The sequence below is a fragment of the Melospiza georgiana genome, chromosome 3 (genome assembly GCF_028018845.1).
Source record: "Melospiza georgiana isolate bMelGeo1 chromosome 3, bMelGeo1.pri, whole genome shotgun sequence".
Lineage (NCBI taxonomy): Eukaryota > Metazoa > Chordata > Aves > Passeriformes > Passerellidae > Melospiza > Melospiza georgiana.
This window is the reverse complement of record NC_080432.1, coordinates 2165686-2742401: the sequence shown is the minus strand read 5'-3', so window position 1 is coordinate 2742401 and position 576716 is coordinate 2165686. Positions and strand designations below refer to the sequence as shown.

General features: G+C 43.7%; 3 protein-coding genes across 5 annotated transcripts; 1 reads left to right on the top strand and 2 right to left on the bottom strand.

Moving 5' to 3' along the window:
• Positions 1-103203: 103203 nt before the first annotated feature.
• Positions 103204-121272, bottom strand: LOC131082083 (serine protease 55-like; the record flags this gene model as incomplete). Its single annotated transcript, XM_058021649.1, is given in 5 exon segments — positions 103204-103491; positions 115682-115830; positions 118722-118969; positions 120015-120204; positions 121068-121272. Coding segments are annotated over 5 exon segments (1080 nt in total), but the record flags the coding sequence as incomplete, so codon positions are not given.
• A 2056-nt stretch (positions 121273-123328) lies between these two features.
• MSRA (methionine sulfoxide reductase A) lies at positions 123329-365615 on the bottom strand. Of its 2 annotated transcripts, none has more exons than XM_058020270.1 (6): positions 365451-365615; positions 277345-277413; positions 253085-253204; positions 221854-221958; positions 205801-205907; positions 123329-124163 (listed from the first exon to the last, which is right to left on the bottom strand). In XM_058020270.1, the coding sequence occupies exons 1-6, from the start codon at positions 365590-365592 to the stop codon at positions 123999-124001; spliced, it is 708 nt and encodes a 235-aa protein (XP_057876253.1). In that variant the 5' UTR covers positions 365593-365615; the 3' UTR covers positions 123329-123998. The 2 variants fall into 2 exon arrangements, with proteins under 2 accessions (XP_057876253.1, XP_057876255.1); XM_058020272.1 differs by lacking the exon at positions 365451-365615 and adding an exon at positions 347749-349351.
• Positions 365616-449493: 83878 nt separating this feature from the next.
• Positions 449494-574396, top strand: KIF13B (kinesin family member 13B). Of its 2 annotated transcripts, XM_058020197.1 has the most exons (41): positions 449494-449579; positions 461197-461290; positions 498842-498857; positions 500324-500384; positions 502034-502126; positions 502726-502906; positions 503295-503382; positions 504667-504801; positions 506621-506733; positions 507177-507288; positions 511710-511922; positions 516712-516822; positions 519849-519983; positions 522012-522142; positions 523304-523390; positions 524015-524205; positions 524814-525024; positions 526662-526824; positions 527838-527984; positions 528408-528557; positions 529163-529291; positions 530709-530879; positions 531858-532015; positions 533012-533144; positions 535087-535221; positions 537870-537899; positions 538422-538521; positions 538836-538962; positions 540254-540309; positions 541274-541398; positions 542501-542677; positions 544156-544248; positions 545476-545628; positions 546951-547028; positions 547519-547572; positions 548418-548438; positions 554790-554907; positions 555635-555768; positions 565353-565415; positions 566852-567812; positions 570161-574396. In XM_058020197.1, exons 1-41 carry the CDS (start codon positions 449525-449527, stop codon positions 570442-570444), a joined length of 5787 nt encoding a protein of 1928 aa, XP_057876180.1. In that variant the 5' UTR covers positions 449494-449524; the 3' UTR covers positions 570445-574396. The 2 variants fall into 2 exon arrangements, with proteins under 2 accessions (XP_057876180.1, XP_057876181.1); XM_058020198.1 differs by lacking the exon at positions 548418-548438.
• Positions 574397-576716: the final 2320 nt, after the last annotated feature.

Below are 576716 nucleotides of genomic sequence, written 5' to 3'. Positions count from 1 at the left end.
TATAGGTTCAGTAAAAGTGTGCAAAAGAGTAAAAGTGGAGTCTGCATCATTTGTGAGTTTATACAGGAAAAACTTGCAGGAATGAAGTCCCCAAATCCTGCAGCTTTGAGCACATCTCCCAGCAGACAAGGAGCAATATTATTTCTGGGGAACTGAAGGACAGAGAGCCACCCCCTGCTTCTGATTTGTGCACAGCATTGCTGAATTCCCCTGCAGTGAAAATGGCAGGATAACCCTCAGTATATGTCTATTGATCACAATTTTGGAGGTCTTTTCCAACCTTAAGGATGCTATGGATTCTGTGAGCACAGAATAAAAGGCAGGGTGCTGTTGTTCCCACCTAAACTATGGGAACTCAGAACTTTATCTCCATTAGTCGTCTAAATATTCTAGGGAAAAGCATCCCTACCTATGGTCTTTATAGTTTCTTTCAACCCAAACTCTTTTACGATTCTATGAGTTTAATATGATTATTTCCTGCCCAAAAAAATTTCATAATATTAAAGATTTTAGGATGGTACACATATTTTGCCTGTTGGGAATCAACCTAGGAAATGCAAACTCCCAAAATCTGCACAGGAATACACTGGATTTGTGCTGGTTTTCCAAGAAAAAAACATTTCAGTGCCTTTGCTCTGTATCAGACAGGACAGGAGTGCTCCAGCACTGTGGCCTTGGGACTTCCTGGTTTGCTGGAAGATGAATAAACAAAACATCCAGGTCTCAGCTAATTTAATTTGCCTCTAGTCCAAGAGGAGGACTGACAACCTCCAGACAAGGGAAGAGTATTTTATACAGCTATTTTAAAATAAAACAACTTGTCCTTTTGAAAAGCAAAAACTAAGAATGTTGTCCTTACTCCATTTTTCAATTTTATTCTCCGGAAGGTATAAAGGGAAACAAGAGCTTGGATTTCTCCAGCTCCAGGCTGTTTCCTGCAGTTCAGTCAATCCCAACAACACACAAAGAGCCTGGCAGCCTGTGCCAGGGCTTGACAACCCTCTCAGGGGGCACATTTTCCTAATATCCAATCTAAACCTCCTTTCTTCCCAATATCCCATCCATCCCTGCTCTCTGGCAGTGGGAAGCCATTTCCTGTGTCCTGTCCCTCCATCCCTTGTCCCCAGTCCCTCTCCAGCTCTCCTGGAGCCCCTTTAGGCTCTGGAAGGGGCTCTGAGCTCTCCCTGCTTGCTTTTCCTCTCCAGGTGAGCACCCCCAGCTCTCCCAGCCTGGCTCCAGCCCTTGGAGCATCTCTGTGGATCCTCTGGACTCTCTCCAGCTGCTCCACATCTCTCCTATGCTGAGAACCCCAGAACTGGACACAGTTTAATGAGCCTCAACCCAGAGACTGACCATCCTGCCTTTTCCTTGCAGGAAGACATGACAGATCAGGGAATGAACCAGAAATGTTGTTTTTCTACTTCTCACTAATTTCCTTTTTCGTCCAAGTTCATCTGAACATTGGCTGCTGGAAGCTTTGAGCTTCTTGTGCTCCAGCTGACTTTGCTCTTCCAGCCTCTCGCTGGAGATTTCCCTCACTGGAGCAAAGCAGGAAGAGCCTTTGTGCTCTCTAAATATGAAATAATTTAGGGTGGCTTAAAATTCCCATCTAATCAAAGCCATACACTGTGGTTACAGCCATTAACCTCAGGATTTCTGTTAAAAAACCCTTCTAGAAAGGGATAATTTCAAGGCTTGCAGAGGGAATACCCAAGCAAGTCCTGCCAGAGCTCTCCAACCCCCAATTTTCATTGCTCCTCACCCACCAGAGCTTCTCTCAGTCCCCCATTGCCCCCTCCACTGGTCCCTGTGTTTGTGGGGATGTGTGAGAACAAGAGCTGCCTCAGGATTTATTTTTGAGTATTAATTCTTCTGTTACAGGAGAAGTGCAGGACCAGTGTGAGAGCCCAGAAGGCAGTTTCTGAAATTATCCCCCAAAAAATGCACCTCCAGAAATTCATCAGGAACTTACAAACCCCTCAAGGCTGTGCTTTCCATCCTCATTTCTTAAACTGAAATTATTTTTTTTTTTAATTGCCACCTCTCCACCTCCCCTCAAAAAGAAAGGAGTTGTGGAAGTACATCCTGGCTCCTCTGCAGGACTTTGGATTGTCATTAGCATCTCATGCATTATTCAGTGAGCTGATTATGAATGAATCAGCATAGATCCCTCCCCTTGGAAGGCTGAGAAAAGCTGCAGCTCTGTCAGAATGCCCCATGGCCCTTCCTGACCCAGCTGGCTGCAGAGGGAGATGTAATTTCTTAGTGACGTTTAATTAAAATTTAATTAATTTGTGAAGAAGCAGTGGATGTCCTGAATAGATTTCTATTTCAAAGGGAATGCTTGAGAATTGGTGCCCTGATCCTGTGTAGTGCTGGGAAAGTACTGAATGGACACTTTTTTATTAGGACTGGGAGATCAGTGGGGCAAAAAGCAACCTAAAGGAGGGTTGGATGTTTGATCCATGGCTGAATTTGTGTTATTTGCAAAATAAATAACGGATGAATGATTATTTAGCATCTTCTGATTAGGAACATCACCAAGAAGCAAAGATCCCCTCCAAGTTATAAAGCCTGGGATAAAGTTCCCCTAAACCCAGCAAATACCACAGTGAAATCCAGCTGCTTTTCCATTTTCCTCTTTCCTCCCTCTCAAAATTCAGCCTGTGACGATTTCCTCAGCCGGAGAGCTGATCCCCGTATCGAATGTGCTGAATGGATAAAATCTGCAGCAGCAACAAGTTGTCTGTGGGATTAATTTGTCTCTGGAATCAACATTATGCAAACGGGACCCACCCTAATTTGTGTGAACAGGCTGTGTATGTTATCTTATGATTAAACCGCTTTGTAAGCATCAAAATATCTCACCTGGCTTCCCTGAGCAGGGTCTGATCCAGGACAGGATCTTCCCTTCAGCTCTGCTCTGCACCTCCAGCCTGATCCTTTGGGCTTAGAAGGTCCCAGCACTTTTTTTAGGGAGAGGAACCAATTCTGGGTAAAGTTATAAAGGAGTGGCATCTTAATTTTATTTTGGAGGACCCCTAAAAGCCTGGCTGGCAAAGGTTTAACCAGCATCAGCACAACCCCCTGTTATCCCTCTTTAGCCATGACCACCTCCCAAACGTGGGTGAGGTGGGAAGAAAACCAGAATACTGTGCAAAATTCCATGGTAGTGTAGCACAAGTCCCTTTTTTCTCTGCATTGAGTGCTGGAGATGTTTTCTCACCCAGCTGTTTTGTGGAAATCTTTTGAGTTGATTGATGGAGCCTCACTGGTTCCTCTCATCATTTGCTCTCTTCTCATTCTCCATGGAGGCACAAAGGGAAAATGGATCATCCCCACCCTTCTCTTAGCTTGGATCTGATTCCTGCCTTACATGCTTCAATTCAAATGAGAAAATAAATCAAAAATACCAAAAATATGGATATGGAAGAGTCCAAGAGGAGGAGAATCTTTATTACTCCTTCTGGAGTGCAGTGGGGTGTAACAGAACAACACCAGTGTTTCAGAGAGGACTTTTCTCCTTTTCATAGGAGGCTTTGGTACAGGTGGGACACGTCCAGAAATACTGTGCCTGGTTGGAGACTTCCCAGTTTTGAGCTTTTCCACAAGGAGGGGATTGACAAACTGAAGAGAGTCAGACAGAAGGTCAGGGCATTTACATATATTTGTATTCATATTATTTAGAATTGTATTTATAGTTATATGTATATTTGTGCTATACATTATATTTATAATTTATATATTTATATTTATATGAATAATATTTATATTTCTTATTTATAATTATAAATTATATTTATATTTGTAATTTTGTTTTTGTTTTTTATATATACTGCCATGTTTAGGGAAACAAAGAGCAGGATTTAGAAGCAGAGGCTGAGGGATCTGAGTTAGTTCAGCCATTGGAGGGTATAGAGAATATAGAGTCAGATTTTCCTTGGATATCCAGAGTAAAAGGAGAAGAGACAATTGGCTTTAATAGCAAGAGCAGAAATCCCAGTTAGACATTAGGGGATTGAAGAGAATAAAAAACGGGAGGGGTGATCCAGAGATGCTACAGGGGGTCTCCAACCTTGGACATAAAATATTGCTGAGTATGACCCTGAGCAGTCTAATTTTGAACTTGCATCTAACTTGGAACTGGGTTTTGGATCAGACACCTCCTGTCTGTGAGGAGCCTGGACATGGCTCCAGCTGCAGCTGTCCTGCCCAGTCCTGGAGGTGAGGGAAGCTCCAAGGAAGCTCCCACCAGGCTCCACGGTCACAGGTGATGTCCCCAGGTGAGGGAAGCTCCAAGGAAGCTCCCACCAGGCTCCACGGTCACAGGTGATGTCCCCAGGTGAGGGAAGCTCCAAGGAAGCTCCCACCAGGCTCCATGGTCACAGGTGATGATGTCCCCATGACCACAGAGAGCCAAGTTGGGGCACACCCTGTGCTGTGAAGCTGCTCTGTTATCTCACAGGCAAACAAGGGAAGTGTTAACTTGGGATTATTTCTTGGCAGAGTGTGCAGGAGAGAAAGAATCAAACTGATGATGGTTTCAAATGGCCCAATAATGCAGATACTTCAAGGCACTAAAGGACTGAGTGGGTTCAGCCTGAAGCCATTAACACAAGAAAACTGAGGCTCTTGCAGGGGGAAGCCCTCAGGATACTCTTCTCTGTCTGTATCTAAGATATTCTTATTCAACAACCCACAAACCAACAGAGGCAGCATAAAAAACCTTCATTGCAATATCTATAGATCAAACAGGGCCTCTTCCATTCTCTGGGACTTCATCCACCTGACATGGTTTGGACATGTCCATCCTGTCAAGTTCAGCCTTCAAAACAGGGTGGACCTGTGCTGACTCCTGATCCACACCTGGGATTTGTTCCTGAGAGTGGTGCAAGGTCATGCTGAAACCCTGCCAGGGATTTGACACTGGGTTTGGAGGTAAGCAAAGTTCCCATGACTCAAGTCAGCACTCAAGCTGTCCATGCACAGGCAGGACACACTGCAGGGCTAATTCATTCCTTAAAATTACCAGTGCATTCCTGATGATCCTCAGGGATCACCACTGGAAGGGAGTAGAAAATGCTCCATTAAGAGTCATCCCACCTCTCATTAAAGAGTTGGGACCACTTTAGTGGAGAGTCAGAGCTGGGAAAGGTGGTGACATTTGTACAGCACCAGGGGAGGAGGCCCAGCAGATCAAGACATGGGGTTTGGAAGAGAAAAAGTGCAAAGGCAAGCCTTGTTCTCTGAGTAAAAAATGCAAATGCAAGCCTTGTTCTCTGGGAAGAATCCATCTGCACTGAAATTTGGAGCAATGGAATAGCCGGGCATCTGCAAACTCCACCCAGCAGAGCCAATTTCTCTCCTCTGGACAGACTGTAATGCCCAACGTGAATATAATGATCAGCATCAAGTGAGGGGTTGAATTCTGGATTTATTTTAGTGATGAAAACCCACAGTAGCTCCTTCATCTTCACTCTGATCAGATCAATGCTGCTGTGATGGAGAATCTGTATCCAGACTTGATGCCCAAGCATATCTATAAGTCCAAAGCAAGATACAAGATACAAGTAAAATCAGTAGCAATATTTTTTACTGCCATACAGGGGGCTAAAGTCTCAGGGTTTTTAATTAATTTTTCATTTCTGACGTGGTCCTAATCCCAAAGGGATTAGCACAGAAGGGCTCTCATCTCCTGTGCTTGTGTCGTGCAGCGCACCCTTGCATTTGCTGCACCTTGTGAATGTGCTCTGAAAAGGCTGGGACAAGGAAAAGAGCTGGATAAAACCCAAGACCTGAGTGCAAAACTGGAGTTAAAGAGCCAGTTTAGCCAGGAATCCCCACAGAGCTCTGTCTGGGAGGTGTGTGTGTGTTGAGTAGAGCCCCACAGGTACCCAGAGGTGTGCAGGGGCTGTGGGCAGGACCCCTCCAGCCCAGCACCACGGGGATGTTTTCCCTGCCACTCTCAGATCCCTGCTTGGCAGGGCACAGATGGATGTTGTCATCCCTGTTACAACACAGGGAAGCTCTTCACAGCTCACTGGGAGGTAGGGTGAGGGCAGGCAGGATTTCATGCCAGTGTGAGCACAGCAGCAACCCCACCAGACTCGTTCTGCCGGGCTGCGCTCCCAGACGCTTCACCCAGAGCATGACTGCTCCTGGTGTCCCCAGCAACCACAGATCCAACAAACCCTTCCCTCCTGGGCTTATCCCAGCCTGGGGCCACTCTCAGCCTGCCATGGAGCTTTTCTGCCTGTGTTTACACTTCCTCTCTGAAGCAACACTGGATGGTTTGGGGTTAGGACAAGAGGACACAGATTTAGAAGTGCATCAGGGAAGGTTTAGGTTGGACATCAGGAATTTCTTCATGGAAATTGTGACTGGGCATTGGAATGGGCTGCACTGGGAGGTGGTGGAGTCACAGACCCTGGAGGTGTTTAAGAAAAGACTGGATGTGGCACTCAGTGCCATGATCTGGTTGACAAGGTGGTGTTTGGTCGCAGGAGGAACTCAATGATCTCAAAGGTGTTTTCCAGCCTGGTTAATTCTGGATTTGAAGGAGCCTTCAAGACCATCTCATTCCACACCCCCTCCACCTGCTATGGCCTGGATTTTGGGCTGAACACCCCACATTTTTTATGTAAAACCTCTCTGGAGGCATCTTTCCTGTCTGCTCTCCCCACTTCCCCTCACCTCAGGAGACACAATGAGCAAACAGCTCATGCTGGACCACACAATTCAGTCCTCTATAGGCTTGAGGAACTTTACATCTTCCTCACTGCTGTAGCAAAGGACAGCACTGAATTCTGTTTGCAGTGGCACCTTTTGTGCTTGGGAGGGGTCTTCAGGCTCTGCAAGAGGCTTTGGAGAAGGCGCAGCAAAGATCTGGAACCCCATTAGAAAATTATAGTAGATGATCCCAATGTATTTTATTTATCCAAATGTATTTCATAAATTACAGTAGATGATCCAGAGTAGCCACTCTTGAGTACTTCCAAGGAAAAAGAAAATAAATTCAATCCTGAAGGTGAAAGAAAAGTGAAAGGGAGGGGAAAAAAGAGAAAAGAATGCCTGGTAAGAGCAGAGTGAATTAGCTGGGAGAGTGGATTTTGAATCCCAAAAGAACACATGGCCCATCCTGTAACATTGTCATGTTAGGAAGTTTTAAGACATTTCCCTTTTCAGCAAAGCCAGGAGAAATACAAGCCACTTTCCCTGGAGCTGTCACGTCCCACAGTTGTGATTAAATCTCTAAATCTCATCCCCTGAAAGTTTTTCCAAGAGGACCAGAGTTGGGTGGTGGGTAGGGAAGGAACCTCCACTTTGCACACAGTGTCATTTCCTTGGGGAAGCGTTTCTGCCCTGATTCACATCCCCTCCAGCACTTGAGGGCCTGAGCAGAGCCAGATTTCCTTTTCCTCAAGGTTCTCCACCCTCTCCATCATGCTCCTTGCTTTCCTTTAATCTCCAGCTTTTTCTGCTCTCTGAATCCAGCAAAGTGATGATGCTGAGAAGAACAGTCAGGGACAAGCAGTGGGTTAACAGGTCTGTAAAAGCTGTTTGACCACAATCCCAGGTCTGGCCCAAACTGGTACCAAATCCCATCCCTGATCCCAGACAGGAAGCATTCACTTCATTTTGGAGGAAGTTCAACACTGTGGGCATTGCCAGCCTTGACAATTGTTGACAGGACCAGAAAATTTCTCCAAGCACTGGTTGGTTTCCTGGTAGAGATGTCACCTTCCTGTCCTGTATCAGCATCTCAATCCTAAAAACTGAAGTATGAAAATTCTAGAGTGAGCAAATTGTGGTTGTCATCACTCATCCTCTCTAAACCAAACAAATCTGTTGTGGTTTTATCTGAAATCTGAGATTATTACCCACCTTTCCCTTCCCAGCCTCCTGTGGTCATTTGTGGAACAATCCCACAGAACACAGGACATGCTCCAGCATTCCCCAAAGGTATCTTCAACTCCTATGTCCTCTGGTTAACCATGGCAGCTGATCAGGTGAGATGAAATAAGAGTCTGTGTCCCAGGTTTAGAGGATTTGCTAAAGCATTCCCAGCCTGTGGCACAGCCAGGAGAGCACCAGAGCTTTAAACTTCCTCCTCATAATTTCCATCAGTGTATTTTGATCATTAAAGTGTTCAAACAAACAGCTCCTGGATGAGTGGGAGAGGTTTTCCCATGTGCTGACACAACAGGCCAGATCTTCAGTTTAAGATTTAAGGAAGTTGCATCATTCCTCAGAATACAGAGATTTCCACATTTCTCCCACCTCCACCTCCCCTGCATGGCCTGAGATTTTTCCCAGCAAATATCTCGCCTAAGAAAGATCTCCATCTACTCTTTAAGTACCTACAGCTTGGTTGGGTGAATTCAGGCTGATGCAGCTGAAATTGTGGGAAAAAAAGAGCCATGAAAAGCTCTGCTTTGCAGAAATTCCCTTTGGATTGAAGGCAAGGTCTCAGAGTGGAAGTGGTGGGTTATGGCTACAGCAACCAAACAAAGCAGCTGATTCCTGCTGGAAAATTGTATCACCTGAGGAGAATGGGAAATACCAGGCTGGCCCATGGCTGTATTTGAGTGCAGCTGCAGATTGGGGGTGATCCAGTTGAGGCCTTCCAGAACATGAAGGCAGCCAACAGGAAAGATGGAGAGGGAATTTTTACAAATGCATGGAGTAACAGGGCGAGGAAGAATGGCTTCAAACTGCCAGAAGGCAGGATTAGACGGGATATTGGGAAGAAATTCTTCCTGTGAGGGTGGTGAGGCCCTGGCACAGGGTGCCCAGAGAAGCTGTGGCTGCCCCTGGATCCCTGGAAGTGTCCAAGGCCAGGCTGGATGGGGCTTGGATCAACCTGGGATAGTGAATTGTGCCCCTGCCCATGGCAGGGGTTTGGAAAGAGATGAACTTGAAGATCCCTTCCAACCCAAATCATTCCACGATTCTGAAGCTCTACAAGATGGGAAATGAGTGCTGGAAGGCACAAGGAGCAGGCAAGGATGGAGCCCTTTAAAGGCCGGGGGCGTGGATGTTGCATCATCAATCAAGTCCCTAATGCTCTTAGTGTTAATCCATTAATGCCTCAGCATATAAAGCAGTTACTCCTCTCTTAGACCAATTTTGGGCCCAAGGGGATTAGGATAGAAGGTCTCTCATCTCCTATGTTTGTGTTGTGCAGCACACCCTTGCATCTTGCTGCACTTTGGAAGGTGAAAAAATGCAGTTCTGAAACTGCATTGCCCATTGCAGGTGCAACTGCGGCAAGGCCAGATATTTATCCTCAGATGGCTCCCAAAGCAAGGTGAGACCCTGATCTCAGAGTCCCCCACATTAAGAGCATGGTCAGGGTGCATCTGCTGCTCCTGTCCCAGCACCCAGAGATGGAGGCCTGAGGAGATGGCAGATGATGATCTCCAGGTGAGATGAGTGCAGCCAAGGTTAGCAAAGCTCCAGATCTCCTTCAGGCTCACCCAGAAGAGCTGTTGCTGATGGAGGGTTCTGCTCAGACCACTGTGAGGAGCCTGGGGGTGCTTTTAAAGAGGGGCCCAGGCAGGAGGTGAGGTCTGGAAGATGCTTGAGCATTTCACAGTTGTCTCTTACATCTGTGATTGGCCAAAATAAGATAATAGCACTGTCCTGCCAGTCAAACCTCCACACAATCCGTGTTTTGAGACCAGTGCTTTTGGCCTCTTACTCCTGATCCATCCCAACAATCCCACCCTGTGCCCCAGAGCATTGTCCAAACCCTCCTGGAGCTCTGGCAGCCTTGGGGCCCTGGACATTCACTGGGGAGCCTGGTCAGTGCCCAACCACCCTTCTTTCATAGCTTAATGCATTCATACAGCTGCATTTCAGGACAAAACACAATTTTCAGGCTTGTTTGCCTTTCAGGTGTTTCTATTTTTATAAAATTCCAGAGCAAATGAAGAGCTCTCTCAAGTGACCCTGCAAGGCTGAAGCAGGATCTGTGTTTGGTGAGGAAAGAGGAGAGATTTGGCAAAGAAATTTCAGTCTGCTGAAGCAGGATGTGTGTTTGGTGAGGAAAGAGCAGAGACTTGGCAAAGAAATAACTTCAGTCTCAATGGCAAAGAGGAGTCTGCCTGCAGCTGCATTTCTCAAGTTTCTTGACTCTCCTCATGCAGTCCTATACAATAGAACCATGGGATGGTTTGGGTTGGAAAGGACTTTTAAAGTTCATCAAGTCCAACCCCCTGTAACAAACAGGCACATTTTCAACTAGATCAGGACAGTCTTGGTAACACTCATGCTTTTAGATCCCCTAGAAGTTGGTCCCACACCATTGAGACCATCTGAGCAAAGCAGTCCTTAAGTGCAGTCTGCCTAATTTGGTACAATTCTCATGTGTCACCATGCACACTGTGAGAATTTAATTTTTTCTGGAAATTATTTTTCAGAGAGCAGAAACTGATAACTGGCACAGGGAGGTCTAGGCTTGTTCTCTTTTCCTGGGCAGCACAGTCACCTCTTGATGAACACCTCTGGGAGGTTGAGGTCCTTTCACTACATGGAAAATAACTCCATGGGGAGAAAGTGAGGCCCTTTCAGAACAGAAAAATACAGGAGGAGGTTAAATACTGCCCGGAAATGAGGTGCTGGCTCATATTCCTATGGGAACTAAGGGGCTAAGTGATTTCCCCAAAATAATCCCAGTTGTAGCACACTCAGTTTTTCTGAGTGAGACCCAACAGCCTTGGTAATTTCACTGTTGAGTGTAAAACCTTTCAATAATGGATTAGAAACAGGTGCTAATCATATCCAAGCATAAGGAGGGGTTTATGGGAGTCAAAGGGATTAGGTTCTCCCTGTGTGTCAGTCAGCAATTTTCTCCTGTCTTCTGCTAAATTGCTCCTCGAGGGGCAGGAGGTGTTTAGTAGGGGAGGAGGGGATTAGAAAAGGGGACCCCTGGGTTTGTTGCTGCTGTTGTCATGTTCACTGGGTGATTGAGCTCAAAATCTTACAGAATTCTTTATCTGGGGAGGAAATAGGGTCAGAACAGCCACTGTGGTGAGGAGCTGGGACCTGCAGCTTTAATTTATTAAAAAGGCTGGAATCTAGGTTAGCAGTTATGCACTCTGGTGCTTTCTCTCCCATGTAGATTTTACTGGGGTTCAGCCTTGAATTTGAGCAGTGGTCCCTGCAGGAGTTTTTTTCAAGCCTAACACATTTTCCAAAATGCCTTTTCCCCCCTGCATTCTCCCTTAACACTTAATAAAAGCTCCTCAGCCACCTTCGTGGGTGAGTCTATTTTCATTAATGCCTTGAAGTTACACAGAGATTTGCAGGTAAAATAGTCCAGGGAGGTTGCCAAAATGTAATTAATTATAATAAACAATTAATTATTGAGATGGTCTCGGAGGAGAAAAGTGCTGGAAATCCCACTCTGAGCAACTCTGTGTAATCTCCTTTTGGTAAAAACCCCAGTGAACCACAGCAGTGTGAGGTCAAGCTGATCATGTGCAGCTTTAGGTGATGAAGACATTGCACGGGGTAAAGCTGGAGAGATTCCCCCTGTTCTGATGATAAACAGCCACCAATCCCTGGGGAGATTTAACATGACACCTGCCTGCAGTTACAGCCTGCAATGTGTAGAATCCTCACACATGGCTGAAATCAGCTCCATTTTTTGGGTCTCAGAAGGGATGGGGTGAGGAAGGAGGTGGGAGTGCAACGCACCAAGGGAGAATCTTTTTACACCACAGTTCCTGTAGCCTTGTCTTTTGGGGTGTAATTTTGGGCCAATCATGCAGAATTTCAGATTTTTCTCTGATGGAATTTAGATTTTTACAACCATTGAATAATTGCAATTAGCCTCTGGCCTGTCATTAGTGGGGCAAGAATTACTGTAATTCAGAGCTGGCTGAGCTTTCCCTGTTTCCCCCTAGAAGAAACAGAAGCATCTGAATGTAGGTAAGGACTTCTGAGACTTTTTATTTACAGCCACGCCTCATTTAGGATTATAGGATTCATTGAATAAACTCAAACATTGAACTGTTTGTGCTTCCACTGCATGTGTTTTGCATATGATGATATTCCTCCTGGATGAGAGATGGTCAACAGGGCCTGGAAAATGGTTCAGCTCTTTCTAAAGTAGGGATTCCAGGGCTGTCTGTCCTGCCCTGGAAAGAATATTACCACTTGTTACCTGGCTTGGAGTAACCTGGGATGGTGGAAGGTGTCCCTGACCATAGCAGGGGGTGGAACAAGATGAATTTTAAGGTCTTTCCCAATCAAAACTCTTCTTGGATTCTGTGATAGCTGTTCTGTGCTACAGTCAGTTTTCCCTCTAGGATGAAGAAAGATTTTGCAAAGTGCTTATCCTCCTAAATGACTGGGCATGATGAGAGGATGCGCCCATCTCATGTAATTCCAGCTGTCCATTCCAGAGGTCAGTATCTGAGCAAAAATCTCAAATTTCACTTATTCCCTGAACTGATGAAGTTATTCTTGAGGGTGAATCATGGAATCACAGAATATCCTGAGTTAGACAGGACCCACCAGGATCACTCGGACCAACCTGACCCTGCACAGACACCCCAAAAATCCCACCCTGTGCATTCCTGAGAGCATTGTCCAAACACTCCTGGAGCTCTGGCAGCCCTGGGAATGTCACCATTCCTTGGGGAGCCTGATCAGCGCCCAGGTGGGAATGAAGCCTAAGAAAACACAAGAATTTTGGCATGGAGGCATAATCTGGGATGAGGATGTTGAGCTTGGCATTAGGACATTGGGGTCCGCACTTGGCCTGACTGTGGGGAAAAATACCAGAATGTGAAGATGCCTCTTCTCCATTGAAAGGATGAAACCAATGAAGGAAGAAAAACACTCACCCTCACCTCTCTGGCCTTGTTTTTGTCATTCCTCATAGCTTATAATACAATTTTAGAGTCCCTGATGAAATATTTGAAACTTTGTCCTGGGCACTGAATTTTCCTTTTTGTCATCCATGAGAGTTTTTCAGGTCGGGAAAGGCTTTTGCATTCACTTAATCTGATTTAATTATTGCATATCAGAGGCTGGAGACTTAAAACACGAGCTTGGTGATCAGAGAAGGCAAGAAAGCCTTTGCCAGCAGGAGCCAGCTTTTCCCTGTGCTCCAGCTCCTGGCTGGAATACACATGGACAGAGGAGGAGGCACTGGGTCAGGCTGCTGCTCACAGTGATGCAAAATTCTCCATCACCAAACCTGCATGGGGAACAGGGGGAAAAAAAACCCCCACAACTTTAAAACCTCATTAGCTAATCATCGTCACCACAGATGGTGCCCAGCTGTAAGCTCCTTTCTGCTCATCCTAATCCCATTCCAAGCAGCTCCCCTTGGCAGAGGAGCCTGCTGGCTTTGTTATCTGCAGAAGTGGCTGAGCATGGGAGCACCTGGCACTGGGGAGAGCTGCAGGAAGGGGAGAGATGTAAAGATTTAGGAAGGGAGGTGGGGGCCCATCTCCCTGTGCAGGCAGGGACTGAGCAGAAGCATCCCACCCTTCACTTGCAGAGGAGCAGCAGTCAGAGGAATTCTCTGCTTGGCTTTTGATCTCCACAGTCAGTGCTTGAGGAAGGCCTGGCCTGGGATGGATTACTGACCTGAGCAAAGCTATGTACCTGGATTACATTTGTTGTGGTGAGTGGAACCTGCTTCAATCTGTGCCTCTACGAGCTTTTAAACCAGCACTGGGGAAAGGAGTGACGAGGGAGGTGCTGGAGGAGTGATGTTAGTACTACTTGTCTTTTTTCAGCAGCTCTGTCATCCTTTTTAATCTGTTTCTTACTAGGAAATTGGGGTGTTGTTGGTTACGTGGGAGACATAGGTGCCTGTGATCAACAGGAATTCTGCATGCAGGGAAAGGTTCTGATGGGAACAAGCCATAGCTGGTGGCTGTGCTTTGCTCTGTTGAGCAATGCAGATGTTATTCCTGGAAAGCCTCCAAGGGCTGTGTTTGTGTTTTCCTGGGAGGCTTTGCAGGACTCTGGGTCCATCCTTTTTGAGGCATTTCCCAGGCAAACAGGTCTCCTTTCTGACCAGAGCTGGATTCTGGTTTTCCTGATGGAACTTGCCGCGGCCACTTAAAGCCTCTGCTGCTATTTAGGGACAGCAGGAGATTGAGTGGATCAATCCCATAAGAAGATCCATGCTCCTGTGCACAAAGAGGGGACTCCTGACCATTTTAAGCAGTGCTGCCCAGGCAGGGAGCCAGGTTTGCTCCAGGCCCTGATGGGAGAGATGTCACTGTCACCACAGCCCCAGCTGGAGTCTAAACCAGAATTTTGCTCTGATTTTCTCTGTAAGAACTGAATAACCACAAGGCCTTTTTTCCCCCTCTTCTCTTTTTCTTTTCTTGGCAGCCCCTCAGTCTCTCTAAGCACAAACTAAAAGGGGGGCCTTGTGTTTTTCTGGCTAATGTGAGTCTCAGGTCATTAACCCTTGACAGTTCTATAATGAATTACTATTAAAAAATGAATTGATTTCTTGGGCTGAAGAGAGATTCATACTGTTGGTCATATAAGGGTAATTTAGATCATCAAACATGACTATTTGTATAGAAAATGGCATTGAATTTCATCCTGTAGCTCTTTTGCTTTCTAATCTCTTCACATTGTGTGGAGAAACACATGGCAGGACTACATTAACTGAATTAATACAGAAGGGGAAGGGAGAACTGATATAAATTCACCAAGGGGCCACAGGTCAGCATCCCACTGAGCTTTGAAGAGAAGAACCTGGCAATCCATGGATGTTTCTGCTGAAAACCCAGCTGGTTCCACCTGCCTGTTATGGGAGGATGTTTTCTGGTGGCCATGCCCCTCATCTGGGAATTTCTGCACCTCTGTGACTCTTCTAGGGTTTGGATCAAGATTTGCTTTTGAAAATGTGAAACTTGAGTAGGTTCTTGGCCTGGCTGCAATCACTATGAACTATTTGTTGTGCTGGTGATTGTTTTCTCTTCATCTTCCACACCTTCTACTCCCCCCAAATTGCTCCTTACAGCAACTGAGGGCACAAGATAGCATTTCCATCTCTTACTGCTTTTTTGATTTTGGGTTTTTCCCCCCTGCTTCATTGGATCTCCCTTGGCTCTCCTTTGGAACTTCAATAGGTCTTTTTCTCCTCTCTTTTAATTTATTTCCCTGTAATGCTGGCTGTCTTCTTATTTTGCTTTGAAGAAACACAAACCTTTGGCCAAGAGGTGAGTTTTATTGCTAGCAGTTGTTATTGTAACTGTAATTTGTGCCAATTAATTTAGAAGAGGGACAGACTGCACATTTAAGTATAAAATGACATTTATAAGTCTTTGTGGTTTAAATATATTTTAAATAATTTTTGAGAGATAAACAAGGCATCTTTTAATCTCTTCCCTTCACAGTGTGATTCTTTCCCCCCTGCCAGAAAACAAAACAATCTCTTTTTTCCCCATTTAGTCTAGTTTTAAATAACCTGTAGGAAGGGGCTTCCGCTCCCTCATTTGAAGATTATTCCAATCTCAATGACCTCACTTGCCCTTTTCTCAGTTTTATCCCATCACATCTATTTTTACCCTCTTGCTCTACATTAAGCTGTTCCTCTGCACGCCTGGGAAGAGGAAGAATTAGAGCCTTAACATTTTTGACTACTTAGAGAATAAAAAAAATACAGGAGAAAAATCAAGACCCAGGTGCCTGACTGCTGCCAGTAATATTCCAGAAAAGTCTTGATTTCATCTCTCTGTGCAGTGCCTCCATTCCTCAGCTTCCCCTCAGCCTATCTTATCTCCTGGCTCCCAGTCACTCCTCATTGTTCACTTCCAAGGGCTGTGAGCTCTCAGCAATGGAGATCCTACTTCTTCCTTGGCTCTTGGCTCCCTCCTGCCTGCCGGCTCTTGAATTTTCCCTTGGGCATTAGCTGGCCAAGCAGTGTATATTTAGTTCTTTCAACATTTTGTTTTCTCCCTCCTTCATCTCACCAACCCCTCAATCACTCTGCTGGTTTTCCCCAAAACCTCCCAAAATTGGCGGCGTCCTGCAGGCTTGTGGTTGTCCAGCACTGCCCTCAGTCTTCCTCCTCCTGCAGGGCATAGAAATTGAGTTTGTTGCCTGGCTTTTTTCAGTGTTTCCACTGATGCTGGTGCCCTGGATGGTGTGCTCAGAGGGAAAAGTGGGCTATGGAGAAGGGAGAGCAAATCATCCCATGGCTGTTTCCAAGCAGCTCACCTGGAGACAGTGGAATTGTGTCAGATACTGGGTTTGTGTCACTCTTTGCTTTTATGCAGAAATGTAAATCAAAATATTGCAGCCAAGGGGACAAAGGTCATGCTCATATTGCTGTCCCAATGACCAAGCAACTGGTACTGACCACATTAGTTGATCCACCAGAACCTCAATTTTCCCTTCAACCTGTCTGTGTCTTCTGTGTCATGCTCTGAGAAAATGTGGATACCCAATCCTGGAAGTGTCCAAGGCCTGGTTTAACAGGGCTTGAATCAGCCTGGGATAGTGGAAGGTGTCCCTGCCCATGGCAGGGAGTGGAATGGGATAAGCTTTAAGGTCCCTTCCTACCCAACCCATTCCAGGATTTTATGCCTATCTCTTAAGTTTCTGTCTCCACAGCTCTGAGATGGGGAGGCCCAGAGCCCTTCAGACTCCCCAAGTTTTTTGCAGTATGTGCTGGATCTCAGCTGGGTCTCAGCATCCACCATGTCCTTGGAAGGATCCATGCAGGAACTTGGAGAAAAGAAAGCTCCAAGGAGGTGTTAGAGCCCCTTCAAGAACCTAAAGGGGCTCCAGGAGAGCTGGAGAGAGACTTGGGACAAGGGCCTGGAGGGATAGCTGAAGGAAAATAGATTTAGAGTAGATGTTAGGAAGAAACTTTTGGATGTGATGATCAAGAACTGGCACCGGTACCCAGAGAAGCTGTGGCTGCCCCTGGATCCTTGGAAGTGTCCAAGGCAAGGTTGGATGGGGCTTGGAGCAGCCTGGGATGGTGGGAGGTATCCCTGCCCATGGCAGGGGGTGGAACAGGATGATCTTTAAGGTCCCTTCCTACACAAACCATTCTGATTCCACAGTCTGAACAGGAGGTTCAGAGGGCACCTTATCACTCCCTCCAACTCCCTGACAGGAGGTTGCACTGAGGTCGGGTCAGGTTCTCCTACCATGACTGCACTGAGAGGACCAGAACAAATGGCCTAAAGCTGAGACAGGGGAGATTCAGATTGGATATCAGAGAAAACAATATTTTCACTGTTTGGCTGGTCAGATGTTGAAAGGGGCTGTCCAGAGTCACCATCACTGGGGGTGTTTAAGAGGCATCTGAACTGGTGGCACTGATGTGGTTTAGTGGTTTAGGTGTTACAGTGGCAGTGCTGGGCCGATAGTTGGACTGGATGACCTCAAAGGTCATGTCCAACCTAGTCTTGGACACTTCCAGGGATCCAGGGGCAGCCCCGGCTTGTCTGAGAAACCTGAGCCAGCTCTTGATCAGCACAGCCAAAACTTTCTTCCTAACATCTAGTCTAAACCTACTTTCTGCCAGCTGTCCTTCCAGGCCCTTGTCTCAAGTCCTTCCCCAGCTCTCCTGGAGCCCCTTTAGGTACTGGAAGGGGCTCTAAGATCTCCCTGGAGCTTTCTCTTCTCCAAGTTCTCCATTCTCCCTGTATCCATGGATCCTTCCAAGCAAGACCTGGATGTTAGCCAGCAGAGGGAGGTTTGCTCACGCTGTGGCACCTGGGGAGCAGAGGTGACTCTGTGTGTGCTCAGGCCTGATCACAGCAAGTCTGCTCCTGCCAGCAGGCCTGGGCCTGTGCTGCCTGGCTGTGTCCATGTCCCAGTGTGTGCATTCCCCATCCAGCCTTGGAGCACTGCTGGAACCCAACCGACCAATAAATCTGTGGAAATTGTGCCTGCTTGCTCAACAGATACGGTGCTCATCCCAGAGCCACGTTGTGCCAGCTCTTCTCTTTAAACAAACATGGATTTTTTTATTTTTATTTTTTTATTTTTTTTACCCAGGTGCAGCTAGTAAAGCTGTCAGAATTAGAAAAGGACTCTTTGCTGCCTGATGGAATCGTGTGTACAGATGCCAGTTAACCTCCAGTTTCTGTGCTGGGTTGAACTGGGTTGTTGAATTTGCAGGTCACTCCGACATGAGAAGAGATGAGAATGTTGACTTTATGTTTCAGAAGGCTGATTTATTATTTTATGATATATATTATATTAAAAGAAAATTATATACTAAAAGTATATATTTAAAGGAAATTATATACTAAAACTATATTAAAGAATAGAAGAAGGATTTAATTAGAAAGCTAGAAAGGAGTAGACTGGAATGATAATAAAATCTTGTGACTGACTAGAGAGTCTGAAACAGCTGGACTGTGATTGGTTATTAATTAAAAACAACTACATGAGACTAATCACAGATGCACTTGTTGCATTCCACAGCAGCAGATAATTATTCTTTAAATTTTGTTCCTGATGTCTCTCAGCTTCTCAGGAGAAAAAATCCTAAGGAAAGGATTTTTCATAAAATATGTCCGTGACGCTGGGTGATTCTGGGAGTGACAGCAGAGGAGACCCTGCCTCAGAGCCCAGAGAGCAGTGCAGCTCTGGCAGGTAACAAAAAATAACCTGCAAAGCTGTAAACTGGGTAAGGGGCTGCAGCCCCAGGAGTGGCTGAGGGAGCTGGGAAAGGCTAAATCTGGAGTAAAGGAGGCTCAGGGGGCACCTTCTGGCTCTGCACAACCCCCTGAAAACAGATTGTAGCCAAGTGGGGGTCAGGTTCTGTTCCTGAATGAGAGGGAGCAGCCTCAAGCTGTGCCAGGAGAGGTTTAGGTCAGAGAATAGGAACAATTTCTTCTCCCCACAGGGTTGTCAAGCCCTGGCACAGCTGCCCATGGCAGTGCTGGAGTCCCCATCCCTGCAGGGACTTAAAAGCTGTGTGGATGTGGCACCTGGGGACATGGGTCAGTGGTGGCCTTGGCAGTGCTGAAGGAATGGTTGGACTGGATGATATTTGAGGGCTTTTTCCAACCTAAACGATTCTGTGACCTAAATGTAGAATATTTGATCAAGAGGTACTAGGAAGAAACACATTTGCAGCAACTTTTGGTGCTAAAACTGCACCTAAGAATAATGAGGCCACCACAGCTGCTTCAATAAGTTACAGTACTCTGGTAGAACTTTTTGTCCTACTTCTGGGAACATTCCCAGCTGCACCAAAGTTTGTTTAAAGTTGTCCCATACCAACTGCTCCCAGGTTTCTCTTGCATTTCGCATTCTTTCTGCATTAGAGGACCAGACTTATTCACCAGGTGTCATCCTGGATTCTTGACTGCACAAGCAAATCTCGTGTCACTGAGATGTGGCCACGAGGCCTGGCAGGGAGGGAGTTCTGACTTGCCCTCCACGAACACCTCAGCAAGCCCATGAGCACATTTGGCAGGTGCCCTTGCCATTTAAAGTTCAGGCAAAGTGAACACTGAAGTCAGGAAAACGTGGCCCTTGGCCAACCCATGGAAAAAAAAAGAAATCAGCACAGATAATCCCAGGTATTTTTTTGCTGTACTTTTCCAGATCTGTTCCCATACTGCTGGCAATCCACTCACCAATTTCAACACACTATCACTTTCAGGCTTCCTCAAAGGCATGCAAAGCCTCTTAATAAAGAATCTTGCTATTCCTTATCACATTTGCTTTTGAGTGAGAGGCAGGACCAACGGAACAGCATTCCCATCTGAATCCAGGTCAGGATCAGATATCAGCTGGGAAATGGTGGAGTTGAGGAGCTGAGTGATCACTGCAGTGTTATATAAGCTTTGCTTTAACTCCAACATGTTTTAGAAGATCCGTGATTTTGGGATGAGTTTGGGGCCAGGGAAAGGAGGTGAATGACAGCAAGGACTGTATCTCTCCCTAGACCTTCACTTGCTGCCCATTCCCATGGTATGAAAACAATTCCTGCTCCATGGATTGAGAGGTGTGAGTGGGACGGGCCAACACTTGCAGTCCTCAGGACAGGCAGGAGAAGAAAAAAATCTTCAGATCAGCTGAGCATGGTAAGGGCAAAGGTGAAAACATGGAAAAAAGCAGGAGGTTAAGCCCTGGAAGGGGCTGCCCAGGGAGGTGGTGAACTCCCCAACCCTGATAATGTTCAATGAACCACTGGATGTGACACTCAGTGCTGTGGTCTCCGTGATGAGATGGTGTTTGGTGACAGGTCTTAATGATCTTGGAGAGGTCTTTTCCAACCTAACTGATTCTGGGATTCTGTGACTGCAGAAGTGAAGAATTTCATAGGCAGGATTTTGAATGGATCTTGCATAATATTGTGAAAACTGATATAAGTTTATGTAAGCTTAAGTTACTCAGAAACAGGTGTTTTACAAGAAGAGATGGCAGGGAGTTTGGGAGCAATTTCAGCCAGGAATCTGTAAGATTTGGCAACATTCCAGATGGGAGTGTTTGGTGTGAAGCAGATGAAGGTGTTGAATATGACACGGAGGTCGTGAGCTTGGGTGTTGTGTGAGTGAGGGTTATTCCAGCAGGGAGAGAGGGGCTGTGCTGGGAGATAAGGAGCTGTTCCTTTAGCTGTGATAAAAGGATGCCCAGGGATTTCATCCAAACCCACCTGGATGAGTTCCTGTGTCACCTGCTCCAGGTGACCTTGCCCTGGTGGTGTGGTTGGACTGGAGCATCTCCAGAGGTCCCTTCCAACCCTAATTATTCTGTGATTCTGTGAAAAGCGTTGACAGAGCCACCTCTGGGGAAGCTCAGGAAGGAAAGGAGAGACCCAGCAGTGGAGGGTTGCTCCTGACACCGTGAATATCAAGGCTGTGGTCACCAGATGACATCACAGGGATCACAATGTCAGCTGAGAGGGAATGAGGATGAGGAAGAAGCACCAGGACATTCAGATCCTACCCTGGGGTGAAGGCAGCAAAGCAGAACTGTGGTGGTGTTCATACGGGTCCCAGGATGAGGGAAGAAATGAGAATCTTGGCTCCATGTTTCAGAAGGCTGATTTATTATTTTATGATTTATATTATATTATATTATATTATATTATATTATATTATATTATCTATACTAAAAGAATAGGAGAAAGGATTTCATAAGAAGGCAAGCGAGGAAAGGAATGGAATGGAATGGAATGGAATGGAATGGAATGGAATGGAATGGAATGGAATGGAATGGAACGGAATGGAATGACAAGAAAATCTTGTGACTGACCAGACAGTCCAAGACAGCTGACTGTGATTGGCCATTAATTAGAAACAACCACATGAGACCAATCAAAGATGCATCTCCTGCATTCCACAGCAGCAGATAATCATTGTTTACATTTTGTTCCTGAGGCCTCTCAGCTTCTCAGGAGAAAAAACCTGGCAAAGGGATTTTTCAGAAAATATCATGGCTACACAGAACAAGTGTCAAAAACACGGTGTCCATTGCTATGTAGGAGAAATGGATTTCAACTACAGCTAACATGGAGGAGCAGGAGCAGGAGGTGCCTTTTTTAGCTGTTTTGGTTTTAAATCACAAGTTCAAATGTGGAATCTTTTAAAGACCCCAAACCATGTCTCAATATTACATTTCTGTTCTTTTTCAAGCATTCTTTCAAATGCTTTGAAAGAGTAATTAAGGGGAAGCAAAACTTTTAATTTAATGTATTTTTTTTTACTTTCTCATCTCTCAAGAATATCAAAGGAATATGAAGGGTCAGCTCAGGAGGAAATACAGTGTTTTTGGGGGGTTTTTTCCCCCTTCCTTCTCAGTACTTCAGGTGTTCATGCTCAGTAGTCCTTTTCAATTCAATTAAAAAATATTTTAAACATGTTCTTTGAAGGGTTAACAAGGAGCCATTCAAGCACTCATTTCTCATAATTTAGATCCAGGACATGGGGAAAGAGACGCAACAGATGAAACAACCTTATTGTAACCCTCTGTGTTCATCACCTTGAACTTCTTCTCCAGACAGTGGAGAGAAACAACAGTTCTAAGATAGAGTTAATTTGAAACTTCCAGGGAAGGATTAAGGATGTGGAGCTGCTGGAATGAGTCCAGAGGAGGCCACAGAGTTGCTCCAGGGAGTGGAGCCAGGCTGGGAGAGCTGGGGGTGCTCACCTGGAGAAGAGAAGGATCCAGGGAGAGCTCAGAGCCCCTTCCAGGGCCTAAAGGGGCTCCAGGAGAGCTGGAGAGGGACTGGGGACAAGGCATGGAGGGACAGGACACAGGGAATGGCTGCACACTGCCAGAGGGCAGGGATGGATGGGATATTGGGAAGGAATTCCTGGCTGTGAGGGTGGTGAGGCCCTGGCACAGGGTGCCCAGAGAAGCTGTGGTGGCCCCTGGATCCCTGGAAGTGTCCAAGGCCAGGCTGGACAGGGCTTGGAACAACCTGGGATAGTGGGAGCTGTCCCTGCCCATGGCAGGGGGTGGGACTGGATGAGCTTCAAGATCCCTTCCAACCCAAACCATTCCATGGGTTGAACACATCCTATCTTTCTGGTGAGCTCAAGGAGAGCTGCAGTGACATTCCCGGTCACATCCACATCCAGCTTCGAGTACCCTGCCCAGCAGGATTTATTTGCCTCACATTATCCATGCACAGGCTGATCCTTGTCCCAGTTCCCTGGCTGCACAGGATCCCCCTGACCCTGTTTAGGGTTTGAGCAGTTGTGGGAGAGTGACAGTGTTCACAGGGGTTTCAGGTTGACGAAAGAGATGAGAATGTTGACTCCATGTTTCAGAAGGTTTGATTTATTATTTTATGATATATATTATATTAAAACTATACAAAAAGAATAGAAGAAAGGATTTCATCAGAAGGCCAGCTAAGAATAGAAAAAGAGAGAATGATAACAAAGGCTTGTGGCTCAGACAGAAAGTCCAAGCCAGCTCACTGTGATTGGCCATTAATTAGGAACAACTACATGAGACCCATAACAGATGCACCAGTTGCATTCCACAGCAGCAGATAATCATTGTTTACATTTTGTTCCTGAGGCCTCTCAGCTTCTCAGGAGGAAAAATCCTAAAGAAAGGATTTTTCATAAAAGATGTCTGTGACATGGGACCATCTGACTGTACAACCCCACCAGGACATTTTGTTCTCCCAGAAAATGACAACCCCACCAGGACACTTTGTTCTCTCCAAAACATCTGGAAAGGAGTGTTTGTGTCAGAAATACCCCCCATTGTCCCACAGCTGGCAGCGGAGTGGAAGCATTGTCCCTTCTGCTCCTGCACAGTGCCCGAGCAGAGCAGATGTTCAACCCCAAGGGATCCCCTGAGCTCTTGCTGTCTCATCTGATCAGAGAGTCTGGCACTGGGATTCAATAGATGGGGGAAATTAAGAACAGTTTAATTGTGCTGAAAGTGTAGGCAAGCAAAAATTGCAGAAAACACCAAATTTAGGTTTTGGCCAGGGTACCAGTATTAGCAATGCTACTCTGCATGAGAGGTCAGAGTTTTGCTGACATGAACCAAAATCGAGGATAAGTAAGAACTGGAAGGATATAAATCTTGGGGGTAAAGGAAAAGTAGCAGAAAAAGCAGGACTAATAATAAATTAATAAGGAGGACAATAATTCAAAAGGGCTGAGTCATTGAACACCTTAAAAAAATCCCCTGAAGAAGAAAACTATGAGAGTGATTTGGACAGGATTTGAAGTAAGGAAGGAAATCACTATAAAAAATGCAATTGGTAAAGAACAAATGGAGGAATCCTTGGAAAAAAAAATGGAAAGAAGACAGATCAGATTTGCTGATCTTGACAAGTTGGATGTTAGAGAATGAACTGAGAAACCAACTCTCTCACTTCCCAAAGGCAGCTGATGTGAACTGGGATGAATAAAGGAGAAAAAACTGGGATAATATCCCTGATAATTTTTTTCTTCCTATTACCCAAAACCAAAAGGAGTCACTCCAGGTGAGAAATTGTGTCCTCTAATACAATGGAGCTAATGTTGAGGCCCAAATAAGAGTACAGCTGCATGGCAGAAGAATTCCAGACAAAAGGCCAGATAAACAAATTATTCTAGAGAAATTTGACTCTTTCTACTGTTTATCAGATTTTACGCAGTGCTGGATTTGGCTTGGAAAATTATTTAAAAGCATTTTTAGAAAGAGATATTGTTGGATGAATAAATGCTGTCCATGGATTCAATAATACACATTGAAAAAGTGAGAGAGAAAGGATATATGTGTTGGATTGTGAAGGGAGCTGATTTAATTTAATATACTGTAAAATAACTTTTTTTAAGAATGTAAAAGACACATTAATAAAAATCAGAATTGATAATCATTTGGAAGGAGCTGAGGGTATAAGAAAGGAAAGAGAAATCATATAAAGGGGTATGGAAATGTTAACAATTGTCAGAAAAATGAGATCTGTACTGAGGAAAAAAAAGCCAATGTTTCATTCAAAAGTTTAATAATCTCAGGTAAAGGTCTTACTGGGAGTGGACAATAGGGAAATGATGGTGGTGTAGAGGAAATTGACTCATGCCTTGTGGAGATGGAAACTCTGGGATGCAAATGGTTGTTGGACATATGGAGAACCACATATGCTGAACTCCAGAGGTCTGGGCAGTAAAATGTCTGTGTATTTCAAAAGTTGCCAGTTGTCCTCAGGAAGGACTGGAGTGTTTTTTTGTGGAAACTGGGGGAAAAAGCCTTCCAACCCCTGCAGTTTCTGTAACCCATTGTGAGTTCCTTCTCCTGATGTACAGCCTTGAGCTGCCAGGCCAGCTGCAGGTGCAGATTGGAACCTCTTCAAAGCTCATGGGGGCTCTCTCAGAAATCAGCTTCTGGATGGCAATTTCTACGCCGGGCTTGCCTCAGGTCCTGGGTTTTGTGCATATTCCTGGTTCTTCAGCTTCTCACTCCAATCACCTGGTTTGCAACCCTGGATGCTGAACTTTCTCAGCCTCTTCCACGATTGCCTGTTACAGAAAAGAATTCCCTCTTAGAGGAATTCCCTGTTACAGAGGAGCTCACCAGCTCAGGAGAGCTCAGCTCCTTCTCTATAAACTCCTTGTGTGCTTGAGCTTCCTCCTCTGAGCTGGAAACAGCCCTGGGATGAGAGGTGGGAGGTACAGGAGCCACCTTGTGTGGCTGTAATTAAAGGACATCCCTACCAGACAGTCTCCATGGAAAGGAAGAAGATCTGCTAACATCTGCTCAGACCATTCCTGATCTTTGTAATCCATGTGTGGTTTTGGAATCATGTTCCTTTCATGTAATTAATTGCACAATTTCAGGTTTGAGTTGGGCAAGATGCTCCAGTTTTGCCATGCTCTCTCCTCTGTCTGATGTGATGAATGGAATCAGGAATCAGAGAATCTCCTGAGATGGAAGGGACCCACAAAAGGCATTGATCCAATTCCTGGCCCTGCCCTGGACTCCTCCACAATGCCATCCTGTGCCTGAGAGCGTTGTCTAAATGCTCCTGGAGCTCTGGCAGCCTTGGGGCTGTTCCAGTGCCCAACACTCTCTTGGAGAGGAACCTTTTCCTGATATCCAACCTAAACCTCCTCCTGACACAGCTCCAACCATTCCCTCAGGTCCTATCCCTCATTATTAGAGAAGAGAAATAGCACCTCTGTTTATCAATTTTCTAATAAAAACATGCAGAGCAAGTTGGACATCAAACATCACCTCAGAAGGAAATACCCAAGTTATTTTCCCCAATATTGCCAGAAATGTGAGTAAAGGGCAGTGCTGATTGCCTATAACAATATTACTGGGAAGTGCCTGGACCAGCACTAGAAACACCCTGTGAAACCAAAGCTTTGTCCCTGATCCTAGAGGTATTTCTGCCCTGTTGCTGGAGCTGAACTTTGCAGACTCTGAAACACCCAGATGTGGCCATTGCTGTTGGATCCTGTCACTGGGGCTGTGTCCCAGCTAAATGGGCTGCCCAGGGAGGCGTTGGAGTCCCAGTTCCTGGAAGTGTTCAAGGAATGACTGGATGTGGCATTCAGTGCTCTGGGCTGGTGACAAGGTGGGGATCAGTCACAAGTTGGACGTTTTGGTCTTGGAGGTCTTTTCCAATTCAACCATTCTATGACTGAGGGTTGTTCTTTCAATAGACCACAGGTGGGTGTTGAAGAGCAAGTGGCAGAACTGGCCCGTCTGCCTCTAGTTCATAAAACCCTCATTTTCATTTTAGAAAAGAAAAATCCTACATTTATTTAGGAAAAGAAAACAGTTCTCTTTGAGTTAGGTCTTGTTTGGTGGGTGAGTGCTTTAATCTCACAGTGGACTGTGTTTATCAGCATCCTGGGAGAGATGTCACAGTGTGATTAAATAGAGGGACTCTGAGATGGGGACAGCAGGATGTGTAGGGAAGAGGTAACAAACAGGAATCACGGTGTCCCTGTTCCTGCTCACCAAAAATCAAAGAGTTTTTGAGGTTGGAAAAGCTCTATAAAGACCACCAAGTCCAAGCTTTAACCCAGCACTGTCACTAACCCATGGGCCCACACATCTTCGTGTCTCCTGAACATTTTCAGGGATGTTTACTCCATTATTTCCACAGGCAAGAAGCAAAACTCACCACTGAGGAGTTTGAACCAAGTCTTGGTTTAGAGCCAGTCCTGGTAAGGTCTGTCCTGTCTGAGGTCCTGATCCTGGAACAAAACCTTTAGGGCTCAGTCCCTGCTCTCTGAACTGATACCAGGAGTTTGGTCCTCAGCTTCATGAATGCACCTTTTATTTGCATAGTGAAGCCTCCTCTTGACAAAGGAATAACCACAGAATGGTTGGGGTTGGAAGGGAAACACCAGCTAGTTCCAAATCCCAACCTCCAAAATTTCTCATCTCTTGTATTTTATTGCATGTTGAAGGCACTCAGTTTCATTATTTAAACCCATGGAAATTTAGGTATCAACTGTAGAGACCTTGTAACAGAATAAATGCTTTAAAAATAAGAAACGTTGGGAAAAAATACCCTGATTTTTCAGCAATTTCAGTAGATTTTCTTTCTTTGCACCTGTTGCTGATGGCTGTAAAACGAACTAGGTAATACATCTAGAACAGCAGGGAGATTTTCTGTAGATGAATCTGATCCCTGAGACTAATTCTTATCCTCCAGAAGGCTGGGCTTCTTTATTACCTGGGTTAAGTGCACTGTAATCCTTTGCTTTGGAGGTTGCACTTGGAAATGCAACTTGGGTTGCTGTGCTTTGAGATTTGACTTGTTTCAAAATTATATGGACCCAAGTAAAGAAAAATAAGTACATTCTTAAAAAAAAAAAAAACGAAACTAATAAAAAATCCTATCTACCGTGTTAAAAAATTACACCAATTCCTCACCCCACCAAAACCCAGAACAACAAAAACACCACATGTGTAAATGAATATTTGAATTTTTAGAAGGAAATCCAGTGATCACAAAAGGGAAGAGCAAATAAGAGCTAAAGAAATTTGAGGTGGAACATTCCATCAGATCACAGAAATCATCTCTGATGACAGAACAATTCAGGTGGCAGTAAAGGATGGATCACATTAAATTGGCATTTAGGTGGATCCCAGTTGCCACAGGAGCCTGACCCAACGAAGGCAATCTTTGTAGAAGCTGCCTTGCCTTTGCTAAATCACAGAATAAATTAGGCTGGAAGAGATTTCGGAGGTTCTACACTCCCAGTCTCCGTAGATCAGATGAGCTTTGAGTATCCTTAGACTTGGCTCTACCTCTGATGTCCCAGCCTCTGATCATCATCACAAATTATTTCTTTCTGCTATCAAAATAACATTTTTCCTGCTGCCACTTGTGTCTGCCATGTCTTAATGTTTTCCTCTTCTGGGAAGAGTCTCTATCCCATACCCACACCATGCCCAAGGCAGTTATAGACAAGGATGGGGATGTTTCCAAGTCCTTCTCCATGTTCAACAATTCCAGCGCTCTTATCATCTCTACCCACATCATGAACTCCTAGAATCATATATGGGAGACCTTAAATACCACTTAATTCCACCCCTCTGACATGGGCAGGGAACCTTCCACCAGACCAGGCTGCTCAGAGCTCCATCCAACCTGCCCATGAATGTTTCCAGAGATGGAGCCTTTACCCATCCATCTACCCTGCGAATTCCAAACAAAATCCCAGAAGAGAAGGAAAAGAAATTAATTATATATTCCAAACCCTCCTAGGGAATAGTTGATGAAAATGTTCTAAGCTGTAGATACTGTCAAATCGAGAAGGCTTTTGGCACAAAAGGCAGAGTTTGCATCTCCAGCTTCCTTTCTGATCCAGCAGTGAGGTTCAAGGAATGGTGTCAATCCCTGAAATGTCCAACACTGTTCCTACCTGGAGGTGATTTTCCATGGGTTTAAGTCCAGCTCTGACAAGGACCTGGGTGAGGAAAAGTGAGGAATGGTTTAAGCTCATCCACCCATGGAATAGAGTGACATCTCCTTCCCAAATAATGAAAAACTTAAAGCCCTTTTGATAACCCTTTCCAAGTAACTTAAGTAACAAATTATTTGAGGAGAAAACATACATTCTATCCATTTTAGTCTCCTTTTTCAGATAATTATTAAATATTCATAGGGAAATGGGTAATCTGCTTTCCAATTCAATGCTTTTATCTTTTTATGAATCAAATTTCTCAAAGTTTGTCATTTTCCTTACATTACTTTGTCTTGGTCAGACCATAAATACTCCTTGTTAATTAAGATCACTTTGATATATAAAAAATATTTTTCTTCATCAAAAGGAGCATGGAGGAAATTGAAATGAGCTTTTTTTAGAAAAAAACATGGTTAAATCTTCAAACTGATTCATCTTCCTAGCTAGAAACTCTCACCTGCTCTGGGAAAAATTCCACATGAAATCATTTTGTTTATGATTTCTCTGGAAGACAAACCTGGAGTTTTCAACAGCTGCATTCCCAGTGTTTTGGTGATCTGTAAATTTTTCTTCTGTCTGAAAGAAATGACTTTGCAGAAGTAGAAGCTGCAATAGCTTGTATGGATAGAGAAATTTCCAGCAAAACTCTGCACCCTGATAAATCAAAAGAAGTCATAAAAAATTAACACTGGGACTGGTCAGGTGAGAGGAAAGACACAGATTTTAGTATTAAGTGAGATTAATGAGCTGTCACTGCTGGATGGAGTGGATTCTTGATAATTTAAAGTATTTAAGTCAAGTCTGGAATCTCCTCATAAAGGTCTCGAACAGTGGTGCTCAATTCATGGAGTCACATTCCCTGACAGCTCTCCTGCCTTGGCTCAGGCACCTTCTGGGTGACTCCTGGATTCTTCTACTTCTTCTACATCCCCAGCAGAGAGAAGGAGGGAAAAAACTTTCCAAGATAAGAGCAGTGCAAGGGACAGAAGGAAAAGGGTGGTGTGAGCAGATGTTAATGCTGCAAGTGAAGGGGCCCTCCAGGAGAGCTGGAGAGGGACTTTGGACAAGGAACAGGAGGGACAGGACACTGGGAATGGCTTCCCACTGCCAGAGGGCAGGGATAGATGGGATATTGGACAGGATTTTTTGACTGTGAAGGTGGTGAGGCCGTGGCACAGGGTGCCCAGAGAAGCTGTGGCTGCCCCTGGATCCCTGGAAGTGTCCAAGGCCAGGCTGGAGCAACCTGGGATAGTGGAAGGTGTCTCTGTCCATGGCAGGGGTGGAATGAGAGAATCTTTAATGCCCCTTCCAACCCAACCCATTCCATTAGGTTTTGGCTAAGAGGTCACACAGCTCTGTGTGAATTCCAACAACAGAGGTTTGAAGTGTTGAGAAGTCCAGGACTTCCCTGCCTGTTATACTTTAGTCTTCTCAAGATTTCATTTCAAACTGTGATGGGAAATTGAAAAACAGGGACCAGCTCCATGGCACAGCTCTGAATGTGTAGAAAGGCCTCCATGAGGGGTTCAGTCCTTCCCATGGATGGACTCCTACAAATTTTCCTGTAGAACTGTGATCTCTTATACCCAATGCAAGAACACAAAAAGATGACCTTGGTCCTCCGGGTGAAGGATCCCACAGGAATGGCTTCTGGACCCTCAAAGATGTGTCCACAGCTGGAAAATGCAGTACAAAGAGGACTGTAACAGCTCCTACACTGACATTACATTTAGAAGATTCCTGTTAAGGATCTGAGATGTAAACCTTGCTGGATTTATTCCTGCAGGATCCCCAAATCTCTGCCCTTGTAATAGAAGTCCTTTATGACCCGGATGTCCCTGCATGTGATTTGTTTCTACAAAAGAATGTGCTCAGTGCTGGGAGTGAGAGAGGTGCACGGGCTGTGTAAGCAGTGGAATCACAGAATCACAGTCACTAAGGGTGGAAAAGACCTCCAAGATCATCAGGTCCAATCTTCAAGAATTCCAGTCCATGCAGAAGTGAGATTTCTCACTGATTTTGCACCTAAATCCATCTGATTTTTTGTTGTTGTTTCCATATGTGTCCTTTTTTTGCAAGTAGGAACTGAGAGACAAAACAGGAAGGTTCTTACAGGTGAATTATGACAAAACAAGTAATTTCCAATTATTTGTCATTCATGTTCTTATCTGTCTATATTTCATGCTCAAATCTCAGTGATCCAGCTGCTGAGCATCATTCTGAGACTGTGACTTTGCCATCTGCCATAAACTTGAAATTTTGGGGTTAGGGAATCTCTACATTTTCCTGTTAATATTTTCCTGAAAAAGTTTTTATGGATCTCATCCATCCCTGTCCTGAGTAAGGGATTATCATCCAGGTGAGAAGTGACAGATCCATACAAACCCTTCAGAGCCATCATCCTTACTCCAGTCCCACTTATTTCCCTGGAGTCCAAAAGAGAAATAAGATTCCAAAGCATTTTAATGAGTGGGTTGTATCAGGAAAGTCTTCCAGGTCCCTGCAGGCCTTTATTTAAGAGATGAATTGCATTTCCAGTTGTACTGGTGTGATTTCACAACAGAGTCAGATTTATGCTGAAGTTACATGGCCACAGGGAAAAGAGGGATTGGACAAATTGTGGCTAAAGCCCCAGTGGATTTGAGAGCCTTCTCCAGCAGCTTAGGTAGCTTTTCTTTCTATCCTTAGCAACACAGCCCTGCTTAACCCTCCAAGCTGTGGTCAGTCATTTTGAGGCCAGTTTGATTGACAGCAGCTAACCTGTTAACATTTTTCCCTGCCTTTTCCAGTGTGTTTGATCCTGCAGGTGGCTGGTTGGATGTGTTGCTTTTCTAAATTATTATTATTATTTGGTTGGTTTTATTTTTAATCCCTTGGATATTCCGTAAGGAAAAGTCATCTTGAGCCAGAGGGATGAAGTATTTCAATGTAAGTACAAAAATATGGATTGAGACTTCTCTCTTTTCTCTAAAAAGGTGTATTTGGGCAAGATTAGCATTTTTCTTTGCAGAAGAACAGTAGCATTCCCTTCCAATTCTGACCCTTCAAATGGATAATATTAAACTTCTCTGTATAGGAACTGTTTATATTTTTTTTTTTTTTTTTTTTTTTTTTTTTTTTTTTTTTGTGGATATATGGCTTTGTAAGAGCAGATCTGACAGACTCTCTAGGCTGGGGTGGGTAATCAGCTCTATCACCCAAAACTCAAGGAATAATATTCCTTTAAATTAGTCATCCCATAACAATCCTATGAAATTATTCCCCAAGAAAAATAGTATTGGGAAAGTGTGTTATCATTTCTCCTGTATTTAATTTTTTTTCTGTACTTCTGACAATATTTTTATAGTATATTCTGACAATATGATTTAAAAACTTGAAAAATGTACAATAAATCCTTGGGAAGCAGTTTAGATTTCTGGGAATGCAGTCAGCATATTGTGGATCACCATTTGTCCAGTGACTACAATTTGGATAATGGCTTTGTTTGGAAATGATGCTGCGACTGTTTGAAAGCTCCAATGTGGGGCTTGTGGAGAAAATTTGAACACACCTTTCTGGAAGCTGATGGAAAATAGAGAAATGAGATATTTTTTTCCCTGGAAATGATGAGTTGTAGTAATGGATTGACCTTTAACTGGGAAATAAATAAGTGAATAATTGCTTGGTGAAATATGTACATGGAAAGAATAAATCATACTGAAATCTTTGGGGTGTGCCTGCATGTAAAAAAAAGCAGGGATTTGTCACAATAATGGTTTTTCAAATGATGCCTAATGTCTCTTCTCACCTTGCTGAGCTCAAACTTCCATTTATTGCAGTGTTTGCCATAGTACAACGTGCAGAAATATTTTACTTGAGGGCACTGTGGTAGGCATATAATGGTTTTGTTCCAAAATGCAGAGAAATTTAGCATTTACAGCTTTTTGAGTGCTTCAACTGTGACAAAATTCCCATTAATGGCAGTGGGCACCAGATTGATTCTCCAAAGGATAAATTGTGATTATCACAATTATTCAAGCTAGAACTTCATTCAGCTGCTGCAAGAGAGGTACCCAGGAGCAAACTGAATGAACCATTCAATTATAAATACATTTACTGTTTTCTAATTCATGTGTGAGCACTAAAAGAATTTCCTTTCTTGTAAGATATTTTTTGAAACTTACCATAGAAAACTGATACCAACTAAGAACAGAATTTGGAAAATAAATTTAATGTAGGTGTTTGTGGCCAGAACCCCCTTCTGCAAGTTGCAATTCTACTGATTCCTTACTAACAATTCAAATTATTTCCTATCTGTGAGCAGATAAATGACCTGAGGATGACATATCTAAGTGCCATTTTTAGAGTCTCCATTGAAGTCTGAGTAATTAACTCAGAGTAAACTGGAGAATCACTGCTTGTTTCATCAAATAAATATATTGTGCTCTTTGCAGCCAATATTTTACTAGTTGTAAAAATAGTGTTATTTCTTTTATTTTTTTTCATGTCAAAATCAGGTTGTCTTCTTTTTTTGGGCATAATAATTTCAATCCACATGAGGTATGAATTTTTTAGCAACTAGCTTCCATGGCAATGGATTTAATAAGGGCAAGTAATAAGGAGTCTTGTCTTCCTCAGGACAGTGACATTAAAACCACTAGTGTTCAAAATGTGGCATGCAACCACCAGACTGAAATACCAAAATCAGTTTATCTTTTAAAAATTGGGCAGATTATCCCAACCAATCTCCAATTACCCACCCTTTAGCAGAACCAAGTTTTGTAGTTCTATTTGATGCCTTGTGCTATTTGTTATTTGTTTGTATAACTGCCAGAAATTTTTCATCCAGAACTCAGCACATTATGGCATGACCTGTTCTAAAACCAGACTGCTCTGCCCCTCAGTGAGCTCAGGACTGATTGTGTGCTACAAAATATAATCACAACATGAAGAAATTCAGCTTTGTTTTGGTTTTTGTTGTGCTCCAGTCCACAGGGTTAAAGGGTTACATGAGAATCTCAGTGCTGTGCTTGTAAAAATAAATTCTAAGTAATCACTGGCTCTGATAATTTCAGAGAAAACCTCAAAAATATAAGCAAGGAAGACACAAAACTCCAAAGGACAACAATGCACTTTTTGTGGGTTTTGCTTGGGGTCTGACTCATGCTTTTTGTGCCTCTGGGGTGACCGACAGTGGCTGGATTCCCACTGCAGGACCAGGAGGGTTGGACTGTGAGGAGCAGGGTTATGGATGCTCTCCCTGCTGTGCTTCCCTGTACCTGCCTGATCCATGAATTCCTAAGAGCCCTTGGTACAATTTGCTCATGATGGAGCTGTTGTGAGGAGCACACACCAGCAATCAGGCTCTGATCCTTCCTAACTCAAACAAACCCCACTCTGTTTTTTCCCTCTCTTTGTAGTTACCTTTAAGCAAGCGGGATGACTCAGGTGCCTGCTGACTACCTGTCAACCACCAGCTCCTACAACTATGAGCCACCCCTGCCCTCCGTGGCTCGGGCCAGCACCCTCACCAAGGTCCCTCCAGCCAAAAAAATAACCTTCTTCAAGAGTGGAGACCCTCAGTTTGCAGGAGTCAAGATGGCCATCAACCAGCGGAGCTTCAAGAGCTTCAACGCGCTCATGGACGACCTCTCCCATCGGGTCCCGCTGCCCTTCGGGGTCAGGACCATCACCACCCCACGAGGAATACACTGCATCAGTGAGCTGGACCAGCTGGAGGATGGAGGGTGCTACCTGTGCTCCGACAAGAAGTACGTGAAGCCCATCAGCATCACCTCGGGGGGACACAGGCCGGCCCCGCCGCGGAACAGTCGCCCCTCCAGCACCATGAGGAGAGCGGCTCAGGAGGGCAAGATGGAAGATTATTCCACACCTTTCACCCACCACGGGCCCAGAATACCCAAGAAAATCACTCTGGTTAAGAATGGGGAAAGTGGATTTCGGCGTTCCATCATCCTGAACCGTAGAAATGCCCGGAGTTTCAAAACGCTCCTGGATGAGATCACAGAGATCCTGCAGTTCCCGGTGAAGAAGCTCTACACTATTGATGGGAAGAAGGTAAATATCTCTGGAGCTGGTCGATTGCTCAAACAGGAGTCATCACGTTCCTCGTGATGTAAATCCTTTAGCTCATGGGTCCAAAAGTTTATCCACCTTACCTTAATCCTTCAGGCTTTGTCACATTAATCACTTGTCCATTAATTACACAATAGTTTGATGTAGAAGAATCTTGTTGAGCCACTCAAGAACTTCATGACAAATATTGGTTGGGGTCAACAGGAGGTTTAATGTTTTGCAGTCAGGCATAAACCCCCTTCTAGTTATAGAGTTTCTCACCTTTTTTTGGGAAGCATGTCTGAGCACAGGTTCAACTTTTCCATACCTGATCACTGGGAATTCAACAGAATAAGGTGGCCCTTAGGTAGCACCTTGTGGTTGCACAGCTCCCCACAGAACAGGTTCTTGTTCATGATGTGGGATCCTCAACAGAGACAAGATAAGATAACCAATGATGATAAGATAAAATAAGATAAGATGTGGTGGTTTCAGTTCAAAACTGGGCAGAACATAACGATGACAGATGATAAGATAACCAACTAATGCATAAAAAATTAAGATTTGAGTGGGATCAAGACATACTTTTCTATTGATGAATTAGTGAATCTGCTGTGGGGGAAATTCTTATGATAAATTCAAGGCATGGCAATCCCTTCATTCCTCTGTTCCCAAAGGAATTTCTGGACAAATCTGAGATTCTCTTGACTTCTTCTCCATCTCTTTTTAGCTAATTAACCTTTACCTCCATTTTTTTGAGAGGGATCCCGTGAGTTATCCTGACTTGTGCCAGTCCCTGCAGTGAATGGAGATTCCCAGCTCCTTTGCCACTTTTCCCACCTTTACAGGGCTGAGTGCCAGCTCCTCAGTGATAAAAACACAACCATTTGTGGTGTCACTTTCTGAGCCAGGTGACCTAAATGACCTGGGTTAAAATGGCCCACTATCCAAGAGGGGAAAAATGCAGGAATATTTTGCAATAAACTAATTTTTCACCTGGCACAGGGAGAGGAATGTGCAGTAGGAAGGAGAGAGGGAGGGGATAATTTAAGCCATCCTTCCTGGTGGAAGCCCTGTGTCCTACCACAGAACTTTCTGCTATTCTCACCAGTCTGGAAAGAGCTTCCAACCAAACCAAATGCACCTGCCAAGATATTTTATAATCTATGGAAAACTAACGTATTTCGCCACTGATTTCTCCAGTTTTCAAGACTTGGACTCCTGCTCAGTCCAAGAAGAACATAATAATCTTGTCAATGGATAGCAACTTCCTCTTCTTGACTTTTTGAAAATTTTCACTGATTTCTCTAAAGAAATGTTATGCTTTCTACTTCTTAGTACAGTCTTAATGTTCCCCTTGTAATTCCTAAATGAATTCCCCACAATTTTCCTTCTAGTTACTATAAACAACAATATTTTAGGTGAGATATGTGTTAAATATGCAGTGTCTTGACACAATATCCTCAGCTCGATGTTCTTGGAGGTCTTTTCCATCCTTCCTCTGTTTTGCATCAGCAGAAATATGGGTGTGGGTCAAACACCATCACTTAATCTCTCCAAGGACCCTTCAGATTCTATTTTTTTTAGTATGAAAATTTTCATTACTGTTTTGTAAATAAGGAATTGATTTTTCTACCTTAATAATTCTATTTTCACACCTTTAATTCCTGTGCAGAATATCACAGTGATAGGTGACAAGGGGTCCAACCTCAGCAACATCATCATCTTCCACATAATTAGGAGATGTGTGATTATCAATACCTTTCCTGGGAATCTTTTACAGTGAGTTTTTTGGCCATTATTAATTTTAGTAATTTACCACCAGCTTTCAAACTGTTCACTACTGTTCATTTAACAACCATTTCTATTAGGGCTTCTTGTTACTCTAGGCTTGGGTGCAAAGCATTTAAACCACAAAAAATTCACTCTGTCTTGGCTTTTCCAATCTTTTTACTTTCACATGTATTCTCTGTTCTTCTTCCAAGTTTTTTTGTCACATCTCAGCTTCAAGACCTCTGTTTCTGATACAGAGTTGGTTGTGTCTGAGTTTTCACCAGATACAACTGTTTCATTGAAGAGTCAAAACTGGGAGTTCAGCTGACAGTTTTGAGTTTTCCTGAAATAACCTCCTTCCACTGGTGCTGGAATTAAATTTTTTTTAATACTTAAATTTGCATTTTCTGTTAAAGACAATTGAAAGAATCTTCCATTCTTCCATGATCATTCAAAGGTATCTGGATGTTTCATATTTCTTGGATGTTTCCTTTTTTCTTGCATTATTCTCTTTGAAGAATAAATCAAATTCTCTTTAAATAATTTTGTAAACTTCTTTTATCCCAATTATCTATGTAATTTTTTCCCCCATGACTTAGCATAGAGATCTTTCTGAGAAAGAGGGCTGGGATTGAGTGGAACAGTGACATTTGATATTTATTCCCATATTTTGACAGATTAGCAGAATAATTCCTAAGCAATGTGTCTGGACAATTGATGGATTGACTTCATATTTGACTGGCTCAGAATAACAAAATTCACACCATTTAATAGCAGGTTCAGAATGTCTCTTTTCCAGCCAGTTTTTCCTTGAATTCTTGAAAACCAAACACAAAAAAAAAAAAAAAGGAAAAATTTCCTGTCCTATATGTTAATCAATCTTTCATTAGTGAAAGAGATGTTCATAGACCTCAAAGTGTATGCTCTTCAATCTCCTTTTGTTTCTTCTACTCTGTAATTCCAGATCTGAGCTTAAATCCAAAAATGAGTTAAATCACCTCTATCCCAGTGGCTCTCTTTTCATCTGCTCCATTTTAATAGTTTCACCATTTTATAGAGTAAATTCAGGACGCTTCAAGATTACAAATCTTTATGTGGGTACAGCCTTGGACACACACGGAACAGGCTTGTTTTGTGTTCCTTTCACAGAGTATTGATTTGAGAAAGTAGAGAAAAGGGATTTTTTCCTTTTGTAGTCCACAAATTTTTCCAGTACATCTCTAAGTTTAATTCAATCATAACTCAAAGTTAAATCATAGAATCTGAAAATTTTAAAGCCCTGATTCCCACAGAAGTACATCCCGTTTGGTTCTATTGGTATTTGCATATTTGTGTTTTCATTCTAACTCCTGAAGGCTTGAGTGAGGGTAAACCAGTATTTTGAATTCCTAAATTTCAAAAAGTTGGGACTAGGAAATCCCAGTCCCACTGAAGAAAGTACATGTGAAGTGTTTGCACACTCATTTATAATGGGCAAATAGCCCATTTTCCCAGATTAACCAAGATTTTTCTTGCCTAGAAATTTGATGACTATGGGACTGGAGAAAAATTTAGTTCAGTTTTAGGTAAGCAAAATCAGTTAAATTTTCAGCAAGTAAAGAAGTGTAAATCATAAAGTTTTTTTCAGGTCAAGACACTCTTTGGTGTTTTCCAGGTGATTAACTGGAAATAATTGGATTAACTGCCCAAATAGAGAATTTGTTATTTAGGTTAACATTGACACGCAATCAACTGTCCAGTGAAACTCTGTGCACATTTTCCCACTAAAATACAGACAATCCTGGATGTAATTCATTAATTAATCTAAATCTGATTGTCTTACAAGGCATTTGGGATGGAGGGGACATTTTGCCTTTTGAACCCTCTTTATTGATTATAGAACAAAGGAAGAATGACTGAGACTAGTAATTTAAGCTAGGCCCAAGTTTTCATACACTAGTTGCAAGTATTACAGATATTTAGATATTGGCAAACACAAGTATGGGACTTTACACACATTAGCTGATGAGATGGTTGGAAATCACGTATTTCCTAGTTTATACTGAGAACATCAGTTCTACACTAAAAAAAGAACCAGGTGTGCAGATATCTCACGAAAAAGAATAATTATAGGTTATCTTCTCCATCAAATGACCTTTTGACTCCATTCTGGGAAGTTTTTGTACCACATAGTGGCTTCTCTTCCTCATGGTCTAAACCTCAGGAATGCACCTCTTTTCAGATCCCAACCACCCGCCTCTGGAGAGGGAAGGATGTCTCTGGGGGCAAAGAGACAGAGATCACAGAAAGGGCAGAAATCCTCCCAGGCTGTAAGAAATGACGTGTAGGATAATGAGGCAGCGACAGAGGATTTCCCTTACAAATGGCAATTATCCAGGGCCCACCAGCTGAACAGTCATTAAGATGTTGTTAAGTCACAGGAACCCAGCACCATGACTGTGTCCAGGCACAGATGTCCTGATTCCTGAATCACCAGGCCTTCCTTTTACTGGCTGCCCTGAATTAAAACAAAAAACCAAACCAAACTCTTCCTTAAAATCCAACGTTCCTCCTCACATGGCGTTCGAAACCACACTGTGAGATGGCAAATACTCTACATAGTTTATGGCTGCTGGTGGCAATTACCAAGAGCAGCTCAAATGGGATTTATCAGCCCTCAGAAGAGTTTTCCAGGGGATGTGGCCAGTTTTATGTTTGTTGGAGTGAGGCCAAGGCTGAGATGTTTTTTTGTTTGGGCGCACTCAAGGCTGACCGTAAGTTGTTACATTGAATGAGTGAATCTGATCCGGTTTTGTTGTGTGGAAAGGTCGAGTGGGAGACCAGAAAGACTCGATTTTGCCTCAGATTCTGCAAGTGAGAATGTTGCAGAAGGAACACTGTGTGCCACTGAGTTTCCTTGAGGGATCAGAGAATTGCTGTACGGGTTAATCAGGGGAGCAATCACTGGGGAGGAGTTAAGGAATGTTTCCTCAGGCACCACAAAATGGGGACTGTAAAAAATTAGTTAATAGAAACTCCTTGGGGTAAGAACCCCCAGTTTCCTATTGTGTTTTTGTTAAATTTGGCATGGGCTACGCTTCAGCAAGACTAACCATTCTGGGACCATCTTTGTCAAATCAAGCCATCTTTGACCACATCCCAGTCTTGGAGAAAGACAAAATGGTCCAAATGAAGTGACTCCTTCCCTGGTGTATCTTCCCAGTCTCCAGCAACCTGTAGGATAAGATCTTCAGCCCAAAGCAGCACAATGAGCCTTCGCAGTTATTCCAGTATCCAGGAGAGTACCAGAGCACAGACTCTGGCACCAAATGGCACCATCTGTGGATAATCACACTTTGTAGCAGACCAAATAGGGTCTAATTCCCACAGGGGTGGCCATGTTCAAGCCACTTCTTAGAAAAACTCCCTGGTGTGTGTTAACTCCCAGATCTGCCCAGGAAATGTTTGGGAGAGTGCCAGCTGATCCAGGCTTTAAATGCTCTAAAAACCACTCTAAAAAGAGTGGTAGAGGCAACTCTGTTCCAGTGCCCTGGATCTAGAACTGATTTCATTTAGCAGTAAAGACAAAACTTTTATTTTTAGATTTTACTAGCCAAGCTGGTGGCCTAACTATTATTGCTGAGTGGTTCTTGATAATGACTGTATTTACAGCAACCTAGGGGTGCAAGGCCAGGAAACAGGCTTGTCTGACATACTTCCTGACTCAGATTTACACATCCATAGAGCCATTCCTGGGACATCTGTAGGCTGCCCGCAGGCATCCTCTCGGCCACTCATGTGGCTTTCTACCGAGATCATCTGTCTTAATGACAGGTGTCATCAAGAAGCTGATGGAAGTGCAGAAGGAAAACGGGATACGTGGAAGCAGATAAGCTGGTTTAAAATGTGGTGTGTGTATATAAACAGTGGGAGAAGCGAGGTGATAATTTGCCCCCGTGGGATCGTTAATTTTCTGGTTGCCCGTTGACATATTCACTGTGACATTCAGTTTCTGTGCTCAGGTATGAAGGATTGCAATGAATTCCAGCCCCTGATCTGGAGCAAACTGTTGTTATTGAGTGAGCTGTGCCACTTTTCCACCCACCACGTGTGTGACTCACGGTCTAAAAACAAACCACAGGTTTCAGGTTCGATATTCTCTGATTCCATGCCAAAACCACAATGACTCCAACGAGATTTACACAAGCGATCTGTAAACCTCAGCAAAACTTTCCATGAACCTCATCCACAAGAAGATTCGTATCCAGGTGTGTTCTGTGAACCTTTGAGATGCCCTGAGATCATCTGGCCAGGTGCCTGACAAGGCAGAGTTAAAGGGACCCCGTGTTTAGCGACTTTCTTATCTAACATCCAGCAAATCTGATACTTTCTTATCTACCATACACCAAATGCAGATGATTCCTTTAGCCTGAGGAGGTTTTGTTCTTTCAGTAATAATGGAGTAAAGTGTAATTGCTTTCTAATCCTTTTGAATTTAATCCAGGGCAAATACATTTCAAATAAAGTTATTGACTCATGGAATCATGGAATATCCTGAGCTGGAAGTGACTCCCAAGGATCATGCAGTCCAACTCCTGACCCTGCACAGGATCCCAAAAATCCCACAGTGTTCCTGAGAGTGTTGTCCAAACCCTCCTGGAGCTCTGGCAGCCTTGGTGGTATGGCCACTAATATTTCCTAATTTTTCCTAATAGCAATTTAGGAAATTCTACCACTCATTTATTTTGTCCTTATGGACTTCAATTATCCAGCCAAAAGTTTCTGCCATGCTATGGGTACCTCCTACAACTATTTTTGGCAATTCTGGGTTTTCCCCAGAACAAATGATTTTGTTTTCAAATGCAAGTGATTTTTTTAAAAAAAAGGAATTGAATTTTTATAGGTACAATTTTGTCACATTTAGGGGTTTTTTTTCCCATCTTAAACAAATTTTAGAAAGTACTTAGAGGAAAATTATTTCTATACTTACCAACATATAGAAGATTAGAACTCTGGAAAGATTACAGACAGTTAATGATGAAGAAACAAAACACCCCAGACTTATAAAAGGCAGATTGGCCAATGCAACAAAGGGCACAAAAGTGCATAAAAGTAATTTTAAATTGATATAAAAATCCTGTATGTGGGTTTTATTTATGAAAAAAAATGTATTGAGCCAATAAAAACAGCTCTGCGTCAGTAACAGGTAAATTGCTGGGAAAAATCGGGGTTCATCAGAAAAAGTTGTGTTACAAAATATGTTAGGAGGAATGTGAAGCTTTTCCTGTTGATGGTTCTCTTTACAGTCCAGAAAAGGAGCACTAAATAAAAGTGGACTTCAGGAGAGTTAAGATTTGTCAGCATGATCTCTCTATTTATTCGTTTGCTGAGAGTACAAAAAATAGCAGAATTCCACCCTCTCCTGGAAAAACTGTGAATTTTCTGTAAGTACTTTCAGTAGAAATCGCTGTTTCTTCAAAGAATTTTCATGGGGAAGACTGTGGGGTTTTTAGTTAGGGAAATTAGGTTTTACAAATGCAGATTGGGAGTCTTTAGCCAGTAAAAGGAGAGGAAAAGATAGGATTTTTACATTTGCAGCAATTTTCTTCTTCCTTTTGGGCCTTGAACATGAAATTCAAAGGATTCTGCTGCAACTCTTAGCAAGGTCTGGAAGTAAAAGTAAAAACCTTCCCACTTTTCCCATTTGTATCATGGACTTTGCAAAATGAGAGTGAAACCTGGACTTAATAACAAAAAAAAATACTCAATTAAACCAAAATTTTCAGCTGAATGTGTCTCTCTTTGTGCCCAGAGCTTCTGGAGATTTTACCCACAGTGTTTGTGCTAAGAGACATCCAATATGGCAAGACTATGGATCAATTCCCTATGGATCTGTGAGCTTGATCCAGGAGGGCTTTTATCCTCAATTGCATCTCCTAGAGATAATTGGAGCACAACTGTGTTGTCCTTCCCTCCTTTCCCCCACAATTTCCTACTGGAATAGCTGCTCATCCACGATGCAAATATTCTCCATATGCAAGGAGTGAGTTTTGACAACTTCTGGTCATGGGGAAAAGCTTGAACTCCCAAACTGGAACCTTCCCACTGACTCAGCCACCACAGGGCTGAGCACAAGAACCAAATGTTTCACATTTTTTAAGGCACGTCAATTTTTAAGCTAATCCTGCCCCAGGAGAGGATCAGGGCAGGCTCTTGGGGTGGAGTGGATGTTACTCTGAATCATCATTTTCAAAGGCTGGTGTTGGATGGACCAGATTTAATGAACCCAATGCCAAAGGGGCAGGTGGGGACTCTGATTTCAGTCAGAAGGTGAAAAACATCAGCAGCAAAACTTTTCTAGAAAGGCTGTCCTCTCTTCTCAGTTGGAATTTGCACCTTTAACAGCAGTTTGCTCTTTCTCTGTCTGCTTCACAGCTTGAACACTGTCAGACCTAATTTTGAGCTGACAGGGTGGGTGGGGACAGAAAAGGCCATCAAAACTTGCCTATAAGGCCAGGGCAATGTGGACAGAGGCAGAACTGGTGGCATCCTCACACAAACAAAACTTCCAAACTGAACCATGCTAGAAATCACTTTTCTTCCCATTTATATCCTCTTCACATGTTCCTTAAAAACAAGCTTTGTTCATGCCTTTAATTTCCCCATCAATCCTTTTCCCTTCCCCTTTTCCCTTTTCCCATGAGGTGTTTCTCTTCTGCTGCTACCCAAGTGATTTCCAGCAGCCACTGATTTTCTGATAGCAGTATTTCTCTTGGAATGATGAAAGAGTTGCTCATCCAAAGTATTTTCAGGGCAAAACCCAGAATGTTTATTTTAAATGTGTGCAAAGTGTCACACAGAGGGAAAAAGCATCCATGAGTACTCCAGGAAAAGCTGCCAGCAGAGCAATAGCTACACATGATCTTTGCTTGTACTTGACTGAGAAAGCAGAGCAGGGAATTATTGCATTTTTCCTCTCTCTTTCATGTATTTTACTTGCCTCATTGAGTGCTCCATGGCCTTCCAAAACTCTCATTTTTTCATGGATCTTTACACTGTGGGCAAACCTGAAATCTGAACAGGTCATGTCTGTAAAAATCTAGAAGATGCTGATGTTTGGAGAAATGTTGGAATGGCAAATTATCTTACATTGATGCATTTCTGCACATGGAGCACTGGACTTACACATATTCTCATTAAATAAGCATCAAATAAAGGTGGCAGCTTGTAATTAAAAGAGCCTTGGACACTGGAATCTGTCCTGATATATGCATCTTTCTTTGGTAAAAGAAGGTTTTGGGATGAGTCTTCCAGTACCTGAAGGGAGCCTGCAAGAAAGATGGAGAGAGACTTTGGACAAGGACATGGAGTGACCTGACAAGGGGAACAGTTTCAGAATGACAGACGGCAGGGTTAGATGGGATATTGGAAGAAATTGCTCCCTGAGAGGCCCTGGCACCGGGTGCCCAGAGAAGCTGTCCTGCCCCTGGATCCTTGGAAGTGTCCAAGGCTGGGTGGGATGGGGCTTGGAGCAAACATGGATGATGGAAGGTGTCCCTGCCCATGGCAGGGGTAGAACTGGATGATCTGTGAAGACCCTTCCCACCCAAATCATTCCATGATTCTGTGTGGCTCTGGGGATCTGATATTCAATTAAGTTTAAGAAACCATGTGAGTTTTGATCTGGGAGATGCAAGGGATGCTGTGTGCTCTTTTCTGGACTATAATTTGGATGCTACTATTTCCAGAGGATTAGATCCATTTCCATGCAGCATTTCCTCTCTCCAAGTTCAGTATTGCCTCTTGTTCTGTGCTCCTCGTGATGACAGGGACGAGTCTTCTGACCCCTGCTAAAGTTAGAGAAAGAGAGAACAAGTCATGCACTTCCTGATCTCTTCCTCCTCCTTTTCTTCCACTACTTTACTAATTTGTATGTGGGCATGGAGTGGCAACACCCCATGATTCACCTTCTGACCACAGATTAGCCAGCCACTCCCCAGAAGAACCACTCTCTAATTCCTCTGGTGCAAAGTTTGGGGAAGGGAAGGGCACATGGGTTCTTTGCATGAATAAAATGCAAAATTTATTATCATTAAACCACAATGCATGGGTTCAGAGCCTGGATTGGATGTGGCACATCCACAAAACAACTGGACTGTTCACACTACAAGGAGGTTTAAATGGGAATGGGAGACAAAATGGAGCAGATGGAAGAGCTCTAGGAAAGGAGGCAGTGAGACAGCACAGGACATGGACTCAGCCCATTAGCCTGTTCCTCTGTTTCCAGCTTTTCCTGTTTCTCCCATGCATCTTTGCACTCCTTATAGATTTGTCCTCTGAACCATGTCCTGCATTATTTCCACATTCTAAGTCTCAGATGTCTTTGGCTGGCTGGCAGCCAGCAGAGGCAGAACAGGGGTGTGTCCTTCACTCTGCCTTCATCAGAAGCTGACATCTGTGCTCAGCTTCTGAGGTGAGCAAAGCTGAATGGTTCTTCTTTCTCTGGGAAGAGCCAGAGGGTGGCAGGTTCTCCACAACAACCAGCTGCTTCTGTATTTTAGAGGTGTTATGTTTGCCTTGCTTCTGTATAGGTATTGATAACATTTTATTATTAATTGTGTTGCAGTAGCAGCTAGAGGTCCTTGCTGAGATCACAGCAGTTGGTGGGTCCTGTACAGTAAAATTCATGGAGACAATCCATCCTCAATGGATAGCAGCCAGACTGCAAAAAAAAAGGAGTATTTCAGAAGAGAGGATGTGTTTTCATTTATACCTCACTTGTTATGACCTACCCAGTGTAGCTAAATGTCTGTAAATCATTTTTATCAAAAGAACATTGAGATTTTTGAACCAATCTATAAATGCCATGTCCCACTGGGACAGGGAATTCCTCTGGTAGGGGATAATGGATCATAAACCATAGGATGGTTTGAGTCGGAAGGGACCTTAAAGATCATATTGCTCCAACCCCCTGCCATGGGCAGGGACACCTTCCACTAGACCAGGCTGCTCTAAGACTCATCCAAGCTGGGCTCTTGTCCAGACCTTCACTCACAGCATCCATAATCCTCTTGGATCCTGATCCAGAGTCTGTGAAGATAACCCAAGTTCTCTCCCTCTATTACAGTGGGACTTGGATCAGGTTTCACAGTCAGATTGAGAAATTTTATTTAATTTTCAGGTATTACACAATAAAACTTTTATGGGAGTCTATTCCAGCCCAGCAAGTGCCAACTTATAGAGACTGATCCCATGAATTTTTGTGGATTTTTGTCTCTGATAATCCACAGCCTCAACTGTGACTGAGTTACATCAAGGGAACTCCAGAAAGGCCCTGAATGGATCCTAAGTGATCCAAAGCAACTCTTTGCTAACCCATCAAATACCTTTATCATAAGCCATTACTTCTCTTCCATTTTATTCCTAATTGTTCACTTCTAATTGAAATATTCTTGAGGTTCCCATGTTTCGGGACTCAGCTTGCAAATGAAGATACCTCATTTTCTAACTTTATGAATGTGGTTGATGATTCCTGTTGAGCTTTCTGGTCTCATATTTATCTTTTATCCTGTCAGCCATCCTCAGGCACATATTGAATACTCTAGAACATCTCAAATTGTTCTGTGAATCTACATTTAGACAACTGAGACGATTGACTATGTCATCAGTGAGAATCAGGCATGTCCAAGGGGAAATGTTGACCTGCATCAAGTGAAATTACCCGTCTCCTAAAAATATTGGCTGCTCTTCACCAAGTAGCCTTGATTGTAGATGATGAGTTACAATCCTGCGGGATGAATTAATGCCAGAAATATTAGAGCAGGGCATTCTCTTCTCCATCACATCTCCTTCAGGTGACCACCAGATTTTAGAGATATACAATCCATTGCCTTTGGGTGTATTTTCGCTAAATTGTGGTGGGATTTAATACTGTTTTCTCTGAATATCCTAGCATGGCTGCTCAGGAATCTTGCTGTGGCAGCCTGAGGGAAGTGGGGAATCTGTTTGCCAGAAAAATCTGAGGTTTTACTATTGCTTTAAAATCATAGAATTACATGGGCCTCAGCCAGGACACACCGAGTGAGCTGCAAGTTGTTAAACACGCAAGAGGGGATGTGCTCTTCAGTGACAATTCAGCTCTAGTAAAAGATTTCATATTGATGGCTCTGAAAACAGATGTTCTCTGGAAATCCCAGGCAGTGTGTTGAGAGGATGGAACTCCTGCAGCAGCGTGGGAAGGCTCTGTATGGAGCAGATGGAATGAACTGTTATCCCAACCCTGCACTGCCCTGAAACAGTGGATGCTGCATTAAATCAATGTGAGAAATGGCATTTATTTAACCCTCAAAAAACATTCAGTTGTATTTCAAACTACCAAAATGCTTTTTGGTAGTTTGGAAGCATGACAAATATGAATCTCTGGAATCATTAATTCAAAAAGATTAATCTTGCAAGACATTAGGAAGAAAAATTACATTATAGACACAAACACAGCTAAAGGGCTGCTGATGTCAGAAACACCCCATACTACAAATACAGACTATTTGAAGTGACATAACACAAGAGTATTCCATATAAAAGAATGTATAAATTCCCCTAACTCAGCTGATTGAGCTCCATGGATCCCTGACTCTCTGTCATTGACACCATCTATTTTCTGCACACACAGCACAGCAAGCAGTGATGAGTGTGATTGAAATATCTACACCCAGACATGGAACCACGTGAGAAAATGTGGGCAAAAATAGCTTTCACTGAAAAAAATGTCCTTTACTAATAGAACAGTTCCTAAACTTAGTGGGGCTTGAAAGACAGATTCTTTTACTTTAGGGACAGAACATGTTTCCTGTCTATTTTTCTTTTTTTTTTTCTCTTCCTATTTTTCCTTTTCTCTTTCTTCTTTTTTATCCTCACTTATTTTTTCTACTTGTATAAGATCAGGGGAAAATAGAACAGAAAAGTAAAGAAGGAAATTAACAGAATTTCCTTTAAATTAATAAAGAAATTAACAGAATTTCCATTAACAGATGGCAAAACCCTACTCAAAATATTGGATTTTTTTAAATTCTAGGCTTTCTGTAAAGTTTTAAAGTGAGCTAGAAAGCTGTTTTCATTAGGACTATATAAAGATTTTTTTTTTAGTAATAGATGGACCAGAAGTGGAGTGAACAGAAGCAAACTGAGATTTGTGGGATATTTTTCTGTGTCATGGTACCCATCACATGAATTTGGCAGTTTCGTTGCTTTGCAGAATATAATGAAAATTTCATTGAGAAAGGCTCTCTTATTTTAGGTTTTATAGCAAACTAGATGGGCCTAAAACACAAACATTGTTATAACACAAGCACAAAATATAAATTAATGGGAAGACAAAGGGGTTTTTTACTGTATTCCCATTAAAAAGTTGGTGCCATATGTTTTATTGCAAGAAATGCTTTCAGAAGTGATTAACTGGATCTAGAATGTTCTTCCATTTATCTCTGTCTTGCTCTTCCACCATCCATATATTTATTTGCACCAGAACCAAGACCAATCCCTTAGTGCCTCCCACAGTCCTGGTGGGACATCTTGGAAAACCTCAGGAGCATCTCACAAACGGAGGGCTTGGGCTCCAAAGGGGCCCTGGTGGTTCATTCTTTGGCTGTAATAATATTTAGAGGCCGAGGTCTTTCCTTTACACACAGTTATTTCAGGCACATGTGACAACTACAGAGCTGTCACCGCTGCCCCTCTGAGATTCCTTATCTTGGTTCTCATTAAGAGGATGATGATTTAGTGACAGGGTGAGGTCGGGGTGCATCTTGATAAGCCCAGCACCAGTGCTGGCTTGATAACCCATGGCGTGGTCACCTCTTGAAGGCTTCCCTATGCTTTAGAGATGTTATCCTGAAGTAGCAGGCTGAGGAGGAAGGGACATCCCACATTGTGGAGATGCACAAAGCTGCCAGAAATTGTCCACTCTAAAGTCCTCTCACGTGGTGGTCTTCACAGGGATCCCAGGTCGAGAGAAGAGACAAGGATCTGACCCCATGTTTCAGAAGGCTTGATTTATTATTTTATGATATATACTATATTAAAACTGTACTAAAAGAATTGAAGAAAGGGTTTCATCAGAAGGCTTGCAAAAGAAAGGAAAAAGAATAGAATGATAACAAAAGCTCGTGACTCTCAGACAGTCCAAGACAGCTGGACTGTGATTGGCCATTACTTAGAAACAATCAACATGGACCAATCAAAGATCCACCTGTTGCATTCCACAGCAGCAGATAATCAATGTTTACATTTTGTTTCTGAGACCTCTCAGCTTCTCAGGAGAAAAAAATCCTAAGGAAAGGATTTTTCATAAAATGTGTCTGTGACACTCTCAGAGAGAAAGAGAGTCTTCTCTTTCTTTTGAAAGACATCAGGTATTTCACCTGAGAACTCAACTTCTGTCTTTCAAATGTGAGGGTGCAGAAACCAGATGGAAGATAGGTTCAGGGTCTGTCTGCCCAGTGCTTCCCACAGGACTGATTCCTGCTCTTTGAGAGAGACAAATGTATTTGGGTAAAAGCTGGATGGGGATCTGAGAAAATTCAGCTGAAGATGTCTCTGCTCATTGCAGGGTGTTGGACTGGATGGCATTTAAAAAGTCCCTTCCAAATCAAACTTTTCTAGGATTATACAGTTCCATGAGAAGTGACTTGTAAAGGACTTGGTGTGTGATCCAGGAACAGGCCATGTGGTGAGGACCAAGGGTACAAACCTGAGTTCTTGTGGAGGAACTAAGATTCCTTCACAGGCACTTCCCAGGCTGGGGACAATGTCCCTACTTGTCCAGCTCTGAGGCAATACTTGGGGGTATAACTGAAGCAGTATTTGAGGGAATATTAAGGGAAGTCACAATTCTTGTCCTTTTTCCTGAAAAGGATCAACTAAGGGACAAGAATTGTGACTTCCCTTAATATTCCCTCAAATACCAAGGGAATTTTTCAGGTAATAAAAGCTGCCCCATACAGAAATTAGAAGAATTTAAAGACATTTTTATAATTCTCTGTAAAACAAACTGAAACACCTCCAGTTCCACCCTCTTCCTCACTACCACATGAAATATGCCCAAAGTTTTTCCAGAATATGTAAAATCTTGTATAATACATAATAAATGAGATATATTCTCCCTTAGGCAATTTCCCCCAGACTTTCCCTATCTTAGGAAATCTGATCAAAAACATAGCAGAGCTTCTCTTTCAGTGGAGGAACTCATCAACAGGCTTGGTAGACCCCAAAGTTCTCCAGAACCACGTTTATTTTCATTGAATCACAGAATATCCTAAGCTGGAAAGGACCTACAAGGGCCATCAAGTCCAGCTCCTGGCCCTGCACAGGAAAGCCCCAAAAACAACATTGCATGCTTGAGACCATCATCCAAATACACTTTTATTTAGGTGGCAACACATTGTCAGTTGATTGCAGGCCTGGAAGAACCAAATTCTTGTGTCGGGGCTTATGGTGCTCCCCTTGCTGTTCCCTTTGCAGATCGACAGCATGCAGGCCCTGCTCCACTGCCCCAACGTGCTGGTGTGCGTAGGCCGGGAGCCCTTCAAACCTGTATCCATGGAGAATCTGAGGAAACACTCGGTGGAGAAGCTGCCCAACCTGCCTCCCCGCTCCAACAATGGCAACAATGTCAACGAGAACAATGACAGTAAGAAAAACCTCGGGGCCGTGTGGCGCGGTCCTACCCACAGCCTGGGGACTGCAGGTCCCCATTGTGCTGCCCCAATGTATGGATTTCATGTGGAAAATGCACTTCCCTCTTGCTGCCTCCCAGGCCTTTCCATCCTCCCCTTCTTTTTCTCTGGTTTCCTTCTAGGATTTCCTCCCTACACCCCCCTAGTCTTTCTTTTACATGCTCCCCATGTCTGGCTGACTTCCCTTCCTCTTTCATATCTCTGGGTCTCCTTTTCCTTCCAGAACTCCCTCCTTTCCTGTGTCTGTCCACCCAGACTCTGGAGATTTCCCACGAATCCTCTGTCCCATCGTTGTCTGTCCTATCATGCCTTCCCTAATACATTTTCCTGCACCAGGACCAGAGGATGCCCAGGTTCTGCCAGCAGGAGATTCAGTTTCTCCTGCAGGTTACAGCTGGCCTTTTGCAAACAAACTGTGTTTTTATGGGAAAGATTATATTCAGGAAGATGTATGTTATGGATTATTCAGGATTATATTTTTTTGGCACCCCATCATGAGTTATCTAAGGTCACAGGTAATTAAACCAGCCACCCTCAGCCTGGGAAAAGAAACTTCCCAATTCCAAAGGGCAATTAATCTCACCTGTATTAAGGATTTATGTGGGATGAAATTAAGTGTGCCCTGGAGGTATGTTTGTTTCTCTCCATTGTCAGTACCAGGAGCTTGGAAAGCTTCATTTGTGTGTTGCCAACAAGTTGTAGAAACTCAAGGACAGAGGCATCTTATGTTCAGTATCCAAGACATAAAAAATTGGAGGGAAACATGGGAATAATCTGGAGTTTTGCCTGTCAAGAGACTGAGCAAATCCATCAGTTCAATCATTAGGATGGTCAGGGAAGAGCTATTTAATGTAATTTGGATGTGCTCCTCTTCAGCACTTCCTTCCTAAAATGCCCTCCATTCAACTGCATATCCATATGCCCATGGAGGATTGTCTGGATAAATGTACAAGGAAATTTTGGACAAACATATACTCAAAATAAGACAGACTAATGTCTTGCAAGACAGTCTGATAGCAACATATTCTGCTTGAAATGAAGGGACCTACACAAACCTATGCAGATCACTACACGGGCCATAAAGATGTTCTTCCAATTGCAATTCCTAAATTCCCTTATTCTAATTCATTTATTCTACAACTCCCACCATTTCTCTTTGTAATTATCACCAGCTTACAATTCCTTTTTTAATTGTTTATGTTTCAATAAGAATTATAATTACTCCTAGTGGCACATCCCTGCAGGGACTGAGTGTTGCTTTGGTCTACATGGCCACACATTTCCTGGAATATGAGTGGAGAAATGAATGTTACACAATAAATGTGTGACCAGCTAAGGAAGAGGGTCACTTCTCCACATATTTTTCCCTAGTAAAATAAGAAAGATGAAAACTTTCACAGTTAAATGAAGGAGTATTTGTAACATGAAAAAAATGCCCGAACTCAGAGACTAAATTGCTCGATATGTATATATATTTTTGATTTTTCTTAATTTTACCTCCTGACATGCACTAAATAAAACAAAGTGTTTGTGTTCCAATTTATTTTTTTAAATAAAGTTATGGTGTAGAAGATTTTATTACAGATTATTAATTCAAAACTTAAAATGTAACAAGGAAGTTGGACTAGATTATCTGCAGGGGTCCCTTCCAACCTTAACTATTCTATGATTAGTGGGCATCACTCAGTCAAAGACAAATTTTCAAACTATGTAAATTGGCATAGGCTTGGCTTTTGAATGGATGAATGGAATAATGGATGAATGGAATAACATCAGGATTCACTAGTTTGAGGGTTTGGCTTACATATCTTCTGTCATCTTTATGTGAGTTAACATCTTTCTCCATCTTTCTTTTCTTCACTCCTTTAGTGAACTTTGGACTGAAAGCTAAAAAAAGCGTTATCCATCCACGGTCAGCATCCAGCAACAGGTCGATGAGATTTTCCTTGTCATCAGAGAAGTCATACCCCAATGGCCTCGCGGCCTCTCCAGACAACGGGGGCCCCTTCTCCAATGGCTGCTCTCACCCAAAAGCTGGGGACCTGGTCCAGTCCCTGGTCAATGATGACATCGAGAAGCGGGTCCATGTGAACAAGGATGGGAGCTTGTCTGTGGAGATGAAAGTTCGCTTCCGTTTGCTCAACGATGAGACTTTGCAGTGGTCCACCCAGATCAAAAAGTCCAACCTGATGAACCAGCTGCCTTGTGAAGAGTCAGGAGTGGAGGAGGACAGCGGAGCAGATCCCCTGCAGAAAATGAACCCAGAAGCCAGCTCAGAGGCAGATGATTCCTTATATCCCTGTGATATCGATTCCTACATGTCCAAACTTGAGGAATCAGAATATGATGAGGCCCACTGTCACAGCTGTGGAAAAAAACACCAGGACTATGACATTTGGAAGAACCCCATGCACATGTCCCAGAGGGAAGAGCCTGGCGTGCGAAGCACCTGGCACACACGCTCTTCGTGTTCCAGCACATCTTCCCGCAGGAGAGTAGTCCACAAAAAAATGACATCTGTGGATAGCATCCACACCACATCCAGTGAGGAATTCTCTGAGCACATTGTGCGAGAGTCCTCATCCTACTCAGAGACTATAAAGAACAGAGTGGCGTATCGATCTGTTAAAAAGTGTGTGTGCCGAAGTGATTTATCCACCGGTGCTTCCAATGGAGAAGAACAGCAGGAACACACCAGGACAAGCACAGGAAACAGCCAGAGGCCTTCATCCTTGGGCTTGATGTCACATTCAAGCTGTGAAAACAACCTGGATACTCAAGACAGCCCTGAAGATCAGGAGATCACCAAAATCATTTCACAGAATGAGGATGCAAATTGTTTTGAAGCTTCCTCTGTGAAGTGCTTGAAGGATGACCCAGAAGAGGTTGAAAGCAGCAGAGTTGGGAGTGTCATGTCCAGGTCATCCCTGCAGTCTAGGCAGAGCAAGAAGAATGTCTGTGATGAAGTGAGCAGCGTGGGCAGGAGCATGTCCTCCTCAAGCCTTCAGAAGGCAAACCAGGGAGAGAATAGCCAGTGCTCCACCCCTGCCAACAGCGTGCACAGCAAGTCCAGTAACTGCACCACACCAAAAGAAAAGGCTGAGCAGGGTGACACCTCTGATGACAACCCAGTGGTGTCCTCTTTCTCCAGCGAGTCCTGCCCCAAGAAGGAGGCTGAAGAGGTGGAAGCAGAGCAGGAAGAAAGTGAAGTCAACGAAGTCAGCTCAGTGTCAGCAAAAACAAAGCCAAGCCAATCAATCAGGGGTGAGAGCAGTGAAGGGGAACGATGCTCTACGCAAGGAACCCACCGTTCCAAGGCTAGCAACAGGAGCAGCAAGAAAAGTGGCAGTGAAGAGAACGTTCCATGCAGTGTCTCTTGCTCTTCCAGAGGGTCCAAAAAGAGCAAACGCAGCCACGTTCATTTGGATGCACAGTCTGAAATATCTGTGTCTTCACTTGAATCCACTCTGAATAAAAAGAATTCCCTACATGCAGATGATGTGAGATCGGGCAGCAGAGCATCAGTTTACTCCAAAAGCTCATGTGAAATCAAGAAAAAATCTGCTGGAGACACCATGTCTCATAAGTCAGGATCTCTTCACTCAAACATTTCATCTACCAGTGAACCAGAGGCAGCTGCGGGTCCTGCTGAGGAGGAGACCTCAAAAAGTACTGCCAATGGCTACAGTGAAAGTTCAAAAAGCTCAAAGAAAAGAAGCCATAAAGAAGAAAACAGCAAGCCATCATCCCTCTGCTCAAGTCTTTCAAGTCCTAATGGAAAATCTGGACAGGGTCATGCCAAGATTAGTTCTGAACCCTCTTCTTCAAAACAGGGAAGCATGAGTGGGAGTGTATGTTCAAAAGTTGACCACCCAAGTGAGGATGGGGTTAGGAATGGAAAACCCACAAGTAGCTCCTCAAGAGTCTCTTCAAAGTCAGAAATAAAAGATAAATGCGTGTTGACCCAGATATCCCAGGAAACTGATGATAGGTGTTCACAATCAAACATGTCTCTGTCTTCAAAATCAAGACCGACAAACAGGAAAAATCTTCGTGTGAAGGTGTCAAACTCCAGCCGGGCATCGGTGTCAGAGACTATGTCAGTGTGCAGTCTGCAATGCCCTGCCCCACCAAAAGGGAAGCCAAAGAGAAAAAATATCCGTGCGACCATTTTGAAGAATTCCTCCGTCAGCAGCATCGGCACCGAGTCCGTGCTGACCGCAGGGAGAGAGCAGAAAGAAATTGTGGATTCCTCCAAAGCAACTTCCTATGGCTCTAAATCCGCTGCAACCGAAGGAAATGGTCAGAATAATAAAGAGATTGATGATTCTTGCAACAAAAAAACAGAGGAAGAGGTAGAAGATGCAGGTGTTCAGGAGGAAGGAGGTGATTTAATGCCATCAGCTCTACCAAATGCATCTCCAGAAGAAGTTGTGCAAGAGTGGCTCAGGAAAATCCCTTCGGAAACATTGCTTATGAAATATGAAATGGAGGATGATGGAGAAGAGGAACATGCAGAGTCAACCACTGAGATTTCACACTGTACAAATGCCGAGGAAGCTCCAGAGGAGGAAAAAGCTGAGGAAAAGAATGAGGAGGAGGAGGAGGAGGAGGAGGCTGAAAAAGATGAAGCAAAGGATGAAGAAAAGGATGAAGCAAAGGATGAAGCAAAGGTTGAAGCAAAGGATGAAGTGGAAGAAGAGAAAGCAGAAGACACAGCTGTTGTTGAAGAGGCTGAAGAATGTGTGAACCAGGAAGAAATCTCTGAGGTTCCACCTGAAGCTGCTGAGGCTGAGCAGGCAGAATGCAACAAGTCAGTTACATCCAGCCAAAACAACAACAAGAGAGACCTTCCAACCTCTGTCCAAACGTCTGTCCAGATCATGAAGGCCTTGCTCAGTTCAAAGCATGAGACCAAATTTGACCGATCAAACAGTCTGCCTGAAGTATCCCCCACAATGGGGAGGAAACTGAGTAACTCTGCCAACATTTTGATTACTTGTCTTGCCAGCCTCCAGCTCCTTGATGAAGAGTCGGAGGATCCATCAGAAAACTCAAAACATTTGAATAAGTCAAGGTATACAGAGCTGCTAAATATTTTTCAAGCCCTGTGGTTTGGGTGCACTGCTGAAAGGAGTGGCCCAAGCTCAGATCAAGAGGCAAGCAAGGTGGCAATGCCAGTGTCTGGGTCTAAAGCCCCAAAATCCATGGATCACGCCTTCACTCCCATGTCCTCCTCTGGGGTTGATGTTTGCAGTTGCTCTGGTGGCTCAGGAGAAGAGTGCACAGCTGGTGCCACGTTGGTGGCACAGAAAACCATGGAATGCAAATCAGCCGAGCAAATGGAAAATGCAGAGACTGGCACAGAAGTGACTGAGGTCGAGGAGCAAAGTAAAGAGGGAGAGCAGCCATCCCGCCCTTCCACAGCCTGCTCAGAGGCAAAAGGTGAGGAAAAAGCAGAGTCTGCTAGAGAGGAGTCTGTAATCCAGGAGGAAGAAGAGAATAAGGAGGATCAGGGCAGTAACTGTGAGCATGAAGGAGGAGAAAATGAAAATGAAGAAGAAAGCAAATTAGCTGAAACTGGAGAACAGGAGGAAGCTGAAGCTGTGAATGATGAAGTCCCACAAGAAAACCCTGAAGAAGAGGCTGACCAGCCAGAGGCCACTGGTGATGAAGAAAACCCTGAAGAAGCTGACCAGCCAGAGGCCATTGGTGATGCCAATGTTGGTGATGCTGATGTCGGGATGGAGCTGAAAGAGGAGGTGCAGGAGCAGCCCCAAGAAGAGTCACCAAATGACCCCGAGCCCAAAGTTGATACATCCACCAGTGTGGGCACATCCCTTGTCCAGCAAAACTCCGTGGATCCAGACCCAACCTGGGTCCTGAGACTGCTCAAGAAAATTGAGAGGGAGTTCATGGCTCACTATGTCAATGCCATGAATGAATTTAAAGTCAGGTGGAACCTGCAGGACAATCAGCAGATGGATGCAATGATACTGGAGCTGAAGGAGGAAGTGAGTAAAAGGATACAAAAGAGCATAGAGAAGGAGTTGAGGAAGATCAGAAGCAGAGCAGGAAGGAGGATGCCGAGACCTCCAGAGGGGCCACCCACACGTGAGTCCAAACTCCAAACCGAACAGAGGAGATGGAGACTGCAAACTATGCATAAAAAGTCCCTCTTTGGGGACAAAAATGGTGCCCAGATGAGGCTGGAGGAGACATCAGACTTATCATTTGATGTAGATAATGACTTTAACCTTAGTGCAGCTTTGGAGGACAGCATGAGCAAACAATCCAGTGAGGAGGAATATTGTCCATGTGACTCTTGTGTGAGGAAAAAACTGGCTTCCAGGCCTGCCAGAGCCCCTGTGGTGGCCACCAATGCCCCAGTGATGAAAGCCTTTGATTTGCAGAAAATCCTGAGGCTGAAGAAGGATGGCAATGAGGAAGCCATTGTTGCAGAAGCAGCCCAGGACACCAAAACGCTTCCCAATGGTTCTGTGGAAGAAGGGGCAGAAAATGAGAAGGATGAGGAGCAACCTCAGGCAGGTGAAACAGAAGCAGAGGAAGAAGAAGGAAAAGAACCAGAATTAAATGAAGATGATGGCACAACATTGAATGGAGATGGAGAAGAAACTGAAGTAGCAGAGAGTCAAAACACTGAGATGGAAGATGAGGCCAAAACTGAAGAAAATAAAGAAGAAGAAGCAGAAGAAGGAGGGGAAGAAACAAAAGAAGGAGAAGAAGAGGAAGCAAAAGAGGAGGAGGAAGAGAAAGAGGAAGAAGAAATGGCTAAGGCTGAAGACGAGGGAGAGGAAATAAAAGAGGAGGAGGGTGAAACTAAAGAAGAAGATGAGGAAGTAAAAGAGGAAGAAGTAGAGGAAAGTAAGGAGGAAGAGGAACTAAATGAGGAGGAAGAGAAGGAAGTGGAAGAGGGAGTGAAGGAGGAGGAAGAAACAAAGGAGGAGGAAGGGAAGGAGGAAGATGAAGAAGGAAAGGAAGAAGAAGGGAAAGAGGAAGAGGAAGGGAAGGAAGGAGAGGAAGAAGCAAAAGAGGAGGAGGAGGAAGCCAAGGAGGAAAAGGAAGAAACCAAAGAGGAGGAAGAAGAAACCAAAGAGGAGGAGGAAGAAGCCAAAGAGGAGGAAGAAGAAACCAAAGAGGAGGAGGAAGAAGAAGCAAAAGAGGAAGATGAAGAAGCCAAACAGGAGGGGGAAGAGGCCAAAGAGGAGGAGGAGGAGGAAGCAAAAGAAGAGGAGGAAGCCAAAGAGGAGGAGGAGGAAGAAGGGAAGGAGGAAGAGGAGGAAGCAAAAGAGGAGGAGGAGGAGGAAGCAAAAGAAGAGGAGGAAGCCAAAGAGGAGGAGGAGGAAGAAGGGAAGGAGGAAGAGGAGGAAGCAAAAGAGGAGGAAGAAGAAGCAAAAGAGGAGGAGGAGGAAGGAAAGGAGGAAGAGGAAGAAGCAGAAGAGGAGGAGGAGGAAAGGAAGGAAGAAGAGGAAGAAACAAAAGAGGCGGAGGAAGCAAAAGAGGAAGAAGAAGAAGCAAAAGTGGAGGAGGAGGAAGGGAAGGAAGAAGATGAAGAAGCCAAAGAGGAGGAGGAGGAAGCAAAAGAAGAAGAGGAGGAAGCCAAAGAGGAGGTGGAGGAAGAAGGGAAGGAGGAAGAGGAGGAAGCAAAAGAAGAGGCAGAGGAAGGGAAGGAGGAAGAAGAAGAAGAGGAAGAGGAAGGGAAGGAGGAAGAAGAAGAAGAAGCAAAAGAAAAGGCAGAAGGGGAGGAGGAAGAAGTAGAGGAGGGAGATGAAGAAGCAGAAGAAGAGGAAGAAGCCAAAGAGGGAGAGGAAGAAGCTAAAGAGGAGGAGGAGGAGGAAGGGAAGGAGGAAGAGGAAGAAGCCAAAGACGAGGAGGAAGAAGCAAAGGAGGAAGAGGAAGAAGCCAAAGAAGAGGAGGAAGAAGAGGAAGAAGAAGAAGCAAAAGAGGACGAGGAAGAAGCCAAAGAGGGGGGGGAAGAAGAAGAGGAGGAGGAGGAAGAAGCAAAAGAAGAGGAGGAGGAAGGAAAGGAGGAAGAGGAAGAAGCCAAGGATGAGGAGGAAGAGGAAGAAGCAAAAGAAGAGGAGGAAGAAGGAAAGGAGGAAGAAGTCAAAGAGGAGGAGGAAGGGAAGGAGGAAGAGGAAGAAGCCAAAGAGGAGGAAGAAGAAGAAGGGAAGGAGGAGGAGGAAGAAGCAAAAGAAGAGGAGGAGGAGGAGGAGGAAGGAAAGGAGGAGGAGGAAGAAGCCAAAGAGGAGGAGGAAGAAGTAAAGGAGGGAGAGGAAGAAGCAAAAGAAGAGGAGGAGGAAGGAAAGGAGGAAGAAGTGAAAGAGGAGGAAGATGTGAAAGAGGAGGAAGCAGAAGAGGAAGAAGAGCAAAAAGAGGAAGAAGAAACAAAAGAGGAGGGAGGGAAGGAGGAAGAGGAAGAAGGAACAAAGGAAGATGAGGAAGAAAAGGAAGATGAGGGTCAAACAAAAGAGGAGCAGGAAGTGGAAGAGGAAGAAGCAAAAGAGGAAGAAGAGGGAGAAAAAGAGGAGGAAGAAACAAAGGAGGACGAGGAAGAAAAAGAGGAAGAACAAGAAGAAGCAGCAGCTCAAAATGAAGAGCAAGAAGCTGAAGAAAAGTCTGAAGGTGAACAAGAAGGTGAAAATGAAGCTGAAGAAACAGAGGAGCCAGGGGATGAGGAAGTCGTGGCTGATGATGAGGCAGAGACATCAGAATGCAGAGGAGATGCTGAGGGCTCTGGAACTGAAAACAATCCTCAGGAAGGAGATCAAGAAGCTGAGCAAGATGAAGCTGAGGCAAAAGAAGATGCAAAACCAGAGTCAGGAGATGAGGCTGAGGAGAAAAGCAGTGAAAGATGTGAGAATCCTGATGAGAATGATGAGGAACCCACTGGGGATGACCCTGAGAATGCACAAGAAAAACGTGAAGACCAAGGCAACAACAAAGTTTCTGAGAAAGCCTCAAAGACCAAAAGCAAGAGAACCAACAAAAGGTTAGAGACTCTGAAAAAATCCACAGCCTTTTCTTGTTATTCTTCTGTCGGAAACTTCTCACAGCAATCCCAGAAGGGGTCTGATGATGAAGAGGAAAGAGTAGATGAAGAGGAAGGAGGAGTCAAAGAGGAAGGAATAGCTGAAGAGGAAGCAGTTGAAGAGGAATGCAAAGGTGATGATAACCCCACCAACGACCACCCAAATGGAGAGGTTCGAAGTGATGAGAGCTCCAAACCCTCTCAGATGTATCCTGACAGTGACGAAGAAGAGGAGGACAAAGAATCTTCAGGTTCTGATCCCGTGGGAGATGAGGAGCAGCCAGATGCTGAAGGTGCAGATCCAAAGGAGGCTGAAAACACTGAGGAAGTTCAGGCTGCTAAAAAGAAAGAAAACTCTGATGAGATTGACCAGGATGACCTGGACTTCTAGAACTGTTGACTAAAAACTGACTTTTTTCTTTCTTTCTTCCTTTCTTTCTTTTTTAAAAGTATATTTTCATTACATATCTCCGGTGAGTTGAGCCCTTGTAATCGGCTTTTCTTCTGAGCTAAATGTGGTAAACTCAGTCTTGAATCCTGTGAGTAATGTTGCAATTACCTGCCCTCATTTCTAGAGGGCCAGTAGCTCGTTAATATCCTGTGGTCTCAATAGATAGGTGGTTTGGGGAAAGGGAAGGCTGTTTTGTTTGGGATACCTTCTAGCTCCCACCCTTTAAGCCATGCTGTTTGCTGCTGGAGTGATCTGTGGCTCTGCTGGGCATCATCTCTGGGTGACTTTGGGATGCCTTTCACCTGCTGCACGCCATTTTCCTGGAGAGATTGCCAATCCACAGAAACACGACAAAATCAGGATTCATTGCCAAAGTCTGGTCAGAGCCCACAGAGATGTACATTGATGTACATTCATGTTCCTCCCTATCCCCCCTTCCCTATACCCTGTATATTTATCTTGTCCTCACCTACCCCACCTCTGTACCTAGAAAAAAAGAGTCTGAGATAGCAAAGATTTACCCTATTTTCCCCTTCCCCCCCCCCTTTAGTTGACGTTGAGCTCATTGCTCATTTTACTGGAAGCCTCAACATGGAGAAAGGTCTTTCCAGTAGATCCTCTTCCAGACCCCATCTCTTTGTACTGTGCTCATCACTGTAGTGGTAGATAAAAAAGATGAATTTATTCCCTGTCAGGTGTCTGAGAAGTGGTTGAAGTCAGTATTGACCAAATTAGGGATAGATCCAATCCCTTGTGATGTCCTTTTCTATGCCAATGATGGTATTGAAGCACTTTACAACCAGCTGGGATCCCTCACACAATTTTGCACGAGGCCCTGTTCTGGAGCTGATGGGATTTGCAATGGCTTGATGCCCCATCCTTGCACACAAAATTTAAACTAATTTCCCCTTTAACATGGAAAAGCTTTGGGCATTTGTGCTGCAGCAAACAGCTGGAAGAGGCTGAAGCATTTATTGAAGAGCTTGGACTTTACAAACCACAATAGAACAGCAAACGTCATTTAGCAAATGTTTTTTACCAGATTGTAACTTTTTTTTTTCTTTTTCCCTTCCTCTGGAAAAATATAAACATTTCTGGATGAATGCCCAACTAATGCCAGGAGAAGTTTGACCATACCTCAGCTGCATACTTGTGTAAAGCTCTTAGGGACACAGTTCATTTTATCAAAAATTTGCAGGGAGAAGAAAAGAGAGGGGTTGAAAACAAAATGCCTTAAATTGTATGGAGAAAAAGTATGTGTGTAGTGTTGTGTTGGGTTTGTGAAGATGTATGCTAACATGCTTAAAAATAATCAGTATTCCAAATTAAATAATTCCTGTGGTTTTCATTTCTAGAATCCATTTCTTAAACTTGCAGCCAGAGATAAGATTCATTTCACTCAAATGAAGAACTAGGTTCAGCTCCAGAGGCAAACACCTAATTTTGGGTCTCTGAGGAGTAAGGGTGTTTGGGAGAAGCCAGTGGAGAGCTGGATCTCAGCTGAGCTGTTCCTACAAAGGCTGACCGTGCCTGCAGGAAGATCATCCAGGGACAACAGCACCATCCTATAGATGGAGAAGTTAAAATAACTTTCCTCAAAAGAAGGACAGCCCTGTCTGTGAGCCTCATGGAGTCACAGAATGGTTTGGGTTGGAAGGACTTCGAACATCATCCATTTCCAACCCCCTGCCATGGACAGGGACGCCTTCCACTATCCCAGATTGCTCCAAGCCCTGTCCAGCCCGGGACACTTCCAGGGATCCAGGGGCAGCCACAGCTTCTCTGGGCACCCTGTCCCAGGGCGTCAGCACCCTCACAGGGAAGGATTGCTTCCCAATGTCTAACTTAAATCTCGTCTCTTTCAATTTTTATGCATAAAGTAATCTAGTCCAGAGCATCAGGTCCAGCTGTTAACCCAGCACTGCCAAACCCACCACTAAACCATGTCCCCAGATTCTACATCATGTATAGAACACTTTTGGTTTCATAATCAGCTTTGTGACACATCAGTCCATACAGGATTCCAAAAAGAACTGCTCCTGGTAGTCACATCTCTGATCCTGACATGAGGAAGTGGTACATGTTGAGTGAACTCTAAACATTCCTGGCGAAATGTGTCCCCCTGAGACATCCAGACTCCCACCATAACCAGCAGAGAGAGAGGGGCAAACCCTGTGATTCATCTGCAGCTCCCTTAGGAGGAGGGGGACTGCACTGCCAGCAGGCACATTTCCACCTGCAGAGTGCACAGGGAGCCTAGACAGCTTCTTCAGGTGAAAATCACACAACCACAGAATTATTAAGTTCTAAAAGGCCTCCAAGACAATCAAGTCCAATCTGTGACTGACTCCACCTTGTCACCCAGACCAGAGCACTGAGTGCCTCATCCAGTCATTCCTTAGAGACCTATAGGAGTGGGGACCCCACCACTCTCCTGGGCACCCCTTCCAAAATGTCCCAATGGGAAGAGCTGATCTCACTGCAGCTACTCTAAAGCATCTTCATTACTTTTAGGCTGTCAGACAACAGCTCAAACCAGTCATCCCATGGAAGTTTTAAAAGTTGGGGTTTTTTTGGCTCCAAGATAACAAGGGGAATGGCTTCAAACTGAAAGAGTTTATGTTGGATATTGGGAAAAAATTCTTCCTGTGAGGGTGGTGAGGCCCTGGCACAGGGTGCCCAGAGAAGCTGTGGCTGTCCCTGGATCCCTGGAAGTGTCCAAGGCCAGCTGGACAGGGCTTGGAGCAACCTGGGATGATGGAAGGCATCCCTGCCCATGGCAGGGGGTGGAACTGGGTGATCTTTAACATCCCTTCCAACCCAAAACATTATGGGATTCTATGACTGCCTTTCTGTGCTATTGCTAAAAGCCACTGTTGGAACTTTACAGGTTAGGGAAAGGGCAAACATTTCCCAGGATTTCTCCTGAAGCTGCTGACTTTGATCACTTTAAAGCTGCTTACACAGTCAACGCCACGCCCTGCTCATGTTGAATCAGTCAGTTCCTCACCTTGCAGCACGGGCAAGGAGAAAGAAACTAAAAGGAACACAAAAATGCAGCTGTCAAACCATGAAAACTGAAATCACCCAAGGTCCTGCCCAACAGACCTGTCCCACTCACATCTGTGTTTGTCACCATGTCTGGGCAGTGACTCACACATATGCCAGTCACAGTCAGGGCAGAGTGAGCTCTGCTCACCAAAATCCCCACTCAGAGGGGCTGGGGAGCAGCCAGTGGGGATCCAAGACAGATGTTGCTGAAGGAGGTGTCTCCTTCCTCCCCTAGTCTCACCCAGGATGGCCCAGAGAAGGAAGCAAGCAGCTGGAAAGGATCCCTCACAGCCACATCCCTGGTGCTCCCAGCGTTTGCATTTCCCCTTGGCTGCGGTGACTCAGGCGCCTGTTGGGTCTTGCAGCTTCCCCTCTCCCTCTGACAGCACAGGAACACGTGTTCCCAGCCAGCTCCAGGGCTGTCACGTTCAGAGGGGCTGGGGAGATCACTCCTGTCACCACCTGGGAGGGATTACAGCTGCTGTCTTTCAGCAGCAATGAGGAGGAGGAGGAGGAGGGAGCAGAGGCGACGTGAGGCTTGCACGGCCGCATTTCGTGTTTTCCTGTGATCCTCTGCCTGGCTTTGGGGTGGTTGTTTTTGTTCCTTTACCAGCCAGACAAATTGCTTCTTGATGTGCCTCGGCTTTGTTTGCCTGCTTGGTTTTTGAAATGGGAAATATCCAGTGAAAGATGAGGAGGAGCGTGGTGAAAATTCAAGTGGAAATCATGGAAATGAAGGAAATGTGCTTCCCAAAGCTGAGGTCTTTGCAGATGTGTGTGAGCAGACTCCTCTCACTAATGGAGAGCAATAATCCCCCTTTCCTGGTGGCTCCTTGTTGACACAGTGCCATATTTAGCTCCAGCCACTTGAAATCCCAGCTGCCTGACAGGAAAGGGTGGTTTGTGGTTATTTCTGGACCTCAGGCTCTTCCAGTAGGTTTTGCTCTGGAGGGCAGGGAGAGTTTCTAAGCTGATTGTGGATGTGCCCTGCAAGCTCGCTCTTAATTGGAAGGTGGAGAGCTTTGCACTGCAGGGCTTGATGGCTCCTTGGCAAAGTGCAGGAATCAGTGCTCCTCCTGGATTGGATGGGATGGGAGCACTCAAATCCGTGCACACATCAAGCTCCAGGCGTCTGGGAGGTGCAGTGTTTTGCTCCACAAGTGTGACACTCCTTTCCTAGGGGTAAATCCATCAGTCCCACTGCTCCTCCAGAGAGGCACTTCCTCAAGGCTGCAGGAAGAGTGATGAGGACACGGGATAAAAAATACACAAAACTGGTTTAAACTCTGACCATGCATTAAATCCTTGGTCACACTCAGTCCCTGCAGCTTGCTCTGCTCCAGCTGGGATTCCTTGAACCAAACACTTGGAAAAAGGTGTTTAAAGAAGGCTTGAAGCAAACACAGGCTGCCTGGGGCTGTGGGATCTCTCACCATCTCTGCTGATGAAGCTGCCCTGCTTTTGGTGAAAAATCTTCCCAGAGCTGCAGGATAAACTCAGCACAGAGAGGGGCTCATTCTGCACCTCTGAATGGTGAATGACCCAGTCTTTTACGTCCCAGAAAAAATGCCAAGACATCTCCTTAGCTGTGTCCATCCAACACAGCTTTCTAGGAGGTGACTCAACTGGGAATTCCCTAATTATTCCAGTCCTTTCCTTTTTGGTGTGGTCAGCTAGGTGTGTGCACATCCTCTACATGCCAGGGAAAGGGAGGGATTATTTAGGGATGAATTCCTGGTATTCCACACCTCCTGCTAAAGGCAGAAGAAGAGGTATTTTATGTGATCCTCTAGAAAATATGAAGCCTGGAGAGGGAAAGAGAGGGATTATTTAGGGATTAATTCCTGATATTCCAAACCTCTTGCTAAAGGCAGAAGTAGAGGTATTTTCTGTGATCCTCTACAAAATATGAAGCCTGAAGATGTTTATTTTCTCATGCCCCTCAGCCACAGCCCCCATGACCTCGTCAGGCTCAAGGAGCAACCTCCGTAACCCCGTGGCCACTTCTAATTTTAACTCCCTGCCCTCTGATCCGAGCACCAGGGTTTGTGCAGCTCCAACAGGAAACATCCCTTGCTGACCTTTCTAATTCCAGGAGCCTGATGCTTGCTTATCCCTGCAACCCACAGGAAAACCCCTACCTAAGAGCCACCTGTGCCGTTCGCAAGGAATCCCATTTTGCTGCAGCTGAGAGGATCCAGCCCCCCTGCTTGGAAAAGGATGTGTTTATTCTCAGCCCTGTGGTGTGAAAGTGGGGCTGGAGTGTGAGGGTGGAAAGGTCAGGCCGCGACAGCCTGGTGGGTTTTTTATTTTCCCCTCAGTAAAAAGGGCTCTGCCTATTGCAGAGTGCTGGCCCACAGACGTGACATGCATTAACCTTTCAGCTCTTGCATAAAGGATGGTGCTGAGGCTCATTTTCCAGTTCTAAAAGAGCTGAGCCAGGCTCTTTGAGGCCCGTGACAGAGAGGGAGTGGGCGTAGCAGCAAGGTCAGGGCAGTGCCTCCTAAGCGGATGGAAACGCTTCCCTGTGGTGCCTAATTAGTTTATTCCAGCACAGAAATCCTCCCCCTGCACCGAGCCTGACCTGGGGGTTCTCCCTCATCCCAAGGGCAGTCCAGACTTGGGGCAGTGCTTACTTTGGCTCCTGTTCTGGTTCTCCTGATCTCCTTGCAGAGAAGGCTGTAGGACTCAGGCTCATCCAACAAACACCATCCTTCCCACTGCTATCCCAAAGCATCCTCTCCATCACAGCAACCTCAGCCACTCAAGGCTAATCCCATGTTAAGTCTCATGAGTGGCACGGGTAAGTCTCTGCAAAAAAACCTCTTTGTTGTGCACTAAAACATTTGAAGAATGATTTGTGAGTTGCTAAATATTCAAATTCCTGTGTTTCTTTTTCAAGTGTCAGTTTCTTCCCACATTATCCAGAGCAGGAACTCTGCTGAAGAACAAGGAAACAACTCCTGCTCTTGAGTAGCAGGACTAACCCTCCTCAAGGAGTCAGGAGGAGGCAAGGAATGCAGCCAGGTTTGGCTCTCCCTCAGTCTGTCCTGGGCTGCAGTCCCTCCCTGGCTGTCCCTCCTTGCATCAGACACCTGATTCATCAAACCCCAGGGAGGGCAGGCACAGCCCAGTGCTGCAATCCCTGCAGGAATTCACCGAGTCACAGAATGCTTTGTGTCGGGAGGAACCTTAAAGCTCATCCAGTGCCACCCCCTGCCATGGGCAGGGACTCTTTCCTCTATCCCAGGTTGCTCCAAATCCCATCCAACCTGACCTTGGACACTTCCAGGGATGGGGCAGGATAATGCTCTGCTCTGGGCAGGATAATGCATCAAGTTGTCCTTGAGGAAGGACAAAACCCTTCTGCTCTCTCACCTTGTGGGCTGCACAACCCTTGCTGATGCTATGCACTACCTAAGGTGTATTTGGGGAGTTGGGGAGTTTTAATCTTGCCTTGATCTTTATGGTGACATCAGACGTGTTGGTTGGTTTGGGCTGATAAACCAAGTCACGTGATGGAGCAGAAAGGGAGAAGGGGTTTCACATTAAAACCTGCAATGATTTGAAGAATGGAAGGCTTGCTGTTAATAAAAATATCCCTATTTTTCTGAGAATCCAATTTATATTTTATGGCAGAAGTCTTGATCTCTTCCCAGTCTCCCACCTTGTCCCAAACCTGACCTTGAAGGCAAACATCCATGCTTTATTTCACTTAGCTTCTCAAGAAACCTGAAGAAGAAAAATAGATCCATAGGATCAGAATGGTTGGAAGGGACGTTAAAGGTCATCCAGTTCTGACCCTCTGCCATGGGCAGGGAATAGAAGGACACTAAGGAGTAACCTGGGGACAGAGCTTGTCCCAGAGGTAAGAAATGTTTCATTACACCTGGCACCAATTGAAAATTCCATCCCAAGAATACAAATTCACATCGAGAGTAAAATTTTAGAAGTTGCTAGAGTAGTAATTCAGCTTTCTGAGCAGTAATGTAGTAACTTTTGCTTTCAGCCCTGGGGATGCACTTCATAAATAAGAAAACTTAAGGAATGAGACCAAGCTAGTGAGGGCTCTGGCAATATCAGCCCACCACAGCAACATGTGCTGGGAGGGAAGGAGAACTGAGGAGCCAATTGCATGTCTCACATGTGAGAGATGTTTCTTATCTCACCCCTGCCCACGCTGCAAGGATTTGGTTACATCAGAAGTCTTTTGGAGCTGTCAGCCTGTCCCAGCAAGGGACCACATCTAATCTCATCAGGTTTCACCTTCCTGTGACACCCCTGAGCAAGGAAAGAGGATTGTGCATCTCTGGCCACACCCTGGGTTCACATCACATGTGAGAGGGCTCTGCTGGAGAGGGAGGACAGAAAATGGGGAGAAAAATGAGCCCCCTGTCCCTGTCCCTTCTGTCACTTTCCTGTCACTCCTCCCTGTCTCTTCCTGTCTGGGGATCCTGGCAGACACTGACCTTTTCCCAGCAATGTGACAGGAATCCAATGTCCCTCTTGGAGCTGTTCCCTGCCAGGGAGACAGGGAAGGCACCAAGGGGAGTTGGAATAACCCAGAACCCACAGCCATAGAAGAAAAGGAGAGGAACAGAGCATCCATCCTCAAATAGGGAAACATGAGCAAGCACAGGAGTCTGATTTTCTTTTCCAAATCAGGAGTAGTTTGAGCAATCCTGCTTTTGCTTTTTGCCACCATTTTTGGAGCAGACTACCTCATGGAGAATGAAAGGGTGGATTTGTATTAGTTTCATTAACAATCATTCATTAGAATTCATATCTATACTAATTACTTCTGCATTTGGTGCCAAGATGGGAAGTCTTTTACAGTTTCCTGACCCTCAGGATCACAAGAGAGAACTCCATGAGCTGGGTGTCCTAAAAGAGTTTTATTGATTTGTGGGGAAGATACACAGAGAGAGGAAGATCCATTTTGCTCTGGCATGGATATTCAAACCTGGAGAGGAATTTGAAACAACACCAATGCCTACATGTTATCAGGAACACCTACAGGCTGGTATTTCTCCAGTTAAGATATCCATAGGCCTTGAGGATCACAGAATCATGGAATGGTTTGGGTGTGAAGGAACCTTAAAGCTCATCTTGTTCCATTAGAAGGAACACCTTCCACCATCCCAGGTTTCTCACATGTCCAGCCTGGCCTTGGACACTTCCAGGGATGGAGCAGTCACAGCTTCTCTGGGCACCCCAGGCTTCTCACCACCCTCAGAGGGAAGAATTTTTTCCCCAATATCCCCTCTAAAGATCTGGTCAGTGTTTTCAGAGCAGGCTATGCCATGCATAGCCAGCAGAAACAGACACAGAAATGTTTTCTCAAGTCCCACCAGTGTTTTTCAGTCAGGGGTATAAGCAGGGAACTGAACTCTTGAGTGGTCTCAAGATGTCCCATCTGGAAGGCATTTTTCTTGGCATAACTTATCCATGGGAAGAACATGATCTTCCATGGCAATGCCCTAACTTCTGGAATATCCAGTCCTTGCCATGCACCATTGGATAATTTATTGGCAGAGATTCAGTGCAGAGCACCTATGGATTAGTGCCCTTTGCTATAACACAGAAAATACAGGTTCAAGCTCCATATGGAGCTATTTTAACAAGGGCACCCTGGCAGTGAGGAGAGAGGGTCCAACTGCTCAAAAGGCAAGAGGTTCCTTCCTCCTGCTGCACAAATTTGTGCAAGGAACAAGCTGGCACCCTCTGTATGCACCCTCTGGATCAATCCCCAAAGCCAAGCAGGCAGGGGCATGCTCAGCTGGTGAATCCCAGCAGGGTTTAGGGGTGAGTAAGCTCCTCACTGATCATCACTGCTGAGAATCAGGCAGCTCCAAACACGTCCTGAAATGGAGAAATTTGTATGTGGTGAGGACTGGACTGATGGGAATAAAGAGCCACCAATGCATCTCGGGGTAGGTGGTGGCAAAAAGTGATTCCTTTTGGGAATTAACTACTCTGAGGGTTTGCAGCACTGAAATCCCAGGGGAGATGAATAGCACAGGGCCTTTGTTAAGCTCAGGGAATCCAGAACACCAATTTTTTGAGGAGTCAGACTCACTAATTTTCTTAATCCCTGATGAAGCAGAAGCAATTGACTCAGCAGAACTGGACATTATCCTCTGCTGTTTGGTGACCTGGGACAGGACACTGAGAATGGCTGGTGCTGTGCCAGGGAGGGTCAGGCTGGATGTCCGGGAAAGATTCTTCCTTTCCCTGATAGGGAAAGGTTCTTAAGAGGGTGATGGGCACTGAACAGGCTCCCCAGGGAATGGTGACATTCCCAAAGCTGCCAGAGCTCCAGGAGCATTTGGACAATGCTCTCAGGGGTGCACAGGGTGGGATTGTTGGGGTTGGGAGGCCAGGAGCTGGACTGGATGACCCTCGTGGGTCCCTTCCAGCTCAGGATATTCTTTGATTGCACAATTTCCTGTGGCAATGAAGAGGAGGGGGGAAAGACCACTACAAAGACAATGGAAGTTTCATCTAAAGACTAAGGAATTGCCTCCCAGTTTGGGGAAGGCCGGGTGAATGTTGATGGGTGATGAACTGAAGCTTCACCATGCCTTCCTGGAGACCCTGTCACCCTGCTGGAGTCACCCAATCACAGATGGACACAGCAGGGAAGGAGCAAAGCAATCCTCATCCTCACAGATGTAAGGGCGTGTGTAACCTCAGGTCTGTACCAATCCCTGCAGCCCTTGGACATCTGTGCCCACATTCCATCACTTCCTTGCATCCATAAACATGTGCAGCCCTCTCACCTCCCTTCCATTTTGATTCTCCTCAGCAGCAAAAGCTGAAATTCAATTTACCAGGGATGAATGAATTTGGGTTAAATTGGTGCCGCGTGTACAAGTGGCAGCTGTTTTGTCATGGATGTGATGCACAGCAAACTCTGCTGAATATTTGCCCAAACTCCACTGACAGGAGGGGTTTGCCCTCTGCATGTGGGAACCAGAGAGCAGCTCAAGTGGCACTTGCCACCTGTGTAAGGACCGGTGAGTCACCCCAGCTCCCCGTAACTGGAATTCAGCAGGAAGTTCACCTGGGGACACCTGCAGGTGCCCTGGCTGCCCATGGCCATGAACTGGAGCTCTCTGTAAAGTGAGGTGAAGCCTGCCCTGAGCATCAAGGAGAGAAAGGATAAAGTAATAAAATCCTTTAATGGTTTGGGTGGAAAGGCACCTTAAAGATTATCCAGTTCCACCCACTGCCATGGGCAGGGACACCTTCCACTACCCCAGGTTGCTCCAAGTTTCACCCAACCTGGTCTTGGACTCTTCCAGGGATGGGGCAGCTACAGCTTCTCTGGGCAGGTACTCACAAAGTGAGTCAGAGACTCAGTGAGGGAGAAATTTCACCTTTACTGAGCAGTGCATCCCAGAAGCTCATCCTAAATGAAAGAGAGCTGCATTTTTTCAGGAATGGTATTACAGCTGCAGTAACTCTCAGACCTGGGGGGAAAAAATATAATCCAAGCATAAAATATGAATTTTGGCCACTGGAGTGAGTTCCTTGCTGCTTTTACTTTTTCTAGGAAAAAGGTGTTGCATTTGGATCTGCATCTTCCAGGTGGGAGAACCTAGCAAAGACCACCCTGTCTCCATGTTTGCAGTCCTTTCCTCCTCTGTGAGATCTCTGTGGAGTCTTCCCTCAATGCCTAAAGAGAGAAAAGATAAAACCCTGAATCATAGGACAGAGGAGAAATCAGGCAACTGTACTGAGACACCACTGGAACAATCCCTGTGATTATATTTAGTGGTCATATGAAGATATATTAATGATGAAAATCCCAAGAAGCCCAGCAATTTAAGAAAGTTGGAGTGGGGCTTTTTACAAGATCATGCAGTGACAGGACAAGGGAGAATGATTTTAAGCTGACAGAGGGCAGGGTTAGATGGGATATTGGGAACAAATTCTTCCCTGTGAGGTTGGTGAGGCCCTGGCACAGGTTGCCCAGAGAAGCTGTGGCTGCCCCTGGATCCCTGGAAGTGTCCAAGGCCAGGTTGGACAGGGCTTGGAGCAACCTGGGATAGTGGAAGGTGTCCCTGTCCATGGCAGGGGGTAGGAACTGGATGGTCTTGAAGGTACTTTCAAACCAAACCAATCCATGGTTCTGTGATTTTGGAAGAAGTGAGTGTGAACAAGAAATGACAGATTGTATCCCAACCCTTCAGAAATGGAATCACAGAGAGTGTTGAAGCGAAGGGAGACGACCCATCTTTGTTGATCAGCATCGAACTCCAATTTATTGATCTCACTTACACACTTTTATAGTGGTGTTAATTAAGCTCATGCATATTGCAAAATCTGAGCTCATCATAGGTCACAGATTACACATTAACCCCTCCTTTTGTTTTCAATACCTGTGGTTTGTTATTGAATCCAAGATTTATTTTCTCACCCTGTTATGAAAGTTCTCAAGGCCTCCATGTTTGTCAACTTTTGCTTTCCCAAAACTTATCCAAGGACAAGATATTTACTTGTTATTAAAAACAACCTGAGAACTTCTGCTGTTTACATAAACGTGCCTGAGAACTTGTGTTGTTTACAGAAACAGGCTGTGAGAATTTGCTCCTCACAGCTGCCTTTTACTTTTCCCTCAGCTGTATATGATTATGGCATGTCTGAACAAACTCTATAAGCCATTTCTGAGCAAAATTCTCCAACAAGAGAGACAGAATGAGACAGGGAAATGGGTTAAGTCAAAGAAAAATAGAAAAATGGGTTATAGAAAAATGTAAAAAGATCAAAAAAAGAGAGGGTGACAAGACAGAAAAATTGACATGGAGGGAAGTACTCCACCACTACAGACAGCAGTGTAAATAGATCAGGTGTGCCAGAGGTAAGTGAAACTACCACATCATCATCCAGTTCCTCTCTCTACCCTGAAAAAGAGTTTCTGCCTGTCTCTTCTTGTCCAGGCAAGTTTTAAAACCTCCTGAGGTTGGGTTTAAGGAGTGTGAGGTGTGTTTTCCTGCCTTATCCATACCTGCAGCTCTCCAGTGAACTGCAGAAATAAACGCAGGTGGACAAAGCACGGGAATATTGCAGCAATTGCAGCAGGAAAGATGGGAAGAAGGAGCAGGGCAAAGGGAGGGAGCAGCAATGCAAAAAGGCAGCTGGGAATAGCTGGGGATCAGCTGTAAGAGGAAAGCTTCAGTTTGATATATGGTGCCAGAGACATTATTAATGATTTGCTGGGTTTTACCTTTAAAAACTTGGGGGGGATTATTTATTATGTCACCACAGAGCTCGTATGATCTATGAAAGGGGCCATAATATGTACCTGTTCCTGGCCTCTCAGATTCACTGTGTTTTTACAGTCTTTAATTAGGATTTAATTCTGCATTCCTGGCACAGAGAAAGAGTCTGTGGTGTATTTAAAGAAAAGAAAAACACTTTCCCCCCTTGCTTAAAATATCCCATTTGACCATGAATGAACAGCTCTGCTGAGAGACATCACAGCATTTTCACAGGCCAAAGGATTGATTTTCCTCTGAAAATAATGAATAAACCGGAGACACACAACTGGACTAGAAATATTGCTAAAGCCCTTCCTTCAGTGAAGTTAACCAGGAAAGCAGTGAGCATTATCTGCATTCTGAGTGGGAATCTCTGCAGCAGGTATTCTGCATTTGGGAGAAAATGCCTGTGTTTTGGGTCCAGAATCATCAATTGAGGCTGGGGAGAGGCAGGAGCTGCATATCCAACTCATCCAACATCCTCACTTGCCATGCACAGACAGAACTGCAGATAACCCACAGTTATCTGTGTCCTCAGCACCATCTTGGAAATCTCTTCTCTTCTCTTCTCTTCTCTTCTCTTCTCTTCTCTTCTCTTCTCTTCTCTTCTCTTCTCTTCTCTTCTCTTCTCTTCTCTTCTCTTCTCTTCTCTTCTCTTCTCTTCTCTTCTCTTCTCTTCTCTGGTGGTCTCAGATAGGTGACAATGGCTTTTCAGAAGCCAAAATCCCTCTTGGCCTCTGTCTCCTGTCCTCAAAGCTCACACTGCAGACTCTGGGCATCCTCTCTGAGGCTCCAAAGGGATTGTTCTGGGCATGGCACAAGCTGGCAGTGAGTCAGCCCAAAATTGCAAGGGCAGAGAGGAAAGTGATGGGTGGCAAGGAATGGGGTGAGTGAACTGTCAGGGAAGAGCAGCTCAGTGCAGGCACACCCAAGGGTGAGGGTCAGTGCAGAGGAGGTGGATGTGAAGGGCTCCTCCCAAAGCTCCAGGATGGAGAGTGCCTGGATCACTCCAGCTCTGCCTGGCATTGAGATCTGAGGTGAATTCTGGGGTGAATTTTGAAGCTGTGTTATTGAGGAAAACAGATTTTTCTGGCTCCCTTGGTTCTCTGCACACACTGAGAAATCCCATAAGCACTGCACCAGGCTGAACTTGCTTTTGGGCAGGAGAAGGCTCCAGATTTGTGGGTGGGATGTAGCCATGGCATTGAGGAGAAGGAGACATCAAAAGCTGGTTTATTACATTCCTGTTCTCCTCCATGAGCAGAGCACCTATTCCTGGTGGTTTGGAGCAGAAAAATAATAAAACAATCAGAATAACTATTCTGAATTGTGGGAAAGTGTACTTTTATCCTGCTCCTGGCCTGATTCTTCCCTTCCTCAATGCCTCACTGAGTGCCTTTGTTGGTTGATAGTTTCAACATGGGTGTTCATTCAATAAATACCAAGAGCACTTGCAATCGGCATTTTCCTGCCATGGGGGACCCATGCTCCTTAATTCCACCTTCCTGGGATTTGGGGGGTGGGAATTGGGTATTGGGGAGGTCAAGAGGGAATTTATCTGTGGTTGTCTCATGGTGGTGATGGCAAGTTTCTAACAGAGGTAGAATTTAAAAATCCTGGAATGGTTTGGGTTGGAAAGGACCTTAAAGCCCATCTCATTCCATCCCCATGGGCAGGGACACGTCCCACTATCCCAGGTTGCTCCAAGCTGGCCTTGGACACTTCCAAGCATGGAAGATCAGTTTTTCTTGTGTGATTTTATAGATTTAGTGCTCATCACTCCTGCACCAGTGGGATATAACCTGCAAATCCTCACCCTGGACTGTCCCAGGATGAGGCTATGAGAAAGAGGAACAGGGATGGCCCAGGTGTCCCAGACTCACCCTCAGTGATCTTTTAGCAGGAAAGTGAGGTACAGACAGCAAAGTGTGAGGAATAAAGCTCAGGACAGAGCTGATATGGGATGAGAAGAGCCACCAATAATTCAAAATGATCATTATTATTTTTATTAAACTTCAAGGAGGCATTGAGGGATCATGGATGTGATGTAACATTCCCAAAACCACCCCAGGCACAAACCAATTCTTGTCCTCCAAGCTGCATTCCCACCATTTCCCATCCTATCTGCAAGCAGAGCCTCATATCAGCCCCAAAAACCAGCTGCTGCCAGTCAGGAAAAAAAAAAGAAATTAAGAAAGGGCAATCTGAAAAATCCAGTGGTCCTTGAACAAAGCAAGGGGTCTCCATATATCCTGGTGGTTAGACTTTAACCTAAATTCACACTTAAACAGAAATAAGACATGGAGCCTCCTTAATTTAAAGCAAACATTTGCCATTAAAACATGCTTCAGTTATTAAAATTAATTACATAAACAAAATTTATTGAATTAAAATAATATTTTAAAATAAATTTAAAATTATATAAATTACTACATAAATGAGTAGCAGCCTGAATTAACTTTCAGTTGAACCATTTACCCAAGCTGGGAGACTCTGAGCCTCATTTTTCAGTTTCAGTCTTGCTGGGGATGATCTAAAGCTCCCCATAACCTCTGTGGCCTGGAAGAAGCCCCGCTCAGTCAATACCCCCTCAGAATGACAGGTCCCAAATCCCACTGCAAGCCGTGATGGATTGTCCTGGGGTGAGATTTCATACATCTCCTGCTTTCAGAGGGGAGCTGACACGAGTAATTGGTGTCACTTTTGCTGGGGCCGTGCCAAATGCTGACAAAACAGTTCCTAATCAGAAGTTCTGGGATTTCTGGGATTTGTGACAACAGGGGAGGTGTCATTGTGGCAGTGAGCCCGAGGGGTCTCAGCTGGCTGGGACAGAGTGGCCTCTTGGCTGCTGTAGAAGCTTGGTGTTGTGACAAAGGTTGGTGGCACCAGCTCGGCAAGAGCTCTGCAAACATGGAAACAGAGCTAAAGTCTCACCCTGAGTCCTGGAGAGCTCAGGAGTTCAGGAAAAAGGGCATCAGCCACTTTTTCTGCAAGTCAGCCATTAATCCTCTCTTGGGAGACCCACAGGATGCTGCCATGCAGGACGGGGAAACATTCTCTGCTGCCATAAGGTGCTGCATCGCTGTATATGGTTTCAACCCTAAAAATCTGATTATTTCTACAGTCATTCATGAGTGACAAGAATTAGTGGCTTTTTCAACATCCAAAGGGAGTCTGGATCCAGGGCCTGACTCTGTTTTCCCACAAAACTCCTGCACCACAGTCCCCACCACTTTGTTGCAGCCACTGTCTCCCACCTGCTTTTCACTGACTCAGCCCCCAGCACCAGCAAAACACATCAGGGATGGGGAGCTGTTCCCTGGGAAATTGATCCATCCTCAGGCTCCTGGGATAAATCAAAGTTATCCCCACTAATTCAGGGGGGTGACTGATACCACAGCACAAGGCTCACTGAGTTGTTCCAGTCTGTAAGAGAGATTCACCCACTGAAACAACCCCCATTTCCATCTTTAAGAACCTGGATTTGGAGGCACATGAATAGGGGGAGGGCTTTTTTTTCATCTCCCCAGGGCTTTCAAACCCTGCTGAATTGTCCCGCTCCTCTCCCACTTTTCCTTTGCCGCATTGTTAGCGTTATCAACAATTCCCATGCTCCAGCACCACGCAGGAAAATAATTCCACACCTGGCACTGGGCTCGCATCCTGTCTGCGGGGGCCACGGGGCGAACAATCGGCTCTGCAGCTCCCGCATGGCACCGAGCACGGAGCGGGGAAGGAAACCCGGGCCAGCGGCACAATTGGCGGGGAAGCATCGGCCGCGCTCCGAGAAATGTTGGCCGCCGTCGGATTTTGCTGTTGGAGCAAATCGGGATTTAGGGACACGCGTGCGTTGGACGCCCTCTGCTGCTGATAAATGTGAGGTTGTGGCGTTTCTCTTCTCAGGGATGGAGTTCCAGGCCAGACCCAAGGTCGTGGAATCGCAGAGTCGTAGAAATGTGAGATCATAGAATCACAGAAATGTGGGACCGTGGAGTCATAGAGCAGCAGGATCATAGAGAGAAACATGGAATCATGGAATCATAGAGCCAGGACATCACAGAATCATGGAAACATGATACCATGGATTCATGGAATAATAAAAATAATAAAATCATAAAATCACAGAGCCATGACATCACAGAATCATAGAACCATAATATAATATAATCATGGAATCATAGAGCCAGGACATCAGAGAATCATAGAACCATGATATCATGGAATAATGGAATCATGGAATAATACAGCCATGACATCATAAAATCACAGAGCTATGACATCACAGAATTATAGAACCATGATGTCATGGAATCATGGAATCATAGAGCCAGGCCATCAGAGAATCATAGAACCATGATGTCATGGAATCATGGAATCATGGAATAATACAGCCATGACATCACAGAATCACAGTCATGACATCACGGAGTCATAGAGCCATGATGTCATGGAATCATGGAATCATAAAATCATAAAATCACAGAGCCATGACATCGCAGAATCATAGAACCATGATGTCATGGAATCATGGAATCATAAAACCATGGAACCATACAGCTGTGACATCACAGGATCACAGAGCCATGACATCATGGAATCCTAGAATCATAATGACATGGAATCATGGAATTATAAAATCATGGGATCATAAAAATAATAAAATCATAAAATCACAGAGCCATGACATCACAGAATCACAGAACCATAATATAATGGAATCATGGAATTACAGAGCCAGGACATCACAGAATCATAGAATCATGGAATCATAAAACCATACAGCCGTGACATCATACAATCACAGAGCCATGACATCACAGGATCATAGATCCATGATGTCATGGACTCATGGAATCATAAAAGAACAACAGAGTCATAAAAAAAATAAAATTATAAAATCACAGAACCATTACATCACGGAATCATATAACCATATCATGGAATCATGGAATCACAGAATCATGGAATCATAGAATCATGGAATCATAGAATCAGAGCCATGACATCATAGAATCATGGAGGCATGACACCACAGAATCATGGAGTCATGGAATCCTAGAGCCATGACATCACAGAATCATAGAGTGATGGCATCATAGAATCATGGAATCCAGAACCAGGGAATCATAGAGCAATGACACCACAGAATCATGGAGCCATTACATCATTGAATCATGGAATCATAGAATCAGAGCCATGACGTCATAGAATCATAGAACCATGATATCATGGAATCCTAGAATCACAAAACCATGATATCACAGAACCATGATACCATGGAATCATAGAATCATGTAATTGTGAAGTCACAGAATCATAGAATCATAGAACCATAGAATCACAGAATCACAGAGTCATGGAATCATGGAATAACAGAATGACAGAATGGTTTGGGTTCAAAGTGACCTTAAAAATCATCTCATTCCAAGCCCCTGCCATGGATGGCTCAGTTTTCACATGAGCATAAAATAATAACAAGAATATGGAATGGAAGGGCCCTATAGGCCATGCCCTGCCCTACCCCCCCAAAAAAATCATTTTTGCTTGAATTCTGATTGTTGCAGCTTTTCCCATCTTCTTCTTAAACCTACTCAGGACATCTTCTCACTCAAATTTCAATACCTTGTGCCCACCCTGCCCAGCTGTGTCCCCCCTGCCAAGGGTGTCCTCTGTTTTACACCCCCAGCCAGCTCACACAGGTGACTTACAGCTCCCGGACCCCACCCTTGGGGTTTTGATTTTCAGGAAAGCCAGGGTACTTTGGTGTCACAGACATGTTTTATAAAAAATCCTTTCTTTAGGATTTTTCCTCCTGAGAAACTGAGAAGCCTCAGGAATAAAATGTAAACATTGAATATCTGCTGCTGTAGAATGCAATAAGTAGGTTTGTGATTGGACTCATAGAGTTGTTTCTAATTAATGGCCAATCACAGCCCAGCTGGCTCAGACTCTTTGTCCCAGCTGCAAGCTTTTGTTATTATCCTTTCTTTTTCTATTCTTAGCCAACCTTCTGATGAAATCCTTTCTTCTATTCTTTTAGTAGAGTTTTAATGTAATATATATCATAAAATAATCAATCAAGCCTTCTGAAACATGGAGTCAGATCCTCGTCTCTTCCCTCATCCTGAGACCCCTGTGAACGCCGTCACACTTTGGATCACTGTTTTTTTTTTTTTTTTCCCAGTGAGAGGAAGCACAGTAAGTTTTCCAGTAAGGAATCTGAATGAGCCCCTCTACTCCCAGGGGCAGCTGGATGCCTCCTTCATCTCCCAGGGATGGAGGCACTTCCAAGCTGTGTCCCACGATGTTCCATGATGGTGCCAAACCCACTCCCGTCACTCTCTCCCACCTGCACCCAGATGTGGCAGCACTCCAGGCTCCCAAGCCCTGATGAAAGTGTGGAGATTTACTTCTGGCTTTGGGAAATATTTCATCTTGACAAAACAACAGCCATGTTTCCTGTATCTGTACACAAAAGAAATAACAGGCAAATGTGTATCGAGTGGATTTATCTACACAGGATTTTGCCTTACAAGGAACAATGGAAACTCAAATCCGTGTGGTTGCCCAACCACAGCAGAGTGTTTGGATTTTTTTTTCTTTTTTTTTTTTTCTTTTTTGGAAAATATTGTGCATAGGGGAGTTCCTTAACACAGCAAGACAGCAGGCAGCTTCCTGTTATGAAAACAGTCAACAACCTGACATTCAGCAATCTGACATTCCCCGCACCCAACGTGATAAACAGGGCTGATAAAGATCTGCCACAATAGGTACAATAGCACCCCCCATAAAGGAATAGGACGTGGACAGAGCCTCAATACACAAATATCCCAAGCCATCTCTTCCAGCTTCTTTTATACAGTAGATAATCTCATCCTGCTTTCCATATTTTCCCAACATTGATTCATTTCCCCTCAGGCAGGGGTCAGAGTGGGAGCTGGGTGTTTGACACCACTTTCTCGCGGGTCTTTGTAGTTCAGAGGCAATGGGCTGAGATCTGAAAACTGTTTACTGGGTTTCCCTTCCTCTCCTGCAATTCATGATCCCTGCATTTCAATGCCGCAGCTGCTGGAGTCCTCTGGCTTGTCCCCAGAGTCACCTCCTCGATCTGAATTAAATCCCAGAAGCAAAACAAAAGATAGTGGGAACCTCTTCCCCCTTCAGTGACCCTGGAAATGGATGCTGGAGCTGCCTTTTTTTCCCTCCCTGATTCCCTATGTCCTCCACCACAGTGATGCTCTGAGTTTCTCTGCTAAGGCTGCAGAAGAAATATCAGATAATATTAATTTCCCACCAAGTAAGTGTTGGTTGAACTTTTCCTCCATCTGAAAGTGCAAAATAAAAGAAGAGGATCTGCTTTACAGCTACTCAGCTCCTAGGCTGTCCAGAGAAGCTGTGGCTGCCCCTGGGTCCCTTGAAGTGTTCAAGACCAGGATGGACAGGGCTTGGAGCAACTTGGGATAGTGGGAGGTGTCCCTGACCTTGGCAGGGGTGTGAACTGAACGAGCTTTCAGATCCTTTCCAACCCAAAACATTCTGAAATTCTACGATTCCCATATTTATTTTAAAAGGTCTTTGGCCATTTTCCAGCCCCTCCACAAAGGGGTTTAGTGGAGCATCTCCCAACTCTCCCCCATGGAGTGCAATTCCTTTTCTACATCCTATAGGAAAATAACAAAGTCTCAGCTGCTGTGTACTAAGAGCCTTTGGGTCCCTCCCAGGCTGCAGAAACAGGAGGGACACAGCCCAATCCTCACATTTTGCTCTCACAGAAAGGACAATCTCTCCCTGGCTGGCAGGAGCCTTTGTGGAGGGGAGGATATGATCTGTAATATGGAAAATTTTGAAGCACTCCTTGGAGGCACAAATCAGTCCCATTGGCCCCTGATTCCGCTGCTCTCTCACAAAGAACCTTCCTTTGAAGCTTCCTTTGAAGGCAGCATTCCCACCCAGCAGGAGATGGGAATGAGGCTGGGCATCATCCCATGCAAACTGGGCACAGGAAGATTGTGTCCCATGTGCAATAGCTGGTGAAAGGTGTGGTGGTGTTCACAGGGGTCCCAGGATGAGGGAAGAGATGAGAATGTTGACTCCATGTTTCAGAAAGCTGTTATTTTATGATATATATTATATTAAAACTATACTAAAAGAATAGAAGAAACGATTTCATCAGAAGGCTGGCTAAGAATAGAAAAAGAAAGAATGATAACAAAGGCTTGTGACTGACTGAGACAGTCTGGACAGCTGGACTGTGATTGGCCATTAATTAGAAACAATCACATGAGACCAATCACAGATGCACCTGTTGCATTCCACAGCAGCAGATAATCAATGTTTACATTTTGTTCCTGAGGCCTCTCAGCTTCTCAGGAGAAAAAATCCTAAGGAAAGGATTTTTCATAAAACATGTCTGTGACACAGAGGCAGCATTTATGCTTTAGTACAGAATTTATTGCTTTTAATTTGAGTTCTTTCTGCCATTAAAAGAAGCTGTCTCAGGCTGGTCTTGCTGGTGACTTGGGGACAAGGCCAAGAGCTTGTCCTGCTGCTCCCAGACACCTGAGGAATCCCTCTGAGATGGGTGTGCACAAACTTCACCTCCCTTGAGCTCTGGAGCCTGTGCCTGCCTCCCAAGGGATGCAAGGACCCTTTGAAAAGTGGCACCTTTTGAGAGCACAGCTGGAGGAGGCACTTGCTCAGCAGGTTGTTGTTTCCATGAGGATGCTGAAGCACCTTTGTCACTTCACCACAAGGTCAGTGCCTGGAGAGGTGGGCCCTGACATCAGGGAATGATCCTTTGTAGCCAGGAGTGTCCTGGGTCATCCTTCTGCCTGACACATCTGGGAACAGGCTCCAGCTTTTCCCTCTATCACATGGCCCTGATTCCTTTGTGCACCACCCCATCCATGAAAAAAGGACAGGTGGTGGTCAAACCACCAGTCCTGGGGAGGTTTTTGATGGGTTTTAGGAGAAGATTCTTCCCCCAGAAGGTGGTGAGGCACAGAACAGGATCCTCAAGGAATGGTCACATTCCTGAGGCTGCCAGAGCTCCAGGAGTGTTAGGACAATGCTCTCAAGCACAGGGTGGGATTACTGGGGTGTCCTTTGCAGGGCCAGGAGTTGGATTTGATGATCCTGGTGGGTTTCTTGCAACTCAGGACGTTGTAGTCTAGTCCAGTCTAGAAAATATCTGTGAATCCAACTCATATGACAAAGCATTAGGTGACATCTGGAAGTATTTGTGTCACCTTTCAAGATCAGTCAAGAACACTCAGAAAAACCATCCTGAAAGCCAAGGAGAGAAAGAGAAAGATCAAACCCATCTGCTCAGAGAAGCCCCTGCTGTGCAGCAAAGTCTCCTTTGTGTGGCTGAGCCTGCGAGGAAAGGAGCTGTGCTACCTCAGGTCGTGGTGACACCGTGTCTGGCACCACTTGGAAATCACAAGGACCAACATCTTGACCCTGGGGCAGCACTTGAGAGCAGCCTTGGCTCAAACCTTGCAGGGGAAGAAATGTGAAGATCATCGAGGGCAGTGAGAGCTGCACTGGGGATCTGGGAACCAGAGCACGTTTTCCTCCTGGGGAAATGTCACTGCCATGCAAACACTCTCATTAAAATGGGCTCATGCTCATTAAAAATGGGCTGTATCTCTACCAACCACTGCCAGGACTTGTTCCTAGCCATGGACCTGTGGAATTTGCCCTCTAATCCATGGGACAGGGGTCCCACACGAAATTCCCAGCTGGTCACTGCTCAGTGCTGATGCCTGAGCTGTTCCTGGACTGGGCCAAACCCATGTCAAGGAATGCTCAAACAATCCAGTGATGGGGATGAAGGAATCCCTGTCTGGGATAATTTATTGTTGTGATGCAGCCCTTGAGCCCTCCATGATCTCGTTTGGTCACAGTATCTGATTTATGCCACTGTTAATTGCCATAATTCACTGCAGTAACGGCAAGGAGCCTCAGGCTGGGGAAGAAATGCTTGTGCTGGGTGCTGCTCAAGAGCAGAGCAGGCCGTGTCTGCTCTTAAAAGGGTCTGCAAATCAAAATATAACCTGTGAGAAGGAGAACCAGCACCCACAGGGGCAGGGGAAGGTGGCTGAGGTGGCAACTCACATCCCTGTGATCTCCTGAGGGGGTGGGAAAGGGCTTTTAAAGCCAGAAATGAGACTTTTAAGGACTGGTCAGAAGGAGAATCCTGTTCTTGCTCTCCCAGGGCACAGTGAATTTGTTAGAGAGCACCCAGTGCTGCCTCCCAGGCACCCACCCTGGAGGAGGAGGGTGCAAAACCTTCCCAGGCCACTCAGGGATTGGGTCATATCCTCATTTCACAGGTGCAAAATGACCCCAAAGCAAACACTCTGGTGCACGAGTGGCTCATGTGCTGCACTTGTGTTGTTTGCAAACCCTTCAGCTTTTATGTGCTCTGTGCCTGGGGGGTGTTGAGCTGAGCAGCTGTGTTTGACCAGCAAACTCCCCAGTGCCTCCTGGTCCCTCATCACTGCCTCAAATGGTCTCAGCATCAACCCCAAAAGTTGCTCTTCCACCAACCAAAGGGACTTTCCCTCTCCCTTTCCATTAGAAATGGGAAAAAAACTTCCCTCAGCTTCTGTGTGCACCAAAGTGGAAACTGCATCATTTATAGGTGGGTAATACAGATTTAAGAGGAATTACAGCAATTTTTACATCTTTTTTCTTCATAGTTGAGCTTTATGGAGAGCCTCACTCACCTCCTTTGCTCCTCGTTCCTTGAGAGGCATTTTTTGTTAGCACAGAGCAGGCAGGATTTGCCCTTGTGCCCCGTCCAAGAAAAGGAGAGAAAAATAACCCCAAACAATTGCAAAGCTTTCATTTGAAAAATTAATCCTCAAGGGAGCAGGGTTAAAAATAAAGTTCTTTGGCCAGGGCCTTTATAAGCTGTAGTCATATTCTCTGGAATATAATTCATAAGCACAATATGTTTTTTTGTTGTGAATGAGTGTGAAGTACCAGAAAAGGAAAGAGGAAACCCCTAATGTAGTCCTGAATAGACCTGTGAAAAAGGATAATAAAACTTGTCCTGGATTTCCTTTAGCAGCAGGTGCTTCCTTTGGAGCTTCTATTCATTCAGACTTTGGGCAGACACAGCCTGCCAATTTTTTTTTTTTTTAACTTTTTGTAAACACAGCACTCAGTTGATCTGAATGAAGGTGAATTTGTCTTCTTGGCCACTGTCAAGCTCATGGGCTCACAAGGTCAGTGGCAAAGCTTCTACAAGATTTTGGGGTGGGTTCTCCTCCAGATTTGCCAGGTAGAAAGATGCTGCCTCAGGTCAGGAGGTTTCCTCAAGAATCCAAGGCTGGAAGGCCCCAAATTTCCATTTTAAAAGGAGCATCCCGTCATTTCTGGTGAGACATCCATGCTTGCCCATCCACAGCAAGACACCAGCAGGGTGAATGCAGCTCCTCAGCCTCCCAAGGCTCATTTCTGGGGAAAAAACAGAGATATTGAGCACTAATTGATGTCCATAAAACCTTTAATCAGAAGATTAAATTGCACAGCATGTGAAGGCCTACATTGTCCAGACCCTTCAGCTTTCAGCATCTCCATAGTCAATACCAGGAAAACCCAACTCGTCCCTGTCAAATGCAGCCTGGCTTCCCTCCCAAGCAGAGACAGCACCACAAGCTCCATTCATGGAATCCTAGAGTGGTTTGAGTTGGGAAGGGACCGAAATTTCCATTTTAAATAGACCATCCCATCATTCCTGGTGAGACATCCACACTTGCCCATCCACAGCAAGACACCAGCAGGGAAATGCAGCTCCTCAGCCTCCCAAGGCTCATTTCTGGAGAAAAAAAAGAGATGTTGAGCACTGATTGGTGTCTATAAAACCTTTAACCAGAGGATTAAATTGCACAGCATGCGATGGCCTACATTGTCCAGACCCTTTATCTTTCAACATCTCCAGCACCAGGAAAACCCAACATGTCCCTGTCAAACACAGCCTGGCTTCCCTCCCAAGCAGACACAGCACCACAAACTCCTAGCATCCTAGAGTGGTTTGGGCTGGGAAGGGACCTTACAGCTTATGTTGCCATGTACACAGACAGAAAAAGGCAGTTTGCTCCAAGGAACTGAAAATCTAAATTCACCTTTCCAGAAACTGCTGAAACAGCTGACACTTCCATGAGGAAAATACTGAATATATTACAATATATCACAATATATTAGAAACCTTCTTGTCTGCCTGAAGGAAGGAAGGATTGGAACAAGAGGATCTTTAGGGTTGCTTCCTACCCAAACCATTCTGCACAAACTGTCAGAACTGCTGGGTTTTAGGTATATAAAACAAATATGTATTATTTTAAATATTTATTTATTTATTTATTTATTTATTTATTTAAATATTATATTTAAAATATTATATTTAAAATATTATATATTATATAATATATATTATATATTCTCTTATTATGTACTATTTATATTTAATTTAAATATATTATATATATTATGTTTATATTTATTATATTTAAATAATATATTTAAATATATATATTAAATATATACATATTAAATATATATTTTAACAAATATATATTATTTTCTGTAGTTGCTTTGTCTTGCCGAACATCCTCACTGCCTGCTCCAGCTCACTCCTACTGAGGAAAACACAAACAGCTCATCCTATTCCCTATATTTAACACACCAAACCTGGCACAGATTTGTACCAGCCCTGGTAACAATGGCATGCAACACCTGTCAGTGACTGCATTTGCCCAGGGATTCACTCTGTTCCATGCTCTGTGTGTTTAATAATTCCTGTGAACAATGGGACAAATAAACTTTGTTTTGTTTTGGTTTGGTTTTTTTTGCTCAGCTCTCACTCAAGCCAACACCAACTGTCCAAATTGTACATGAGGGGCCTGCAGAGGCTGGTGGTTGTTTCCTAGACTTGAGGCCTCTTTCCCTCAAAAAAGGTGTTGTCAGCAGCTCTGAGCTCAGAGAGGGCATTTTCCACTTGTATGGAAGGAAGGAAGAGGAAGAATGAGCAGGAAAGGGGCAGTGTCCTGCAGGGCTCTGAAGGCAAAGGATGATGAATTTGAACTTCAGGCAGGGGATGACAGACAGATCTTCTGAGGAAGATATGAGCACAAGGGTGAGGGATGTGTGGAAGGCATGGCCAAGACTGGAATAACAAAGGTTTGCAGGAGCTGGGAGATGCTGACCAGAGGGGCTGAAACAATCTGCAGCTCTGCCCTGGAACAGTGTGTAGGGAAGGGGATGGGGAGAATGTGGAGCTGGTGGAGAGAGCCCAGAGGAGGCCACAGAGATGTTCCAAGGGCTGGGGCCCCTCTGCTCTGGAGCCAGGCTGGGAGAGCTGGGGGTGCTCACCCTGGGGAAGAGAAGGATCCAGGGAGAGCTCAGAGCCCGTTCCAGGGCCTAAAGGGGCTCTAGGAGAGCTGGAGAGGGACTGGGGACAAGGGATGGAGGGACAGGACACAGACAATGGCTTCCCACTGCCAGAGGGCTGGGATGGATGGGATATTGGGAAGGAATTCCTGGCTGTGAGGGTGGGAAGGCCCTGGCACAGGGTGCCCAGAGAAGCTGTGGCTGCCCCTGGATCCCTGGAAGTGTCCAAGGCCAGGTTGTATGGGGCTTGGATCAGCCTGGGATAGTGGAAGATGTCCCTGCCCACGGCAGGAGGTGGAACTGGATGATGATTTTATTTTTCTATGGCTCAATTCAGCTTCTTCATCCCAGCATAAAATTCACCCCTCCAGATCTTATGTCTCCTTCCAAACATCATTTCCCATCTCTGCACCAGCCCCTATCCCCAGAGCAGGACCCCAAACTCACAACTCTCCCATGTCCCCTTGTCCCCATGTCCCCATCATTGCCCCAGGGGTGCCAGTCTGAGCACAACTGCCCTGAGTCTCAGCAAACACCACCAGAACACACCCCAGGCAGAACTTATCACACAAGAGTTGTCATTTGAGGTGTCTCAGCCCTCTTTAAACAGCAAAAAATCCATCCCAGAGCTGTTACTTGAGCACCTAGTGCAGCTCAGCTGGGGACAGGTGATGCTGGGGGACATCCCAGCCTTGACGGATCTCCAAAAACAGGAGCCTTCCCTTAAAATGGGCTGCTAAAGGCTGTTCTTGCATGAAAAACAAAGTCTTTTTAGGTCATTTAACCTATTCCCAGGGTTCAGCAAAGCTTCTTGCAACCTTGTTACAGATATGATTCACACAATGATATTTCAATCACTTCCTCTGGGAGACTCTTTCCAACAATGCAGGTTTCTTGGCAGGAGAAGAATTCCCAGGGACTGAGCTGAAGCTTTTCTTCACCCTTCCAATGCATCCTCTCAAACAGCTTCAAAATGAGAATTTCCCTCCCTTTTCATTGCCCTCCTGAGGAGCCACATCATTCCCCAAGGGCATGTGCCAAGCCCAGGGAAAAACTGGGATGAAAATCCAAAAATTCAGAACTAGAGTGATCCTAATCCAGTTCAGAGAAACCCACTGGAGGAAAAATATGGCAGGTTCTCCACAACTCCCTGACAGGAGGGTGGAGCCAGGTGAGGTGTCCCAAGGAACAAGGGAAAGGACCAGAAAAAACAGCCTCAAATTGCACCAGAGAAGGCTTGGACTGGATATCAGGAGTAATCCAGGGAAGTGTTGGAATCACCATACATGGAGCGAATTAAATCCTGTGGATGTGGCACTTGGGGACTTGGATTAGTTGTGCCCTTGACTCTGCTGGAGAATGGTTGGACTCAATGCTCTTAAAGGACTTTAATGATCTAGAGGATTCAATTTTAAGTCCTTTTCATCATTTTCCAGCTCAAAGGTATTTTTATTTTGGACCAGGAAAATCCCAGTGACACACCCCAGGTCTATCCCATGGCTTTTCTGCAGGTGAACCCAAGGTGTCTGTACAGAGTCTGCTAATCCATGAGTCTCAAGAGTCTGACAGGACAAAACTTTGCCATGTTGGACTTCAAAAATTGCTGATTTCTGAAGATTAAATATGCTTGAATGTTGTGCAGCACAACCTCAGAATCCTGGAATCACTAAAGCTGGAAAATCCCATCAAGATCTTCAAGCCCAACCATTCCTCCAGCATTGCCAAGGTCACCTCTGACCCAGGTCCCCAAGTGCCACATCCATAATTTAACCTCTGCAGGGATGAGGATCCCCCACTTCCCTGCCATAAAAGCCACCCCCATTTTACCAGAAATGAGCCCCCAGGCCTGGATCTGCTCCTGGAAAGAGGGGACAGAGCAATGCAGGATGCAGATGAAATGAGAAATTATTAAATTGTCTTTGAGCAGGGGTGTGGGAGAGGGAGGAATCTTGCCTTGAAGACACCTCTGTGTTCTGCAGGTGAAAACTGAAGTAGAAAAGTTCATTACCATGGGTTAGGTTTTCTTGCTGTATCAAATGATGGTTCGGCCATGATTTTCCTCCCTCTTGCAGCTCAGTCTCTCACTGTTTTTTATTTTGAAGAACTATCTCCCAAAAAGTACAGGAAAATAAACTTCTTATCCCTGCAAGTAATTGTGGAAGGGATCCAGTAGGCAAAGCAAAAAGTACAAATACAGCCAGATTTGTGGTTTTGCAAAATATTAAATTGCAAAGAAACGGGCTTTGTATTAGACTTGTTTGCTATTATCCATCTCTTGAGCATCTCTGAAAACAAACCTTCTCCCCCGAGAAGGGATAACTCATCCCTTTTTATTATTTTTATTATTATTACGGTGCTCAAGACACCGTTGTGGAAGCGCCATGGTATCAGATCAGTTATCAAAGATGAGCAGTTTTCTCTTGTATTAAGTGATGTGGAAACATCATGAGACAGCCCCTGATGCTGCAAATTTGCAATTTAAATAACAGAGCACTGGGGAAAAACAAGAAGGAAACTGAGGCACGGGAAGGTGTTTTGCCTGCCCCCAGTGTAATTTCATCGCTTCTGAGCAGGAAACTAAAGAGATTCTGAGGATTTGGGCTGTTTGAGGTCACATAGAGAAAGTTTATGGTGAACTCAAGAGGTGAAAGATTTCCCAGTGTTTAAACCCAGAAGTGAATCCATGTTTGCTGGAAAAATGGGAGCAAAACTGTTAGGAGAATTATTGCTCATGTCCATCTGTCCTGACCAAAGCATGAAAACATGGAAACAGGGAATGGCTTGGCTTGGAAGGGGCCTTAAACTTCACCCCAACCCTTGCCATGGGCAGGGACACTTTCCACTGCCCCAGGTAGCTCCAAGCCCCATCCAGCCTGGATAGGCTCCCCTGTGTGATGTGGGCATGCTGAGATCTTCCTTCCTGCATCCCACCAGACCCCAGAGCCATTGCAAGGCCCTGGAAGGAATCCCAAAGTTTAGGGAAGGTTCTGGTGAACCCTGTGACACAAAATATCCCGATTTGGACAACAGCCCTCAGGCAGGACCCACAAGTGTCATACCAGCCTGTGCAGGTGGCAGGGTGGACATTCCAGGTGGGTTAAATCCCCAGGTATAAGGTCATTGGCACCCACTGGATGATCCAGAGGAATTATTTTAAGCAATGTGTGAGGTAGAGAAAGTCTCAGAACTTCCCAAGCCTGGAGTGCTGGTGATTGTCCCACCTCTGGAAGCATTCAAGGCCAGCTTGGACAGGGCTTTGAGCAACCAGATCTGGTGGGTGACATCCCTGTCCATGACAAGGGGTGGGACTGGGTGACCTTTAAATGTCCCTTCCCACCCAGACCATTCCATGATTCTCCCATCACATTCCCTGCATGTCACCCCCCTGAGACCCCATCTCAGGCTTTATCCCACCTCAGGATATCCCACCTTGCACAACCTATCCTCTTCCCATTGCTTGTGCACACACACACACAAACCAATTTTTCCATGGGCCACAGGCATCCCAGCAAAGCCTCTGAAAAAAGGAATCTGCCCACCAACTTTTGGGATCTGCTCCCTACCGACCTGGGAAGGGGATGCGAATCCCTTTAGCGCTGGGTCGCATTTGGTTTGTTATGAGTATTTTTTTCCCTCTTTTCTCTGTGTCTCCCTGGATCAGGATCCCGGGATGAGGCCAGCATGAGAAAGTAGGGGCTGTCCGTGCAGATGTTGCCCGGGGAAGCCGAGGTTCCCACAGCGGGTAGGAAGCGGGGCCTCACGGAGCCGGGATGGGGCTGCGGAAGTGGCAGCAGGGCTGGTCCAGGGATGATGGGAGAGAGGAGAAGCCAAGCAAGGGGGGGCCCCGGCCTGGAGGGGGGGGGGGGGGGACATCTATTCTTGGAGAAAAAGGGGGGCCCTGGTTGGGGGGGTTTTATTGTAAGGCTTTGTTTACACCCCGAGCTGAATGAATCAAATGACCTTGTTTATTGTCCGTCGCCTGAATGGACGGCACAGGGAGAGGGGGGAGGGATGGGGACAGGGAGGGGGGGGGGGTTGTATTATTGTTAATTCTGCCATTTACAACTTCTTCTTCTTCTTTTTTTTTTTTTTTTTTTTTTTTTTCCTTACCACGCATTGTTGCCGTGATAAAAGAATAAAAGGTGAAACTCTATTCCTTCCTTTCCCCATCTCCGCAGTATTCTCCAAATCCCCAGGAAGGAGCCTGTTGGGATGAAAGTGCCAAACCACGGAGCCATGGATGAGATGCAGGGCCTGATGCAGGGCCTGATGCAGGGCCTGATGCAGGGCTCATTCCTTCCCAAAATCCTTTCCCATGGGGTGAGACCTGTGAGACCTCACAGGGCTCACTGTGTCCCTTCCCACAGCAAACCTTTTGCCACCACCATTGGATGGATCCCATTTTGCCCCTGGATAGATGCAGCAGCATGCCCACTGCTGCCACATGCAGGGACATAATTCCCAGGGAATAGCAATATCCAGGCATGGTTCTTGACACCCCTGCAGTTTTTGGGAGCTGAATTAAAGCCCACCTTGAAGGACCCAACTTTGCAGCAAACCACCTGCTCTTGGTGCCAGCTGCACAGAGATATTTTGGTGCAAGTCCTGATTATGGTTTATTTTACCTTTTAATTTAAGCCCCTGGCGATCCTCACTGCCTCACTGCTGCTTGATAACTCCCCAGCCAAGAACTCAGCAGTTTTTTTGGGGTATTTGACTTTGCAGAGCTGTGGAGATCCAGGTTTGAGGATTAACAGGATTGCTGAGGGCATGAAATGGTCCTTATTGGTTTGAGCATCACAAAAACCCTCAGGGAAAAGGGCAGACGATTATATTGGGCTTGAAATGAGAGTTTTCCCTCCTTGTCACAATTTATAAGGATTTTTACATCTCTGGGATGAAGAGAAAGAGTGAAATGTTTCCCAAATTCTGGCCCCTCCAGGGGCATCCCTTGGGGTACACTTGGCTCCACATGGAATTCAGCTCCTGCAGTGGGATTTGCCATATTCATGGGTGTTTCCTCTATCCCTTCATCTCTTTCAGCTTAAGACATTTTGATTCCTTCTGGATCATATTTTAATTTCTGAATGACCTCTGGATTTTATTAGCACAATGTCAGAGATTCTCACTGGGGACAAATTGAAACCTCATCCCAAAAACCTCATCATGTCTTCTTCCCCTCTCTACCAGCAACTTGCAGGTGGTGATGGAGCTTTCCTGGCTGAGAAACATCAGTGCAACAAGGAAAGCATCCTGAGTAGCCTGTACAACCAATCTGCTGGGAATTCAGCCCTGGAAAGCTGATTTTTCAGGGGGTACAGGTGTCTCAGGTGCTTCAGGGCAGCTCAAATGTCACCGAGCACCCACATCCTGTGTGGGCAGCTGAATCACACACCCGTGGCACAGACATCCACGTCCCAGGAGGGTGTTTATCCCACAGAAACCCAACCAGACAGTCCATGAAGTGACTCAGCAGACCACAGGGAGGTCTCTGATTTGCAGGGAGGTGAATCACTGCCTGGGAATATTTGCCAGAGATCCATAGGCAGTGTAAAGCTCTAAAAAACTGAGCTGATAAAAAGACATAAACACTTAGAGGCAGGTGAGATGAGTTGTGGCATTTAGGGCATCCACCTTGGGAAATGCACTTTCCCAGGACAGAACTCAGAGAATTCCTGGGATGGAGCTGGGGTTGTGCTGAAATGAGCCTGATCCTGTTTCCCCAGGCTGGCTTACAGAGAAGGACAGAGATGGACATGAAATCCCAGACCTGGACCCACAGAGGAACTCAGACACACAATTTTAGGTCCTTTCTGACCACCAAAGCTATGGATTTGTTTTTATGTCAAGGAATAACAAATAATCCAGCCTTTGCAAAGGCACCCTGGCCACACTCACCATTGGAAGAGACTGGATGGACTCATCACTAAAGTAATTCAGTCATGACTTTTTATTGCTTTATATTCTGCTTTATGAGCTTTTTCCATTATTTATTTACCTCTCCAATCCTTGCTTGATCACAGACTTCTCATTTATTAATATCAAGGATTAACCTAGGTTCTTTGGTCAGTGATGAGCCATAATCAAGGTTTTTGGTCCCTGGCTTCCTTCATTCATGTGCTCCATTTTACTGGCAGACTCCTTTTTTTTGTTTTTGCCTAATATCCTTCAGATTTCCCCATGGCTGGAGGCAGGTGGATGGATTTAATGAATTTAATGCAACCTGTGAGTGTAAGACACACTGTCAGAGGGTACAGGATGGCCCTAAATCTTGAAAATTTACATCAGCATTAGAAGAGCGCATTTTGGGCCAAGGTCAAGAAACCCTTGGCTGAGAACAGAGGTGGGAAAAGAGAATTAAAAACATGAAGAGGTAGAAATGAGCAAAGAAAAGCCCTGTCTGTTACCCAGAGCCAGAAAAGGGGATGGACAAGGTGTATTTTGGCTGTGACACCATGGGAAGGTGGATAAATAAAAGCCCCTTTTCCCTCTCAGTGGCCCAGCCCATCTTTCAGTACCATGTGAACACCCTGTTTGCCATCCATGCCATCACTTCCCAGCCTATGCAGCCCCAGATGGAGCTGGGAATCCATAAATTTCAGCAAAGGAAGGCATGAGGCTTCAAGAGTGCAGGAGCCGTGGTCCTTGAACAAAGTGGGTGTCCCAAGCAGGGGGAATTAATCACTTGTCTCACACCATGGACAGCAAAAAACAACCATGAGACCGCCTCAACCTGGATTCTGAACTTTAGGGAAGAAATTTTTCCCCCCTAACCGGATAATTGTATCAACAGGACTGTGCCAGCAATTCTGTAATGCCCCCATTGCCTCTCCATCTCTGCACCAATGCATCCAAATAATCCAATATTTCTATTCTGAGCTCATTCATTCTATTCAGCTCATTTACACTGAAGGACTGGACACCAAAAAGCTCTGAGATCTGTCTGATAAGAAGACAGGGAGATGCATTTTGGCATAGGATTTGCAGTTTGATCAGCAAAAGCTATTTTGGTGGGGTTTAAAATCCACTGATGTCACATCATGGAATGAGATCTTGGATGAGGCTGAGTATCATAAATACTGACACTTGAGATTATCCTATGCAGGGATTAAAAGAAACCAAAACACCCCAAAAGAGGGACTTTCTGCCATCTAGGGGTTGTGTTCTTCAATTACAATCAGGACTGAAAAAGGAAAACTGTGATTTCACCTTTCTTGAATCTATGCACATAAATATATCATTACATAAAAAATGAATAGACATTCTTTCCAAAAACAAGTTTTAAAAGAGAAGAAGTTGAGAAACTCCCTTTTTTTCTGTGAATATTCAGAAAGAAACCCCATTTAATTTCTCTTCTACTGCAACATCTCAGCATTGTTTGTGTTAGGAATGTGCTGGATAAGGCACATGAGAAAACACAGTTTATTTTCCACTTCTCAACTGGGAGGAAAGTTTTTAGAAAAATCCACAAAAGAGGAGGGAAAAAATCAAGAGATCTTTTCTTTTTTTCTGCTTTAAAACCTCAATTTTTCTAAGATATCCAGTAGCACAATTAGCATCACATATTTTTACATTTAACACCCACAGCTAAGCTCAGCCTATAAAAGAATTCAACTTATGCTTTAAAAAGTAAAAAAGTGATTTGATATTTAAAGTGTGCCCCACTCTTCACTGATCAGGCATTTTGCTGATGGATTTAAAATCTTTTAAAGCTAATAAGAGAATAATATTTTAATATTTAAAATTTCATTTCTGTGCTACGCAGATGGCAAAATTATGAGTTTAGTTTTTGGGTGATGGCCTGGAGTGCCAGGACAAAGGGTAATGTCTTCCCACTGCCAGAGGAATACAGGGGTTATTGGGAAGGAATTCTTGGCTGTGAGGATGATGAGGCCCTGGCACAGGTTGCCCAGAGAAGCTGTGGCTGCCCCTGGATCCCTGGAATTGTCCAAGGCCAGGCTGGATGGAGCTTGGATCAGCCTGGGATAGTGGAAGGTGTCATGTCCCATGGAATTTCACAATTCCATGAATTTCCCATTCCTGTCCCATGGAATTTCACAATTCCATGAAAATCCAACATGCCCACTTTATGGTCACAGTTTCCCCGTTCCCATCTCACATTGACCAAACTTTGTCATCTTACCTGGCTGATAAAGATCCAAAATTTAGAAAACACATGAAAAAATTTGTCTTGTTTTCGTAACATTTCATTTCTCCCTGCAAAGTGGCAACTGAAGGAAGGAGTGCCTGGAGTCAGATCCAAACTGCAGTTGTTTGGCCCAGTTTTGTGTCTCCAGACTTTGTAAGTGGACAATGCCCAGGGGAAAATTTTAAGAGATTATAAGGTTAAAATAATATTTTCCTTGTAGCTGAGCCATTGGAGCATCCCCAGCCAGACTCAGCTGACGAAATCTTTGAGTTTAGCCCTGTAGGACACCACACTACCCACCAATCCAGGATTTTCCAAGAGGCAGCTGGATTGAGGGCACCCGTAGGGGAAGGAAAAGTTTTTAAAGGCCTGGAGATGGCCAGACTGGGACACTTGGCTTTGTGAGGTTGCCATCATTGTTGGCACCGTTGTTTATTGACATTAATGCACCTACAGTGGCACATCTGGGATTCCTACAGCCCTGCCTGGGCTCTGCATCAGGCTGGACCAGGAGGTGCCTTTGCTTCCCCTACCCTCCTGCATTTAACTTGGGACTTTTCAGAATTCTTCAAAAAGTATTTTACAGTTTTACAGGCCCTCACTGCCAGAAGGACATTGAGGGGCTGGAGAGTGTCCAGGGAAGGGAATGGAGCTGGGGAAGGCTGGAACACCAGGAATGGCTGAGAGAGTTGGGAAAGGGGCTCAGCCTGGAGAAAAGGAGGCTCAGGGGGGACCTTGTGGTTCTGCACAACTCCCTGACAGGAGGGGACAGCCAGGGGGGTCTGCTCTGCTCCCAGGGAACAGGGACAGGATGAGAGGAAACAGCCTCAAGCCACACCAGGGGAGGTTTAGGTTGGACATCAGGAGGAATTTCTTCATGGAAAGGGTGATCAGGCATTGGAGGGGCTGTCCAGGGAGGTTTGGAGTCCCCATCCCTGGAGGTGTCAAAGGAATGATTGGATGTGGCACTCAGTGCTCCGGGCTGATGACAAAGTGGGAATGGTCTTGGAGGTCTTTCCCAATCCAAATTATTCTGCAATTCTTTGTCTCTTACCCTTTTATCCTTGCAAATACTCATTTACAAGATGCAGAGCAGCTCCCACAGTGACTCCCACCAACAGCCCATGGAGTTGTGCCCTGGATCACACCTGGGGTGGAAGGGGATGCTCCTCCCACCAGGCTGCAGCAGGTGACAGGAAGGGGTAATCAGGTTGAGATTCTGCTTCACAGCATCGTGCCTGGACACTTCAGGATGTTTTTCTCAAAATGCAAAAGCTTCAGTTGAACTACAAAGCACAACAGGAGAAATCCTCATCCTTTCCAACGTGCTCCTGAGATGGGATGCTCCTTTTCCACCAGTGTCTAATTGGGATTTCTCCTGCTGAAATCATCTGAGGCTCATTATGCAGCAAAGCAGAAACCGATTTACCTTTATTACAGAACAGTTCTGCCTTTCTCCATGAGATCACAGTGGGATGGCACCATTCCCTTCCCTTTTTTGTATTGTTAGCCTGTAATTGTGTCATGGATTGCTTTGAAACCCTGGCAGCCGAGCAGGGGCGTGGGTGGCATTGAGAAGTTTGGGATGCAGCCCCTTCCCAAATCCGCTGGCAGCAGAATGGCCCAAACCCTTTTCAGCAGTGACTCAGGGTGCCCCCAAACACAGTGGGGGGAGCAGAACACCAAAATGCATCTTTTAAAGCCATTGGAGGATCTCAATAATGGCTTTGTGACTCCAGTGAGCCTGACAGGCTGTAGGAGGATGTTTGGGATGGCTGCAGAGCAGGAATCATTGGCAGAAGAGCTGGGAAAGAAGCAGGGTTTGGAGGAGGGAGCTAATCCTGGGTACAGGATTTTTCTACCAGCACAGAGCAGACATGGCTGAAACCAAACCAAACACCAGCCCAAACACAGGCCAGGGGCCTTTGCCAGGAGGCAGTTTGGATCAGCCACCCTAAAACAGAGGATGTCACCAAATGGGTCAGGCAAGACAGGGCCGGTCGGTTCTTGGGGTGGAAAAGAGGTTTTGGTACCATTTAGGTTATGGGAGGTGTGAAATACCAACATCTGTGTGCTGGCAGCAAGGAAAATAAAATAGAGTCACCTCAAGCTTTTGTAATGACCAACCTGCAGAGGTGGTTTTTAAATGAGTCTTTGGAGGTGTGTGAGTTTGGGATTTAAAATACCACGAAAATGGTAGTGCAGGGTCCAGTGTAAAGGCAAAAATCCTACAGGGTAAGCTAAAGGCATTTTAATAAGTGAATCAAAGGTGTGTGCAAGCAAAGAGGCACAAGAATCATGGAATTACAGAATGAATTGGGTTGGAAGGGACCTTAAAATTTAGCCCTTCTCAACCCCTGCCATGGACAAGGATACCTTCCTCTATCCCAGGTTCCTCCAAGGTCCATCCAACCTGATCTTGGGCACTTCCAGGGGTCCAGGGACAGCCACAGCTTCTCTGGCCAACCTGTGCCAGGGCCTCCCCACCCTCACAACCAATAATTCCTTCCCAGTATTCCATCTAAATATCTCCACTTTTAGTATAAAACCTTATGGAAAGGCTGAAACACACCCCCTTTCTACTGGTTTCTCCAATATTTTACTGCTGAGCATGACACTATGGGGTTTAGAATATCCCTGTGGTCATTTGGGGTCACATGTGTCCCTACTTAGTTCTTTTTGCCCTCCCAGCCTCCTCACTGGTGGGGTGGTGTTCTAGATTGCAATGCAAGATGTTTTCAATTACCATCTGTATGGCAGTTGTCTTTTGTGAAGTGGGCAGTTTGCCTTATCTCTCTCTTTGAGTGACCACATTCACACCTCCCTCGGGAGGGGACATCTGCTGATAACAGGCTATTGAATGTCACTGCATGACTGATAAGAACTACAGCATCCCATTGGAAGATGCTCCGCCCTGAGGGAGGAGCCAAGCATTGCTACCCGGATATAATCCAGAGGTTTTTGAGACACCAGCACGGCTTTCTCCACGGGATTCCCCAGAGGAACAGCAGCTGCCTCTTCTTTCCCTGGATCTTCAGAGGATAAATACATCCTTATCCCCTTCTCTACAGGATCCCTGCTCCAGCAGAACCACCCCTGACACTCCAGGAGGGCTGCAGCCACATTTCCAATTGGACTGCTACCAACACTCTGATCCGCAGGGTGTCAGGTTGGGTTCTGACTCTGTCAGTGTTGTTCTAGTGTACTGCATTGTTTATTGTATCCTTTTATTTTTCTTCCCTAATTAAGAACTGTTATTTCCTGCTCCCATATTTTTGCCTGAGACCCCTATAATTTAAAATTTATACCAATTCAGAGGGATGGGGTGGGTTTACATTCTCCATTTCAGGGGAGGCTACTGCCTTCCTTAGCAGACTCCTGTCTTTGCAAACCAAGACAGGTGGGGTGGGAAACAGGGAAAGTTTTGATGCTGTGTGAGCCCTGCCCAGCAACAGCAAAATCACTGACACAGATCTGGGGACAAGTCTAAGACAGAGCACCACCTGCTCTGAAAGAAAGAATGTGAATTGCATCCCAGCAGAGCCAGTGCATGGGGCAGGAAAGTTCTGGCCAAGATCTGACTCCTCCTGACAAAGGAGGAACAGCCAAAAAAAGGACAGGACAAGGTCACACCCAGAGCATGGAGCATTTTGGAGAGAATTAAATTTTCCTGAGGGATGGGGAGTGCCAGGATTCCCTGGGATACAGGTTCAAATGTGGGGCACTGGATCTGCAAGTGGCACCACACCCTGAGCCCACAGCCCTGGCCCCTTGAATGTGATGACCAGGATGGGAGGTCCTTCTGCACCAGAGCCTTCATCCCAATATTCCAGCCGTGCAAACTCAGCCACAGCAGCTCAGCCATCCACAAAACAACTCCCTTGTCACCAGGCATCAACTGGACCCACCAGAATTAACACTTTGGGCATCTTTGGGCTCCCCTACACATCCAGCTCCAGGTTCCCACTCCTGCTCCTCCTCCCTGAGCAGAGCTGAGCAGGGACAATGGCACTCAGACAACTGGAGTTTCCCAAAATGTCCCTTAAGCTCCTGCACCACTCCTAGAACCAGAATATCCTATATTGGAAGGGATCCACAAGGACCATCAAGTCCAAATCCTGACCCTGCAAAAGATAATCCCCAGAATCCCACATTGTGCATCCCTGAGAGCATTGTCCAAACACTCCTGGAGCTCTGGCAGCCTTGGGAATGTCACTATTCCCATTCTTGGGTCCCCTTCCTTCTTAACAAAGCCCTCTGCTCTGCAGAGCATCATTTTCACCTTCAGTCTCTGGCCAAAAGTTTGCACAACAGGAAAAATTATTAGTGTAGCTTGGAATGGAGGAATACATGGAGCTCTGGCCCAGCAATTCTGGACTTCAGGGGTTGTTTGTAAACTCATGCTCACAGTTAACAGATCACTTCCTATTTTTCCCTTGGCCTTTCCCATGATTCTGTTCAGACCAAGGTGATCCCAGATTTTTTTCTGGGATCTCAAAGTGTTGCTGCAGAGCTCCACTCCTGTGTCTGCCCTCAGTGCCTAAATCCTCCTTTTCCCCACTTTATTTTCCAAGGCAAATCATCCTTTCCACCACTTTATTTTCCAAGGCACAGGGGCAGCTCTGGAGTTGTTCACATTGCTGTCAATGCCTGCAGAAGTGGTATGAAAACACATAAGTTCAAAAGCCTTAAGGAAGAGGAAACTTTACAAATCTTTTTTGTGTTGAAGCCCAAACTTTGCAGCAGAGGAGCCAAATGCACTTTGGCAAATCATTTTGGTGGTTTGGTCTGTGGGAACAAAGGGAATTCCATATGGAAAAGTCCTTGGAGCAATGAGTCACCATGGGACAGTTGTGAATACAAGAATTGTTAGAGAGCACAGGACACCCCCCAGAAAAGGACATGGGAGTCAGAGAGTTGGAAATACCCAAAAAGAGGATGTTTCCTGGTGCTGCAGATTGTTGTAAGCTCAGCTGCTGCAATTTTACAAACCCTATTACCCACCAGGAGCAGTGACCAGTGACAGAACAGTGAAGGAAGAGGGGTCTGCCCAGAGGTGGCCAAGCTGCTCCTCTTGTTGCCCAGAGAAGCTGTGGCTGCCCCTGGATCCCTGGAAATGTTCCAGGCCAGTTTGGACGGGGCTTGGAGCCACCTGGGATGGTGGAAAGTGTCCCTGAGTGTCACTATGATATTTTATGAAAAATCCCTTTTACCAGGATTTCTTCTTCTGGCAAGATGAGAACCCTCAGTTTCTCCATGGTTTGCTCCTCTGGAATGTGATTTGGAGAATTGTTTACCCAGCATGTGAATTGTTTTAACTTAATGACCAATCCCAGTCCAGCTGTGTCAGGACTCTGGTCAGTCATGGGTTTTTATTATCATTTCTTGTCTAGCTTTCTGATATCTCCTCTCTCTTTCTTTAGTACAGTTTTAGTATATCATTTTCATATCATATCATATCATATCAGCCTTTTGAGAACTTGGAGTAAATTCTCATCTCTCACCTCATCCTGGGGATCCTCACAACAACACCACAACACCTGAATGTCTTCAGCCTGCCACCAGAAATGTTCACCAGTTTGGAGTTTTTTCAACAAATCAAGGAGTTCCGTATTGTCAGTGGTGTTTTCTGCCCCAAAGCCACCTTCAATTAACATCCGTGATTAATCACTCTCACCGTTGGTGCATCCCAAGGGACATTCCTGCTCTTTAATCATTCCCATGCTTACAGAAGGATGAACAGAGCCCTCACTCTGAAAAATGCCATGAAAGCCATAAGGGAAAGTGCTGGGAATTGTGGGAATAGGTTCTGATCCTGTGCAGCCTCCAGTCTCCACCTCAAATCCTACTTTATTATCAATAAAAATCACATTTCACTCCATGTAGTGCATAAGGAGTGACAAAAGGGTGGCAGTGGTCACAGGCAGAGCCACATGTGCCCTCTGCCTCCTCCTCAGAGGGACAAAGAGGTGCTCAGGGTGTGTGACCATCATATTTTCTGAAAAATCCCTTCACCGGGATTTCTTCTCCTGGGAAGCTGAGAAGCCTCAGAGAAAAAAGAAAACAATAATTATCTGATCTGCTTCTCCTGTGTTTTGCTGCTTTGGAATGTGGTTTGGACATTGTTTACCAACAGGTCATTGTTTGATTGGTTTCATGTGAATTGTTTTGACTTAATGACCAATCACATGTGTTGACTCTGAGGAGAGTGATGAGTTTTTAATTATTATCTCTTAGCCTTCTGTCTGTATCCTTTCTCTATTCTTTAGTATAGTTTTAGTAAAGGATAATATAATATATAATGTATAATATAATATAATATAATATAATATAATATAATATAATATAATATAATATAATATAATATAATTCTATTCTATTCTATTCTATTCTATTCTATTCTATTCTATTCTATTCTATTCTATTCTATTCTATTCTATTCTATTCTAACCTTCTAAGAACATGGAGTCAGATTCATTCCTTCCTGCCACAGGGGACCACAGAAAATACCTCAGGGGTGCTGAGGGAAGCAGGAGAAGACAAATCTGGGCTTTTCATTGTATTTTACCCCTGTGAAGAAATCCAGGCTGGGAAAGGAGGAAATGGGAAATCTCAGTCCCCTACAAAGACAGCCGCTTTGTCTTCAGATCCCCCACGTGTCATGGACTGAGAAAGAGCTGGGTGACAGGTGTGGGATCATCCCCTTGAATCACAGAATCATGGAATATTTGGGGTTGGAAGGGACCCTAAGGCTCATCCCATGGGCAGGCACACCTTCCACCAGGAGGATGAGTGAAGGCTGGATTTCTCCAGCAGCACTTACCTGTGACCAGGGATTGAATCACAGATTCATGGAATATTTGGGGTTGGTAAGGACACTTACACTCATCCCATGGCAGGATGGGATGGGTGGATCAATTCCAACAGGAGGATGAGTAAAAGTTGGATTTCTCCAGCAGCATTTACCTGTGACCAGGGATTGCTGCTTTTCCCACCTTCCTTCTCTGGAGTGGAGCCACACAAACGTGCTTGGAGCCCTCCCCACCCTTCACCTCCACCAGCTCTCGCTGCCAAATTTGCACAAACATCATCATCATCTCCCCGAGCGCCCTGCTCCAGCTGGGATTGGGCAGACAGGGAAACACAAAGTGGGTACACAAAGCCCTTAATCTCTGCAGAACTAAGCCAAAATTACTTTGATGTATTGGCTTTTAAATTGCTGCCTTCAGTGCTCAGGGGGGCTTTTCTTCTTATCTCCTCAGCAAAACGTGCAAGCAGCTCCTGACCATCTCTTTTCTCTGCTTGAGTACTCATATCCTCCTATTTTTTTTTTCCCTGAATCCTCTTACAGATGTTTTCCCAGGTCTCTAAGCATTTCCATATCCTGTTTATTTGCTGCTAAAGGTGTAGTGATGCAAACAAAATCCGTCTCTGGAAAGAAGGGAGGGGCAATAAGAAATGAGCTGTAAGTTAGGACAAGAAGTGAGCTTTGCCAGCTACAGACTGAAACATAGATGTTGAGGTCCTTCAGCATGGAAATGTTTCATTTTGATGTTCTAAACCCAAAAAAAAAAAAAAAAAAAGCTGTGGCTGCCCCTGGATCCCTGGAAGTATTCCAGGCCAGGTTGGGCAGGGTTTGAAGCAACCTGGGGTGGTGAAAGTTCTCCCTGTCCATGGCAGGAGGTGGAATAAGGTGATCTTTAAGGTCCCTTCCAACACAAACCATTTTAGGATTCTACAAATACAGAATACTATAACATAATGAACATTTACACCAATGCTGGAAAGCTAAAACAAATAATGTGTCCCATTGAACAGCTGCATTTTGATTTTTAATGACTCCAAAATATTCCTGCCAAGTCCACAATCAGAACACTCCCTGAAAACCCAAATACCCTCAGAAAAAAACAGTATCAAGATGTTTTCATCAGACCTAATTGCAGCCTGGAAAGTTAAACAGACGTGTCCTTTCTCACCCTAATTATTGAACAGTGGAAGAAGTAACAGAGATGAATTCACTTTACTGAGTTTTATGACGTTTTAAATAAGGAGGGAAAGGTTTTTCCTGTTTATTTCTTTGCTGGTCTGAACTTGCAGAAGTGATGCTCCACATAGGAAAGCAAGCCCCTTTCATGGTCTCAATTTACAAGCAGGGAAATTGAGGCACCAAGCACAAAGTTATCCCCAAATCCATTGAATAAATAAAGAGCAGGATGAATCAAAGCCCAGAGCAGCAGTGCCCTGCCTTCATTTAGCACAGGCCATGATCAATTTGCAAATGCTTCTGATGGAAAAGACCTACTGGGTCATTTTGCAGGCCCCTGTAAGCCCAGGCTTTTTCCCTGCCATGTGCTGGAGATAAAAGTGCTTTATACAACCCCTACATTAAAATAATTTAAGCAGGAGGACTTCTCTCATTTCCTCTGGGGGAAACAATTCCGCAGCTGAAGAGATTGCAACATTAGGAAATATTTCCTGACGTCCATGGCTTCCAGAATCTGTTGATATATTATTAATAGAAAGGAAAATAAATATAGGTATTAATGCCAGCAGACACTGTCTGCTACTAATAGCTGTTAAAGTAATATATTCCCCTTGTTTTTAGCTCTTATTAGTCTTTTTGCAAAGGGTTACAAGACCCTTATGCATCCATTAGCCAGTCAGCCATGTGAAATTAATGTGGAGCAATTTTCATAAGCATTACTCAGAACTAATAATAATTAAGCATTATTTTCTGCTCAGATAACACAGAAAATAAAGCCTGACTTTTATGCCAAGATGGGTTTGCATTAGCTTAAGGTAAATGAATTAATTCTCATTTACAAGGCTTTTCTGCCAGCTAGCCAGAAAATATCAAGGTAATTAAAACCAATTTGTGAGGTTCTGTCCCATTGCACATTCACTGGGTTTTATCATTGCTGCAAATTGCAGGTGCTTTTATGCAAAGGTGGGACATGAAGGGGACTTTGCTGCCTCTCTCCTTCCCCATCACTTCCAAGAAAAGCTGAAACCTCCTTGTGAGCAGCAGAACATGTTGGGAATGCTGGAGATCAATAAAGGAAGGATGGAAGGATGTGAAGGACCAGCTCAGGCTGGGATGTGGAGCTGGGATGTGAAGCTCTCAGCAATTCAGAAAAAAACCCACTTCTAATAGAGTGGGGGAAAAAAAATCTCTTTCCTTTTGCTTTGCCATTGACTTGCAAGGGATTAATTCTGATTATTTATAAGACTGAAGGGTTTTTGTAGGCAGCATTTTCTGGACAGCTCCCAAATATTTCTCTCATCACAAAATCCTAAAATTATTTGGGTTGGAATGAACATTAAATCCCATCCCAACCAGAGCCATGGGATGGGATTTAAGGTTCCACTATCCCAGGTTGCTCCAAGCCCCATCCAAACTGGCTTTGGCCATTTCCAAGGATCTAGGGACAGCCACAGCTTCTCTGGGCAACCTCTTCCAGTGCCTCAGTGGTTCTGTCCCAGAAGTTTGACAGCACCTGAGCAGGGGCTGAGCTCTCTGTGGGTGCTCTTAGTAAAAATAAAATCCGTTAAAATCAGACTAAAATAAATTAGTCCAGCTAATCTGTAAGATTGAAAAGCCCAGAGCTATCCTACAGCAACTAATCATAATGAGTGAGTGGATCTCTTCCTTTGGGTTTCCATTTTCCAAGGGGATCAGCATCTTCAGATGCCACATCTTCACTTAGCGAACAACCGAGTCCAGTGTGACCCAGCAGTGTGGAATATCTGTGTTTTCCAGAGGATTATGGCCATTCTAGCCCAAATCCTGCCTCCTTCATTTCATTTCTCCTCCCTCTGCCTCCCTCCCTGTCTCATTGTGACACCTCCTGTTGGTCCCTGTGTGCATGTCAGTGACATGGAGCAGGTTGGCCTGAGGAAAAAAAGAATGAAGTGGGAGTTCTGACTTTTATTTTCAAAAACCTTCTCTCAGGGTAATTTAATTGCTATTAAAAAGATGAATAAAAGGAGAAAATACCCCAGAAATACCACCTGTGTTCCAGCCCTGGAACGAACAACCCTGACATGTGTTCCACTGTCCACACCCTCAGTGAAGAATGGTTTTCCCCTTATGGCTGTTTCCTTCTCAATCCACTCCTGGTAGCTGAAAACAGGTGTCAAAATCCTGTGGTTTGGGTTTCCTCCACTGATGATGCCAACCTGGAACCACTTCATGGTATCCCAGTAGCTGCAGACCACAGGTCCCCCGCTGTCCACCTGTGGCAGAAGCAGGAATGTTACAGCAGGATCCAAATTCAGGTCCCTCAGAGCAGCCTGACTGGGAAAATCAATCTGTGTCCCAGGTTTGTGAGGATTTGGGGAAGGGAAAAAAGGGAATTTGGATTCGAAATTTCACAGATCCTGCAGAATAAATAGATACAGGAGGCAAGAGGAGGAGATCAGTCCCAAGCTCTGGCTCAGTGTACTGAGTCCCTGTCATTCCCAGCCTTTTCCACATGCTCCTGTGGCCCCAGGAGGACACCTGAGAGCTGTCAGCAAGAGACACCATCCCAGAGAGAAAAGGAACATTTGCTGTGACTGCAAACTCAGTCCTTGTCTCCTCTGCAAAGCTGCTGCTGGAGGTGCTGCGTACCTGCCACTGTGAATTCTGGGGGCTGGCAGCCAGAAACTGGGCAGCAGATGAACAATAATCCTGACAAATCCTTCTTGAAGCCACAGTAACTTGCCTGAAAACTTTCCTGCTGCTGCAAGGACCACTCACTCAGTGTGGGCAAGGCTTCAAATTCAGGTGGCAGCCACCTCAAAAAGAGGAATATTCTCCTGGTGGCTTGTCTTGGTTTGGAAAGAGAGGAGTCTGCTAAGGAAGGCAGGAGCCTCCCTTGAAATGGAGAATGTAAACCCTCCCCACCCCTCCAAATTGCTATAAATTTTAAATTAAGGGGCTCTCAGGCAAAAAATATGGGAGCAGGAAGTACCAGGTTTTTAATAGGGAAAAAAATAAAGCATAAAATAAACAGTGCAGTACACTAGAACAACACTGACAGAGTCAGAACCCAACCTGACACCCTGTGGGGTGTTGGTGGAAGTCCAATTGGAAATGTAATGTGGCTTCAGCCCTCCTGAAGTGTCAGGGGTGGTTCTGTTAGAGCAAGGGGATCTCTAGAGAAGGAGAGAAGGATGTATTCTTCCTCTGAAAATTGAGTGAAAGAAGAGGCAGCTGCTGTTCCTCTGGGGAATCCCGTGGAGAAAGCCGTGCTGGTGTCTCAAAAACCTCTGGATTATATCTGGGTAGCAATGCTTGGCTCCTCCCTCTGGGCAGAGCATCTCCCAATGGGATGCTGTAGTTCTTATCAGTCATGCAGTGACATTCAATAGCTGTTATCAGCACATGTCCCCTCCTGAGGGAGGTGTGAATGTGGTCACTCAAAGAGAGAGATAAGGCAAACTGCCCACTTGACAAAGGTAATCTGCCATACAGATGGTAATTAAAAACAACTTGCATTGCAATCTTCAATATGACTGCTGTAGCTGGAGCACCCAGAGCACATCCAGCTCTGGAATCTCTGGACACAAACCCAGGGATAAGAGAAAGCAGCACAAAATCCACCCAAGGCAGGTGTATCACTTTTCTGAGGAAAAGCTGTGTGAGACCTGGGGGTGCTCACCTGGAGAAGAGAGGGATTCAGGGAGAGCTCAGAGCCCCTAAAGGGGCTCCAGGAGAGCTGGAGAGGGACTTGGGACAAGGGACAGAGGGACAGGATGTGAAATTCTTCCCTGTGAGGGTGGGGAGGCCCTGGCACAGGTTGCCCAGAGAAGATCTGGCTGCCCCTGGATCCCTGGAAGTTCCAAGCTGGACAGGGCTTGGAGCTTGGATAGTGGAAGGTACTAGAGGATTTTTAATATCCTTCCAAGCCAAACCAGTCTGGGATTCCAGGACATCTTCAGTCCCTGCAATAAAGAAATTTACTTCCACAGTGGCCTTGAATCTTTTTTCCACCTTTCCTAACCAGCACTTGTGGTAAACAAATTCAATACAAATCCATTTCCCAAGACAGCAAACTTTACTGGGAAATGTTGTCCTTCCCTGTTTGCACACTACTTTGGGAAACATCTTTGTCATTAATGGATGGAACTCCTTCTGCCAGCAGCTACCCTGAGCTAACACACATTAATTAACAAGCAAGGAAGGGGCTGAAGTTCCCTGTGCAGCTCATCAGCACTCGCTCAAGTTTATGGCTGAATTCCCACTCCAGTAGCTGGAGGGCTCTGGTCATTAATATTCTTATCTTTTCTTTTTTTCCTTTTTTTTTTTTCTAGTTCAGTATTCATTCAGGAGTTAAAAATTAAGATAAATGCAGAGGAAGTGTTTGTAGAATCACAGAATATCCTGAGCTGGAAGAGACTAACAAAGACCAGAGATTTAGGCTGGAAAAGACCTTTCAGATTATTGAGTCCAAACATAAAACCAACATTGTTAGTTGTTATTATGGCCACATCCTTGCACCTCAAGCAGTGCTGCTGGACCCTCTTCAGACTCAGCATCTAAAAGAGGTTTCCTGACCCCATTTCAGCCAAGAATTCCCGTGAAAACCACAGAGGTGACCTTGGAGCTGCAGTGGCATCCTGTTGGGATGAATGAGCATCCACACACAATTCGATTCCCGGGGATTTCACTGCAGATCCCCTCAGGGCAGGAATGGACTAAGGCATTATCCTGATTATCTTGGAGCCGAGAGGAAGGTACTGGGAGCCTCCAACACTGGAATAACCACCAGAGTCTGGAGAGCGTGAGCTCAGGATGCTCCGCTGCAGCTTTTGCCAGCAGCAAAGTAAAATAAAATAAAATGAAATGAAAAAAAGAAAAAAGAAAAAAAGGAAAAAAAAAAGAAAAAAATAAAAAAGGAAAAAGAAAAAAAGAAAAAAGAAAAGAGAAAAAAGAAAAAAAAAAAGAAAAAAAAGAAAAAAAAAAACCAAAAAAAAGGAGATTTTCAGCACCAGCCGAGCCCCTGCACAGATCAGTTTTAGCTCCAATTTGGAGGCTGTTCACACTTGTAAAGGATCTTCTATCTCAGAGCAGCAGAGAATTCCTGATGTCCTGTCTCTGTCCCCATGGGAATTGTCACATCGCAGTCAGGGCAGGGATGCGGACCGGAGGCAGAGCCAGAGATCCCCATTTAAACCCTGCTTCCCTCTCAAACCAGATCTGCTCTTCCCTTCTTTTCCTCTTTAGCCACGTCCGTTCGGTTCCCTGTCCAGTTGGTGGAGAAATGGGGATGTTTGGGGGATCGGTGATTGAAATCTTGGGCAGGAAGGGAGTTCAAGAATGCTCTGAGCAGCCCAGGCAGCAGCTGCAAATCCATTTCCCTAATCCACAAGCCCTGGCACCCAAATCCAGATCTCTTTCCACACGGGCTGAGCTGCTCTGCTTCCTCGGTGCTACTTCTCACATGCCATTTCTCTTAACTTCAGCTATTTAACATGAGGATTTTATCACAAAATGGGCCAAACCATCCTCTCCATGTGATAATCTCACATCATTACAGCAGCAGCATGCATGAATCAGGAGCTTGATGTTTATAGGACTAAAGATGGAGAGGATAAACTCAGTCCTTGGACATTTCTGAATATCCCTGTATCCACCTTAAGCCTTCAGGAATGCCGGCCCAAGGTTTTCCATCCTTGTGTAGGAGAGGGTGTGGGAGGAGCGAGTTTTTGAATGCTGGGACAATTATCTCAGCTCTGTGATGCTTCCAGTAACGCTAATTTAATGAACGCTCAGGTTAATGACTCTGAGGATCGAAGAATTATTAAAGGCTGCTTTTTCAGGCTCCTGCATCCTGGTGCTGAAGCAATCCTGGTCAGCAACACACACCAGATACCTGCTCCTGCTTTTCCTTCTAAGTGCCAAGTTTCTGGATTGGAATAACCAAACTAAAAATAGCAGCTTTGCTTCTGTTTCATGTTTCCTGTGATCTCGAAGATGAGTGAAAAGCAAATGCAGCAAATCAGATCTGGTGCTGATTTTCTGCCTTAAACATGTTAATCCTCCCATTAGGAGAGGTGAAAGCAATGATACATTCACTGATAAATAGCTGTGGGTTGCATAAAATCTGTCACTGCCTAACAAGGTGCTTTGTTCACTGAAGCTGACCAAAAATTTCATCTTTTTCACTGCGACCAAAACCTCTTTTTTTTTGTAAGCATCAGGAGCCTTTCTGCTGCCTTTAGTGGGCTTTGGATCAAAAGTGTAATCTCTCTTTTACATTTGTATTCGTGTCTGCAGCACAGTCATTGATCAGAACAAACATGTTCAGCCACATAAATCTTCCGAGGTGGGAGAAGCTCTGGGGGTGGGAGAACAACTCATCTGATCCTCATTAGGTGGATGCACAATCCCTGCAAGTCATTGCTCCTTTCATTTTCATGTTGGTGAGCTCTGTGCAAATTGGAGACAATCAGCAAGGGAATAACAACACTGGGAATAACAGCAGTGCCCATCAGAGCTGCTAGAGGCAGAATATCATTTGCCCAGTTGTTTCCAGCTGTTTTTAGAGTTGGAGGAAGGAGGTTGTGGCCACGTTAATGTTCAGGTACCAGAAAGGCACCAGGTAATACAGAGCAACTGCTCTCACACAAACCTTTTGAGAGCCTTCAGCTCCTCTGTCCCTCCATCCCCTGGCTGGAAAACGGGAGAAGATGACCCAAATTCACCAGTGTGATGTCAGCAGGGCCATTAGTGACTGCAGTGGCACAGACAGAGCAGATGCCTCTGGCCAAACCCCTGTGGCCCAGACTCCTGTCTCTGGCTGTCAAGTGCTCAGGCAAGGAGGAGGAGGAGGAACAGGACCAGTATTTACAGAGTTGTATTTACATCCCAGTGGTTAATGGCCTCAGAGAGATCTTCATCCAGGAAATTGCCTAATTGCTTTTTGAATCCATTTATCCCTTAAGGATAAATACCCACAACATCCTGGTCAGCGACTCCCGTAGTTTAATTATCTGATGGAAGAAAAAACACTTCCTTCTCTTTGTTTTTAGGTCTGCTGCCTGATGAGGCCATCTGACACCCTTCCTTCGTGTGCTTGGAGCAGCAGTGACACGAGGACAGCTCTTGACTCCTCTCCATGGTGCCCATGAGGCTGGGAATGTGTCCAGTCCCCATCAGACATCTCTGCTGAGAGCCTCAGAGTCTTGCTCTGCCAGGAGCTCTTCCATGTCCCTGTTCATCCCTCCTGTTCCCCTTTCCTCCTTTTCTGAAATTACCACTCCTTTCTCAGATGGAGCAGACAGGAATGACACACAGGCAGGCTTCCAGGAGAAGGGCCCGGGCACAACACATTTGCTTTGCCACTTATTCCTGCCCTAATAATTCCTAATGCTCTCATTGCCCTTTTGACCTCCCCAGAGCCTCAAGCTGATGTTTTTGAAGGACTAGCCATAGTTCTTCTGACATGGTAATAGCTAAATTAGAGTCTATTATGGCCAGTGTACAGCTGGAATTGCTTCTCCATATATCCATTATTTTTTTCCCTTTATCAATGATGAGCTGCAGCTGCTGTTTTAACTCCCAGTCACTCAGAATAATGGGACCTGATGCACCTCTGCACAGCCACCTTTCACTTTGACCCCTTTGAAAAACGCTGTGGCATTGGCCAACTTGGTCATCTTGGCATTTGCCCTCCTGGAACATCAAAATTCCTTGCATGGATGCCAACAAAAATATCCCTGTAAGTTCTTTCTCTGTCCAAGTCCCTTCCACTTCATGACAGCCCAGTTTCTCCATGAACCCCTGGTGAGGAATCTCCTTTCAAGGGTTTTGGGAATCTCAGAATGTGTTAGATGGTTGAACCACTCTCTTCCACAGGGTTGGCAACTCCTTTAAAGAATTTGGATGTGCCTGTGAGTCACAGCTTCCCCTCAGAGCTGTCAGTGAATGAGAAATGGCTCCTCTGAGTCATCACAGCCATTCCCCACTCCCAGGGCAAGCTGGGATTTTGTGTTCAGCTGGATCCAGAGGAGTTCTGCTCCCCATCAGGCACACAAAGCCAAGCTGAACTCCCAAACAGCTTCGGTCTAAGGGAATAAAATCTATGACCCAGAGAAAGAAAGCACAAGAGACACTCAACATCATCCTCATCATCATCCCAGGGTCTTGCATTGGGAATTAATTTCTCACAGATTAAAGAATGAAGCAATCAGAGCCTGCATGTGCTCACTTGTCTGCCCACACCATAAAATGATTAAGTGATGAAAGCCCTAAAAAAATGAAGGAAAACTGTTCTGATTCTTGTGAGCTGCACATCAAAGGACCCTTCAGAAGAAAACTGAAGGGACTGCAAATGCAGAAACACCTCTCCACTGCTTTGTTCTGGGCTTCCCAGGACACCTTCCTGCTTGAAGCAATCTGTCCCTCAGGGAAAAGAAACACCTCATGGTGGTAGCAATAGATCAGTGATGGGAAATCCATGACAAGGGTGAGGAGTGGATCACTCTCTTCCAGAGAAAAAAAAGAAACAGCCTCAAATTGCACCACAGGAGGTTTACATTGAATATTAGGAAAAATGTCTTCACTGAAAGGGTTGTCCAGCCCTGGCACATCTGCCCAGGGCAGTGGTGGAGTCACCAACTCTGGAAATGTTCAGAAAACAGGTGGATGTGGCACCTGGGGACATGGTTTTGTGGTGGCCTTTGCAGTGCTGGGGGAATGGTTGGACTCAATGATCTCAGAGGGCTTTTCCAACCTCAGTGATTCTGTGATTCTATTTTTAAGGTAAGATACAATAATAAAGTACTTTTGTGCAGTTTGTAATGACTTTGGACTGAAATGTGGATAGTTTTGACTCCTGGCCCCAGGGAACATTTGGCTGATAGGCAGATGTTCCAGGTTGCAAGGTAAGATGGATTCTATCACCATCTGTATGGCAGTTGTCTTTTGTCAAGTGGGCAGTTTGCCTTATCTCTTCCACAATCACTCCTCCCTCTGGGGAGACATCTGCTGATAACAGGCTATTGGATGTCACTGCATGACTGATAAGAACTACAGCATCCCATTGGGAGATGTGAGCCCAGAGGGAGGAGCCAAGCATTCCTACCCAGTTATAATCTGGAGATCCTGGAACACCAATATGGATTCTCCACTGGATTTCCCAGAAGAACAGCAGCTGCCTCTTTCTTCCCCTGTATCTTTGGAGGAAGAATACACCCTTTTTTACAGGATCTCTGCTCCAACAGAGCCCCACCTGACACTCCAGAAGAGCTGCAGCCACATTTCCAATGGGACTGCTACCAACACCCTGACCAACAGAGTGTCAGGTTGTGTTCTGACTCTGTCAGTGTTGGTTTAATTTACTGCATTGTTTATTTTATCTTTTTATTTTCTTCCCTATTAAAGAACTGTTATTTCCTGCTCCCATAGTTTTTGTCTGACAGCCCCTTAATTTAAAATTTATAGCAATTGGGAGAGAGGGGGTTTACATTTTCCATTTCAGGGGAGGCTCCTGCCTTCCTTAGCAGACTCCTGTCTTTCCAACTGAGACAGCAGAAGGACCTGAGAGCTCCTGTGGATGCTTCCCATCCCTACAGACTGCAGCCAGACCATAATTTAACCACCTCTGTTCAGGTTTTTTGAGCAGCTTCAGGGACTGACCACACTATCCTGGCTTGTGCTCTTCTCCTTGAATCCATGACAACTGCCTATAAAAACACAGTTTTCATTTGCAGGATTCTTTCCTTCAGAAAATTCTATTTCAGTAATCTTTCTTGGCAGTTTTGAGGCCATGTTTGGAGCAGAAAAAGGAGGCAAGACCTTGTGAGAGGATGCCAGACCTTTTCCAGTGCCCGTGTCAGGCTCCCATTGCAGTCACTGGAGCAAAGGTTGAGGTGGGAGCAGTGGGATACCAGGGGATATCCTGGGGTGTCTAATAGAGAATTAAATGTAACAACTGTCATGCCTTAGAGCCAAGTGCCCCTCTGTCAGCTAAATCCCTTCAGCTGGATTTCAGTTCATGGGGAGCAATAAACACACACAAAGTGCTTGGTGTCATTTTAACGCACACAGATGCTTAAAACAACCTCAGCGACTCCCATCACCAGGGGATGGGTTTTTCTCCCTGTTGATGGAAAGATGGTTTTGTAGATGCTGATGGTTATAAAATAGACATTTGTGAAATGGCTGGAAAACCCCATCCAGGTTTGCACAAAAACTGCTGCTTTTGCCCCAGCTCTGTGAGGTGAGAGCCTTGAGCACCCCAGAGGCTGTAAAGGGCATTTTCAGACATGGGACTAGGGGGAATGGCTTTAACCTGAAAGAAAGCAGGGATAGATGGGATATTGGGAAGGAAGTGTTCCCTGGGAGGATGTGGAGGCCCTGGCACAAGGTGTCCAAAGCAGCTGTGGCTGCCCCTGGATTCCTGGAAATGTCCAAGACCAGGCTTGACAGGGCTTGGATCCACCTGGGATAGTGGGAGGTTGGAACCAGATGATTTTTAAGGCCCCTTTAAACCCCAACTACTGTGTGATTTACGGCCAAACCCCTGCCTACTGCAGGCTGTAGGAGGCGGTGGATACCTGCAGCCCAGGACTCACCTGAGCTGGAACCACCCCACTGCTCCTGGGGGTCACACAGCAATCCCTTCCCCTGGAATCAGAGCAGGGCCTGGCCCCCCTTCATGTGCTGCTGAACTGTGGGTGACCTGTGACTCCAGCTGAACACACTTTGTCCTAATCACCACATCAGAGCTCCCCCCACAGCCCCTCTGAACTATAATTGGGCCATTTACTGAATTTTGCCTGGGCAGGGAAGGCACTGAAGGAGGCATTTTCTTTGTGAGCCCCTTATACTCTAATTATTGTTCAAGTTACCATTGCATCAGAGCCTAACAAAAGATGCTTAAGAAAGCAAGGAATGAGACATCAATTGTGGTTCATGGGGTCATGGAAGAAATGTAGCACACAGAAAAATAATACATAGGCCATCTCCAGTGTCTGTTCTTTAGCACTTGTACCCCCTGAACATCCATTAATGTTAATGTTTATGACTAAATAGAACTGTAAGTCAATTACAGCTCCTGGTAGTGTTAATTCCCAGCCAATCCATATATTTGTCTGCAGAACTGCCAGGGAATTGGGATAGAATAGATTTTTTCTTTTTAAGGGAATGGATTTTTTTTTTTTAGGTACAAATACTTGGGAGCTCTGCTATTCAATCTCCTTGAGTTATTGGAGGAACATGGTCAGTTTTCCACAAATTAGGCTGGTCTGGTATGAGGGCAGCTGGTGAAATGTCTGAGCCTTTTCATTCTTGGCTTTTCTATTCATGGGGTGGCCTCAAGATGCACCACGGGAGGTTCAGGTTGGACATCAGGAGGAATTTCTTCCACTATCCCAAGTTGCTCCAAGCCCTGTCCAGCCTGGTCTTGGACAATTCCAGGGATGGATCAGCCACAGCTTTGCCAATGCCAGGGTCTCACCACCCTCATAGCGAAGAACTCCTTCCTAATATCCCATCTAAATATCTCTTCTCCTGGTTTAAAACCATTCTTCTTTGTCCTGTCACTGTGTCCCCGTGTGAAAAGTTGTTCCCTCCATAACAGTCACACATCTGGATCCTGATGTGGATCATGTGGATTTACAACCTCGAGTCCAGCAACTTTCCTGCCTTAGCCTGGCTCTGGACATGAAAGCATGGATCCTGATCCTCAGAAAATCCCAGGAAAGGTTAATACCAGGCTTTTATCTCCTCTGTGTCCAGACTTCCTTGGGCTGCAGCTACTGGAGCAAACTCAGCCTCCCCAGGGTTTGTTCCCTGACCAGGAATCTCTGACTTGCCCAAGCTTCTGATCCTTCCTGGCCTCTCCCCAGGGACTCGGGGGGAGCTCCTGGAGCCTGGAAGTTCCCCAGGAGACAGCTGGATGGAGCAGAGCAACCCTATTCTGCTCTGTCTCCACCACAGAGATGAGGATATGAAGGATTTGGGCATTTTGAAATCTGGCCTCACTCTCATCTGACACAAACCCTGCAATCCTTACAGGCGATCCTTACACTGTCCACAGTGCAGATGCATTGTCCAGTTCTGTCCCTCACTCCAATAGGGACATTGAGGGGCTGGAGTGTGTCCAGGGAATGGAATGGAGCTGGGGAAGGGGCTGGAGCACCAGGAGGGGCTGAGGGAGCTGGGAAGGGGCTCAGCCTGGAGAAAAGGAGGCTCAGGGGAGACCTTGTGGCTCTGCACAACTCCCTGACAGGAGGGGACAGCCAGGGGGGTCAGCTCTGCTCTAAGATAAGGGAAACCAGCCTCAAACTGTGACAGGGGAGATTTAGATTGGACATCAGGAGGAATTTCTTCGTGGAAAGGGCTGTCAAGCATTGGAGGGGTTGTCCCAGGGAGGTTTGGAGTCCCCATCCCTGGAGGTATCTGAGGAAGGTTTGGATGTGCCACTCAGTGCTCTGAGCTGGGGACAAGGTGGGGACTGGTCACAGGATGGACTCAGTGATCCTGGAGGGCTTTTGCAACCTAAATGTCATGGATATGTCTTATGAAAAATCCTTTCCTTAGGATTTTTCTCCTGAGAAGCCAAGAGGCCTCAGGAACAAACTGTGAACAATGATTATCTGCTGCTGTGGAATGCAACAGGTGCATCTGTGATTGGCCCATGCTGGTTGTTTCTAATTAATGGCCAATCACAGCCCAGTTATCTGGCCTGTCTCAGTCAGTCACAAGCCTCTGTTATTCATTCTTTTTCTACTCTTAGCCAGCCTTCTGATGAAACCCTTGCTTCTATTCTTTTAGTATAGTTTTAATATAATATATATCACAAAATAATAAATCATGAAACATGGAGTCAACATTCTCATCTTTTGAAACATGGAGTCAACATTCTCATCTCTTCCCTCCTCCTGGGACCCCTGTGAACACCACCACACCTAAATAATTCTGGGATTCTGCCCAGTGGTCCCTGCTGCAGAAGAAGCATCAAGTTCAGCCCTGTCCTGTCCCAGGCCATGACCAGGACAAGGTTGCAGACTCAGACTGGTGAGGTCAAAATGTGTCTCCCATGGCTTTAATGAGCATTTCTCAGAAATCCAGAAAACCATCCAGCAACAAAATACTTCCCCTCCAGCAAAATCTGGTGGCAAGTCCTGTCACCTGCTTCATCCCTGAAAAGTACAGCTTCTATCCTCAGCTCTGGCTTTGTCCTGTTCCCTTTATTCCAGTTTACAAAGCATTCCTGCCAGGTCAGGATCCCACTAAAATCAGAGACACTGAATTCTGAGTTCTATCACCCATGCAAAGGAGAAAATGGAAATCTCACATTCCTACTCCATTCCTCAGACAACTCTGACATTATTGTGGATCTACATATCTGCTTCTTCAGCTTTCTGAGTCCAGGAGATTCATTTTGCTGGGAACAAGTGCTCCTGCTATTTCACCAGCATCATTCACCCACAGAACTTCAGGCTGGGCTGGGCTGGGCTGGGCAGTGCATCCTTTAATCATGTTAATGTTGTCCTGTGGCAGGTTTCTTTTAAGATTTTTTTGATTTAATTTATTAGAGGTGAAAGCCACTCCTTGGATGGTTTCAGAGGTAGGTGCTCTCTGGCTAATCACAAAATCTTTTTGCAAAGCAAGCTTTCCCTTGGTGTCCCATAGTGTTGGTGCCCCCAGCCTGTGCCTAAAGGTCAGAGGATCCCTCTCTGTCCTCCTGAGTGCTGATTTAGCTCCTCCAATGAGTAATTCCTACAGGATGGAGCTGTCCATCCATGTGTCTCTCCATCCAGACCCCTCCAAACCCATGGGCATGTATAAAACACACCTTGGATGGGGCTTGGAGCAACCTGGGATAGTGGAAGATGTCCCTGCCCATTGGAACCGGGTGAGATTTAAAGCTCTGTCCTACCCAAACCCCTCTGTGATTCCTAAAAAACCATTTCCCAGTGGAAGAGGGGAATCTCAATCTGGAACCAGAGGCTGCAAGAGAGCCCAGTCCCTGTCAGTCTCTCAGGAGAGGGCTTGGAATTTGGATGCCATGAAAGACAAGGTGAATTTTTGGCTTCCATGCCTCATTTGACACCAGGCCAGTGATCCTGGGGATGGAATGTGCTGTGAGGGCACAAGTTGGGAGTTTGGTTTGCTTCATTTGGGTGTTTGTGTCAGCTCCCTGATATCAAATGCTGCTCAGAGTGTAATTTAGGCTTGAAAAGTCCCTCATTCTCTGTCACCAACACACTGCCACAAGATGTGACTCATTCTGGCACACACAGACCAACCAAACCCATTTGGGTCAGAGCCAAGACCTCACCTGAGAAATGTTTCTTATCTAAATTAAACATCCCCAAATTAAACTTCCCTCCCAATTATTTTGCCTTGGAGCTCTTGGACAATTCCTGTCTCCTTTCAGGCTGTAACCTGGCTGTGAAGCAGATCAGGATTTGCTGATGGTCCCTTTACCTGGCAGCCTCTTCCTCCTCCTCCTCCTTTTTCTCCTTCTCCTTGCTCTGTCTCAGCACACATCACGCCCCCCACGAGCTGTGGGATGTGCTTCAGGCATTCCTCCCTGCTGATCAGCTTCACCTTTGTTTTCTGCAGCACAGGGGACGCTGCAGCAAATTAAAAGAGAAGGATCAACAGAGCTGCTGGAGATTTCCCTTGGGAAGAACCTCAGATGGATTTCTAAAGCATCTCAGGGCAATGGGGGTCTCTGGGCAGAACTGTAGGGTTTTGGGGACACAGGGGATCCCCAAGTGTTGGCAATGATGAGTTTATCACAGAATCTCAGAATGGTTTGGGTGGAAAGGGACCTTAAACATCATCCAGTCCCACCCCCTGCCATGGGCAGGGACACTTTCCACTATCCCAGGTTGCTCCAAGCCCTGTCCAGCCTGGCTTTGGACACTGCCAGGGATGCCAGAATACTGGGAAACCCCCAAAGGGATGGATTTTCCTGCTGGTGGTCTCAGTGATCACCTGAGATGAGCTGCCCTGCACACCTGGGGCTTGTCACTCGTGTTTTTTTGGGAACTCAGTCTGAGGGACTTTTCATGGGATCCTGTGCAAGCCCCTGCAGATCAAAGTCCACTGAACCTTCCCCAGAACTCTAATCTTAGAATTAGTGAGTCATGGAATAGTTTACATTGGAAACAACCTTTGAGATAATTCAGTCCAACCATTCCCCCAGCACTGCCAAGGCCACCTCTGCCCCATGTCCTCAAATGCCACATCCACAAGGCTTTTATATTCCTCCAGGTTTGGGAACTCCCCCACTGCCCTGGGGAGCTGTTCCAATGCCCAACAACTCTTCCAGGGATGATTTTATTTTCCTAATATCCAATCTAAGCATTGTTCTTCCCAGGGAGGGCTGCAAGGCCACACCTCGCCCAGCTGTGTCTTCCCAAAGTGACACAAAGGAAATATCTGCTTTATTCTTCCCTTGAGTTGGGAATGCAGAAATCACAGCTGGCACCTGCAAGTGACAAAAAGACTGAAAAATGTGCTGGGCTACTTGGAAACCCCAATTATTTCACCCACGTTTCTCTCTAAAGTGAACCTGGGACTGAAGGATAAAACTGAGACCTTCAGATTGTTTGGAACTCACTCCTTGTTTCATTTTTCACTGCGCCAAATCCTCCCAGAACCTCCAAGAAACTGACACTCAATGACAAGATCTAAAAGACGGAAAGTTGTCGCATCCCTTTTCCAGCTAAGATGGAATTGCCCAAAGATGAAAATTCTTTGGTGAAGCCCTCTTGTTATGGAGAGAAGCTGGGGATGTTCATCTAGAGAAAAGAAAGCTCTAGGAAGACTTTAGATCCATTTCCAGAGCCTAAAGGGGCTCCAGGAGAGCTGGAAACGGTTTTGGGATATGGGATGGAGGGACAGGGCAAGGGGGAATGACTTCAAACTGGAAAAAGGAGATTTTGATGGGATATCGGGAAGGAATTCTTGGCTGTGAGGGTGGTGAGGCCCTGGCACAGGGTGCCCAGAGAAGCTGTGGCTGCCCCTGGATCCCTGGGAGTGTCCAAGGCCAGGCTGGATGGGGCTTGGAACAACCTGGGACAGTGGAAGAATTTCCCTGCCCATGGCAGGGGGTGGCACTGGATGGATTTAAAAGTCCATTTCAAATCTAAACCATTCCATGAGTCCATGATCCTGTGGATCAAGTTCAATGCTATGTAACTACTCAACAGAAAATAGGAATATGTTACCTTGGTGAAGGGGGAGAGCTTCACAACTGTGAGAGTGTCGTGTGTTACTGCTTAGGGAGGAAAATGAAGCTTAAGAAGGCAAATGCAGAGTTTCATGAAGAAAAAAACCCAGAATTGAAGTAGAATAGCAAGGATTCAATGGAATATTCACTTACTGCATCCTGGGAAGGAGCACACAAGCTCCAAGGCACCCCCCTGCCCTCCCAGTCCTGATTAATTCTTTCCAATAATGAATCAGCTCATTGGCTAATTAGTGACATTTGTTCAGGACAGACATTTTGGGTCACAATCAGCGCTGGAACTGCTTTCATTAGGGCTTAAATGAGATCAATTAGCAACAGCAATCTGCAGTCCTAAATGAGTGAAGGAAGGAGTGGCCAGAACCAATAAGTCAATCCAGCTCACAGAGGCATTAAGCCGAAACAGCCCCAAATCCTCATTTCCTTTGATCCAGACCATTTTAGACCCAGCCTAATTGGGTAATTCATAAAATATCCCAAGCTGAAGATAGTCACAAGGATCCTACAAGGTGAAAAGTGTTCAAGACCCAGTTGGACAGGGCTTGGAGCAACCTGGGATAGTGGAAGATGTCCCTGCCCCTGGCAGGGAGTTGGAATGAGATGAACTTTAAGGTCCCTTCCAGCCCTAATATTATTCTGTGCTAATTTACCCATCAGGGTGGAGCTTGTCTTAATCTGGCTGCCAAAATGAGGTCTAAAATTCGGATGTAGTGCCAAAATGAGGTCCAAAGTTTGGATGTGGTGCCAAAATAGGTCCCAGATTTTGCTCTGTGGGTTGTTGGTGACTTTTTCTTGCCCTGAACAGGGAATTGGTGGATGTGCAGAGGCTGGGGGGCTTTGGATGCATAAACCATGGTGACATTTTCAGTGTCATGCTCTCTATAAGCTACAAGAACATAAAATTTGGTGGGTGATTGGTCGATGATTTATCATCATGGTTTGTATTTTTGTTTGGTTTTTTTGGAGGGGGGAAGTTCTGGGGTTAATTCTATGTCTGTTTAGGGGTGGTTGTTGAGTGATGATGATGGTTGATTGTTGTTTTTGATATTAGGAAATATAGAGGAAGGTTAATTGAAGCTGTATTGATGACCAGTGATTTGGATAATGTAGGGATATATAGTTTAATTATTTGACCAAAAAAAAAAAAAAAAAAAGTCAAGATAGAAAAAAGTGGGGAGTGAAACTTTGTCTGGGAAAGCGCTCAAGGGAGAGGACGGCCACAAACCCCATCTTCCATCAGCAAATGCATCTCCCCCAGCGCCTCACCTGCACTGGTGTTCTCCCAGCCAGAAGCCCAGCAGTGCTGCCACTTGTCCCTGTCATACACAAAGGGCAGGCAGACAGGAATCTTCTCCGTGCTGAACTCGATGGGGTTGCTGAGCAGGATCAGGGCAATGTCGTTCTGCAGGCTGGTCCTGTTGAACTCCTCGTGCAGGATGAGGCTGTTTGGGTTGCACTCTTCCAGAGGGAGGCTGAGGTTCACTCCCCCCACTGCCACCATCAGGTCTGGTGGCCTTAAAAACAAAACAGGGCATGGGGAACATGAGGGATTTGGGTTGTGAAGGTTGGTGGCTCCTCCCCAGAGCAGGGCGTGATGGTGGCTTAGGCAGCTCAGCTGTAAATATCCAAGGAATTTACCCTCACTCCTAGGAAAGGATGGTTTCCAGGGCAGAGGGGTGCAGAGGTAGAACGTGAATGAAGGTTATAAATAACCCAGTCTCTACCAAGCAAATGGAATGGTCTGGATCTTTTGGATCTCTGTGCCCTGGGCTGGCTGCTCAGACCCTGCTGTCCCCAGCCAGCTGCTCCAGGCTGTGCTGCCATGGGTCATTTGTCACCAAGCAATTCTCAGCTGCCACATTTTGGAGGGGACTCACAGAAGGTTGGACATTGCATGGAGTTGATTTACCCAGAACTCGCTGTTTTAAACTAAAAATCTCCATGAGGTGAAGGTATTTGGTGTGTGAAAGCAAAGGTAATTTGGGGGATACAATGAGCTAGAATGGAATACATCACCTTTTACAAGGTGCTGGTACAGGTGTGGATGCACAAGAAATGCTTGGGGCCATCAGAAAAGCATCAGGGGCATTTATCCAAGGCTGCTCAGGCCACTCCTCAAAGTATTGAGGGATGAACCCAACCACACCCCTCAAAGTATTCCCCTTCTGCTTGAAGCCAAATCAAAGCTCTGGGAACACCAGGAAATTTATTAACCCAAGAAAATCAAAAAGTCCAAAGGCATTGGGAATGGTTATGCAGATTCCTGCACATTTCTGTGTTCAAATATGGGCCTGTCTCCCCCAGAGAAGACAACCCCTGTTTTTAGGGTTCAGTCACACCAATGGTGGCACAGGAGGAGATGCACATCCTGCACCCACCAGAAGGAATTTCATCCCCACAAATGGTGGCATGGGAGGAGATGCACATCCTGCACCCACCAGGAGGAATTTCATCCCCACAAATGGTGGCACGGGAGGAGATGCACATCCTGCACCCACCAGGAGGAATTTCATCCCCCTCCCCATGCCTGGGCTGCCCTCCCAGCCCCGGAGCACTCACGGCTCATCTGCAAAGCAGTGTGCTGCAGTTACAATCCACAGGGCACTGATGATGGTGCCTCCACAGATGTGCTTCCCGTGGCTCTGGATGCTGATGTGCCACGGGAATTCCCCGGGGATGACGTCTGTCCCTGTCCCAATCCTCTTGCCAGTGCTCTGGAAGGACTCGTAGGATGGTCGGAGGCCACAGCCTGGGTACAAAAAGGGACATTTTGGACACATTCAGCAGTGTCACAGCCTGTTCTGGACAGGGGCAGGACACCCCCGAGCACTGAAATAGAAATATCCGTGGAATTAGAGAAACAGGGAATCACAGAATGGTTGGGGGTGGAAGGGATTTAAAATAATATTCCCAACTCCATTCCAACTTCCACCAGATCAGGTTGCTCCAAGCCTCATCCAGCCTGGCCTTGGACACTTCCAGGGATCCACGGGCAGCCACAGCTTCTCTGGGCACCCTGTGCCAGGGCCTCAGCACCCTCACAGCCCAATATCCCTTCCCAATATCCCATCCATCCCTGCCTTCTGGCAGTGGGAGGCCATTCCCTGCATCCTGTCCCTTCATCCCTTGTTCCAAGCCCCTCTCCAGCTCTCCTGGAGCCCCTTTAGGCCCTGGAAGGGGCTCTGAGCTCTCCCTGGATCCTTCTCTTCTCCAGCTGAGCACCCCCAGCTCTCCCAGCCTGGCTCCAGAGCAGAGGGGCTCCAGCCCTTGGAGCATCTCTGTGGCCTCCTCTGGACTCTCTCCAGCAGCTCCATGTCCTCCTGCTGTTGGCCCCAGGTCTGGAGGCAGCTCTGCAGGTGGGGTCTCAGCAGAGTACAGGGTGAGAACGCCTTCCCTGGATCTGTTATTTGATCCCTCCCAAAGTGACATCTCTGTCACCTCCCCAAACCTAAACTCTGCCAAACATTGCCCAGGAATTTGGGGTGGGAGGGATCATTGACCATGTCCCATAGGCAGGTGGGGTAAAATCCTTGTTTAGGGGTGGAAGGTGCAGCACAGGCCACACCTTTATTCCCTCAGCAGAAGGAATGAGCCCAGACCCGTTTCACTTACCCACATTTAAATATTCTGCAGCTCTTCTGCGCTGAGAATGCTGAGAAACAAAACCTGCCTGGACACTGCTGGTCAGGGAAGCTAAACAGGAGAGGGTGAGGAGCAGCATCTCAGTCCAGCCTGGTCCAACACTGTCCCAGAGCTCTCAGAGCAGTGACGCCCCTGCAGGTGCCTCAGGACACGGCCTGCATTCCATGTCAACACAACCCAGGTGACATCACAGCATCACAGCACCCGCTCCTTCCTGGGGGTGCCACACTTGGAATCTCCTGCCTTGAGGCAAAAGGGTCACTGAGGGCAAGCTCAGGGATTTACAAAAGCTTCCTCTGGCTCTCACAGGGACATGGAAAAGTGGAATTCCTGTCTGTATCCCAGGCTAACCTCACAGGATATGGCAATGGAGGGTTTCAGGAGCTGGATCTTGAAGCATCTTTGAAGACCTCAGGAGCTGGTCCTCTATCAACTTTCAACTTCATCTCCAAAGCCTATCATCACATTAATTTTCTCATTTCCTCGTAATTTTCTCTCCATTTAGACCATGCCTGGGGTATTGACTTGAATGTACTGAAACAGGAGAGTTTCTCCATCAAACTTCAACAGGAGAGTTGCTCCATCCCTGGAAATGTTCCAGGCCAGGCTGGACAGAGCTTGGAGCAAACTGGGATAGTGGAAAGTGTCCCTGCCCATGGCAGGAGGTGGGAATGGATGATCTTTAAGGTCCCTTTTCACTCAAACCACCCTGGGATTCTGTGTTTGTAGAAAAAAGCGGCAGCTCTGTCAAAGGACAATTTTCAAAGAGCGCCCAATCAAAACTCTTAAATCAAAATCAAATCAAAGGTTTCAGTAAATAATTCTGTGGCACCAAAATATTTTGGTGTGGGCCAATTGTAGTATCAATGGAGCCATTATGCTGATTTTTAGACCAAGACATCCTTTCCATCAGTACAGGAATTTAAAAAATCCTCAGCCAGGCTCAGACTTGAAGATATCTATAATAAGAGTTTTTCCCAAAGACTTTCCAGCTTGTTTCAAAACAATAATTACAGTATGGAGTGGGAGGCGAGGGGAGAGAGAGGAAGGGAAGGGAACCAGGAGACATTTTGTGAGCCCTCAGATGATTCAGCACCTGAAATGCTTTGCCTTGGAGCACATCAGGAATTATCCCACTGGAGTCTGGATTTCACAGGAGCTGACAATGCATAGGATGAGGGTAAAACTTTATTTCACTCTCTTTGCTTTTCTGTCACTTCATGCCAAGGAAATAAAACACAAGTGCTGGTTTATTTGGCTGTGAGCACTGAGAAAACTCCATGGCAGGACAGGTTAGGGACAGGATCACTTACCACAGAAACCAAAATTCTGAGTGTGCTGTGGGCACATTTTGGGGCATCTCCAGGAAGAGCCTAAAGGGGCAATCCCGCCTGAGGCAGCTCCTGTAAGCCTGGCCCAGGTGCAATCTGCCAAGAGGACAGATTTCCTCTGGGTTTTGAGGCTGAGATGAGCTCAGCATCAGCTGAGGAGCACGAGGGAAGATGGGGAGCTGATTTTTCTGGCACGGATTTACTCCCCATGTTTGGAAACAGTGGGCAGGGCTGCAGCACTGGATGTACAACCCCAAACACTGACTTTGTGGGGAGCATTTTCAGCCTCTCCAAGCTTGGAGCACGATCTGCTCTGCTGTGTAGGTACAGAAGATGTTCAGGAAGCTGGTTTGGGCCTTTTTGAGCTTTAATGTTGAGCTGGTGAGCAAGAAACATCAAACCAAGCTATGGAGAGCAGTGCCATGGAGAAGGAGGTGCTGTGGATTTATCTCTATGAGTCCTACCATCTGTCCCCCAAAACTGACTCACTCCTTGAGCTCTGGACCCACAGGATCCCATTTCCATATGGGATAAACTGTGCATCCCTGCATCCTTTGTCTGCACTTTTGAGTCTGCACTCTGAGATCCCCATGAATAAATCCAAAAATTGATTTTTTTCCCCCTTTCTGGCTGGCCTGCTCTTTTGACTGCACACTCACAGGAGACTGCCCCAAGTTACCTTTTCCATGAGTCTGCTCTTGGTGGGGGCTCCCCAAGTTATTAAAGTACAAATAATTAATCATAGGGGTAATTCCACTCCTCTGTACTGTCATGACTGATGATACAGATTTAAATGCCCTGGTGTTTTATTAGAAAGCTGAAGCATTTTATAATATTTGATAATTTTGTTTTAGATCCACCCAGATATCCTCTTGGAACACACCACAGACAACATTGTTCTTTTCTTGTTCTGTCATTTATTGCAGAGCAGGAAACAAAACTGAATTCTTTTTGTGTTTATTCACTTGGAACTGTCAAAAAGAAGCGTCATATTACAATTTTATTTTTTATGGCTAAAATAATTTCAGAAAATAGGCACTACAGATGGTACTAAATGCTGTGAGAGTGGAGTTGTGGTGGGAGAATCACTGATCTGATCAATTCCTCATTCCCAAAGACATCACATTCCAGGGTTGTGACATTCCCAAAGACATCACATTCCAGGTAAGGAACCCAACCACATCTCCAGAAATCAAAGCTCTGGGAACACCAGGAAATTAATTAACCCCAAAAAAAATCAAAAATTCCAAAGGCATTGGAAATGCAAAGCAGCTACGGGTGCAACCACCTCCTAATTCCCCCTTTTAACAGCATTTCAAGCCAAACTTCAGAAGTTTGGATCTCTTTCCACCTTTCCAGATGACAAGGAAACCCCGGGAGCTGCACAGAGCAAGAATGGGAGCAATTCCTGCCTCTACTTTGGCTTTTGAAAACTTATAATTATGGAAAGCCTCCCCAGCAGATTCCCAAATCTTTATCCACAGATGCTGCAGGAACATCCATCAGGGTTCCTGGTCTTTTTCTTCCCAAGCTCCCTACCATGAAGAGGAGGTGGTGGAGCAAGCCCAGGCTATTTCCTGACGCCCATGGGGCAGGAGACCCCCGTCCCTCCCAGGCCACAGTACCCTCCAGGGTTCTTGCTGAGGTACTGCTGGTGATATTCCTCAGCGTAATAAAACTCAGGCGCCTCCCGGATCTCCGTGGTGATGGGGCCAAAGCCTTCCTCCTTCAGCACCTGTCAGGAAAGACATTAGTGAATGACCTTAGGATTCCTCCCTGAAGGAGCCACAGGCTGTCTCTCAGTGCTCACACTCCCAGCCCATCCCTGAAAGCTTTTTCATCCCTGCTCTCGTGGTGTTTTGCTTTGCTCGGAGGCGTTGTGGGCACAGAGAGGGAGGGAGCCATCATCCCCTTTTAATGGCTCATTTGTTTAATCTGCCACGGCCACGCTTTTATTCTCTTTATTAACCCAGCCAGCGATGTGGAGCCATCAATAAAAGTGGAAAACAAAGGGAGAACACGCTGGGATCCACCCCGGGAAGCTGCAGTGTCCAGGAACCTTCCCTGGAAAGTGCCTCAGCCTCGAAATCCACCCCCAATGTCCTTGTCCAAGAAGAATTTCTGGGTGAAATTTCAACCCCAAGGATGTCCCTGGGAAATCAGAGCACTTGGGCTTTTTGTTTTTTCCACAGAGTCACTGCAATCTCATTCTTCAAAGAGAAAAGTTCCATCTTGACCAGAAAGTTTTAAGTTTTAAGGCAAATTATGGCTCATTTTGGAAAGATTTGCCAATACTGTGGACCAGGAGCAATAACCACTTGGCAGGAAGAGAAGACAGAATGTGGGTGGGGATTTTAAATTAGACTTTAATTGCTTTCTGATATCCCCTAGCTGAATTTGAAACTCCTGAGAGGTTTCTGACAGAGGGAATATCTTTTTAAGATGAATTGCTGTGACATTTCCCCCATTACATTGTCCTTTCCTAAGGAAACTGGTAAACACCAACATTTTGGAGCCAATTCTCTTCTCAGTGTGGACATGACTTGTGCTCTGAAGTCTGTGCTAAAACCTAGTAAGCACTTTTAATTAATGACAGAATCCTGTTGCAAATTGTAGTAATAAATACAGGATGTGGATAGAATTGATTGAAGGGTCAGCATTTAGGATTCCCAGAAAAATATTTGTTATCTATCATATTATTAAATATATAAATAAAAATAAAGGGAAATCATTGCATGGAATCACAAAATTATGAATCTGCCATCAGTTATCAAGTTCATCCTCAAGTTCAGCCTTGATCCCAAAAAACATTGGTTATGGAAGATCTCTGGCGATGGAGATCTTCATTCCAATATTTTCCATTCTGTGAGAGAATCCCTCCTAATCCTAGCCCAGTTAAATCCAGTACTTTAATTTAAACCCAGCATTGCTGGGTTTACTTAAGTAAAAAGGAAATCCTTCCGTTCCTCTTTCATCTCTGACATGGCTGGGGAGAGGCAAGGATGACACGCAATGGAAATACTTCATTTAAACAACAGTATTTGGGACAAAAAGTTTCCAAATTCCCCCCCAAATCTGGGTTTTCCAGATCCTGCCCCAGTACAGCCAAGCCCTGCCCTCAGCCTGACAGCAGCTACTGGGCTTTGGAGAGCACTGCTCTGATTTATTCCCACAATTTCACCATCTAAAGGAGACATTCTGCTGTGTTCAGTCTTCAGTCAGAAATGAAGTGATAAGATGGACACAAAATCCATGATGGACCAGTCTGGAGAGCCCTGAGTTCCCAACTCTACACCAGATTTATCAGCACAGCTTAGGAAGGTGCTGACTCATTAATTCCTTGTGTTCCCACACAACAAATTGAGATCACAATCTCAATTTCACAGGAACCTAGCCTTATTTTCCCATGTAAAACTACCAACCAGCTTTTTTCCATCTCTGGGACAGGCTTTATCCCAAGGGAATCAGTTTATTCACCTGACAGACATGTGAGTAAGGAAGATAAAACATGTGAAGCTTTGCACTACAACACATCAACAGCACCAAACACAAAGAGGTGTCAACACAGCTCCTTTTACAAAGCACTGTTTCACTTTCTAACCTTCCCAGCACAGAGAAAACACTTTGGAGTGATCTTCACTGCTGAAAGATGGCACAAACTCTGCCATCCTGGGCATTACTCATTTACCTGCAGCTGTAAATGCAGTCAAAATTGGCCTCTCCCCCTTCCCTGAGTCATGAGGATGCTGCTGGAGCAGGAGAGATTTTTCCACTGTGTTTTCCACAGTGTTTGTTACAGATTTTTAACCTGGGACTTTTCCATTATTGGCTTCATTTTGTCAGTTAGGGAATCCATTCTGTTCGATGTGGCACCACAAGAGGGCATAAACATCATTTATCCCTCCCAGGCCATTAAAACCTGAATAAAGCAGAGCCCAAGATGAGTCCTTATATTGCACTTTGGTGCTGTTGTCACTGGGAACCCCTGGCCCTGACACTCTGCCAAATCCCACCTTGGATATTAGGATTTTAAAGGGAAAATTATTTTCCTCGCACTGGCAATGTTGATGTGAAGATAAAAACATCACTGGGAGACATGGGAAAGTTCAGGATGTTCAGCTGGCTCTGGCAAGTGTAAATCAGCCCACTCTGGATTGATTTCCTGCCACTGAGGCTGATATAATTTGATGGTAATCCTGTTCTAGAAGAATTTTTAGTCCTCTCTGTCTCAAAACTCCTGAGCCATCCAATGAGACTTCTCATTACCATGCTGCATTTAACCCTTGGGATTTTTAACTCATTGCAAGAAATTTTTAAGGAACCATTGGATCCTTTTTCCCTCCAATATTCCACTGCAATTCAAAGATAATTTATTCCTTCAGAGGATTTCTGTGGCTTTTGTCACAGGAGAGATCAAAACCCTGAAAAATCATTGATTGTTAACCCAGCTGTGCCAAGTCACTGCAACATCACAAGGGGCCCTTTAACTGCTTATAATGCAGCCCAAAAATCCTGCCAGATTCCACCAGGGAGGGGCCAAACCAAACCAGAACCCAAATCTCACACAGCTGCAGAGGGGACACTGGAACAGGAGGAAGGAATCACAGAATCATTGAGGTTGGAAAAGACCTCCAGGACCATGGAGGTGTCAAAGTCAGCACTGGGAACCTCAGCACTAAAAGTTTGCCAGCCAGCCTGTACTTTCAGCATGTAAAAGATGTGTTTGATAATTTTCCTAATTCTTTGCAGATTGTGAAAGTTTATTTGCTGTTGTTTGCTTTAAACCTCTGCCTGACCACTGATGACCAGATTCGTCATTTTATCCTCTGACACTAAACACTGGATCTCAGAATCCTCAGCTGGATCTCAGAATTCCAAGTGTGGGGTTGGAAGGGACTTTAAAGCTCATCCTGTTCCACCTCCTGCCATTTTCAGGGACACTTTCCACTATCCCAGGTTGATCCAAACTCTGTCCAACCTGGTCTTGGACGCTTCCAGGGATCCAGGAGCAGCCACAGCTTCTCTGGGCACCCTGTGCCAGGGCTTCATCACCCTCACAGGGAAGAATTTCTTCCTAACATCCAATCCAAACATACTTTCTTTCAATTTGAAGCCCTTCCCCATGTCCTGCCACTCCAGGTTGTTATAAATTGTCCCTCTCTACATTCCCTGTAGGCTCTTTCAGGCACCAGAAGGTCCAAAATTCACCCCAAATCCTTCTCTTCTCCAGGGTGAACAACCCCAATTCTCTCAGCCTTTCCTCACAGCATCCTCCATCCCTCTGATCATCCTGGTGTCTCCTAATGCAATTCCTTCTCCCCTCTCTCCACAGAAATCTGGATTTTACCCCTCAATCCGGCCCATTCACGTCTTCAGCCAGACCCACAGCCTTTCACTCCCAATCTATAACCCAGGATTGTGGGTTATGGACTCTCACCCTTTTCCTGCATCTCTCCAGCTCTCCTTCCCCACTGCAGTCACCGGGGTGACTGGAATTCCACTGTGCTCAAGAGCCCCAGGGATTTATTCAGCCCTGCACTTACATTTCCTCTTTCATTCCCCATCCCTTCCCCAGCAATTCTTTGCATTCCACTTGCCTTCCTGACCTCTGCTGAGCACGGAGCAGATGTTTCCAAAGCACCATCTGCAATGACGCCAGAACCTCTTTCCCGGGCTAATTTAAACCCTCTCATTGTGCCTGCACTTGACTTTTATTGACATGGAATTTCAGCAGCTATTTTCTGTATTGTTGTCGGATTCTTCTGCAACTTTTTTGTAGCCATGTCTGCTTTGGCTCACCTGGAATAACTCCAAACCCTCAGCGGGTTGTGGTGCGTCACCATCCTCTTTTTTCCAGCCCTTTTGTGAGGATATTGAACTGCACAGCTTCCCAAGACAGGTTAATCTCTTTTCACTGCAGCAACTGCACAGTTATTTGTACCTTTTATTTCCTATTTGTACCTCAGAAGAGCAACTTTCCTCTTAGTCCACATGTGGCACCTCATTGTGCACCCTCTCTCTTCAAAAAAAACCTGTATTATGTGTACAAGACATGAGTCTCCTCATGCTAAAGTCATTATAAATTTGACAAAAAGGCTTTAAAATTGGTTTTGCTAAATGAAACCATTTAATTTTACGAGCAGAGGCATTAGTAAAGCAGGGGAGTATTAATTGGCTTCAAGCATTTTGTGGCTTTTAATAAAAATGGCATCATCCTGTGTTTGATTCAATAGACACTTTATAAACCAGTTTATATGAACATCCATCCACTTTGTCTCGTGTCCCAGTGAGTTGCATGAAGCTGCTGCATTCCTAAAATCTCCTTGAAAAATCCCTGATGTTGGAAACACCCCAGAGCATCCTGCCATGTGTGACAGCTCCTGCACCATCACTCCTGATGTCAAACTCTAACAATCCCACCGAATAAAATCTGCTGGGCTCTCCCTTCATTGCAGTGTCTACTCAAAATTTCACACCAGCAGCGGCAATCCTGAATTTCAGCTCTTTTTCCAAAAGTTCTAAGAATTAAAGGAGCTGCGCTATGGAGAAGAACTGCAGGAATTAGTTCTGTGAACTCTTTATGATGGGAGACTGCGGGAATCCTAGACACTTGATCCCTGTGATATTTTTAACTGGAAAACAACTTAACTGACTTTGCCAGGTTTGTGGATTATTTCCTGGCAGGTTTGGGGGCAGAAATCCAGCCCTACAGCCTCTCTTGATCCAGAGAATAAACTTTGGTCCAGAGGAATGAGCAATCACCAATGTTTTATTTTCTCCTTCATTTATTTTCTCCTTCCCTTCCCTCTCTGTTCTGGCAGTTCAGCCCACTCTGCTGTGTCATCAATGATATATGATGTGAAATTGTTTCCTTTGTGCTGCCTTCAGTTGGCTGGAACAGCTCAGTTTGTCACACCGGGTCCAGTCTCCTCCATGTCACTTACTGATGTTGGCTTTTCCAAAGTAATTGATGCCAGCAACCTCTACAAGTGCTGGAATGGGCTGAAATCCTGATTATCTGGTAAAACCTACATTCCCAGCCTGTAGTTGACCTGCTTTTGGAAATCATGTGTTTATGACAGGAAGAAGGAGCCTGCCAAGGGAAATGTGGGAGCAGTGGCTGGTGAGCGCTGAAGTCCAGCCCCAGCTACCACATGGGCTGGGACCAGATATCCACACTCCCCTGCTTCCAGCTGCCTCTGCCCTGTGGATTCCATGGCATTGATGCATTTGATAGGTGGTGCTGGGATTGATTAGCAAATGCTTTTCCACGGGGCTGTGGAGTGCTGCATAACGAGCTAATGCTCACACAGGCTTTGGAGAGCTGTGTAATTCCTGAGTATTGTTAATATCCTTGCAGGGAAGCTGTCTGCTCTCAGAACTCTCCTTGCAGAGTGTCTCTGGCAAATCAGGCAAGATCAAGACTGGGAATGATGGAATCATGGGGGTATAAATTCTTCATTTTTCACAGAATGGGCACATGGATCTAAGGGCAGAAATGGTGAAATCCACAGACTCTGCGCTGGGAGAGGAAAGCAACTGCTGTGGGACTAAATTTGAAGAAAAATGTCATAGATTCATGGAATGCTTTGGGTTGGGAGAGACCTTAAAGACCATCCAGACCATGGCCAGGAACATTTCCCACTATCCCAGGTTGCTCCAAGCCTTGTTGAACCTGGCCTTGGACACTTCCAGGGATCCAGGGGCAGCCACAGCTTCTCTGGGCACCCTGTGCCAGGGCCTCACCACCCTCACAGCCAAGAATTCCTTCCCAAAATCCTATCTATTCCTGCCCTCTGGCAGTGTACAGCCATTCCCTGTGTCCTGTCCCTCCATCCCTTGTCCCCAGTCCCTCTCCAGCTCTCCCGGAGCCCCTTTAGGCCCTGGAAGGGGCTCTGAGCTCTCCCTGAATCCTTCTCCTCCCCAGCTCTCCCAGCCTGGCTCCAGAGCAGAGGGGCTCCAGCCCTTGGAGCATCTCTGTGACCTCTTCTGGACTCTCTCCAGGAGCTCCACATCCCTCTCATGTTTGGGATCCCCAGAGCTGGACACAGAGCTCCAGGTGGGGTACACCAGCGTGGAATCAGCTCCCTTGACCTGGTCCCACAGCTTTAGAAGCAGCCCAGGATACATCCTGCAGGGATTACCCGTTCCCTGGTCAAAGAGGAGCAGTGCTGCTGCAGGAACCTGCAGGAATTTTTCCTAGGGATGTATCCTTCCAGTGCAACACAGAGAAAATACAGGTAAGACGGAAATAGGATAGAAAAAGAAAGATGGTACAAAATCTAAGCTTAAGAATCCTGATTTTCATCCATAAAACTGCAACACTGACTTTGTCCAAGCTTCTCCCTGTTGACAAATCTCCCACACAACAGAATACATCACTGAAATGGAGAAACTGATCCTGGCTGGAGACACATCTCCAGGAGCCTTAGGGGAAGCTGGGTGTGTGTATAAAGTGTGTTTTGAAGATCTGGTCTCTCTGAAATGTTTCCCTCTTAACCACTTAGCTTGGAGCAGGTTGTTTGGTCACTCCTCCCTGCCAGAGGGGAAGGAATTGCTGGGCTTGGATATCCATCAGTCCTGCCAAGGTAAATCACAGTTGGGTGAGAGCCTGGTATTAACACAGCCCCAAGTGGTTGTGCTTAGAGGGTCTAGGGAGGACCAGGAGTGCAGTTTGTCTGATATTTTCTCCTGTTTTACCTCTGAGTGTAAAACCTGAGTGTTGCCCACAACAATGAGCTCTGCCAGCTGAAATATCCCATTTATCCAGCCAGATTTCATGCTACCTTCTCCCACAAGAGGAAAAGAGGAGCTTTGAATTTGTCCTAAATCATCTTAAAGGCAACTGACAGCGAAATAAAATCTGCAATTCTATTTTTTCCTGTTGGATGCTGATCCTGTGAACGTGCATAGGAAGGAAGTTGTATCCTGCTCTCCATCATATCCATCTAATTCTGGATTCAAAGCTTTTTAGCTCCAGATACTGCCTGGTTTAACAGGATCAGCTTGACCCAGAGTCTTTACAAGCTTGACCTTCAGCGTGGAGCTTCCTGAACACCCATCCTGTTTTCTCCTGAGGGAAGAGAGATGAAAGTGGGGAATGGCACGGGCGGGCATTTAAGAGGTAGAGGGAGATAACATTAGCAAAGATAAAAGACATCTTGCTCCAGTAGCATCTGGGAGCTAATTAGGTGTTGAAGGAGCCATTGAGAGAGATGGAAATTCTGTTTGTCTGGCCAATTTGAAGGCAGCCAAACAGCCTCTTACTGCACATCCTGCATGGATAATTGATGATGCCCAAGAAAACTCCTGCCCCGTCCTGACTTCCAGTGATCTAAAGCTCAAATCTCCTCCGTGGCTGGAGACGGCAGAGTCGCCTCCCCTAATCACTCATCCATTACTCTCATATTCCTGAAATAAACACGGCCAGGGCCAAGCTGGGATGGGGGAAATGACCCACACACAGAGCAACAAAGCTCAGAGCAGAATGCTGGAGACCACAAGAGGTTTGGCCCTGGATGACTCTGAGAAACCAACTCAGATCCAAAAATACTCTAAGATCAGGCAGCCCTAGCTGCCTGTGGACAGAATAAAATCCTCCACATGTAAATAGTGCGTTGACAAGACTTCCCCACCTCCATTAGCTCAGGTATCTCTGGATCACGTTTTGTTCCAAGTGCAGAGCAGCTTGTGGTGCTCCCTTGGGTGTGAGCCCTTGGCAATGAATGTAAGGCTCTGCAATTATTTTTTATTCAGGGGAGCAGCAATGAAGAAGTAAAAACGTTCATTTGCCATATCAAACCCAGAGGGCTCAGGTCAGCTCTGCTGTTACACTGCCATCATTTTATTTTTCTCTCTGGTTTTCCATCAAGTATTTCTTCCATGATATATAAGCATGAAAGTTTCTCAGGAACACATATGAGTTTTGCAGAGAAACAATTTATCTTTACTTAAACTCATCCTGAAAAAAACCAGAAATTACTTCTGTTGTGATTGGAGGGAAAATCTTCCAGACAAGAGACCATGCACAAATATTTACCACTAAAATAATAAAATTTGCTATACTGGAATAACTTAAATATCCTTGCACTGGAAATCATTGGGAAACTTGTCATCCCTGTTTACTATTTTGCCTCTAATAACACACTGAGATTTTTCCCTTCAGCCTCCCATGACCATTGGTTTATAACCCTAAACCATTTAATCCCTTCAAAAAGCTGGGAGGTGGTTTGCATTTTGCTGACCACTCTCTGGAGAGGTGAACAACTCACCCTGAACACCCACCATGAGCATCACCTGCTAAACTCGATCCTGTCACCTTTATTTTCAGTCTGTATTGCTGGTTTCTTATATAAGGAAATATCTCAGAAGGATCCAACATGGGTCTAATATTCCCATCAATTTACAGCAAAACTATTCATGTTACACATGGAATGTTCCAGCAAAACAGCATTAGAAAGTCACAGAATCTTTTTGGCTGGAAAAGCCCTTTTAAGACTCTGAAGTCCAACCATCCTCAGCACTGCCAAGGCCACCACTTATATATGGCCCATCAGATATTGCCTGTGCTCTAATGCAGTTTAAGGGGAAGGAATGATAAAGGATGGTCCTGGGAAAGGGAAAAATCAACACCACGTTTTTCTGGTTTTTTGGATATTGTCCCCTTTTTTTTCCCAATGGACACACCTTCTCCAAACATCTTTAATCCCCCATGGCTGCCCTCTCCAAACATCATCAAACAGAGAGGAGATGGATCCAGCATGAGACTGATCTAAACACCACAACAGTGCACATCAAATGAAACAGAAAATCGAGGTCCCTTTGCTGGATCTCAAGGATCAGTGCAGCTCTGTGAAATTTCCAACGAAAAATCCCACTCTGGTTTAAAACAGAACCCAAATTCTTCTGCCCCCTGCCCAATGTCAGGCAAATGCTGCATTTCCAGCCTAGGTCTTTCTGACCTTTCTGTCCAGCTGATTTCAGTGGAATATTTGCTGGATTTTTAATCCACATAGCAGATCAGAGAGAGGCTGAATACTTTAAAGCAATTTGGATCCTTCAGGATGACAAATTGTTTCTGTTATCGAATATATGCATAATTACTACTAAAATTATATTTGAAATGGCTACCAAGCAATACAATTTTTAGCCCATTCCAAGGACTGAAAAGTCAAGAGAAAATGAACAGAGCACGTTTTAATCAGAAGATAAGTAGTTTTCCAGCCACTATAAATAGAAAAGGCTGGAAGAACCCATCCAACAAGCAGGAGAAAGCGCGAGGAGGGTAAAATTCCACAGTGTTTTGGCTTTGGACTTCAGAAGGTAGTGAGTATGAGATAGTGTGAAATACAAAGAAGTCTTTGTTGTTTACATCTGAAGTTTAAAAGTGGCACAGTGTGAATAAACAAAGGATGTTCCATGAGACGCTGCAGCAGGGATGCGCTCGCTCCGTTGGAGCTCCACATAAACAGAGGCATCGCCTCCGTGCTTGAAAAAGAGAGGGAGGTAAACTTGAAAGCTTTGCCTTCCAGAAAATCTCATTTACCAGGATCCTCAGGCTTTTAAGTGGTAGGGAAAACACACACAAGCTTAATAAGACCAAGATCTGGATCATTTAGCATTTGCTTTCAGGTTGGTTAAGCTCCTTCCTAACGATAACGGTGCACGTGCTCTGCAAAACCTGAATTAGCTGTTCCTTATCTTCCCAGGGAAAATAAGTTTTGTCCTCAAGAATTGGGATAATATCAAGCAATTTCTTTTCTGGCAGACAATAAAGAATACTGCCTTGATAGTTTCATGAGTTAACTGATTGTTTTCCAGGAGGGTGTATAGGATAATTGGTAAGGACAAAATTTAAAGATGCCCAGATTCAGTTCAATAATCATGACAATATTTCCTGTTGTGGAGTTACATAGCATTGAACTTGATCCATAGGATCATGGAGTCATGGAATGGTTTGGAGTTGAAAGGGATCTTTAAACCCACTCAGTTCCAACCCCTGCCATGGACAGGGACACTTCCCACTATCCCAGGTAGATCCAAGCCCCATCCAGCCTGGCCTTGGACACTTCCAGGGATCCAGGGGCAGCCACAGCTTCTCTGGGCACCCTGTGCCAGGGCCTCCCCACCCTCACAGGGAACAATTCCTTCCCAATATCCCATCCATCTTTGCCCTATGGCAGTGTGCAGCTATTCCCTGTGTCCTGTCCCTCCATCACTTGTCCCAAGTCCCTCTCCATCTTTTTTCCAGCTTCCCTTCAGGTACTGGGAAACCACAATTAGGTCATCCCAAAGTTTTTCTTTTCCAGGCTGAACAACCCCAATTCTCCCAGCCTTTCCTCACAGGAGAGATGCTCCACCCCTCTGATCAACTGGGTGGGCTCAATTTAGTTATGGTACCTGTATACATCTTTCAATGCAGAAGTCTCCCCCTATTTGACAAATCTGACAAAACTTGAATTTTATTCAAAACATTTTCATCTCTTCCTATGATGTAGATAGAGGGTAACTTTTGATGAAGTTAAAAATAAAATTGTAATGATTTCCCCTGTCCCTCCATCCTTTGTCCCAAGTCCCTCTCCAGCTCTCCTGGAGCCCCTTTAGGTTCTGGAAACAGCTCTAAGATTTCTCTGGATCCTTCTCTGCTCCAGGTGAACACTCCCAGCTCTCCCAGTCTGTCCATGATTTAATACAATTCCCTTTCCTATACAATTGTGAAAATTGTTGCAGCAAGACCATTTTACCAGAGGAGGAGGAAAAGATGCACTTGGGTGGAACAGCAGCTGCAAACCCAGCACCATTTCACAGCTGCCAAAAGTGCTGAGGGTTCAGCAGCAAGGGTGAAAATAAAAATGCTTCATAAGGAAACAGGGTGAATCCTACAGCTTCAGCTCCTTCCCACACCATCCCTACTCACAACAGGGAGTAATTGTGTGTACAGGGCACCTACAATCACAGAATTACAGAATGGTTTGGGTTAGAAAGCATCTTAAAGCACATCTAGTTCCAACCCCAAAACTTTTTTTTTATCTGACCGTATCTTTTATGAGCAGCAGATTTCTTTCTCAAGCTTCTTGATCAGCTCTAGTGATTTTTTTATTAAAGGGGGGCACCTCAGGCTTCCAGAAAAGTATCAGCGAAGGAAACCTCCAGAGCTTCTTTAGCTTTTCCACCTGCCCCAAGCTCTGCCTGCTCCTAGAAGAGTTTAGGTACAAACAATTCTGATATATTTGATTAGTGACCCTCAGCACAAACACAACCCACGGGGGCTGAGATTTGAATGAGACTTACAGTCAACAAGTTAATTTGTTGGGAAGCTTAGAAAATACAAGACCCTTTTGAAGTTCAGGGTCAAATTCCACTCATTGTATAAATCACCCACCACCACTGGAATGGATTTATGCGTCTGGAAAGGAGATTTGAATTTGGCCATTAGTAAAACAAAATACCGAGCTGATTGAGGCTGGAGAGGAAGCAAAGAAAATGCAGGGAATGGACTTTACATTTCAGAGAGAACCTGGCATTTGCAGCACATCATCTTCCTGCCAGCTACAGAACAGCAGTGACTTGGCAGAGGCTCCATGGCCAGATGTCACCCTCATCTGGTTCTCTTGGCTCAGGCTGCTCCTTTGAAATGAGCAGCAAAGCAGGGCGAAGATGGCTCTGCCTGGTGCTCCCTGCACAAGGAATAGAAGGAGGAAAAGTTCCCCACCTCCCCAAACCTGGCACTGCTCTGCACCATTTTGACAAATTCACAGCCCTCACCAGGCAGAATCTGGGAGGTGGAAGCAGAGTCAAGAACCAGAGAGATTTGTTTGACAGCTGCCTCTCGCTGGGTGATGGATACAGCACAAATCCTCTCCGGGTGCTTTCCCTGCAGCTTCAAACACTTCAGCACTCAGAGCCCTGGTGCATTTCCCAGGATAAAACCCTGCACTTGGATTTCTTTGTTTAAAGGCATTGCTGTGTCTCTATTTCACTGCACCTTTCTAACTGGTTGTTTTATTTAAAGAGAGAGATCCTTGAAATGAGATGATCTTTAAGATCCCTTCCAACACATCCTACTCTGATTTCTGCATTTCTATTATATTACCACAACCAAGAGCAAGGAGAAAAACATCAGGGTATTCCCCACCTAAAACTTGCCTCTTTTGGAGTTAATTGCTATTTAGGCAATTAAGGATTTATGGTAGATATGAAGGGACACAGCCTAACACCACATGTTCCTCCTAAAACACTTTCAGATACACCAGGAGATCTGAACTAATGGCCAAATTTTGGTGGGGTTTTGACATGGCAGCAAAGTCCCCAAATGCCTTTAGACACAGGGAACAAAAGAGACAGGCACAGACCATCCTGGCTAAACCCCCCACGTAAGTGACCTTCCCTCAGAAGGAGAATTCCTTTTGAAACCCAACACCTGATAACATGTGTGTGTTTGTATACACATCAATATGTGCGATAAGAAGGCTGCTCCGTGGCAGAACCTGCCAACAAACCCATTTTTTGTCACCATCTGCTAGGAAGAGAGCGAGCACCTGTTAGGAGCAGCTGCCTGAATGCAGAATGTAGGTAAGAGAGAAAAATCAGTTTCATTTTGGACTTGGCCTGCTGCAGGTAGCACATGGCTTCCACCACCGAGGATGCCAAGTGGTCCTTTTTAAGTTTGTCCTAATTAAGAGCATTATGAAACCTCCAAATTGTTCATTTATAGGCTGTTACAGCAAGTAAAAGAAGTGATGGGGCCCCCCAAAACACCTCCCCACCTCCACTGGGGTCTCTGCCCTGTTCCTTGCCTTTTTCTTTCTTGAAGCCAACGGAGCATTTGGAGGAGCCGCGCGTGGCTCGGTGCCTCTCCTGGCACAGCAGCTGCACCAGGACGTGTTGCTCTGAGGAATCCCAGCACTAGCAACACCACTTGACTCCTTCCTTTGGAGAACAACTGCTTCCCTTTGGCTGCCTCCTTGTGTCCATCTCTGTGGGGGTCCTGGGAGGGATTTTGGAGGGATTTTGGAAGGAAGCGAGGGCGCTCGGTCCAGGCACTCGCTGTGATCAAGGCACCAGCAGCTGCCAGCCCTGCCATGCTGTCCTTTCTCAGGGGGAGCAACGGGGTTGCCACCACCCAGAGAACTTGGAATGGGCAGAAAAAAACACACGAAAGGATTTCCCACCCTCATCCAAGCGACAGATCCAAGTTCACAAGTCAGCATGGCCTCTCCCACCGCGCCTGACACCACGGATGGTCTCAAATCTGCTGCCCTTAATCCCCACTTGTGGCATCTGTGTATCCATGGAAGGAATGAGGTCATTCAGTTTGTCCTTTCCCAACCTCCCAAGCATGGGTTGTTCCTTATTCTCTTCAGCAAGCAATGCTTTGTGTACCATGGCTGACTGTGTGACACAGCCACTCAACCAGTGACAGCCCCAGCACCTGCCCATCCCTGGGAGTCAAAGGGATTTTAGTCCTAAAAATCAGCCATCCTGCAAGGAGTCTTCCTCTTCCCCTTTACCACACAGCCCTACATCTAAGAATCATTTGGGGAGGAACTATAAGACTATGAGGAACTCCCGTCTCCATTACCAGCAACAGGAGGTCAATGGATGGGCTTGACTTGGAGAGGGAATATTTGAAATGGGCACCAATATTTGGGAGCCCTTTCAGCTCCAAACATCTTCCCTTTTTTTTTTTGTTGTTTCCCTGTTTCCTCATTTTATCTTCCATTTCTTGTCTTCCCAACAAGTCGCAATCCCCTGTTATGAGGATGATAAATATTTTTTTATAAATCATCTGTCGGACCCATTTGACCCCAGAAATTTGTATTTTTTTAAATGGAAGCAGAAAACTGGTGGGACTGTCACATCCTGTGAAAACCCAGAGGCTTGTGCACACAGGCAGTGCCCTGAGGAATAAGGGAGATTCCCAAAGTGCTTTTGCGGCTCCAAGCTCTGTGATGTGCTTTACAGATCAAATGCTGATCCCCAAAAAACCCAACCCTGATTTCCAACTGTGAAAACAACTGTTTACCTGGATCAAATGCTGATCAAAAAAAAAACAACCCTAACCCTGATTTCTGCATGGAAAACACCCAAACAGCTCGAGAGCGAGTGCACGAGGCTGAGGGAGAAATCCCATTTCTCCTGCTTGTAAAGGAGTAAATCTGCTCTTGCTGCAGAGAAACCCACCTAAAATCACACAAAGCCATCCCACAGAGTCCCTTCTCCCTGCAAAGCTGCACCTGCAGCCGTGTGGTTTAGCACAGATCCGCCGGTCAAGCAGGAATTCTTTTTCCTAATGCAGATTTCTCTCCGTGAGCACATCTGTAAGCTATAGATCCCTCCCTCCTGGGACAGGCCTAATGGCCTCTGCATCCACTCTGCCTCATTTCTTTGGGAGGTGTTGGCTCTGCATGGGAGGGCTGAAGAGGGTCTTGCACTGAGGGATGTTTGTTCATTCCTGAATTTAAATGTACAAACAGAAAGCATGGGTTGTTATTGCTGAGAGAAATATCAACAGAGGGCTCAAGAGCCACAGACTGGGGTGTCAGTGACACAGAAGCATCCAAGGACAGGATGGGGTAGCTAATTAATGCCCTAGCTAATTAATGTCACCCCTGGCCTCTAAATTGGTCATATATTTCCTTAAGAGCTTCTGCTCCCCACCAGCCAAAGGGCAGCAATGCAGGAGTACAGAGAGGGCAAGTTTCAGCCAGGAATCTCCTCCTGGTTCATTTCCTGTGATTCCCTGATGGATTTGGGATGTCTGAGGAAGGCAGGGATATTGAACAGCTCAGTGCTGACTTTGCATGCAGAAGAGAAGGGGAAGAAGCTGGAGTTGAGCTCAGTTATGAATCATGAGAGCAGAAATAAGAGGTGTCCATGCCCAGGTGGGAGGGGATCCTCCACCAGGAAAGCTTCCCCTCAGAAGAAACATGGGATAAATCCATCCTTGAGAGCAGCCCAGTGAAGCTCTGCTACAAAGCAACATCCCTTGGGGCACCCTGAAATATTAAAATATTAAAATTCTCCAAAATTTTACCACCAGCACATGCTCAGATGAAGAACCTCAAATCAAGAAGAGGTCAGTCTTAAAAACAATGTGGAGAAAAATCCAAACTCTCCTGCCTTATTAAAAAAAAAAAAATCCAGCAACTGAAAGAAAAAACAAAAAAAAAAAGAAAATAAAAAGGCTTGTTCATGCTGTTACAGTTTAGGAACTGCTGGCATCCCTGTCTCTGAGAGGAAGGGATGGGGAGCTGACTGCTCAGCAGCTGAGAACGTGTGTTCTGGAAGCAGCTCCCGGAGCAGATGGTGCAATGATTACTGCCAGTAAATGTTAGAGCCCTCTTTTCCTTCCTTTTTTTTTTTTTTTCTTTTTCCTTTTTATTTTTTTTTAACTAGAATTCTGAACAACAGGGGAAAAATAATTACAAATAATACATGAAAGCAGCTTGATTTCCTTTCTTTTTCCCCTCTCTCTGAGTGTGCCTTGCTCCTTCTCTGACACCTGACGCTGCAGAAGGGGATGTTCCCTGGGATTGCTGGGATGATGGAATCCACTTCCAAGCACTTTGTTCTGGGGAGTTTGACATGGCTTTTGTGCTGCAAGCTGTGTTCCCTGGGAAATGAGGAGCTGCAGGATCATGTGCTGTGTATGGGATGCTAAAAACAGGGAAAAGGAGAAGGGATGCAGCTGTGTATAATGGAAGGTGTCCTTGCCCGTGGCAGGGTTTGGAATTGGTGGCCTTTGAGGTCCCTTCCAACCCAAATCATGCTGGGATACAATGATTTCATGATTTGAATTGTCACCCTGCTGGCTTGTGGTGTGATAAACGGTCCTTGGGCCAAGAAATGGGAATTATTTTTCCTTTTATCATCAGGGTCTGGCTCCCCCGGCCCATCTCTCTTTCCAATGTCTCTGAGCAGCCTTAAAACATTTCTCCCCCATTTCCTCTCTTGTTCCCCTCTCTTTGTCCCAACATTCTCTTTCTTTCCCCCTTAAAATTAGATTTTTAAATTTTTTTTTATTTTTTTGCTTTCTAGTAGGGCAGCTTGTCCCCCAACACTTTAATACCACTTTAAATCTCCAGGAGACTCTGGGAGGTCTTTTTAAAAAAAAAAAAAAAAAGTGATTTTTTTTTTTTTTTTAAATTTGGCACGCAAATTTTTAAAGAGCAAGCATCAGCCAGGATGGGAAGGATCATCCCTGTCATCCTGGAAAACACACTGTGGTGCTGGAGCAGACACAGCCAGAGCAGCACAACACATCCCCCTGCAGCATCTCTTGAGGGCTTCAGCTTTTAAATGCTGTGACATCTCTCCCAAATGTGTCTTGGGGTTTTTGGTTTTTTTTTTTTTGAGTTTTTTAGTGTCGATAAATTAAGAAAAGCCAGGGAAATTTCCATTGGGAGATAAAAAAAAAAAAAAAAAAAAAAGGCAGGATATGCGCAAAAACCGCCTCCTTCCTGAAATTCAGATCCCTGCTCTGCAGCAGGGAGGTACCAAAGCCTCTCATAGACAGGCTGGGAGAAATATTTTAGAATTGAAAACAACATGTTTTTCTCCAGCTTCCTGCTCCCAACAATTTTGGCTGGAACTTTAAAAATATCAGTCTGAGGAGGCAGAAAACTGGCACAGAAAATGTCAACCCCCCCACCCCAAATTAATGTTTGCTGAAGTATCAATCAACTGAGAGAAGAGGCTTCTGAGAGGAACTGTCAGACATCCCTAAAATGGGGAGCATCCAGCTCCACTGGCAACAGTGAGGTGCCAGAATTCCTCAGTGTGATTCCAGGTCAAAGCAAATCACATTTTCAATTAGAAGGCTGAGGTTTCTTTGTGACCATACAGGGAAAGGAATGGTCAACATCTGCTAAATTATCAAATTCTTCTTGCTATTAGCCATGAAATTCCTCTTTGAAGGTCAGGCATGGTTTTTTCAAGGTGAAGCCTAACAGTAGTTAAAGAATAACATTTTTTAATTTCAGTTATAATAATTTTGAGGCTTTGTTGGGATGTTTTCAATTACAATCACAGCTCTCATCCTTTGACAGCTTCCAGGGAAGAAAAGAGGGGAGTAAATGAAATGTTGCATCTTCATTCAAAGCCTGCAGCACTCACCAAACAAAACTGAAATGAAGGGTTCCAAGAAAGTCAGCACTGGACCATCCATGAATACTCCTCTCCTTGAGATGCAGCACTTGTATCAAGGACACAAACCATCAATAATGACAGCAGCAGTGTTTGTTCTGCAATTTGTGGGTATTCAGAGCCCACTCCTCAAATCCCTGCTTAAATTGTGGCAGCACAAATGGAGTTGGACAGAGCCTGGTCCTCGAGTCCTACACCATTTTCTGGGTTCAAAGGCTGAGCGTTTTAGCTGTGTAATAATGGGTGGTATTACCAGGTATTGTGATGAAAATAAATGTTCCTTGAAATGAAAATACCCTCTTTCCACGGAGCATGAACCTGGCTTTCTCTTTCTTCTCTGCTGGATCAGTGGTATTTGCAGAAAAACTCTTGTGCCACTTGTGGGATAGCACTTCATGCTGAGCTATCAAGGAACAGGTCAGGCTTGGGGGTGTTTTCTTTTAATTTGTTGTTCCAGCTAACTGAGGACACCAGATTTAAACTGGCAGTGCAAACACAGATGCTGCATCTCTGACACACCTGAGCATTTCTTGTCTGATTGATAAATTGAAATCAGTAACGGTGAGGAAATGTGCAAGGGATGTGATTTATTTTTAATATTTTTTTTGTCCTCCCCAGGCTGGATGGGACTTTGAGCAATGTGGTCTAGTGGAGCCATGGCAGGGGTTGGAAGTGATGATCCTTAATGTCCTTCCCAAACCAAAACATTCTGTGATTCTCTTTCAGAGTACATTTGCTGAAACCCCATTTTTCCTGCATGTTAAAAGCATTTGCCCCCTGCTACTGAAGAGTTTTATTATCTTCTCTGAGCCTGGCTTGGTGAAGGCAAATCTCTCCCCATCTCTTTCTTTATATGGTTCATAAAGAGATCTTGGGGTCAGCAAGAACAAGGCCAAACTGCACTCCAAGACCCCTTTACAGCCCCAGAGGTGTGATACTGTTTTCATGATTTTCCTGACTGTCTTCACATCCTGCCTGATGCTGATTTCATGGGATTACAAAGAGAGGCTTAGAGATTTCACTAAAAATATCACCCAAGAAAATTTTGTCTTTGGGGACAAATTGATTTGTGATCCTGTAAAGTCAACTCAAGATTTATGAGGCTGCAGAATGAGAGGCTGGGGCAGGTCCCTTCCCTGCCTGTCCCTCTATATGCCTGCTTGTAAAGCAGATGTTGCAATATCTGTACTTGCATATCACTGAATTGTGTGATATGAGGGCACTGCCTGACCATGTGGGAGCCATGGCATTGCCTGACCTGGTGAGGGGTCCCAGGAGATGCAGCCATGAAGACCATGGTGGGAAAACTGATAAGGAACTGGCACAGGGTTCCCAGAAAAGCCCTGGATCCCTGGAAGTGTCCAAGGCCAGGCTGGAGCCACCTGGGATAGTGCAAGTTGTCCCTGCCCATGGTGGGAGGGTGGGAACAAGTTGGTCTTTGAGGTCCCTTCCAACCCAAACCACTCCATGATTCTCATGCCAGCCCTTCACTTATCTTCCCTCTAGTTTTTAAACTTTCAGCAAAGCTCTGCTCCTCACCTTTACCCAACGAGTGCCTCTGAAGTGCTTTGGGAACCTGAGGCCAAAAAGTGCAACACAAAACTTTGACAAATCCCACGCTGGCCTGTTGTTACCAGGCCCCTTAATGAGGATAATTTATAGAATTCCACTACCATAAATGCATTCCAGCCATCCCTGCCCCCCCCCCCCACCCCAAACAAGGAATCAATTGAGGGAAAATGGCCCATGACAGGAAAGAAGGAGAGGTGGATTAAATATTTAAAGCGTTACTGTAAACGAAGCCAGGTCAGTAATGAGCTTCCCCCGAAGCCACTGGGAGCTCACATTAATGCTGCACTTGACTCCTGCAGGTCTCTCCCACATGCCAGCAAAACTCTCCCAAGTTGCCAAGCAGACACATGGAACAAAGCGCTGTGTTGACTCTGTATGTGTGTGCAGGATGGGGAGAGAGATTTAACCCCTTCCGTACATCCAGAGCCATAAAATGAGACAAGAATCAGAAATTGCTCTCATTTGGATCTGGGGTTGACTTTTAGAAATGAGATAATCAAGTTCCCATGAAGGACTGTGATTCTGCTGAAGAAGTTGAGCCAAACATAGAATAAATGGATTCTGTAGGTTGAAACTGAAGTGTTTGCAGAGGAGAGGTGCTGGAAATAGAATCATGGAGTGGTTCTGGTGGGAAGGGACTTAAGGATCATTTAGTTCCAACTCCCCCACCATGGTAATTAACACTCATTTCACCACATTTTTCCAAAAGAATTCATTCTATTACGTGTGTAAACTGGGTCCTGCACTTAGTATTGTCCAATTGCCCTCTTGGAGCTCATTTAGGCATTGCAAGAGCTCTAAGGTCTCCCTGGAGCCTTTTCTTTTCCAGGCTGGACAACTCCAGCTCTCTCAGTCATCCTACTGTCCCACAGCAGAAGCAGCTCCATTTCCAGCCTTCTCAATGGATCTTTTTTCCCAGTCTTCTCCCATGTCTTCCAGCCTTGCTGCTTTCCACTCCAAATACAATAGTTATATTCTTTTGCCTAAACCAGATCCCTGTGAGCTCCATTCAATGCAACGTTCTCTTTTGACACAGAACAGATATCAAAACTCTTGTTAAATTCTCTGACTTCAGACTTCCAGCAAATTTCCTGCTGACTTTCCAGCAGTTCCAACTTTCCAGCAGTTCCTTGTAGACCTGGTCGCCTTTTCTTGCTTACAAGAATTTTGCAAAGGCTTTGATTATTTGCGCCAGTATATTTCAAGGAATTAGTATGGTTGATGTCTACGCTGCCAGGTCCTCCTTTCCCATTAAGACAGGAGCCAAATATTCCTTATTCCAGGCCCCCACTACCTCACCCATCTCCTGCAAGTTCCAGCCACTTGGAAGTGCCAACAGCTCCAAGATCAATATGAAGAGGATTGGAAAACCATGGAAAAACCACCAAGATCTTCAAAAACAATTCTTGATCATCAAGAGTCAAGCACTCAGAAATGGATGAAAAAGGAAGATTTAAATCCACACACGAAAAGCAAAATCTTCAACTATTAAAAAAAAAAAAAGGCTAAAAAGGGCCCTGAAAGGATTGCGCAGCCCAGGACAGTGGAGGAGTCCCCATCCTTGGAGGGATCTAAAAGCCATGTGGATGTGGTACTGGGGGACATGGATCAGTGGTGGGCTTGGAAGCACCAGGGAATGGTTGGACTCAAAGGTCTTGGAGGGCTTTTCCAACCTCAGTGATGGGCACAGGTAGAAGAACTTCATCATCAGAACTGAAAGGGTTTAGAGCAGTCCATGGCATGTTTTTATCCCATTAACTCCCTTTCCCATCCTTTCCCAGCACAGTTTCAAAGATGGGGGGCCAGGGATCATTCCCAAGGGTGGTTTGCACATGGCCAACCTGTCTCCAAAAGTAAATTAAGAGTATGTGTAGTAATTAATACCATGGATGAAACCAGGCTCTGCCCTTCAAGCTTCACCCATGAAGCACCTCTTAATGAGGCAAGTAGAACCCAGGGACAGAATCATCCAAGAAATCTCTTGGATGGAGACATGGACATTAACCAGAGCAGGCTGGCAGGCTGGGACTGTCCAGAGCATTTCCTACACGGTTTATTCACATTACAGAACTTTAACACTGCACAATTTCTGAGGCTGTTTGGGGCATCTCTTAATCTGTTTCATATTAATTAGCGCTGTTGTGCTGCTTTTTTTTTTTTTTTCTTCCACCTGTACATTATCAAGCAGCTGAAAACATTATTCCACTAATTTATCTGCTGATGACATGAGCTGGGGTGAGCAGTCTTCAGTCATTTGTCATTTGGATGGCACTTTGGCTCTGGCATTTCCATCCATCTTCTCCCACTGGATGATATTTTGCAGATAAATCTTTCAGAATTAGGCGATTTCTACCTCCATGATATCTCTGAGCCTGAGGAGCTGATCTCTGCTGTGCTGCTGAGCGAGAACCTGCATGAGCCAACCTCAGAGTGGCAGGGTGCTGAATCTTTCCGAGATTTTGGAAAGATTTCCAAAGGAAGATTTCCAAGATTTTGGGATCAAACTGGCTGTCAAAATAAGCTTTTTTTGGCAAGCCAGTGGGACCTATCCAAGGATCTCCCAGGATTCTGCCACTGATCCTCTTCCCTTGCTCCTTTGGCAGCAGAGCATTATGACTGGATGATCACAGAGGTCTTTTCCAATGATTCCATGATTAAACTTCAGGACAATTCACCCCAGCCTGGTGCCTGTTCATTGCTCTATCCCCATATTTTTGCTGTGTTGGGAATCCACAGCCTCAACTCCTGCACTGATGAAAAGCTCACTCAAGCTCCAATATGAGAAAATCCCTAAATCCTCCATGGTTTCAACCTCCCAAATCATCCATTATCAGCTTTGTTGTAGTGGTTGGCACAAGGAATAGGTCCAACAGGCAATGACTGACAGTTTTCTCCTAAAAAATGGTACCATCTGGCAAAGCAGAACTGCCATTCCACATTATCCCGGTCCTCCAAAGCATTTCTGTCCCCTGTCCAAGGCCCATGAGCAACCAGCAGATGTGGACAGGGTTGGAGAGAGAATCTGAACCACAGCTGTGGCTCAATTGGCCATGAAGACACGTGGAAATTAAATAAAAAAACATTACAACCAAAATCTTCTACTCTCGGATAAATGAGGTTATTCCCCTCACAACGGGAATATCTGAGAGAAAAACCTCACTAGGTGTTAAATGGTACTTGATCCATTTTTATGGGAAGGATTCTGTGAGATGGTTGCCCAGAATAACAAGGAACCACATTAGCTGACCCAGGGAATCCTTTCCAGACCCAAGTTTCTGTTCTCTTTAAACTAAATGAAAGGAAAATGCAGTTCTCATCTCTGAAAGGAAAATCAGTTTTCCTGGAGCCCTGACATGCAAACAGGACTTTTTTTTTTTTTCCCATCTGCAGCAGTTCAGACAGATTTAATGTGATTAATGCTGCTAAACTATGTCACCTATGGCATTTTTCTGCTTTCCAGTAGATGAAAAGGCTTCTGTTCAAAAAGAAAACTGCAATATGTGCTGCATGAAATGCCAGCTGGGAGTGGAGGAAGAGAGTGTAGCGATGGCAGATACTTGATTTAGCTCTGCATCAATAAAACATCCACATTTGTAAGAGAGAATGTGATGGAAAACATCTTAATTGAGTGCTATTTGCACCAGGACATTGGGCCACTCACCTGGAATCACTTCCAGGATGCCCTGAATGCAGTCTGAATTCAGACTTAAATCTCCCCCATTCAAAGCTGTCACCGAAAGCAATGTCACAAAGAATGAACTGAATGGGTCTGAGGCAAATTTCCATCTGATTTGGGTAGGAAGGAAGACCCATGAGGACTGGCCTAGCAACCAAGTTCAACAAGCTTGGGGGTGCTCACCTGGAGAAGAGAAGGATCCAGGGAGAGCTCAGAGCCCCTTCCAGGGCCTAAAGGGGCTCCAGGAGAGCTGGAGAGGGACTGGGGACAAGGGATGGAGGGACAGGACACAGGGAATGGCTGCACACTGCCAGAGGACAGGGATGGATGGGATATTGGGAAGCAATTCTTCCCTGGCACAGGGTGCCCAGAGAAGCTGTGGCTGCCCCTGGATCCCTGGAAGTGTCCAAGGCCAGGCTGGACAGGGCTTGGATCAACCTGGGATAGTGGAAGATGTCCCTGCCCATGGCAGGGGGTGGAACTGGATGAGATTTTAAGGTCCCTTACAATCCAAAACATTTCATGACACTTTGACCTTTGAGTCCAACAAGTCACTGAGTTACATAAAAAATCAATACACCAGTATAACAAGCTGAGGTGTCCCCTGGCCAAAGGCACAAGTGCTGCCGCAAGGAACCTGCTCAGAGCTCCCCAACCTCCCCAGGTGAGTGCTGGAGCTCTTGCTGCCTTCTGGACAACTTGCCATGGGAATTGTATCAGTGGAAAACGAACCCACAATATTTTGTGCCAGTTTACATCTCTGAAGTGGCTCAGCGCAGGAATGCAACCATGTGGGAAAGAATTGTGGAAGGGGGCAGCAGGACAGAGGAGAAGCCAGGATCTCCTCTTTTCCCAGCCGTGCGACTGCACCTGGATCTGATCCTCCTCCTCCTCCTCTTCCACCTCCTCCTCCTGCAGCTCAGACTTTGATGCCAGAGGAGCTATTTTGGTGCAAACTGGGTGTGAAGGGAACACAAACCGTGGTGTCCTACATAGCAGCCTGCTGGCAGTGATGGCACAGAGAGTCCTGACTCATGTCCCCTTCACGGAAATTCCTTCTCCAAAGTTTACATCACCTGGCAGCTTTTTATTATTTTTATTATTTGGGTACCTGGCAGTCAGTGTTTGCTGCTCCTCTCTCTGTCAGGAGTCCAAATACAGCAGAAGACAACATCCAGGATGCTACCAGTGATCAGAAATTAACTGTGGCTTTATAAAAGGCAGGATTATTTTGTTCCTATTTATCCTGATGAAAGGATGTTGCTGACAGGGGGTGTTTTACTTTGTTCTCACTGTTGGGGTTTTTCACATTATCAGAGTTTAGCCTCTTAACCAACTTTTAAAGGTTTGCAGCAGCAAAATAATCTGAAAAACTGTCTTTTTTCCACAACCACATCCAAGCAGGGTTCAGGATATTCTTCCCCCAGTCTGGTTAAGCTTCCCTGCGGCATCCAAATCTCTCTTTGTTCCATGCCATAAGGTCTTGCAAATCCTGCTGAGGAGTGGCTCCAGATCCTCATATTATGGAATTTTCTGATCTTCAGCACAAGCTCTGAGCTGTGCACATGCCAAAACACACAGGAAGACCCCCAGAGGCTGTGATTTGCCAGCGGGCACTGGAGTAGATGGCTTTGGCAATCTGGCCAGAGCAAGAGCTCTCCATCCCAGCCTGGTCAACCAGGTGGGTCATCAAATCTGCTCCACTGTCTGAAAAGTGCTGGATCAAAGGTATCCACAAAGAAGGATCTCAGATTCCTTCTCAAGTCCGTTCTAAATCTCCAAGACAACACCTCTTCTCTGCATCTTTATTCTTTGAAGATAACAAGGAATGACATCACAATCTTGCAGTACCCAGAGCTTGTCCTTTTCCTCCTAATACCTTCTGAAAAGGAAGGAATTGTTCTAATCTGGAGGTCTCATCTACTCCAGTCACCTTATCTCCAAACCTGACTTGTTTTGTCTGAAATAGGAAGGCTTGAGCTATGCTTTTCCCACACCTCATTATGTTTAAAGTAAGATTAAGGCCCAGCCTAGGTGGCTGCCATGAGAGCAAAGGGCTGGGTGGACCTTTGGTCACCCCCAGCAAACCTGGTCCTGTGTTTTCATACAGTTTGCACAATTTTCAGTGTTCCAGAATAACAGATTGTGTGAAGGAAAATTTGCCTCGTGATGGCAGAAAGTTGCTTGCAATTCCCTGCCCACAGAACAGACCTGAGTCTTAATCTGATTCCTGCTAGATTTGGGTCCACATCCACAAACAAAATTATTCCAGGTTTGCATCAGTAGTGCCAGGGACTGTGAAAATGCCTGAAATTTCCATTAAATCCCATTTGTGCACATTCCAGTCTCCCCTCCACACCTCTCCAGACATTTTATTGAACTGTTAAGAATATTTATTATGGGGAGTACCTTTGGGAGACAGATGTAAATATGTTCTACCAGGGTTTGTCCAACTATCAAAATAAATGCATTAGCTATGTAACTCCTGAAGTTCCTGAAAAAATGACCTAATTTACATTTTGTCAAGGCACTAATGCCTCTAGGCCAGTCCTGCTAGGTAACACAGGGTTAGTACTTGGATAGAGCCTTCCTGGGTGTTTGGAACACAGAGAAGGTTCAGATGGGAAGGAAAAAAGCCCCGATTCTCTGAGAGCACAAGGATGAGAGCAGGAGTTCATGGAATCACAGAACGTCCTGAGCTGGAATGGACCCACAACATCATCCAGCCCAGTTCCTGGCCCTGCACAGACACCCCAACAATCCCAAACTGTCCCTGAGAGCATTGTGCAAATGCTCCTGCAGCTCTGGCAGCCCTGGGGCTGTGTCCATTCCCTGGAGAGCTGTTTCACTCCCCAAACACCCTCTGGGGGAAGAACCTTTTCCTGATTCTCAACCTAAATTTCCCCTGACACCACTCCAGCCACCCAAATCTGATGGCAAGCCCAGGGTATGAACACCAAGAGCTGCCATTCCCCCAGCATCACCTCAATATTCCACTTCCTCTCCACCTCCAAGTGCTGTGCATTAATTTAGGAATTTATTATTTAACATGATCTTCCATCTGCAGGGCTGTGCAGATTTGTGACTTTGACACCAGAGCTGGGAGGTGGCAGCACAGCCAGGCAGGCACATTAAAGAGCAGAGCAGTGACACTGCCTGCTGAGAATTCAGGTTTTTCTCCTAAGAAGTTACAAGAGGAAACATTTGTAGTGTGTCTCGGTGACATCTCTGGGAATAATCCCCACTGAGCCCCTTCCCCTCTGCTTCTTAAGAAGTCACTACCTATCCTTATGTTTGGAAATCTGTTTCTAAGCAGCTTTACCTCATTTCAGCTCAGTCTTACAATGAGGGAGCTTCCACCATCCCCTGCAGCTAAACTATGAATATATTCTAGTTCACTTCCCCAGGCCTGGCTTTCCTCCCCAGTTCAAACCAGTTGCTCCAAGGAGCAGTGTGACAGTGTTCACAGGGGTCTTAGGATGAGGGAAGAGGTGAGGATCTGACTCCATGTTTCAGAAGGCTTGATTTATTATTTTATGATATATATTACATTAAAACTATACTAAAAGAATAGAAGAAAGGATTTCATCAGAAGGCTGGCTAAGAATAGAAAAAGAAGGAATTGATAACAAAGGTTTGTGGCTTGGACTCTCTGTCTGAGCCAGCTGGGCTGTGATTGGCCATTAACCAGAAACAACCACATGAGGCCAATCACAGACCCACCTGTTGCATTCCACAGCAGCAGATAATCAATGTTTACATTTTGTTCCTGAGGCCTCTCAGCTTCTCAGGAGGAAAAATCCAAAGGAAAGGATTTTTCATAAAAGATGTCTGCGACAGAGCAGCACATGCAGAGAAGCAAAACAGCCTCAGCCTCTTCTTGTTTCCATCAGGACAAAACTCTTTCAGGAATTTCAGCTCCAACCCACCAGCTTTCATGGAATTGCCAATGTCTAAAGGCTGCCCAGAGAAGCTGTGGCTGTTCCATCCCTGAAAATGTCCAAGACCAGGCTGGAGCAGTCTGGGATAGTGAAAAGTATCCCTGCCCACGGCATGTGATGAGCTTTAAGGTCCCTTCCCACCCAAACGATTCTGGAATTCTGTGATTTCATATTCAGCCGATGTCTGTCAGAAAGCAGCACGTCCTCTGATACTGGAGAGAATCATGCACAGCCCAATTTACGAATATATTATAAATTAGAATTATAAATGTGGCTCGCAGCTGATGTCACTTCAATTCACATCATGCAGATCCCATCAAAACAATGCATCTTCCGTGAAATAATTCAGCATCCTCAAGTAGCAGGAAAGGGGCTCTTTGCCTATAACGTGCTCCTCTCCTTTATTTTAATATAACATTAAATATGCACAGTTAAGCACTCAAAAGTCAGGAAATGAGAAATGCAAGGCTCATAGAGCTTTAACTCTGCCTCCTCGAGGATATTAATTATGTTGTCATCTTTTATCAGATCATTGCATACTGTTTCTTGAATAATCTTTTTCCGCAACCTTTCCCATATCCATGCATTCCAGGGCAGCCCTCGATGGCCCTGCTGGAAACCACAGGGATTCATAATGAGCAGAGGACACACTGAAGAATTCACATCTCTGCCTTGGACTTCCTTGGCTTCCCAGAGTTAAAATGTGCAACTTAAAAGGTTAAAATCCCGCTTGGTTTTCACTGTTGTTCATCCCACTGCTGCAAAGTGTTACCATAGAGTCAGAACTGTGGGATGTCCTGAGTTGGGAGGAACCCACAACTGGATGATTCCAGTCCAGCTCCTGGCCCTGCACAGACATCCCAACAATCCCACCCTGTGTATCCCTGAGAGCATTGTCCAAACATTCCTGGAGCTCGGACAGCCTTGGGAATGTCACCATTCCCTGGGGAGCTGTTCCAGCGTCCCAGCACCTTCTGGGGAAGAACATTTTCCTGATATCCAACTCAAACCTCCTCTGGCACAGCTCCAGCCACTCCCTGGACCTGTCCCTGGTCAGTAGAAGTCCTCCCATTGTTCCACCCTCTGTACTGAACAGTAACGTGTTGAAACTGGTCCTTCCCAGTGCTGAAAAACATTTGAGGAAGTAATAATTCCATTTTATACAGTGAAATTTCCTTCATTCTTGCAATATCATATATAATGTATAGATATATAATATAGAGATATGTATCTTACATATAAGAGCATCTTGTCTTTATCTACAGACTAATTTTCCATACACAATGGGAAAAAATTGCAAATTTTGCACTTAATGATGGAATCAGAGTACCCTGAGCTGGAAGTGCAACACAGAATAATGATGGGTACAGAGAGGCCACTCTTCAGGAAAGGCACAAAACTTCCCACCCTTGAAAATTCAATATTAATATTTCCACCTCCTTTTTCGTTTCACACTGTCTTCCCAAGACATGATCCCATCCCACTGACCTCCACTGGAGCTGAACTGCTGCCTGGCGAAATTACGCCTCTTTTCTTTTTTCCCCTCACCTCTGCTTGTCTCCTTATTGAATATTTAAGGAATAGAGCACACAGATAAAACAGCATCTTCTCACCTCCATGCTGGACTTTTGAGGTGTCACTAAGAATTACAGACTGGCTCTTCCTGCAGGAGAGCCCCAAACACCAAGAAAAAGCCCAGGTTTGTATTGGGTAAATTATAAATAAGCAGGTCTTATTTATTATAAAATTTAAATTCTAAATAAAATGGTAAAATAAATAAATAGAATGTATAAATTAATAAATATATAATATAAAATAAACATATAGATTAATATTATATTTTTATTTATATAAAATTAAATATAATATTAATATAGTATATAATATACTATATATTATGTATAATGCATATAAAATATACTATATAGAACATAAAATGTTATATAAAATTAATAAATTAAATCATTTTACTTTATCAAAATTTAATTATAAAATAATATAAAATATAATATAAACTTATAAATTTTCAGGGCTGCAGGAAGAGCTGACAGCCTCTGGCAGCCAGGTGAGGTCCAAAGCAGGGGGATGCTCCCACTCCCCCCAAAAACGCAGCTGCACAACCTTATGGAGAGTTTTTGCTCTCCCAGAGGTGGGGTGGATGCTGTTACAGATAAGGTAAGTGGTCATATGGTTGATAGAAATAAGAGTGGGTCTGTGCATGAGCTTAACTGCATTACAGCAGCTTTCAAATCACCATGACAACCCTGGGTTTATAGGCAAGATGATTTTATACATATATATATTCATTTAAACATATATATATATATATATATATGGTATATATATCTCATATATCACCTTGTATCAGCAAGATGTGTATGGCCTTTGTTGGGATAATAAGGAATGATGGATTTCTGTCCCAAGGAACTTTAAAACTGAATTTGGAGCATGTCCACTCTGTGCACTTGGGAGGGTGGAAAACAGACCACAGGTATTTTCTGCAATGATTTCAAAGCTCAGCCAGATGAATCCACACTACACACATGTGATTTCTTATCTTTTAGCAGGAAAAAAAGTGGGGGGAAAAAAGAAATCTCTTCTTCTAAATAATGCTTCTCCATGACATTTTTCTCCCACATAAAGAGCTGAGTTGCAGGATTGTTTAATCCCCTGAGAGCAAGGTTTGGTTGGCGGTTCCAAAAGCACTGGGAGTGCATCGCATCCCTGGCCTGTGCTCCAGGCATGTGGCACAGATAACCAGGTTATCTCCCAGGCAGGGAAATCCCAGGCCATTTCCATAATTTATAGATAAGCTCAGCTGAATGAACCCGACACGAAATTGTCACCGTCTGTTGAACAAACTGTGTGGAACTGTTGAACAAAGGGACATTTTCGCATCTGGCATCACAGAACAGAGGCCCCACACGAGCAGCTGTGCAAAGCTGGGGCTGGTAATTGTGTTGGAGCAGGAGCATTTCTGCTCAAAGATGTCTATTCCCAGCCTAACGCCAACCAAAAACTATTCTTGCTAATATGTGTGTAAAGGTAAACTAATAATATCTTTTCTTGCAGAGGATGTTTACAAGAAACCTTCTTTTTGTCGGGGAAAATCACTCATTGATTCCTGCTTCTCACAAAATGCACCTGAGGCCTTGCCGTGGCCCAGAGGCTTAAATGTTACAGCCCAGCTCACAGCCATCCATTAACCTCTCTCAGACCCTCAAGGTGGGTTCCCATGTGCTGATTCCACACTGGGCATGTTCCTAGGCCAGGAATTGCCTGGGATAATGCCAGAGCCAGCCTCACTGTGCCAAGGACGTCCCCAAAAGGGGTTGGTGTGGATGGGCCAAGGGGCATCTCCATGGCATAATTTAATGCACAAGGACAAGTCAGGCTGTGCTTTATGCTTAATTTCCACTGCCAGAGGGCGAGGTTAGGTGGGATATTGGGAAGGAATCCTTCCCTGTGGAATTGGGGAGGCCCTGGCACAGAGAAGCTGTGGCTGCGCCATCCCTGGAAGTATCCAAGGCCAGCTTGGAGTAACCTGGGATTGTGGAAGTTTTTCCTGTCCATGGCAGGGGGTTGGAACTGGATGAGCTTTAAAGCTCCCTTCCAGCCCAAATCATTCTGTCATTCCATGATTTACATTGGGCTTATTTCCCACTCCTGATGCACGGAGCATTTCTAGATAAGTGATGGTATCTCAGTTCCTCCGGATGATGCCTTTCCTGGGTGCTATTTTTTCCACTAATGTGTTAAACTATTGAAGCATTGCTACACTGGGGAAGAGAGGCAACGGGGAGTAGAACTATTTTAAAACTTTGCTCTTCCTTCTCTCTGTAATCATGGATCTCTTCTGCTTTTCATTGCTATGTACAGCTCAGTATCCAGGCAGTTTCCCTCTCCATCTGCCACGAGGAGCTGCAGTTCAGGGAATTACTTCAGTTTAAGATGGCTGCTGTCAGAGAAAAGAAACACGTCCTGTGTCCTGCCCTTGGATTTGGACTTCCTGTGTCCTTTTGCCTTCATCTGAAACCAAATTCCTTCACTTTCCAGGGATGCTGCTGCTCTTTATTTGTGAGCAGGTGCAGCAGCTATGAAAGGAGGCTGTTCCTGCTCTGTCAGAACTCACTTTTTGGATGAAGGGACCACAGAGGGAAATTCCAAAACTTCTGTTATTCACAGATTAACCAGTCTGAATATCTTGTGAAAACTTGTGCCACCAAGCTTCTTTAGGAGAAAAGGAAAAATCTTTTTCACCTCAAATATCCCTGACAATAAACACAGAGACAACGCCTGTGAAACCATCAGGGTTTACCTCAACTTCCTGCTGCAAAACCTCAGACTCTTTGCAAAACCTCAGACTTTTTGCAAAGGGCTCCAGAAAGTTCTCAGCCAGCTCCACCCAACCCTTGGACCTGCTAACCTGCCCCATACAAAGCTAAATACATTTTTACTGCACTGCAGGTGCAGGTTGGAAAGGCAGAGCTGCTGAAAACGCATGAAAAATTCCACCTTGCAAACATGGAAACAGCTCCTGAGAGACAGAGAAACTTCAAAATAGCTCCTTGATTCATTAGGAACAACAGCAAGGTTGACACATCCCCCACGTTTCATCCCACCCGTGGATTCATTACAGGCACCAGAGAGATGCAGGCGCTGAGGAACTGAATTCCTTCCCCCACCTTTCTTCCCCACAAAGCCTCTCCCTGGATTTTATCTGTAACTTCAGCAACAGCTTGAAATGCTGGGGAACTTGACAGGGTGATTTATCATAGCTTGTTGCATTTTTCTCAAAACATCCCAAGCAGATGATATTATGATATGAAGGAGGGGGGGGGAAGAACAAGATGTAGTCATTGTACATGACAAAAGCTCATTATTAGGGCATCACAAAACAAAATAGAAAAAGATTGGGGCAGATAATGACAACCAGTGCTGAAGACAGACAAAAAAGGGAGAAAACCAGGCAACTGAATAAACAAAAAAAGTGTAAAAATAGGATGGGAAGGACCTCTAACCCAGCCTTCCCCTGGAGGGAGGGTGGGCTCTACCTATGTCAGTCCCAACAGATGTTTGTGACAGAGTCCACAGCAGCACCAAAGTCCTGTGCTAAGTAACCACCTGCAAAACATCAGTGGGATTCTGAAAAGCCCCACACTGAGCCACAACTGCTGATGAAACAGAATTGAAGAGGGAAGAAATAGCTTGCCATATTGCAAAGGAATAAGGAACCTCTTGGTGATACAGAAAGAGCTGACTCTACAGATTCCAGGGGCTTGGGGAGGGGGGCCTAGGAAAGAAAATATTTCCTTTCTCCTCAGAAGTGTCTCTGCTTTGGAATATTCTTCTCCTCTGAGCTTGCTTTGGGATGGCACATGCTCATGACATCATTTTACAGCAATATTAGAGACAACAATACTGAATAAATAGATCTGAAATGTAGAATTATAATGTTTTCCCTTTTTTTACACATCTGTCTGGGAAGGACTTCAAAACATCTGTGAGCAACACAAGGATTCTGGAAATGTCCTTCAAATTCCATAAATCTAGAGGGCAGGGTGGGTTTGAACTCACACCTGTGTGGGTTGGTTTATTTATTTGGGGTGTGAAAGCCAGCCCCAGCTCCAGCTGTTCAATCAGCTCAACAGTTCTCATTTCTGATGACCCTCATGGAGACCTGGAGCCCATCTTTTATGAAAGGCTGGGAAATTACAGAGCTATGAGTGAAAAAGCACTTGAAAACCTGTAAGGCTTTAAAACCTGTAACGGGCGGGTGACCTACAAAGCAGAGGCTTTTTTTGGCACTTATTGCACTAAACATCAGGGAGAGAAAAATAAATCTTTTCTTGAGCCAGTGGTGAGTCAGAATGAAACAAAACCCTCACACTCCACCTGAAAGATGCCTCAGAATCTACCTGAAAGCCACGATGCTTGAAGGTGAAGTTATCCCTGTGTCAGGGACAAGATGACACCTGAATTCAGCTTCAGCCCTTGTTGGGGTTACACGAAGTTCTGAGCGACTGCTGTGACCCACTTGAGAGTACTTCATCATTCATTTCATAATACAAATTTCACATTGGCTCTGGAGTCAATACAGATCCTCAAAAAGGAGAAACAGGCACAGAAATGTTTAATCTGTGACCAGCAGCATCTCCTGAAGGTGCAGGTTGGCCTGCCCCGATTTGCCACAGCGCAGGTGAGAAATGGCAAGAAGGATAAACTTAACAGCTCTTTAAAATCTGTGGAATAAATTCTTCTGCATATGACATGATTGGATGTCAATTGAAGCAGAAACAGCACAGAATCCCACAATCACAGAATTATCTGAGTGGGAATAGACACACAAAGCTCATTTGTTCAAACCCCTCTGCCATGGGCAGGGACACCTTCCACCATTCCAGACTGCTCCAAGCCCTGTCCAACCTGGCTTTGGACACTTCCAGGAATGGGACAACTGTCCTGGTTCTGTTTAAGGACATGCAAAACAAATACTCCAAAACAAGAGGCCACATCCAAATGTCAGTTTGGTATCTGGCATGTGCTACGTCAAGCCCCCATCTGGGAAAGGCCCAGTTAATCTGGCCAAAATTGTGTCAGAGGCTTTACTAAAAACCCTAGGCCAACATCTGAGCCCATGTCCTGGCTGCATTTAGGTTCCTAATAGAGATGTATTTATTAGGCTCCAGTTGGAGCATATTAAAGTGGTGGTGGGGGGTTGTGGGATCCAGCTCTGCTGGGCTTAGCTCACAACTGGGCTCAGCTCAGTGCAGCTGGAAGTCAGCAACCCTGCCTGGTGTCAGCTCAGCTCCTGTGGGCTTTTTATTCATCCAAGGGGCACTGCCAGCACCCACTGCATATGCTGAACATAATTAAAGCCTCTTTCTTCAATTAAACCTTTTGTCTTTGTCTAATAAGGCAGAATCTGGTCAAATCTCTGTGTAACACAGAGAAATGTGTAAAGAAATGGCTCAGAGAATTCCTGTGCACATGTGCATCTTGAAAATTTAATTTATTTCCTTTGGACCTTTACATTGTGGTCAGGCCCTGGCCACAATGTAATCCCTTTTAATCCTGAAGGGATTTAATAGCAGTGTGGATGTGGCATTTGGGGACATGGCTCAGTGGCGGCCTTGCCACCTGGTCACAGGTTGGGCTTGATGGTCTTAGAGGTGTTTTCCATCCTGAATTCTATTCTATACAGAAAATAGCACTTGACTGCAAGACACTGGGTTCTCTCTGAGGCTTCTGTCCTCAGGCCTTTCTCCACTTTAATTTCAATTTTTATTATGATTTTGGATCCCTATCACTGTTAATAGACATGGAATCAAAAACGTCTTAACTACAAAATGTGCCCAGATTAAAATACCATGAACAAAACCAGTTTAGGAAAAGCCAGAGGGAACTGTGTCCTTTAATCAGCCAGTTTATTAATAATGTAACAAGTTCTCTCGAAGTTCTCTCAGGGCTCACGACTTCCTGATGGAAGATTTTGCTGGAGGGATGTGAAAGGATCTTGTGCTCAGTGAGCCAAACCACGCTTGAGGCATGAGCTGGACTGCTGAAGAAAAACATTTCAAACTGGGCTTTGTGTCACCTTCAGGGGGGAGATGTTTAAGTCAAATATAAATAAATAATTGCAGAGCCCATGGGAAATAAAAGCATAAAATAAATACACGGCAGAGAGATTTGCCCACTTCCAGAGCAGCAAACTCCCAGGGATGCTCAGGAAGTGCTTCTGAGTTGCCCTAATTAAAGGGAGATTTAGGACATGGCCATCTGTAAATCTATTTTGTCAAGATGAGGCGTTAATGTAAAAGGAAAATAATTTGGAGAAAGCTCTTGGCTAAAAGCTTCCTATATATACCTACCTGTTCTTCTAAAGGTTTTCTATAGCAACCATCAACAAAGGGCTTTTAGAGCAACAGCATCACTGAACAGAAATGTGGAAGCCATTACATTTTCTTCTGAAAAAATGAATTTTGCCTGGAAATGAAAACTTCAGTGACAAAGCTGCATTTTTATGAAATATTCTCATTTTCCTAAGAAATCACCATTTTTGAACTCTGAATTAAGGTTGTTCTGGTCTTCTCTGTGCATCACAATTATGTTCACCTTTGTCATGCTTTTTATCTCTGTCTTTTTCCCTCCCTTACCATCAAAAATAATAACAAGTAAATAAAAGATGGCAAAGAAATAATGAAAATGTAGCAAAGAACTACATCTTTTATTATATTACAGGTCAAAATGGTGATAACAACAAAGTAAAGACAACAAAATGTAATTTCCTCAAAATTGTCTCACAATGGAAAGAAATTTCATTCCTTTCATACAATGGAAAAGTGTAACTTGAAAATGCCAACATCTCAATAACTTGCCCCCTCCTTTCCACCTCCTTCCCCAAAATAGCTCAACTGAGAACTCACAGATTGGAGGAGCTGTATTAGAGAATATCCTGGATATACAGAATGCACACACACATACGCACTGAACATCTCTGACCAGCCTCAGGTTCCTTGGCTGTGAATTTCCCCTTTCTCTCACTAAATTGATGAATTTATTCCACTCTAGGAATGCGTGACAGGCAACAGGTGTTTCAGTTTTTTAAGGAAAAACTGAAAACACCTCCAGGAAGAATGGTTCAACCACTCTTTGATGAACCACACCAAGGAACTGATTCAAACTAAAAGGAAAATCAGAAAATCAGCAAAAAAATCAAGAAAAGCCTTTTTTTTTTTTTTTTTTTTTTTTGACACCATGAGGAGTCTTTTGATCTGGCTTCTTGCATGTCCCCAACAACAACTTCTCTGTGGTGTAAGACTCAGCCATGGTGCACAACCTTCCTGGGCAGCCCATAGTATTGCTAAATTATCACAGAAACAGGAATTCAGGAATTCAGACACAGGTTCTTGAGAAAGATATCTGGTGTTGAGGTAAAAAATTTCAAACTAATGCATAATTTTGTCCCTGCCTTGAAGGTCACTGAGATATTGTTAGGGGTTTGGGACACATCAAACAAAGGAGGGGCTGAGAATTGGGTTCCTCCAACGAAGGGAATGCTGATGGAGATCCCACTTCTTTCTTAGGCTTATTTCTTAGGCTTTCTCTCTTATTAAAGAGAGGGTACAGAAGACAAACCCAGACTCCTTTAGAGGTGCAGAGTGGAGGGGTGAGAAGCACAAGCTGTAACAGGGAAAAGCATTTCACTCTTTAAAAATTCGCGTGGACACATCCATGAGCAACCTGAGGTATGTTGGACCTGCTTTAAGCACAGACCTGGACCAGAGAAGTCCAGAGGTTCTTCCAGTCTAAATTATCTGAGTTTCTACAATCCTAATATTCAATTATCTTCAATTTTACTATCCCAGGTTGCTCCAAGCCCCATCCAGCCTGGCCTTGGACACTTCCAGGGTTCCAGGGACAGCCACAGCTTCTCTGGGCACCCTGTGCCAGGGCCTCACCACCCTCACAGGGAACAATTCCTTCCTCAGAGTTAATCCAAACTCACCCTCTAATATTCTATTCTATCTCATTTCCATGACTTTCATTTCCAAATGGATCCAGAATTGAACAAAGGGTATCAATGACTGTCTCAAAATCACAAGAAATTCCAAGATTTCTCCTCAATACCCTCACTCATGCCACATCTGTTACCTTTGGATCGGACATAAGGCAGCAGCTCACTGAGTAAAAAAGTAAATAATTTTTTATTGAATTCTGGCTATTTTTCCAGGATATTGACTCCACAACTTGTCTTTTCCATGGCTGAACACCTGCACAGTCTTTGTCTCAGCAAACTCTACATGACATCAATGCTATTTTTGTGGAGAGGGTCAAGCCCTGTCAAGTACAAAGATCACAAAGAGCACAGAACTTTTGAGGTGGAATTCAGTCCACAGCCCCCATTCTCAGCACAGGAGCTGAACATTTCCTGAATTCCACCCTCCCACAGACAGCATCTTAATGCAGGATGAGTCTCTCAGAGGGAAACAAATGAATGGCTTTTCTCTGACTAAAAACATTCCTTTCTGCACACAGCAGAGATGCTGCCCAGGCTGAGAGAGGCTTCACTGAGGAATGAAAATGTACAGGGGAAAAGTTCTCTCCACCTTCTTGCCCTTCAGTGATCCTCTCTCCATCATCTTTATGAACATTTCTACCAATTGCTTTTCAGTGGCATCACTCCCATGGCTGAATCTGACCTCAGCAGCTTCCTTTGCCCAAGTTTTATCTATTTTGGTCTTATAAATGGCCTATATACAGACCTAGAATTAATTCTGATGGGCTTTTCTTTTTTTCTGTTCCACAAAATGGACAAGTCCATTTATATCAAGATGGAAATGAACTTCCTACCAATTACATCCTTTGCAGCACTTCTTTTCAAAATGACATAATTCAGATGACAACAGTCTGAGAGTCCTCCATGCATTAACTTGGGCACCACACCAAGCACAGGGTTGTTCATTGTGCCTTTTTCCTTTAAAAGTTTGTTTTTCAGTTAATCCACCTACCATTCCTGTGCTTCCTTGGTTTCTTACAAATAACAGTACAGGGGTTATGGACACTAATATTTATATCTCAAATATTTTCATTGATACATTTATTTGGGCTTTAAAAGCTTGAAGTTATTTAGAGAACTGGAAGAAAAATATGATGTTTGATCTTCTGTGGATAATTCAATCACTGATGGCAACAACACTGTGAAAATACATTGACTTTCACAAATTTTTTCCCTATAAAAAGTTCTTTAACAGAGACATCAAAGAGATTAACAGTCAAACATAGATTTATTTTCCAGAAACCTGAAGGAGTTGGATTCACATGGCCTGAGCCCACCTAAAAAGTCCACAACTTCTCCCAAAATAAGAGCAATTTTTGCCAGGTGCTATTTCTTGTATTCCCTTTTTCCTTTTCTCCCTGACAGCTGCTGAGCATTTTTGGTGCCTGACCTTCAGCTTAGGCACAAAGAAGAAACCACAAGATTTGCCCGTAAATGCATTTACTGATAAATGCAAATCACAGAACATGATCTAATCCTTCATCCTCACTTTTCTAAAAGGAGAACTGTTTTCAAGTGTTTCTGTGAAGTTTAAGAGCACTGGATAGCTGGAATTAAATTCTGATGAAGCGTCTCTGAGACCTTGGACAAGGGGAAACAGATTTTTTGCTAATCCTCAAACACAGCTGGCAGGTGAAAGGATTAGCAGGGGCTGAGCTTCTCAGTATGAATGAGGAGAGATGTGACACATCAGCAACCAGAAGAACTCAGGGTTTGTGTTGATGGCTTTAAAACACCTACTTTGCCTGTGAGTAGGTTGAATGTGCCAGCCTGAAGCTCAACATGGGTAATTTTCCCTGTTCAGAGCCATTTTGGAAGCAGTTTGGGTATCAATATCCTCCACTAGTTTTTCTGGAGCTGCAGTAAAGTCACATCTCCCAGCTTGAGCCTTGCCACCCTCAAACCCTAACTGAAGTTATTTTCTTGAGTTTTAGGAGTAGTTTTAACCTAAACCACCTTTTGTGAGACCTTTGGGAGAGGAGGCACTGAAGGAAATTCATCGAATACCTTCACTAATGGATCTCTTTGTTACCCTGCATTGCCACCATCTGTTCTTTGAAAATATTTCCTACCTCTCATCTTATACAGGAAACAGAAGTGGGTTTAGAGACAGGGCAATCTTGTGCTGTGTGGCAGCAAACACTTGGCCTAAGTGGGTTTGGGGCTTGTAGTGGCTACTGAAATATCAGAATATAAAAATGCAGGAAATTCCAAAAGCAGTCTGGGTTCTTGCCCAGTCCTGAGCAAACCAAGCAAACCTTGGGCTGCTCCAGGTCCCTGTTTGGATTTTACAACACCTAAAATGCAGGTGCCTGGCAGGAATTCAGAGCGCTTCAATTAAGCACACTTCAATCAAGAGACTCCAGCTACTACCTAGACTGGCAAAAAATGGGCCAGCTCCCATTTGCTGCCCCTGAGGCTCAAAAAACATGGCACGGCTAAAAACCTTTTTCCTTCTCAAATCTGCTGGTTGTATCCAAAGAGCCACCTGGGAATAGCTCCTTGTCTGTTTTCTAACCATGCCTGGTCACTGTCCAGGTTCAAATCTGTCTGATTGTACCAGGAACCCTGACATAATTTTAATAGTGTGGAGAATGACTTTCCAAGTGTCCAAAACTCTGCTTGGCTCTTCAACAGAACAATACTAACTTGAGCCTGGGCACTTCTGAAGAGTAATTCAGAGTTCTAGACAGGAAGATGGGTCAATCCACTTGATTTGAAGCTTAAACATCTGAATGAAGCATTGCCACCACAGACATCCAGCCCTGACTTGGAATATAAAGTGGCCTCCTGAGGCCAAATGTTCAGCTGAAAAGAGCTCAGCCTTTTGAAAATCAGTGAAAAAAAAATTTCAAATGCATCTGTTGGATCCTGGCAAGAGAAAGACCCAGTGTGTCATTTCTGGAACAAAAAATGGGAAGCAGTGTCTATTTCAGTAGGATTCATTTAAAATATAGTCACAGGATCATGGAATTCCAAAATTAATTGGTTGGAAGAGACCTTAAAACTCATCTAGTTCCAACTCCTGTCATGATCAGAGACACTTTCCATTACTTCAGGTTGCTCCAAGCCTTGTCCAGCCTGGCCTTGGACATCTCCAGGGACATAGAGATTGCACACAGGTAGTTCTAGTTAATTTTTTAAGTTCAGCAGAAAGGTGGGGGGAAATTGCCATTGATTTAGACTGACTCCAGACCAATCCTGGGACATGTTGGATTGTTCCCAGGAGGAGCTGCTGTCTTTCCATGGATATTGGAATGTTTAGGTTAAGGCCATTACGCTTAAACAGCCAAAGCCAAGTAAGATCAGTCCCCCTTAAGTAATCAAATTGATGTGCTGCTGTTCTTTGGCCCAAAACACAAGTTCCATCCAGGTTTACAGATCCCAGAGGAGAAGCTGCTGGAAAGGAGTGTTCCTGAGTGTTTAGCATGTCTTAGGCACCACAGAAAACCCATCTGACTCTCACAGGGTGCCCCAGGCCGAGATAGAGACATGTTCGTTCTGTGATGATTCCATATGAAAGGATTAATTAGCTATTAACAAATGGATATTGCTCCAAATGCACCTTTCCCACAGTTCTGGGAGATGGCAATAGCCTGCTATTATCCCCTGTGCTGGAATAGGCACTTATTTCCCCCTTTACAAGAAATAAATATATTTTGAATGCATCTTGTGGGCTGACATTTCCACACATTCCTATGTCTATGTTCCTGCACATTCCATTACTGAAAGCAACTGATTTAATTGGACTTATCACTACCCATGATTCCTTCACCAATGAGGATATTTACAGCACATTGCCTGAAAAAACCACCACATTAAAGCAACTTTTTAGGGCTCAAGAAATTTCAGAACCCTGTGGAAGGTTTGGAAGAGGAGAGAGAGACAAGTCAAAGACTCTTGGTGATATCTTAACCCTTTTTTCACTGCCTTTCATAACAGGCCACAAGTTGGATGTGCTGATGGACTATTCCAAGCAGAAACATTGGCTGAAATTATGGTTTAGATCCCAGGAACCATGACTGATCAAAGGAACCATGGCCAGTCATCAGATCTTTTATTTAAGAAGTTTTACAAGCAAACAGCACCCGCAGAAACTTTCACTGCAGGTACAGAGTGTGGGTGTTGTTTGAGTTCAAAAGACTTCTCAGGGCCTTGTGACTAAGATAGAAAATGGTACCATTGCCTTGGAAGGAACCTTCAAGATTACCTGGTCCCAACCTGACCCCTGTGGGCAGGGATATGTGCTAAAACCTCATAATTTATTAAAAAACAGGAGAATGTGCTTTTCATTTTTAGTAAATTTATTATTTTTCCTCATAATTCCTCATTCTTAATCCTGAGATTTAGAATTTGGGCAATTTAGATCTCCACAAAGTTAATACTCTGCTACAATGGCAGGCATTCATCTCTTCTGGTGACCAGAGACAGGATCCAGGGAATGGCTAGAAATGTGCCAAGGAGGTTTAGGTTGGATATTAGGAAAAGGTGCTTTCCCCAGAGGGTGTGGGGCACTGGAACAGCATCCCAGGGAATGGTGACATTCCCAAGGCTGCCAGAGCACCATGAGCATTTGGCCAATGCTCTCAGGAATGCACAGGGTGGGATTGTTGGGGTGTCCTGGGCAGGGTTAGGAGCAGGACTCAATGATCCTTGTGGGTCCCTTCCAACTCCAATTCTGTGATTCCATGAACAGTCTCATTAATTCACAGTTACTCATGTAGTCATGAAAATTGTACACACATTGTACACTGAAGGCCGGGAACTTGTGAATATTTAATTTGAAGTATTTGAAGACAGAGAAACTGAGGCACAAGGAGTGTTTGACTCAAAAAAATGTCAGAGGGTACCAGGCTATGCACAGAAACCAGTCCTGGATCCTGCTGCTCCAATCCACCAGCTCCTATGAAATTGCCTCTGTCTGAAAAAAGGAACAGGTTGCCCAGAGAAGCTGTGGCTGCCCATCTCTGGAAGTGTTCCAGGCCAGGTTGGACAGGGCTTGGAGCACCCTGGGATAGTAGAAGGTGTCCCTGCCCACAGCAGAGACAGGTGACTTTTGCTTGTAAAACCCAAACCATTCCCAGATTCCATGATTATCAAGGAGTTTCCTTTTTCAAGATTAAAATTCTCAGCCTTGTCATCTCACTCCCAATCAGGTAACCAGCAAATTCAAAACTTTACCTCTCCAACTTTCCCCCCCTGACTCCCCTCCCCACTCCTTTCCAAGGCACATTTGGTATTTGTTTTGAATCCTGGCCGATTTTCAGTGTGCAAAACCTGATGCCGAGAGTTACTTGATATTCCGAAGGCGTTATTTTAAGATGAAACAATGTAAATTCTGCCTCGGATGGCAGATGGCTGGCAGTTCACTGTTTGGCAAACCAACTGGTGGGGTATGTTGGAAAGTCGGAGCAGCAGGTAGTACAGCTCAATTTGAAACGACCACAGATGCTCAGAGAGGCGCGGGGGAAGGGCACAAGCTGGTCAGGAAATTAAGAACAGTAGTCAGAGCTCACAGGGGAAAAAAAAAATTAAAAGAAAAAAAAATGACAGTAATTAGCTGAAAGTTTTCTTCTCCCAATCAGCACTTTTTGGATGGGAGTTAGCAGAGATGAGAGCGAGCGCTGTCGCAATTCACGCAAACGCGGTGCTCCCTCACTGAGGGCTCCTTTCTGTGCTGTGCCCTGGTGGCTTTACAGCTCTGCACCACTCACATCCCACATGAGGGCTGTGGGTTGTACAAGCCTTGAACAAAGCTGCTCATCCCTTCCAGAGGGATGGATGTCATCCCTGCTGTCCAAGCCGGCCAGGCGCTTGCTCCTCGGTGCAGGCCTCTGGCGCTTCCATCTGGATGGACCAAGCATGAGGCTGGACTCGATGATCCTGGAGGTCTTTTCCAACCTTAATCACTGAATTGTACAATTACAGAATAGGTTGGGCTGGAAGGGACCTTAAAGTTCACCCAATTCCACCTCCTGCCATGGGCAAGGACACCTTCCAGTATCCCAGGTTGTTCCAAGTTCCATCCAGCCTGGCCTTGGACACTTCCAGGGATCCAGGGGCCTGTGCCAGGGCCTTGAAAAATTCCTTCCTAATATCCAGACTAAATCTACTTTCAGTTTAAAACCATCACCCCTCGTCCTGTCATGACAGACCCTTGTAAATAAACTTGCTCCATCTTTCTTGTGCACTCCATTCAGGTACAGGGAGGTCATCCCAAAGCTTTCTCTTCTCCAGGATGAACAATCCCAACTCTCTCAGCCTTTCCTCACAGCAGAGCTGCTCTAATCATCCTGGTGCTTCCTTAGGACTCTCTCCAGCATCTCCGCATCTTTCCTGAGCTGGGTTCCCAGAGCTGGAGACAACTCCGCAAGTGAGGTGGTGAAGAGGGGCAGAATCCCCTCCCTAGGATTCCGTGATCTCTGCTCCCATCACTTCCCACAGAAGGAATCTGGCCTCCCCTCACCATCAGCACCCGCTCTGCCACGAGATGGGAAGGCTCTGCACCCCCTGCCTGTCTTTCCCAAATTGGTAACTAAGTGGGATGAGCCACCCTTTGGAGAGCCCAACTTTCTGCACTCCCGCAGCTTTGGGAGCTCAGAGCAGCCATCTCACTTCGTGGTAGCTAAAAGTAGCTCTGCTGGATCCCGATGCAAAGGGTGGGAGCTCTAAACCAGAACTTCACTCCAAGTGAGGAGTGAGATTTTACACCTCCACAGCTCAGCTGACCCAGTGCCAAGGGCCAGCTGGCACGGGCTGGCCGTGCCCATGATCTTCTGTGCTCCAGAGCTGGGTAGCAGCATCCAAACTGCCTTTTGGGAATGGTCTCTGGAAGGTGCCATCTCCCAAAAAGTGCCTGGGAAGGGTCTGGAAAGTTCACCAGGGCCAAAACTGTGCCAGGATCAGGCAGAAAAAGCATCCCTGGAAGTGTTTAAGGCTGGATTGGCCAGAGCTTGGAGCAACCTGGCAGAGGGGAAGGTGTCCCTGGACAGAGCAGGGAGTGGAATGGGATGATTTTTAACGTCCCTTCTAACCCAGACCATTCTATGATTCAATAATTAAGGTTGGAAAGGACTTCCAATATGATTGAGTGATTCCACCACTGCCCTGGGCAGCCTATTCCAGTGCCTGACAATGTTTTCAGTGAAGAATTTGTTCTTAATATCCAATTTAAACCTCCCACGATGCAACTGGAGGCTGTTTCATCCCATTTCTTCCCAGAGGGCAGATAATCCAGCTGTAACACAGGCTGAAGCTCTCCTGTGAAAACAACTGCAGGATCAGCCTGCTGTCAGCCTTTAGTCTTGACCTCACCTCAACCTTCCCACAACCCAGTAACACAAAGTGGTTTTGGACACACTCCTCGACTCTTAGCACCTTGCAATAAAGAAGAAGCATTAGGGAAGATAAGCTCATTACAAGGGAGCATGTTAATTAACTGATCACATGCTCAGAACTCTGGATCCTCCTTCAAGCTTTCCTGTGTGATCATTTCCAGCCTGGATGCTTCCTCCAGGTATTTTTGAACCATGCCCATGTTGCCTGCTGTGTATCGCTGGGTGCTAACAAGCTCTGAGTGGTGTTCAGTTAAAGAAATTCCACTCTGAGCCAAGTGTATGAGGAGTTTTTTTGCAATTAAGCAATCAACAAAATCAGGAAATGCCACCTGCACACTCCCCCTCTGGCCCTCAGACAGCACACATGGTTCCTTTCACCTTGGAAAGGACTTGGAGCAACCTGATCTGGTGGAAGGAGTCCCTGCCCATGGCAAGGAACTGGAACTTGATGGTCTTTACAGCCCCTTTCATCCCAAACCATTCTGGAATTCTATAATCTTCCCTAGATTTGTTCTGATCCAACTCCCCTGAAATAAATGAAGTTATTTGTAGGAGGAAATTTTGTTTTTTAAGGTGATTCTGCTGTTTTCTGCTGTCTATAATTTCATGGACCTGCCTCCAGTGCTGGTGTATTTGTAAGGGTAGGCAGCATTCCTTCATGGATACTTACTCAGTTTAACATCACCTTAATCAACTTTAAATGATCTTTCCTCCCTCTATGGTGTGGATTTCAATATTTCAGCAAGCAGCAATCATGCAACACAAAGCTCTACAACCCCTTTCTGCCAACAATTCATGGAAATTAAGCAGTTAAGCACAAAAGCAATATACCTGTGAACACACACAAATTGCAGACTGGCAGATGAAGTAATTAGATACAGAATTAATTTATATGAAAAAACTCAGCAGAGCTGGATATTTCCTCAGCTGTACATTGGTATTCTACAACATTCACATGTAGAAGATTATATAGGAGAACAGTAATACTTTGCTCATATCATGCTGGAATTTTTTTATAAATTGTAGAAAATGTTTGTAGAGAGCACTGGATTACTTGGAAACCTGTCTGCAATCAGGAAATTAAAGATCCCTGTAAACCAAAAAGAGTCAGGGGAAGCATTAAGGCTGCTTGGGAAACATGAGTCTGAAATGACTCCTGAATGTTCAGAGGTTGATATGGTTCTTGAGGGAATTTATTGAGGGAATTTCATAGGGGCTTGACACCACAAATTAGAGAGCCAGAAGAAGGGAAGATCATTGTTTCAATGCTGGGGAGAAGGAATAATTCACAGGGCCGAGGTTCAGGCAGGAGAGAACACTGACATCCCTCAATAGGCTGCAGAGAGAGGAGGCAATTCCAGGTGTCCAAGTCCCAGATCTACTCTCTCCATTAACCCCAGCAGGAACAGAGACTACCCAGCTGGCTGAGCTACCTGCCCATGTTTGCCTCATTTTTACCCTTTTTTAAAAAGGGATTTATTGGACAATATTGACCAGCAATAAACATCACAAGCATCACTACTCCCCATTCATCTGCACCACTGAGAACCTGAGAATTATTCCTACACACCCCCTGCTTCCCACTGGCTATAAAATAAACCACTCCAGCCATTTCCCAAGTGTTGCATCACCTTTTAAAGGCCTTCTCTTAGGTCTAACACTATTAAATTTTCTTTATGGGAGCTGGAAATAAACACAAAACCACTGCTGATAACATTTGTGAATGACACAAAGTTTGACATCATAATAAGTACTAAGGAGTGTGAGGTGGCCATAAAATCAGCTCGGATTCCTTAGTACATTAGGCTCAATCAGCAAACCCATATTTTAATATATGAGCGTGTGTTCAGCTAGGAGAGCAGGAAAGCAGGAATGGAGAGAACAAAGGATTACATAATGGAAAATAGCATCTGAAAGTAATTTAGGGGTCACAGTAGCCAAAAAGCTTAGCACTAGGATCCATTAGGATGCTGTGATGAAAAGCACTAATGCAATTCACGGACATGTGCACAGCAGAGGAGGAGTGGGAGGAAAGAGTGACTTGATTTTCATTTACGGCAGCATCGAGACTAATGCTGGAATATTAAATCCACTCCTGCCAACCATGTTTTTAAAGGATCTTGAAAAACTGGGGATGCTGTCAGAAAGGCCTACAGTAGGAATGGCAGGACTGGAGAGCCTGTCTTTGGTTACCAGGTGATTTCAAATTCTGCATGTCCAGAAAATACAAATTATTATCAAATCACAGAATGATTTAGGTTGGAGGGGACCTTAAAGTTCATCTCATTCCCTCTCTGCCACGGGCAGGGAAACCTCCCACTATCCCAGGTCACTCCAAGCCCTGTTCAGCCTGGTTCTGGACACATCTGCTGTGATAAATTTTCCTCTGGCAAAACGAAAAGTGACTGAACTGTGCACACAGGGGAATTGATGAAAATTTCTAAGATGAAAAAAATCCCATACCCTGTTCAATTTGGTGAATGATCAGTCCCAGAGCTTGGTACTTCATCAATATTTGACCATCAAAATTTGAGAGCAGCAGCTAATGAGGCAAATGAAAAACTTAATGTTACGTGTACAAAGATGATTAGGATCCAACTGCGGTCATCAAAAGAAACTGCCTTGGAAATGAATTCCTTAAATGTCCTGAGGAAACCAGGGAATGCTGCCCTCCACTACACTGACATATGCCTGGGACTCATGGACTGAATTCCCTTGAATGACAGATCACAGAATATATTCCTAAATAACCTGAGTGACAGCCAGGATCAGGATCAGAGCCCTGAGCTCAGGTATCCACATGGACTGGGATCAGTTACCACACATCCACACCCAGCGTCAGCCAGATGCCATCCAGAGGGACCTGGACAAGCTGGAGCAGTGGGAATCTCATGGATTTAACAAGACCAAGTGCTGCTGCTGCACCTGAGTCAGGGCAACCCCCACGGTCAATCCAGGCTGGGCATGAGTAGATGGAGAAGCCCTCGGAGAAGGATTTGGGGGTACTGGACATGACCCAGCCCAGAAACCCCCATGGGCAGCAGGAGAGGGGAGGATTCTGGATAGCTTCCCATTGCCAGAGGGCAGGGTTAGATGGGATATTGGAAAGGAATTCTTCCTTGTGAGGGTGGGGAGGCGCTGGCAGAGCTTGCCTGGAGAAGCTGTGTCTGCTCCACCCCTGGAAGTGAACTTGCAAAACACATTTTATAGTAACTGTATTTTTAATTAGCCCATTGCTACAATAATTCATAATGAACTCAGAAATATGGGGAACCTGAATACTATACTAAGAAAACACTGGGGTTTTTCATCAACATCTGCCTATTTTGGGTTGCATCAGTGAGAAAGAAAATGGTTTACAAGAAAAAGAGCATCTGCTTATCTTTCTGGGACCTGCACAAATCTGTCTTTTAAAAAATCTAAATTAAAATTGTTTGTCAGAAATCAGGTTCCCCCTTTTCATGCTGTCACCTTTAGCACAGAAAACACATCCATTAGGTTCCCTTTTTACTTTTTTATTAAGATGTTTGCATTCAAAAGTGAAGCGGAGAAAACACAGAGAATTGGATTTCCCCCACCCAATTGTGAGACCCAACAAAGCACAGCCTTTGAAGAGTGCAACTGCAATGACAGGATGACACCCTGTGACATTGGGAGTTGTTTCCCAAGGGGCAAAGAAGTAAGAGAGAGGATGAAAAAATAAGGCTGGAGTGGGACTTAGCTAAAGAGGATTAAGAGAATTTTTTTTTTCATTGGGAAAGGGATAATAGAATCCCAAAATGGCCTGAGTTGGAAGCAAGCTCATCCCCCATGGGCAGGGACACCTTCCACTAGCCCAGGTTGCTCCAAATCCCATGAATTTTCTGGTGGCAGAGGATGAACACTTTGTTTTCCTCTAACATTTCTATTCCCTATTGCTTTGAGATATACACAAAAGAAAGGGCTGATCATCAGCAAAATCTCATTATTTCTTTCGACATTACTCAGGGTTCAGGGGTCTGTCCAGCTTCACTTCTATTTTAGGAGCAGGCTAAGAGGCTTCACTCCTATTTTACTGCAATCAATCTCTCCCTTTAGCACCTTCCCCTAAAAAGTATCACCCCCAAACTCATTATCCTTTTGCACTAAGGGAAGTAAAAAGAAATTGTCCTTGAGAAGGTTTTCAGAAGATAAAACGATTTTTCTCCTGATCCAAGGACAACACAAAACTCTCCTTTGGAGAGACCCAGCACAATGCCCTGTGTGACCAAAGTCCCCTGTGAGTGCCCAAAATGCAGATTTCCCTCTGCTGCAGCCCCCAGTGAAGGCTCAAACCCCACTGGTGCCACAGGTGAGAACTGGTTCAGAACCACATGGGCAAGTGACACAGAAGTGATGTCCCCAGGACACAGGGCTAAGCTTCAATTTCAATTTCCAGACTCCCTGCAAACCCCAGGGAATGGATAAATTGCCTCTCCTGCTGCTACCCATGCCATGCACTTGCAAGAGATTTTTTTCCTTGATTTAGTCTATTAGAGATATACAGAGTTTAAAAGTCCAGAGTCAGCACCTGGCTCTTGCAATTGGGCATTTATAACACACAGGCAATGGTCAGAAGCTACGAATTACTGATAAAAGTGGAGCTGGTAGGAAAATTCTTTCCGTTCCCCTGAAGAACTCAAATAAAATAAAATAGAAAAATCACATTTTAATCTATTCTTACCCCACTGATTTTTATAACTGTCATGAAAAAAAAAAAAACAAAAATTCAGATAATGGCTGTTTATACAGCACATACACACACCCATATGTCAACACACATATACACAATCAACAGTCTAAAATGGATTTTTGAGAGGCTTCAGTATCCAAAGATTTTTTAAAAATCATCCTAATGAGACAATTTCCCTTAGTTAAAAACCCACATTTTTGGTCAAAAAAAAATTTCTGTGCAAAATTTTCAGGGAAGTCTAATTTAAGGCTCCAATTTGCTGATGGCTGAAATCCTTTCTAGTCTCTTTTTTCCCTCGAAATCCAAGCTTCAGATGTAAAATGGATAATAAGGCTTTTCTTTTAAGGAATATGCCTGGAGCTGAGGGTTTTAAATTTAAATCTCAGGAGCTGTAACACTGCTCCATCCAAGAGGGGCTCATGGTGGATGTGGCAACCCTCACCTGGTGTTTATTCGAGTAGGATTCAGAGCAGACACCAACCCAGCATTTCTGCTGCGGCAGAGGTAGGGAGAGAAGGGGATGAAGAGAGAAAATGCTGCAATTCCAGCATGAATCCCCCCCAGCACTCTCTGGTTAAGAGGAAAGGAGAAGTGAAGGATCCAGGGAGAGCTCAGAGCCCCTTCCAGGGCCTAAAGGGGCTCCAGGAGAGCTGGAGAGGGACTGGGGACAAGGGATGGAGGGACAGGACACAGGGAATGGCTTCCCACTGCCAGAGGGCAGGGATGGATGGGATTTGGGAAGGAATTCTTCCCTATTAGAGTGATGAGACTCTGGCACAGGTCTCCCAGAGAAGCTGTGGCTGCCCCTGGATCCCTGGAAGTGTCCAAGGCCAGGCTGGATGGGGATTGGAGCACCCTGGGACAGTGGGAGTTGTCCCTGCCCATGACAGGGGGTGAAATGAGGTTATTTTCAGGTCCCTTCCCACCCAAACCATTCCATGATTCTCTGATTGTGCCACATTATCCCAACACAATAAAACAGCTGCAAAGAGCTGCCCAGATGTGAAGTCCAGCTCCTCCAAAAGCTGCGGGACACCAGCCTGGCTGCAGCATAAACAGAAAGGAATCTCTGTCGCTGTTCTAGAAAATGCCTGAATTATGTTTGCATAAGACTCTGACAAACAGAATTAATACACAAAAGGTGAATGAAGTCACTTATCTGCCTCTGAGTTGCAAAAGCAATCTGTTAAGAACACAAAAAGAGAGGTTTTTTTCTTTTTCTTTTTTTTTTCCCATTTGCAGCTTTTATTTTTAACCCTAGGAATGAAAACAGTTTAAATCTACTCCTGTAAGCACTGCCCAGGCACAGGAGTACTCACTCCTTCTCAAACAAGGAGTCAGTCTGCATTCTTTTTGTACTTTGTCTGTAGAAACTTCTGGGTTATTGATAACGTGAGGACAGTGTAGGCAAATAAAAGGTATTAATGCATCTCTTTGTATCTGGAAAGACACACTATGTTCCCTCTCTCCACAAAGAACCCCCCTGGAAAGTTCTGGGGTTTTATCTTTCTCTATGTATGCACTCTTGAGAAATGAAGTAGAACAAATGCATTTTCAGAGACTTTTGGACTCAGTGTCATGAAATCAAAGTGAAAATTATTTCAATAACATCACCCAAAGCCTTCTCATTGTGGTGGCAGGGAACCATCCCTTGCTAAAGGACTTACAGGGAGCTGAGCACCTATTTAGACACCATTGTAAATGAAGACAATGCATTTATTTCATTGCTATGGTTACTGAATCAAGTCTGAAGTATAGAAATATGGTGCACAAGGAAGAAAAAAAAAAAGGAGATGAGGGAAAATAAATGATACACTGCTTTAGAAATGCAGAGGGAAGATCAAGCAAAACAGGCTGCACAGTTTAAGAAACAATTAATTATTAGAACTTTCACAACACATTTGATACGATCTCATTGTAAGCTGATTGCAGCCATTCTTACCCTGGTGTTATCTCATCTCCTCACTTGTACCCATCTCATCTTTTGTCCTGCTGCTGGTGTGGGAAAAACTGCTGGTTTTTATCTGTGAGATGGAGAAAATGAGAGATCACTGCAAACCTAAAGCTCTGTGGGGAGGTTTCTCCTGGGATGGGCTGGGATAGACCCAGACCCAGACCAGCTCCTCCTCTCTGGCATCTCCACAGAACCTGTTTGGCACAAATGGGCTCCTGGTGGGGCTGAAGGGCAGCACAGGCTCCCTTGAAATTCTGGGGGATTTGAACACACTCATAGTGTTTCCTGAGGGACGGCTCAAATCACAGAATCATGGAATGGTTTGGGTGGAAAGGGACATTAAAGGGATCAAGTTCCATCCCTGGCCACGGCAGGGACACCTTCCACTATCCCAGGTTACTCCAAGCCCTGTCCAACCTGGCCTTTTCCATGAAATGGAAAGCAAATTGCAGCAACCAGCGGTCCTGGTGAATGAGGCACAACGTGCTCAGGAGCTGGGAGTTCTGCTGGGTCAGATTTTGGTGGCTTGGGAGGTTTTATATGTCTTTGTGACACTTGGGGACATGGTTTAGTGGTGAACACTTTAGTGGTGCTGGGTTAATGCTTCGACTTGGGCATCTTGGAGGTCTTTTCCAGCATTACTTCCAGGGATGGAGGAGCCACAGCTTTTCTGGAAATTCTATTCCAGGGCCTCACCATCCTCACAGCCAGGAATTCCTTCCCAATATCCCATCTATCCCTGCCCTTGGCAGTGAGAAGCCATTCCCTGTGTCCTGTCCCTCCATTTCTTGTCCCAAGTTCCTCTCCAGCTCTCCTGGAGGTACTGAAAATGCAGAAATTCTGAAGGCCAGTGGGTCAGAGCTTTCTCTCAGTGTCATTCACAGCACCCAGAGTTCTCCATCCAGCCTGGACACATCTGACAAGGGATTCCTGCCCAGCAGGTCTGCTTTGGACATTTCCCCACCAAGAGAGCAGATCCAGGCCAGAGATGGGATCCAAAACTACCAAGATCAGACAAGTAACCAACAGAAATGGTCAACATCACATTTTAATGCTTGGGAATGCTGCAAAGCTGCATTTTTTGTATTGTCCAATCAAGGTGTTTAAAAGGTTTTCTGAACAAAAATTTTAAAAACTACTGGCCTAAAGACTCTAAATCCCTCTCTCCTTTCTTTAATAACACACAGTCAACAATTTAATTCCCCTCACTCACCCACTGGAACACCCCTGGCTCTGGAGCTGGCAGTCAAATTCTATTTATTTCACAGGATCCTCATCAGAACAATTCCAAATTCAAGGCTAAAAAGGCTGCAGTCAAACTCCTGGGCACAGTGGGTGTGAGGCACAGGGATGACACTCTGAGACAGGATGTACAAAAACCAGGATTAATCCACCTGACACTCTGCTGCCGACTCCTCAAAGCAAATCCAAACAAATTCAGAACAGCAGTTGCAGCAACAGCCTCTCTCTTATTTAAGCAAAGCCAACCACTCAGGCCACTGTGTGCACTTGGCACGCTGAGAAATCACTTTGCCACAGCCAATTAGGAAGAGATCTGATTAATTAGGACTTCTTCATCCTTCTTTTCTGACCAACACATAGCAATGGATTATTTAGTGCATTAAATGGGGTTGTTCAGCCACGCTGCCTCAAACAAGAGCTCTTGTGGGGCCACTGAATGGAGCCAAGAAGATCCAGATGGAATTAAGGCATTCAAATGAATGCTGTTCCCACACAGCCCCGTGCAGGAGCACAGCTGTACCCTAGCCATGGCTATAAAGGAGGACAGTCACTTAATATCGTGCCACAGCTCCATGACAGGGCACTGGCATCACTCCATGGTGCTGGCACAGCATGTGACAGTCATTGTCCCCGTTAGATTCCAGAGGAACTTGTCTGAAATTCCCCCAAGTGACTGAGGAGCCTGAAATTCGCTCAGTTTATTGGGGCTGAGCCTATTCAGCCACTTCGTACTCCAAAAGGTGAGAAAAGAGATGGAATCAGACTAATAACAAGGACAAGAAACTCAATAAAATTCCTTCTTTTTAATCTCTGACACAGGATGCAGTTACCAAACAGAGACCAGAAACAAGGCAAGTGCAGAGCTCTGAAAATAACCTTGTTGTATCCCTTACAGCCCCTGGGATCTCTGCTCCCAGAGATCAGCAGTTCCAAAGTCTCCCTAGGAAAGCACAAGTGAGCATCTCAGTGAAAAACAAATTGAAAACCACTTTGCTGAGGTATTTCAGTCTGATTGAGCGTTGCACCAAACCATGCAATTTCCATGAAATGGAAAATAACTGCCTGGTGAGTCGCAGTGAGGAAAAGTGTGGAGAGCAAATTGCAGGAACCAGCAGTCCTGGTGGATGAGGCACAATGTGCTCAGGAGCTGGGAGATCTGCTGGGTCAGATTACAGTGGGCTTGGGAAGTTTTATATGTCTTTGTGACATTTGGGGACATGGTTTAGTGGTGAACACAGTGGTGCTGGGTTAATGCTTGGACTTGGAGATCTTGGAGGTCTTTTCCAGCTTTAAAGACTCTGTTTATATCTGCTCAAGGAAAGGCAAGGTCAAGATCTGTGATAAACACTCAGTTCTTGTTGGATAAAATCTGTGAACTTCATTTTCATCTTTGCTAAACCTTGTTGTGAACTTGCTGCAGTTTCTCAGAGCAGAAGCCATGAAGTGAGGATAAAAAGCTCATGGAATTACAGAATCACAGAACATCCTAAAGGGACTTGCAAGGATCATCAAGTCCAACTCCTGGCCCTGCACAGACACCTCAGAAATCTCACTCTCTCCCTAAGAGCATTGTCCAAATGTTTCTGGAGCTCTGGCAGCCCTGGGGTTATGACCATTCCTTGGGGAGCCTGGTCAGTGCCCCAGCACCCTCTGGGGAAAGAAACTCTTCCTAAAATCCAGCCTAACCCTTCCCTGACTCAGCTTCATGCCATTCCCTTGGTTGCAAAGAGCTTAAGTGAAGACAGGCAATAAGAAAATAATCAGAATCCAGAATTTTATTAGCATCCAAAATCCAAACTGAAACATTGAACTTGAACTGAAACATCCATGAGACTGAAGGAGGAGAAGCAACCCTACAGAGAAATTGGTGCAACTTGGAAACAACTTTCAGTAGAAGCTGACAAAGAATCACCTCAACCTATGGGAAAAGTTATGTGAAAAATGAGCCATTAGAGCCTGAAAGTCACCCATTATTTTGCTTAAATGTGCATGAACTTGTGTTTCTCTTCCTGGAGGTGGCCCAAAGGAGCAGCCAACAAGTGCATGGAGAGAACTCCAAAGACTCTGGCACAAAGTACTGAAAAGAGAGGTTTCTTTGGAAGGTAAACTCGCTCTCCCAAAGGGGATGAGTAAGCAGACATTTACCTTGCAGGCAAATGAAAGCTTTCAAAGATGTCATTCACAAAACCGCCCTTAATGGGAGAGCGGAGTGACTGAATCCAGGCAGGAAATTAAGAAACGGAGCAGGGACGGTCATTATGATGAGAAGACTCAAAGAGAACAGAAAAAAGAAACAAGGGGCTCTGTGCAGTGCTGTTATCTCCTTTGACTGGGTCCCATTAATACAAATCATTTAAGAGACTGATGAAAAGAATGGGAATCTTTAAATAAAGCACAACTCTTTCAAAGGTATAACTCTGAGTTTCTGAATTTCTCTTCCCAAATACACCCAAATACATCCCAGCAGGACAGACAAGCTTGTGCTGTATGGATTATCCAGTGACAGGGGTATTGTCATGGAAACATGAGCTTTGTTCAAAAGTGATCACTAACTCCTGCTCGCCCTTCATATCTTAATAATAGACTTTTAAAAATTTTTTTATATTATTAAATCAGTGACAGACTATGGGCCCAAATCTTCTCCTATCTCCTGTATGGATTTTTTCCTGGATTTCAGCTGGTTTTTTTCTCATTTACAGCCTGACTGCAGCAGTGGCCCATGGGCACAGCCCACAGGAAAAACTGGTCTGATTCAGGAACACCCCATCATTTTCATGGATGGACACAACTTCTTTAGTCTAAGAGCCAGTGAACACATGACAGATGTGAAGAATACAACTGTCACCTCAGGACATCTAATAAAATAAATGAAATGGGATTCTTCTCCAGAAACTTTGCACCTGGGATTTACAGGAAGAAATGCAGATATGGGCCTTGGGGACATGGCTCAGTGGTGGCCTTGGAGGTGCTGGTAGAGTGAATGGTTTTGATGATCCTGAAGGGCTTTTCCAATCTGAGTTAATCTGTTGTGAACTCACAAAATTATACAGGTTTGTGAGTGCAGTCTGGTGACTTTGGACCATCTCTTAATATGTGTGGGTTTAGAACAGGCTTTTCTCCACATTTTGGGCCCAGCCAGCCATCACTGCAACCCCGGCCAGGCATGAGGTTGGGAGAGATGAAGACAGAGGCCACAAAAAAAAAAAAAAAGAAAAAAAAAAGAAACAAAACAACAACAACAACAGCAACAACAACAAAAAACTCACAAAAAAAAAAGGCAGGAAGAAGAAAGTCTGGAGACATTTAGGTGAGAGATGTATAATGTCTGCCAGGTTGGTATCTGAAGCAAAATTCATAAAATCATGGAATGGTTTGGGTAGGAAAGGATCTTGAAGATCATCTCATTCCACTCCCTGCCATGGGGAGGGACTCCTTCCACTATTCCAGGTTAATCCAAGCCCTGTCCAACCTGACCTTGGACATTTCCAGGGATCCAGAGACAGCCACACCTTCTCTGGTCAATCTGTGCCAGGGCCTTCCCACCCTCATAGGGAAGAAGAATTATTCAGCTGGAAAACATCTTTAAGATAGAATCAAAGCCTTTGACTACAACTTACTTTTCCAAAGTTTTCTATGAAACTCTCAAAAATCCGATCCTGTTACTGAGCGGAAACATCAGTGACTTCCACCAGTGCAGGCCCAGAAAAACCGAGCTCAGATTTATTTCTCAGTTGCATCTGTGTAGCTGCACCCTCCAGATGCATTATTTTAAAATGCAGGGAAACGGTTCTGTTTAATTATTTTGCACACAAAATAGTTGGGATGGTGGGTGTTGTTACTTTAATGGCACACGAGCACCCTGAAGGCTGCTGGAATGGTCACTGACGAGCTTGGAACAGAGTTTTACAACAGTGCAACATTAAGAGCAGAGTTAATTTTTAAAAAGAGTGTGAAATCTATGTCCACCACCCTCTTCCTCCTCCCTCCACCCCAAGCCCCCCAAACCCTGGGTCTGGCTGGTTTTTCTGATCCCTGGAGCTTGATGCATGTTTGATTCACAGACTGCAGCATGTCTGCACCAGATGGCCCCGAGTTAATGAACACAAACTCATCACTTTTACTCACGAGGGAAATGTGCAGCTCAATCTGACTTGTACTCGACAACTAAAAATATTTGAGTATTTTTAGTGAGCGTTTTACTGTCACAAAATGGCATTTGAGGAAAGCAGTAAAAGAACACAGCCTCCCCAACAAATGGACTTGCACAGATGAAGAGCAGAGATGCTGCCTTTCGCCCTTCCCATCCCAGCTAACATATTCCCAAACCTTCCAACTGGGAGCAACACAGAAGGAAAGCTGTAAGACCTGGGCCTCCTTCAGGCACCATTTGCAGAATTTCTCCTGAGCTTGCTGAAAGCAGGATTGGGATCTGAGTTTGCTACCACAGCAGGTTGGAAAAGATATGGGCCATAATCTCAGCATAAAAGAAAGGGAATGCCTGGAAAATCCCAGAACTGTGATTTTTTTTTTTTTATGCTGGTTAGTGAACTGTCTGCTCAAGGTCACTGTGACCACGAAATCCTGGAATGGTGTGGGTTGGAAAGGACCTTAAAGCTCATCCCATTCCAGCTCCCTGCCATGGGCAGGGCACTTCTCACTATCCCAAATTTCCACAGTTGTGCACAAGACACAACACTTTGAGAACATAAAACACATGCAAACCCCAGCATTACACTGCCATGATATTCAAAAGATTTTTCTCCAAGGAACCAAGAGCTGTTTGTTAAAGCATGGAACCCAAATTCCTCAGTCTACAATCCAAAAATGGATTAATTGTTTTCCTTCGACTCAGCAGGCACAAAATCAGGATGGCAAACATGTGAGTGACATTCCCAGAATTTAAAGGAATATTGGTTTCACTTTTACTCAAAAAGCTGTTTGGTATGCCAACAGTTTAATTGAATTGTAGCTGGAATGTGACTTCCTGACTACTCTCAAGCATTTGATTTTACACAGAATTGTTTGGTTTGGAAAAGCCCTCAGAGATGACTGAGTCCAACCAGTCCCCAGCACTGCCAAGGCCACCACTGACCCATGTCCCCAAGTGCCTCTCCCAGGTGTTGGAACAAGATGATCTTTAGGGTCCCTTCCAACCCAAACCACTCCATGATTTCATGATTTACCAAGTTTATATTAATTTGTGGATCCGAGCTCCCACTGGCTTTGTCTCCCATGAAAAAACTGCTCTAAAATAGATTTATCTTTGCAATGGTGTGGCATAATGACATTATGGGATCACAGAATCATTAAGGCTGGAAAAGTCCTTGAAGATCACTGAGTCCAATCATTCCCAGCACTGCCAAGGCCACCACTGACCCATGTCCCCAAGTGCCACATCCACATGGCTTTTAAATCCCACCAAGGATGAGGACTCCAACACTGTCCCAGGCAGCAGTGCCAGGGCTGGACAACTTTTGGTGAATAAATTGTTCCCAATATCCAATCTCAGCCTCTCCCAGCACAACCTGAGGCCATTTCCTCTCATCCTGTCCCTTGTTCCCTGGGAGAAGAAAGTGAGGAAGTCCCACTGAGCCTCCTTTTCTCCAGGCTGAGCCCTCCCAGCTCCCTCAGCTGCTCCTCCCTAGACTTGTGTTCCCACACCATCACAAAATGCAATTCCTAAAAAAAAAAACATATGGAAAACTCTGGAAACTTGTCAGAGGCTCTGCACGTTGATGTAAATATTTCAGCAGCAGTACACAAACCCTTCAGGTGTGCAATTCCAGCTCCACAGGAGTATTCTCACAGAGTGTGTGGATTGTCTTGATGGCATTTTACTCTCTAACTACAAATATTCCCAACTAATCCCATCTCCATTGCACACTGGAGACAAATTATGAGTTATTAAAGAGCAAAGTACCAATCTAACACCAGTGTCAAGCAGGGTATTCCCAATGGTTGAGCTGATAAAAGAGAGAGGAAAACCAGAGGATGCTGAGAGGCCATTGTTGTCTCCTAAGGCATGGAAGTACTACCCAAGGGAAACACCCATCAAGGTCACATTCATCACTAGGTGCTGGAGGAAATCCCAAAGCTTTGCTTCCTGCTCTTTGTGCTGCCTCAGTCAACCTTCTTCTCTTCCCCAGTTCTCCAGTAACATCCAAGGAATATTTGCTGCTTGCCATGCAGGGATCAGCTGCCATCAGGGCATTGCACCATGCCAGGACAGGAGATCCCATCTCATCAGGATCATCCAGGAATCAGTGCTGGGGTGCAATCTCACAGCCATCACAAACTGGGCAGGATGCACAAACCCTGCTTCTCTCAGGATCTCTGTTCTCTCTCTCTCACACACACAAATCAAATAATTCTAAAACTTGCTTTAATGTGAAGCAAAAGCAAGCACAGAAACCGTGACAGCCTTAATTTTTTCTAAGAAACAGAATTTGTTTTCTGACATGTCCCACACAAAGTCTACAAAGCATAATAGAAATATTGGAAATAAATCTGCTTTAATCAACCGAGGGAGTCAAAATTCATTTAGAATGGAATATTGTGACTTCACCACTCCAATACTTCCTGTTGATACGCACTGTGATGCAGTGAAGCTACAAACCGGACACATTCTCTAGTTGGAATTCTTTCATTCAGACTCCTCTAAAGACTCAAATGGCTCTAGGAGGTACTTCTTTATCTCATTTATCTCTCCTCCAATGCAAACTTTCTGATGCACAAGTTGATCTCTCTCCCCATCCTCTACAATGGGGTGGAGTGGAATGGATACGGAACCTGAGAGGTCTTTAAGGGAGCAAGGACCATCTATCACCTGTGACAGGACAGAGTAATAGGACAAGGGGGAATGGTTTCAAACTAAAAGAGGAGAGATTTAGATGAGATATTGGGAAGGAATCTTTCCCTGTGAGGGTGGGGAGGCCCTGGCACAGAGTGCCCAGAGAAGTTGTGGCTGCTCCTGGATCCCTGGAAGTGTCCAAGGCCAGGCTGGAGCAACCTGGGATAGTGGAAGGTGTTCCTGCCCATGGCATGGGTGGGAATGATGGTCTTTAAGGTCCTTTTCAACCCAAATAACTCCATGATTGTATAAAGTTACCAGTATTTCCTACACACTGATTTCAGCTCCTTGCAGAGCAGGATTGCTCTGCAGTGCTGGGCTGGTGTCTGCCATCAGGAAAACTCAACACATGTTCCTAAGGCAGATTTCCCCCTTCACCTTCTCATTCTTTCCTTACTCACCCCACAAGCTGAGGCAAAAAAATTGATATTTTAGCCTATGCCCATGCACCATTAAAAATAGGCATGCAGCACTTCCCATGCATAATTCATTCTTCCTGTATTTCCAGTCAAGACGTCTTCACTTTGCAAGTGCAAAGTGACAATTCTTGCAGATTTGGGAAATAATCCTTTACATCTGTTACAAGCTAGCAGACACCATTTGGCAAGTGTTAAAAAATACCATATAGGACCAGGACTGCGTTGTCTGTTTGGTTATGAGCACTCATGGTCTAAAGTCTGTAGGGAAAAAAAAGAGATGGCTTGAATGTTCTTTCCTTCTAGCAGACATATTCCAGTTTTCCAGCCATCTATCTCTCTTTGTGTGTTATACCCTCCTTATTCCTCACTCTCTTTCTTATGTGTCAGAGAATCTCCTGAGTTGGAAGGGGATGAACCACAAGGATCATCGAGTCCAAATCCTGGCTCTGCACAGGACACCCCCAAGGATCCCACCATGTGCCTGACAGCATCATTTCCCTGGGTTTCCTTGTTTTGCAGATTTGGGGTTGGATTTTTATTTAATTTTTCAGTCTTTAATGCCGACCCTTCAGCCACCTTTATTATGCCAGACACAATAAGTTTCAGGTTCTGGTGCCCTGTTCACGCAGTCCAACTCCCGTGGGCCTCTCCCCATCTCCATTCCTCTCCCCATCAGCATCATTTCCCTGGGTTTCCTTGTTTTGCATAATTTTTGGGTTGGATTTTTATTCCGTTTTTCAGTCTTTAATGCTGACCCTTCAGCCACCTTTATTATGCCAGACACAGGGTAAGCTTCAGGCTCTGGTGCCCTGTCCACGCAGCCCAACTCCCGTGGGCCTCTCCCCATCTCCATTCCCCCTCTCTCTGCCTTTCCCACCAGCCCACGCTTTTCCATCAGCCCAGCCAGTCTCTACCCCTGCCTTCACTTCCCCATCTCCCTAATTTAGCTCTGCTTTTAAGTCTCATTAGCCCTGCCTCAAAGCGTGAGCAGCAGCGCTGTCACAACAAAAGGAGGGAGCGCTCGCAGCCCCGCTCCGGCAGGGCGAGGAGCATCTCCCTGCATACTAATGCTGCTTTAATAACGCTGCCCGAGCACCCCGAGCCTGTGCTCGCACTCTGCAGGCTCGGGAGGAGCTGGGAATGCCGGATCTGCCTGCACAGGGGGAGTTGAGATGATGGGTGAATGCACATTTCAGCCGAGTTTGCCATCACAGCAACATCCCCCAGCCCCGACTCATCTCCCCGCGTCTCATTTGGATGTTTTCTCCTACTCTAACACCACCCTTTTTCTCCCTGCGCTTAAATTGTCTCCATTTGCATTCCAGTCCTCTGCTGGAAGCGGTAATAGCAGCGGTGCCATCCGCACAGCTAAGTAAAGCAATATATTATTTAATTAAAATGATGCTGACGCTGCAGCCGCGCTCACGCTCCGCCTCCGCTGCCGGCAAAGTCGGGTCAGCAAAAAACGTCCCCGATGCTCCGGGGACACGATCCCGCCACCTCATCTGAAACTGCAAAAGCTCCTTGAGCATCCTCTGAGGTTCCCCCTCGGAAGGAGCTCGGGACTTGCAAGCGCTGCCTCGGGCATGGCTGGAGGGAGCCCGGAGCACGCAGGGAGCGACAGAGCCTCGGCTGCGCTGCCCAAGGAGGAATTGGCTTTTATCGGTGTCGTGCCGGCAGAACAGCTGGGAAAAACACACACCCAGAGTCGCAGCCAGGCAGGTTCTAAGGAGTCACATCAAATCACGGAATCACAGGATGGTTTGGGGTTGAAAGGGATGGTAAAGATCGTCTGGTTCTAACCCTCTGCCACGGGCAGGGACACCTCCCACTAGAGAAGGTGTGAAGGGGGAGGAATAGAGTTCTAAGCTTATTTCAAGTTTCAGAGGTGAAACTCTAAAATATCTGGGTTTTTTTTTTTTTAAACAAGGGAGGGGGAAAAACCACTCTTAACCTGTCCTTTTTCAGGTTGAATTTGAGGAACTTTAGACCTGCTGGATGAAACATATTGATTTTTCCATTTGTGGTTTTGATGGGAATTTAATTGCAAAGCGCTGTAAACAGGGGCTTGAAAATTGTCTGCAGTGTGTTCCACAGGAAAAATGTGGAAAAGGGGGTTAAAAAAACCCCAAACATCCAAGGATTTTTTTTCTTATCTCCCATCTCCCAGAATTTGAAATCCCAAGCACTTCACTCACTGCCTATAGAGAGACACCACATTTTGTCAACATAGCTCATCATGAAACTTGCTGACAATTAATTTTTCATCTTTTATTTTCCTCATTTTTATGTAATTGGAAATGATCAGAAGGATTTACATAAGCAACACTTCAATAAACTGAAAAAGGAGGTAACACCCCAGCCCTCTCCTTTAGGCTTGATTTGCTTAACGTGAAACATCGGGGCAAACAAAATCCAACACTTCTGAAGTTGCTCCACAAACCCATAATGGGTTCAAATATCCTTTATTGTTTCTAGATCAAAAAAATGCCAAGGAGAAGCCTGGAGAAGGAAGGAGTGACAGGGTGGCAATGCCACATGGAGAGATCTTTTTAACAGCAAACAGGAAAGAGTGACACATCCCACAGATTTCCTCTACTTGTTTTTTAGAGAAAAATACCTGCACAAGGCTTTGGTGGTGTCACTGTAGGAACTTGCCAGTGTGTGAAATGAGCTTTTAATTTAGTTCTGGCCTGGAATGCGAGTTTTTTCCCCAAACTTCTCCCACTAGTTGCAGTCCCTGCCACAGCAAGGCTCACAATGGGAATGTGCTCTCCCAGAACTGGAGCCCAAGCTCAATTCAGGCCTGAGCTAAGGGATGACACAGCTGTCTGTTCACTTAGTGACAATTCCACATGTTTTGCTTTCTCACCTGGAAGCGTTTCCAGTTTGGGATGGTAGTTAAATATTCCCTTTATCTGCAAAGCCTCAGACAAATCTGGATGTGTTTCTGTGTTACCCTGGCAATAGAATCATGGAATCATGGAATGGTTTGGGAGGGAAAGCACCCTGAGGATCACCTCCCTCCACCCCCTGCCATGGTGAGGGACACCTTCCACTACCCCAGGGTGCTCCAAGCCCTGTCCAACCTGGCCTTGGACACCTCCAGGGATCCAGGAGCAGCCACAGCTTCTCTGGGAAAACATTCCAGTGCTTCCCCACCTTTGTCTGCACCAGGAGATTTCATCTTTCAGCTTCCCAATGCCCAGGAGAAAAGGGTTGCTTTTTGTTAGATTTGAGGAGGATCTCAAGAAAATGAGGATATTTTCATCTGACAGTGATACCTTCTTTTCTCAACTTTCCAGAAAGCTCCCGGCAAACTTCTCCACGGATACAATATTAATTAAACAGATCTAGCAGTGGGATGCAGCATTTTTTCCTCTCTCTAAGCTGTGCATAAAATAATATCATGTCCCTCACAGCCTAATAGTGGCACATAGAAATGGAACAGCATTATCAGTGCAGTGTGAGGATGAGAAAGCCATCACATGGCAGGCAGTCCCAGGATGATAGTATCTGTCCCACATTGTATTATTTTGGGAATAATAAATATTATATGTAGGAAAACATGATGCCAAAAGAAGCTTGGTCATCCCACAGAGCTTGTGACAGATGGCAATTCCAGCTCTATAATCAAGGCAATAATTAACCTCCTAGGTTAAAAAAATCAAAGTGCATTTGTAATCTACTTCTCCACATCAGGGATACGCTGGAATATTCTGCAGTGTTTTAAAATACTCTGATAACCTGAATTAAATATGGTTCCTGACAGAAAAGCTCTACTCCTGCAGCAGACACCATGCACCACCAACATCTAGGATTTACTTGATATCTTTTGGAAAAATGGAGCCTGAAATTTGAAAACAGGATCTGTTCAAAAGACTAAATCCACTTTTGCATCCATACACAGACTATCTATCATTTTACTACATGAATCACAGCTCTTTTTATTTTATTTATCAATGCCTGAAAAAGCTAATTTCTGTCCTTTAGCTGCTTGTGATCTGTATTCCCTCTGAATTCAGTGGTGGTAATAAATTCTGTGTCTATCATTTGCGGGTAAACTGGTTGGACTTTCTGTTTATGTTAATATTTATAATTTCCAATAACATTTTTAAGCTGAAAATGGTAAAATTAATTTTCAAAATAAATAGGATGTGTGTGAGTTTGTATCAAATACAACCTGCTAGAGTGAATCCTTGGAGATGCTCCAAGGGCTGGAGCCCCTCTGAGCTGGAGCCAGACTGGGATATCTGGGAATATCCAGCCTGGAGAAGGGAAGGCTCCAGGGAGTCCTTGGAGTTCTCCCTGGCCACAGAATTTGCTGATTTTCTGTAGATCAAAATGTTTCAGTCCATCTGACTTTGCAACTTGTGGTGTTGTACAAACAGCTGGGAATAGTGGGACACACAAAACATAGGGCCCAGGAAATTGAATATTGATCTACTGGCTCCCCCAATTAATCTATAAATTCATAATGGCCGGGCACAGAATGCAGTACAATGGTTTAATGTAGTCACAGCTTTTTTTTTTTTTTTATGTGGGGAAAATTGAGGAGAAATAAGTTACTAAAATAGCACTCTGTAGTTATGGGGCCACAAGTCTGGAAAATCTCTTCCCATGTTATCCAGCTGAGTTTCCTGCCACTGGAAGCTCACATCCATCCTTTCATGAACTTTGCATACCCTGTGGCATAAATTGTCAGATTTCTCACCTCTTCTATTCTGTTTGGGCAGCTGTTCCTGAGCCCAGCTGCTCTAATGATTATAAAGCAACTGATTTCCAATCCTAAACATAAAGATGGGCAATTTATACCCACCTGCATTTGTGCGACCATCGTACTTCACCCTGAACAGCTTTTTCCCCTCTTCCTGAAATTTATTTTTACTATTTCTAAGGGAAAAAAAAAACCAAAACAAAACAAAAAACAACTCTTTGCTTGCTCAGCTTGTTTGCTAGGTAACAAATCACAGTCTCACAGTCTTTTTGTGCTCAATACTTTCATGTTCCCTGATCACCCCATTCCTCAGTTCTACAGAAAATATTTTGGCCAGCAGATCCCAGATTTATCAGTGCCACCCAGTGCCTCATAGTGTCACCCACAAGTGTCCCCAGGTCACAGAATCACAGAATAGTTTGAGTTGGAACGGACCCTAAAAGTGCATCTGGTCCATCTCCCCTGCCATGAGCAGGGCACCTTCCACTGGACCATCCAATGGTCCTTGTCTGCTTGGATAATTGAGAATCTTCAACCACCAGAGAAATTTTCAAATTTGATCATTGAGAATCTCCAACCACCAGAGAAATTGCCAAATATTCCATCAGTTTTCTCAGCAGGCACGATGACACCCATCTGCATGAGGTGGGCATTGCAGGAGTATTCCTTGATTTCATCGCAGTTCAAGGAACCAGTGTAAATCCTTCTCATTCCCAGAAGTAATTCTGTGGAATGACTTCATTCATCCTGGGAAATGGAGCATGCTGAGTCATCCATCAGTCCCTGTGGTCCAGAAGAGCAACTGGGCTCACATCCAAGCTGCCAGACCCTGCTGCTCCCAAGGGTCTGGTCCTGCTGGAACTGTCTCTTGGGAAATATATCCCCTGACACTCTCAGACCTCTCCTGGGCTTTGGAGCTCCTAAGGCCAAAACCATGTTTGGGACCACTCCAGCAGCTGAGGATTGTGCTCAGGGCAGGCAGCACCTGGGCCAAGCACACCATGGTCAGCCTGGCTTCCACCTGGACCCATAACAGAGAATGAAACAGCCCAAACTGGGGTCCAGTAACTGTAGCTCACCCCATGACCCAGCTCTGGATGACTCTTCTTTCACAGACATCTTTTATAGAAAATACTTCCCTTAGGATTTTTCCTCTTGAGAATCTGAGAGGCCTCAGGAACAAAATGTAAACAATAATTATCTGCTGCTGTGGAATGCAACAGATGGATCTGTGATTGGTCCATGTTGGATGTTTGTAATTAATGGCCAATCACAGTCACCTGGTTTGGACTCTCTATCCGTGATGGAAGCTTTTGTTATCATTCTTTTCTATTCTATTCTTAGCCAGCCTTCTGATGAAATATTTTCTTCTATTCTTTTAGTATAGTTTTAATATAATATATATCATAAAATAATAAATCAAGCCTTCTGAAACATGGGGTCAGACCCTCGTCGCTTCCCTCATCCTAAGACCCCTGTAAACGCCGTCACACTCTTCAGCAGAGAGATCTGCTGGAAAACTTCAGATTGGATTCAGTTGCTCAAATTCAGATTTACTTTGATGTCCATCCACTGTCCCAGAAGGTCAAATGACTTCTCCAAATCCTTTCACCCTACACAGCCCCACACAAATGGCACAGATACCCTGAAGAGTCACACATTGCACCACGTGCAATTTTTCCTCTACCAATTTTTCCTCTACTATCCCCTACAGAATTCCCAACCCATCAGATATTTGTGTTGAAGTTTTAGAAGCTGGAGTAGCTCATCCAGGGTGGATCAGCCAGGTCAGGGCACATACTGGGCTGTTGTAGAGGAAAAAGGTTTGGGAGTTCTACATCAAGGCCCACTAACCCAAGACAAAGAGGGAAGATGGCCAGAGAAAGAAGAATGAGAACAGCCATGGAGATAGAAAAAAAGCCAGCAGGGAGGTGAGGACCATGATGGAGTTGCTGGAGAAACTCCAGAGGAGGCCATGGAGATGTTCCAAGGGCTGGAGCCCCTCTGCTCCGGAGCCAGGCTGGGAGAGCTGGGGGTGCTCACCTGGAGAAGAGAAGGATCCAGGGAGAGCTCAGAGCCCTTTCCAGGGCCTAAAGGGGTTCCAGGAGAGCTGGAGAGGGACTGGGGACAAGGGATGGAGGGACAGGACACAGGGAATGGCTTCCCAGTGCCAGAGGGCAGGGATGGATGGGATTTGGGGAAGGAATTCTTCCCTGTGAGGATGGTGAGGCCCTGGCACAGGGTGCCCAAAGAAGCTGAGGCTGCCTCTGGATCCCTGGAAGTGTCCAAGGCCAGGTTGGATGGGGCTTGGATCAACCTGGGATAGTGGAAGCTGTCCCTGCCCATGGCAGAGGGTGGAATGGGATGGGCTTTAATGTTCCTTCCAATCTAAACCATTCCTTGATTCTAAGGTAATTAGCAACAATTAAGGCTTCACTAAAAGTGAAGTCATTGGACTTTTTCCAGTCCGTGCAGGGTTACAAAACCACACTAGAAACAAAACCTGCTGACCAAGATATACTTTGTGGTTTTTTGCTCAGAGATTGAATTATTTTATTTTTGTCTTTTCTAGCATGGGCAAATTCCAAAAGGATAAGTTGAAATGGAAAAACACTCCATGGCATTTTTTTTTTTTTTTTGCAGGCTGCATTTTTCCATTGACCCAGCAGCATTAATAAACATTGCAGAGCTTTCTGAGGGGAAGATTTCCCATCCCCTCTGTGCTCTACCTCATTACCTTTTCATTTTGTTTTGTTTGCTTCTTCCTGTCAGGATAAACACGAGGCACTGTCAGGCAAACAGAAGGTCGGGGGATGACATTTTTTAATGTTCACAGAACAACCTGACCTCCTGCTCACAGCCACTAAAAGGGAAATAAGGAAACCCCCTGTTTTAAGTCCTAAATGCTAACGAGGTTCTCTATTTGATTTGTTTCTCCTTCCCAGCAACACTAATTTCAAATTACACCACTGACTCAATTAGCAAAATGTTGAATTTGGTGAGACTTTGTATAATAAAATGTCCCAGTAACTAAAAGGAAGCCAGCAGTGGTTTGGTGTCAGTAACTAAATCCATTTTAATGGGCTATTTTAATTAAACAAATTAAATTAATGATGGCCTCTGCACCATGATGAATTGCACAATTTAATAGATCATTGCTATGTGCTAATCCCTTTTTTAATATTATCTTCTAACACGGATCCACACATAGACACACAAGACATAAAATAAACTCAAGTAAGGAAAACAATCAGTGGGTGCAAAAGGGCCAAATAATGGAAAATGTGGGATGATCTTAGTTCAAAAAAAAAACCCCAAACATTTTTAGTTGAGGTTATGGCAGTTATTCACCATTATGAGATAATGGAAACCAGGTGGAATGTACAGTGGCATTCAGGTTGGACATCAGGAGGAATTTCATCATGGAAAGGGTTGTTAAACACTGGAAGGGGCTGCCCAGGGAGCCATCCTGGAGGCGTCCAGGGAAGGTCTGGATGTGACACTCAGTGCTCTGGGCTGGGTGACAAACTGGGGATCAGTCACAGCCTGGACTCAATGGCCTTGAAGGTCCTTCCCACCCTCAATGATTCTGTGAGGGGGAGGACCCTGATAATTTTATCATCTTTAATGGAGATCTAACTTTATTTTTTGGCTATGTTTAGAAGGCAATGGTAGGATTTAAAGATTGGAATTGGTGACATTGGAGGTTTTTTCTGACCTAAATGATTCTGTGATTTTGAATGGGATTTACCCAACACCTCGAGGGATTCAAGTCAGAGCTGAGCCAGTCTAGAGGCTGCGAAGCCTTTCTGCTCACAGGCAAAAAGGGGGAAAAAAGGTGTTTATAAGGACTGCTAATGACAAATAGAAATGGAAAGTCCTTAGAGATGGTTGGGATTTCCATGCAGCTGGAAGAGGGTCCATAAAACACATGGGAACACGAGCAAGACTGAGGATAAAATAGGAAGAAAAGCAGCACCTTAAAGCTGACAGACAACCATAAATACTAGAGATTGTGGCAAAGGCTCCTCTTGTGCCACAGCTTTCCATAAAAAATCCAGTTTGCCATAGTTTTCCATTAAAAAGTCCCATTTGGGCTGTTTCAGAACTGCACCAGAGCTCCACAGACACCAGGCTCCAACTGATTTTAGAGGATTTATTTATCATGTCATTGACAACTACTGAGGCTGAGGGGATCTGAGGTCTGGCTTGCTGACAAAGACTCCAAGAAAGATTACATGGGATTAAATGGGAATAAGTGACAAATGGAGTGAAGAAAAAGACGCAAGGTGCAAACACAGCTGGATAATAAAATCATACAAAGTACAACAGGAATGCTGAAGATGTAAAATATTCTTCACAGAAGATGAAACATTTGGCTTTAGAATCCTGGAATTCCAAGGATTACAGGAAATGGAATAAAAATCACTTTTCAATGAAAATAAATAAAAGAAGCATGGAGCTGAAAAGAACCTGTTCATGTGTCACAGAGAGAGCTCTTCAGAGTTCTGTAAAGTACATCCAGCACCAAATTCCCCTCACCCAGGCAGGACCTGTCTATCTGGAGATATGTCAGAGATCAGGATCATCCATGTGCCCACACATGGGCACAGGAGGCACAACCTTCATCCCTGACAACCTCTCCCCTCCCAGGTGTTGGAACAAGATGATCTTTAGGGTTCCTTCCAACCCAAACCACTCCATGATTTCATGGTTTACCAAGTTTATATTAATTTGTGGATCCCAGCTCCCACTGGCTTTGTCTCCCATGATAAAACTACTCTAAAATAGATTTATCTTTGCACACACAGGCACAGGAGGAACAACCTTCATCCCTGACTACCTCTCCCCTCCCAGGTGTTGGAACAAGATGATCTTTAGGGTCCCTTCCAACCCAAACCACTCCATGATTTCATGGTTTACCAAGTTTATATTATTTTGTGGATCCCAGCTCCCGCTGGATTCATCTCCAAAGAAAAAGCTGCTCTAAAATAGATTTATCTTTGCAATGGTGTGGCATAATGACATTATGGAATCACAGAATCATTAAGGTTGGAAAAGCCCTTGAAGATCACCGAGTCCAACCATTCCCATCACTGCCAAGGCCACCACTGACCCATGTCCCCAAGTGCCACATCCACGTGGCTTTTAAATCCCTCCAGGGATGGGGGCTCCTAACACTGCCTTGAACAGCTCTGCCTGGACTGGACAACACTTCCCATGAAGGAATTGCTGCTAAAATCATTATTCTGATTCCAGTCTACAAAGAATGTTTAAAAATTAAGAAATGGGCTCTGTATTTTAGTCAACTCCCTTTTAGCTGAAGTTGAGAATCCTGGCTCAGAATCCCGGTGTTTGTACCTGAGGGGACAGAGGAGTGAAGAAGCCCCAGACAATGCGGCAGGATGCTAATTCAGGCTTCCTAATGAATTCAGAGTCAGAACAAATCAAAGAAGAACTGCATTTAAAATAATTATTAAAAAAAAAAAAGCACAGCTACAGGTGTAGATTGTGAACTGGCATTATCCTCCCTTGTTTAAAAAAATGACATGGTAATTCTAATGACAAACTCTGTTATAAATAGACACTTAATTACAATATCTTAGGTCTGGCATCTGCATTTTCACCACCTTAAAGGCAGAAGACAAGGAGGGTTCACTGCAAACTGAAGACCTGAACAAGACAAAAGGAAATGTGAAGTTCAACCAAACCCAAAATCTGCTGCTCTTCACACCCTTCATTCACTGCTGGCCTGCAGGTTCTTTTCCCAGGAGAAGGAAGGAAATCACCCTGGAATGTCCTGGATGCTGCCACCCATGGGAGCCCTTCTCTCCAAACACCCCAGCCCTCTGATCAAGGGACAATGGACATCCTGCACCTGAATTTGGCCACATTGAGCATTTTTTTCCTCCTCTCCCTCCCAGTCCATGGGTCCAGTGGCCCCAGCAGCTGCCATAGAAACCAAAGTGCTGCTCTGCAGCACAAGGAGCAGATGTCACACACGGAGCAGCAGCAATGGGAATGTGGGGAGGGGGGTGGATGCAGGAGGAGGAGGAGGAGGGAAAGCAGCATCACACATTCAGAATGAAATGTTCCCACCAGAGGGAGTGAGTCATTCCTGAAGTAAAGTGCAAAGCTGCAGGAATTTTTTTTTTTCCCTGCTGCTCTCAATGCACATCTGCAAACACAGAGTACAAATCTCCACCCTGTGCTGGATGCAGGGGGAATGGAGCAGCAGAGGATGAGGAGCAGGTGGGGGGGACCTAATGTTTTCTTTGCTTCATTCTTTAACAATCAGACCAGTTGTTCTCCAGAGAGAAACAGGGAGCAGAATGAATCCTGTAATCCAAGGCTGTCATCAACCTGCTACAAGCCCATGGGGTGGGGTGGGATCCACCCAGAGATGCTGAGGGAGCTGCCAGAAGCACTCCCTGAACCACATTCCATCATTTCCCAACATCCTGGCAAGCCAGGGTGTCGCAGACATCTTTTGTGAAAAATCCTTTTCTTTAGGATTTTTCCTTCTGAGAAGCTGAGAGGCCTCAGAAACAAAATGTAAACATTGATTATCTGCTGCTGTGGAATGCATCAGGTGGATTTTTGATTGGCCCATCTTGAATGTTTACAATTAGTGGCCAACCACAGACCAGTTAGCTTGGACTCTCTGTGCGAGCCACAGATCTTTGTTATTCATTCCATTCTATTCTTAGCCAGCCTTCTGAGAGAAAAACCTTTCCTTCTATTCTTTAGTATAGTCTTAATGTAATATATATATCATAAAATAATAAATCAAGCCTTCTGAACATGGAGTCAACATTCTCGTCTCTCCCCTCATCCAAGAACCCCTGTGACCACTGTCACACCAGGGAGATTCCAATCCACTGGAAGGCAGCAAATGTGACTCCCATCACACCAGTGGACACAGAGCCATCGTTTGTGGACGGTGAATCTGTCACACAGGACAACAGGAAATGGCTTCAAGATGCACCAGGGGGGTTTAGATTGGATATTAGGAATAATTTATTTCTCAAAAAGGTTGCCCACCCCTGGCAGAGCTGTCCAGGGCAGTGCTGGAGTCCCCATTCCTGGAGGGATTTAAAATCCATGTGGTTGTGGCACTTGGGGACATGGGTCAGTGGTGGCCTTGGCAGTGCTGGGATGGTTGGACTTGATGATCTCTGAGGGTTTTCCAACCTAAAAAATCCCATGATTTCATGATTCTAATCAATCCTGCTTTTGCCTCTTGCACAGGTGCTTGACTCCCTCGTGCTCTGCTCTCTGATGAACACTGTGATTTCCTCATGATGGAAATTAATACCTGACCTATCCCAAGTATCTCAGACAGAATTATGCTGTCATTCCCAAAATGCCCTTTAGAGCTTTTTCCCCTCCTCTCTTTCCAGGACAGTGCAGAAATACAACTTTGTATGAAGCCAACATATATTAAACGGGGATTTTACACCAAAAAGTCACTCACTTTATAAGGGCAGCAAGCCATAATACATTACGATACACTATACATTGGTAAATTGTTTGCTAATTCAAAATAAAAAAGAATAATAACCAGTTTGAAGTCGTGTTTGATTTCCTTTGACCTTGCTGTTCACAATTCATCTCTTTGCCTCAAGGGATGGAGGGACAGGACATAGGGAAGGGATTTCCAGTGTCAGAGCGCAGGGATAGATGGGATATTGGGAAGGAATTTTTGGCTGTGAGGATGGTGAGGCCCTGGCACAGGGTGCCCAGAGAAGCTGTGGCTGCCCCTGGATCCCTGTAATATTCCAAAACCAGGCTGGACAGGGCTTGGAGCAACCTGGAACACCTGGGAGGTGTCCCTGCTCATGATCCTTAAAGTCCCTTCCAACCCAAACCATTCTAGGATTCTATGATAAATCACAAATAAATGGGATGGAACAATTGCCAAGCCCTCCTTCAGCTGGAGTGTGGGATGAATTCACAATGCAACACAGCTACAATGGCAAAAAATTATAAAAACCTGATATCTGCCTCTCCAGATTGTAAATATTTCACTGACAGCCCAACATCTACAAGTGTCCTCCCCAAAACTCACTTGGGGAATGTTCATTTGGGAAATGCCCATCTCCAGCTTCCCACAGCAAAACACACAAAGCACAGAATCCTCTTTTGGTCATCATTTATAAACCCCAGCAGGATAATTCTGCTGTATCTCATCCGTGAAATGATGCTCCAGGAATCACAAAAATATGACAAACAACTGAAATTACAGAAAACCTGACAGTTTGTGTGGCACAAAGAGAAGGAGAAAGCTCCTCATTCCCTGCCCTTGCAGAGGAGCTCGAGCCCACTAGAGGGCAATGAAAGAAATCAGGATTTCTCCAGCCCTGGAAAAGCCCCCTAATTTCGCGCTGAAGGTTTTTCCTGTGATAATAGATCACGGGATAATGGGGAAATATATTTCCTAGGATTGTTGGCACATAAAATAGCAGCCACATACATATAACGGCAAAAAGAGCTGGATGAAAAATCACCACCCAGGATATAATTAGCTGATTGAGATAAAAATAAAAAATATTACAGAAAATAAAATGATGATGAAGTTAAAAGTGCACATTTGTGTATGTATGTGTGTAGCAATGCTACAATGCCTCGCTGCAATTTTCCAGCTCCTCTTTTTTTTTTTTTTTCCCATAATTTTTCTTTGGGTGTTTTAATCTCCACAAAACTTCATTGGTTTGGGCTGAAAGTTGTCATTGCTGGAGAAAACTGATTTTTCTAAATTTCTAGGACAGCCATTTGTGGTAAATACAACAGTGCTTATTAAATAATAAATAAATATATAAATTTAATTATTGTGCTTTCCATATTAAAAATATCTAGATTATCTAGAAATATCGGGAAAATATCTTTAAGGAGTGCAAAAACATTACGTTTGGGTGTCCTTCAGCATGAAGCACTGGCCAATAAAGCCAAATTTGTCTAATTTTTTAGCTTTTTAAGGAAAATGTGGGTTTCACATAGTTAATAGATTATTAATATTGAAAATTTTAGAAGAGTGAATGAGCACCAGTTCCCTGAGCATTTCAAATGGGAAAATACAAACAACACTGGGCCAATTTTTATGTGGGTTAAAACAAAAAAAACAAAACAAAACCAAATGAAACAAACAAACAAAAAAAAATCCAGCCCCCAAAAAAAGAAATAACGTTCAAATGATAGGGAATATAATTAGTGCCAATCAATGTTTTTGCAGAAAACAGGTCAAATATAAACCCAACATCTGTCTTTGATGCTATTATAAGTTCAGCTGACACAGGAAAATTTGCAGATCCAATGCAGTGAATATTTTGTGTTTGATTAAGTATAATAAAATTATTTTAATTAAAAAAAGAAGTGCAAAAAAAGTGCAAAAATTAGGGAATGAAAACTGGATTAAGATGGACTTTCACCAGAATTGTTGTGAATTGCAGCGATCAAGGCCTAGAAATAATTTTAAAATTAGTGCTGGTACAACTGGGAGATCATGTGAAGGTCAGAGTTACTGTCCTGGACCACTGAGATCATTGGAATGGAGGTAAATCTCAAACTGCCTCCATGGCTTCCCTGAAAAAATCCAAAATTCCACCTTCACCCATTGTCTGGATACAGCTCTTCCTCCTGCCCTTCTCCACCACCTCACAAAGGGTCTTGATGTGTAAAAGAGTTTTTTTCTTCTGTGAACACCTTAAATACAACTCCTTCAAAACTTGAAAGAGACCTGGTTTAACCAAGCCAACTAAAAATAACCAAAGCACAGGAGAAAGGAGAAGCCACAATGGAACTACATTAACCCCAAAAATCCATAGGAGGCTGCTTGCTCAGGGAAAGGTCAGGATTAAAAACTGGATTTAATACTGGGGCTTGAAGCAGGGATTCACTGAAAGTGATTTCTCACTCTTTGATGACTCTTCCTGCACAAAACTCCATGGCCCTGCCCTAGAAGGTAGCTTGGGATGCTCTAGGCAGCAAGAAGAGGAAACATATTTTGTCCACTTTATGTTGGGTAGTCGGATTCATTTTCAGGTTCAGTGAGCAAATGACACCTAGTAAGTGTCAGCTGGAAAAAACACAAGTTTATCTTGTCTGCAAGGACTAAAAAAAGGGAAGGATTTTCAGAAAAACAGGCTTGAGGGAAAAAAGTGGAAAATCAGAGGACTGGGGAAAATGTGGGAGAAAAGGATGAGGGACAACAACCAATGACAGAAGACTCTGCCTTGAGGGTGGGCAGGCCCTGACACAGGGTGCCCAGAGAAGCTGTGGCTGCCCCTGGATCCCTGGAATTGTCCAAGACCAGGCTGGATGGGGCTTGGAGCAACCTGGAATGGTGGGAACTGTCCCTGCCCATGGCAGGGGTGGGAATGGGATGGGCTTTAAGGTCCATTCCAACCCAAACCATTCTGGGATTCTGTGTTTCCATGATAAAACAAAAGGAAAGACCAGTCTACAGGGGATCTGTGAAAGTTAATAAAGGAGGAAAAACATTAGATCAGACCAGACATGACAATGTTGCTGGCTCAAGCATCCTCTGATTTCTCCTTTCAGGAAGCATTGACTTATTTTCCCCAAAGCTGAAAGTTCTCTTTGATGCACACTTCATACAGAAAATAAAACACACAATCCTGTGACAGCTCTTTGGGCAACAAAAATACTGAGAGGCACAAAACTCCGGGGCCAGATTTTTATCTCAATTGCATTACTGGGAATCCAAAGTAATTCCATGGATTCCAATGGGTGTTGCTCTGGATTTGCAGCTTATGGATGATCTGCACTGGGTCCTCTGAGGGAATCTTGAGACATCAGCTGGAAAACAACTTCAGCAGACATGAATTGTCAACAGAATTGGCTATCAACCATCTGGTTATCAAATCATGGGCACCTGAGAGTTTAAGTAGACCCTCCTCTGTCCATGTTCAGAGGCCTGAGCAGGATAATTTATAAATGTTGAGTATGTGCCATTTCCACATGAGAGCTTTGTGGAACTCAGAACTTCCCTGAAGTGTCATCATGCTCAGATACATTTTTTGCTTTCAGAGTGTTTCAGAGTTGGGTAAACAGTGGGGAAAGTGTTCCATGAGCATTCATTTGAATCCTGGTTCAGGCACACTTCTGTCCCTGAGAAAATGAGGTTTGAGGAGTGTTCTTGGATGCCACAGCTCAGCACTAGGGGTAAACAAACTGTTTGGAGAGCAGAAATAATGCTCCCATGCTCATTAGAAATGTCAATTTTAAAAAGGCTTTTTCCTGAATTTTTTAATGTGTATGGAAACCTCAAACCAGGCCAATCTCTCTGCCCCTCTCAGTCCATGCAGAGATCCCCACTTCAAATCTTATCCTTCACCTGGACATGGATGATCCAAAGGGAAGAGCAGAATTAAGACACAACATTTTCATACATGATGAGACTGAACAGATCTGCAGATGATTCCTCAGGTTTATTTCCTGGAAATTTTTTCCTTAGGTCAGTTTTAAGGGCTGTGTTTAACCCAAAGAGACCAAGAACAGCACCAGCTAATGACCATCATGTTCCTTTTACTTTGACTTTTTTCCATTTTATCCTGTCCTCGTCCTAACTAATCTCTCAGTTAAACTAAACTCCTTGAGAGCTTCCTGAAGAGAAGGAAATTCCATCCTATTCCCTGTAAATCCCGTGTTCACTTAAACCACCATTACTGAGGTCATCATCACATTTATGCACCTGACATTTAATGTGCTTGTGACACCTTCAGAATGCTGTAACAGCTGCATAATCAAGACCTAGAAATTAGAAAGTCTGGACTAGAAGCTCTTCAGAAGCACCCCAGATACCACTGAATTATGTTAGAGAACACTTCCAGGCTGATGGGAACAGATTTAACCTCTGTGTTGGTATCAGTGCACATTCCAATACTTTTCCAACTGGAGGCCAGGTCACACAGGGTAGGACCCCTCAAACAACAGCTCAGCCCTTTAAAATCTTCATTTTCTGAAGCAACAAGAGGATCTGCCCTGGAGATTGAGAATTTATATGCCTAAGGACATGAAAATGGGATGTCTACACAAATCCAGTGTGTTTTTACATTAATGGCAGGCTGAACAGGGCAAGCCACACAAAGCAGGAAATGTTTTATTTACAACCCACTCTTGAAGTCAAATCCATTTGATATTTACATTAGTTTATTACAGGGCAATTTCTAGCATTAGTTTAAATGTCCAATATAAACTTCACATTCCCAGTGCAATAAAGCAAATGGCTCCTTCAGTGACCCCCATGACCTCCCAGATGAAAAAATGATTGCAAAATGCAAAGTCTGGTTTCATCCTGCTCTTCCTGGTTCTAAATCCAAATACAGCATCAGCTGCATTTGCAACAGTCAAAGGGCCAAATGAAATGCCTGGCCTTTATCAAGTGAAGACAATAAATGCAGAATTGAAAGCTATATATATATAAAAAAATCTTGCTTTTCTCAGCATTAATAAAAATAAGCACCATGTGCTGCATTCCTGGGGAACAGGAAGAGTAGCAGGATGCACTCAGCATGGGATGGTGGCAATTTTCTGCCTCAGGGAATGCCTCTGGATCCCTGGAAGTGTCCAAGGCCAGGCTGGACAGGGCTGGAGCAACCTGGGATTGTGGGAGGTGTCCCTGCCCATGGCAGGGGGTGGAATGAAATGGGTGTTAAGGAATCCACCTCCCTGGGCAGCCCCTTCCAACATCTAATCCCCTTTTTCATTAAGAAATTCTTCCTGATGTCCAAACTAAACCTCCCCTGGCATAGCTTGAGGCTGTTTCCTCTTGTCCTGTCCCTGTTCCCTGGGAGCAGAGCCTGACACCCCCTGGCTGTCCCCTCCTGTCAGGGAGTTGTGCAGAGCCACAAGGTCCCCCCCGAGCCTCCTTTTCTCCAGGCTGAGCCCCTTTCCAGCTCCCTCAGCCCCTCTTGGTGCTCCAGCCCCTTCCCCAGCTCTGTTCCCTTCTCTGGACATGCTCCAGCCCTTCAATGTCCTTCTTGTCCCAGAGCTGTCCCCAGCACTGGAGATGCCCCAGCAGTGCCAGCACAGGGGACAGCACTGCTGCCACCCCAGAGCTGCCACTTTGGCCTGTTGCCCACCTGGGCACACCTGGCTAATATCAGCAGCACCTCCAGGGCCCTCACCAGCCCCTCTACCCCATCCTGGAGCTGCAGGGGCTGTTGGCACCAAGTGCAGCATCATTCCCCAGCTCTCCCTGTGCCCAGCCATCACCAGTCCTTACTCCAGCCCATAAAGAACCTGCCCAGGCCATGGCTGCTGGATTTTCCAGGAATAAGCCATGGGAGATGCTGCCAAAGGCTTTGCTCTAGTCCAGGTAGACACATCCACAAGTTCATCCTAAGTTCATGCCATTAATGCTTTTATCATGCTGCCACTGTCTTCAAGAAATGGATTAGGATTAGTTTTGAGAGATTTCCCCAATGTGAGGTGCCTGAATTTTATCAGAGTGGCAAAGTCAAATTTTCCGCAGTTACAGTAACATGAAAAGAGTTCACAAGTGCTCACACAAAAACTCCTCATGCATAGCCAAATGCAGCTTTCTCCAAGAGGCATGAACATACAAAGGGTATCTCTGCAGCACAGAAAAGTGATTACAACCCAAAGAATGGCTCAGCTTATCAGATCAGCTTTGCTTGTCGCCACAAGAGCCACCACTATCAATCAGGAATCAAGTCCTTGCCATTCACAGCAGAGTGAAGCAGAGATAATTTGACACATAAAGCTCTGAATTAGACATAATTTGAAGAGGAGTAAGCAGGTGTTATTTTTTTATTGACTATTGTATTGCTTTAATAAAAACAATCTCATTTTAAAAGAGCTGTTTAACTTCTCCCAGCCAAAAATCACATGAAAAACGATCTCCCAGGCAAAGCCTGCTCTGATTTCACACAGCAGTCAGATAAAACACAGACGAAGGTTGTGAATTCCCAGTGCCAGCCATTCCTTCATGGAATTAACCACCCAGAACTGCAGATCCCAGAGGTCTGTAAACAGCCCTGCCTCCAGCTTTGACAAATACAATCCTGAGCACTTCACCTCCTCCAGGTTGCTGCTCTGTTGCAGACATCCTTTATGAAAAACCCTTTCTTCAGGATTTTTCCTCCTGAGAAGCTGAGAGGCCTCAAGAACAAAATGTAAACAATGATTATCTGCTGCTGTGGAATGCAACAGGTGGATCTGTGATTGGTCCATGTTGGATATTTCTAATTGATGGCCAATCACAGCCCAGCTGGCTTGGACAGAGAGTCCGAGCCACAAACCTTCGTTATCATTCCTTCTTTTTCTATTCTTCAGCCTTCTGAAGAAATCCTTTCTTCTATTCTTTTAGTATAGTTTTAATGTTATATATATATAATAAAATAATAAATCAAGCTTTCTGAAACATGGAGTCAGATCCTCATCTCTTCCCTCAACCTGAGACCCCTGTGAACATGGTCAAACTGCTCCAAAGCTCATTGCTTTTGGAATGCTTTAGGAAACTCCAGCTTTTCAATCTCTTTCCTTGATAACAAATGTAAAGGCCTTATTTTTGCACCTGAGGGTTTTGCTGGTTTGCTCCCACATCATGACTCAGAAAGCTGATGGAAGATTCCCAGTGTCTGCTGGGCTGCAGGGATTGCTGCATCTTTTGCTAATTCCTTGTGTTCCTGATTCCATGGAATGCATCCACCTAGAATGTCTGTCCAAAGGCTGGGAGAGCTGGGGGTGCTCACCTGAAGAAAGAGGAGAAGGATCCAGGGAGAGCTCAGAGCCCCTTCCAGGGCCTAAAGGGGCTCCAGGAGAGCTGGAGAGGAACTGGGGACAAGGGATGGAGGGACAGGACACAGGGAATGCTTCCCACTGCCAGAGGGCAGGGATGGATGGGATATTGGGAAGGGATTGTTCCCTCTGAGGGTGGGGAAGCCCTGGCACAGGGTGCCCAGAGAAGCTGTACCTGCTCCTGGATCCCTGAAAGTGTCCAAGGTTAGGCTGGACAGGGCTTGGAGCAAACTGGAATGGTGGGAAAATGTCCCTGATCATGGCTCATGGAAGATTTTTAAGGTCCCTTCTAACCCAAACCATTCTGTGATTCCATGAAGGGGAGGCACTCGGTGTATTGTCAGAGCCTTACAACCCAGTGCTAGTGCTTGACAAAACAACTGCAAGGTCTGACTCTGAAAGAAAGAAAAGAATACAAACTTCTTCCCACCCTGATTTCATTCTCTGGATTACAATTGCCTCGATAATTCATTTGAAAACTAAACCCAGCTGAGCAACTGTCTTGAAAATTGAGTAACCTCAGGTTCACCTGTATTAAAAAACCTCAGCTTCAGGCAAAGCTGCTCATTCACAGTGATTTCACCAAGGCCTGGCCCTCATTTGATGTTTTTCTGATTACAGTTCCATTGTGTCACCGTTAAGCAGCAGCACTATTGTATTACAGTCTGTCACCAGCAGCTGAGTGTGACTCCTGCTCTCAGCTCCCTCAGCAGCTCCAGCCCCATGGCTGGATGTGAATTCAGTGCTCTGCTGCCACTTGTCAGCTCTCAAAGCAGATGCAGGAATCAGCAACAAGTTCCACAACTCAAAATAGATGTGACCTTGCAGGATACCTGGGCTCAGGGTATACCCCGAGGGTCTCACTCACACCCAGGTAATAAATCTGATTATTGTCACTTAAAATTGAATCCCAACATCACTGAGGTTGGAAAAGCACTCTGAGATCATCAAATCCAAGCATCTCCTAACACTGCAAAGGCCACCACTGATCCATGTCCCCAAGTGCCACATCCACAGCTTTTAAATCCCTGTAGGAATGGGGAATCCACCACTGACTTGGGAAACCCATTCCAATGCTTGCTCACCCTTTCTGTGAAGATTATTTCCCTAATATCCAATCTAGACCCCACCTTGGCACAGTCTGAGGCCATTTCCCCTTGTCCTGTCCCTGTTCCCTGGGAGCAGAGCCCAAATCCCCTTGGCTGTCCCCTCCTGTCAGGGAGTTGTGCAGAGCCCCAAGGTCCCCCCTGAGCTTCCTTTTCTCCAGGCTGAGCCGCTTTCCAGCTCCCTCAGCCCCTCCTGGTGCTCCAGCCCCTTCCCCGGACACCAGGAGCCAGTTAGGAAAAAAACCCAAACCTCATCTAGCAAACCCATCATTTTCTGGTTCAAGGCCATTTTTAGGGCTCTTTCAGGCCCTCAGCTCAAACCACATCTAAGAGCACATGCACAATTATTCAGTGAACAAAAAAATAAATGACATTTTGATTTTATTTTTCTTCCTTTCCAGTGCCAAAAAATGCTGGAGTCACCCATGCACACTGCTGTTATTGTAATATTTGTTAGTCCTTCCTCCCTTGCTGCAGGCAGCACTGCTTATCACGGAAAAAAAATTGTGCCATTCCCACATTTTTATCCATGATTATCTGGCATGTGTCACTGCCAGAAAAAGCTTGATATTTATTTTAAATTGCTGCAATAATAAGGAAAGTGGCTGTATTACATTTACATTAAAATAATGGAATGCACAGCATTTAATATGAAAAGGGATTCCTGAACAAATTGTTTGCTCAGTGTGTTTCCCACACAGCCATTCCACTGCTCCTGCAATATCCCAGTAGATAATATTGGAGATATTGTTGTTAATAATACATGGGAAACACACATCCCTGAGGAATTTCAGTGCATATTTGCTGGGTTTCCTTAGCTGGCAACACCGTCCCTTCCTTCCCCACTTCAGTGCAAAAACAAACTCTACATGTGCTCACTTACAGTTGTGCCTAATTATATAAATGTACTAATTACACACACTTTTCAAAGTAGGTAAATTTTAAATGGTGCCATTAAGGAAATCTATTTGATGATGGAAATTTCTGTAATATCATATTGCAATCTCACACATGGCAATTTTGCTCTCATGTCAGTATTTATTTAATGACAAATAACAGCAGAGGATAATAGAGTTGGGAAAGCAAATTAAAGCTGTAAGATTTGTAGGGTGATGTTGGTCATCAGATGCTAAAGGAAAGGAATAAAAGGAATTTGGAAAAGCAGTGGATCTGAGGTAAATAATGAGTAAAAAGAACTTCTGAATGATAAATGTCTTCCAAAACCACCAGATAAACATCTGCAAGAGTGACTTACCCCTATCAGAAACAAATAGAAGTCATTGAGCACTTCATTTACACACACAGTTATCAGATCTGGAAATCACTTACCTGCAGTCCTGAGCACCTCTTTGCACTCAAAATAATTCCAATTTCAAGTAGGAACCAGTCCTAGGAGCTCACCCAGTCATACCCACACCGGTAAAAAACAATCTGCTGCCTTTTGGGGCCTTCTGGCTGATATAAAAAGTGCTTTTTACTTTTCACATCAAATATTCACCCAAATTCCTGGTTCTTTAACATAACACCTGTGAGGTGATTGCATAATTAAATATAATGAACACTGGTTGTCTTTTGGTACCAATAAAGTTTACTGCCCTGATGTCCCAGATGAGTGGAGGTTTTTTTCATATAAATTAGAATAATTTAATATTTTTCTGCTGCAGAATCTGGGTTTTGCAGAGCACTGGGCAGCACCACAGTGCAACAGCACTGCAGGATGCTAATCCCTCTGCCTTTACTTAAATAACGAAGTGGCAGGGAAGAGACAGAATCCATTCTCCCCAAAAAACAGGGAAAAACTCAGTGTAAGAAAGGGAATTGGTGGATGTTCCCTCACACAAATCCTTGTGTCACAACAAACACTCTCAATAAGTCACAGGCTGTCACACCTCACCCAAGACATTTATGGAAAGGCTTGATAGAAGCATCTTATAAGCATCAGGTGGGTGATCCTGAGTTATCCAGCTCAGTGATTGATCAGCAATGTTCAGGAACTCTTGGATCTGGGATTTTGGGTTCACCCTTCAGGGTTTGGGGTCCAGAGAAGTTTGAATAGCTTTAAGTTCACAGATTTCTGTTCTGGTGAACCCACATTAAATAAATCTGTAGAAGAGACTCAAAATATCTCTGCACAAGGAGCTATTTCTCTTTCTGCATGGTTATAAAATTACTCACACCATAAAAAAATTCCTAAAAGTTTGAATTTAAAGCAACTATGATGTAAGTTGGGCATTGGACTGAGGAGCTGCAACAGCAGCACGGAGAGTGCAACACACAGGGAGTGATTTTGTGTTAATTGGTGCCATCTGTGACCTTGTGCTCACAGCTGAAGCCATTCCACCCCCTGCCCAGTGTTACCTTCTGATATTCTTCCTTGGATCTCAGGGCAGCTGCCATCTGTTCCTGGGAATAGGTGTAGATGGCCGAGCGGTACTGAGTGCCGACGTCGTTCCCCTGCCGCATCCCTGGGGGGACACAAGGCAGGGGGATCAGCTTCCCTCCTTCCCTGGGGGCTGGGAGAAGTCCAGAACCTCCCCATCCCACAGAATCCCTGCATGGGTTGGGTTGGGTTGGGTTGGGCTGGATTGGGCTGGGTTGGATTGGGTTGGCTTGGGTTGAGTTGGATTGGATTGGATTGGATTGGATTGGATTGGATTGGATTGGATTGGATTGGATTGGGCTGGGTTGGGTTGGGCTGGGTTGAGTTGAGTTGGGTTGGGCTGGGTTGGGTTGGGTTGGGTTGGGCTGGGTTGGGTTGGGTTGGCTGGGTTGGGCTGGGTTGAGTTGAGTTGGGTTGGGCTGGGTTGGGTTGGGTTGGATTGGGTTGGGTTGGGTTGGCTGGGTTGGATTGGGTTGGCTTGGGTTGAGAGAGACCTTTAAATTCATCTCATTCCAACCCCCTGCCATGGGACACCTCCCAGTAAATTCAGCACAGTTTCTGCCATACACACTCAGCAGGGAGTTTTAGGGAGTCCAAGTCTTTGGTTAAAGAGTCCTAAAGGGATTCAATACTGATATGTCCTTTTACATGTCATGGAAATAAAATATGAGCATTTTATGATTTTGTTCCATCACACAATAGTCAAATACAGATGTCAAACCTTAAATAATTAATCTGTAATCATGGTGCTCTTAAAAAACTCTGATTTTGGACCATGCAAATGGTTACCCAGAAAAATGTTGATTTTATCAAGTGCTAATAATCTTTCTTGTGCTGTGGGAATACAGCTTAGTGGGAGAGAGGTACAACATACTTTTGGAGAAAAATAGTTATTTTTGGGACAGGCTCCCCAGAGAGTTTGTGGACTTCCCATCCCTGAAGGAGTTCAAGACCAGGCTGGATGGACAATTTTGGCACCAGGATTCTGTGATATTTCTGCTGATATGTGTAACCCCTTCAAAAGGCCCGATGTATGAAATCGTTCATGTACAAATTTGCAAAATATGGGATGGATTTTCCCTGAAATGCTACAAAACACTGGGTCAAAGCAGAGAGGTCACAACTGTCCCCTCAGGTGACCAGCCCAGATCTGGTTTGGCACTGCAGTCCTGGGAAGCCACTGCTCTTTCCCATTCCCATTCCCATTCCCATTCCCATTCCCATTCCCAATCTCCACAGCCAGCTTTGCTGTGGATCATTCCCTAAACTCAAACAGCCTCAGAGCAGCTTTAGCATCAAGAATTCTCTGGACATGCGCTTCTGCAGCAGCATTGGCAGCTTTGTTATCACTGCCTTTCTCCCCCTCTTCCCAATTTTGTGTTCAAGAACCCGACTTTATGCTTTGCTGGAACAAAATGTGCTAATTTTGACTTTGCTTAAGAAACTCCAACTTTTTCACTTTCCCATGTGAGGAAGGTGAAGGGAGACGACCACATCCGATTGACGAACATTGATCTCCGATTTATTGATCCAGCTTACACACTTTTATAGTAGTGTTAATTAAGCAAATCGCAAAACCCGAGCTCATCATTGGTTACAGATTACATGCCAACCCCTCCTTTGCTGTTAACACCTGTGGTTTCTTGTTGAGGCTAATACTTGTTTTTCTCATCCTGCTGTTGACTTGTTATTGAGCACCCTTCAAAGACTCCATGTTTTCCACCATGTTTTTCTCATCACTTAGCCAAGGACACGGTGTTTATTGTTTAAGGAAAAAGCCTGAGAACTTGCTGCTTACAGCTGCCTTTTACTTTTTAACCAGCTGTATATGATCACGGCCTTTTTCTATAAGCCATGTCTGAACAAAACTCTCCAACACTCATGTCCATCCACACCAGCACACAGAGTCCTCCCAAAAAGCTGCAATCCAAGAAAAATTGGAAATCATCAGGATTGGCGTTAGGATTGCCACCAGGCTGCAGAAGCCCCTCTGAGGATTCCCATCAAGTGTCAGAATTGTGGAGATGAAATGGAAAAGGAAATGGATGTCCTGATACCCCCCTGGCAAAGGACAGAGGGTAGAGAAAGAGTCTGGGGTACTGGAGGGAAAAAATGCCATCAACTCACTACTCCTCATTAAATCATGGATTTATCCCTCTTGGACTCCCCAGGGCAAGAAAAAAATGATTTAAAGGGAAGTACAATAAACAAACAAAAACTGCCTGAAATATTAATGAAAAACAAGACACAAAATTATTTTAAAATATGTATAAGGACAAAAATTCCATTCAATGACCAACAGTTACATGAAAGAATCTAATTCCAAAACATCTTCTGGAGTTTTCTGATGATTTGGATTATTTTTTAGCTGTTAAAATGTATTATTACAATATAAACAATAACAATGGTCTTCATCAATACTTAATAGTGGCAAGTGCCACCAGAGGATATATTTTGCTCATTCCCTTGGAAGTTCTTCCAGGGTGACAGGGAGCTCTGGTAAAGCCAATTTGGGATAAAATGAGGACAGGCCAGGAAAGCTTTAATTTTGCCAGAATATGTTAATGCTGATTGATGCTTGAGCTTAAGCATTAACATTCTGCAAATCTATTTATTGCTTAACAAACTGTTTAACAACCAACTAGGGAGAAGATTACAAAAATCTCTCTAAATGGAGGATCACTACAGAGGGTGCTGGTTTCCAGCATGAATTTAGGAGTGCAAGTTTGGTATGAGCTCAAGTGCACATGCTCTGAGTGAAAAAATCAGATTATTCAATATCTGCATGTGCCACCATGACATAATATCTGAGAGCCAGTCAGCTTAATTAATTTATTGAAGAGAAGGTTAAGAGGAGAACTGACTCTAAATTAAAAATACATTTCTAGAGGAGAAAAAAAACAGAGAAATGAGGCTCTTCAGTCTTGCCAAAGTTGTTTAACTTGGAAGGGCAATTGAAAGTCAAAGTATCCAAAATCCAGGTGGGAAATAAGACAACATCCAAGCAATAAAGAGCATTTATCTCTTGAACAATGCACCTAAAGCCACATTCCACTCCTAAGAGCTCCACTTACAGGAAATACATTTTCATAGAATTATGAAACAGTTTGGGTTAGGAAGGACCCTAAAGATCACCCAGTGCCATCCCCTGCCATGAGCAAAACCTGCCAGTTTAGGGATAGGTTTTAGGGTAGCTCCAGGAGATCAATCTTTTCCTCAGGGATAATAAGGAAATCTTTCAGTAGGACCTGAACCTTCCTTTCATTCAGGACTGAGATGAAAAACAGATTCCTTCTTAAAGTTGGTAAGAAAATTTATTAACCCTGAGGAATCAGAGAATCGCTGAGGGCGGAAATGGCCTCAGAGATCACCAAGTCCAACCCTCCCTCAGCACTGCCAAGGCCACCACTGATCCATGTCCCCAAGTGCCACATCTACATGGATTTTAAATTCCTCCAGGAAAGGGGACACCACCCCTACCCTTGGCAGCTGTGCCAGGGCTGGACAACCCTTTCCATGAAGGAATTGTTCTCATCCAAATCTCCTTTAGTAATATCAGTGGGGCAAGACAGAGACGGGAAAAGGCAAATCCTGTGTCCCTGACCAGGTGATCAGGAACACATCCAGCACGAAAAGGGACAAACAGACCTCTGAGGAAATAGCCTGGCAGTCACAGGTGAGGCCTGGAACAAAGAAAATCAGCTGATGTGCCAGGAACAGCCAGAAATCCTCTTGTCAAAGAGGTGCTTTGACAGAGAGGCTGATTTTAGAACAGAGAGAAAAGCAGAGAATTTGCACCTCTCTGGCAAAAGACAAAAAAATGTGGGGTTTGGATATGGTTGTGTGGTGCCAAAGTATGAAAAAGTCCAAAATCCAACAGCCCAGATCCTGTGTGAGCATTGAGTTGTTGTTGTAAATTTTTCTCTCTGGAGAATCAGAGTAGATGAGGGCATCTGCAGCTCCAAACATGTTCAGATGTTGGGCATGGATCATATTCAGGAATTTCCCTCTGGCTGACCAAAGCGTCTCAGCAGAGCTCGGCCCTGACCACTCTGGAGAACATAAAATGTCCTCACTGTGCCAGCAGAGCCCAGGGCACCAATTAACCACAAAACGCCCCCAAGAGCTGAGCTCTGATGTATATGAAATGGAAATTTGTGTGAGGATGGTGGCTGGAGAGAAGAGGGCTGTGATGAGCTCCCAGATCCTATCAAAGGAACAGTTCCCAGGTTGAGACTGCCATGGAATACAAACACACTGCCACTGGGAAAGCTGATATTTGCCCAAGTGTAGATAATAGGCAAAGAAATGGCTCTAAAAATCCCTTTCTTACCAACACTTTGGTATCTTCTGATACACCTGGGTAGGAATTATTTAGTTTTGGTCTTTTTCACATTCTTTGGCATCAGAGCAATAAATTCTGGCTCTCCTTTGGTTTGAATGACTGGAATATGGACTGGAATATGGAATCCCCATCCCTGGAAGTGCCCAAAGCTAGACTGGACAAGACTTGGAGCAACCAGGGATAGCGGAAGGTGTCTCTGCTCAAGGGCAGGGGGTAGAATGGGATGATGTTTAAGTTCCCTTCCAACCCAAACCATTCTGTGATTCTCTGATTAATAAAAAAAGATATTTCCCAGTACTATTATTTTTTTTCTTCAGAAACTGCAAACAAGCAGATTTGTTTCCAAAAAGCCAGTGTTTAATACATTACCTACAGAAAGCTAAAGCAAAAGACACTTTATTTCATTGGCTAAATCAAGGAATTCTTTCAAAGACTCAACCCTCTAATGACTTGAAAGTAACACTTATACACCACTCCTTATCTTGCCTCCATTTAAAAATAATAAAAAAAAGGTAATGGCATCATCCGTCAACTTTGCTATTCTCGGAGGATCCCAGGCATAATGGAGATAAATGGCTGAGGTCTCTTCGACTCTTCTCTGCCATCCAGTGAAATTTTAAAGGGCAGTTCATAGCTCTTATTTTTATCATAATTTTTCCCTGTGATTTATAGACTTTTCTGCAGCTGTCACTTATTTTCTTATACCTGCAGCAACCTGAGATAGGATTGGTCATTTTCTTCTCCCCAATCAATCCTTGCTGAGTTAAGACTAATAAAACTCCTTCTTCCAGCTCATCATATCATTATTTAGTAAAAATCAATGGCACCATGTCAGCCTGGCTTGATGTCATCACTCACTCTAATGATTACATCCATACAGCTTAAAAGTTGCCAGGGGAAAGTAAAACTCTTTATGGCACATGATTAAAGGAGAAAAATGTTAATAGGAAAGAATTTTGTTACAGTACTGTGCATTGAGAGCTCTGGATGATTTTCAAGGTGCCACGGTGCAGGAAGTATAAATTCAACAGAAAATAGTTTCTTCAGGAGGTTTAAAAGAATTAATGAGCTTGTACATAATAAAGAGAAGTTTTGCACTGTCAACAAGGTTTAGAAAGTTTTCAACATACACACTTTTTAGTGTCAAGGAGGAAACATTGATTTTGGTCCTCTTTTGGCACTAATAGATCTTTGAGGTCTTTTCCAAGCCAAACCATTCCATGATTCACATTGCAGGGGCAATTCTGCTCCTCTAACACTTCAAATATTTTATACATATTTTTAAAAACTAGAAATTCTCCAGGAAGACTTGGTTTAGAAGAAAAGTTCCCCGTATATTCATTATTTATTAATTCCCTCAGATATAACAATGTACCAATGCATTTTTGAATGCTCTTTGACCTTTGAAGGAAGCGCATCATCAACCTGAACCCAGAAAAAAACCACTCACAGGTTTGCTTTGGATGAGTGCAACAAAGCTCAAGTGTTAACTCAAGTACCACTGGCAGGCAAAAGTGTTAATCCATTTCTAATTGTTAATTGAAAATTCATATTTACCAGTAGTGCACAGAACAGATGAATAGAACAGTGAATTATGCACATAAATCATCCTTAATGGCACTAAACTTATTGTAGGGGACTTTTGCTTTAATCAAACTTGAACTTCACTTTAATCAAAAGGTAAATGATTTGGTTTAGGCAGGATTTTAGACATTTTTCTGCCATAAATAGGCACTAGGGTTTTCCAGAGGTACTTTCTCTTAAAAATCTGCCTGGGAACTGGATGAACCTCAACTTGTTGGAGAAACTCCAGAAGAAACCACAAAGATGCTCCAAGGGCTGGAGCCCCTGTGGATCCAGGCTGGGAGAGCTGGGGGTGTTCACATGGAGAAGAGAAGGATCCAGGGAGAGCTCAGAGCCCCTTCCAGGGCCTAAAGGGGCTCCAGGAGAGCTGGAGAGGGACTGGGGACAAGGGATGGAGGGACAGGACACAGGGAATGGCTGCACACTGCCAGAGGGCAGGGATAGAGGGATTTGGGAAGGATTTCTTGGCTGTGAGGGTGGGGAGGTTCTGGCACAGGGTGCCCAGAGAAGCTGTGGCTGCCCCTGGAAGTCTCCAAGGCCAGGTTAGACAGAGCTTGGATCAACCTGGGATAGTGGGAGGTGTCCCTGCCCATGTGATAGCTTTTAAGATCCCTTCCAACTCAAGACAATTCCACAATTCTATGAATATGGGAAGGGAATGAAATTTTGATTAATATTTATTGGTGAAGCTGGAACTGAGGTTTGGTTTATGCTACCAAAACTGACCAAACATTGATGCCTCATTTGAGTCAACTGTGTTGTCCAGCTCTTCCCACACCCGTGGCAGCTGAGCCCCTCCATGCCCATGGAAAAATCTAAATTTAAGTGGATTTAGCTCAGCCTTTATCCTTCCTGGCTGTGCTGGTGAGACAAGCCTGCCTGGAGATTCTGATAGCCTGCAATCCCCAATAAAATGCATGCAGCAGGGATGTGTGGAAGAGACTGGAGGATATGACAGAAGGCAGAACTGAGCTCCACATTTTCTAACCGCTGGAAAACAGGGATAATACCCAAAAGCAGCTGATATGGCGAAGGCACTTCTGTTTTGGCACCAGAACTGGGCCCTCATTGCTGATTTTCTTCAGGGCTTAACTTTGCTGTGATGGTACAAAAAACTGGACAACAACTGATAATGGGGAAAAACATAATTAAAAAATGCAGGGATTCAGAGGAGTTACCACACGGGCTCAGCTATGGAACCACACAGATTTGCTGTTGTTTTCTTCATGTGCCTTCTCCTTTCTCTTCATTTATGTGCTGTTCATTAGTGCCTTGCCTCAATTTAGGCATTTGCCAGCACTACGAATCCAAACCCACTCTGATCCACCAGGTGCTGTTGCGATAGTAATAAAAATAATTAGTGATAATAAAAATAATAGTGTTGTCATTTGCTTTTATCAGCAGATAAGCTCATGGGACACTGCTCTCTCAAAACACAGACAAGTGTGCTCCTATAAATATGCACAAGGAAATTGCAAGCAGAGAAAAACAGTCATTCATTGAAAATATTGTTGTTCAGAAGAGAGTCAGCTTTGACCTCTTGTACCTAATTATACACGAAAACAAAGATTAAAAGCCTACTAATAATCACCATAAACTATGATTAATGATGCCACGCTTCAGTGCCTCAGATTTCCAGACCCAAGTACAGTAAATTCACTATTATTTGAAGAAGAAAACAATGTTTGGTATCTCTTTGTTTTGACTTCATCTATTGTTTCCCTTGCCTAAGGATTAGGAGCAATCCATCAAAAAATTCTGCAGAAAAAGACTTTCTAAGGTTGCCCTCTCCTAATTCTACAAACACACGAAAATTTAGATGCTGTTATTCCCACCACATTCCCATTGGCTTCATGGATAGATCCACGGCGTCATGGAATGGTTTGGGTTGGAAAGGACCTTTAAAGATCATCTAATTCTTATATCACAGAGTCACAGAATATTCTGAGTTGGAAGGGACCCACATGATATTTTATTTTATAATATAAAATAAATATCTTTATTTTTTATATATATATATAAAAAATATAATCTCATTCTTCCAGTATAAACCTCACCTCCCTCAGGTGGATTCATGTTTCCTACAGTGTCAGAGTTTTAGTTTTCAGTAGTTCTGGGGGAATGGTCCACACATTCTTGTCAGGTGTAAAATAAAGAACCTAAAAGCAGTTGAATGAGGAATTCAGAGCCCAGAAGGACTTTTGCCCTTGAGCCAGAATTGATTCAGCAGCACTCACTTCAAAATGCAAAGTGTTCAGCCCACCTCAGCAAACCACTGCTCTGGTTAATAATCCCCTTCATTAAGAAAGATGCAGGGAAAACATCATCTCCTAAACTGCAAATATAGGTCAGGAAAAGTCTATTCTAATTTATATGGATAAGAAGAGTCTAACGTGCAAATTAGGGCACAGCAGCTGAAATTCCTGGGGATGCAAAGCAGCCTAATAACACCAATTTATTTTTAATGCCTGTTTACTCCTGGAGAAACACAAAGAGTGGGAACAACAACAAAACACAAGACTTCAGTTCAGGAAGGAGATGAAGCTGCATTTCCAAAGTACAACTCTGGCAAGGACTTTGCTACTTTAGAAAAACCCAGACCACAGGTATTTTGGAGGTGGTTTTGGGCAGGGGACTAAATTCATAGCTGGTGGGATGAATCACCATCAATCAACTGTCCCACCACTGGGATTTCACTGGAAAGAGAAGGAATTAGAAGAAGACAACAGAAAGACTCCTATCAAACAACCCAGTTCTACTCTTGAGTGTCCATCCCTGCAGGAACCACCTCACATTTATCTTTATTGTGTCCTGGCACATCGATTTCCATGGCTTTTGGTAATTTATTCACACAGGGCTGTGCTTTATTTGCTTCCTTCAAGAGCCTCCCAGCAATGTCTGTACCACTGATTTAATTAGCATCCTCTTCACTGTATCCTCCGAGTCATTAATGAAAATATTGAGGAGTATTGGACCAAGAATGGCTCCCCGAGGGGCTGGTAATTCTATTTTGAATATATTTAATATGCCTGGTGACAATAGATTTCGTATTTCTACTGGTTTTTGTTACACCTTGTAATAATGCTGAGACCATCAAGGCTCTTTATAACGTTTGAAATACATGACAAAGGTGCTTTAATCTGAGACTCACAAATCTCACTCAAATTATAAAAGGGAAGCGAGTTACAAAAATGTAAAGGCAAAACATAAAAATGAGAGATTCTTTTTTTGCCTTTAATCTCCAAATGGAGTTCCAGGCCTGTAGCAGAATACCAAATGTTGGTTTAGGGTGGCTGCAGCGTTTTTTATGTGTACAGCTGTTCTTCCACTGGTATAAGTAGACACATCTGCTCATTAGCAACACAATGTCATTTCTAGTGTCTAATTTTAATTATTTGCAGATGATAGATTCCTTATGCAATGTCTAAAAAAAGTACAGGCCTTCAAAGCTGGGGAGAAATAAATATCCCCTCTGCAAGCAAACTGGGTCAGCACAACAAAAAGCAGATATTAATCTGGATAACTCCTGTATCAGCACCAAGGCTAAATGCCAGCATGTTTGGAAGGTCACAGGGAGGAGAAATGGCTCCTACATTTCTTCTTTGTCGTGGATACACAAGACATATGGACTGAGAGACGTTCTGAGCAAGTCTGGCAGGTGATGAGTTTGTTGTAGGACAGATGGTCCTCAACTGCTGGAAAAACATCAGCCCTGCTTACATTTGCTGCACAAACACAGGCAAGATAAGGGCTTGTCCCTGACAGGAAAGGGGGAATGAGATGCCCTACAATGACTTTGGTTCTCTGGGTATTCACAAAGGATCTACAAGGCTGGAGATGAAATTCCAGCAGCCCCTGAGCAGCAGTGGCCACAGGTTTGTCCTTCACCCTGTGGTCAGAGTGACCAAAACTGTGGAGTGAACCAAAACTGGCTTCCTCTCTGCTACTAACTCAAAAATCCAAACAGAAAGGCAGAAGGAATGAAAAATTATGGGATTTATGGACAACAGGCACTCACCACAAGGAATTGTAGCTGTACCTGAATTGTTTCCTGTGGGCTGGAATGATTGGGTACTTTTGAGGAATGTGGGGAGCAGAACTACCCAAACAAACAGAAATACCCAAACTGTGCTCAGGAAGGAGCAGAGCTGAAGGAGACAAGTGGATTTTCCATTTCTCCCAAACACGTTTTCACAGCATCACAGAATGGTTTGGGTTCAACAGGACCTGAAAGATTACCTTGTTCCATCTCCTGCCATGGATTGGGACACTTTCCACTAGACCAGGCTGCTCTTAAAAGAAATTAGTCTTGTTGTCTGCTTGACTTTGGTACAGACCATGAAAGCAAGAAGGAGCCTTTCTTTAAAGTCACCTTGAACTGGCTGAAATCCCTGACAGATAAAGGGCTTCACCCACACACAGGTCAGGAGAATCTCAAGATTAAAGCTCTTTACAGGACTCATATTTGCACCACACCAAACACTCTTCTCTGGTATCAGATTGATTTTTCCAAAGGTCTGGGAGAAATAGTTTCTGACACCCCACAAAGAGCAGCCAAACTTCCTGATCTGATGCAACATGACACATTCCTCCCCAACCAGGAGCACAGCAGCAGGGTTTGGAATTGGCTCAGGCACTGCAGGTCAGTGCTGATGCCAGAAGGGTGATCCCACCAGCATCCCTGCTCCTGGCAATTTAAATCCTGGCTGGAAACCACGTTTCACTTCCATTCATGCAGGGTTAATTTTCAGCCTGAGCAGAGAACTTTGTGATTGCCAGAGTCAACACAAACAAAGAGCTTGTATCTGGCTGAAAGGTCGGGGAGAGAGGAGAAAATCACCCTTTTTCCTAACAGGGAAGTCAAATATTACTTTACAGAAATTGTGACACGACAGAAGAGGCACAAAACTGATGGGCTGAAAGTACAAGTCCCTGTGTATAGGCAGCAAGGAGGTGACAGCAGGACCATGGTCAGGGTGCAACTTTAAGGAGATAGTCAAGCTTACAATCTAAAAAATCTGGAAAGCTCTGAGGATGGCCCCATTAAAAAAAACAGGCAATACAGACTTTGCCCTACACCTCTGCAAACATTAAAAAATAAAATTACCTACAAAGATTTTTTTGGTATCATTTTTTGCATATCCCATTCATCCCCCTTTTCTGTATCAATGACAGAGAAACAACATCTCGAGCCCTTACAGAGCCATCCAGAGCAATCCTCTTATAGATCAGCTCATCCCTGGGAGAGCAGAAATGCTGAGCAGGGCACTGGAGGCTGAGCAGAGATGACAGCCATATGCCACTTGGCAGAAGTCAGGGGGTTGTTTGTTGCTTTTTCAGTCTCCCAAATCTAATGAATTATAAAACAGAGCCTAAATTAACAGTCAGGAGGACTTTGTCAGGGCCCCACACTTTGGAGATGCTCATTGGGGAGGATTTCTTTCAACTGTTTGATTTGATCAAAGGTTCCTGCTTTTCAATTGACTTCTGTGCACTCCAGAGCTTCCCTAAACAAGAGCCAGGCTCCTTCCCAGGGACAATTTGAATCCCAGTGAGGTGTCAGTCTCTTCTAAAGGACAACTGCTTGGAAAGAAGGAGTTTTTGAATATTAATACACTCATACAATGATGAATGATGGGACTGGTAATCTGTATTCTTCAGCAACCTGGTACCAACTAAACCAATACTGAAAGGTCTTAATCTGCCACAGAATGTACACATTTGATGTTTAATGACATGAGAACAATGAGATAAATCCATTATCTGTGCTGGAGGTAGAAGAGGTGAAATGGTGTTACCCCAAATTCTGGAAAAAGATAAAACACACTGAGCTTCTGTATTTTTGAATGATAGCTGTACTCAAGAAGTTCAGCACTTGCTGTATGAGACACTGGATTCACCCAAAGATTGTGCGGGATTTTATGAATAAGAAATCATCTCATTTACCTTCGTAGTCAAAATCTTCTCATTGGAAAACTGAGTCCTGCATTCCCACAAGGCTGCCTGAATAAAACTCACTGTGGGCACACAGCTCAACCACAAAGGAGAAAAACATTGCAGGTCAGAGAGGGAACTCTCACTTCCAGTGTCTTTACATAAAGCCACATTTCCCACAGCCAGCTAAAAGCAGGGAATAGGTACAAATCGAGGCAAAGAAACAATCCCAACTTAGAGATCTCCCACCATCCCCACCCTACAAAACAGAAATTTGACATTGGGACCTTGTGGTTCAGGTTTTTCTCAAATCAAGAAATATGAATGGGGTGTGAAGAGCTTTGCAAAATTCTTGGACTGAGATTAGACCAACAATATCACAGAATCACAGAATCATTTAGGTTGAAAAAGACCTCCAAGATTAAGTCCAGTCTCCATCTCGTTACCAGCGCAGAGCACCGAGTGCCACATGCAGTTTCAATGTTCCATGGGCACTTCCAGGGATGGGAACGCCAACAGGAAGGGGACAGCCCCTTCCAAAGTTTGACAGTCCTTTCCATGAAGAAATTCCTCCTGGTGTCCAACCTCCCCTGGTACAGCATTAAGGCACCACAAAAATACCCAGGTAAAGCAACCCATGCAGGGCTGGGGCATGCAAAGTCTTCTGAGAACAATTCCATCTTTTCCAGGGGTAAAGTGATGGTCTCACTTTTGGCAAATTATTATGGAAGAACCACATGGAAATTCTGTTATCCAAGCTTAGATGAAGGTTTGGGAGTGTTTCCACCAAGCACTTCCATGCCACAGAGATGCCTGAGACGGTTGTGAAGTTCTTGGGTATCTCCAGGGCTGGGTGTCACATGGAGACAGGAGCTCGTTCCCAGAAGGAATTCAGCCACATTAGCACGGCCTCTTGCCTGGGCTAATTAGGTGATGCTTCCCAGCTGCCAGAAATCTAAGAGTGAATCACACATCTGCCACATCCAGCTTTCTTCTGAAAGCGCAGACTGGAACGGTGCTGAACCTCAGTTGTGTGAGGATATAAAGACATAATGTCATGATTTTACTTTGGTTTAGAGCCAGAAAGGATCATAAATTCAGCTGACGAGTTTATCTGACCTGTTATCACAATTACTAAACTTCATCCACATAGCAGTATGCCCAGATAATGAACTTCAGTCATCCTAAAACCCTGAATCCTTCAGTCCCTGTTCTCAGTAGGCCACAGGCTGAGCCGAACCACTGCCAAAGTCAAGAATACAGACATGGCAAAAGATTTATTAGGTGGGTGTTGTCGAAATTACTTCAGCAGAAATCCATTCCTCACACCTGGAAGATGAAGAATCATAAATTCCTGACCATCAGTTCCCAGCTCTGGCAATCAGGATGAATCCAAATATATGAGTGAGACACCTGGACCAATTGTCCTGATGTATCAAAACAGCCCGCCCATAAGAGTCATGGAAAAGGTGATTAGATGTTGGAAGGGGCTTCCCAGGGAGATGGTGGATTCCTTAAAGCCCATTTCATTCCACCCCCTGCCATGGGCAGGGACACCTTCCACCATCCCAGGGTGCTCCAAGCCCTGTCCAACCTGGCCTTGGACACTTCCAAGGATCCAGGGGCAGCCACAGCTTCTCTGGGCACCCTGTGCCAGGGCCTCAGCACCCTCACAGCCAATAATTCCTTGCCAATAACCCATCTAAACCTACTCCCTTTCAGTTTGCAGCCATTCTTCTTTTCCTGTCACTCCAGGCCCTTGTAAATATTCCTCTTCATCTTTCCTGTAGGCTCCCTGTAGGTACTGGAAGGCCTCAATAATTTCACCCTGAAGACTCTCTTCTCCAGCCTGAAAGAAAGAAGCCACCCTCTGGTGATGGCCAATTTCTGATAATCCAAAGAAAAAAAAAAGAGCAACAAAATGATCTAAAACCAAAAACTGGCTGGACAGGAAGAGAAACTCTTTTGTAAACTCTACAAGAAAACCAGGAAGGCCCAGCAGTGTGATTTGAGGGTGGAGATTGTCTTAGAATCACACAATCCCAGAAAGGTTTGGAAGAGACTTTAAAGATCACCTCGTTCCAACCCCCAGCCACAGGAAGGGGCCTTTCTCAAGGCAGAGCTCCAAATTTTTCAGGAATTGTGCAGATGAATTATCCTGAACACAGCTCTAAAGGAGGGGGCTGGAAAGGGAGGCTCATCAATCATCAGCATGGGCCACTGCATATAACACATTCTCAGGATGCCTTCTCCTGACTGGAATCAAGCCCCTCTTTTAAAATGATGGATTATCCCATCTGAAAGGCTCGAAAGGATGGTGATGGAAAAAGACTCCAATGTTTAATTACACTGAGGGATGTGAAGCTGCTTCATTCCACAGTGGAGCTTCCCAAACTTCAGCTCCCAGCTACTGCAGCTTGCTCTGGTTTATCAGGGTCAGGTGCTCAACCTGTCACAACCTGCAGGGATGACTTGATCATAAAATCACAGAATATCCTGAGTTGGAAGAGATCTACCAGGATGGTTCATCCAATTCCTTGGGGTCTCCCAGGACACCCCAACAATCCCATCCTGTCCCTGAAAACATTGTCCAAATGCTCCTGGAGCTCTGGCAGTCCCAGGCCTGTGACCACTCCCTGGGGAGCTGTTCCAGTGCCCAACCACCCTCTAAAATAAGAACATTTTCCTGATATCCAACCCACCCCTCCATGACATGGTGTTCTCCCTCTTTCATGTGTCTATTCCCAGGACTAGGGCAGTTTTCTGGGCTCTATATCCTTTTTTTGCCCCTCTTCAAACCCCCAGCAATATTTCCATAGATCCTTGGGATGGCAACAGAGGAACTGCACAAAATGTTCTGATTTCCTGGCCCTGCAGACAGAAAATTCCTGACTCAAGCCCTTTCCATACAGGCAGAAGTTGCAATAACCACTTTGGGCTCAGTGGAAGACACTTAATCCACAATAGTCCCTGGGTCCCTCTTTGAGTTTCTCTTTCCTGGGATGGCATCACATTTTGGAGGTATCATCTGCAATTTTTTTGTTCCCAGATGCGGTAACAAGTGGCATAATTACGATGGCTGTTCAAATATTGAAATGAGTTACTTGTGTGCAGCGTTTCTGGGAGATGGGAGAAGGGATGAGGTTTATTGGAACTCTATAAACATGCAAAATGTTTTCTGCACACAGTTTCCCATTTCTGTTTGCACAGATGTGGGTCTTGTCAGCACAAAAACCTCTGCCAAATAGGAAAATTAAATCCAAAGGTTTGGATAAGGCAGATAGGTAGAATGATCCACTGGTGTCTCTGCACAACATCTCTAACTCCTTTTTGCTCCCTTTTTCTAATCACAAAATATACTCAGTACTGTGGAAATATGTAAAATCCCAAGTTATGATGAAGGATAAAGGGCCTGGGTAGAAATGAAATAAAGTGAAATTAAATTAAATGAAATAAAATATAAAAATAAAATTAAATTAAATAATAAAATAAGGTAAAATAAAATAAAATAAAACCAAAATAAAGCAAAAATTTGGGGTTTTTATATTTTAATTTTTTTAAATTAAATTATTTTTTTCAATTTTTATTTTGGTTTAAAAAACCAAAATAAAGCAAAATAAAATAAAATAAAATTTTAAAATAAGATAAAATAAAATAATAAGGTAAAATAAAACCAAAATAAAGCAAAATTTATATTTTAATTTTTCTTAATTAAAAAAAAAAATTTTTATTTTGGTTTAAAAAATCAAAATAAAGCAAAATAGAATAAAGCAAAATAAAATAAAATTTTTAAAATAAGGTAATGTAAAAGAAAATAGAATCGAATAATAGAAATTTTGAAGATGCAAAGAAATACACTCCAATTGAAGAGACAAAAGAAATTACAGAATAAATTGTCATAATCAAAGTTGAAGAGAATTTTCCATTGTCTCCCGTGCCACTCTGTGGGAATTTTCCCAGCCCAGGCAGCTGTAAGGGAGGAGGGGCACTCGGAGCTTCTGTGCTCCCATTCTCCCTCTCCCTCTCTTTCTCTGTCAATAAATGTCTGCAATCATATTCCTGAGCTCCAGTGTGATTTCAAGGTTCATCTCTTCCATGCAGCTCAAACACTAATTATCCCAGCTGTAATTAGTAAGATAATTAAATACTGGCTCGCTCATCACTCTACCTTGTGTCGGGTCATGATTCTCCCAGAAGACCTTGAGCAGTTGCTCAAAGCTGATGTTTTGTGGCTCAAACACCACCCGGACGGCCTCGGCGTGCCCAGTTCTGCCTGCAAATTCAAAATAAAATCAGATTTTAGCAGTGACAATTAGCCAGGGCACACTCAGGGTTTTGTCTCTGCGATTCCAAGCACGGTCCTTTGGTTTTGTCTCATGTTTTCCTAAAAATGCTTGGATTTAGCACCATTTGTACCTGAGCTTTTTTGCACAATATTATATATTTATGTCAACTCTACTAAATCTGTTTGTTCAGACAGGGCCATCATGAAATAAACTGTGTAGAGAGACAAAGAAAGGAAACAATGATGTTATTACAGCAGTTTGTTAGCTTAAAGGAGAAAAAATTAAAAATTCTAACAAATATATAACTGAAAACCAGCAAAATATTTTAAATATTCTAAATAGAGTATTAAAATATGAAAACTCTTATGTCTAAGCTGTCTTGATTGGATTTTCTTTCCGTGGAGATATGGATAATATTATTGATTATTAAATAATTATCATTACTATAAAATTATAGTAATGATAATAATTTAATAATTGGTGATGATTATTATAATATTGATGATGATAAAAACATATTGATGTTTTTATATCATATTGATGATATAATAATATCACTGATAATAATATCACTTGGTAGCATTTTTTGCATATCCCATTCATCCCCCTTTTCTGTATCAATGACAATAATATTGATGGTGATAAAAACAAATGTCAAGGGTATGTTTACACATGAACATACAAATAACTCCAAACTATTTCACAATATCCTACGGGCTCAAAAGTGTCAAAGAAAGCCTGGTGGCTGAACTTCAAATTTCATGACAGCAGAAATACAAGGAAGATTAGCAGATGTTACAGCACTTACAAAAATATTATATTTATTTTTCAGTTACACTCTGGACAATTTTTTTTCATATCTGACTTATTTATGACTCACAATATTATTGAAAAATCCAACTTCTGAAGGATCTGGCCACATAATTAATTTAAATTTTAATTAATAGTGATATTGATGAGTGCTCAGACTTCTCAGGTGAGAGTCCACTGAACAAAGTGCACTTTAGGTTTTATATATGTTTTATATTTTATAATTTAAAAATTAGATATTCGTGAATGGGGAAAAAAATCTCATCCTTCAATTAAATCATAAGAAGTAAATATCAAAAGAATAAACTGGATCTGCCTTTTAGTGGGGACATATTAAGTTCCTTGATCACATTAGGGAGGTTTCTATTTAATTTACACCAGAACAAACTCCAGATTTATTCCACTGATTTCAACAGAACCAAGGAATTCCACAGAGAGTGAATCTGGCCCAGGGCTGGCTCCAGAATGAGCTGTCACCAAACAAGAAAAATCAGATTCTGTGAGTAACTGAGGGGAGTTCAATAGAGGCATGAGGAGAAATTTCAATTTTAAAAAAATAGAGAGAAATAAAAAGGATGCTGGGAAATACTAAAGAGCAACAATGGGTCAACATGTGACAGAATTTTAAGAGTTAACGGGGCACGTGAAACAAAACCTAAACAAGGCACAGAGAGCTGATAAAAGAGATTTGAAAGATTGGGATTAAAATTAGTCTGGAATGCAGAGGAGTAAAGGAGGACACACCTGAGACACCTGTAGTCTAGATCTGATAAAATCAAATGGCTCCCTATCTCAGTGCAGCAAAGATCTGCTCAGTGAGATGAAGAGAGATTATCCAGATTTCCTGGGAGCTGGAGTGAAGCCAGGTCCCCCTGTCCTGCAGGATGTCCCCAACTGTGACCCAATTCCTCCCTGCCTTTTACAGGCCAGGGAAACATCTCATTACCTGAAGCCAAATGCGGATGGTGGGAAGCAGGAAGGATTACCCATTCAGCAGAATAAAAACACAACTTAGAGATAATTGGCTTAACAACGAAGTGAAATGGTCTTCAACAAGAACTGACGGCCAGCTTCGGTCAGGGATGGAATTTATTCCAGATGCCATGGTTTAATGTCATTGATCAGCAAAAATAATTAATTTAGTGCAGCCCAAATTGGGACTTTTGCTGTAGCTTGAGGAAAAAAAGGAGAGAGCACAACCAGTGGCATGTCCAGCTCACCCAAACCAACATGGTTCTCGTCAGTCACACAGGCACAGAGCGGGCAGGGCACATCTCCGTGGGCATGTGTCCTAGGGTGACATTGTGATGCTTGAATCCCCATTTGTGTTTTCTGTTTATGCTGGATATTTTGTTCTGTGCCTTCAAGACTAGCTCTGAAGAGCAAATGTTTTGTTTTGGTTTTGTTATCAGCCATTCCCCCACAGCTGGCAGGACACACACACAGGGCAGTACATTGTGCTGCTTTTGCTTTTTGCTTGGCTTTTTGCTTTGCTCTCGCTTTTTGCTTCTGCTCATTAGTTTAGCTAAGCAGTCTGAATTTTTGCCTGGACTGTTTTCTCTTTCCCATTTTTGGAACCACTCGAACCTGCCCCGGACTGAGACATGGGAACACCGAGAGTTTGCACCTTGTGGCCTAGCAGGGCCTACTGTGGCAGCAGCTACCCCAGCGCCAGAGGGACTGATAACAGAGTGACCACCCCCAAGAGAGACTTTCTAAATTTGTCATCTTTTTCAGATGGGTGAAAGAGTGTTGTCACCTGGTATTGTTCATTTTGTGCGCTGGGGGTGCTGTGCCTGTTAAATAAACAGGTTCTTTCAATTTCTCTCTGAGGAATCTTTCCCAAACTGTTTGGGTAAGGGGCCGTGTGGGTTTGCTTTCTGGAGGAGCCCTCTTTTGAAGTTTTTCTCCCAAATTTACCCTAAACCAGGACAGCGTGGCATGGGAAGTTGGAATAGCAAACAGGGGCGTGGCACTTCTCGGTGGGCATGGCACAGCAATTTGCACAGGCAGGGTTGCAGGTTTCCTCCTGCCAGTGGGGTTTTTAGTTTGTTGTTTGCTGTGGTTTTGTTGGTTGGTTTTGGGGTTCTTTAGGGTTTTTTGGTTTTTTTGTTAGTAATTATTTTTACCTGATCAAAAACTTCAGTTAGTCAAAGTGTATGCAGCCAATAGAACCCTCCAGAAAGGATGTGTCTGTCCAGACCTCTGCCTGTGCAGAGTTTTTATCAATGGTACCAGGGGCGTTCCAGAGGCGTTCCCCCCACACCAGGGGCCTGCCTCTGGTGTGAACAGGTGAATGATCTCATTTTGCTGGTGGCTGAGCTTAGGGAGGAAGCAGAAAGGCTAAGGAGTATCAGGGAAAGTGAAAAGGAAACAGATTGGTGGGGTTCTGCCCTTCCATCCTTGAGGGAGGCCTACCAGGAGTCAGAGGGCTCCCACTACTCTCACCATCAACAGGAGGACACACCTGGTGGATGAAGGGGAGTGGAAATGGGTCCCTGCTTCAGGAGTTAACAAAAATTCCTCCCAACCTCCATCACCTTCCCAGGAGCCACTTCAGAATAGGGATGAGGCCTGGATGAGGAAAGCCAGCCAGAGGATGTAGAAGAAAATCACCTGCCCAGGGAGCCTCTCAATTAGGATTCATCTGTCACACGGTTCACCACCTCTGACATCAAAAAGGAAAGAAGGGTAATCGTGGTGGGTGACTCCCTTCTGAGGGGAACAGAGGGCCACATATGTCAACCAGACCCATCCCACGGGGAGTTCTGCTGCCTCCCTGAGGCCCAGGTACAGAATATCACTGAGGAACAACCTGGGCTGATCCAGCCCTCTGATAATTACCCACTGCTGATACTGCAGGCTCGCAGTGATGAGATTGAAAAGAGGAGCATCAGGGTAATCAAAAAGGACTTTAGGGCACTGGGTCAAGTGGTTGATAGGGCAGGAGCACAGGAAGTGTTCTGATAAGTCCCTTTGGTGGACAGAAAAACAATGAAAGGAATAGCAGAGCCCACATTATCAGCACATGGCTCAAGGGTTGGTGTCATCAGCAGAATTTTGGCTTCTTTGATCATGGGGCAACTTTTACAGCACCTAGTTGCTGGAACTGGATGGGCTCCATCTGTCTGTTAAGGGCAGAAAGGTTTTAGCTCAAGAACTGCAGAACTCATTGAGTGGGCTTTAAACTAGGTTTGAAGGAGGAAGAGGATGCAGCTGGGCTGTCTGGAAGCAGGCCCAAGGGGGGTAAGCCTGAGTTAGGGGTGAAATCAGTAACCAAGTAGCAGGGCTTTAGCTGGTCACAGTGACCCCGAGATGCATTAGAAAATCTCTTTTCCCAGTCCGGCAGTCGAAAAAGGAGGCAGAGCCCTTCAGTTCTCGTTCTCAAGGTTTTGTTTATTATTTCTTATCGATAAAATTCTTTTTCCTGGCCTGCCAAGGTCCGCTCAGCAGGACAGACAGAGGCACTCTGACTGCCTCAGGGCGGTGTTATCTTTTTATACTAAAAACTACGTGTACGTTATTTACAATAATTTCCCAATACCTATCATCTATGTTAGACAGTGAGCTTCTACTCTGAACCAATCTAAAAGTGCCAACAGGAGGCCAAGAAGAAGAAGGAGAAAGGCTGGACACGCCCAGATCCCTCCATCTTGCCTCCTGAAGCCCCGTTTTAAAAACCCAAAAAAAATCTGGTTTTCACCCCATGACAAACTAATTATGATTCTACTTAGACTTTCATGGCGTCCAGATCTTCATCTAAGGTTGGTAATTTGCTCCATGGGTCATAATCAAAACCACAGTTGTCTTGGTCTCTGTGCCAGGGTTTCTGGGCCCCCTGGCAGGGGTTCTGGCAATCCAGGACAGCCAGAGGGATGTGCTGAATTCTGACTACCAAGCAGTGGTGGAGTCCCCATCCCTGGATGTGTTTAAATAAAGAATGGATGTGGCACTCAGTGCCATGGTTTACTTGAGGTGTTAGAGCATGGATTGGACTCAATGATCTTGAAGGTCTCTTCCAACCCAGTGATTCTGTGAATTCTGTGTGTGATTGCACAACTAAAATGAGATTAAAGAGTGGCTTCTGATTTCAGTATTTTTATTTTTTGCAATATTAAGCTTATATAAAGATTTTATCACTAAGGAGCAAATTACTTGCCTAAGATGAACAGGTTTAGACGACAGGAAAGTTTCCTAAAGAACTTAAAAACAACAGAGGTTTTGCCTTTCCTCCTGACTGAAACAGCAATTACACCTTGTCAACACTGCCTGCTCCTGCTAATCCAGAAGTTCAAAGGATCAGCCTCTTTTTTTTCCCAGAATAAGGAAATAATGGTGCTCCTCTGAGAACTATAGCCTGACCTCATGAAAAATATCCTCAGATGTGTGGCTAAGAGACTGTTAGAATAGATTTAAAATCAATATTCACCCTCAGGGGAAAAGAAAGGAAGTAATGCTGCTGGTCCTACCAGATTCACCTCTCATTTTCCTCAAGGCCTTTCCATAATACAGTGGATTTTCTTTCTGCTGTGGCTATTTCAATAACAATCTTGGCATTGGTGACTTTTTGCATTAGGCTTGAGTCTGACTATGAAAACAGAATAATCCCATTTCGTTGGTGTCTCACACACTTGGTAAATCCAATGCCAAAAGAACACAGCATCAACCCAGCTCACCACTCCTCTGTATGGTGAAAAAAACAATTGAAATATTTCTAATCAAACCATTTTTGTAAGAGCTCTTAAAAACGGAGAGGCAGCAATCAAAGAGAAACAATAAGCCCACTTGTTCTCCAAAAACCTGCATGCCTTTAACATTCAACAGCCTGACACTGAGGAGCTGCAAGGATTTCAAATGATGTGAGTGGGAGATGTGATTCTCTCAGTGACATGCAGCTCTTCACCTCAGTGCCTCCTTCAGAATTCCTCCTGAAATGTCCACTTATATTGTCAGAGAGTCACGGTGTCCTCAGTTCACCCTCTGCTTTTAATTAGAGGATCTTTAATATCCCACAGCAAAAGTTTGAACGAGCACGGACATTTCTAGAACCCTCAATGTCTGGATCACATTTTTAAATGATTTATGGAATTATAAATATAATTCCATGTGCTGCTCACTGTGCAAACAGAAACCCTTTCTTGATCAGAGCCATTATCAGATTTCCAGTGCTGGAGCTCGGTTCCTTCAGCTCTGGAAGGGCTTTAACCATTGAAGCACCTCCCAGCAGAAGGGAAGACTTTATTACACCGAGGCAAGAGGGCTGAGTGCCAAGAGCAGATTGTCTGTTTATCCTGGATCCATTTCCCACTTAGAAAACACGGCCTCTCCCAGAGGATTAACTCCGGCGAGCTCCTTCAGTGGGGATTCCAACCCTGGCAAAAACATCCCCCCGCAAAGAGCAGGAGAAAAAGATGTCTGAGTGACACATTTTCAATTCCTTTCCTCCCTAAGAGCATAAGAGCATTTAGACTCTCACCTTCTTAATCATGTCCCAGGTGAGTGCCCAAGCCGAGGGATTAGGGAAGAGAACTCATTCTTTTTAACTGGCTGGATCCAGGGAGCATTTAATTATCTCTGGGAAAGTGGAGCAGCTTCCTAGGGCTGGCTGGAGAGCTCCTCACCTGGGAGTGTCCCAGCAGCCACCTCCACCTGGCCCTGCCTCAGGTGAATTAAATTCTACGGCACAAAAATTCCAAAACTGCTCCTGCTTCGGTTCTGAAATAAAAAAGGGCCTGGCTCTTTTGAGAAATAAGGTCCTGACTCCAGTAAATCACAGAATCCCACAATAGTTTGGGTTGGAAGGGAGCACAGAGATCCTTTTTTCCCATTTATTTGTACTCAGGTCCATTTAACAGCTCTTCATTACAAGAATGGCCCAGAGTCTGAGGAACAGCTTACCCATTTACAGCTCCTGCTCCCTGTGTATTCCACAAAGAGCAGATAATGACTTCTCTCACATTTTCAAAGAGTTCTCAGAAAATAACTCTCTCTTTTCTCACCTCTTCCAGGAATCCTTGAACTGCCCCTGTGCTTGTCACACCAACAATACAACATCTTTGGGATCCCAGATTGGGTTTGGGTTGGAAGTGACCTTAAATCTCATCTCATCCCACCCTCTGCCATCGGCAGGGACACCTTCCACCATCCCAGGTTGCTCCAAGCCCCATCCAACCTGGCCTTGGACACTTCCAGGGATCCAGGAGCAGCCACAGCTTCTCTGGGCACCCATGGGCACATGATGCCAATGTGAAATATAAAGCAAACAACCAAGCTTCAGCACTCACCGATTTGGGAATTAAACCAAACTCTGCTATCCAAAGTCATGGCCCAAGTGAAAATGCAAAATATTACCCAAAAAATTGGTCATGGGAAGGGCTTTTGAGCATCTCTTCCTCCAAACCAGCCTGGGAATTTTTATTAAGTCGTGGTTATTGCTTCCAAAATTTCCAGCACCTTCCTATTCATTAAATGAATAAACCAAAGGTTCGGCACTAAAATACTGAAAGCCCAAATTTTGGGTGTCCCCTTCCCTTTACATTATTGCCTTCACATCAATGAGGATAAAAAGAATGGAAATAATACCAGATTCATAGATTTTTAATAAGGTTCCATTAAAATATTTTTATTTGAATTCCTGCCCCACACTGAAAGAATTTAATGGAGCAGACCATTATTTTGTACTTCTGCACTGGCACTAACATGTGGCTAATTTATTTTACCTCCTTCTTTATATTTTAAACCACTTTAATGACTTTACCAGCACTGAACTAGGAGATAATACTTGGTTTATTAACCACTGTGAATTTCTGCTTTAGAAAATATCATTCTTTAACTTCTCAGTGTGATCCACACTCTTTTTTCATCCAGTTTTATCAAAACATGTCAATCCTGTCCAGCAAGAAGCCAATTTATCACTATGGGCTGGCCAGTCCTGCAGTTCTAAATCAAAATAAATTGTCCATAAATTCTAGAAACTTCCCAAAACTTCTGCCTGGGCCACAGAAAATCAAGTATTTTTTAATACCTACAGAAAGTACTTCATACAGCAGCTATGGTGTGGTGCCTCTGCAGAGAAAATGCTATTAAATTTTGTTTATTTGGTTTATTAGAGGATTGGTGGATTACCCAGTAAGAGGAAATTCATAAAGATAAGAAAATTTGCTGATAAAACAATGAACAGCTATTTCTGGTGCCTTCTAGAATGACTTCATTTTTTACCCCTTAGAAACAAAACCAAGAGAATAAAATTGCCAATAAAAAATGGGCTTGAACATGCTGCTGTTGTTACTTTTCTTCATAGAAACGCTCATATTTTTCAGTAAACTACTTGAATTAAATTAAGAAAGATTGGCAGTTTTCACAAAAAATACTGCTTTTTTTTTAAATTTGCCAAACAAAAGTACTAAATGAACCTGTTTCTTATTTGCAAGTATTTAAAATTTCTGTGACAGAGCTGTAAAAATTTTCATTGTTGTTTGCTAAAAATCCTGTCTGTTCTTTAGCAGCAAAATGGGATTGATAAACAGAGTATTGATTGGTTTTGCTGAACAGAATATCTGGAAGCGAGACCACTGCTATAAACCCTTTTTATTTGTAAAATGGCTGTACATTGAACAGCCAATAAAAGGGGGGAAATAAATTATATAAACCTGTAGGAAAAAAAGGAGATGATAAAACTTTCCTTATTCACTGTACTTATTATAGGTTATGTTTTTATAGGCTGAATGTCCACACTACAAGCCCTTAAAAGGGGATTATTTTAGACTCCCCCTGGCCTGGTCCTGTGGATCAGATCCTGTTCCCAGTTGGAATGTGCTCCTAGAAAAGATATTCTGGTTTAATTTCAGCCAAGTGAAGGAAAAATGTCGAAGATGGGTTTATAATTAACACCGTGGTCCTATGGAATACAAGGTCCTGTCAGCCAAACTCCATTTCATCCTCCCATGAAATTACAAGTCTGGCTGTAATAAATGTGGGATGTAATAGCATGGATGGAACTTAGGCTTTATTAGTGCATTTGACTTATTACTTCATGACTGATTAAAAAATTAACACTCCCCCATATCGATAGTGCACATGTTAAGTGGATTAAGAATTGTCTAAATGACATCTCTAAAAAAAAAAAAAATGGTCCAAAGGGAGCAAGGCTTGAATGGCAGCATTTTTATCTGTCCTCTGCAGGGACTGCTACAGAGCCTGCTGCTCTTAAAGCCCTTCATCAGGAATTCCAAAGAAATATAAGGTCTCAATTTATAAATTCTGTGGATAACTCAGATGAGGAGCAGATGGGATGGTCTTACAAAGACATTTCTTGCTGTGCTGGGGCCACTGAATCAAAAATGTATTAAAGAAGTCAGAGGTAAAATCTCTGCTGGAGGGAAAAAGTGACACACCTGGTACCTGCAAGTGGGGAACAACCTTTGAGGTAAAGGCAAGGGTGGAAATAAACATAGAATTTCATTGCCACACTGCAATAAAAGGAAATAGGGCCTGAATTGGGATGTCAGAGAGAAAAGGGGTTGTAGAAATGGCTCTGGTGAGATCAACCTTGACACTAAGAAATCCTGAAAAGTCGTTTCAGTGACAGCCACCAGGTTCCAGATGAATTTACCCTTTCCAAAAGAAACCCCTGGAGGTTTTTAACTCAAGGAGATGAGCATGGAATGGGAAGGGGATGCAAAAGGGGCCTTCAAGAAAGCAATGAAAAGACAGATCAAGAGTCAAAGGTAGAGATGGAAACCAGGGAATTCCAAATGGAAACCAGCTTTTCGATATGGATATGGAGAATGGTCCCTGCTCAGTTGCACCACTGGATCTTGGGATGCTCCTCTAAACCTATGTCCTGTAAAACACCTCTCCATTTCCTGACATTTTCAAATCAGATCAGAATTCCTTCTGGGAGAGACTCTTCAGTCAAATATCAGCTAAACTTAAAGGGAAAAAGTGATAGGTCTTGATAAAACAGTAACACAATGAAACATAATGATCTATAATATAAAAATGTCAAACTAAATAATGCAAGGAGCTCTTACCAGCCTTAAAGGCTGGGAATATATGAGTGAATTTTCTCTTTTTCCTTTATTCATTTGGCTTTAACGAAGCTTTTCTATGCCAAACTCATCTGTGCAAAGAATTGGGACTTTTCAGTTATCTTCTTTTCATCATGGTTGATGAGGAAGACTCTGACCCAACTACAAGTTCTATATAATTTTTATATAGTGGAGTTGAAATCTTTTAGCTATGGAGTTGGGGAAAAAATCCATATTCTCAAATCAAAAAAATTCTCATTTAGAGCCCAAATTTAACCCTCAACTGACACATTCAATGGATGGAGCCTTTATATTCCAATAAATTGCATTTCCTGGCAAATGGGTTATGCAAAGGTACTCCCTGGAAGTTGGATGGGGCTTGAAGCCCAGAGAAGCTGTGGTTGCCCCTGGATCCTTGGAAGTGTCCAGGGTCAGGTTGGACAGGGCTTGGATGAACCTGGGATAGTGGAAGGTGTCCTTGCCCATGGCAGGGGGTGGCACTGGATGAGCTTTAAGGTCCCTTCCCACCCAAAGCATTCTGTGCTTTTATGCTTAAAATTTTCACATTACAGGAAAGATTTAGTGACCGACAATTTCAGATTCCGTGTTTGGGCAGAATTCAGTCTTGAACTTCTCAGTTTAGGTTCCTGTTGGATCTTTTGGGCTGAAGGATCTGTTTCCTCTGGGAAATACTGGAATGGTTTGGGTGGGAAGGGACCTTAAAGCTCATCCATTGCCACCCCCTGCCATGGCCAGGGACACCTTCCACTATCTCAGATTGCTCCAAGCCCCTTCCAACCTGGTCTTGGATGCTTCCAGGGATTCAGGGACAGCCAGAGCTTCTGTGGGCACCCTGTGCCAGGGCCTCCTCACCCTCAAAGGGAACAATTCCTTCCCAATATCCCATCTAACCCTTCCTCAATAGCCCAAATATTGAGTGTTGCCCCTTTGCTTCAACTGTGACTCGTTCTGAAGAAGGCAAATGGAGAACATGAATTCCCTTTTGGCTGGAAAGGGAATGATATCCCAGGACACAGCAGGAGCAGAAGAGCCAAATCTTCAGAAAATAATTTTAAGGCATGATTTATTGCCAAAAAATGGGTCCAATATCTCAAACCAAAGCCATTCTGGGGGTTTGCTCTTGTACAGAGAAAAGCTTAGATTTAAAAGTCAATAATAAATACATAAACAACATACCTGGATTTAGTAACCCAGCTTCAGTCTAGAAAGGGAATTGCTTTCATGTCAATATAACAGAAAACATGATTGATTTTTTTCCTGAAAACTTTACAGCTTTTAGCTGCCAAGCCTCTGTGCCGCTGTTATGCAACACAAAGAATTTCCTTAAATAAATGGGTGTAACAGAAAGCAAAGAATAATAGGAATGTGAGGAATATGTCATATGAGAAGAGCTTTGAAAAGTGATAAATGGAGGTAAATATAATACCTGGGAACATCTATTAATAGCAAGCTGAAGAGTTGGAAAATAATAACTATTCTGGAATTTGAAAAACAAGAAATGAGAGTAAGATATTCTAATATTTAATATTTTCTATTAAAACTACAAAAATTGTGGTTTTCTCCTTGTCTCTCTAGAATAAATCCAGTAAGAGAATACTACTTGGACGAGATCTCTGATTAAAAGGTTTGGTTTCTGAAATGTGACAATTTTGACTCTTTCTGAAGCTCGAAACCACCAAAGAGCTTAGAAAAAAACGTGCAGATCTTATACCTGAGAACTTTAGACAGAAACCCATAACAAAAAAAAAAAAAAAGATTTTTTTTTTTATTTACTCTGTAAACTTCTCCTTCATAGACAATTTTTATTAAACTACTCTGACAGTTCTATTATAAATATAAATAAGACAGGGATCATTGTTTCCCTCCTGATTTCCCCAAAACAAATCTGCAAAAAGCAGTAGAGGTAACCTGGTTTCACCAGAGAGCATCAAAGTGCAAAGACAAGTCAACAGAGCAAAGTTTGTGATGATAAACAGACACTGAGAGGGCAAAAAGGGAGCTGGGATGAAAATTTAGAATTAATTTGCACTAGACAAATACTTCTAAGTCCATCAAAATTAATAAAAGAATTCTAGAAAGTTCTAAAAATGCCCAATGCTGAAAAACTCTTTAGGAGAAACTATTAAAGAGATTCAAAAGATAAAATTTTGACAATTTATATATCTAGAACAGCTATAAGACACATAATTAATTAAAATTATATTTAATAATTTCATTTACAGTACTTTCCCTCAAAGAGCTTTAGAAACCCTGCTATTTCTTTTAATTATAAATACAGCCACCGCCCCTCTTCAAGTGATATTCCTGCAAGGTTATTGAATGAGGGGGACAAGAATTTGCCCAGTAGAGATATTGAAAATTGAGGTAAGGTCAGAAACTGGGAAATCAGGAATTTGCAGTCTTGGGTGTGTGGTACGAATGTCTGCAAAGAGCAAAAAAGGAGAGTTCAAATCACAAAAAGTTAAAAAATTGGTTGTTTGGTTGATAAAAAGATATTTAAACCCCTGAAAACTCTGTTAATCAAAAGAGCTGTGAATTCATTTTTGCTTCAGCTCCTTGACTGTAAGTTTATTTTTCCCAACCACCACCACCTTTCCCAAAGGTCTTTGCAGGGAGAAGAATTTGCTCCATTCCCAGCATCATCAGAGGCTTTATTCCAGAATATCCCATTTCTCATGGTGGAGAGAGGAATTCCTCATTCCTGGAACCTGAGCACAAACCCCCACTTAGTGATGAGAAGAATTTTCTGAAGGACTTGTGAGAAACACACTCCACAAAGCCCATTAAGCACAGAACCAGATCAAACACCAGCTGAGAGACTTCTACAGCGGCACAACCCAGGTCTGAGACCAGGTTTAAAAAACAGAGAGGAGTAGATCAATCACTGGCCTTTAATAAATCTTTACAGATATTTCTCTTTTTTTTTTTTTTTTTTTTTTTTTTTTTTGTGGCCAACTTTTTAGACATTATTAATTCTCAATTTTAATGAATGGCTCTGCAAAGCTTAACCTCAAGAAGTCATGTAAAATGAATTATTACCATGATTAATTATGCTGAGATAAGCCAATAAGAGCAGCCCTTTTTTCAGCCACTAATACAATTAATTAAAATTAGTTCCAGTAAACAGCAGAGTGCTCACACAAAACAAAAAGTATTTTTGCTTTTTTTCTTTTGCTAAAATGTAAATATCATCATTCACATTAGACCAGTAAAACCATTTCCCTCCAGTTTAAGCCTAATGAACATTCACTGTATTTGATTATCCATTATTTCCCTTCAACCAGCCCCAAAACAAAGAGTTTTCAACTACACACCACTTGTATCCTTTTTATATTCCCATTCAAAGAAGATCATTTCAGCAAAGAAGGGATTTTTAATTTAAGTGAAACTAGTATTCTGTGACATTTACTCCTCCAAAAAAGAATGACCAATTTGGATGACCCAAGAAGACAATGAGAAAAAAACCCCTATTGTTAATTTATTAAAAAGCCCAAAAGTTATGGAATTAATATATGGAAATAATGTGAATCACTGTGCTCTAATTTATGGATTTGTACATCCCTAATACTTGGAGAATTCCTTGGAATTCAGGAACAACAACTCTGGCAAAAGGAGGGGTGCAAATTTCCTTTCTCACAGCTAACAAGCCTTGAAGATTTTCTTTCTCATATGGAAATGAGCTCTGGTTTTGTTGCTGCACAGGAAAATCCTGTGGCCAAAAGCTGAGGTTACATAAATCCCACCTGGAATAAAATGCAATTTTCTAACACTGAGGGAGAAATACTAGACATTATTTATCTTCTTAGGATATAATGGAATCATAGAAGGGTTTGAGTTGGAAGGGAGAATGAAGATTACCTCATTTCACCCCCTTCCATGGGCAGGGACACTTCCCACTATCCCACGTTGCTCCAAGTCCAATCCAGCCTGGCCTTGGACACTTCCAGGGATCCAGGGGCAGCCACAGCTTCTCTGGGCACCCTGTGCCACGGCCTCAACACCCTCACAGGAAACAATTCCTTCCCAATATCCCATCCATCCCTGCCCTCTGGCAGTGCGCAGCCATTCCCTGTGTCCTGTTCCTCCATCCCATGTCCCCAGTCCCTCTCCAGCTCTCCTGGAGCCCCTTTAGGCCCTGGAAGGGGCTCTGAGGCCTCCCTGGATCCTTCTGTTCTGCAGGTGAACATTCCCAGCTCTCCCAGCCTGGCTCCAGCCCTTGGAGCATCTCCATGGCCTCCTCTGGATTCATTCCAGCAGCTCCACATTTTCTTTTTTCAGCAGGGATAGAGAGCCCAGCAAATGACAACAGCCATATCCCACAAGGTGGAAGGCTCAAACAGGACATATGGAGAACCTCTATCACCAGGAGGACCATCCTGCAGTGCATCCCCTCTGTAACCTCGACCCTGGAGCTGTTCCTGAATTGCCTTGATGGCCTGATGAGTGTTGGAGATTGTCCTGCTTCCCATGAGAACTTGGAGTGAAAACCTCCAACCCCGATCTCCAGGAACCTACTCCTTGACTCTAATTATGGCCACAAATCACAGCTCATTCTCATCGTTCTCCATTTTAAATCAGACATTTATTTTAGGTGAATCAGACCAGTCTGAACATACCAAGAAACTCTGGCATCTTAAATAACTTTAGCAAATTTTAGGAGTGATTTTACTCACAAATACACAGTTCTGGGAGCTGTCCCGGGTACTGGGATTCAATCTCTTCATTTGTCAATTGTTGGAATGGTCAATCCATGGTATTGGATCAACCTGTAAATGCCTCTCTCCCTACACACACAGTGTCCAAGGCTGGGCTGGACAGGGCTTGGAGCAGTCTGGGATAGTGGAAGGTGTCACTGCCCATGGCAGGGGGTAGAATGGGATGAGCTTTAAAGTCCATTGTGGAATTCTGTCATTCTATTCAACAATTTTTTAAAAATAAAAGTGTATATATATTTTTTTTAAATATTTTTATTATGATTCCACATATAAATTTGCATGGATATAATTCCTGAGTTGGGAAATAAGGCAAGACAAACACGAACCCTCCCCACAAATGGGGTGTAAGTGTGTGAGAGATGGTCCTCCTGCATTATGGGTCATATAAGAGCTCTCACATGCTCCTTCGGCACCTGGAATGGTTCTAGGATCAGAAATGTGTGGAAATAATCATAACAAATTATCCTCTCTAATATTTTTTCTCTTCCTAAGCCTTCCAGAAGTCCCAACTCCGCTACGGCCTGGCCCAGCTGTTATCAGTCACATGAGAAACTCTCCTTTACAAATCTTCAGAATTAAAGTTGGGATTAAAAATAAAAATAATACAAAAGAAACCCCACCAACATGCATTTAGCAAGCTTATAATAAAAATTAAAAGATACTAATAAATACTGTGCTTATAAGCTGGTCTAAATCTATCCAAAATGCCCCGCAGTGAAGTCTTACATCAGTTATTATTGAAACATTAAATGCTTTTCTTCCAGGCTTCCAGCAATCAATTTAACTTTCAGTCATCTTGTCCCCATATGTGCTGCTCCTGTTGATGAAATGGCTATTAATAAAGGAATAGATGGCTATGAATCAAAGCAAGCTCTACTTAATCACATTAATCCAGAGTATGTTAAAGGCTTCAATTTTCTAAATAATTTTGGGCTTAATGCCTCTGAGATGGGCAGACTGCTCTATTGATGCAGCATCTGGTCCAATTTAAGCTGCATTGTGAAGGAGGAATTGTTAGGCCCTTGCAAAATTAAGGAAGACTGACAGTTTTAGGGATGCAACCAAAACTGCTACGGCTGAGACAAAAGATCCTGCAAGATATTGAAAAAGGGCCCGCGACAATTAAAAGGCAGCCCCTGCTCTGCAAATGCAGCTCTAGTGCTCAGTGAATTGTGTATGATTAACTTACTCCTCCTGATGGGATGAGCACTCCACACACTTCACCAGCACCGTATTTTCCAGTCATTGAACATCCAACAGCTGCTGCTGTGAAATATGTTCACTTACCCATTACATTGGGATACCAATTAGGGAGGAATTATTTCAAAGGGAATGGCATCGCCACCAACACTGCCCTTGCAAAAGCAGAAATTTCTGGCTTTGGGATTTTTTTCCCCCTGAAAAGCGTATTTTTTTATTATTATTATTATTATTTTGTAAATGAAGGAATTCTGCAATGAAATTAGATTTGCCTTGGCTTGTAGCACTGAAATGCTGCTGCATTCAACTCAGATTTTTTTAAAAAAAGTATTTTAAACACTTCTAAGGGGCATAAAAACCTTCATTGGAGAACTGGCTTAAAATGTTTTTCAAATATTTCTGTAGGAGAATGAGTTTTGAAACCCAATCTTCATAGAAAGTTGTCAGTGAAGGAGACAACATGGTACAGTCTATCTACATTTTAATATTAAAACTAACATTACATTTGCTATTACATTTTTATAATATTTAATATTAAAATTACAAGAGCTTCAGGGGCAGATATTTTGTCAGTAACTTGATTAGAAATTAAAAGTAAATCCAATGAACTTAGTGAATATTCACTCCATATGTAAGGAATGAATGAAGCCAGAAAGTCACATTCTGCAGAGCTGTAAAGATCTGTCTGAAACCTTTAATTTAAATTAAAATAATGTTTTAGTTAAATATACAGAGCAGTTTAGGGGGCAGACATTGAATGTAGTTTGTAATATTAAATTTTGCAAAATGTGGACAATTATAAGAAGATTTTATGTTATACACTGGAGCATCTACTTCATCTTACAGGATTGGAGAGGAATCAGAACTTTAAAATAGAGCTTAAAATTAAGCAAAATATTCAAATCTATAGCTCCTCTTCAGCTGAATAACATAATTTAGATGCATAAATGTTACCATAATATTTTCTGAAAAATCCTCTTTGCCCAGGATTTCTCTCCTGGGAAGCTGAGAAGCCTCAAAGACAAAGGAAAACAATATTATCTCATTTGCTTCTCCTGTGCTTTGCTGCTTTAGAATGTGGTTGGAGATTGTTTATCCAACATTTGAATTGTTTTTATTTAATGGCCAATCATGGTCAGGCTGTGTTGGGACTCTGGAAGGAATCATGAGTTTTCATTAGTATCTTGTTAAGCCTTCTGTAAGTATCCTTTCTCTATTATTTAGTATAGTTATAGTATAGCATTCTTTTATATAATATAATACCATAAAATAATAAATTAGCCTTTAGGAACATGGAGTCAGATTCATCTTTCCTCCCCACGACAGGGGACCCCGAAAATACCACATATAAACACCAAAATATATCACCTAAAATTCTCTATGACTCCAGGAGACAAAACAGAGCTTCTGAGTTCCCTCCCCTTGCTGCCTGTGCTTTCCTCCAACACTCAGTCCCAGAAAAATCCATATATCCATGGATTTCAAAGTCCCTTAGAAGATAAAATAAACTATCTCCCTTTTTTTTATGAATGAGGAAAATGGGCAGGAAGGGCTGAAGGCTACCCAAGTCAGCCTTGGAGCCAGGAATGAAAGGGAAGGAGCTGAACCTGCAGGTAACAGCCCAGCTGCCCCTGCTCTGTCACCCTGATTTTTTAAGATTTTCTGAGCCTTCTGATGTTTACATTCGTGTAATGGACTTTCTCATACACTTTCTGTAAATTACTTATTGTTTTGCATTCTTTTATGGAGGAGGAGAAATCTGATGGTTTGTCCAGTGTCGTTGGAGAGGTGGCACTTTCACCCTCCAATCCACTGTCACTTTTGGAAAACTATAAATGTTGGAGTCAGAAAATAAACTTCCCTTTTTTCACCTTGAGAACAGCAGTGTGTACTCGTGTTGTTTCATGTCCTATAGCGACACTGCTCCTCCTCCCATCCTGCTCCAAAGGGCTGCCAGGCAAATTCCAGCAGGGAACCACTGCTGAGGAACACCAGAGAGTCAGGAGCAGCAAAGGGCAGGAAAACAGATCCCAGCACATCCCCTGAGACACCTCTGCTTTCCTCGGAATGGAATGGGAATGGCTTTGGCTGCAGCCAGGGAGCAGCTCCATTCCTAAGAAAGGTTTCAAAAGGAGTTTTATGACAGCAGGGGAGAGGGGGATTCTGCCCCTCTGCCCCACTCAGGTGAGACCCCACCTGCAGAGCTGCCTCCAGCCCTGGGATCCGATATCAGAGGGACCTGGAGCTACTGGAACAATCCAGAGGAGGCCACAGAGATGCTCCAAGGGCTGGAGCCCCTCTGCTCCGGAGCCAGGCTGAGAGAGCTGAGGATGCTCACCTGGAGAAGAGAAGGATCCAGGAAGAGCTCAGAGCCCCTTCCAGGGCCTAAAGGGGCTGCAGGAGAGCTGGAGAGGGACTGGGGACAAGGGATGGAGGGACAGGACACAGGGAATGGCTGCACACTGCCAGAGGGCAGGGATAGATGGGATATTGGGAAGGATTTTTTCCTTGTGAGGAACAATTCCCTGTGAGGCACATGGAGTGCCCAGAGAAGCTGTGGCTGCCCCTGGGTCCCTGGAATCATCCAAGGCCTGGTGGGACAGGGCTTGGATCAACCTGGGATCATGGAAGGTGTCCCTGCCCATGGCAGGAGGTGGGATGGGATGAGCTTTAAGGTCCCTTCCCACCCAAACTATTCTGGGATTCTGTTGTTGGCGTGATAAGCACAGGGGCAGTTCGGGGATTCCTGGAAGAGGTGAGAAAAGAGAGAGTTATTTTCTGAGAACTCTTTGAAAATGTGTGAAAAGTTGTATCTTCTCTTTATGGAACACACAGGGAGCAGCAGCTGTAATGGATAAGTTGTTCCTCAGACTCTGGGCCATTCTTGTAATGAAGAGCTGTTAAATAGGCCTGAGTACAAATAAATAACCACTTGTCGTGCCGCTGATTTATAAAGAACTCATTTCTAGGTGTAATTCTATGGCAACAGCTTTTGTAAGGCACTCTTTGACACTGCAGCAGAGCTCCTGTTTAACAATTCAAATGCAGAAAAGATGGGAATAAAGGAGGCAAAAAGCAACTCCGTGAGATCCCTGCTTGCAGCTCAATTGTTTTGATGAATTCTGCCCTCACACGTTATATGAACATCTCATGTGCAGACAAATCCTGTTTCATGGGAACAATGGGTGTGCATAGAGAAAAGTCTATTATCATATGGAAAATAAAGGAATTAGAGGAGAATCAGAGGCGATAAATAGATGAATATGCAGGGAGACACTTGGCTTTCCACTCAGTTGGTCTGCAGAATTTGCCTTCCATATCTGCTGTGACACTGATTATTCCTGCACTTGGGTGGATCAAAACTGCCTGGCAGAAAAGCAGAAGCAACAAATGCAGTTCTGCTGCAAAGCAGTGCCATTTTTAATTCACTACTTTATTTTACAGAGCTGCCTGAAATAGTCATCCCTCAAGCAGGCCATAGAAATGATTCTCTTTATTATGCAAAGTTCCATAAATCTCAACTGCTGTACATGAAAGATACTGCTAATCTTTAGAGACCTTGGGTTGGAGTCTGTGAATTTTTTGGGAAAGACCAGGAGAAGTATTTTGCTCTTCCTATTTAATTGGATCTGGAACTGTGGAAGCTGGTAGCAAAATATTGCCAAATTTTGGTGTGACAGCCCTTGGTTCAAACACCTGCCCAGGGAGTTTGCAGTCAGGATCCCAAAGGACTCTCAAAATAAGAGAATAATCTGTTGGAAGTCTCCTAACTCCAGGTTTAGAGGAAATGCTCAGGAAGCACATTCCTTACATTTCCTGGTAAAGTCAGGCCACTGCTGAGACCCAAGTGTGAGATTATAAAATTATAAAATCATCAGGGTTGGAAAAGCCCCTCTGAAATCATCAAGTCCAACTGTTCCCCAGCACTGCCAAGGCCACCACTCATCTGTGTCCCCAAGTGCCACATCCACGGGGCTTTTAAATCTCTCCACCACTATCCTTGGCAGCCCCTTCCAATGTTTTACCACCTTTTCCATGAAGAATTTTTCCTAAAAATCATCCTGAACCTTCCCTGGCACAGCTTGAGGCTGTTCCCTCTCACCCTGTCCCCATTCCTGGGAGCAGAGCCTGACCCCCCCTGGTTGTCCCCTCCTGTCAGGAGTTGTGCAGAGCCACAAGGTCCCCCCTGAGCCTCCTTTTCTCCAGGCTGAGCCCTTTCCCAGCTCCCTCAGCCCCTCCTGGTGCTCCAGCCCCTTCCCCAGCTCCGTTCCCTTCCCTGGACACCAGGAGCCAGGTGAGAAGTTTGTTTTCTTCTACTGCTTGGGGCAATCTTGGCAGGGAGGAGAAGAAGAAGAGACAGAAAGGAAAGGTCCTGGAATCCATTCCCAGAGTTAACATCTGGGCTGATGCACCTGGCAGCAGCTTCATGCCAGGTACACTGTGGGAAGCCACATCTCTGCTTTTCCCTGTGCAAGAATCTCATCTTGTTTGCTTCTATTTCCACATTTTGGATTATTTGGGTTATTTGGATATGGATTCCATTTTCCCCTTTGGATTACATATTGCTGCACGTTTAGGAGAAGAAGGAAGAAGGTTCTCTCTCCACCCAAAATCTGACCTAGTTAATACAAACTGGATCCTACTTTCCTTTTGCTTCCAAGCCTAAATTCAGCTCAGACTAAAGACACCAGATCCCAGCCCATACATTTCCATTTAATTTTAGCTTCACCTAAAGACTTCTGACCGGCTCACAAAGGCAGCTGGGACATGAGGGGAGAGCTCATTACACATTGCTCCTGCCTTTGAACACCTCTGAACACCTGCAGAAGGGTTGAGCTGGCCCTGAGCACAGAGCAACGAGGCAGGAGAGAAAAGGAAACCATTTGTTAAAACAAAATAAATGAAGCGGTGAAAAATAATGGTCCCATCTGCACCTACCACTGGTTCAGGGTCAGCTCTGCTGGAGCCAAAAATTTCAAAGGAGGAGGATGGAATAGAATCCTGACCACCTCCCCCACCATCACCACCCCATTCAGATAATAATAATAATAGCAAAAATGTCAATATTTAGCACTCTTGCAATGCTTTGTAGCTTCAAAACATTGCAGAAACAGGGCAGGATCAGTGAGAGTGGAACTTCTTTTCCCAAGGTCTGTTTGCTCCTTAGTAGCCACATTTTTATCTTATCATCCTATTAGCAGGCTGAGAGAAATTTCTTCCTGATGTAACACCATTAACATCAGCAGAATTATGTCTAGGATCAGTTTGACCCAATTTATTACTTTTTTAGGAGATGATAAGTGTGCTATAATGGTGTTCCATTTGACTTGGAACAAAGAATTTTCACAGCATTCAGCAGAGGGAATGACATGATTAAGCCTTGTGTCCTTTCCAAATAAAATCTAAGCCATTATAACACAAAAAAATTCAGTAAGTGAGAAAAAAAAGGAAAAAAAGAAGTAAACAATGTGTAATTATGACAGTCGATAATTCAAATTTTCAGTTCAGCCCATGGTACCTGTCACCTCTCAGGATGAATAAAGCAAATTTGTGGCCAGGATAAATCAGGATCTCCTTAATCCCAGGTCACGGATCACATTTTTGCTTTCTACAAGACACTGACAGGAGGATGCAGGGAGTTGGTGTCAGACTGTTCTGGATGAGACAAAACAGCCTCCAGGTGCCTCAGGGAGGTTTAGGCTGGATATTAGGAAAAACTTCTTTATGGAAAGGATTATCACACACCGGCTCAGGCTGCCCAGGGCAGGGGTGCAGTGACCATCCCTGGAGTGCCCGAACAATGTGTGGGTGTGGCACTTGGGGACATGGTTTGCTGGTGGTGCTGGTTGATCAATGACAATCATATTTTTTTCCAAATTTTCCGTCTTTTCCAGCTTTACTGATTCCATGAATGGAGGCCCCAAAGTACCAGCAACAGGAATGCAGCTCTGTTTTTCATAGCTCACAAGATCCCTGAGAGGAACGACCAGCCCCATCCATATCATGTGTCGCAGACATCTTTCATGAAAAATCCTTTCCTTAGGATTTTTTCCTCTTGAGAAGCTGAGAGGCCTCAGGAACAAAATGTAAACATTGATTATCTGCTGCTGTGGAATGCAACAGGTGGATCTGTGATTGGTCCATGTTGGACGTTTGTAATTAATGGCCAATCACAGTCCAGCTAGCTCAGACAGAGAGCTGAACCACAAACCTTTGTTATCAGTCATTCTTATTCTATTCTTAGCCAGCTTTCTGATGAAATCCTTTCTTCTATTCTTTTAGTATAGTTTTAATGTAATATATATCATAAAATAATAAATCAAGCCTTCTGAAACATGGAGTCAGATCCTCGTCTCTTCCCTCATCCTGAGACCTCTGTGAACACGGTCACCATCATGCTCCAGTGAAACCCCAGTAACAGCCTGGGAACGCAGGGACAGCAGAATTAAAGCTGATTTCCCTTCCTCTCTACTCCAACCCAGGCAGTGACATTTCTGTACACACTGAGATCATGGCTTTTCATATTAATTTTAATTCTCCTAAGCTTTGATTTCTCCAACTGTCTGCACAATCTGCTGCCTTTTCTCTCAGTCTAGCACAACACTTTGGGAGTAAAGGACCTTCTTTTTTTCCTCTGCTTTCCCCACCAAGGTCCCAGTCCATGCCAAGTCCAGCATTCAGAACATTAAACCCAGTTTTTTAGCATTTTTTTTGTTCTGCTGCTGCACTCTCTTTGCAGAAAGCAAAGCTTTCCTAGATTTTATGGAAATGTGACATTAGGAGAGAATCACTCGAAGGCATTTCAGCTACAATTAACATTCTTCACTCCTCAGAAAGAAAATAAAAACAGCTCCTAATTGAATCACTTGACTGAGTAAACACTGGATTAAACTGAGAGGGAAAAGGAGTCGACAAAAAAACTGCAGTTGGACAAATGTTGGGATTTGGGTTTGTTTTCCCAGGAACATTTGATGTGTGTGGATACACTGTGGGAACAGATACTGCCACTACCACAGAGCTTTTCTGGGCTCAGTAACAGCCACAGAAATGTCTCCAGGCAGAGAAATCTCATCATTCCTTCCTGATCCTTCCCAGACAGAGCACTCCTAGGATCCATGGATTTAAAAGGGGTGGTTGGGAATGTCAGTACAGACAAAACACCCCAAAAGGATTGAAAACAAGAGCAGGGCAGTGCAAAGAGTGCGCTGAGCTCCTCAGAGCAAAATATTCCTTGCTAAATACAAGTCTAGGAGGAGTCCTGGCTATGTAGAATAATGGAATTAGAATGGTTTGGGTTGCAGGAGACCGTAAAATTCCCACCCCTGCCATGGCTAGAGACACTTTTCCCCATCCCAGGTTGCTGCAAGCCCTGTCCAGCCTGGCCTTGGATGCTGCCAAGGATCCAGAGGCAGCCACAGCTTCTCTGGGAATTCCATCCCAGCTGCTCAGCACTCTCACAGGGAAGAATTTCTTCCCAGTATTATCCCGTCTAAACCTACTCTGTCACTGTAAACCCACTCCCCCTTGTCCTGTCCCTCCAGGCTCTTGTGAAAATTCCCTCTCCATCTTCCTTGTAGGCTCCCTTCAGGTACTTCTGAGTGTTTTCCTCTTGCTTTTAACAAAGCAGCTGCTTTGGAAGACAAACAGGACAATCCTTCAGCTGATTTTTAAGAGCTCCAAGAGGGTTCCATCCAAGGCAGGCAGCTTCTCCTCCTTTGGAAGGACAAATTTAGGGTCAGCCTGGAGATGTGGACAAAGTGACCAGCCTGAGGTGACCTCATCCAAGTAGAAATCAGGTTTGCTCTGAGTGCTGCAGGAACCAGATCACCTTAAGGTCCCTCCCTCATTCACAGTTTGGTAGACTCAGTAAGTGGCTTTATAGCTTGTTTTCACTTTACAAGTGTCTCCAGAGCAAAAACAAGGAGTACTTCAAGTACAAGAAGCACAAGAAATACAAGAAGTAAGAGACCCCACTGGCTGCCATAACAACAGTGAACTTGTTGATAACTTCATTTTCACTAACACACCAAACTGTTCTAGTGCTGGTGGCCACAGTTCACATCACAATGTTAATCCTGAGTAGATGAATAACAGCAACTATTTGAACTGTTGGGTAAGAAACAACACGTCCTAACAGCAGCCCTGTGCATAAGTGATATTTTCAGACCTCCTATGGCAGATCTGTCTTTTTTTCCCCCATTACCTTGTTTTTTCATCACTTTCCAGCTCTCCTATTGCTCTGAGCCCTACTGATGGTACAGAGGTACAGCACATTACTGTGGAATACTCGTAAATAAGGGAAGACTATCAGTAAAGGAAATTTTTCCTTCCTCCTCCGAATAAATACTTAATTTCCAGACATGTTGATTTGGAGCTGCCAAGAATTAACCTTTAGCAAAATATCCTTTAACAAGTTCTCTTTGAAACTTCCTGCACAGGCTCAGCACTGGAGTTAATGAACCCCCAATTTCCCCTCCTATTTGTGAATGCCAGGAATAAAATCGTATTAAAGAGGTGGATAAACAAATTAATACGGAAAAGGTCATCAGTGATGATTAAAGACTAAATCATTAATACCTGGAAGCTGGGAGGTAAATGAAGACAGAACTTGGTCTGGTTTGGGTGGGAAGGGACCCTAAAGTTGATCCAGGTCCAGTTGACCCTAGCCCAGGCTGTTCCAAGCCCCATCCAGCCCAAGCCATGCTGATTTCTGCTGCAGTAAATTCTTAGATCAGCTGCATCCTTGGTGTGAATCAGCACAGCAGGTACATTCCAAACAGTCCAATGTCCTCCCTTCCTATTATTCCTTTTCTGAGATTCTATGCTCAAGGAATTTCCAGAAAAGTAGCTTAAATAAAAAGGGGATGTGGTGCCCAAGTGAAGGGCAAAATAAACTTTTGAGTGACCCAGTTATCCCAGCAATGGCCAAGGTATTCCTTAAACATCCTGGGGTCAGGAGAAGAGTGATCCACCCTCCCTCCTGCCCCTGTTGTAGGGGCATCCAGGTCCCAGACACAATTTTTGGAAAGGGTTTTGAAGTCAATGAGCAAAAAGCAGCAGGAGCCTCAGCTGTACCTCAATTATCTTTTGTCAGAAGCATTTTGGGTGCCTTGTGGGTGATCCCTGGGGCTCTGCAGGCAAAGATCTCTGCTGCAGTGTTAAAAAGAATTAACTGAGTCCTACAAATCATTTAGGAGGGGTGTTGCACCCTATTATTGTGGGGAAGTTGCCCACAGATGGAAATGGTGGAACTTCCATCGTTCTGGGTGTTCAAATAAAAATTGGATGAGTCTTTTCCATTGCTTACACCCAGGACTTCCAACCTGACAGATACAAAGGGATGGATTCTACTTTACAATGAGTTTTGATGTTTCATCCAGAAGTTTGCAGGTGCTACTCTACACCTTCTCTAATCCCAGCTCCACAATCTCCCCTTTTTTAGTGCACCAAACCTTCTGAAAGGCTTTTGTCTCTTTTGTCTCTTTGCAAAGAATTCACCTGCAATGGATGTGCTCAAATCTTAGCCCAGGAAATCCAGGAACACCCCTGAGCTCTGCCTTTCCCCAAAATCCTTCTCTAAATATCCTTTAGATTGTTGTTGCTGCCGTGCATCACAGCCATGAGGATCCAAAGGTCTTTTGCCTTTCCTTTCACTGGATGGAGTTCTTGTCTTCCTCATGGACCAAATTCTCCTCACCTGGAGGAAGCTGAGGTAAAAATGAGTGTCTGCAAAGGTGACACAGAGCACAACTTCTCTATAAAAATTTACTTATTGAAAGCTGAACTACAACAGCTTGGGCATAGCTGAGCAAATAGAAGTTAAACTCCTGTGGTTTGATAATTTCATTATTCATCCAACACCTAGAAACTGTGCAGGTCACTTGCAGAATTATTCAAAATCTTAATTACCTCTGTGAGACAAGAGTTAATTTCTAAACTTTTCTATGCCAGCACAGGAAGATGTTCCATAAAACAAGCAAGTCAGAGGGGGTGATGTTTGCACAGAGTAATTGCAGTGCTCTCCCAGTTTCAGGAAAAATACATTATCAAACATATCCACACTGACACCACAGCATTTCAGTCCTGTGCCTGAAAGGAAGGAAGATTTCACCTGGGGGAATGAGCAGCAGAAGAGTAGGAGCACAACCAAATAAACAAGAAATGCAAGGAAAATACCAACATGTTCTGCTTTCATTCCAGAGCCATGGTCTCCCAAGAGATGCAGCTTCTGCCTGGTTTCACAGACAGTGGTTTGGGTGGGAAGAGATCTTAAAATCCATCCCTTTCCACCTCCTCTGCCATGGGAATTATCCCAGGTTGCTCCAAGCCCTGTCCAACCTGGCTTTGGACACTTCAGGGGCAGGCACAGCTTCTCTGTGCCAGGGCCCCAACACCCTCTCAGGGAAGGATTTATTCCCAATACCTACCACCTGTAGTAACCATAAATTCTGGGAGCACAGTTTGAGCACAGACTAACTGCCTTTGTAGCTTATTTTTTCTTAACAAGGTCTCCACAGCAAAAAGAACAAAAAAGACAAAAAGTAGGAAACCCCCCCCACCAGCCTCAACAACAGCACTGAGGTTTTTTACAACACCATTTTCACAAACACAACGTGTTGTGATAGTTAAAAAGAAGCAGCTCTGTGCTGCATCCTCTGTTTTCAGGCCCAGTGACATGGGGAACATCTCAGCCCAATCCTGCTTGGAATCTCCTGTGAAAATGAAGCTCCTTTGGGAGCTTCCTGCAGGCTCCAGGTCAGAAGATTTTGTCTTTGACTTGCTCTGTAATGGCTCTTTCAACCTCTGGGGCTGCCACATTTTCATCTTGTATATATCTTTAATAAAGCAGGAGACGGGGAAGATGGAAACAACACATCTCAGTGGAATACAATTCAAATAAAGTTGTTAATAATAAATAATATATTTGGGATTTATATTGCTGCTGCTACAACCCAAGCCTGTGATTGTGGGCAATGCTGGGATAAACAGATGAAAGGAGCAGAGGACAGCCGTGAGGCTATGAGGATTTTAAATTTGCTACCAGGCACAATCAGGTATCTAAATAATAAATATCACTTAGGTTTCTTCAAGCCTGAACCAGACAAGACATTGACCCTGAGAAGTCAAATTCTGAGATGGAAAATGAACTCAGCCTTGATTACAGATGGAGCAGAGCTCCCTCAGCAGAGCTGCTGCCATCCCTTGTGGGCAAGGAGCTTTTTGTTTTTCAGGCAACGGCAAATTTACTTATCATTTCTTTACCATGAAAAACATCTATTTATTCTGCCTTTCATTTTTAAATGACAAATCTACAGACTCCATTCCTGCATCCTGGATTTTAAGGTACAATAAAGTTTTCTTGGTCAACTTCTCAGCTGAAAAATAACACGTGTCAGGAGTGTCAGCTTTGAAAATTTGGAGGTAGAGCTGCAGAGGAGCAGGTAAGTGAAATTCAGTGCATCTGTTGGGTTCTTGTTGCCAAGGTTTTATCGTTACAGCAGCATCTGCCATCACCTTTCCAAATTATTTTTGAAGTGAAATTGCTACATTCATTTTATTTCATGACTTAGCAATTCAATGGAGGACAAATTATAGTTTCTAGGGTCATATCAAGGTTTAGATGCACACCCAGGAGGATCCTAGGACGATAATCTCATGATTGCAGAGACACAACTTGTTCCAACTGTTCTAGTTAACAAAAATTACAGATTTTCTACAAAATCCTGTTCTTCAATTGCTATAAAAAATACACAAAACAGTAATTCCCGCATTTCGTGACATTAACTTTGATTGATGCAGTATTTTGTACTTTGGCTGACCTTTCCTTCCTTTCTCACAGGTGAACTGGGGGGGGAAAAGGGGAGAGGTGGAGCAATTGGCCAATCCTATCAAGGCACAGATCAAGGGCATGGTGAACACTGAGATTCTTCACAGTCATTAAAATTCCTATATCCTGTTCTTATAAGGATTAAAAAAAAAAAAAAAAAAAAAAAAAAAAAAAGACCAGACAAAGGCACAACAGGAATCTATTCTCTTGACAGCAATTTAATAACAAAAGAAAATGTTCTGAGCCACTCTCATTACTGCTTGGAAACTTTAATCTTGAGGACTCAGTTCCTGTCCATGGAAACCTTCAGATCCCTTTTTACAAGGTGCAGAAAGGGAAGGGAATATTTGTAGTTTAATTATACATTTAAACACTTTGGAGAAGCCAGAGCCACTTTGGAAGAGTGCTGTAGTGTCCAGCTGAAGGATTCTCCAAGGAATGTAAGACCATGCCTGAGCATCGGGAGAGTCACAAATTCATGACAGCTCTGGAGCCAGGCTGGGAGAGCTGGGGGTACTCACCTGGAGAAGAGAAGGATCCAGGGAGAGCTCAGAGCCCCTTCCAGGGCCTAAAGGGGCTCCAGGAGAGCTGGAGAGGGACTGGGGACAAGGCATGGAGGGACAGGACACAGGGAAGGGCCACACACTGCCAGAGGGCAGGGATGGATGGGATAATGGCAAGGAATTGTTTCCTGTGAGGGTGGGGAGGCCCTGGAATAGAATTTCCAAAGAAGCTGTGGCTGCCCCTGGATCCCTGGAAGTGTCCAAGGCCAGGCTGGACAGGGCTTGGAGACACCAGTCTGATTTAGGTGAGGAACCCAAGTCCAAGAGCTCTGGTGATCTCTGTAATTAAGGGACAATAACTGCAATTTCATCCTCAATTTATATCTTCTGCAGGACACAGGGAATGGCTTCCCACTGCCACAGGGCAGGGATGGATGGGATTTGGGAAAGAATTCTGGGCTGTGGACCTTGAATAGAATTCCCAGAGAAGCTGTGGCTGCCCCTGGATCCCTGGGAGTGTCCAAGGCCAGGTTGGACGGGGCTTGGAGCAACCTGGGGTGGTGGAAGGTGTCCCTGCCCATGGCACGGGGTGGAAATGGATGAGCTTTAAGGTCCCTTCCCACTCAAAATCATTCCAAGATTCCAGGATTCCATGAAAATGCTGACAGTTTGTCACAGGAGTTTCTTCTGCATTTTTACGGAAGGGCAAATCCAAGAAGCCAAGAACTTTCCAATATAACATTTATTTCTCTATTGCTATCAACAACTCCTGAAAAATTCCCATCAGATTTCCCATTGTTGCCTTTTATATCAACAGTTTATGCACAAACATGTAAAATTAACCCCACATTACTCAGCCAAACCCTCCCCACACCTTTCCATCCTTAAATAACAACATCCCAACCACCACCCTGCCCTGGGCTTGTGGAATTAACTTGGGAAATCACCAGCTGACCACAGGGACAGGAGGTAACAGAGCAAGAAATTAATTTTCCCTTTCTCCACTCTCCTCCATCAGCTATTTAGAAGCCTTCCAGGTGACCTTTGGGAGCCAAGACATTTTAAGGAGAACTGGAAATCCAATATGGAAGAATCAGTCAAAATAATAATTCTTATGGAAGAAGCTGTAGTATTTCTCAGAAAAACCTGGATTTTCTGCTTAGGAAATGTGAAACAACTTCACAGCCAAATATTTTACATAACTCAGAGCAGAAACAAAGTCTGTGTGGCACATTGTTATATTGAATTGTTAACTATTAGAAATTGTGATTTGTGCATGAGAGAAAATGCCTCAGAAAGATGAGAATTGACAAGATTATAAATTGGTTTAATTCACTGAATCTCAGCCTTCTAACTAATATCATACAATAACCAGACATGCTTTATTTTTCTCTACATTCCAGTCACTGAAGATAAACAAAGAAAACAACTGAAAGCAAACCCAAATGACCTGCTCACATGTGAACAGCCTGAACCACAAGCCTATAAACGACCCTGTTTTTAAGGAAATCATCGTTAGCTGCGTATTTTATATGGTAATTGTACATCCCCAGTTTATGCATAACAACAGCAGAGTTCTTCCCTTCTGATTTCAGTGCCACTTGAGCTATGCAGATTTCTAAAAGCTTATGAATATACAGAGCAACAGAATTGTTCTGAACATCTGTAAGCAAAATATGAAAAGATGTTTGGTGCTGAATGAACATCCTGGGTTGTGTAATGCTGGCCAAAATTGGTGTATTTATGTATTAGGAGAACGCACTGAAAATAGCTCCAAATCCTGCACACCCTCCAGAAGGCTTTTTCAGATTGTCCTCTGTATGGCTGTCACCAGAAAATGGAAAAAGAATTTTCCATTCCATTCTAATCAAATTTAATTTCCCTTCCCTTCTCCCATAAAGTGGAAAAATAATTTTCCATTCAACTCAAATTTAATTCCCTTTCCTTTCATTTTCTCTTTCCTTTTCCTTTTCACTTTCCCTTTCATTTTTCCTTTTTCTTTTTCACTTCCTTTTCATTTTTCCTTCCCTTCCCTCCCCTTCCCTTTTCATTTTTATTTCTATTTCTATTTCCATTCCATTCCATTCCATTCCATTCCATTCCATTCCATTCCATTCCATTCCATTCCAATTTAATTCCCTTTCCCTTCCTTTTCCTTTTCCTTTTCCTTTTCCTTTTCCTTTTCCTTTTCCTTTTCCTTTTCCTTTTCCTTTTCCTTTTCCTTTTCCTTTTCCTTTTCCTTCCATTTCTATTTCTATTTCTATTTCTATTTCTATTTCTATTTCTATTTCTATTTCTATTTCTATTTCTATTTCTATTTCTATTTCTATTTCTATTTCTATTTCTATTTCTATTTCTATTTCTATTTCCATTCCACTCCATTCCACCTCAAATCATCCCTTTTCCCCACTTTTCACAATTTCCAGCAAGTTTCTGCCTTTTTGGCTGCCTTGCAGCACCTCTGCACAGGGCTTCAAGTGCCCATTATTTGTCCGTGTCACTTTTCACATCCTTTCCATGAAGCCCATGTGAGAGTTTGTCACTAAGAACAAGCCCCAGTGTCACCATTTGGCATAAAAATGTTAACAAGAAAATAAACCAAAGGAAAACTTCCAAGTGTGTCCAAGAAAGAACAGGATTTTCTCCTCCAGCAGCATTAGGTGGCTACCAGAGTTTCTGTGGTTTAGATCACAGAAAGAAACTGCATTGGAGTTTTGTAGTGCAGAGTAAAAAATAAATGCAAGGGTTCGGCCTGGAAATGACAAGATGCTGTGCACTGAAGTGTGTGAAGAATTAACAGATTATTAATCAGAATAGAATATTTGTTCATACACTGACTCATTAGTTATTAGGAGACAGCAATGGGATGGGCCTTCATAGATTTCAGTACAGTTTGGGATGTAAAGTCAACCCCAAATCTCCTCAATCACAGACACTCATTTCACTCTTCACTTTCATAATTCAGGAGTCCACTCCTGATCCTTAAAAACCAAAGAGGAAAGACTCACCTGAGCACACCTCCTTGTAGGTAGGGTTTGGGGTATGTCCTCCGGCATAACCCACTTGAGTGGAATACACTCCTTTCTGCCTCCAGAACTTCCTCTCAGCTCCCCAGAAACACCCCATACCTGAAGAGGGCACAAAATACACATTGAGAGGTCAAAATCTGCCAATACTCAATCACTCATTTGCATATTAATTGATACAGGGCATAGTGAAAGGAACATCTATAGGCAGCACCTGCTGGTCAAGTGTTGTCCAAGTTTATTTATAGAGTAACTATAAAGAGAAATCCATTCTGCATCAGAGCACGACTCAAGCACAGCCTGATTTATGCTTCTGAATATCAATTTATCACAGAGGACAAACCTTGAAAGGGTTTGAGGGCCCAAACAAGGAGAAATCTCATGCACACACCAAAAAATAATTTCTTATAAGGCAATTGTGCTGTTTGTGCAGCACCATTTTTACCTGAAGTGATTAGGAAGCTGTCAAAACACAATAATTTGTATTAATGGCAAACAGTTATTTAATTTTCTGCTTTCAGGCAGAGGTGGAAGCAATAATGGATTATATTATATGTTATAAAAAGGGAAAAATGCTTCAGCTTAACAATTTATGCACAGAGATATTTGATGTTCAGACAAGATTTTTGTAGTCATTCGCCCCCATGGCCAATTATCAAAGGACACCAGACTGTTTAAGGGTCTAAATTAAAACCTCTTCTGGTTAAAGGAATAAGCACCACCTACACTGACAATTGTCTGATGGCTTAGTTAAATAAATGCTTAAGGGACTATTTATTAAAGTTTTTATTTAGAGTGTCATGAAGATTCCAGTATTGTCAAATTGGAGCAATGCATTTTTCTTTTCAATTATAACATCCTGTTATTATTCCCTTTCTAAAACAGTTGAAATAAAGGCAGTAAAAATAAACATTAAATACACTATTTCTATATACACAGAAATTAGTGATTCATGAGAGTTTTCTCCAGGTAACCCTGCAGATATAACAGGGTAAAAAGTCATAGAAATGATCCTTCAAAGCACAACCAGAAGAGCAGAGCAGCCCCTCCTTAATGCCTCACAATGTTCCTTCTTTGAACCTTCAGAAATTACCTTCAAATTTAAGTTTTAATTCACCAAAAAGTACGGAACTGGGATTTCTACTTCTAATTCAGATGCTTAAGCAAGCTGCAGCAATTAAAAGCCAAGGCTGCTCCTGGAGATCCTGGAAACAGGCAGGAACTCTTGAGGACAATTCCTGCAGAAGATACAAATTGATGATGAAATTGCAGTTATTGTCCCTTGGTTACAGAGACAACCAGGGCTCTTGGACTTGGGTTCCTCACTTAAATCAGACCGGTGTCTCCAAGGCCCATCCAGCCTGGTCCTGGACACTTTTAGGGATCCAGGAGCAGCCACAGCTTCTCTGGGAATTCTATTCCAGGGCCTCCCTACCCTTACAGCCAAAAATTCCTTCCATCCATCCCTGCCCTCTGGCAGTGGGAAGCCATTCCCTGTGTCCTGTCCCTCCATCCCTTGTCCCCAGTCCCTCTCCAGCTCTCCTGGAGCCCCTTTAGGCCCTGGAAGGGGCTCTGAGCTCTCCCTGGATCCTTCTCTTCTCCAGGTGAGCACCCCCAGCTCTCCCAGCCTGGATCCACAGCAGAGCCAGGAACTCCCATGGAATTGGGAATTGGGCACACCAAGACTGTATGAAACTCCTTCCAAGGGTGATTTAACTTGTTTAGGGGTTTTTTTGCTTAGATGCCAAGTCTGGATCTGCATGAGACACATGGAAAATAAACTCCTGCCCAACTCTAATACTTCAGTGCTTTGCATCCTTAATATTCCAAGGGAAGTTTGAGCTCCAGCTGCCTAAAATTCCAGCTGTGCCCACAGCAGGTGAGGCTGAGCCTCTCACAGGAAGCAATTTATCAAACTACCACTGGCTGGACAAACACACTGAAGGGAGGCCAAAGAGCAACATCATCCATGCCAAGGAATGGGGCAGATCCACATTTTCTTCCACATTACATTAAGAAGACAACCCAAACTCAGGTTTGAGCTCAGATACAGGCCCAACTCAAAATACAAAGCAGAAATGCTCATTCTTACTGTTTTTTTTCAGGGATTTTAATGCTCAATAAATCACTAATGTTGTTGTTGAAATCCCTGATCATCAGAGCTGTGGCCAATGACCTGATCAATAACTATTATTGGGGATTCTCTCATTGATAATCATCTCTGACCCCTCTTTCCAGGGCAGGGGTGGATTCCTCACCCCTGGTGGGATTTAAAAGTTTTGGGGATGTGGCACTTGGGGACATGGGTCAATGGTGGCCTTGGGAGTGCTGGGGGATGGTTGGACCTGAACTATTTTGTGACTCTGTGGATTTCACCAGTGACCTGTGTCCCCATCATGGTTCCTCCATTTTTCCTCTTCCAGCTGATCCCTGAGTTTATTGTGCCGCCCTTTCTCGGAGAGAGAGGGATTTTATTCTCCTGAAGAACTGCTCTCATCATTTTCTCAAGTGTGCTGCCACCTCACACAAACAATAAATCCTCCCATCCCCGAGAACAGATAAAATTGAAATCTTTGTCATAATAAAACAACCTGCTGGTAAAGAGACATCATTTACAACAATCCTGCACTAAATTGCTTTCCCCAGCATTAATCCATTCAGCTGATGTTTGTTATTCTGCTAAAGTGGTGCCACGTTCGACAGAGAAATTGTCATAAGGAGAGAAATATTAACAATAAAATCCCACATAATATTCTGGAATTAGTCACGTGAGCTCATGGAGTGCCTGTTTTCCAGAGCACTGGCTGCCTCTAGCCATGGTTAATGTGGACAATTATCACCAAAACAGGGAAATAATTTCAGTTCAAGGTTTCACATGGTCGTGTAGTACAAAAAAAAAGTTTACATCCCTTAATTATTACTACGTTAGTACGGAAACTGAAGAAGTAAATAATTCAAATAATAAATTTAAATAATTAAATAAAAACGCAGAGGGGGAAACAAATAAGTAAAAAAAAACAAGGAGGTAAAGAACCATAAAAGCAAAATAAGCCACCCATATTATAATTTAAAACTCAAAAACATGAATGTGATTTTAAACTATTCATGAAGAGATTTGCATAATCCCCAGTAGTGGGGAAGTGAGTGTAGCTTTGGAGTTACAGAGGGAGCTTCTGGAGGCATTCCTAAGAGGAAGCATAAAAAGAAGGAAACAGGGAAACACTCATGCTTCTAGAAAAAATAAAAAGTCTTATTTGAACATAATGGGTATTGCAGAGGAGTGTTTCAGCACTGAAGACATTTGTCACTTTTTAATTGCTAATTTGCAAAACAAAAACAAGAATAGTGATGGGTTTTGACTGACTCTTAATTGAAATTTCAAAAGGTGTTTTAATTTCTTTTTTTTCTGGTTTTGAACTTCAAACCCAAACAGATTCAGACAGGAATCTTTAAATTTTCAAGCATCCCTATGAAAAAATATTAATCAAACAATTGGGAATTAAATTATAGAATCTATATTCCATTCCAGCATCCACATCCATTTTCTCCAGCTATTCTCTTTATGGATCCATACTCCTATAGATCCTCTGAACACGGTTTTTTGTCACCAAGGACCCTGTGTTTCCATAGGCAACCCTGTAATTTGCATATTCTTAATAAATAGCATAAGCTGAAATATTCTTCTAAAATAATGAAAGCAAAGTGCTACTCTGATAAGAGAGATAAGCACTCCATTTGTAGAGATAAAAAAAAATTTGAAATATTCCAAGACAAACAGAGCAGAATGGAACTTCAGGTGTTAGCAGGGATGAGCAGCTTTTATGGATTAACCACATTGACCAGGTCTGCACAGGAGCTTCAACATCCAGGGATTCATTTATTTCCCTAAATGGAGACATTTGGAATCATTTGAGATGCCTGAGGATATCCAGGACATCTGTGTGCACAAGGCTGACATAAATGACACAGAATTCAGGAGAGACACGTGAAAGGGCAGGGCAAATGGAAGTCATGGAATCAGGGAATGGTTTGGGTGGGAAGGGACCTTAGGGATCATCCAGTTCCACCCCCTGCCATGGGCAGGGACACCTTCTACTGTCCCAGGGTGCTCCAAGCCCTGTCCAGCCTGGCCTTGGACACTTCCAGGGATCCTGGGGCAGCCACAGCTTCTCTGGGAATTCTATTCCAGGGCCTCACCACCCTCACGGCCAACTATTCCTTCCCAATATCCCATCCATCCGTGCCCTCTGGCAGTGTGCAGCCATTCCCTGTGTCCCGTCCCTCCATCCCTCGTCCCCAGTCCCTCTCCAGCTCTCCTGGAGCCCCTTTAGGCCCTGGAAGGGGCTCTGAGCTCTCCCTGGATCCTTCTCCTCTCCAGGTGAGCACCCCCAGCTCTCCCAGCCTGGCTCCAGAGCAGAGGGGCTCCAGCCCTTGGAGCATCTCTGTGGATTCCTCTGGTCTCTCTCCAGCAGCTCCACATCCTCCTGATATTGGGGATCCCACAGCTCCAGTAGGGTCACACCAGAGTGTCCCATTTGCATATCTTAAGACAGGAGAAACCAGTCCCTGCCCCAGACACAGACATTACAAAACCCTGAGAGTCCCTGAATCTGAAGCTGAATCAAATCTCCCTAAATACAGTTATTTGTGTCTGATTTTGTGTCTATTTCTCTTCCACATCCATAAAAAATGACCAGCCCTACAAGCTCAGTAGGACTCTGTGCTGCAGAGATGAGTCCCAGACAAAATTACTAATTCCAAAGTTATCTATCCTCATAATAATGTTCACAGCTTGTAATATTGTTAATTCCTTTTTTGTGTGTACTGTGTACAGAAGCCATCAAACAGCACCAAAAAATCAACTGGAAAACTTATTTGAAAATTATTCAACATTCCAGACATTTTCTCCCAATCCCACAAGAAGCTCCACAATCTCCAAAGGAAACCTTTCCTCACCTTTGTTCTGATCTCTTCTCCAATACCTGTTCCTATTATATCTGAATGATCCTTGGTCTCCAAGAAGATTCCCTGATGCAAATTCCTATTTATGATTCCATTATGCAAATGAGCACGGGCAGCAAATTTGCATAAGCAGGGTGCTCCTGACCCAAACTCCAGCCTCACAAGCTGCACCCATTCTGTGCTAATTAACACCCATTAACTCCGGAGCTCAATGGAAGCTTCGGGGACCCTCAGCCTCCCATTTATTCCATTTATTTAAAGAAAGTCACAGGGGTACATTGTGTTCTACACTGGCCAATTTTAATTTCTTATCATGTACAGATATAAAATGTTTTCATTTGTGCAATATTTTTAATGCCTTTTGTCCTTTATTTTTGTGGAATATCCTTCTCTGGCAGCATCAGGTGCAGACACCCCTGACTTCCCACCGACCTTTCCCTCCTGCCAGCTTTATTTCCAAGCCTTCCCTCTCTCCCTGTCTTCCCACAGCAGATCCAACAGGACATCCAGAAGACTCTTTTTTTTTTTGTCATATTTTGAAGAATGAATGCATTATTTCCTTGGCATGCCAAGCCTCTCCTGGCCCGCCGCCTGCCATCCCTACACCCACACTCCAAGGCACTTTTCCATGCAGCAGATTAAGGAGCTGTTCCCATGCCAGCAATGCCTCGCTGAGGAAGATGAACTGCAAAGGACACGGATCCTGCTCCTCCTTCTGTTAGCGGGATTTTGGGATGTGTTCCACCAGCTGGGAGGGGTGCGTGCGGTGGATGGAGGGGGGGAAATGTCAGTTTTAAATATAATAAAACATGCTGGGAGAACAAAGAGCAGAGGAAAACCTCTTCCCAATGCCCAGAGGAGGGGAAGGAGCGGGACAGGATCTTTCCAGACTCTCGTGCCAGGCTCTGCTCGGAGTCCCTGGGAGCAGTGGCTGTGCCAGATGCTCCAGTGCCACAGGATCCAGCCACAGGCTGCTCCCATACACTGAGGAAGCAAAGGACAGCCAAGAGCACATCCCACCGACTACCTCAGAGCTTCCTGCCCGAGCCAGCATCTCCGGGAGCTGCAGGCACAGCTGCCAGCATCCTGCTTCCCTTGGCCAGCACAGGACTTGGCCCAGATTTTGAATACTATTGATTTTGTTCCCTCTAAAAAATCTGGAGAAGGAAATGCTCAGCTGCTTCGACCTGAAATTATTTTTTTTTTTGTTTTATTTTCCCCCCTTCCCATCCCTCCCCAGCTGGAATTGAGCCTCGGCAAGTTCCATCCCTATAGAATAATGCTCATTCCATACATTTCAGCCAAATGCCGAGTGTGATTGGCATTTTCCTCCTTAAAAAAAACTGTGGAGAGCAGTTGGTACAGCTGATTGATTGAAGACAGTCCAAGTACTGATATTTCTGAGCACAGAGCCAAAGGGATATTGATGCTCTGTGCTCTGAAATTGTGGCAGCCATTAATTCTTAGAGCTCCTCAGGCTGAAGAGGGGACCTTGGCTTCACCAAGGAAGGTCAGGATGAGATCTTGGTGAGCACCATTGTGTTCCCTCCCCAAAAAACATGGGCAAGGAAGCTGTGATGGGAACCTGCAGATCTCTGGAGGATCTGCTGGGGAGAGTCCACAGGAATCCACAGAAATCCACAAATGTTCCAAGGGCTGGAGACCCTCCAGGCTGGGAGAGCTGGGGGTGCTCACCTGGAGAAGAGAAGGATTCAGGGAGAGCTCAGAGCCCCTTCCAGGATCTAAAGGTGCTCCAGGAGAGCTGGAGAGGGACTGGGGACAAGGGATGGAGAGACAGGACACAGGGAATGGCTTCTCACTGCCAGAGGGCAGGGATGGATGTGATTTGGGAAGAAATTCTTGGCTGTGGACCTTGAGTAGAATTTCCAGAGAAGTTGTGGCTGCTCCTGCATCCCTGGAAGTGCCCAAGGTTGGACAGGGCTTGGAGCAACCTGGGGCAGTGGAAGGTGTCCCTTTCCATGGGAACTGGATGATCTCTAAGGTCCCTTCCAACCCAAACCATTTCCTCCAAGAGCAAACTGGATCCCAAATCCCTTGGGAAGGGATACAGCTTTGTTGTGCTGTATCCCTCAGATAGAGCTTTGCTGAACACTTTGATACTGTCTGTGCACTTAGACAACTCTTATTAAGGCCTTGAAAATCTAAAACGATCAAAGCCATGTCCTCAAGATAAAAATTCAGCATGAAACTACCCCAGAGCCTTTGTTCTGAGTTTCTTCAAGTTCTTGTCGAGGATCTGGAAAGAATTCCAGAGTCAGATTGAAATGCACTCTCATCTTTTGCACAGCACTGAGACACGTAGGGTGCTTTGGAAGCCATCTGGATCCATACAGGATTAATGTTATCAATCAGGATTTAAACAAAATTGTACCACTGATACCCTCAGGGGTTTAACATCCAACAGTCCCCGAATATCTGAGCAATCACAGAATATTTGAGATCACTGGGAAACAATCAGCTAAGAAATGGTTGGGAGGAATAGGGGGAAAAAAACGGTGAAACAGAACAAGTTGAGCTGAAAGAAATGAAACTGCTGATGACAGATGGCATTAAGAGGATGATCTTCCTCGATGAGCGTTGGCTCTAATGCTCCAACAGGGTTGATAAATATGTTGAACAGCTTGCCTGGGGCAAGTCAAACAAAGCCCTGGGCAAGAAATTTAAAATGCAGTTTGCCTAACAGAGCAACTAAAGAGGAATTTCTTGGCTCACCGTTTTGCCAAGATGTGTTCTGTTCACACTGCATGAATTCCCAAGTGAAACTGTTTGGTTTGCTTCTTTTTTTTCTTTCCATAGGAGAAGCAGAAGCCTCATGTTCATTCAAATTAACAAATGCCCAGGAAATTGGTTCCTGCCTGTGGCTGCTGACGTTGGACGCGGGCGTGGGCACGTGTTTGTGTACGGATGGATGTTTGGATAAAAGCTGCACAACAGATTATTGCAAAAGGAAAAGCAGATTATCATCAGAGGGAAGGAATATTTTACTGTCAAGAGAAAAAACTGCCATGTTTTCAGCATGGGAAATGTGTCAGAAGGATGACTTTGGAAAAAAACCCTTGAAGACAACAGCACTCAAACTGGGAAAAGCAATGGGGAGATACAGAAAGCGACTTCAAAATGTGTTTATCAAACCCATTCTAAAGCATGTTACAAGTTATAAATAATACAAACTCAACAGGATTCAAACAAAGCTGAAGCCAATATCCAGAATGTTAATAAGGCACAAAGCACAGTTGCTCTGAACTTCCCAGGCAGAACACAAGAGGTTTCATATATTCCTATTTCAATGCAATTTTGAGCTTAACCAGCAGAGAGCAGGGACAGACCCAAGTCAGTGAATCCCAGCACTTCCCAGGGTGGCCTTAATCGCTGCCTCCATATCCTTCCCACCCAAAAAGCAGGGATATTTAAACCATTTTTCTCCTGAAAATCCAGAGAGCTGCTTTCTGGTGACTCCACACAATAAAATTCCATCACCAGAATTCTCTATTGGAAAACTTGCATCTAATTCCCAGAAACTGGAAGATACAGCCCAGCCAAAAAATCATTTCTGGTGACCTGAAAGGTTCTCACCACACACTGGAAGAATATGGAAAAGCAGCAGAAGCCAAACTTTGTGACCTTTGAGAGCTGGCCAAGACTGTCCCTGTGCCTATGACGCTTCCCCAAACCTGGCAGAGCCAGGAGAACAATGGTGCACCTCAAGTTCCACCCATGAGCAGCACCTGGACCCTCCAGAATTTCACTGTGGACCTGAATAATCAGAATCTCAATAATCCACTTTTCAGGAAGAGAACTTGTGAGAGTGAAGAAAACCAAGAGCCTTGTCAGTTCTTCCCTCTCTTTTTCCTTAATCTTGAGATACAGAGTTTGTTTCTAATCACTGCAAATAATCAAGCCAATATAAATTATAATATATTAAATATTATTTAAATACTCCACAACTGAGGTATGAGCGGTACCAAGGCAAAACAAAAGAATCCTCTTTGGAAAAATACCAAAGGATCCCAATTACAGGTTCTTTGTTAAAAATCTCTTTTTCATGCCTTGCCTGTGACTTTCAAAGGTTGGACTCGATGATCTGGGAGGTCTTTTCCAATCTTATTGAATCTCTGATTTTGTGCCTGTTGAGTAAGACAAACATCACTTGAGAAAGTCTGTATTTTCAAACTTTTTCCTTCCCATATTTTGCTTGGTTTGTATTTTTCAGTAAAACTTGGGATGAATCAAGGGAATTGTCATGGTCCCAAGGTGGCCAGAGCTCCAGGAGGGTTTGGACAATGCTCTCAGGAATGCACAGGGTGGGATTGTTGGGGTGCCCTGTGCCAGGTCATTAATTCAGTCAGTGATCCTGGTGGGCCTCTTCCAACTCAGGATATTTCATGATTCTCTGAAGATCAAGCATGAGAGAATAGGAATCAGAAATGTCAATTCATCCAAAAACCAGTTCAATGTCTTACTCCTGTTTGGTCTTTGATCATGGAAACATCACGGACCCCATAATGGTTTGGGTTGGAAAGGACCTTAAAGCTGATCTCATTCCAGCCCCCTTCCACTAGACCAGGTCAAGGTCCAGTCTAATCCATCGATTAGATCAAGTTTCATTCATGAAAATTCACTAAAATCTGTCTACTTGGCTTTGTATAACTCATCAATCCAATCATATATAGACAGGTGGAGCACTGGGAAAAACGAGATGAGCAGGAGGCTTTGGGAATTCAAGGCTGAGCTCAGACTCTAAAAGGTTTTCTCTCTGAAGCTGATTTCCATCATTAATGTGTTGCTGTTTTCAAACCCACAGCACACAAAGCCTTTGCCACAGATTTGAATTCCACTGTGCTGGGTTTTGGGTACAAACACAGAACAAAAGAGAAACATCCCCAAAAGTTGACTTTTTCTATTTACAGGGTCATTGATATTCCTACGTTCCATAAACATCAAAGAGAACTGTCGTAAAAGTGTAAAATTCAGGAAGGGGAAACCAATAAACACCTGTTTCCTTTCATGTTTGGGGATTTGGTAATGCAGCTGATTGAATGTTTGTGGCTGGGATCAGCAGGCAGCATTTTCCATGAACAACTGACTGACATCCAAAGCAATATTGCACCACAAATGGATCTGACCTGAAGGAAAGAAGAGCTATCCACAAAGCAGGGACAATCAGCCCTTAAGTGCAAAATGTTGGGATTGAAATTGCTTCTGTTTCATGTCTAATCCATTAAAGAGTCATCCTGAGGAATCCTGTAGACACCTGATATTTCTAGGCCACAAATATGATGCCTGAAGCATCCCAAGGACACAGAAAACAATGTAAAAGTTTATGGTCAAAAATCTGATTCCTTGAACTATTTGTTTACTGCTTCTAATTTCTCTTACCAAATAAATTATTTGAGCACTGGAAATATGATGAATAAAAGCATCAGAAGTTCTTAGCACAGCCCTGAATTGTCCAAAAATGGAATCAAAACTTATCATGGAATGGTTTGGGTTGGAAGGGACTTTAATGATCATCCAGTCCCACTCCCTGCCATGGCAGGGACACCTCCCATTATCCCAGGCTGCTCCAAGCCCCATCCAGCCTGGCCTTGGACACTTCCAGGGATCCAGGGGCAGCCACAGCTTCTCTGGGCACCCTGTGCCAGGGCCTCCCTTCCTGGACATTGGATAATTGGATATTAGCAAGGAATCCACCCTCACAGGGAAGAATTCCTGGCTAATATCCAATTTAAATCTGTTCCCTGTCAGTTTGGAGCCAATCCCTCTTGTCCTGTTATTCTAGGTCTTATTTCAAAGTCCCTCTCCATCTCTCTTTCAGGTTCCCTTCGGGTACTGGAAAGGGCAAGTAGGTCACCCTGAAGTGTCTCTTTTACAGGCTGAACAATCCCAATCCTCTCAGCCTTTCCCACAGCAGAGCTGCTCTATCCCTCTGATCATCCTGGTGTCTCCTCTGGACTTGTTCCAGCATCTCCACACCCCTCTGATGTTGGAGCCCAGGGCTGGGGCAGCTCTGCAGGTGGGGTCTCACCTGAGGGGGGCAGAGGGGCAGAATCTCTGCCTCCCCTGAGGTTTCTGAGCTGGGTCATGTCCAGCTCTCACCCACCAGGACCCTCAAATCCTTCTCCCAGGCCTGTTCCATCCCTTCATCCCCAGCCTGGATTGATCCCAGGGGCTGCCCCAACCCAGGTGCAGCACCTTAATCTGAATGAGCACAGCAGAATGAGCCCACAGATTCTGTCACTAATCATGCCTCAACCTGGCCACCCTCCTCTGTTCTTTCAAGAAGAGAGCAGTTTCTCAATATATTATGTTTCCAAAGTCTGTTAGGGATAAAAAGAACCTCTGCTACAATAATGTGGTGAAGAGATTAAGATAGAGCTACACGGTCCTATCATCACGCTGATTATTTGCTTCATTGCAAAGCATCACATCTTTAGTTCAGCCATTGATTTGAGGCTTTCAAATCATTTTGTGATCTTCCTTCACTCTGAGCATTCCAGCGCTTGGCAGAGATTCATTTTAGATCATCCCCGGTCATTTGCCACACTTTAGTGCTCCACTACTCAAGTAGAACTTGATATACACAGAAAATAAGAGATGTCATCAGGGCTGTGTAATCCATTTCATATAAATCCATCTCTGCAATAACACCGAAGCCTTACCCTTGTCTTGTGAAAATCTCTCTTATCTCCCAAGCCACCTCGGGGAGCTTGAGATAGAGAGAAGCAAAACAAAATATATTCTACTCTTATAAAAGCAAAGAGCCATGTTTTGTTACCAGCAAAATAGGAATCACTTCTAGGGCCTTGCTGCAGAAAACAATAACTTGTTTACAAGGTTTGTTTACTGCAAGGAATAGAAAAATTGACTTTTCTTTCCTTTTTTTTTTTATTTTCTGATGACTATTGCTGAGTTAAACGAACTGCCACAGCCACATTCAGCAAAAGCAATCTCATATTCCTTATTATATTCGTAGCCTTAGATTTCAAACAGCAACAGAAAGCTGTAGGCACCCTGACAATTATTTAAACCTACAATCTATAATTGCTCAGGAGCAAAAAAATAATTACGTTCATATAACAAGCAATTCAACAAGCAGCCCTTTCGTCCTCCTTTCCCCTTAACCCTTTTCCAAACCAATAAATGCCTTCCAAGAGCACCTAGATCATTCAAATGGATCTATTTTGAACCATAGCTGTCCTTAATGGAAATATGGAAGTTCCAAGAGTTATTTTCTCATCTGTTGCAAGGCAATGCAATGATGGTGAGTTCTTACTTGCAAAAGAGAATAACTCTTCCTCCCCATCTCCAAAAAAATAAAACCCAAAAGATAATTACTCAAGAAAATACCAGAGTAGATTGTTAGAGAAAAACTAATTTATATCCAGAGGGGCAGACAGAGGCCAAATATTAATGTGGTCAGTCATTTGCCCATGTGTGCAGCACAATCATTCCCAAGAAACCTGGACTGGCAGCGTTGGAAATAAAGAAACTATAAAAAACTCCGAGGCAGAGTGGCACCAATGGCTCAGCAAAGGAATTGCCATCATTCACAGCAAAGTCCATGACCTGCAGCTCTCCAGATCCATGGTTTCCTTAGACATCCCATAAAAAACCACCCTGTGCCCTCCAGACTGAGCTGAAGGGCTGTGGTAGCACAGTCCTGCTGCAATAAACAGCCTGAGCTGGATTTTGGGGAGCCTCTGGCACAGATCATTGTGGGAACGTGTTTGGATAACTGCAGCTATCCAACCAGGCTGGGATAACTCGGGATAACTCCACAGTTATGGGGAATGAGCTGTGGTGCTCCAGGATGGAGCTGGATCATTCCATGCTCTGCACCAAGCACATCTCCCATATCCATGTCGGGACTCAGGACATCCCTCTGGCTGTCCTGGACTGCCAAGACCCCTGCCAGGGGGCTCAGAGACCCTGGCACAGAGCCCAAGATGGTTGAGGTTTTTATTATGACCCATGGAGCAAATTACCAACCTTATATGAAGATCTCCAAGCCATGACATTTAAAGTAGAATGATAGTGAATTTATCACAGGGTGGAAAATAGATTTTTTGGGGTTCAGGGGGCAAGATGGAGGAATCTGGGTGTGTCCAGCCTTTCTCCTTTTTTTTCTTCTTGGCCTCCATCTTCTGCTGTGATGTTGGCACTTTTGGATTGGTTTAGAGTAGGAACTCACTGTCTAACATAGGTGATAGGTATTGGGAAGTTATTGTAAATATTGTACACGTGGTTTTTAGTATAAAAAGATAACACCGAGGCAGGCAGTGCCTCTGACTGTCTTGCTGAGCGGATCTTGGCTGGACAGGAGAAAAAAATTTAAAAATAAGAAACAATAAACAACCTTGAGACCAAGAACTGAAGAGTTCTGACTCCTTCTTCAAGTGCCAGGCTGGGAAAAGAGACTTTCTAACGCATCTCGGGGTCACTGTGACCAGCTAGAGATCCCAAAACATGCCAAGCCACAGACACATCCACAATAAATTGTTGTCTCATTTACAGCATCATTGTGCGATCAGCCGCTTCATCTCCTTTGGAGTTCTGGGGATTTTTATGGACATGCAGCTTCAAGGCAGGTCAGGGACTGTTATTGGAATGTTTTATCAAGTTTGTAAAATTTGCCCAGCAGAAAAAGATTCACAAAATATCTTTAAATCATTATTTCTTGTGATTAATCATGGAATGAAAGGATGGGTTTGGGTTGGAGGGGACCTTAAGGATCATCCAGTCCCACCCCTTGCCATGGGCAGGGACACCTTCCACTATCTCAGGTTGATCCAAGCCCTGTCCAGCCTGGCCTTGGACACTTCCAGGGATCCAGGGGCAGCCACAGCTTCTCTGGGAAACCTGTGCCAGGGTCTCCCCACCCTTCTAGCCAGGAATTCCTTCCAAAATCCCATCTTAATCTACCCACTAGCAGTGGGAAGCCATTCCCTGTGTCCTGCCCCTCCATCCCTTGTCCCAAGTCCCTCTCCAGCTCTCCTGGAGCCCCTTTAAGCACTACAAGGGGCTCTGAGGTCTTCCTTCTTTTTTCCATGATACCCAGGATGAATTACTCCCAGATTCACACAGAGGTGTCCAGCAAATTACACAATGGTGTGAAGAGGGAACCTGTGAGTGACCAAAAATCCTTCTACATCTGAAAAACATGCCCAGATCTTTAATGCAGTAAAATGATCTTGGGTTTGTTGGTCTCCAGAAAGCAAAGCAAATTAAAATCTCTTTATCCACCGCAGGGATAAACCCCATCCCATCGGGTGAGTCTGAGTGTCACCATTCTAACACTTAAACCCCTGCACTTGTCTTCTCTTGGATTGTCAGGAAAATCCCAGAGAGTCACCTAAATTAATCCCATTCTGCTGTGTGGCTGGATGTTGGAGTCAGGGATTGTCTGGAGCCTTGGGAAGTCCTCACTGGTGCAAATTCAGAGACTGAGGGCGCATGAGGGACGGACACAGTGACAACAACATTCCTCACCACACTCTTCATCCCAGAAGAGTCAAAAAAAGCTGGATAAGCAATATACAAACAAGGCTCCATGTCACCCCTTTGGACATGAGGAAGACACCCTGCCCTCTCTCCATGTCTGTAGATGCCATCCCTAATTCCAAACACATTCCAGCTCCATCCCCTCGACTCGAGCACGTGTCTGCTCCTGCATAATTCATTACATGACTCTCAATAATTTTCAGTCAAGGTTCAAGCAGGAATATGTCACACCAGGATTAGATTATTTATGAGCATAATGTTGGATTTAAGCCAATGACACACCAATAAATTTTATCTCCAAGCCTGACATATCTCATGCTGTTTTCCCTGGCTCACAAACAAATAACGACGCCTGTCTCAGAATTACTCGCATTCAACTTAAATCAGATTTTTTTTTTTTTGTGGTTAGCTCTTATCTTGCTTGAAAAACTGATCATGTTGTTTCTTTCTTTCAGAGGCTGAAGTGTGGTTTTGCTTTCATTTCCCAAGTGTGTCCTGCACAGAGAACAGAGTCAGGTGTTCCAGAAGAAAAATCTGGAATAAGGTGCTGTTTGAGCCTCTTAAAAGATGAGGTTTTTACTGTTTTCTAAAGACCAAAGACCTGTGTCACCCAGGAAAAACAGAGCCTGTACCAGCCAGCACTAACTGCCATTGAAAATAATCTAATTTTAGCACTACCCAAAATAAAAGAATAAATAATGTTTAATACATAATACATAAATGCACATTATATATGTGCTTAATACATATATATGTTTAATACATAAATACAAATTATATATAAATGTCTATTAATATAAATATTGTTACATAAATAGGTATTGAGACAGAAAGGATTCTCTGAGCAATTCTAGGAGCAATTCTTCCCATCCAACCTCATGCAAACTTGGAACAACTGCACTGAAATCTCCACTATTTGTGTTCACATGTGGCAAAAAGGTGCCCAAGCTCCCATGACACTCACATTCCAGTTGTAATGGAATAAAATGACCTTTAAGGTCCCTTCCAACCCAAACTATTCTGGAATTCTGAGATTCTATTCCAATTAAGCCCTCCACATTTCAGGAGTATTTCTGAGCCAGTATTTTAAAAAGTTGGTGAAGATTTTTGTATCTTTGATCTGGAGCAAAGTTATCTAATGATACATTTTTTCAATAACTTCATCAGGTGAGAAAAATTCCTGAAAATCAGGAAAATCACTCTAAATTCTCCCAAACTCAATAACTCAGGAGTAAGCAATCCATATTTTTTAATATAGAACCCTCTTTGCTCAGTCTCACATGCCCAGATCTAAAATTTCTAGGCTGTGCCAGCAGCCTTGTGAAGATAAATCCATTAGGATCTGCTGACAACACTTTGTGGATGTCACAATATATCTCAAATTATCAAAACAGCACAATTTTCCCCCTCCAAAAACCCTCTTGTATATTTTTTTTCATGGCTGAATAGAATAAATCATCAGCACTCCACGTGTTTTATTCCATGTCACCACTCTCTTGTGCTTTACTAGCAGAAATCCAAGGATAAATCTGATGGCAAATGTGCCCATCCCAGCACATAAACAAACACATACACAAATATATCTCCTGCAAAGCAGCATCAATCTGATCAGGGCAGCCTCCAGTCATTAACAGGATAATTTACTTCTATTTCCAACTTAAACCAACTCAGAATGATGCCAAGCATATGTTCCTCCTGCTCATTGATATACTCCTATTTATCACAGGCAAGGAATTACTTCTCTGCAAGGCTTTTGCAATTGCTCAAGGTGCTCGCGCTGCCTTTTTAGCATGGGAAATAAAAAAAATTAATCAATTTTTTTTAAAAATTAAAACCCCAAATAAATACAGTATTACTAAATTTTAAAAATTAACATTTAGATAAATAAGAAAATAATTATCTTCTTCAAGAAAATTCCTGCTGTTGGAGATCACCGAGCCATATCCCAGAAGTCATGGAAATTAACTGTGTCTCTTCTACTCTTCTCTGTGGCAATATCCCAGAATTAAAAGGTTGTTTTAAGGTGAATGATGCTGATTAAAAAGCTGCAGTCTGACTTTTAAAAACCCCCAGATCTTCCCTAATGTGCAACAGCCACTCCAAGCAGCAATCCACACAAAGCTGAATTCTTCATTACCTCAAGAAACCTAAATTAACATAAAAAACTCCCTGATGGAGGAGCACAGAGATTGTGTTTGAAGGCCACATTACTTTAGTTTTCTGAAGGAAAAAGAGATGTGGCTCCTTTGAAAGCAAAGGATGTTTTGAAGGGTTGTGTTCATCAAGGACATCTTTCACTTTGTGTTAGGGATATTTTATTGTCCCTTATTAGTGTTTATAAATGTCAGGAAATGTCTTTGGTGAGGACTAAGCAGAGCTGTAGCATTTTGTTTTTATCAGGGTCTCCTTGCCTGGTGCTTTGCCCATTTACATTCCCACAAAGCTGATGCACAACTCCATCAAATCAGAGCAGCAGCATTTAAAGCACAATCCTCAGGATATTTCACAGGACAAGAGAAACTGAACATTGAGATTTTTATTTCATAAGGTCCCAGAGTTAAGGTTTTTTCGGTGTTTATTACCTTATTGTACAACAGGTTCAGGGGTAAATTTTCAGTTCAGGGCTTTTCTGCTTAGGTTTTAAAATCTAAACAGAGAACATGCCCTGGCAATGATTTAAAACAAAACCCTAGAGGTTTGACCAGCAAACCAGAGCATCTCACTTCAGGCAAGGTTGTGAGGAAGAAGATGATCTGAGGAGAAGGATTTGGGGATGGTGGTGAAGGAAAAGTTGGACACACCCTGGCCATGAGTACTTGGAGCCCAGAGCCCCCCATGCCCTGGGCTGATCCCCCAATGTGGGCAGCAGGTAAGGGGGGGATTCTGCCCCTCTGCCCCCCTCAGGTGAGACCCCACCTGCAGGGCTGCCTCTAGATCTGGGATCCAATATCAGGAGAATGTGGAGCTGCTGGAACAACCAGAGGAATCCACAGAGATGCTCCAAGGGCTGGAGCCCCTCTGCTCTGGGGCCAGGCTGGGAGAGCTGGGGGTGCTCACCCTGGGGAAGAGAAGGATCCAGGGAGTGCTCAGAGCCCATTCCAGGGCCTAAAGGGGCTCCAGGAGAGCTGGAGAGGGACTGGGGACAAGGATGGAGGGACAGGACACAGGGAATGGCTTCCCACTGCCAGAGGGCAGGGATGGATGGGATATTGGGAAGGAATTGTTCCCTGTGAGGGTGGGGAGGCCCTGGCTGTGGTTTCCCAGAGAAGCTGTGGCTGCCTCTGGATCCCTGGAAGTGTCCAAGGCCAGGCTGGATAAGGCTTGGAGCAGCCTGGGATAGTGGAAGGTGTCCCTGCCCATGGCAGGGGGTAGGACTGGATGATCTCTAAGGTCCCTTCCCACCCAAATAATTCCATGATTCCATATTTAGGCAGTGGCTGCAATTATGATGGACCAGGGCCACACAGCAGGGGTTGGGAACTGGGCCGAGTTTCAGACCTCTCAAAGAGGCAGCCAAAAGACAAAATCAGTGTCTGGAAGAGAGGAAAAAGGGAAATGGGAAATAAGGGTAGATTTCTTTAATAAACACCCTGGAAAGGTAAGAATGGCTCCACAGCTTGGTTTAGGGACAGAGCAGCCTCCCTTTAGGCCACTCCCTTTCGTTATGCCATGATTTCCAAAGCTTTTTCTCTCATTTCAGAGCTGCAGAAATGCTGTGTCCACTTTCCCATCACTATAAACCAGGCAAAAAACCAGGACAGCATTAATTCCTGAAAACAGGACAGCATTAATGCCCCAGAACTCTGCAAAGCCAGCCAATTAATACACTTCCTTCTCTTTTCCACGTGCTGAAAGAGAATTAACACAAGAGACATGAACCTCTTCTGCAATACATTCCCTCTGGCTCTCAATTTTTCCACAATGTGATCCTTGCACCATGTGATGATATTGCTGTGGATGTTTCTCCTCCATTTGGGTCAGAGCAAACACGCCTGCTTCAACATCATCAGGTCTTACATTTTCTTCAGATAGAGATAAAACATCTCCTGATGTGTTGCATTGTTTTAAGGTTTCTTTTTTTTTTCTTTCAAAAAAAATTGCTTGTTCTATTTTTACTGTCTACAGAAAAAAGTAAGAAAGAAGGAAAGGGAAAATAAAAAGGTGCTTCTCTTGAGGGCCAAACTTTTGATCCCTGTGGTTTTCTTTTTCTGGTGAAAAATAGTCATTGAAAACTCAGCTGGACCAAAAGACTTCCTGACACTGGTCCTCCTCTGACACAGCCACCAGCAGCTGTTCCGGGGGGACAAAAAGAACCCTTATATGGATTTATCTGTTCTTGAACCCATCACCCCACTTCCAAGGGAAATAATTTTCTTTTAGTTGAGAAGTTGCGCTAATGAGGCCTTTATCCACAGAAATAGAATGGTTTGGGTTGGAGGGGCACTAAAGTTCATCCTGTTCCACTCCTTGTCATGGAAAGGGATAAATTCCACCACCCCAGGTGGCTCCAAGCCCCATCCTGTCATTGTCATATTTTCTGGAAAAATCGCTTTGCCCGGATTTCTTCTCCTGGGAAGCTGAAAAGCCTCAGAGAAAAATGAAAACAATAATTATCTGATTGCTTCTCCTGTGTTTTGCTGCTTTGGAATGCAGTTGGAGATTGTTTATCCAACAGGTGGTTGTTTGATTGGCTTAATGTGAATTGTTTTTATTTAATGACCAATCATGGTCAGGCTGTGTCGGACTCTGAGGAGTCTGCCATGAGTTTTTAGTTAGTATCTTGTTAAGCCTTCTGTAAGTATCCTTTCTCTATTCTTTAGTGTAGTTTTAGTATAGTATTCTTTGAGACAATATAATATAGTATAGTATAGTATAGTATAGTATAGTATAGTATAGTATAGTATAATATAATATAATATAATATAATATAATATAATATAATATAATATAATATAATATAATATAATATAATATAATAATTAGCCTTTTAAGAACATGGAGTCAGATTCTCAATTCCTCCTTCGTCCTGGGGACCCAGCAAATACCACACTGTCCAACCTTTATGGGAAGGAGCTGACACCCCCAAGGGAAGGAGTTGAAGCCCCCAAGAGCAGGCTGTGTTGGAGGAACTCAGTTTTCCAAGAGCCCCAAGGAACAGCTGAGACCTTGCTGGACAATCCTGGGGGACCCTGGTTGATTTTTTAAATAACCTTTGGAAGCAGTGGGAATGCAGTTGTGGCAGGACACAATAACTCACAATAGCTCAGGCAAAACACAACAACAATCCATAACAATCCCATAATCCGTGGAATAACTGGAATGTGCTGCTGTCTAGTAAGTGCAGAGCAGAAGGTGACCAGGCCTGGATCTGTCTGCCAGCTCCAAAATATCCATAATTAGACCTTATCAGTTCCTTAACATCCTATTTCTGCCTGCACTTTGTTTACATCAAGAAACCAATTATCGCATTACAAGCCAGTCTGTGTCAAGCAAATACAGCTCAATGTGCTCCTACATTCTAAAAGTGTTGTAATTACAAATCTGAGCTGTTGCCAGATTTCACTGGAGGTAAATAAGAGCCCTTCTATGCACACACCATATGCACAATGCTTCCTCTTGGAGAAATCAGGTGACATAGAAATCCTAGGGAATACAGAGGTGCTCTGGGATTAACTGGAGTCTTGCAGCAGCAGCTGATAAGGAAAAGGAGTGCTTAAAATTCAACAGAAACCTGATCAGAAACATCTCTGAGCATAATTTACCTGCCTATGGCAGGGGGTTGCAATGAGATCTTTAAGGTCCCTTCCAGCCCAAACCACTCCATGACGTTATCATAATGCAAAAGTGCATTTAAATGTGTTTAAAATATGCAAGAGTTACAATGGTGCTGAGGAAAATACTAATTTCTTGAAGTCGTGAATGTTCTGGAGCTTTCAGGCATTTGGGGTTTTTTTACCCCTGGGAAATAAGTTGAATTTAAACCCTAAACTGCTTCTTTTCAAAATATTATCATCCGCCCTTACATATATATTTGGATTTTGAGTTTTGATTAGGTTTGGGGTCAAAATCAGTCTCTTAAGACAAGGAATTTTTAACTGAATATATCCATGGGCACAAAACTTCCAAGAAAACTTTCTGGACAGGCATTTATAAAGGGCTTCTACTTTATCACTCATAACACAAACATGTAACGTTGAGTTCCACTTGTTCCATGGAAACACAGAAAGCCAGGATGGTTTGGGTTGGAAGGAGATCACCCAGTTCCAACCCCTGCCACTGTCTCAGGTAGCTCCAAGCCCCATCCAGCCTGGTCTTGAACACCTCCAGGGATGGGGAGTCCACAACTTCTCTGAGCAGCAGTCAAGGAATTTGGGAATAAGGAATTTTTGACACAGCATTCCAGTGTCTCCAGTCAGGCTGTGCATGTGCACATCATGTTCCCTTTGTGCTTTAATCTTAGCTGGGAGCTGGATTACGAGGTCACAGGATGGGGAGCATTAAGAGATTTCCATTAAAGAACCACCCTCACCCTTGAAACGTGGCTTTTTTCCCCCACTGCAAAAACAAGGACACATTTCTTTATCCTGCTGAACAATAGGTGCACCTCCAGCAGCTGGGTGATGCTGAACAGACAACAGGAGAGCCTCGAGATAATTTCAATAATCCTTTGAAACCTGTGAGGTTCTGCTGTAGATGGGAAAGCTGCAGGAACAATGCCCTGAGTACATTCACCCTGTCCCTTGATCCAAACAAGCAGTCACACCATCATGTGAATAATGCACCATTAGGAAAAGCGTCTTGAGGAGGTTTTGCAGGAGAGGGAGCTGTGGAATGAAATCCAGCTGTGTTTTGCAGCAGGTAGAAGGCTCAGTGTTTACAGCCCTGCATTATATTTCATTCTGCTGGTTTATTGGTGCATCTAAAGCTATCCGAGCAAGAGGAAAATTCACTGCAAATTGGCTTCTCTACACAACCAACTTTTGGGTTTTGCAGATCTTTTTAAGCAGTCACAGGATGGGTCAGGTTGGAAGGGAGCACAGTGGGGTCATCTGGTCCAAATCCCTGCTCCAGCAGGGTCATCCCAGAGCACAGGGCACAGGATTGTGTCCAATGGGTCTGGAATAACCCCAGTGAGAGAGACTTGAATAACCCCAGTGAGGGAGACTTGAATAAACCCAGTGAGGGAGACTGGAATAACCCCAGTGAGGGAGACTGGGATAACCCCAGTGAGGGAAACTCGGATAATCCCAGTGAGGGAGACTGGGATAACCCCAGTGAGGGAGACTGGAATAACCCCAGTGACAGAGACTGGGATAACCCCAATGTGGGAGACTGGGATAACCCCAGTGAGGGAGGCTGGGATAACCCCAGTGAGGGAGACTGGGATAATCCCAGTGAGGGACAATCCACACCCTCTCTGGGCAGGAAGAAGGATCTCTTCTAATCCTGCTCTTCCCTGTGAATCCCAAGGATTAAAGGATCTTTCTGGAAGAGGGGTATGAAAATCCTGTCTTGGTGAGATGGAGTCAGAAATTCAACTGGCTCAGGCTCTCTCCTGAGTTTACAGAGTCCCAAAATACAAAGAACTTGCAGTCAACAGGATCACACATGGATAGGATGAGTAATAATCCCAGGAGAGGAATTCCTAACTGATCGTTTTCTTCTTCTAGTGCTTGATTTAGAATCAGAGAATCCTGGAATGGTTTCATTTGGAAGGGACCTTAAAGCTCATCCAGCTCCATGGGCAGGGACACCTCCCACTACTCCAGGTCGCTCCAAGCCCCATCCAACCTGGCCTTTCATTCCCATTCACATGGATTGGAGGGAGGAAAATGAACTGCAGATCCCTTTTCCCAATCCCATCTCCCCCAGACTGGGATGCCAGCACCAACAAATGCCAGGGATTGTCACCAGAGCTGTGTTTGTGCACTATTCCAGTGCAGGTCTAATAGCAAAAATCAGGATGTGGAAGCTTTCTGTTCCTTCACAGCACAGATGGCACCAGCCTGAGCTTTCACCACTTAAGCCCAACACTTGCAATCACAGCCTAGTGGAAAATCTAGGGCAAGTGAAAAACTATGGAAGTTCCCAGCATTGATAGGAATGTTACAGAGTTCCTCAGGAATGCTTCAAAGTGTGCTGTTTAATAAGATTTTACATTTTTCCAATTAAATTATCTTGCTTTCTGTGATTTTTTGCAGATTGTGTACAACAATAGAACCAACACCCATCACAAACACTGGAAATCTGATCTGACCGTGACACAGAAAATAAAAACAATTAAAAAAAAAAAGGAGCTTATTTTTTTAAAGAAAATATCTAAAAAGCACAGACTGCATCAATATCAGACTGTACCAGAACCCTCTGACCCTCCCTGCTGTAAGAAATTCAAAAAGAATCTCTAAATCCATCTCAGCCTTGGAGATTAAAAGGTTAAAATCATTTTCTGTTTGCTCCAAAAGAAAATTATGAAACAATCACTCATTCCACCACTCCAATAATTTGTTTATGTTCCCAAAATCCACAGAGAAGGAGACACTGACAGAAAGGATTGGAGGAACTCTGAAGAGAAGTTGAATAAATCATGTTGGAAACTGAAGGGTGACACCCACAAACCATTTCTCCTCTTCATCCATGAAACTACACCAACATTAATTCCACAGGAAAGATGACACTCACCAAGATTTTTTGCCATCATCAATTTAAAAGATCATTTTGGGAGAATTAAATTAATGTATAAAGGAGTGATTTAATATTTACTTCAGCATCACAGACAGAGAAATATTTAATAGAATATAATACATTTCCTAAGGCATTTTGGACCATCTTGCACATGTTAGTAGAGAAATATATCCTTTGTAAACAACTTAGTTGTATCAAAACAGCATTAGGAAATTTTTCATTCTCTGTAGCAATTAATTTTAATAATAACTGCCATAGAAATCCACTTTTTTTCTTCCCAGCAAATCCCAAAGGCTTGCCTTAAGGACAAACATCAGCCCATCCCAAAAAGAGAGCTCTGACAATTCCCAGGTTTGGGTAAAGTCCAGATCTTGGTTGGAAAGGGTGATTTTGATCCATTTTAGGATATTTATTACTTCCAGCAGTAATTAGTTTCTCTGGAGAAACACCTTTTCAAGTCTTCAAAACAGGCTCAAAGAATGACATTTTCATAGAAAAGAGACAGATAAAGAGAAACCAAACTTTTTCGTTTTTCCATCTGGCCCCTTCTCCAGCTCTGATTGCTCCTGACAGGAATTCCACAGGAATTCACAAGGTCAGGCAGAAACCAGCAGGTTTGCTTTGGTTTGGGGCATGTAAAAGGTAAAAACCTTCCAAGTCCAGGAGATCCCAAACAGCTGGAGTTCCTTGCATGGCTTAAAGTGGGGAGAATCATAGATCATCTTCAGAATTTTGTTTAAACTAATGAATGAATGATATTAGAGAAATTATCATACATTTAAAAAGGCATTATTTTGGATTTTTTAGGGAACATTTGGATTTTTTAGTATTTACATTTACATTTTCTGTTTGTATAACTAAGAAAAAACATTTTCAGTGTATTTCTTTGTATGGAAATGACATATAAAGAAAGGACATCTCCAAAATGTCAAATGGCTTTAGCTGGTGTCAGTGATTGGAAAATGGCAGGAGCAGCCCAGGTTCTGAAACTCAAAGGAGTCAGGCTGAAATTAAGAAATTTGGAATGCAGCAACACCGCAGAGTTTTGAGCTTTTATTTTCAAACTGATGCCTTACCAAACAGAGCCATCTGTGTTCCCTCTGGGAAAGGTTCAACCATTCTGTTCCCATTGACATGATGTTTATCTAGAAGGGGGAAAAAAAACCAAGTTAAAATGTGATAGAGTATTTGCTTTGCATAAAAATCAATTGTTTATTTCTCACAGATCCATTGAAACCTGAACAATTCCTATGGGCAGGGACAACTTCCACAACTTCCAACTATCCCAGGTTGATCCAAGCCCATCCAGTCTGGCCTTGGACACTTCCAGGGATGCAGGGGCAGCCACAGCTTCTCTGGAAGGCCTTTTCCAGGGCCTTCCCACCCTCAAAAGGAACAATTCCTTCCCAATATCCCATCCAACCCTGCCCTCTTGTAGTTCAAAACCTTTTCACTGCCATTCCCACATTGATTTTTTGCTGCTAAGGCACATTTTAAACAACAGCGGCAAGAAACGCAACTGTCCGAATTCAAAATACAACATTCTGTTCACAAAACATTTCCCAGGGAGAAAATCAAGATGTTTTCTCAATGCAGGCACTGTTTTAATTCCTTTAGTTCCTGTTGCTGGTGAGGAATAAACCAGGTCAGATAAGGAATGTGGGCTCACTTGTGAATTCTCTGGAAACAACATTTCTCATTAGCAGGGAGGCACATTCCTAATCCCAGCTGGCATCCAGCATTTACCAACAGCCAGAGAGAAGGGAAAATCAGGGTCATCTGCAAGTGGAGCAAGAGGTGCCACGAGTCAATTGGTGGCATTTAGGAAAATTGATTGTCCTGTGCCACAGGAGAGAAGCTTTGGGAAGAAAATTGTTGGGAAGCTCCAGAGTGGGAGTAACACGACCAAGGTTTCAACCTCGTTAGCTGTAGCTGCTATTCCCAACATGATCTACGGCCACGGGAGAGGAGTGAACAGTCAGAAAAATTACGGAACATCTTGTAAGATCAAATAAACTAACCCTGCCCTCGCCCTGATAGCTGCCTTCATTTACAGAGTGAGTGACATCCATGATGTATGAAGCAGTTATCATTTCAAATGGCCAGGCTTTCAATATATTAAAATTAAAATTAAACTTTCAGAGGTGAGACAGGCTTGAATGAAAGTAATATTTTCAGAGTTCCCAAGTTGTCTCCCAATGTCTTCATACTTTAATTTCTAAGATCTCAGCCAGATAAAATGATTCATTTTCCTGTCATTCATACTTTGGCTCACTATTTTTTCCAGTATTTCCTGAACAGATGCATTAAATAGTAAAAAATAAACCCAAAACCCCCCAGATTTAAACGGGCCTTAACAAAATACACATTCAACCTTAGGCAGAAAGTAGCAACACCTAAATAGCAATGTATAAGTAACAACAACTCTCCCCAAGGAGAAGTAAAGAATGTCCCAGTTTGGGGCTTTTTACTGAACAGTTTTCCATGTGAAAATATTTTCATTCTCACCTACAAATTGGATTAACTAACTCCAGAAAATCAGGAATAGTTTGGCCTCACAGAATTGGTAAAAAAACAGGACTATCCCCGCAGCTTGCCAACAGAAAGAATAAATTACTTTTCCAAGCTCATTGTCATTCCAGAGACAAGGGATTGCAGTAAGTAGGATAAAACCTGGTGTTACAGAGCCATGGAGAGATTTCCAATGAGCACTGGACTGGCTGTGAGTTCATTTCAGATTTCTGGGGCCGAAAACAGCACATTCCACCCAAATACTGTCAATTTATGGAGGCAATTCATTAATGGGTGCAGAAAAGCTGAATTAGAAGGACATGGATCATCAAATCCCAGAATGGTTTGGTCGGAAGGGACCTTAAAGTTCATCCAGTCCCATCTCCTGCCATGGGTAGGAACACCTTCCACTATCCCAGGCTGCTCCAAGCCCTGTCCAAGCTGGCCTGGAACACTTCCAGAGATGTCTCTATATCACTTTTTGTTTAATCTCCTTGATCCTCATGGTTCCCAAGTAAAGTTAAGGAATAGATTCTTACTTTCGTTTCATTGATATTCAAGCAGTTCGAATTTTCATAAACATAAATTCATGATTAACAACAACCTCTCAAAACTTCCAAATGCTGCTCCATCATCAACTGCCAAAACTCTAAATTTTCCAAGCTAAGAAAGAGAACTCCTGTGAAACACTGATGAAAAGAACCAGTAGGAGCTGAAAGGAGCACAGATCCTGGAGGACTTGACATTCAGTTTCAGCTTCAGGCAAAGTCTGCTTCAGACAGGTGCAGTGTCTGCCCTGTGCTCCTCAGAATATCTTGATTTTAACAGAAATAATTCTTCACAGATCCAAAATATGTGGAAAGATAATCAAAAGTTGCTAAACAGATCCTCAGTATTTCTTAGACATTGCTCAGTTTTTGTGCCTGTCACTGGATGGTTTCTAACATGGTCCTACAGCAGCCCTTGGCTAAAGAGTCACTGACTGCAGGTGAAGTTCTGTCCACACATGGATTATCACAGAATCATGGAATGGTTTGGGAAGGAACCTCAAAGACCATCTAACCATCTAAAAAATCCAACCCCTGTCATGGGCAGGGACATCTTCCACTGTTCCAGATTGCTCCAAGCCCCATCCAGACTAGCCTTGGACACTTCCAGGGATCCAGGGGCAGCCACAGCTTCTCTGGGCACCCTGTGCCAAGGCCTCACCACCCTCACAGGGAACAATTCCTTCCCAATATCCCACCTATCCCAGCCCTCTGGCAGTGTGCAGCCATTCCCTGTGTCCTGTCCCTCCATGCCTTGTCCCCAGTCCCTCTCCAGCTCTCCCGGAGCCCCTTTAGGCCCTGGAAGGGGCCCTGAGCTCTCCCAGGGTCCTTCTCCTCTCCAGGTGAGCACCCCCAGCTCTCCCAGCCTGGCTCCAGAGCAGAGGGGCTCCAGCCCTTGGAGCATCTCCATGGATTCCTCTGGAATCTCTCCAGCAGCTCCACATCCTCCTGATATTGGATCCCAGATCTGGAAGCAGCTCGGCAAATGGGGTCTCATGAGGCCGAGCAGAACCATCTCCCTCCCTGCTGCCCTCACCATGAGTCTGTACCACTAAACCACTCAAACAGACAAGTTCTTATCTACAAACTATCCAAAAGTTAATTAACCTGGCTGAAATCACGTTTGATCCTATCCCAGCAATTTATCAGCGTGGGCAATCGAGTTCCAATGCCCAGACCTGTTTCTCTGGCACATTTTAATTTGTTAGGATGCATTTTATTTATCCTCCCTGTTCCATGGGTTGATGTTATCACACCCATGATAGATAAATTGAACAATGAAATATGTTCAAACAGGAAAGTTCTGTAAAAAATATTTCCTTTCAAACTAGCCTGACTTAGGTTCCAAACAGACTTACAAGGCCAGGGAAATTTAAAGAACTCAGGGTTAAGATACCCCCCCAATCATTTAATGAACATCACTTCTCTTTTTGTGGACCCAAATGAAGATGCTTAAAAAAGGTTTGGATTCAGAGAATGCTTATCCAGCAGTGAATGAAAATCAGGAATTTTCTGGTCTCAAAATATTCAATCTCTAGCAATCACAGCAAAGATTTGAGAACATTTAAATTCTATTAACAAGAGATTCATATGTTCTTCATATTTGTCTTTCGGGTTTTTTTTAAGCCATTAGGGAATATTTAGATTACATATCCAAACTTGTTTCATCAGAGCAGCCAGAAAGTTATTATTTTTAAATGAAAACTGAGATTCTCGCATAATCAAATTAATCCAGGAGTAGGGGTCATATTTATACGCAAGGACTGTTAATTTTCCATGGTAAGTACAGCCAGGAATTGAATTGAAAATAGCTGATTAACCAATTACCAGGAGCCTCCTCCATCTCCTAAAGCACAGTCACAATGGGAACAGGGGAGAGGAGGAGGAAAAGGGAAAAGCAGGGATGGGAACATCCCAAAGCAAATCAGCTGTTACTTGAAGGACTCCCTTCCCCTTTCTTTTTTGCCTTTTCTTACATTTTTCCTACATTTCCCGTCACACCACCATGGTGGAGGATTTGGGCTACAGGGGGGTTGGGAATCTGGGAGAAAAAACAGATCAGGGAACATAAGAATTTTCTTAAGCAGTTATAAAAGGATATCACAGGTTACAATTTCCAAAAATGGAATATACAGCATAATATAACTTAATTATATTTCACTCACTTGCTTTAGAAAATAGGAATCTGACCTTGGTTTGTGCTTGTATCTGAGTAAATTAACTGATTCTAGGAACTTCGGGGCTCCAGAATCTCTGTTCACTTTTCACTTGTGAAAGCCACAACTGGCCAATACTCCTATAAAATAGATCATTCATTTATAGGCCTAGATACCTTCAGGCCTGATTTTTTAAACCTCAGGATGCTTATTTATTTTTTCACTGTTTCCTAACCCAAGAGATATTTCCTTAAAGAAATGGTTTGTTTTTCTATAAAGGTACCTGATGTGTGTGCCAAGAGAAGTCACACCTGTCTCATGTCCCAAATTCTGCCAAGAATGAGGATTTGGTAAATTGTGCAAGGATGGGATTGTTCCCAATCCTCACTAATCAAACAGAGAGTGAAATAATTCATTTTATTTATATCCATCCCTCTCCCAAGTTCTCCTGGACACCAGAAAATGATTTTGGGATGGTTTTCAAAGGACAGAGGGAAAGTTTGGCTGTTAAAGATTGAAGGAAGTGCTTCTGAAGGAATAGGATTTACCTGCTAAATGCCCCCTTTTCCAACCTAAACTCAAGACCCTTCCATTTTAACTTGTTTCTGAAGGAGGAATTCAGATTTCAAATTCTAGGATTTCATAAACTACAAAAAAAAAAAAAAAAAAAGAAGGGGGGAAAAAAGCAGGTAATCAGAGATTCACCGGGGCTCTTGGAGGACTAGAGAGAGGCACACAAGGGAGAGGGCTGCTCTCCTTGAGTGGGATGAGATTTTTGATTTATGGCAGAATTTTGTCCATAAATCCTTCCTAGCTGGTGATGAAACAGAAGCTCTTCTTTCTTTTCAGGTCTAGTTCAACGAGCAGAACTGTCAGTTCTAAAAGCTCTTGTGCAATAAGAAAAGCTCCTGTCATCTCAGATGAACTCTCAAGTGTCACAGTTCAAACCCCTTTGTCTCCCAAAGGATATTTTCAGCACAGAGACATCCATCCCCAATCCTGGTCATTTATGTCTCCACCTCTGATGAGTCTTTTGGATCCTCAGCATTGGCAAAGAGATGGCGAACAGGATCTGCTGGTTTTCTTTCACCTCTCACTTCTCCAGTTCCATCCTCTCCATCAGGAGAGATCTGCTCATGACAAATTAAAAGGAGAGGTGGCTATGTCACAGCAATTCAACAATCTGAATTTTAAATTTTTTTGATTATTTGACCCACAACTCTTTGTAGTATTGTGGTGTTGTCCTGACATGAGGGATCCTAGCTATTATTTAAAAAAACCTGATGTCACTCAATGGAACATTTTCACAAATGTTGAAAAATATGTAAGTTTGTTTATCAAAACTGATCAGGAAAGGAAGAGTGGCAGGTGAAACCAGCTTGGAAATGTATTCTGGAGATGATGTCCCACAATGTGACACGCTGTGCTCTCTGCATCCAGGCCATCAAACAGATTGGGACACGGGAACTGACTGATGGCACAGAATGTGATGTGTCCTAGCACAGAGTGTCAGCTCAGCCTCCAAAACACATGGGCCCCTCAGAAAACAGAGGTGCTGCTAAATGAACAAAGGCCAGAAATCACACACAGGGTTTGTTCTGCAGCTCCTGCCAGGAAATGGACCAGGAGCGACAGGAAAATGAGATTTTGGACTGAAAATTAATACATTTCTTAGAGTGGTGGAGGTGCAGAGGAGGAGAAATAGTGATTGTGAAATTCCCAATCCCCTGGGGTAGAGGTTCTGGGGGAATGAATTCATGGCAGCTGGGACAGAGGAACGGGGTGTGACAGTAAAACATGAGGATCAGGGATATATTAGGGGATAAATAAAGTGTCCTGTAAAGTACAGTAACGCTTCCTGCTGTTGAGGAGACAAGGTCACAAACTACGGAGGGGCTGAGGGAGCTGGGAAAGGGCTCAGCCTGGAGAAAAGGAGGCTCAGGGGGGACCTTGTGGCTCTGCACAACTCCCTGACAGGAGGGGACAGCCAGGGGGGTCAGGCTCTGCTCCCAGGGAACAGGGACAGGAGGAGAGGGAACGGCCTCAAATTGTGCCAGGGCAGGTTCAGGTTGGATATTGGGAACAATTCCTGACTGAAAAAGGGCTGTCCAACCCTGGAAAAGCTGCCCAGGAGAGGGGTGGATCCCCATCCCTGGAGGGATTTAAAAGCCCCTTGGATGTGGCACTTGGGGACATGGATCAGTGGTGGCCTTGGCACTCAGGAATGGTTGGACTCAGTAGTCTCTGAGGGCTTTTCCAACCCAAACAATTCTGGGATTGTGAGATTATGTGACCCATCACAGCCTGATTGTGACCATACATTCTATTTTGTCTGCTCTCTGACTCTATAGATGCCAAACTTTGCAGGTCTGGAGTACAACAATTAAGGCTAAAATAAATGTTCTTAAACTTTGACCCGTTGGCCAACTTGGACACTTGGCTTTCATCTTCCACACTGGATATCTGCATCTGAGTATTCAGTCTTGAATCCTCCTGTACTCTGGAAAGAATGAGATATTTGTGTGGTGATTCATTTGGCATACTGTTTTCTTCAGGATAAAACCAATCATACTTAAAAATGTCACTTTCTGAGCACTGATTATAAGGAAAGTAGTGACAAACTTGGATGAATTCCACCTATAACCCTGCAGCAATATCACAGAGATTCAGGATCTGTTCAGGGGAAGGATTAGATGTATCTGTGTGTACACAAATATTTATTAAAATATTGCCTTGACACTGATGGAGATTATGGGTTATGAACCAGAACAAACGTTAACAGTAAAATACATGATCAAAACAGCAAAGGAAACAATGGCAGAGGAAAATAATGACACCAACCAAAAGGAATCTCAGATTGTGTAAGAATCCTGTCTAGAAGGGCTGCCAGATCAGAAAGATAACATAGACAGATATATGAGATACACAAAGTAATCAACTCTTGTGGTATTTTTGAGACTGTGACATCATTTCATTTCCCAAAACCCTAGCTCATGGAGTTCTGTCATAACACAATGAGCAATTCTCATTTTTAAAACTTATTCTTTTTAATCTCCCAGAGAAGATGTGGCTGCCCCATCCCTGGAAGTGCCCAAGGCCAGGTTGGATGGGGTACACAAAAGAAAATAATAAAAATACAGACACCTTCCACTATCCCAGGTTGCTCCAAGCCCTGTCCAGACTGGCCTTGGACATTTCAGGGATGGGAAGTCTAAAACTTCCTAAAATATAAAACTAAAAAGAAAATAGAAGAGCCTTAAAGCTGAAGCAGGACCTATCATTGAGGTATCCACATACCACAGACTATCCAGGCCATCTCTGCCATTCCTGCTTTTCATGGAGCCTCTTATTAGCACAGGAACCGAATGAAGATGATAAAACACAACTGGATTTACTTCACAATTACAGATAACACCTCTCAAAACCCCACTTGAAACCTTTATATTAACCAGCTTGGGTAAGAATGGCATCAGACAGGCTGGAAAACCAAGAGACCCAAACAAAGGATGGTGATAAACAGAGCGTGAGGGAGCTGGAGGAGATGTCCAGTGGGGTGTGGCGAGCAGGGTTGTTAAGCCTGGGTTTATTTAGCAGCTTTATTAATGATCCCAACCAAGGGGTGAAAAGCACATGAATAAAACATGGCCTGGATGCTCATCTGGAACACGGTGTGTGCGCTGTGAAAAATGGGAAGCAGCACAAAGCCCTGGGCAGGAATTCCAGAAAGGAGCATGGAGAGAGGCAAAGCAGCTCCAGGAACACTCTGTTCTCCTGCTATGGAATATGAGTTTGCATCCCATAATTACTGAGGAAAAGACTGTCTACAAAGGGCAGGAACCACCTGAGGGAAGGCCTGAAAATTCATGGGAGAAATAAACTTTTATAAACTCCGGAAAGCCACGGGCTGGGGTCTGATCTCTGCTGGTCAGTGAATTCCTGGCACTGCTCAGTTCAGCATCTCCTCACTTGGGAATCAGCACCAGAAATGCCAAATTCTAGGGAAGCTTCTGCAATGCAAAACAGTGCAGACCTAAAAAATCCCCTCCCAACTGCTTTTAATCCTGTTGTTTATTAACAATTTCCTTTTACAATCCTAATCCTTCCCCTGAACAGATCCTGAATCTCTGTGATATTGCTGCAGGGTTATAGGTGGAATTCATCCAAGTTTGTCACTACTTTCCTTATAATCAGTGCTCAGAAAGTGACATTTTTAAGTATGATTGGTTTTATCCTGAAGAAAACAGTACGCCAAATGAATCACCACATAAATATCTCATTCTTTCCAGAGTACAAGAGGTTAATATTTCCTCCTAAGTGTGACTTTGGATTTAGACTGCTCCCTTTCTGAGGGCTCACCCTGAGAGCAGTTAAGTCTTGTGGCATGTAACACCGATGAGTTGGTATTGATTTTTATGTCCATGGCTTCTCAAAATGAGGCTCAAGATAATTTTTGCTGGACATTCACCCTCATATTCAAAGTGGGAAAAGACCTTTGAAATTTGTGGCTAGCTGGGAATTTGTAGACAAAGTGCAGAGCTGTGTTGTTTCAAATCTTTAATTACATATATGGAGATTGGAACTGGACCATCTTCAAAGTCCTTTCCAAACCAAACCCTTCTGGGATTCTGCAATGCTATGATATTGAAACTTTACAACATCCCAGAAAGGTACTTTTGGGCAGATTATCCCAGTAAGAAAATGACAGGGTAAAGAACCTCACAACACCATTGGTAAAACATGTCTTGATTCATAAGGCCCTTATTCCAAAGGGTTTGTCCAACTCCCTCTCCAGCTACTTGGAAAAAATGTGTTTACTGGGCTAATAAAACCCAGTGGAGGGAATTCAAGAGTCACTCTCTATTAATGAGTTAACATCACTCAGTCACCTACAATTTAATTTTTCTGAGGCCCTGAGATTTTAATTTGGGTAATACTTCTATTAATTACAATGTCTAATAACAATGTCAACTTCAGACATCTGTTGAAAACATGTAATGTTAATTTATTGGAAAATCTCCAGCAGTGCTCAATTAAAATGTTCCCCAGTTAAGGCAATGCATATGATTTGTCATGAAAAGCAAAACGGGATACAGTTAATAAAAATAACAGCAAATTCAAAACAATAAGTTTTAAGTTGCAGATTGACCAAATTCAAGACACAAAACTTTTTATTAGGTGGCAGAGCCAGAGTTTTTGGAATCTGGATATTCTCACACTGTCTGGGGAGCCTTGCTCTAAATTAGCACCTACAGGAAATATTTAATGGAATTGTGGAATGGTTTGGGTTGGAAGGGACCCTTAAAGTTCATCCTCTTCCACTCTCTGCCATGGGCAGGAACACCTTCCACAATCCCAGGTTGATCCAAGCCCTGTCCAGCCTGGCCTTGGACACTTCCAGGGATCCAGGGGCAGCCACAACTTCTCTGAGAATTCTATTCCAGGGCCTCCCCAGCCTCACAGGGAACAATTCCTTCCCAATATCCCATCCATCCCTGCCCTCTGCCAGTAGGAAGCCCTTCTCCATGCTCTTGTAAACATTCCATCTCCACCTTTCTTTTAGGCTCCCCCCAGGTACTGGAAGGGGCTGCAATTAGGCCACTCTGAAGCTTCTCTTTTCCAGGCTGAACAATCCCAATTCCCTCAATCTTTTTTTCCACTGAACATTGCAGAAAATATGTATTAACCGTCCCTTATCAGATTTTTCCTGCTGCAATTTCAGTTTTCTATCACCAGTCATTTTTCTGGTTCTTTAAAATATTTAGATTCACTGAGGCCTATATTTGCCAGGGTGGGTTTTGCCATTTTTAAATGGACTTCGTAGCAGAAATAAACTGAGATGTGAAACACCCAACCCTTTCCATCCCATTATCATTCCCTCCCCACACACCTCTACCACTCCATCCGCCCGGATTCACAAATCCACAAATCCACGTCAGCGACGCCCAGCCCTGTTTTAGCCACACATCCCAATTCCCACCATCCCTTAAAGCCCTGCTACTGTTCCCTTTTGTCACAACCAAAGAAATTCCTCTGGCTGCCCTAGAAGACTCGAGCCCCTGCCCAGGGGGCTCAGAGACCTTGGCATAGAGCCCAAGACCCCTGTGCCTTTGATCTTGACCCATAGAAAAACAATTACCAACCTTTATATGACGAATTACAAGCCAAGAGAGTTTAAGTAGAATGATAGTGAATTTGTCACAAGGTAAAAAACAGATTTTTAGAGTTTTAGAGATTTTTAATGCTCATTTCTATGAATAGCCCCACAAATCGCAGCGGATTTCAGCTGAAAATGAGAATTTATTTTTTTAGACTGGGGGCTCAAAGCCCCAAGACAGAAGAATTTAGGCGTGCCTTGTCCTTCTTCTTTCTTCTTGTTGGGCTCCATGTTCTGGGTAATGCTAGCACTTTTAGATTGGTTTAGAATAGAAGCTCACTGTCTAAAAAAGGTGATAGGTATTAAGAAGTTATTGTAAATAGTTTACATGTAGTTTTTAGTATAAAAAGGTAACACTGCCCCAAGGATGAGAAGTGTGCACCAACCCAACCTGCCAGACAGACCTACAGCAAGTGAGAAAAAGAATATTATAGATAAGAAATAATAAACAACCTTGAAAACGAGAACAAAAGAATCCTGACTTCTTCTTCAACAGCCGGGCTGGGAAAAAGAAGCTTGTGTGTATCTCAGAGTCTCTCTGACCAGCAGAGATTTTGGGATCCTTTTGCCTGGTGGAGCCATGGGGAACAGTGTGGCGCTGGTGATAGAGTATCTCCCTCGCACACGTTCCCTCTCCACGGCAGATTATCTGCCCGGAGGTTGCGCCAGGCTCCCGTCAGCTGTCACTGCGCGGATGAGCGCGAACGCTCCAGCGCCTCGTCCCCCCTGGCCCCGCTGACAGTGATAAATGACCAGCCCCAACGCTCAGCTGAGCCTCCCAATCTGCTCCAGCCTTTCTCCTGGTGATTTCCCCCCTCGGCACAGCGAAGGGAAACCGGGAGAGCCAAGTTGGGCTTTGTTGAGAAAAAGGGAATTGTGATTTTACCGCCTGAAGCAGCTCAGAAGCTGATGGCAAAATGAAGGTGAGAACGGCGTTACCAAGCACTGGTTTGGGTTTGTGTGGCCAGGTTTGGTCACACAGATGATCTTTAAGGTTCCTTCTGAACTAAACCATTCTATAATTCCACCAATTTGGGCTTTGTTGAGAAAAGGAGAATTGGGATTTTACTGCCTGAAGCAGATCAGAAGCTGATGGCAAAATGAAGGTGAGAACGGCATTACCAAGCACTGGTTTGGGTTTGTGTGGCCAGGTTTGGTCACACAGATGATCTTTAAGATCCCTTCCAATCCAAACCATTCTATAATTCCACAAAGTTGGCCTTTATTGAGAAAAGGGAATTGTGATTTTACTACTTGAAGCAGCTCAGAGGCTGATGGCAAAATGAAGGTGAGAGCGGTGCTACCAAGCACTGTTTTGGGTTTAGTAATACTGGTTTGGGTTTGTGTGGCCAGATTTGGTTGCACAGATGATCTTTAAGGTTCCTTCCAACCCAAACCATTCTATAATTCCACAAAGTCTGGCTTTATTGAGAAAAGAGGAATTGTGATTTTACCGCCTGAAGCAGCTCTTGAAGCTGATGGCAAAATGTAAGTGAGAGTCATATTACCAAGTACTGGTTTGGGTTTGTGCAGCCAGGTTTGGTTGTACAGGTGATCTTTAAGGTCCCTTCCAACCCAAACCATTCTATAATTCCACAAATTTGGGTTTTGCTAAGAAAAAGAGAATTGTGATTTTACTACCTGAAGCAGATCAGAAGCTGATGGCAAAATGAAGGTGAGAATGGTGTTACCAAACACTGGTTTGGGTTTGTGTGGCCAGGTTTAGTTGTACAGGTGATCTTTAAGGTCCCTTCCAACCCAAATCATTCTATAATTCCATAATTTCATGCAGATTCCAGAGCTTTTCCCCATGTATGTACAGGGCCAGTGGTGCCTGGCCTGGGAGAGAATTGGCCAAATGAACACAGCATTTGTTAATGAAATAATTCATTATCGCCAATGTAGCACCTAATTTCACTTTAATTTTACAGGGAATCCAGTAGCCAATGAATCTCACTCCTCTGAGGAAGAAAACAACCTCATCAAGCTTGGTAAGGGCTGACTGTGTTATGATAGGAGTGGATGGGGAAGGGATTTTAATAAAAAGCATTTCTGAAGTGAAATGGGAAGTAATTACCCCAGTTCTAAAAATTGTTATGACTTCATCATGAGCAGCTGACACAGTTTAAGGCTGCTATTCTATTTCTCAGTGATGATAACTGCAAAATAAAATATATCATAACCAACAATTTTTTCACTTTTACCTTAAGCCAAATAAATCACTCCAAAATTTAAGGTTCAAACTCTGTCTCTTTACTGAAGCTGTGACCATCAAAAACCAAACCAGCCACCAACCACTACAGAAAACTGCACCTACAGGATCCATCCTGAAGGGATGGCTCATGGTAAACTCCCAGTTCCCATTTTGCACCTTCTCAAGTGTATGAGTGATTTAGGACGGGATGAAAAAAGAGGGTTTGAAATAAAGGAGGATGAGTTTGGCTGCTCAGCAAACCTCAGTAAGTGACACAGCTCTCAGAGGGAGCCAGGGCTCGGCACTGAACCACAGAATCATGGAAGTGGATCCACAAAATATCCTGAGTGGGAAAGGACCATGAATTCCAGCTCCTGGCCCTGCCCAGGACACCCCAACAATCCCACCCCGTGCCTGGGAGTGTTGCCCAAATGCTTCTTGAGCTCTGCCAGCCTTGGAGCAGTGAGCAGAAAACAATTCAGGCAATCTAAAATCAGCTTTGAACTTCCTTCTGGACAAGGTTTTCTCCCACTCTCTGTGTCTCCATTGGCTGTGGAACAAGAAACATTGGAGGTTTTAGCTGCCTCATGCTAAAATTAGCTTCTTTAGGCTCATTTCTATGAATAGCCCCACAAATCGCAGTGGATTTCAGCTGAAAATGAGAATTTATTCTGAAAAATCATCAAAATTAACATTTCGACCTGCTATGGCAAGAGAGATAAACAAATAAAGCGTGGAGTGTTGTAGGCTGGAAATTCTAAACATGATTCATCTCATCCTAAAGCCATCAGCTAAAATATTCCAATCATCCCTTGAGTACATTTATCCTGTTGTGATGTGATGCAGCCAGGGGTGACTGGCCTGGGGTGAGATTGGCCAAATGAATCCAACATTTTTTATTATTTGTAAAGAAGTGATTTGTCATCTCCAATGCAGCACCGAATTTCTTTTCAATTTTCCAGGGAACCCTGTATTCACAGCAAATTTCACTCCTCTGAGGAAGAAAATAATCCCATCAAGCCCAGCAAGGGCTGGCTGTGTTATTATGTGTTAGTAGAACCCCAAAATTTATTATTTTAGTAGATAAAATTCCATAAGTAACAGTGAATCCACTTTCCTTACATAACAGAAATCCAACCTTTCCCTCAATCAAGAAATAGAAAGTACTTGTACACAAGTATCCACAACCTATTCTTTTTTTCCTAAAAGTTTCCTCCTTTTATTAACAAATAAAGGTATAACCAATAAAGTGCCTTGTTTAGAAGTTTCACCTTCTTCCCAGTCTTTTTTTCCTCTGAACAATCATAATAACAGAATTTAAATATTTAGATCTGTCATACACTGAAATTATTGACAAACTGAGCTCATGCTTGTGGTTTCATGCCAGCCAAAGCAAATTTTTGGGATACAAAAGAGATGTAGGGGTTTTAAACATTTTTTTCCTTCCTAAAATGACAAAACTAATTATGGTTTTAGTCCTTTAATCTGTCTTGATTTACAGAAATAAACATAACAAAGTGCCCTGAGTTTTTAAAGCCTATTTAACAGAAAACCACAACAGTTCTACAACATTTTTACCCTTCTGTTACTGAAACAGTGACACAAATGTGACTCCAATTCTGCACTGACTTTTCTTGCCTCAGCTGCACCTTCTGGTGCTACAGAATCAAGGATGCTTTTCCACAATGATTCAATAGCTCCCATTGAACTGATGGCAGCTTTTCCTGAGAGCTCAGCACTTAATACTGTAGGATCTTTCCAAAAACTGGCTCCTGGGTATTATTTCAACTGGTATTCAAGAAAAATAATTGGATTTTAAGTGGGTTGGTGCACATTTAATCACATAACCAAGAGGACCTTCCTCGTGATGAGGTTCAAGTTTCTTTTTAAGCTACAACTTCTCACAAATTATCCAGGTGCCAAATTTTATGGCAAGCAATTCAAAAGAAAGATCTGAGCCTGGAAGTTAGGGTTCTGAATTTGTGCTATTTTTGAATTTAAACTTTTTTGGAAAAGAGGATGAATCTTTATCTTTGCACAAATGGAGACGGAATAGGGTTGAGCCGCTGCCAAAATTCAGACAGCAAGTTTTGCCTGCTCCTGACTATCAAAGATTATGGGGTAATGCCCACAGAAGAAAGGCTCTAAATGACATTACCAGAGCTCAAAAATATCCAGTTAATTGGTGAAAAAAATCCTATAATTAAGTTTCTCTGACCTTCTCACATTAAAACATTTCCAATAATAATTATGTTTTTCTCAACACTTTATAATACCTCTCAAAGTAAGATAATGTTTATTGCTCTAGATCCATAAAACACTCCAAACCAAATTTAACAAGCAGCAAGGGAATAATGAAAATATAATTACTGTCTTTATTAAGTTACTGCTGAACTTTCCCTGGTATTTGAAAATTGGCAACCAAAATTGTGCATTCAATATAAATATATAGAGAGAGGGACAATGATTTATCAGGTAGGGTAATACAAGTTAAAAAACAGTTTTGAGTCAGAAATTACAAGGGATCCTAAAGCTCATCCTGTTCCACCCTTGCCATGGACAGGGACACCGTCCCCTATTCCAGGTTGATCCAAGCCACTCCAACTCCTCGCTTACTTGAAGGCAAAGTTTCTCTTCCAAATGAAAAAGTATTCAATTCTCTTTCAGGAAAACCACTTCAAATTTTATTTACCGCAGCCGTGGGATTCTGGAAGCCTTTATTGTGAAGGGTTAGAATCGCACCATAAAAATGGGAACTTGAGGAGAATGACAGGCTCTTTGTTTCTGAAATAATCAGGCTGAGCTCTTTGTGACACTGATGTTCAAAAACATATTTCATATTTCAGGAAAAGACCACAGAAATGGAGTCTCCAAACCAAGCTCTATAGCAAAACACAAAGCATCCTTCTCATCTTCCCTATTTTTCTGAATCTTTGCAATCTCAAGATTCTTTCTGAGCTCAGGGTCATGTCTCCCTTAATGTTCTGCATTATCCTGCAGAGTGGAGCACCATGTTCTCAACTTGATGTGTCAGTTAAATCAAATAATTATTGTTATTATTGTTATTTTATTTAGCAATGCAGCAGCAGAACTTTTAATAAAGGACTTTTCATGATGACGAATGAGAAAATTACTTTGGGGGATAATAAAGGAATCCAGGTCTACACCTGCAATGATACTTGAAAGTTTAAAGACTGGTAGAAAAAGCAGAACATTATATTCATCTGAAGAAAAAAAAAAGGAAATTTAAAATACCAGTGGTCACTTTATACAGGTTTTGTTCCCTTAAACCTCCCCAACAATGGGAGGTAAAAAGGTTTTAAAATATTCCAAAAAAATATCTGGAATTCTGAAACAACTTGGAACAACATCATTCATGTAAGTAATTTTAAACCCTCCTATACCACTATTTTAATTTCTTTGATACAAAAAAAAAATAGATATATAAATTGAGACACTTGTCTTTCAGACTCTAAGTTTTCTGCATTAAACACAGCTTTTCATTATTCCTGATCTAATAAGTCCTATTCTCATCTGGGCTATCAGCAACTCAATAAGTAATTACCATCCACCTTGGGCTGTTCCAGTCCATTAGACCAGTGCTGATGACTCAGTGGAGGCACAAAATGAGGAGCACAGGGGCTGACAAAGGCACAGAAAATAAGGAAAGGAAATGCTGCAGCTGGAACTCCTCCCTATGGCTGGGTTTACTGAGAAACACTCAAATAAAATAACATAAAATTGATAGGATCGAAGGTAGACTGAATTGGTGTTGCACAGATAAATATAAAAGCTGTCCTCCCTAATGAGGGATGTGAGGGCAGGAATTTATTCCTTATCTAAGCATAAGGAATTTATTCCTGATCTAAGCATTAGGAATTTATTTCTGCCCAAGAGACACCACTGGAAGCAAATGGCACCGACTCATCTCCACACAGCACAGGTTCTGCTGCCTACCCTGAAAACCTGGAGTTATTCCATGGAGTCAAAGAAGTTTGGAAGTTAAATTAAATCTGATTCTTTTCTCACCCAGACCAATCATTGTGGCCTTCCAGTACCTGAAGGGAGCCAACAAAAAACGATGGGGAGGGAATTTTTACAAGAGCCTGGAGAGACAGGACAAGAGGGAATGGCCTCACATTGAAAGAGACTATGGCTAGATGGGATATTGGGAAGGAATTCCTCTCTGTGAGGTTGATGGGGCCCTGGCACTGTGGCTGCCTCATCCCTGCAAGCGTCCAAGGGTAGGCTGGATAGGGTTTGGAGCAACCACAGAATCACAGAATTGTTGGGGTTAGAAAAGCCCTCTAAGGTCATTGAGTGCAATCCCTATCCCAGCACTGCCAAGGCCATCACTGAGCCCACAGAATCACACAAGTACAGAATAATTTTGTTGAAAAAGGCCTCTGAGATTATCAAGTCCAAACCATTAAAATCAGAGGCATTACCAAAAAAATTGCTGTTTTTTCACTACTTGTGGATCTATGAAAGCAGAGGACGATCACTTAAAATCCTGCTAGGCAAAGGAAGGAGCAGGAAGCTGGATTTCTCCACTGAGAGCATCCATGCCCCCAAATTCTTGGGTTAATTTCAGCTTTTTCTTGCTTTATGTCCCAGATGGACACACTTGGGTTTAAATCCATGTCCCCAAGGGCCACATCCACACAACTCTTAAATCCCCTCAGGGATGGGGACTCCTATTACTGCGCCTGAGTGGGTCGCAGCTGGTGAGAGAGAGACGGGAATCTTGTTTCTTGAATCAGAAGGCTTATTTATTTAATATAAGATATAATACATTAAGACTATACTAAATAGAATATAGAGAGAGGTTTGCAGAGCAGCTAGGCTAGGCCAGGAAAAGATAGAAAGGTTCTATAACAAAGTTGTGTTCAAGGACTCAGTCCCTCTAGCTTGCACTGGTGATTGGCCCTTAATTATAAACGTAGAAAATGAGCCAATCAAGGTGTCCCTGTTGCATTCCACAGCATCTTATAATAATTGTTTACCTTGTCTTCTGAGGCCTCTGGCCTCCAGAAGACGCAGAAATCCGAAAGAAAGGATTTCTGTGAAGAAATGTCTGTGACAGACTCCACCACTGCCCTGAGCAGCTGAACCCTTTCCATGAAGAAATTGTTTCCAATATCCAACCTAAACCTCCCCTGGAACAACTTAAGGCTGTTTCCTCTTGCCGCAAATTGGGAGGGAAGGTTCCAAGGGGATGTAGGGAGGATTTGAGGATGGAGGATTTGAGGGTGAAGCCCTGGATCACTTTGTACCAAGAGATTGTCTGACCCTGCTTTGCCCTGAGACCTCCTCAGGTCCCTCCAGCCTGAGTCAGTCGTGTTCCTACCAGATGATTTGTCCTGCTGAAAAGAGAAATTTCAGGAGATGATTGAGGGGGCCACTTCTGTCAGGACTAACAGATTTATAGGCAACATCAAGTATCCAAATAAAACCACTTGGTAATGAACTTCACACCGAGTTTTCAATCCCAGCTCTTAAATTAAAGATTGCCTGACACAGCCTGTCCAGGGCTTGTGACTCACGGATTTGTTCCTCACTGGTGTTTTTACAAATTAATTAAAATTACATAACTGTCAACAAAACCTTTACAGAGGATTGAGATGGTTCTGCTGACCAGGGTAACAGCACAAAAACCACTTCTAGATAAGTGCCTACAATTAAAGGGACATCCAAATATTGAAATAAAAATGAAGAGTTCCCAAATGCAGGAAAAAATATGGCCTGTTTTGTGTGAAGGCTGTTTGTCATTATACAGATAATTTTACATTTGATTTCTCTACTCAGGATGGCTCGTTAGTTTAAGCAAAACGAATGCTCAACATTCATTTTATTGAACTCTGTCTCATCAAATCAAAATCAGAGTTAGAGCAAAAATGCTTTCACTGTAATTGTATTTTTCTGGAACATTCCAATTCAATCTCTAGTTCACAACAGCAGTTAAAGACAGGGTATTTTTAATACCAATATTTCTAACAGATTCCTTTCATCAAAACAATCCTCTGACCATTTGGCCACCTCTGTTCTATCCCCATTTTACAGACAGAAACCCACAGAATTTTACAGGATCAGTCACAGCCACTTTACAGCCTTGCAGATGACACGCACTAGAAAATTTTTAATGAGCTGATCTGTAAGGAAAAATGTCTTTATTAAGATGTGTTGTTCCTCTCTCAGTGGCTAAATGATTGTTTCCAGAAGCAATAATCAGCTACTGATATGAAAGCACCCAGTTAATTAGCAAAGGGTTGTACTATTCAAGGAAGCTGCATTATTCAGTCAACCATAGGAAACAGTTTTATTTTACAATATTATTAAATGCAGCTTTTGAAATTGTTTAGCTGGTAATGCAATTTTTGAAACACGATTTTCACTAGAAAAATATCTCTGTTGGTTAATAACTGCAAAAGAAAACACACAGAGTCGGGCAGCCCCGTTGTTGTGCAACAGGATTATTTCCTTTTATTGCTTTTCATCTTTTAATTATTGTAGTAGAGATTACAATAATCTCTAATAAACAATTATATAAAATTCTTGGACAGTGAACTGAGAATCAAAATGCAATTAAATTGCTTTCCCTGTTGTATTTCATGCAGAAAGTGGTAGATAAAGTCTTTCATATCTAACTTTTTGGAACTCCAGCAAACCACTAAAATATTACCTTAGGTGTCAAAGATTGGGAATGAAACTTGGTTCAATTACATAGAGAGAATGCTCACACAAAGACAAGGGACTGCTTTGTTTGCTTCCTCAAAAAATAAATCCAGATCAACTGAACAGCAGGAAAAGAAGATCTGTCAGTTTGAACTATGACATTTATCCAGTCACAGAATCACAGAATGGTTTGGGTTGGAAGGGACCTCAAAGCTCATCCAGTTCCACCCCTTCCACTATCCCAGGGTGCTCCAAGCCCTGTCCAGCCTGGCCTTGGACACTTCCAGAGATCCAGGAACAGCCACAGCTTCTCTGGGAAAACCATTCCAGCATCTCTGATGGAAGGTTCTGGACTGGACCTCACCAGTAGTAAATAAACTTTGTAAGGGGAGATGTGAAGGCACAAAAAAAAAAAATCACCAGGACACAAAACGCAAAGAGAAAAGGGAGCATTTAAAAGGCAGAAATGAAAATTACCCAAATTTCCTAAAAAAAGGGGGGTTGGCAGTGGGACTGACAGATTCCGAGATATCACAGTTCAACAAAGCGAAAAAGGAGCAAAACAAAAAAGATGAGCCTGGAGAGAGGTTACAGGAGCCCCATCTCCTCCTCTCCTCCCTGCTCATCCAGTCCAGCTGTTTTATATGGATTTCACTAAAAAGAAATACATTAAAAGATAAGCAAAGTGTAAGAGAAGATTCTCATTAAAAAGTGAGGATGAGGAAATTTTAATTTATTGACTGTAAATTTGGGCTAAGGAAGCAGCAACTTTCAACCACAGCACTTCCTGGCACTAATAAGGATCAATAATGACAAAACGACACTTTGATTACAGCCAACCGAGAGGAAAAAAAGATTTGACACAGTTCATGGCAGCAGGAAAAAGTAGGGACTGGAAAAATGCCAAGCCATTTAATTTAGAGCTTGATTAGGCCACCTTCCCCTTACACCCCTCCACAAACAGCAGAGCAAGATAAGGGGCAAAGCACTCCTTGAACTGGAAGAAGGAGACTTGATTTAATATCAAATTCTGGGAGATTTCCAAATCTGAAATAGGCTGCCAGCTTGTTGATAAGTTATAGAACACCACAAGCAATATTTAGTTTGGGAACTGCTCTCCAAAATTCCTCCTTCTTTAATCTCTCTCCCTCCTTTTTCACTAATCCTGCCTCACCACCAGCCCAGGCATGCAAGGGTTGTAAGGAGTTTTTTAGGGCCATTACTTCAACTTTCAGCCAAAAGAGTGGCTCAACAGCAATTCAAGGCATCCTCAGAAGCCTCCAAGTGTTTTCAATTTGCTTCTGTTCAGTGTTTTCTTTTTTAAAAAAACTTGATTGATTGTTTGCTTATCACCTCGAGCACATTCAGTGAGTGCTCTCCTCATACAGGAGAAAAAAAGGGAGAACAACTGGAAAACTCTTACTCATCCTGCTCCTCTCCAAAAGACCAGGAACAGGCACAAAACCTTTGGAAAGACACTCTGCCAGATGGAAGACAGCAAGTGGCCAGAAACACGGAGTTCAATTATTTGCTGCATTGTTCTCCAGTGTTAATTCAGAATTTGGGAGAGCTGCTCAGTGGCTCTGGGCCAAAATAAGCATCAGCAAAAATCCCACCCTGCTGGGGGAATAACTCAAAGCAGGCAAGAGGCTCCACAGTGTTGATATATTTATAAATGTATATTTACTGTAGTAAAAGAAGAAAAAAATAAAGAAAAAAAAGCAAGGAATTTAGTGAGTTACCCTGCACATTAGAAATATTCAGGCACTTAAATACAGCTGATGTTATTTTATAGGCCTGAGGTCTCTGAGATACAAAAATGAACAAGAGTGAGAGATTTACAGTGATGTTGTGGTTATTACAGTTCATGGGACACATGTGGAATTCTCCATGCCCAGGAAAATAAGAAAAAGCCGCTAGAAAGAGGGAAGGCTTATTGCAGGAAAGTGGCATAAAGACACACTATTAAAAACACCAATTCAATCATATTCAAGCTCAAGAATCACAGAATCATGGAATGGTTTGGGGTGGAAGGGACCCTAAAGATCACCCAGTTCCACCCCCTGACATGAGCAGGGACACATTCCACCATCCCAGGCTGATCCAAATCCATCGAAACTGGCCTTGGACAATTCCAGGGATCCAGGGGCAGCCACAGCTTCTCTGGGCGCCCTGTGCCAGGGCCTCACCACCCTCATAGCCAAGAATTCCTTACCAAAATCCAATTAAAATTTCCCCTCTTTTAGTTTAAAGAAGATGACCGTGAACAAAAAGTCCTGTTTAGAAAGGAAGGATTCGCAAAGATGATTAAATGATAAAATGGGAACATGTGGTCATCCAGACTGATTAATTAGCAGACCATTGCTTTACATTCAATTATTATCAGAGTTTTTCCTCTATTAAACCCAGTGGAATATTTATCACAGCCATCAAATGGAATCCATCATCCTTGCCAAGGAGAAGTCTGCAGGTAGAGAGTTAGGACTGAGGAACAAGGAGGGAAGAGGATGGACAGATCATGGAGTAAATGAATGTACTGGGAATGGAGAGGGCTCCAATTACCACAAAAAATATATCAAAAAAACCCCATTATCACCAGCCAGGGGAACAAAAGAAGGTAGGGGAAGAAATCCCTCCAAGCTCTCCTCACACTTCAGGAAAAATGCTGCACCAGAAGTTGTTTGTGCCCTCGTGATCCATAACAGATCCAGCACAGCCCAGGTCAGGGGGAAAGCTCCAAACCAGAGCCATTAATATTTGTTCTTGATTAGTGGTTTTGATGTTCAAATCAGTACTAAATGTTAACGACTTAATCAGCAACGGAAAGAGATATAATTTGAATTAGTGCTAGATCTTGACAAGGAAACAAATTTATTACAGGGAAATGAAGTGACTCAAGTAAAGAAGTCACAGTTGTTACAATAGAGGACATAAAAGTGTGGGAACTCTAGAGATGCTGAAGTCAGACTTGTAAGATTTGGATTCTGCTCTCAAGTGTCCCACAAGCTTTCTGAACTGGGACAGGACAAAAATCACTCCAGTTAAACATTTGTAGCTGGTGAAAAGCAGAGGGCAAGACTTGCAAGAGAAGCCCAACTCAGAAATGGAAATAAACGAGCTGCAAACCCAAGGCCCAACCCTGTGAAACTGAACCAAATCACTGCCCCAGTCCAACTGAACTCTGTTATAGGACACATAAAATTGTATCATGGAATGGTTTGGGGTGGAAGGGACCTTTAAAATCACCCAGTCCCACTCCCTTGCCATAAGCAGGGACACTTTCCACCATCCCTGATGGGGTCTCTGAGGTCGAGATGACCCCAAGGTGTTGGAAAGTCTCTTTCTCAGCCCTGTGACCGAAGAAGAAGTCGAGATTCCTTGGCTCTCGTTCTCAAGGTTGCTTATTTGCTCTTATCTATTACATTCTTTCTCCAACCTGCTGAGATCTGTCCAGCAGGTTGGGTTGAGGCACTCTGCCCACCCTCAGGGCGGTGTTAACTTTTTAGACTAAAAACTATGCGTACATTATTTACAATAATTTCCCAATACCTATCACCTATGTTAGACAGTCTAAACCAATCCAGAAGTGTCACCATCACAGCAGAAGATGGAGGCCAAGAAGAAGAAGGACAGAACATCCCCAGATTTCTCCATCTTGCCTCTTGAACCCCCAATCTAAAAACCCCAAAATTCTACTTTTTCACCCTGTGATAAATTCACTATCATTCTATTCAAACTCTTGTGGTGTGTAACTCTTCACACAAAGTTGGTAATTGCTTCCATGGGTTAAAATTGAAGGCAGCAGGTGTCTTTGATTCTGTGCCAAGGTCTCTGAGCCTCCTGCCAGGGTCTTGAGCCATCCAGGGCAGCCAGAGGAATGTCCTGGGTTCCGACACATCCCAGGCTGGTCCAAGCCCCATCCAACCTGGCCTTGGACAATCCAGGGATTCAGGAGCAGCCACAGCTTCTCTGGGCAACCTGTGACACGGCCTCCCCACCCTCAAAGAGAACAATTCCTTCCCAATATCCTATCAAAATCTAATTTTTCCAGTTTGAAGTCATTCTCCCTTGTCTTGTCCCTCCATCCCTCATCCCCAGTCCCTCTCCAGCTCTCCTGGAGCCCCTTTAGGCCCTGGAAGGGGCTCTGAGCTCTCCCTGGAGCCTTTTCTTCGCCAGGCTGAGCCCCCCCAGCTCTCCCAGCCTGGCTCCACATAATTGATGCACAAAACAAACTCCAGCTAAGCCCATTTATGACATTACAAATCTCCAGACAGTAATTAGTGATGGAGAGAAACGCTCACCACAGGTACCACTCTGCATTATTTTATAGTGTGTGACACATTAATGCCTCATCTCTCCCTGGGTGAAGGACAAGAAGAACAAAGGGGCTCCTGGGGGGGTCACAGGATCTGGGAATCCTGCACTAGAGCTGATCCCAAAACATTCCTGTGGGAAGCTGGGCTGAGATTCCAGCAGGATGAAAAACCTGGAATCTGCTCCATTTCTGCTCAAGCAGAATTTGCTGAACAGGATTGTGCTCAGGAGCTGGGATTTAACAAATTAATCACACGGGAAGGTCTTAGTCAGGTGCAGCAACCACCAAGAAAAGGGGCAACACAGGAGGAATAGTTTGCAAAAGGTTGATATTTGCCGACCAAACTTCAATCTCAAGTAGCAAAATATTAGAAATCACTCCTAGAAACCACAATCATTCATTGTGAGGAAAATATGGGAACAAAACACAGGGATTTTCCATCAGGAGCTCAGTGGTAGCTGCAGTGTCCATACACTGATAATTGAGCTTGACCATTGCTCACAGTGGATTTATTTCACATTCCCTATAAAACTTCCATTGATCAAAGAAAAATTTTGTGTTTCATTGTGTCTATCCAGTTTTTATAGAAAATTTTCCCATTTCAACATCTCCATCTATTCAAATTTTATAAATTCTATATAACTTTAATTCAGCTTCTTCCCAGGACACATTTTAAGAAAATAAAGGAATATTTACCCACATTCAGAATAAAAATCTTTACAAAAATTTGAGAGTTCAAATTTGCCCCCCCCCCTGTTTTAAAGCAGGAATTTGTCTGTAAATCTTGGCTTACTCAGTGTTAAGTATTCATTTGGATTTCTCAGTCTGGAATTAAAAGCAGAAGCCTCAAAGCTCACTGCTCTCTTCAATCAATCTAAAAACTGTCAAAATCATCTGCTCTCGAGACAGGCTGGGAGAGCTGGGGGTGTCCAGCCTGGAGAAGATGCTCTGGACTTTGTTATTAATTACCACTGACACATATAATTTGCATTTATTCCCTCACATGTGCCAGTATCCCACATCAAATCCCAGAAATTCCCAGCTCAACAACCTTATTTGGAAGATTTTAAACAAATAAAATTTATAACAATAAATAAAAAACAAGCTTCGGGTTTAAGCTGATGAAAATTCCTGCCTTAGTGAGGAGATTATTAATTAAGTACAAACACCTACCTTAAAGAATTAAGCCATTCTAAGATTCTAATTAATTTTATGGTAATAATTTGCTATGACATCATGGAGTTTCTCTCCATAATTTTTCCCAAGAAAAAGAACAAACAGTAGCACTTGCCAGAGCTTTGGTGAAGGTCGTTATCTTATGGTTTGTTTCATTTTGGTTTTAATTTGTAAAAAGGTTCAATTCTTTGTACACTGTAAATCAAATTAAGGCCTGCCTGGGGACTCATCAGCCCAAGCATCTAATGAAGAAAATACATCAGGGCTGATGCAAATTTATTGGCTGATTTCTGCACAAAGGAAACAACAAAACAGCCAAGAAGAACCACATATTAATGAGGAAGCAGATGATATTTAATTAAATAAATATCCTCGGCACTGCTCCAAGGAATGGCATTACAGGGGTGGTGGACGGCCAAATTTTGAAGCAGGTTACTGAGATTTACATTACATTCAGTTTTTTGATACTTATAGAGCAAATGAAAAGTTCCTAGAAATCAAACAAATGAAAGCACAATAACAGCACAGGTTCTCTGCTGACGTTTAATTGCTTCCCTGAAAAGAAAAAAACCTATTTTTGTTAACGCCACATTGATACTTATTGAAAGCACTTTCATTCCTTCCATGAAAATAATTCATCAGGTTAATTATTCTATTACTAATGGAATCTCAAATGATACACTGAGAATAGGTTAGAGAATGGAATCTCAGGTGATACACTGAGAATAGGTTAGAGAATTTTAAGAATTCCTTATTTGGATGACAGATGAAGGAGGGCTTTGAGGAATAGGTATCCTCTGAAGTGTTTTAGGAACAGCACAGCAATTTAACCCTGACAAAGAACCTGGGCTGGGATGGGGATGAGAGAGAAGATTCCTTTCACCTGAGTGAGGCTGAGACACAGCCCCAGCAAAAGTTCCTTCAATTGAACCCATGCAATAGAAGGGGCTGGAACTGGATCACCTCTGAGGTCTCTCCCAGCCCAAACCATTCCAGGATTCCATGAAATTTAAATTCTGTTGATCTCCATATCTGTTTCAGTCCTGGACCCTCAACAGGAAAAAGGTGTAATAGAATCAGGTCTCCATAACAAAACAAAATATTTGGTATCCTTTGTTCATATGGAATGTGTTTAAATTTACTGGGAGGGTTTTGCTATGGTTTTATTTTAATTAGTGAGATGGGGAGGGAATGAAGTTTTAGTGGATGACTAAAATGGTTGGTTCTCCTAGAGGAAACTGAGGTTTAATACTGGACTTCAACTTAATCCTACTTTAGTCTGAAAGTAAGAACATAATGCAATCTCTACTGATTTTTGACCTGTCCCATTTGGGATCTCAAATCCCTTCCAGATCCCAAACACCATCAACCACCAGTAAAAGCTGACCAGTTCTAATGTCACTTGTGTCCCTTTTGGCAGCCAAAAAAGTGAAATTGCCTTCAGTGCAAGTGCAGGGAATTCTCTAGAGTATGTCAGGTTTACTCTCACTTTTTAATATATACATTGTGTGATGTCTCCCAGTTTTCTGTTTCTCCATTTTCTCTCCCCTTTCATCCCATATCCATTTAGCAAGGGACAAAAATCCACTTTTTATGCTGATGAGAAAACTTTGATTATTACTTTCATCCCTTACATGTTCATTAGCAAATACAAACCCAGACAAACATAAAGGATTCCATAATCTGAAAACAGTCTGTGGTTCAATTCCATGCAGGATTTCATTACCCTCAACAAATGAGAGCTGTTAAAAAGTCTGAGCAGAAAATTCATACAGAACTAATATCTATATATCTGCAACATCTACCAGGGTGTTTCTATCACTTCCATTAAATTATGTAATGCTCTCTTCTTCACCATAATTCCACCAACAATTTTTTTTCCTGGACTGTTACTGACCTTTGAAGATTTAGCTGACAGGTTTGTCAGCAAAGCAGCGATAGTTTGAATCTTCCCCAAATCACTCTAATAAACCACAGCTGTACTTTGAACTAAAACATCCCATTATCCCTCTTTTTGCAAGATTCATGTTGATTAGTCCTCAACTAAAGGAGAGTGAACGCCTCTTGAACATGTTTTACAGTGAAGAAACAAGCTGTGTGTGCGCATGGGAGATAAAAGGAACGTTCATCTCAGGAAAGTTATCAATAAACTATCTAAAAAAATGCAAATTCTCGCTTTCATTATTATTAATCACTGATTTGGGCCCTCTCTCTTGCTGGGAGCTGAGCAATCTGGCTCCAAGCCAGCAAAGCACTTAAGCATTTTCTTATCCTGCTGCACTGAAGACGATATCACCATTCACACGCTCCAAGTTAAGCCTGTGTAAAACAGAATGTTCAGCCTCGCTCCAGCCTGAGCACCCCAGAACAGTGCAGCTAATGGAATATGGAAATGGGAGAATCAAATCCTAGGCCAGGATGTTCTAATGATTGAAATAATGCTCGTTTTTAAATAGCTCTATTCCTCCAAGATCTGCTCTGTTTCCTCGGGTTGACGGTGTCTGACGGAGCAGAAGGATGGAGGATTACAATTCAAATATTATCTTATCCTATTTATCCCTGTATCCTATAAAAGTGTAATTGCTGGGGACTCAGGCCGTGGCTGGTGGAGCTCTGGCTGAAATCAGAGTTGCAGCAGGGCTGAAACTCTCCCCATGTGCTTTTTCTGTGAATGTTGGGAGACTTCAGGACATTCAAGCTTTTGAAAGCCTCCATTAAAGAGCTTTTATGAACTCCTGTTGCAGTTTCCATAGAAACAGCTGATCATAATTTCGGGGAGAATATAAAACCTTTTTCAACACATTTGATAGTAATTTTCTCCAAATGACCTCCAGGTAATTAATGTGATGGTTTGACCCTTGCTTTAACATTATTTTCTAAGAAACAAGCTGCAATGCTCCATTAAAAACCTGAATGCATTGTTCATACCAGGCAAAAAAGACCTTGGAAGTTTGGGGTCTACTCAGGCAGGGATTGTGTACGTGGCCAGCTCATGTTTCTGGTTCTTTTAAGACGTTTTTCTGATCTTGGGAAAGATCACATTGATGTGATAACCTCTGTGCCTTTGCAGAATTTGCAGTCAGAAACCATGACTTGAAACCAAATAAAACCAGAGTTGTCCATCTGTCTAAATCTCACTGGGAATCTGTGATGTCAAACTTCAGGATTTACTGCATGACTTGCACACAACATAAAACATTTTCACACAAAACACAGAACATCAGAGCAATGCTGCCTTTCTGGAAATGCTCCTGCAGCACCAAGAGAATAACTCATTGTCCAGAATTTTCTTTATTTTCTCAAGATGAAAAGCAAATCAAGTCAAAAGTATTTTCCTGTAATGCCAGAAACTTAAATGAGCTGACTGATTTCTGTTTACTTCAAGAATTATTTAGGAATTGGTTCTGATGGTGATATTAGACATTCACAATTTTGGAAAAGTCATCAAATCATGGAATGGTTTGGATTGGAAGGGACCTTAAAGCTCGTCCAATTCCAACCCTCTGCCATGGGCAGGGACAACTTCCACTGCCCCAGGTTGCTTCAAACCCTGTCCAGCCTGGCCTTGAACCCTTGAACTTTTTATTGTTCCCAATATTTCACTTTCCCAGATGAAATCTGTTTATCCAATGATACTTCCAGTTCTGCCTACAGTCCTATATTTACTTTTGTTTCTAATTTCACTTTTAATTCCATAAGAAAATGTAACAGATCACCTGTCACTTTTCAGAGATCTCATCCCTGCTTATGCACTCCTATCTTTTTTTATCATTTTACACAGAACAGCACCTTTGCTCAAAAATGAGTAAATCTAAAAAACTCAAAGGAAAAAGTAAAAAACTCAAATTGAAAGGATGCTGCTTTCTGTATAAAAATTTTGCAGTCTTCTCCAAATGGGATTATTTGTAAATGGAATCATAGAATGCCTGGAAAAGGCCTCTCACACCATGGAGTTCAATCAGTATGATCATCAATACATGAAAATACCAGCTGATCAAAAGGATCCTGACAAATAAATCCATCAGAGCGTGTCCTCAAACAATCTGGGCTATTGTGTGCATTTTTTTAGAGATCTCTGTTGAGGTACAAAATAGACACCACCGCTTAAGGGAGTGTTAAATTGTGCAGAGCAGAAATCTGTGTCTGACTCAGATCCTTAAATTGTTCAGCTCACGTGGATGTTTTATTTTCCATTGGGTTCTGTTACCATTGGAAACGCTGCTGCTCTCCTGGACAGAAATTTAAAATACAGTTATGATTATTTGCCATGGATCTCAGACACCTCCTAGCTAGCACAGGAGGAATTCTGACATTCCTGACATGGATGATTTGTTTGCTGCTCACTCCAAGAAATGGGAATTCTCTCTGCATAACCTCCCTAGATCATCTCTTTCCACAACCAGAGACAATGTAACTCTACTTATAAGGAATAAAAAGACATTTGTACAACAAAAGCTACTCTAATTGACTGTTGGGTGGAAAAGGAAGAAAATTTATTTCAATATTTCAGTGGTTTCTCCACAGCTTTCAGGATTTGACCAAAGCTTCCAACTATTCCAACAGGTTCTTCAGGCTCTGGGGTGGAAACCAAAGGTTTTTCCTGACAGTGGCTGTGTGACCCGTGGGTGATGCTAAAAGAAACAAGAGGTGAATTCCTCCAGAGCTCCTCTCTCACATAAGAGACTTTGGAGTTGTATCTCCATAAAAAAGGAAGGAACCCCTGCCTTTTCTTCTTGGATTGTGCATAACCTTGTAAATGTGCATTTAACCTCATCACTTAGCTGGAAGGGACAACATAATTTTAGTTTTGCAGAGATGCCCTTACTGCTGTCTTCAATCTCTTTTTCTGCCATCTGAGTATCCACTGGTTTATTTACTTCTCTTCCTTCTCGATTCTTTTTTTTTTTTTTTTTTTTTTTTTTTTTAATATTCCACTTTCCTGGAACTTTACACACCAGGAAAATCATTACCTCAAGTTTCATGCTCTGGTATTTATTGCTACAGGACACTGATTGCTGTCCAAAGTGGCTGTTGAGTTGGCTGTCCAAAGTCACTACTGTCCTTCCCTAAGGGTCAAAAGCTGCTCTTTTTTCCCTTGAAAAACTGCAATGGGTGCAAAAGTCCTGTAAGGTGATCCTGCTACAGAAACTGTTCTGATTCAAAATTTTACTGTCAATAAACTTTCTCTATGTCTTTATCGAGGAGGAGCAAAATCATGGAATAATGGAATGGTTTGGGTGGGAAGGGACCTTAAAGACCATCCAGTTCCACCCCCTCTGCCATGGGCAGGGACACCTTCCACTATCCCAGGTTGATCCAAGCCCTGTCCAACCTGTCCTTGGACAATTCCAGGGATCCAGCAACTTCTCTGGACACCCTGTGCCAAGGCCTCACCACCCTCACAGATATTCCTTCCCAAATTCCCATCCATTCCTACCCTCTGGCAGTGGGAGCCATTCCCTGTGTCCTGTCCCTCCATCCCTTGTCCCAAGTCCCTCTCCAGATCTCCTGGAGCCCCTTTAGGCACTGGAAGCTCATTATTTTTAATCTTGATTTATTATATTCAGTGTTGTAAAGAACTTTTTCTCTCCTTGTTAGTCTTTAAAATGCAAGAGGGAAACTGCATTTCCACTCCACCAGATTTTGTTCAATTTCTGGCGTGCTTTGCTCAGCTCCAGCTTCTTTCTGACATATGAAATTGAACTTTATATCCCCAAATGATCCTTAACACTGTTCAGGATTTCCAGTAGAAATGTGAAATGCTGAATCTACTGCTCTTTTGTTAAATGAGTGAAAAAATTCCCTTCTTTGCAGGCTGTGGACCCTCAGCTTCCCTCAGCTTATTTATTGAGGGGAAACACTTTGAGTCCTATTGAAATCTCTGTTGAAATTTTATTCTGCAAAATTCAGTGTATTGGTTGATTACAGACACAGCCAACCCAGTTTGTTTGTGCTATTTTTAAAGGAGTGTCCAAAATAGAACACAGCACTCAAACCAGGCAACTAGGGCAGAGAATAATGACCTTATTGGAGATGTTTGACGTTTTAAATAGGATCACATTGCTTGCTCTCTGAAATTCCTCAGCTCCTGCAACCGTGAATTCCAAACCTGCAAAATCCAATTTTCTAAGACAATTCCAAACCCTTTATGTATTTTCTATATACCTCACACAGTCTATTTGCACTTCAGCTGTCATTTCACCACTCTGCATGGCTTTAACACCTCAATCCCTTTTCCCCCTGCTTGCTTCAAGGTTCCTAAAACTTATCTGCAAATTCTCACAAGCGCACTCGCTGGAAATTGTATTTTAGATCATCCAGTGATAATCTCTTCTACCATCAAACTCTAGTTGCAGTTTGGATTAAGAACAACTCAAAGAGAAAACTGGATTAAGAACAACTCAAAGCCCCAGTTTAGGACACCTGGAGTGTCCTCTGGAAGTTTAATGTTCGGGTTCACTTCCCTGCTACAGTGAATGTTTATTTATTAAGTGAAAAAAGGTCATGGAATAACTTAAATTGGAAAAAAACCTCTGAGATCATCAAGTTGAACAATTAAAGGTCAAAAGCATTACCTAAAACAAAAAAAAAAGTGTTTTCTTCGCTGCTTGGTGATCAAGAGAATCCCTTAGAAAGCAGAGGAAGATAATTTAAAATCCTGTTAGGCAGAAACTGGATTTCTCTCATCTGCTGAGAGCATCTTGTCCTAAAACTTTTGGGTAAAGTTCAGCTGCTTCTGCTTTTTATTTCCTAGAGGTGACCCAAATATGGGACACCCAAAATGGTTGGGTTTAAACCAGTTTTACCCAGTTTCCTTCGTTCAACAGCAATATTCTGGATTATGTCATAGAGTCACAGGAAATTTTGGGCTGGAAGGGACCCTGAAGCTGATCCAGTTCCACCCCCTGCCATGGGCAGGGGCACCTTCCACTGGACCAGATTGCTCCAAATCCCATCCATAATTTCTTAAATCAAATTTGTTAATGAGACAGGAGAGCTGATTGGCTGCACAGATCCATTTCCACCTTCTTGTTTGTACCCCCATTAATCCCAGCAGGGAAAGCATTCCTTGCCCAGGAGCAGGACAGGGACACCCCCCACATGTCACTGCAGGGCCAAGAGCCACCAACAGCCACGGCAGTGGGAGCTTGGAAAGAACTGCACTTAAACACCCCCAAATTCAGGTGTGTAACCCTGAGCTGAGTCCAAGCCCTGAAGGCGCAGTTTTATCTCAGCAGCTGTTCAGATTTTTGGCAATTCTTCCCCCTCCTATTTCCCACCTACTCCTGTGGGGATCAAGTTGATATTATGCTGTTGCTGCTCATTTTTACACTAATCACTTCAGAAAGAGGTTTGTAAAGTGTCCAATTTCCATTTATTCTTGAGAGCTCCATACTTAACTCCCTTTTGTCTTCTTAGAGACATTCACCATAGTTTACAGGTAAAAATAAGAGGGATACTGATACAAATTCTTATTATTATCCAATCATTTCCCAAAGAGGAAATTATGATTTGCTGGCACTCGTCAAATAATAACCGAGCACACAAATCTTACTTTGCTCAGAGAACAGGTCCTACACAAACACATTTATCCTGCTGTCAGCTGTTTGCCACTCGCTGCCTAATTCTCTCCAGCACTTCTGTTTTCCTAAAGAATATTAAAATATTCAATCATGTCTTAAAAATGAGATGATTGAAACAGCATTATTCAAAATAAATTTAAAAAAAGAAAGAAAAAAAAGAGGCAGATTTGGCAGCATCACCTTGAGGCCACCCTAGGATTGGGACACTTCCAGGGATCCAGGGTGAGCCACAGCTTCTCTGGGATATATAAATCTATATAAACACACAGATACACATTCACACACATAAAGAGATAAAGTCCATCTCTCTAACAAGAGCAAATTGACAAATGACAGAAAAATTACCATTATTTCTTGGTGGTAGGTTCCAGAGTTCATTTGATAAGATCACGAGGAACATGATTACTTCACATTTTTTACATTCTTGGATATGATGTAATGTATCCACACATTAATTGGACGTCTGGTCACAATTAGCATGCAATAAATTCCTGATTAGTTGAACTCATTTAGAGGACTTTAATTGGTTTGTTTCCATTGAAAAAAAATGTAATGTGGTTTAAACTCTGTAATTTAGAGGGTGCAGTTAGTTATCATTGATTGGCTCATCAATAGCATTGTCACAAGTGTGGGAGGGCTGCCTTAATTGTGGCTGCAACTCCCATTTCTCAGGAAACAAGTGATGTAACAATTTTCCCTCTGGCTGTGTTAGCACTTCATTTGCTGCTTTTATTAAGTGCTGTGGATTCTAAGATGAGTTTGCATTCTGTCCCTTTTTTTTTTTTTTTTTTTTGTGAAGCACTTGAAATGTCTCCCAGCTCAATTCCTGTCATTAATTTCTTGTAAACTTGTAACTCCAGTGCTCAGAGGAAATATTTACCACACCTTCACTGCAGCGAAATGAAAAGTTCACTCGGCACAGATTGGAAAACTGGCAGCCCTCTAATCACAAATTCTGTTTTGTTTTGAAAGGTTGTGTAGGGTTTTCAGGATTCTTCATTGGATTATGACTCTAAAAATGACACTTAGGCACATTTTAAAAATACATCTCTTTAATACCTATCTCTCTACTTCTACTCTGAGCTCTTTTTGCAATTCCCAACTGAAAATTGATTTCCTCTGTGAATTTACCCTCTTCCATTTATTTTGTTTTTCTCTCTGATTTCAATGGAACAGAAATCCTGCTTAACACTAACTTCAATTATTTGAGAACTATGTTACTTCAAGACATTCTCATACAACTATTTCAAAGTGTTACTCAGCTAATTGTGAGGGAGATCATAAAATCACAGAATCGTGGAATAGTTTTGTGTGGGAAGGGACCTCAAAACTCATCTTGTTCCAACCTACCACCATCCCAGGCTGCTCCAAGCCCTGTCCAGTCTGGCCTTGGACACCTCCAGGGATCCAGGAGCAGCCACAGCTTCTCTGGAAATTCTATTTCAGGGCCTCACCGCCCTCACAGCCAGGAATTCCTTCCCAAATTCCCATCCATCCCTCTGGCAGTGGGAATTTCCTGCGTCCTGTCCCTCCATCCCTTGTCCCAAGTCCCTCTCCAGCTCTCCTGGAGCCCCTTTGGCCACTGGCAGGCCACAATAAGGTCATCCCTGAGCCTTCTCTCTCGCATTTCTTAGTAAGCAAATACAGTGACAATACAATGAGCTTTTGAGGTTGTACCAAAATCCCAGCAATAAATCCCCACAACAGCTGTAAAATGTCTGATCCAGAATTACCAAATTCACTTTGCAGGCCTGAGGCACAGCAGAGAAACAAACCTTGCTGAGTTATTTCCATTTTTCCCTTGACTCCCATGTCAGACAGGCCAGAAGTGACCCCCAAGTTATGACTTAGAACCAAGGAACATTTTAAATGTTCCCTAAACCACCACAGTAAATTTTCAGGCGCTGAGTTTAATGCTTTGGCCTCACGGTCATAACATAGGCCAAGACAGTTTAGAAATTGCAAAATAAATATTCCCCAATGTTGGAAATGTTTCCAGTGGGGGACCACGAGGTTGCATCATTTCATCTGGATACCAAGGAGGTTTTGGGAGTCACACAGCAAGGCAAGGGCTGGAGTGGGCCGGGTTCTGGCTACCAAGGAGGTTTTGGGAGTCACACAGCAAGGCAAGGGCTGGAGTGGGCCTGGTTCATTCCAGGTCATCAGGAGACTCCCATCAAGATTCTCATCTCAGTATTCCATATGGAATGGATTCCTGGAATCCATACATCTGAGAACATTCATGCTGGATCTGGCCAAAACCACATCTGGGTTCCTTTCTTTGATGGTGCTTTAGATGTTTCCCACAGCAGCAGCACAAGGACATTGTGGAAATCCTCCACAGATCTCTCATTCACTGCTGCACTAAAGGCATCTCCTGGAAGCTGTAGCTGCTGTTTAACAGCTTTTCATTGATTTTTCTTCTCTGAATTTCTCAAACTCCTGGAATTCCCCTCAGCCTTTGCCAGTGAGCTCCATAGGCTGCGTGAGCCACCGAACCAAGAAATTCCCAGCATTCCAATAATGAAAACAGCATTTTCTTGGAGTATGAAGAGACCTCCAAAACAGCAGCTGTCCTAACTGCCTTTTAAAGAATAACCAAGGAATCTGGTTTCAATTTAGGGGTGTTTCAGATGGAATTAGCTGTAATTACCCTGTTCCTCTGCGGCTGATGCAGTTCTATTAAAGTCATGTCCAAGTGCTCAGCCTTTCAAATTAGCAAGATAAAAACACTCCAGTAAGAACTTTCTGCACAGAATGTGTCATCCAGCAAACTCATGATTTGTTGTGGTACAAATCCTTGCTAAGTGCTTGATTTGGATGTCTTGTGCTTCTCACTAAACACTTGGCCACTCAGAAAGAACACGGCCAATTCACATTCCTGTAAATAGAATTTTTATGTCTCACCATGCACAGCTTGTGCTCTCTTCTTGCAGCTCTCAGTTGTCCCAGTGAACCCAAATGGATCTGGACCCTCTGCAAACTCCAGGTCAATTGTTTAAAGAATCAGTGAAAACAATTTTTATTTCTTTCCACCCACAAAACAGAGACAGTTACAGCATTGTGCCTGTGACTAATAAAACTCCCATCTTAGGAAAACATTTAAAGGTTAGGCTGCTCAGAGAATGCAAAATGAAAGATTTTCAAACTAAAGGAACAATGTGTAAAATTGTAAACAACAAAAACACAAAGAAGCTTGCCTTACAAAATAGTTGATAATACAGATAATCAGAGGAGCCCAAACAGGTACCATGCTTTGAATTATGTGAAAAACTCATAAGAAATGGGTCTATTTTCAATTTCAAAATACAAACATCTTGAGTGTAGAAGAAGCTGTGTAAGGATGGATTAAATAGACACCAATTTCCTTTTGAGATGTCTTTTAAAAAGTTCACAAAGAATGACACCTAACCTGAACCAGGTGACACTTTATCTGTGTGCCCCAATGGGCAAGAGGCCAAAGGCACCTGGGCTGTGCCAGCTCTGGGGTGGCAGCAGGACCAGGGCAGTGCTGTCCCCTGTGCTGGCACTGCTGGGGACAGTTCTGGACAAGAGGGACATTGAGGGGCTGGGGAGGGTCCAGGGAAGGGAACAGAGCTGGGGAAGGGGCTGGAGCACCAGGAGGGGCTGAGGGAGCTGGAAAGGGGCTCAGCCTGGAGAAAAGGAGGCTCAGGGGGACCTTGGGGCTCTGCACAACTCCTGACAGGAGGGGACAGCCAGGGGGGTCAGGCTCTGCTCCCAGGGAACAGCGACAGGAGGAGAGGGAACAGCCTCAAGCTGTGCCAGGGCAGGTTCAGGTTGGACATCAGGAGGAATTTCTCCATTAAAAAGGTGACTAGATGTTGGAAGGAGCTTCCCAGGGCAGTGGTGGAGTCCCCATCCCTGAAAGTTTTCATGTCTCAACGTGGCACTCAGTGCTTTGGGCTGGTGACAAGGTGGGGATTGGTCACAGGCTGCCCTCGATAGTCTCAGAGCTCTTTTCCAACCTCAATCAATCAGTGAACAGTTTGTTCAGCAACACCAGCTCTGCCTTAGCTCCCCACTCACCAAACATTTCAGAATTACTTATTTATTTCTGTGTTTCTGGTAACTGGGAGGATGGCACTCCAGAACTGCACAGAATTACATCACTCAGTTCCCCTCAGTGACATCCCTTCCCCCTCTGGTGCCACTTGATTCTTGACTGAGCTAAAGCACTGAAAAATTAGACTTCATTTCAGTATGCTAATAGCAATCTATCCAAAACAATGTAATCAAGGCCTCATGTGCTCCTATAATTTCATTCTTGACATAAGTCTGACAGCTATTTATTGTTGGAGTGAACTGTGGGGAGGGGAAGAGAAAAATTCCTGTAATTTCCCCTCCCCCCCAAACAACACAACAGCTTTGCAGTTTGAAGCAGGATCTTTGTGAACCACACAAAATGGGAATAATCAGGGGGTTTACATATGTCTTGTCTTAAGCAATCAAGGCCCAGAGTTAACGGAGAGGCACATTCAGATGTGCCAATTCCCAAACTGGCCACCTCTGATGAGCCAGCTGTGAGCTTCAATTGTCACATTATAATTTAGGCAAGGAGGAGGAGGAGGAGGGGGGGAGAGAAAGGCATCCAGCTCCACACTGGATGAACATAATTATTCACAGCAGGATGCTGCAGAATTAATTTAGCCAATCAGAATTATAGCGGGGGGCTGGGCATTGGCAGCAGAGAATGGGGGAAAAAAGGAGAGGAAAGGAGAAAGAAAATCAGGAGAGGGATCAAAACAATGTGACTAACACCTTGCTAATGTTTTGATTGTGCATCCCTCAGTGCACTTGGGATACAGTGAAGTGGAAACAAAACTGTGACATAGATGGGCCTGGCTCTACGGGGCTGGTTGGAAATGATAGATGCTGAGAATTTGGTTCATTAAGGGGGGAAAAAAGCATCAGTCTGAGCGGGGTTTTTGTCAAATATCACATGAAATGCTACCTGGCTGGATCATACTGATAATGTATTGCCAGATAAAGGTGAGGCTGGACAGGATTTGGAGCAACCTGGGATAGCAGAAGGTGTCCCTGCCCATGGCAGGGGGTGGAACGAGATGAGCTTCAAAGTCCTTTCCAACTCAAATCAATCTGTGATTCCATGATGAACATAAATCTGGGAACAACACTTGCAATTTCCCATCCTTCTGGGGCAGAACTTGAGAAACTCTGCCAAAATGCCACTCAAGTAGCAGAGCAGGCAGGAAAACAACCCCCAGCCCAGGCTGTGCCCAAACTACGTGATCCTCCCAATTTCAGCTCAAAATCCACCGCGAATTTTGTGATGACAACTTTGGGTTGTGTGAGTGAAAGGAGCTGCCCTGTGGGAGTGACGAACAGGAGCTCTTCCCTCAGAGAGAAGTGTTTTGTTTAATGATTCCATTAAATTCATCTCGGGCCAACGCTGAGCAATATTGGTCATCACTTCAGCATAAAACCCCTGCTGAGAGGAACAGGGACTTTAACTCTTCTCATATGGTTTTCTGTGAGTTTTGACTGCAATGTTTCATCAATTCACAATTTACCAACAGCTTATGTTTTTGCTTTTTTTTCTGAAGTTAAATTATATTTTATATTTTTGGCAGCAAAGAAAATAGTAGGATATATTAAAAGGAATCAAGCAGAATTGTCTATCCTTAAGCTCTCAGCGTCCAGAGAAATATTTCAACATAGGTCACCATGTGAGTAAATTTAGATGGAAAAAATTCTCCCCATTTCTATTCCCCCCACAGAGAACATATCAGGACCAGGGAATTCACACTGACCCTTTGATTATCCTTTACCTGAAGAAGGATCATAAAACCTACACCTGTTTGTCCCTACTCCTGCCAACACTTCTTTGCAGCTGCAAAAACAGAGGGAAGACGGAAATGATAGGGAATATTTTAGATACCCAAACATGGAGTGTTGCATCCTCCATAAAAATAAGTCTCCCTGTTTTCAAATTTCTCATGCTTAGATGACCTTAAGCTTTAATTCTCCCTTAAGAGATGCTCAAAGAAGGGGTATGTAGACAATGGATCTCCAGAATACTCCGTTTAGTTCCACTTAAATGAAAAATAAAATTATTATACTGCTAGGCAGACTGCAAGGCTTGGTTTGGGTTTTTTTTTTCCTGGAATTGTACAAGTGTGGCAGATGGAATGGAAGCAGAATCCTGGAGTTTCCTGTAAAAGTTAACTCAAGCTTCTGCTCTCTGCTTCTGGTAATGGAGAGGAAAATGCCAGGAAGGTTGGTCAGGTTTTATTTCTGGCGATAATGTTTGATGAACACCACTGTCAACGAGAGCTGTGATTTAATCTGGAAGGATATAAGGCCTTGTGGTAAAAATGGTATAACTACAAATCCTGATTAACAATCACTGCAACAGTAAAATTGGTTCCCATAGCAACGAGAGTGGAATGATACAACAAATGGCAAAGCCACATCGGATAAATTACCCCATGAAATGGCCCTTTTTGGAAGTCATTTGCCTTTCTGCTGCCTTCATCTTTAAGGACTTGCAAATACTACTTTCAATCTCCTGATCCTTGCTGCTCATCCTCTAAATTCCATCATCATTTGTTCTTCTAATAGCCAATGTAAAAGAATAAAATAAAAGTAATAAGAAGACAATATGGTATTTAACATCTGAAAGCTCATGGCAGAGCCTGACAGTTTTTTAAAAATACACATTCCTATATATATTATAAATTTTCCTCTTTTCATCTGCTCTATGTTTATTTTATTGTATTTCCATAACTTAGCTTCCAAAAGCAAATAGCAATTTTAGATATTTTGCATTTGTAAAACAAAGGACTGCAGCCACCTGCTTTGCAGGCATTGCTTAGGGAGCAAACATGGAACCGGGGAAGAAAATAGAACTTAGAGATGGAATTGGAGATTAGATATTCATCACTTAAAACACTTAGAAAGCATCTTTCAATAAGAATGGCCTTTTGAGTTAAAAAATGTGTAGTTCCAGCTGTGTAGCTCATGTTGCCACATCCAGCAACACTTGGACACTTCCAGGGATCCGGGGGTTGCCACAGCTTCTCTGGGCACCCTGTGCCAAGGTCTCCCCACCCTCACAGCCAAGAATTCCTTCCCAATATCCAATCTAACCCTTCTGGCAGTGGGAAGCCATTCCCTGTGCCTCCAGGCCCTTTTCCAAAGTCCTTTATTGCTCTCTGTCCAGCTGGAGGATGTAGGAAAATGAAACCAAACTCTTCTTGCAGGTGTAAGATAAACAGATAAGAGGCAACAAAGAGAAGCTGAAACAGTGGAGATTCCAACTCAGAACAAGAAAGAATAATAAATTTACCACAAACCTGGGCAAGGAAGGGTTTGGAAAGACAGAGACCCCCTTGGTTCTCTGAGTGACCAGAAATCCCTTCCATCCAATGTGGTCCTGTTTCGCCTCGGCCAGAGACAGCATTCAACTTCCAAATTATAGTGATCCATCACTCCAACACAGTAATTTTCTGAAAAGAGCTGGAGAAATGAGTCACCCCATAAAACACCAGGATGCCTTGTGAGCTTCACACAGCCAGAAACAAAAACCCCAAAACACCAAGCCAGGAGCTGCTTTAGTGCAGTGACCAGGGACAGGACCCAGGGAAAAGCTGGAGCTGTGTCAGGAGGGTTTAGGTTGGATATCAGGGAAAGGTTCTTCCTCCAGAAGGTGTTGGGCATTGAAGAGGCTCCCCAGGGAATAGGCACAGCCCCAAGGCTGCCAGAGCTCCAGGAGTGTTTGGACAACTCTCTCTGGGATGCACAGGGTGGGATATTTTGGGGTTTCTGTGCAGGGTCAAGATTTGGACTGGATGATTCTGGTGGGTCCTTTCCAGCCCAAGACATTCCATGATTCACTTTGTACTTGTTTAAAAGAAAGAGTCAAAATATCCATTTATACCAGTGGCTTATAAAATCCTTTATTCCTGATTTCTAGGAGGAGAGCCCTGGACACCTCATCTGCCCAAGGCACCAGGAATATTTCTCTGTCTGCTCTGGGGTGCCCTGACCCCCAGGGGAGCACTGACTTTGACCCTTGTTCATGGAGAAAGTTTCCTTGATTTCAAAATAGACTGGAATCCACAAAAGTGTGAAATAGATTACAGAGAGTAGTGTAGGTGTGTCACTTGCTGAGAAATTTAGGTTTTGGGATTTTTAGTATGTTGTGGATGGAAGCAAGATGGAGGGCACAGGGTGTTGTCCTGAGTTTCTTCTTCATGCTTCTTCTTATCTCTTCTTCATGGGTTTGGGTGGCATTTTGTAATTGGGCAGAAAAGTCAGCATTGTGGGCTCTTTGGGATCAGTTATTGGGTTAAAAGGGAAAATAATTTAGGTGTCAGCTCTTAATTGGATAGTTTAGTCTTAAAAGACCTTGTAACAAGAGATTGTTGGCCATTTTCTGCCTTCTAATGAAAAGCTGCTGAACTCACAGTAGTGAGACTGTTTTACTGATAAGAAATATTGAACACCCTTCAATCCAGACCCAGATAAACCAATGACTGGTACCCCCACAAGTGACATGAAAGGTTAGCCAGAAATCCCTGCTTCCATTTGGATTTCTGTACCTTTCAGGCCATACAAACCCTTCCTGTCCCCTCAATCCACCCCAAGTTCCTGCAGCACCATGCTCCAGTCCTGGCCTGACAGGAGCTCTCCATGGTGGAGAGTTTACATGAGAGAATTCAAATAACAGAAGAGTGAAATCACCAGGTGTCAGCTCTTCAAAGGGGGAGGTGAAGAGCAGAGCTGCTCCCCCATACTGGGCAGTGCCCTCTATAAGGGATTCCTGCCTTTGTTTAAATCACAAAATATTTGGCTTGGAAAGGACCTTAAAGACCACCTAGTTCCAATCCCCCTGCCATGGACAGGGCCATATGATGCAAATTATTTCCCTGAAAATTAGGAGGGAAAACAGAAAAAATTTTCTACACACACTAAAATGTAATATTTCAGCATTTAAAAACTAATTTAAAAATACAGCTGATAAAGTTGTAGTTCTGAAGTTACCCAACCCTGTATAACCTCATATTTCTCCCTTCAAAGCAGCAGCTACTTGGAGGGAGAATGGAAGTAGAAAATCAGTTTATTATCAACTTCCCAAATATCCTGAGTGCTGAAAATCCAAGAAGCTTTAAGACCTATAAAAGGATCTCACGCAGAACCATGCAGGTATGACAAGAATCAAAGAATTCAGCAGAAAAGAATGCCAGGAAGGAGCAAAAATAGCAGTTTTAAAGAGCTTTAACGATGAGCTGGCACCAAATAAATAAGCCTGAATGGCAATCAAACAATTTTCTGCTTCTTAAGTCTTCAAAATTTACTTTGTCCAGCTATTATTAGAGCTGAATAGGTATGAAGAAAAGAAAGACAAAAGCTTGGGAAGGAGATGTTTGTTGTAGGCTGCTCTGAAAAGCAGCATCATGAACTGAGCTGGAAATGCTCTTTATGACTGTGGGCAGGAGAACTATTCATACAGAACAAAAAAAATGTAGATTATATATAGATAGATATATATAAATAGACATATATGTACACATTCAGGTCACTTTATTCAGTGGAGTTATTTAAAGAAGTAGAATATTTTACCAAGGATTTGATCAACAGAGTTTATATAGGCTGAAAGCAGCAGCAAAATATCTTCTATTCATTCCTCCCAATGCCATAACTGGAGTGAGCAGTGTGAACTTGGGAAATAATTCAGATAAATATGAGCATGGAAGTGGCCAAAATAATTCCTCCATCATTGCCTTGAATCTATTTCTGATTCAGTTTTGCAAGGATAACATCAGCACATTTCCACCTGCTCTTCCTGCCTGGGAGAGAACTTCAAGTCTGTTTGCTGAAAGATCCCCTCAGCATGACTTTACAGGTGCTCGTTGAGTAAAATTAATAAAATCAATAAATCATGCATTCAGCTACTTACCTATTGCAATTAACTCAATTTCAGTCCTCAAAATCGTATATTTTTAAGCCCCCAACTGGTTTAAAATGTCAATCACCATATTGAAAGGTCTCTAAGATATACTGGTCCAATTCTAATTAGAATTAAGATGAAATTTTGTGGAATGACTTTGTTGAAGTGAGATTTAATGTTAAAACATTTTCCAGAAAAATAAACATTTATATGCACAACGCAGCACTTTGGAAAAAACTTCAAATACTATAAAAGGAGACAACCCCTTTTTCTGAAAGTTTTACATAAAGAACATAAAAATAATCTTGCAAATGGAGCAGAGTGAATATTTACCACCCCTATGAAACAACAAGGTTTTTCATATGTTTAAAATGTAATCATTTTGCTCTCAGTAGTTACTTAGGCAAAGCAAACAGAATATGCCAGTGAAACAGAAAATTAATATACATCATATTTCTCCATGAAATACAGCATTTCTCCATAATTCCACTGGCTCAAATTTAGAGGCTGATGTACTCAGTAACCCAGAGATTTACCATAAAAGCTTCCTCCATAGAAATATGTGTTTTTAAGAAGCTGAACTGCAAATATTTGAGTTTTTTTTTTAGCCGAAGGGACGAGTTAATCTTCATTCTATTAACATTAACTCTTGGAATCTGAGACAGCATCTTGCTGGCGTATTTAACTTCGGCATTGAGGCAGCCAGAAATCAACAACTGATAAAACCAAGAGTCAAATCAGATCCTTGGTCCTGGCATTTACACTCAGAGTTTGCTTTTGAGTCATAACTTGGAGACAGGATTATTTATGATGTCATGTCAAAGAGACACAGACCTTTTCATGAGCTAAACCCACATTATTTGATGTCACACTGGGCTTGCCACCTTCTAAACATTCCCATTATCTGGAAATTCCCTTTTTATGGCAGCAGTTACTGAAGTTCAGATGTTTCACCCCTCAGTAGCTCAATGTCACTCCTGAGGGGGCACATTTACAGTTTTTATTACAGGAGAAAACGAGTACTTTGTTATTTCTAAATATTGTGGCCTTTCCCTTTTCCCCTCTAATTAGGGGATGGGAAGGATTTCATTTTTATTGATTCTTTTTAATTGTGTTGCAAACCCTTTATTCCTTTTCTCTTTTTGATATTAACTCCTTACTGATCCAATGTGTTTTTCCTCCCTCCTGTAGGAAATTCCAACCACAAAGGAGTCCCTCCTGATAAGAGGGACATTGAGGGGCTGGAGAGTGTCCAGGGGAGGGAACAGAGCTGGGAAGGGGCTGGAGCACCAGGAGGGGCTGAGGGAGCTGGAAAGGGGCTCAGCCTGGAGAAAAGGAGGCTCGGGGGGGACCTTGTGGCTCTGCACAACTCCCTGATGTCACAGACATCTTTTTGTGAAAATCCTTTTCTTGGGATTTTTTCTTCCTGAGAAGCTGAGAGGCCTCAGGAACAAAATGTAAACAATGATTATCTGCTGCTGTGGAATGCAACAGGTGCATCTGTGATTGGTCTCATGTGGTTGTTGCTAATTAATGGCCAACCACAGTCCAGCTGGCTCAGACAGAGAGTCTGAGCCAGCTGCCTTTGTTATCATTCTTTTCTTTTCTATTCTTAGCTGGCCGTCTGAGATGAAACTTTTCCTTCTATTCTTTTTAGTATAGTTTTAATGTAATGTATATCATAAAATAATAAATCAAGCTTTCTGAACATGGAGTCAACATTCTCGTCTCTTCCCTCACCTGAAAACCCCTGTGAATGCCATCACACCTTGACAGGACAAATGACAGGACAAGAGGAAATGACCTCAAGGGATGTTCAGGTTGAATATCAGGAAAAATTTCTTCATTGAAAATGTGGTCAGGCACTGGACAGGGCAGTGCTGGATCCCCATCTCTGGAAGGATTTAAAAGACAGGTGGATGTGGCACTTGGGGACATGGGGCAGTAGTGGGTTAATGTGACCGTGTTCACAGGGGTCTTAGGTTGAGGGAAGAGACGAGGATTTGACTCCATGTTTCAGAAGGCTTGATTTATTATTTTATGATATATATTACATTAAAACTATACTAAAAGAACAGAAGAAAGGATTCATCAGAAGGCTGGCTAAGAATAGAATAGGAAAGAATGATAACAAAGGTTTGTGGCTCGGACTCTCTGTCTGAGCCAGCTGGGCTGTGATTGGCCATTAATTAGCAACAACCACATGAGACCAATCACAGATGAACCTGTTGCAAGCAGCAGATAATCAATGTTTACATTTTGTTCCTGAGGCCTCTCAGCTTCTCAGGAGGAAAATCCTAAGGAAAGGATTTTCCATAAAAGATGTCTGCGACAGGTTAACAGTTGGATTTGATAATGGATTAGAGGTCCTTTCCAACCTAAAAAATCCTGTGATCCGACCCTAAATCATCCTTTACTGCCACATGCCTTCAGCTTTAGGGAACACACCATCCATGGAAATAGCAATATCAGAAAGGCTCAGTGAACACCTGATCAAACCTCTCCCACCATGTGGCAGAAGTCTTACCTACAGAAAATAAAACTGTTTCTCCACCACTCTGTCATTCCCTGGGCCAGCACAGCCACACCAGGACTCAGCAGTATGCTCTGCACAGACAACTTGGCTTTTATATTCTATTTATAACAATAATGTGGTCGTGATGAGACTTGAGACTCCAGGAGCTGAGAGAAGAAACCTCAGGCAGGGCTTCTGCTTATCCAGAATAAACTCTCATCTTGTTATAGAGGATCTTTGGATGGCTCTTTTGTTATTGCAGAAAGAATCTGACAGTGTTGATAACAACACAACCCTGGATCTTGCAGTGCCTTTGAAAGCTCAGACAGAACCTGTCGGTTCAAAAAGTAACAGAGAAAAATCTTCTCCCGACTTTAAATCCCGTAAAGAAATCAACGCCTCCACAAAAAATATAGGAAAATGCCTTGAAAAGCCTTTGAAGGGATAAAGAAGCAGCAAAAAAACCTCAAGAAACAAAATCCTCACTGCTTTTTAGGTGACATACACAAAATCCAGCAGTGCAGGAGCCAAAATGTTAAAATTAGTGCTGGTGCCTGAGAGAACCCTGAGGGAGTTTGCATTAGCACAACAAAAGTTTGCATAGAGCAGCTTTGATGAAGTGAGCAGGCCCTGCTCGAGCAGGAGATGGAGTTACAAGGGTGCCAAACCCGCTGTGCAGACTCTTCTGATGGTGCCTTTCATGGAACTGGGGAAAAAAAAATTATTTGCTAACATTTTATAGCCTCCTCATGGTGGAGGAAATACAATGAACCAGAGTAGGTCTTCCCAGGTGACAGAACAAAATATTTCCAGGTGTTTAAGGCAGGTAACAGTCACTGATGAATGGTCCTAAATTCTTCATGGAAATAAAAAAAAAAAGAAAACAAAAATACTAAGGGATAACTGAGATATCCCAGTGCTGTTTGCAGCACTCCCACAGCAATAATCTACAACATCTCTGCCTTACTTCCCAAGCCAAACAACCAGGCAGAATCCAAGATATTAAAAGAGTAATTAAGACCCAGCTACATAATTTCAACCACTTCCAGCAGAAAAGGATCTTAAATTCTAAGAATTCTAAGGGTGCAGAGACGTGCTGAACTCATCACTGAATTGAAAGCTTCTAAAAAGTTTCGAGGTAAATTAGACCCACAGAGTTGTATTTTAATACAGAAGCACAAGAATGAAGGTGTTCATATTAAAAACACTGAGTGCAAGGCTCACCACATGCTCTGAGTCAGACACCCCTGATATTCAAATTACTCAAATAATGGAATGGTTTGAGTGGGAAGGGACCCTAAATCTCATCCCATTCCCCTGCTGCCATGGGCAGGGACACCTTCCACCATTCCAGGGTGCTCCAAGCCCCATCCAACCTGGCCTTAGACAATTCCAGGGATCCAGGGGCAGCCACAGCTTCTCTGGGCAACTTTTGCCAGGGCCTCACCACCCTCCCAGCCAAGAATTCCTTCCCAAATTCCTATCTGGCCCTGCCCTCTGGCAGTGTGCAGCCATTTCCTGTGTCCTGTCCCTCCATCCCTTGTCCCCAGTCCCTCTCCAGCTCTCCTGAAGCCCCTTTAGGCACTGGAAGGGGCTCTGAGCTCTCCCTGGATCCTTCTCAGAATAAACAAATGGCTGTCCAGCCCTGGCACAGCTGCCCAGGGCAGTGCTGGAGTCCCCAGGCCAGGAGGGATTTAAATCCCTGTGGATGTGACACCTGGGGACATGGGTCAGTGGTGGCCTTGGCAGTGCTGGGGGAACACTTGGACTCAATGGTCTGAAAGGGCTTTTCCAGACTAAACGATTCCATGATTTTCTGATATGAATAAAAATTCTGTTGGCTGCTCTGAGTCACCAGCAGCATGTCAAGAATCCCTTTGTCCCAGCATTGCTCTATTCAAATAATTCATTCAAGTCACGTTAAAATCCTGAAATCAGGTGCTCAGAAGTTTGGAAATGGCAGAATTATTCCTGTCCACATCCATCCCAGCAATCCTGCTGGGTGTCCCCATGCTGCCACCGACTCCATTATGTCATTCCAATTTTCTGGTAGGATCTCAGCCCTGTTTTGTGACCAAGAACTTACTCTGTGCTTCATTTTAAGCCAGCACCTGCCTGTGTGCAAACTCTTTGCAGCTACAACTGATGGTAACCATGGAATTGCTCAGCCAATGCTGCAGGTCCCAGTCCACCTCCCAACCCTCCAGGTTTTACAGTTCACAAGAGCCACCTTTTTCCACCCAGCACAATTAGACTTTCATAATTTAATGTACAAAAGCAGAGAGTTATTCCAACTGCTTCATTAAAACCTCTGTATTTGTGATAAATCAATAAATAACTGTATTCTATTTATTATTCAAGCTGCTTTATGAACACGTTCCCACGGACTGCCAAGATCAAAGGAAGTTGCCAAAGCTTTTCAGAGCACAGGATGCAAAGTTGGGCTCCACAATTTAATTGGATCATGTGGAAAATGCACAGAAGCTGAAATTCAAGTGATGATCACATTTTATCTTACCAGGGACCTGCAAGAACACCCAGCAGCACAAGGACTGAGGACAACAGGGACAATGTCCATCCCCTTTTTCCTGCACAAGCCTGGAAGACTTGCCAGTCACAACTTCAAGAAATCAAACTGGTTGTTTCTTATTTGCTTTGTGCATGTGGTGATCAATTAAATTGGAAAAAAATGCCATTCATTTTGATTTGACAGAAATTCAGGATTCTGTGAAATGGGGGGTTCAGGGCACTCAGGACATAGAGACTTACTCTGAGAAAGGGAGAAGGTTTTTTAAATGTTAATTAGGAAAAAAAAAAAAAAAAGAGATTTAGGCTCAAAACTGCCAGACAGACTCCTTGGGGAGGACCTAGGACAGTACTGAACAACAGGAATTTGGCACATTCCAATCCCAGAGCCAGAAAATTCATGTATTGAGAGGTGTGCCATGACTCCTGCCAACCATCCCACAACTTCCTTAATGCTGTCTACAAGGCTGGAGGGAATTAATGACAATTGTCATTGTGTCCTCAGAAAATGACAGGCATTACTACTGCAAATCTCACAAATAAATGCCAAAAAAAAAATCATAAAAGGCACCATCATGGGCTCGAGTCTCATTTTCAGTGTGCAATCACATTTGAAAACCACCCATTTAACAGCAAATGCATAAATACACAAAGTAATAATTTTTATCAGGTAGCTTGCAAGGTATGAGTCTGCATCTTAGACCTGGCTTTCAAATTAACTTGTCATTTTTTTAAATTACAAAGAGTGGTTTCTGCCATAATTTAGTACACCGTGAATGTTGTATCTAAATAAATATTCACTTCCTGTCTAAATATGAAAATAATGCTTTTCCTATCACATAAAACTAATTATTGGAGTTTTGCATGGCCATTTTTTTCAAAATTGCATTATGAATTATTCATGATGCCGAGTTTAATACAGTTATTTTAATGATAATATCTCATTGAAAAAAAAGTTTTTGAAGAAGAATTAAACACATCTTTAAACAAAAGAAACAAAGGGTATTGAGTTAAAATCATCCTTTTGGTAGTTTCATGGAGATTAAAGTCACAAGCAAATAGAAACTAGGTCTCTTCAAAACCAGGCAGTTCTTTGGCTTCAGGGTGACACTTCAAATTAAAATGTAACAGCTGAGCTAGGAGACAGCACTTGAGCAGAAAATATTTCCTTGGAAGTACTATATTGGATTGGGCAGGTGGAGGGGACTTGAACTTCCACCTTCAGATTTTTGACCCTTTTTTTACAGTGAGAATGAGAGTGAAATGTGAATTTTGGAGACTCATGCAGAAGGAGGGGGCAAAGAAAGGACAATGCCCTGAATGAGAGTTCATTTCACTGCTGTGTGCAGGAAAACCTTTACATGGAAAGCCTGGCTTGGCTTCACACCTTAGAGAGCCACAGAATTCCAGAATGGTTTGGATTATAAGAGATCTTAAAGATCATCTTGTTTCAACCCCTGCCGTGAGCAGGAACACCTTCTACTACCCCAGGTTGCTCCAAACCCTGTCCAACTTGGCCTCAATGCTGAAGTTAAATGTCCCAGCAAAATGCTGTCTCAGATTGGCCTGGAACACTTCCAGGGATGGATTTTCTATTTATTTGCAAACTTTGTCCCTTCTACTTTCTCACTGATGACAGCTCATCTCCAAATGTCAATTGATGCCTTTTTTTGCTGCTGGAGAAGCAAACGGAGTTCGAGACTGAATTAGACACGACCAGGACACCCAGATCCATGTGACAAGAGCCCCTGGAGCAGAGGAACTGAACTTTCCTGCCCCTGCACCAGTGTGAGCCCTCACTGCTCTGTCCCCCTCAGTTCATGCCATCCTTCCCTCAAATCTCCCCGAGGAACAACAGGGACATGTGGAACAACCACAGACTCTTTGCGTGGCTCTAACACAGAGCTACAAGCTGAAAGGATTTTTTTACACCTTATGCAGAAGGAGATGAAGAAGAAATAAGACAGAAACACAACCAAAATGGATATTAAATGTCACAGAACCATGGAATGGTTTGGGTTGGGAGGGACATTAAAGATCATCCAGTGCCAATCCTTGCCATGGGCAGGGGACACCTCCCATAGACCAGGGTTGCTCCAAGCCCCATCCCAACCTGGCCTTGGACACTTCCAAGGAGAAATCTTCTCTCCTTTGTCTTCTCCAAAGTCTTCCCAGCTTTCAGCAGGATAAATGAACAGTCTTGAAGACATCTCAGCAAAATGATTCCTCCATTAGGCTCCAGTGGCCAAGGAGAGAAGGTTCCCATTCCCCCATGAAGAGGAAAAAGAGGATCAGGTGGTCACACACATTCTCTCCTCCTCCACAGCAGTAATTCAAGCCAGTTTTCTGCAATCAAACTGTCTTAGGGCTTTTTTCTTTTAATAAAAAGCTTTTTCCCTCAATTTTTCCTGCAGCTGAACATATATAAAAGATCAAGATATGAGGACCATGGATTGTGTGTTATCTTCTGTGTCATTATATCAGATCTGTCTATCAAAGCTCTCCTTCACCTCTCCCCTGCCACAGTTCATTACAAGGACCTGTTCTTTTATGACTAAACGATGGAATAATATTAATCCCTGCCAAATGTAAAAAGGGAGATATGATAGCAGAATTTAATAAAAATACTTTTATTCGCCAAGGTATTTTTCTGCAACTATCAAATGGAATAATAGCACATCTCAAGGCTCCCAAAGAATGGCAGCGTATTTTCCTCAATGAGTTAAAATTTTATCTTCAGCCCCTAGTTGTACAATTCATAAAGGCTGAAGAGTCAAATCATTTTTTCTAAAAAAAGTCAGATGTTCTGATAAACACAACTCATATTGGTAATTATTTTATATTCTCAGTTACTGTTTAATTGTTATTCTATTAGGAAGGGACCATCTGGGTCACTGAGTCAATCCCATGCCCCCAGCAATACACTGGCCCTTTAATTTATACAGCATTTACATGATTTGCCTCATTACTGCCTTTGGAAAGCCAGTCCAGAACTTGATGTTTGCAATTTTTGGAAATCCTCTTCCAATTTTCAGGTAATCTTGTTTTTGGCCAGTATTTATTTACTGCTCTGAACTGAAAGAGGAGAGATTGAAATGAGATGTGAGGAGGAGCTTCACCCTGTCAGGGTGGTGAGGCCTTGGCACAGAATTCCCAGAGAAGCTGTGGCTGCCCCTGGATCCCTGGGAATTTCCAAGGCCAGGTTGGATAGGACTTGGAGCAACCTGGGACAGTGGAAGGTGTCCACACACATGGCAGGGGTGGAACTGGATGAGCTTTGAGGTCCCATCCAACCCAAACAATTCTATGATTCTCTGACACCCCAAGCTGATGCGTTAAAAAGGAGAATTTTAAAAGTCATGAAAGTGGGCAAAAGAGGGGAGCTTAAAGGAAAGTCAATTTTTTCCAATAAAAAGTACAGCTATACAACATCCTGTCTAATATCTTCTCTCAAAAAAAAAATTATTTATTTCTCCCCTTGGATAATTACTGAGTAATTAATGTGGACCTACAAGGGCATCATCCCAGGGCTTTGCCAACACCCAGCAGAGCAAGGTTACAGCTGAGCCTGTCCCTCTTCAACCCCACAACATTTATTTCAGTCAATCACCTCTCCATGTCCTGCTTGTCAGGGAGCAGCAAGGACGGGGCTCAGCCCTGTTTTGGGGGTTAAATTTCCTTGTGTGTGCTTTTCACGGCGTTAAACCTCATGTAGAGCAACTTTTGTACAAAGAACCTCCCGGAGCTGAGGATTCATTAGCATTCCAAAGGAAGTTGTTCCAGCAAAGATGATTAAGCAAATACCCCTGCGAGAAGGGGAGAGTTCTTTGAAATGTCTCTCGTGGTTCAAGGCAGCGTCTTGGAAAAGTGCAGAACGATTTCTGAACTCCCCAGATCTGCAGCAGGAACAGATTCTCGGCGAGCTCGTCCCCGTTCTGACAGGGTTCTTGCTACCCTCATCTAAACCATTATTAGAAACTGGCATTTTTACAGGGACAGAGAAAATCTGTGTGTAAAATGTAAATAAGTACAAAATGCTTTCCCTTAATTAAAAAAATCCTCCTCTGGATCGATGAATAGATTTATGTGACTTTGTTTTTTAAAAAATATGAAAAATGGGCAAAAAAAAAGTCCCTTAAGCCAAGCATGGCATGAAATGGTACAAAGCTGAGATCAAGATTTTTCCAGCATTCGAGTTTATCAACAATAACTTTTTAACATCCCCAAAAGCCTGCAGTAACTGCAGGAATCAAATGCAAAGGTTATGTCTTCATATGTGCTGCTTCTGCTTTGTTTAAAATACAGTTTGCTTTTAAATGCAGGTTTAAATAATATTTAATATTAATGCTCACAAGCATCCATTATGCAAGGATTGTGCTGTAAGACAGAGTGGAAACATGAAATAAATTAAGCCAAACTTAAAATCCTGATAAAGTCATGAAATTAATCAAATTAATCTCAAGACCCATTTGGGCAGTGAGCAGAAATCAGGAGTTCAGGGGCTTTATAACTCACTGGTATAAAAGGACATTGAGAAGCTTTTAATCTGGTACAAAGTGAATCACAGAATCCCCTGAGCTGGAAGGGACCCACCAGGATCATCGAGTCCAACCCCTGGCCTTGCACAGGACACCCCAACAATCCCATTTAAAAAGTGTTAAAATACTGAAAAGTACTGAGCAAATAAAGAGGAGTGAATATTTAAAAATATATATATATAGCTGCAGTTTTCCCAATTACTAAGAGCATGAAATGAATACATAAGTAGGGAAAAGCAGATTTCTCCATGCACAACCTTTTTTTTTTTTAATTGATTTCAGCTGCTAGGACACTACAATTCCAAATCATCAATAATTATGGACATTATATTAAATTTATCTTTATTAAAGAATGATTAATACAACCTGTAACTTTAAAATTATGTGAAATATATATCTTTTAACTCAAAAAAAATTCTAACACAGTAACTCAATGTCTTAATAAAGAATGTGTGATACACAATCATAGAATGGTTTGGGTGGAAGGGACATTCAAGCTCATCCAGTTCCACTCCCTGCCATGGGCAGGGACATCTTCCACTGTCCCAGGTTGATCCAAGCCTGGCCTTGGACACTTCCAGGGGCAGCCACAGCTTCTTTGGGCCAGGGCCCCACCACCCTCACAGCCAAGAACTCCTTCCCAATATCCCATTTCATCTTCTCTGTCAATTTGAAGCCATCACCCCTTGTTCTATCACTCCAGGACTTTGTCCAAAGTCTTTCCTTCTTTCTCGCAGGCTGCAATAACAGAATTATCACTGGCAGACACAAACCAGAGAAAATTTTTAGGCAGCACAGCTCATCCTTTGCTGTCCTGGCAGGTACCCCCTGCCACAGACCAAGAGTCATTTTAAACAGAAACTACAAAAAAGAGATGAAAGAACCTTTTGGTACTTCTGGATAAGGTGAAACTACTTAAAGACACTTTAACCTGTCACTTCTATATCATAATCATAATCAAAATTGAGGTTTTGCATGCATTTACAATGCAAGGTACAAGGTGGGCTGGCTTGGCAACCAGGATAAATCCAGGTGTTTATGGAGTCCATGAAGAAACAGATCTGTAGTTAGCAGAGCCTTCACTACACCAAAAGCCAGAGGGAGGCCATTTGTGCTTCAATTTGTGAGCATGAGGAGCATGAATGTTCCTGGGCTGAATAATGAACCTCCTTGGTGCTCTGGGGCTTTTTGGTTTATGGTTCCTGGAAGCAGCTGCTTTGTATTCAAATGCAGGATTTTATGCAAGCTTTAAAAAAGGTACTTTTCACATTTAGTGAAACCTCCTGATATTAAAAATGTGGGCACATCACATGCCCTAATTTGGGGAAGGTACTCATGAAAGAGATAAACTAAAACCTTGCTGCTCATGGATTGTTGGGGGATCTGTTTCCAGCATAGGAGGAATCTGAGGGTCCTGCTGGGGATGCTGGGGGTACAGGGAACCCCAGCAAGGGGAGCTGCCTGCTCATGGTGTGGTCAGTGATGAGGAGGGGACATTCCAGCTTCTTTTGGTGGTTTCCTCTCTGCCTCGCAACCTTAAAACCTGTCCCTTTAACATTCCACATCTCCATCCTTTTACAGACATCTTTTATGAAAAATCCTTTCTTTCGGATTTTTCCTCCTGAGAAGCTGAGAGGCCTCAGGAACAAAATGTAAACATTGATTATCTGCTGCTGTGGAATGCAACAGGTGCATCTGTGATTGGCCCATGTTGGATGTTTGTAATTAATGGCCAATCACAGTCAGCTGGCTGGGACAGAGAGTCTGAGCCACAAACCTTTGTTATCATCCTTTCTTATTCTATTCTTAGCCAGCCTTCTGATGAAATCCTTTCTTCTATTCTTTTAGTATAGTTTTAATATAATTTATATCATAAAATAATCAATCAAGCCTTCTGAAACATGGAGTCAGATCCTCGTCTCTTCCCTCATCCTGGGACACCTGTGAACACGGTCACACCATCCTGCTTTTCCCAGTTGTGCCACAGCTCCCCTGAAAGCCCCAGGATCTCAGTGCTCACCCGAGTTCTGCAAATCATCCTCCTTCCTTCCCTTCTCCCACTCCTCCATTCAGATCTCCTGGAGCTTCATTCTCAGCCCCTTTTCCAGCTTTCTTACTCCTTTATCACTTTACCTCAGGACACCAGAAGGAATTTCATCCATTGGAAGGGGGCTGCCCAGGGAGGTTTGGAGTCCCCATCCCTGGAGGTGTCCCAGGAATGACTGGATGTGGCACTCAGTGACAAGGTGGGGATCAGTCACAGGTTGGACTCGATGGTCTTTGAGCTCTTTTCCAACCTGAATGATCCTGATTCTACAATTCTGCCTCCAATTCTTTATTCTGTCACTGTCAAATTGGCCTCCTGACTGTCAGCCAGACCTTTGGTAATACTGTTGTTTCTATTCTTGAAAGAGAAATAATAATTAGCAGATCTTTTAAATTAACATTCTTATCCTGAGTCCGTAGAGCTAGGTTAGAGCAGAACCATTTTTCCTACAAAATATTTTTTCATCATTTTTTTTGTTTTGTCATTGATATTCTGGCCACTAAAAACTCTCTTAACAGAGACAGGTCAGGAAAAAAAAATCAAATTTACTTTCCACAAATAAAACATTTTTGATAGAGAGCCGTCTATATTTCAATGGGTGGGCAACTTCACCTCCACAGACCTCCAGATGAATCTTCCAACATACACTACCCTATGATGACCCAACACAGTGTAAACCTTCATTTTTAGTTTTCATTTTAAATGAATTTTTACCAAAAATACCCAAAAAAAAAAAAAAAACCACAAACAAACAAAAAAAAAATACTCCAAAAAACCCAAAAAACCCCCTGCAAATGCTTCACAAATATTAGCTGTATGTTTTTGAAACAAAAATAGCCACAGCAAGAAAAACTCCTAAAAGGAAAATATTCTTCACAACAAAAGTAGTTAAGCACAAGAACAAGGTGCCTAAAAATTGGATTTAAACCTTGGAGCTTTTCAGAAGTCAATGAACAAGGCCCAAACTTTGAAGGCTGCCTTGCTCAGAGCAAGGAACTGAAGTATAAAAACTTCCAGAATCCCTGTCTGTAACAGTATGAAATAATGATATTTTAGTTCATTGTTGTCTGTTTTCAAATTTAAGCAGGATAACAACAATTTTAAATGGATAAAAACACTTCTAGATTTTAAATCTCTCAACATTTTTACTTCTTTTACCTTCCTCACTTGATTGCAGTTATTTCTGAAGCCTAAAACACACAACAGACACAGCAGAACTAGAAGTCAGTTCTGAACCTGGCTCTCCAAGAGAAGAGCAACTTCCTAGAATATTTTGCACCCCTATTCCATATCCCCCAGTGGCTCTTCCATGAGTTTGCCCAGTCCCTTTTAGGAATGTGGACACTCACAGCTCACAAACTACAGCTGAGATTTATGTCCTGTTGTCCTTTACAGCTTTAAAGCAATTCTGTACCAGGCTGATTTTTTTACAAACACTAAACAATAATTAACTGGAAAATAAAAGCTTTTAGAGAATGTTTCTCCTTAGTCCTAATTCAGTGGGTGGTTTAATATGAAGAGGTGCCTGATCGTTTCCCCTGAAGCAGCTGTGTCATTTCCACTCTTCAAAAACCCATTCTCCAAACCTGCCACTGGAATTTCCTCTCATTAATCGAGCTCAATAAGTCCTCCAAAGCCTTTGGTAAAACAGACACTAGATTACATTAATTAATCATTTAAATTTTCTTCTGATTTTGCTTCGACTGCCACAGGCAGCTCTGCCTCTTCAAAGGTACCTCCAGTGCCAGCACAATAACTACAGTTCAGAAGGGCAGCAGGAGAACTGAAGCTGAGGTACATTAAGGGAAAATTTGAGCCAATTTATTTGCATCATATATCCTACCAATTATTGCTCTAAGTGAAGTTAAAACCCCCTCCTGCTCTGACTTCATTTGCACAAAACAATAAGAAATTAAGGGGTGGGGGTGCAGGAAAGTATTTCATTTTTAAGGGATGCCTCTCCTGAGGATACATAAAGGGAAAATATTTATTAACCTGCATGTCTCAAACCAGGTGATGGCACATGAGGATTCCTCTTTTCTGAATTTAAATTGGCTCTTCATTAGAAACCTTTTCAGAGATTTGCAGCAACCAAAACCAGCAATTCAGCCCTTTAAATGCACAGTAACCTTCTCCTGCTGCTTCCCAAAACTCATCCTCCTACCTGTGCACTCCTCCTAATTCTACCTGTTAGTAAATAATCTCTTTGATAATTGAATATGTTTATCCATTTTACCCAAAATTTAGACACAGTAAAAACAAAAATGCACAGTACAAACTATTAAATAACTTCAATAATTGTAAATAATACAACACCATTCATCAGTATGCACTGTTCATAAAAGCCCTTTTGATATTGATAGTGTTAAACTGATTTACAGGGGTAAACTGAGAAATATTTAGCTTTATTCTATGGTTCAACATGGTTCAGTGGTGGTTTGGCAGTGCTGAGATAACAGTTGATGATCTTAAAGGTCTTTTCCAACCTGAACCATTCTGTGATTCTCTAATATCAAAGAATCAAAGACCTTTGTAAAAGTGAGGAGTCATCAGCACCAATCACTTAAATCAAAGACCTGAAAAATTCTCATTTCTTGGGCGATCACACCTGTTACCATTTCACACAGAGAATGGCAGACTCTGTGAAGCATCCAAACATCAAGAATTTCTAGAGGTATCATGAATTCCCTCAAAAACAACACTGAGGATCAGACACCCAAAATCCACTGTCACCATCAGGTGGTGAATCATCAGTGTCTGGTCTCAAACAAAATCCAATAGCAGGACACAGTAATTTCCCATTCATGTGTCTATAACACCCATTTGTAACTGCCTGTATTTATAAAAACCACAAAAAGCAGGGCACAGAATGTCACTGTGAAACCTGTGCTCTGCCTTATTGGCTGAGAAAGAGGAGTGACCCCACCAGGAGTTAATAACCTCCTTGTAATTCAGTCAAGCACAAGAGGTTCTGGCATATGGAGTGTCAAAAAAATAGTGTGAGCTCAGTGTGTGAGGTCACTGAGCTGTCAGGAACAGAAGCAGAGACAAACCAACAAAAAATCATGAAACTGAGGAAAAAAGAAAAAAGAGGAAAATTTTAATTTAAGGAAATTTAAACATTAGATCCAAGCTGGTCTAGTGGAAGGTGCTCCTGCCCATGGAGGGGGTTTGGAAGGAGATGATCTTTCAATTCTCTTCCAGTTCAGGCCATTCCATGATTTTGGGATCCAAGAGAGTCCTGCTGTGCATTTTTCTACTCAAAAATTGTCAGTATGGACCAGGAACCTCCCCAAAAGCTGATTTGGGTGTTGCTGTAGTGCTCTGTCAGCTGAAGGAGTTTAACAGTGGTCAAACTGACTCAAAATCAGAAAACTCATTTTGGTTCTACATTAGAAACCTTTTCAGAGATTTGCTGCAACCAAAACCAGCAATTCCGCCCTCGGGAAGTGGAAAAAGACTTTAAAAATTTATGGAAGAGCCCAAAAAGGTCAGTCAACAATATTCAGGGGTTCAACACCCATCTTGGCCCTAACAAGAGTTATATATTATAGCCTATCACAGACAGAAATGTATTCCAGGTGTGATCCCGGCATGGGTCAACCAAGCTTGGGCTGAGCTCCTTTCTGTCAAGTATTTGAAAAGTTTGTAAATATTCCCCACAGTATTCTCACCTCACAGGGGATGTGTGGATTGAGAGGAGCTGACTCCACAAAGCTACTCCACCGACGTTTTGAAAACATTAAATGGAATCCCACTGGGAAATTAAATGGAAATGTCACCTCTAATAATGGGAGAGCCCCTAAAACTGAGGGAGCAGAGCCCTTGTGCTTGTCCCACACACACACACAGACCCCAAGGATGGATTCTCCAACTTTTCCAGAAGTTTCTCCACATGGAGAAACTGCCCAGTTCATGAACTTCTAAAGCAGGAGAGTGAGAAGATGGCTCCCACAAGCAGTGAGAACACAGAAAAGCTGTCTGACATGGAGGAAATTCACTGGAACCCACAGCAGCACCTCTTACTTTCAGTCACTGAAGGATGCAGTGTGGAAGGATCACTGAGGGGTGGCATCAGAATGAATCATGTGAGACCCCATTTTCTTCATGTAGGAAAAAGCCCATTCTTTATTCTCATAACTAATTTTTTTACAGTTTTCACAGACCCTGTGTGCAACACCAATTGGTTAGTAGCTTTCTTGCCAATTCCTCTATTGGTTAGTAAAAGGCATTTTACTTGTCCACCAACACTCTATTCTTAAACTGTTTACATATTTTCTTCACTGATTCTTATGGTATAGATCATTGTTTATGCAGGTGCCACTCATTTATTTTCACATGGGAACTCAACTAGCTGCTTATCTGCACTTAGAAGAAGTGACAGGCTGGCTGGTAATCTAGCAGAGCAAGGCCTGGTTCTATGAGGCCTTTCTTTTATAATTCTTTTACCTGTCATGACAATATGGAGCCCAAACCCCCTGCTCACAGTGGAACAAATCCAACATTCAATCCAACTGCTCAGGGTCACCTCCAATCAAGTTTTTGAATTCTCCAAGGCTGGTGATTCACACTCTGACTATGAAGAATATTTTCCTTAATGCAATCACGCCTTTCCCTGTCATGGTTTTGCTGTTCATCAGGAAAACAATTGATAATCATCACTGATGTAGAGCTGGAGGTGTGATAAATCCTCCGTATCAAACACGGCTCAGGAAGCTGCTGGTCACACACAACAGCTTCAGCTTCCAAATTATTTTCAAGCAGAGTGCCCATTGTATGGAGGCTGATACATAAATAAATCAGGAGTGGTGATGCCAAGCACAAATCACAAATGTGACATCCAAAAATATCCATTCCCTCATTGTGCACTGAGCAAACACCCCTCGAAAAAGACATCAGAACATTATTCACACTCCTCTTCAGCACACAAATTACAGGTGATGTTACAAATCCCATAATCTTCCAATTTGGACAGGGCCTATCAATTTGGAACTGTGCCTGGCAACACTTCCAACCCGACTGTCCTGCCAGCTTACCTGGAGTTTGGGAAATGTCCTGCCAGCAACCACCTGAGCATGGCTGTGAATGGCTTCTTGTTATTTCAGCTATTTCTGGACTGCTCCTTCCCACTCCCAGAAAGCCTCAGGAAGTGGAAAAAGACTTAAAAATTTTATGGAAGAGCCCAAAAAGATCAATCAACAATATTTAGGGGTTTAACAGCCATCTTAGTGCTAACAAAGACGATAGCTTGATGAGGTATCAGCCCACATTCCCAGCTCCAGGAAATTCAAATAGGTGTTAACACTGGAGTTCCTTGCTAATATTTATTTATTGCAAGTTTATACATATCAGTGGCTGCAAAAAAAAGTGGTAGAAAGTTGAGTAAACTGTGCTTCCCCTTTATTTGGAGAAAATAATTGTGTAACATGCCCATAGAAGAACTCCCAGATTGGAGATTAACGTTCGAGTGCCACAAACTGAGAAAAACTCAGCTTTTATTTGTGAATTCTCAGAATGCAGGACAAAGCCATGAAGGAAAAGAACAGGGAACGCTGTAAAACACAAAGTACTCCATGAGCAGAGATTTATAATTAATCAACAAGAGGGATGCAGCACTGTTTTACAAGGCAATAATCCAGTCCCATTCCCTGAGGAAAAGCCTTGGAGAATGAAGGCCAAGTAGCTTTTTCAAACAAGGCAACTGGATTATTGCCCCATAAAGCAGCACAGCTCTGTGATTATTACCTTGGTGCTACATGCCCTTTTTAAAATGGTTTTCCCCCATAAATGTTTAAAACCTCCCAAGTAAAAAAGATCAGGGGAAGGGAAAGGAGAGGTGGGGTAGAAAGCAACACATTTAATGTTTTGTTCTAATTTCCTGGAAAATACCAAGCACACGATGTTAAAGAAATGCTTTCAATCAGGGTTATTACAAATAGCAGCAATAAATCCTATTAATAAGCAGCATACTAAGATTTTATGTCTCTCTTATTCTCCACATGTTGTTTCCCCTCTCTGTTTGTTCCCTCCCTTTTCCCACTCTCTGAAAAGCAGAAGCATTTTTCTTTATTTACCATTTTTTATAACATTTCAGTTTCACTTTATATTTGATACACCAACCCCAAAACAAGGCATAGACTCAAATATCACCTGGAATCTTATTCGTAACAGCTAATAAAATTCAAGCCACAATTAGCCTTTGTCCTATACTAAAAATAAGATTTTTTTTTGAGAACACAGAGTCTTGTCCCCTTGGCTGAACCCTGCCTTGACCTGTGACAACTCCACGTGTGCTCAGGGTCAAAAATCACATTTATTTAGAACAAGCATATCCAGGACAGCCTGTGTATGTCCCATCAGAGCAGTAATGCAACAAAAATTCAATACATCAGCTGAAAAAAATATTCCTGGTCAGAATATACTGAATACTCCAAGGATGGGCTAAATTCTTCACGTGTGAATTAAAAGCAAAGCACCAGCTCCATTCACAGCACTAAATATGCACAATTCACTCAATGAGAACAGGATCAAAATAAGAAAATTCAGCAGACTCCCTAATTCTTGGTTTCTGAGAATATTTAGACATGTCCCAGCTGCCTCACTAGTCTGACATCTATTCAAGGTACTGAATTTGAAAGAAAATAACAAGTGCAAGTTTTACAAATATTTCCTGTCTAAAAACTGTTCTTTCTTCCATTTGAAAAACTTTGCAACTCCTCTCATAAAAAAATTCTTTGTAAAGGCAAACAAGCAAAACAAATATGATTTCGACTGATGTTGTTTTGAAAACATTCAATGGAATCCCACTGGGAAATTAAATGGAAATGTCACCTCTAATAATGGGAGAGAAATGATTCATAGGCAGACTCTAACATTTTAAAATATGTTACCTATGTAATTAGAGGAGCCTGATTTTCCAAAGGAGCAGTCTCACACACCTTCCAATAAAATCAAAGCCCAAATACAGGCTGTGAAAGCCACTTTCAACATATGTGCTTCAAATATTTTGTCACAGCGCAGGAATTAAATCTGGGAAGCCCTGGAAGCCTCTTCCTGCCACCTAAGGCACGGAACTCACAGGGTTCCAACTGCTTCAGAAATGTCTCTTTGGAATAGCTGCTGACACCAATCGCAAAATGACAGCTTGGTTTCACAATGTTTGAGCTAACAAAATATCTGTAATCATCTTTATGACCACTTAAACTTAAGCCATCCCATTAAAGGCACTCAGACTTTGGAATCTGCAACTGCTTGAGCAAAAAAAAAAAAATCATCAGATAAAGAAGGTGACACTTCCCAGGTGGGAAGGGGAGAAGAAGGGTTTAATTTCACTTACTGGCAAACAAAACAAATTTGTAAAAGCTCAAGTTTTATGTAATTCAGACAGAAGCTGTGTGGGGATAGCAAATGCTCAAGTCCCACCGGTCCAGTCCAATCTCAGTACAACCTGAGTGAGGTGCAAGTTTTGACTCAGCCAAAAGAGAGTTAACAACAAAGAACATTTTCTCCAGGCTCTTCAATTTCATACTAAGCCAATTTTATCTGAAACTGCTAAGCAGTATTCATAGGTTATGAATAAAACTATTTAAAGGATAATCTAAGAGAGCCTTTCCATCAATATTAAAGCCATTGCACATTATATTGAGTTACTGGAGAAGGATATTCCTCTAACTGCTCCTAAAGTGTGATTCCCAAACTAGGAATTGCAGCCTGGAATATGGGATCCGCAGGTGATCCATACAAAGCTTTATTTTCAGGTATATCTCTGACAAGAAATTTGAAGTCCTTTTCTGAGCACCCACAGGAGTGAGGAAAATTCTTTTTTGTATCATTTATTTTCTCATTAGGGAGCCAGGATCTGGGGTTTTTTTTAATACATCAAGTGTAGTTTATTTGCAGGAAAAGATGGGAACATTTTCATCAACTGCATTCAATGCCTCAGTTCCCCCTTCTGTAATTGCAGCATCTCTTTGGGGTGGAGCATCCTGGAATGGTTTGGGGTGGAAGGGACCTCAAAGATCATCCAAACCCACCCCCTGCCATGGGCAGGGACACCTTCCACCATCCCAGGTTGCTCCAAGTCCCATCTCCAAGTTGGCCTTGGACACTTCCAGGGATCCAGGGGCAGCCACAGCTTCTCTGGGCAAGCTCCCCACCCTCACAAGGAAGAATTTCTCCATATTCACAGCAAAGCCTCACAGCTTCCCAGTAACAGGAAGGAATTTTCCATGCTACTGCCATCTCTAGAGGATCCTTAAGGACAAGAACTTTGAGATGTGAGTGTCTGATCTAGGAAGACAAAAGACCACATCTGGACAGAAAGTGGCAGGAGAAAACTCAGGCGACTCCAGCAGAAATCCCAAATGAAGCAAATTGTGTAGGAGCCCTCCAATTCAGCAGAAAGACCAGTGGAGGTTCTGCCTTTCGATTCATGAATGGTTTTAAGATCACAGGAAGCAAACTCCAAGTTTTCCATCAGGTGTTTTTGACTTATGGGTCACACAAGCCTCCCAGTCTCATCCTGAGACACACAAATGACAGATTTTATTTTATTTTATTTTATTTTATTTTATTTTATTTTATTTTATTTTATTTTATTTTATTTTATTTTATTTTATTTTCACACGTCCCTCAGAAAGGTGAGTGAAAGATCAGCACGTCCCTCGCTGCAGCATTAAACAAAAGCCAGCCTGAAGCCCAAAGGCACTTTTTAAATCTAATAACTGCTTTCACTACCTAAATCTATAAACTTTTTAAACATAAAAATGACTTGTAACAAAAAAAACCTGTGTATTTGAGGCAACATGAGAAACTGCAGCTCCCACCACAGGCTTTTAAGGAAATGCTTCACTACAGGGTGGGCAGACAAGGACTTTACACATTTCCTTGGTTTATTTTTAACTATTATAAGTGAAATTGGAATTATTTGCTAGTAAATAATTACAGAGTTTTTGGTCTAAATGTCACCCAGAAACTCAAACCGAAGCAGGTGTACAAACTGAGTTGAACACCAGAACATTTGGAAAAATCATGAGAAAAACAAAAAAATCTTTAAACAAACTTTACGATTCCTGATTATAATGCAAAAATGTAAATGTTTTGATTATCTCAAAGAAGAACACAGGCAAAAAGTCTATTACTACATAGATATAGATATAGATATAGATATAGATATAGATATAGATATAGATATAGATATAGATATAGATATAGATATAGATATACATATACATATACATATACATATACATATACATATACATATACATATACATATACATATTGTATAGATGCATACACACCCCTCTCATCTTTAAAAAATCTTCTACATGAAAGATTAAGTTTAATAAAACACACCAGTAAGCTAAGAATAATTTTTAAAAATGCATATAAAGACATTGCAGTTACCCAAAAACAAAGGAAAGAAAAATTTCTTGAACATAAAGAAAAATCCAAATATGCTAAAAAATTCCAAGCAAGTAGAGAGTGCAAATAGCTTCAAGTGACATGCAGCCATAATACAATAGGATTACTGACTCTTAATAAGCTGTCCAAAATTAAATTAATTTAATTGGCTCTGTTCCCTCATACCCCAGGAACACAGGACAAAGTTAAAACTCTCTTTCCCTGCCAGCACAGGAGGTTGATCATTTGCTACAAAGCATGGAGGGCAAGGAAAATCAATGCTGCAGAGTAAAAGAACTCTGTGTAACCAACAGATTTCTGTTCCTAACATCAAAAGAAAAGTGACCATGTAAACTTGTGTCACTTCTTGGCAAGACTACACCTAAAAGCATTTTTCTCATCCCCCCTTCCTTTACTTGGTTTCCTTCCTCCTACTTTTGTCGTTTTTTGCATTTTTCTCACTGTCTCATTATGTTAATTTTTTTTTTTTTTCATTTTCAAACTACCTGTGGCTGCTAAATACCCAAAAGATTTGTTTCAATGAGTTCCTTGCAAAGGAAGCCACAAAGAAATCCAAGCCTGACCATTCCAGGGGCTGTGCCCTTTCACAATGAGACACAGTCAGGAATGTTTTCCACTAATATCAGTCATAATTCCTGCCAGTGGGATTGTGCCACTACAGTCAAAAAATTTTCCACTTTGATGCAATTTAGCAGAGAAAAAAACAATGTTTTTATCATGCTTCTTCTCTTATTCTTTTAATATTCATTTATATGGAAGATCTTTTCATTGTAGTTTAGTGAACTCAACCAAACCATTCCAGTTGCCTCTGGCATTCAGTAAAAGTGTTGTGTCCATATGAGGGAAACACTCTTCTTGGGATGTGATTAATTCCTAAAATGCGGATCTGGAAGTGTCTGAACCATCAGACATGAACCAGGGAGGTGCCTGATCCCAGAAGATGGAACAGGTGAGAGGAAATACCACAGACAAAATTCACATTTCACAGACAGCTCAAAGGGGACGTCTGCAGCCAGGAGCACTGAGATTGTGATAATGACAATTCTGAGGACATTTGTCACGCAAGGGACACACAAGTTTCATGTAAAAAAAGGACAACAGAGCACAGAAAACACTTCCCTTTTTAAAAGTAAAAAAAGTAGAGGAAGAAAAAATCCTAAAAGTTCACAAAGAGTGATCAGAGCATAATGAACTTTGTGGCACTACAAGGTCATAAAATCCAGAGATGCTGCTGGATGAAAAAATCCTAGAATGGTTTGGGTCAGGAGAGACCTGAAAGGCCGACTCCCTGCCATGGGCAGGGACATTTTCCATTATCCCAGGCTGCTCCAAACCCATTCAAGTGGACTTGGACACTTCCAGGGATCCAGAGGCAGCCACAGCTCCTCTGGGCACCCTGTGCCAGGGCCTCACCACCCTCACAGCCAAAAATTCCTTCCCAATATCCCATCCATCCCTGCCCTCTGGCAGTGGGAAGCCATTCCCTGTGTCCTGTCCCTCCATCCCTCATCCCAAGTCCCTCTCCAGCTCTCCTGGAGCCCCTTTAGGCCCTGGAAGGGGCTCTGAGCTCTCTGTGGATCCTTCTCTTCTCCAGGTGAGCACCCCCAGCTCTCCCAGCCTGGCTCCACAGCAGAGGGCCTTCAGCCACTGGAACATCTTTGTCCTCTTGTCTCCAATCTTTCAAACATGTCTGTGTCTTTTTATGCTGCTTTTAGGAGAAAATTATTTAGAAGATTCTGTGTTTTACTGGGAACTATTCCACCTGCAGCTCCAACAGCTTGGAATTAGATAATGACCAGAAGGGCCCAGCTCTGGCTGCTGACTCTGAGGGAAAACAGGAGTAATGAGTCCCACACATCCACACTGCAGATCCTGATCCTGGCCCAATTCTCTCATGAGAGTCTAAAGAGACCATTTCAAGTTAAAAATCTTACAGAGTAACAGCTAAGACCACAAGAAAATGAATTTACAAGTTGTTAATTGAGCGTCCATAAAAAATTCTCCCTTTTCATCAAGACACATTGGGCAAAGTGCATCACTCTTAAAATTGTTGCCTAAAAAGTTAGAAAGGTTGGAGAGAACTGGCAATAGTTGGGCCTTTACATTAGCATAAACACATCAAATATTCATTACAGCTGAGCACTCATTATGTCAGCAGCTGAATTAAATAACAAGAATAATGTTTCCCAACTATAAAAATAAGTGCCACAACAGTCTCCTGAACCACAGCAATTTTCAAGAGGACACAGTGAGACAGTGTTGCAGGAACCACATTGTTCTCTCTGCTAAAACTGCTTCACTCACTACAAATATATTGGCTTTTAACAGTTCCTTTTCAGATAAATTTCTACCAAAGAGAAAGAATTATGTACTGCAGCATGTATCCATATGAAAGGAAAAGCATTATGCTGGGACAATGGGGTTTATTGCAACAGCAGAATGTATCTTAAATGCAAAATTATACCAACACTATGAGTTTACCAGTTTAATCATAGCTTAAAAAAATAAACACAGCAGATATTACAAAAACTCATTTATATGAAGTTCTTACACTGGGTGCACAAAAACAGAAAAGTAGAGCCAGAAGTGTAATGGCAGCAGAACAAAACATCTCAAGCCCTTGAAATGCATCACAACTGTGAAAAACTAATGGAAAGTCTTATAAAATATAAATATAAAGCCATAGATATAAACAAAAGCCATATAAAAGGTAGGTAATAAAGCCATTAGGACAAGGAGGAATGGCTTTAAACCAAAAAAGGGTGGATTTAGATTAAATAGAGGGAAGGAATTGTTCCCTGACAGGGTGGGGCCCTGGCACAGGTGCCCAGAGAAGCTGTGGCTGCCCCTGGATCCCTGGAAGTGTCCAAGGCCAGGCTGGACAGGGCTTGGAGCAGCCTGGGATAGTGGGAAGTGTCCCTGCCCATGACAAGGGTGACACTGGATGAGTTTAAGGTCCCTTTTTAACCCAAATGATTAATCACTTCCTGATTCCATCATGTCAATGAACGCAACAAACCTTAATCAAGTAAAGAAGAGATCCTCTCTTTCCTTGAAGTCCTTCCTGCCTTCCCACCTCTATTTTTCAGAAAGAAAATGGACAACGAACAAAGATTTCACAGCCAAGGACAGACCAACACAACTCTCTCCAGCTGGGAACAGATTATATTGGAAACCCATGGGCAAACACCAGGCTGGTCTTAAAAATGGGAAAACTGCCAAAAACAAGAGGAGGAGGCAAATGCCCTGGAGAAGATTTTATCAGTGGATAAAATCAGTGCAAAACTTCCCAACCTACCATGTTCAACCATTTCTCCATTTCTACCAAAACAGGTCAAAACAAATTGAGATTTTTCTGAGTATGCTCTTCCTGAACCTACACATTTTCTCACAGTCTGTCCTCTCCAAAGCCTCTGCAGGTGCTTTAATCTGGAATGGAATTTTTATTACCAAAATCACTGCCTGTGGAAAATGAAAATTTGAATCTTCTTAATTAACGCTGTACTGTCTGTAGAGTTCTTAGTTTTTACTTGCTGTGCATTAGATGAACAAGAAAAGACTTTATTCCTATTCCTATCTGTAGGACTGGAAAAAACACAGCTCTGGGGCTTCCAAAACAAAACCACACAGAAATCTTTCATGGAGCAAAGCACTTTTACTCTGTGTTTCCTCTTACACTGCACACTTGGTGTCGTGCTGAGGCGTAAAAGGGATGAAGGTTTGCATGGAAAAATCAATACAATGGAAACTTCTCAGTGCTGAAATCCGAAGTTTGCATTTGGAGAACGAGGACTAAACCCTTGTTTTGTGTCAGAAAAAAAGAAGGAACTCTTACATGCATTATCCAAGAAGATGGTCAAAGAAATTTTCAACTTTGATGTAATTTAGCAGAGAAAAAAAACACAATGTTTTTTTCATGCTTCTTCTCTTATCCTTTTAATATTAATTTATATGGAAGATCTTTTCATTGTAGTTTAGTGAACTCAACCAAACCATTTCAGTTTCCTCTGGCATTCAGTAGAAGTGTTGTGTCCGTATGAGGGAGACACTTTTCTTGGGATGTGATTAATTCCTAAACTGTGGATCTGAAAGTGTCTGAACCATCAGCCATGGACCAGGGAGCTGCTGGATGTCCCATCCCTGGAAATGTCCAAGGCCAGGCTGGAGGGGACTTGGAGCAACCTGGGATAGTGGATGGAAGGTGTCCCTGCTCAAGATCAGGGACTGGATATTCCCTGATTTCTCTTCTATTAATCTGCTGAATAATAAAATAAGAGTACACAGAGCAAACAGTGCTGCAAACACTTTGCATTTCCCGTCCTAAAACCCCAAAATTTGATAGTACAGAAGCTATAACTTCAGATAAACCAGAATTGGACACAGGCTGAAGAGGTCAGCAGCAAACAGGAGAAAAGATGACACAAAGATTCTGCCCGATCCTGGCAAACTTAGCAAAAATAGGTGATTAAACAAATGTAAAGGAAAGACAATAATGGGAATTTTTTGTATGACCTATGATTTATCCCTAAAAACTTTTACAATTCCATAGCATCCAATAAATATGGAAAAACTGCTGTATTCTCAGAGGAACAGATGTACACTGGGCATAACTTATTTATAAAGAAAATTAGTAAAAACATTGATGTCCATAATTATTAACAGTAAAAGCTTCTACTATTTCTTTAAAAATTTAATTAGGAAAATTATCAGAATCAGTCAGATCCTAAACAACTATTTCTCATCTGTAAATATATGACAATATAACTTAAAATTACTACAAATTAATATTTTTATATTCTCACCATTTTTTCTTCTATTTTCCAATTATTTATGGTCAATAAAGAGAGTGACTCACAGGACTGATAGGACAACATCCCAAATCATCTCCTAAAGGTGTTTATGCCTCCACAATGACTACAAGAGTTACTCAACTCACTTAAATGACATTTTAAGAGTTACAGTGCACGAAATAATATTGACTTTGCTCAAATTTTTTGTGGCATGGATAAAGACTGTGGCTTATATGGAATAAAGAAGTGGAATTCCACCCAAGTCAATCCCACTGTGCCAAGAGGAAACACCTTGGAATGGTGGACTACAAAATAAGCAATTATTCTGGATTAATGGTAAAGAATAAATGGTAAATGGAAAGAGCCTTAAAATATATACATCAAATATAATTTTTAATTTTTTTTTAAATATTGTTATAGATGCTGAGGACACCTCAGCACATGGAGATCTACCATATGCAGAATCTCAAGATAACCTCCCATGGCTATAGGAATGCAAAATAACACCCCAAACCTCTATAAACTGCATTTTAACATTTGTATTGTTGTCCTACAAGCATTTTTAGGGAGAATCCACAGTCATACCGAGAATTGCTCATCTCTTCCTTGGCCAATAACCACAGGGGTTCAGAGTAAGCGCTGATTTTTTAAAATGCTTTGATATATCAATATAAAAGGCACAAACTAAGCCCATTCCAGGCCCATTTTGATCTCAAACTACTTTGACACTAATTAAAACTGGAGAGTAAACCTTTGTTTATGTCCTATTAATCACCACAAGTGAAATCAGACATTGGCCCATCACAGTATCAAATGTGATGCTCTAATGTGAAATATGATCTGTGATTTAATAACAAAAATGAAGTTAAACCCCAACCACCAACCCTCACCTCCACACTGAAATATGCCACGTTAAGGAACTGTACAATCCAATCTAAAATAGATGTTAATGATTCATTAAGAATTAAACACAAATTGTTAATTTATGAAGTTATTAAACCTATCCAATAATTAAGGATCATAGATGAATGGTGGCAATGAATAATCAGATTAAAGTATCCAGAAAAGTCCAGCTGATAAAGAAAATACATAAATACAATAAAACATGTCAAATTACACCAGAAATTCCATTTGCATGCAATCCAACCACTGTTCAGGTTCCAACCATTTAAGCCTTGCTATTCCAATTTCATTTTTAAATTACCAAGTTGGGATATTTTCCAAAAAATTAGCACTTAGATGAACTTTCAAAATCAAAGAGTTCATCAGGAAGAAAAATATTTTATTATGTAGGCCAAAAGAAATGTGCAGTGGTGTGTATCTCATTTAGGAACCCAAAATGTACTGACGAGATATTTGAGAGATGAACAGTGTTTCCAGCATTGTAGGAACAACTTCAAAATAACTTCAGTGAACACAGATGTTGAAATATTTGTACAAATATTTCTCTTTATAAATGCACTGCAAGCACCCACATGTTGATCATGTCTAAAACCTGAATTTATGAAATTATGTAGGTACTTGGGAGAGAAATACAGTTATTTTAATGTATCACTTAGAAATGCAATGGTCATTTTATTATTTCCCTTAGAGGCAGCACCATAAATGTTTTCTGTTGTTTTCTGAGTTTTAATAGGGGCACCCAGTAAAGATTTGGTTTGGAATGCCACAATTAAAGAAAACAGCAAATGCTTTGAGAGACTGCACAGGATTTCTGAGAAATAATGAGAATTCCTTCCAGAATTCCCCACGGACAGGCAAACTTAGGGCACTGTTGTGATGCAAACTCAGCCCAGCACATCCCCGTGTCCCCAGGCACATCCCATGGCAATGCCTGCGCAGGAACAACAGACAAGAACCACACAGAGAGCAGAACTCAACTCCTCCAAACACTCCCCTTCCACCCAGGATCCATTTGAAATCCCCCACGGCACACCTATTCCCACACTGAGCTGCTGAGGATATCTTTTAAGGATTTAGAAAGGCAGAAGAATAGAATTTTTTCCTTCAAAACTCCCTAAGAAACCCTATTAAAATGTTTCAGTGCACCAAATATTAATCACAACAGCATCTTACCCACTGTTTAACTACAGCATCTTTCAAAAGGCTCACTGATGTAGTAAAAAAATCAGACAGATCTTGCTAAGAAACCAAATTAATGTAATATTAAGTAACCCAAGTTTTTGACATCATCAAAAAGGCCAGTTAATTTTAGCAGTCTCATAATCCAAATGCAACAGTTAAAACACAAACACATTCCTATTAAAAACCTTTCCATTAATGTTTCTTCCCTTCAGCAGGGAAGAATGAGGGAAATGCACTTGTGCAGCATGCCAGGAATTGCACATCTCGGGCTGAACAATCCAGTTTTTAAGGACAGGGTAATACTTACTCCAAGCGAAGCCGATCCATAAAAATCTACGGTTTACAGTTACTCCCTGAAATAATAATGCTGATTGTCACAGCAGCAGGAGGATAATCCCAGCACATCCAGGCCTAATAGGCAGTGTGATCATATTTGCTCCCAGGAAATCAGAAGGCAGGTACCTCTCTCCCTGAAAAACCAGGCACCTTTGGAGAAAACAATGGACTTTTAGGTCCTTCATTTTCTTGAAATGGTAAAGCGTCCAAACTTCAGCCATCACTGATTTTTTTAGTCCATTTTCTTTTAATTCCTGAGAAAAGAGCAGATTTTTTTTCACTGTTTGCAGCAAACAGGTCCTGTAACTACAAACTGAAGTTTCCGTATCCAGTGCCATCAACCGTGTCATCTTCAAACATCCCTCACTTGGCAGCAGCTGATATTTTTCCATCTCTTGTTGCTTCTAAAAGTAGAAAATTCAGCGATTCCAGAGGCTCTCTAGGAAGATGCACTGAAGGGAATGTTTGAGAGCAGGAGCAGAATAACCATGCTGTGATTTTGCCCTTCAGGCACAGCCTGGGTGTCTTCAGCGTGTCCTGCTGGGTCTTCAGGTTTGTCCCCAAAGGCTGGGACATGGAGCCAGGACAGCACCAAGCAGCAAAAACAAACGTTGTGGCTTTAAGAACGTACTCACTTTTCTATTGAAGTCACAACTTTCTCTCTACTCTTACTTCACTGCTGGGTCAGATGAAATCTTTAAGGAGGTTCCATTAAAAGTTCGTTTCTTTCGAGAGAAACGCCGGAATTCCCGTTCCGAACGTATTCCGAAGGAGGTCAGGTTCGGTTTTAAAGCATGTTTGTGTCGATGAAAAGTTTTTGTTTTGCTGCAAAAAAATGAAAATTCTCCCTTTTATTTACACATTCCCTCTGCAATCTTCCAAGTTACTCGGCTCCCTTACAGTTTAATCAGACATAGGGAAAAAAAAAAATAAAAAATCACCAAATATCGTATTTCCCATATGTACAAACTGACATTGTGGAGGCTCCATTAAAAGCTTTTATTTCTCTGCTCACTGCTAACTGGACGTCATTTAATGTCACCACCACTTCCCAAGAGCCCAAGAGACTTAAAAAGCGACGGAAGTTTGAAAACCAAAAAAAAAAGTTGTGAGTTTTTCTGTACCCCAGGACGGTTTTCTTTCGCGAAGCTCAAGCCGAGACAGCAGACAAAAGAAGCTGATTTGACTGAGCCGTGCCAAGTCTTGCCTTTTTTTCTTCCCTCGCCTCGCTCGCTCTCTCGCTCTCTCGCTCGCTCGCTCCCAGCATGGCAACCTTCCCGAGCAGTCTTGGCGGAGCTCCAGCCTGTGCCAGCCTGTCTGAATCCTTGTTTTCCAAAAAGATGCTCTTTGCGAATCAATTAATAGATTTCCAAACAGGAAACTGTGGGTCAGTAACCAAATCTTGGCACCAACAGCAGCTTCTCCTGCCAAATCGGCTTTATAGATTTCATGGTTGCCTACCTTTTACAATGGATGCAACGTTTGTGCTCCCGGGATCGTGGAGCACTGGAAGCCATTCCCTGTTCTCGCAGGGATAAGAAATCTGCTCGCTAAAAATGTCCGCATGCGACACATGAACAACCTGCAGTAAATCAAGACTCTTTGGAAGGCGGGCGTTATGTGTAATTTTAATAAGCACCAAATACTCCTTAAAATAATGTGTTTTCATTCTCTCCTCCCCAGAATCATGGGAAGGTGCCAGGAGCAGGAGACGTATAGATTTGAATTAAGATCACACTCAGAAAGTCACGCACGTTTTAACTTTATCCGAACTCCAGCTTGAAAACAACCAGTCTTCTCAGTTCCACCATTATTAAAAATCAGCTGAAAATTAATAAGAAATCGGATCCCAGCTCACACACAAAAAATCTCCCCACATCCATAGATCCAATGATGTAATCTGTTAATTCAACAGCTCAAGTTCTTGTGGCAATCAGAGCAGAAATGGCTCAGCATTAACAGTCAACTCTGGTGGGAAATTTTCTGATGTGTTGCAAGACTTAAAGGATAGAAAATTATATTTGGAACTTCATTCAAGATATTCTAAATGACAAGAATTCATGTGAGGAAAATTACAGGAATAAACTTTCTTTTATCTTCAAGCTATTTGCCAAGGCAAAATGCCAACTTTTTAAAATACATGCATTACATTAATGAGCTAAATAGAATATTCTGAGGGAAAAAACCTTCCTGAAATGTTTAATTTTCTAAGTTTATTCGACAGAGAGTCTCAGAAGTTCACAGGATCATAGAATGGTTTGGGTAGGACACTAAAGACCATCCAGTTCTACCCCCTGCCATGGCCAGGGACGCCTTGCACCATCCCAGGTTGCTCCAAGCCCTGTCCAGCCTGGCCTTGGACACTTCCAGGGATCCAGGGGCAGCCACAGCTTCTCTGGGCAACCTGGGCCAGGGCCTCCCCACCCTCACAGGAACAATTTCTTCCCCCAGTATCCAAGGAAATCCCTCTCTGTTTCTAAAGGTTCTGTTCTGTCAGAGATTGGGTGACCTTATCTAATGTTTTTTTTTAATAAAAACAGGTTCATTCTTTGCCCTTCAGACCTCAGACATCCACACAAGGTTCCCTCTGTGTGACTGTAACAGACCCATCCATATTTCTCCCATTAGGCTACCAACTCCAGAAGAAACACCATCAACGTAAAAATCACATTTCTGCCTCAAAATATTGCACACACTCTCATTTCCATTTGTACCTTGCATCCTCATGACAGGGCCAACTTGGGAAAAAAACCTGTGTATAATCTTTCTATTTCTTTTCTTTGTGCACTTGACAGCAAACTCTAATGTGTGGCTTTGCCTTTACTGAAAGTCCATCAAGCATCAACACAGGAACAGAAAGATCTCATGGAAATTATTAAGAGTGGAATTAACTCTGAAAGGCTACACCACTGCAGCAGTCACTATTAAATGCACAGCTTTTAATTAGTTTTCCTTCAAAAAATGTACGTACTGACAACAGGGGACTTCAGCAATACTAAAAATGTATAAAAAATTCCAATAGACATGAACTATTTTAACTATTCCTTCATTACTCTTAGTGAAATTTAAGGGAGTAAAAACAAATATATTCCCTGAGCAGCCAAATGTTTTCCTGAAAAGAATTTGCTAACTTATTTTATCCCTCAAAATACTGCTCCAAAGGCAATGGACCCAGCAAAAGCGGATTTCATGTGCAGGAAGGAGTCCACTCTTCCTACCTTAAAGCCTTTTGTCTAAGGTGTATTTTACTGCAGCTCTCTTAATTCTCTTTTTCCTCTTAAGGACTCCAGCTGCACCAGTCCACTGGAATTGCTTCCAGCTCCTCTGTGACACCTTCCAAGATGCATCCTCCAGTCCAAGGTGTTGATGTCTCTCAATGGAACTCATTTCTCCTCCTTCACTTCTCCTCCTTCACATAAGAAGTGAAGTTTCCAGCCCAATGAATTGAGTGTTCAGTAACCTCCAGACAGGAAGAAAACATAAAACTTTCTCCACACCTTGTTTTGGGCCCTTTTTCCATGTTTTCTGCCTGCTTTTCACTGTGCTCCCCCTTCAGTTCCTCCAGTTTGCTCTTCTTCTTGTTGTCTCCCACAATTCTGAAGTCAGCCCTTTCCTTTCCTTTCCTTTCCTTTCCTTTCCTTTCCTTTCCTTTCCTTTCCTTTCCTTTCCTTTCCTTTCCTTTCCTTTCCTTTCCTTTCCTTTCCTTTCCTTTCCTTTCCTTTCCTTTCCTTTCCTTTCCTTTCCTTTCCTTTCCTTTCCTTTCCTTTCCTTTCCTTCCCTTCCCTTCCCTTCCCTTCCCTTCCCTTCCCTTCCCTTCCCTTCCCTTCCCTTCCCTTCCCTTCCCTTCCCTTCCCTTCCCTTCCCTTCCCTTCCCTTCCCTTCCCTTCCCTTCCCTTCCTTTCCTTTCCTTTCCTTTCCTTGAAATTTCCTTTCCTTCCTGCACAAAGTCTGTGGATTTTTCCTTGGAAGGCTGCACTAATCCAGTACTCAGCTTCCAGATAACTGGACCTGACACCAGGTTCTGTATTAGTGACTCCATAAAGTGCTTTTCTACCCTCACATGCTTCTCCTGAGCATTCTCCCCTCTCCAGGTGTCCTACTGATGTTTCTTTGATGTTATTCTCTTCCAATGCACAAAAAATAGAAAGAGTCAAATTCCTCATCGTTCCAAGTATTTTCTTATCCATCTCCCGTCCAAATTTGACCACCTTTGATGTTTACTATTACAGAACCACATGAAGCTCTCTCCTTCAACACCATCTATATCCCCATGTTCAGAGAAAAATCCCCAAATTTGTCCTTTTGCAGTATCCTAGCTATCACTGCTCTTTCTTTGAAGAATTAGGAAAAAATTAATATTGATCTGTGCCTTGGTCATCATTTACTTCAAAATTTTTTTCCATCTTGGACTTGATGATCTTAGAGCTCTTTTCCAACCTTAATGATTCTGGGATCTTTTATGCATTTTTACCTTCATGCCCCCGGAATTTGTTCATTTAAAATTCTCCCAGTGAAAGCCTCCTGATGTCATCACATTCCCTTTTATCTAGGTATTTTTCCATCTCTCTCAAATGCCTCTGTGTCTCCCCAGTGTGGTACACCTGGACACCTCCCCTGTGCACCTGTGAACTGAGAATGATTTCCCTCCTCCCAAGTGGAAAACTTCAGAATAGAAGTAACTCATTAATTTAAGCTGTTCTGTTTGGAATACAACCCCAAAAAGTTACTTTCAAATGTCAGGTATAGCTTTTATTTCCATTTTTCTCTTCCTTGCTGGACACCTCAGTGCCATGGACCAATGAAAGCTGTGTAATGCTTCATCCAGACCACATGACACGAGGTCAGTCTGGCTGTGATGGTCCCCAAAATATTTTATGTTAAAAAAAACCACATTGGAATATCTGGTATATCAGGGCTAACTCTATCAGTCTTTCTGCTACCACACTCCTGTTATCATCTGTGGGCATTTCCATTAGAGATAAGTGAAGCCAATGCCTCTGAGGACAAGCCAGAGGTTTTTAGGAGTCTAATTTTGGAGCCAGATGCTTTGCTGATTTATTATTGAAGGGTGAAAGTGCATCATGTGATAGAAAAAGGCTCCTTTTACCTGGGCTGTTCATACAGAGATGATGACAAAGAATTTCCTATTGACTCTCTACTTTCCTGGGTTTTGTTATTAAACATCCAAACACTGGGGAAGCTCTAAGAACATGTAAGTGACTGTAGCTGTTACATAGAGACCAATAAAATGAGAAGGAATACTGAGAGAAGGAAAAAAAGAAGGAATATTGCAGCAACCCAGAAGAGGCAAGGGAAGACAGTGAGAGCTGAAGTCAACATTTCAAGAGTTAACCAAATAAAATGAAAAAAAATACAAGAACACAAGAATGAAGGCCTATAAATGCATGAAAAAAATGGAAAATGAAGGACTAGACCTGCAAGGGCCTTGAGTCCTGCAGATTCCCAAGGTCAGTCAATACAGTGACCACCTTTGGCAGCTTGTTTTGCACAGTTTTGCACGTACCAAATTAATTCTGGTCCAGGATGGGCTGTGGCCTCCTGGCAGCTGTCCCCCTACAACATGCACTTATCATTTATCATTTTGACAACATCATGTATGCCTGACTGTGTTCTTTCCCATGCCATGGAAAACATTAGCCCCAGGAGTGAAGAGTTCCAGCAGAATCCAGGTGAAAATCAAAGCAGCGGATCCGTGAGCCCGGTGGGTTTAGGGCTGGCACTGTCACACTGTGGGGTGGAGTCCTCCAGCTTTGCAAAGTGAATAAATGACAAGACCAAACTCTATGGGAAGCTGTCAACAACTTCCTAAAATCACTGTGGGATTATCCTTCAACTGCTCATCATGTGCTGGCATTCCGCCCCAATTTGAAATTCCAAATCCATGGGTCAATCTCCACTAAATGTGCTCTTCTTCAGTTCTTTTAAGACCAGATGGTTTCCAAACAGAATTTGCATTCCTAGGTTAAAATATTTTCCCATTCTCTCCATCCAGTACCACCCAGAACGCTTCCAATATAAAGTGTAACATGGATTTTTAAATACCATTGGTACCATTGTTTGTTATCTCCTTTTAAATCTCAGGAGAAAAACAGTTACAGGCAGGGATGAGTGGCATTTAAAAAGTGATTGCAGTGTGCAATACGAAAAATAAATGCACAGAACTTGAGGTAGAAATAGTTATTCTTAATAAAATCCACTTACAGTTAACTTGGGTGGAGTGAAAATAGACTTGTGGCTAGAAATTCTCAAATATCTTCAATTATTATGAGAATGGAAACTCCAAAAAATCAAATAACTAAGAGAATTCATCCAAAATTTGGTCCAGTTAGGCTCTCATAATTCCAGATATGAGGAATAAGAACATATTCTTTGTTTTGCACTAATAAAGGGATTTATTGTAAAATTCAGGTACAAAGTGCATTGTGTTCAATAACAGAATTTTCACTAATTAAATATTTTAAATGGTTCTAACAGGATCAGTATCTCAGAATTCCTCATCTTCACCGAGCCATCAGCTCAGAGGGAGCTGGGTTTTCCTCATTTTCCACTTCCATTATACTTAATGCTTTCACAACAGGAGTACCCAGGAATGTCTGTGCACAGGTATCCAAAAGGATAAAATACCCATTTGGTGATTTTTTTGCCTCTCATTTAAAAAGTTTGCTTTTACTTATTGTGAACTAAATCAAACACTGAGTAGGTTTTAATTGGTGTGTGAAGGTTTAACATGAAGATGACTCCTTAAACAAGGACCTGAGGAGAAATGAGTTAATGCAAAAGGGTGGGAGTGTGGGAGTCTGCAATTCCACACCATCAAGGACTGGATGGAGGGACACTCAAATCCTGCTGATGGCTTCTTCATATCCCATCCTCTGGACTTGTGTCACCTGCCCAGGCATAGCCAACAACATCCAAAGCACAAAGTTGTGCCCAACTGTCAACTGGGAATGGTACCAAATCCAGGAATTTCCGAGGAATGTACTGGTTAACCAAGGAAAGGACATATCCAGGATCTCTCCAAGGATTTAAGGATGATCTGAATCATCTCCATGTCCCCAGCCAGGGGCACATTCACAGTCACTGAAAGAATCTGCAATTCCCACCCTGGAATGCAGCGTTAGGCTGCATCCAGCTCTTCCTGAGTGGGATGGGATCCTCCTCCAGTACAAGACAGCATCTTACAGGTAATTTAAAAATCAGTTGGCACAAGTGACCAGGTTACATCAAACAGCAAGAAGTGTAGACAACTAGTAAGAGAACAAATTCATTAAAACCACAACGGGAAGATACGAGGTGTGAGATCATATCCCAAATCCCTTTAGTGCTCAAAACTCAGGTTTTAAACAGGAATTGTGCTCAGCTGCCAACAACATGAGAAGATGTTTCAGAAGCAGAACTTCAGAACTGAATGTGCCAAACAGACGGGCTGTTGGTCCTGCTGCTCCATTCCAGAGGATGCAGCTGGACTACAGAGCAGTTATACCCATTCATGACTGGATTTATGAAAAATGCTAACAAAGTGGAGGGTCAGAACATCCTAAAACTCTTTAAAAAAGGGATCTACTCTAAGTTCTGACTTTCTCAAATTAATATCTTAAGAACCAACTATAAATTTATCTCCAAGTCATCTTATGAGTATTTTTTTCTTCATATAAAGACATATTAGAACATAGTAGGACATTCTGCTTAAGAATCCACCCTCTACATTTGGTTTGCATGCTCATTTCTTCCTTTTCCTGTTCCCTTTCTGAGTGGTAGTTTGGAACACTGTCACTCAAGATCCTACTGAAATGAAGCAAACTTCTTCTTCTATTTTATTAGAAGTTGTCTAAGTGCAACCTCTTCAGCATGAGATTTTATATCTGCTGCCCCCCAGGACAAGCTCAGTAAGTGCAGAATGAGGTTTGCATATCCTTGTTTAGGGTAAGAAGAAGAATCCTTAAGGAAGAACATAAACAAAAAAAAAAGAAGAAATATAAATAGTCCACATAGATCCCATATATTGTCATGTTATCTCTGGTGCAGTTATTTTGATACTGATGATCTTAGATGAAATATTATTGCAGTTTGCTAAATCAGCCACTGATTCCTTGACGCAGAATTTTGCCATTTTTTAAAACGTAAAGTCAACATTTGGGAGGAGCACATGATTGCAAACATTTTTTCTCCAAGAGGAGCAGATCAGCTGCCAATTTACCGATCCCAATCTCAGTGATCCAACCTGGATCATCCTGAGATCTCATTCTGCCATACACAGGTACCAGTCCATGCCAGTCCCACCAGGAGCTGTCTGGAATCATCCCTCTCCTCCCTCAGCTGTTAGATCATCAATGCCAGACTCCCTCGATTCCTGCTCCCACTTTAGGAGTTCTGGGATGAAATTTTCAGGATTTGAATGTTTGATGAAGTAAAAGTGCATTTCTGAGCCTAGAGACAGTGATGGGCAATGTCAGAAACACAAAGACACTTCCAACTGTCTGTCCCTTGCACAACACTGCTCATTCCTCACTGGATTCCTAAAAGTTTCGAGCCAGAGGCTCAGGCACCAAATCCCTACCCCCAAAGTCCTCAAGTCTAAACAGATTTCCTCAAGATGAAGGATTTCTGTTTCATATTGAGGACACAAAAAAAATTCATTTCCACTGGAGTTCTGCTTCTCAGCCATTCCTGAAATGTGGGCATTCCTTAAAGCAGGTCTGGAGGCTCCTAGAAAGTCAAATTCCTGAGCAATCAAGCCCAAACTACAGTAAAAATACAGGTATCATCTGCCTGGCCAAATTTCTCAACAGAAAATAAGATCTTATCTTCAAAATAAAGACCCAAACAATCTCCACTAATTCCAATTTTGCCTTATATGCAACAGGAATTAACTACAAGCAATACAAAAGAAACTGCAATAACCGTCCCTGGATTGTGATGGGTTTTATTTATCTGATTTCTACTACGGGCTTATTTGTGTGCATTATTTTAATTGTACTGGAAATTTAAACGCAAGTTTCATACCGATCATAAAAATTTGCAACAAAATAAGTGCAATAATCAAATGTATCCATATCACAGAAATTCCATACATAATAATTAAAAGATAAGCATGGAAGGATAAAGCAATGCCTATCACATAATAAATTACAAAACAAATAATTAAATGATTGCGAAGTAAAAATAAATTCAATAAAAAATACATAAACCTGAAGTTAAGGCAATGTACACCACTGTAATTTGAAGGTATAAATTTGACAGGAAGACATTAATTAAACCAGAGAAGCTTTTAAAGCTGAAAAAAATCAAAAGGAAGTACTGTACATCAAAGAAACAGAGAAAGACTAAGACACAGGAATTAGTACCTGAAATATTCAAGCTACCTTAAATCTGCCTTAAGGACTGTTCTGCACTTATTTTCTCTCAAATCAATTAAAGTGAAGAGTTTTATTATTTACTCCTTGTGTGTTCTGAAGGAACTAAAGATGCTGCACCTCTGCAGCTCCATGTGTAAACAGCTTCACTCTCATTTGGATAACCTGACTTTGGAAATTCATTAATTATTAGCAATATTGTATACCAGCATGAACCAGGAAAATCAAAGAAAGTAAAGGAAAAAACTTTGATTCTGTGAATTGGTGTTTGGTGTAGAGAGTTAAATAAAAATATAGCTTTTGACCCTGGGTAATAAATAAATTTAAAAAAAATTAAAGGCTTTATACTGAATATCAGCTACATGGGCAGGTCATTAATAGCAAAGCCAGGGCTCTGCCTGTGGTTGGTTATCACACAGACACCTCCATGTGAGCTGGCCACTGGACCCTCCTGCAGCCAGTGGAATTTTGGGCACTGTTTCCCTGATTTAAATGTCATTTGATGAACCAAAAGCACCAGTGCCTGTTCTACCTGTGACAGCCAAACTCTGGATATTCCTGCAGCACCACCCAGCCCCTTCCAGGGCTCTGTCCCACCCTGTTCCTGCTGCAATGGAAAGTCTGCCCCACACTCTCCTACCTGCCGTGGAAAGAGAAGCAGTGGGAAACCTAATTCCATGTTTGTACCTGGGATATTCATTCATTTAATTATGGAGGGACATGTGGGATCCAGGGCACAACGTTACCTAAATGTGTAGTGCAGTGTCATTCCTGTACCAAAGATAAATGGACACAATCAGCCAAAGCAGCCAAATGTATCCTAGGATGTTGGGAAGGATGAAAGTTTGACAAGAAAGTCTCACAGATATGTATCTTTAGCAGAAAGATTTTTAAATGTACAGTCTGATGAAGGAATAGAGATGGAAGCAAGTTTTGATACAGAAGAAAAGAATTGCTGAGTCTCACTGGCTAGCCAAGGAGACAAAGGGTGTGTTAGTTAGAAGGGTTTTTATGGCTTAGAGCAAAGGATAAACCCACCTCACACAAGATGTTTTTACCAAGCAGAAAGAGAGCACAGGCAAACAAGTCAGCAAATGTTGCAAGTAGAAAAAAGGTCTCAGAATTTTTCACTGCAAGAAAACTGAAAAACAACTTCTAGCTTAAACTGTGATGTACTAACTTTTAGTGACTGGAGAATAGTAACATGAATATGGTAATTATAGAAGTTATGATAGGCTATAGATAATAGTTAAGGTATAGATTGGCTCTACTGTATTAAGATGCTCAGCAAAGTCTATAATGCACTGTAACCAAAAGAAAAGTCTATAATGCACTGTAACCAAAACCAAAGGGTCTCCAGGGCTGCCTGCAGCTGGAGCTGACAGCTGTGGGCACAGCTCTGTCACCCACCACCCTGGGCTGCTGTAACCTCTTAGACAGATTAAACTGCATTTTGGAGAGCCCCTGGAGTCCCACATCCCTCATTTCGGTTCTTACACTAGGACTCAAACAAAATCAGATACAATATTCCTAGTCAGGAAAAATAACCTGAGTAAATATAACCTTGCGTTTAACACTCATAACTGATAGGTTTAACACCCCAAATCTGGCAAATTCACACATTTACATCCCTTTTTCAAAACAGCAGCAAAGAGAAACTTCTGCACCCTGCGTACCACAACCACCTTCACCCAGGAATAATTACCCCCTTTTATTACACAACTCTGATCCCCTCAGAGCAGCATCCACACACACAACCCTCTAGGTAAAGATCCTCTGCCATTCCTTTTTCATTTTGGAGAGGGAAATTACAGCACGAGCACGAGAAGCCTCCAGCAAGGCTCATTTGGATGCACGGGGCTGCCAGTTGGGTGAAGTTTCTCCCCATTTAGGCGCTGCTGTCTCCCAGCAACCCGGGCTGTTGCCAGGAGAAGCCCCGGGAGCGCTTCCTCCGCACCCCCCGGCTGTGAGCCGCATGCTAAGCAGAGCTCCAGGAACTCCAGGGACTCGAACAACGCGTTTTTATTTTTTTTTTTCCTCCACTTTTTTTGTTGTGTTTTTTTTGAGGGGTTTAGTGATGAATGATGTCACCCTTCCTCTTGGGATGCAGCGAGAGGTGATAAGTAAGCGCAGGGTGATTCCGTCAAGGTTATTCCACCTCAAAAGCAGCATTTGGCAGCTCTGTAAATATATTTCCTGAATGCTTTCCATCTCTCCAGCATCCTCTGTGCCTGTTAACTTCCTCTGGGTTGTTGTTTCCCAGCTGCCAAGAGCATAAACCACATGCAAACAACAGGAAAAAAAAAAAAAATCTCTTTATGTTGACTTAAATCTTTGCTTCTTCTTGCAGCACCTTCCAAAATCTAAAATGCAACGGGGGGGGGTTAAAAGCAATTTCTGTTTTTCCAACAAGAGCACAATATTTACAGCTGTACAGTTGGCTTGAAAATTAGGTGTTTAGTGTGTGAATATAATTACCTGACAAAGCGCACAAAAAAATTAGAGAACTGAAAAAAAGCCATGACAGGCAGGATTTCCAAGGAAATTCATCCTGGTTGTACCTGTAAAGAAGTTGTAACCACAAATTTGAGAAGTCTTTTCAGATAATAAACAATCACTGGGGTGAGGTGTTTGCTGTGCATTCTGCTTTCAATCTTGGCATACACAACAAAATTGTAATGAAATTTAATAATTTATGGAAATTGATGGCTTGAGTGTGTTTGAGGCAAAAACTGTCTCCTAGAATGAAGAAATAAGTAATTAACTCTTCTGAGTTAGAAAGGTAAACTGCAATTTGCAAAGTGCTAAATCACATATGACATTGTTACTCAACACACTCCTGCAATGGAAGTCAAGTCTCTCATTTTTTTGGCCCATATTTCATAGAATCTCAAAATAAAAATGGAAAACTAATTAATTCATTATGTAGAATTGTACCACATAAATAAAGTGGTGGAAATTCTGAAGAAACGAATCCTCCTAAACCTTAAGATGAACTTTATTTTGAGGTTTTGTCCTGAGGTATGATCTCAGGAATCTTTATTTTAGACCTAAAATACAGCGCTACTGAATTCATGTCTGAAAAAATTTTGTATTTGCTCATTATTACAAATTCTTTTAATCAGTAAAGGAAATGAACATGAATATTTTTCTTTTTTTTTTTTTTTTATTTTGAGGACATAGTTTAATGGTGAATGGAAGTACCAAACCATGGAAGTACCAACCAAACCACAGGCCACTGGTTTGACCACAATAATTTCTGTTCAGTGTCTTAAGAATGGTAAAAAAGGACTAACAGGGAGAACATGTGGATCCTCTGTCAAATGACATTTTTAATCAATATTTTCTTTGAAGAGCGTGATCTGATTCAAGCAAGAATTAATTCATGGCAATGCTGTGCTTTTTTTTTTTTTTTTTACATAGAAGGTCAGACTAAAATTCACCATGACCTCCTTCACATTTGTAATTACTGCTCTATTAATCTTTAGCTATAAAGCTAAGAGGCCTAATGGGTTTAGACAATCCTAAGGCTCTCTACCCATGAGCTGGACTTTCTCTGCCTCAAAAAAGTCACTACAAATGTGTAAGAAGATATTCTCTGACATTGTTCATTAGGAGCAGTAGGAAAAACATTATTTTAATTTATTACACATTGGTACCTCAGGATATTTACCAGAAAAAACCTCTATGTGTGTGTGTGTGTATAAATATATATAAATATATATCTATATATATTACTCAATGTCTAAATTCCTAGGGTCCTTGACTACTGCTCCTACCACTGTCATAAAATAAATTCATTAAATAGTGTAAGCAATAAATCCTCACATACTCAGAAAACACAGCCACGTTTCAGCAGCAATCAAACTAAAATTAACTCTGAAAAGTAGAGTTACACTAGAAAGGTAGGAGCAATAAATAATGTGTGTTTTTACTATAAAGCACAACATCTTATTGCACCATTATACGAGGATATGAAAGAAGTAATTTAAAAAATGAATGCAGATGCTCTATTGCAAGGAAAGAAAACTGCACAACAAACTAATTCCCAGTTAGAATACAAGACCTGATAAACTCAACTTGCTTACAAAAAAAAGTAAGTGATGTTTGCTAATGTCTGTACTCCTTTCAGCTAATGCAGAGCAGTTTATCCAGGTCAAACTGCATGATTTTTTTGGATCCTCAGTGTGCACTAACATCTCTGGAACCTCAGCCTCCCTCCAGATAGACTCTGAGAAGAGCCTGGTGCTCCTCCACAGGGATCTCAGCAGGGGCAGCAGCACTTTTGGGAGCTTTGCTGTGGCAGATGGAGTTCCAAGGATGTTTTATCCCATCAGGATGAGGAGCAGGGAATCAATGGGATCTCCAAGAGACAAGGAGCTGAATGTTCTGCAGCTCTTCACCTAGGAAAGCAAAAGGCTGCTAGCACCACTGAAGCTGAAGAGAATGGACACTGCAGGTCTAGAAAGCACTGGAAGAACTTTTCCTCAAGTGTCTCCACCCTAAGGCAGAGCTTGGCCCACCTGGATGTCCAGCTGTGGTCACAGACCTCTGATGTGACAAGAATCAGAGACTGGCACAGCACACACAGCTGGAGCAGGGATCAGAACAGGTTTTGCAGGATGTAGGAATTATTCTTCCTAGCACAGAAGGACTGGATGGGGAGCTGCACTCTGCTGAAACACAACTCCTTGAGAGCACAGGGCTCCAGAGGGGAACAGTCCTGACAGTACCCAGAAGACAGTGGAGATGGGGATCCAGAGGAAGGCTGGAAAGGTACACAGAGTTAGCATTTTCTACCTGCAGAACTTTGGCTTATACAGGGAATTATCACAGAATAACAGAATCTCCTGAGCTGGAAAGGACCCACAAGGATCATTGAGTCCAATTCCTGCCCAGGACACTCCAAAAATCCTGAGAGTGTTGTCCAAACACTCCTGGAGCTCTGACAGCCTTGGGAATGTCACCATTCCCTGGGGAGCTGTTCCAGTGCCCCACACCCTCTGGGGGAAGAACCTTGCCCAGATATCCAACCCAAACCTGGCACAGCCCCAGCTGTTCCCTGGGCCTTGGTCACAGAGAGCAGAGATTGGAGAGGTAGAAGCCCCTGGGAGGCTATCACAGGGAGAAAAAGGCTCTTCAAGGTGGTCTGAATTTGGAAAAAAAATTTTCTAAGAGAGTTAAGAAACAAAACATGATGTAGAAAAAGTGGGAACTTCATCAGAAACACAGAGCTGCTTAAAGGATTAAAATACAGAGATCAAAAACAAACAACAAAGGAGGCAAAGAAAATACCACCTCAGCATTTAGGCACAAAATCAGCGAGGCCAAAGCTGGAGTTCAGCCTGGCTGGGGACACAAATGGTAATAAGAAATGAATCCACAAAAATTACTGGAGTAAAAAGAAGCTCAGAAAGAATCAAGGTGCATTGATGCATACAGGAGACAGCCTGGAAGTGTGTACAGAAAAGACTGAAGTACTTAAAACCTCTTTTGCACAAGTCTCCAGAAAGAACAACTGCTCCAAAACCTCTCCAGGCTGGTACAATCAGAAAGAAAAGCACCAAACAATGAGAGGAAAAATGGGTTGTGGTTACTTAAAGAAGCTAAATGTGTTTAAATCCAAGGAGCCCCATGGAGTTTTTCCAGAGCTGGGAGGCCAGGTTTGCTGGTGAGGCCATCAGAAATAATGAAAAATCAGATGGATCAGAAATAATGAAAAACCACAGAGATTGGGGATCTCTGATGATGAGAACTGGTCTACAGTAACAAGTGCTTTTAAGAAAGGGGAAAACAGAACTGAGGGGGTACAGGATGCTCAGCTTCAGCTCAATCCCTTGAGATATCATGCTCTCCTAGAAATTATTTCCAATCGGGGAACAAGAAAGTAATCAGGAATAACCAACACATTTACCAAAGGCAAATCATGCTTGTCCAGCTGAGCTGCCCTTTCAGGCTGAAATGATGCCTGTAGCACATGTTGACTTCAGCAGGCTTCTGCCCTCTCTCCCAGCATTTGCTGTGGAAGCTGACAAAGTCCTGGCTGGAGGAACAGCCTGCATGTCAAAAATGGGCAGGAGCAGCAGGCTCCAAAGGCAGAGGGATCAATACCTGCACGTCTGGTGGGCAGCAGGTGACCCCAGGGGCTGGTGCTGGGGCCAGAATCATCGGATGGCTGAAACAGCCAAGTGAGTGATGTGACAGGAAACACGCTCAGCAGATCTGAGGGCAGCGTTAAACACACAGCCAGAGCAGACACAGCAAACAGCAGAGGAGAGCTGGAACAGCTCCAGGTCTGAACCAACAGAAACCTCAGGGAGGTCAACAGCAAGAGCAGGATGATCTCAGAGCTGCTGGGAAGGAGCTGTGCTTCTGCTGGATGCCAGGTTAAATGTGCTCACAGTGCACATTTTCACAGAGAAAGCAAACTGTGGCTCTGGACAGCAAAGAAAAATCCCTCTCTTCTGTGCTGTACTGGTAAGAATTCACCTGGTCCAGTTCTGGTTCCTGACTCACAAACAGCATTATTAACATGGCAAGGGTCTGCAAGTTCAATCAGCCTTGAGTTGATCATCTGCCTAAATTTGAATTGCTATTCTTTTCTGAGCAATTTACATCTTAACACTGACAGTTCTCTGGAGGGCCATGCTGTTAATAATACCACATTCAGCCACAGAAAAACATTTTTAAAATTGTATTTGTTTTAATGAGGATGCTTTTTCTACAGCAGCCCAAAATTGTTCTACCTGTGCAGTTACTCAGTATGAAATGAGCTTGGTGTGGCTTCTGTTTTCTCAACAAACAACATGAAGCTGCCACTTTAATCCAGGCAATGTGCTACTGTTGGTGACATGTCTGGCACTCCTGGCATCATCATGTCTGGAGTTCACTGCTGTGTTTGCACAAACCCCACCTCTGCACCCCTCCTTTGAATCCACGTTCTCTGCAGCAGAATAACAGTCTTCCTGCTACCTTTATTTCACCACTACCTTCAGCTTTTTACTAAGTATCTATAACATGCAAGATTTTATTATTCTCTTGACCACTGGGCCTGTGCCATCATCCGTTTATAATTCTTCCACCAGCACTTATGCACTAAAGGTGTTTAAGTATTATTTATTTTAAGCCCTAAGTTCTCATACTTTGTTAGGGCCCATAGGACTCTGCAGAAAAGATCCATATAAACAACACCTTGTTCAATAAACACCTCAAATGTGAACTATTCAATAGTTAGAGCACCTCAGTGCCACTAGAATTCCTCCTGAACAGCACTGACAGTCATCTTGGAACACCTTCAGTTCCTAGGAGGACTGTCAGGAAGTAAATTCATTAATTCTGGGTTGGTAGTTTGCTTACAGTACACATCCACTCAAAGGAGAAAAGTAATAGGAAGAATTATTAAGAATTCAAAAGCACTTTGCAAACAGAATCACAAAATTTATTTGGGTTGGAAGAGACATTAAAGCTCATCTCATTTAATCCCCTGCTATGAACAGGGACACTTTGCACTGTCCCAGGCTGCTCCAAGACCTGTCTAACCTGGCTTTGGACACTTCCAGGGATCCAGGGGTAGTCACAGCTTCTCTGGACAACCTGTGCCAGGGCCCCACCACCCTCACAGAGAAAGATTTCTTCCTAAAACACCCACAGAAGATACAAAGCATGTCACGGTTTTATTTTTAAGTATTATTGTTTAACAAAAGCAGTAACGGCTAAGGAAATCTGTTTAAAATCCTGTTGCTGGCTTCAGTAAAAAATAAAAGACAAAATTTATATATAGCCAAGAGAAATTATGGAAAAAAACACAGGATGGTTTGGTAGGAAAAGAATCTTAAACCTCATCCAATTCCATCCCCCTGCCACAGGCAGGGACCCCTTCCACTATCCCAGGTTGCTCCAAGCCCCGTCCGGCCTCGCCTTGGACATTTCCAGTGACGGAACAGCCACAGCTTCTCTGGGCCAACACGAGCCGCACTCGCTGGCTACTCCATCAATCCGTCCATTTCTATTCTTACGGCACACAAGAAACATCACTGCGAAAGCGAACCTCGACACGAACCCCTTGCAAGCCACATTTAACCCCTGTCCCCGTCCCCCCTCACGGGACGCGCCCCCCTCCGCCGCCGCCATGTTCCTCCCCACGTCCCCGTCCCGTCCCTCAGCGCGCAGGCGCCGCGCCGGCCCCGCCCCGCCGCCGGGGCAACGCGCATGCGCACGCGGAGAGCGGGGAAGGGGCGCGCGGCTGAGGCGGCGGCGGGGCGCGGGGAAGGAGAGGAAGGGAAACGCAGTTCGCACTTACCTGGCACCGCCATGCGCTGGGTCCTGCCGGGCAGCGCTTCGCTCGCCTGCGGCAGGCGGGAGGCCCAGTCGCCCATGCCAAAGGCAGAGCCGTGCAGGGTGCGGAGGAAGAGCAGGAGGTGGAGGCGGTGGCGCGGCAACATCGCCCGCTGGGGGAGATAAGGGAGCCCCGGGGAGGGAGGGGCGGGGAGTGCGCCCCCTACCGAGCGGCACGGGCAAGGCAACGCAATTCGCCTCGCCGCCCTCAGCGAAACGCCTCAGGTGCCCTCAGTGACTCTTGAACCCGAAATGTCCCTTCCCATGGGCTCTGCCCGCTGCTGTGAAAAATGCGTATTTTATTATTGGCTTTCCGCAACTATTCAAATGAATATTGCATGTGTTGTGTTAGAAAGTAATGCTGTATTAATTCTCTTAAGTAGTGCGTTAAATACAGTTTTAGGTTATAACAAAATGTTGAAACCATGCTATGTAGGATACTTTTCTTCTAAAGAAAGGACTGGCACTGAGATAACAGCCACAGGACACCTAAATCTTTCAGAGAAAGGGAATTTATTGCTCCATTATCAGGAGAGACGAACTTCTTCCCACCTTGCTTGGGCAGGATGATGCCATCAGGATTATGAGGAAGAAGTTGAGGATGACCAGACAGAATCCTGTGTTTGAATGGAATTTATGCATCATGGATGAGGTGTATGAATATGCAAGAGGTTATTGTTTTTAATGGTTAATCCTTTGTTAATGTGTGTCCTTTTACAGTCTTATGTTGCCCAGAAAAGGTACCCAGACATCCGTAACTCTTTGTTTCTATTGTCTCATATTGTTCTAACTCAAATTGTCCAAATTATTATTACTCTAATTGTATTACTATTTTTATAACCATTTTATTACTATTAAACTTTTAAAATTTTAAAAACAAGTGATTGGCGTTTTTCACACTGGGAAACACCTCTGTGGAATGCTGCTTGCTCTGAAGTCTGCCCATGCCGTTGTTCCCAAGGTTTTGGGACCCTCATGGAGTCCACGTCACCTCCACCTCATTCCTCGTCCGTGTCACATCCACCCTCTGGCCTGTCTATGCTCCCAGTTTTAGAGGGGGTTTTGCAGACTCATTTAAGAAAACACACTACACATTCCTTTCATGCAGAAATGTGTTTTATTTGTACAATTACCACAGAGTGGTTTGGGTTGGAAGAGGAATTTAAGCTTATTTTGTTCTAACCCCCAATAATATATATATATATTTAATTTTTCCATGGCTTTTGTGGCTGTTAATTTTGACAGCATTCTCCTGTGTTGGGTTTAGCTAATGTCCAGTACCATCCCAACTTTGCAGAGTATTTTTTCACTGAATATATTTCAGATAACATAAATCTCTCAGGAGAATTTTCTGTACCTATATTTGCAATAGAAACACATAAAAAGTGGTCAGAGTGTGAGTGCTTGTGGAAAATACCCTCTGTGGTTTTGGGGGTAAATACAGTGTAAATTCCTACAATCATACAATAATTTGGGTTGAAAGGGACCTTAAAGTTTGTTTCATTCCACCCCCTTGTCATGGGCAGAGATGCCTCCACTGGACTATACAAGAAGCAGGATACTAATTGATTAAAAAACTCATCTGGAGGGGTTGTGAAAAATGTGAGTTGTTGGCTGAATAGAGATAAAAAAACGGACTGATGCCTAGTCTGAGAGGAAGGTCAGATAATTCTCTCAAAAAATTGTCTATGACTGATGCAGTTCCATTCAGTTTATAATCAAGCTGGGTTTTGCATGGATACTGCCGAGGCCTGGAATTTAATTCATATATATAAAGGTGATGGATATTTACAGCAATACTGAGAATTCCCAGGTGCTCTTGAAAGAATCTAGAGCAGTGGGAAAATCATGTTTTAGGAGTCAGGTTTTCCTCAAAATTAAAAATTCAGATAGGAACAGGAGAAACAAAACTGTCCCACCTCAGCTTTTAGGTTCCATGTTTTGTGTTTGAAAGGTGAACTAAATCCTCTCTGAGCACAGGTGGTCCCAGGATTGTAGTCAATTTTTCAAGTTTTTTTACATTAATAAAATTTCTGATTAATGGTAAGTAGAATTACTGAGGTTAGGACTGGAGAGGATCTCAGATGACCTGAAAAAATGCCTTGTAATAACCTGAAGAAAATCCATGGAATAATGAGTGAGTGTAGAGACATTTGTGATAAATATATGTGATATTTTGAGAGTACAAGTCAGTAAGAACAAGAAATGCTCAATAACAAAGTGTGAATTTCATTTAAAATGTGTTTGCCTAATTAGTTACTCTCTCATTATGGTCCTGGTGTCAATTCCCAGCTCTTTCTTTATAAGAAACCACTAAAGATGACGACATCCACTGGTTTTACACTGCCCATCTCTTCAATTTCACCACACCCCTCTGCCAACATGTTCCTAAAAATGCACTGCTCAGTGTCACGATGGATGGCAATGGAATTTTCCCCTCAGAATTAATGTCTCCACCTGCGAGCTTGAATTTTTTTTGCCTCTTAGTGACCAGTTTTGTTTTTATTGCCATCTTTCCTGCGTGAGATGAAGGCAGTCAGAGGTGAGGGGCAGAAAAATAGGCTGCTCAGCCTCACAGGTGAAGTGGCTGTGGTGTTCCAGATGTGCTCCAAAATTCCAGCTGCTGAAAAGCCAGCCTTGCTCCACTCCAGTGATCCTGGCTGAACGTGCTGTCCTTGGGTGTTGATATTCTGTGTATTCCTCAAATCATGGGTGCCTTTTCCACTGCTTCAATTCCTCCAGGAAAAATTGCTTCGTCACCCATCACCCAGTCGAGCTGCTTTGTTCCTCTGCTGAAAGCAGCAGAGGATTGGGATCCAGAGCAGTGACAGCAGGACTGCTGATGCTGGAAAATTACAGCTCTTGGGGGCAGGAATCAGCCTGGCGTTCCCTGTTTGTGTGGCACTTCACGCGCCCTGTCCCTGACTTGTCACTGAATCCCAAGTATTAAATGGTAATAAGCCACCGTGCCACTTAACAAATAAAAAACTGATTTTCACAAGGGTTTAGTGCTTGTTGGCTCCATGGAAACAGAAGACTGTTTAAATTAGATAAATCCCGCTTATATTTCAGGAAAGTGTGGGCTATCCCCTCCTCTTGTTGCAAAGGGTGAGGTCTGGGTGAGAGACTCTGAAAATTACACTCTAACTTTATTTAAAGTTTACTTATTTTTTTACCTCTCCAAGCAAGCAGTAGAATGTGATTATTTTTTTATTTATGATGTATTATGCTTCACACTTAAACATAGACTTTCCATGTACTAACACACTGAATTAAGAAATATATCAGGGAAAAAAGCCTGGATTATGGCACCTACACAGTGCTTGCATTCCTGTGTAATTATCACAGTATTCCCAGCACAGCAATTTTATGGCAGATGCTAAAAAATTTGTGTGAAGATGGAAAAAGAGGAGAGAGAGAGAGAAAGCAGGAAGAAAAGGGATGTGGGCTTACCTCTCTCCTTTCAGCCAGAGCTTTGCGCAAATTCCTACTCATCCAGTCCTAGGAACTTGCTCAAAATACAAACAATTATTTTTTTCCAGGACCTGACATTTCCTATGTATAATCCATCAGAGTTAAATTTCCTAGTCTTTGTGGTTTGGAATAGATGCTTTTTTTCCCGTGTAACAAAATCTGCCGTATCTTGAAACTGATAAAGCCCTGTGTGGCCATCTCCGTGGAAAAACAGGGATTGGGAAGGCAGGTTTGTGCTGCAGTGTGCATCTCCTGGAAAAGCAATCTCTTTTTTGTCTGAAAACATGCAGTGAAAGAAGATCCTCCACAGGCTTTAGTGGATTATTCAGTGCTTGATTACTGTTAAAAATATGCAGCTTATTTTTAGGTTGGCTTTGGCTCCCACCCGTCACAGCTTAGCTTATCTTCCCTGGAATGAAGAGATTGCTTTTATCCAGGTTTTGTTATCCAGACTTAGTGCTGCAGGCTGCGGTCATCCCTCAAGGAAAGATAAACAGGACTCTGGGAGTTCATCACTGTCAAGGATGTTTTCTAATTCTCTTAAGTCATTGCACATCTCTGGATGCTGTTCAGGTTTTCAAGTGACGTATTTCCTGATTTTTTTTCCTGCTTTGATGAAGATGTGAGTAAGGAATTCACCCTCCTGGTGCGGCTCAGACCAAGCAAGTGCCAGTATAATCTGGTTTCTTGATTCCTGGTTGGATGTGCCTTGATCTGTCCAAGAGCAGTATTAGACCTTCCAGCCTCACAGATGCATTGCTGTGACTTCCCAAGGGTTCCCAAAGGAATTGATTACCAAAGTATAGAAATATAAAGGTGATTAGGGCAGATATGTAGAAAATTGAGTTCTCTGCCTGGACCTTGTCATCATTTGAATCACTAATCTAGGCTTGTTGCAATCCCTTGTCTTTGTTGCTATTGCTGCTGCAGCTTCTCCTAAGCTGCTGACAGAAATCATTTTCCCAGCTCTTCTCCATAGCTGATAAAACTGTCAAATAGTGAATCACAGAATATCTTGAGTTGGAAGGGATTCAACAACGATCATCAATCCAGCTCCTGGCCCTGCACAGACACCCCAACAATCCCACCCTGTGCATCCCTGAGAGCGTTGTTCAAATGCTCCTGGAGCTCTGGGAGCCTTGGGAATGTCACTATTCCCTGGGAAGCTGTTCCAGTGCCTGACCACCCTCTGAGGGAAGAACCTAAAGCCCCAAAAGGGGAGAATTGTACCCAGAGTGTGCCCATGGCTGCTTTGGGCACAGGGACATGTCCGTGAGTCTGTCATGGCCCTGCCTGTCCTGGCTCCTGACTTGCTTCTCCTGGGGAAGGGCCTTGGGAGAGTTCCCCCTCCAGGACTGCCTGCACTGCTGGAACTCACTCAGATCTGGGGACTTCTTGGTGCCCTTAGGGGCTTGGTGGCTCTGCTGTGGGGCTCAGTGATGCTTTTGCACCTCTTGGCTGCCATTTCCTGGGGCCCTCTGCACTCCCTTCCCACTGCATGCAGACACAGACAGGTTATGGATGGAATTGTTTTGATGGAAAAGCAGAACAGTGAACACCACCTTCTACATCTGAATCTACATCTGAATCTGCATCTACATCCACATCTACATCTACATCTACATCTACATCTACATCTACATCTACATCTACTGCTACAGCTACAGCTACAGCTACAGCTACAACATCAAAAACACCCTGGCTCCATCCCCAAACAATGTGAGCTCTCAAAAAACCTAGTCCCACATTTCTGCTCCAGCTCTGCCAGTGGGAGCCTTGAGCTTGCTCTCAGCTCTGGGCAGAGGGTCCTCCTTCTTCTTCTTCTTCCCTCACCTTTCCAGCCTGGTGCCATGTGTGGACACGCTGCCCTGGGGTGGTGGCACGTCCGTCCCTGCATCCTGCTGTGGCTCCTGGTGTTTCCTGCCAGTGGCCCTGCCGTGCTGTGTGCCCAGGATGACTTTGGAGCTCAGTGAGGGGCACCTTCCCAGGCAGCCAGAGCTGGGGCGTTTTGCACTGGAGCTGGTGCCACTGGTGCCTTCAGAGTCCATGGGGGCATGGGGACACTTCTGAAGTCACCCAGGGCCCCCAGGGCCTGGCAGAGGAGCTCTCAAAGGTCTGTCCTGGGCAGATGTGGCCCAGACAAGGCCAGGGGTGCTGGCTGTGCCCTGCTGAGCCCTCGGGCCACAGCTGGCAGGGGCACAGGGCTGCTGGGGGGCTTGGCTGATTCTGTGGGAGGTCATGGCCCAAGCTGGGGGTCAGACGCTGAGGGCCCTGAGGAGGAGGGAGAGGGCCAGAAGGGCTGGCAATGTCCCCACACTGCATCCCTGGGCTGCTGCACTCAGGATCAGGCCCTCCCTGTGCTGCAGGAGGCCTTGGGGGAGAGCAAGGGCTGCAGGAGCTGGGCCATGGGGGAGCTGTGGCTGCCACAGCGGTGCCACAGAGCTGACAGGACCATGGTCACTCAGGGCCTCTGGCCAGTCTGCCCTGTCCAGACACAGGTCTGGACTCTGCTCTTGGAACCTCTCCAGGGCTGCAGTGTTGGGGTTCCCACTGTTCTCTCACACAGCCAGGAGTGCTGGGGGTCCCCTTGTCCTGTCCCACCCACAACAGCTCTGCCAACTCTTGGTGGGGAGAGAAAGGGTGAACCACAGAACTGGAATTACAGAATATCCTGAGATTCATGGAACCCACCAGGATTATTGATCCAACCCTGGCCCTGCACAGACACCCCAACAATCCCACCCTGTGCATTCCTGAGAGCATTGTCCAAATGCTGCTGGAGCCCTGGCAGCCTTGGGAATGTCACCATTCCCTGGGGAGCCTCTTCAGTGCTCAGCATCCTCTGGGGGAGGAACTTTTTCCTGATATCCAACCTAAAGCACCCCTGGCACATCTCCAGCCTATGCCTCACTTGGTAATGGAGCTGAGGATTGATGCTGATATTATATCACTATAAACACAGCAACCCCATGATGAGTGTCTCATTGCAATCACATTTTGTGACTAGTCAGAAAACAAGACCTTTGAAAAAGCTCAAATTTTCACCAGGACACACAAGTCATTTTCCCAGTTTTAGCAAAAAAGCCACAAGCTAGTTCTCGAGGGTTTTCAGTCAAGGGTCTCAGAGACTTTAAGTGCCACAGTTCTTTTTGGAAACATGAATTCCTGTATCAACAGCTGTATCTGTTACTCAGAAGGACAGCAAAGATGATAACACAGTTCAGGAGCGATGTGAGATGGTTTCTAGAGAGAGGAGGGAAGATTAATCAGTCATTCATCTGCCTTCCATTTGGGATCTAGATGAGCATTGAGATAGAGATTAAGCTACATAAATTATCCTAAAAATGGAACTGATGTAGAAGAGCCATCAGCACTGTACCTCAGGATAATGCAGTGGTTTGGGATTTACAGAGGGATGTCAAAAACAATGGGCAATTTCATGGAACACAGTCTACCATATGTGCCAGGCAGAAGATGAAAACACAGGATACAAACAGTCTCTTCACACAGGTTCTTTATTTTTCCATGGCACTATAGCAATGAGGGAGGACATGCTGATACAGGATACAAACAGTCTCTTCACACAGCTTCTTTATTTTTCCATGACACTATAGCAATGAGGGAGGACATGCTTATACAGCACAAGCTCTCTGCAGGGAGAACCTTTGGTTCTCTCTTCCCTTCGCTGGAGTTCAAGGTACACTTTTATCACCTCACAAGCCCAGGTTGTGGCTGCCCCACCTCTGAAGTGTCAAGGGCCAGGTTGGATGTGCTTTGGAGCAAACTGGTCTGGTGGGAGGTGTCACTGCCCATGGCAGGGGTGGAATGGGATGAGCTTTATGGCCCTTTCCAACTGAAGCCATTCCATGACTCTGTGACAGGCACCTGGTGGCCCATCTGCCTGAAGTCAGAATTCACACTTTGCAGCTGGGTACCCCCAGCTTTAGCAGAAATCTCCTTCAACAGCATGGCTTCTCACAGCTCCATAGATTTCCTAGGATTGAATTCCAAGCAGCTGAGGCTTGGCCCTGCAGCTTTTAAATCATGAATTCCTACTGTGGTGTAGAATACTCTGTATGTCATTTTCAGGAGAGGTCAAATTCCTGGGCACATAGAGTGGCCAATGCTGTGCACATCAGGTTAGATGGTCACTGCCAGTGTCCTTGCCTAAAATCTGTCATTTTAATACAGATTTCACTCGCTTGTGTCATCATGACACAGTGCTTTTTTTGTTCAACTGTAATTTTGGTAAAGAGATTTCTCAATAAATATTTTTGATTCAGTTCACCTTGGGGTTTCTATGGTTTTGTCACCACAAGCTCTGTTTTTGCAGGACTGACTTTATGAACATTTTTTCTTTTATTTAACTAGGAAAAATTGAAGACTTTTAATTAAAGACTTTTAAAAGTCTTTAATTAAAAACTAAAGACTTTTAAATTTTAACCCTATAAAAATATTGGTCATATTACACATGACTAACAATTCCAAAATAAATTGACTCTTTAGCCCAAAATGTTTCACATTCTCCATCCTAAGTAGTATTTTACATTCCCCCCTCCTGATTTTCCATATTGATTTCATAGTCCTCAAGATTTCATCCCTCCCTTACTAAAAACCTTTTTCTTTCTGAATCCCAAATTCCTATTTGCTCAAATATTTGTTTTTAATCACTGAAAGTCCAAAGTCCATTCACAAGCAAGTGGCTGAAGTATGTTAATGACTTTTATTTACTTAAATTACCATTAGTGGAGAAATAAGCATGATATTAAATTATCATTAGTGAAGAGATAAGCGTGAAAACAGATAAACTGTTAACTTTGGGGTAACATTTCACCAAGGCAACTGCTCTGCTAGAGATACTGGTGGGATTGAGCTGGAAAATACAAGGGGATGGTGAATAACTGGGTTTCCTTTGTATCTCCCATAGTAAGGAATGATATAAAAAAAATGTAATCAGCTATATTTTTTGGTGGAAAATTAGGGATTACACCCATGCTCTGGTGGTGGTTCTAAATGCATTGCCTCAGCCTCATCAGTGGGTGCTGGTTTGTGTTCAGTGGCACTGATGACTTTATAAAAACAAATGACAGAGTTGTTTACGCTGCCCTGCTAAAGAAAATAATCTGATTTAATGGTGCTGGTTTCCCAGTTTAAAAATAAAAAAGAAAAAGAAAGAAAAAGGAAAAGAAAAAAAAAACACAACAACTCCTGTGCTATGTGCTGTAATAAGCTTTTTATAAATGTGCTCATGTGGTGCTGAGCGGAGCCCGCTGTGCCGACACCATAAAACCGAGAGGGAGCTTCATCAGCTCTAAGTGCCATCGTATATTCCCTGCAGCAGCATTCCCCAGGATTAATAAAGTTTGTAAGAAATACACAGGCAAAAGATTAAAAATACATGCGTGATACTACCCGTGGTAATAAAAGCTGATGTTGTTTGGACTGCTTGTTTATTGGCTTGCCCTAGATGAGATGTTTTAAGGTGAATATGATTGAAGACATGAGCTTTCCCTCAAGGCCCTGCTTTTCCCTGCCCAGCAGCCTCCCAGGGATGCTGGTCCAGGGCTGCTTCCCTGGGCCCTCTCGTGGGCTCCTTCCTCCACTGCAACAGCGCATCCTGCAAACGAGGCATTTGCTGGCCTCCGGGAAGGTGATCTTTATGGAATGTGAGCTGTCTCCTCATCTCCCTGCCTCAGGAAACATGTAAAAATAAAGCAAAATTAGTATTTCATTAAAGGCGTGAGAAATGTTTATGGTTTCGACCACAAATACCTTGTTTTTGTTGTGGCATCCAGCAATAACAGTGATTATGGAATTGCAACACAGGATGCTCTTCTGGGAATAGATCTGCAGCGCAGCCTGTCACTGCTTGGCAAAATGCACTCAGGTGCTGATGGAAATTGAAAGGTTGTGTATTTGAGGTGGTTTCATTGAAAAAATCATAATAAAGTGGATTAAGAGACAACTGAAATGCCTCCTGGCTTTAAACAAAAATATCAGGACAATTTCCTGACAGCATCTGGATCCTTGAGGGAAATTAAATGCCAGGTAATATTCTGTTTGGACGAAAATAAATTAACATATATATGTAAAATATATCTGATGCCCATTAGATTATCTTTAATCATCCATGGGATGTTGTGGCTTTTGATTCCATTCCCTATTGGAGTTGCTACACTGGGTGTTGCTGTGCAGTGCTTACAGGAAGGCACAGGTCCAGATCATTGAGTCACAGAATGGTTTGGTTGGGAAGGGACCTTAAAGATCATTCAGTCCCACCCCCTGTCATGTGCAGGAGCACCTTCTACTATCCCAGGTTGCTCCAAGCCCTGTCCAACCTGGTCTTGGACATTTCCAAGCATAAAAGATCCTTAGGTATTGGTTCTGTTGCTGTGTAGATATTTTAGTCCCAGGGAAATCAATGGAACATTGTCACCTACTTTGACCCCCAGGAAGTTACATTCCAAATGAGACGGAACATCCCAAAGTGGGGCTCTGAGCAACCTGGTCTAGTGGAAGGTGTCCCTGCCCATGGCTGGGGATTGGACTGGATGACCTTTGAAAAGCTCCTACCAACCCAAACTCTTGTATGATCCTGTGAAGGCCATAACAAGCCTGGTGCAGATGTTGCTTATTGAATTTGTTTTTCATTGTGGTGGGGTAGAATTGTGAGGCTGGCTTGGAAGCAGGGGCATGAAGAGTATTAAAGTACAAACCATCCACAGAAGCGTGTCACAACAATTGTGGGGTGTAAGGCACCAAAATGAGCCTGAGAGGGTTGGGAACACAGAGGGTTGGACTATTATCAAACCAGATTGGAAAGAGGAATAGAACATGGGAGATTGGAATATGGAGTGCAGCAAAACTGGGCATGACTATTAGGGGCTGTCAACAGCAATATTTTCCCAGACAAAGTGAGCAGAGCACAACTTGCAACCCATGTCCATGGATTAAGCAAAGGTTGTGACTTTCAGCAGCAATGTGCTTGAACAACCAAGTGTCCTGCAGCTGCTGTGAATAAAAATTCAACATTTGTCATATCTCAGTAATTGCAATCCCTTGGTACCATCTATTCTGAGTGTTGGAGGTTATAAATATTGTTGATGACTCAGCATTTGCTTTAGACTTCTTGGGCTTTACCAGCCCTGTTTGCACTCCTTATTCCTGTTGTCACTGTTTGTCAGTATGAACCTTCACCCAAGTGGAGGAGATTTACAATGAATTCTGGGGGACATTTGTCTTTAGTTCAGCTTACACCAATTTGGACCTTTCTGTCATAAATATTTCTAAAATTTATTTGCTTTTCATTGGACGATGCAAAAGAGGAACAAGATGATGCTGTTTTTGCCTCACTCTGGGAAGGGCATGTTCCTTCAAATATTTTCCAGGATGGCTGGAAGGATACAAAAATCCTGATTTGGGGATGAGCAGTTCTGGCACAAATACCAAGAGACGACACTTCCATCCTTAAAATAAGCCCCCCGACATAAGTGATAATTTAATATACATCATGCCATCTGCTTGCAGAACTGTGCAAGCTGCTCCCAAAGAAGTCAATGGGAAATGCATTTTTCCTATTATTTTAAACATTCTGGGATCAATCTTGATGTCACAAAGGCAGGCAATAGTCACCTTTCCCCAAAGACAAATACAGCTTGTCACTAGAGAGAATAACCACTGCTGCAAACCCACCATTTCTACTCCTCCTCCTCCTCCTCCTCCCTCTGCCCTTCCCAACCCTCGGGATGAAAACACAGAGTGCTCTGCCAGTTAAAAAAGCAGATGGGGAAAGGAGAAGGTTTCAGAGCTACTAAGCACAGGAGCCCTGGCAGCAGCTTTTCTCTTTATCCCCTGTGAGCTTCTGTCTTGGAAACTTTTACTGATCTTGACCTGACCTACAGAAATGTGTCAGCAGCATTTGAGGTTGGAGGAAGGACTCATTTCACTGTTTTCCCTTTATTCCAGTTTATACAAAGGCTGGGTCAAGCCTTGCAGATGTATTTTTGTGCGTGGGTCTTCTGCTGCTTTACTGCAGGCTCAGTGGAACTTGGGAAGAGAACACAGGCTCCACTGAGGAGTTTTCTCTTTCTGATGAAATCGTTCACAAACATGTAGAAAAATGGGAGATTGTGGTCGATTCTTCCCTAGCTCCTGGCTGCTGGTGAACCTGCATCTCAGGCATTTGCTCAGATGATCTCTGGATCTTGGGCTATGAAATTATAAATGTTGCCTGCTCATCTCCTTATAGCAAAGGAACTCCCTCCCTCTTTCTTCAGCTCAAGTGTGCAGTTTAGTCAAATTCCCTTCTTCTCTTGTTAGTGCTGTTCCACCACTCCCATCTCCTTATTCCTGTCATTCATACTTTTCCAACTTCCCAGCATCCTTTTTGAGGGGAGAGAAAGGAGACACAAGCAGCACAGATTTTTCAAGGTGCAGAGGCACCAAGATCTAGAGACATGCAAAGCAGTCCTGGCTGGGACAGACATTTTGATGTCTCCACTCAAATCGTAGAATCATGGGATGATGGTATGGTTTGGCTTGGAAGGAACCTTAAACCTTATCCAGTTCCACTCCCTGCCATGGCCAGAGACAACTTCCACTATCCCAGATTGCTCCAAGCCCCATCCAGCCTGACACTTCCAGGGATCCAGGGCAGCCACAGCTTCTCTGTTATAATTCCAAGCAACTTTCTCTGCCCAGACACTTCAAATTCAAGTTCTTTTGGTGTTCTTTGATCCATCCACTATGGCCTGCGGATCAGAAGTTATTCATTTTACACCCTGCTCCTTTCTTGGCCCTCCACACTGCCTGGCAGGCTTCCTAATCCACTCGTGTTTGTAAAAGGATTGATAATTCAGCCCTTCTCTTAGAAAGTAGTTCTTCAAATCTCTTAGTCTACCTTTTAATAGAATGCCTGCTCTCTATTTTTTCAGTGTTTGAACACGAAGTCTTCTTACTTGTAACAGCCTCCTTCGCTCTGATCTTTAATTACAGTAGCTTTCTTCTGGTCTTTTTAAAAGTCTTTTTTGATACACTCTGAGTATTTTCTCTGAGCCTCTAATATGGTGTCTTTAAACAATATCTCTGCTGCTTGCAAACATTTCACCCCGTCGTGGCTCGTACTAATTTCCTTTGAACGAGTCGCCTCATTTTTCATAGGGCTCCTTTTTAAATCCAGCGCTGTGCTTGGTGATATTTTTGGCTGCCTTGTTCCTATGACTATACTGGAGCTCAGCACATTATGGCTCTTCTCCTACAGAGTCTCTCTTTGATAACACCATAATGATCCTGGGCTGCACAAGGAGTTCTTTCTCCAATGGCTTAATCTCCAAGGAGTGTTTGTTCACAGGTATCTAAACATTTACCCTCAGTAGCCATTACGTTTATCCATTGTACATGAACAAAAAGGTTTCCCCCTTTTATTGCATCTTGTGTACCCACAGTGTCTTCGGGGTCCTCTAGGACACTTCAGGCAGTGGCACTGCCCTGGCCAAGCCATTGAGGAGTAGCTCTGTTGTTGTCCTATTCTTGGCTCTTTCCCAAAGAGATCTTCACCAGTTCCCACCGTGTCTTTCTCACCTTTCATCATACCCTTCACTCCAGAACAAACAATCCTTGGCCGAGATTCAATTTCCAGACAAACACCATCCTTTACACTCACACCAGGGCACTTGTACAGCCAGGAGGGAGGAGCTGAAGGTCAGGAGAGCATCTTCACAGCTGGGAGCTGGAGTCTGGACTCTCAGCAAGGAAAGGACATTGCCTGGAGGATGGGAGATGCTGCTTTTAATACACTTCATGTAATGACTCTGAAAATTAGGCTCTGAGCAGCCTGATGTAGTGGAAGGTGTCCCTGCCCATGGCAGGGGGTTGGAAGGGGATGAGCTTTAATGTCCTTTCTGACCCAAACCACTCAGTGATTCCCTGATATTATACCATACATCTTATATAACTTTATATTCTTTTATGTCTATATTTGGTCCTGTTTTATGTGCATTTGCTCATGTTTTAGGGGACTAAATCTTCCCTCAGCCCTACTTTTTGGAGGGGACTGCCACCAAACCCCAGTGGCATTGTTGCTCTGCAAATTCTGGAGCAGCAGGAAGCCCTGCTGGGATCCAGGCATTGTCCTCTGCATCCTGTAAGAGTGGAGCTGCTGGTCTGGGAATGGAGTTGGAAAACATTCCAACGCTGGGAGCTGTGTGTACTTGCTGCAGAGCTCGTACAGGTGTGCTAATGAGAGACTCTGCTCATCACAATCCTGAGACCTTGGAGAATATTAGTAAAAATGCCAATTTGCATGTCTTGGGGTTAATTGAGGAAATCTCCGATGGAAAAATCTCGCTGTCACTCTGGAACCTGTTTCTGAATACAAATTGTGTGTCTCCATTGGATATCGCAAAATCTTTTCAACTTCTTTGCAAACCTGTAGGAACAAGGAAAGTTGTTGGCTCCCAGTTGTTTTCCTCAAAATTTCAGACATTTTTTATCTGTGTTGACATTAGCATGGGACTCCTACACCAAGCATGGAGAATATGTGGGATCCTCCACCAAAAAAAACAAGAAAGAGGCATGAATATTTTCTCAGATATTCCCCAGGCCACGTGTTTTTAATAGGAAAAGACATTTCTGCATGCAAAATACCAGTTCTTTTCAAGTGGGGCAACACTCTTATTTTATGCCTGTACTCTAATCCAAGTTTCTTGCATATAAAAATAATTACTGGATGTTTTTATCTTTGCTTGAGCTGAGCAGTTGTTTGACAATATGAGTTGTCTCATTGAGAAACAGGGAAGCAGAGAACTGCTTCATTCACCTGATCCTGATTAAGAATCAGTGCAGGTTTTATTATCCTCAGATCACAATATATTTTCTCATCACCTGGTCTTCCAGGGGGGTTTCTTTCCTTTACAACTGTTTTATTATATGCCATTTTAAGATTACCACCAACAGTGCAAGGCACAACCAGAAATCCTGAATATTTCTCTGTTTAATTGCAAATGTTTTGTGATGCTCTGATCATTCCATCAGCCATTTGGGGATTTTATAAATGTCTCGCTCCACATTATGTCTGTATAATTAACTACTCTTGTTGAAACACCTAATTTTTGGAGGAGTTTATGGAAGAACACAAGGGAGAGGCATGGGTTTGATGCTGATTTTAAATGAATTATTCCTGGGTTTTCGAAGTTTGCTTTTAGTAGTTTTGACATTCAGTCTTTCTTTTTTTAAACTAGCATGTCCTGTGGAACAAAAAGATAAAAAATTAATTAGAAAAGACAAGAAAAGAGAGCAAAAAGGCCAGATTTTCCCCTCAGCAAAAGTTTCTTCAAACCAAACAGTTTCTGAGCGTCCAGCAGAACAGGAAAGTTTTACCAAATTCTTTTCACTTCCCTTTCTCCAGTTTTCCTCGTTTGAGCATTCTGATGGGGCTGTGCGACGCTGCTGATTTCAACGTGTCACAAGGGGTGTAATTAAAAGCAGAATTCTGCCTTGATTATGGCTCTGGTACGTGCCCTTCCCAGCAGTTGGAAGATGATGAGCTCTAAAACCATGGAACCATGCAAAGCACTGCTGCATGGATAATGCTGCATGCCGTGGTACGGATGAGTGACGGGACACAAGGACATGGCCTCCAGCTGTGCCAGGGGAGGGTCAGGTGGGACATGAGCAGGAATTTCTTCATGGAGAGGGTGGTCAGACACTGAAAGGAGCTGCTCAGGGAGGTTTGGAGTCCCCATCCCTGGAGGTGTCCAAGGAATGACTGGAAATGACACATTGGTGTGGGTGACAAGGTGGGGATGGGTCACAGCTTGGACTCAGTGGTCTTGAAGGTCTTTTCCAACCTACACATGCCCTCATCTGGGGTGGGTTTCTATTTAATGTCACAGAGGCACCTGTGGGGGCAGAAAATCTTGGGATGAAACTCCAAGGGGGTGCCAGAGCCATGTCTGGGATTGGCATCATTGCTCCTGTGTTCTCTCTTTAGTGGGTGAGTCCCAATTCTGCAGGCCCAAGAGAAGCTGTGACTGCCCCTGGATCCCTGGAAGTGTTCCAGGGCAGGCTGGATGGAGCTTGGAGCAGCCTGAGAGAGTGGAAGGTGTCCCTGCCCATGGCAGGGGTGGGATGAGATGATCTTTAAGCTCCCTTCCAGCCCAAGCCACTCTGTGATTCTGTAGAACACCACATCCATGAAGTGGGATAAGCACACAGTGTTTCTCCCCTTGCAAAGGCAAGGGGTGTTGTGAGGATAAATAAAATTAATTACTGCCTGAAATAGTAAAGATACACATTACATTGGGGAACTGTACAATGAGGACAGGTTTCAAGATCTGTCACAGGCTGCTGAAGGAGAAATAAAAATCTATTTTTTTCACCAGGTTTAACATGGGAAAAGAAACCCAGGCAGTCACTTTTGAAGAGAAATTAGGAACAAAAGAGAACACATGTGGTAAAATGTTATAATAGTCAGAGCCAGAAGATCCTACTCATTTCCTGTAGGAGGAAAGTCACCAAGAATTGGAGAGGGGAAAGCCCACATGATTAAAGGAAGAACAAGATTGACTTCTCCCTGACTGACAGTCCCTGCATCAGTGCTGTTCTGTTCCAAGACTCCTGTTCCCAAGGTAGTACAATCCAGCCAAAGATAAAGCTGCGGGAAGGCAGAGGGAACATCAAAGATTCACTTACTGATGGAAGAAAGAGGCAGAAAATTAAATTTCAGGTGGCAAATGAGGTTTCCACCCAGGCTAAGATTGACCAGCAAGACAACCCTAGATATGAGATATGAAATAGCAAGTGCAAGACTGGGGAAAATGGGGTGTTGTGGGTGTGTTTTATGTGTGACACACACAGTTCTGGCAGGGTGTTGAGCTCCATTTCCACCTCTAGTCACAATGTGGATATGAGTTGGATGAAGCCACAGCAAAGCTGCTGCATCCTCAAGTTTTATGGTAAAATGAATCCTTTCAAAGAGACATTTTTCCTTATTTACTCTTTCTTGTGAAATGACTTTAAAGTTTCAATGTTTTTGTGTGTGTGTGTCAAAATCAGCTTATGTAGTTGTGTTTACATATAGTCAAATAAAAAGATGGGCAAATATCTGTATAAATAGATACTTGTACTTTCACCCATCTCTACTTTTACATACAGCTCTATGTGATGAGCCTCATACATGGAACTCATTTCTTTGCCAGACTATCATTTTCTCTGACCACAGACCTGTGAGCAAATTTTCTAGGACCAGAACTAAATTTTCCAGGATCAGAACTGAATTTTCAAAGGACGCTTGCCATGTCCCAGAACCATAAAGCCATGAGCAGGAGCTGTCTCAGCACCTTGCTGTGCTGTGTCTCCTGAGATCTGCAGTGCCCCCCTGCACTGGGTCAGGGCTGGGATGAGCAGCACCAGCCTCTGCAGCTTTCCTGTGGCATCAAAAGGGCACTTGTTTTTCCATATCTTATATAGGAGCCTTCCCACTTATAGATTTCACAGTTCAGATACTTGAGATTTTGCTGTCATGAAAAAATATGCAGTTTTCTTTTCAAACTCAACAAAATCAGTGCTGTAACAACACATCCACTAATCAGTAAATTGGTGGGATGGACAAGCAGGTTTGCCCTCACATTTCTTCCTCTCAGGGAGGGAAGTCTTTTAACTCCTTGTGCTGAAGCTGTTGAGATGGGTCTCTAATGGGCCATATGTTCCTGGAGCTGCTGGGAGAGCCCTGTGACCCAGCCCTTGCTCCACCATTAATCCCTCACCTTCCTTCTCACTGACAAACTAAATGGGAATGAACAAAGGCCAGGGAATGGCTCTTTGCCCTGAGGCCAAGTGGTACAACTGAGCTCCCTGTCCCCAAAACAAGGCTGGCCAAGTCCACACCATTCCCTGGGAATGAGCCCTGGCCCTTGACTGTGCCTGAGGAATTTTTGGGTCAATGTTAGTTGGCACAGACCAAAACTAGGCCAGGGAATGTGCTGGCCATTTTTCTGCCCTCACAGCATTATAGCCCAGCACCACAGACCTTACCTGGGCCTCCCTTCCAGGCTAAAGGGCCATGTTTTCTTTAGTTTAGTATTCAAATGCTAAGTAAAGCTAGAAAGCTTGCAATTAAGAAAGATAATGCACATAAACCCCATCTTGGCATCAAAGCTCTGAAGAGAGATAAGGGCTGAAATTCTTCAGAGAAAGGAGGGCATAAATCCCTGATATCCAGCATCCTCCTAGAGAAACCCATTCCCAGAATTAATGGAATAAAACCATCCTCCAATTCTCTGGATTGTGCTGGTCCTGACTTGCTGAAACCTTCCTACCAGATTGAACCTCTGAAGTGGGATTGATGGGGGAAACCTAAAACATGAGCCATGACCGCTTCAGTGCCCAATCTCATAGACTGGATTTAGGAATAGCACATCTAATAAAACCATTAGACCCATGGGATTTACCCAAATCCATTTGAGAGTCTCATTCACATTTCCCCACTCCCCACCCCAATGAGAGAATCACACAAATAAAGACAAGACGTTGCTGGAGGCTGAGGCCTTGTAGAAGTGGCCTTCTCCAGGCCTGTCCTGTTTACAGAATCCAGAGTCCCTGCAGCAAGGTACCTCTTTCATCAACCCTTTCAGGTGTGCCTGGGGAAATCAGGTTGGATATCAGGAAAAGGTTCCTCTCTCAGAGGGTGTCAGGCACTGAAGAGACTCCCCAGGGAATGGTGACATTCCCAAGGCTGCCAGAGTTCCAGGAGAATTTGGACAGTGCCCTCAGGGATGCACAGGGTGGGATTGTTGGGGTGTCTGTGCCGGGCCAGGGTTGGATCAATAATCCTGGTGGGTCCCATGAATCTCAGGATATTCTGTAATCCCAGCTCTGTGGTTCACCCTTTCTCTCCCCACCAAGAGCTGGCAGAGCTGTTGTGGCTGGAGCAGGACAAGGGGACCCCCATCACTCCTGGCTTTGTGAGAGAACAGTGGGAACCCCAACACTGCAGCCCTGGAGAGGTTCCAAGAGCAGAGTCCAGACGTGTGTCCAGTCCACAGAGCAGACTGGCCAGAGGCCCTGAGTGACCATGGTCCTGTCAGCTCTGTGGCACCGCTGTGGCAGCCGCAGCTCCCCCATGGCCCAGCTCCTGCAGCCCTTGCTCTCCCCCAAGGCCTCCTGCAGCACAGGGAGGGCCTGATCCTGAGTGCAGCAGCCCAGGGATGCAGTGTGGGGACATTGCCAGCCCTTCTGGCCCTCTCCCTCCTCCTCAGGGCCCTCAGCGTCTGACCCCCAGCTTGGGCCATGACCTCCCACAGGATCAGCCAAGCCCCCCAGCAGCCCTGTGCCCCTGCCAGCTGTGGCCCGAGGGCTCAGCAGGGCACAGCCAGCACCCCTGGCCTTGTCTGGGCCACATCTGCCCAGGACAGACCTTTGAGACCTCCTCTGCCAGGCCCTGGGGGCCCTGGGTGACCTCAGAAGTGTCCCCATGCCCCCATGGACTCTGCAGGCACCGGTGGCACCAGCTCCAGTGCAAAACCCCCCAGCTCTGGCTGTCTGGGAAGGTGCCCCTCACTGAACAGAGCTCCAAAGTCATCCTGGGCACAGAGCATGGCAGGGCCACTGGCAGGAAACATCAGGAGCCACAGCAGGATGCAGGGACGGACGTGCCACCACCCCAGGGCAGCGTGTCCACACATGGCACCAGGCTGGAAAGGTGAGGGAAGAAGAAGAAGAAGGAGGACCCTCTGCCCAGAGCTGACAGCAAGCTCAAGGCTCCCACTGGCAGAGCTGGAGCAGAAATGTGGGACTAGGTTTTTTGAGAGCTCACATTGTTTGGGGATGGAGCCAGGGTGTTTTTGATGTTGTAGCTGTAGCTGTAGCAGTAGATGTAGATGATGTAGATGTAGATGTAGATGTAGATGTAGATGTAGATGTAGATGTAGATGTGGATGTAGATGCAGATTCAGATGTAGATTCAGATGTAGAAGGTGATGTTCACTGTTCTGCTTTTCTATCAAAACAATTCCATCCATAACCTGTCAGTGTCTGCATGCAGTGGGAAGGGAGTGCAGAGGGCCCCAGGAAATGGCAGCCAAGAGGTGCAAAAGCATCACTGAGCCCCACAGCAGAGCCACCAAGCCCCTAAGGGCACCAAGAAGTCCCCAGATCTGAGTGAGTTCCAGCAGTGCAGGCAGTCCTGGAGGGAGACTCTCCCAAGGCCCTTCCCCAGGAGAAGCAGCCCTTTGGCATGGGAGCCAGGACCACCAGGAATTTTAGTTTGAATATCAAATGTTTTTATTCACCTCCTACTTTTGCAAATGCTCCATGTTTTTCAAGACTCAGAGAATCCTAGACCAGTTTGTGTTGGAAGAAACCTTTAAGATCATCTAGTTCCAACCCAGCCCTCCATGGGGACCAACTTCTGCAGTATCTCTGCAAGTGCAGGTGATAAAAAGTTTCTTCAAAAATGAAAGTTGGTTTTCTCATGCAAGGAAATAACAGATAGCTCTTGGGAAAAGGTCCCAGGATTATCCTTAAAATTGTGACATGTGCAATGAAATCATGGGCGGTAGTGACCTCACCTTTCTGCCTGGGTAGGACACTGTGTGTTTTTCATATCCTAAAGGTACAACAGTAAAATATTTCAAAAAGAAAATAAATGTAATGTATTCATAATTGCTAATGTGATTGAGAATGTACATTTAAGAAATGTAATGGCATAAACCTGAAGAAATCTAATTCTGAAAGGAAGCTGTCTAAATTTAGAGTGATGTAGTAATAATTAATCCATTTAGCATTCCATGCTGGTTTCAGCCCCAGGAATGACTAAACAGAGGACTGCCCCCAGCTTAGGAGGGGCAAGGAAAATGGAAGAAATTATTTATATAAATATATGGACACTCTTTCTGCCAAGTCAAAACAGATCATCTCTGATCATCTCAAACAGAGATATTTTTTCCAGGTCAATTTGCACCCTGGGTAAGATGAAAATGCTATCCAGCAAAGTGAGGGCTAAACTAGACCACTATCCCAGGCTGCTCCAAGCCCTATCCAGACTAAACCTGGACACTTCCAGGGATCCAGATGCAGCCACAGCTTCTGTGGGAAAGCTGTGCCAGGTCCTCACCACCCTCGCAGGGAAAAATTTCTTCCCAGTATCCCACCAATGGTTTTGTTGGAGGTGTCCCTGCCTGTGCCAGGGGGTCGGAACGAGATGAGCTTTAAGGTCCCTTCCCACCCAAACCATTCTGAGATCCTGGGATTCTATCTCATAAAAGGAATGCGTGAGGGAGATGAAACTGATCAGCCTCAAGGAGAGAGGATTGAGAGGGGAACTTATCCACGCACACAACTAACTTAAGGGCAGCTCTCTAGAGGATGGGCTCAGCCTCCTTTTGTGGTGCCCAAAAACAATACAAGGGGCAATGGACACAAACCAAAACACTCAGAAGTTCCATCTGAATATGGGGAAAAACTTTCTTATTCTGAGGGTGAGGGAGTCTCGGGGCTTCTGCTGGTCAGAGTGACCCTGAGATGCATTAGAAAGTCTCTTTTCCCAGCCCAGAGATTGAAGGAGTCAGAGTTCTTCTCATTTTCAAGGTTGTTTATTGTTTCTTATCTATAAAATTTTTTGTCCTGGCCTGCCGAGGTCCATTCAGCAGGTCAGTCTGTAGCACACTGACACCCTCAGGGCAGTGTTATCTTTTTATACTAAAAACTACATGTACATTATTTATAATTACTTCCCAATACCTATCACCTATCTTAGATAGGGAGTTTCTACCTTAAACCAATCCAGAAGTGCCAACATCACAGCAGAAGATGGAGGCCAAGAAGAAGAAGAAGGAGAAAGGCTGGACATGACCAGATCCCTCCATCTTGCCCCCTGAACTCCCATTCTAAAAACCCCAAAAAATCTATTTTTAACCCATGACAAACTAACTATTATTCTACTTAGACTTTCATGGCTTGCAGATCCTCATATAAGGTTGGTAATTTTTTCCATGTGTCATAATCAAAGTCACAGGTGCCTTGGGCTCTGTGCCAGGGTCTCTGAGCCCCCTGGCAGGAGTTCAGGCAATCCAGGACAGCCAGAGGAATGTCCTGTATTCCAACAAGGGAGCACTGGAACAGTCTGCCCAGGGAGCTTGTGGAGTCTCCTGCTCTGGAGATATTCCAGAGCCACCTGAATGAGACCCTGTGTGACCAGGGAGGTGGCACTGGGTGATCTCTAGAAACCTCTGCCAATGCCAACCCTCCTGTGATGCCACGGAGAGGGTCTGCTCTCAGCCCTTAGTCCTGGGGAAGAAAAAACAAAACTACAACAACGACGAAAAATAACCAAAACAAAACCAAGCAAGAAAAAAGAGTCATTGGGATCATGGGACATAAATAGAGACAGAGATAAAATCCATTATCATTTCTGGCCTTTGAATTATGGAAACCATAATATAAGCAATGCAACAGGAAGTTCTTGTTTAATTCAATGGATATCAATGAGTTCTTCTCAACTGAACAGCATCAAATCCCAGTCCTTTTCCTTTCTGTCAAATATTCAGCCTGTTGCTTAGCTATTTTTATTCTTTTTTATTTCTTATTATCTTTTCTATTTATTACCTTATTATTCTTATTTATTTTTCCCCCTGCTCCTTATGAAAAACCTGATAACTGTTTTCAAAACCTACTTAAAGTCTGAGCCAAAAAGTTGGTGAAATGTTGAAATGTCATACAGATCTCACTGAAACACACACAGCTTCATTCTCCACGAAGCTTGCAGTGAAAAGGAAGCAATTACATTACAGGATTGAAGACTAAAGCATCACCTGAGTGTCTTGTCACACAGAGCAGGCAATGTGGAGACCCCAGAGGCAGAACTGTCACCTGAATTGAAAGCATTCAGTGTCAAGGGACATTACCCTGAGGGATGGGGGACAAGGGAATTTTTCTCTCTGTGTTGGTCAGACATGTAAAGCTGTGGGGCCCTGGCCCAGGTGTGCAGGAGCTGGTGAATAACAATCAGGCTACACTTGAGCTGTCACTGGCTCTGGGCAAACTCTCCCCATGAAAATATCCACTGGGAAGCCCCAGGACTGGAACCATATCAGACACTATGACAGGGAGGTCTCCTGGGGGACTGCCATGCTGGGATGAGCATGATCCTATTGGCCTCTAAAAAGAAAAAGGCTTTGAAATCTAAAATATAATACATATATACATATATTTATATACACATCCATCTCACTCTGTTTGTATAAATAATATACACCTTTTTTTTCACATTAAACCCTTTCTTCATACCCAGCCTGGCCTTCAGGAGCTATAAAGTGGTGTGCCAGGGCTGTCTGAGCTCTGCTGGCTGCGGACATGAAGCCACAGGGAGAAGGGAGCAGCAATGAATGCAGCTTCACTGGAATTACGTAATTACTTTCTTCAAGCTAAAAGTATTTCAAGTGTTTGATTGCCAGTGCTACATAACAATCTGGAGTAATTATATAATTAGCAAGAAATTGCAGCTCCCATTAGGTACTTAGAAGAAGTCAGATTTAGGTTTGATTTTTTAAAAAGGTGGGAAGTTGTGCACATGTGGGTTTTTTGCATAACGATATGACCTCGAAGAAGTGAGGGAGTTGATTTTTTTTTTCCCTTTCCATAAAGGAATATTTCAGTGTTCATTGTGAAAGTAGATCAAGTAAGACTTGCTTGAGAAGATTGAGAAATCTAGTGAAATTGGTGATTAAAAAGTTCATTAGGATTAATTGCTTCTAATTGTTACCAGAAAGCTTGCCAGGATAGGTAATATTGGATTTCAATACCCCTCTGAATAGCAAAAGACTTGGATTAGCTCCAGGGACAGTCTTCCTGGGGAGAAGGCCTGAGAGTGGTTAGGGTTGGAAAAGACCTTGGAGATCACCTAATTCCAGCTGCCATTGGAGACGGGAGAAGAAACCAGGTCTGACAGCCAGATTGTGGTTGTTCCCCTCTGTTGGGAGCTGCCCTGTGACACAACAGTGTTATCTGGTACTTCATACCCAGGGCTGGAGAAAAGGGCTATCACATCCCTGCCATATTGCTGATCCTGTTGTTCAAGTGATCAGCATTTCATTCATTAAAGCCACTGGAGCCTTGCCATAAATATCAGCCAAATTTCCTCCCGGAGTGAGCTCCTGACTCTTCCAATGATAAACAATTTTATACAAAAAGAAAAACCAACATGAGAGAGGGAAAAAATACCTATGCATTTTCCACCCAGATGTGCAAAATGAAGATCCTGCCTAAGTAACCTCTTTTAAAGTCTTGAGCAAGGCCCAGGAGATATAATTGATTTGGATTTTTTAAAAGCCGGTGCCAATTTCATCAGAAAGATGCCTTGTGCAGCTCAAACCCACCGGGAGCCGGCATGAAATAATGGAATGGTTAAGTAACTTATTATGGACAGCAAGGAGAATTTGTAGCAGAAACTGTCGGCATGTCATTCCAGTGCCAGGGCAGAGAAATCAGTTCTAAAATTGATTTCATTTGGGGGTGATGCAAAAATGCAGCGGTGCCAGACAAAGGGAGATGGGGCAAGTGGAATATTCCTGTTGCAACACCGAGCTGCTGAAGGGGGAGAGAGCAGTGAAACAATGGGAGAGGAGGGAAAATGGCTTGAAGAGCTGCATATGAGACTGAAATTATGCTGCAAACTTTGGAAGCTCCTCTGTCACGTGGAAAAGTAATTTAATAGCCAGGCAGACAGAGGACTGAGCCTCGGCTAAATGCAGGGCTGAGCAAGCCTCATTGATTTCCATGGAAGGCAGCAGTGGATGCAGACAGATCCTGCACTGGGGCCACAAAAATAGGGAGCATCCTGGCACAGGGATGGGGTGGGGATCAGCATCCCATGCCACTTGTGTAGCACCAACCTTTCCCCACCACCAAGCCCCAGCAGTGGGATTGTGCCCGGTGTGGGATGGGAGCTGCTGCTGCTCCCTGCACAGATTTTGCAGTCAAAAACGGGGCGGGGGGGGGGAAGCAATAAATTCTACCAAGGACAAGGAATTTGATGGTGGAGGTGGCAAAGCGGGGAATGGCTTTGGGAGATAACCGGTGTCACGCCGTAGCCGATGTAAATCCCCGCAGCCGGCTCTGGCCGTTTACACCGTGAGGATCCAGCCCTTTGTTCCCCGCAGACTCCGGGATTAGGGAAAATGAAAAGGATAAAGAACAGCCCTCCTGAAGCTGCGATTCACCCGCACGTTAATGTATGCGCATAAAGGAGCGGCCACCCGGGCCAGGCTGCGCTGAGAAAAGATGCGAAGGTCATTCAGGAGCAGATGTCACCTTAGCAGAAAACAAAGCAGTAAAATGAACAAGCCTCAATGGACCAAATGCCTTTTCAGGCAGGCTCCAGAATCCGTGTTCCAGTAACAGAAATAAATGTACAGGAGGAAAATGTGTGTGTTTGTTTCTTTTCGCTCGCCGCAGTAGAATCACGTCCCCGCGTCTGGGCAGGAGCTACTTGAAATAAAGCTAGAACAACGCTTATCTCTTATCAGCACTCGGGATTTGCAATAATGAAAAGATTTGCATAACAAATGCTTCTTCTCCTTCGGGTTGGGATGGAAGTATTAATTTCCCCTACTTTTCTACCTTTTTTTTTTTTTTAAATATATCCACCTTCGAGCCAAAACACAAAGCTTTCTACTTTATAACCACTGCCTCAACCCTTGTCTATGCTGACTCTCTCCTGCTGCAGTTTGGGGATTGAAAGAAACCCATTTTTGGCCTCATTTATATCCTTACAGCCTCCTTATGGCTTCTATGCACTTGCAGAGAAAATAAAGACAAAAGGCCTCATTCATCCCTCGCGTGGCCCCATTTTACACCCGTGCCGCTCCGCTCCTTCAGAGCCGGGGAGGTGAGAGAAGGATCCTCCCCGCGCAGTCAATTAATTATGAAGTCAATCAGGAGGTAAATATATGCATTAGCATCGGCGAGGGCTGAAGGGGATCTCTGCTGCTGTATCACAGCGTCTCTCTGCACATCAGCCCGCTCTGCCCTTTGATCATTTATGCTGCAGCCGGGGCCCTCCTGCGAGCGCGTGTGGGAGCTCCCGAGCTTTGTGCCTCGGCGACGGGAAGGGCTCAGTGCTGCTCTGAGGGCTGGGAGCCAGAGGGATGCGTGGATGGATGGATGGATGGATGGATGGATGGATGGATGCATGGATGCATGGATGGATGGATGGATGGATGGACGGACGGACATCTGGAGGCTTTCCGTGATGGTGGTCTGCCGCTTTAGTTTTTTAAGATTTTCTAAGCCTTCTGATGTTGACATTCTTGTAGCAAACTTTCTCACACACTTTCTGTAAATATCTCATTGTTTTGCATTCCTTTATGGAGGAAGAGAAAGTTGATAAACTGTTAGTCTGTCCAGTGTCATTGGAGAGGTGGCACTGTCACCCTCCAATCCACTGTCACTCTTAGAAAACTATAAATGTTAGAGTCAGAAAATAAACTTCCTTTTCTCTTCACCTTAAAATCAGCAGTGTAATCTTGTGTTCTTTCGTGTCCTATAGCGACAGTGGTCAGACTCCTCTTGCCCCAGAGTGGAAAAAAATAGGCTCAGTGAATATTTTACTCATCCCTTCATCCCACTAAAGGCTTTCCGGGACCTTCCCAGGCCATGCACCAACACAGAAGCATGGGAGAGTGATCAACACAGAAACGTGGGAGAGTGATCCCCTGCAGCCAGGACCTGTGTGAAACTTGATGTGGGTCATGTCAGATCCATGAAGTTCCCCACTCAAGCCACAACTGCTTCTTGAAAATGTCACAATCATATCGATGCATTATTTTTTTACCAGGTTCTTGGAAAATATCTTCTTCCACTCTTAGAGTGGAACAGCTTTTCTAATATCTAACCCTAAATCTTAATTCTCCAAATAAAGCCTTTTTCTACCAGTCCTTTTACTGGGGAAGAGTTTCATTTGCTCCAGAAGTGCATGCAGACTGTGCATGCCCTTCTCATGCCACATCATTGTATTTCTTGTTTAGTAGCAAAAAAAGCCCTGAAACCTTTTTTCTCCCCTTCTCTTTCTCTTTATTCCTGCATCAGCAAAAAGTACAATTCAAGTGTCAACCTAAACTGACAAAGCTGAATTACACCTGTAGCCTCCTGCAAAATCATCATTTTACTGACTTTATAACCAAGGCTGGCCAGGCTGACTGCAGGAATTTTGAACTGTTTTCAACCCCTCAGGTCACTCAGGAAGAACATCCATGAGCCTCCTCTGGAAAACTCATTAGAATTTGTAGCACTGATATTGTTTTCCCAAATAATGAGTCTGCATTCTGAGATGCCCACAAAATCCAAGATAAAGGCCAGAAGTCAGTGTATCACCCATGTGAACATTACTGTGGAAAAACATCTATTTCTCCCCAAGAGAGGAAATTAAAAATTTTACGATTCTTTCCAGTTCATTGTGCTGGAACAGTCCATATTAATGATATCCATAGGTCAGAAAGGAAAAGGGCAATGCTTCCTCATTCATGGATATTATGGAGAAAATTTAGCAGGCCTTTTATTTATTTCTTTTTCTTTATTTAGGACATTCATGCATGCCATCTCTTATTTCAGGGTGCAGGACTTTTTAATTAGGGCATAGGCTTTGAAACAAATGCACTTTGGAATTCCTGAAGAAACAAAACCAAAGGACCTCAAACTAAAATGACAAGGAATTAAAAATTTATATGATTTTCCCCAATTTTGAAATTGTTGGGCCATCACCATCACTTTTTTTAACTTAAAATAGAAGAAACTTTTCTTTCCCTAATAGAGTGGTGAATCTCTGCAACATAACAAATAATTGTTGGGGTTTGAAATTCCACACTTAGTTAAAGTCTAATTCGGTATCCAGACACCATTCTGCCATGACAATGTCCATGACTGACTTCCACATTCCTAACTACTAAGGAAAAAAAAGTCAGGTATTTCTATCTCCAATGTTGGTCATACAAGAAATGATGCCTGTCTCCCTCAATTTCTCCTCTTGACAGTGAAGTGCCGAACAAAAAGCAGGAACAAAAAGGATCAGCATTAAAAGTTAATGCTGTAGGATTCGGCTTTTGTGTCTCACTTACAGGGGAGGAATTACAATGACAGGTGAATTGATCTGGTTTTCCTGCCCAGGGATGGGTGACAAGTTCAGAGAAGTTATGGATAGTCTAAGGATCTTCTTCCAGAAGTCTTCAGAGTAGAATCACAGAATGATTTGTGTTGGAAAAGCCCTCTAAGATCATCCCAGCTGTTGACCCAGCACTGCCAAGCCCACCTAAACCATGTCCTCAAATGCCACATCCAAATAGCTTTTAAATACTTCCAGGGATTGTTGCAGTTATGCAGTCTCAATCCTTGGGTATTTTTAAGACCTAACTGGATGAGCAACCTGGTCTAAACCCTTCAGGGCTGATTGTTCTGGGAAAAGGAGGTTGGACCAAAGACCTCATAAATGCCCTTCAAGCCCAAATTCTCCTACACTCAAGCAAGACAACATTTTGTTAATTTTCCTTTTTTAGCTTGAACCCCTCACACTCAAAGCTGTCCTCCCCTTTAAACAAGACACTCTGGTACTGGTGGATGACCTGGGATATCCCATTTCAATCCCTACTTCACCTGACTTTCCTAAAGGGCTCTCCATGTCTCCATCTCCATCCGCAGAACAGAGAAATTTCTCTGTCTGCAAAAGGCAGCTGCGAGATGAATTTGTTAGAGATCAACAGGTCCTGAATTCAGTGGTAATAAGGGCCATAAGACAGACAAAATACAGGGTGGGAAAAATCTGACAAGATTTTGATATCTGGTCTAGTTGCCTGGATACTCTCTGCTGGCACAGAAAACTCATGCGCCACAGCCACCGTCACATGGTGTGAGCTCAGAAGTTGATTCACTTCAAGGCAGGAGGAATAAACAGAAAATAAAATGTCTTCCACGATTATTTCAGGGCCAGAACATTAGCAGTTATAAATTGCTTGGGACCTTTAGCTTTCACACCTAAGAGTACCTTGGCTGATGCAGAGGAGCAAAATTGTCTTTTTGCCACGAGGCTTGGGCTTGGAGCAGCCTATGGGTGCGTTGTGTCGGGAGCATGATTTTGGAAAGTGGAGTGTGTTAGACAGTCAAGATCTGCAGCCTACTTCCATATGGCCACATTAATTTCACAGCAACTCTGTGGAGAGGAAGATGATGCACCTCCCACCATCCTTGTGGGGGAGAAGCAGTGCTCCTGCCAAACAGTTTGCACAGGACAATAATTCTGAGCACTGTCCCCTCTGTGAACAGCTTCAAATGGGGCTGCTGAATCCTCCCATCACTTCTCCCAACCACTGCCAGGGCAACTCCTTGTAAACCTTCTAAGAGCCCAGAGAGTTTTTTTTCTTCCTGGGCCACAGCAGAGTGAAATGAGAGACAAAAAGTGAAATAACTTCCCTTTGCTAAGGAAGGAGACAAAGTGTAACTGTGGTTCTGAAAAAGCTTGAGGAGCTTCCAAAATACAAGGGCTGGAAGTATACCCAATTCAGGGAGATCCTTTTAAGGGCATTAAGGTCATTATGATACTGAATCACCAAGAAATGTAAATGTAGATCCAACTTGAAGACCTGTGGTTCTCTCTTGGCAAGGAATGAGCCAGAACATGTTCTGGAGCACCACCACCATGGAGGCTCCCTGCCAGCTCTAAGTCAGTGTGCATCATCCAAGGAGAGACACCAGCCTGCTGTAGCCCATGAAAATGCCAGGCTGGGATTCATTAAAGTTAGGAAAGTCTTTCAGGAAGTGGGTTATTGGCACAGTATTCTGGTGCTGTGGGCACTTACTGTGAAGAAATTGCTTCTTCAACATTTATTTTTCCCCTCATATTTTGTTCCATTGGAATTCCTCTGTGAAAAGTTTGATTCCCATCAACATGGGTCAGAATTTGAAGATTTAGATTCAAAGTTTCAAGTTCTGGATCCACAGTGGAAAGGTCCTGACCCCGTCTCTCCCTCTTTGTGGCTGGACAAGGGAGGTGAACAACAGGAATTTGTAACAAAATTGGTTTATTTATTGGATTTACTGGATGGGGCCCTGAACAACCTGATCCAGTGAGTGACATCCCTGCCCGTGGCAGGAGGGGGAACAAGATGAGCTTTAAGGTCCCTTCCAACACAAACCTTCTGTGATTCTTTGATTACAAGGATTCTTTCAGAAGACTTTATGAACATGGCACTTTGGCTTGGCTCAAAATTTAGGATCCCACAAAAATGATCCAGTTAATCCCAGCAGAGCACCCATAAATACCACACTGTAGGAAAGGTTTTAAAACTCCAAAGACTGATCATTTTAATAATTTAAGGGTCACACCTCAAGTGCCAGCTACCCATCCACAGGCCTGGAACACGTCTGTTCTTGGCTGCTCAGCACTGCAATTGCAAATGGCCCATTCTGCTGCTTCCCAACCTTAGCCCAGTGAGAAACACACAGAAAAAAAATCAAACCAAAAAAAAAAAAAAAAAAAAAAAAAAAAAAAAAAAGAAGAAAAGGAAAAAAACCCAATATATTTATTTTGCAGAACATCTGAAAAGGCATTTTCTGTTCATTTAACAAACTGCCCAGTGCAAAACCTACAGGTAGGAGGTGCCTGCTGGGCGGGAGCTCCTCTGAAATTGCAAGAGATTGGCTTTGGCCAAAAAATGGCAAGAACTGGAGTGAATCCCTGGAGTCCCCCCATCACTGGGAGACTTGTCAGTTGTAGATGAACAGGATGGATGGATGGACAGAATACTCATATCAAAACCCAAGTTTCAGCCTCTGGAGTTAACTCACATTCATCTTCCTCAGAGCAAATTAAATATTTTTTAAACAAAAAAAAGCAAAAGGCAACCACTCCTCCAATAAGTTTACAATTTAAACCAGGAGGAGCTTCTTGTATTAAAGACTCTGGGTTATCACTACCAGAGATAGCAATTAATTTTCTGGAAGACTGCATGACAATAAAGCCCAAATCAGTCCTGGCACTTGGTCATGCTGGACAATGTGCTGGTGTTATTAAAAAGCCAATTACCATCAGCTTGTGTTCCAGCTGACAGCAGGAACAACTTGGATGAAGTGGAGTGTTCCAGGGAATCCTGACATCCTTGCACCACTCGTGATAGTTGCAGCTCCCACCTAAGTAATCATTCAGCTGCAAAAGCAACCCTGATTAAAATGTTTATAGAAGCATTTCTGACAGGAAAGGAATTTCATCCTCACCCACTGATAGATGCCTTGCTCCTTTCTCTGAAACGTTCAGCAGCAGCATCACAGGGGTCAGCTTCAATCAGCTAAGATAACTCAGATATTCTTAAATTAAAATCCAGGAGAAAATAGAATATTTCCTCTTGACTTCCACCTGGCAAGTCAAATGAGGACAATAAAATAAATTAAATTTTATGATCTACTTGATTTGGTCTCTCTTGCAGGGGGGAAGGAAGACTCATCTCATGGGTTTTGATAGGAACTGTTACAGAGGTAGGACTATGAATATCAAGGATATTTTCCATTTCAAAGATCCATTTTGGAGAGAAAACACTTCCTAAATTCCTTAACATCTGTGAGTATGGGTGGAGAATGCTGTGATGGCTGAATCCACATCCTTTCAGGACAACTTCTGAGAATGAAGAGAGTGTTCTCTCTCATTTTGTTGGTCTGTATTGGATGGACATCCCTATCCTATGACAATCCCACAAGTCCTGGCTGCACAAAGTTGGGATCTGCAGCCTCTGGCTGACACAGAACATTGCAGGTGGCTTTTACTCCTGTTCTTGAGCACCTCTGGGTGTGTCAGTGCTGCTCAAGCTTGGTTTGTGACCACTGGTGACATTCACGGTGCCAGCACACGTGTCCTTCTGAACAGAACTAACTGCAGTGTTCTGCCAAGCTCTAAGTTGAATAATGATGGTCTGTCCTGCAATTTCTCTTTGAGAAACTGAGTTTGGTGTTCTAAAGAAGGGGTTCTTCATCATGAGCATGTGAGAACCCATTTCATGGCTGTTCATGGCTACCTCCCCACCACAACGGGCTGGATTTTAGCCTGAGGTTGTGAATCTTTGTGTCCATGACCATGGAATCGTAGAATCACAGAATTGGAATCATCTGTGTTGGAAGGAACCCACAAGGATCATCAAAGTCCATCTCCTGGTCCTGCAGAGGACAGCCCCAGTAGCCCCACCATGTACCTTACACAATGGATCACGAATCACCTTCTGAGGCACTTGCTCAGTCCATAAATGCAGGACCAGCTCAAGGTCTGGGAATTGTGAGAGTGTAGGTGCAAGAAAAATGTGAAAACCATGGATGGCACCTCCCACAAGCACCAGTTTTTCCCATGACTGCTTTAGGGATCGACTGTCCTGTGGTCTGGGAGACAGAATTACATATCCTAATGTCCCCAACTTACTCACAGAGGACTTCAATGCACTTTCTTTGATTAATACTTGTGAAGGGCTTTCAACCGAGGCCCAGCAAGGGTATGAGGTTTGTGGCACTAATCATGGAATCACAGAGTGGTTTGGGTGGGAAGGGACCCTAAAGCTCATCCCATTCCACCCCCTCTCATGGGCAGGGGGACCTTCCACTATCCCACGTTGCTCCAAGCCCCATCCAACCTGGTCTTGATGGCACCAAGGATGGTTATTCTGCCACTTATCTGTTAATTTTATCTTAAACTTTTATTTTTTTTGCCAGTTTTGAGGATACCAGGTGGGAGATGGGCCAGGCCAGATATGTGCTGAAATGCTTCTCTTTTACTGTCTATATTTCCACTCTTCCCATAAACAGGGAGCTCTTGTTTCCTTCCCAAAGATACATCCTATCTATGTAATAGCCTCTATCAAGAGGCTATTACAAAGTGCAAGGAATAACTTCTGGTTATCAGGTTTTCTCCCCTAATTGACTGGCAGAGAAAAATAAAACAGCAGCAGCAACAGCTCCACGCTGTCTTTCCCTTGAGCTTTCCCAAGCACTTTGAAATCCTGAGTGAAATAAACTTCCCAGCCTCTCTTGAGGCAGGTGGGGAGAATAGGAGCGAAGGTGGAAGGGAAATCATTTCCTGAGCTTACCCAATAAATCGAGACATGGTTTCATCTCTCTGGACTCACTGTGATGAGATGGCTACAGGATGGGACTCAGCATGGAAATCAGGGTTGAGTTTGCTGGGGAAGACTGAGGAAGGTCCCCCTGATGCGGAAAATAATCTTGATGCTAGAAGTTTATTCCCTGTTTTTACCCTAATAGTCAAACTGACCTAACTGGGATTCAGTGCTTTGCATCTGATTCAAACCTGTAGAAAGGAATAATCACCATTCATCCCTCCTCCTTGTGTCCTCTGCAACTTTCTTAAAGCAAACTCCTTCTCCAGAAGCATCACTTGTTTGCGGTATGCCCTAAAAAGCCGCATTTTCCCCCAAAAAGCATCAAGCACAGAGTGAAGACTGCAGCTCCAGCTCTTTGAAAACCCCAGCTGGGCACAACCCCAGTGGGGTAGCTGGCTCTGGGGGTGCTGTGTTCCCTGGGGGAGCTGCCATCCCTGACACAGAGCGGGGCATCAGCTGCTCGCCGCATGCCAGGGCTCGACGTGCCGAAAGTGGAGGAGGACGAGCTGCTGCCGCCCTCTGGGAGAGCCGTCAAAACATCTGTGATATTTGGGACCGTTCCAGGGCTGGGGAGTCAGAAGTGGATCCTGGAAATCTGCCTATTATCCTAATGAGGATGTTTCTGTGTGGTGGCAGGGAGGCTGATGCCGGGGAAGGGTTGGTCCAAGTGACCTCCTGCTGTCCCAAAGGGTGGCCCAGCACGAGGGCGTCCCTGTCCTCCCCATCAGGATCACTTACGGGGTTGTGTCGTGTGTTATTGCCTGCGTAACTTTGGCTCCCAGGAGTGTTTTCCCATTAGGAAAAGGAGGGGGGAAGAAAAAAAACCCAACCAAAAAACAAACTAGAAGCTTTGCACGGGCTTTTAAGCAAACAAAATGTGGAACATGTGTGCACACAAGATTTCACACCCACGCACAATTTCCCTTCTAATGTTGCAAATGGCTCGTGCACAAGGACCTGGCGTAATGCAAGGCAGGGAAAAGTGGGAAAAACGAGGGAAAGCAGGGAAAAAGACAAAAAAAAATTCAGTTATTGTTTCATTTTAGGGAAACCATGTACATTTTCAGCAATGAAAATCAACCCCCATCCTGTTTTGTCTGATGGTTGGTCAAGTTGAAAACCCTTCCCATGCTCTACCACAGGGGTACTGTAAAGCAAATAAAAATTTGGAATAATAATAATAACAACACACCTGGGGTAGCAAAGTGATTTTATGTAGCACTTACTGCCATCAGTCACTCAAGGTTTGCTAAATTCTTTTGGACTTTTAGGTAGGAGCCGTAGCCTGGCTCATAGGGCAACAACCTGAGGAAGATTCTGGATCATAGTTAAAAGCTTCCCAAGATTTTATGAATGACAATGGGGAAGAAAAGCCCTGCTATTCCCAACATTTTTTTTCAGGGAAAGAAAAAGATAAATGAAAGCCACAATTTCTCTATGCACATCCAACAGTGGCACTTTGCAGACTTTTCTGAATCCTAAAAATATTCCAGTTGATTGGTGGTGCTTTTTGGCCATCATTCCTCATGGCCTGTTTTGTCAGTGAAGGTTTTCCATCGAATGATACATAGAATTTTGGGAAGATATTAGAAATTAGGAAGAAATTCTTCACTATGTGGGCGATGGAACAGGTGTGGCTGCCTCTGGTTCCCTGGAAGTGTCCAAGGCCAGGTTGGATGGGCTTGGAGCAGCCTGGGACAGTGAAAGGTGTCCTTGCCCATGGTAGGGGGTGCCACCGATTCAAGGTCCCTTCCAAACCATTCTGGGGTTTTATGAAAATTACTTTAAGTCAAAACCACTTGCAGGAAAACATCCCAAATGAAGTCCTGGCCAGGAATCCCTCGTGCCTCATCCCTCTGATCTTCTCAGAGCCAATTTCTCCTGATGCTCATTGAGTGTCCGAGTGCTTCCTCCGCACCACGTCAGAAACACAAATGTGAAACACGTGCTCTGCTTCATTAAAAATTATGCTAATGGGAGGCATCATTTAAATTGCTAATAGGGTTGGCTGTTTCTAGTAAGACATGACAAACTGTCTGGAAGGAATTTTTGCATTTTTAAAGATCCCCTTTATTCCCAAAGGGAAGCGAGTTGTTTCAGAGGGGAAAATATATATATGTATTTATATACACACACGAGCACGCACACAAACACACACACAAAGACAAACAATTATTTTTTTTTTTCCCTCAACAAAATGCAAGTGCTACAAATCAGCTTTTCTTTTGTGGGTGCACCTTTTTTAACCACAGTGGCCTTGGGAAGGGAGTGCTTGGGTGGCACTGCAGCAGGAGCTGCTGGAAGGGTGTCCCTTCAGCACCCCACCACCTCCCCACACCCTGCACGCCCCAACTCCTGCTGCAGATTAGCAGCTGCTCTTTGCAAGGAATGCTGATTAGCAGCAGGCAGGGGAGGGAAAAGCCGCAGGGATGGATAAAAGATGAAGCCAGAAGAGCAACCAGGAGTTCTGCTCCCTCCCGGGACCGGCTCGCCTTGGAATAAGTTATTTTTGTGACAGATTGGAGCAAACCCTACAGCAAAGGGGCAGCCTCGTTTTGTCTTCACTGGGCAGGGCAGTGTCTGTCCCATTCTTGGGCAGAGTTTTGAGGTGCCTGCATCCCACCAAGAGATATTTGCTCCCCTCAGCAGTGATAGGAGGGAAAACCTGACCCCTGGAAGCACTCAGGGAGCCCATCCCTGCCTCTGGATTGTGCTGGCGGGAGTGGGACAGATGGCAACAGGGCCACTGGGGACACCCCCTGCCACACCACCAATCTGCCAGAGGGAAAGGGCTTCCAACAGGGAGCAAAGGAGGACGGGGAAGCACTGGGAGGTGAAGCCAGGAGATAAAGTCAGCTGAGGACCTCTGGCAGGCACAAGCGGCTGCTGAGGGACCGCAGCTGAGCTTCTCCAAGGGATCTGGGCACCTTCCACAAACTTCCCAGCAGCCCTCCAGCTGCATGGAACATCTCCACGTGGTGTTTCTGACATCACTGGCCCGACAGAATAACTCTGTTTGCATCCTCGTAATAATAATAATTTGGTCAAAACCTGAATCAGCTCTTGCCTCTCACCTGGGATGAGCTGTCCAGCAGCAGCTCACAAAAAGCCATGGCTTAAATGCTGCTATTGGTTGTCACTTCATCATTTCAGTGGTTATTAATGAATTTAAGCTTTGATAGGGATGTCCATTAATTAATTGTTATTTTAGATGACTTTCTGTCATAATTTGACACTGGCCCAATGCCATCTTCTTTCAAAGGCATTTGTGTTGAATGTACCTTGTTCTGTGGGGGTTCCTTTCAATCCTTCAGTTTTATCTATTTCTCCTTAGAGCTCCATATTTAAGAGCAGAAACAGCCTCAATATGTGGGTTTTCCTTGTGCTTCAAGCTCTCCATGCAGGTTTGGAAAATTACCTTAGTCCAGATAATTTCACTTTGTGCTGCTTGGGGTTTCTCTGGGATTTTTGGCAGAAATGGGTGCAGAGAGATGTGAATTCATCACTGCCCTGAACTGATGGGAACTGAGCAGGGAACCCAGCTATGGAAGAGCAATAGGAGGTGACTTTCCCCCTTCTGCCAAGGCTGCCACATCACCTAAAGGTGATATTATCTCAGGAGTACAAGAAAAGTGACCATTGTGCCCATGGATAGACACAAAATCTCTTTGTTTCTGCTCCAGACTCAATTCCAACATCAGCTCCTCTTCCTCTCCCAGTCCTGGCACAATATTTATTATTAACAGCATGACAACCACAAGGCTGAGCTTGTGTGATATTTTATCTCACTGTTATTTTAACTCACCTAAAACCACTGCTTGGCCATTCCATCTTGGCATTTTCACCTTTTCTTTTGCTATCCCTTTTTACCAGCATAACTCAGCACTCCAAGGCCCACAGACAAGAGTCCAAATAACCAGTATTTACATGTGTCATGGAATAAATAAAGAAAAAAAGCAAAACAACAAACGAGGAAGGCCAGTGGGCCTGTGCTGCACTTAGCAATGAAGGACACACTGGTTAATTCTGTGTCTGATGGAATATGATTATGTCTGGCACACCGTACAGAAGAACTGCCCAACAACCAGGCAGCCACTAAATTAAATTCCAAAACTCCAATTGCAACTTTCTCACTGCACAGCTTCAGGAAATGCAGATGAAGCTCATGATGCAATAAATACCCAACAGCACAGAAAAATGGCTCCTCCAATAACAGGCTGGGATTCCAGGACATTTGTCCTGGTGAAATGAACAGTGCCAGGATCTGCCCCTAATCTGGGTTTGAGGACTATTCCACAAAAACATCAAATCACAGAATAGTTTGGGGTGTAAGGGACCTATAAGGTCAACTAATCCAACCCCCCTGACAAAAGCAAGGACATCCTCAGAGCCCCTTGGCTTGGCAAAACTTATCCCAGGCCAAAACCATTCCAGAGTCATGCTGCTGATGATTTCTGTGCTCCAAAACACTTGAGATTCCCTATTTCTGACAGATCCTACTGTAAGATGAATACTGGTCCTCAAGGACATGAGGTTTGGGTCTTATATCTGATTTGTAAATAATGGCCTGAGGTAGAAAACAATGGAAACAGAGATTGGATGAGGCAATCCTGGAATATCAACCCGCTTTCTTGGGCCCCTTTTCCTTCCTGGGCATTATCCCATGGGACTGACCCAAAAAGATCCCTGAAGAGACTGAAATTTACCCTCCTGCAGTCCAGGGTTATGTGCTCGCTCTGCACCCTCCTTGCTGCCCCAAGGGTCCCCAACTCCACCATTCCATGGTCCAGGCTGCCTTTGAGCTTCACACATCCCACCAGTCCCTCCTTTTTGATGGGAACAGGTCCAGCCTGGCCCCTCTCCTCCTTGGCTCCTTATCTCTTAGAAGAGGAAGTTGTGGTAGCACATTCCAGGAGTGGGATGGATCCAGGTTCTGTTCTTTGTGAGCAATGCAGAAAATATGATACACACTTGAGTAAACAGGTGAAAGTACTTTACCTGCCATGTTTCAAGGGAATTTAGTGAAGAAATGTATTTTTTAACATGAAGAGGCTGTTCAGGAAGATCTTGTAGCCTGTTTTTTTTTTTCATGAGAGAAGAGTGAAGTGTCGGAACCACCTTTAAGGCTCACAACAGGAGCATTGGGAAGATGGGAAATAGTGTTCAGCCCTATAAAAAAGGTCCGTAAGATCCTCTGCTGCATGCAGAGGTGAAATAAGACAACACAATTGCTCCAGGTGGAGATGGTACTCCGAGTTTTATAAGATTGGGATCTAAAGGAGTACCTCAACTGCAGATTTATTTCAGGTGTTAGATTGTATCAGGACAAGTTTACACCAAGAGAAGGTCCCAAAGGAGTGGGTCTATACCAGATAAAAAAATCCATTGCAGGCCTTTAAAAAGGTTTTTAAGGAGATGTGAACCTTGTCCACTTCTGTTCTCTTCTGGTTTGCTGTATTGATATTTGGAATGTGTCTGAAGTTTAAGGCAGGACAAGGGGGAATGGCTTAGATGGGATATTGGGAAGGAATTCCTGGCTGTGAGGGTGTGGAGCCCTGGCACAGGGTGCCCAGAGAAGCTGTGGCTGCCCCTGGATCCCTGGAAGTGTCCAAGGCCAGGCTGGATGGAGATTGAAGCAACCTGGGACAGTGGAAGGTGTCCCTCCCCATGGCAGGGGATGGGATGGGCTTTAAGGTCCCTTCCAACCCAAACCTTTCCATGATTCAGTTTTTATAACCATACAGGGCCTGCAGTAACATGGATTCTGCCTCTGATGGAATACGATTATGTCTGGCACACCGTACAGAAGAACTGCCCAACAACCAGGCAGCCACTAAATTAAATTCCAAGACTCCAATTGCAACTTTCTTGCTGCACAGCTTCAGGAAATGCAGATGAAGCTCATGATGGCATGAATACCATGCCATCAATGAAAAGCACAAGAAATGGCTCCTCCAATAACAGGCATTGGAAAATCATAGAAGAGTTTGGATTGAAAGGGACCTTTAGAGGTCACCAATCCTCCTGCCATGGGCAGGGACACCTTCCACTATCCCAGGTTGCTCCAAGCCCTGTCCTTGGACCACTTCAAGGGATGGAGCATCTACCACGTCTCTGGACAACCTGTGCCAGGGCCTCACCATCCTCACACCCAACAATTCCTTCCCAATATCCCATCTATCCCTGCCCTCTGGCACTGGGAAGCGAGTCCAGGCTGCCCAGGAGAGGGTGGCTAACCCTGAGTGTGTGTGGCACGTGGCACCACTCGTCCCTAGCGCTGAGTGCACCCTCCTGGCCTCCGTTTTTGTTGTATGTCCCACTAATCCTCCCTCCCAATGCCTCCCCTAATCTCTCCAAGCCTTTCCCCCGTTGGCTGGCACCCCTTAATCCTATTACAGAGACTTCTATTCTAAAAGTTTGGCTGAACCACCCTCCAAGCCCTGCCCAGAGCTTCACCTGGGTTGCTGAGGAAGCCGCCGGCCCTTCGGCTGTTCCGGTTCTTTCGGGAATGATGCATTGGAATGTTGCTCCTGAAATAAAGCCTAAATCCCCTGTCTCTTCTTTAGCCCTTGCTCAGCACAGCCACTCTCAGGGTTTGTCCTGAGAGACCTCTGGGGAGATCAGGGAAGGCTTGGATTCAGTCATTTTGAGGCTGGTTTAGTGATACTGAGATGGGAAAGAATTGAGGATGCACGGCAATCAGGATCGCTGGGCTCAAAACCCATCCTGGCCTATTAGCATTCTTAGGGTTAGACCCAATTTTTTTGGATGATCCCAATTCCTATTGCACCAGCTTTCCCCCAAAATTGTAGGGGGCCTGACTTCAGCACAGTCACATCACAGAGGGGAAAATGGGATGAGTTCTCATTTGAAATGCAACCTCCAAATCTCACCTTTTGCTGCCTGCTATGGGAGGAGTGATGAGACAGAAAGCCAGGAGACCTGGACCCACATCTGGTGTAACCCCAAATTTGGGCACATCACACACTGGGTTCACCCTCACATTCACTGTCTGAGCAATTGGGGATATTTTATTTACATTTCAAATAACACACAGGCACCTGTGTGGGCACAAATCTCATCTAGCTGAGGCTGGTTTGGAGACAGGAAGTTTAGCTCCTCATCATCAGCCACTTCTCTTTCATACACTTGTTGATAAATAATTCTCAGACCCCCAAAATTTCATTAAAAAAAAAGATCTCCATTTGGAGACAATAGCATTTAAGTGTTGTGGCCCTTGCAAATTCCCTCCCCAAAAGCCACTGGCTCCTCCAAGCTCTGTGTACAACAGAAATGAAACATCAACTGCTTGAATTTCCCTGTTTCATCCAACAATTGATCTCCAGAAATAAACCCCAAAATACTCACCAAATTTTCCTCCCACATTGCCTAATTTTCTGCTGACATTGCTTACTTTTTCGGATTAGTGATACTGAAAATAGTCAAACTTGTAATTACATAATCTAAACAAGACTGGTTTCAGCTCCTCTTCCTATAGATTTACCTTCTGGTCTCTCACTAGGACATGAATTATAAGAAGTTTGTGGGCTTTAAAAGTTGGATTTGGTGCTTATTTCGCCTCACAGTGGTGTGTTCTCGTTACCTCAATCCTTCTTTTTGTAAATAAACTGACCAGTGGTTGGGAACTGCTTCCAGAATTTCTTCCTAAAGCACCAGCAGGGGCATTTTCCAGGACAGCATAAACCAGAGCAAATTTGGGTGAACATTCCTGATGCAATTACAGCAAATCCCACCCTGGCCAAGGCAATGCTATTCCCAGGCACCCTAATCCACCCAACACCAGCCCTCTCCCACTGCTGGAAAATCAAAAGGGTGAAACCCTCTCCTTCAAATGCGACCATCACCTGCAAATCTCCTCCAGGTGCCTCCAGGAACCTTCCATGTGATGTGAGCTGTCCCTCCATGCAGAGCAAGGCAGCTTAAAAATAGGCTGAATATATTAAGTGGTCAAATCAGGTTATAAATATTAAACTGTCTCTGCTGCCTGCTGGCACATTGAGCTCAGCTGAGCCGGCCCAGCGTGGCAGGGGGGGCTTCATTTGCAGGTCTGTGCTCTACGGGGCCACAGCTCAGCTGTGGGGTGGCAGGATCCCAGCAGAACTCCGAGGTAATCACAGCCCTCCCAGAGCTGACTCCTGAATTTCTGCTCCTGTTTGTGGCATTCATCAGGCTTCAGAAGGAAGGAGAGAGCAGGAGCACTCCATCCGCTAATGAGCTTCCTCCCTCTCTAATTTCCTCGCTGCTTTATTCTCCTGTCCCACCAGAATCCAGGAAAGCCAAATCTAAGAGCATTTGAAGTGTAAAAAAAGTGTCTTTTGCCATTAAACATGGCTCCATTAGCAGGACAGAAGAGGAGCACCTGGAGAGAAAAGGTCCAAATGCATCTCCCCATCCAGAGCAAGCTGGGATAGTGGAAGTTGTCCCTGCCCATGGCAGAGGGTTGGAATGAGATGATATTCAAGGTCCCTTCCAACCCAAACCATTCTGATTCTAGGTTGTGACCCAGCACTGACAGTAGAACAAACTCCTTCATGTCAACAGCACAGCACATATTTTACAGAATTTTACAGAATTTAAATCCACATTGCAAATGCCTTCCAGACATGCCACAAGTGACCATGAATGGATCCTGGTCATGGATCATAGATCAGGCCCAGAGCATCCAGCATTCTGCAAGATCAAACCTCAGGAACACTGTGCTTCTGCTCAGAGAAAAAAATCAAAGTATGATTGAGTTAATTCTAAATCAGCTTGTGTCACAAGCAGCTCTTTGCCTAGATACAGGAAGAAGAACAAGTTAAGAGTCTCTTCTGCTTCAGGAACTGCACTGGTGATTGGATTCTGACAGCCAAACTCGGTATATGGTCACAGAGCATGGAAGAGAAACAAAGAGAAGATATTTTGATTTCATAGAATCACAGAATGGTTTGGGTGTGAAGAGACCTTAAATCTCATCTCATTCCACCCCCTGCCATGGGCAGAGACACCTCCCACTATCCCAGGTTGCTCCAAGCCCTGTCCAGCCTGGCCTTGGACACTTCCAGGGATCCAGGGGCAGCCACAGCTTCTCTGGAAAACCTGTGCCAGAACATCCTCAACCTCGTAATAAAAAAATGTCTTCCTTCACTCTAGTCTGAATCTCCCCTTTTTTAGGTTAGGTTTAGATCATTACCCCCATTTTAGCCAGCAGTTTTTTTCCTCCCAGCTCCATCTTCTTCCCACTGGCAGAAGTACCACAAGACACAGGACATGGTTGTGGGAAGAAGAAGCCAAGGCTTCCCCATCCCTGGAAGTGTCCAAATCCAGGTTGGACAGGGCTCAGAGCAATCTGGGATAGTGGAAGTTCTCCCTTCCCATGGCACAAAGCGGAATGAGATAATCTTGGCATCCCTTCCAACCCAAACCACTCCATCATTCTGTGTCTGTAAGAGCAGCCCCAGCAAATTCATCTTCCATATGTGCCCAAACCCTTCAGGGAAAGCAAAGCACGAGGATAATCATATGCTGCCCTGGAGGAGGAGTCATTTTGTGTTTCCTAAAGGACTTTCTGGAATATTGGGGTGACACTGGAGAATGAGTCAAAAAAATCTATGTTTTGAAGACTATGAGGGATTTACAGAACACTGAGCCTTGGTGGTAAGAGGAGGGTGATCCCCCTGTACAGCAAGCTGGCACCAGTGCTTGGAGAAAACGTGGGATGCTGTGGAATAAAACCTGGCTGGGGCCTTGCAAGATGTTTCTGCATTAAGGGGAGGGCTGCTTAATGGTAGAATTGAGTGCTGGTATTCAAAGTGTGACTGTAAATTGGTAAAACACACAGATCTGCTCTGTTGGGCTGTCTGTGATCGTGAAATCACGATCAACAAACAACTGGTGGAGGAATAAACCTGTTGGGAAGAATTGATGCACCTCACACCAAGGCTGAGCATTCCCAAGCTCCTTCTTGCACCACAAGAATTGATTAGCGGGGCAGAGATCGTTGCCAATCCTGTAAATCTCAGATTAGACTGTTCAATCCAGCTAAATTATGTCTGTATAACCCTCTTTAGGCACTCTGGAAAAAGTCATGGCTCTGGGATAGATCCTGACATCCCTTTTCAGGTGCTTTAAGGAATCCACATATTACAATTCCGGGTTAGCCCTGGCTGTGCAAGATTTGCCTGATGCATTGGAGATGGTTGTGTACAGATTTTCAGATTTATTCCCACATGGGCAGCAAGCCCCACATGAAGCAAATCCCTCTGCCAAAAAGGCGAGCTTTGAGTTGTGTCCTGAGCTTTGTCTTGAGGAGGCTTCGTGCTCCATCCCCCCTGGTTTGGCAGCAGTTTTCGTGTGCTGGGCTCAGCACTCAGGCCCTGGTACAGTGGTGGAAGGACCATTTCTACCTCACATGGTGGCATCTTACCCCTAAATTTGTCCCTGGGGTGATCAGGCTGAGGGGGTGAGAAGGGCAGCAGAGTACACAGAGCAGTTTGGCGGTCTCCAAGCCATAATCAAAATATAATTTTGTCAAAAATGGGGAAATGCTCCCCTGCAATTTGATTTTTCTCCTCTGGTTAACTGAGCCAAGATGACATTGAAGTGGGAAGTGGAATAAATACACACAAGAAGTCTTTTCACCAAGTTATTTAATTCACCAGAAGGGACACTTAACCATACAGCAGCTCCTTATTTACATCGAACTGCTCTTTATGCATCCTGTAAACATCAGAAGCAATTTCTAATAAATTACAATCCAGGGAGCAGCAAATCAACAATATTACTGAGTTGTTTAAACAAATTCATTACAAAATATATTGCCTTTTTCCCTGTGACTTCATTCAGACTGCACTTGAAAGCATTATTCTCCTGAATTTTCTGTTCAGGATATACATGTGCAAAAATATCTCCAAGCAAGAAGAGATTGTATTTTAAACTTCATTGCCCTTGACCTCAGGTCCTTTTGAGTCTGTTATGTTCCAGCCTCTCTGGCAACACCATCACTGGTGACATCTAACAACAAACAGCCCCAACAGCAGGTCCCAGCTAATTCAAATTGAGATCACAGATTCAGCCATGTAAGAGTCTGAAAAAGAAATCCCTAAGATTTCTATAACCTCTGGGCTTCTCTTTACCAGAAAGGATGTTCTACACAAAGTAATAGGAAAATGTAATATTGTTTGCCAGTTTAATTGGATGTGCTCCTGTTATGAAAGAGATTGGCTCTTGCTGACCGTGTATAAAACACAGGATGAGAGCAGATCCTGGCGGTTCAAAGTGACAAAAAAGCCAGCTTTGATTTGAGATGATGTGACAGCAATGGGGACATTTTCTTGGCCTCCATTCCAAGTGCAGGAGGAGGCTTTGAACAGGTTCTTTGGGGTGGACATCACTTGGTGGAGGACAACCCCATCATCTGCCTGTTTAAAATGAGGTCCAAGGCAGCCCCAACAGCACAATTCCTTTGTGGGAATTTGCTTTGATTTTTGAGGTTAGTGGTGGTGGTGCCCTGCATCCCACTGCCCCTGCCCATGCAAAAATCCACTGTGGAAGCAACATGGATTTCAGGGATACAATGGAGAGCAGGATAAGAGGCCATAGGGGACTGTTTTCACTCATCCCTCACAGCCCTGACCACTATTTTATTATGAAACCAAGGGCTGGAAGAGCAGAAAAGGGAACCTAGGCAGAGATGGCAAAGCAGCAGGAGGTTCATCTGCGGCAGAAAAGCCTTGTCCCAGCATTCCCACAAAGCTCTTGTAGGCTAGGACTCTCCGGGTGGAGTGGTTCGAGTAGCTGCTGTCTGCCTCGCTTTCTCTGCCTTTACTTACGGAAAGCCACGAGAAATATTTCATCCTCTTTGTTGAGACAGTTTCCTTGCACTTAGAGAGGCAGAACAAGTGCATTTATGCTCTCACTCCAGGACTTTGCTGATGGCTGTGAGAGGCAGCTGGGGACCAGGACTGGGCTTGTTACAGCTTCAGAAATTCAGCGCCCGAGTGCCTTTGCTCTGGGTGAGAACGAGGAGAGCTCTGTGCTGCCTGACCTCAGCTGCCCTCCTGAGCTGCCACACGAATAGGAGAAGGTTTCCTGCCAGAGGAAGGTGGTCTCCAGTTAATTCCCAGCATCAGAGAATCACAGATTGTCCTGAGTTGGAAGGGACCCACCAAGATTATGCAGGACACCCCAACAATCCCAGCTGTGCATCCCTGAGAGTGTTGTCCAAACACTCCTGGAGCTCTGACAGCCTTGGTGCCGTTCTCATTCTTTGGGGAGTTGTTCCAGTGCTCATCTACCCTCTGGGAAAAGAATCTTTCCCTGATATCCAACCCAAACCTTCCCTGACACAGCTCCAGCTGTTCCTGGGCCTTGTTCCTGGTCACAGGGAACAGAAACTGGAGCTGTCCTTCAGGAGGAGCTGCAGCCCCCGGTGAGGCCTGACCTCTGTCCCCTCTTCTCCAGGCTGAACAAACCAAATGACCTCTGCTGCTCCTCATAAGGCTTCCCCTCCAGGTCCTTCACCATCTCTGTAGCCTATTTTGGATGCCCTCTGACAGCTTTAGATCATTCTTACTTTGCAGTGCCCAAAACTGCTCGCAGTGTTCAAGGTGAGGCCGCCCCAGTGCAGAGCAGAGCGGGACAATCCCTTTTCTCTTCCTGCTGGGCCTGGGACATCCTGAGGGACATTCCTGTCCTGATGCCCCCAGGACACAGATGTCCCTCCTGGCTACCAGGGCACTGCTGCCCCAGATCCTACCTGCCATGAATCATGGAATGGTTTGGGTGGGAAGGGGCCTTAAACCTCATCCTGTTCCAACCCCCTGCCATGGGCACCTTCCACTATCCCAAGTTGCTCCAAGCCCTGTTCAATCTCAACTTGGATACTTCAAAGGATTGATAAATTACAGGAATAAACCAGTTCCAGACTCTCTCTCCTTGGCCATGAGGCCTTGTCTTTGGGGTAGGGGAGCTGTCACCACAGGGTGCATGTGCAGTCTCAGCCTTCCCTTGGTGCCCCCAAATTGCTGCTGGTTCAGAGACGCCTTGGAGAAGATTTTGGCACTGGGCAACAACATTCCTGAAGTTTGAGGGGGTGAATCCCACCGCACCAGACCTGGGTGTTGTGTAAGCCTTGTTCTTTCACTCTATCAAAGAGCTGAAGCACATTTTGCTATTTTTAAATAAATTAAGCCCTGAAGAATTGTCTAAGAAGGGTTTTCTGTGCTCTCTGGTGGGATGCTGTCAGCAGCAAGCCTTGCCCATTCTCTATGGAGCTGGTGTCAAACCTAGTCCAGTAGAATCCTTTTTGGTTTCTTCATCCATAAAATGCATTCCCTAACTTCCAAAAGGAGAAAATCCCTGCACTTTGGTGCACCTCTGCAATCAGTCATCCCAAGATGGAAGATATTTCCTTGGCTATAATTATAATAAATATAATTATATAATAAAAACTATTTATATTATATTATATTATATTATATTATATTATATTATATTATATTATATTATATTATATTATATTATATTATATTATATTATATTATATTATATTATATTATATTATATTATATTATATTATATTATTTCCTTGGCCATGGTTGACTCATGCTCTACTTATCTCTCTGTAAGTATTGGCATCTCCTGAATTTTGGAAAAGGTGCCATTGTTTTTTCTGCCAATCCCAACAAATGGAGGTCACAGCTGAAAGGCTCAGCCAGGGACACCCCATAAATGGACAATGGTTTATCCTTTTTGGGAGAGGACATTTTCTCCACAGAGCTGGAATTTGCAGTTTGGGTGGTGACAGGAAGGATGCACCTCAGGGATTTGGGCTGTAGTGGGAAAAGTATTAACAAATAAAAGCAGATTCTAATTGCGCCTGAAATACCAGCTATAAACACCTAATTCAGCTGAAGAAAATGCTGAGAGCGGGAATGGGGATGGAACCAACTGCATTTTCTGCACATGGAGATGGGAGAACTTCTGGAAATGGATAAAATTGGGCAATCTGAGTGCGTCCATTTTTGGAAACCAAACCCATTAACCTCTGTCTTGGCACAGGGTGGGATTGTTGGGGTGTCTGTGCAGGGCCAGGAGCTGAGAATCGATGATTCTCATGGGTCCCTTGACACTCAGGATATTCCATGATTCTGTGGTTCTCTAATAATTGCTATGAATTCCTGTGTTCTGTTAATGACCTGGGTATGATGAGCTCAGGAGAGGACCAGATGAGGCTCAGACCTCAGCGCAGGGCTCAGACTGTGAAGGTGGAGCTCAGTTCTTGGTGGACTCCCTGGGCCACCCTCATCCAGGTGCTTCTCCTCACACCTTAATTCCGCATATGCAAAATAGAGCTAATTCCCTGTAATTTGCTCAGCGTGTGAGCCTTAATTAACATTTTTAGGAGAAACCCCGGGCAGACCTGGGCTGGGGAAGTGGTTGTTGCCGTATCAGAGCAGGCATCATTCCAGGCCTGGGCCAGCAGCAGGAGCTGGCTGGGATCCAACCTCCCTCTGTTCCCCACACTCCGGGTTTGTTAACATCCCAATCAGTACCACCACGACACAAAATCCACCTTCAACTTTCCAGCTGCACCACGGGCCGTGGGGGTTTTTTATATTTTTTGTTTTCCTTCCCATCTCACACCCTAAATCCTATTTTTCCAGCTCCTTTGAGCCCCGCTGGGAGATATTAAGGTGTTATTATCGTTCCCCGTTGCCGCGGGGGAACGGGGGGAATGCTAACGAGGGAGACGCGTCCTGTCCTCTCCATCAGTTCACCTCTCCCACCGCTGTGAGCTTTTAAAAATAACAAATTGCGGGTTATCCTTCCTTTCTTTGGGAGGGTGACCTTTAGGGTTCGCAATGCTCTTCGCCGAGGGATAAAGAAATTTATTTTCCAGGAGAAAAAGGAGAGGAAAGCTGCGATTCTCAAAAATTGGACCTTGAAGAGAGGGGGGAAAGAGTATTTTGAGGAGCTTGATAAATTTAAGAGCTGCTGGAATGTGGAATTGTCAGGAGCAGGTCAGTTCTGGCTGGCATGGGAACCAGAGGGATGAGGGACGTGGTCTAAGCAAATATGAGCCTATTAATAATCAATAACTGCTCACAGGACAGGGATGATTCAAGCCAGGTTGGTGTCTAATTGCTATTATTGTTATTCTGGTTTAAAACCCGTTCCTCTCCGCTGCTGCCACCAGTGATCTGAGGCGCTGTATTTTTAATTTGTTCCCAGGCACAGCACAATCCATCACATGCCTGGATCCAAATGCCAGCGCCGAAGCAGCAGAAGCAGAGAAACATTTTTGTTATTTAAGTTACTGTATGCTAAGTTTATGTTGATTGCTCTGAGTATCATCTCCCAAAGTTAACTAGCGTTAAAGTGTTGATAATGTCCCACTTTCGCAATCAGATTTGCATAGTGCACAACGGAGTTTAGCAGGAGGAAAAAAATTAGCTTAAGTGCTGTTTTTCATCAGCCCTGTCAGTCTCACACTGTTTGCTTCATCTGGGTGCACGGGGCGTTTGGTGACAAATGGTTATGACATTTTCCATCTCAGCATTACGTCATTACAGAATCGCTGCCGTCCTCTGGCTCGAGGCTGCGTCCTGGCCTGGCAAAGAGGGAGAAGGGGTGAAAATGGGGGCAGAAATTGTCTTTGGGATTTTTAAAGTATTTAATTATTTACGATTTTCATTCTCTCTGGAAAAAAAAAAATGATAAAAAAATTCTACCTTTCTCCCTTCCCTCCCCCCTGCTTTAGGCAGCATCCAGGAATATTCCCATGGGCAGAAGGGAAAGCATCCCGTTCCCGTTGAAGCCAGCGGCAAATCCCTGGATGTGCAGGACCTGGCTACAAACAGGGGTGACCTCTCTTTGTTTGGGGTGCAGATCCAGGACCACTCTTCCCAGAGGCCTTTCCTGGCTGACATCCCCCCCACCTTCCCATTGAGCCCCAGATAAACTATGGAGAATCAGGCTGGAGATCGTCCCTGCGACACTGTTTTATAAAATATAATTCAAACGTTTCCTCGGTGTTAACAGCTCTGAAATAAAATCCCCGGAATGCAGGAATATGTGATGTACATAGCAATTTTTGGTTTGGTTTTGTGTTAAACTTCCCCCCCACCCCCATCCCTTACTTTTTATCTGGGTTTGGTACCTAAATTAAGGAGCAATTTATTCAATTTATTCAATTTATTCCTACCCTGGATCAGGCAGAAGTTTTCACCTGCATTTTGCGGGGTGTTAGGTGTCAATTCCTCGTTTTGGGGCTGTGGTTTCTGTTTCACCCCCTTGCATTAGGGGTAAATACAGTGCTGTTAAAGCCCAGCATTATCCTGGGATGTGTTTTTTTAGCCTGAGCCCCCCCTCCATACATTAAGTAATTCATCCTTATTGCCATTAGGAATTCAGATGTTATTTTACGGAGGGGGAAGGGAGGATGGATGTGCAGAGCAGAGCATAGCTTATATTTTACAGATATTCCTTTCTGCTGTGCGAGTTGCTGATTTACTCTTGGAAACCTGCTGGAGGAAGGTTTGAGGGACGCTTTATGGGGGAAAAAATAGGGATTTTTGATGTAATTCAGGCTTCTCCCTGCTCCCGTGCAGCTCTCGCTGTCTGGGTGTGCAGAGCCGAATAGGGAACGGCCTCCTTTGCATTAATAATAGTCCAATAAAACCAGACAATATTCCTGCTTAAACGGACTGAGTTATGTAGATCCTAATTCTAGCACATCAGCAAGGAAAGAAAAGCAGATATTTCGTCCTCGCCACAACAAATTCCGTGATACAAATGCGAGCCGACATATGGTAAAAATTGCCTGCAGCCCTGCTGATTTACAGAACTGTTTTCACTCACAGATAATTCATTAAAAATCATTTCATACTGCCTGTATATACATAAAAAATATTTACTTGTGTAAATATCAGTCAGGAAGGTATTGCTTTTTTTTTTTTTTTTTGCCTTTTTTTTTTTTTTTTTTACCTTTTCTCTTTTCTTTTTTACATTATTGACAGCTGATGGGGAGGGGAAAAAAACAAATCCAGTGATGTATGATGGACATGGGGGAAAGCAAAGGTATTCCTGGCATCCATCCATTCATCCTGGATATAGGTCAGGCCTGGGGGTGGGCTGGGACAGCTTTAAATCCGCTACCTGAGCCATCTGCTCCTCCATGCCAGTGGAATCTGCGTTGGGGAAACACATGCTAGGCAGACGTGGATACTGTGGGATACGGCACAAAAGGGACTTTTACCTGATTCAGGGCTCTCTGCTGACCTGTGGAACAATAGGGGAATGCACACCCTGGGAGATGTCGCTGGAAAAACGGGAGCAATGGGATTCCAAGGCCGCTGCTGCTGCTGTGGCAGAGCAGCCTAGAAAATAAAGAGCAAATCCCAGCAAGGCAAAGGGAGTTTTGGGGGTTTAATCGGTTTTTCAAATTGTCCTAAAATTATGGAGGCACCAAACACAAGGGGAACAAATGGCATAATGGGGTTTGTGGCTCCTAAAGATGAACATTCCAGGTATAACCGAGACAAGCCCTGAAATCTCCCTCCCAGCCCCACATTTTTCCCTCTAAAACACTACTCAAAATGCTGAACAAGGCTCCAGCCCGACACTGCATCTTCCCCTTTTTCCCCATGCTTGCTCCAGTAGATTTGCCTAAATATGATGTATGTTTTAAACCTGAAGCTTGGAGACCTTTTGATGATTTTTTTTCCCCCCTCAATGAAAATTCAGAAATAAATCATGGAGTACAAGAGATTTGGGATGTTTTGTTTGCTGGGGTTTTTTTCTCTCTACAGCCAGTAGGTGAAACAACGTTATTTAAAGTATGGAAGGGAATAAGTACTTGGAAGAGGGATCTGGTCCATCAGCTTTCATCCTCCATAGAACCCAGTGGTAAACAAAGCAATAATATTTGGGGGCTTGGAGAGGGCAGCTCTGGAGAGAGCTGGGATGTTGATTAAGATGGAATGGCTACGTGGGGAAAGGGGGGGATGCTGGAATCGCATCCCACGGCTGCACCCGGCATGGCAGCGCGGGGAGAGAAAGTTTGGGCCCTTTTCCTCTGGAATTTGGTGCCATGTCTCACTCTGTGGAGCTGCTGCATCAATGGGAAGCTTTCCTATCAAGCTGAACCCAAAAGGGAGGGTAAAATCAACTCTCACTTCCCCATCGGAGCGTCTACAGCACGAAAGCCTCTCCCGCTCTATTTATACACTGGATAAATCAGTCTCCAGACTGTTACCATAGATAACAGAGTTTTTCTCCTGCTGTTGTCTCTAACAGCTTCTTTTTCCCCCCACTATATTTTGCACGGTTCCTACCTATCACCTCAGTGAGTAATTCCCCTGCTTTAAGTCAAATTACTTGGGAGAGAGACGGGTTTTTAAGGCACAGGGAGATTTTTCATCCCTCTCTCGCCAAATTTCGCTCCCAGTTCTCTGAGTAACCCTGAGAAATCCTGCAGAAAGGGGAGCTATAGGTAACTGCTTCTGATCCTGATACATATTTAACCTTCTCACAGTCTCCAGGAATTAACTATTTAGGAGGTGAGCAGCCGGCGCAGGCGTTGCACCAGGATAACACGGCCAGGCTGGTTCGCAGCGACGCCGAAGCTTCCCACAAAAATCCCTAATTCTCACCACGGAGCTTCTGCAGGAGACATTGCCACGGGCTGGGATCTTTATTTGAAATAGATAACTCATTCAATGCTGCAGGTCCCTGTTTCGGGGACCGGTGGATGCGGAGTTTCCCCTCCCAGGGATGGGGTGCTAATGGGATTTGTTGCTCCTGGCTGGGAGCGAGGGGGGTTAATCCCTTTCTCCATGTATATCCCTGCTAAGCTGGTTTAGGTCATGTTTAGAGCTAAGTTTTGTGGTGCAGGCTCTGTCCACCCGTCCATCCCGCAGTGCCAGGCACAGGGATGAATCCACCTGCCATCTTTGCTCCCCTCGCACCTCCCAGCGCTTAACAATTCGAGTGAGCCCCAGAAAGAAATTAAAGGAAAGGTTTAAATCCCACCAAAGTGGTGAAAAAGCCTCTAAAGGCTTTTAGAAGCCCTGCGTTGTCACTCGGAGAAAGCTCCCAGCGAGGCCCAGAGCCCTTTGTTTGCTGCAAGGGGATTTATCCTGGAGTGGGTAGGGAAGGAAAGGGACTTTTTCCCTCCACCTGCAGGGACCCATTCTCCCGGCATCACTTCTGCCATCATCCCCAGCAGAGGTGAAGCTGCTTGTGGGGAGGTGGCTCTGGGGGTTTGGCATCATTTTCTAAAGCCTTAGAGGAGGCTGCAAAGCGTTAAATAGCCTCACCTGACCTCCTCCAGCAAAGCCAGGCTCTGCATCCTTATTTAGGGACATACATCACCTCCACAGCTTTCCCTCTGGCGCTGGGGGTGGAGCAGAGAAGTGAAATGTCGTGAGATGAGGGAAAAAAAAAAAAAAGAAAAACAAAAAAGTAGCTCTGAATCCATCTGAATTTGCCTTGAAACCCCTTTCCCAGCCCAGCGTGGCCGAGCACATCCCGGCCGAGGGCCGGACACATATGCCGTGCCATATGGAGCGGCGCGATCCCAGTCAATCGGATCTTTGGGAGTTTTATCGTTTAATTTCTTAATGTGCTAATAGTGCACAGGGAGGGGATGGATCACCGCTTAAGTCCGAGGATTTATGTTTTTAAGGGAGGGTAATGTATTTCCGAGCGGGCTTTAAATATCCTCGGCCAACGTGACGGGCGGCGGGCAGGAGAGGAGGGTGAGCTGGAAAAGGCCCTGGAAGAGCCCTCTGAGCTTTAATCCAGCACAGGTTTATAACGTGACATCCAGCCCCGTGTCAGCTGAAATTCAGGCGGAAAATCCCCGTGTCCATTTGACAAAGCCATTTTGCCCAGCCCTGAGGGCTGCGAGCCCTGTTTTGGGTCTGTGTCTCCCTGCTGCTCCCATAATTTCCATCCATGGGTCCATTCCATTTGAAGCCATGAAGGATGGGTGGCAAAATGTCCCCAAAGCCCCTGATCCTCCGTTTCCCGTCTTAGAGAGAGAACTGCATTTCCTTCCTTCAAATTGCCATTGGGATCAGGGCTTTTGCAGACTCCCAAGGTGCTTTCGGCTCCTCGAAAGGAAAGGTCTTACAGAGAGATAAAAAATAAACATTCATAAAAAAACATGCAGAAGTAATTTCAGGGGAGTACTGAAATTGCAACCATTCACCTCCAACCTGCCACGGAACTCATCTATTTATTTTTAAATAAACCACCTCAGCTCTCCATAAATCTCCGGGGCAGGGAACCAAGGAGGGGATGAATTAGGCAGCACCGTGACCCCATCCCGGTCCCCGCTGGGCAGCTGCCTGCGGGGCAGGGACGGATGCTCGCGTGGCCCCGTGGCTCCAGCTGCGGTTGGAAGCGTGGCAGTCTCAGAGGGATGCTCTGGCTGTTGGCTTCTGTCAGCCAGACCTTAAAATCTGCGCCGTTCGAGGCCTTATTTGAATTGCAAACGGCTCAAGGGAGGTGTACTGTGGAGTTGCTCTCTCAGGGTAAATAGGGTTTGGGGTTGTTTTTTTCTTTAAGCTAATAATATTGTGTCATGCTTTGAGGGGGGTGACGGTATAAAGGGCAGGCGGAAAGATTTCTGTGGCTGAGCTGGTGGCTCTCCCCAACCATTTTTGACAGCTAATTTCTAGCTTTTCCTTGAAAACTCCTCAGATCTGATGCGTTAAGTGAAATGTCATTAAGGCGATGGGAACACAAACGGTAGGACTGTGAGACAGCACTAAGGGGAAAGGGTAAAGGCTCCCAGAGGTTTCCAGCCACATGTTTTGGACCCCCAATGTGCCCAAGGTTCTTGTGCTTACTCAGAGCTGGACGCTCCTGCCCCTCTCTGAGCACACAGACCCACACTCAGGGTACCAAACACCTCCTCGCGCTTCCATGCGGGTTTTTCTCAGCAACTTCTAGGCCTCGACTGGGGAGGGAAAAAGGAAAAGAGGAGAGAAGGGATGTGTTTGTGTTCGTGCAGTGGGAAGGGATGGAAGGAAGAGACGTGCGCTGCGACTCGGTGCGGCGCTGGAATGATCTCAGGAGCTGCAGCTTGTGCAGAGACATCCCAGGAGCGGGCACATGCCCTTGACACCAAATCACCCGGCGAGTAATAAAGGATTTCCTGCCTTCAGAGCCTGCTTGAGCCGGGGTTTTAGCCTGGGTTAGGCTGTGCAGCGCCCTGACAAGGTTACAGGGTCTGACAGGGTGCTCGGCCAGGGCTAGTGTGATGCTGGGAATGTGTAGATATCCCTGGATATAGACGTGTGGATAACCACGGCGTGCTCTCCTAGCCACAAAAAAAACCTGCGCTCTTCTCCTTGAAATTCACCTTGAACGCGGTGAGATGGGGTGGGTTCGTCCCTTGGTTTGGGTACTATTATTATTATTATTATTATTATTATTATTATTATTATTATTATTATTATTATTCCCCCCCTTTCCTTTTCCCTGACAACTGTCAGCAAGAGAGGCTGCAAAAAAAGCTGAGGAGCCACTGCAGGCTGCGCAGCGCTGGGAGCTGTCAGCCCCACGCCACTGCAGTGATGTCAGCCGCAGCCACAGCCACTGCCACCCCCAGCCCCTGCACACACGCGAGTCGCAAGAAGAAGAATTCATAATTACAGTAGCGTAGCCATGAAACCAGCAGTGCTGGGGGTGAGGGAGGGAGGGGGAGAGAAAGCGAAGCCTCGGCCAAAATTGGTACTTTCTTTTTTTTTTTTTTTTTTAAATACCTTTTTTTTTTTCCTCTCTCCCCCTGCAAAGCTGCACCCAGCTCTGCAGCATCCTTTCTCCGCAGCGGGGTTTGGGGGGGCCAGGGCAGGGGGTTCCCCCCCCCAAGCCCCCCCAGAGCGGGTGGAGGGTGCGGGGGGCTGCGGGGGGAGCTGGGCAGGGCTGGAGGCTCTTTCCCCGCGGGTCGCTCCTTGTTTTAAAAGGCAGCATTTCTGCGGACAACACCCGGAGCATCTCTGCGGGAGCGGGGCTGGGGGCGAGGGCTGCAGCCGCCTTGTTTGCGGCGCACGGAGTCAGCAGCTGGGATTTTTTTTTTTTTTTTTGGCTGAATAATCCTTTACGGGGAGGGGGTGTGCGGGGAAAAAAACGGGGGGGGGGGTGGTTGGGGGGGGGGCTGGGGGAGGAGGGAGGGAAAGTGAATCAACATCACCGAAGGAGGACAGCGAGCAAGATTAGGGCTGGCTAATGATAAATGAGAAGGCGCCGCTGACAGCTCCGCGCTCCGCGCAGCGCCCGCCCGGCTGCTCCGCGCTCCCTCCGCACCCTCCGGCCGCCCGCTCCGCTCTCGCCGCCGGCCTGGCTCCAGCCCCCCCTTCCCTTTTCTTTTCTATATATATATATTTTTTATTTTTATATATAATTTTCACCCCCCTCCGCATAGCGCGGGCGGGGCGCACATCCCACCCCCTGCCTCCCCGAGCATCCTCCGCGGGATTACGCGCCCGGCCGCGCTCCGCACCGGCTGCAGGACGGAGGGACCACCGCGGGGCTGCCGCAGGGGGTATTTCCTTCGCTCCTCTTCTTGGGGGGGGGCGGGTTTGGGTTGGGGTCGGGCCGGGAAAGGGGGGGTTGGATAGACAGGACACCCCTCGGCACCCCACGGGGGAGGGGGGATGCAGTGGGGGCTGCGCTCCCAGCGCCCCCCCCGCGCCCTTTCTTCCCCCCTGGAGGGCTGGGGAGGCGGTGGAGGATGAAGGATGAAGCCAGGGCGGTTTATCCGTGGGCTCTGCCCGCCCCCCCCCTTCATCGTACCCGGGTGACCTTTCAAATCAAAGCCCGGCTCGTACCTACCAAGGTGCATTGGGCAGCCAGGGCTGGGGGGTGCTGGGGACGGGGGGGGGTGATGCACCCGGGCTCTCCCCCTCCCTCTGCCTTTCCCCCTCCCTCCCTCCTCCCTCCTCCCTCCCTCGCTGCTCCCTCCCTCTCCTCTCTCTGCTGCATTTTGCATGAGCTATCTAGGTCATTAGCATTTTAGCGTATGCAAGACTTGACAAAGCTGATGAGAAGCCAGATGGGCCCCTCTCCTCTTTTTTTTGCACCACTTGGGATCTGAGCGAAAGGATTGACTGCAGCAGGCGAACGGGGGAAGGTTTATTGCGCTCCTCCAGACCCCCCCCCCCCCCCCCGCTTATAGCAGCGCGGCGGGGCTCGGGGCAGGCGGCAGAGAGCGGGCAGCGCTGGGCAGAGACGGAGGGCAGGTAACGGGGCCCCCCCGCCGCCCCCCACCCCACAGCTCGGAGCTTCTTTGATTTGATACAAGGGTGGGTTTTTTCCGACGGCGGGGCTGGGGGGGGGGTGTTAGGTTGGGTTTTGTCCCCCCCCTCCCCCCCGCCCATGGGGAAGGGCGCGCCGAGCCTCCGCGGGGCGCGGAGAACAAAGGCTGGGCTCCGCGGGGTCCCTCTCCCCCCTCCCTTCCATCCCCCCTCCCTTTTTCTTCTTTTCTTTTCCCCCGTTTCCCCTTCTCCTTCTCTATATTTTCTTCCTTCCCGAGGAAAGGCCCCTCTCTCCGTGTTCACAGCGGACCTTGATTTAAATGTCCATACAATTAAGGCACGCGGTGAATGCCAAGAACGAGGCTGACCAGCATCGAGGCCGGAGGCGGCTCCGCGGCTCTCCGCACCCGCGGAACCCCCCGCACCCCCTGGCATCCCCCCCTCCATCCCCCGGGCTCGGCCGCGGGGCGCGCAGGCAGCGCTGCGCAGGTGGCACCGCAGCGCGGGGAGGGGGCGGACAGGGATGCGCGGCACGGGATGGGATGCGCTGGGATGCGCTGGGATGGGATGGGGACGCACGGCAGCATCAGGAGGGCTCTCCGGGGTGAAGGAGAAGCGGGTCCTGGCGAGCACAGGAGCCCGGGGTGTGAAATGCGGAGCTGTCACTCGGGGGTGCCCCGCGGGTGGGCCCCGGGGGGACGGGGCTGCTGCCCCCGGGGCTGCTCCGCTGCCGCCGCTTTGTGCTTTGCCTTTTCTCTCGCCTTTTCTCCGCAGAGCGATGGGGTTTTTCCCTGCTAAAAGCAAGGGCAGGTCTTGGGGTCACCGGGGCTCACGCTGCTCCCCCGGCGGAGGGGGGGTGAGGGGGGGGGGGGATGCTGAGGCAAAGCCGCTTTTTTTCTTTATTTTTTTTAAAGCTTTATTATGATTTTTTTTTTTTCCGGTGGCTGTTTGTGTGTTTTTCCCCTCCGCCCTCCCTCTCCTTTTAATCCTTATAATTTAAATCAAAAGTGCCGGGTAGAAGAAGGGGGGAGCGCTGTGTCTGCAGGGCGAGGCCGGGCGTAAATCTCTCGGAGGGATAAACATGTCATTTGTTCCCTTTGTATGGTAATGCTGTCCCCCCCCCCCCCCCCAGCTGCCCCCCCACCCCCCAGCAGCTGCCCCAGCCATACATCCTCCCTACAAAAGATCCCAATTACCCATCGGCTGCCTCATTATACTCCTTACACAGCCCCGGCGAGAGGCGTGTGTGTGCGAGGAGCCGAGGGGAGGGGGGGGAGGATGAAGGAGGGGGGGCGAGAAACAGCACCTGAATTATTCAGAAAATAAAATAAAATTCAAAAATCTGGAGGCGGCGGGAGGGAGGGATGCTGCGACCCCGCAGGGATGCTGCGACCTCGCGGCCTAACACGGAGCAGGTGCCCCCCAGAGCCTTCTGCAGCACAGGGGCTGCTCCCCCCTCCTCCCCCCGACACGCCATTGGTTTCTTTTTCCCCTTCTTTTTCACGCTTTTATTTTTATTTCGGGGTTTTTTTTTTCTCCCTCCACCCTTGTAGCCATCCCCACCTCCTTTCCCTGCTCCCCGCTGGGGCCCTTCACCTCCTTTCCCTTCTCCCATCCCTCTCCTCCCCTCCCTTCTCTTTGCAGCTGGAGGCCGCCCCGCATCCCTTCATCCCGGCCCATCCCAGTGCTCCCAGCAGGTGCCTGGCACTGGGCGAGGACAGGCCTTACTGCAGGGGACAGTCCCCCACCCCTCAGGGCATCTGCAGAGCTGTCCCAAATTCGGGGGGCCCTCGGTGACAGCGCGGGCGGTCCCATCTCTCTTTGCAGCTCCGTGCACAGAGCCTCACCTCTGGAATGGTGCCCTTGGGAACGCTGACAGCAGCCTGGGCTCCCTGGGACGCCTCTTTGCAGCCGCCGAGGGGTTCTGCAGGTATTTGGGGCCATCCCTCCCCCTGGGCTCGCATCCCGGCCGGTGCGGATGCCGCAAGGAGCCCGTCGGGTCGTGCCAATAAAGCTCTTTCCTTGCGGGTTCCTGCATCCTCTCCTTTGTTCCTGGAGGTTTCTCGCCCGTCTCTTTACGGTGGCGGAGGCAGGACCCCCCTGAAGGACCCGCGCTCAGCACCAGGTGGGGGATGAAGGTTAAAATCCGCCCCAAAATAAAAACCTCAGCCTTGCAATTCGGCAGCCCACGGTCGGTCGCCTGCTCAACCCTGGGTGGGCACTGCTGCATCCTGGACCTCCAGGAGGGTCTGAACTGCCAGAGGGTTCCTCTGTAGTGAATAAAAAGGGGGGAAAGAAAGAGATTTGGGGTGCATTCTCTCTGGGATTGCCCCCATCCCGGCAGGCAGATCCCTGCCATGCCGCACTACATGCAGAACATCCCTCTGCGGCACCGCCGGCCCCACAGCGCCCGGCCCTCACAAACAGGATGGATTTTCTTTTAAAGCTGCAGCAAGGGAGAGGAAAACAAGACCTAAATAACCCCAAATAAATACACAGCCTGTTTTCTGTCTTGTGAAATGGCCGGGATGAAGAGACGCCATCACTGTGCATCCATCCGAAGGCCTGGTACCCCCGGTGGGGCCCGGCTGCCTCCCTCGGGCTCAACCCAGAGGGATGGAGAGGAGGGGGCAGGAGGCTCTTAATAATACTAATCCCAAGAAATATTGCTGTGCCCTGAATAAATCAGGTCGGGGGTTCCTGCAAGACCTTTGCCCCCTTGAGATGAGCTGCAGTGCAGCCCCTCCTCTTCAGGGTGGACACTTTGGGAAGGGAATTGGCACGGGGTGGGGGGGGGGGGTTGGGGGGGTGGACAGATGCGTTTGATTTTTTTCTCTGAGGGATGGAGGAGGAGGTGGCACGGTTTTATTCCAAGCACGTCAGCTCCCCCCTCCCTCCCTCCACCCGCAGTCCGATGTAAACATAACGGTAAGGACCTGCCAGGCTCCATCCCCACTTGGATTATGGGGGAGAATTAAGCAGCTTTGATTAACACAGCAATGCCCCCGAATAACCTTCAGGCGTCTGGCCCTCAAGGTCGTGCACTAGAAGGGGCTGGGGACAGAGACCCCAGAGCACCCATCCCATGGGCAGGGGGAAGGGGCGGATGGAGAGGATTCGTGGGGAGCAAAGATCCTTCCATCTGCAGTTTTATGCTGGTTTTTTTCTCCCTGCCCACGCCCACCCCTGACCGATTCGCTCGCCACTGCAGCGCTGGTTGGGCTGGAGATGCTCGGGCTCCAGTGGGGAGGTGGAATGGAAGATGTGGGAAATTCCTCTGTTTCCCTCATTTCCCAGATCTCTGTCGAGTGCCAGCCCCACTGTTCACCCAGTCCCAAGCAGGATGATGCTCTCCATGTAGAAAGATCTTTTGCTTCATATCCCTGCAGCATCCAGCTCCTTTTTTCTGTTTATTTTTATGCCGTGTACCTCCATGAACCAAAAGCCAACACATCTCCTAGCAGCAGCAGTCAAAGTGGGCGTTTTATTGGGAAATCTAATCAGGTTTCAAGGGGAAAATCCTTTCCTAATGTCTCAGCTAAGCAACAAGCTCAATTAAATTGGTTAGACTATAAAAAGGGCCGAGTCCCATCTCCTTTTTCCTCCCTGCTCTTCCTGGACAGCGCTGTCATCTCCGCACTCCACTCCACCGTCTTTAAAGCCCAAACAAGCCTCAATGACACAGGACTCACATGTCATTCCCCGACATCCCCCCCCCCGCCCCGCCTCCCCCCAGCAACAGAGTCACAAATCATCTCAAACACTCTAAATTTAGCCCGGCAGCGCGACCACGAGCAGGGATTTCAGTGACATCACTACTGGAAATTAAGGGGTCAAACAGGGAGGCTGAGCGTGGCACCCTGAGGAGCGGGGACAGCGCTTCACTGATCCTTCCACACAACGAGGCCACCCTGTCTTGAGACATCTCAAAGCATCCCCTCAACATACATTTCTCCCAAATGCCCAGAGTGGAGCAGGCATTAGATTAATTCCCATCAGGAGCTGTGCTGGAAGGCCCCGATGGATCAGCGCTGCGGACATGCGCAGTGCGACCGCGAGAACCCCGAGGAGCAGAGCCAGTGAGCTTTTCTCCCCCAGAGTGTGGGAGAAAGGGAGACCCACATCTCACCCTGGAGCTGGAAGGTGGGTCCAGCACTCCCTGCGTGGCTGGGAATGCCAGGCCAATGTTCCCATGGCATTTGCAGAGCTGTGTGCGCTCGCGGTCCCCGCTGGTGCTGTGGTTATGGGGCAGGGGTGATGCTGTGGTATCCCAGTGCCTGGAGTGATTCCTGCCTGCTTTGCTCTGCAGAGCCAAAGAAATGTCTGCACATGGGGAAAAGGGAGCCAGGGCTGAGTCCTGAGGTGGGAATGGGGCTGATCTCATGCACAAGGTCCCATATTCCAGAGGATGAAGAAAGAAGAGATTCCGATGGCTGGGCTGCAGTTGGAGGGGCAAATCCTGAACTCCTCAATGAGATTGGATGGATTCATAAACTCACACAATCACAGGATGGTTTGGGCTGGAAAAGACCTGGAAGAGCATCTCATTCCAACCCCCTGCCATGGGTAGGGACAATTTCCACTATCCCAGATTGCTCCAAGCCCTGTCCAGCCTGGCCTTAGACGATTCCAGGGATCCAGGGGCAGCCACAGCTTCTCTGGAAATTCTATTCTAGGGCCTCACCACCCTCACAGGGAACAATTCCCTCCCAATATCCCATTTATCCCTGCCCTCTGGCAGTGGGAAGCCATTCCCTGTGTTCTGCCTTCCATCCCTTGTCCCAAGTCCCTCTCTTGGAGCCCTTTAGCCACTGGAAGGGATCCTAAGACTTTCCAGTGCCTTCATTTCTCCAGACTGAACAATAAATTACTGCTTGGGGGGCCATAGCCAGAGAAGCTGAGATTATACTTTTAGGGACCTGTTAGTCACAGCACCTACATCCTTTAGTGGTCAGCAACCCTTCACTTCTGCTGTGGTTTTTTGGCAGCACAAAAAAGCTGGAAAATGCTGCCTCTGCCTTTTGAATGTCATGTTCCCCTTGCCCCAGTGGTGAGCACTGAAAAATAAACCAACAAGCCAATGTCTCCTGCAGCATAAATTCCTCCTAGAGGCACAAAATATGATGTGGTGGGGAAGAGGGAAGAGGTTAGGGGCTAAAATCTGCTAGAAATCCCTTAAACCACAGCAGCGCACGAGGATTTCTCTGCCGTTGATGCACACGGAGGCAATTCTGCGAGCATTCACTTATTTTTATGGAGATTTTGCCTTTTCAGACCAAGTGTTTCCGTGTGGCACCAGCTGTAGGGATGAGCTAATGCAAAGCTCAGTCATTTCCCTGCTCACCCAGGCCTTCCTCCGCAGCCACAGAAGCTCTCATCCAGCGAGAGACAAAAGTGATGCGTGTGCATGTGTAATTTCCAATGTCAACGTGTTCAGCCAGGAGTTGGAATCATAGAAGTTATTTCATTTATTACAATCATACATAAAGCCTCTTAGAGCTGCAGACTTGGAATAGGCAATTATGCCCATAGGTTAATAACACGCAGCGCTTTGACTGACAACTGGAATTAGATTTAAACACGGCAGAGTGGCAGCTAAAGGCACTTTATTAAAGCTGTGGCTGGGGATTTGTTCAAAATACCAGTTGCATACCTTTTCTGGTAAAATATTTATAGGTAGAGCCATATTGTGGCCCATTATATTGCATTTTCTTCTCCTTTCCCTCACCACTCTGCTGCACGAGGAATTTCTCTGGTCAGATTTTCCTGGGAGGGAGGGAAATGCCTGGGGTTGGTTCTCATGGAGTGATGTGATGGGATGTGATTCACAGTGGGAAAGGGCCCTACAGCAGTGATTAACTCTAGACCTAGGAGGGACCTGGATTTACCTCTCCATCCTCTCTCCTTATCACTCCCCAGTGCAGCATCCTCTTAACGCTGCCCTCATTAGCGCAGAGTTAATGATCCAAACAGCCCAGACAAAACCGGGGTCAGTGACTGATAAAGTCAATAAAATAAATATTGTTTGATTCTGTTGATACTGGGAGTTTTTCCTGCTCCCAGGGGAGATTCTCCTTGTGAGATTAGTTTAGTGTGGGATGGATTACCTGCAACCAGGATGGAGCCCCTGCTCCTGGGGGACTCCTTGAGATCTCCTTGAGATCCAAGTCGGAGAAATGTGTGACAGGAATGACAGGAGAAAACACTTGATCCTGCCTTAGGACAAGGGGCTGGGTTAGAGCCCAGTATTTCCCATCATTCTTGGAAAAAACCCACTTAATTGCTTTAAAATAATAGCTAAGGACCAGCTGGGGCTGGGCCAAGTGTGATCCAAAGGTCTTGTTCCACCCTAACATCAGTCCATCAGTCCAGCTAACCTAAAAATAACAATTAAAATCCCAAAGGCTCTTTGTGTGCCACTCCCTTCACTGGCAGCCAATGGAAAAGAGAGGTGACACCTGAAATGCCCTTAAAAATAACTCCCAGTTCCCATCTCTTTCTTTCTTGCCTCATTTGTGTGGTGTGAAAAATCTCTATATCATAAGAGCTGCCTTGCAACCATCCGTGAGCCAGGGGTTAAAATTCAGGAGCACTGTATGGGATTCAAGGATTTCACTTTAAAATTAGCAAGGCCAAAATCAGCAGAGAAGAAAGGGCAATTCAGTGTCTGGAGAGGGAAAATTGACAGATTTTAGCCCACTGAAGGATGGTATGAGTAGATCTCCAAGCTGGTGGCCAAATCCAGCAAGGTACAAGGAGAATTCTGCATGGATTTAACAGAGGGAAAACTTCCCAGCCAGCACCTCACTGGCAAACCAGAGAGGTTTGTACACTCCAGACCCCCAGATTCCCATTCTTCTGCAACAAAACCTAAGTGCTCAAAATCAGAGTTTAATCCAAAATACTTTCTTTAGTTTCAGGGAAGGGGAAGCTGGAGGTGCACTCAGGTGAAAAAGGAGCTTGAACCCACCATTCCATCATCATTCCATCATTATTCCATCATCATTCCCTGCCTGGCTCCAACATATTCCAGACCAGGAGCCATCTTCTGGCTGAAGATGTCCCAGCTCCTTGCAGGGGGCTGGACTAGGTGACCTTTAAAGGTCCCTTCCAGCCCAAACCGTTCTGTGATTCTATTAACCATGGGGTCGCCAGTGGTACCTGGTCCTCAGCATAAGGAATTGGCTCCAGCAAAGCTCTAACTCCAGATTTTGATCCTACAGACCTCTCCTGCCAACCTGGGGGCCCAACCCCAAATTTCAAACCCCTTATTACCCAGCAATTAAAATAAAACAAAGTCTGAGAGCACCAGCTATAAAAAGATCATCCCGGTGCTGCTCATGCATTAAATAAGAAGGCTCAGATCCTTCCTGCGATGCCATGGCAGGGGAGCAGCTCCCTGGGCTGGGATTACCTGCTCCTGGTGCCTTGACCTTTCCCCAGAGAGCAGCCTGCGGAGCAGGGTCAGCAGTGGCCATGGCACAGGTGGCACCAACCCCACACACAAACACAATTCCCAGCAGCTTTTTCCATCAGATTTCCTCAGTGGCAGCTTTGGAGGAGAAAGTGCCAGGAGGTGAAATAACCAGAGGCATGTGAGGGGCACAGACTCAATCTCAGGGCAACCCCTTTTGTTAAAATGCCCAGGGGAGAAGAAGCCTCCTTTTTTCAATTTATTTTTTTAATTCCTGAAAGATTTATAACCCTTTTTGTCAGGTTCTCCCTCCTATCACTGATAAAACTCATCCTGGCACGACTCGAGCCCAGGATCAGCTTTTAAAGCATGGCAGAGAAAACCTCTGTGATGTAAAGCAAGCATCCAGTCCTTGGCTGCAGCCCAGCCCAAATTCAGGGAGTATCCCAATGTTTCTCGACATGGAAAGGGGGTTCATGTGTGAAACCCACAAGGGATCAGCTCAAATGAGCCCAGCCAACCTTTGCCCACTCACATCAGTCCCTGCTGCATTGGGTGTAAGGGATTTGTCACCCTGTCAAAGAGATCCTTGTCATCAGCTTGTTTAATTTTACCATTTTATGAAGGTATAAATATCTGTAGGAATACATATATATATATTGAAATCCATATATATATATATATATATATGGAATATCTCCATATATTTATATATCTATATATCTATATCTCTGTATCTATATTTATATATATATATATATCCATATATCTATATCTATATCTATATATTCATATATATATATATATATATATATGGAATATATCCACACATATATATATTGTTTTCCCTAAAGCCTCTGGCCCCAAAGGCAAAACTTAGCTCTTAAAAACCTCAATGTCCAAAAGCTTTGAGGGATGAGCTGAGTTTACTGAAGCAGCTAAAAAAAAAAAAAAACTAGAAGGCAAACCCAAAGTACATTAGAAAGAGAACTAAAAATACAATCAAGAAATTGGAAGCAATTTTGTGATCCGGGGGTTTCTTGCTGGGTTTTCTGGGAGTTTGGGGTTGGAGATAATGGCAGTGGGAGTGGAGGGCAGCATGGTTTTATTTCAGGATCAGTATCAGGGTGGAGCAAATGGTGTATTTATCTGCAAGGCTGAGAAGATCTAATTGTGCCCTGTTTTACACTAATGCAGCTCTGTGGCACCACCAGACAGTCCCAGAGTACCCAAAATGTGCTTGTTTTCTATTTCACCCCTGTTTTTTGTTGTACATCCTGTCCATGCTGGTCTCACCCCAGTAGTTTTATGGGTTATTTCGAGGATGACCAGCTCTCTGCTCCATCCTTCCTTTATACCTCAGGGTAAAAAAGGGACCAACATCATCCTGTAGGAGTTCCCACTTGGAAATAAGGTTTTTATTGATGATTTAAAATGGGGGGAGACTTCAAGGACATACCCAGAGATATCCAGGAGCAATAATTGCACAAGGAGATGAGGTTCCCAGGGAGACCCAGCCCAGCCCCATGGACATGAAACCACAATTGTCATCTGTGATGAACAACAGAGAGGGGAACGTACAGGAAACAGCAATTAAACCATTAAAGTCTTGGGCAGCTTCCCAGTGACCAGCAGTCTTTAGATATATAAATATCTCACATGGCATAAAAGGAGCTGTTCTCTATACCCATTATGTCCCCAGTGACCTTCAAGAGGGACAAGGGGGTTGGGATTGTCACTTTGAGCTGGCATCTTCTGCTCCATCTGAGCAGTGACATCCCTTGGGACAGGGATCTCCTCCTTCCCTATGAAATCCCAACCTAAAGTTGAAATCCGGTGGAGATCCCAGTTTAAATTATCCTAATTACTGCCCAGATCTGCCTCCTATAAATCCCTGGCTGTGCTGTAGGGAAATAACTGAGCTGGAAGGTGGCAAATGTGCTGCTGTTGCCACATTTCAGTGTTAAAATAGAGGTTTCCATATTTAATGTGAATGTTTTGTGCTCATCTTTTGTATCACACCCCAAACATCCTGAGGGATCAGCCCCAGACAGGAGGGAGTTTCTGGGCTCCAAGTTTCTTTGTGGGTCCAATTTACTTTAATAGTCAAGCGGAGCAAAATGCAAAATACCTCAATGAAAATTTTGGTCAGTAATTAACAAATGGTTGTCCTTTAATTACCCAAAGGAACAACCCTGAGACTGAGATTGAAACCAAGATAACCCAGGGAAGATCCATGATCATAAAAGACAGCCACAACCTGAGTTTTCATCAGTCAGAAATCATTCTTGGCAGGTGCTGCTTGTTGGGAGAAGAGTTTTGGGGACAGATATCCAGACTGATTGCTCCATTCAGTCTGGATGGGTTTTGTTAACACCACCAACAGCAGATTTACTGATGTTTACATTGAAATAATCACCCTGGGTTTCCAAAGCCATTCCTGCTTCCATAGGCCTGGATCTGTGGCTCTCGGATGAGCAGTGCCTCACACACCTCTGGATATTCCCCCTGGGGAGGCTCAGATGTGCTGCTCTGGTGGTCCTCAAGCAGGAGGAAATGCTCCCCTGCACCCCCATTTTCCCAAAACCTGCACAACATCCCCCAAGCTGGCCAGAAACCCCCATTGCTGCTGCCAGGTGTGGTGGATGAACCCCAGGAAGGGCTGCAGGGTCATTCCTGCAGGCTGAGCTTGAAGGGGATGGAGAAGGGGAGATGTTGGTGTTGAAGATTGCAACGCAAGTTGTTTTCAATTGCCATCAGTATGGCAGATTACCTTTGTGAAGTGGGCAGTTTGCCTTATCTCTCTCTTTGAGTGACCACATTCACACCTCCCTGGAGGGGACATCTGCTGATAACAGCTATTGAATGTCACTGCATGGCTGATGAGAACTACAGCATCCATTGGGAGATGCTTGACCCAGAGGGAGGAGCCAAGCATTGCTACCCAGATATAATCCAGAGGTTTTTGAGACACCAGCACGGCTTTCTCCACAGGATTCCCCACAGGAACAGCAGCTGTCTCTTCTTCCACTGGATCTTCAGAGGAAGAATACATACTTCTCTCCTTCTCTACAGATCCCCCTTGCTCTAACAGAACCACACCTGATACTTCAGGAGGACTGCAGCCACATTTCCAATTGGACAGCCACCAACACCCTGACCCACATAGTGTCAGGTTGGGTTCTGACTCTGTCAGTGTTGTTCTAGTGTACTGCATTGTTTATTTTATCTTTTTTTTTTTTTTCATTTTCCCTATCAAAGAACTTTTATTTCCTGCTCCCATATTTTTGCTTGAGAGCCCCTTAATTTAAAATTTATAGCAATTTGGAGGGGTGGGGAGGGTTTACATTCTCAATTTCAGGGAGGCCCCTGCCTTCCTTAGCAGACTCCTGTCTTTCCAAACCAAGACAGGTGGGACTCCTGCTGCACTCCTCCTTTCCCACCAGGCGTGGAGGCTTCCCCTGCAATTCCTGCTGGAGTGACGCTGCAGCAGAGCGCATCTGCAGGATGATGAAATGCAGAGGAGCCGTAATGAGATTTCAAATAAAGCCAGCTTTTCCCCTGGCATGTCTGGTCTGGATAAATCCAAACTGTGGGCAAGGCAAAACCTCCAGGAAGGAGAAGTGCCCTTGACCTGATGAGGCTCTTCCCATTCCCACCCCTCCCTGGGGATGGGGATGGCAAATGTGGCATCGCAAATGTTATGAGTAGAAAAGCTGCCCATTTTTCAAAAAAGTTGCAGGGTTCACAGGTTGGGCCAGTTGCTGCCAGGGTGGATTTCTAACTGTTTGTTGTTGTAATCACCTGTTGTTTTCGTTAACTACCTGTTGTTGATGGTTAAGAATTCTGCCTTTTGTCGAGTGACACCCTGCTGCTTCCTGGAGGATGGCATCCAGATGGTGAAGAGGAGGGGGCATTGGGGTTGGCATGCAAATGACATCGGAGCCAACATGCAAAGGAAGAAGCCCCTCACCAAACCTAGAAAAAACCCCTAAAAACAATGAGCCAACACAGAATAAAGAGATCTAAGTTATGTCTGGGCTGAGGAGCAGAATGCAGTATCCGCCAAGACCCTTTTTACTCCTCACTTTAACCTAAAAAGATATCAGCTAGAAAGATGACCTCGAATGTCAAACCAAAAATGGGGAATCTCCGGATGCTCTCATGAGGATGGAACCCCCAGCTCTGCCTGCAGACCAGCAGACACAGCTGCACTTTTCCTCCTGCTTCGAGTCACTCCTGGAAGCAGCGGCGCCGTGAGCATGACCCATCAGTTCTTCCCATTTTATTAATGGTTTTTAATAAAAGTATTAAAAAGGAGAAAGATCTCCTGCCCTGTTTATTTCAGCAAAGAGCTCAACCCAATGGAGGAGCAGCAGGAATGGCATGGGAGAGGCGAAACCCAACATGGCACCAGTAGGGGATGCGTTGTGGGTGCTTATTGGAATTATTACCAATATAACCAGATGGGACGTGCCTGGGCTTGTCTGGCCCTTGCTGCTTGACCAAAAGGCAGCAGCTGTGGTGGTTTCACCTCAGAGACACCTTTGGTTAGCTGGATGCTGCAGCTGGGTGCATGGAGAGAAGTCCAGGCTTGCAGGAGCTCAGGTTTACCTTGGTGGATGTTGCAGATTGCAAGGTAAGATGTATTCTATTGCCATCTGTATGGCAGTTGTCTTTTGTCAAGTGGGCAGTTTGCCTTATCTCTCTCTCTGAGTGACCACAATCACTCCTCCCTTGGGAGGGGACATCTGCTGATAACAGCTATTGAATGTCACTGCATGACTGATAAGAACTACAGCATCCCATTGGGAAATGCTCCACCCAGAGGGAGGAGCCAAGCATTGCTACCTGGATATAATCTGAAGATCCTGGAATAACTGCATGGCTTTTCCACTGGATTTCCCAGAGGAACAGCAGCTGCCCCTTCCTTCCACTGGATTTTCAGAGGAAGACTGCACCCTTTTCTACAGGATCCCTGCTCCAGCAGAACCACACCTGACACTCCAGGAGGGCTGCAGCCACAATTCCAATTGGACTGCTACCAACACCCTGACCAAGAGTGTCAGGTTGTGTTCTGACTCTGTCAGTGTTGTTCTAGTGTACTGCATTGTTATTTTTATCCTTTTATTTTCTTCCTTATTAAAGAACTGTTATTTAGTGATCCCACATTTTTTTTTGTCTGAGAGCCCCTAATTTAAAATTTATAGCAATTTGCTCCCTCTCAGGGCTTCTGTTGGTCACAGTGACCGCAAGATGGGTTAGAAAGTCTCTTTTTCCAGCCCAGCAGTTGAAGAAGGAGTCAGAACTCTTCAGTTCTCGTTCTCAAGGTTTTTTTTTTTTTTCTTATCTATAAAATTCTTTCTCTGGCCTGCCGAGCTCTGTTCAGCAGGTCAGACAGAGGCACACTGATGCCCTCAGGGCAGTGTTATCTTTTTATACTAAAAACTATGTGTACATTATTTACAATAACTTCCCAATACCCATCACCTATGTTAGACAGTGAGCTTCTACTCTAAACCAATCCAAAAGTGTCACCATTACAGCAGAAGATGGAGGCCAAAAAGAAGAAGGAGAAAGGCTGGACACGCCCAGATTCCTCCATCTTGCCCCCTGAACCCCCATTCTAAAAACCCCAAAAATGTATTTTTCACCCCATGATAAAATAACTAATATTCTACTTAGACTTTCTTGGCTTGCAGATCCTCATATAAGGTTGGTAATTTTTTTCATCGGCCACAATCAAAGTCACAGGTGCCTCAGGCTCTGTGCCAGGGTCTCTGAGCCCCCTGACAGGGGTTCAGTCAATCCAGGACAGCCAGAGGGATGTCCTGAATTCCGACAGCTCCCCATCCCGCAGGAACCCCAGGATCTGATTTTGGCCATCCCTGAAGGAGCAGCACATCCCTCGACATTCCAACATTCCAGAGCAGCAGTCGCTAGAGGGGGGCTCAGCACCAGGAGAGGGACTCAGAAAATCCCTGCAGCCTTTGGGGAGGAGGAGCGACTCGAAACTCTGCATGGAAGAAGGAGGGAGGCTTGGGGAAGGATGGATGCGAGAGATGTGCGAAGGAAACCACACCAAAAATGCTTGTGTGGCTTCCCAAAAAGCTGCACTGATGTTCACAGAATCACAGAATAATGAGGTTGGAAGAGACCTCTATTATCATCAAGTCCGACCTATGCCCTAAAACCTCAACTAGAGCATAGCACCAAGTGCCATGTCCAATCTTTTTTTAAACACATCCAGAGATGGTGATTCTACCACCTCCCTGGGACGAGCATTCCAGTACTTTATTATTCTTTCAGTGAAAATTTTTTTCCTAAAAAAATGGATGGACATATCCAACACCTCGGTCACTCCTGAGATCTCTCTGTCCCTGGAGGGTTTTTGGGGAGCCAGGCAAAGTCCAGCTCCCACCTTGTCCCTGCCTGACATTTCCAATCATTTCCTATGGCTTATAAGGAAAATGGGAACAAACTTTTTATTAGGGTTTGCTGCTTTAGGACAAGGGGTGATAGTTTTAAAGTAAAAACCAGGCAATTTAGACCAGATATAAAGAAGAAATTTTTTTTATTTTAAGGGTGGTGAGGCACTGATAGAGGTTTCCCAGAAAGGCAGTAGATCCCCATCCCTATAAACATTTCAAGGCCAGGTCAGATGGGACTTTGAGCAACCTGATCTACTTGAAGATGTCCCTGTGCACTGCAGGAGATTGGACTAGATGAGCTTTAAAGGCTCCTTCCAACCCAAACCATTCCATGGCTCTGTGATCACACACTTGGGGGCCAGGGCTGGACCTACAAATGTCCCATTTTGCTCATGCTGGTGGAAATCCTCCTAATGCCTCCCTGTGAACCAAAGCAGAGATTCTTCCTGGGTAGGCAAGGAAGTACCTTGTGTCCATCCCTGTGTCCATCTCCCAGGTCTTTGCTCCTGCAAAGCTGAGGTTGCTGTTGGCTGGGAGGGGAAGGGTGGGGTTTTCCCAGGTGGAATCATTGCTGCAGGACAAAATGGTACCCACACTATGATGTCCTGGTGCTGGTGGTGCTGCATGGATGGATGGAGGCTGCTTAGCAGCCCCTCAACACTGGACAGGGAGAGTAGGAGAATGGAAGGGCCACTGCTGCTGCTGTCTGTGGGGCCACATTTGGAATTCCCCCAAAGCATCTGAGACCTCGCTCCCAAAAGGTTCCTGACACTGATGATGGATGTCTCGGTTTGGAAAGACAGGTGTCTGCTAAGGAAGACAGGAGCCTCCCCTGAAATGGAGAATGTGAGCTCTCCCCACCCCTCCAAATTGCTATAAATTTTAAATTAAGGGGCTCTCAGGCAAAAATATGGGAGCAGGAAATAACAGTTCTTTAGTAGGGAAGAAAATAAAAAGAAAAATAAAAAATGCAGTAAATTAAAACAACACTGACAGAGTCAGAACTCAATCTGACACCCTGTGTGGTGTTGGCAGCAGTCCAATTGGAAATGTGTCTGCAGCCCTTCTGGAGTGTCAGGTGTGGTTCTGCTGGAGCAGGGATCCTGTAGAAAGGTGCAGTTTTCCTCTGAAAATCCAGTGGAAGAAGAGGCAGGTGCTGTTCCTCTGGGAAATCCAGTGGAGAAGTCGTGCAGTTATTCCAGAATCTCCAGATTATATCCAGGTAGGAATGCTTGGCTCCTCCCTCTGGGCTCACATCTCCCAGTGGGATGCTGTAGTTCTTATCAGTCATGCAGTGACATTCAATAGCCTGTTATCAGCAGATGTCCCCTCCCAAGGGAGAAGTGATTGTGGTCACTCAGAGGGAGAGATAAGGCAAACTGCCCACTTGACAAAAGACAACTGCCATACAGATGGTGGTAGAATCCATTTTACCTTGCAATCTGGAACAATGGACTCGCAGAGTCATTAAGGTTGGAAAAGCCCTCCAAGATCATCAGGTCAAATTATTCCCCCAGCAATGCCCTATTCACCACTAAACTACATCCCCAAGGGCCACATCCACACCATTGGAACACTTCCAGGGATGATGTTCCCACCACAGCAGACCAAACCCAGCAGGTGCCAAATTCACCAGCTGTGGGACCCACATGTCATGAGGGGGCAATTCAAGGTCAGCCCCCAAAACAGGTCCTGGGACATCCCAGGGAAATGCAGCCCCTGGAGAAGAGTCATGGTTGGGAAGGACAGCTGGCAGCTCCAGTGCAGAGCAGCACCTGGATAAATGCGCTTATTTGGAGAGGGAATCTTCAAAAATCACTCCCAGTCTGTACAGCTTTGCTGGGCTAGATTACAGCTGTGCCAATAGAAACCTGAATTTCCCAAAGTTATCCCTAGAGAACTCTGCTGCTGTAACCTGCAAGGACACAGGCAAGGAAAACTTTCCATACAGCCTGAACAGTTTAAAACAGGAATGTCTCCATGCTCAGCCATGGATGTTGCCTGCTCCTCCAAGGCCTCCCCAGCCTGGGTTTTTCCAGTTTTGCTTGAGCACTGAAAATCCTCCTCTTTTCCCCGCCCATGCAGAAGGTGTCTCTCTCTTTCCCAACACACAGGAGTTTGTACATGAGAATTACATTTCCAGGCTGGGAAGCAGGATCAGATCCGTGCACCTCTGCTGTACCCTATCCCCACTCTTGGAGACAGAATTCTGGGCTGGATGGACTCCAGCCTCCTGCAGGATATCCATTTTTGGGATATAAAGAATTCCTCAATGGATGAGGAGCAACTTCCCTAGGGGTACTTCCCTTTTTATGTCTATTTTAACACCATATCTACATTATTTTAACACCATATCTACATTTTTCTGAGGCTGCAAAGGCTTTAAACCATGCAGTCCACTCAGAGTAAACATTTTAATTTTATGGGAATCCCTAGCATTTGTGTCTCTAATCCAGAATTATTATGAATTTATGCCCCTTCAGTCTGCAGATTTCTTAAAATATATTTAGCTTTACTCACAAACCTTTCCTCTTGTGTTTTTTTTTCTATTATAGTTTCTCTCTTGAAGAGCACAGGAATACCCTTCTCTCCTTCTCTTCCCTTCCCAGTGTTCTGCAGATTCCCTGACAATCATTTGATACCCTGCTCTCCTGACTGCTGTCATAAGACTTTTTCTGTCCCTCACCCTCCTGCCACCAAATTATTTTGGCAATTGGTGGCAATTTCTTTCTGGGAGAATTATTTATTTTCATTAAAATACCCATGAAGACACAGATGTTTGGAGTACAACTGCAAAAACTGTACGATTTTAAGTAATTCAATATTATGTAATTAAATATCACACTACCTCTACCGCCTTGTGCCTCTCTTCAGGGATGGGGTTTGGGTGGGAATGATTTTAAGCTGCAGGATAACGTCCCTGTGCATTTCAACTGCTCTGTTAAACATTGATTCTTACGGGAAAATTTGTTTTCCTTTCCATCAAACCACCACAGGAATATTTTTGTTTTCCAGGACTGTTTAGTGAAACTCCTCCCTACTAAAGTTTTCTGTCCTAGATTTGTATTTGGGGCATTTCTTATTTTCAAAATTTTTGTCTTTCTTTTGCTATTTCTATAATTCCATGTAGGGCTACTCTTCATTTGTATTTTTGTACTTTCAATCTCTCTGAATTTCTGCTTCCTCAACATCATCTCCATCAGACAGATTCTCATCCTTTGAACAGAAACACCATTTCCAGTTTACCTTTTTGAGTTTATCTTTATATCACCCACAAAACCACAAACACTGGGAAGGATTTCTCCCCCATGTAGGCTGAAGCCTTCCCCTGTTTAATGGGATGTTTTTCTTGGCCAAGCTTCTACTGCAATTTCAAGTAAAAGTTAATATATACCTCAGCATAAGAATTCAATTTCTATTCTTGGGCTGATTATATTCTGTATTTTCCAATACTTTTAAGGGATCTCCACCAGCCTTTATCTGAGGTTTTCAGCTCCAAGTCCCTCTACAGCCTCACACGCCTTTAGCCCTCCAAACCTCCACATTATTTTTCCAGTCTCAAATTTCTTTTTGGGAAGGAAATTTCTGACACAGAGGCAGCATGTGGGTAGTGCCATTAATTCCTTCTCTCAGGAAGAATTTCTTGTCAGGAATAATTTTTTGCAAGAATTTCTCCATGGAAAGGGTGGTCAGGCATTGGAAGGAACTGCCCAGGGAGGTCTGGAGTCCCCATCCTAGAGGTGCCCAAGGAAGGTCTGGATGTGGCACTCAGTGCTCTGGGCTGGTGACAAGGTGGGGATCAGTCACAGCCTGATGGTCTGGAAGGTCTTTTCCAACCTAAACCACTCTGGAATTCTGTAAAGAATAGCAGAGATGGTATTAAAACCACAAATCAAAAGAACCTCCTTGCTTCAAACTCCTCAGAACGAGCATCAAACCTTTTATTGGAGAAAATAACCAGAAACCCATGCCAGGGGGATGAATTGTGGGATTCTCAGAGCTCAGATGAACTCAGGGGCTTCCCTGGATGCACAGGCATAGATCAAAATGTTGTTCATGGGCTGGAGAAGGATCTGTGACTAAAGACATGCCTGGAAGCTTCTGTGCTGAGAAAAGATTTGAAAGAGGTTTGGGCAGGGATGAAAAAACCTCCCCAGTGCTTTCATTCAGCTGCTCATCCAGAGAGGAGTTCCCAACAAAAGCCCAGAGCTTGTTTAATGGTTTAACATTCCCCTGAATCCTTGGGAAGCATCTGACACACTGCTTCTGTACAAATAACCACAGCAGCACTGTACAGATGACTTATTTGGTTTCCCAGTGGGTGTGTAAGTAAATTAGCAAAAAATAAATGTCACGCGGCAATGACTTACTCTGTTTCTAAAGGCTCTGTTTTACCTCTGGATTTTTGTTTGTTCAACAAGTTCCTAATTAAATTCTGCTTTCTGGCATTCGAGCTGATGTGATGACACAAGATAAAGTTGTTTAGAATTCAAATCTTCCTCGATTATTTCTCACTGTGGCAAAGGAAGAGATAAGAGCAGTCAGGCCCTGCCTTCCCCTGGCTGTGTGTGGCTGTAACTCCAGCCAAGCAGGAGTTATTCTCAGCGTTCCAAAATCCCTCCTGCTCTCATGGGTTTGTCGCTGCTTTGAGAGGATCACACACAAAAAATAATGTGTGGGCTCCCTCTTCTGCCTGAGAACATCAACGCCTGAAAGAGAATCGGGATGATGGAATGGTTTGGGTGGGAAGAGACATTAAATCTCATCTCAGCCCAACCCAGACTCTTTCCACTATTCCAGGTTGATCCAAGCCCTGTCAAACCTGGCCTTGGACACTTCCAGGGATCCAGGGCAGCCACAGCTTCTCTGTACCAGGGCCTCCTCACCCTCATAGGGAACAATTCCCTCCCAAAATCCCATCCATCCCTGCCCTCTGGCAGTGGGAAGCCACAAAGGAGGGCCAGGATGAGTCCCTGAAGCACCAAGTTCCTGCAAAATACACCAGGCAGGGCACTGAGCATCTCTGAGCAGCTGGAACAACCTGTTCCCAGAGTCACACACCTCCCTGATAACCAAAAAAATCAGCACCACTGATTCCTGGGGTGGTTGGAGAGACAGCAATGAGGATCACTGCAGATCTGCAACCTTAAAACATGGAAAAGGTTGTTTGGAGTGGGAGTCATTTCCCTTTATCAAACTATAAATTAGACCCTCTAAGCCTCCCTGTCCTCCAGAGAGAGATCAGCACCAGCAAAAAGGTGATTTATCCCATGTATCCTTGATACTTATTCCAAAAAGCAGAATTGTCTTCCAGGTTTTTTTCCCTTCTCTTTTCCACTGCAGAGACAGGGGAGATGATTGATCTCATGGAACCATAGAATCTTTAAGGCTGAAAAATATCACCAATGAGGCCCAGCACCATGGGCACCCCTAAATCACATCCTCAAGTGCCACATCCACACGTTTTTGGGACTCTCCCAGGAATGGTGACTCCACCACTGCCCTGGGCAGCCTGTTCCAGTGCTTTACAACCCTTTCTGTGGTTGGATTTGTAATTTTTCATGTATTTTTAGGAGTTGAAGTAAGACAGAAAGGTGCCCTCCTGTTCCTATCCAAACCTTCAGCAAGTTTCAGAGATCTCTGTAGAAAACACAGAGTGAGAAGCAAACAATCTCATCTATCTAAAATACAGTTTAGAACGTGAAGATAAAATTATCTGAAGGCTGGGATTAAAACCAAAACTGACTCAAAGTGGAGATGAAGCACTGGCAGCTCTGGCTATGGAAAGAATTAAAGATTTAGGGAAAGAATCAGTGTGTAAATTCATCATTTCTATAGAACAGAGGGTTCAGAGATTTCAGTGGTCCCTCCTTGCTCTGAGATATATCATTAAATACAAATTCTGATTTGGGATAAATCTGGGCATGCCCTGGCCAGTCTCAAATGCACCACTCCAGTATTTCTGGTTCTGCTGTGAATCAGTGTTCTCCTTTTGCAGGGTGATTTGTTTAGCTAATTCATGTGAATATTCCACTTGTAGGTGCCTATTTTAACCCAGGCACTGCCCCAAGGGATGTGCACAGCATCACCCATGAACTCAGATGAGTTTTGGGCTGGAAGAGTAAGGGATGGCCTTTTCCTACACAGCAGAGGTGTCAAAAACTGGCCAAGAAAGGGATGTGCAAAACTGGAAATAAAAGACCTCCTGTGAAAATCAAGGGGGAAAGTTCTCACTAACTCTTGGTGAGCAACACAGCTTTTCCTCTTTTTTTTCCATGCTGGTAATTCATGATTTGAGCACAGATTAGCAGTGACTTAGCACAGAGCACATTCAGTGAAAACTTTAATGCCACAGGAGATCCCTGGGATAATTGGAGGCAGTGAAGGTTGGCTGCATCTGGCAAAGCCCTGAGCACATCATTTCCACAGGAGTCCCTAAACACAACATCTGGATCAGCCCTTGGACTCAGCTCAGCTCCACATTTTGATGCTTTTATTTGAATTTTTGTTATTTTCGCCTCACAAGGGAGAGGAAGGAACAGAGAAGCTCAGAGTGCTGAGGTTCTGTGCTGAGGCTGAGCAAGGATTTCTGTGTGGCCTCAGGGCTGTGGATTTCTGAGCTAAAGATTCTGAAAACTCCCATTTTGCTGGATCTCCACCAGTGCCAATGGTTTGAGAAGGGAAAAGGGAGATGGAGGTAGAGAAGGGAATGGAAAAGTAGGAAAAGCCAAAGGGCAGCCTAGCACAGGAGGACATTTTCATTCCAGAGCCACTTTCTCCACATGAAATTTGTTGATCCAATATTTGCTGAATGCTGAGAGTTATCTTGAAGCTGTGAAGCTGTTTGACAATGTAAGAAGGAGATTTGGATGTCTGACTGTGTCCAGGGAAGGGAACAGAGCTGGGAAAGGGGCTGGAGCACCAGGAGGGGCTGAGGGAGCTGGAAAGGGGCTCAGCCTGGAGAAAAGGAGGCTCAGGGGGGACCTTGTGGCTCTGCACAGCTCCTGACAGGAGGGGACAGCCAGGGGGGTCGGGCTCTGCTCCCAGGGAACAGGGACAGGAGGAGAGGGAATGGCCTCAGGCTGTGCCAGGGGAGGTTTAAATTGGATATTGGGAACAATTTCTTCCTGGCTCAGCTGCCCAGGGCAGTGGTGGAGTCCCCATCCCTGAGGGGTTTTAAGACTATGTGGATGTGGCACTTGGGGACATGTGATGCTCAAAATCATGTGATTCTTTGGCATTTTGAAAACACAAAATATTTAGTAACACAAAAGTGATGCAAGTGATGCTCCCTTCTACCTCATTCAAGAGAGAATTTCATTATTTTCACTCAATGTTCCCACATTTTGAGAGATTTCTGCATTTTCTTAATTTTGCAGCCTGCCATGAGGGAGGGATCAGAGCACCAAGACCTCCCTCTCCAACAACGCTCCCCTGCTCCACGTTTCCAATCAGAAACCATCACCCAGCTCCTAAATCCAGCATGACCAGGGAAGCAGAGCCAGCATCAAGATCCAAATATCAGAGCTGGGCTTTACACTCCCAGTGAACCAAACTGGAATGCTCAGACCTCAACCTGAGCTGCCTCTCTTTGCACATTGAGATGAGGATGGGTGCCTTAGGGAATATGGAATATCACAGCTCTCCCACACAGAAACACCTCAGGAACTCAGATTTAGGAGCCAAACCATTGCTTTGCTCCATGGGAACATTTCCAGGGGAGTTTGTGACACCAGCTCTGAGCAGGGCTCTGCCAACTTTTGACATCTCTTAAAGCCACAGCTCAGTGAGTGATGTAACTACCCGGACATTTCCATTTTCATGTTTAGTAAATTCCAAGTGAAAGCCCAAATAAAGTCCATTTTTCATGAAATATTACTAATTTATCTATTTTTTAGCACTCTCCTTGTGGTATTTAACCATTCACAGTGCACTTCAATAACCACTTATGAAGGTATTCAGGTTACATCCAGAGTAGTAGTAGAAAAATGCTGTTTCATTCTTAAATACTGTTTCATTCCTTTTGTCCCACAATTGTTAGTGCGTAATAAACAACATCTAGCAGGCACAAAGCAAAAAAGAGCTCCCAGCTATCCACCTCTCTCTGATAACTTGTTATTTTAAATGAAATTACAATCTCCTGTTATTTTAAATGAAACATGGTTCAAATCCCACCTTATGTCTTAATGACCACAAGGCTGGACAAAACCTGAGAAAGGCTGTGGCAGGATCGGTGGAAATCCAAATTCAGGACACAACCACTAAACGAAGAGAGAAAAAGGGAACATCGCAATCAGAGCTGATTTTATTTTGCTCCACAGCCACCGGGTGTCACTCTTGCCTATGGAGTCAGAAAGGAATATTTGGTGGCTGATAAAATCCTTTTTCATCAATAAAATCCTGCGGCTCGCACTGGTGACAGCATCGCCCCCCCTTATCACAATTTCAAGGTTTCAAAATCGAATCACCAGCTCATTAGATCTGGGGAGATCTGGAGCTGGCACTTTGGCCTGGGATGATATTTGCAAAATGCATTAAATAATTTTTATTTGTGTAAATGCAGCTGGAAAATTTAGATCAGGTTTAGATTAGGTGTCAGAGGGAAAGTGATGACGAGAGAATGTAAGGATGGGTGAAAAAGCCCAAAAATGTGGCTTTTGCAGGCGTCTCCTCTGCAGCAAGAAGGTGATTGAGCAGATGAAGCTGTGACACATTCCAGCCTTTGAAGGCGAGGCAGTTCAGGTCTCACCGATCCTGTGCCTCAGAATCAGGAGGAGATAAAGGCTGCAAACATTACACAACTCCCTAAATATGCATTCTTCAGAGTATCGATGACTGCCTTGTGTTGGGGGGGGTTTGCTTTTCTGGGATAACAAACTTGTCTTGCAACAGCTAAACCTGCTCTCCTGCTAAATTCTGTATTTTTGAGCTCTCTGGAGATTCTCTGTTTTGTCCAAGGACAAAAAAATCTATTTTATTTTCATACAGAAGAAATCCAATGTGGAATCTTTGTCTGAGGAAGGAACCACTCCAATAAAACGCAACATGACAGGTAAAACCAGTTGCGTTGGCACAGGCTGAATCAGCAAACTGAGCTGATAAGGAAAATTAAAATTTTTAGTCAAAAAGAGGAGAAAATTCTAATGAATGCCCTCATTCTACCAGCACATAAATTGCTGATATTACCTGGCCCTGTGTTGAAATCTCACTATTAAAGCACAGCTATAAGGAATTTCCCATCCATAAACAGGGCATGGATGGGATTTATGGAGATATCAGAGCCTGGGACTCCCTCTAGGTAACATAAGAATAAGCATCACATCCTATAATGCCATAAAATTTATGGTCCAGACTTTAAACTTTGGAATGACTTTTAAAAAGTGGGAGATGTCTATAAAAAGTTTTGTTTGGGGGTTTATTCTGTTATATTTTGCTGCAAGAAGACGTCAAGGATTTGTTTATTTATCTGGGGATTCTTTTCACAGTGAGGGCACCAGGTCACACACAAATACCTTTAAAAATCTACCTCAGGATCAGTGTAATTCAGAGTTATAGATGGCCTTGGAAACGATCAATCCTTTAAATTTACAAGTTCTTATTAAAATAATAAAGCACAGAAAGTGCTTTGCAAGAATCGGGCTGAATCTCCTGAACCTGCTCATTTGCACAATGTGTTGCATGAGAAATTTCAGCAATTCCTCTGGAAATAAATAAATAAATTTTTAAAACAAGCAGAATTTTGACACAACTGATTTGGAAAAATTGATTTGCTGTTTTATCCAGATTTTTTTTAACCTGTTCTTAATATTGGTTTTCCTTGGCACTTTCTTTAAAGTAGAAATAAATTCGTAACATCTTCTGGTTTTGCTCATGCCTCCAAATTTCTACTTTGTTTATACATTCATATCTTCAGGGTGAAAAGCAAGATAAACTAGAACAAAAAATCAGATGAAAACTTATTACTCCAGGGACTGGACAACACAAAAATCTCTGAAAAATATACAATAGCAACAGGTTTTATTTTTTAAAGGCTTCACCACATATTTTGTGCTGAGGTTCTGATCCCTGCAGGTGCTAAAGAGCTGCTGGATGCATCCCAGGACTGTCCTAAGGATGCTGAACTTTTTGTAAAAGTGGTGAGGGCTTCAGAGTTTGACTAAACCCTGCTAAGATCCCCTGGTTTGGTTTTCCAACTCCTGAATGATTTATGGGCACAAAGTAGGTCTACAGCAAATCCATAATTGATGCCTCTCTTTCGGCGCGCAGCCGAACAAATGGAAAAGTGGATTTGAAACGCACTTGATTTGTTGCTTGTTGTGGTTGGGATGAACGGACATCCAAAGGACTATGGTGTTTTCTGGCTTGCCCGGAGATAAAATTCTTTCTAGATGATCTGAGAGCTGAAAAATTCGGTACCTTCATCAAGATAAAAGCAGAAACTTCTTCCCTGGCAGGCTGGTGATAACGCACGCCTCAGGCAGAACACAAATAACCACTCATTTTTAAATAAAAGTAATTAAATTTAGTTGTTTAAAAAAAATATATATAATTTTTTAAAAAGATATGAAGGACCTGGGTTTTTGCGTTTTTTTTTTTTTTTTTTTTTTTTTTTTTTTTTTTTTTTTGTCATCCACATCCCTATTCCAGCCCTGCCACAACCAGGTGGGCGCAGCAATAACTGTGGCTCCTCAACCTGATGAAAACAGTGTCGCATTCAGAAACTCGATAAATGAGTGGGAGGGACGAGTAGTGCCTCCCCCCACCAAGGATGTTTTGTTAATTAAATTAGCATTTAAATAGCCAGAGCTAATCTGGGAAGTCAGCCCCTCATTACAGTAACTAGGAAGGGGGAAAGGAGCCGCAGACAATTCCCTACAAGATGGGGTTAAGTTGGCGTTTCACAAACTATTTGCCCGGCCTGTCCCTCCCAAGTGAAAGCTGCCACCCCCCCCTCTTTCCTCCCAGCATAATTAGCATGTTCCAGGGCTGTGAATGGAAACAATATCCTCCCTCCAAGCTGTGCCCCTCCAGGGAGATGCTTCCCACAGATTGTGGAGCCCTGAGCCAGGGAAAGGCCTTGTCGAGGAATTCACAGTGGGGTAATTACACCGAGGCAGAGCTTGTGCCAGTGCAAGAGGAGCTGCACTGCTGTAATTCAGCGCAGGAAGCAGGGGGAAGCATAAAGGGAAAGTGCAGAGGCAGGACTTGCAGAAGGAATGAGAATTTATTGCTCCCGAGCATCTTCCCAGGGCGCCGAGAAGCAGCAGCAAAATTGGGATGGGTCTCTGGACTCTAAGGATGTCTCTGTCTTTGAAGAACTTCACAGAAAATAAATAGCAATGGTTATATGTTAATATCGTTTCTCCTTGGCTATTAGAAGTGAAGGAAGGCTAAAAGAGTGATTTTTCAGATTTTAAAAGGAATTCTTCATTCCGAGTAGAAAACTGGAGCAAGGCTTGCAAGAAGTGTGTGATTGCACTTAAAACGCACCAGGCACCTCTGTGGAACAAGTAAAAAAGTGGTGTGTGATCCTTCCCCTGAAAGATTTGCTGCTTAATTTTACCTAAACCAGTGGTGAGTGACACAGGAGAGGAGATGCAGGAGAAGGGCTGCCTTTGGGTGGCACCTGCCATCCCCAGCAGTGCTCACATCTGGCCATGGGCTTCCTCCCATTTCTCCAAATCAAATTCCCGAGGTAAAAACCTCCCATCCTCCTCCACTCGTGGTGTTCAGCTGGAAAGTGAGGATTAAATTCATCTCCACGGCCAAAGCACTCGGTTTCAGAAAATCCTTGGTGCGGTTTTGTCGAGGCCCCAGCTGGAAAATACCACAAGAAGTTCAAAGCTGGGTTTCATCCTGTAATTGGATCCTCAAGTTCACAAGTGCAAGGACCAACTGTGCAGGCTCAGAGTGGGATGTCCCCTCTCCCAGGGAGCTGCAGAGATGATGCTTTCCCCTGCTGCAGATAAAAACTCAGTTTTTGCTTCAAGCTTTCACAACTCTGCTTGCTCTGACCTGTTATTTGATATTTTTTGTAGCTTTAAGACATCTTCCCAACCTTCATCTTGCTTGGGATGCTCTTAGTAATGTGGGCATTAATCCCAGCGTGACTTAAATGCCAACTTAATATTCGTTTTCTCTCTGCTTTGACAAGATATTCTTCAGGTCAGACAGGCATGAAATGATAAATATTGAGTGCAGTTCTTCTGGGCAAAAAGTGCCACCTGCCAAAATCTTATCTTGAACCTACTTGGACATGTGTTATTTATTTATTTCTGTCACAAAACCTCGTTCAGTGTTGGGAAGCCAAAGGATTACAACTGTGAATTTTGGAGTGGAGAGGGGGGTGTTTCTGTCCTTGCTGAAATCTGCCTTTTCAAAACAACATTGAGAGAATCCTTGTTTTGAACTAAAATAGCAGCTGCAAGGGTTTTCAACCATGACCATTTAAATGAGGTTTGGAGGGTTTTTTGCATCTTTGCATTTTAGTTTCGTTCTTGGCCTTTGCAATAAGTGGCTGTGGTTGAGCAGTTGAAGGGTCGGGTGAGGATAAATTGTGATATTGTTCAGGCTATGTCTGATTATTCCTGCTGATGATTTTACTGAGCTGCCTTTGCTGACACTGAACCCACCAGGGGCTGCTCTGTGAAACCAGACCCAGACAGGACCTGACCCATGGTCTGTACCTTGGGTTGTGGCTCATGATGGTTCTCTGGGATCCTTGGCACAGGAAAAATGTGGAGCTGTTGGAGTAAAACCAGAGAAGGCCATGGAGATGCTCCAAAGGCTGGAGCCCCTCTGCTCTGGAGCCAGGCTGAGAAAACTGGGAATGTTCAGCCTGGAGAAGGGTCCAGGGAGAGCTCAGAGCTCCTTCCAGAGCCTAAAAGGGCTCCAGAAGAGCTGGAGAGGGACTGGGGACAAGGGATGGAGGGACAGGACACAGGGAATGGCTTCCCAGTGCCAGAGGGTAGGAATAGATGGGAAATTTAGAAGGAATTCCTGGCTGTGAGGGTGGGCAGGCCCTGGCACAGGTTGTCCAGAGAAGCTGTGGCTGCCCCTGGATCCCTGGAGGTGTCCAAGGCCAGGCTTGGGGATAGTGGAAGGGGTTGGGGTTGGACCAAGATGAGCTTTTAACATCCCCTCCAACACAAACCATCCTATGATTCTGTGATATTTGACAAGATATTACTTATAAAGTGATTTCTGATGGACAGAATCCCCATGTAACACAGAGGAAATCCCAAGGTGAGGTGTGTAAGTTCCAGTGGAGATGCTGTTGTCTGCTCAACATGAAATACCTCAGTATTTTCCCCAAAGGAGGGGACTCAGATATGATGGGCTTCCCTTGCAGTCCCCAAGGGTAGAGTGGCAGGGTCTGGGGTGACCTTGATCTCCTTCCACTCTATAAATGCCATTTTGGCTGCACACCCTGACAAATCCCTCTATTCTGAAGGACTCCACATCCAAGCATACAATGCCTGGGCCCCTCACTTCAATGTGGACATTGAGGGGCTGGAGTATGTCCAGGGAATGGAATGGAGCTGGGGAAGGGGTTGGAGCACCAGGAGGGGCTGAGGGGTCTGGGAAAGGGGCTCAGCCTGGAGAAAAGGAAAAAGGTTGGTCATTAGATTGGTCATTAGAAAGAATTTCTTCCCAGAAAATCTGGTGCCTGGGAAGTTCCACCTGAACACGAGGAAGAGCTTCTTTCCTGTGCAGTGACCAAGCACTGGAACAGGTTGACGAGAAAGGATGTGGAGTTTCCCTCACTGGTGATGTTCCAGGACTGTCTGGATGCAATCCTGTGCCCTGTGCTCTTGGTTGACCCTGCTTGAGGAGAGAGGTTGGACCAGATGACCCGCTGTGGTCACCATTAAGTTGACCAGTTCTGTGATTCTCTGCTTAGACATTGGCAGGGGCTGCCCAGGGAGGTTTTGGAGTCCCCATCCCTGGAGGTGTCCAAGGAACACCTGGACATGACACTCAGTGCTCTGGTGACAAGGTAGTGATGGATCACAGGTTGAACTCCACATCAATTCCACATTAATTAATTCCGTGATTTAATTAATTCCGTGATTCAGCCAGCCTGCTTCGTTACCAGGCCGGGGGCAGGGGGAAGAACTACATCTCCCAGCGCGCACCGCGGTGGCCCGCCGGGAGCTGAGGGGGGCGTGGCCTTGCGCGATGCTCGCTGGGAATTGTAGTCCGTCCGGCATTGGCCCGGCGCGGCGCCTCCCTCCCCGGCGCTCCTCCCCGCTCCGGCTCTCGCTCGGCAGACGGAAGCCGGGCAGGGACGGGGGAGCCGGGAAGGCTGGAGCGGCACGATGGGGGACTCCAAAGTGAAGGTGGCGGTGCGTGTCCGCCCCATGAACCGGCGAGGTGAGACTCCTTCTTCTTCCTCAGCATCCCCCTGCTCTGTACTTCCCGGGAGCGGCGCGGCCCGGTGGTGCCGGTCCTTGGGGACAGGTGTCGGTCGGGACAGGTGTGTCCCAGTGCGGGTGAATCGATGCGTGTCCGTGTGTCCTTCATTATTTGTTTATTAATAGACACAGCCCGGCTCGGCATAGGCGGCTGTGCGGCCGCAGCCGCGCTGTGCTCACCCCCCTCTCCCGATATCTTTTCCCAAACCTGGATTTTTGGCTTTATTTTGTCCCCTCCTCTCCCCCGGGGATCAGCCCTCTCTGCACCTGCTTTACAGCCGGTTCCTGCTGGGACAGCGCTTCCTTCTTCCTGCTTTGCGGATTTGGGGGAAAATGCCTCTTTTTCTGCATTTTGCCCCGTGCTAATTCACCCCGCTGCTCTCCAGCCCTCGGTGCTTTGAGTGGGACGCTGTGAACCAGATGACAGCGACACAAGGACAAAAAACAAGCAAGAAAATACAGAAGAGGAAGCGAGAATTGACAAGAAAAATTTTTGTTGTTGTTTTTTGGGTTGTTGTTGGTTTTTTTTTCCCCTCAACGAAACTTGCCTAAGGGTTATGTTAATCAGACCGTGGTCTGGGCAGCTGTTTAAATGTTTATTACTTGTCTTAATTAGAAAAACTTGCTCTGGATGATGAGGAAGCGAGTATGAAAAGGCAGCTTCAGCCAAGGAATGGGAAGGTGAAGAAGGCAGAAATCCAAGAAAGTGTAGGGTGGCTTTTTTTTTTTTAATCCCACATTCTCACAGGAGTATGCCAATAATTCCTTTTGGGGAAAGGGGATCAGTGAAGTCAGTTTAGTAGTTGGAGCAAAAAAATGAGGGACAGGGGAAGCCCTTTATTGCCTACATCATCTAACATATAATATCTTTTTAATTCCTTTCTGTAAAAAAAAAAAAGGGTTAAAGTGTTAAATACAGTGATTCTGTGCCTGTAAAACGTCATCAGGGGAATGTTCACTGAGTTCACAAGAGTTCCTGAGTCCCACTTCCAGCACAAGAGATGCAGTTGATGTCTTTACAGTCTGGTGGTTTAGGGAAATTGAGGATATTTTGACCAAAAGCTGCATTTTGTTAAACTTCAGGTGCCAGCTCTCAAAATTGAGGAGAACCCATGCTTAGAGAGAATAGTTTGGAGGAGGTGGAGTGGCAGTGTGGAGGAGTTGGTGGGAGCCGGGACAGGAGCTGGAAGGTGGTGCCCGGTGTCGGTGACAGATTTGGGCTTTCCTCTTGCTCATGTCCCTTTCCTGACATAGGTCATTTCCTTGGCTGTGCCCCAGATGTCTCCTGACTCTGCTTGGTGTTCCTCACCCCCCGGGATTAGACAATAATTCAGGTTGGAAGGGACCCCTGGAGCACGTCAGATGAGATGAGGTTGCGCAGGGCCTCCACCAGTGAAGTTTGGGATCTCCAGGGGTGACTAATGCACCTCTCCCTCCCACATATATCCCTCATCTGTTCAGCCCTGAGTTTGTCCTCATGTTCCTTTCCAGCCAGGAACTCCGGGGAAGCAGTGGGGGAAGTAAAGGAATCTAGAGAAATCTAGATTGTATCTTGGTATTCTCTTTCACAGAATATCCTGAGTTGGAAGGGACCCACAAGTCCAACTTCTGTTTGTCTTTTATTCTGTATAAACTTAAAAATCTTATGGAGAGGATGACTCCTGTCAGGAGTGAGGGACATTTGAGTATCAGTCCTTGATGCTCCTCAGAGAGAAGGGGGGCCTGAACCCCCCACTCTGGGCAGTTTGCTGCTATTAAACATCCTGTTATTTGTGAGTGATGCCTAAATCCATTTAAGTCTAGCCTAGAAGATCCATGTAGTTTTCTCCCTCAAACAAAATGTCCTGCAAGTGTTTTTTTGGTTTTTTTTTCCCCCAGCATATTTTTTGTCACAGTCCAGATGTTTTGGTCAGGTCTAAACAACTGATACCTCCCTATGGTATTTCTGATGCACCTTGAATTTATAGAAACAGTGATACCAAGGCAATAATTTTTCTTACCTTTTTAATGTTAAACTTAAGCATTTGTGTAACTGATTTTCTGAAGAGTCATCCATTTCCAAGACTTTTGTGGCCTTGCTTTTTTTTTTAATTACGTTTTGAGGCAAGAGGCAGCTTTCCTGGAAGCTCTTTCATACACATTTTGTTCTGAGCAGTATTTGTATGGACTTCTGGGGCTTTGGACCTGAAGCAAGTATTTGTTTTCTTCAGGATCACGAGTAATGTTCTTTCCTTCCCTCTGTAGCAAAGGGCTTAACATTACAAACCTGTCAGAGGGCTGAGACTGTGGAAAGTTAAGCTTTGAAATATTCTTGGTGTTTACTTGTGGTGGTGGTGGTTGTCTTTGGTGTTTGAGTTATGAATTTCTTAAGGCAAGGGTTTATTAGGTTAATAAAAGTGGCGTGCTTAACTGTTAGGAGTTTTTTACAGCTCATAAAAGTATAATGGGTTCCTTGCCTGCATGTGGAAGGGGTTTGTGTATCAAATAATTGGTTATTTATAGCACTCACATTTCAAGGTGTTTGGATTGAGGGTCCTGCTCCATTCTCATGCAGAGAGGCAATCCATAAACTCACTTTATAGCACTAATTTTTAGCGAGGGGAAGCATTTCTAATTGTACTTGGGTTTGGTTTGTTTGTTTGTTTGTTTTTTTTTTCATCCAGGCTACTTTATTTTGAGTCTCTCTTCAAATTAGACCTCAATCCTACTAAGCCTGTATGGAAGTTTTGCTTTTACAAAAATGCTGCTGTGCCCACACGTTCTCAGTGCCACGTCTGAGGTTGGAGGCTCTCCTGGGTGGCAACTGAGGCGTCTTTTTTTACATCCCTCCTGCTTTGCAAACTGGGATCTCGATTAACAGGCTTTTATGAATTAAATAATTCAGTACTGCTCTGTTAGATAAGGCTCCTGGTCTTTTATTTTCTTGGCTCTGTAATTCACTGAAGTATTTCCTAGTGCACTGCGTTATTCAAATGGGGGTTTGATAACAATCAGGAAGTTCTTTTGCTGTTTTATTTAAGATTTGCAGTGGATTTCCTTTCATAAGTGTCGTGTTTGAATTCTCTTAGCAGATATTCATCATATTTCAGGTAAATGTAAATCTCAAGCCATACCATGAAGCAAAGCAAATGACAGCTTGAAGGCTTTTTAATTAAGATTTTTCTGACTGAATGCTTTGTTTTCAGGTGATGTTTGGGTACAGGCAGTACATAAGTACATTAAGTCATTGTGTTTCCTTGTGCTTTTGAATCAGTTCAGTGTCGTGTTAATTAATACTGATAAAAGTTGTTCTATTTTAAAAGAACATGACTTATGCTCAAGGATATGGCTGATGCCATTTAAGCCAGTCCAAACTGATCTAACTTGGGTCAATAATTTTTGAAAAAAGAAAATGCAGGAAAGCAACTGCCTTTGTTCTGGCAATGCTGCCATATTAAGCTATCCTAGGATTGCAGTGTAAAACCTGCAGTTCCAGTTTAAATATCTGGATTAAGCTGTTCTAGAACTGTAGTGTGAGACCTGCAGCTCCAGCTTAAATATTTGGATTAAGCTGTTCTAGAACTGTAGTGTAAAACCTGTTTAAACCTCCAGTTTAAATACCTGGATTGTCTGTAAATACACACTCAGGTACCTGTTATGTTGATATCAATATTTATCCACACTGTCAGTGTTGAAACAGGGATCTTCTCATACTTAAATGCTAAAGTGAGGAAGGAATTTGCTTCTGTATCTGTACAAGCTTCTGATCATTGTGTCAGGTGGTAATTTTATGTCCTCCTACTCTTTTTGGAGAAGATTTCATTTCCATTTGAAATGTTTTTGGGGTTTGAGGTGAGGAGGTAGGGATTGTTCCCGTGCTCTTGTTTGTTTGTTTTCCCATGGAAATTACACCAGAGACAATTTATCTATAAATTGGAGCTTGTGCAAGCGGATTTATGAGATTAATTACAGTATCAGAGGGCATGAAATGGCACCTGTTGTATATCCTGATGGCAATGTGCAAACCACAGGGCTTTTCTTACCTTTATCCTTGTCATACACGAGTGCCTGGAGTTTGGAATATTTCCTGGTGATGGTTGATAAGCCATAAAACAGTGTTTGGGCTATGAGCAGGATTAACCTTGAGATAAGGTGCCAAATGGGTAAAGGATGCAGAGTTAATGTTTCATCTTGTGAGGCAATTGTATTTCAAGAGCTCCTGAGGTGCTACAGTCTTACTCCTCCCCACAGCCAGAGACTCCCAGACATGCATCGTGGATGCCACAAAGGAATTTTAGTGCTAATTGCACCTTCCCAGGAATTTTCGTGCTAATTGCACCCTCTGAGCTCCAAGTGTAGGGGGAGGTTCCCTTGCTGCTCTGGTTTCAGGTTGGCTGCTCCTCCTGGAGATCAGATACACCTGGAACAGCTCTGCCTTGGCTTTTGGGTGCTTGGTGGCTGAGCAAACTCAGGCATTTCATGCCTGTTAATAATTCCAGAGTGCTGAACTTCCCTGGGAGCTCAGCAGAGTCCCCACACTGATTTATTTACTCTGTCCCCACGAGCCCAGGGGTGTTTGCAGCAGCAGAGCTGGCTGTGAGCAAGGTCCATGTCCAGATCCATGAAGTGCCTTCACTAAAGCTGCTTGGGAAGCTCTTTCCTTGCAGGAAACGAAGCAGCAGAGAATAGAACACGTTTTTAAGCATTTGGACAACATGGAATTAACATGAGAGGGCACCTTGCCTGTTCCATGTGCTGAGTTTGAGTTGATTTTCCCCTCATGGGCAAGCTCTGATAGCATCATGTGCCCTTCCAGATGCACTCTTACATATTTAATGACCTTTAATTGCTGCAAACTGAAAATTTCATGACTTACATTTGAGCAGTTCATATAACAAGAGAAGCTTGAAAGGTGCCTTCATGTTGGTAGATGTAAAATACAAGAAATTACTCTATTTTTGGTAGAATTTATCACTATGTCTTGCTTTTAGACTCTTTTTTCCATATAAGCCCTCAGCATTATCATGTAGATGGAAGTTATTTTCACATTCACTCATCTCCTAAGTTAGTTTTGCCTTTATTTGTGTTGGCTCCTACGTGGCAAAGAGATAAGTCACTCTTGGGAAACAAATCTTGGCAGGGAAACTTGAGGACTTGTTGTCTTTGAACTGGCTTTCACATTTCTTTTTCAAACAAAAAAAAACCAGAAGACCCCAAACAACAGCTTCTCTCTTTTTTTTTTTTTAGTTGATTTGTGTGATAAACAAATATTTTAATTTACTGTTTAAACATTTCTCAGTTTTTGCTGCTTGTTTTTCCAGACCAAGAAAGTTATGAGAAACCAATTGTGATTTCTTATCCAATGCAACTTGACGGCTCAGGGTACAACATTCCAGGACTAACCTCCAAGGGAATGTTAATCTCCTGAAAATCTACTGGCAATTTAAAATATAAAATTTCTATCGTCTGTCTTCACAGGAGATTATTTGAGCTTTTGTGTTTTGGGCCAATTTTGGCTTATGAGCTTAGGAGGGGCACTTTAAACCTTTCACATTTTATTTGTTATACTTCAGTTGGCTTTTGCAGCTTTTGTGAAGCTCTGCAAGGCCAGTTGTTCTGGTTCCCAGTGACTCTGTAGAACCTGAGGCCCATCTCTAAAGGGTCCTGAGGTGTCACTGAAGGTACAGCTGCCCTAAATCTGATAGTGGGACCAGGAGGAACCTGAGACAACATTTATTTGGCCTGTCTTGTAACACCAGGTTCATGGCTCGGTATTTGAAAGGGCTGGAATGTTATCAACCTTCTTAAACTAATTTCTTTAATTGAGATCTAATGGAAAAACTTACCTGGAAATCAAAGCTCTTGATTAACTGGCAACTGCTTTCCCTTAATTCATGGAATGGTTTGGATTACAAGGGATCTTCAACTCATCCTATTCCACCCCCTGCCATGGGCAGGGACATCTTCCACTATCCCGGGGGGTTCCAAGCCCCATCCAGCCTGGCCTTGGACACTTCCAGGGATCCAGGGGCAGCCACAGCTTCTCTGAGCACCCTGTGCCACGGCCTCAATTCCTTCCCAATATCCCATCTATCCCTGCCCTCTGGCCATGGGAAGCCATTCCCTGTGTCCTGTCCTTCCATCCCTTGTCCCAAGTCCCTCTCCAGCTCTCTTGTAGCACTTCTAGGCACAGGAAAGTTGCTGCCATCTTATACAATGAGAAAAAATAGGGAATACAAAGTTGAAAACGGAGAAATAATTTGTAACAGACCTTTCATTACCCTGGTTGTGGTACTAAAAGTTCTTACTACAGCATGCACTCCCAAACCATAAGTTTAAAGTCTTACATATTCCCTTATTTACTGTGTCATTGTTCACTTTAAGATTATTTCAAGCTGCCCTGCACAAGCCTTCTCTTAAGATCATTTTGTTTGGGTCTGAAATGCAGTGGCCTGCAGTGGGATGGTTTTTAGGGTTATGGCTGAGGAAGATTCAGTGTCACCATGTGGCAGTTCAGGTGTTTCTGTTTTGCCACCCAGGGCAGCCTCTAGATTTGGGTACATAATTATCCAGCCTCTGTTGTCAGTTGTTGCAGTCCATGGAAACAGCTCCCTGCCAGATCCATAACTAAAGACAGGAATTTCCCATCCCACATTTTCCAAAATACCTTTCTCCCCTTCCTCCAGGATTCACACACACTCCTTGTCTCTGCCCCAAACCTGATTAGTACAATTTCAAGTGGCACCTTTGCCAGTGTTTCTTAACTCTGTTGTGGAAAATCTGCTGTGGTGAGTTTATGATTGCCAGACACGTGACTGCTGTTACAGAGGGATTGGAAACTCTTACCTGTGGTGGGAATGGGCCAGTGCCTGCTGAATCCACCATTCCTTGCAATGCTAGGCTGTTCCTGGGTTTGCTTTTCCAGCTCTGTCTTGCTTGCTAACTTTTCCATCCTGTTTGAAACTCACTGAATTTCTTAGTGAAAAAGCCCAAAGTGATGGGGAGTTATTTTTACAACACCCACAAAGCTGTTATCCAAGGCATAGTAGCGATTTGGGACTTACACAAGTGTGGTTTCAACTATGATCTACACTGAATCCCAGTTTTAGAAAAGTCATGTGAGGTGTTGAAAAATCAAGGGAATGGGGAAGGAGAGTGGCTTCTTTCAACCCCCACCTTCCAGTTTCACAAGTGAAATAAAAACTCATCCAAGGAACTCTCTGTGAGCAGCTTGGACACAACACTCTAACAATTATTCTTACACTCAGCCCAGCTTTGCTTAACACTTGTACTGCTGCGAAATGTAAATGTGGAGAAGTGACTCAGATAAGTGTTACCCTTTTATTATGGATGTCACAGCTCTCTTACTCTGAAGCTGTGGAAGAGATTTTCATTCTCTGCAATAAATGGTTCCTGATGTTGAGAGTTTGAGTTTTTATTCTTCAAAGAGGAATTAGCTGATTAGTTTCTTGATTTGATGAAGCAAGTGAGTAGTTGATTGTGTTTGCTCAGTAATGACTGAAGGTAGAAGCAAGTTAGCAATAATAATAGGTGAGATTTTCTTTTTGTTTGAGGTGCAAAATTTGAGATAAATCTCCAGTCTGGCAGTGAGCTGCTTCTGTCATCTTTTAATTTCACCTTTAATTTCTGAATTCCATGCTGCCTGAAAAAACCACACCTAAATAGTTGAAGAAAATAATACCAAACTCTGATAAGTGAGTCCTTACTACAGGAGGAATTAATTGGGGTGTTTGGATGTGCATCCTTCTGATCTTATCTTGGTGCATCCCAATTTTGCTTGTTGTTCAGGAGCAGCAAGTACCCAGCTCACCTGGGAGACATTGAAACTAGTAAAAGTAAGGGTGGAGTCCTTGTGTGATCATATCCAAAAGAGCAGGCAGATAATTTGACTATAAGCTAACCTGCTTTAATGATATTAAAAATGTAATGAGGTGGAAATGATGATGATATAAGTTTCAGTAGTGGCTCATGTAAGACTCATCTGTCGGTGAACCGGAAGCATTAAAGAATTTAAAAATCTGCCAAAGAATGTAATGGAGGCAGGGTTTGAAGAAAGTGAATGATGTGCTGTTCAAACAGGATTTAAACAGCTGAAAGGAGGGTTTCCATGTGAGCCTTTGGCCAAGGTAACTGGGATAAGCAGCCTTAAGGCTGTCTGGATCCAGACCCAGCTTAGAGGCTCAATAGGTTTCTTAGGGGTTTGTTTCATGTGACACCATGAACTGATGGAGCAGTTCATCTCAGCTGGGACAAGATCTCTCCCAGCTCCTCTCTTCCCTCTGCCCAGGTCTCCTCACCTGTTTGCATGGCCAAGCTTTCAATGGGCTGATGGAGCTTTCCATGGGGTCTGGATACATCCGTTTTCCATCTTGGGTATTTTTCTGCTGTTGAAATAACTTGAGATGAGTTACAGAGGATCTGCTGAGCATGGTAGTGGCAGAAGGTGAGCAACAGGCACAGGAGAAAAGGACTGGAACCTCTCTGTTTGAAAATAGCTGCTAGTTTGGCTCCAACACATTTTCCAAAATCATGCTGCACACCAAGGTGAGGGGTTTTAGCATTACCTGTGTGAGAGTGATAATCAAACAAGGTGTGTTGCACAGGACAAATTGGCTTTGAACCTTTTTTCTTACGACAACATTTGACTATAAGGAAGTCTTTTATTCTGCTTGTGTTCTTTCTTAAGGTCATTTCACAGAGAGAGGTTTAATGAGCACTGGTAAGATGGAGTTCACTGGGCAGTCATGGATGCAAAGCCTGCCATGGGCGTTCTCTCTCAAGAGCTGCATTTAAAAACGTGGCAGAAAGCATGCTGCTTGCAGACCTTTATGCTTTGCATGGGGCAGGTAAAACCCTTCCTCAGGAGCTGGGAAGAGCAGGTCAGTGCAATACAGGGTGTTAATCACTAACCAGCCAGACCAAGATAAAGCGCCTTGTTGGATATGGGATGTATGGAGAACGTGGTTTCATCTGAGCAAGCATGTGTTGCATATTAATGATAGGTAAATTGGCTTTCAGGGTGTGGGGAGAAATTAAAATAAACACTGGCTTCTGGAACTCGTCTGGCTCTTCCTCCTGCAGAAGCACAGTGTAATAACAGAGGAGCAGTTTTGCTCAGGAGAATTGCAGTTTCATGTGACTGCCTGCTTTGGCCAGTGATCTCGAGTTTTGTTTTGTGTGAGGTAGCAAAAAACTATAAAATTCCTTTCCAATTTTCCAACATTTCATGGAAGAAACTCCCTCTTATTATTGTGTCACTTATCAGGAGAGAGAAGTCTGCAAGATGCTGTGCAATAGGCACAGCCTGAGAGATTTCCAGACTGAGTTTATAAGGTGCTGTGAGGTGAAAGAGCAAGTACAGGTGACTGAGGAGGAAAAAGCAGAGATGAAGGAGGATGAGGATTATAATTAACATGATTAGACACGAGCGTATTTGGGTGATTCAGCTGAGGTGCTGAACCCTGTGTGGAGGTTATTCCCTGTAGCCCCTTGTCATCCTGGCGTGGGAGGGTGTGAACAGTGTGTCATGGCCATCAAAATCAGCACTTGGGAGCCCTTTCCAGGGCCAGTGTCACCATTCTTGACCTGCTAACTTAATTTCGTTCTGGCCTTAATTGCAATTTGTGCTATCAGCTCTAAAATTGTAAAAATAGTCTTGGGAAATTTGTAGGGAAGAAAAAGTTATTCTGTTATTAACAAAGGTTCTGTCTCAGAAGGGTTCTACTGAAAAAAGAAATTACAAAGTTGCATATTTTTCCATAAAATTGTTAAAAAAAGGTTTTTTTGGAATACAGCGATGAGCTTGTCATCTTTGGAGAGTTTCTATGACTTTGTCAAGGGCTGTACGAGTTTTAGGTGTTAAGAGTTCTAGGAGAGTTGATGTCGCAGCTTTTTTAAAATAAATGGAAAAGTGGACTTGGTTCATAGTTGGTAATTCCCAAAACAGGTCTGACTCAATTGATTTTTGTTTCTAGAAGCTGTTGTAAATGTTTGTGTGGAGGCCACACGTCCTGGGTGTCTGTGGCAGTGACTTTGGGTGTGAACAGTGTCATGGCCATCAGAATCAGAACCTGGGAGACCTTTCCAGGGGTGGTGCGATTAGTGTCACTGTGCAAGGACTTGTTTGTGTGCAGGCTCCACATCCTGGGTGTCTGTAGCAGTGACTTTGGCCATGACACACTGTTCACACCCATTGGAATCAGCACCTGGGAGCCCTTTCCAGGGCCAGTGTCACCATGCAGGGACATGTTTGTGTGCAGGCCCCACATTGTGGGTATCTGTAGCAGTGACTTTGGCCATGACACCCATCAGAATCACCGCTTGGGAGCCCTTTCCAGGGCCAGAGCAGGGACTTGTTTGTGTGCAGGCCCCATGTCCTGGGTGTCTGTAGCAGTGACTTCGGGTGTGAACAGTGTGTCATGGCCATTGGAATCAGCACCTGGGAGCCCTTTCCAGGACCGGTGTCACCATGCAGGGACTTGTTGTGTGCAGGCCCCACATCCTGGCTGTCTGTAGCAGTGACTTTGGCCATGACACCCATCAGAATCACGCCTGGGAGCCCTTTCCCAGGCTAGTGTCACTGTGCAGGGACTTGTTTGTGTGCAGGCTTCATGTCCTGGGAGTCTGTAGCAGTGACTTTGGGTGTGAACAGTGTGTCATGACCATTGGAATCAGCACTTTCCAGGGCCAGTGTCACTGTGCAGGGACATGTTTGTGTGCAGGCCCCATGTCCTGGGGGTCAGTAGCAGTGACTTTGGCCATGACACCCATCAGAATCAGCACTTGGGAGCCCTTTCCAGCATTAGTGTCACTGTGCAGGGACTTTTTTGTGTCCAGGCCCCATGTCTTACAGCAGTGACTTTGGTGCAGGCTGTGTGCTTTATCCCATACCTAACTCCATTTGTCACTGGGTGGATACCTTGGACTGCTCTCAGCGTTATCTGAAGCTTTTATTTTGCTTTCCCCGCCTCTACAGCCGAGAATTCTCACACACTCCAAATATCCTCATTACTCATAGTCCACATCCCACTGCCTGATGTCACTTGGGAGAGCTGGACTTGCCTGGAGCCTGTGGGGGAAGGACAAGCCCTTTTCTACGTGCTTGCACCTAAATTATTTTTGATGGGACTTGAATTTCTGTGAGCAGGTGCCCCAGGACTGACAGCTGGCACCGTATCACAGCAGTGGCCAGGGAAAATGTGCTGCAGATGGCAGGGGCAGCTTTCCCTGTGAGGCATTGAGGGAGCAATAAGAAGAGCTGTCAAAGTGGTATCAAGCCTAAATGGTTCTTTTCCCCCAGAAGAAATTTCATACTGCCCTTGTATATGCTGATTGTCCTTCAGTGAAACCCAAATGCTTTTTCTTGCTTTGAAAAGAGTGCTTGCTTTAAAGCTGGACAGGATCCATCCCATCAGAATATCCCTAGAAGTGGAATTTGGCAAAAGTCCTGTTTCTATTCTCTGGCTGATGGGTGGCTGTCAGGCTGCATGAATAAATTTGGTGTCTGGAGGAAGTAATGGTGTATATAATCCCAGTGCTTTAGGAGCAGCACTTGACACTCTCTCATTTCTTTATAGAGCTTGATCTGCATACAAAATGTGTGGTGGATGTGGATGCAAACAAGGTTATTCTTCACCCTGTAAACACCAACCTTTCAAAAGGAGATGCCAGGTAAGATTTTTGAATTGGGAAGGTCAGGTTGCATAAATTAAATATGAGTCTAACAACTAGGAAATGTAGGCCTTGATAGAAGGCTTTTAGTTAAAAAATTATGTATATTCTTTCTGCAGTGTAATTGCCATCATCCATAAAATAAGGCTGATTTTTACCCTGCTGGGAAGTTGCTTTGAAAACCTTGTGAATTTTCTTCTTGCTCCCAGCAATGTGTTAGTGGTTAATGAACCCATGAACTTTCATTTTTTTCTCATGTGCTGCTATGGGACAGGAGAAATTTAAATCTGCAAAACAATTTGAGCAGAGCAGAGTTTGTAATTCTGGAATGAAATTAATTTTCACAGTTGTTTTCTTATAATGGGTCGTGGTGTAAGAAGGTGAATGGGAGCATTCTGGAGAGATGTAGCTCTAGGAGTTTCTTGACAGTGGGGCATTCCATGCATCAAAAATCCGTGGAGAAGTTTGTGTCAGAACTGGCATTAATCTGTTAAATTACTGTGAAACTGAAAAGTCATGTAGTGAGTGATAGAGTTAAGCTTGTGACTACTTAATTTATTGCTAGATGCAAGGGGAGGAAATGGAAAAATACATGCATGAAACAAAATAATGGTGCAGGATAAGGCAAAACCTGTTGCTGGATGTCTGCAGTCAATAGTCTGTTTTCTGGGGGGAAAGAGGTCTTAAGGGTAACAGGAGAAAAATTCTATGTGTTAAATTAAACACACAGAAAAGCTTTGTTTAAATTTTAATGTGATGCTGAGCTGTGTATCAGGGGTCAGAATTCATTAACTGTTGTCTGATCATTTCAAGTTCTCAAACCCAAGTGGACAAGGAAAGAGATCATCAGGTGCAGTATTTACCTTCTATTGTCGTTAGCTGAAAGATTTATTACAGACAGTGGAACTGGAGCTTTAATAAGTTACTTAAAACCAAACAGGCTGTGTTGAGGGGTGTGTTTTTGTTTGTATCAATATCCTCCTCCTCCAGGAACATGTGCATTGTTCAGCTGCCAAAACCCTACGTTGATTTGAGCCTTTGAAAACGGCAGGAAATTGAGATTTTCAGAAGCCAAGTCAGCCACAGCTGGATTAAAAACATTGCTCGTAGTTTCTCTAAAACATGGCAATGAAATGCCTGGTTTATAGTCCCTAATATGTGTTTAAAAACGTTCATGGGGCAGCCACACATCATGCAAATCCTGTCCCTTGGCAGGGGAGGGCTGGGTTGGCAGTGGCTTGAGGTCCCAGACAAGGTGGTGAGCTCAGTGTGAGAAGAATGCTTCATTTGCATCCTCACAAATGGCCATTGCTAATCTAAGCAGGAAGCATAGGAAATTTATCTGGGGTGATTTAATAGAAGAGGGGAAAGTGGAGGCCCATTAACTGCACTCTGGGTTTGCCTGGACATCGTGAGACAGCAGATCCCAAAAACACAAGTTGGAGCGGTGAGGGTTTGGAACAGGGTCCTTTTGGAGCAGGTTACACCCTTGGGAGGCTGCTGCTGAGTTGTCTTGGCTGCTGCAGCTCCATCAGAGGATTCTTAAATATCAGCTCAAGGAGAAGGTTTGTTGTAGCTGCAGTTTTTCTAAGTCTGGGGTTTAATTTATGCTCAGGTTCTGCTTCCGTTTCCAAATCCACTGTCAACTACTTTGCCTTCTGTTGCAAAATCAATTTCTTTGGATTTTGGAGTTTTCTGGTGTCTCAAGTGAGCTCAACGAATTCTGGCAAACCTTTTAACTAAACAGGGAAAAGAGAAGTAATAAATATTATAAATACACAGTTCAGCTGCTTGTAAAGCAGGGCAAGTTTTGAAACCTCCAGAGCTTTGCTGCATTTTTCCTTGAGGTGCCAGGGTCAATTTAGGAACTGGGAAGAGAATTTTAGAGGCAGAATTCAGTGCTGTCACCTCCCCACTTGTCATGACTCAGCCTTGCTCAGGCAGGGAGTGACATTTGGAAAAACAACCCATGACTTTTGGATTTAAGCATTTTTTTCCCCACTTCCATCTCCAAGTCTGGGAGATGAGGAGAAAAAATAAATCCCCCAGCTTGAAGTGTGTGGGAACTGACTGTTGCATAAGGCAAATTGTGTCCATTAATTGCCACTGAAATATTCCTAGGTCTTCAGAAAAGTGTCTGTAGCTGTTTCAAATTTGGCATTAAAATTAAGGAATGTTTTGAAAATCCTGGTGTTAACTGATGGACCTCAGTTCTTCTTGTCTCTACAAACTGAATATATTATTTATACATTAATCTAGAGCCTTGAGGATTAATAAGTACATGTAAAACACTTGCTCTTAAAAAAAGTCTCTTTTCATATGGCTGGAAAAAATGTGGTATTCTCCTGTTATTCCTTAACCAAGAAATGACCTTTCCTGAGCTGGAGAGAGACAGCAGTTATTTTATTGAGCAATCCTTAATGCTGTTATGCAGGTTTCAGTAACTTGATCACGTACAAAAGATCAATTTTAAAATCCATGGGATGATGGGATGACCTCCAGGCTGGGCAGGCTTTGCTATTAACCTTGGGCTGTTGAGGGGGTGGCTTTGTTTGGGTGGTGGTTTCTTGTGTTAAAATTAAAATTACAGTGTGTGGAAATGCTCACCCTTCTCTTCAGCTGCCATCACAAAATTAATTGTGACAGATCTTGGAGTTCTGTCACAAATTTCCCCAAATGACCTCTGTGAATGAAAACCTCCCCTCAAGGATGTGTGAAGCTCCAGGGATTCGCTGTGGATGGATAATATCATTAGCATGACTTGTCCCCTCTTTTGTTTGCCTTCCTGAGCTGTCTGCTCCCTCTGCTCTCCCTGTTGCAAAGGTCAAGGCTGAAGTTTCTTTATCTACTCGGGATTTACTCCGTGCTGCAAAGATTACTCACAGCATTCTTACCCGGTGGCTGGGGCTTGAAAGAGGGTGTGAACTCATTGTGACTGGAGTGAATAGATAAGTCCTGGGCAACAATTGGAATGTTTATGGGAATTATTTTTTTGGAAAATCTCCAAATTGACTCTAATTACTCCAGGTTCCTTTGTAGCCTTTTTTATTTTAACCATCAACTTGCTTGTGATGTAATTTTACACCTCCCATACAAGACCTGTTAAAAAGATTGAATTTTTTTTTTTTTCTGACAGGTCAGACAAAGGAGGTTTTTTCTGTCTTGCAGACATAACTGTATTTGATGTGTAACTGATATGAGCTCAGAGATCAGTGGTGTATCAGTCTGGCACAGCCCTGTGAATCAGCCGTGGTATTTGTAAGGCAAAGCATTCATTAAATCTGCCCAGCAAACCCTCTGAGCCTTTTTATTAAGGGAAAATGCTTAAAAATGAAACAAGTGCTGACTTCACTGTACTTTTGTTGCAGTTTGTGGTTTTTCTAGCTGCTTTCCCTCTTGTTTTGCAGAACAGAGAGATTCCAAAGACTGGCACAGGGTAAAAACTCTTCCAAGGAGTGAGTGCAGCTAACTGGAGCTGACAAGTGTGTTAAACCAGGCTGGGTTTTTCCTCTTCAGCTATTGTAATGTCTTTATAATTAGTGCTTTGTAGTAGATGATTCAGTAATTGAGGCTCTTTATAAAGGTTTGCTTTTAAGGTATCTATTTCTGGATTTAAACCAGTTTACTTTTCTGTACCCGCACACACAGGTTTTTTTGCTCATCAAGTCTTGGTGCTTAAACTCAATTTGGTTGTTTTTAAGGAGTTCTGGAAATGGATAAAACATCTTGAGGATTTTTGTAGTCTTGCAGCAGCTGGGCTCAGTGATTTCTGCTTTGATGAGGAACTGGGTGAAGCCCAAGTATATTTTACATGGGAAAGAATATTTTTAGAAGATTCTTCTGCCATTCCAATTCCTGTTTTCTTTCTGAAACATATGACCGTCCTGAAGAAGGCTGTGAGGAGATGGGGCTTGGAGCAACCTGGGATGGTGGAAAATGTCACTGCCCATGGCAGGGGGTTGGAATGGAGTGAGCTTTAAGGTCCTTCCAACCCCAGCTATGATTCAAGTAGGTAATAAATTGCTTTTTCGGGTAGATTATGGCCTTCGGGCAACAGTTGGGTTAAAATGAACAGCCCAGTGTGTTAAAACTTTCCTGAGTTTGTCTTTGGACTGAAGTTTCTTTCTTCTTATGAAGCTGAAGAAGCTTTTAATCCTTTTGAAGAAATGAAGATTAGGGCCACTTCAGACAGAATCCTGGCAAAGATTTAAATATTGAGAAAATGCTACCAGAAAACAAGAATTAGGGTCTCAAGAACCAAGCAACATTAATTCACTCTTTTTGAAGGTTTAGGCACAAAGTGGAGGAATGGTAACAAACACACGTGACTTGGAATATAAAAACAAACAAAAACTGGAATGGGGTGTTCTTGCAAGCCCACACAAGCTCCCTGTGCCCTGTGCTAGCCAGGAATACCGTGCTGGGGAGGCAGGATAAGCCCTGCTTGGCACAGCCTGGGCAGTTACACAATGCTGGCTCTGCCCAGAGCAAGGTGAAGCCGCCTTTCACCTGCCTGGGGTGTGTGGGTGACTCCTCAGCGTGACTCCAGAACTCCCCTTAAAGCTGCTGAAAGCTGAAAATAAGTCATGACTTAGGAGCTCTTGCTGTGGGCAGTGTCAGAGACCTCAAGATCCCTCCATCCTGATGGGAAATGCTAATTTTAGTGTGGAGGTGCCTGAGTGGTGAGGTGGTTAAAGTGCATGTAAATTGATTTTTTTGTGAGAAAATTATAGATAAGGGAGTGTGTTGGTTGGGGTGAATGTACATTGAGTGGAAAAACAGTTATAAATTAAAAAATACCTTTGTGATGTGACAAAGTATATATATATCACATATTTCAGTGAGCTATACAAGAAATATATGTAATATATTCCTTGGGATATAGCTAATATATTCCTTGGAATATATGTAATATATGGAATAATAAGCAAATATGGATACATGGAAATATGAATATATGGAATAATATGAAATATGAATATATAAACATGAATATATGAAATAATAAGCAAAAATCGCAGTTAAAAAATTTGTCAAAATTTGAACACATCATGGTCCTTTTTACCTTTGTCTGTATCTTACAATTTTGCACACAAACATCCATTTGCCTCAATCACAGAGTTGAGGTGCCTGCAGAGGAAATGCTGACAGGATTATAGAGATGTTCTTAAATATGTAGATATATAAGAACTGGAAAAGTTGACTGATAGGAGTAACCAGGAAAAATTGACTTTTAAAGAATAACTCATGGCAGCAGGAGCACGTTGGGGTGCAGTCTTCACATCCACCCTAGGAAAGGACAGGCTTGATCAGAAAAGGAGGCAAATGTATGAAAGCATTGCTATTTATGGAGCTAATCTGCAGAACTCCACACTCCCAAGAAAACAGGCAATTACTGGTAGATAGTCATGGAAAAATGCCCACATTTTCTTGAAAATCACCCAGGATCCTGACTGATGTTAGGCAAGAACCACTTGGAGAGCTGTCTCATCTCAGGCATCTGTGTCCCCAGCTGTTCCTGCATTTGATTGAGGAGTCTCAGCTGTTGGACACCACCAGAAATGGAATATTGGGCTCGCTGAGACCATTTGCATGCTGTGGTATGGTTGCTATTTGACAGCAAAGCAATTTAAAGGGAGAAATATTATTGTCTTTGAAGATGGGTGAAAGCTAATTGCTGTGCCTTTGCTTCTCCAGATCTTTCCTGGCATTGTTATTAATTCTGTATAAACCACTCGGGGGTGGGGAAAATTCAGATTAGTATGTGTGGAAGGGACACAGAGTTGCATTAAGCAGGGATGGCTCCCCTGGCTGAGGTGTCACATTGGTGCATAAAATTCTGAGTATGAAAATTTCTGGGTTAGTTATTATTTCAGCATTGTCATCCAGGGAACAGATTTGTGCAATGTTTTCAGTGCAGCAATGTTCCAGGAAGCCAAGGGGGCAGGGAGTGTGTGTGTGTGTATTCCTGAGGCTGAGAGCTGACATCCAGAAGAAAGGGAAGTCTGCCCCTTTTGACATCCAAACTGGTGGGTTTTGGGCACAGATCAGCTCACAGGAAGTTCATGTTTGCAAAAACAGCACCATGAGATTTTCCTGTACTGCCGGCCTGGCCTCTGTTTTACCCCTGCTCAACTCTTACTTCAAGCATGAGCTTGTTCTGTAAAATTATGGTTATTTCTGCTGGATTTTATTGGTTACTGAACAGCCTAAAGAAGTTGGAAGAGAAGAGAAAAATAAGAGAAAAATAAGGCTAATTTGCAATTGACAGAGTCATTTAAATGAGTGAATGAAATTGCTTTTCCAGTCTACTATCAAAGCTTACTCTGTAGTTAGTGGTATTAAACCTATAATTTGCAGGTGAACTTGTGCTGGGGGAGGTTTAGTGTGGATATTAAGAACAATTTCTTCACTGGGAGGATTTCAAGCATTGGAAGGGTCAGCTCAGGGAGGTGCTGGAGTCTCCATCTCTGAAGGGATTTAAAAGTTGTGTGAATGTGGCACCTGGGGACTTGATGGTCTTAGAGGACTTCTCATAATTCCTTGTGCTAATTAAGGCTAGACTGTCATCTGTTTCTCTCAAAATTATCTTCTGATGTAAAAATTCTATGACTAAACACTTCTGATGAGTTTCTGCTGTACCTAGAAATAATAAAAAGTGTCCTGGGGACAGCAGGAATGGCAACAGGGCTGTGTCACTGCACCTCCCAAGGCTTTGGCTGCACAAGGGAGAAAAGAATTTGCACAAGGAGGTGAAGGCTCACCATATAAACTCCTTATCTCATGTAAAATTGAGAAGTGGGAGTTCTGCCAGGAGAGAAGGAGGGGTTGCTGTGCTTCCAAGCTGTGCTTTTGAGGAAGTGTTTGATGCAGCTCACGTGCTTTGACTGAAGTAAAAGTGAAAATCTGAGATAGAAACACTGCATTAATTTTTTTCTAATGGATAAAAAGTAAACAGAAGTTTTGAACTGTGCTTGTGTGTGTCAGTGTGCTTAAAACAGACCTGTAACCTATTTTGCATTGCTTAAGTAAATAAATGGTGAGACTTGTGTTAATGATTTCTTTTATAGCTGATTTTCTGTCCCACCAGCTGGGTCACAGCTGTTTATGTCTACCTTTTTTAATGGCAAACATTGTCAGAATTAATTAGCATTATCTGTTATTTGAAAGCTTTGTGCCCATGAAGCAAGTAAAAACTGCTTTAACATGAGCCATTTCTTCCTGAAGTGAGTATTTGTGTGGCTGTGTCACTACTGGAATCATCCTTGGCCTCCCATATTCCTTGGATGAACATCAAAAATGCCTTTTTTGATCTTGCTGCTCATTTGACCAAGTTGGTAATAACCTGCTGCATTTGAGGGAAAGAGCAAACAGATGAAAAATTCATTTGTTTCACATCATGTGATCTGAATTACAACCCTCAACTTGTGCTTTATTGATCCTTAATCTCTGGTGCTTTTTCTCCTTAAAACCCAAAACATTTGTAAAGTACCTGCAGCCTTAATTCTTCACTAAATTGAAGAGTTTTGCTGTGCAATCTGTCTGCAGGTTCTGAAGTACTCATGGGATTATTGATCTGCTTGCAGACAGCATTTGGAGGTTGGTGGTGATAATTGCTCAGCATCCAGGAAAACATTTTTTCTTCAGGAAAACAGTTTTCCTTCAGGAAAACTCTGAGGCTGGCAAAGGGTTTTGGCTGGGATTTCTCTGAGGAATTGACTTCTGCTGCAAACAAAAAATTGTCCCTTCCCAACAGTAGGGCCGCTTCCCAGAGCTGGATTTTTTTCCTGAGAAAACCTCAACCCAACCAGAAAGCAAAACCAAAACCCCTCTTGGTGCCATGTTGAAGCTATTAGAATTAATGTGTTTAATATTTGAGTGGAATGTAGCTTTTGTTGAACCATTTATGGCAATTTTGAGGGAACTATCTCCACAGTTTTGGTTTTCAAGCCTACCTGTGTCAGAAACTTCCAGTAACAGCTTGTTGAAGCTTCAAGGATACTGTGAAGTTTTAATTGTTTTCTTGGCTTGTTAAATCTACAAAGCAGACAAATTCTTTTATTTTAAGAGGAGTCCCTCTCTCTCTATATATATATAATTGTCTTTATACTCAACCAGTTTTGTTCTGCAGATGTTTGAGTTTTAACTCCAAAATCTTGATCTCAGATGAATATAATGAGACCAGAAAGAGATGCAAGAGAGAATATTTCCCACCCTCCAACGTGATGGATCAGAAATAACGAGGATAACTTTGTGCTGTGCAGCTCTTACACTCTCTGTTGCAGTATTTGATTGTGTAGATGCATCCCCCAGGCTAATGTGAAATAAGATAATCTGAACGTTCAGGGTTTGATGCTCTCCTAAGAAGGTGGATGATGCCTCATCATATTATCAGTGCTTGTATGGTCAACTGGAAGGCACAGGCAGATAATATCATATATTGTCTTCTAAATTCCTTGTGTTTTGGAAAATGGATTAGGAAAACTGTCAGAGTTTGTTTTTTAAGTTATATACAGGCTTAGTATGAAAAGGAAAGAAAAGGAGAAACCTCTTAGTGTCTTACAGTCATTGTCCTGAGGAAATTTGAACAAGTTTTTAGTTACTTGAATGCATTAGTTTGAGGTAATTTGTCCTTTTTTGTTGTGGTGGTGTTAATTTTAGGATGGCACTGTTGCACTTGATGCTGCCTTACACTTATGGGGTTTATTCTGATTTTGTTCACAGTTCTGTAAAGTCTGAAATTAAGCTAGTGAATGCAGAGGAACTTGTTTCTGTGTATGTTTGTTACAGTAAAATGAGAAAATTTGAACTGCTGTAGCACCTCAAGATTTTCTTCAATATTTGACATTCTTCTATTTGAATTTCAGTAGATGAGGAAAAACACAACAGACCTGTTTGTTCTCCTCCTCCTGTGAGGAGAAATCAACCATCAGCATCCTCTAGGTATTTCTGCTTTCTGTTTTCCATGAGCTTGGTGTGCAGGGATGCAGCATCTGCTGCTCTTGCATGGGCAGCACCCTTCCCTCTGCTGGGAATGCTTTTCCTGCCTGGAAAGAAGCTCTGGAAGTCTGGCTGTTTATGGCCTCCTCCTAAAAACAACACTAAATTTTGTGTTGTTGCAGTTTTAGAGGTACCAAACTCCGTTCCCTTGGTTGTAATGTGCATTCAAATAAGTTGTGTCTTTATCCATTTGTTTTGTGTGGAGCAGAACAGATTCTGAGTATATAAATCTGCCTGTGGGATGAGCCCTGAACTCACTGGAAGTATGTGAAATAAAATAACATTTTAATTAGTGCTCAAAAGTTCATGGCAGCCTTGATAAGCATAAGGCTTGATAAGCATATACTGCTTTACAAATCTAATTATCCAGTTGGAGCTCCTTTGAGGAGAGGAGCAGCCAGGGCCATGGTGATTTTGTTTTTGGCTAAAGGAAGAGGACTGGACATAAAGGATATCAGGAGAGGAAGGATGGACTTCTCTAAGAGTGGTGGCTGCACAAGGGGATTTAAATTTTGCCTCAGCTCTACCATATGCTTCTTATCTGACTGTGAACTGCAGATTCCTCTCTTCCATTTCAAGCCTCTAAAATAAATCTAGCATTTTTCCCATATTTTTGGTTGCTATCTAGTCCAAGAAGCGTTTTACTGTGTGGGAGGGTGGCTTTTTATTGGTTTTTGGTTTGTGCTTCTTGTTATTGTTGTCATCTTGTGGGTTTTTTTTGTGTTAGGGGATTTTTTGGGTTTTTTGGGGTTTTTTTTGTTTTTTTGTTTTTTTTTTTTTACCCCAGCAAGAAGCTTCCTGTGCTGGTATATAATTAATTAGGTCACATCACTCAGTGGGGCCAGAACTCTGGGCATTTATATTTTGGTAGTGACGTAAAGAAACCCTATATCTTAATGTGCATTGTCTGAGGTTCTTAGGCTCATCCACTTTACTTGAATTTTCAGCCTTTTGGAAAGCACAATACCATTCTCTTCCTTTCTCCTCAGGGTTTGTAGCCTCCTGCCAGCATTTTGTTCTGTCCCTCAGCATTTGTAGCCTTACTGTGCTGATCAGATGAATGAAATCAGGGAACAGGATATCCACTCAGCTTTATCTGAGCAGTCCTGCAGTGATGAGCACTTCCAGCTCTCTGGATTTTTTAAAGCATTACTTCATGTGTACGTTCATGATCTGAATTTTATTTAGCAAATATAACCACTCAAAAAATAGTAACTAATATGAATAACTCCAACCAAAATTGAGCTCTGATCAAACTGTCAGAGGTCAGGGTTAGATGGGAGATTGGGAAGGAATTGTTCCCTGTAAGGAGGCCCTGGCACAGGGTGCCCAGAGCAGCTGTGGCTGCTCCTGGATCCTTGGAAGTGTCCAATGCCAGGTTGGGTGGGGCTTGGAGAATTCAGAAATTCCATAAATCCCGACTTGGACGCACCAGGTGCCTGAAATCCTGCACAGCTTCAATCCCAATTCTGAGAAGCTGTGGCTGTCCCTGAATCCCTGGAAGTGTCCAAGGCCAGGCTGGACAGGGCTTGGAGCAGCCTGGGATAGTGGAAGGTGTCCCTGCTCATGGCAGGGTTTGAAAGGGAGTGATATTTAAGGTCCTTTCCCACCCAAACCATTCTGGAATTCTGTGACAGTGCCATTATCCATAGTTTTATTCTTCTGTTAAACCTTTTCTTGGTTTGAAGGCTCTTCTCCCTGCTCCTCTGGGCTCTTAGAATGGTATTTGCCATCACCTTACTTCCACATTGGAATGTTTGTATGTCACAGTCCCTATATTTCTGATTTCTTCTCAGAAAATGCACCTGAAGATAATATCTTTGCAAAGTTTGCAGCCATGGCACAGTGGAAAGGGAGAATTACAATTTCAGCAGAAACTTCAGAGGTGTGAAGTAAAAAAAAAAAAAAGACCAAAGACAGAGAAAAACCGCATGCAGATTTTGTGGCAGAGAAGACAGAAATAGGGATGGTTGTGAGAGGAAGCAATTTTTCTGGTTGCTGACACCACATTTGCACCAGCTGAGGCTTACCAGCATCTCTAGTGCAACTCTACAAGTTTTCTTACTTAAACACCTGCCCCAAGCAGCAGAGAGGCTGTGAAGGAACTTCTGCTGAAAGCTCCCACCCTTGCTCTGCTCCTGCCTGTGCAAATCCTCTCTGCAGAGGTTTTATCTCCCTGTCACCACTGAGGTGTCTTCCTGTGCTGCTAAGAGTTTAATTGAATTGCAGGAGGAGCACTGGCAGGCCTCTCACAGGGTTCCCAGTGCAGGAATTATGTGGGATTAGCAGAACCATGGCAGGTTAACACTGCACGGGAGTGCAAGTGCTGCAGAGTAATCTCAATTCTGGGTGCTGAGTAATAACAGGCTTCCACTGCAGCATGGGGACATAAGTTTGGAATTGGGCATAGTCCTCCATGACCCCATTTCAGGTGATAATTAAGAATTTCATGGTTAAGCAGTGAGCTGTTTTACTTGTGAAGGTGGCACAAGGTGAAACTGGTGGAGTTGAGTTCTGTGAGAGTGTGTGATGGATATCCTGGTAGATGCTCGTTCAGCTTTTTGTGAAATGTCAGTCTGTGGAATCACAGAATGGTTTGAGCTGCAAGGGACCTTAAAGCTCAGCTCATCCCATTCCACCCCCTGCCATGAGTAGGGACACCTTCCACCATCCCAAACTGATCAAGCCCCATCTGACCTGGCCTTGGACACTTCCAGGGATCCAGGGGCAGCCACAACTGCTCTGGGAAACCTTTGCCAGGGCCTCTCCACCCTCACAGCCAGGAATTCCTTCCCAATATCCCACTCAAATCTCCCCTTTTTTCAGTTTAAAGCCATTCCCTGTGTCCTATCCCTCCATCCCTTGTCCCCAGTCCCTCTCCAGCTCTCCTGGAGCCCCTTTAGGCCCTGGAAGGGCTCTGAGCTCTCCCTGGAGCCTTTTCTTCTCCAGGCTGAGCAGCCCCAGCTCTCCCAGCCTGGCCCCAGAGCAGAGGGGCTGCAGCTCTCAGAGCATCTCTGTGGCCTCCTCTGGACTCTCTGCAGCAGCTCCATGTCCTCCTTGTGCTGGGTCCCCAGAGCTGGCGCAGTGTCCCAGGTGAGGTCTCACCTGAGCAGGGCAGTGAGGGAGAATTCCCCCCATTCCCTGCTGCCCACGCTGTGGGTGAGCCCAGGGTAGTGTTGGCTTTCTGGGCTGAGATTGTTGTGCGCTCTGTAGCCAAACATTTCCTCATACCTTTCTTTTTTTTGTCCTCTAGTTCCTGTTCAGGTTTCTCAGGTGACACTTTCCCAGGTCAGGTCATGCCACCAAGTCCTTTCCAGAGGCCATGACTGATGTAAAAACGCCAATCATTTGTTTTAAAATTTTAAAAGTTTAATAGTAATAAAATGGTTATAAAAATAGAAATACAATTAGAGTAACAATAATTTGGACAATTTGAATTAGGACAATTTGAGACAATAGAGACAAAGAGTTATGGATGTCCGGGTACCTTTTTCTGGGCAGCACAAGCCCGAAAAAGGACACGCATTAACAAAGGATTAACCCTTAAAAGCAATAACCTCTTGCATATTCATACACCTCATACATGATGCATAAATTCCATTCAAACACAGGATTCTGTCTGATCATCCTCAGCTTCTTCCTCTGAATCCTAACAGTGCCTTTGAGGTGGGAAGAAGTTTGTTTCTTCTGATAAGAGGGCAAGAAATTCTTTTTCTCTGAAAGATTCAGGTGTCCTGTGGCTGCTATCTTGCTGTGAATCCTTTCTTTAAAAAAATATCCTACATAGCATAGTTTCTATTTTAACATTTTTTATAACCTAAAACTCTATTTACCACACTACTTTTAAGAGAACAAATCCAGCATTACTTTCTAACACAACACATATAATATTCATCTTAATATACGCAAAAAACCAATCTTAAAATACGTGCATTTTTCACAGCTGAGATTCTTTGTGCTCTGTGACAAGCAGAGCAGGGATATCACCTGGATCCCTCGAGGTGAGAGGCAGAGGAGTCCTGGAGTGCTTTGGAGTTGCTGTTGGAGTGATGGCAGCTTACTCATGGCACTCTTGGACATTCCAGTGATGTACCTGTGGAGTCACAGGCTGGAAGGGGCCTCTGGAGGTATCTGCTCCATCCTTCCCTCCTCAAACAGGGTCTCCTGGGGTTGTTTGCCCAGGATTATGCCCAGATGTTTCTTTACTGTCTCCAGAGATCATTTATGTAGCTCTCTGTGCATTAATAAAACCATAAGGTGTTTGTGTACTGCTGAAGAGTGACCTGTTTCCGAGTGGAATTTGGATTGCACCTGCCTTGCTGAGATGTGGGAACTGAGCTGCCAGAACTCAGTGTAAATACCAGCTGTCACTGGATAATTGTGTCCATAATTAATATGTTTGAAAGTGAGAGACAAGTTCATTTTCAAGGCAGTAGTGATGTCAGCAGTTAATTGTAGCTTCATTTGTGAGGAGTTGTTGGCAGGCCACAAGTCTGCACCTTTTGGTAAATTCTATTTAGCAGAACATCCATCCAGAAATGATAAAAATTAATCATAATTATCTAATGTTCATCTTCAATAATTATCTTCAAAATGAAATCTTGGTTTATGCCTCATGTTGAAGTGGTACCCAAAGAAATTCCAGTTCAAGCAGTGCTGGGGAATTCTTGTGTAATTGGCTGCTTTGGCTTATGTGGACACAACTTCTGCAGGACATCCTTTGTCCTAAAAAAAATCAAGGATTTAAAAATATTTTTTTTCTTTCCTTGAGTCATTTTTCATTTGGGGAACATCTTGCCTGAGTTTTGGGGTTAACTCTGGGAGGTTTTTCAGCACATCAGTGATTATAACCTTTAGCAAAATTTGTCAGACACTCTCCAGGTTACCATGGGTTTTAAAACAACTTTTTCCTTACCTTTTGGACATTAACTACTTAGATCCTTGAACTTTGACAATGGCAGATGCTGGCAAAGTGTTTTTTAAATTTGCTGTAATGAAAAACATTGGATAGGAAAAGATTTGAACAGATTAATTGAGACACTGCAGGTGAGGTAGAAAGATGAGTGTTTAGGAGTTCATGTTCTCTGCTCATGCATGTGCCTCGTTGCAAATTTTGGCAGATACAATTCCAAAGACTTCACTGGCACTAACAAGTTCTAAAACAGTTGCCAAGTTTATAAAAGTCATTAAACCTCGTTTATTGTCAGGATTAATGCTTAGAAAGAGCTTGATTCCTTCAGGAAAAGTATTGAGATCCATCCTTGCAGAAAAATGAAGTTAATTTTTATCACAAAAGAAAATAACTTGACAGTTTAGTCTCTCCTGGCATCCTTAGGCCAACAAGAAACTAATTACAGCATAATTGTGGTTTCTCCTGCTGTTGTCCCATCTGTGTACAGTGGTTTATAAAATATTATAAAAATGGAAGAAATGGCCATAAGTTAAAAATCTTTGCTGTTTTGCAAATGATTGTGCTTGGAATTATGACTGGAGTTTTGGAGCAAGTTTTTAATCTGCATTTGCAGGGGAACATAGTGAAAAATGAGTTTATAGTCAGACTTGAAAATCTATTTATGGGAACTCAAAAAGGGGGAAAAAATCTTATGCTGAAACAATTACTAAATTTTTAATTATGATTTGAAGGATGTCATTTGAAGACATTTTAAAACCTATTTATAAATCAGATTCTTTTAGAATACAGTACCAAAGGCAGTATGGAAAATGAGTAATAATGGCAGGAGTACTTGTTCTCCCTTAAAAGGAGATATTCAGTTTATTATTTGAATTCCAAGTCGCTGGAGCCTGTTCCTGTGAGTCTCTTGCCACTGATGCTTTATAGGGAATCTTTCTCATTGCTAAACCAAGTGAATATGCTCAAATTATGGCTTCTCCTATAAGGCTTATTTGTAGCCTTTTTCTATTGTTAAATGCTAAAAGAAGGAAAATTAAAAAATCAGACCAATGGTGCATCTGAATTTGGGGGAGGATTTTCTCTGTGTCTCAAACCTTGTTTAAGGTTTTTGAGTGACAGAAGGGAAGGGACCCCAAAATGTCCTACAGGGTCACCTCACCCTGTTGCCATGGTGGTGCCTCTTCCCAGGAAGGGCACAGTGCCCCAGACAAATCAAACTTATCAAAAAATAGAATTATCTGTGCTACAGGATTTGTGCAGAGACCTGTAGTGATCACAAAGGACAAAAAGCACCCATTGGAAGTGATTTCAGTGCTTTCAAGATGATGCTTTTTCAGGAGGTGCCTCTTTTTCTCCTTCCCTGTCATCTTTCCCTTTCATCCATCATATTTGTGATGTACAAACATGGATTAGCAAATTGTTGGCTTGATCTGAGTGGAATATATCAAATTATAGAATGGTTTGGCTGGGAAAGGACCTTAAAACTAATCCCATTCCAACTCCAGCACCTTCTACCATCCCAAGCTCCATCCAGCCTGGCTTTGAACACAGATCAGGGGCAGCCACAAATTCCCTGGGGACCCTCTGCCAGTGTTTTACCACTTCTGAAGTATTCTGGGGAGCACAGTTCTCACTCCTGTCTGGTCCATCAGTTTGCTGTCCAGAATTAGATGAGTTAATGAATTTTTGGGGTTCCAGCCAGCTGTTAAATGCTGCAGAGTAGCTGTAACACCAAACTTGGGGTAGTTTGGTCCTGTGCTGGATCTGAGTAGCACTTCTCCACCTCTGAGCTGCTAATCCAGGGTGTTTAAGTGCAGGAAGGCCAAACCCAGATCTGAGCAATTCTGAGGAGGCATCAAAACCCCCCCAGCATTTTCTGCCCTCTTGGGTAAATCTCCCTTTCTAAAGGGCGTGCTTCTCCTGGCCTGGTGTTCTTACATAGGTAACCACAGCTGCTCTAAATGTTTTATTAGTTCTTATTAATTCTTATTCTTATTCATTCTTATTAATTTTTGTGATTTAAAATTAATTTTATTAATTCTTATTTTTTATCATTTTTAATACTCTTTAATATTTTTTGTAATTTCTTATTATTTCTTATTATTTTTTAATTAATGCGGAGCCATTAGTTACTTCACCAACAACTTGGAATATTTGATGGAATCAGTGGAAGTGAGCACATGGCAGCTTTGTCTGCTGGCTCACAATTCTCCCTGAAGCCATAAAAGAGCTGCAAGTGCAGGAGTTTTGTTTTAACCCCCTGCAAGGTTTACCTTGCCATTTATCAAATGAAACGATGCAGCCACAGAGAACTTCAAAGTCTCTTTGTTTCACAGCCACGATCCAGGCAGAGCAGGTTCCTTCCTGTAAACACTCACTCTCCATGGCTCAAAGTTTTTATTTTTAAAAGTATCTTTATTAAGAATCACCTACTGATGCTGTGTCCAGGAGTTTTTCAGTGTTTATGATCCTCCTGTGCTGTGGGAAATTAAACTAATCTTTGCATATTCTAAGAGAGTTGGACAGGGTGGATTGAAATGAGATTTTTGTTGATTTTTTAAAAATGTTTCTACATGCTATAACTTTTTATTCCTGGTAGTTAAAGGTAGACCTTGCACACAGTGCATATCATGTTTATCTGATGAATCAGTGCTTCAAAATAGCCTATTCCCTTTCATCAGCTTTTTAATTAGCAGTGGTTTAGGATCTGATGCAGATGGAAATATTGTTGATCATCTGAGACTGCTTATTGCAGTGCAAGATTTACTGCTGATAAATCCTGTGGTGTCAGCAACAGAAGTGATGCTGGTTCAACACTGCTCACTTCAGGTAAATAGGGGCAAATTGAATTCTTAGAAATGACAGCTATTTTCTAATAATCTGAGTGATTAATTATTCCCTTTTCTACCTTCTGTCCCACTTGTTTACGGATACAGTCTCAGTGCTCATCTCCTGGCACTCAAGGCTTGTGATACCATGGAGATTTTGGCTGAGGATCTGTGCTGCTCTCATGTGGGGATCCCTCTTTAGGTGGAGCATTAGTGTAGCATTTTCCTTGACAGAAACTTGAAGTGCCTGTTGATAGATTTATGCTTTCCATTTAGCTAAAGCAAAAAAAACAGAAAGAGTTTTTATTTCTGCCATTTGGTACTTGAAAATTAGGTGCTTTTTAATTTTTTTGCAGCAGTTGTTCTGTGAAATGGCCATTTTCTGTGCTGTAGCCTTGTGTGTTTGCACTTTGCCATGGCATTTTTCATTCTGGGATTTTATTGAAATAATTCAGTAAAATATCCATTCCTATTTATATAAACCACATAGTCTGTAAGCTGGGAGTATGGAATGGTTTTAGTTTCTTAATTCTTGATAAAGAGGTCTCATGGAAACGTTTGTAAGACACTCAGGATGGGACTGAAGGTAAAATGTGGTATTTTGTGTGTAAAATACATTCTGTCAGCATGTATTTGTCCCATTACTGAAATTACTTTATTTTGCTGAAATACACCTTCACACCACAGGTTTTAGAGGCTGAGGGATCATAAATAGTGAAGTATTTCATGTGCTGGGGCTAGCAGAGTGCTTGATACAAAGTGCTGCCATCACCTTGGGAACATGTGGTGTGACAAGGGAAAGGTGACATGAAAGCCTGAAACTAGAAAAATACAAATTGGGAATCTATCTTTATCACTCTTAATGGCAAAGGTTGTGAACTGTTGGAACTGGCTGTGACAGGTAACAGTGAGTTCTTGTTGGCAGGAAAGAGGATAAGTTTCCAAAGGGAGCAGTGATGGCCAGATGTTGTAATTGTGGAGCTGGTGTTTGCAAGGTCAGGTTGGTTGTGTAACTTTTCTTTCCAGCTTTAATATCTCTGAATATTGAGAGGATATGATGGGCAGACGTAGTGTGGTGCGTGGTTGTGGTCTGAGTTGGAAGAGACCTTAAATCTCATCCAGTTCCACCCCCTGCCATGGGCAGGGACACCTTCCACCATCCCAGGTTGCTCCAAGCCCTGTCCAGCCTGGCCTTGGACACTTCCAGGGATCCAGGGGCAGCCGCAGCTTCTCTGGGAATTCTATTCCAGGGCCTCTCCACCCTCTTGGGGAGCAATTCCTTCCCAATATCCCACCTAACCCTGCTCTCTGACACTGGGAAGCCATTCCCTGTGTCCTGTCCCTCCATCCCTTGTCCCAAGTCCCTCTCCAGCTCTCCTGGAGCCCCTTTAGGTTTTGCAGGTTCTGGTTGCCTTGGCAGGAGCAGCTCCATGACCAAACCTCAGTTAATGTGGCAGAAAGGAGGAACCATCTGGGATAAGGCAGGGCATTACTTTGGTTTTGGGCCTTTAGAAATACCATCTCCTTCCTCTTCCCTTCTTTCTGAAGGCCTTTAGTGCTGGACAAAATGATTAGTGATGTGAAATTCTCTTCCTTAGGTTGGCAATAAAACATGGAGCAGGGAGGGGGATGAGAAATACTGAGCTCAGGCTCTGCTGCCAGCACAGCCTTGGATGAGTTACTGTTCCCCTTGGTCATATCCATGCAGTGGGAACAATGCAGGAGGCATCAACAGACTTGTGATTCTTTTATTTTGTTCAAAAAAGAAAAAAATAAAGGAAAGTTTCACATTTATTCCATCTGTTTCTCAATTATCTAGTGTGTGTTGATGGCACAGGTAGCTGAGTTAATGTCAGTGAATCAGTGGGCAGATGCATTCAAGAACCCAAAGCCAGCCTGATGTAAGGTTTATAACATTTAAATGTAGATATTTTTTTAAATACCGTGCTGTGGTAGTTTGATAAGACATGTTTAAGAACATAAAGCAAATAAATTCACTGGGCTTGAAATACTGCCTGCTTCATTGTGTATTGGTAACTGATAGATCTCTGGGCTCATTAGTTAAACTAAGCAGGTTTTTTTTATTTAATTTTATTTGCATCAAGTGCAGGGATGTTTATGTGTGTACTTGTCCATGAAGGGTTGTTTCCCATTAAGGGTTGTGTCATTTAAAAGGTTTTCATGTTCAATTTTTCCTTTAAATGCTTGTAAGTCATTGGAAAAAAATTACATTTAGCAGTTGAACTTAAAAAAGCAGTTCCATTGGAGAATAAATAGGGGAGGATATTGAGAGATCTGATTTTTTTTCCCCTGGTAATTTCTTTTGGGTTTGCTCAGTGATTTTTAGGCAGGCCAAGTCCTCTGCCTGATTTCTGAAAGGAGCCTCGACACAAGCCAGGACCCTTTGAAAGTCTAACAAAAGAGCTCGAGAGTTTAAAAAATCACTTTCTTGCTATTGGAACCCACTCCAGCTTAAAAATAAAAATCATACCAGGTATTGCTGATGTTTGTAATGTGCATGGGCTACAAAGGAGCTGTGGGGAATTGCAGCACTGGCAGCCTTTCAAGCTGCCTCTTACAATGCAGCTCTATGCCTGTAACATATTTTCCCTTCCTTTCTTTTTGCAAGTCATGTTTTAAGCACATTTCATTCCCTTTCAACTCTGGAAGGCAAATGTAATGTTTGAAATGCTGTGTTGTACTTGGAGAGGCTGGATTTTCCTCTTATTCTGTGAAACAATAAATGGAAACTTGCCTGTTTGGAATTGCACAACCCAACTCTTCCCCCTGGGAGCATTCAGTCATTAAATTCCTGATGGGAAAATTGAAGTTCAGGGGTAAAAATAGAGGTAGAGGTGTGAGGAGGGAGATGGGTGCAAGGAAGGGTTTTTTTTTCAGGTATTTGCTTTTAATACAAAAATATTTTTAAGCTCTTCTGTGTGGGCCAAGTGTTGGAATTAATTCCAGCTCTGATTCTTGAGAGTTTACAAAACCCTGTGTCCTTTTGGTATCAATTCTACCCAAAACCAGGTGGCCCTGGCTGCCTGGGCAGTCAGGTGAGGCTGCATCCCAGTGCTCCAGTCTTGCACAAATGGTGATTTATGGATTGTACTGGGGGAGGAGAGAGAATATGGCACAGAAGCCGCCCCTCCACCCCTTTGATTTATAATTGTGCCACTTGTACAAAGCGCTTTATTCCCTGGAGATTGATTTCCTGGACACTGTGACCAGCAGTGCTTTGCTGTCACCTAGGGCAGGTTGTCCCCAAGGATAAACCCCCTCTGCTCATCCTAAACATGTTGGAGTAGTCATAGCTCACAAGCTGCTACTGATTAATTAAGCAAAGAAATTGGATGTGATGGGGCCGCAGTGACAGTCCATCATTCCACATCCTGTCTTAAAATAGCGCCTCAAATTTCTGTATGGCTTTGTTTTTTATGGGAGCTGGTTAGGAAATCCTGGATTGCACATTCCAAGAGCTTGGGCAGTTCTAACAAGGGCAGTGCCTGTTCCTGCAGTACCTGCAGAGAGGAATTTTCTCACTGAGCCCTGTTTTCCTGGGGCATCAAGTGACCAAATTGACTATCCAGCATCTTGTCTGTGTTTGTTGTTATGCTTGGACAGACTCATTCAATCAGCTGCATGAATGAGCATTTAAGGGTTTTATAAGCCAGAGTGGGCAAATTATGGTAATTAGACATCTTGTCTATTTGTTATCCTGGCTGCAGAACAATAATGAGGTTAAAGGGATACTGTCAAGGTGACAAAGGTACCAGACTGTCTTTCCTAAAAGCTGTACTTTTGCTGCTGTATATATCTGAATACTTTGATTTTAGAGTGTTCTTTCTGCCTGTATTTCATTTCATTACATTTAGAGGCAGAAACAGTACAAATGTGTGGTGTGAAATCCGTATAAGCTTCTTATTTCTTGGAGCTTGTCTCTTTTAAATGCTGTCAAATAACTTGACAGTCTCTGAAGTTAATTTTTTACAACAGGTCACCTGTAATGGTTGTAGAAATTCATATCTCACTACTGAATATGGCAAACATGCCTTTAATATTACAGAAAACTGAATCCAATAGAGAATGGGTAACTCCTTAGGGTATTGCTGCTTAGGAATCCCAGTGTCTTTTATATGAGCTTTGCTAAATAATTGTGTTTACATGGCTGAGAATTTGATGCTTATAATCAGAGGTGATTAAACAAACAAACAAAAAAATGCAACCAGCTAAAAGCCAACCAGTTTAGTAACAAGAAAAGTGGATAAATTAGCTGATATCATATGTAAAAACCAAGCCTGTGTTCAAGGAGAATCAATAGTAGTAGCCAAGGACAGCAAGGCTGTCCTGAAGGCTGATTTTTGAGGAACTCACTCAGCTGGAACATGTGATCTGAACTTTACATCAATATCCCTTTGCTTTTTTTTCCTCTCCTGTACTGTGTCAGTTCTTGTATTTTGTTCTTACGGTGTCACAGGTTTTTACCTGAAAGTCTGATACTCATTTTAGACATGTTAAGTTTGGGGTTTTTTTTGTCAAAGTCCTTTCCCTTAAAAAAAAAAAAACAAAAAAACAAAAAAACAAAAAAACCAAAAACCAATAAAAAACCAAAAACAACCACAAAACAAAACAACTGAGGGAAAGGGACTTCTTTTACCCACCACTTTCAGGGCTGTGTTTTGGGGAAAACAACTGTTAACAAACTATTTTTTTGCAACACAGGCATCATTTAGAGTGGCTGACCTTGGATAGTGTCCCAACCTGCCTGCAAAATAAGGACTTTGCCTTTCTTGTTTCTGTTGGCAGCAGCAGGAGGAGGAGGAAGAGGAGGAGGAGCATAGCCTGGTCTGTCTAAAGGAGTGTGTTCCAACCCATGATTTTAGGACTGGCTGTGGGAGGGAGGCATGGATGTCCTGCACTGTCACTAAAGGCTCTGCAGAAGAAGGCCTGCTGTCTTTAAATGCAGATTTATTCATTTTTGGCCTCCCAGACTCTTTAGAAATTTTATTAAATGGAGAGGGGGAAAGCTGAATTGTGATGGTTTTATTAAGTGGAGGGGGGAAGGCTGAAAAACATTTGTAGATGGTGTAACAGCTAAAAAACTTCGGTGTCACTGTGGCTCCAGCCATGGGCTGTGTGAGACAAGCAGCTAGAGCAAGGAATGTGGAAAAGGAAAGTGTGTGTGGCTGTTCAGAGTGATTTGATCTTACCCTGCTGCCTGCTCATCTCCCTGATCTCAGCCCTGTGCTCCAGACGAGCACACCAGACTGGTGACTCTCAGAGATAATTTTGGCTGTTGATTTTCACCCTCTCCCTGTTCAGAGAGGAAATATTGACTAAATGTTTGTGTTTTCCCTGGTGCAGCACACTTGCAGTTTGTCCCTTTAAATCTCTGCTAGCTGCTGGTGTACAGCAAGCTTCTTGATGAAGTTACCAGTTTGGGGATTATTATTTTTCCCCTCACTTACTGCTTTTATGACTAAATGATGGTTTGTAGTGGTGGACAAAGTGTGAGCTCTGTGGAACAACCAATCCAGAAATATTCTGTAGTTTATTTTTAATGATTCTTCTGGTCAATTTTCACACAGTAACTTTTCCTCCCTCTTTGACAGGAGTCCTCCTTCCCATTCCCACTCCTTCCCCCACCAAAAGAGAGGTTGGCCATTAAAGATAATGTTTTCTTTGGCAACTTGTATGTGTGGGTAGGTTTTGTTTTGTAAGGAGCTGTTTGGGGGAGTTACAGCCGGGGAAACATCCCCATGGAAATGAAGATGATTGAGTTAATTTGATCTAAGTGGGCAAAGAATTGTAACAAGGAACTGTTGTTATAAAACATTTTTATGGTAATGGTACAAACAGAAAGGAGAGGAGCTGACCTTCAAATTCCACATTATGTTCCAAGTGTGATTTTTGGGTTTTTGCAGTGGCTGTGAAGCTGCTTTGTGACTCTGAGCAATGCACTCACCAGGGAATCCAGCAGGGCAGTGTTAGAGAAATAATTTATTTAATGATTCTTGTTTTGTTGTTCTGTATGAAGAGGTGTGTGTTGAGCATTAGATGTATAATCTTCAGTGGACAATTTAATATTTGGCTTCCGGCTTCTTAAAACGGTCTGATGTCTTTTGGATTTAGAAGAATAAAATATGGGTGATTATAAGAGCAGTTGCTTCAGATTGAGAGTAAGCCAGTCCTGTTCATCTGATAAAATTCCATTATCTGCCTGTTCACCAACATAGACACTCGTAGCTGCTCTGTGTAATTCAGGGTGAGCAGAAGGCATTGTTGAGCACATTTCTAATCCCCAAATTTCATTCAGCATTAGCAAAAATAAAGCACTTCCTGGTGAGATGCGTGTTGAAAATAATTAAAAGAGCTTCTCAAGATACAAGTAGACATCTGCTTTTATTCTTGTTTTAGGGAACTGCTGTGCTCAGTGCTAAATCATGATGCTGCCACATAAAGAACTTTTGCATGTGCTGTCCCATATGAAGCGCAGTCAAGCAGGCTGCAAGTTGCATCTAAAAGCAAAATACTTTTCAGCCAGAAGAGAAGAGCAGCAGGCAGCCTGGGAGTTCAAAGTTAGAATTCAACAGGAAACATCCTTTGGTTCTGTTCAGTGCACATGAAAAGCCTCACATCCCATCCCTGTTTATGAATACCAGCAACTTGCAGCATAGCCTGCACTTGCAGGCTAAAAATAACTTCTTTGCAATGCAAACTTGGCATCAGGAGCTGACAAGTTTATTTGGTATCACCTTTAGGTGTTTTTTTTTTTTCTTTTTCTTTTCAGGGAAATTAATGGCTCCTTTACTGTGTATGTGAGCTATCACACTGTTTAATCACCGACACCACAAAATACGAAACTCTTTCCCACATGGCACGTACGAGAATTTGTCTTCCAAATAGATCCTTGGAAAAGGAAAAGAGAAGTTTTAAGTGAAACCAGCTGCCAGCAAGTGTCTGGTGCTGGTGGCTACTGTGGAATGAAAGAACAGTGTGAGGAGGTAAACATTAGTTCAAATTTTGGGTGGAGTTGATTTTTTTTGGTCTTGTTTTTGGTTTTTACACTTCTAGAATTTCAACTTTCTGCAGAGTGTTGTGCCCCAAATGAGCCAGGCTCACATGGAACACAGGCTGTATTTCCCTCATAAAGAAATGATACAAAATTTGTTATAATTGTGGCATTGTAGTGATGGTAGATTAAAGGTTGCAAGAGTGCAGAACTCGCTGAGAGGAGCTTGTAGTGAGGTGGGCTCAGTCTCTCCCAGGTTACAAGTGACAGGATGAGAGGAAATGGCCTCAGATTGTGCCAGGAGAGGTTTAGATTAGACATTAAGAAAAATTTCTTTGTGGAAAGGATTTTCAAGCATTGGAACCTGCTGCCCAGGACAGTGGTGGAATCACCATCCCTGGAAGTGTTCAAAAAAGTCTGGATGTGGCACCTGGGGACATGGTTTAGTGGTGACCATGGTTGACAGCTGGATTTGATGCCCTTAGAGGTCTTCTCTGACCTTTATGATTCTGTAATTCCACATTTAGGTGAAGAATTTAGAAGTGCTAACAAGAAATTCCTCAGATTCCTACAAGGAAATATGATTGCTTTTCTTGGTTTTTAGGGGTTTATCTCTCTTTAATTAAATTGCTTTTTGGCAGAATTAACTGGTGACAGTATTTTTGCAGGGCTATAGCACATGGTCAGTGATGAGAATGGATATATTTTGATATTTTCTTCAATGCCCAAGTATCCATTTTGTATTAATCACTTATGGCAGTGGAAATCAGCACAGGGGTCCCAATTTTTAAGTGATGGATTGCTCTGTTCACTGAGACTTCCTATAAAACCACTTTATTATGGTGATGTTCACAGAAAAGCCAAACAATTTTTTGTCTTCATCCAGGATGGGCATTGTAGATGTTTTAGTCCAGAAGAAGCTTTGGAGCATTGAATTTACAGCATTAGATCTGTCCTGCAGTTGGAGCAAAGTCATTTTAGATTAGATCTAAGAGGGTTTTTAAAAAGAGGTGGTGAGGCCCTGGCAGAGGGTGCCCAGAGAAGCTGTGGCTGCCCCTGGATCCCTGGAAATGTCCAAGGCCAGGCTGGATGGGGCTTGGAGCAGCCTGGGATGGTGGGAGGTGTCCCTGCAGGGCTGAATGAGATGACCTTTAAAAAGTCCCTTCCAAACCATCCTAAAATTCTGTTCTCAGTAACTACATGAGACTCACAGCCCTGGGGCACCATTTCTTGTTATCCAGCTCTGTGATTCCCTGTTCTGTCTGCAATTCTCCCTATTTTCAGCCCCTTTATATTTTCTAAGTGAGGGGAAGGTACTAAAGAGCCACAGAGCTGCATTTGTGCAGCACAGAACACTTGACCATACAATGAACTTTTAATTGGCCTGAACTGAATGTAACCCCGCACATGTGTAATGTCCTGAAAAGGACTTTTTAAAAATACCTACAGCCATAAACAGCTTTTGGTCCAGAAACAGCGTTATGGAAAGGTTTAAGTCTCCTTTTGGGGTGCTTGTTTTGTTTGAGGGAGAGGTGTTGAAAGGGATTTCAAACGAGAAGGCATGCTGGGGAGATAAACAGCTCTGGGAATAGGAGCAGCACAGGAAGTGAATCCATGGTGTTGCTTGTGGGAAGCTCTTAGAAGTAATTAGGGATAAGAGTGAGGCAGGAGGAAATCTGGTTGGCAGCTGTGGCACTTCCAGCAGCAGCTCTGACCTTGGCCTGGAGGTGCTTTGAGGCTGCTGGGGGAAGATTTGCTGCCAGAGCTCCTGGGTTTTACCTGAATTCCCTTGGAAAATCTGCTGGCAGCCTGCAGAGTGTAAGTTCTCATCCCATGGCTAAAGGCCCTGCATCCTCCTTCACTTCAGGCACTGCAAAAATGTGTGATAATAGTCAGTGATAGACCAGAGGACTCATGTTTGCAATTTTTAGAAGCCTAATCTAATCCTGGAGCAGCAGGAGCAGCCTCCCAGAGGTCTCCCTGAGGTGGGAATTGCATCCTCCTTCCAACTTTTCTCTGCCCTGCCCTGGGACAACATGAGGGTTGGCAAAAGCCAGTGATTCTCTGGCCAAGATCCAAGCCCAGGAGATTGTTTGGCAGGAAAGTGCACGGTGGGATTTAGTCTGACACAATTTACTTGGCTGAAAGGGATAAGTGATGGTGCACGGTGCGTGTTTCACCTTGTTCAAGATCTGCTGCCAGAGCATGAAATGATAACTTAATCCCTGATTGCTCCTTACAGCCCTGCAGGCCACAGTCTCTGGAAGAATGTTTGTCAGCCAAAAATGATGTGTAGCTTCACCAAGCCCAGTTTCAGTGCCTTTTCCAGCTAACTCATTTCTGAATTAATTTGGGGCCAGATGGTTTTGCACTCTTGATGTTGTAGCTCATGCACTTGGTCCCACCAGTCACACTCCTCTGCTAATGCCTGTTCCTGATTCCTATTTTCCCCATCATGAATAAATCAGCAGAAATAATAAACAAACCCTTCAGCAGTTGCCACATTGGTTTTTGGGGTGCTAGGTGTTGATGCAAGTGTTTAGTGAAAGAATTTTTTGTACACAAGAATAACTCATTGCAACAAGAAGTAAAGAATAAAAGCATATTCAAAATTATCTTCCTCATTAGATTCTTCAGGATTATCTGATTGTCCAAATGAGAGCTTAAAGTTGGAACACAATGGGCATGAAAGAATTGCAATGATTTGAAATAGTTCTGTAGCGTGTTGGCTCAAGACTAGTTCACAAAATATTTCTTACACTTAAAAATTATCACAGCCATTTGCTGAGGTGGGAGAGAGAAGAATAGACAAAGCAGATGGGTAAGTTCATCATGTAGCCAAAGGATGCATTTGGGAAGTTTAAGGTACAGAGGAATGCTACAGTGAATCAGCAACACCTATTAAGAAAGAAATAAATTAAAATATTGAAAGAAGAAATAATTCACTAAGAAATAGTGAATCAGCACACTTATTTAGGAAGAAATAATGGGGCTTTTCCCACCAAATAATGAAGGGGTCTCTCTTTCCTTTTCACTCCAAAGATGCTTTTTTTTTTTTTTACAGAACAAATTCTTGATGCAGATCTGTTCACTTTAATGCAATTCTAAGTTTAAGCAAATATTTAATTCTGCCTGGAGCACTCTGACATTTTTTTCAGCAGTCTGGAGCCATTAGCAGGGCAGATACAGGACATGGGAGCTGAGCTGTCATGGTGAAGGCTTGCCTGTAATTTTCATAATATGCTGTATTTTCCCTTTGCTTTTCAGCAAACAGGTCAATTATAGCTTATTTCTCATCCTCATGCTGGGAAGGAAAAACAGCTGATTGCAGTGGTACACTGAGGATGAGGATTGCTTTTCTAGGTCAGCCAGAAGAGAGCTAGGTTCAAAAATGTTACCCTGGAAAACAGTCCTTTCTTGCTTTCTTTGGGACAAAGTTTGTATTTATTTCCTCATGCCAGGTACTCCTGTAATAAGATTTCTGGGGTTAGATGGGATATTGGGAAGAAATTGGAATAGTAGAATTTTAGAATTGTTTAGGTTGGAAAAGAAATTGGAATAATAGAAATTGGATAGAAATTGGAATAATAGAAATTGGATAGAAATGGGAATAATAGAATTTTAGAATTGTTTAGATTGGAAAAGACCTTTAAAATCATGGATCCCAACCATTAGCCCAGCACTGCCAAGCCCACTATTAAAACATGTCCCTAAGCACCAGATCTCTGCATCTGTTAGATCTCTCCAGGGCTGGTGATAAGGATATTGATTGCTGCCTCCTTCCTTATCTCCATGCCGTCAGTCAGGTTGTCTTCAATGGGTTGAAGGAATATAGACAGCATTGAAAGCTTTGATCAGGGAGGGTACAGAGTCTGTGCTCCTGGGAAGAACAAAAGACAGCTTGACATCATTCTTTTTTGAGACATATAAACACTAATTTTACTCTAGCTGAGTGTTTGAGGCTTCTCATACATGTCAGGTTTTTGTTGAAGTGCTGTTTTTGGGATGCCAGTGCTTTGACAAGCTGCTATTCTCGTTTGCAGCATGGCTCAGATGAGTTGTGCTGTTCTTTCACCTCCCAGGCTCCTTGGATGCTGATGGAGGGTTTGGGTTGAGAGCACCCAGATCCTGTAACAGCCTATGGGTTATCACTGTGATCATGGAATGGGGATGTGCTGAAGTGAGGAATTTCAGGGTTACTGAGTGGTGGAGCCAAGACAAATCTCTTTTTTATGCTAATGACCAAGCCTTCTTGCCTACAGCTCTGATCTTCTCCCTCCTCCCCATCCACCATCCATCAGACCAACATAATTTGTGGTTTCCAGTGTGTTTGTATTTTAAATACTGCTTGAATCCCTCATTTGGAGCTGGATCCAAAACAGGCCATGAATAGACTTCACCACATGAAAATAACTCTGTGCTTATCAGGCATCTGGTTCAGGAGGCACGAGAAATCACTCTGAGGTACAAATTTTGGCACTGTGCATGCATCCTCTTCATCAGCTGAGATCCAGTGGTGCTGAAATTGCATCAAGATTCAGAAAGTGACAGGCTGCTGTACCCAGTGAAATTCCCAATCTCGTAAATGTGCATGCAAAACAGCACCATTTACAAAATGTGGCCACACCAATGTTCCCCTTTGAACTGCTGCCACTCCAAACATTTCCTACTTGCTTAATGCCTGGTGGATGTGGTAAAGAAGTTGGAGAACCAATTCCAAAGAGAGGAAGGTGGAAAGTCCTCCTCTCCACTGGAGGACAAGGCAGACCTGCGGAACCAAAGAAAGAAAGCGGAGGAAGCAATTTCACTTCTTATTTAGGCCTCAGGGCTGGAAGGTGTTTCCCAAGTTGCATTGGTGATTATCTAACACAAATTGCCCGGACAGTTGAGAGATAAATGACTGAAAGTTCTTTGGGGATGTCAAAAAATGTTGACTGTCAAGTGTTACGAGTACGGAGCTGCCTCATGGTGTTGGTAATTCAGTAGGAGAGTAGATGGGGAATGAGCAAGTACTCAGAGACACTTCTTCTGCACATTTGTGTTTGGAGGGAGCTACTGCCTATTTAAAAGACATAGAAAACATTACCAGCATTTTCAGAATGTTCTTGGTGAGGCATTTGTTTCCCTGAGTTGAAGAGTCCTTACAGTAATTTCCTTAGTGTGGAATGATTGATTAATATGAGGATGAAGAGCTTGTGGGCTGCTCTGAAGCCTCCATGGCTGTGGACACCTTTGTACTCCAGCAAATGTCTTGTTCTTTCTTTTTCTCTTCCTTGTTTGAAGCAGAAGGAGATTTTAGAGAGAAATTCTTCTCTGTGAGGGTGGGGAGGCTCTGGCATAGGTTTCCCAGAGCACTGTGGCTGCCCCTGGATCCATGGAAATGTCCAAGGCCAGGTTGGATGGGGTTGGATCAACCTGGGATAGTGGAAATTGCCTCTGCCCAGGGGCGGTGGTGGCACTGGATGAGTTTTAAGGTCTCATCCAACCCAAATTGTTCTGGGATTCTTCTTTCTTCAGAGAATATCAGGTGCCCCCATTTGTATTTAGGCATTTGTGTAAATACCACAGAGTCCATGGAAAAATCTGCTCTCTTTCCAAGTGATTCTGGTCAGTATATTTGTGTTTTCAAGGAAGACAGAAACTCAAACTGGTGTAAGGTAGAGGCTCTAATGAGTTTATGGATTGGGTGATGCAGCTGGGTGATCTACCAAAGGTGGAAAACCCAGTCTTGGTGGACCTGAGAGAGTTCTAGAAATACACTTTCAAGGATTAAATTCCTTTTAGTTCCAATCTTTTGCTTTCCACAGTGCCCAGGGGATCATTCTGGGATTAATCCTGTGTGCCAGTGACTTGGCTAAAGGTTTTCCTGGATGTGAATGCTGAGTTTGTTGATGCTGTAGAACAAGATTACCATATATTGTATATTTTCCTGTACATGCTGTTCCACCTGCCATCATTTTCCATTTGGGATCTCCTGGAGGAGTTAAAAAGCTGCCACATCCTAAGGAGGCTCTTTCCCTCCCTCACATGGCTACAAAAAGGTAGCTACAGCCCACTTGATTAAAAAATACTGTAATTAACAATGGTAATTGAAAGTTTGGGGACTGGCTGTTCACCAAACATTCTCTAGAGTACAATGGTATCCTGACATCTGAGTATTTACAAACAAAAGGATAAAGTTGTAATCCCCTTGTCATAACACCAGCTTTATGGGATCCATGCACCGCTTGAATGTGGTCAGGACTAAGCAGATTATTGTACCAACAATACAGAAAATTTAGCTCCAAGTACAAAATACCCCAAACCCACAAAGCTGCTGCTCAACCAGAGTTCTTGGTGTTTGGGGCTTTCTTTTTTTTTTTTTTTTTTTTTTTTTTTAATTGTTTTGAGTGAGCTGGCAAAAATTAGTTTTGTCAGTAGAAACTAAGTAACCGCCAACTACGCCTGGAATGCCTTGGAGCACTGGAGGAATTTTCCAAGGAACAGTGATTACCTTTGTTCCTTTTAGCTACACAAGTTTAGGCTTTGAACTGTGTATGCTCTTTCACAGTTTTTTTTTTCCTTTTTAATGTATTTGGGGATTTTGTTTTAAAGAGGCTGTTTCTGATTGCAAAAAAATCTTTTGCTCAAATAGGGCAGTGTGTTTTTTTCCCAAAGAATTCAGTATTGCCGTGGAAATAAAAAATGAGGTTCTGTAAGAAAAATATTAATTGCAGGACATCATCAAAAACTGGAGTTTGGTGGGCCTCAGCATTTTGACACCACTTGGCCTAAATGTAAAAATGGGGTAAAAATATCTATAAATTGTTAAACACTCGTGAAACCCAGTAACCTTAAAGACTTTACAATCTGAAATATTCTGTGAATTGGATTTCTAAGTATCATAGGATAAGCCTGAAGTGATCAGACTTGATTTAGCTGACTTTTCCTCTCATTGTATACACCTGGCAGCAGCAAAGTGGATTGCAAGTTATATTTGTCTGATATGCAGAAGGAGAGGAAACAGCTTCTCAAAGAATTCTAATTTTTGTTATCTGCTATCATACTGCTGCCTTTTGGTTTTGTCTGTGTTAGTAAAATAATTAAATCTATTCTCTGTATTTTATTTCACCATTGGCTGGTACTTTTTTATGCCGTGAAAGAAATTTTGCAGCTGAAATTTAAACAATAAAACTCGGACCATTGCAGTTCTGGCTCTTAAAAATACTTCATTCTGAGTCCTATATTCATACAGGAAAAAAAATCAAAACCAAAACCCACACAAGCTACCAGTTAAAGGATCTGTTTCAGAAAGAACTGGACTCCCAAACTTCAAACAAATCCAAGATCTTCCTGATACTTTTATATTTTTTTTTGTGCTTCCTTTGCATCTGCTGCAAGGCCTTGAGAGTTTTTAGTGCTGGAGCTCTACAGTAATTCCACTTATCAGCTTCTCCAGTCTAGGAAGGTCCTGTAGTACAGTGAAGGATAGGGAAGCTTGGACTTCATAAGCCCAATTTGTTCAGAATAAAACACTGGGTTGTTAAATCCCATCTCCTGTTCAGGAAGGTGTCTAATACTGAGGCAATAAGAGCACTTCCTTTGAAATTCCACTTCTCACACCCAATATTTGCATTCTGAGATATGGCCAGGGGACATAAAATTATAGAAAATCCTGAGCCAGAAGGGACCCACCAGGATTATTAATCTAATTTGTGGCCCTGCACAAACACCCCAACCATCCCACCCTGTGCATCCCTGAGAGAATTGTCCAAACCCTCCTGCAGCTCTGGCAGCCTTGGAGCTGTTCCCGTTCCCTGGGGAGCCTGGCAGTGCCCAAAAACCCTCAAGACTCAAAAACCTTGATTGAAGGATGAGATTTCTTGAGAAACCCTTCAGTCCATGAAATCCACTATGTTCTAACCCACTGCTCTTCAAACAGAGCCTCATTTGCTTAGCAAAGCTCAGTGCTGAGGTGTTGGGAATGGGATATTTGATGTTCCTGGGGTGCTCCTGGCTCTGCTGTGTTTGAGTAGGGAAGCTTATGGCAGGTGAGTGAGAAGGAACAAGGGAAAACACTTTTCCTTCCATTGGAAAGTATCCAGGGGCACAGGTTTGCAGTGGGATGATCTGTAAGGTCCCTTCCAACACAAACCATTCCGTGAATCCATAAAACACTGTACAGGAGTGTCTTAGGTTACAAGGTATGGCTGGGGTGTGTATTCTATTTGCCATCTGTTAGAGGTGGGGCAGTTATCTTCTGTTAATTGGGCAGTTTTCTTTATCTCTTCCACAACCTATCCTCCCTCTGGGAAATATCTTCTGTTAATGGGCCTGTGAGAGTCATTGCATGGCTGATAAAGTTCCCTCACCCTACTGGGAGATGCTCCACCCATAGGGAGGAGCCAAGCATTCCTACCTGGATATAGTCTGAGGTTTGGAACACCACAGGCAGCCTTTTCCCCCTAGTTTCCCAAAAGAACAAGTTTCTTTTCCCCTAAATTCCCAGAAAAAGACCAGGCTCATCTACACCAGCACTAGACCTTCAGAAGAAAACTCCACCCTTCTACAGGATCACTGCTCCAACAGAACCACATTTATCGCTCCAAGAAGACTGCAGCCACCATTTAATCAGACTGCTACCAACACCCTGACCAACAAGGTGTCAGGTTGTATTCCGACTCTCTCAGTGTTGTTTTGTATTACTACATTTCTATTTTAATTTTTTTTCCCTAATAAAGAACTGTTATTCCTACTCCCATATCTTTACCTAAGACCCTCTTAATTTCAAAATTATAATAATTCAGAGGGAGGGATTTACATTCTCCATTTGAAGGGAAGCTCCTGCCTTCCTGAACAAGCACCAAACTTTTCAAACTGAGACAAGGAGCCAAAAAAATTGTGCTTCAGGGTTTTTCATGCCAGTGCTATTTTGAGCCCTACTTAAGCAAGGAAAAAAAGCAAGGAAAGATTTGAGGGGCTGACAAACTCTGCCCAATGCAACTTTAGTTCTTTGATTTCAGGGAGTATTGGTAAATGATGCTGTTCTGCCTGTCAGAACCTAGGATAGTTATTGTACAGCTTCTACCTGCTACAACTTAATAATAAAATCCCAGAATTCCAGAATGACTGCATCCAAAGAGTGAATTACTGTTATACATCATGTCAACTTTATTTTTAATAATACGATTTTCTTAGGCCAGCTGGGAACATAAAGATGTTGTCTTACAGAGTGATCTCTGGGGGGACACTGACACCTTTTCACTTGTAAAACCCCAAGGAGTTTTCCCCCATCAGTTTCTTTTTCTAGTTGCATTTTTAGCTGCTTTCTGGAGTTCATGCTGGATAGTTTCTGCAGAAGGGCATAAAATAGCACTAATTACACTGCAATTTGATATGGTTGTTTTTGCAATGGTTATGGAAGATTGGAAGTGGAAAGCAATAATAATTTCTGGAGAGATTTGATGAGAGTTTCCTGATTCATAGTTGGAATTGTTGCCTCTCTTTTTTTTCTTTTTTCTAACCCTCAAATTTGTACTATATTTTTGTTAATGCTTCTGAAAATGACAAAATGTTATTCCATAAATTCCATAAATCCAGCATAGCCTTGTGCCACTTGGCAGCATCACTCTTATGTACAGTTTGGTTGTTGCAGTTGCTGTTGCCATAGGAAATGTTCTTTTTCAAAAAAATGCAAAGAAGAAAACCCATGCCTGGCATGTCAGCTCCTGTCCTAGAGCTTCCGGAGCTCTTTCCCCTGTTTCCTGCCTTGCCACCTCCCGCCTTTCTCCTCCCTTTGCCCCATCTGCCAGTTTCTGATTGAGACAAGAAGGGAGATGTGCTGTGACTGATTTAGAGCATGTGCTGATTTGCCAGCTGGCTGCTGCCTCTGAGCTGGGGGGTCAGCCAGACAGGAGAGATAAGGGCTGAGCTCTGCTCTCCTCTCCCCAGCCAGGGTTCACCTCTGCTCCTTTGCTGGGGTGTTTTCCCCCTCAATATTTGCATAATCTGAAATACACCAAGGTTACTAAACCTTCCTTCCCCCCTTTTGAACATGGAAAAACTGGGTGTTACTAAAATGCCACTATTAACTATGGTTGAACAGTTTATTGTGTTTGAATGTGTAATTTAATTATTCTGTTAAAAAATGAATCAGTAGTGGTATTGCACATGCACTGATGGTCTCAGCTGGGACCTGCTCTGATTTTATTTATATTTTTATATAAATATATAAAATATATTTATATAAATATATAAATATATAAAATATGTGCTTGAGATGTGTGGAACCACCAGAATTCTTATAGAAAAGTAAGTGTGTCCTGATCAAGAAGCTGGATCAGGACTCGTTTACACTGTGTAAGAGATAGTTTAAACAGAAATTATTACCCAAGCTCCATGTTTTCATTCACTCTCAAAACAGCAAATATGTTCATGGTATCACCAAATTATTTGAGTTGGAAAAGACCTTAAAGATCATCTTGTTGCAATTCTCTGCAGTAAATAAAATACTGTTAAATGGAGGATGTTGTTTTGGAGTAATCTTCCTCCTTTTTTAATTTTAGAATTAAATTAGATGCATTAGATTCCCTCTACTTCTGTTTGACATTGAACTGAGAAGAGATAAGAGAAGGGAGTAGGCAAATTCCTGTCAGACTGGATACAAGTGAAAACAAGTAGCTGGAAGCATCTCAGTGACATCCTTCAGTGGCTGAAAGATAAAGTTTTCCCTCCCTGCCTCGGATGCTCCTGCTGTATCTGAGATAGATGGGAATTTTTGGCTGTTGGCCGAGGAGCTGCCTGCACCTCAAATGGCAGCATCTTTGGGGATGGAGAGGGACCTGGGACAAGGGATGGAGGGACAGTACGCAGGGAATGGCTGCCCACTGCCAGAGGGCAGGGATAGATGGGAATTTGGGAAGGAATTGTTGGGTGTGAGGGTGGGGAGGCCCTGGCACAGGGTGCCCAGAGAAGCTGTGGCTGCTTCATCCCTGGAAGCTTCTCTGTGCCAGGGCCTCCCCACCCTCATGAGGAACAATTCCTTCCAGATATCTAACCTAAATTTCCCCTCTCCCAGTTTGAACCCCTTCTCCCTTGTCCTGTCACTCCAGTTCCTGATGAGCAGTCCCTCTCCAGCTTCCCTGTCACCCTTCCAACACTGGAAGGTGCTGTGAGGTCTCCACACAACCTTTTCCAGGCTGAGCAGCCTGAAATTTCCCAGCCTGTCTCCTTAGGGGAGGTTCTCCAGTCCTCTTATCAACCTCATGGCCTCCTCCGGACTTGCTCCACCAGTTTTGTGTCCTTCCCATGCTGGTGACACCAGAACTGTGTGCAGCATTCCAGGTGGGGCTTGACAAGAGCATAGGGGGAAAGTGGCACACAAGGTTCCTGTCGTGTTTTGTTGTAGGAGAACCTTCCCTTCTGTGTGGGGCTGAACAGCCCAAAAAATCCCCAGCCTGTCTCCTTAGGGAAGGTTCTCCAGTCCTCTTATCAACCTCATGGCCTCCTCTGGACTTGCTCCACCAGTTTTGTGTCCTTCCCATGCTGGGGACACCAGAACTGTGTGCAGCATTCCAGGTGGGTTTGCCAAGAGCAGAGGGGGAAAGTCACCTCCCTATTCTTGGCACACAAGGTTCCTGTCATGTTGTGTTGTAGGAGATCCTTCCCTGCTGTGTGGGTGGTGCTGTTCTTGGTATTTACCTTCTCCTCACCTCTGGGATGGAGAGGAGCACTTGAGTGTGAGCACCCAGTGTGTCCTTGCAGCCAGCCAGGCTGCTGTGGGTGCTCTAATTCCCCATCTACTCAATTCCCAAGGGATTTTGCATCAGGCTGAAAATCTTTTCATGGGTTTCTGGGCCAAGCATGCAGCTGCAGCACTAATGGGCTCATATGTTCACAGCACAGTGATGCAGGCTGCACCCTGAATGCTTTCCTTGGGGAAACATTTGTCCCATTTATTCTCTCTGTGGTCAGAAGTACATGACACAAACTGCAGCTCTGTGTAGCTGTGCTGTGTCCCAAATGCTGCACTCTGGGTTTTATGGAGATTCTGTTCCCTCAAGTTTGGATTAAGCAAGACCCAAGACCTGGGTTTGTGTGTTTGTGCAGCCCTTCAGAAAATGAGATACTTAGCTCAGACTAAAGGTCTTAAGTTAAGCTTGATGATACATAGCCCTGTGTAATCCATAATCTTAAAATTGTATCTGTGATAGAATTTCTTAGATTATATCCTTACAGCTGCTTTAACCCAAATACTCAATAATATGCCCTATATTGAGGGCTGGGCAGATCAGCTGGGTTGTTGCAATATAATCCTGCCTTGGTATTGGGCTGGGGAATGTGAGCAGGGCTGTGTCACATCTCTGAGTGCTAAACTCAGACTCTGAATCCAGGCTTGCTGCTCCTTTTGTTTTACAAGGAGATTTTTGTAGGAATAGTAATTAACCTGTCCTGGGAGCAGAACTCCCCTAAAGGCAATTTCCAGTGAAGTCCTGCAGCAAAGTGCTCCATGAGCATTTCAGAGCACAAAAGGCCGTGAAAATGCTCCTTTGTCTCTCTGAGGGGATCCAGAGGGGCTCTCTGGAGTCTCCTGTATCTGGATCAAAGCCCCACTAAAGGAGATTCCCTCAATAAAATCCACCCAGGAGCAACATCCTAGAGCCCACACCAAGCTGGCTGCCAGGACCTTGGGAGAGACTTTATTTCAACTAAGCCAGGTGGCAGAGGAAAAGGGGTCATGTTGTCATTGCTGGCTTGGATGACCCCGTGACACGGGGTGACCTTGACTTCAGTAATCGTCCTGCTCTCCCAAGTGCCCGTTGTTCCTGTTCTGTCAAACAGATACAGCAGATCCAGGCATGAGCAAAAAGGGGTGATGGATTTGTGTAATAAATAGTTGATTTTGAGAGTCAATGCTCAGAAATTACTATTTTTAAACTTGCTTCTTCAGCCTTGTGAGCAGCAGGAGCTCTGAGGGTAATCCTGTATGGCTCCCATGTCTTTCTCCTGCTCTGTTCAAAAGAAATCAGTGTTGCTTGTCACAAGACTTTACTCGTTGCTGATGTCAAGAGTTTCCTAATGCCATTTGGAAGGTCCAGGACAAGGGGAATATCAGTGGTTTGTTGTGTGTTTACTGCTTTTCTCCAGCCTCTGATATGGGGAGGCTGCAGTCATCCACTGGGGCCGTGCTGGTATTTTAAAGGTCACTCCAGTAATTTTGTGCTTGCTTAAAAACAAACAAACAAAAACCCCCAAACTTTTAAATTCTGCACATAACAGAGTAGAAGAATTGCTGTTCTCTGCTCATTCTTTTGAGGAAGCAAATGTTTGCTCTGCTGTCCCAGCAACCAGAGAGAGCTGGGTTGGGCAAGCCCAGGGGCTGGGCTCTGAAATTTCCTCTTGAATAACACTCCTGAAGGTCTTGTTCAAGTGGTTTGGGAAATTTTTATGTTACTTGGGTACTTTGTTTTTAAGAGGTAGTGACACCCAGAGAGACGGAGAGGTGTCACAAGAAAAACCCGTGAGAGAATGAGAAAGACATGCAGCATGAGGAAAATCAGTGGCTTTGAATTTTAAATCAACTCTGAGCAGCATTTCAAATCATGCCCCTGAAAGGGTTTCTAAAATGACTTAGGGTCTGTAAGCAAGGAGAGATCTGAGGAGAGAAATGAAGTTTTAATGTAGCATTCCATTTATTAATGATAGCACAATTAAGCTGAAATCACTTCAACTAACAATCCTTGTTTTTCTTTTGTCTTTTTTTTTTTTCTTCCCCTGACCTTGTACCAAATCCTTTCCACTCCTGATGCATTGGGGAACAGCAGAACTCACCCAAAGGTAAGGGCTTTTTATCAGTGTGTGGGAGTTGTCCTATCACTTGCTCACTCTTGGGTTATCCAAATATTAAAAGCATTTTGCAGAGCTCTGTTGCTGCTCAGCTGCTGAGTAAGAAACTCGAAGCATCTCCTTGCTGCAGAAATGCTCTGTGCACCCCGTGCCAAGAAATGAGTCAGAGGAATAAATGAGAACATCCACACTCAGCACTGCAGGCTCTGAATGGAGGATATTTGTTCTTTGTGGGCTTTTTAAAAAGCATTTTCTGGTATTTGTGATAAAGCAAACTCATTTTGTTTTTATGGTCCCGTGACTTTGTGCTTGTTCTGAAGACTCTGCCCTGGCAGATCAGGGTTCAGCTCCATGGATGTGCTCATACAGCCAGTGGTGTTTTATTAAATGTTCTGAAGGCTTGGGATGCTTCGATAATATGTTTAGCTGTAAAATGAATTCAAAGTAAAAAAAAAAAAAAGGCACCATAATTTTTCATACACAAGCTGTTGTTTCCTCAGTTAGAGGATATAAAATAACTACTTTATCTCTTGATGCTGGTACTGGGGGGGAAACAATGTATTTTTGAAGATAAATTATTTAAATTTCAAGGATTTTGCTATGTTAAGCATTTTCATAAATGTTGGTAGTCAGCAGGACATCCAAAGGAGAAAGAGCAGCTTCCATTAAGCTTAGAGGGGAAATCCACAGCCTGAGAGCCCCACATTGCACTTCCCTTTTCCTACATCCTGCAGAATAAATTTTGTGAATGTAGGTCAGACATTACCCTAATTAATATTTCTCCTTGCAGATACATACCCGGGGAGCTGTTTTTGCAAACATCTGTCCCAAAATACACATTGTATTATTTCAGGTCATCTTTCAGGACGAAAGGTGCCTGTGGACCTTTCGATGGATTTATGGCAAAATTGAAAATTTTCTATTAAAAATATTATAGTGTTGCTCTTTTCATGATAAAACTGATTTGCTTTCTATTATTCTTTGCAAATATTAGACTTTGATGACTGCTTTGGTTTGTCATGGAATGTAAATAAATACATACTCCTCTTGTATGGAAAGAGCTTGCTACCCTAAGGCTTGTTTTTAATTTATGCAGACAAGAGGCACGGGGAGATGGGAGGCAGAGAGAGCTAGAGGACATCTGTCAGTTTGGAAAAGAGAAACTCTGGTGAAAAATGCATTGCAAGGATAGGTTTGGAGGGAGAAATTGAGAGGTCCTTGACATCCACAGGGTTGGCACATGGAGAGTGGGGAGTAGGGTTGGCACAGAAAGGAGCAAATAGAAACAAGGAACAAATAAAAAGCATGCAGGAAAATGAAGTGTTTGTTTGGGCTTCAAACTCCTGGTAAATAAGGAATTCAGTGGGAATGTGTGTTGAGTTCAGAATGTCAGAATGTGAATAACGTGTTGGATTTGGCTGTAGCTGTTCTGAGGTGTCCTGGTTGTTTCCCTGCAGGTGTTTGCCTATGATCACTGCTTTTGGTCCATGGATGAATCTGTCAAAGAAAAATATGCAGGTAATAATATTTACTGTGGCTTGGCTGTCTCCAGGTGGGAATGATCTGATTAAAATACAGTCCTTGCTGCAGGGCACAGGCCATATGGCACAAAGTGCTGCCCTTTCTATGACTGGCTGCTGTCAAAAAAGGGAAAATCAATCATTCCAGTTCCTTTTCTCTAAAGATGACAACAGCAATGGGCAGTGCCACCCCTTTGCAATGCAGAGAGTGGAGAAACCCAGCACAATGATGCTTTACTCCTGTTTACAGCTTTATTTAAAATACTGCTCCAACTCCATCATTTTAAATGCATCAAACCCAATTTTTATTTTGAGGAGCACTGTTACGTGTAATTTCATGTTTTTCAGTGCTGATGAGAGTTTGGCATCATAGTAAAACCTAATAAAGGAATCTTAATAAAAGGCTAATTTCATTTAACTTTATGTGAATTCAGATGCTTTAGTGAGAGTGTGTAATGTATTCATTAAAAGTTTTCATAAACGTTTCCTATGTATTATTAGAATGTATTTTGGCATATAGTTATGGTAAAATATGAACTGCATTTGGACTTATCACTCCTATAATTTATTCCTTTCATAGTTGTTATCCTTTAAAATTTGGGATCAATTGAACTTAATATTTATTTCATAAAAATCATAAGAAAAAACAAAGACACATACACTTCCTAATTTTAATTTCTTTAACAAATGAATAATAGCTTATCAAGGCTCTAAGAAAAATGTGACACTTTCAGCCATACAAATTACATAGGAATATTACATATTTTGTTTCTCAAACTAAAGGTGGTGCCTATATAACTGATATTTTGGTCTGTTATGCAGTGGAAGTGTTACCCCAGCTGAGCCTGGCACAGCTCTTGGTGCTTTTGATGGAGAATTTAGCATGGATTTGCCTGTAAAGATAAGAACTTAAAGAGGGAAAGGAAGAGCTTAAAGGAACATTGTTTGCGAGGACTTTTCAGTCCATAAAGTTCTGTCCTGCCTTGTTCAGACTTGAGTTTTTTGGGTTATAAAATTAATTCTGAAAATAGATTTTGTTCAAGAAGTTACTACCCAGATATTTTAAGCCTTCTTTCCTCTGCTTGGAAAATTATCCAAAAAGCTCAAAGTTCAATTACAAAAGAAATCTTACACCTTACTTTTTGCCAGTGCAAAGTACCCTGTGAATATCCATATCTTCCACATACTTGTGATTCCTTCTCTGCAAAAATCTCCTCGTGGTATTATCCAATATCTTACACAGTAAAATTTTCCAGTGCTCTGTTGATTCCCTTGGATTAAAATCAACTGAGTGTCATTAAAATGTACAGAGTATATTTTGAGGAGGTGTCATTCCCCAGCAGATTAAATTCTACAGTTGGTCACGGATTCTCTGCTGATAAAACTTCTGAGTGTGAACCTTTATAGGATATTTGCTTTAATCACATCCAGGTATATCCATGGTAATCCCAGCCCCTAATTTTGACAGCAACATAAATCTGGAGCACATCATCTGCTTCTTTCCAGGGAGCAAACACTGGATGTGATTTAGGCAGCAACAGCAGGAAAACCCTCACAGCTTCCATCTAATCCAAAAGAACAATCCAAATCAAGGGACAAAAAGCTCTTGCTGTGTTACAGTGTTGGCTTGTGTGTTCTGTTTTCTAGGTCAAGATGTTGTTTTCAAGTGCCTTGGAGAGAATATTCTTCAGAATGCCTTTGAAGGCTACAACGCTTGTATCTTTGCCTATGGGCAAACAGGTGAGTCCCAGAGTCAGGGAGAAATGTTACCTCCAAAGGTGTTGTGTTCTGGTTCTTTCCACGGTTCTTGTGACATTGTTGGAGGAGAAATACCTTCTGATGTAGATAAGAAATGTTTTCCTCTTTTTTAACATCAGATATGAGGTGGGCAGGACGAGAAGTAAGGTTTTGTTGCTGCTGGCTACCCTTATTTCTCACACTTCACATGATAATCTTTGGCGTGACCATGGTCGTCCTTGAGCTCAGAGCATTGCTCAGATTTTCTGCCTCTGTGCTTAAAATAATCTTCAATTGTCATTTTAATTTAATATTTATAGGGTAATATGAAGGTTTTTCTCATTAGTGACTTGTCATCTGCAGTAAGGCTCTATCTATCTAAAAGTTCTCCAGTACTCTGAACCAAATTTCTTGTTTTCCTTTTCCCTTTAATTAAAATACTCTTTAGCTCAGTGGTGTTTGTGTTACTTTAAGGCAGAAAATGGAGCAAATACCTTCTACTAACATGCAGATTTTAAAAAAATTTCTTTTATTTCTTATCAATATTCTGCACAGCAGAAACCTTTGTTGCATGTTCTCTAATCACAGCTTCCCTCACACAGGTTCTGGAAAATCCTACACCATGATGGGTACTGCTGATCAGCCTGGATTAATCCCTAGACTTTGCAGTGGACTCTTTGAAAGAGCACAGAAAGAAGAAAATGAAGAGCAGAGTTTCAAAGTGGAAGTATCCTACATGGAGATTTACAATGAGAAAGTCAGAGATCTCCTTGACCCCAAAGGGTGAGGAATTTGTGTGTGAATGGCACTGTAGAACTTGTCCTACACTCTTCCTTTACATAACCAGTTTGCCTTAATGGATCCCATCTAAAACATTTGCCTAGGATGACTTTTGCTGCTTCCTGATCTCAGCATCTCCTCATTATAAATCAAAATAAAGTAGCAAGACTAAAAGCCTGGAGTAAATGTACCTTTTGTGAAGTGACAGCACTGTCTGTGTCAGCTTTTTATGTGTTATAAAGCTTTTTTTGTGTTTGCATTCTGGCCCTTGCTCTGCGCTTCAGTGGGTATTTGTGAGACCATCCTGTTTGAGATGTGTCAGTGGACTTTGTGTAAATGTTGTCTTAAGTCAGTCATGTGCTTATAAATCCCTTTTTTTTCCCCCAACCAGAAGCCGTCAGTCATTAAAGGTTAGAGAACACAGTGTTTATGGCCCTTACGTAGATGGCCTATCCAAACTAGCTGTTGCTAGCTACAAGGTAAGGATCAACTTTATGAAAGGCTTATCTTCACATCCTAAACACCAGGTGCTGTCCCTTAAGCTGGACAGAACTACTAAAATGCTCCTTATCAGTAATCTTAGAGCAAGAGAGCTGCAGATTGTTGTGATGTGATCCCTGGGGAGAGCAGGGCTGAGAGCAGAAACTCCCTTCATCTTGTGCTGCTCAGTAATTCTGGAAGTAATTCAGCTGCTGAATGGAACAGATTTCCTCTCAGCATTAAGATGAGTGCAGACTGTCATGAGAAAGTGTTCTGTGATTAATTACAGGCCCAGGATTAAGCAGAGACAGGCTCTCAGTGCCCCACTGTGTCACTTTTTGCCTGCCATGCTCTACTCTGTGATTTCCCTTCCCAGTAGCACACACTGGAATTATGAACTAATGATTGTTTACCCAGCAAATACTTGAGAGCATCACATGAAACTGGCTTGCAGGACAGTAAATGTTTATGTGTACATTCACAAAATGCCCTGTTTTTTGAGGAGCTTTAACTGGTGAAAATGAATAAATATGGGATGGAATCTGTCAGCTTAAGCAAAACATGAAAACAGTGCAATTGCAGTTTCTCCAGGTGTTCATCCAGCTCTCCGTGGTGGTTTCTGCTCAGACAGGACACATTTCATGCTTTGCCTTTCCATGTTGCCCAGCAGCTTTTTGTAATCCAGAATTTGGAGTCAGTGGTCTGTGGTGGTCCTTTGTTTGACTGTTTATTTGAGTTGTTTTAGCATCACCCAGCTAGAGATGCAGAAATAGAGGTTTAGCCCAAGACCCCGAGGTTTTAACTATTTTACACAATTGCTGTGAAACCCCAAAGCAGGGGAGCTGCACCTTTCTCAAGCATCACAACAGATGAAAGAACATAATAAACTCTTAAAATTTGGAGGAATGTAATGTTCTGTTCAGCATGGTTCTGTTTTATAAACCTCTGAGCCTTTTGTCAGTATTCCAGATTCTCAGACCATGACAGCCTGAGACTAAAATGTGACAGGGTTCAAACACAAATTGCTGTTCCTCACTTCTTCCTCTGCTTTTGAGTGTTGCTGTGTGCAGCCAGGTGCATTATTTTTGTTGATAATTTAATATCTAGGTTGAGGAGTGGGTGAAGTCATGACACTTGGAGTTTTTTTCATCACGTATTTCTAATTAAACAAATGGGAGGCTTAGCAAGAAAATGCTGCATTTGACCAAGATGAGGTGATTTTTGGAGGTAATTGAAAAGGATGTCAATGCAGATATACTCATGGCTGTAAAAATTGTATTTAGGACATCGAGTCCTTGATGTCTGAGGGCAACAAATCTCGGACAGTGGCTGCCACCAACATGAACGAGGAGAGCAGTCGGTCCCACGCAGTCTTCAAGATCATCCTCACCCACACCCTCTATGATGTGCAGTCAGGGGTAAGAAAATCCAGCTGCAAGCTCCAAATGTCAGCCTGGAATGTGTCTCTTGCTTTAATGTATTTCACAGGAAAAGAAACACCTCTTTGGAAGCAGCAGTTTGCAGTACAGGCTAAACATAAAATAGGTGAAAAATAGAAATACACCTGAGTGTACATTTGGTGATCCAGATGGATCTCCTAATGTGCACTTGTGGTTATTTAATGCAGATTGAATAATCTCGTGGTTATTTAATGCAAATTGATATAAATTACCAGCTTGCTAAAGTAATGCAAATTTGTTTAAATTATCAACTTCCTAAATTGAAAAAAATACTAATTTTCAATATTTTACATTCTATGCCACAAATGCTTTTATGTATAAATATTCAATATTGGAAAAGCATTTAAAGCTGCAAATATTTTAATTTTATGTTGCCTTATACATAAATATGCCTTGGAGAGGTGCATGAAATACATTATGACAATATTATTTAATCCCTCACAGAAAATGATGATAAACTGGAATTGAAAGAAGTATCTTTAAACTTCATTGATAAATTCTGTGCTTGGATAATTCTTTAATGTTTTCAAAGCCTTGGAGAAATTTTGTGTCCACAGAGCAAATCTGAGCCTAAATATTGGAAAGCATAATGAGAATTTGGGCTTTCTTTCATCCTGTTTTCTCAATTTCCACCAGTCTTCTTATCCACACAATTTTCCTCATTCTTTATTTGGATTTTTTCCCCATTGCACTTCAAATCAGCATCATACTATGGTGATTTTTTTTTTATTTTTCCATATTTTGTCATTCCATATTTTGTCATTCCATTTTATTTTTCCATATTTTGTCATTCCAGTTTTGCTATGGCTCTTTGTACAGCTTTTCATACCTGGTTTTTGTGTGGTCCTGCTCAGCCTGGATGCAGAGTGGTTGTCACTGTCCATGTTCTCTGCACCTTCCAGTGACCCCTGTGTGAACTTCTACAACAGATTTCCCTGTTCTCCCATCTGCTGCTCCTTTCAGTCCTGGAAATGGCACATTCCATGATCACATCGTGTTGTGATAGGTTTAGGGTGTAATTTTTGAGAGCTTATTGATTTTAATTATTCCATTTATTTATGTGGATGCAGCACTTTGTATTTGGGATCCTGGGGTGCTGAAGGCGCAGATGCTGCAGAAGAACATGATGTGAGCAAGCTGTTCCCAAAGACAGTTGGCTTTTCAATTTCAGATTGATTTAGGGAGCTCATGGAGTGTTTCAGAATGTCATTTTGGGTCAAATGAGGTGAAAGGATTTGTAACAAAATGTTCATTACAGGTTTAAATACTCACATAGCTGGGATTGTGTTCCAGGAGGCTGATGAGGATAAAGGAGACTTTGCAATTGTGATAGTTTATGTAAATTGTAACATGCTTCTTGTCAGGCTCATTACTGGTCACTGAAAAACAGAAGAAACTCTGGTATAAAATCTGAGGATTTTAGGAGACTGTTTTCAAGACTGGATTGTGAACCTCATGTCTCTGCTTGTGACTCCCTTGGCATAAGTCTGAATTTTTCATGGTTCAGCACTTCATTAGTGTGCTCTCCTCTGGAGATTTCTGAGATATTTGAAAATATCAGAATACCTGGTTTCACAATATCCATGACTTCCCTGTTGTTTCTGAGACAGCAAGTAGTGACTTAGCACAGGACACTGTTCAAATCCAGCCATTCTCAAAGGGGGTGGAACAAGAGTTTACACCAAAAATGAAGTTGGATTGCAGTTGTAAAATACATCAAACAGTGTAACTTGATTTAAGTGACCTAACAGGGGCTGTTCTCTGGTTCCTTCCCCAGACATCAGGTGAGAAGGTGGGCAAGCTCAGCCTGGTGGACTTGGCAGGCAGTGAAAGGGCAACTAAAACTGGTGCTGCAGGAGACAGGCTGAAAGAAGGAAGCAACATTAACAAGTAAGACTTTGAAATTGTTTGTTTTCCTTTTTTCATCACCATTTCCTGCTAAATACAGCCTACTTGTAAAACAGTCTGAAGCTCCTGTAGTCAATTTTCTCCTTTTCTTCTCTGTACAAAGCTCCTGTAGTCAATTTTTCTCCTTCTCTCTATTTCTCCTTCTGACATGCAGTACTCTTAGATATGGGAATAAGATTTCCATCTTTTAAAAGAATATTTGTGTTCCTGCAACTGCCATGAATTTCATTGTGAAGACCTGATTATTAAGACTGAAAACATACTGAAAAAAATAAGAGTGGAGCTTTTGTGAAGAAAGAATGATCAAAATTAAATGAGGAATATTTTCCTCAGAGCATGTTTTCAGAGAGGAAGTCACTGTCTAAATATGCATTTGACTTATGAATATTTACCCTTGTTAATGACTATTTGTGTTCTCTGGGCAGATCCCTCACAACTCTGGGGCTGGTTATTTCTGCCCTGGCAGATCAGGCTGCTGGCAAGAACAAGAACAAATTTGTTCCATATCGTGATTCTGTGCTCACTTGGTTACTTAAAGTAAGTAAGGATTTTTTTTTTAATCTTTTTTAAAGTTAAATAAAAGAGAGGAAAAGGGAGAAGAGTGTTATTGAATGAAATCAAAATTGTGTGCTTTTTGCCTCATTTTCTGGGTTTGATGTTAACCATAATTGTCTTTGGAAAATGAGCTGGATGTAAGCCATTAGTATCTCTGCAGACTAAATATGTGTCTTCTGCTGACCTGCAATGGCCTAAGGATTAAGGAACTTCAAAAATAAAATTAAAAGCAGTGTATATTTTATGGGTCAGTGTAAGTACAGCTTCACGCACAACCTTGGGGCTAATTTAATTTGGGTTAGTTCTGCATACAGCTGATTTTACATCCTGGTATGCTTAGCTCTGAAGATGTTAATTAAGACAATTACCTTTTTCTAATTGTCTAATTTAATTGTTAAGATATTTTACTTTTGTCAGCAGAGTATAATTGCAGAGCATTATCCCAGTTACAGTCTGAGGAACAGGTCAGGAGACTTCTGAGATGCTGTTCATGTGAAATGAGCAGTTAAATCATTTTCTGAACTGTGCAGGGCTCTTATTTGGTGTTTTTTTTGGGGGAAAAAGGAGTGTTTCATGATGGCGCTTGGATGAACCTGTGTACAGTCTAAATGAAGAAACCCAATTTGTTAAATATGAGATCTGTATAAGTCAAATTTCTTTTTTTTTTTTCCTTGTGCTCTATTTAGTTATTATCCAGGAGCAATTGAGATACTTATTGGTAGAAAGAAATAATTTGAGAAGAAACTGATTTGTGGCATCTCCAGCCTTTCTTTGTCCTCTTACTTTTTGTGGGTGCTCTGGCTATGCTTTGTTGTCTTAGCTTCCCCACCCTTTCTTAGCAGTGTTTTTAAGTGGTGTTTAAATTTCATATCCCTGGGATTTAACTGCACATGTGGAAAGAAAAAGACAAAGTGACTTGCAGGTTGTACTGAATTGCGGAGATCAAAAAAAACCAACACATTTTTCCTTGCAGAGATTTGAAAACAAAGTTGAATTTAATGCTTAAATAAAACAAAATCCCTGCTCCTGTAACCTCTTGACACACAAACCTTCATTTTTCTCAGTGCTGCCTTTTGATGGACCTTTTAGCATGGCTTGTGAAGTTATTTATCCCTAGCAGATCTGGACATCAAATAACCACGTAAAAATCTTAATGGAACAACACAAACAGTGTCTGAATAAAACAAGTTCTCACAGCACAGTGTTCTTGCACTGAGGCTTTTTCAGTGTTTAAATACTTTTTTGCCTCTCTATACTTACACTGAGTTTTTACTCTCATTTAGGAGAAACAGTTTTTTTTTTGGCTCTCTGCAATTTGCCAACAAAGCCACTGCACAGCTTCACTTTGCCCTGGTGTGCTCTGGGTTCCTGATGTGGCTGCAGAGGCGTGGAAACCTCCCTGATGAATTTCCAGCCTTGTTGGAATTAGTTCTGCTGCTCCATTTCTAAACAAATCCAGGGAGCAGACTGCAATTCCTGTTCAGCACCTGTCTGAGGCATTGTGGCCACGGTGCTGCCGGCCGGGCGTGGCGCAGGAACGGGAGCCCACTTTTGTTCTGCCTCCTTTCAGGCAAACCCTCTTTGTGTCCAACATCAAGGCTTGGGGGCTTTTGGGGTTTTTTAACAAACAAGCTCTCATTGAAGCTTTGTTTTGAAAGGGGGGACATTTAAATTTTTTTTTCTTTTTTTTAATTAGAGATCAAAGGAGGGGTTTATTCGTTTAAAGGGGCCTGTTTGGAGAAGCCATGAGATGGTGGGCTGTTGAATTGCAGTCAAGAGATGAGAGTCTAGCCTCCATGTTTCAGAAGGCTGATTTATTATTTTATGATGTATATTATATTAAAAGAAAATTATATATTAAAACTATACTAAAAGAATAGAAGAAAATATTTCATCAGAAAGCTAGCAAGGAATAGAAAGGAATGATAATAAAGTCTTGTGACTGACCAGAGAGTCTGAGACAGCTGGACTGTGATTGGCCATTAATTAAAAACAATCACATGAGACCAATCAAAGATGCACCTGTTGCATTCCACAGCAGCAGATAATCATTGTTTACATTTCATTTCTGAGGCCTCTCAGCTTCTCAGGAGAAAAATCCTGGCAAAGGGATTTTTCATAAAATATCTCTGTGACAGTGGGCTGAGCTTCCTGCCTGGCTTTCAACTTGTAATTATGATACCAAAGCAGACTCCATGTGTTCTAACTGCAGGAATATCTCTCATACAGTGTCTCTCCACAAGTCTGAGAAATCAGTTCGGGAGACCTCAAGATCTGACACTTGTTGCTTAATTTTGTTGAGGATTTCAGACAAAAGTGCCAGGTGAAAAATATCATTGCTTGAGCAGTGGCATCAGGTTATATGCAGGGAGCAAAATAGCTTTGTCAGTTCTGGAACTTATGGTTTTAATCAAGTTGTATTGGCACAAACATCTTGTTTTCCTGTATTAATCAGAAGCCTGATGGCTGCTATTAAAAATACAATTTCTGAGCTCCACATTTTGAATTGTTTTCACAGTAATCTTGCTGCTAGAGGAGAAAAAGCTAGTTAATTCTTAGAAATAACTTCTTTATTTATATTCTGACCCTCTAACACTTGCAAGCCCAGTCTTGCCAGGCTGGTTACAGACTCTTTTCACTAATGAGAGGCTGATTTGCTATTTTTTCACCTTTCTTGCTTATCATTAAAGAAACCAGTGAAATCAGCACATGGGGTTTATACATAAAACTTTATCAGACAGTCTGGCGTTGGACTTGAATTGCTACAAGAGGGACTTTGCCCAGTTTATAATGGGTGTATTGTGGGTTCTGCTGTATCACTGTTACAGCGTTCTCAGCTGCCTCTACAGCAGAGCTGCAATTCAGATAATGAATTAATCCTATTTTGGAGCTGATTAGTGCAGTGAGGGACATTCCCAAAGTGCAAACAGTTAAGGATGGATTTGGAAGGGGAGTACCTGGCCAGCTCCCTACCTAACTCCAGCTTTTTATGCAGAACAGGGATTGCAGTTGCAGGGTGTCATTCCTAATTTTTGGCCAGGAAATCCCGTGGAATGATTCATTAGTGCTCCTGTTAGTCTTAAAGTTTTCAGTTAAAAAAACATTTTTTTTTGGTACAGAGGGGACCCTCCCAAGCCATGGATTAATTTAGAATAAACACTGGCTAATCCTTGGTTGAGTAAAGTCACGGTGAGATCAGTCAGCAAGCTGTTCCTTTTTTACTGATTTCTGTATGAATACACTTACCTGCCTGTGCTGACTGTGTTGAACACTATAAATATACAGAGATTTATGTTTCATATGGGTTCCATGCCCTTTTGCATGACCAGAGTCAGCCAAGTGCTGCCAACAGCCTGACTCCTGTCAAACTGGTTTAGGCATCACGCAGCCAAAAGGAGAGTCTTGGGGAAATACTTAAAGGGGCATTTTAATGATTGCTGGGGAAAGCTCCACGTGTGTTTTGGAACTGAAATGGTTTGACAAGCAGCTAATGCAGTCAGATTGTTCTAATGGCAATGCCTGACCTACTTCTCATGGGTTATTGAAGATGGAAATTAAGAGCGTGGTTTGTCTCAGAAAAGGATATTGGGTTAAAAACAAATAAACAAACAAACAAAAACCCACCCCAAAATTCCAGGCAAACCAAAGAAACCAAACTGCCAAACAGAAAAAAAAAAAAAAACCTGCTGCACAATTTACACTAGAATATTTTATCTTCATGTATCTATATTTGGCTGAAATTGTAACCATAATCTTGTGGTCAATAAAAAGATTGAATCCTTCCTTCCTTGCTTCCTTCCTTGTTTCATGCCTTTCTTCTCTCTCAACCAAATTCCAGGAGGGTAATTTCTTACATAACTCAGTTTAGATTTGTGAGTTGTGCCAGTGGGAGGAAGGGAAGGGCCCCAGTCTGAAAGTTTATAGGAGTAAAAGCAGCTGTATTGTTTATGAACAGATATCTCAGTAATTTATTTCTTGAAGACATCTGTCTCATAGTCTTTAAAATGAGATAATCTGAATTCATCATGGTTTTTCCTGAGCTCCCTCAGTAGCATCTGAGAAGTGAACACAGTAGTGTTCAATGTAGTGAACACAGCTGAAGTGTTTACATTTCTGGTTTGTAAACCTAAGCAGAAAACATCGAAAGAAAACTTTGAATCCTTTACCAGGCCCTGTGAATCCCAGAACAGGGCCTTTTTTTGGTTCCTGTTGAAACTAAGAAAGCCAAGAGTGCCAGAATCCAAAAATGACATTTCCCAAATGAGCTTTCAAAAACAAACATTGAAAATCACGACCTTTTCTTAACTCACACCGCTTAAACTCTTAACCCAACAAACCAAAATAAAAATATTAATTCTAAACCAAAATATTGATTCTAATATTGATTTTTTCAAACCTTCCAGGACAGCCTTGGGGGCAACAGCAAGACGGCCATGGTGGCCACGGTGAGCCCAGCGGCCGACAACTACGACGAGACGCTGTCAACGCTGCGCTACGCGGACAGGGCCAAGAACATCGTCAACCACGCCGTGGTCAACGAGGACCCCAACGCCCGCATCATCCGTGAGCTCCGTGAGGAGGTGGAGAAGTTGCGGGAGCAGCTCACCAAGGCTGAGGTACAAACCTGAGCCTTGCAATTGCAGAAAACCCCTGCCCAGGCTTAGCTGGTTCTGTGGTGTCGTTATATTGCAAAGGTTCCATATTGTTGTCTCCTTATTGCAAGTTTCGTACCTCCTTGATGTTTCTCATAGTCAGCTCCTCTAAGCACTGATTCTTCCTTATTCTCACAGTAGCCAACTGACTCCAGTTCCCCTTTTAACCAACCAACCCACTCTGTTGTAGCACTCTTCTCATTGGCTACAGCTGTGTTAAAGTCAGGTCTGTTCTTAATCTCTAATAATTGGCTCAGCTGCAATTTCTTAGGGGTAAGATAACTCTCTATACTACCGTTATGTTCTTATATTCCATCCCCCTACAGCTCTATAGAAGGAATTTGTCTTGGTTTGAACAGACAGGTGTCTGCTAAGGAAGGCAGGAGCTTACCTTGAAATGGGAAATGTAAACGCCCTCCCTCCGAATTGTTATGGTTTTGGAATTAAGGGGCTCTCAGGCAAAGATATGGGAGTAGGAATAACAGTTCTTTGTAGTTCTTTACTAGGAAAATTTTTAAAAAATACAAATGCAATAGTACAAAAAGAAAATACTACTGACAGAGTCAGAATATGAACTGACACCCTGTAGAGCTTAGCCAGCTCTACAGAAGGAGTTTGCCTTGGTGGAAAAGACACGTGTCTGCTGAGGAAAGCAAGAGCGTCCCTTGAAATGGAAAATGGAAACGCCCTCCCTCTGAATTGCTATGGTTTTGGAATTAAGGGGCTCTCAGGCAAAGAGATAGGAACAGAAATAACAGTTCTTTACTGGGAAAATTAGAAAAAAAATACAAATGTAATAGTGCAAAAAGAAAATACTACTGACAGAGTCAGAATATGACCTGGCACCCTGTTGGTCAGGGTGTTGGTAGTAGTCCAATTAAATGGTGTCTGCAGCTCTCTTGCAGTGGGAAGGGCTTCCTTCTACTCCTGTAGAAGGGTTTAGTTTTCCTCTGAAGATCCAATGGTGGTGTAGATGGGCCTGGTCTTCCTCTGGGAATCCAGTGGGAAAAGGTTGCCTGTGGCATTCCAAACCTCAGATTATATCCAGGTAGGAATGTTTGGCTCCTCCCCCTGGGTGGAGCATCTCCCAGTGGGATGATGTAATTTTATCAGTCATGCAGTGACACTCACTGGCCCATTGACAGAAGATATTTCCCAGAGGGAGGATTGGTTGTGGAAGACATAAAGAAAACTGCCCAGTTAACAGAAGATAACTGCCCCACCTCTAACAGATGGCAAACAGAATACACATCCCAGCCATACCTTGTAACCTAAGACAGAATTCCATGAGAGAATGTTGCAGAGCGTCCAGGCAATGCTTCCATCTCCCTTTATATAATTTATTTACATTTTTCTGTGTGTCCATCTTGAAACACGGGCATTCATTGAGATGCTGACCACCTTGTTGAGCTTTCTTGGTTTTACTCTGTGAAGCAGAGGACATGGAGACATGGATAGTTCCAGTTAAGACTGGGTGATTTTTAGGCAGAGCTCTGCTGATATTTTTAGGAATTCAGCATGGCCACATCCTGTGAGATGTGACTTCGGTTAAATGAAGTTTTCTTGCCTGTTTCCAGCTGTTGAATCTCTCACAGGCCCTAGGCAATATCTCTCTACAACTCCCTGAAGGAAGTTGTAGCCAGGTGGGGGTTGGTCTCTTCTCCCAGACAAGCAGTGACAGGATGGGAGGACACAGCCTTAAGCTGCACCAGGGGAAATTTAGGCTGGACATTAGAAAAAATGGGAAATTAGGAAAAATTCTTCACAAGAAAGAGTGATTGAGCATTGGAATGAGCTGCCCAGGGAGGTGGTGGAGTCACCAGCCTTGGAGGTGTTTAAAAAAGACTGGATGTGGCACTCAGTGCCATAGATTAATTGATAAGGTGGTGTTTGGTCATAGATTGGACTTGATGATCTCCAAGGTCTTTTCCAACCTATTCTGTGATTCTGCAGTGAAATTTCAAGAGAAGCATGGTCTAAATGTTAGATGAAGGCCAAGAATTAGTGTAACTCTGAGTTCTGTTTCCAAAGGGACAAACCAATGGTGATGTAATGCCTGTGGTTTGCAGTTCAGAAAAATTATGGTTACAACATTTGCATCATGAGGTATGCAGGGAATGCTGGCTGTGATACTGCAGATGACTTGTGGATTTTGGACTCTTCTCATTTGAGCTGCCTAATGTGCTAAGCATCCACTGTGTGTGGATCAGTTTCTTTAAGGTGTCTCAAGTTATATATCATAATATTAAATATCTAAAAATTCGTCTAAAATATCAGCCATAGACTTAACAGTGCTCTGAGAGTTGCAAATAATCCCCATTTGTTTCATTTTTTAGTATTACTCCCAAAATAATGGCAGCTGTCCAAAGTAATGAAGTAGTGTTTCCTAAGGATGAAATAATAAATATTTCATTTCCTAGGTATTAAAATCCCACCCTAGTTGTCATCCCAGTGGCATTGACAAAGAGCAGGGAAAAGCCAGAGCAATTTGCTGTTAAGAGGCTGCACAGTAAAGGTCAAACCCCACATTCACAGCCTTGTGCTCCTTTCAGTTCATTACATTTGTTGCCCATCTAATTGTTCTTCCAGAAATGTGCATAAATAACTTGCTGAAGTGAACAAAAGCACTGACTCATTATGACAGGTTACATTTTCAAAGCTCATTTCCAGATATAGGAGTTGCCAAGTTGTGGGGTTTGGGTTTTATTTGCCTTTTGGTGTCAGTGTCCTTTTCTCTCCTGAACAACCAGGACAGAACTTGACAGTTGACTTTCCCCTCACAGAGCATGGAATTATCCTCTTTTCCCCTTTTATAATCCATGCATTTTGATTGTCTTTTTGTTGGAATTAGCATCATGTTTTAATTTGTCTGTGCCAAGACCACCAGCTTGTCCTTCCTGAACTGGGAGTTCACCTCCTTCTGGCAGAGAAGCAGCCTGTGGGTCTGGGACCCATTTTTTTGGGGTTTAATTAGGCTTTGTAGGCAATGAGAAGAGTTACCCAGGTCATTGTGCAGCTGAAATGTGTGCAAATGTTCACTAATTGTCCAAAGAAATGGTCAAATTAAATTTTATCTGGGCTTCATCATTCTGCCCTGGTAGTGTCCACCCCTTTGCCCTGATGATGTTTTTTTGGTATTGTGAATTTTTGTTTGGGAAATTGCCTTGGCTTCACTTCCCTCCCTGTGTGGAATTCACAGAATCATGAAGTGGTTTTGGGCTGGAAGGGACCTTTAAAGCTCATCCAGTGCCACCCCCTGCCATGGGCAGGGACACCTTTCACTGTCCCAGGTTGCTCCAAGCCCTGTCCAACCTGGCCTTGGGCATTGCCAGGGATGCAGGAGTAGCCACAGCTTCTCTGGGCATCCTATGCCAAGGCCTCACCACCCTCATGGCCAGGAATTCCTTCCCAATATCCCATCTAATCCTCCCCTCTGTCCATGGGAAGCCATTCCCTTTTGTCCCTCCAGACTCCTGTCCAAAATTCTTCTCCCTTTTACCCCATATTTAGGTATTTAAAGCAGAAAAAGCCCACACGGGATACATCAGCTGACAGTTCCTAGTCTACTGTTGTGTCTTGAGGCAGAGGAAACTCCTGTCTTAAAACAGGATTTTCCAATCCTGGCACTTGCTCCTTTTCTTGAAGGAACTGCAGTGTAACGAGGCCGCTCTTTGATCTGGATTCCTGTGAGGAGTTTTGGGTTTGTGGTAAGGAAATGTCTGATGCTGGAGGACGATGCTCCCATTGTTACTTGGCATTGCCTAAATGCCAACCAGCCAAACCCATGTTCCTCATTAGCAGTAATGAAATAATGACATGAGGAAGTCCACAGGCTTTTTGAGCAAGGTTTGTAGAGGAGGAAATGCCACTATGGAGATGGAAGTTTAGAAGTCATAGAATAGTTTGAGTTGAAAGGGACCTTTTAAAGCTCTTCTAGACCAGCCCCTTGCCATGGGACACCTTCCACTATCCCAGGGTGCTCCAAGCTCCATCCAGCCTGGCTTTGGACTCTTCCAGGAGTGGGGGGATGCTGATACCCTTTCTGTTTTTGGGGTGTCTGATGGGTCGCTGTAGGAGTATCTCCTTAAGGTAGTCTGTGTTTGGAACATGGGCCTTGGAAAATTTCACCAGACAAAATTAGAGCTGTGGCAAATTAGGAAGAAAATGAAATTTCAGTGTCCAGAAGCACGTTGTAACGCTTCTTTTGATATTCACTCTGTAAGCTGCATGTAGAAATGCAGAGGTGCATAACCAGAAGAGCTGCATTTTTCCTATAGACAAAATAATACGTCGGGCCATTTAAACATGAGCAATAAAAATATTTTGGTGGCATGGCAGTTTACTAAGATGTGAGGTGTCATTCTGAGAGTTTGACAGCTGAGGGGACATAGCCAGAGCAGCAGGATCCTTAAAAACAAAACTGGTTTTAATATGAGTCACTTGGAATGTAGAGATAAGATTGGTTTCTGTGTGAGTATCTTTGTGCAAATCTGCCAGTATCATGTAATTGGTTTGTGTTGAAGCACATAAACTCCACGTTAACATCTGTACTTGTAACTAATTAAAGAACTTTTGGGTGGATTCTGCCTTTACATGCAATGTGTGTTTTTAAGACCCCTTTACTTACTGCTTAGTGTGCCTTGAAAAATGAGTCATGTTGCCTTTATTCATTCCTCCCATCTGTGTGGCTGCAGAGGGAAAAAACACAGAGCACAACAAGCTTTTCTTGTTTCATTTGCTTTTATTCCTGCAGGCTATGAAATCACCAGAATTAAAAGAACGATTGGAGGAATCAGAAAAGTTGATTCAGGAGATGACCGTGACCTGGGAAGAAAAATTACGAAAAACTGAGGAGATAGCTCAGGTTTGCTGCTTTCTTTCCTCCTTCCCTGCCCCCATTTTTTATGAAAAATAGGTTTGTTTTCTTTGTCTGTCAGTTCATAGAGGTTGTCTGAGTCTCTCCCCACATTTATGGGTAAGTAGGTCAAGCTTGCTGCCCTTTTGAAAAGCTTCACTTAATTCCTGTGATAGATGGGTGCCTCCCAGATTACCACTCCAGTGACAATAATAAATTGTCACTGTATGCAAATGGAGAAGTTATTTAACAAAAAAAAAATAATAAAATAATCCACGGATGAGAGGATTACAGGGTTTTTTTATATTCTTCAGGCAGTAAAATTGTTTGTGATGAGGGAGCATTGAGAGCATTCAGTGCAAGGTTATGGACTGAGTGCCTCAATGCACCAGGCAAAGGGCATTCAGAATGATAAAAAATAGAGCTATCAAGAATCTCTGTGTGTTTTAATAGCTCCTAATCTGATATTTAGGGCCTCAGACCATAACTGGAGATGATTACCTTGGAAAAATGATGCAGGTCACCACGGTTGTTGCATGACACTCCTGGTTCTTCCCACACAAATGCTGATGTACATATTTGCAGAGGGGAGCTTTGGAGGGGGGAGGACTGTGGGGAGGTGATGAATGGTGTGTAATAAATAAGGGGAGAATGGAGCCTCTGGTACAAAGCCCTCTTGTAGATGCCACAATCAGAATAGACTCTGTTGACTTTGGTTTTAAAGATCCATTGTAAGAAGTGCTGCCTGTGACTATGAGGGCTTCCTGCCTTTCAGTGCAATTCCTCCCTGTGTATAAGGGTGGAAAAAAATAAAATAAAAAATAATAATAGTAAAAAAATCCTGCTCTTATCCTACACAATAGTTTCTAGGCTTTGAATGTGTGAGGAGGTTGAAAAACTGAAGTCATGGGTTCAGCTCTTCAGACTAAATGTGCCTTGATGTCTGCTTTACCTCTCTGCCTTTCTGTCTCTAAATTCCCAGCCTGATAGGGATGTTTCAGAGCTGGGAGTTTCATGAGCCTTGAAAAAGGGGTATTTTTTCCAGAGGAGGGATGAGGACAAGTGTTTGTGCAGCACAGACTGTTCCAGGACTGTCTGGAAGCCACTCTGTCACTCCCCTCCTCACCTGGACAGGGGAGAGAAGGTGTAACAGAAGGTTCTTAGGTCCAGATAAGGACAGGGAGAGATAAATCATCCATTACTGTTATGGGAAAAACAGATTTGAATGAGGAAAATGAGTTAATTTGTTACCAATCAGATCAGAGTAGGGTAATGAGAAATAAAAACTAAATCTTAAAACACCTTCTCCCCTCTTCTCCTTTTTTCCCTGGCTCAGCTTCACTCTTGTTTTTATATTTCCTGCCCCCAAGTGGGACAGGGATATAGGGAAGGGGGGTTGTGCTGTGTTCTCCACATGTTGTATTTGATGCTTTTTCATCTGTCTGTCAAATTGTGTCAGGGTAGACAGGAAGGAAGGAGGGATATTTGTAAATCTTTGAGGAAAGGATGAGTCCTAATAGACAGCAAGGACCATCAAAGAGGCATCAATAAGAGTTCAAAGTCTTAAACACTAGTCACATAAACAGGCTATTTTTCACATTTTCAGTGAAGAATTTCAGCATTTGGTATACTTTTAATGTTTTTTTTCAGCATTTAAGTTAATTAACATTAAGTCTTGAGAAAAAAAATTAACAGGAACTGGCTGTTTTTCTCTCAGTTAATCCTATGAGATTCACATTGTGGGCCAAGTTCTCCTTAGGGCAACATGTGCTTTATCTCTGCAGATAATGAGGATTTTTGTGAACTTCAGAGCCTGGCACTGGTGATCGGAAGAGAGATCTTTGACATCACTCTGCAGTTTCTCCTCTGTTCTTTGTTTTTTCTCTCTCTCTCACACACACACATGACTTTCCCTTACAAGGACATCATGATGGGTTTGTAAGCCTTTGTGGAGACAGGGAACAGAAAATCAAGAGCAAGTTGTGCCATTTCTTTGCAATTTTAATCTTGATTAGACCTGGTACAACCGAGCAGGGAATGATCCTGAATATTGTGACATAGTCAATTTTTAAATATAAAGCACACTGATAGGTAAAGATAAACATTCCAGGATTATTCTTATATTGTCTAATTTGATTTTTTAAAAAGTCTCAGCAGCACAGGGAAAGCTCTGTAGGTCTCTTGTATGTTTTTTTGCTTATTCATTTCACCCTCTCCTGTTTCTGTTTCCCTCAGCAATCCTATGAGGATTCTCTCATATTTATTTCTATTTTTTTTTTTTTTGCTGTTGCAGACAGTAAGTCTCACTTGAGTTTCGCTCTGCTCCTGGGAGCAATTCTCAATTTTTCTATCCCAGTGGATTTTTTTTGGAGAAAAATCCCTTTCTGTTTCTAAGTCAGAAATGTTTAATGTTCCTCTTTCACTGTTCTGGTCTCACCCAAACCCTTCCCTTTGAGAGATGGACATTTTTTGCACAGTAATGCTTTGTTGGGCATTTCTATGAAGTCTTTTGACAAGAACAAAACACCATCCAAAACGCTGCTATTCTTGTTCAGCAGGAAGTGTTCTTTGCATTACTTAAATAGCAGGTTGCCAGTTTTTTGTCACTTTGATTGCTCTGGAACAAAGGATAGACATGGAGGTTGGCTTGGCAAGGATTTAACTTAACTTCTTGCTTTTTAGCTGGAAAGGGAGAATAAAGGGCTCTAGAGATGGCTTTGTGGTAGCATTTTGCTGTTCCAGTGAGGTCATGGAGATGCTCTGCAGTGCTGCAGGAGGCTGCTCCCAGCTGCTTTCATTTCCCACTGGGAATATGGGAATGTGTGGGACCAAAGCACGGAGCCACAGGAGGAATCACAGATACCCCTGAGCAGATACAACTGAACCTTCTGTGCCTCACCTGTTGCAGAAGAAAGAATTTTCCTGTTCTAGAAGTATCAATCCATCATTTTTGCCTGGTGGCTCCTGCAGATGGGAATGGATTTCAGAATGTTTGGGCATCAGTCAGCTCAGTTTTGATGGCTGCTCTCTTCCAGGAACGTCAGAAACAGCTGGAAAGCCTTGGCATATCCCTGCAGTCCTCTGGAATAAAAGTTGGGGATAATAAATGCTTCCTGGTTAATTTGAATGCAGATCCAGCTCTCAATGAACTCCTGGTGTACTATTTAAAGGTAAAAATATATCTTTGTATATAAAAATTTTGTCATGTCAGGCCTCTAATTCATTTGGCAGAGGTGTACTTGGAGAGTTGTATAAAACTGTAAATCTAAAAATATTAAGGTTTATATGAGTACAAACTTTTTATTTGAAATGTAATTCTTTGATGCACGGGAAAAAATTGAGGATTTGATGTTTTTGTTTATTTTGGTTTTCTTTGGCATTTTTTAAAAGAAATTTAGATGTGTTCTTTTTGAGAAACTGTTTCCTATTCTGGGATGAGGTTTTTTTGTTGGTTGGGGTTTTTTTATACAAACTTTCACAAGCTTTTACCCATGAAATTGTTTTATGTGAAAGTTGGGCATATCAGTAGTCAGCTTCTCTGTGTGTAGTCTAAATTCTGGCTGCTGTCTTCAGTTTATGAAATGCATTTTTAATCCTCTTGGTGCAGCTTGCTAGAAGTGAAAAACAAGTTCTGTTCTGCCTCAGCACTTGTGATGTGCAGTCCCTGTTTCTGATATTAACCATCAAACACAAGATGTGACTTTTGGACCCTGTGCTGAAATATTTGGGCAGTTTATTGTGGCTTTTACAAATTGTAGATGGAGGACTCAGGAGGAGAAGCAAGGTACAACCATTTTAAAGTCACAACTTGGAGTGCAAATTCTAAAAATTTCACAGCAAACATCAGCAGTTTGAGCTTCACATTAAATCATTCTGTTGCCTTTGAAGTGGGGTAATAACTCTCAAAACAGCCACAAAATCAGCAATTAAGCTGAAAGATGGTTTTTGTTTAGTCAGTCTTAGGAAATATCTGATCCTCTTTTATATCAGCCACCGTGGCTCTGCGATATCTCAATGGAAACGAGGGAAAACACTTTCTCCATGTTGTATCTGCTAAAAAAACACATTAAAAAGGAGAAAAGAGCTGAGGTTTTGGGAGAGGTTGACTCTTTCCCAGACAACTTGCACATAAAAATGCAGACTCAGCTGCTAAATCACTGACAGATACTGAGACAGATCCCACTTTGTCCCAGTGGTCACTGGGGACAAGAATGAGGCAAAGCCTTTGGCCCATCAGTACCAACACAAATGTCTCAGGTGGTTCTGTGCTCTTTTCCTTTGAAAACTCCATGGGGTAGATTTTGTCTCCTTCAATTAGTCTTTGTCGTTTTTTTAATAACTCAGATTTGTCTTTCTCCTAGGGAATTTTGGTTTAAAAATCCCTGTGCTTTGAAATTATTGTGATAAAATTACTTGCAGGTGTTTTTCCTAAAATCCTGAGATTTAACTCTCTTGTTTCTCAGAATATTTGCACACTTTCTCTCTGAGCTGTGTGTGCATCAGGTCCTTCAAATACTGAAAAACAACCTGAATTGACTTGTCCAAACTGTTAAATCTTTCCCTCAAAAATTGTTTGGAGATGCCTAAAAAAGAGATTTCTGTCCCAAAATGGGAATCTAGCCCTGGCAGTGGTGGAGTCCCCATCCCTGGAGAGATTTAAAAGCCTTGTACAGGTGGCATTTGGGGACATGGGGCAGTGGTGGCCTTGGCAGTGCTGGGAATGCTTGGATGGTCTTAAGGTGTTTTTTCCAACCTCAGCAATTTTATGTGGGAGGTGGTTCTTCATCTCCCAAATCCCCCTCACCTTGAGTATCCAGGATTTTCCTGAGCTGTTGCTGATCTAGGTGGAACCTCCATAACCACCATGGATCTGCCGCTGAGAGCCTCTCTAAATTCCTGCCTGAAATCCTTTATTCCTTTGGCTTCTACAACATTCTGAGGCACTGGATTCTTCCATTAAATCAAAATTATCTTCATTTTCATGTTTAACTGTTACCTGTAAACTTTCCTGAGTGCTCCCTGCTTGTTATTGTGAGACAAAAAATTTATTTTCTTCTCTCTTTCCCTCTAAGGAAAGTATTGAACAGCTGTGAAATTTTGGGACCAGATGATACAACACATCCAGAAGGAGGAAGGGTGAATGAGACCCAGTGAACCTCTGCAATCCATCATTAACATCTGAATTAATTTTTCCCCAGGAGCACACATTAATAGGCTCAGACAACTCTCAAGATATCCAGCTGTGTGGAATGGGAATTCTTCCTGAGCACTGCATTATAGACATCACCCCAGAAGGCCAAGTTATGCTGACCCCTCAAAAAAATACCAGGTGAAGGAATAAAATGCAGCCACAGCTGTTTGATACTTGTCATTTTATCCAATATTTTATGATTAATGGTGCACAGAGATACTTGGAAAACAAACTTCTCGATCTCCTTCGTAGTAGGAAAAATTCTGCTTTTACATTTTAATTGTCACCTGTTCCTCTGTCAACTCATGTTCCATTCCAGTGGGATTTCTCTCAGGGAGGGTGTTTGCAGCCCAAATTTTTAAAGAGGAGATGAGTAAATTGCATGTGCTTTCAGTAAGTAGATACTCACTGATTTGCAGCTGTGTAGATGTAACTCCTATCAAAATTTGAATTAATTTTCTAGGAGATCTGTTGATATGCAAAGAGCTGCTGAAGCATTTGTTGCTTTATTCAATTAAGTAGCTCTACTTGAGAAGCAGCTGGCATATTCAGATTGATCACAAAATGACATGCAGAGTCAGCATCTCCAATAACTTATTGTTAATGCACAAAATTCAAACTTTGCACATTTACCCTGATTTGTGGCTGATCCTGCTTGGAGCAGATTGGACTGGGTGACAACCTGAGATTCCCTTCAAATTTGAGTTATCCCACAATCCTATTTTCAAACTTAATCTGGCTCAGAAATAAAAGTGATTTCTGATTTTTTAATTAGTGTCTTTAAGCTGTTCGTGTAGCAAAGGTGTCTATTGCCTTATTCAAATATTTCTGTTTTGTGTCTGTATTTCAGAGCAGTGTGCAAGTGGTTTTTTCTAGTGACTTTGTTTTCTCAGGCTGCTCATTTTTAAGCCCTAATTTTACTCCCCAGACACAGCTGTAGTAATATCTGTCTAAATGTACTGAACTTCATGAGCTTAGGAGGTCAAAAGAAGCTGAATTTGAGCAAAATATTCCCAGAAAATTCACTGATCTACCCGGTGAAACAGCGCTGGGTAGGTCAGTGAATATTTGAGCAAAAGATGCTGAATATTGAGCAAAATATTCCCAGAAAATTCACTGATCTACACAGTGAAACAGCACTAGGTAGATCAGTGAATTTTCTGGGAATGTTTTGCCTGTTTGCAATCCCTAAATCTCTTCTCCTACCTTTACTTGTTGCAGTAATGGAAGTAATACTGGGAGGGGAAAAAATGAAGCTTCATATAAATATATTTACTTTAGATTTTTGCCTTTTCCCAGGACATTTGTAAACGGCTCTGCTGTCATGTGTCCCATCCAGCTCCACCATGGAGACAGAATCCTGTGGGGAAACAACCACTTCTTCAGGTAACAGAAGTTATTCCAGGAATTGTAAATTGGCACCCACTTTGTTTTGATTTAAAGTACAAGGAAAGATGAGGATTATAAAAGCAATACTGATGCTAGACTGGTTTTTAATGCTAGATGTTATTACTGTGCTCTCTGTCCCCTGTAGTCCCACCTTCCTGTATCAGACAGGATCACTGGTAGATGTTTTCTGTTCATGACTGTGCTTTGAAACCCTCTGAAATACCTCAAAAATCAGTGGATTTGAATGATAATCTAAAATGTCGTTCCTTTATTTCATGCTTAAAAGGAGAACCCACATTAAAAAGTGAGCTATCACTTTGTTATTGCCTCTAAATTATTTGGATGTGGAATGACTAAAAAATGTCATGATTATCTAAACTGTGTTATTGGTAGCATGAGGTACTTAATTATGAGAATGTAGAATGGATTAATTAGTTTACCTTCTGCTCCTGCTTTTGCCTTGAGGAAAATTATACCAACGGGAGATCAATAAAGTTTGAAAGGAAAAAAAAATCTTCTGATTTCAAGGCTTTGCTGAATTTTAACAATATTTGAAAGCAACCCTGTGTTTCAGATCTGAGCAATTTAATAATCCTCTAAAAATTTTCCCCTTATTTAAAGGCTGAATTTGCCCAAGAAGAAAAAGAAGGCAGATCATGAGGAAGAGGAGCGGGACAACTCCATGAAGTGCAGCAACAGTGTGGAGCAGCTGGATATAGATGGAGACAATTCCAGTGAGGTGTCCAGTGAGATTAACTTCAGCTATGAGTATGCCCAGATGGAAGTCACCATGAAGGCTCTTGGTAGTAATGGTAAGGAGCCCCAAAAGTTATTTGGGAATGTTTACAAAATATGAGAATAACCACAGACTTTTTCCTTTATAACTTCCTTTTGGAGAATTTTTCTTGTGAATGACTCATCACAGTCATTTTTGTTCCTGAGGAGGGAAAAATAACCATGGCAGACTGTTTGGTTTGGCAGTTCTTGCTGAGGGGAAAGCCAGAAGTGGAATGCTGGTGGAACTGCAGTCTCAAATCAAAGTGTTTTCACTTGGCTGTTTATTTTTCTTGTGTTATGTCTCACTCAGGCATTAACTGCAGTGATTTCTGTCTCTGAAACCGTGTTTTTGAGTTTTTGTGGTCTCATGTAGCTGTCCCAGAATGACATTATTTTGGGAAACAGGAAGACTTTTCTTTTTTTTTTTCCCTAACTTGGACTTTCCCTTTTCTTAATTCTCTTAAATAATCTGCCTTGTAAACATTTGTTTTGCTTCAGAATTCAGCAGCACTTTTTAAATGCACGCTGCAATAAAACCAGAATCTCTCTTTTTACCTGATACCTGCGCTCACACCATACATCCAGGACAATCCTCAGCATGAATTTCACTGCAGTACTTTCTTCATTCTCGAACTCTGCCTAGACCCGATGCAGTCAATCCTGCAAAGCCTGGAGCAGCAGCACGAGGAGGAGAAGAGATCTGCCCTGGAGAGGCAGAGGCTGATGTACGAGCACGAGCTGGAGCAGCTGCGGCGCCGGCTCTCGCCCGAGAAGCAACATTTCCGCAGCATGGACAGGTTCTCCTTCCACTCCCCCAGCGCCCAGCAGCGCCTCAGGCAGTGGGCAGAGGAGAGGTGGGTACCCCCCTGGGGCCACCAGGGCCGTTCTGTCGAATTTCTGCAGCAAATTTGGTGAAATTTTCGTTGTGCTGCAATTGCGGCGGGTTTCTGCGAGGACTCGTGTGGGGGCTTGGGGAGGACATGGCCAAAATGTTTATCTAAAAATCACGGAAGGGACATCAAAGACCATCAGGTTCCACCCCTGCCATGAGGAGGACACTTTCCACTATCCCAGTTTGCTCCAACCTGGCCTTGAACACCTCCAGAATAACCAGACCTACAGTGGTAGAAAATATGAGAAAATAATGAGTTCCTAATAGAAGCTCTATCCTGATGAGCAGCAAATTTGGCTAAAGATGTGATTGGGTGAAATTTTGAGGTTTATATGTGAGTTGGTTCTTTCATGGGTCATGCATGACTCAGCTGCTGGAAAGTTTTTCCTCTTGACTCAGATCCAGCTGTCTGACCTGGGCAGGTTCTGGCAGGCAAATAAAAAAAAGGGAGTAAGAGGATGATACAAATAATTTTAATTCAAATAATTGTAAAAACCATCTAATAACCACAGAGGGATCAATGTCCACTCTGCCTCTTGCTGGGTGATGGCACTGGGGTTATTTACTTCAGCCCCTAAATAATCTTTTCCACTCTTGCTGTCAAAAAGAGCAGCTGCAGGAGGAAGATGAAACCCTAAATAAATGAGTGTGGTAAAGATATTGTCATGAAAAATACAGATAGAAAAGCAACTTTGGAATTAAAAATTATTTCAGCCAGCCTGACAAGGTGCTAGCTGTGTGCCTGGGATGTTTTGTAGCACCAGATTCCTGGGCTGCACAGTTGCCACTTTTTCTCACACTTGCCAGGAAAACCAGTGAGCAAGTGGCTCGTGTCTGAATAAACCTTTCTCTGTAACATGGAACATCCACATCTGTGATGGGAAAACTCTGGAATGAGCCACACAAAAGCTGCCTGTTGAGCAGATGCATGGAGAAGTCTCCAAAGCCAGCAGCATCCTAATTTTCATATTGCTAAATTCATACAGACGGGGGGAGGATTTTTCCAGTTAAAATGTAATTTCATTAGCCTGATTTTTTGTATTAAAAATACAAATTATATAAATATAATGATAAAATCATTTTGGTGTGAAGGGACCTGAAAGTCCTTCCAGTCCCACCCCCTGCCATGGGCAGGGACACATTCCACTATCCCAAGTTGCTCCAAGCCCTGTCCAGCCTGGCCTCGGAGACTTCCAGGGATCCAGGGGCAGCCACAGCTTCTCTGAGCACCCTGTGCCAGGGACTCCCCACCCTCACAGCCAACAATTCCTTCCCAATATCCCATCCATCCCTGCCCTCTGGCAGTGGGAGGCCATGCCCTGTGTCCTGTCCCTCCATCCCTTGTCCCAAGTCCCTCTCCAGCAGTGCCCAGACCTTTGCACAAGATCTGCTCAAGTCCGGGGCTTGTGAGCATGAGGTTGCTCCTGGGTTTTCTGGAGGGGCTCACCTGTCCAATATTTGTAGCAGCCCCACTTTAATGTCACCTGTCCCTTCCCTCTTTAATCCTCACCCACAAGCTCTCAGTTGCCTCCTCATCCATTTATTTTGCTTTTCATGAACCTCATGATTTCCCCTGTCTCCCCATTCCCGTTGTTCCAGGGAAGAAATGCTGACCCACAGCCTGAGGAAGCTGCGAGAGCAGATTGTTAAAGCCAATCTGTACGTGAGGGAAGCCAATTTTATTGGAGAGGAACTGGACAAGAGGACAGAGTACAAAGTGACCCTCCAGATCCCAGCTTCAAGCCTTAATGCCAACAGCAAGGTACAGTCACCCTGACGACTGAATTAAATGGTTGTTTAGTAAGTTTGTCCCTCAGTGTTCAGATTTCTTTTACTCTGATTCTAATGGTTGAGTTAGTTTTCCACTAATGTGCATTAAATACATCTCTGCTACATCCTTATCTTATTTTATACCATGAAAATCTTACAATGTCCCTTAAAAGATAAATATTTGGGTGCAAGACCTTTCCCCTGGTGTTGAAGTTCCCACTTGCTGCTGTTGCAGAGTGACAAAGTCTCTGCAGGTTGGGTAACATCTGTTGCAAGTGTTTACCATCCCTTTGTGGACATTTGACTTTGCATCATCACAGTGAGCTGTGAAAATTCTGCCATCCCCATTATGGAGGGAGGAACTGGAGCAGAGAGGATTTCAATTATTTGTTCCCAGGCATCGTAGAAATTTTGGAAGGAGGGATCTGAACCCAGACTTCTGTGTCTCAGGCTGACAACTAAAGCTGGTGTAATTTCTTGAAGCCAAATCAGTATTTTGGTGATACTCAGACTGTCTTTAGTACGACAGATGGATTTTATTCCAGGATTATAATTGTTGTCAGTTGTTTTAGAAGTTTTTCTCGCAGTCTTCTAGAGAAGACACATCCAGAGACAGGATGATAAAGGGGGTTAAGTGTCTGCACTAGTTGAAAGTTGCAGGCATTGGTAATTTTAGCTGGAGCTCCAGGCCTGCTCTAACTTGAGGGTATTTGTGAAATACTTAAATGTTCCCATTTCTAACACTTTATGCAAGGTGAAAATCCATGGAAACCAGTGCCTGTAGCTGTGATTACACTGCCCAGTTAAAATGAGCACCAATACACTGTGACAGCTGAACTCAGAGCCTGTCACACTTGGATTTGGCTGCTCAAGCCAGAATAAAAAAAAAAAAAAAAAAAGAACAGGCTTTTCCCAAAGATATTCTCAAGTTTGTTTTAGTTTTAAACTCTTTTTTCACTGTTTTGACAGTAATTCCTTTTTGGCATCCCTTTAATTGTTTCACAGAGAGGTGCAATTCTCAGTGAGCCTGCAATCCAGGTGAGGAGGAAAGGGAAAGGCAAACAGATCTGGTCACTGGAAAAGCTGGAAAATCGACTGGTGGACATGAGGGACCTTTACCAGGAGTGGAAAGACTGTGAGGAAGACAATCCAGTAAGTAAAATTCCTGTTACATTTTCAGAAGGATTGTTTGGTGGAGGTGGGGAGGGAATATGCAAAGAGCTGAGTTTCCCTGAGGTTTTGCTTTTCCTAGTCCTGAATTGATGCTCAGCATTTAATTAACCCTTATCTTGTCACTCTGATCCCTGCCTGCATGCATAGTTTGGTGAGGGAATGGAGCACACAATAGGAGGTTGCAGATGACACAACAGCAGTTAATGTTCAGGAATCTGGCAAAGTTAAGGAGGACTTGCTCAGGACAGGCCTTATCCAAAATAAAATTCATTTCCAATCTTCTTGATCTAATCTGGCCTCTTGCATGAGTCCCTTTTTCTTTCACTGGGCTGGTTGTGCAACACTTTGAGAAGTGTTTCCTGGGAGGTTTGGATTCCTGACAGACTCTGGATTTGCTTGCAGGTGATGAGAGCTTATTTCAGGAGAGCTGATCCCTTCTATGATGAGCAAGAGAACCACAGCCTTATTGGAGTAGCCAATGTTTTCCTTGAGTGCCTGTTCTATGATGTGAAGCTTCAATATGCTGTTCCAATCATCAATCAGAAGGGAGAGGTTTGTCGTTCTTTAAAATCTAAAATTAAAAATCATTCTTTAATTACAGCCTGTGGATCTCACTACCAGCATGGAGTAGATAATTTCCATTTTCATGTGCTCAAGGTCTTTCCTAACAGTGTGGAATTGTGTAAATCCCGTAATATTTTACTACAGTTTTCAGACAGTTCTCAGTCCCAGCAAGGTGATTGTGAAAGGAGAAAGCTTCCAGAGGGAAATAGCCCAAAATAAGTCCTTAGGATGAGCTATAGCTCCATTGGTCTCACTGCCTGCCATCAAGAAAATAGGTTCTTAAATATATTCTGGAAGAACAACTTCAAAGGCAGCAGAGCACACCAGGCACCATTCTCCGTGCTCTGCATCAAGTGTGCCCTTTTCAGACCCTCCAGAGACTGGTTTGAAGGTGAAATTGTTCCCTCAGTCACCCCAGTGTCTGATTTCTTTGTGATTTTTGCAACAAAGGCTTTTTGATCCTTGCTCCACAGCGTTCTTCACTTGGTGCAGAGTGCAGAAAGGAATAAAGTGTTGGCTGCTTACAGCCTGGGAGGGGGTGAGCCTGTCACTGTTTCCTGGCACACACATAACTCTGACTCATGCCCTGCCAGGTTTCAGGCCGTCTCCACGTGGAAGTTGTTCGAGTGAGCGGGGAAATCGATGACAGGCTGGTGGGAGGTGAGGACAGCCCTGACTACTCCAATGAAAATGACATCCCAGAGAGAAAACTTGTCTGCAGGGTGAGTTCCAGGTGTCTCCCAACCTCTGAGCAGCCTTTTCTCTTCCCATCCTGAGTTCAGAAAGAAATCCTTGGCTTCTGGACATTGGATGTCTTCTCTTTGTAACCTTATTTTGTTTCTGGAATGGCTGAAGTAACACAAGATAATTAGTTGGGGTTTATTCCTTTCATTAATTGCATTAATATGCCAAAGGCTCACCCCAGGAATTTTATTGGAATCCAGAGAAGGTCTTTGTATTAGGATTGGCACTGCAATATCCAATTCAAGAATATCTTGCAGAATCAAGAATGACTGCAGAATCCAGTCAAGAGATGGGAGATAAACTCCCATCATTCTAGGAATCATTACCTCTTAATATTTCTGTTTCTCTCAATATTTCTTTCTCTGAATATTAAATATTTTGTAAAATACGTACAGTGTGTTTTAACTGTATGTTAAATATTATAATATTATAATATAACATTAATATTAAGATATTTTATTTATTAATATAATATTACTATTATAATATTAATACTATAATAACTGTATGTTAATGTGTACTGTGTGTGTTAACAGCTTTTATTACTGTTAGTAATCAGAAGAAAATTAATAGGAAGTATTTACTAGCAGTGATCGTAAAACTACAAGCTACAGGTAAGAAAAGAAAGGCAAAAAACATAGAGAGTCTGGTCCCCAGCCTTGCTGACTTCTGGACAATATGAACAGTTTGGGAGAAATTGTGTTCTTTTCCCCCCACTTTTTATCCTGTCCCATAGAGCTCCAGTGCTTACAAGCAGGATGGGGCATTTTTGGCAGAAAATACTCCTGCCTAATCCTGAGGGTCATACTGCAGAAGTCCAACTCATTTGGTCTTAATTTCACAAATGGAGAATAAAAGTTTATTAAATATATGGTGAATATCATGGCTTTGTTTAGATCAGAATGAGAATTCACAACATTTTGTTTCTATTTGGCATTGATTTGATGAGAGGACAGGTTAATTTTGCTTTCTTTGGGGTTCATTTTAGGTTATTTCCAGCATCACAGAATAAGAACAAGTAGTATCTTAAACCCAAGATTTTTGGAGCATAAAGGAGCCACTGGAAAAATGAGATTTTTATTGTATTCCTCTGCAGTTGCAATGGGTTTGGTGCATTTCACCAATAAAAATGAGCAGAATGTCCCTTCCAGGAAATATGAGCCTGGTGACATCTAGTGACTGTCCTCAGCTGCTGCACTCCAAACATTGTCTCCAATGAGTATCAGTGCAGAAATTTTATTTTGCTAAATTGTTTTTGGTTTGCTGTTCTTATCTTTTTATTTATGTTCTTATTTTTTTTATCCTTTGCAGTGGAGCATTGTTCTGCTAGGTGATGTTTTTAATTCCGTGCCTGATGAATAAGTGCTTTTCATTTCTTTCTCACCTCCTTTCCAGATTAAAATACTTCAAGCTACAGGTTTGCCACAGCACCTGTCCAACTTTGTGTTCTGCAAATACACATTCTGGGATCAAGTGGAGCCAGTTGTTGTTGCACCTGAGGTGGATCCTTCCCAGTCTTCCATCAGCAAGGAGCCACGGTGCATGGTTGTCTTTGACCACTGCAATGTAATTTCTTTTTCTGTTTTATTCATTAAACTGTAAGGCAGGCAAAAAAAAAAAAAAAAAACAAAAACAGTTTTAGTTTGTGTAGCAGTTTTATCTGCCTCTTTTCTCACATTTTATTTCATGATGCTCTAATACCATTTTTAATTTCATTATGTTGATACACTAATTTTTTTTTTAATAGGAATTCAAATGTCTTCTGAGTCCATTTAAGTTTGATTCTTCTGCACTGTTCATTTGTCCAAAAATCACTGAAGGTGAAGTGGGTTAATAAAGGAAAACATGACTTCATCTGAGAAACTAATATTGGAATTTATCCACAGTAAAATTCACCTGTGGATGAGGGATATTTATCTGACGTTACATGATGTCATTAACTGAGGTGATCACTCTAAACTCTGATGAAATGAATAGAAATGTCCCAATTCTGGGATGTGGGGCTGCTGTAGATGCTGAAGTTGGGTTGTTGGAGGTCAGAACAGACTATTTAGGACAGACTCTTTTCTTCCCACTGGCTTTGGAGCAGCTGAGCATTTTATAGAGACATCTAAAGTCAGCTGGATGAATCTCAGCCAAATCACCCCAGCTGTCATCATGTTCTATCCCTTCTTATCACACTGGGCAATTTATTCCTCTTCCCATTTGTGAAATGGATGTAACACCTTCTGATGAGTTTTGATTTTCTGATTCTGAAGCATTGCAACATATGCTTTGATTTTTTTTCTGAGCCATTGGCTCAGGGCTTGCAACAGCCTGTGGTCATTTTCCAGCTCCTTATAGACTTTAATCTTTGGAAAATCACATTCCTTTGACCGGCCTCCTGATTTTACAAACTGATCCAACAATTCCTTTCCCCTGGATTGTGTCTTGGGAACCAGGGGGATTTTAATTTTACTAAATGCTTTTATTAAAGTCTAGGCAGTAAAATCTCCCAGCCTGAGTCGTGTAGTCACGCTTACCAACTGATTTTGTCCCTTCCAGGAGGTTTCTGTGAATATTTCTGAAGACTTCATGGAACATCTTTATGATGGTGCTTTGGCCATTGAAGTTTATGGGCACAAGCAGAGTGGGGACCGAAAAAACCCAGCCCTGTGGGATTTGGGAATAATTCAAGCCAAAACACGCAGCCTTCGGGACAGGTACGTGTGGGAAATGAATCTCTGGTTTGGAATTTGGGAAAAATCACCACCTGAGGTGCTCAGTTTTGAAGCAGGTTTGGGGTAAAGAGTCAGATTTTGAACTGAAGGCCACTGGATGACTCCAGTTCATTCCTGGCTATGAAATGCCATCCCTGTAATGCTGCCACTGGAAAAGTTTTATTCCTTATTACTTTAATTTGGATAAATATGCAATATTATGGTAATTCAGACTGCAGGGAGGTGCTTTTTGTTTGCTGGCACCATTTGTTGTCCCTAAAGCAATCTTGTAGTAGCATTTTCTTAAATATGAGTTGTTTTGCCTCTTCAATCAGAAGGCAGCTCTGCACCTTAATTTATTGGCAGTTACTTCTCTTTTTACTTGCAGCTTAAGCTTATATTAACTATTAAGCTGCATGTAAGGAAATTTAAAATAAAAGCCAGGGAAATATGGCAAAGAGGAAAAGGGTGCTCTAAAATAGTGGGTTATGTTTGGCAGCTAAGTAGTGAGCACCTCTATCCTTTTTAATTTTGAAGTTCTACAAAAATGGCTGCTTCTTATTAAGCTCTGGAAAGAGTTGAAGAGAAGGCAGTGATATGAAGGAGGTCAGGAAAGTGCTCTGAATTTTGATAGCTTGTGAGACAATGTCATATTTCATTCCTCTGTCTTCCATCTCAGCCTGATTGCCCTGACAACACTGAGCTTCTGTGGCAGGAGTTGAGACCAGAGCTTAAATGTGGAATTGGGGTTTGTATTGGAATCAGGAAAAGGCTTATTTCTGATGTTTGACTAAAATAGCTGCCAGGAAAATTTAGAAGCTCTGCACAGCTGCTACCTGTGTGCTCACAAATGGTGCATTTATTGCAGCAGTTGTTGCTACTTCAGTCTGCACTGTAAGCTCAGTATTTTGATATTTTAATTCCTTTTTTTGGGGGGAAAAAAACAAAAAAAAACCATCCAAAGAGAAGAAACAACCCAGTCCATGACTTGTTCTGCAGGTGGAGTGAGGTGACGCGCAAAGTGGAGCTGTGGGTGCAGATCCTGGAGCTCAATGAGAACGGGGAGTACTGCCCGGTGGAGGTGACCCCTGCCAAGGACGTCAGCACAGGAGGCATCTTCCAGCTCAGACAGGTGAGGTGGCACAGACAGGGCTCCAACTGTGCTAAAAACACCTGGAGAGCTTTGCTTTGGGTGGCCAAGGTGTCCAAGAAAGTGTCAAGCTTAGGTGCAAAATTGTGGGAAACAGATGGAAAGCAGGAGACTCAGCTTAAAGGTGATCAGAGCCCTCCCTGTAACGTTTTTGCTCTGTCCTGTGCCAGCAGCTGGCAGAAGGGACACCAGTCTCCACTGAACTTCATTATTTTTTAATGAGGTCCAAGAGTTCTCTTTTATTTGATCCTTCCAGCCAAGCACTCCTTTGTTCAGGAGTTAGAATGGGAGGCACCTTCCAGCTCAGACAGGTGAGGGTTCCAGCTGCGCCAAAAACACCTGGAGAGTTTTGCTTTGGGTGTCCAAAGAAGTGTCAAGCTTTGGTGTAAAATGTGATGTTGTGAATAACCGACGGAAAGCAGGAGACAAAGCAAAACTCAGCTTAAAGGTGATCAGAGCCCTCCCTGTTACCTTTTTGCTCTGTCCTGTGCCAGCACCTGGCAGAAGGGACATCAGTCTCCTCTGAACTTCATTATTTTATAAAGAGGTCCAAGAATTCTCTTTTATTTGACCTTACAGCCAAGCTACTCCTTTGTTCAGGAGACATCTTCCAGCTCAGACAGGTGAGGGTTCCAGCTGTGCAAAAAACACCTGGGGAGCTTTGCTTTGGGTGGCCAAGGTGTCTAAGGAAGTGTCAAACTTAGGTGCAAAATGTGATGTTGTGGAAAACCAAGTGGAAGACAGAGCAAAACTCAGCTTAAAGGTGATCAAAGCCCTCCCTGTTACCTTTTTGCTCTGTCCTGTGCCAGCAGCTGGCAGAAGGGACATCAGTCTCCTCTGAACTTCATTATTTTATAAAGAGGTCCAAGAATTCTTTTTTATTTGATCCTTCCAGCCAAGCACTCCTTTGTTCAGGAGACATCTTCCAGCTCAGATAGGTGAGGGTTCCAGCTGTGCAAAAAACACCTGGGGAGCTTTGCTTTGGGTGGCCAAGGTGTCCAAGGAAGTGTCAAGCTTAGGTGCAAAATGTGATGTTGTGGAAAACAGATGCAAAGCAGGAGACAAAGCAAAACTCAGCTTAAAGGTGATCAAAATCTTCCCTTAACCTTTTTGCTCTGTCCTGTGCCCTGTCCTGTGCCAGCACCTGGCAGAAGGGACATCAGTCTCCACTGAACTTCATCATTTTTTAAAGAGGTCCAAGAGTTCTCTTATATTTGATCCTTCCAGCCAAGCACTCCTTTGTTCTTTGAATTCTACCTGCTTTAAATTGTTAATGCTTAACTGAGCAGCTCACATTTTTAAAATGATGAGCTATTGATAAGCTGCTGCCCAAAGAACACCAGGAATCAGTAAAAGTTAGATACAGGCTGCTCCTCTGACCTCACCAACTCCTTTGATTTTTATTTTAATTTTCTTTTTTTTTATTTACCTTTTTTCCCCTTACAGTTTTAGTAAAGAGCAGATGTTTTGCTGCACTGATACCATCAGTGAATCAGAATTTTCAGCCAAGGAGAGCAGAGCCACAAAAAGTTCACTGAAATTCCAGTAGCTCACCAAACTGGACTATTTGCTCTCCCCTTTTATAGGTGGGAAGAAGATCCCATTTTCTACCTTCAGAAGTATTAAATATAAAATCATATGAGGTTATGTTTGAAAACCCTCCAGAAAAATAAACTGGGGAGCTGCTGAATGCTGAACATTTATTTTTCTCTGTAAATTCATAAATTGCACAGGAAGGGGATCTCTTGACCACTGGGTCATTGGGATTGCAGCACTTTGTTCTTCCCAAAAGAAAACTTTAATTCTCTTTGCCATGGCTGCCAGTAGAGGTCTCTCTGGAATTAAACTTACAGCATTTTCAGCATTTTATATTCTTTTTTTTTTTTTTTTAAACAAGCATTTCAAATTGTTCTTTTTTGGCCAGGGGCAATCTCGACGAATCCAGGTTGAAGTGAAATCTGTGCAGGAATCTGGGACCTTGCCACTGATGGAGGAATCCATATTATCTGTTGGTGTTGGCTGTGTTCAAATAAAACATGTCAAGTCACAAAATTATCAGGTAAAACTCTGAATAGTTATTGTCAGCTATTTCCAGGAGCTGGAAAGCATCAAGGGAATAATTTCCCATGGCAAAAATAACATTTTTAAGAAGTTTTGTGTCTCTTCTGGTTCTGGTTGGGGTTCTTTCCTATCTTTAAAAGCAGCACAGCCTCAACACACTCAAAGAAGAAAAGAAAATGCAGATATTCCTAAAATACATTAGGACTTTTTTGTGTAGATTTTACTTCAAATATTAGACATGGAAAGCAATATTAAGTAAGTATTCAAAACAAAAATTAATTTAAAGTATTCAAATTAAAAATTCAAATTAAATCAGTGCAATGTATATTTGAATAGTGTCAAATGCCAAATGGTAGAATTACAGGAAGCACTTGTGGCCCACAGCAGATGTTGGGCAGTTCTTGGACAGTCTCATACAAGCTGCACCCCACGTGCATCCCTCTCTTTTTAGGGATTGTCTTCTTGCGGTGCTCCTGTGAGTTACTGGTGCACTTTGACTTTTTCCACCTCAACAGATAAATGAGAATTCAGTGACTCCCTGGAGCTGGCAAAGCCAAAATCTGGTGCAGCAGAACAGGTCTCTGAACTTGTTTGATTTGAGACAAGGCCGGCTAAGTGGAAAAGTAGGAAATGTCCCAAAATATTTACCCTATTGACAATGTATGATCCAATCCGTGTCTGCTCCCTTTTTTTGCTTACTCAGGATGGCTTTTCCTTTGAGCTCTGAAGTACTTGGGGGTTTCTGTTGTCTCCTAACCTGGGCAGTCCTTTCCCATTGTGTATCTAGGGTGCAAAAAGGGGAATTTTTTCCACATTTTCTGCAGCATCCTGGGCAGATTGTCCCTGTTATTCCCCATGATGCTCCTGCTGCCTCTCCCTGCAGTTTTTCCATCACAGCAGCCCCTGATACCCACATTTCCTTCCCAGAAAGCCAGGAAATTCCTGAATGGAGGAAGTTTCTCTGCTAGGACAGCATGGTTGATTCTTGCAGTTTTTCCTTGACCCACAAGTGCCCCTTTCAGCCTGTTTTGTAGGGAGAATTCCCAAGGGAGCATCCTGTGTGCCTCTCCTTATTTATTCCCCAGTGAATTCCTGATCCACTGACCAGTTCCTTATCCCAAAGAGCTGTCAGTCCCCAAAATAGTACATTCTGTCAAGGAGAAAGACTTCAACCCAGCTTGAGAGAGAGAGAAACCAGTGAGTTATGCCTGACACTGATAACCCCCATGGGAAGGGGCCATTGTGAAAATCAGATTTTATGAGACCTGTTGCTTACAATAGGCTTTGGACATCAGCACCTGGATTTTTAATCCCCTCATTATCATTTCTCTCATCTCAGGTAAATCAGCTATCTCTGGAATGTGAAAGGATTTTCTAAAGACCTTGAACTAAGGAAATGCCTCTTCTCTGTGGCTTTTTAATTTTAGCTTAGCTAAGTTTTTGCTTTCATGATAAAGGTAGAAAAGTGGGCTCTGGTGGCTCGTTTTTGCTTAACTAGCTAAGTAATAACTCCTTGAGGATTGGAGCCCTCATTCCTTTTCCATTCCCTGTGAGGAGGAGGAGCAGTTGTGCTCATTGCAAGTGGCTCTGCTTGGGATGAAGGTCAAGAATTAAAGGTGGGAAAAGAATGGGAATAAAAAGTTTAAAGTCTGCATTGTCACTCCTGGTGTGGCTGCTGTTCTAATTCCCTAATAATTGCAGTAGATTTTTACAGTTCTTCTCCTTTGCAGCAAAGTTACTTTCAATTATTTGGACACATATCAGTTTTGGGGGCATTTCTGGACTCCCCATGACAGGAGAGACCCTGAGAGGCTGGAGCATGTCCAGGGAAGGGAATGGACCTGGGGAAGGGTTTGGAGGACCAGGAGGGGCTGAGGGAGCTGGGAAAGGAACCCAACCTGGAGAAAAGGAGGCTCAGGAGGGAATTTTCCTCTCTGGAATTCCCTGACAAGGAAGGGGCAGCCAGGTGGGATTGGGATTTCTCCCAGGGAACAGGGACAGGATGAGAGGGAACGGCTTTATATTATGCCAGAGGAGCTTCAGGTTGGATATTTGGAACAATTCCTTCATGGAAAGGGTTTTCCAGTCCTGACACAGCTGCCCAGGGCAGTTGTTGAGTCCCCATCCCTGGAAGTATTCAAAAAACCTGTGGATTTGGCACGTGAGATTCAGTGCTGACCGTGCTGGTTGATGGTTGGACTCAATGGTCTTAAAAATCTTTTTCAGCCTTAACAGTTCTGGGATTCTATACGAGACTTTGTTTTTTCAGCACTTATTGAAACATTTAAGTCTTAGAGGTAAAACACTATTTTTCTTTGCTGTGCAGCATCAACAGGTTTTAAGGTGTTTCTCCTGTTTCTTTCTTGTATTCCACTTTATTTCAATTATTAAGACTTCTGATAGTTAACATTACTGTGAATTTTTCCATTATAATTATTGGATTGTTCTGGTTGGTGTTTAGATGAGATGATATCAGTGAATCTTTGGGATGTCAGTGGGTTTTAATTTTGTGACCATTGCTAACCTCAGACTTTTATTTTTATGTAAGACTGTTAATATTGCTTAAAATAGTTACACCTTTTGCATTCACTATGTTTCCTGCTATCGAAAAAAAAAATTAATGGCTTTTTTTGTGTTTTGGCCTAGGAAGAAGAGGATGAAATGGACAGTTATCAGGTAAAAAATTAAAATTCTCTCCTACAAATGCAGAAGTTTTCAGATTAAAGCATATTAGAGGAAGAACTGAATGTTCTTAGGGATACTCAGGTGTTTTGGGGATTTTTTAAAGGACATGAGCACTTGAAAAAAATAATTTTAAGGGCACATTTGCAGATGCCATAAGAGTGGGATGATGTGGGGTAGGGATGGATTCCTGACATGAGGCTGCTAAACACTGTGGGGAGTGGTGAGGACTGGGATTTCCAGCTCCAGTGGTTAATGAGTTTTGTAGTAGTTTGAGGGCAGAAAATTGTGTAAAATGAAGGGGTTTTTTCAGCTGGTTAGTACAGAAAAAAAGCTAAAGAGTTGGCAAGCAAAAATATTTCAAATAAGATCTGTAAAGTTGAAGGGTTTGGATGTGCTTCATCTTCTGCTTGGGTGTAGGATGAGCAGAAGGGTTTGTAGAAAATGTGCAAACCACAATCAGGAAACTTTGGCTTTCCTGGGGCAATATTTAATGTGGTTTTTTCCCCTTTTTAGGACAGGGATTTGGAGAGGCTCCGTCGGAAGTGGCTCTGTGCCTTAACAAAGCGCCAGGAGTACCTTGATCAGCAGCTGCAGAAACTCGTGGGGAAGCCTGGTAAGGAAAATGCTGCTAAAGGCAAAAGGTTGAGAGATGGGCACACACTTTTTATCCCAATATGTTGTCACATTTAGAAAAGATGTCCTTGAAGAGTTGGATCTCTGAACTCAGCACTAATTTGCTTTTTCGGGGGTGAAGTTAAAGCTGGAGAAGCCTCTATGAAATTATTTGTTGTTTTGAGGTGTTTCTTTGTGTGCTGGGCTGTGAGCAGAGCAGGTTTATTCTCTCATGGGGGGTACAAAGTCCCTGCCATGTGCCAGAGGCTCTCAGAGCTGCTCTGCTGTCCTGACTGCCCTCCTGACTCCTTGCAGATAAAACCGAGGACGATGTGGATCGGGAGGCTCAGCTCTTGGAGATGAGGCTGACCCTCACAGAAGAAAGGAATGCTGTGATGGTTCCTTCTGCTGGCAGTGGGATCCCTGGAGCTCCAGCAGAGTGGTAGGAACATCCATTCCCAGAGGAGGGATGTAAAAATGATGCAAAGACCATTGCTGCCTTTGGATCGTGGCCATTTTTTTTCTCTCTCCTCAATCTGGCCTCTGTACCCTGAATGAGCAAAGTTGTTAAAATTAGGCCTCTTGCTTAAATTATTTTATCAGGTTGTGTCTCTGAAATCCAGAAATGCTGTTTGGTAAACGATGCTGTTATTGATCAGGGTGTAATTATAACCTTCTGAAAAAAAGGAATCAATATTTATTACCACTGCACTTGCCATTTAAAAAAATTAGCTAATATGTTAACTACCTAGTTCATTCACTTAAAAGGCTGCCCTCTCATCATAAAACTGCATCTCCAGGAGCATTTTGTTGCACTCCTGGTTTGAGAACAAACTCTGTTTAGTCAGCAAGTGTTCCATGTAATTTTCTGAACATTAAAAATAGTAGAGAGCACTAGACTGAGACTGCTGTGCTGGATCAGCTGTGAGCAGCAACTGCAGATAAGGATTTGGGGTTGTTTCACCTCAAACTCATCTTCAGTTGCTTGAAACTTCCTGAATATCTTCGCTGAGCAAGCCTCTAACAATATTTATTGATGGAATTGAGTGTCATGGAGTTTGAAGCTGAAGTTTGTCAGAGCTTCTGAAACATAAAAAAAATATCAAGTTCATAGTGAAAACACATAGCTTTCACATCGGTGTGTTTCATTGGGTTTGAAAACAGGGGAGCTGCAGGAAACTTGCTCCAGGAAGAATCTGGTTTGCACCAGAGAAAATGTTCAGTATGATTCAAGCGCTTTATATATTACGAGACTCTTGTTCACTATAAATTCATCAGTTTTGGCTCAATATGTGTTTTGTAAGAAAGAATAATAACTGTGTGGAATGGCAGCATCAGTGTTAGTTTACAAACTTTGAGACTGGCTTTTCTGATGCCCCATTTTCCCTGTCATCACTGAAGTAGAGAGGTTTGCATTTCATGAATGTGTGGTGTCAGAGTAAATAAACTTAATTTTGCTATTAGCTTTTAGGAGAGAGGAAACACTTCAGAAAGCAGAGGTCAAAGAAGATAATAATTCTAAGAGAGCTGATATAAAAGAAATACTAATTTATTTGAGTCTCTTGGAATCTGCAGCAGTAAATTAAACTAAAGAGGTTTGCCAAGGTTATCAATGGTCTGGCTAAAGATTGCAGACTGAATGCAATGTCCTGGGGGTTTGGACCACCAGGGACGTGTGCTGGGTAAATCTCTCTTACTTTAAATGCCACCATTCTCCCTGTTTTGTATTTTAGGACTCCTGTGGCTGGTATGGAAACTCACATTCCTGTTATATTCCTTGACTTGAATGGTAAGTGCTCCTTAAGATGGCAGAGTAATTTGGAAACAAACTTTGTCCTGCCAGTGATATTTCAGAATTGAAGCAAGCTTAAAATTAACAAATGCCTGGAATGGCAGGTGGATTAATTGGAGAAGTGTCTGTTTTTCCTAAAACATATTGTTTAATATTTCAAAATAAATAATATTATGTATGGAAGGAACCACAGCGTTTTAATAATCACATGTTTCAGTGCATCCCAATGCAAGATCCAGTTTGAACAATGCATTTTTCACATGCTCCTACCAAAGATGGGAAATTGGAACCGAGAAGCCCCAAAAACATCCAGGGCGCAATCAGTTAAATAAATCCTTGATGGGATGTTTAAAAGAGGGTTAACATTTGGATGATGAGAGGGGTCAGGTGAGAAAGGGAGGTGACACTCAGCCTGTTGGGAGGAGACCTGGGCTGCAATCCTCTGGCACTGGTGGTTTGTCCATCTGGGACAGCACATCCATGGATCCAATGGCTTCAGAGAGCAGCTGGTTAATAATTCATGGAGAGGGACTGCAGGCAGGACAGGCTGAGCTTCTCAAAACCCAGATTTAGAGCTTGTTTAATCATGATCTAAAAGTCCTGTGTTTTCTCCTGTGCAGCCAGCAGCTTATCTTAGCAGCACCACATATTTAATGCCAAATGAGCTCAGTGCTGAAAATCCACCTGTGGGCAAGGAAGGGGTGTTTGCCACAGGGGGAGATTCCTGCCCTTTATTAGGCACCTTGGAGTCTGTGTCCCCAAATCTTTGTGCCCACTTTCTGTATAGAAATTGGAAATTTTTTTTTAAGTGGAACAATTCAGCTTTAATTTTGTTGGTGAGGTCTAAGTAGCCAAGGTGGGGAGCTGGGGATGAAAATGTGAATTCCTGACTTGCTGATGCTTTTAAAAAAGGGTGATTTCTTTGTGTTTCCTCAACTTCCACATCCCCTCCTGTTTGCAGCTGATGACTTCAGCTCCCAGGATAACCTGGATGACCCAGAGGCAGGAGGCTGGGATGCCACTCTGGTGGCAGAGGAGGAGGAGGAATTCTTTGAGCTGCAGATTGTGAAGCATCACGACAGTGAGGTAAGGGAAGCTGCAGACCAGGGAATTTCAGTCTTTTAATTGTTCTTTTTATATGTCCACATGTGAAAATAATACATCAAATATGTCATAGAAATGATACAGCACTTGTTTCTCCTGTGAGCAACTGTCTTTTCAAGGAATATTCACTGGAAGTATAACCATGATTTGGAAAATAGTAAAACTCAAGGATCTTCCTTCATCCCAAAAACGTGAGATTCAGTTTGTATTTAACAAATCAAAATCCCTGAGCAAATTAGAGCACAAAAGCCCCAGCTGAAAAAACAATCAGTCTTAATTGTTAAAATTTTAACCTCTGCATTGTTACATTCATTATTCTCCATTTTGCCACATAACTCATAGTTTCAATTTTACAATTGTTGGTTTATAATTTCTACTATTAACTTTATTATCTCTGACTAATTCCTTACAATTTTGCTCCTTTCTCTGATTTTTTTTTTGTTTTTTAGAGGAGCTTTATTCCTGGTACTTCTGTTAGGGATTTTTTTGGTCCTGATTTGTATCAGAGCCTGGAAATTTGGCTACCAGGCCATTTTTCTTATGGCTTGAAGATAAACCATTTAAATCTTCATTAATACTTATATTTTAACATGCAAGAAGAAAAATTCCAGCTTTTGCTGTATTGCTAGAAAGGCTTCAGTGAAGTTATTTCTCAAATACAGACAGGAGAATTTTGTGGTGTGATGGAAGATTTCCACTGCAATCTCTGTTGCTCTTTGGTTTATCTTAATAAATTAGGCCAAATGGCCCTGCACTTCTGCATATTTTATAATTTATTTGCAATGATCCTGGGTATTCAAAGATCTTTTTTCAAGAGGAAATGTTCCAGAGTTTGAGCAAGTTGGCATTTTTAATCCCAACATCTTCATTTGGCAAACTGATCTTGATTTTTAAATGGCCTCTTCTCAAGTGCAGGGGATTTTTTTTCTTCACAGGGAGCGAAACGGAGAAGCCGACTCTCAAAATTTATGTATTATGTATTTTTGCTAATTATGCTTAATTAATTACAGTTAATTATACACCTAATTATGCTTATTAGAGGATACATTTATTTTTTTTTCCAACCCCCCCCCCCTTTTTGCAGGTGAAAGCAGAAGCCTCGTGGGACTCCACGGTCCACGACTGCATCCAGCTCAGCAAGGGGACGGCGGCGGAGGAGAGGGTTTACCTGATTGTCAGAGCCACTGTCCAGCTCAGCCACCCTGCAGAGATGCAGCTGGTGCTGCGCAAGCGCATCTGTGTCAACGTCTATGGCAGACAGGTACAGCTCCTGCAGCCCTTCCCAGCCTCCCAGGACTCACATTCCCTCCTCTCTCCCCCCGTCTCAGCCTGGGTGGAGGCGCCGGATCAGCGGCGTCCAGCAAGGCTTTGAGCTGCCGAGTTGTTTTCCTGGTATCCCTTGTGTGGTGGATGATGACACAGCTTGTTTTTTTAAGGCATCTAAATATGAGAAATTCATTTTTCTCTTAACCACTAAGTGCTTTCTCATTGGAAAAAGAAGAAGCATATTTTGTATAAAGGAACTTGTGTGTTTCCCTAGCCCTAACTATTTATATTTACACCTCCAGGTATTTAGAAATCACCTAGGAATAGTTGGAAGAGAGATCCCTTGTGTTAATTCACCACAGTTAATCACTTTTGGTCCTTTATGCTTTCCAGCTGGTGTTCTTACAATAATGTGTAGGTAAGAGCAGGGTGTTTGATAAACGGCAGGCAGTGAAGTTGTCATTCCATTTGCAGCATCATGCCCTGAAAATAATATAAATCCTGAGACTGATGGGGGAGGAAGGAGTTTGTTCAGCACTGTCTGGGAATCCAACCTCCCCTGGCAGTGATAATGACAAAGCAGAAAGCCTGGATTGTTATTCTGGTTGCACATCTGTAGTTGAAATCTGAAGCAAGAGCAAAGGGAAGAGGTGTGGTCACACCCAGAAACCCTGAAGGCAACTCCCAGTGCTGCAAGTAGAACCCCAGTTCTTGGTGCTTCCATCAGGCAGAAGCTTTTTCTCAGCAAGGGAAGAGCAGTGAATTTCTTGTCATGTGGAATGGGAGACTGTATTGAACAGATCAATTGAATGTGCCAATAATCACAATCGGGTGAAGTCTTCATCAATTCTGTTTTCTACAGATTTAGTCAGTGTCATTTTTTTACTTTCATCCGACACAGAATCTTTGGCTTTCTTCCTGTTTTTCTAAAAACCTCCGTCAATAACCTTTCCTGGGAGTTTGTCTCAGCAGCATCTTTGAATGACTCATCTCTGCATTAATTCAACAGTCCAGTTCTTAACCCTGCAAGGCGCCAAGTCAGCATAAACAATGACCATGCCCCTTAAATCATTCTTCATAACGATCTCTTTGGTCAAGAATTTAATGTCTGTACTTGTCAATATTCAAGACAAGTCACCTAGGGCTCTGTCAGGAAAAAAAAAAGCACCTCTAAAAGCAGCTGATGCTTGGTGAAACAGTCACCTTGCAAGGAAGGAAGTGACTCCTTCTCTGTATCCACAATAAGCAAGCAAATTATTTTTTTCTCAAGTTGAAATCTTTGGCTCTTTATAAGTTAGACTTTGGAGTTTGGGCTTCTTTCATTGTGAACTGCATTTATTTCAGCTGGAATCTGTTAATCCACAGCTGGAATCTGTTAATCCACAGCTGGAATCTGTTAATCCACATTTTCCTCATGTTTATTTCAGCTGGAATCTGTTAATCCACGTTTTCCTCATGTTTCCTCCCCCACAGGGTTTTGCACAGAGTTTCCTCCGAAGAATGTCCCCCCGAAGTTCCATCCCTGGCTGTGGCGTCACTTTTGAGATAGTCTCAAACATTCCAGAGGTGAGGAAGGAACCAGAGTGTCTCAAATTGGCCAAGAGCCTCCAGTTTTGTGCTTTCCCCCCTCATTTTGAGTGTGCTGGCTTTTGCTGCTGCCAGTATAAACTGTGGTTTGTAAAAGATGGAGCCTGTTCCTTTGCATGCTGTGACTTAGCAGCAGCCTCTGTCTCATCAGTGTCACTGTGGATTTTGTTGAGTGAGCATCTATTTGCTCAGGTCCTTGAAGAGGCAGTTTGAAGAGGGATGGGGGGGGAAAAGAGGGAGGAAAAATGGGCAGGTGAAGTGCCTGCTGCGGGGAGCACGAGAATCTGTGGAAAAAAATAACAAAGTGGCTTTTTCTCAGTAATGTCTTTATGCAACTCTTGATTCCTGAGCATATTCCCAGTTAGATGCTAATCCTTTCTTTCCAAAGAGATGCTCTATCAGGGCACTTGTGAAAACATTAACACATGAAGAGCCAAAACTCTGATTGCTGCCTGGCTCTTTCATGTTCTGCTGCATTTTGCTCTCTGTGTTGAAATGCTTCTCAAGCAATGTTCTATTTTTTTTTTTCTTCTTGCAGCTCACTTGAAATTTTGTTTTCCTCTCAGGTTAGATAACGCCCCGAATGTGCTCAAGCACTTTTTAATTATGAAATATCTGAATGCAGCCCTTTTGCTAATTAATGGCAATGTCTTGCTGTGAGACTCTCAGAAAGAACCCAAAAAGCCTCAAAACAATAACCACATACAGCTTGAGTTGTCTGTGACAGTGGCAGGAGCACCTGTGCAGGTTGCATGGCACAAGGTGTTTATTTGGATCAGAATATTAGATTGGGTATTAGGAAGAAATTTAGAACAGATATTTAGGAAGAAATTTAGAATAGGTATTAGGAAGAAATTTAGAACAGATATTTGGAAAAAATCCTTTTATCCAAAGGTGGTGAGGCAGTGATTGCCCAGAGAGGTTCTGGACTCCCCATCCATGGAAGTGTCCAAGGCCAGGTTGGACAGGGCTTGGAGCAACCTGGGATGGTGGAAAGTGTCGCTGCCCATGGCAGGGGGTGGAATGGGATGAGTTTTAAAGTTTCTTCCAACCTAAACTATTCTCATGATTCTCATCTGCCTCTGAGCTTAATGACACACACTGCTGAGCTGGTGCCGTGTGGTTTAAAAATGCATTTTCTCTGGGAGTGACATGGGAAATTTTGGTTTTATTTTCAAGTTCTGCCCTCTCTTTTTGCCTCCCCAGGATGCTCAAGGGGCTGAGGAGAGGGAGGCACTGGCCAGGATGGCAGCAAACGTGGAAGATGCAGCATCAGCTGACTCTGAAGCCTACATTGAGAAATACCTGCGGAGCGTCCTGGCTGTGGAGAACATCCTGACCCTGGACCGGCTGCGCCAGGTCTGGCTGCAGCAGGGAGTGCTGAGAACACTGTGTGCCATCCAAACACCCTCCTGAGCACACACAAACCACCCAACAACCCCAAAATCCACCCCAGCGCACACCTCAGCCTCCCAAAGTGGGCCTGTGGCAAAGACCCAGGGGAGCAGAGATGTCCTGGCTCAGCTCCAGCATGGATGGGGATGGGAGTTCCCCGCTCAGGGCTCAGTTCTGGGGGGCTTGGTTTGGTTTTAAGGCTGTTCATTGCTAATTCTGGTTCAGGAAAAGGAGTTGTGTGGCCTTTTGTGGTGGTGTTCACAGTGGTCCCAGGATGAGGGAAGAGATGGGAATGTTGACTCCATGTTTCAGAAGACTTGATTTATTATTTTATGATATATATTATTTTAAAACTGTACTAAAAGAATAGAAGAAAGGATTTCATCAGAAGGCCAGCTAAGAATAGAAAAAGAATTATAACAAAGGCTTGTGACTGACTGAGACAGTCCAAACAGCTGGACTGTGATTGGCCATTAATTTGAAACAACCACATGAGACCAATCAAAGATGCACCTATTGCATTCCACAACAGCAGATAATAATTATATAATTATAATTACATAATCATTGTTTACAGTTCTCCTGAGGCCTCTCAGCTTCTCAGCAGAAAAAATCCTAAGGAAAGGATTTTTCATAAAACATGTCTGTGGCAAGCTTCTGCTTTCTGAAGCTCTACCAATAGTTTCTGCAATTGCCAGTAGAATTTTTGTCATTTTGCCCACATTCTACTTTGAATTCACCAAAGCCATCCTGCCAATAAAAAAAAAAAAGACATTGATTGGGTTAATTTTAAGTACTATAACTTGATCTGTTTATCAGGAAAAATACAGGAGAGAAAAACATTTGTTGAAAATTGTTCTCCTGGATATAAATTATGCAAGCACAAAGAGAAAAGTTATGCAAAACAAGCTGGAGCTTGTGCCTGCCCACTATCAATTCACAGGGAAGTGTGATGCACTTTAAATATTGAAAGCAAGTTCCCTGTCATTTATAATTAGTTTAAAGGATTAAAATAGGAGCTAGGAAAGAGAATCTCAGTCTTTGCATCTCTGTCATCTCCTGGAATCAAGATTGCAAAATCCTACACGTGCCAATCAGCAAAATACCAGATGTTAAAATTTATCCATTCACAATTTTAGCCGCGTAAACTTTACAGACATCATCCAGTGCCACAAGGCAGCTCAGAAACATTTTACTTGTGTAGACAAAGCTATCCTGGGATGCTCAGAGCTTTAATTCTTGCCAAATACACTTACTTGCTTATTTTTGCTCTCTGTGACTGCCAGGAAGTTGCTGTAAAGGAGCAGCTGATGGGGAAAGGAAAACTCTACCGCAGGAGCCTGAGCTCCCCCAACGTGAATCGGGTGAGTTCTCCCTGCTGGCATCTCCAGCAGCTCCACCCTTCATTCTCAGGTCCTGGAGTCATGGAATAGAGCAATGAATTTCCTTCTTTTTGACCCCTCTGTGCTGTTTTTTTTTTTCCCCCTGAACAATGGAGATTTTTCATTTCCTTTACAAGTTGAAGGATATTTTTTTTCTCATTTTGTTTAGAAGATTTGAAAACAAATTACAAGTATATGCCGAACTTAAGCTTTGTACCAGTGTTGTGCATAAAAATGAGACTTCTACCCAAAATTTGGAAAGAAATCATTTGATAGAACTAGTAATCAAACTAATGGCAAATTCTGGCTCCTCCCAGGTCAAGAATTAAATTTTCACCTTTAATTTCTTGGATTTTGTTTCTGCTTTAACCACAAAACTGTTTGTTTTCAGCCTTACTAGCCAAGAGGCATAGTTATGAAATTTTTTAAAGTTCTTGTTAAGAAATAATTCTGCTTCTTTTAACTCTTCCAGCTTTCTGCAAGCCGCCAGGATTTAGCCCCCCCTTATAACCTGAGCAGTAACAGGGTGAGTATCTGCAGATCTCCTGGGAAAACTGGGATAAAAAGGAAATTTCTCTATTCTACCAGTGATTAGGAGCATAAAAGGGAAATATCTGTGAAAAATGGGCAACCCCCAAGTGCTCCTGGATCCTTGGGGCAGAAATAGGTTTGGATGTGCTGCGCTGGGGAAGTTCCCAGCTCTTGTCCCAGCCTCTGTGGGATGCTCATGAGCATTTTCCAGCTTTAAAACTTCTCCAGAGCTTTCACCTGGGTGGAGGGAAAAATTGTGGGAGAAAGGAAGAGTTTTGGGTCCATATTTCAGTTCAAGTCCAGCTCTAGAGAGAATAAAGGCTGTGAAGAAAGTTCCTGACCTCCCTGTGGTCCTAAACTTGTGGTGGGTTATAATTCAGCCCATTTTAAACATCTAAAGCCCATCTAAAAACACCACTAGAGACCCAAAGCATGCCTTTAAAAGGTGAAAAAATTAAATTTAAGCTTATTTTCCAAATCCTAGATCAACTGAAGGATCTCCTCCTGATAGATATTCTGCCCAGCAAGCGTGGAGTCATTTTGAGGGGGAGAATCTGGTGGTGACAAGGCATTTTAATGCATAATGCAGTTGCACAGAATAATAGAATTTTGATGTAGTGCTCTAGCATTGGTTGCTAAATCTGCTACATCTGATCCATGGAGAGAATGCTAAAATATGTGCAGGTGATAAAGTGTTTGTAGCAACTTCTGCTTGGAGAGAACTGTGGGGTGTTTCGATACTGTAAGGTTTTTAAAGCAAAAATTAAAGATTAGGATTCTTAATGATTTCTGTTTTTCTCCTCCCTTCCCCTCAATGATTTCTTTCATTGCATGTTTCAGAGTCCAAAGGTCCCAGCAGAGGTAATGCATTAGGTCCACCTAATGAGTGGGATAATAATTTTTATCTCACTATAAAGTTGATTTTGCTCACTCACACGCTTTCATTTTCTGCTTTGAAGATGCTGCTGGTGGTGCCTCATTTGCATAGCACAGAGCAAACGAGTTTTTCCATTGAAATGCTGTCATTAATGCAGTGTGAACTGGTACAAAGCAGAGAACTTTTCTCCTTGGGTGCATCTGATGGGTTCTTACAGAGCTGGAGCTGTTCAGTGCCATCTCTCACAGATTTTTTGGACAGGGTGAAGTCATTTCAGAAATAACTCCCTCTCGGCTGAAAAAAACAGACATGAAAGCAAGCAAATATCTAAATATCTGCCAGTGAATATTAGCCTGGAGATGAGATAAACATTGAGACTTTCTCTCAAATCCTGCTCAGCCTTTATGGCTTTTGTAGTTCAGTGTGAGCAACTCTTGATTTCTCTGAACAAATGACTTTACAATAATAACTGAGCCAATGGAAAACATGCTTTTCCTTAGTTTTGTGGTAGTGCTCTCAGAGGAATGACCCCTTGTCCCAAGCTTTGGTTGGCTGGAATTGTTGGCAGTGGTTTGCATGAGGTTTTGCAGCTCTTGGCCGTGGCTGTAGTTGCTGCCAGAGACTCTGTGCTGCAGGAATGTGGAGCTGAGGTGGTGGAGCTGCTCCCCTGGCTTGCAGTGAGCTTCAATCCAAGGCACTTGTTCCTCAGGACATGGAGATGGGACCTCCCCAGCTGGGAATTCTGGTTTGGAAGGGATCTCTGGTTCCAGGCCACATTGGGCAGGGCTTGGCACGGCCTGGCTTAGTGGAAGTGTCCCTGCCCAGGGCAGAAAGTGGAATTTGAATTTGGTGATCTTTAAACCCTCCCAACCCAGACTATTCTGTCGTGCCATGATCCAGTTTCAATAAGAAGATGAGCAAACGCTTTTGTAATTCCAGTGAAATATTTAACAAATCCTTAAATATCCCTGTAGCACCTGGACATCACAGAGCTCACAGGTGAGATCAGTCCTGTCCAGTTGAGCATAAAGGACCTGAGAAGAGCTTGGCAGGCAGAGTTTTGGTTAAGCTGGATGTGTTTTTCCCTTGATGAGAAATTTGGTGGCAAAGAAGTCTTGTCCAGCAGTCATGGATTGTAATTTTATTGTTATTTTACCAGGAATTGGGTGTTGTTTATTATAATAAGCCAATCCCAAACAAGTGATTTTATGTATCACAGGAGAAAGCAGTCACAGGACAGTAACAACACCTGAACTGGGTGCAGAATATTTTGCACATTCCAGAATATTTCTTTCCTTAACTTTTATTCCATTTCTCTATTTCTCTCTCCAATTATTGTTCCTTGCATCCCTGCTGCCTTTACCATGGATTTTTAGCTTTGTGGAAAGGGCTCCTGAGTCTCATTCATTCCTCTATGTCAAGCACCATCCATGCTGGTAAAATTTGGGATTTATTCCATCCTCCATCACTCAGAAGAGCCAGGACTCATTCCCCTGTTTAAAAAAAAAAAAAAAAAGAAAGTATTAAACAAGAATATTATATGAGTTGAAATAAGAATTAAAGATGGTGTCAGTGCAACTACAACAGGCAGCTGAGAAATTTAGAAATTTCAAGATTTAAGGCATGGATTCATCTTGCAGACTTTGGCAGTGAAAACGTGGATGGGTGGTCACATCCTCCTGAAGAGCTGGAAAAGTTCTTCTCCAGGGCTGGAGCAGAGGTGTGGGATTGGCACATTTTGGGGAATAAAGCACCTTAAAGAGTATCCCAGTGTGCTGAGGGCACAGAGAGATTCCAGGGAGCAGGATGGCTCACACTGAGCTCTGCATTCCTGGGAATTTTTAATTTCTGGATTTACTTCAAAAGAGTTTTATGGACTTTCATATTGTCAGCAGGACTGACCTGAACCTCTAGGTTCTGTCTGTTTGCTTAAATGAGAAAAAGGCAATTTTTACTCCTGTTATCACTGCAGCTGTGGATAGGAGAGGCTGAGATGAGTTTGATTTCTCCTTGCACATCAAGTGATGCAGGGGTATTGAGTATCTTAGTCTTGATATCAGACACAGGGGGTGAATTTTCATGTTCAAGGGGGCTTTTGTTGGAAATTTATTTTAATTTAATTCAGTTTAATTCAGAATTTGAAAATTGAGTTGACTAATCTGGATTAATCAGAGGCACAATGAATGGAAGGCACCTTGAGGTGTTTCACAGATCAGACTAAATCACATATTGATGAAAAATATCACAAGTTGCTCTTAAAACGCCTCTGACAAGAACCATTTTGTCTTGCACAGTTGTCCTTCCTTTCCCAAAGGCCCAGGATTTGTAGCTCAAACTCCAAGTAAGACAAGATGATGCCATTAAACCTTCAGGTTTTTCTGGGAACCAGAGTTTTCTTTCAGCAAATTGTAAATTGAACTTGAATAATCCTGCTGTTCATGAGAACAAGTGCCTTTTGTCCCAGCTGTGTGTCCCAGCTGTTTGCTTGTGTCCCAGTGCTCCATGGTCACCTTTTCCTGAGCCTTTTCTGAACTGCTGAAATAATAAAACACAAGAATTATTCATTTCTCTTACCCAGTGGCTGCATTTTAATGGTCTGTCAACTTCAAGGAAAGATTTGTCAGGTAAAGCCTGAGATGACTTAGGTAGTGATCATCCCTACCTGCCCTAAAGGTTTTGTGCATGAAATAAATCCCCTGGGGTTTCTCATGGAGGATGTGTGGAAGAAGGAAAGGCAGAGGAGAAGAAGGAGAAGGTTTTATAAAAATAAACCATTTATAAACAGCATTAAAACACATCAAGGGACGTGCATTCTTCTGGTGGCTGCTTGGATTTGTTAAATTAAATCACTTGACCTCTGTTTGGTCACTTGGCAGAGAGCAAATATATTCATGAAATGATGACTCCTCTGGGCAAATGATTTATAAGCTTCCTCTCTTTCTCTCACCACCCTTCTGGAGAGAGAAGAGATTCACAGCACTTGAAAAATAATAAGAATAAACTTAAAACTTGTAGTGGTGCACAAAGCAACGCAGGGGAGTGCTGGATGACATCCAGATGGGAAACTTGGAAACTTCATCAAGTTAATATAGTTTATAATTATTTTTATTTTCATTTTAGTGAGATTGACATGGGTTGTCTTTCAATACAGCGTAGTAAAATAATTCATGAATTACCTTTTCCCTCTGCACAGTAGAAACTTCTCCAGTATTTTTTTTTCCAAAATGTTTCTGCACCTGTTGCCCTGATTAACCTAATTTTGATGGTTTGTTGTCATCTCAGAGTTGAGGGTCCCAAATCTGACCCTCAGGCTAAAACTGATCACTCCAAAGCAAATGCAGTTCAAAAACCCGACATGCCCTAAGTAAACAACCACACAAATCCTTTTCTCATTCCTGTTCCCAGGACCTTCATTTTGTTTCTCCTGGCAAAACACATAAAATTACTGAGAAAATGTGGTCATCTATAGTATCAAAGGTAAAGCAAAATTTCTAAAAGATCCTACCAAAAAAAGCCTTTTGCTGCAGAAAAAGTCACCAAATGCTGCCGTTCTTTCTGTGCAGGATGAATATTCTGAAAGGGTTCTGCTGGTCCTTACCTACTCCATTTTTCAGCATTCCCCAAACAGGGCTAGAAAGTCAAGATATTGCTTGAAACCATTTTGCTCTTGGAACAGCCAGTGAAGGGCACTTCTGACTCAACAGATCACGACTCAGAAAATTGTTTAGTTGCTCTACCTGCACTGAGTCCCTGTTCTAGTAAGCTACAATACTCTTGAGTATTTGTAATATTCTTTCTGTTTCTTCTTTTTCTGCGGCCTCCAGGAGCACTTGGGCTTGGCTCAAGATGTGGCACCTTGATCCATTTATATTTAAGTGGATCACTGTCCCAAGATCCAAAAGGATCACTAATCAAGCTTTATATTCTCCAAAAATGAAGCTTTCAGTTGCTTTTCACTCTTCCATAGCTGTTTTTCCTAATCCAGTGCCAACGTCAACCAGGCTGATGGCAGACTAGGCCAGGAGGCAACAAAACCAATATTTCAAGATTATTTTGATTCTTGTGCTATTTGGTTTGAGTATTCTAATTTTTTGTTATTCTCTGCACATGATAAGATAAGCTGAGAGAAATCTGCACTAATAGAAACACAAAAGCCAAAATGAAATTAAAAATAAAGAGTTTGGTGATGAGGAATAGGAAAAAAGCATTTTGTGGACTTTTCCAGCCTCAGACATGGCTCTTGGATGTGTGTAAGACATAAATGAGTTGCAGGTCAAAGATAATGCTGGAATTGGAGGTTTAAAAGCATGGGCAGAGCAGGAAGCTTCCAAGAAGGGTTTAAACACCAAAGTCCTCAAAACCAGCAGATTAACAAACTCCTGCTGGCCTTCACCAGCTTCACTTCCAGGATGATGCCTCAGTGACCTCAGACATCCATCAGTTATCCCAAATTTGTCTTCCCAGTTATCCCAAATTTGTCTTCCCAGCTGCAGCACCCGGAGCAGGAGGGCTGAGGACGGGTCCTGCTCTGCCCAAGTGAGGTTACTTGCTATTCAAAGCAGGAGCAGCTTCCCTGGGACTGACTTATAGATCCAAATGGAAATGATTCTTGCCCTGGGCTGCTCACCATGACCTTCAACCCAGTGGAGAAATCTATTCCTCCTATCCTGGCTTATTTATTATTTGTGAAACATTCATGACTTCAAGTTCCAGTTAAGATTAGTTTGGCTGCCTGTCATTATTTTTATGTTCAAGGTCAGATTAATTCCTTGCATCCAGCAGTGGGGAGCTTCTTGAAAAAGCACATTTTCCCCCTCTTCCTCCAGGAAAAAATACACTAAACTTATGGTCTAGGATGCATCAGGTCCTTCCATCCCTTGTAACTCCTGCACCTTTTTACTGTGAAAGTATTTCTCTTGCTGTTATGTCTTTCAAAACACAAGCAAAATTCAGGTGTACAATAAAATCCAGATTTTGCACCAACCACAGCAAAACTCTTCACCAAAAAAAAAATGGGATTAGACTTCAGTTTTTATCAGTTTGGCTGCACCATCCTGTCCTTGCAGCCTCTGGTTGTGGAAAGGTGAAGCTTTCCAAGCTCACCCTGAGAACATTTTGCCACCTGAACAGGACAACACTTTCCCACAAGACCCTGAGACTTCTTGAAGAGTCTGAGCCTGGATTTTTTTGACCCATAGGCTGCTCATAAATGGATATTGACTGCCTTCAGGTCTTCTATAAATTAGGAAAATCAGAAGGAGCTGCTTTGGCAGTTTGATTTTGCATGTGTGCCTCCCTCAGACATTTTCAGGACAACCCTGTGGAATTTTGGTTTCCCTTCCAGCTCTACACACTCAGTTGGTGAAGCAAAACCAAGACCTGTCCTGCATCCACGTGAAACTTCCAGCAGAGCCACACCCTGGCCAGTCACTTGGAGTAATCACTGCAGGCAAATTTATAAATTATTTTGCCTAGCAAGATGAGAGTATTAATAAAAAATTGATTTGGACTCACAGATTCTTCACACACATGCTGCTGTGAAACAGTGGCCTGGGGTTTCTCTCTGTCACTGAGCCAGTCTCTGGCTGTGAGGTTGAGAGGAAAGTTCCAAAACCACAGTGGACCTATGTAAAAGCAAGAGAAATCATCCCTGGTATGTGGGATCCATGGGGAAACCCAACCAGAGAGCCCTGGGACCTTGGGAAGGCAAAGGAGCTGCTCTTTTCTCTGTCTCTTATTTCTTCCTCATCTGCATCAGGGCTGAAAATAATCTTGTTTGATCTTCAAAACCCTAACCTGTCCTATCTTTTTTGCCTTTCTATCCACAGCTTGAATATTCCAACTTTCCCAGAAAACTTCGCAGTGCCACAGTTGCTTCCTCTTGATCTGTTTAGCTCCTTCTTCTCCAAGCATAAAAATCCAGCATTTAGGTCTTGTATTTCTTGTCTTGTTTAAAGGTCTGTCCTCACCCTTTTTCCTGGCACTGCTTCCACTTCTCCTCAGTAGTTACACAAAATATTCAGGAATTTTGGGCAGACAGCGCCATATTATTTTCACCTGGTTGTGACTTCCACAACACAGCAGCACAAGTGAGTGAAATATTACAGCTGTGAGGTCTAGAAATAAAAATAAACTTTTTCTCTGCCTTTATGCTGAGGGTGCTCATCTTTGCAGGGCTGGGTTTGCCTACTAAAAGCACCTCTGGGGAAGGGTCTTTCCTCAGCTCTGGCACTCTGGGCTTGGCAGAGGGGCTGTGCAGGGTGTGTCAGGATTGCTGTGCTCCTGCTCTTGTGCTAACTTGGAAAAAAAAAACCTTTTTTTTTGTTCCCCTCTAGGGTCGGTGGGAGAGTCAGCAAGATGTGTCCCAAGGTGCCACAAACTCCAGTAGAGGCATTAGTCCATCTCGTACCTCCCTGCCAGGCTCTGGGCAGCAGAACCACTCCCCTGATGCAGGTAAGGCTCTTCTTCAGCTCAGAAAACTCCCCTGATCCATGTAGGGCCCTTCTCAGCTCAGAAAACTCCTCTGATCCAGGTAAGGCTCTTCTTCAGCTCAGAAAACTCCCCATATTCAGGTAGGGCTCTTCTACAGCTCACAAAATTCCCCCGATCCTGAGAGCTCTTCTTCAGCTCAGAAAACTCTCCTGACCCAGGTAAGGCTCTTCATTATGTCATAAAACTCCCCATATCCAGGTAAGGGCTTTTCTTTATGTCACAAAACTCCTCTGATCCAGGTAAGGCTCTTCTTCAGCTCTGAAAACTCCCCAGATCCAGGTAAGGGCTCTCCTTTAGCTCACAAAACTCCCCTGATCTGTGTAGGGCTCTTCTCAGCTCAGAAAACTCTCCTGATCCAGCTAGGGGCTCTTCTTCAGCTCCCAAAACTCCCCTGGTCCAGGTACAGCTCAGGAAACTTCCTAAAGGTGGGATAAAGTCACTGCTAAATAAAGTCCCAGCTCCTGAGTGTCACTAAAAGTCAGAGAGTGCTTTCCCTTGGCTAATTCTTTGACCACAGAAGTCATCTTAGGAAAGAAGTTTTGAAAGCTAAAACTTCAGTTAAAACTTCTTTTTAAAAGAAGCTTTTAAAATTTTTTTATACGGGTTTTTAGGTCAGCTTTGGGTTTTTTCCCTCCCTTTCTCCAAAGAATAATTCTTTTCGTGTATGAATATTTTGTTTTTCCAACAGGTATTGGTAGCCTGGCTGCTTCCTACCTGAATCCTGTCAAGTCCTTCGTGCCTCAGATGCCAAAGCTGCTGAAGTCCCTGTTCCCTGTGAGAGATGAGAAGAAGGGCAGGCAGAGCTCTCCCCTTGCACAGCAGGTAAGGCATTAAATCACCCACAAAATCACCCACAAAATCCAATATTGGTGAGTGCTGCTGGCCTTGCTGGCAGGGAGGTGTTTTAGAAAAGTTGTTGCAGAGCAAACCAAGATTTCATCCATTTCCCCTCCATCCTGTCCAGGGCTGGTGGAGCTGCTGGAACTTATTGACACACACTCAGCCCACTTGGCTTTTTCCAAGTGCCAGCTCCACTCCCAGGGTGATTTATGGGCCTCCCACTTGCAGCAACAATGGTGAAATTTATGAAGGGCACTTAGTGTTGTTTGTGTATTGCCAGGAGGAAAATGTAATTCTATTTTTAATTCCTTATTTCATATCTCCACCCCTCACCCCAGCTCGTGTCACCTTTACCATCTTTCCCTGTGTACCTGGGGCAGTTGCTTTTGTTCATTCTTATCTCTTCCACATGTCAGGGAAACATTTGATTTCCTTTTTTTCCTTTTGGATGTTGTGCTGCAAAACTTCCCACCTGCTCCAGATGCGGCTCCTGTGCTCTGAGCAGAAATTGATGCACAGTCAAGCTGGCTGGAAAAACACTTTTGTCTTTAAAAAAAAAAACACCAGATGAAATAGAAAATCCCATTATAAATCGTATAATCTCCTTTATTTATGAGGAATATTTATTTATAAAGGAATATTTCCCTCTAGAGTAAATTTTGAAGGTTTAACACACTGTTTTGAAGATGAATCTGGAGTCAGATCTGGTGTGGCAGTTTTCGGTATTCCATTCTGTCCGTGCTGGCTCTTCCTTTACCTGGAGTTCTGGAAGCTCATCACTTATTAACTTAGACTTTTCTTCACCTCTTGCCATGCAGGCAAATATTTTAAAGAATATCTTCCTCCAAACAAACCCTAAAATCCTTCAACAACTCTTTTTTTTTTTTGTGGATGAATCCAAATCTTTTGTTTGCTACAACAAAACTTGCTGTTACAAGAACATGCCAGGAAGCTGTTTTGGCATAATAGAAATACAGTAAAATATTAAATAGCTAGAGCAAAAATAAATCTACTAACACTTAAATATTTTTAAAAGAAATTCCTGGCACATGTAACACAAACAAGAACAAGGCAGGTTTAAAATATTCTTAGCTTGATTGGGGATTCATTTTACATTTTAATCTCACCTTTTTCTCGGTGCTGAGGCTGGAATTGTACAAGCCCCCTCATCTATGAACTGTAGAGAATTAAAATGAAGGTGGTGACTTTCTTTAAAGGTATTTGGGTATGGAAAGATGCAAATAGGTGCTCTTACAATTGCAGTGAGAGCCTTTCACACCTTCTTGAATCCTCAGTGAATCAGTGAGAGCTGAGAGGAGAAACGAGGCCTAATTTCCTGCCTCTAGTCTAACCACCTGTTCCCACTCCTTTCCTGTTCAAGATCAGTCCTGGATCATTTGTCTAGAAATCAAGTTTTAAACTACAGAGACATCTCTTTAATGAGATTCTAGTTTATGTTATGGATCATTATGGAAAGTCAACCAGGTCATGATCTCAACAATCTTTAATAGGAGGGAAAATGCTATTAATGCTTTGTTTTTTAAAAAATAAAGAGGAATGGGTGATGCTTCAGTGGTTGTACTGGAGAGCAGCCCAGGGTTTCCATGACCAGTGGATCTGTGTAGTGTAGTGAAATGCTAGAATTACTCTCTACTTTCAAGTTTTGCAATGGAACAAATCAGCTGTGTTGCAAATGCACCTCCCTGGTTTGAGAGGTTTTACAAATTCCTCGCATCTCTACCCATTGGGAAATGGGGCTTCTTCACTGCTATCAGCAATGCCAGGGAATTGTGGAATTTCCTGAGGTGGAGAGATCCACAGGGACCATTGATCCAAGCCCTGGCCCTGCACAGAGACCCCAACAATCCCATCTTGTCCCTGAGAGCATTGTCCAAACACTCCTGGAGCTCTGGCAGCTTTGGGAATGTCACCATTCCCTGGAGAGCTGTTCCAGTGTCCCACACCCTCTGGGGAGAAACTTTATCCTAATCCCACCCTAAGAAAAGATGCACAGAAGAGACAATTAAAAAAAAAAAGCAGAAGGAATTGCCCCAGAATCAGCTCCAGCTGCTTCTGTGCAGCACAAAAATAAAGAGGTGCCTTTACAGCAAATCTGGCTTTTGAAGATCATCAATATCCCATCCCATAATTTCCAGTGCTGCCTCTTTCTAATGGCCTGAGGATGCAAATGTGGGCAGAGGGGTTGAGCTGGGGGTGCTGATGGGTGGCTGAGGGACACAGGGGGACACGGGGGGCTCAGGGGGTCACCCCAGGCAGGCAGGAGCTGCTGTGAGGCTGGAGACACTGTGCCATGGAGGGGACACCAAAATTTACCCCTGATAATTTTTCCAAGACCTTTCTGAGCCTCAGGGAATACAGAATACAGCACCTCCAGGGCTGTGGGAGAAGGAAATTTAAGTGCAGAGTGGCAGGGGACATAAATGAATGTGCAAGGTGGGAGAAAAACCTGTAAGGGAGAGGCAGAGTCTAAAGGACTTTTTTGGGCTTTAACTGCAAAGGAATCTGGCCCTTAACTGGGAACTGCTGGGGTTTTGTTGCTGTAAACAACAATTTGGGAGAGCAAGGTTCAGGAATACAAACGACAGAGGGGATGGAAGAATCTGAATCTTCCTTTCCTGGGCTGGGAGCTGAGATATGGGGAGATTGAGGTTGGATTTTGGGAAAAGGTTCTTTCCCCAGAGGGTGTTTGGGCTCTGGAACAGCTCCCCAGGGAATGGTGACATTCCCAAGGCTGCCAGAGCTGCAGGAGGGTTTGGACAACCCTCTCAGGGGTGCACAGGGTGGGATTGTTGGGGTCTCTGTGCCAGGGGTTGCTCTGAGTGATCCTTGTGGGTCCCTGCCAGCTGAGGATATTCCATGATCCCACGAAAAGCAAATTTCAAATTTCACCAGGACTATTCCAAGTGGGTGTGGTACCAAATCTCTGATCCTGTGCTGGTAAAAAAGGAGATCAGTCCTGGTCAGTAATTATAGAAATACACTTTAAAAAATTATTTTAGCAGCTTTTCATTTCAGCCCTGCCCGTTGCTTGGAGCAGCATCAGCATTAAAGTGGGCGAGCCCACCCAAAATTAACCTTTACAAAGTCATCTCCCCTGCTTTAGAGTGATTCCTTGTGCTTTGAAAACAAAAAAAAAAAAAAAAAAAGGCAGAGACATCCCAGTCAATTCATCCCACCTCCTGCCAGCTGAGGATATCCCATGATTCCATTAAAGGCAAATTTCCAAGGAGCAGGACTGAACCTTTTTCCAGGTTTGGAATTGAAGTTAAGTTCACCATGACTATTCCAAGTGGGTGTGGTACCAAATCTCCCTGATGTACCTGTGCTGGTAAAAGAGGAGATCAGTCCTCATCAGTAATTATAAAAATTACACTTTTAAAATTATTTTAGCAGCTTTTTATTTCATAAAATAAAATCACTTGGAGCAGCGTCAACAACTAAGTGGGCGAACCCACCCAAAATTCCCTTTACAGAGTGATCTCCCCTTGTTTAGAGTGGTTCCTTGTGCTTCAAAAACAAAACAAAAAAAAAAGGCAGAGACATCCCAGTCAAGGTGGTGGCAGTGAACAAAATTGCTGTCTTTGACCTTCTGCTGCAAGTTTAGTAACTAATCTGGAGAATAATGAACCGCAATTAATGAAATCTGCTCTCGTATTCAAGTGTGTTTCTCAGACAGCACATAAAATAATTGAAAGAACTTCCTGCTCTCTAATTAGTTAGATTGAATTAATTTGGCATAATAGGATTCTTTATGTAACTTGCAGAATGGCTTCCGATGAAGCTGTTTATGTACCTAAAAGATTGGGTTCTGATGAAGCTGTTTATATACTTTAAAGTTAGAAAATGCCTCTTTTCTCCTTTATCTGGTGCCTTTGAATTAATTGCTGGTAGTCTGTAAATAATAAAAAAACCTCAACAATTTAAACCTTTCTAGATGGATGGAATTGCTTTTTATTTTCCCAGCGTATTCTTAAAAAAGCTGAGAACCATAGAGTGCAACATTTGGAGCCTTCTGACCCTCCCTGCTGATGGGGAGAAGCTTAAAATCTTTGTTTAAAATATGCAGGTGGAGGGAGAAGCAGAGTTTCATCTGCCTGTGCTTAATTATATTGTGTAGGAATTGAAACTCCTCTTTTTTATTCACATGCTCCTCTTTTTTATTCACATTCTGCACCAAGCAGAATTCCTGTTCTTTTCCCTTTTGACCCCATGGCTTTCCAGGAACTGTGTAATCACATTTCAGGGCATCACTGGGTGCTGACATTAAAAATGGACACATTAAATTCCAGTTTCTGGGTTTTTGGAATTGCTGTGGCAGAAGGAAATTCCTATGGCCCATTTGGTGAGTGGATTTTGGTCACCTTCCTATCCAGGAATCTTTTTGGATGCTCAGATGTCTTGAGAGAGAGATCTTGACTCACAGATTTACTTAAAATAAAACAAAAAGAGATGAACTCTTCGAATTTCCATAAAATTCATTTTTGCTTTATGGTGTAGCCACATGGAGAGGGCAGCTGTCACTTCTTTCCCTTCCACCTTCTAATGCAGGCATAGAAATTAATCTTAAAAACTAATGAAATGCAGTTAATGAAAGGCTTTCTAAATAGACAAAACCCTTTTCTGGCAGTCCATTAAAAAATAACAGTTTCATGGCTGGGCCTGGTGCACAGTATAATTGCTAGAACTGACATTCCTTAATCAAATGTAAATAATGTGGCCTCAGAGAACCTTCTTTAACATCTTGAAGGGGTTTTTTCCTTCAGAGTTCCAAGTGAAAAAAATCATTTGGATGCTGCAGTCAGCAGAGCTCGTGTGTCTCCTTGTGACTCAGTTGTTGGTGTTTTGATTTCTTTCTGAGCTCAGTTTTCCCTGTCATCCTCAAATACAAATAGTTTTTGATGAGAATGAGTGTGGAAAACCGGCTTTGGAAGTTTCAAACCACTCAAATTTCTTTGTAAACTAACTTAAAAATGGGTATGAATTACTCTTTTAATCTGCCAGGACCTAGAAATGAAGCAATTGAGCTGCTTAGGAAATGGTGTGGTTAATTTTGTATAAATTGTACTAGAAGTGGGGAATTCTGATGTCTTATTACAGGCTGAGACATTTCTCGTAGGGGCTGTGGAATAAGAGGGAGTTGTTTGGGTTAATATTTAAATACAGACTCTGTTTAGAGAGGAAAATGAGCAAACACAAAAAAAACCCCAACAAATTAACTTGCCCTGGATTTCAGATCTCCTTGTGGAAGGTGGGAGATTCTATATTTGAGTGATTAATGACTTTGCAATCAATTTGAAAATAATTTTCAAGATGAATATTTTTGGGGCACTTTTAAAAGTGGAATCTTTTCTTTTGGGCTGTCCCCTAGGGAATTTGGAATTGTCCCTGCAGTCCCATGCACACCTTGTGGAAATATTTTATCCTGAGTGCTCCAAACTGATTTAAATCTCTGTTTAATGAATTTAAATCTCTGTTTTGCTGCAGAAGTTCCCAATAGCTGCTGTTAAATAGTGATGGGACCATGACAGTGTCAGTGGGAGGGTCCTTGGGCTCAGCCCCTCCTGTCTGGGGATGGGAAAGCAAAAAGAACAGTGGAAGTTTGGGATAAAATCCCCTTAGGATTGTATCAGCCTTGGCTAAGCCATTCCTGGCATTCACAGGGCAATTCTTGGCTGCACTGGCCTGATTTGTTCTCTTAAATGCCACTGAACTTTCTGCATATTGGGTGTTAATGCTGAGGGATTTTCATCCAAGTGACACCAAATCAAAGGCTTTGCACTGAGGGCATCAGTCACTGCTGCCAGAGGCATTTCACAAAGTGCTTAATGACACAGAAATACCAAATGTGTTTTGCTGAGCTCTTTGAAGAGGTGGCCATTATATAGATGTGGAATATATGGGATAAAAAATGTTCGTTCAGGATGAATGTTGGTGTCTCTGTAACTGAGGAGTGACACAAAAATGCTTTTGCTCTTCAAGCTCACCAGTGAGGCAGGTTGGGCTCTGCTTTGGTCACCTCAGAGATGGTGCAAAGTGACCTCTCAGTGAGCACAAAATCTCAAAAAAAAAAAATAAAAATCAAAGATTGATAGAATCACCATGGAATCCTGGAATGGTTTGGGTTGGAAGGAACCCTAAAGCTCACCCAGTCCCACCCCCTGCCCTGCTCAGGTGAGACCCCACCTGCAGAGCTGCCCCAGCCCTGGGGCCAATGGCAGGAGGACCTGGAGCTGCTGGAGAGAGTCCAGAGGAGGCCCCAGAGATGCTCCAAGGGCTGGGGCCCCTCTGCTCTGGGGCCAGGCTGGGAGAGCTGGGAGGGTTCACCTGGAGAAGGATCCAGGGAGAGCTCAGAGCCTCTTTCAGGGCCTAAAGGGGCTCCAGGAGAGCTGGAGAGGGACTGGGGACAAGGCATGGAGGGACAGGACACAGGGACACCTTCCACCATCCCAGGTTGCTCCAAGCCCTCTCCAACCTGGCCTTGGACACTTCCAGGGATCCAGGGGCAGCCACAGCTTCTCTGGGCAACCTCCCCACCCTCACAGGGAACAATTCCTTCCCAATATCCCACCCAAATCTCAATTTTTTTGGTTTGAAGCAATTTCCCCTTGTCCTGTCTCTCCATCCCTTGTCCCCAGTCCCTGTCCAGCTCTCCTGGAGCCCCTTTAGGCCCTGGAAGGGGCTCTGAGCTCTCCCTGGATCCTTCTCCTCTCCAGGTGAATCCTCCCAGCTCTCTCAGCCTTTATCCCAGAGCAGAGGGGCTCCAGCCCTTGGAGCATCTCCGTGGATTCCTCTGGTCTCTCTCCAGCAGCTCCACATCCTCCTGATGTTGTCCCCAGGGCTGGGGCAGCTCTGCAGGTGGGGTCTCGCCTGAGAGGGACAGAATCCCCCCATTTCCTCCCCTCCTTCCCAAAGTGTGGGACCATCCCATCCTTTGGGGGATTTCTGGGATGTGAGTGCACCCACCTGGGGCGTGTGCAGCTTTTTATATCCTCATCACCTCCCTGCACAGAGCAGCAGCTCTTAGGAGAAGACAATCAAAGGTGCTTTAAAGGGAAAAGCTTTCATGTTCTCCCTCACCCTTGTGTTTTGTCGGCTTGGTGGAAGAAATCCTGCCAGAATCCATCACTGTAAAAAGCTCCTGGATAAATAGATGCATCAAGTTTAGCAGCCACTGCCTACAAACATTTAATGATAGAATTTGGCTCTGGATCCAGAAATATTTTTCAACCAGCAGTGTCTTCCCAGATAGTCCCAACACTTTGTTTTCAAATTCCCCAAGGAATTTGACTGCATTTCATCCCACAGGTCTGGTGTGGTGCCCTCTGAGGGGTTCCTGCCCTGCTGCTTCTTGTCAGCACCAAAACTGGCAAGTGTTCCCCCTCAGAATTCCTTTTTTCTCCCTGTTTTTCTAAACTTTGCTTGGCAAATTTTCTGTAATTTGGAGATCTGTCATCCTTTCAGGAGGAGAATTTGATGAGGAGTGATTAAAGCCTAATGGTTTCCTTTCTTTTGCTGTGTGATGCCAACTGGATTTTTAGATTTTTGTGGATTTGCAAGTTGTAATACTGGAGGTTTTGGAGAGATAAAAAACCCAAACAAACATTTTATTTATTTGTTTTAAAGAGAGAAAAGGGAACTGATTTAACTACTTTAAATACTTCTCCTTATTCTAATTCTGAGTGCTTATTTCTGGATAATAAGTCTGGACAAATTTTATCAAACCTCAGCTTTGCAGTGTTTCTTCATTGGTTTATTCTAAGAGATAAAATCCCAAACAAACATTTTATTTATTTATTTGAATTAAAGGGAGAAAAGGGAATCAAAGGAACTGATTTAACTGCTTCACGTACTTTTCCTTATTCCAATTCTGAGTGCTTATTTCTGGATAATAAGCCTGGACAAATTTTATAAAACCTAAACTTTGCAGGGGTTTTTCATTGGTTTATTCTGAGAGATAAAAAACCCAAACAAACATTTTATTTATTTGTTTTAAAGAGATTCAAAGGAACTGATTTTACTGCTTTCAATACTTCTCCTTACTCTAATTCTGAGTCCTTATTTCTGGATAATAAGGCTGGACAAATTTTATAAAACCTAAACTTTTCAGAGTTTCTTCATAGGTTTATTCTGATCCATCTGCTTGCTGGAGCCCCATGTCCTGACCCAGTGAGGATCTCAAAATGCACAAACCTGTGCACCCCAAACAGAGCCAGTTTGCCCTGAGCCCTGTTCTAGTGGTGAATTTTCATTTAGCAGGTTTAGGAACAAGCCAAAACCCCCTCCTCTCCTGCTTCCTTTTATTGAACTGAAGCTTTAATGTCTTTAAAATATGTATTTGGTGACCCTCTTGGGGTTTTGACCATTTTTGTCTTTTTATTTTCTACCTTGAAGCATTTTGGTTTTTTAATGCCTGGCACAATCTCTGTATAAATAAAAGCTGTTCCTCTCCCATGTTTATTCCTCTTGAGGGTAAGATCAGTCATGTCCCTGCTTTACTGGGCTCAGAAGGGATGCAAGAGAAGGTTCCTCACTCTTCAGCTGGAAGATTTCAGTGCTGAGTTCTGAAAATCGGAACTCAGCACAGAACTCAGCCTGTGTGCTTGTACAGAAGGAATCCTTGGGAAAAAAATAAATAATAAAAGCAGGCAGCTCCCAAATGGTGTCATGTGTCTCCCTTAAGGAGCTCTGCCCCTCAGAGCCTGAACCTGCCCTTGCAGTGCATTATTTAACAGTGCTGAAGAGATTTTTCTGCCTTTTTCTCCTCTCTCCTTCTCTTCATGCTTCTCTTTCCTGAGGTTCTCCACGGATCTGGTGGCTCCTTCCCCTGCTGTGTAACAGCCCAAGCCAGCAGCATCACCTCAGATTTATATCAGGTGTCACAATGTGCTGCTCTGCTCTCAGGAGAGGGATTATTTCAAATCTGCAACATAAAAATCTGAACGTGGAGCAAGTGAGGGCCATTTATTGTCAGTGCCAGGAGGAATGTCCTCCTGGAAAAGGGGATGCACAGACCTGGATTCTGCCCTCCTTTTTGTGTTAAAGCCAGTAATGATCGGGTCCAAACTGAATTTAGAGACTGGAAAAGGAGAAAGAGTTCTGGAGATCAAACCAGAGATCCTAAAGGTTGGAAAAACCCTTGAAAAGATCAAGTCCAGCACCACCCCCATGGTCAGGACCAGTCCATGTCCTCAGGTGCCACATCCAGGTGGTTTTGGAACATTTCCAGGGATCCAGGAGCAGCCACAGCTTCTCTGGTTAACCTGTGCCAGGGCCTCCCCACCCTCACAGGGAACAATTCTCTCCTAATATCTAACCTAAATCTTTTTTAGCTTAAAACTGTTCCCTCTGCCTGTGTAAAAAGCCTCTCTCCCTCTTTTTTTTTTTTTACAAACTCCATTTCAACTACTGAAAACTTAGTTTTCCATCCTTTCATGACAAAGCTTTGCTTAGGATCCCAAAATTTCAAATGCAAGCCTTAACATTTACCAGTTTGCCAATATTTAATCCTTTCATTGACTGATTTCTCTTCATTTCCCTCCCCCCAGGCTGTCCCACGAATTATGGTTCAGCCAGCCAGTCTGGAGGCCAGTGCTGCAAGGATGAAACAGGTGAGCACATCCCAAGATGTGAGGGTAACATTTTTAATTTCACCTGCCAGAGGTGGCCAAAGCTTCAGCTGTTTAAAACCTGTTGCACTTGTGCTGGCTGTGAGACTGAAATTCTGCTGGGTGTTTCAGGTCCTGCTAAAACCTCCTCTCCTATTCCTGCTTCCACTTTGATATTTGAAAGCCTTAGCAGATAATTAGCTGAAATTTAGCTGGTTTGCTGCTTTAAAAAGGAAAATTTCTAGACTCTGACAGTGTCTATAAGCAGGATGTGGCTATTCTAAGTGTGGAGCTTAATTCCCCATTTTTGCCATGATACCATGGAAAAAACTCTTGCTAAGATGGAGAGAAAATAGAACCTGTGATCTCCCACTTTCCAGCAGAATTTCAGTGTCCTGAGCAGCACATCAGCTTCCTCCCACTGTGCTTTTATTGTCTTAGAAAACTCTGTGTTATCCAAAGGGAAAATCCAGAGAAAGAGCAAAGCTCCTGAGTCCACATGGACACCACCCTTGCCATAGGAAAGTGAACAATATGGTTGTTTTTGAAAAAAACCTTTTTTTAAAATTACATTTTACTTAGCAAACCTTTGGTTCTGAAATTCTAGTAATCCAGTCAAATCCCTCTTTCTTCAAATGCTGCTCAAGTTTCCAGTGGAAAAGGCATTTTGGGAATAAGCTGAAAATCCTGTAGTTTGGGACACTAGATGGTAGAAATCACAAAATTGTGAATAATAAACAAAAATGTTCACCTGAGACAGGATTTGTTCAAATCTGCCCTTTTCCCACCTCTTTTTTCACCCCCCCCCCCCTCCTATTAGCACTCTCCCCCCTCCCTCCTTCCCAAAGAGATTTAGAGACATCCTAATCTTTTAGAGTACATGTGCTGGCAAAAGATATTGATCTATCAGATTTAGTAAACTTTACAGCCAAGAAATACATCACTGAAATGGGCTGTTAATCTCATGAGGTGCAGTTAATTTCATCCTCTGGAAGTGCAAGGTGCTGGTGGCTCTGAGGTGGGAATGGCATTTGGAAATGGGGACAGAAATGACACTTTAGGTGCAGGGGGATGATTTATCCACCCTGAGAGTTAAGCCAAATAACTGTGAGAGACTTATGGATCATGGCTGCTTCCCATTCCATATAAATCCCGCTGTTCAAACAGCAAGTGACCACTCCTGTAATATAAATAATTCTTCAGTAAATATTGGGGAGTGTATTTCTTGGGGTTGACACTTCCCTTATTAATGGCAGGAGTGAGCTGACAATCTTGCCACGCCGGCAGGGCTGACTGGGGATCAGCTTCCATCTTCTGCACATGGCAGCTGCACAGGGATTTAGATAAGCTCAAAGCCTTGCTGCTTGCCAGAGCTCTGGGATCTGTGCTTTGAGCCCAGATGTTTTGGATGACACAGCCCCTCTCCCCCTGTGTTTCAGATGCACCAAGAGGAAGCAGCAAAGCTGGAAACGGTGGCGCAGACGCCCGAGGCGGACAAGAGTGTGGAGAAGACACCCAAAGTGCCTTTGCAGCAGCCCACAGGGGACACCCAGGCCCAGGACTGCCAGGAGGGCCCTCCCAGCCCCCTGAGTGAAGCCTCCAGTGGGTATTTCTCCCACAGTGTCTCCACAGCCACCCTGTCCGAGGCCCTGGCAGCGGGAAGCGACGCTGGGGCTCAGCCGGGAGCTCCAACACCTGCAGGGAGTGACTGCCCTGCTCCTGCAGGGGCTCAGGTCCCTGCTGATGTGCAGGACAGGGCTCCTGAGAGCTCTGTGGCCACAAAGAGGGAGAATCCCCCCACCTTCAGCCCTCCAAGTGCTCCCCACAAACAGAGGGACAGCCCTGAAGTGAATGGGAAGTCGTGCACTTCTCCTTGTCCCAGCGAGCAGGGGAGCGATGCCTCTGCAGCCACTGATGCAAAACCTCTTGTCTCTACCTCCACTCCAAAGGAGTCAATATCCAAACCATCAGTGGAGTCAGCCAGGAAAAAGGAAACATCCCCTGGGGCTTCAGAACTGGGGTTTCCCAAAGCTCATCCCGACCAGCCCAGCGCCGCTGCAGCCTCGCCCTTCAAAATCCAGAAGGTGAAAACATCAGAGCTGAGATCCTTCACCAGCATGCTGGGATCAGACCCCACCAGTTCCCTGGGCACAGAAGAGCAGCAGGAAGGAGAAAAGAGCACCTCCAGTGCCCGTGGACTGAACCACAACGGCTCAGAGACAGCAGAGGAGAAACTGGAGGTGATTTCTGACTCTGAAGACGCCAATGAAATTCCTGAGTGGCTGAAAGAGGGAGAATATGTCACAGTTGGCACCAATAAGACGGGCACTGTCAGGTACATCGGGCCCACAGACTTCCAGGAAGGAACATGGGTTGGTGTGGAGCTGGATTTTCCTGCAGGTAAAACATCCCCTGGGTCAGGTGGGAAGCAGCTGGTGTGTCCCAGCTGGCAGAGCTCATCCTAAAGCTGCTTTTTTGGTGGGGTTTATTACCCACTGGGGGGTTAATTGCTCATTGCAGGAGGCATTTTGAAAAGGAAAATGTAAAAGGTCTTCCCTGCTGTCATCTTTTCCCAACCCTTTAGAGATCCCAACCCCTTTGAGATCCCAACCCAAACCATTCTGTGATCCCTGACTGCTCATTTTCAGTCATTTCTTTGGTTTCTCACACTGAAGTAAGAATCAGGATTCCTTTTCCATGCAGTAGCTGCAGGACAAGCCTTGTGTCCATAGGATTCTGTTCTGGACTTCTGATGTGAGGATGATGGTGTTCAATGCACAGCAGGAGTTGTGGGATTTAGCTCAAAGGGACATTTAGGCTAAATAAGTTGCAAAGTCTCTTAATAGGTATTAAGAGGTAATAGGATTTTATTTTAAAGTAAGCTTTGAAATTGCAAAAGACTATTTCTGTGTGTGTATATATAGAGTATATGTATATAGTGTGTGTATATATATATATATAGTGTATATATGTATAGTGTGTATATATATATAGTGTATATATATATACACACACTATATATACACTCGATATAGATATAGATATAGATATAGATATAGATATAGATATAGATATAGATATAGATATATGTTATATGCACCCCTGTATATGTGAAAAGCAGTAGGAAATAATCACCCCCTGACCACCAGGTCATACAGATAATTTGAGATTTCTTTCAGCATTTCATTTGTCATCCCTGCCTGACTCTTACCTGTACAGCTGTGGAGCTCCCAGAATTTAGGGTTTCTAGGATTTTTTGGAAATCCTCTCCAGGACTGGGGGAAGTCAGGGAGTGCCAGTGGAAAATCCAGGAGAGGTGCAGTGACAGTGAGAGAATTTGAGCTACCCAGGGCATGAAAAACTCCTTATTCCAATCTTTTCAGCCAAGTGCAGCATTCCCAGGCTGGGGGGTGAATCAGCACATCCCAGGGAGCCCACGCTCCTCCCTGCTGCACATTTGGGGTTGGAGCAGTTCATCCACTGTTTAACACTGTCCAGGATTCAGAAATCCCAAATCTCCCTGTGCCCCTCATGTCCTCATCAGAGCTGAACTGGGCAGTGACTTCCCAGCTGCTTTCAGAAAACTCTCTGGAGTTTTCCATCCTGGAAAGCAAACTGGAGCTCTTGATCCTTTTGCAAGCTGTAGTAGTTCCTCAGTCCTGGGTTTGTGTCTCATTAAAAAAAAATTAAAATATATATATTTACAGATTAATTTCAATTTTGGAAGGTCACCTTCCCTCTGTCAGGCTGCTCCAGTGCTGATCCTGTAACATCCCAGTAAGCAGCAGCTTCCATGGAAAAGTCAGGAGATTTTTGGCCTGCTAAGGACTCAGCTGCTGTTGTTGCTGGAATTTTTTTTTCACCCCCTTCTGTTTCCACAAGAAATAAGGCCCTGATTTGTTGGAACATGGCACATCTGCAGCTTCACCTGGGGAAGGTGGTCACAGAGTGGTGTCTTTGTCACACTGCAAACAGGGATAGAATTCCAGGGACATGGAAATCCAAGTCCTGGCCACGTGAGGGTACATTGGTGCCGGTGGTGGAAGGAGGAAGGAAATTCCCCAAAAGCCAAAGCTGTGACTTTATGTCATTTAAAGAGCTGTTGGATCTTTCCACCTTCCCTTTATGGATGGGAGCAATCCCTGAACAGTTCCCCTGAGAATTTTAAATTATCTAAAACGAGAAATAGAAAGATCTCAACAGCGCCAGCACAGAGAAATTATCCTTCCTGTTCTGTGGAGGGTTTACAACATGGCGGGAGTGACAATCCTCAACTTCAAACACCAGCTCAGAAAGCCAAAATCTCTTTTAAATGTCTGTTTTTCCTTCCTTCCTGGTACTTACCTTCCTGGTAATGGAAATGATTATTTACCACATTTGGAGAAATAATAGAGCAAATGGGAAGGAAGGACAAGGCAGAGTGTCCCACTCCCAGTGTTCAGAGTCACTTGCTGGGGTTCAGCAGGGAAATTTTACCTCCATGGTGTATTTTTAGGGACCAGTTGTTCTCCCTCTCAGCACTTTCTCCTTGCCTCCTTCTCTGGGTGCAGTAGCACCAATTTGCACAGAATAAAACCCATTTTGTAGGAAAATATCCATCCCTGTGGTTTCCCCATCCATGAAGTGTCCAAGGCCAGGCCTGGATGGGTCTTGGAGCACCCAGGGACAGTGGAAGGTGCCGGGTAGGACCGGGATGGGATTTAACCCTTCCCAAACCAGTCTGTGACTCCCAGATTCTCTTGTTGCAGGCAAGAACGACGGCTCCATCGGGGGGAAGCAGTATTTCAGGTGTAACCCGGGCTATGGGTTGCTGGTGAAGCCGGGCCGGGTCCGGAGGGCCGCGGGCCCCGCGCGGCGCCGCAGCTCCGGCCTGAGGCTGCAGGGAGCCGAGAACAGGAGGAGCGGGAACTTCTCCGGGTCAGCCTCCAACCTGGCCTCCCTCACAGCCCTGGCCAAGGCAGAGGGAGGGTCCACGCTGAGACTGGAGAAGAGCCAGAAGAACGCAGAGAACAGGAAATCCTGGGCGAACTGAGAGATCCCAGCCCAGCAAACGCCCTGGGATGGCGGCCGGGGGGAGCCGGTGGCTTCAGGAAGCGAAACCAACCTGTCCCAACTTCCAGTTGGTGGCAAACACTAATGAAGGGTTTGTTCTCTCTGCTCTGGGTGATTGACATGATAATTCTTTGCCTCGTCGTGGTGCTGGATCCTTCGTTTCCTGTCCCAAATCCCGACGCCTCCAGGGGCAACCGATGGCAGCCAGCGCTGGGTGGGTGTAATGAGCTCCTTCTCTTCCTCCTTTCAGAGGAAAATCGGTCAAACCACAGATTCCCAACAGCCACAAAATCCTCCCCAGGCACCAGTGCTTCCCTGGAAGTGCAGGGCAGTTCCTGAAGAGCCTCCCCACAGCAGCAGCTCTGTTGTAATTCCATAAGGGCTGTGTCAGTATCGTGTAATCCGCCGTGAAAGGGCAAGGTGGGAATGATTCCAAAGGGGCAGAAGAGTGAAAATAGAACTTTGTTTGGAGATAAAGAACCCCCAAAGTCCCTTTATTTGAAGAAATAGCAGCCCTTGGGTTATGTGGCTGGGCCCAGTGCCTGTTTGGATCACTGCCCTGTTATCCCACTCTCCTGTGGAAAGCAGTGTGGGCTTCCCCGCTGGTTTGTTGGGAATGGGAGAAAGCCCATGGCCAGCTCTGTGCTGTTTTTGATTTTTGATCCATTTAATGTTTGCTCTCGCCATGACAGGATCTCCTCTCCCTTGCCCCAGAGTGGCAGGACCTTCTCCTTGGTTCCTCCCTGTGGGTCAAGAGGATTTTTGATTTTAGCAGAGGTGTCAGCACTGAAGTGCTCCCCTGTTCCCACCCAGACTTTGGAGACACTCAGAATTTTGCCAAGCAGGGTGTCTCTGCCCTCATAACAGGATCAATCCAGTCTATTTATTTTTATTTATTCTTTTAAAACATGAAATGTTTGCGCTTTACAATCATCCCCCACAGAGGAGCTCTCCCAGCACCATCCCGAGCGCCCATCCAAAGAGGAGGTGCCTCTGTCATCCCCAGAACCTGCCTCTCTTGGAAAGGGGGAGGTTTGGGCTGGCTTTTATCAAACTTGATTTTATTTGTGGCTGGTTTTTAGCTGCCTGTGGCACAGGGGATCTGTCCCTGTCTGTGTGTCCGCGCACGGATCGGCCAACGCTTGTTTTCCTATCAAATCCTGAAAAGCCACAGATTTTTTTTATCCTGAGCTGTTTATATCTTGTTTAGTCATCGTGGGGGGATTGGACAGCCTGAGCAATAGATGTTTTAGCTACGTGGGGACTATTTAGGATGCTAAATTAATGATTAAACTTTAATATCTCTCCAGTTGCTGCCCGTGGGTATCCAAGTGCCTTAAACATCTGGTTCCGAGGTCCAAGGGAAAGCTCCATTGGTATCAAAGGAGATAGGGATGCTTAGTGAAGGAGATAATTATGCTGATTTACTGTAATTAATATCATTTATGCAGAAGGAATAAAATTAAAATAGAAACTAATCTGTAGCAGAAATAAGCGGGCTGGGTTCCGATGCAGCCTGTGTAGAACTGCCAGGGGTTGTGTATCCTTCCAGCTTGGTGTAAGTAGTTTCAGTGTTTCCTAAATTTTCCTCAAGAAATCTTAATATAAAATGTACAGAGCAGCTTTTTTAAAGATATTTTTAGTGTACAGTTTTCCTTCTTTTTCCCTTTGCACGAAGCTCCTGTCCATCCAAGCCACGATGGGGGAGGAATTTGGTAGTAAAGAATTCTGATGCTGAAATCCCGGGTTTTAAAATTAAAACCGGTTTTACGAACACAACCCATACAGTGAAACTCTTCGTTCTGGGGTCTGAGGAGTCTTGCCAATGAAAGACCACCCACTAATTAATTTGATGCCTCTTACACTGCCTTGTTGGTTCCCTGAGCTCCACCCTGACCATGTTTTTAATTGCACTTTGTTCTGATGTGCTGCCGGAAGATGCTGACGTGAGGCAGCCCCTCCCCAGAGTTGTGTGTTTTTAGTCTCAGCATTTCAGATACTTGGGTTTAGGGATGTCTTTAAAACTCCTCCCTGTTTGCTCAGTGCCCCCTCTGGGGGAGATGCAAAGGGAGGAACCTCCAAGTCCTTTTGACGCCTCTTTTCTTGTGCTGCTGTCTGGGAATGCAGGATTTCCCCAGGGAAAGGTGTCCAGGCTGCAGGGGAGAAGCTGGGTTGGTGGTTCCCTGTTTCTGCTGCTGGTTATGAACTCCTCTGGCCTGTTTGGGCTCCAGCCCTGGCCGTGGTTTGGTGTTCGCACACCTGATCCAGGCTGGATTCCCTCTCCTCCCACCCTCAGTTGTGCTGCAGAACCACAGAGAGGGGTGTGAAGGGTGCTTAGGGCAGCCCACACCAGTTGGGATAACTGGGATATCCCTCCTCTGGGATAACTGCTGCTGGAAGCAAATTTGGGGAGATTCGAGGAATCCACTGGCACAAGGAGCCCACGGTGCCTTCGTGGAGGGAAGACCTTGCTCAGAGCTCTCCTGCTTTTCACCATTTCCCCTGACTTTGGAAACAAAACCTCTCCTCAGATTGCACCCTAAAATCAGCCTGATGCAGCACAAGCTCCAGAAAGCCAAAACCATCAAATCTGGCCATGAGGGTGTTCCTGGAGGGTTTCCTGACTCTCTCCTGCTCCCTCACAGCTTTCCTGGGCACGTGAGATCCTTTCTAAAGGTGTTTTTCAGATCTTTGGCACAGTGAGTGCACATTCCTCTGCTCAAAGCCATCTGTTACTTCGCCCCAGTTAAAGTGACCAGAAAAGAGGTAAAAATCATCATGGAGGTAATAATATCAATTTTTTACTGATAATATTAGAAAAGGTCTACTCTCAGCCTGAAGGAGGAGGTGCTCTTAACTGGAACCACCCAGCACTGAGGCTGGTGTGTGAATAGCTATGCAGATTTTTTCCAAGATTTTCATGCACTTTATACAGGGAAGAAGAATATTTAATGCAGGAGAGTGTCATTTGTGTTGAGTGTCTCATCTCCTCTGGTGTCTCTCGGGGGTTCAGTCCTGCTGGCTGTGTCCCTGGATTGTGGGTGGGTCTCAGATTCTTGGGAAATGGTGTTGGTGGGCTGGAAAGGCTCAATCCCCTCTGTGTTTGCAGGGCTGGGGGTCCCTCCTCCTCCCGGGGTTTTTTGTGGCACCAGGCCAGCCAAGAGGAGGCTGCTCAGAGGGACCTTTTGGGGTTTTCTCAAGCCAAGCCACACCTTTTTCCTGTGTTAGGTTCAGCTCTTGAGGTGTTTTGCTCTCCATGTCCAAAATCAAGCCTGTTCACCCCGAGGTTCTGGCCCTTTGCTGTTCCATGATGTTGTTGCGGAAAAGGAACAGAAGCAAATTCTGTGTGGTGGCACCGCCCGGGTCCTTGAACAGAGGGGTTTGTCCTTGGCTGGGGTGGAACGTCCAACACCATCTCCTACAAAGGCAGAACCCCCTCCTTGCTCCCCACAGGGTGGGACCCCACCTGAGCAGGGCCTGGCTGTTGTCCAGCCCTGTCCATGGTGATGCTCCAACCGCTGGTTCCTCCGGTTCTTTGCACAACATTTCGTTTTCCCAGTGCCTTATCCCAGGGCTGCGGCCTCGGGGTGCCTGGATTTTAGGGAATGAGGTGGTGAGGAACGGTGTGGGCTGGTCACACTTCGCAACACCTCCAGTGGGGTCACCATCAAGTGTCTTGTTCCTCCATCTCCCGTGTCCATCTTTGGTTTCTGCCCTCTCCACCGTTCCCAAGCCGTGATCCCATTGTTGGGTTCCCCGGAGCTCGTGTGGCCCTGCCAGGGTCAGACACTGCAGGGGCTCCGTGTACTTTAAATGAGCTGAAATCCAAAGAGACTTTGTAATGAGCTGTAAAGTTTTTAATTATTTCTGTACCATACTAAATGACTGTAATATTGTATCATACGTGCGATGCCGCCTGCAGGACCTGAATAAACATCTTCTTTAGAGCTGGGATGTCTGTGCTTTGTTGTTCCAGTTCATAGCACCAAAATGTTTAGAATGGGAATAGTTTAGGTTGGAAAAGCTTCCAAAATTGATTCCAGTGGTTCCCCAGCACTGCCAAGGCCACCACTGACCAATGTCCCCAAGTGCCACGTCCACGTGGCTTTTAAATCCCTCCAGGGATGGCAATTCCTGCATTCCCTGGGAAGCTGTGGCAGCCTGACCACCCTTTTGGGGAAGAATTTTTTCCTGATATCCACAGTGGGATGAGGATCCCAAGGACTTTTCTGCCTTGCTCCAGGGACCTGCCACAACCAACCCTGCCAAGGCCTTGGGATGATGAGACCCCCCCCCCTTCAACATTTCATGATGTCCTTGAAACCCCCTGCCTGGGCCACATCATTTCCTTTCTCTTTGGCACCATTTCTCTCCCAAATGCAGCTTCATGTTGGAAACAACAGGCAGGGTTTGACTGGGATTATTTTGTGCAGCTTTTCAGTTTATCTTGGCTTTTTTCTAAAGCAACAAACCCCGCGTTGATCCCCCCCATCCCCACTGAAACTCAGCGAGCAAAGGATATTTTTATCAGCACTGTCTTGCAATCAGCACACGAAAACAGCTTTTTTTTTTTTCCTTTAAAGCCACTTCCCTTTTATGTTTTACCTTCTGAAAGAAAAAAAAACCCTCTTTGGCTGAAACACAGGAGCTGTTTGAAGCGGCATCACTTTGTTCAAACCTCGCTCTTCCCGGAAGGTGGCTGTGGCACCTTCCCTGCGCTGCCACGTTCTGTTCTGCAGCCAAAGCTGGCTTGAAAAGGCTCCCATCAAAAAGAGCAAGGAAAATAATTTTTAAAAAACCTCCAAAACTAACAAAGAACACCTTTTTTTTCCTCCGTTTTCCTTCAAATCAACGCCGCTTCCATCGGCCTCGCTTGGCTTCAAACGCTTTGCCATGGGGGGCAGCAGCTCCTGGGCTTCACCCTGAGTGGAGAGAGGAGCTGCCCTGCCACGAGCTGGGCACATTTCCAAGGGGGCTTTGCTCACCTTTGGGCACCAACCTGTGAGAAATCATTGGATTTCCTCTGATCAATCTGGTTTCCCACCAAAGCAGGCACAAAGGGCTGGAAGTGCAGCTTCTTTGCAAAGCACAGACCTCCAACGTGGATTTATTCCTCTTGTGTTTTTTAAAACATCTCCAAAATGGAGCTTTTCTGTATTCCTGGTTTTCAGCTGTGAAGGAGGGAGTGGGCTGCATCCAGCATCCCAGGTGCAGCAGACACCCCTGGAAGTGTTTTTCCCATCCCTGGAAGTGTCCAAGGATGGAACTTGGAGCAGCCTGGGACAGTGGAAGGTGTCCGTGCTCATGGCAAGGGGTGGGGCTGGATGAGATTTGAGGTCCCTTCCATCCCGAACCATTCTGGGATTCCATGATCCCCAGCCTCCAGAAAATTCCCTCTGCAAACACAGCAGCTCTAGCAGCTGATGATGGGGAGGGTTAAGATAAATTTTATCCCCCTCTTTGATGTCTGAGAGGCACAAGGAGCAGTCTGAAAGGTGTTTCCACTCCTGAAGTTCATTATTAATCACCTGCACCACTCCAGAGTTGCCTTCCTCCCTGTTTTGGGGTGTCCATCCTGAGCAAACCTCCCAACCACAGCTGCACATCCTGATTTTAACCTGGGCACCATTTCACTGAATAAATCAATTCCTGTGACTTTGTGTCTCCCCTGCCATCCAGCTCAGCTTCCACACCTCCTGCAGGAATTTCCTCCCACTCTGAGGAAGCTTTTCCCACCCTCCCACACCATGAACCCTCTCTGAGCCCCCCCAAGCTGCTCAGGACCAAAGGGCAGCCACAGCCCCTCCTGCCTGGGGCTCCTCAATAGTTCAGCATCTTCTGGTATTATCAGCCAAGGGCTGCTCCCTCCGGACCTTCAGCTGCTCAACAGGAGATTTCATGGTTGGGATGGGGCTCACAGGGCCCTTCCTGAGGCTCTGGTGCCTGCTGGGGGAGGTTCCAGAGGGAAGGGGACATCCCCAAGGACACAACACCTTTGGATGAGCAGCACTTGGACCTGTGACAAATCCCAGCCAGAGGAGGGAAAACTCCAACATCTCTTTTGAGTGGAAAGAGACCCCAAAGGTCTCTGGAATCAACCCATGGCTCACATTCCAAGTGATTCCACTGCTCCAAATCCACCATCATCGTGCCCACCATCATCGTGCCCACCACCTCCATCCCTTCCAGACGGGGAGTGCACAAAGAATCCATTTTTTCCCCAAATAAATCCACATTTTCTATATTCTCTTT

Bases quoted from the DNA above. Each gene is read 5' to 3' on its own strand.
- MSRA (XM_058020270.1), bottom strand. From the start codon at position 365,592: ATGTTGCCGCGCCACCGCCTCCACCTCCTGCTCTTCCTCCGCACCCTG. The intron at 277,414-365,450 runs GTAAGTGCGAAC...TCCCCCTTCTAG, and splicing joins CCAGCGCATGGCGGTGCCAG to ATAAACATCATGTCAATGGG. The intron at 124,164-205,800 runs GTAACACTGGGC...CTTTCCTGACAG, and splicing joins CCAAGGAAGAATATCAGAAG to GTGCTGAAGGAGGAAGGCTT.
- KIF13B (XM_058020197.1), top strand. From the start codon at position 449,525: ATGGGGGACTCCAAAGTGAAGGTGGCGGTGCGTGTCCGCCCCATGAAC. The intron at 502,907-503,294 runs GTGAGGAATTTG...TCCCCCAACCAG, and splicing joins GATCTCCTTGACCCCAAAGG to AAGCCGTCAGTCATTAAAGG. The intron at 542,678-544,155 runs GTACAGCTCCTG...CCTCCCCCACAG, and splicing joins TCAACGTCTATGGCAGACAG to GGTTTTGCACAGAGTTTCCT.